Source organism: Pelodiscus sinensis, chromosome 9, assembly GCF_052426305.1.
Source record: "Pelodiscus sinensis isolate ZL-2025 chromosome 9, ASM5242630v1, whole genome shotgun sequence".
Classification (NCBI taxonomy): Eukaryota; Metazoa; Chordata; order Testudines; family Trionychidae; genus Pelodiscus; species Pelodiscus sinensis.
In genome coordinates this window covers 48,111,790-48,688,505 of record NC_143060.1, presented here as the reverse complement: position 1 = coordinate 48,688,505, position 576,716 = coordinate 48,111,790, and the positions used below count along the sequence as shown (strand labels likewise).

At 42.7% G+C, this 576,716-nt stretch overlaps 3 protein-coding genes and 1 long non-coding RNA gene across 8 annotated transcripts in view; 3 read left to right on the top strand and 1 right to left on the bottom strand.

Moving 5' to 3' along the window:
- Window positions 1–14,516: 14,516 nt before the first annotated feature.
- On the top strand, window positions 14,517–186,349 carry CRB1 (crumbs cell polarity complex component 1). Its single transcript, XM_075936696.2, has 12 exons — window positions 14,517–14,785; window positions 77,341–77,922; window positions 93,978–94,173; window positions 98,576–98,715; window positions 102,413–102,595; window positions 127,779–128,732; window positions 134,762–135,312; window positions 135,681–135,846; window positions 137,478–138,384; window positions 141,087–141,215; window positions 145,588–145,714; window positions 185,910–186,349. Exons 1-12 carry the CDS (start codon window positions 14,716–14,718, stop codon window positions 186,123–186,125), a joined length of 4,221 nt encoding a protein of 1,406 aa, XP_075792811.2. The 5' UTR covers window positions 14,517–14,715; the 3' UTR covers window positions 186,126–186,349.
- A 14,673-nt stretch (window positions 186,350–201,022) lies between these two features.
- DENND1B (DENN domain containing 1B) lies at window positions 201,023–466,669 on the bottom strand. 2 transcript variants are annotated; one of them, XM_075936693.2, is made up of 23 exons: window positions 465,826–466,669; window positions 462,420–462,484; window positions 387,685–387,728; window positions 357,984–358,033; window positions 350,666–350,785; window positions 342,238–342,307; window positions 340,811–340,891; window positions 336,708–336,767; window positions 334,885–334,938; window positions 330,326–330,436; window positions 310,204–310,304; window positions 298,018–298,063; window positions 291,342–291,443; window positions 280,346–280,471; window positions 251,823–251,924; window positions 242,376–242,466; window positions 234,462–234,502; window positions 233,502–233,570; window positions 230,635–230,691; window positions 229,696–229,806; window positions 215,058–215,146; window positions 211,332–211,548; window positions 201,023–208,207 (listed from the first exon to the last, which is right to left on the bottom strand). In XM_075936693.2, the coding sequence occupies exons 1-23, from the start codon at window positions 465,840–465,842 to the stop codon at window positions 207,653–207,655; spliced, it is 2,379 nt and encodes a 792-aa protein (XP_075792808.1). In that variant the 5' UTR covers window positions 465,843–466,669; the 3' UTR covers window positions 201,023–207,652. The 2 variants fall into 2 exon arrangements, with proteins under 2 accessions (XP_075792808.1, XP_089636694.1); XM_089780568.1 differs by lacking the exon at window positions 336,708–336,767 and having other exon boundaries at window positions 465,826–466,421.
- A 14,020-nt stretch (window positions 466,670–480,689) lies between these two features.
- Window positions 480,690–486,930, top strand: LOC106732126 (uncharacterized). The gene is made up of 3 exons (XR_003089694.3): window positions 480,690–480,943; window positions 484,690–484,816; window positions 486,130–486,930. It is a non-coding gene; the product is annotated as an uncharacterized LOC106732126 (long non-coding RNA).
- Window positions 486,931–563,024: 76,094 nt separating this feature from the next.
- Window positions 563,025–576,716, top strand: part of LHX9 (LIM homeobox 9) — a 20,265-nt gene continuing 6,573 nt past the window's right edge. Inside the window, exons 1-4 of one of the 4 annotated variants that reach the window (XM_006124650.5) lie at window positions 563,025–563,186; window positions 568,441–568,724; window positions 570,409–570,611; window positions 571,523–571,878. In XM_006124650.5, the coding sequence (XP_006124712.1) occupies window positions 568,551–568,724; window positions 570,409–570,611; window positions 571,523–571,878 (733 nt within the window). In that variant the 5' untranslated portion in view covers window positions 563,025–563,186; window positions 568,441–568,550. Of the gene's footprint in view, window positions 563,187–567,371; window positions 568,725–570,408; window positions 570,612–571,522; window positions 571,879–576,716 lie in introns of those variants that run through there. The other 3 variants (XM_006124652.5, XM_006124648.5, XM_006124655.5) reach the window with 3 other exon arrangements.

Genomic DNA, 576,716 nt, shown 5'->3' with positions numbered 1-576,716 from the left:
GAACTAATTTTGGGGAAACTATACAAATCTTTATTTCTTGATACTGAATGAAGTCTATTTTTGAGTTCCAACCCTTTTTGCAGGGCTTTACTATTACTTTAACTGTAACAGTCTACACAAATACATAATCTTAATCTTACAAGTACTTGTGAGTCTCCTTTTACAGTCTTGTTAAAACTTCTACCCAATTTTTCAAATCCAAACCAATACAAATTCTTATTGGACACTATCTTGGGGATTAGGGCCCATAACATGGCAGAACAGCTTTACAGGATGCTGACCGATCTTCACTAAGGGTACGTCTAAACTACATGCCTCTGTCGGCAGAGGCATGTAGATTTGTTTGTTCAGCAAAGGCAAATGAAGCCGCGATTTAAATGATCGCGGCTTCATTTACATTTACATAGCTGCCGTGCTGAGCCGACAAACAGCTGATCAGCTATTTGTCAGCTTGCGCGCTAGTCTGGACGTTCCCCCTGTCGACATCAAAGCCCTTTGTTGGCAGCCCCGGTAAACCTCATTCCACGAGGAATAACGGGGCTGCCGACAAAGGGCTTTGATGTCGACAGGGGGAATGTCCAGACTAGCGCGCGAGCCGACAAACAGCTGATCAGCTGTTTGTCAGCTCAGCGCGGCAGCCATGTAAATGTAAATGAAGCCGCGATCATTTAAATCGCGGCTTCATTTGCCTTTGCTCATCTGTCTAATCTACATGCCTCTGCCGACAGAGGCATGTAGTCTAGACACAGCCTAAGTGGCGAGCAATACTAACTGGTCAACAGTAAGCTACTGAGAATGACTGAACTGCTAGACCCCGCCCCCAGGTAGTACTCTTTTGAGGCTATGCTGTGACACATTTTGACTGTATTTACATACACAGCCCTGCTCCACAATGTGAGAAAAAAATAGCTCAACTTCTGACATGGCAATGATCCACTGTTTTACAAGTACAATATGTGATACTTTCATTTATAAGAGATAACACATTAATATATATTTTTAAATAGAGAAAATAAATTCACTTTGTCCAATTTGGCGCCCTCAGGCGACCACCTCATTTGCCTACATGGTCAGGCTGGTCCTGTCTGTAGTAGAGGCTGTTGGATGTGCTGCTCCTTGCCATTGTTTAGTGAGTCCATGCTGCATATGTAAAAACTCTTTCAAATACACTTGGAAATTTTGCTTAGATAACAAAAAAAGATCCTTCAAATCTGACAAATTTACTAATTCGCTTCCGAATATAATTATACTCTTCTGTGGCTTTTGATTCAGTGGGTGATTTATCTAGCCCTGAAAAGAAAATATTGGGGGTCTGTTCACAGACCTTTATTATCGTGGTTTAAATAGAACCTTCAACACTGAAATTAAAAGGCACAGAGATAAAAGTAAAATTTGCCATGCATTTAACATTGGAGTATGTTAAAGTTTTGTAAAATATCACTTCTCTCTTTGTCAGACCCTTCTGTACCCTTGACAATCACTGGAAGACTATCAGGACGCACAAAACCTTCATGATTAGACAATTCATTAGCAGGGAGGTACAGAATACTAATCACAAGGTTTTCATCTGCAGTGACAAGGGCTGACCTAGCATTCATCTCTGACAGTGGAATTGCTTCCCTGATTGTATCAACCACACAACAGGCAGTAAAAACATGTTCTTTGTGCAAGCATTCATCAAAGGGAAGGATAAATGAATCACCGCTACTGAGTTCTGTAGCTCTCAAGGGAGTCCTGCAGTACCTTAGTAGAATCAGTTTGTTTTGTCTGTAAAGTGTAAAATATCCAAGGAGTACTTTACATGTGAAAAGAAAAATAGCCTAAACTGTGTCTAAAACTGCAGTGTTCGTAACAGTCTGCTCCTTAACTGGGTTAAATTGACCATGAGCAAATGCTTGGACCAATAATATAAGTACAATATCTGAAATATCTGAGACTGATTCTGAGCCATTGTGTACCACATCCTAGCTCTGAGATCAGAATCTGGTATCTACTAAATTACAGACTGTGTCTAGACTGGCCAGTTTTTCCGGAAAATCAGCTGCTTTTCCAGAAAAACTTGCCAGCTGTCTACACTGACCGCTTGAATTTCCGCAAAAGCACTGACTTCTTACTGTAAGAAATCAGTGCTTTTTGCGGAAATACTATGCTGCTTCCGTTCGGGCAAAAGTCACTTTTGCGCAAAACTTTTGTGCAAAAGGGCCAGTGTAGACAGCCAAGATTTGTTTTGCACAAAAGCACATCTAGATTGGCCACGGATGCTTTTCCGCAAAAAGTGCTTTTGCGGAAAAGCATCTGTGCCAATCTAGACTCTCTTTTCCGAAAATGCTTTTAACGGAAAACTTTTCTGTGAAAAGCATTTCTGGAAAATCATGCCAGTCTAGACGTAGCCCAGTAGTAATTTAGTAATTTCTTTTAAAAATTTCCATAGCTAGTATGCACTGCCTTAAGATGCCTATCCCTTCAAGTGCCAACAATTCAACACTTCATTTTCAGACATGGAAGAAATCTTTCTTTATAGAAAAATAATAGCAAGTTACATATAAATTTGAGAGTACAGGCCTACAATGTTTATAAGGGTGCATCTACACAGCAGGGCTTAACTCAAAATAAGCTACACAAACTGAACTACGTCAATTGCGTAGCTTATTTTGAAATAGCTTATTTCAAAACTGAGAGCACTTATTTCGAAATAGAGTACTCTTTCTCTGATTTCCCTTACTCCTCGTAAAATGAGGATTACAGGAGTTAGAGTAAGAAGTTATCCAGCTTGACAGTATTTAGACATTATTTTGAAATAACCGCCTGCTGTGTGCACATGGGCCAAGTTACTTTGAAATAATATTGCTGTGTAGACATACCCTATATTTACCAGCAATTTAGTATGTCTTCCAAATCTTGTGTATTAAACACTTAGTTAAAAATAATACAATTTCTACTGACATACTAGGATGTAATAGGGTTTATGCTACACATATAATATCATTGGATGAAAAAATATGGACATTGTTGGATATACAGTGCACAGTTATAACACTAACAGACCCCAGTTGTTGGTGGGCACGATCAAACTGAGGATCCCAAAGCTTAGTGCAAGAACCCTATACAACCCTGATTTGAAAATACCTCCAAGAAACTCTGTGGAAGTTCCATAAGACTGTGCGGGATATTATGATGCTGTCTGACCAGATGCCAGCTCATGCTGATGCTCATAGGCTTCCCTGAACACTTTGGTTTGTGCTTTGGTTTGTAAAAGTCTGCTGTGAGGTTGCAATAGACAGTGCAACATAGAGAAGCCACACCATGGAAAACTTTTTAGAAAGTTGAGGAAACCGGTTCCAGGGCTTTCAATCCTGGAGTAATTATTCATTTTATGCAGGTAGCAATGCTGAGGTGCACCTTGAACAGCTAGAAACGTTCTTACACCTCCCAACAGCCTAGCCATAACATGGCAATGTCATCAGTAATGAGGATCACTGCACACTTGCTATTTGTTCTGTTATTTTCCTGAGAGTGTTGAGTTACAGTCCTAGCACACGATGCTCATGGACTGCAGAGTCTCACTGCCCCGCATTTCAAACTACAGGGGCAAGAAGAGCAGTGTGCACCAAAGTACTGATCTGTAACTCCTCTTTATGGACATGGCAGATGCAAATAGAAAGTTTGCTATTTGGCATTCGTGTAATTCTGTTTCAAGAGGAATACTCTGGGAACCTTTGCATTTGTGCCCAGTATGTACATGGGAGAATTGCACAGTGGCGCTTGGATGTATATCACCATTCACACTCTTGTAGTCCAAATTGCAGGGCAGTGTAGATAGAGTCTCAAAGGATGTCTCTCTGACAAGGAAAATTTGCAGCAGCTAGTGCTGGAGAAATTAAGAGACCAATTTGCTGCTATGAACAAAGAAGCAGTGTGGGGAAGGCAGCTGTCTCATCACAATTTAATCTAGAGCACATTTCCCTAGTTTGTTTATAAGAATGTCATGGTGGACTATGTCAAAAGCCTTACTAAACTCAAGATAGATTACAGCTATTGGTTCCCCCATCCACTAGGCCAATAACCTTTCCAAGAAGGAAATTTGTTTGGTTTTACATGGATTCTAGGGTTACTAGATAGCAAGTGTGAAAAATCCAGCACAGGAGTGGGAGGCAATAGGCATCTATATAAGAAAAAGTCCTAACTATTGGGACTATTCATATAAAATCAGGACATCTTGTCACCCAATTTCTTAGTGACAAATCCATACTGGCTGTTCCTTTTTACCCTGTTATTCTCTAGCTGTTTACAGACTGATTGTTTAATAACTTGTTCCAGTATCTTTCCAGATATCAAAAGGCTATAATCCCTCGGATCTTCTTTGGCTCCCTGTCTGAAGGTAGGAACTATGTTTGCTGTCCTCCAGTTCTCTGGGATGTCACCTGTCCTTCATTAGTTCGCAAAGATAATTTGAGATACTGGTTTTGCAGTTGCTTCCTTTAATTCCTCGAGTATCCTAGAATGAATTTCTTCAGGTCCTGATAACTTTGATACAGATAGTTCATCTAAATATTTTTACCTGTTCCTTCTCTATTTTGTCTTTTTCAGCCGTTTCCCCTTGTTGTTAACATTGACTGTGTTGAGCATTTGGTCACCATTAACTTTTTTTTAGTGAGACTGCCATGCACAAGGAGACCCATCTCCTCCTAGTACACCTAAGAACATAAGAACGGCTGTATTGGGTCAGACCAAAGGTCCATCTAGCCCAGTATCCTGTCTGCTGACAGTGGCCAGCGCCAGTTGCCCCAGAGAGAGTGGACCGAAGACAATGATCAAGCGATTTGTCTCCTGCCATCCTTCTCCAGCTCTGACAGAGGCCAGGGACACCATTTCTATCTCCTGGCTAATAGCCTTTTATGGACCTAACCTCCATGAAATTATTTAGCTTCTCTTTAAACTCTGTTATAGTCCTAACCTTCACAGTCTCCTCTGGCAAGGAGTTCCACAGGATGACTACACACTGTGTGAAGAAGAACTTTCTTTTATTAGTTTTAAAGCTGCGACTCATTAACTTCATTTGGTGTCCTTCATTTAGTTCTTCTATTATGGGAACTAATAAATAACTTTTCTTTACTCGCCCTCTCCACACCACTCATGATTTTATATACCTCTATCATATCCTCTTGTCTAAACTGAAAAGTCCCAGTCATTTTAACCTCTCTTCATATGGGACCCATTCCAAACCCCTAATCATTTTAGTTGCCCTTTTCTGAACCCTTTCCAAGGCCAAAATATCTTTTCTGAGGAGAGGAGACCACATCTGTACACAGTATTCAAGATGTGGGCGTACCATAGTTTTATACAGGGGCAGTAAGATATTCTGGGTCTTATTTTCTATCCCTTTCTTAATAATTCCTAGCATCCTATTTGCCTTTTTTGACCGCCGCTGCACACGGGGTGGAAGTTTTCAGAGAACTATTCATGATAACTCCAAGATCCCTTTCCTGATTTGTCATAGCCAAATTAGCCCCCATCATACTGTACGTATAGTTGGGGTTATTTTTCCTGATGTGCATTACTTTACACTTATCTACATTAAATTTCATTTGCCATTTTGTTGTCCAGTCACTCAGTTTGGTGAGATCTTTTTGGAGTCCCTCCCAGTCTGCTTCTGTCTTGACTATACTAAACAGTCTGGTATCATCCGCAAACTTTACCACCTCACTGCTTACCCCTTTCTCCAGATCATTTATGAATATGTTGAACAGGATTGGCCCCAGGACTGACCCTTGGGGGACACCACTAGGTACTCCTCTCCATTCTGAAAATTTATTATTTATTCCTACCCTTTGTTTCCTGTCTTTTAACCAATTCTCAATCCATGAAATGACCTTTCCTCTTATCCCATGGCAATGTAATTTACACAAGAGCCTTTGGTGAGGGACCTTGTCAAAGGTTTTCTGAAAATCTAAGTATACTATATCTACTGGATCCCCCTTGTCTGCATGTTTGTTAACCCCTTCAAAGAACTCTAATAGATTAGTAAGACATGATTTCCCTTTACAGAAACCATGTTGACTTTTTTCCAACAAATTATGTTCTTCTACATGCCTCACAATTTTATTCTTTACTATTGTTTCTACTAATTTGCCCGATACTTAAGTTAGACTTACCGGTCTGTAATTGCCAGGATCGCCTCTAGAGCCCTTTTTAAATATTGGTGTCATGTCCAGTCATTAGGTTCGGAAGCCGATTTAAAGGATAGGTTACAAACCACAGATAATAGTTCAGCAGTTTCCCATTTGAGTTCTTTTAGAACCCTTGGATGAATGCCACCCGGTCCCGGAGTTTTGTTAACATTAAGTTTTTCTATTTGTTTCCAAACCTCCTCTAATGACATTTCAATCCGGGACAGTTCCTCAGATTCATCACCCACAAAGGACGGTGCAGATTTGGGAATCTCCCTAACGTCCTCAGCCGTGAAGACTGAAGCAAAGCAATCATTTAGTTTCTCCGCAATGGCTTTATAGTCCTTGATTGCTACTTTTATATCTCGATCGTCTAGGGGACTCACAGGTTTTTTAGCAGGCTTCCTGCTTCTAATGTACTTAAAAAACATTTTGTTAATTCTTTTTGAGTTTTTGGCCAGCAGTTTCTCAAAATCTTTTTTTGCTTTTCTTATTACATTTTTACACTTGATTTCACAGAGTTTATGTTCTTTTCTATTTATCTCACTAGGATTGGACTTCCACTTATTAAAAGATGCCTTTTTGTCCCTCACTGCTTCTTTTACATGGTGGTTAAGCCACGGTGACTCTTTTTTAGATCTCTTGCTATGTTTTTTAATTTGGGGTATACATTTAAGTTGGGCCTCTATTATGGTGTCTTAAAAAGTTTCCATGCAGCTTGCAGGGATTTGGCTCTAGTCACTGTGCCTTTTAATTTCTGTTTAACTAACCTCCTCATTTTTTTGTAATTCCCCTTTTTTAAATTAAATGCCAGAGTGCTGGACTGCTGAGGTATTCTTCTCACCACAGGAATTTTAAATGTTTTTATATTATGGTCACTATTCCCAAGCGGTCCTGTAATGGTTATCTCCTGGACCTGATCCTGCGCTCCACTCAGGACTAAATCAAGTGGATTTACACCTATTAGAGGTACCAGTAATTTATCTGCTTACTCCAGAAATGCAAGAAGAGGCCTGCCAGCACTCCCACCACTTCTGCATATTGCAAAGGAGGTATGTCAGAGTAGGGTGGGCCTTTTGTCCCACAATCTACCCTCGGCAGTTCAGCAATCTGTAGTTAACCTGACATTTTAGGCTAGCAGTTCAGAAATCCCTCCTTTCTTGGAAAGAATAGCATCTACCTGCAGAAACAGTTCTGAACCCAGAATCTCTCAGAAATATTATTTAATGCACCAGTAGGCTTGGCAGATTTTGCAAAATGACTGCAAATTTTCAAATCTAACCCTTTCACTTCATAGTCCATTGATCAGCTGCAAATTGGCACAGTCATGAAGCTTGTGTTCTGTCCTTTCTACAGGAACAGGGTGTTCTGCTTCACTTCTCAGTGCTGGCTAAAGAAGGAAGAACTCGACACAGAGCAAAATCAAGAGCTCAAGAGAAAAGAAAAATAGTCAGAAATTATTTTAAAACACTACAAAAAACGGTCTCTCAAAAGAAAAACATATTTTTATGAAACAGTATGAAAAATAAAACTTCTTTACAAGATATTTCTGCACAAAATTGTCAAGGTGAAAGTAATGTCAGACTGTTGTTTTATTGACAGCTGTCTTTATTATGTAGAATAGATCACATATGATTGCTCCTGATACTAGGTTCCTGGCTAAAAGTATGAACAGACCATGGACAAATTTGTCACAGAGTCAAATAGCTTTCTGTTGTCTCAGTGGAATACTATTCACTATCCATAGGATTGCCACACCAGCCTTATTGAAGCTGATTTACTTATTCCTATCAGTTACCCAAATAGTGACATCAGTGTGAGATAATTCAGTATCTGAGCTGTTTCCCAAGTATATTGTCCCTGGGGCTGGTGGCCAATGTGATTCTGGTGGGACCCATGGCTCTTTCAGGACTCCATCTACAGGGGCTCAGGCCAAGGTCAGGATTAGAGGGTACCAGAGAACGTAGTCCAAGTTCAGTAGAGAGGGTCAAGGACAGAAGCTCCTGTCCATACCAGTGTCACACTGTAGGGTGAAGTCAGAGAGAAGGTTGATGAGCCATACTTGGTGTGATCCAAGTGAGTCAGTCAAAGTAGCATTAGTGGAACAGAGGTAGAGCAGTTGTCAGGAGCAAAGCAGGTGCAGAAGCAAGTTTATAGTTGGGTCCACTTGCTACAGCAGATCAGGCATCCATCTAAAGTAGCACAGACAGCCTGCATGCATTTTCCTTAGGTCCTAAATAGTGTGGCTTAGCCAATCAGGAAGTGCCATAGGCTGTGACAGTGGTGTGTGAAGCTGTATTCCCCACTTTGTCAAAACTGTTTCATTATTGCCAGGTCTACACCCCCACCCAGAAGCTAGCAGATGTGTGTTTTAGACCTGTAGAGCATCGCAGGTTCTGGCAGATACCATGAATTGAGGTTCCAAGGCGGTGTATATTTCAGTGCCCAAAAATGTAATGACAGTGTCAACACTATTTCCCAAGTTCATGGAAATTTCATCCACACTGGCAGTGGAACTAAATAAAATATCAGTTTACAGCCCTTCTCTGAGTTGGTCACATGTAGTTTAGAGTCAGCTGCCATGATACAGCCCAGCCATCGTTACAAATCCTGCTTGTGTTACTCACATGAGGTTCGGTTCAATTTACCTGATTTATTTTCTTGAGATTTTTTGGAAAACTTTCATGACTAAAGCAAACAGAATTTGACCCATAGTCTTTGCCTTCAGTTACTTAAGTGACAGCACTTAAAGGAGAAAATATTTCCACTAGTTAATCTAACTGAGAGTCTGAACGGCACTGCTCTGGCCAAGTTATTTACCCCCTGGATTGACTTGCACCCTATACAACTCCTTTGATTTCAGTAGGATTATGTGAGATGCAGAAAGAGGTTGCTTATCTCTAATTGGCTCAGTTTACCCATCTGTAAAATGAATATAATAATCATTACTTGCCTCAACCATGTTAAGAGACCAAATTCATTGCTTGGAAAAGAACCTGTTGTGCTTAATAAAAGATGCTAGATTGGTAGTATTACAGAAATTATAATGTATATTTTGTATGGGTTTCAAATATATTTTTACAATCCACCTGTTTTAGATTACCTCTATTTGTTACTCCCGTGAGTAAAGTTTTCCTAAATCTTATTTATTATAGAGGGTCTTCCCTCTATACTCTACCTTTTTTTAAAATTTCTGTTAGCAGTTTGAAGATGTGTGCAGACTGTAAAGTATTTTGTGATGCCTCAACTATGAAAAGCATTATAAAAAGCCAATTAATGCTTTATTATATTATATTTGGGTGACTTGGGATGTCTGTGTCACAGACGAGGAACATCTGTTATTTTTATTACAGAGCTTGCAGTACTGATAGCATTACATTATCTTTTTATTTAAGTTAGCACCCAAATAACTTAATTATTTTGTTTCACTACCTAGACAATTATTTAGCACATTTATCTCTGGAAAGAGAAATAAAGTATTACACTGACTTCCACAACCAAATGAGTCATCTAAAGGCATTGATGCATAGCAAAAGAAAAACATTTATTTCAGAAATTATATTTATGTGGGGTTGAAGCCTGCCCTCTTTACTCAGATAAAGCTTTGATTGGCCCAAATTCTTACCCTTGTTGCTCCATTGGTCTTTATTGCAAGATGCAACCCTGCCAGTGATACAAATGAGACAAACTTTAGCTATCATCTAACAAAGTGTTTCTCAACCTTTTTTTTAATAAAGTACCCCTTAAAAAAAAAGGATAAGTACCCTCAGTACCTAAAGTTTTCAGACACACACTTGTTTTTTCTAACATTGCAACACATTTGTTTAAACAACTTAATTGTAGCCGCACGGGCAATGAAATTTTTCGGTGTAAAAAGTACAAAAAAAATAAAGTGATGTAAAATTTAAAACAAAAATTCAGTTTTCTCCAAATTTCAGTTGTGTTGATGTACCCCTCAGACTTCTCTTGAGTACCCCTAAGGCTACTCATACCACTAGTTGAGAAACACTGATCTAACACAATGCTGTCAATGAGTAGTGCTCAGTGCAGGCAAGGAGTAGCCAAAAGCCCCAAGGAAAGGCAACAAATTACAATGTAAACCAGTGTGTCAGCCTTAGGTGCGCAAATCTTGGGACTGGAGGGAAACAGTACCAGGTTGTGCAGGAGGCCAAATGATGTATTTTCTTTATCTCTGCCACTCAGAAGCATTTGTGGGGAAGCAGCCACCTTAAAAAAAATCAGCTGTTAGCTACTAATTCATGCCAGTTACTAGTTGATTTAATTGCTAATGGGCAGGAGGGACCCATTTTATAAAAAGGCAAATATGTATATCATAGTTAGGCAAATATGTATATCATAGAATCATAGAATACTAGGACTGGAAGGGACCTCGAGAGGTCATCGAGTCCAGTCCCCTGCCCTCATGGCAGGACCAAGTACTGACTAGACCATCCCTGATAGACATTTATCTAACCTACTCTTAAATAAATAAATCTTCTAGTGGTATTTTAAACTAAATGGTAGAGAAATAGAAAATTATCAATTTTAATAGGTATAGTATCACACACCCAAGAAGATATGCTAAATGGTAGAGAGGTAGATGTGGAATAATTAATGTTAAAGGCATTTCGAAGTTGAAAAATTGCACTTTATATCAGAGAGGAAAAAAAAGATTTGGGTACTGAAGTTTGTTGACCAGACTGGGTGAAAAGAAATATTCTAGAAGAAATCACGTTGATTGGTAGAGTCTGAAACACATACTGTATCATAATCCCCTCAAGTGGAGTAATCAGTACTACAAGAGATAGCACTTAGGCGAAAGACAGTAGATTGCAATGTGAAGATATGGGATTCTGTGAGTCAAAAGCAGTGAAAATGGTATAGTGACTGCAAAAACCTCATCAAGGCTAAATTATATATATATATTTGAATTGAACTGATAGGTCAGGTTGTGCAGCATGTAAAATCATATTAATAATGGAATTCCTTCTTGTCTGTCCCTTCAACTTCTTCAGTGACTCAGGAGCATCTTGATCTGGAATTAATTTGGTGAGAAGCACATTTAAAATCCGGGACAGTAATGGTTAGCAAAGAGAAATAAATGTTTTATATAGACCTTTTTAAAATGTGGAGGGGGAATTTCAAGAATGGACAGACAGATGTTGTGCTGAAGAAGAGTGGTCTTTTATGGCTGCCCTGAAGATGATACACATCTTATGAACTAGCATAAGCATTAGGATATGTCCATACACTAGCTTATATTTTGTAATCATGCTCTAGTTGGAAGAGCTTAGAATTGTTTTGATAAATGAGAAAACAGATATTTATAGGCTAGTTGTTTAATCTTAAATAGGTGGCATGTCTTTTTTCCTGTGGATTTATATAGAAGCACAGAGTTTATACAATTTTAGCATGAAAAACGTAAGATATTTAGGTTTTTATTCTCAGTTATAAGAGTCAGTTATTTGAAGGAAGGGTAATGTTGATCTAGATTTAATAGTTATTGTGACTGTTTTGCTGCAGTGTAGAGCTAAGGACTTTTTTCAATATGATGTTTATAGATTTTTTTGAGTCCTTGCCATATAAACAATTCTAACTGTACACATCTGAAAACCACGAAGAACGAAGTTTACTCCACTCTTACAGGGTATGTCTACACAGCAGCGTTATTTCAGAGTAACTGATGTTATTCTGAAATAACATAGTGCGTGTCTACCCTACAAGCCTTTATTTGAAAATAATGTCGAGCTGAAGGACTTACTCTGATCATGGTAACCCACATTTCATGAGGAGTAAGGGAAGTCAATGGAAGAGGGGTCTTCCTTCCTCCTCTTGCTGTGTAGACAGTGCCGAAAGCTGAATTAAGCTACTTTGACTTAAGCTACGCAACTGAAGTAGCTGAAGTTGAGTAGCTTTATTCAACTTTTTAGCTCTGCTGTATAGATATACCCACAGTGAATACATGAAATTCAGGCCAATACTTCCTCCACATAAAAATTTGGGGAGTGTCTGGCTCATCAAAACAAGCATTATATGTGGGATTGTAACCTTAACTATGGAATTGCACCCCTAACCCTAACCCTAACCCTTTTTTTAAGTTTCTAAGTTATATTAATCATTCATCATAACTCTGGCACAAAAATATTGATCAAATTCTTATTTGCAGTGACAACCACACACATATTTTAGGGGATAATGAAAACTGCAATGGGAAAAGTCAAGCTTCCTAATAAAATAAATAATAATTAATAATTTAAACCTAAATTCTGTTAGTTACTCAGCACTGGATGTAATGGCATAATTTAATGTTGCATAAGATATTCCCAAAAGGCAGAACATTGTTTTCGTGTTCAAGTACTTATGCTCATGTATTTCCCAGAATAGTTTTAGAAATAAACTAAATAGCTGCAATGAGACAAAGCAGTGAAGCAAAATAAAAATCAAAGGAAAGATTTAAAGACAGGTAAAGCTGATGGACCATTAACATGCACTTTAACATGGAATTATAGCTGTCTGCAAAATGTTATTATTTCCCACTAGGAATATACTTGGCTATACGGTTTTAATTTGATTATATCTAGATGGAAGAGTCAATCTTGAACCCCATCATAAGCCTGAAGGTCTTCTTCAGAATCAGTTATGGAAATGCCATGCTGGTGGAAAGGCACAGATAAAGTTACAGGCCTGAATAAACTGAGAAGGTAGATTTTCTGATTCAGATAGGCCTGGTCTACACTAACAGGGAAAGTCGACTTAAGGTATGCAACTCCAATGACATTAATTACATAGCCAGAGTCGAAGTATCTTAAATAGCATTTTGGAGCCATCCACACAGCGGGAGGTCAACGGGAGCATGTGCTTCTATTGACTTCCTTTTCTCCTTGTGAGAAGCAGGATTACCTTCACCAAGGTGACACCCGCTCAGTTCAAATTTGTCGCTTTCACTAGATGCGCTAAATCGAACACCGGAAGATCGACTGTGGCAGTGTTGATCTTCTCCATAGTGTAGGAAAGCCCATAGTGAACAAGCAGCAGGGAAGAAAGGGTTGCAGGCCTGTTTAGAAGTGGACTACCTCAAGTCCCATTAAAAGGAGGATCTGGGAAGAGGGATTCTCAAGTGGCAGATGAGCCTGAGGTGAAGAGAAGAAAAAGCCTAGAAAGCTGGGGAAAAGTTTTTTTAAAATTGATTGGTTTCAGCATGTAGACAATATTGATGTTCCAGTCAGTGAACAATGAGGGTATAACTACACAGCAAGACTTCTTACTCTGACTCCTGTAACTCTCATTTCACAGGGAGTAAGGGAAGTTGAAGGAAGAGTGTTCTTTTGACTTCCGGCTGCGTAAACAGCACCAAAAGCCAAATTTTGACTTCAGCGACGTTATTGACGTTGCTGAAGTTGCGTATTTTAATTCAAATTTTGCCCTGCTGTGTAGACATACCCAGAGAGTATTCTACCCACCTTCAATTACTGAGAGCTAACTAACTCCATCAAATTAACGTCCTGGTTCAGCAAAGTACTTAAGAACATGAACAATCCCATCGTTATTCAGCAAAGCATGTAAGCTTCTGCTTAACTTTAAACTTGTAAGTTCCATCGAATTCATACTTAAAGTTAAGCATGTGCTTTAGTGCTTTGCTTAATAAATGTTAAACTTCCTTTGAGTCAAAGGTAAATACCAGGCAAACCCAAATTAATCATCATTTTTTGATGTACTATAACATAGCAACAGTCAAACAGATTTTTAAGTGTACACAAACATTTTTTCCCCACACTTAGGAACATGCATTCTATGCAGTGAGCTTTATCCCAGAGCAAACTTTTATGTCTGAGTTTACAAACGCCCAGAAAACCAGGATTAGTAATGGAAATGATGGCAAATACCCATTCGGAGCTTGGAACTATAAATATGATTTAATGAAGACCACAGCACTTGGACAAAATTGCCTTTTAATGCACCTGCATCGCCATATCTAGTACAGAAAGGATCCTATGAATAACTAATCAAAGATGAAGGGAATAGCTCTGACTTTTGTAACTAAAATGAAATTGCTCCATTGTTCTGATCCATTTTGCAAGGGGGCTTAACAGAATAGGAATGCAAAATGTACTAAGTATTATTATTAGCAACAATTCTTTAATGGGATATAATGAAGCCTTAAATAAGGGATAAAATGTGTTGTTTCTGAAAGTCTGAAAGATGACCCTGGAATTCAGTGTGAAATTTCAGCTAGGCATTTAGTGGTTTGGTTCTATAATAGAAAGTCAGGGGAAAGACTCCATTCCAGCAGCAGAGAAATCTGCACCAGGTTTGAAAAATCACCCAAACATGCTCAACTAAAATCTTAACAAGCACAACTGCCTTTTGAATCAAAGTCTGTAGGTTTGCAATGAACATGCTGATGAAAGTCACAGGCAGAAATGGTATGTAGTGGACTCTCTGCCTTGGCTATCATCCTGGTCATGGAGGTGAAGAGAAAGCAATAAAGATCAGCATCAGCCCCTTCCTAACCAGGCAACTTAGAGGAGGATGTCCTATCAAGATTAACATGGCTCATTCAAGAATTAACTCTCTACTCATCTTCTACCTCAGTTTTTTGCTGCTCATCCATTTAAAAAGTAAGTGCTTCTCTTATCATTTTAACACGTCCCCAGGTTAGGTGGCAAGATAAACACCTCTGGCAGAAAGGAAGAAGCCTCTAAGCTATTGGTTAAAGATGCCAAAATGATTTGGTCCAGGGAGCTCTACGTTTTATAAATTCATAGCACAGATGGCTTTGAGATCTGAGTGTTTACGCTGTCTTACATTAGACGAGAAACAAAGCATTTTCAAAAGTGTTTTGTTTTGAATAAAGTTTTGTACTAGGGAACCAATAAGAAATATTCATTTAAAATACACTTCCATTTTAAACTGTGCACTTTTGCAACCTGACAATAGTCAATGTAAAGCTGAATTTTTAAAATGATGTGTTAATTTGGAGATTTTGCTTTTGTTTCTTAATCCAATATATTACTTTTTATACTGACTACTCATCTAGATTATGTTTTGCTATTGTGTCCATCATGGTACTGCCTAAGCACTACCATACAATCATTTATAAAAAACAACTCCAGGAAAATTGATTAAACAAAGCTGATATGTTTTGGGGTTTAAATGCTTTGATTTTAACCTAGTTGATATTTAGTCTGATCACTTTTTATTAAAGAAATCTTTTAAACAAACTTCCATATAAGCAGAAGTATGCACAATGGATTTCCTTGGTAATGTTGTCAGCTGGGTAGCATTAAATAGAATCCAAGGAGACTAAACGGCCTCAGCTGGTGAAGCTGATGTATGTTTATGAAAGACAGTGGTTATTGAACATGTTTAAAATGAAGACAGCAAGACTGTGCGTGTAAAGAGGCTGTGTGATTGTGACCGAGTCTGAATTGCAATAAGACAAAGCTTTGAGCAGCTGCCATTAAAGAAGATTTGGCATTAGAGTACAGTGTTTTGTAATCTGGGTCACCTTCTGTTGATGCATCAGTCAGATTGGTACTTGTACAATTTACAGCTCAATGTAAATCAGATCCAGAAAAATCAATAGAAATAGTTACATAAACCAACACTGCTTTAAAACAAAAACAAAAACAAATAAGCAAACAAAAAAACTTTAGAGCCAGGACAACTAATGTGAAATATATTATACATTTAAATATAGTTTCTGATTAGTTTTCTGACTGGAAGACGTATTGTGTTAAATAGTCATTGCTTGTACCAATGTTCTTTTCTAAATATCTCAAAACAGGACAATTGTTGGGGGGGGGGGGGACTCTTAAAACTTCTATTTTCAAGATGCAAGTTTTTTTATGGTCACTGTACTATTGCATAAACAAACAGTCTTTAAATCTCTGTAAATATCTCTAGGAGAGAATCCTCTATTGGAGTTAAAGAAATTAAAATGATGTTATTAAAGAAATTTCATATATACACAATGTGGGCAAATTACAGTATAAAAGACCTTCTGTTGAAGGGAAAAACATAGCATGCTTATAAGATATAGGCTATGTCTACATTACAAAGAAAAGTCAAGCTTTTCTGCTTTTCTTTCGAAAGAGGCTTTTCTGAAATTTGTTATGTCTACACAGTGCCAAATTTTGGGAAAAAACCCTCTTTCGACACATCCCTTCTTCCTCGTAAAACGAGGTTTACAGGGAGGGCGAAAGAGCACGTCCACTTTTCTGAATTTTTTTCGGAAAAGTGGACTCATTCTTTGGACGCGGCATAGCATTTCCAGGGCGCAGCCTAAGAATGTTATAGTGAAAGTATCATACACACAGAGATTCACTGATAGCTGTCAAGGCCCTTGAATGTAAGCTATAAGAAGAACCCCAAGGCACTACAGAAGCAACAAAATAAAACAATTTTGCAGGGCTCAGTCCTGGGTTTGGCTAAGCCTGACTTGAGGCAGTGCTGTAGGAGAAGCAGAAGTAGTTGCTTGTTACCTTTAAACTCCCTCCTGCAGTACTGGGGTCCAAATGAGCCCTGCAACAAACTGAAACAGCCTTCTTCCTGTGTCTAGATATGTCTATATGCATGGGGAACTAATAGGCGCTTGCATTATACCACCTGTAGTGACCAAATCCTCAGCTGGCTAAGTCTGGTTTGTGACTGATTTGCTCTGGACAGAAAACTCACACAGAACAACCACAGGACAGACTGGGCCAACATAGATTTTGAAGTACTGCACTTTCTGCAATCTGAACTTTTCAGCCAGTGATACTTTTAGTGTAAATAAAATTGATTACAGTTATTTTCTAAGATAAGTATTAAAGGAGATCATGGCATAGAGGTATGCAGCAGAACTGAGGCGGTATAAAACATATAGTTATAAAAGTTGATTTTTTTTCAAATAATTTGATCTCATTGGACACATCTTTCCCAGAAGGGTTCATCTGTCAACACAGGCACTAGGGCCCAGATCCACAAAGGTACTTAGGTGCCTAAGTCCACTATTATCACTGACACAACTGAGGTGCGAGCACCCTAGCCAAATACATACAGCAGTAAATAAACATTGATAACATTGGAAGCTTTGGTTCTTGTCTTGCTTATACTGAGTCCCCTAGAATACTTGATGTTTTTCTTTCCCTAAAATCGATTACACTTCCTGAGCTGGTGTCAGAAGAGCAGTTCTTCCTACCTTCCGCCAGCAAGAAGCAATGTTCCTCATGGAAGTGGTGAGGTAGTGGTGAGGCAGGAATGCGTCTGAGTAGAAGAGGTGCAAAGCTGCTTGTGAGGACTGTTTAACATGCAGTTTTCTTTAAGGCCGGGTCTACCCTACAGCGGAAGTCGAATTAAGATATGTCACTCCGGCTATGTTAATTATGACGTATATTAAATTGTGTTTCTGTGCCATCCACAGAGTGGAAGGCCGACAGGAGCAAACACTCCTCTCAGATTCCCTTACTCCTCAGAAAAGGAGGAAAACTGGAAACCAACTGGAGCTGCCCTCAGTATTTGATGTATGGGTCTATACTAGACCCACTAAATTGAACACCAGCATTGATCTTCACATAATGATGATGTAGCCTATGTGTGTCAGAGGGACAAAAGATTATCTTTCCCAAATTTCATCTCACATGCATACCAGGGAATGACTGGTCTGGAGTTCCATAATTTGCATTCAGCTGTAAGTGTTCAGATCTGGGGGGGTTGGTGGTACATTGCCTATATACAGTGAGCACAGCAGAAGCATCTAATGCACAGCTCTACAGATTCATTGATGTGGGATATGAAAATTATGTCTAACTGTGGAGTATTTTCTAGACAAGAAACTGTCCTCATGAAATGCCACAAATGGTAGACGCCATTGAGCGCAGTATTTTTAATGTATGTGTGACGGGGTGGGCCCCCCCCATCCCCTGGAAGCGGGCCCACCCCGCACTGACCCGGCAATCGCGTTGTCCCTGGTAGGGAGGGCCGGGTAGCCTAGGACGGTGTGTGGGCCGTGCAGCGCCGCCCTGCACACACCGGCCCGCGCGGAAGCCTGTGTTGCTAGGCAATGCGTCCCGGCGGCCGCAGGCAAGATGGCGGCTGGAAGTGACGAGAGAGGAGGTGGGGGGGCGAGAGGGGGTGACGTCAGATGCCGAGTAGGATGGGGGGGGAGGCATAAAGTTCCGCAGGGGAATAGGAGAAGGGGAGGGGGGAGGGAGCTAGGGAGTTGGGGGAGAGCTTAAGGCAGGTAGGAACAGCAGGGTGGAAGGAGCCCAGGGCAGGGCACGGATGCCGGCGCACCGGCGGTTAAGGGTTTGACCCCTCCGGTGGGACAGGTCAGAGTGACTCTGTCCTTAGGGCCCTGGGCTGGGGTCTGGGAGTGAGGGTGGGCCCAGACCCCCCACCCTGCAAACCCGCAGTACTTTTGGCTGGCAGCAGGGATAGAGCCGGGAGCGCACCTCAGGGGTGCTCGGAGACTAATAAAGGACAAGGGGGACCCGAGGACCCCCACAGTATGTTACAAATAATAATATGCATAAACTTACTAGATCAAATTGATGAAGAGCAGAGGAAAATGCCATCTTTCCTTATTTAAATTCTAAAGGCAGTAGCACATCTGCCATCGTGGGTACTGAACTTAAACTTTTCAAGTGAAACACTGGTCCTACCTACTCTATCACTGTGAAGTTCCCTTTGAATGGAAAGACTCAGGCCAGCACTCTGATTCTTTTCCAACAATTCAATATTTATCTTGTCTGCCACAAGTACGGTAATTTGCACCTCAGATGCAGACACACTACTGTTTGACATGCTGTACAGCAGAATCAATTTTAGCTTTTCGCTTTGGCTATCATTTGCTCATAACTACCATAAAATATATTAACTAAGGGAAAGAGCTGGTGTAGGTAAGAAAAGTTGAGCTCTTCTATTCAGTTGCAACCTTTTGTTTTAGAACTGACCAAGACTAAGTGTCTGTGACTTCTGCATTGAAGAACTGCAGTGATGCACTCGGTGGCTCATTTCAGCAAGGCTCTCTATTCAGGAGTGCATATAAAAGGGGATTAACTTTAGGGAGTGGTTTATGTCAATAGGGTTTAAGGATAGGCCTCACATAAGCACATGGGTAAGTGCTATTCTGAATATGGCAATACTTAAAGTTCTTGCTTAAATGTTTTGCTGGTCGATATGGATATGGTTAAACTGCAATAAAAATTGGAGGCACTGAGTGTCTCAGAGCCCAGAGCCTGAGTCAGTAAACTCAGGATCATGCAACGTGGACTGTGGGGCTCAAAATTTCAGTGTAGACGTTTGGGCTCAGGCTAGAGACTGGGTTGTGAGACACACCCCTTTGCACAGTCTCAGAGCCTGGCTCCTGCCCAAGACCAAGCATCTACATTGCAATATTTAGGTCCACAATCTGAACTCTGTGGGTTTACACTGCAACGCTATTTTGGAATACCGGAGTATCCCGAAATAGCTATTCCACATTCTACACAGCAAACCCGTTATTTTGGGCTCGCTATTCCGATGCCCCAGTAAACCTCATTCTACAAGGAGTAAGGAACATTTTGGAATAGCACTTTATTTCAAAATTTGGCACGGTGTAATGAATAATGAAATAAGCTATTTCAAAATAACATCAAAATAAGATATGCAATTTGCGTAGCTGAAATTGCATATTTTATTTCGAGTTATGGTGTTGTGTAGATGCACCCTGTGAGTCCAAGTCAGCTGACTAGTGCCAGCTGTGGCCAAGCTGTGGGTCCTTTGCTGTAGTGTAGACCTACCGATATCAGGCCACATTTAAAGAACACTCCAAAATAACAAGTGGCATAGAGATGGCTACTTCCTTGTTAGAGGGAATCAGCTGCAGCAAACCTACTGCACTGGTTGCCTATTTGCTTATGGTTCAGCTGATTCAAGATGTCAACTATATTCATAAAGCCCTACATAGTTTAGGCCTGCTGGCTATATGAGAAACCACCTTAGCGTCCAACAGTTGAGGTCATATGACCTCAGGCTAAGAGATGCTACATTTAAACCTCTAGTACTATTAGCAAAGCATTCTCATTGATGCTGGAATATACTTTGTCCACTCACTTGCCTGTGTTCAAGCCTATTATTCTCAAAATCATAGCAAAAAACTCATCTCTTTTCTCAGACATTTGCCACAGGGGGAGTTTAGTTGGAAGAAAAAAATATGAGAGGACTAGGTTCAATGCTCCCGGCACAGCTTCCTATTTCTACACTGGCTTACCCCCAGTGTGAGAGCAGCCTATGGGCTTGTGCCACTGGTATAAAGTTTGCTGTAGTGGCAGGGGGGAGTTGGTGAAGGGGCTGACTATGCCTTCAGAAATGAACCGTCCAGCAGGGGAATTCTCTGTTGGCGAGTTACATTTTTTTAATTCATGATTTGTAATCCAGGCACTTGAGGATCATATTAGTCTAGCAATTCTCTTTCCTTGAAGTATGTGGATCATTTTTATAATGGGATGTAATATTATTGGATTTTTGATGTGAAGATGCAGAATGATGTTGCATCCATTGTCGTGTCTTTGCTCCAAATTTGGTACAAAGCGGGCCAAGTGAGGTGTCTATTGAAAGCTTACTCTTTGCTGATTCTGTTTATACTATTCATATACATATATGATTTTTGTATTTAAAGTTACAAGTAATGACTATACCAGTAATCCAAATATTTGCTTCTGGGAGATCTCAACAGGCTTTGATAAAGGGTGGCTAGTCAAGTGAATCAGAGTACTTGAATGACAATGGACCTTAAAGGGTGCCAATCCACATCTGAGGAATTTTACTGTGAATCTTCAGATCAGCATGCAAACATGGCTGATACAGACTGAGTCATGCATGGACGGATGACTCGCTCATGCGACAAACTCCATGTTGGGAGGTACTTTTGCATAGCAAGAACAATGCAATTCCTTCCACATGAGCCAGGTGATAAAAAGGCCAAAGAGCTGCCTCCGTTTGTCTTCAGTCATCACTTCAGGAGCATCTTTGCTATGTACTGAGCCCAGCAGGACTGATGACCCATCCTAACAAAGGGTGTATTCCAGAGACTTCTAAAACAGCAGATTATTCCATCTCTGCTAGAAGACTGCACCAGGGACTTTGTAATTGGTGTATGTGATTTGTTTCCTTTAACAATTTTAGTCTCAACCTCTTCTTTCTGTCTTTTATAAATAAATCTTTAGATTTTAAAGGGGCTCAGCCTGCTCTGTTGGGTAAGATCTGAGGTATAAATTGACCTGGGAATGTGGGTGGTCCTTTGGGGTCAGGAGAACCTGTTTGGATTTGGTGAGATTGGTTTTCATAACCTCTCATCTGGTTATGACTGTGTACTGACTGTGGTACAGAAGAAGCTTGGGGTATGTCTACACTACAGAGTTTTGTTGTAAAAACGGCCGTTTTTCTGAAAAAGCTTCAATTATATCCACACTGCAATTGTGTCCTTCTGAAAGAAAATCAAAAGAACAGAGGGGTTTTTCCAATGTTGGTAATCCTTATTCTATGAGGAAGAAGACTTTTTCTGAAAGAGCTCTTTCGGAAAAAGGCATGTGTGGATGGGGAAGAAGGAGTTCTTTTTCAAGAAGAAGAAATAGGAAAAAGCACAAGTGCATTGGTGGCCACTCTGTCCATAGTAATCACAGCTTACATGTGAGATAGCGTCTATTCAGTGTGGATGCTCTCTTTCAAAATAAGTTTTTACAGAAGATCTCTTCCGGAAAAGCTTCTTTTGAAAGAAGCCTACAGTCTAGACATAGCTTTGATTGTCTAAGGGGTGTGCTTGTGTGACTTCTTGTAGGCTAGAAATTCTCTTTGTGACTAGTTTGGTGTGCCTTATAATGGAGGATTCCCAATCTGGGGCTGTAAGTAGCCCTGTTTCTCAGATGGTTGCCCTGATTTGACCCTCTCAGTGGTGCCTCCAGAATCAATTATGTCACACAGGGAATATCATTATCTAATTCACAGATTTCTGCAAAGAGATCAGACTACCAAAATAGTTGAAATGATCATTTCCAACAGTGTCTTAACTGTTATAAATATAGAACCAAAACTTGTGAAGGCAACCTACCCTGGAAGGGTAATATTAGCCATTAGACTGTAAAGAGACAGTATGTGGTAGCACACATAAAACTGTCAGTGAAAAACAATCTGATCCAAAAACTGGATCCTGTGAGCACTGAACTCTTGAGAAGCTCATCTAGAGATGTACAGCTCCACTATTCTAGCACGTGCCGAATCAGCACACTGGTCCCAATACCTCCAGGCTTTGGAGAAGTGCAGGCCTCCATTTATAGCTGTGAGAGACTTGTACACACTATGCCAGAACAGCAGTCTAACTGCTTATCAGAATCACAGGACTGAAAGAGATCTCAAGAGGTCATCTAGTCCAGTCACCTTCACTCATGGCAGGACTAAGTATTGTCAGTGTTTTCAACATCAGAAAGGATGCTTCCAGCTGTTGTTCAATATCCCTGGCAATTTCACCCCTGTACTAGCCTGCACTAAGAGTTAAAGTGGCTTCGTGACCTTTCAGCTCAGTTGAAAAAAAATCAGACATATATTAATGCACACTAGTAAAAAATTTTCTACCCCAAATGCACATAAATTAGACTGTCATTTAATCTGGAAGCTCTTTGTAAAATAGCTGAGCTTTATTTGTATCTTCCTTTCCTCCCCTGCAATGTGAGCACTATGTCATTTCCCCTTACAAACAAGGACTTTTCTTTCTTGTAACTATTCCCATTACTCAGTAAACTTCTAATTAATGCCCAATTACTGTAGTCAGAATGAAGCTCTTCTGACAAAGACAGTTGTGGTTTTGCTCATGCTGCTGGTCCCTCATGCATACCAGAATGACATCAAGCAGGTTCCCAGCAATAAAGGGAATCACAGAGTATTGTTAGGATGAATGTTGGATGAGTTCATAACCGATACTGTACTTTATTAGTTCCTCATTAGTTAACTGTGGAATGAGGGCAGCTAGAGATGCATTCAATTATGTCAGTGTGCTAATGTGAATTCTCCTTTCAATACTGATTTCCACAGATCATGTCTACAGATTTCATTGTAAACACACTATTTCTTCCTCTTTCTCATTGTCATCAGCATCTAAAGTAAGCCCAAAGTGAGAGCTTTAGCTTCACTGGTGTCCTTCATAAGCTCCTTTTTTCTTTTATATGCTTCATTGTATCACATACACACGGATAAATTGCCCCTCTGCCTTTGGAAGCAAACTGACTGAAGGCTATAAAGTGACATTGACAGCACCATAAGGGTATGTCTACACTACAAAGTTAATTCGAACTAATGGACGTTAGTTCAAATTAACTTTGATAGGCGCTACACTAGCGCTCCGCTAGTTCAAACTTAATTCGAACTAGCGGAGCGCTTAGTTCGAACTAGGTAAACCTCATTCTACGAGGACTAAGCCTAGTTCGAACTTACTAGTTCGAATTAAGGGGTGTGTAGCCCCTTAATTTGAACTAGTGGGAGGCTAGCCCTCCCCAGCTTTCCCTGGTGGCCACTCTGGCCAACACCAGGGAAACTCGTATGCCCCCCTCCCGGCCCCAGCCCCGTTAAAGGGGCACGGGCTGGCTACGGTGCCCGTGCCAGGTGCAAGCCTGCCAGCACCCAGCCAGCAGACCCTGCACCTGGCACGGCTCGAGCCAGCCACCCGATGCTCCCCAGCCCTCCCCCTCTTCCCGGGACCAGGCTGGCAGCTCCCGGGAGTTGCCCGGGACCGCAAGAGGCGGGCACCCACCTGGTCTAATGTGGACATCGTGGACCTCATCCCCGATCTCCGCACTAGGCACAGGAAAGTGGCCGTCTAAGGCAGGAGAGCTGCCAGCCTGGCCACCCAGGAGCAGGTGTGCATGAAAATCAAGGTGGTCCACTGAGACCCCCGACCCTGAGCTCTGAGCTTACAATGGCCGTACTGGGTCAGACCAAAGGTCGATCTAGCCCAGTAGCCTGTCTGCCGACAGCGGCCAACCCTAGGGACCCTGGAGGGGATGGACCGAAGACAGTGACCAAGCCATTTGTCTCGTGCCATCCCGCTCCAGCCTTCCACAAACTTTGGGCAGGGACACCACTCCTACCCCCTAGCTAATACCACTCCATGGACCCAACCTCCATGAATTGATCTCACTTCTCTTTAAACTCTGTTCTAGTTGTAGCCTTCACAGGTTGACTCTTTGCTTTGTGAAGAACAACTTTCTGTTACTAGTTTGAAGCCTGCTACCCATTCCTTTCCTTTGGTGTCCTCTAGTCCTTCTATTATGGGAACTAATGAAGAACTTTTCTTGATGCACCCTCTCCACCCCACTCATGTGTTTATAGACCTCTATCCTATTCCCCCTCAGTCTCCTCTTTTCTAAACTGAGAAGTCCCAGTCTCTTTAGTCTCTCTTCATATGGGACCTGTTCCAAACCCCTCATCATTGAAGTTGCCCTCTCCTCTCCCACCTCCTTTTCCCAGTCTCCCCGAGTTTTGTTCAATAAAGAGAGATTCTATTTTTGACCACACTTTTTCTTTATTTTGTACATCAGGAAGGGGGGCTAGGTAAGGATAAGTGGAAGGAGGTGAGGGAGGAATGGGGTACGAGCCCCCGATGGGGAGGACTGGGCTGGCTCTGCGGGCTTCTGGGGGTGGAAGCTCTCCTGCAGCCCCTCAATTGACCCCTCTCCCCAGATGGCAGCCTGTGGCAAGTGCAGCCGGTCTGATGGCTGAGTGCTGTGATGTGCCCAGTGTGGGCACTCAGGGCACTCCAAGCCAGGCTTTGCAAGCGGGGCACCCCTGAGAACTGTCTGTCCGGGGTGAGGGTCGGGTCCCTTTAAGCACAGCCTTTGGCTAGCCTGAGGCAGCATCTCCACGCTCTAAGTCCTCCTCTGATGCCCTGCTGGCACTGCTTCCGGCCATCCTTAACCCCGGTTCAGGGTCCACTTAATGTGGACATGCTAGTTCGCATTAGCAAAACGGTAATTTGAACTAGTTTTTTTAGTCTGGATCCGTTAGTTCAAATTAGCTTAGTTCGAATTAACTAATTCAAACTAAGTTAGTTCGAATTAGCGCTGTAGTGTAGACATACCCTAACTCATGCACAAAGGAATCACTTCTGCAAGTTGTGAGTATAGTCTACATTTCTGTGCTGGCAAGAACTGCAACATGGCAAATATAATCTACTTGCACCTTTAACATTATAAAGGGTAGACATTTGATCTTTGCCTTTTCAGTGTGGTATAGGGTCTAATTCTATTTTGACACTGTGAAGCCACGTAGCTCCATTAAGTGACATCACACACAGGCCCATGATGCTGTGTGCCTTGTTTATATGTGGTCCATTTAGCTCAGTAACTAGTGCCAGATGCTCGAGAGGGAATGAACAGAGCAGGACAATCATCCAGTCCAAGCTTCTGGACACCCAGAGCACAGCATTGCATCCCTGACCATCTTGGCTAATAGCTATTGATGAACCATGAACTTATCTAATTCTTTTTAAAACCCAATTCTGTGTTAGGCCTTCACAATATCTCCTGGCATTGAATTCCACAGGTCATATATTATATGACAAAATATGTCCTTACGCTTGTTGAAATCTTCTGACTATTAATTTAATTTTATGATCCCTGTTTTGTGTGTGTGTGTTATGTGAAGGGGTAAATAACACTTCCTTATTCACTTTCTCCATACCACTCATGGTTTTATACACCTCCATCATATACCCCGCCCTCCTATCTTTTCTAAGAGGAACTTTTTTATCTCTTCTCATATGGAATTTATTCTACACCCCCAGTAGTTTTTGCCCTTCTCTGCACCTTTCCCAATTTTGATATGTCCTTTTTTTTAAAGATTGGACAACCAGGACTACACACATTATTCAAGGCATGAGTATACCATAGATCAGAGGTGGGCAATTTTTGATGGGGGGACCATTCCAAGATTTTGGTAAGTGGTCAAGGGCTGTACTTTTCTACAGAGGGCGTGTGGGCCTGGGCCAGAGGTTGGGTGCAGAGGGGAGTTCAGGGTAGAGGACTGGGGTGCAGGAGAGAGTGTGGGGTCTGAGAGGGAATTTGGGTGAAGGAGGGATTGTGATCTGGTGTAGGAACTCAGGGTGCTGGGTCCAGGAGGGGTTATGGGTGCAGGAAAGGATTCTATCCTGGGGGAGGGGAATCGGAGGTCGTGCAAGGTCAAGAGGGAGTTGTGACCTGGGAGGAAGGAGCAGAGAGTTTGGATGGTAACCTGGGGAAAGAGGGGTGGTGACCTGGGACATGAAGTTGTGGGGGAGGAAGGGGCTGGGGTGCCAGAGCAAGCTGTGGCTGGGAGATGCTTACCTAGATGGCTCCTGGCCAGCAACTCTGCAGGACCCTGAGGCAGGCTCTCTGCCTGCCACAGCCCTAGACCACTCAAAATGGCAGGCTCTCCCTGTGTCTCTCTGCTCCAGGCACTGGGGAGAGGGGAGAAGATTTGTGCTCTGCTCCTGCCCCTAGCCTCCCTTTCCCCCCGTGCCTGGAGTGGAGAGGCAGAGGGAGCAGCCAGCCGCTTAAAGTACTATGGAGTTACTCTGAATCTTCTGGCTGCTCTGAGCCGTGAGGGTCCCAGTGGAGCAGCCTGTGGGCCAGATCAGGGGGCCTGTGGGCCACATTGGGCAGCCTGAGGGCCGGTGCCAGTGGCTTGGTTGGCCCTGCCATATATTTATATAGTGACATTATGATATTTGGTGTCTTATGATGGTTCCTTTTCCTAATGCTCCTAAGATTCTGTTAACTATTTGGGCTTCCGCTGGACAGTGATCACATATTTTCAGAGAACTATCCATGATGACCAGATGATCTTTTTCTTGAATAGTGGTAGCTATTTTAGACCTCATTATTTTGTCTGTATAGTTAAGGTTATGTTTTCCAATGAACTACCATTTTGTTGCTCAGACACCCAGTTTTGTGAGATCCCTTTGTAACACTTCATTATCAGCTTTGAACTTCATTATCTTGAGTAGTTTTGAATCTTCTTCAACCTTTGCCACCTCACTGTTTACCCCCTTTTCTAGAACATTTATGATTTTGTTGAACAGCACAAATTCTAGTACCAATCCTTAAAGACCCTGATGTTGACCTATTTTCACAGTGAAAAACTGACCATTTATTTCTACCCTTTGTTGCCTATCTTTTAACCAATTGTATATACATGAAAGGAATTTTCCTCTTATCCCATGACTGTTTACTTTGCTTAAGGGCCTTTGTTATGAGACTGTGTCAAAGGCTTTCTGAAAGCTAACAAGGAAGTAATGCAAAATTCAGGACAATGTAGCACTTTAAAGACTAACAAGATGGTTTATTAGATGATGAGCTTTCATGGGCCAGACCCACTTCCTCAGATCAAATAGTGGAAGAAAATAGTCACAACCATATATACCAAAGGATACAATTAAAAAAGTGAACACATATGAAAAGGACAAATCACATTTCAGAACAGGAAGGGGATGCGGGGGGGGGGGGGGGGAGGAAGGAAGGTAAGTGTCTGTGAATTGATGATATTAGAGGTGGGGAGAGTGGGATGTCTGTGAGCTAATGGTATTAGAGGTGATAATTGGGGAAGCTATCTTGGTAATGGGTAAGATAGTTTGAGTGTTTGTTCATTCCTTCCCGGAGAGTGTCGAATTTTAACATGAATGACAGTTCAGAGGATTCCCTTTCAAGTGCAGATGTAAAAGGTCTTTGTAGCAGAATGCAGGTGGTTAAGTCATTGAGAGAGTGTCCTTTCTGGTTAAAATGGCAAGAAACTGTTTTTTCTTTGTGATCCTGTCTAATATCTGTTTTGTGGGCATTAATCCTTTGGCGAAGTGTCTGAGATGTTTGTCCAATGTACATAGCAGACGGACACTTTCGGCACATGATAGCATAAATTATATTTCTGGATGTGCAGGAATATGTGTTCTTGATCTTATAACTCACTTGGTGAGGTCCAATAATGGTATCAGCAGAATGAATATGTGGACAAAGTTGGGAACAGGGTTTGTTGCAAGGGAAAGTACCGGGGTTGGTATTAGTGTGGTATGTCCTGTGGTGGTTGGTAAGAATCATCTTGAGGTTAGGTGGTTGTCTATAGGAGACTATGGGTCTGTCTCCCAGAGCCTCTTGGAGTATGGTATCCTGTTCCAGTATAGGCTGTAGTTTATTGATAATGTGTTGGACAGGTTTAAGTTGGGGGTTGTAGGTGATGACAAGTGGTGTTCTAATGTTGGTTTTCTTGGGTCTGTCTTGAAGTAGATGGTTTCTAGGTATTCATCTGGCTCTTTCAATTTGCTTTTTTATTTCTCCGGGTGGGTAGTTGAGGTTTATAAATGCTTGGTAGAGATCCTGAAGCTTCTGGTTTCTGTCAGTGGGATTAGAGCAGATACGGTTGTATCGAAGGGCTTGGCTATAGACGATGGATCGTGTGGTGTGTTCTGGATGGGAGCTGGAAGCATGTAGGTAACTGTATGAGTCGGTGGGTTTTCTGTAGAGAGTGGTGTCTAATTTTCCATTGTTGATTTGTACTGTGGTGTCCAGGAAGTGGATCTCTCGTGTAGAATGGTCCAGGCTGAGGTTGATGGTGCGGTGTAGGTTGTTGAAATCTCTGTGGAATATCTCCAGTGTTTCTTGGCCATGCGTCCAGATCATAAAGATGTCATCGATGTAGCGTAAGTAGAGAAGGGGTGAAAGGGGACGGGAGTTGAGGAAACGTTGTTCTAGGTCAGCCATAAAGATGTTAGCATACTGTGGGGCCATGAGTGTACCAATGGCTGTGCCGCTGATCTGGAGGTATAAGTTGTTCTCAAACTGGAAATAATTGTGGGTGAGAACAAACTTATATAGGTCTGCTATCAGGTTGGCAGTGGTGTCCTCTGGGATAGTGTTTCTAATTGCTTGTAATCCGTCTTCATGTGGGATGTTGGTATATAGAGCTTCTACATCCATGGTGGCAAGGATGGTGTTATTGGGGAGGTTATCGATGTTTTGTAGTTTCCTTAGGAAGTCAGTAGTGTCTCGGAGATAGCTGGGGGTGTTGGTTGCGAAGGGTTTGAGAAGAGAGTCTACATAACTGGATAGACCAGTAGTGAGCGTGCCAATACCAGAGACGATGGGACGTCCGGGGTGCCCAGATTTATGGATCTTGGGAAGCAGATAGAACAATCCTGGTTGGGGGTCAGAAGGTGTTTCTGTGTGGATTTGTTCCCGAGTAGCTGTGGGGAGGCTTTTAAGGAGACAGTGTAGGTTTTTTTTGATATTCCAAGGTGGGATCAGAGGGGAGAGGTTTGTAAAATGTGGTATTCGAGAGTTGTCTGGTTGCCTCCTGGTTATAGTTGGCCTTATTCATAATGACCACAGCACCCCTTTTGTCAGCTGGTTTGATTATAATGTCCAGGTCGTTTTTGAGACTCTGGATGGCATGGTGTTCAACGTGGCTAAGATTGTGTGTCGCTTGTTGTCGTTTGCGAATAATGTCAGTCTGTGCGTTGTTGCGGAAGCTTTGTATATAAAAATCCAGATTGTATTTCTGACCGTCAGGGGGAGTCCATATAGAATTATTTTTCCTTTGGTGTTGATAGGGGGGATCTGGTAGGTCAGATTGATGTTCATTGGTGGGTTGGAAATATTCTTGGAGGCGGAGGCGGCGAAAAAAAGCCTCAAGGTCACCACAAAATTGTATCCAGTTTGTGGGGGATGTGGGACAGAAAGAGAGACCCCGGGACAAGACAGACTCTTCTGCTGGATTGAGTTTGTAGCTGGAGAGGTTAACAATATTATCCAGTGGGTTGAGGCAGTTGCTGTTGTAGCCAGTGGTATGGAGCAGGTTAGAAAATTTATTGTCTTTTCTTTGTTGTAGGGAATAGAAGTGTGTATAGTAGATTTCTTGTCTGGTGGAACAAAAGTCTTGCAAGGTGTCAGTCGGTGTGGATGTTTGTCTTGAGATGAGATCATCTAAGTTAGAAATGTCATTCTTGATGGTTTTCTGTTTCTTGTATAAAATACTTATCAGGTGATTTCTTAATTTCTTGGATAGTGTGAGGCAGAGTCTTTCACTGTAGTCAGTGCAGTATGTTGATCTTAATGGATTGTTCACTTTCAGTCCTTTGGGTACGATGTCCATCTTCTTGCACTTGGATAGAAAGATGATGTCTGTCTGTATCTGTGCAAGTTTCTTTGTATGGTTGATGGATTTCCATTCCAAATGGCTAAATGTAGTGCCTTGCATGTAGAATAGTGATAGAAATGTAGCCGTGTTAGTCAGGGGTAGCTGAAGCAAAATGCAGGACAATGTAGCACTTTAAAGACTAACAAGATGGTTTATTAGAATTATAATGGAAGTAATGAACTTTAATCTCTTACCTAGCAGCCTAATTAGGCTTTTTGTCCTTTCCTAAGTCACTGGTACATACATATACAACAACCGCCAGATCCTCTCCACTATTGCTCTTATGTTTGTATAGATGTCTCATACAATTCACTGTGTGGTTCTCCCACTCATCACAAACCCAGCTGTGTATATTTATAATAATCATCCCCCTCATTATTACCTATCTTTTCCTAATAACGGAACATAACGCTTTAAGTTCTAAGAAGAACATGGCCAGATTCCACTTCTTTTCATATCTGCTATTCAATAATCAAGCAACTCAACCAGATTACAACACAGCAATTAAACACTTTATAGCGCAATACAGAGAAAAAAACCATCCTTGCCAAAAGAGGAACTATGGGTACTACATGAGGCTCCAGATATCCCAGTTTGGTTATGCCAAAGTGAAGACACTTGAAATTAATGTACAGGCAGTCTCCGGGTTACGTACAAGATAGGGACTGTAGGTTTGTTCTTAAGTTGAATTTGTATGTAAGTCGGAACTGGCTTCCAGATTCAGCCACTGCTGAAACTGACCAGTGGCTGACTACAGGAAGCCCGAGGCAGAGTTGCTCTGCCTTGGGCTGCCTGGAATCAGCCGCTGATCAGTTTCAACAGCAGCTGAATCTGGACGCCTAGGACAGAGCAGCTGGGGCGCTGCCGGGTAGGTCCCCGCAGGGGCGGCGCTGTGGGGACCAACCGGGCAGCACCCCAGCTGCTCTGCACCAGGTGTCCCCAAGTCAGCTGCTGCTGAAACTGATCAGCGGCTGATTCCAGGAAGCCCAGGGCAGAGCAACTCTGCCTCGGGCTTCCTGTAGTCAGCCACTGATCAGTTTAAGCAGCGGCTGACTTGGGGACACCTGGGGAAGAGAAGCTGGGGTGCTGCCTGGTTGGTCCAGTAGAGCCGAGGAGCGGCACTGCAGGACCAACCCAGCAGCCCTAGCTGCTCTACCCCAGGCGAGAAAAGCCTGGTCTGCTGGGGGGCGCACTATCTGCGCCCCCCAGCAGACCAGGGAAACCCGGACGGCAGGACCGCAGAGATGCACCACGGTCCCACCCGCATCCTCCCCAGCTTTGCTCCGTGTCTCCCTGGTCTGCTGGGGGGTCTCCAGGAAGATGAGGAGCAAAGCCGCGGAGGGGCTCGGGCAGCCGGGCAGCTCAGGCGTGCTTGGGCTGACCCGCTGCCGGCTTCCCCCGAGGCTTTGCAAAGCCTCGGGGGAAGCTGGCAGCGGGGCAGCCCAGGTGCGCCTGGGCTGCCCCACTGCCCGAGCCCCTCCGCGGCTTTGCAAAGCCTCGGGGGAAGCCGGCAATTGGACAGCCGAGGCGCGCCTGGGCTGCCCCGCTGCCCGAGCCCCTACGCGGCTTTGCTCCGCGTCTCCCTGGTCTACAGACCAGGGAGACGCGGAGCAGCTTTTCTCGCCCCGTTCGTAACTGCGGATCCGATATAAGTCAGATCCGCGTAAGTCGGGGATTGCCTGTACACTTAAAAAAATGTAGGTATAAAAGCTTGATGCTGTTTCCATGGAAGTCTATGTCAAAAGTGGCAGCACCAGGCTATGTAAGAGTTGTAATTGTTCTTTCTGACCTCTCAATACTACTTTCTCCACATTCAAAAGTTTCTGAGTGGTAGCCATGAAAAAATTTAAAAAACCCAAAACAAATAGTCCTGCAGTATCTTAGAAACCAACAAAAAATATAGATGGATTTTTTTGTTAGTCTCTAAGGTGCTGCAGGACTATTCATTGTTTTTTAAATGTTTTCTCCATGTATTTGTTGATACACATACATATAAAAATGTGCACATGCATTTGTTTATGTGTGTGTCTGTGTGTGTGTGCAGATGTGTATGCATTTATGAAGCACACAGAAAAATTATTCTAAAAACAAGGAAATGATAAAATTATACCAAAGGGAAAATGCACCTGGGGACTCATCAAGGTAAGAACTTTAAGTGAGAAAATTCATTCTGAAGTTATTACTAATTCAGTCTTAAGACCTTGACAATGAATGTTTAATTTGACATCTGTAGTTAACATTAACCATCTAGAGCTTTAGGACTATCAGTGAGAAAAATATCAACTTCAACGAAGATTGCTACCTTTGCAAAATTTACTTATCAGGTTTTGGGATGTTTTTAAAAAAAGTTTGAGTACTTCTCTCAAGGCTGTTTCTCCACTCTGGCACAATGAATGCAAAAGTGGGGGCCTGCAAAAGCAACCCCAAAACCTTATCTTTCCAGGCTTTGGTATAAAGCTTCCCCCCCAAAATCTTAATAATTTAGATTTTGGGGATAAAAATCCGCTGCCACCATCAAGTGCTTTTGAACCCACGAACGGCTGGACACTTGAATCCAACCCCAGGGCACCCCAAGCTCTTTTCCCCAAAGAGCATGAAAAAGAAAAGAGAAAATACAAATTGCAGTCTGTGGTAGCTGTCCCCTGGTCAAAGGCATGCAGATATCCAAAGACAGATCTTCCAGGACACATAAACGAACCAATACCAGGTTAATAAACAAGAAAGAACTTTTATTACCAAAACAATACTCCCATTGCAAGCATAATTAAGGTGACTGGATGGTAAGAGTCACAAATGAATAAACTCATAGGAGATTCCCATGGGCTCAGGTTTTAGTTACAGAAGGGAGAAAAAAAACCTCGTTTCTAACAGCACAGACATCAGATCCAAATTCCCAAAACAGAAAACAAACAAAATGAATTTATCTAAACTCTGTCATAAAAAGACATTATGTAGTGTCTTTTTCTTGGGGAGAGACATATCTTCTATCTCCCTCAGTATCTAGAGAGCAAAAACTGACCCAGAGACAAAGGAAGGAAAACCCCAAAATTCCTTTGTCTAAGTTTCAAATCCCTATCTGCATTTCTATTGGCTGAGCAGATACCTGGCTAGGTACAGGGACATAGTTAACCCCTTAGTCCCCAAGCTGCTGGCCATGACAACTTCAATACAGGAATATAAATAGTCACAAGCAGAAAGACCTAGGAAAGGAAGAAGATTCAGCAGGAAGATTATTAATCAAGCCTGTAAATTGGTGTTGCCTGTAAATAATGATGTATTACACCAATAAAAAGAAAGAAAAAAAATTTAAATGAAATAATATATTCACAGCTAGCTGCACAGACTGTGCACATCATTTTTGCAGCATTGACATCTTGTATAAGAGTGCAGCTACACAGCAGGGGTTAACTTGAAATAAGCTACGCAAATTGAGCTATGTCAATTGCGTAGCTTATTTCAAAATAGAGAGCGCATACACAGCACTTATTTTGAACTAGAGCACTCTTCCTCCAATTTCCTTTACTCCACGTACAATGAGTGTTACAGGAGTTGGAGTAAGAAGTCCTGCAGCTTGACAGTATTTCAACATTATTTCAAAATAACTGCCTGCTGTGTAGATTCAGACTAAGTTATTTCAAAATAATGTTGCTGTGTAGAGGTAACCTGTAAGAGAAAATGTAGTGAGAGACCAGTAATAGAATTTAAAGAGATCTGAGTACTGGATATGAACTAATATACTGTGGCTACGTCTACATTGGCAAGATTTTGTGCAAATACCCTTTAACGCAAGAGTTTCTGCGTTAGAGTATTTGCGCAAGAGAGTGTCTACATTGGCATGTGCCTTTGTGCAAATGATGTGCTTTTGTACAAGAGCATCCGTACCAGTGTAGACGCTCTCTTGCACAAGAAAGCTCTGATGGCCATTTTAACCATCGGGCTTTCTTGCGCAAGAAATTCATGTTGCCTGTCTACACTGGCCTCTTGCGCAAGAACAGTTGCGCAAGAGGGCTTATTCCTGAGCGGGAGCATCATAGTTCTTGCACAAGAAGCCCTGATTTCACACATTAGAACGTCAGTGTTCTTGTGCAAGAACTCCCCGCCAGTGTAGACAGGCAGCAAGTTTTTGTGCAAAAGCAGCTGCTTTTGCACAAAATCATGCCAATGTAGACACAGCCTGTATATATAGATGGGTAAAAGTGTCAGAAGTGCTTATAGGTCAGATTTCCAAAGTTATTTAAGGCCTGGTCTACATTAGAGTAGAAGGTCGACTTAAGATACACAACTCCAGCTACGCTAATTACATAACTGGAGTCAACGTATTTTAAATTGCCATCCACACCACAGAAGAAAGTAATGAGCCAAATGTGTGGCTTCCTTTACTCCTCGTGAGGAGCAGGCGTACCGGCACTGACAGAGGCACTTCTCAGTTCAAATTAGTGGGTCTTTAGTAGACCCACTAAATCAGACTCTGGTGGATCAATTTTCCCCATAGTGCAGACATGACTTTAGTGCAAAAGATACAGATTGAAATAAGAGTCTAGCTACCACATGCTTGAGCATTTTTGAAAATCCCACTAAGCACCGATATGCATTTTTCAGGTTCCTCAATACCTTTGAAAATCTGGGCCTATATGACTTTTAAAAAGTGAACTAGATACTTAGGAGCCAAATGCTTATTGATTTTTCAATGTGACTTGGCTACAAAGTCACTTTTGAAATTGAAACTTAGGAGTCTAAATTGCACAGGCATTTTGCAAAATGTTACCCATTGTCAGGTGTGTCTTGGAAGTTATTTATCTAGTCTAATGGGTAGTCATGCATGTTAGAACTGGTGATGCTGAAGCTTTATTACGAAGGTATATTTTGTTAATTCCAGGACTTGCTCCCACCTCCTAGTATAGCTTCACGTTACAGAGATTTACCACCAAAATTGCTACATTAAAGACTGATAACATGCATTGCTCACAATCTATGAAATTTGGATTTGTTTGTGATGTTCAGGACTTATATCACTAGTATGTCATCCTATTGTACATTTAGGATGTTAATATTCATTGGCCAATTTTCAACAGTCCCATCCTTTTTACATATGCAAATACTTACCTTCCTTATGCACAATAGATAACTGTGCCCAGTAATAGCATATGCAAGTGAATGCACACTTGCAAATTGATCACTTTTTGAGCTAATTTACTATCTTCAATCTGATGGAATAAACCTCCTATCCGTTGCCTACACAAATTATGCAATTATGGCACTTTATGAGAGCGTGATATTTAACTGTCAGAATCCAAGGGTATCAAATATTACAATCACTTAAATCTGGTCCAGTAAATTTTAAGTACATTAGGGTGAATCAGATTATGGTGAAGCCCAAATAGAAGCTAAGAGGTATAAGAATGGTGATTTTATGTCTGACAGAACTGGGAGCCAGGTGGACTGATGAGCAAGTCACTTCACATTTGTATTATTTAGTTTAACATCTGTATGACTGGAGAAATACTTCTCTAACTCTAAAGCAGAGAAGAGCAGCCTAGGCTTGGGAATAGGCTGCACAAGTGGCCCTCCTTCCTCTCAGTGGGCCCCAAGACAGTCTCCTGGGATAGGGAAGTTTTGCTTAAGGGCACTTGTATACCTAGAATTTGCGGTGCTGTGTTAACTGAACCACAGTGCTCTGACTGAATGCAGAGGGGGCACACGGCTCTCATGTTGTGTGTAGTGAGCATGCACGTGCCTTTGCTTTTAGTGTGGATCACTTTAGCAATACCCCTATGGAAAAAAACGATCTGGAGGTAAACCAATGGAATCTGGCAACCCTGCACGTGGGCAAAGATAAACACAGGCCACAGGCCACACATTGAACCCTGAGGGGGGTCACATGCGGCTCTGAGGCTGACGGTTTCTCACCACTGTTCTAAAATATATTGTGCTGTCCAAACAGTTCAGCCTGTGCTACTCTTTGGATAAAAGGCGGCAAATATATGCAATAATAATAATAATAACAATAATAATAATTATTATTATTCTTCTTTGTTAAACTGTATATGCATCGATCACTGAAACAATTAAGCTGATTTTGTTTAATGCCACATTGACAATTAAATATCTAAGGATTCTATCGCAATGAACTTGCAAATGCTCTCCAACAAAGCATGCAGGTGTGACCTCAGCAGAAATCTGTAGTTAACGAATAGCCATGGGAACTAGGCAAGATTTCTTAAAAGGCTGGTCAAACCTCATCAGCCAAATTAGATTTTTTTTCCCATCAATCTTAAATATTCACTCTTTGGTTCACTATAAGATATCTCCTTAAAAATAAACATTTCAAACATATTTTACCCTTTAAGCAACTTTGCAGTGTTTGAAGAGTCAAGAAAATAATAAAAAATCAAGATTTTGGTTCCTTTGATGCTGACTTTTTTTATCCAAAATCTGGGCTCACAGATAGCTGGCATCATACAGATTGAACTGTGTTTCTCACTTGTTGATTTTAAAGTTTGTTTATCAATCATTCCCTAAATTGAGCTTTTCTCTGTTTCCGTCTAGTTTTTCACATTGGCTTTGTTAATGAAAGGCCTCTTAGATTATATTTAAAATAACCTGGCAAAAAACAGAAACAGATTTTCAAGTTAGAGTCTTACATCCACGTTATATTGGATTAGTTTTTATTCATGTATGTCACTGAAGAGAGGCATCTGCCTTTTGATAGACAGTACAATGGTTTGTCTATTTCTGCAGGAAGACCAAATCCTCTCTCTCATATACAGCCCAAACTCCTGGGATTAGAGGACCCCTTGGGTCTGCAGGAAAATAATCGCCCCCTCGCTCTTCAGGCATTGTCTGAGCCATTCTGCAGCTGTTGCTGCAAGTTCAGGCAGGTATAGCCTCTGTGCAGACTGCAGTGGGGGCAGGAGTCGCAGTGCCTTAGAAGCATGGCCACTAAACCACTGTGTGCATGATCCCTACTTGGGTCCCCCTTTACTTGACAGGTTGCAGAAGTTAGCACAGATAGTGGCACTAGCCTGGAATTGTCTGTGTACTCTGGGGAGAACATGGACTGGCCTCTTCCACACTCATCCTCCCCTTGCTCATCTGCACATGGCCAGGCATGATTGAGTTCTTTTTCTTCATTCTCCCTTGGAATAAGACAAACAATGCATCTTTAGTAGTCAGTGAGTCCCCCCCCCCCCTACGCAGGGCACGTAGCCCTAGATCACATTGACTCAGATCTATGACTTGGACAAACCATATATCTGGCTGGTTCCTACCTAAATAATCACCCCAAACACAATGGCCCCGAGTTTCCATCGTTGCAGTTCTGAAGGAATCTCCTGTATTCTGGAGCTGCTTGGCACCTAGTTCAGATAATAAGCCTCAGGGCGGTACGTGAAGGCTGCCAGTGGAACCCAAGTGGACACAGGCAGCTAAGAATAATGGAAGAGCAGTGTGTGTGTGTGTGTGTGTGTCAGGGCCGGATTAAGACTTTTAGAGGCCCTAAACACTGAAAAGATTGTGGCACCCCCATATGTAATTCAAAATAAAAACAATATTATACCGTAAAATCTCTTCTTTTTTTGGTGCCCCTGCTTTGCTGGTGCCTAAACACGTGCTTAGTCTGCCTATTGGGTAATCCAGCCCTGGTGTGTGTGTGGTGGTGGTGGTGGGGGAGGGGCGGGGGGAGTTTATGGCCCTGGCAACATACCCCCATTTGGAGGATGAGAGTAGGAGACTTTTCACCAGCTCTTTGCCAGTCAAGGAGCCCGTCAGCACTGAGTGTGGTCTGCAGGAGCTGTTTTCACCAGCCCACCATTTGCAAAGGTTATGAAGAAAACTGTACTCAGCAAAAGGGCAGATCCGCTATGTAGACTGTGTCACAGCCATTTGCAATGGGAGTGAAAGGACTTTGATATCAATATATTTTTTGACATGGAGTCAAAGCAAAGCAAACGGGAGCAATATGCTCAGGCAGTCCATATAGGCCAAGGCCTTCTCATCTTCTGATCATCCAGTTCGTAACAGGGCACAGAACTCCCCCAATAATTCCCAGAGGAGATTTTAAGAACATCCAATAAAAAGTCACATGGCTATAAGGATGGGTCATAAGGATTTAAAAGTATTTCAAATCATCTGCATTTATTATGCAATAAGAGCAGGCGCTCCCAAAAGCAAGTGCAGAAATTTAGAACTGACAAGGTAGCCACAAACCTCAGTTGTTCCAAATCTGATGTACCAAGCAGTGATCTGAGCCTGGTGATATTTTGTAGATGGTTAAAAAGACGTTGCAGTACTGGATCGATGATGCATTCATAAATCTGGGGACAGTATAACATCCAGGCTTCTTGCACCTGCAGGAGAAATCCAGGGTATATAATCAAGTAACATTCACTAATCTTTCAAAACAAGTGGTTTGTCTGCATGGTGATACTGTTTTTTTAAATATGGAAAGCTACCCATAACAGCTGGCCAGAGAGTACCATTCAGTAGAAGGCTCAGGCAGGAGAGTATACCCTTTCTCAGCATCATGTGCATGGCTTTGAAATGTTGATTTTGGGCAGATCCTGGGGTGTGGCTAAACTATGCAAAACATAGGTTAGGGTGTATGTATATCGCTGGTTTATATCAGCACCACTCCACTGTGGGGGCTGGTTTCCTTTATGCCAGACTTCACCGCAGTCCAGAACCACAGCTGAAGTCCGGCACTAGGTAAGGAAAAGCCCTGGCCACACTCACTTCCCTCCGGTCATGGCCACTTCCTAGTGCCCATACAGCATGCGGAATTGGCATTTAGGAGGGTGGTGTGTGGATGTATCTAACAGCACTGACTATAGCATTCGTTGGGAGAATTGGGAAGGAGGTCGTCGGAGATGAGATCAAAGCTGGAGTGGAGCTGTGCAGGGCCTTAAATCACTTTTGGGCGTTTTGTCCCAACAGTAAAACAGAAGTTTCACAAAATATTTTCGGAGTATTTCAGAACCTTGAAAAAACTTCCATTTGAATTCCCATCTAAAAATGTCTGAGGGGAGTATATAGAGTAGGAGACTTCTTTAACCCCAAGCCATTTTTTCACTGCCCTTATAGTTCAAAATTTGAAAGGGCACATTACAGTGTGTCCTGTTATAAGATAGCACAAAAACATTGTATCTACCATGTAGTGAAAAGGGCAATCAATGACCAGTTTTTTTGTAGCACCTGTAAAACCAGGCTCAGCTGCTACCCACAGACCCATCTACATCATCGTTGCCTTTTCAGCTGAAGAGATTTTTTTCCAAATGCAACACCACTGACATTTGTAATTCTACATTCACACTTAATGATACTGAACATTTTGCAAGCCTTGTTCTGTGTAAAAACGCCCTCTGCTTGATATAATGAGAACTGTCTGTTCCTTTCGATCTTTAGCATTTCACGTCTAGTTCAATTATGTACAACATGCAGCCAATTTGGGGCTCCTTTGATGGAGCGAGGAAACCAGGTAGCCTAAATCAATTGCTACTTTTGCATTTTTAAAAGGCTTTTGCCAAAGTGCATTCAAATGCACAAAGAACTAGGGGGCATTCCAGTACTTCTAACTGCTTGCGATAGAGAAAAGGACCAAATCTTCTTCCCAGTGTGTAGGCTGCCTAAAGAGACTGGACAGTGGGAAGCTCTGGTGGCGAGAGATGTAATTCTTCCCTCCAGGCTGCAGAGCAAATGTGGAGTTGCTCTGTAGCCACTGCCATAGCCTGAAGAGTACAACAGATCCAGCAGACACTGCATCCCTGGGGAAGCTGTTGGCTGGTGGTTCCATATAGACAGGGATGTACTAGTCCTGCCCCCTTCTCTGAAGAATCATATCTGCTCTAGTGCTCGGTACAGCACTCCCTTCTGGTCTCTATGAGCAAAAGAACAGCAGCAGTTATGCTGCATCTAGGGCTTTCTGTGACTGCATCACAGGACCCAAAAGACTCCAAGATACACCTGCAGCATCAGACACACAGGGCCACTGACGGGGGCAGTTATCCTGGGGCCCAGTGATTTAAAAGGGCCCGGAGCTCCGTGCCACCACATCTCTGCTACCGCGGCCAGAGCCCCAGGCCCCTTTAAATTGCTTGAGAGTCCCATGTGGGGACCAGTTGGGAGAGGTACAGTGCAGCTGAGGTATTGCTGAGGGCTGGCTGCCTCTAGTCCTGCCCCTTCTGACTGAGGCCCCACCCCCTGGCCAGAGCCAAGTCCATCTACACATTTCCCAGGGCCCAGTGAAGTCTGTTGCCAGCCCTGCAAACATGGCAAACAATAGCCCCGATTCCAGCCTTACTTATGGTGGCCTCACACTGATTGAACTCCCTTCCATTCAGTGGAGTTGCTTTTGTTTTATCTCCGGTTAAGCCCATTATGCCCTCTTATGTTTATACACACAATTTGTGTAACAGCTGATGATTAGGAGTGGTTTATTTTCAAATGGACTCAAGCGGTTTGCCGATGAGATGCCATCCCTGCATTAGGAAGCCTCAGAAGCAGGACCAGACTCTTTAATCTTCTGTGAAGACTAACTAAAAGGTGGTAATACTCCTGGCCCATTGAATGTTAGCTTTTATATTAAATCCTGTGGTAGTAGCATCTGTATTTGCATTCTGTTAAATGCAAGTGGGTTGTGGTTATAGTTAACAGAAATTTCTATCTTACAGGCAAGGTGCAATCATTTAGAAATCTATTTTTAATGTTATCTGAATGAAAGTGATGTGTTCTCTGAGCTAACAAAGGAACATGGTGTTCTGAGGAAAATGCACTTAGGGACTTACAAATGATTTAATTATACCTTATACAGATGAGCTGTGTCAAATATTTTGCAAGCAGATAAAGCTTTCACTTATTTTATCAACACACACACATGCACACACACAAATACTGGATGTTCAGACAGCTGGCAGATTGCTTCACCTCTCATCTTTCAGCCTTGGATGGCTTTTGTACTAGGGTTGTGAATCAGCTGGAACTGAAAAATGTTAGCGTGTCTTTGTGGGCGACTGTTCCCTGTCTGCAATCTGCTCAGTGTTTGTATTTTCAGTGATAACTGCAGACAAGTATTATGCACTTACAATAACATTGGCTGCTGGAGAATAAAGCCATACTCAAAGCATGTTAGGAATGGTGAAAAGAATTGACATAAAACTGATAATAAAGAAATGAAATGTTTTCAAGTAGGCTGAGTCAGTTATCCTGGTGCTTGGATAGTCATCTCAGCCAGGCCATCAGAAGAATTGCATTACCAGTTCTGAGAGGTTTGTAGCAATCCAATGAATGACTTAGGGCTTGGACAATGCTAGGGAATGAATGTGAGAAATAAAATTATAGGGCCGAGGACTTCAACTCAGATACCGGTCTGGGAAATAAACTATTTCAAATATCAGTTCCCCTAAAAACATTTAATATTTGGTTCTGAAGCATGTCCTTACAAAATCTCCCCTGCAGGCGCCCAGCATCACAGCCATCTTATTACTTATACCCTTGTAACAGAACTCCTGGGGAGCTGCAGGAATGCTGAGCTTTACTCTCAAGGAGACGCCTGCGCTCAGAAATGTACCATTACACCAAAGCTTAGAACAATGATGGATTGGGGAAGGTACTTGTGTACAAAATAGCCATGCAATGAGGGCTGCTATCTATCAGGAACATCTGCAAAATCAGTCACTTCCTTCTAAAAGAACCCTAACTCACAACTTTGGTGTCATTTTTAGGATTTTGACCTTAATGCCAAGGCCAGCAGTTCAGCATTTCATACTGCAGTCACGCCTCATTCCAGCTATTACATGCCTCATTTCTGTTAATCTTTTCTAATTAGTTCTGCTTCTTAAGTGAAGTCTTGGAAACCAACATTTTTCTGTGCTAACAGTTAGGGCTTTGCTTTCCTGTTAAAAGGTCAAAATCCCACTTCACCTTCTGAAAGACATTTGTCCTCTCAGCATTCATTGGGATATAGTTCTAATTCAGGTTGTGTGGCTAGATTTTCTAGGGGCATTTTACTAAAAATGCTGAATTAAAACAGTGACATCAGCCACAGGAGAGTCCAGCTTATTTGTGCATAAGTGTCCTCCTTGGTTTTTAGTCTGTGGCTGCTGTATTTGCTGCTGCTCTCTTTATACAGGAAGCGACGGAAGGAGGTTATAATGCCACTGTTGGTGGTACAGGGATTTGGAAGATGCTTCCAGAGACATTGTGCCTCAGGCAGGCACAGAGTCTCCAAGTGCCAGGAGAATACAGGACAGAGAGTGACACCTGCTGCCACCCACTGTAAGTGCACAGTGTGTACCCCACAACAGGGGCTCTAGCTCCTCCCATCCCACTCTGGAAAAGCTAGCGCTGACCATGATGCAAGCAACTGTTACGCTCACAAGGCCAAATTCAGAAGAGAGTGCAAGTTGGCTCCCCTACACACAGTTAGACTTCCCTGGACTTGCTCACCCCCACTTGGCAAGTGGGTACAAGTGTCAAGCCATCACCATAAGGTAGCTTAAGCAGATGTAACATCAACATTGTTGAAACCAGAACATTGCATCAGTTTAGCCTCCCTCTAGACTGACTGAATTTTGTACAGAGAGTGCAAGGTTGTAATTGGAGCAAGGCCGAGCACAATACTGCAGGTGTTTGTGTGGGAGGTGGTTTCTTGTACACTCTTCCACTTGTTTTCTCTTCTGCACAGAGCTAGTGACAATCTATCCATCATTTACCTTCAGTAAGAATAATGCCTGTTATATGAAGATCTCAGAGTACTTTATAATCATGAAAGAGTGAATCCTCACACCGCCTCTCGGAAGTGGATATTATTGCCATTTTACAGATGAGAAAACTGAGGGACAGGGAAATTAGTTGCTTAGGGTCACCCAGCAGGTCAGTGCCAGAGCCATGAACAGAATCCATATAACCTGACTAATAGTGCTGTGGTTTTAACTATGATATCTCCCCTTTCATGCTACTAATGCTCATGAGATATTACTGTTTGACTAAAAGAAAGCTAAGACTTGTGAATAGTGGCTTTGATATAAAAGACACAAGATATCACAGAATCATAGAAATATAGGACTGGAAGGGATCTCAATAGGTCATCTAGTCCAATTTCCTGTAATAAGGCAGGGCTAAGTATTAACTTGGCCATCCCTGAAAGGTGTTTCTCCAACCTGTTCTTAAAAACCTCTAGTAACAGAGATTCCACAACCTCTCTAATTTGCTGCAGTGCTTAACTATCCTTAAAGTTAGGAAGCTTTTCTTAATGTCTAATCTAAATGTTCCTTGCTTCAATTTTAAGTCCATAACTGCTTGTCAGTGAGTAAGAAGAACAATTTATCACCCTTCTTTTTATAACAGCATTTTACTTAAACACAATTATGCCCTCTCCTCTCAGTCTGTTCTTTCCTTAGTCAAATCATTTTTTCAACATTTCCTCATTTTCTAGGCCTTCAATAATTTTAGTTGCTCTCTTTTGGACTTTTTCCAATTTGTCCACATCTTTCTTGAAGTGCGGGTCCCAAAACTGGTCAGAGTGCTCCATGTGAGGCCTTATTAAGTGCTAAGTAGAAATAAAGAAGAATGACTTCTTATGTCTTTATAATCAACGCTATTGCTAATAAATCTCAGAATTATGTTCACTTTTTTTGCAATGATATTACTTAGTGGACTCATATTTAGTTTGTGATACACTATAACCCCCAGATCCTTTTCTACAATACTCCTTCCTAGACAGTCCTTTCCAATTGTGTATTTGTGCAACTGACTATTCCTGCCTACGTATAGTAGTTTGCACTTGTCATTATTGCAGCGTACCTCAAACTATGGGTCTCGACTCCCGCGGGGATCGCAAGCAACTGAGAGGGTGATTGCAGTAATGGAGAGGGGGATCACGAGCAACTGAGAGGGGGGTCATGGTATCACAAGTTTGAGAACCCCTGCCTTATTGAATTCCATTCTATTTATTCCAGACCATTTCTCCAGTTTGTCAAGATCATTTTGAATTCTAATCCTATTTTCTAAAGGACCTGAAATCTCTTCCAGCTTGGTATCATTCACAAATGTTTTGTGAGTACTCTCTGTGCCAGGAGTGGGGAACCTTTACTGGGTCAGAGGGCTGCTGACCCACAGAAAAATCAGTCAGGGGCTGCCCACAAGTGAGAAGCAAAACCAACCAACCAAACCAACCCTCATTGACATGGCCCCGACCATGAAGAACAACACTCCACATATTCTCCTCACACACTAGAGCCGGGTATGGGGACAAGCTAGTAGATTTTGCATGCTCCAGCCCCACAGTGGGTGGTGGGGAAAGAGGGGGGGCTAAAGTGCCAGTGGGAGCTCCCTAATGCTCTATGCTATTGACTAGAACTGGATCCAGCATAGAGCTCTATGGGACTTCACTCAATATGCCCTTCAAGCTTGATTGTGAACCATTGAAAACTATTCAACGGGTTTCCAACCAGTTTTGCATGCATGTGATGGGAGGGTCATCTTGGGCATATCACCTTAGTTTGCCTATGAAAAGGTCATTTGAGACTAGGCCCATACACGGTGGGGGGAGGGAGGGGTGCAAAGGCTGCGAATGCACCATCCCATGGTCCCTGATGGGGCCAATTCCAGCTGGGCTGGGGAAGGCTGGGGAAGGCTGGGGCGGCGCTCTACCCAAGCCTCCCTCCCCCATGCTCTGGCTGGCTGGGGGAAAGCTGGGGCTGATTTTCCCTTTCTTCTCCAAGGAGTGAGGCTGGGGCAACGCACTGCTCCTGCCTTCCTCCAGCCAGTCAGAGCATGTGGGGAGGTGGAGGGGCGTTCACACCCTTGCAGTCTACATTTAAGAAAAAAGCCCCCCTCTCTCCCCCACACACATAAATTCCTGTATACAGACCAGGAGACATATATCACATCTCCAGTTTCCCCCGATCCACAAGAATGTTACCCTATCAAAGCAGGATGTTAGGTTGGTTTGATATGACTTGTTCCAGACAAATCCATTTTGATGGTTATTTATCACTATATTATTTTCTAGTGCAGGCAGGGGTGGCAGGTTTGTATAATTTTTGGTGGTGCCCAGAATGGGTCTAGTCCCCCCCCCCATTCCCTGACCACCCTGTAAGCCGATGTATATTTTATTAAATAATGTAAAAGTGAAAAGTCAGAAGCAGCACTCGCCCGCTTCAATATATTATATTGAATATTCAATATATATTGAAATATATATTTCACCCTTTTTTATATTTGCACCCTTTTTTCCTGGGTTATCCACACAAACACCATAGTAGCATAAGCATAGAAAGAACACATTGTGGAGTCCATTGTGCATCAAATATATTATATTATATTTTGTTGTATCTGTTGTGACGAAGTGGGAATGTTCTTAATGTTTTCTCTGATGGACACATAACCAGAAATAAAGTCCCCTCTCTAAGGACTTTTCCCACCATCCTCCTACCAATGGGGATTAGTTTGGCTCCTACTAAACCTCCCTCATGCAACTATCCTGCAATTGCATTAACCCAATGTGTGTGACATTAATTTGGGCGAGGAGAGGCTGGGGGAAGTGTTCCCTCAGAGTTTCCTCCCATGAGCAGAATGAATTTTGTGTTGTGCACCAGTACTGAGTTTATGTGGCTTGTTTGGATGTGCTACTGTGGCACCCAAATTATTAATAAATATCTTATAAACCTCTACCCTTTCCCTCTGCTGCCATGTCTCTTCCCTTTGCTCCATCAGCTCCCCGGTGACTTCTGCCCCCAAATCCCTCACCCTCCTCTGCTGTCCTGACTCAAATTCCTGCCTTTCTCACTGCCCTCAGCCCTCCTGAGACCTGCCCCCTTCCACCAGCCCTTCTCTCCCCGCTGTGCCCACTACTCTAGTAGCCCCACTCTGATCATGTGAGCCATCCCTCCTCATCCCCTTTCCTAAAATCTTCCTCTACACACCTGCCCTGTCTCTGGTGCTGGTCCCTCCTCTGCAGGAGTCTTTCCTTCTGCTTCACCCCCAGAATCCTCTGGCATCTGCACCTTCCCTTACCCCTGCACCCTCCTGGTGCCCCCCTTCCCTCACTGCCCCTGCCCCCTTTGCCCCCTTTTTCCCTGATGCCCACCCCATCACCACCCTCTGTCCCCGTTCCCCTCATGCCCCTGTGCCCTCACACATGCCTTGCTCCATCCCCGCCTTCCTCATGCCCACCCCTTCTTTCAAGCCTTCTCCCAGCACCTCCCCCTCTAGCCCCCAATGCCTTTACCCTCTCCTCTCCCAGCATCACCCTGTCCCACCTCCCACTGACACCTCCCCTCCTGCCCTTTTCCTCAGTCTCCACTTGGCCACCTGGCTAGGGTTGCCAGATGGTTGAAAGAAAAATACCCCCCCCCCCCCCAAAAAAAAACCACAGGGGAAAAATTCTGTTGAAGGAAAAAAAAGGGAGGGGGCAGAGACCAAAGCTGTTGAGAAAAAAAAGAATTAAAATAAAATAAAATAAAACAGGATGTCCCCTTTAAGAGTGAGTGCAGGGATAGGAACAGGGGAGTGATTGAGCACTAAGACACACGGGAAGAATTGCTTCCCCTAGGTCTTTTGGCCGGCAGCCATTTTGTGCCAGCAGCCTTGGGGAACCAGGTAAGCATGGGGGCTGAGGCCGGGGCACTGGGGGTGTTGGGGCTGGAGAGGGGCGGGGAGGAGGCCGGTCACTGAATGTTTGTAGGGTTGCCAGCTGCCTGGCATTTTCGCCTCCTGGCTGGGAAAAAGATCAGAAGATACCGGACATTTCAGGTGTCTGGTATTCTCTGATTTTTTTTACCGGACAGGAAGCAAAAATACCATACTGTCTGGGTGAATACTGGACACCTGGCAACCCTGTACCTGGCATTTGTCTCTCCTGCACCCTGTCCCTTGGTACCTTCTCCTTTCTTCTCCTGACCTGCCCCCTTCACCTCAGCACAAGCCCCTTCCTCTCCCACCCTTTCCCCCTATTTCCTCCCCACCCTACCCTACCTTCTTCCTTCCAGTTTGCAGTGCTGGAGTCTGTGATAGGGCCCCAGATGCTTCTGGGGCTCCAGACCACTTGCCAGGCCCGGAGCTGTGTTGCGTGGTTTTAAAGTCCCCAGCCATGATGTCACACCATGCCCAGGCGTCTCCCCTCTCAGCTGTTGCGTGGCATTTCAGCATGCTGTGCATGCACTCCAGGGCCAGGGGGGAGGATGCGCGTGGGTTTGGGGTACGGAGCCCGCTCCAGGCAAGGGAGAGACCCAGCTCCAAATATTGGTGGAGCAGGGCCCCTGGCTCTGAATATTCCTAGAGCATGGGCTCCACAAGCCCATATAACTCACCGCCTATGAGTGCAGGAGTCTGCAACCTCTGGCTCTATAGCCAAATATGGCTCAGCACGGAACCAAATTCGGCTCTTTTGTCATTCTCAAAATACACACAACTTTGTAAATTAAAATGAAAAATTAATTCAAAAGTTTAAAAACACATAATTGCTCATGCAAAGAGGATTTTTTTTGGTTTATTTCACCTTTAACTGCTCATCTTAGCAACCATCCATCCTCTCCACTCATTGGGGGTCATACATATGTAACCACCACCAGCCAAATTTGAACCTGGGACCTCTTGAGCTGAGTATAGGAGCCTCTACCCTCTGAGCTAAAAGCCAACTGGCTCCTAACTTATGCTGTAGAGGTCTCTTGATCTTAATTGTTGCTATGATCTAGATACTGCTTGCATTGCTCAGTAACCACACAAGGTGGGCCGGTTACACATAACCTCTTTTTATTTGATTGCTGAACAAACCTTTCCATCATCATATGTGATGGTGAACTCTGCAGTCCCCTAACAGTAAACATGGCAAAGAGAAAGGCCGTGTCCAGACTCAGGGGTTTTTTCGGGAAAAGTAGCCTTTTCCCGAAAAAACTTCCCCTGCGTCCAGACTCAAGCCGCGTTCTTTCGAAATTATTTTGAAAGAACACGGCTTTTCTTTCGATGGCGGTAAACCTCAATTTACGAGGAAGAACGCCTTCTTTCGAAAGTTCCTCTTTCGAAAGAAGGCGTTCTTCAATGTAAAGAGGCCGTCTTCGAAAGAGAGCATCCAGACTCGCTGGGTGCTCTCTTTCGAAAAAGCGGATTTCTCTTTCGAAAGATCCGCCTGCAGTCTAGACGTGATCTTTTGAAAGAGGCTCTTTCGAAAGATGCTTTCGAAAGAGCCTCTTTCGAAAGAAGCCTGCAGTCTAGACATAGCCAAAGAGAGATGATGAGTAACAACATTTTCAAAAGGAGTGGAAAGATTCTATGCATTTGTGGAGAGGTCTGGGCCTGTACACTGTCTTATTTGTAGTGAGAGACTGTTCTCAAACAAGCAAACAAAAAAAGCCACAATACCCCAATGGTGATGCACGAAAAAAGCCTGTGAGGAGCTGCAGTGAAAAATGAACATTAGACAAAATGGCCTGCTGGCATGGTCAAAAAAGGGTGAGAGCTTAAACTCTGCAAGTTTTGCGGGCTCATACAGCATTATTCAATGGGTAAACCCTCTCACTGACAGGGATTATGTGAAGAAATGCATGCTAAAAATTGGTCATGAACTATTTAACGAGCTTCACCACAAGGACAAAAATCATACAAAAAGTTCAAGACAAGCCGTTATCGGCAAAAACAGTTCATGACAGAGCTGTGAAAAGGGCCCATCAAATTGACAAGAAACAAATGCAAAATTTGAGTACAGCTACTTATTTTTCATTTGCTTTGGACAAGACAACCTATATATGTGACATTAATCAGTTGTGTATTCTGGGATGATATATTTGTGGAAATGCTGTGGACAAAGAAATGACTGAGATAATACCAATTAAAAATCAAACAAGGGGCAACAACATTCTTAAAACTGTGATGAACTTTGTAAATGAGAAAGAAATACAGTTGGATAATCTTGTATCTGTGTGTGTTTGTATGGTGCACTTAACACGGTCAACAAATACAGGGGATTCTTTACTCTTGGTCAGAACAGCTGAACTGCTCACTTTTGAACTTCTATTGCATTGCGCATCAGAAGGCACTTTGTGCACAATGTGGAATGAAACTCAGAAATGTAAGGGGACTGCTTGTTTGCATTGTCAACTGGATTCTTGCCAGAGACCTTAATCACTGTCAATTTCAGTCCCTGCTTGAGGACGTAAATTCCGAATACCCCAATCTACTAATGCACAGCAGTGTTTGCTGGTTATCTCATGGAAAAGTTTTGTCTCATTTTGCCACCTGCATTAATGTGATTAAGTCATTTTTGAATATGAAAGGTATCAACCACAACGAAAGGTATCAACCACACAGCTTTCAGACTGTGACTGATTGCTTATGTTTTTCTATCTTGTCGACATTACAGCCATTTGAATGAGTTGAACCTTAAGGTACAAGGACAAGGATATAAAGTCCTGACTCTGCAGCAGGCAGTGTTTGGATTTGAGTCAAAAATTGACTGCCTTCATCAAAGATACTGAGATGGGCAAACTGGTACATTTTGAAAGATTACAAATGTTTTATGATTCACGTCAGAGAGAATCCAAATAACAGCCTTGATTTGCAGCAGCTTGCTGGGTTTGTTTCTGAGCTCCCAAGGGCATTCAAGTCAACTTTATGTTGACTTTTGCAAACACAGTTCTCTGTTTATGATTCATCCACAGAACGCATACATTGAAGAACTGGATTTGACAGTCTTTCCAGGCATCTCAGTCAGTGATTTGGACGTGGAAATAGCAGATTTCAAAGAGTTGGAAAAATTCTGGGTGGAAAAATTCATCAAGCTGAATTCTGATTTAGAATGTCTTGGTCAACAAAGTGCAGAATTGGCAAATCTGCACAAATGGGCTAACATGAAGAAATTGGAGCACAATGATAATCTGATTCTGCAAACTTGGAAGGAACTTCCTGTCACATAGAACACCATGCAGAATGTCAGCTTGGCTTTACTTTCAATGTTTGGTTCCACCTATATGTGTGACAAACTTTCTCTCATTTGAACCACATCAAAGGTAATTTCTATTTAAGATTGACAGAAGACAGCCAGAATGCATGCATGAAGCTGAATTTGATCAATTATGATGTAAGCTTTAAATAAATGTGCGAAAAGATGCAGTAGCAGAAGTTCCATTAAATAAAATCTTTGAGTACAATGTTTCACTTATGGTATTGTTAAACATGTCAATTATTAGTAATATCAAGTTATACATTTTCAGTCATGCAAATGGGCATTCTTATACTGGCACTTTGTTGACCACTTGTTCTGAATTTTGATGTAGTTTGGCTCTTTGGTTTAAAAAGGTTGTCAATCCTTGTTCTAGGAGCTTACCAATTCTTTGATTAGTTACTCAGATATTGTTCTGTGTACTTAAGTAAAGCTGACTAGACTTTATTTCCTCAGGCTGCTCTTATTCTCCTTTTTATAGATAGGTACTATATTTGTCCATTTCCATTCCTCTGGGATCTCTCCTGTCCTCCAGAAGTTCTCAGAGATAATTGCTAATAGGTGAGAGATCTTTTCAGCTAATTCCTTAAGTATTCTAGGATGTATTTCATCAGGTTTTGCTGACTTGAAGTTATCTAAATTGTCTATGTAATTGTTAACCTGTTCTAGCCCTATTTTAGCCAGAGATCCAACCCCATTTACACTTAGTTCATGTTAGTTGTCTGATCGCTGCTAATCTTTCTGGTGAAAACTGAAACAAAACAAGGCATTCAACATTTCAGCCATTATTGCATTTTCTTTATTGCCTTTCCTGCTTCATTGAGTAATAGATCTAATCTGTCCTTGATCTTCCTCTTGCTTCTAATAATCTGTAAAAAAAAAAGTTTTACTTTTTATAACCTTAGCTAATTTAATCTCAATTTCTCCCTTCGCCTTTCTAATTTTGTCCCTACATGCTAGCTTTGCTTTATCTTATTCCTTCATATTTTGTACTTCATACTAGTTTCCACTCTTTTGTAGGACTCTTTTGAGTTTCAGATCATTGAAGATCTCCTGACTAAAGCAGGGTGATCTCTGATCCTACTTCCTATATTTCTTGCACATTGGGTCAATTTACTCTTATTCCATTACAGCCGGTCCCCAAGTTACGAACAAGTTACGGACCAAACACTTGGCCGTAACTCAAAATCTTCGTAAGTCAGACCCCATTGAGTTACATTGCAACTGCGCTGTTCATCAGCATGGGTCATGTTCGTAACTCGGGGACCATCTTTTATGACTGCTTAATGGGGAGGTTTGGCCGTAAATGCGAACGGTCGTAAATTGACAGTTTGCAACTTGGGGTTCGCCTGTATTAGTATTTCTTTAAAACATTGCCAGTTCCCATGACCTCTTTCCCCCCTGGCTTGCTTCCTACATGGGTTTTAGCTAGCAATTCTCTGAGTTTCCTAAGGACTGCCCTCTAGAAGGCCATTGAATTTATTCTGTTGTTCTCCCTCTTGCCTTTCCTTAGACTCAAGAACTCTGATTTTGTTAGTGAAATCAATGGGGAATTGAAACAGAAAAATATCCTTCTGGTACAGAGCCTTTATTGGAACATGAGATTTCTTTGGAACACTACACCAAATACAGACTAAAAGCCTTTAGTATCTCCTCAGCCTTAAGGTTCCTAACTGCAGTGCCACCACTACACTAGTTCAATGCTTTTTCTCCCAAGTAATATATCTAAAAGAGCAATGAGTAAAACCTTAGGGCAGACCCTGACCAGCATTGTTCAGATGTACAGGGAAAGGACACAAGGAGATCATCACACTTGTACTTCTGTGCAGAAACCAGCCAAATCTTACTGAGGTGCTCCTGGCTAGATCAACCCCAAAGTGGATAGAGACAGATGGGGCCACAGTGACCCTTCCAAAAGGAGAATACACTGCCACTCCTGTGTGTAATTTCTGGGAGAGCCCAGGAAAACTTGGTCAATGGCCCCAGTGGCAGCACACTGCTGGTAGGCTTGAGGAAGCGTCACAAGGTTTAGCTTTAGATCTTCACATATAGAATGGGAATCGACTGTCTAGGAAGGAGTACGGCAGAAACAGATTTAGGGGTCATAGTGGACCACAAGCTAAATATGAGTCAACAGTGTGATGTTGTTGCAAAAAAAAGCAAACATGATTTTGAGATGCATTAACAGGAGTGTTGTGAGCAAGACTGGAGAAGTTGTTCTTCCGCTCTACTCTGCACTGATTAGGCCTCAACTGGAGTATTGTGTCCAGTTCTGGGCACCACATTTCAAGAAAGATGTGGAGAAGTTGGAGAAGGTCCAGAGGAGAGCAACAAAAATGATTAAAGGTCTAGAAAACATGACCTATGAGGGAAGACTGGAAGAACTGGGCTTGTTTAGTTTAGAAAAGAGAAGAATGAGAGGAGACATGTAGCAGTTTTCAAGTATCTTAAGGGGTGGTGCAAGGAGGAGGGAGAAAATTGTTCTACTTGGCCTTTGAGGATAGGACAAGAAGCAATGGGATTAAATTACAGCAAGGGGGAGGGGTTAGGTTGGACATTAGGAAAAACTTCCAACAGGGTGGTCAAACACTAGAATAAATTGCCTAGGGTGGTTGTGGAATCTCCATCATTGGAGATATTTAAGAGGAGGTTGGACAGACCCCTGTCAGGGTTGATCTAGACTGTGCTTGATCCCGTCATGAAGGCAGGGGACTGGACTCGATGATCTCTTGAGGTCCCTTCCAGTCCTAGTATTCTGTGATTCTTTGTAACCAGTTTGATTCCCCTCTCTACGCACAAAAATCAGTATCCATTTCACTACATAATAAACATAGCCAGTCAGTAGATCTGTGATTTCTACTGCCGATTTGAAAGGATTTCAGTTGCATGGCAATTCTTTTTCTGATTAACACTCCTTGCACTATCTCATTATCACCTCAGACCAGCCACCCACCATCATCCTCAACCTGCCATCCTGTAGGCCTGCTGTCATGCTGATTGGTTAGTTGCAATAATTACTAGAGGCACGTAACTGGTGAGGTGTGAACAGTAATGGCAGGAGGCATCTGAACCTCTAGCAAGAGAAACACTAAGCTACAGCTGATGCCTTAGCCAAATTGCAGAATATTTTCAAATTCATGGAATCTGAGGGAAAAAATAATGTTTTAATGAAACAGAACAGTCTAGGAATTGATCACTTAGAACAGCTTCCTAAGAACAGTGCTGCTGCTGCAGGTTGAGTTTAGTTTCAGATGCTACTTATGTTCAAATTTTTTAAAATGATAGAAAGCATAGGATTAAAGCATTGAATGTCATGCTCTCAGCCATGTCAGAGGAGTGTCTTTGTTATCTAATCCAGAGGGTCCCGATTACAGGACAAGTCCACCTAGGGGTATGGAGGGCCATCAGCTAGGAACACTTAGAAATTTCACCTTTAACTTGTTTGTTCACGGTCGCATGTGACAATCCCACAGCTGTTATGCTTATAAGAAGCACGTGGGATCTTTCTAGGGTAGCATTTCCCAAACTATGGGCTGCAGCCTGGTACCTGGCCACGGGAAAAAAATACCGGGCCTCAGCGTGGCTGCTGGGAGGGAAGCGGGGCGGGGCAGGCTGGGAGGATGTGTGTGTGAAGGGGGGACGACAGGCAACTGGGAAGCAGGGTTGGGGGCAGCAGGGCTGTCCAGCAGAGATCGGGGCAGGTGGGCAGGTGGCGGAAACAGGGGTGGACGGGGGGCGGTGGGGCTGGCTGGGGGAGATTGGGAGGAGGAGGCCTGGAGAACCAGCCTCTGGAAGCAGGTCTGGATGGGGGCAGCAAGCTGGCCAGGGGACAGGGTGAGGTGTGTGTGCTGGACGGGAGAGGTTGTGAGGAAGAGGAAGGGAGAATCAGCCGCCGGAAGCAGGGCTGGATGGGGGCAACGGGGCTGGCCAGGGAAGATCAGGAGGAGAAGCCAGGAGGGAGGGGGAGAGGAGCAAATCGGCTGGTGGGAAGCGGAACTGACCCGAGCACATGCAGACCCGGTTACATGAGTGAGTCCAGCCCCGGGGATTCCATTTTGCACCCCCCCCATACTATTCCTCCAATAGTTGCAAACTGCGTGGCTGGTAGACACACTCATGCAGAATGAGCACATGGACCAGCTAGGCAGTTCGCAGCTACGGACTGATACAAAACTTACGTAATTAGAAAATACCAGACATTTTACATGTCTGGTATTTTCTCAATTTGTTTCCCAGACAAAACCCTCAAATATTGGATTGTCTGGGACAAAACTGGACACCTGGCAACCCTATCCCTCCTTGTACCCTCCCTTCTAGCCAGATGCCCTCCCCCCAATCTGCTCCTGCTCCCGCCTCCTGGAGTGCCCATGAGGCGCCGGGTCCCCCAAGCCCTGGCCCAGGCTGGGTGGAGGATGCAGCCGGGTGAAACACTGAAAATTTATTATTTTTAATTCTTTTTTTATATGCGTTTACATTTTTGGGCTGCAAAAAACAGTACCGAAAAAAACGGGTTCCAACTAAAGTAAAAAGTTTGGGAAACCCTGGTCTATCCAGCTTTCTATCCACCTTACAGTCCATTTATCCAATTCAAATTCTCTTAACTTGCTGGCAAGAATATTGTGGTTGACTGTATCAAAAGCTTTGCTAAAGCTGGCACTGGGGGTTTGGGGAGGACCAGAAACAACTTATTTGAATATTCATAATTGCTTAATGAATATGCAAATATGCAAATGCATGTTACCAGTCCTCCAAAAGCTCATGAATGGATTTACTGGTATCCATGTCAAAAAGTTTGGGAACTCCTGTTCTAGGGGAAAAGGCAATATATGCCACATTTATTGAGAAGGCAAAGAAAACAGCATGTGCATTCACACACACACATACACACACACACACACACACACACACACACACTGTTGATGTTATTGCAATCTAATGGCCAGCTAGGCTGAGTGTGAGGGAGGATCCACATGCTCCATTGGTCTGGACCGATGCTTCACATCTTGGCAGGACGGAACCCAAAGCTTCATGGCAGGACACCCCATCTTGTTTAGAAATCCCTTTGTATGCAAGTCCATGGATCTTGCTGTATCATGCTGTAATCAGTCACTTTGCAACATATGTTTATGTGGAAATTGTTTTCATGGTGGTTTTACATCAGTCTGGTGATGACCTTTCTGGGGATTGCCCTACAATGATTTGTTTGGGATTTGCTAACTTTTCACATTGGGAGTGCTTGTTTCTAACTTCAGGGTCATCAATCTGCTCCTCCTTAGTCATCAAATACAATGGGTACATCTTAGTGTTCCTGAGTCTTCAGCCCCTCCTCTGACCATCTGTATGCTGTGCTGCCTTGAGACTAATCTCTTTTCAAACACTCACTTTCTTCACAGAAATGACATAGTTGCTTCACACAATCAAGAATTACACACTTGCCTTTGTAAAAACAAATCTAGCACAAAATATTTTAAGTTTAAAGTTAACTAAGACTATTATAAATTCTTCCATAATACAAAAAAAAATTTTACACTCTTCAGTTAAAGAAGAAAACATTCCTAATGGTAACAGAGTGACCATAATAAGTCACAAGGATCCTTCAGATCTTTCCTGCTTGGATAACAGTGACAGACAGAAACAGCCTATCTGATGCATGACGACACTTGTCAGAAAGGGTGACTGATAGGCTACACTGAGTCACATTACATTACATAAGACTACATTTTAGCTACATGGTTAATGTCCAAAGATTTTTGAGACATATGTGAGCTTTTAGGCATGTGACGTCCAGTAAAGTTAATAGGAAATATGCAATTAAACTGTACATGCCACTGAAAATGATTTGGGTGTCTATTTTTATTAGGGCTGTGTCCAGACTCCATGCCTCCGTCGACGGAGGCATGTAGATTAGCCAGATCGGAAGAGGGAAATGAAGCCGCGATTAAAATAATCGCGGCTTCATTTAAATTTAAATGGCTGCCCCGATCTGCCGATCAGCTGTTTGTCGGCAGATCGGGAGAGTCTGGACGCGATGCCCCGACAAAGAAGCCTTTCTTCATCGACACAGGTAAGCCTCGTGAAACCAGGTTTACCTGTGTCGATGAAGAAAGGCTTCTTTGTCGGGGCATCGCGTCCAGACTCTCCCGATCTGCCGACAAACAGCTGATCGGCAGATCGGGGCAGCCATTTAAATTTAAATGAAGCCGCGATTATTTTAATCGCGGCTTCATTTCCCTCTTCCGATCTGGCTAATCTACATGCCTCCGTCGACGGAGGCATGGAGTCTGGACACAGCCTTGGTCTCTTTGGCAGGGCCTATCAAGAAAGTTAAGAGTATCCAGTAGTGGTGTGTTCCCAAAACAGCACTGTTTGCCAGAAGCTGGAGATGGGCTATAGGGAATGGATGAGTTGATGATTACCTGTTCTGTTCAGTCCCTCTGGTGCATCTGCACTGGTCACTGTTGGAAGACAGGACACTGGACTAGTGGAACCTTTGTGGGTCTGACCCACAATGGCCATTCTTATGTTCATTAGCTAATGCATGTCTCATTGAGGTCTGAAATCTCAACAGTCTGGTTATTCCTCTAAATCATCGTGGCCTGATGCTGAAGTGGGGCAGAAGAGTCATACCTCTTCCGAGGGACGTCACTTCTGAAGGCACATGAATTTCAGTAGGATTCTGGATGGTCACAGATTTCCACCCCCATAGATTCATATGCAGGATCAAGGCCTTACTTTAGATTCTGACACCCTCAAGGCATGTTGAGGAGGGACTCACTCCAGCAGGAGACGCCATTGCTACGATGTGAGTAAAATACTGCTTGTCATGAGTAAGAGTCTCAGAAACTGGCCATATGTGAGCTGTACATCCACTCCCACTCCTCCTCCTCTCCAGAGGACGTCTCTCTCCAAGGATCTTGCTAGAAGAAGAGTTGACTTGTGGGTACTGTGTTTTGTTTGTGCCCTGATTGTATTTCTTGGGCTCAACCCTTTATCCTCTGTGTATTTTGCTTATTAGAAAAGTATCTGTAGTGTTATCCAAATCTGAGTCTTACATCTCAAATACTGACAGGTCTTAATATATTCCAGATACTGAGTCCTTTCACCACAGATAGATACTTAACATTCATTGTAATCACATGTGTTAAAAATGAACGTTCAGATCACATATTCTTGCCTAAAGATGGGCCATACCAATTGCTCAGTATGCTACTGTCTTTCAGAAATAACGGTAGGATGGTGTTTGTGCAGCATCCAGCACAATGGAGCTCTGGTCCATGATAGGGGCTCCCAAGGGTTACTGCAACACAAATCATCATCATGTCAGGGAGCTATTATATCTGTCTCCCTGATTATTTGCCTCTGGACCAATATCTCAGGTTTTACCAGCTAAACTTAAGATATTAGTGTTCTATCCAGTTTAAAGGGTTTTAAAATATAAAGGGCCAGATCCAATTTACATTAAGCCAACAGTTGTGGAGGTTTGGTTTGGTTTTATTTTCATTGTCTTAATGGGAGCTGGATTTAGTCATAGGACATAAAACATCTTAAAAAGTTAAATGGAGGGTTTTTTTGTTAATTTGTTTTCTGCTTTGTACAGAGCTTAGAGGATTTGATCCAGCCCCCACGGAAGGCAATAGTGAAGTCCCCGTTCAGTGGTGCAAAATCAAGCCAATAAAGCACATTGGGACATACAATGTGAAGGGTAGTATGAGATTGATTACTCAAGCTGCTGAATGCTCTGGCCTACACATGAATATTAATAGAGCCCTGCATGGATACAGAATTGGTATCCACATCAGCATCTGCAAAAATGATCTGCGGATACCCACATCTATGGATATGGTTACCCATGGATATAAAGCAGATATCCACAAATTTGCAGAGTTCTAGATACAAAATCTAGCTGCATCTATATCAGCAAAAATGAGCTGTGGGTTTGCTGGACTCTTAGCATTACTGCTGAAATCAGTGGGATTTGTCACATGCTTAAAGTTAAGCACATGCTTACTTTCTGTGCGGAACTGGAGGCAGATCACTCAGCACTTTTTAGGATCAAGCTGTGCAGGACAGATATATGCTATTTCTAGAAGTATGGCATATTGATGGCAATGTAAGGTACATTGACAACATTTATTTGTCAGGTAAGCAACATCTCTGACCTACAATGGGTCCCAGAATACCCCTGTTTAGAGTTACAAACTTCAGCATTGTGTAGCACGAAGAGCAACCTCGCAGAACAAAAAGAGCCAGGTTACTTGGAATTAATATTATTGAAATATTACATCAGTGACTAGAGACTTTAGTCTTATTTGCGCAATACTAGAATTGGAATATGTGAAAGATGAGAAAAAGAGTAACCAAGGGGCAACAATTTCGAACAGATACCCCTGTCAGCTGGACTTCTCTCTAGCTTTAACACTTGCATTGTTGCCCTGACTGCATCCCAGTGGCTATGTTCTGCTTTTGCATATCTTGGTCTGTCTCTCTCAACTCTCAATGACACTGTTTTATCATTGAAATATTTTCTCTTTCGACCTGTACTGAGTATTTACAGGGTTTTCCTCTTCCTTCCTATCACAATGACATCTGCACAGAACTGCACTGACATTTTCTTTACATTGCCTTGACATGGGTTAGATACAGCTATAAAAACATCATCATTGTCTTAAGCTCCCCAAATGGTGTAGGCAGCATCACCAGGAAATGCAGGAAAACATACAGCCAGTCCCCAAGTTATGAATGAGTTACGGACCAAACACTTGGCCGTAACTTCAAATGTTTGTAAGTTGGACCTCATTGAGTTACATTGCAAATGCGCTGTTCATAAGCGCGGGTCGCGTTCGTAACTTGGGGACCACCTTGTACAACCACTTAATGGGAGGTTTGGTTGTAAATGTGAACGATTGTAAATGGACCGTTCGCAACTTGGGAACAGGCTGTACAGTAACCGCAAAGAATTATGACATTGAAAATAATGCCTGACAAATTCCTAGTAGGTGTTACAAACTGTAATTAAATGACAAACACTTGCCTTATGATTGGCAACAGTGCATCTCAAATAGGAATCTATGTTTTATTAATATTATTACTTTTTAGCTATGGGTCAAGGTGCAATAAAACTGGTGCATGGATGTGTTAATGACACCTCTTTGCACCCTCTGGCACTGTTTGCTCTGCTGACCTCACACAGCAGAACTGCTTCCATTCCTAGCAGGAACTCCTACAGGAGATCAGCATGCTGGAATGTTAGAAAGGGCTGAATCAGTGAACTCCCTCTCCATCAGGCTGCATTCCGTTCCCAGCAGGTTAGTCCATCCTGAATTCCTTTTAGGATCACATCAAATCAGCTGATACTTCATCCTGATATTGCTGGGAGTTATTTCCCAGTTGGTAGTAAAACTGAACTTCATTTTAATGAGAGCAAATGAAAAGGAAGTGACATTGAACTTGAAAGCAGCTGGTAGAACCTTGGCTTAATGCAAGACCTCTGCATTGAATACGTTAGAGCCACAAAAGGCAATGGGCAAAAGCAGAGGTCAGTGTATGCAGGTTATTCAGTAAATGTAAAGTAACATAGCCAGGGAGACAAAAGAAAGCAAATCATACTCTGAATGCAATTTGCTCAAGGAAAAAGAAGGGAAAGGACCTGAAGGAAATAGTAAGTAATAATAATCTGAAAGGAAGAACTCAGTTTTGGTTGGTGGCAGCAGCAGCTCAACATATGCAAATTGTTGCATAGCTCAAGGAATGAAATGGCTAAGATACATTTTGGGTCAGATTGTGTCTTCTCAGAAATTCCTAGCGAAGTCAATCAGAACTGTGTGACTAGAAACTTTTGGAGAGGTACAGGAAACACTGAGTATAGATAAAGACCTCGATATTCTGCAAGGCTACGTCTAGACTGGCATGATTTTCCACAAATGCTTTTAACAGAAAAGTTTTTCCGTTAAAAGCATTTGTGGAAAAGAGTGTCTAGATTGGCATGGACGCTTTTGCGCAAAAGCACTTTTTGCGGAAAAGCGTCCAGGCCAATCTAGACGTGGTTTTGCGCACGAAAGCGTCGATCGCCATTTTCGCCATCGGAGCTTTTTTGTGCAAAACGGTTCTCAGTTGTCTACACTGGCCCTCTTGCGCAAAAGCATTTGTGCAAGAGGACTTTTTCCCGAACGGGAGAATCATTGTATTTGCGGAAGAACCCTGACAACCTTACATTAGCTCGTCAGTGTTCTTGCGCAAATTCAAAGTGGCCAGTGTAGACAGTTGGCAAGTTTTTCCACAAAAGCATTGCTTTTGCGGAAAAGCTTGCCAGTCTAGATGCAGCCCAGGAGTACTGCAGAAAGGAATCTAGGGGTCTCAGTGTGCTAAATATGAGTCAACAGTGTGACACTGTAGCAAAAAAAGCAAACATGATTCTGGGATGCATTAACAAGAGTGTTGTGAGCAAGACAGGAGAAGTCATTCTTTCGTTCTTCTCTGCGCTGATTAGGCCTCAACTGGAGTATTGTGTCCAGTTCTGGGCATCGTATTTCAAGAAACATGTGGAGAAATGAGAGAGAGTCCAGAGAAGAGCAACAAAAATGATTAAAGGTCTAGAAAACATGAGCTATGAGGGAAGACTAAAAGAACTGGGCTTGTTTAGTTTAGAAAAGAGAAGACTGGCAGTGGGGACATTTAGCAGTTTCAAGTATCTTAAGGGGTGGTGCAAGGAGGAGGGAGCAAATTGTTTTACTTGGCCTCTGAGGATAGGACAAGAAACAATGGGCTTAAATTGCAGCAAGGGGTGGGGGGGAAGTTAGGCTGGACATTAGGAAAAGCTTCCTAACCAACAGGGTGGTTAAACACTAGAATAAATTGCCTAGGGAGGTTGTGGAATCTCCATCACTGGAGATATTTAAGAGCAGGTTAGATAGACATCTATCAGGGATGTTCTAGACCAGTGATTCCCAAACTTTTCAGCATCAAACCCCCTTTTTCATTTTTTGAGAAACACCCCCATCCCCCAATAGCAGCAAAACTTGTTGAGCAAAAAAAAAAAAAGGAACTGACGGGGGCCAAAAAACAAAAATAGCGGCACAACTTGGGGGGGAGGGGAATTGATAGGGGGTATAGAAAATTCAGGAAGGTAGAAGGAATCAGTAAGTATCTGAAGATTGGGTAGTTAACATACTTCAGATACTTACTGATTCCCTCTACCTTTCTGAATTTTCTATACCCTCTGCTCTCTGTCTCTCCCCCCTCTTTTTTTCCTCCCTACCCCCTTCTCTCCTATTTATTTTGGGTCTGCACATCCTAAACTCAGAACTCGGGTCATCTGAAGAAGGGGGCTGTGCCCACGGAAGCTCACGATACCATCTACATGTTCTGTTAGTCTATAAAGTGCTACTGGACCATTTGTTGTTTTTTTCTGTACAGACTAACTTGGCTATCCCCTGAAGATTCTTGTTGTAGAAGTTTAAAGCCAGGGTTTGAAATGCCTGAGGGGGGATGTCTCTTTATACATCCTCCAGCTGGCTTGTGGTATATGCTCAGGACAGCTCAGAAGAGAAGGCAGGAGTATGTCTGCTTGGCCTGTCTTCTAGTGAAAATTAGAGTATCCTCAGGGCTGTTGTGTTTTACACCGGCTGCCAATGGCTCCATGGGGCCATTAGCTCAGCCAGGCCCAGTCCTAGGTTCTATTTCTTGGCTAGGTCCCCTAGACCAAAAGCTGGGAGCAAGGGTACTACAGCAGTTCTACGCTACCTGGGAAAATCTCAAGTGGCCATTTTCACATCTTCCTAGAGCAGATCCCCTTTTCTGGTCTGCTTTATTGAGTACATGCTACTGCCAGGGAACCATCCCCCCACAGAAATGCAATGTGGACAAGAACTCTGCCAGTTGCTATACCCTACTAAGCCCTGCACTGATGACTCATAAGCATGTGATGCTGTGTTGGAAATAGGTGCTGGGGTTTACATATCACTATTGCACATAAATTCTACTGCTAATGAGTTATCTCAAGTAGATGACCAGATTAAAGGAAACCTCTAGCAATCTGACACCAATGTAGGCTTTATTAGCCCATTCTCTTCACCTGAAAAAGTTGCAAAGAAACCATGAATTGGAGTTGTGTAGTTCACTACTGTTTTGTGTAGTTTACTTGTATAGGCCTGGTCTACACTAGGACTTTATATTGATTGTAGTTGCACATAGTCGACTTTCTAAGTGATGCGGCCACACTACCAAGCCTATTGCATCTCCCTTAGGTGCTGCTGAAGTCGATGTCTGTACTCCTGATTTTCTCCAGGAGTAATGCTATTCCTGACCTTTCATGGTCAAAGTGATGCTAGTGTAAATGCAGCATTGCCAGAAATTCAACACCATTGGCCTCCATGAAGCCTCCCACAGCTCCCCCCTCTGCCTATTGTTGAACTCCTCCTTGCTGGGGTCCTGGCTGCCCATGTTCGGCTTTGTGAGCGTGGGGTAGGCTGCGTTGCCCAGGATCACAATGGGCATTTCCACCTCTCTGACTCTGATTGTCTGGTCAGGGAAAAACGTGCCAGTGTGCATCTTCCGGAAGAGGGAGGAGTTCCTAAAGATGCGGGCGTCATGCACCTTCCCCAATCATCCCACCCTGATGTCAGTGAAATGGCCTTTGTGATGCACCAGAGCCTGCAGCGCCATGGAGAAGTATCCCTTGCAGCTTATGTACTCTGAGGCACGGTGGTTGGGGACCAAGATGGAGATGTACATTCCGTCTGTGGCCCCACTGCTGTAAGGGAAGCCTATTGCAGCAAAGCCATCCACTATGTTGTCCACATTTTCCAGAGTAGCACAAGGCTATTGATCGCCTTGGCTACTTGTATGAAAACAGTCACCACTATAGATTTCCCCACTGTCTGTTGAGGACAAGCTTCCATAAGGCAATGGCCATGTTCTTCTCCATTGTCACAGCGGGTCTCATGTGGGCACCTGACCACAGGGGAAAGCCATTTGTACTGTTCCAGGAAGGTGGCCTTGCGCACTCGGAAGTTGTGCAGCCACTGCTGATTGTCTCATCCCCGCATCACAATGCGGTGCCACGAGTCTGAGCTTGTCTCACGATGCCAGAACTGGCATTGCACTGTGTCTGGAGGACTGAGTGGTGGCTACACTAGTAAAAGCACCAGGCCTTGCCTGAACGGGCCCTCTGTGCCACGCCAAGCTTCATCCTAATGTTCTTCCTTAAAGAGCACCATGTGTACGCTCTCGAAGTACAGCGCCATGAGGCGCGCCATCACACACATGGGTATGACAATGCTTTTGTGCCAACTGGGCTCCATGCTCGCGGTGCTATGGCATCCATGCAGGCAACCAGGGCACCTATAGGCATGAGCACAGTGTGTCCCTTTTATGTCACATGAGGGGGGAGGGATTGGAGAAGCGCCTTCCGGGACACTGCCAATGTGAGCCCCTCTAACAAACCGCAACAGAGTTTTGGATCCAGAGGGCACCAGAAGCATAGCCCAAACTGCAAAGCTATGCATGGCGCCTTGCTCTTAGACTCAACAGCAGGCTCCCTAATGAGGATGCACTATTTTGGACAATATTTAATTCTTGCCTGCAATGAGGACATGGAACTTTGATGTCTCAAATTCGGGTGTCCAGAAATCGACCATGTTAGATTTGACCTTATCTCGTAGTGTAGATGTGCCCGTAGACATACATGAAACCCCTGTATAAAGTAATCAGGTGATAATGACTATTACAGAGGTTTTATCCTGCATGCTTTGTCTCATCTCCAGGCCCAACTTTAGCCCTGGGTCTATGCCAAGTGAAAGCCAGAGAAGACCCAGATGCACAGTTCCAACAGCAGTAAATCCACCTGTGCTGAAATCTGGCTGCACCATCTCCATTGCTGCACAGAAAGAATGCAGCTAGAAAATGCATTGGTTCAGTACATCCACTGAGCAGGGATGCCCTCCTTCAGGAAAGTTCTGTGGGCAGGCAGAGAGAAAAAATGTTACCTGACCTTCTTTAGAGTTCATCTAGCTTGAGGTATAGACCATACTAGGTTGCATAATTTACTGCTGTTCCAGCTTGGTGAATGTAACGTCTATCAAAAGTTCCTTAGATGTTTTATGGCACTGGGAACAAACTGAAAGGTCTGACCCTTGTATCTGCCCTAAGAGCCTAATTCTGCATTCTAGTGATCCTACAAAACTCTTTAACACACACGCACACACAATTTTATTTTTATATTTAATTGTAGTAGCTTTTTCCCTAGTAAAGATAATGATCCTAATCAGATTGAATTAGATACTGCATTTAGCTATGGCATGTAAGTGCCAGATTTAGTGGCATTTTTTCCCTACCAAATAGTTTATTTTGAAAAATTGATGTGTGTCTTGGGCTTCTAGAGAAACTGGGAGACATCTGAAACTATACAGGATGCAGCCAACATACTTGTCAGGCCCCTGTGCAAGATAGGGGCCCCAGGTCCATGGCCCTGGAAGTGGCGGGGCCTTGAGCAGAAGGGCAGGGTTGGGGTGAGCTTCCTCCAGCCAGCCCTTCAGCACTGCCCAGAGCGCATAACCCAGGGCTCTGGCAGCAATTGAAAGGGTCCAGGCCTCCAGCCACCACTTCAATAAGCAGTGGCTGCATCCAGGAACTCTGGGCCCTTTTAAATCACTGGACCCCAGGGCAGCTGCCCCCTTCCCCCTCCCAGTTGGGCCTGACAGGGCGGGTGAGACTTGAACTTTGACACTGAACAGTGAGAAAAGGAAAATAAACTCGTCAATGTTGCCATTGCAACCCGTTATTTGAAACAGACCTTTGGGATATTTCATGACAAGAGAAGCTGCCTTTTGTGAAGGCATGGCCTTGTTATGACAAGTTAAATGCAGAATTGCATCTGGCCCCACTGGGTCATATGGAGCTTAGAAAAACACAGAACACTTCAAGCATGCTTACACTACCTACTGGAATCCAGGCTTGTGGACTTCGCATTTCCAAGGCCACATTTGAGCAGGGCGCAACATGTGATTTCCACTTGCTGTAGGCAGTGTTATCTGTAAGCGGCATGCTTGTGCATCCGCTCAGGAGGGAATCAGCCGGGTGGCATTTGAATAACCTCATGCCCACAGCTAAGGGTTTTGTTTCTACTTGTGGTGCACATTCACACATGCCTTGGTGCACAGACAAAAATTTATTCCACACCTGGATAGAAACAAAATCTGCACATAGATGGAAAAGATGAGCTGGAACATTGGCTGAAAGCCATCTTTGCAAGGGGTGCAGAGTGTGACCATGATTATAACCCTACCCTCATGCTGCCTGACCACAATGCATTTGATAGTGCTAAATTAGCACAATGCCTGTAGCCTCATTCTGACTGTATGGTGGCACGAGAGACAGGCAGAGGGATAGAATGTGCCTTGTATTCATTTCCCCTTTCCTCTGCTCAATCACGCAGAGCCAGCCAGGGTCAGGCACAATTAACCGAAAACAGGCCTCTCTCAAGCAATTTTTAATCCCAGTTGTTAGTTGGCTAATAAGAGAAAAGTTTCCAAGTAAATTCTAGCAGGACCGCTTAGAAAATCCTGGGAAAGGCCTGTCATGCCAACTTCACGCATACCAGAACAAAACCTGTCTACACGGTTTTTCCACCAAACCACTTGGGGGGGGGGGGGGAGAAATTGCTTAGAAGAGGGGGTTTCAAAAGGTTTTTCTGCATTGTATGTGATCCTTAGCTACATTCAAGCCTCTTTTGTCTGATGCATCTGGCAGCTATATCATAATACACTAAATTTCCAGTAATATAATGCAATTCACCCACAGGGCTGAACATTTTAAAAAGGATGGAAGAGACAGAAGTAGCAGCCTGGCTATGACATGGAGATGTTTGTTTAGAATAAAACTGAAATTGTGTCTGAAAAGGACCCTCCTGCACCTTCATGACTTTAGTATCTGTAGCTGTTCTACAAAATCAGGGCATTAGTAACATAAAGTTGGGCATAATCCTGCCTCCATTTTCCATTCTTAAGTGACTAAAATAATCTTCAGTTCAATACAGTAATCAGCTGTGTCATTCAGAACACACTGGGGGCAATTCTCTCTTACCCTTGCTACCCTGCCAGTTCCCCAACATCTTCCACCTGGCTTGGCACCTAAAAAGTATAAAACAACATTCAAGTATTTTCTTAGAGACTGAGAAGAATGGAGCCCAGAAAGGAGGGAAAATGAGTAAAGCAATGTTTTACCCAAACAGCACAATTAATACCCAAGTACAAGCAGACTTGAGAGGATGCATGTTTAGTTTTCAAAGCAAGCAGAGAGAGACATTTAGATTCAAATCGTATTTTGAATATCACAAAACATTAGAGTTTGGGTCTCTTTCCTTCCTGATGCCTTGAAAAAACAAAATTTTTAGTCAAGTAATCAAAGGCATTCCTTTGTCAGACAAAATTGTTTCATAATATAAACAATATTGATTATCTCAGTGCTTTTCCTCTAATAGGCTATTTTAATGATCAGTCACCTTGAAATTGCCCCTCAGATCCACAACATCATAGATTATAGGTTGGGATCAACTACCTAGTTAACAATAACTCTACTGTGCAAGAATCTCATGCACCCAGTTATCTTGTACTTTAAAAAGAACCTGAATTTTCTTGAATTAAATTAACAAGGTCTTAACTGGAGAACTAGGCTAGAAGGTCTCAGTACAGTCTAGTCCAGTGTTTCTCAATCTTTTTTTTATAAAGTACCCCCTTTAAATATATATATATATATATATGTATATACCCCCAGTACCTACAGTTTTCAGACACACAATTTTTTTCTACCATTGCAACACATTTGTTTAAACAACTTAATCATAGCCGGGCAAGTGATGAAATTTTTGGGTGTAAAAAATACAAAAATAATAAAGCGCTATAACACTTAAAACAAAAATTCAGTTTTCTACAAATTTCAGTTGTGTTGATGCACTCCCCAGACTTCTCTCAAGTACCCCTAAGGCTACTTATACCGCTGGTTGAGAAACTCTGGTCTCCTTGGAAGGAGAGAATGTATATTGTGACTCTATGAATCTCCAGTGCAGCTTCTCTGAAATGCGTCCTTTAAACAAATGTCAGATCCAAACCGCTAGATTTTTGGTTTTGGTTTTAGAAAAAAATAGTTGAGCTGATCTGATGTGAACTCATGAAATGACTTGGTTGGACTCAGTCTCTTAAATGAGCAATTTACTCCAGGCCTACATGGCACTGCTTCTCCCTGCCCAGCAGCCAGCACAGTGGGCAGTGTGTATTGCACCCTGGCAAAGGGTATGTAGCAGCAGCAACACCCCCCTCTGTATTTCTGGACGCCTTGTATGGGTTTGAGGTGCAAAACCCTTGGGAGCTCCCACTTGGATGGTACATCTCTAAGGGTATGTCTACACTACCCCCATTCCACGAGGAGTAATGGTAGTTCGGACTAGGAAGCCTAGTCTGAGCTACCTAGTTCGTGCCGCGTGTAGCCGCGCGGCACAGGGTTCGAACGAGCAGGGATTTAAAAATGGTGGCTCCCAGTTTATGCAAATGAAGCCCGGGAAATTCAAATCCCGGGCTTCATTTGCAAGTACGGTATGCCTACATTACCCTCCTAGTTTGAACTAGGAGGGTAGTGTAGACATACCCTAACAGCCTTCTGCCATGCTTTGAAAATCCCCTCGGTCCCAGAGAAAGTGACTCTCCTCTGAGATAGGCTTAAATCAATGGTGCCACACTGATGTAAAACCAACAGGAGCAAGAGCAAATGGGGCCAGGTACCTCTCAGCAAAGAACAGAAGAGGAAGTGCCAGAAGAAAGCAGTCATGCTTTAGAGAGGGGTGTGTTATTGTGCCCTAGCTGGCAAGATTGTCCATAAGTAGCAGCGAGCAGCACCGTTGCTCTCGTTTGCTCCTTCCATGGGGAGGAGAAACTGCTGAGGTTGTGTGATGCCAAGTTAATGCCTCTGAACAAACATGCCACACTGCGAGTTGATAGGTAATCGTTGTGTGGCTGTTCTGTGGGAGAAGCCGTCATATTGCCGGGGTGTTCAGTACAACCAGCAGCTCCTGCTGTAAGGTGCTCACAGGAGGAGGTAGGCTGGGATTGCATAACAATAACACGGTAGCAAAAGAAAACAATAGAAAACAGTAGCAGCCCTCACTCTCAGGAGCAGCTTTCAGGGCTCACAGAAGCTTCATGAAATGAAGACACTCATTTAATAACCAATTCTGTCATTTGGTTACAGAATCACAAATGTCTTTGATTCTCAAGTGGGTCCTAAATCACATTTTCAAATTAAAATGTTTTTCAGTAGTTGCTGATATGCAAATACGCCTTGCATAGGGCTTCTGCTGCAGTAAATATATTGTTAATTTAGTTTCTCTGTTTCTGTGGGTACAAGTGCATTTGAAAACAAAATTGGCCTTTTCCATGGAAATGGAATGTTTTGAATAACTGACTTTTTTTTGTGGTGATGGTGGTGCTGGTTACTATGGCAATAATCTTGATTCAAGATTTAAAGCTGCAAGTGGTTTCTATAACAACATGATAGGATGCTCTGGAAACCCAACTGAAGTAAACAGATTCAAGAGACACGTAATCTTAACTGTTTTATGACCACATTGTTAGCATTTTCCTAGAGCTCACTGACATGTGCTTGATTGCTTGACAGAAACATGTTTAGACCTTCTAAAGTATCAGTTTATTTTGGAAATAAAATAAGCAGGTATTAATTCTTAATTGTGCACAGGATCTGATCCAAGAAAGTCAGGCCCTCTTATGGGCTATGTCTAGACTGCAGGCTTCTTGTACAAGAAGTTTTTATCGGAAGAGATCTTCCGCAAAAACTTCTTGTGCAAGAGCACATCCATACTGCAAAAGCGCATCGGAAAAATGATGGGCTTTTGTGAAAGAGGGCATCTAGACTGCATGGACACTCTCTCAAAAGTAAGCACTGATTGGTATGGAGAGAATGGCCACCAAGGCATCTGTGCTTTTTCCTTTTTCCTCTTTTTGCGCAAACCCACCCCTTTCTTGTCCACACACGCATTTTTTGCGAAAGAACTCTTTCTCAAAAAGGTTTCTTCCTCGTAGAAAGAGAAATACTAATTGCGTAATTGTTCTTTCGATTCTCTTGTGCAAAAACGCGCTTGAGGTGTGGACGCTCAGTGAGTTTTCTCTGCTACTCTTATCTGCTTGTGAAGCAAACCTGAATGTGAGCCAAAGCCATCTATTTTTGCTAAGTCACCTGACAAACTGAAATGGTGAGAGAGGCCAATGATGTTGTGTTCATCTCAATGCATTATCACCTCTGAAAGCTAATGGGGGTCTCTCCACATGTCAACGTGGTTAGCTCTTCTGCTGCTGATCATTCATGTTAGCACAAAACCCCAACCCATGTTTGCAAAGACTGTGGGCTGAACTTGAGTGGAGCAGCGCCCAGTTTCTGATGTTCCAATATACTCCCTGCTCAGCACCACTTGAACTGAATTGTAAGTCTCATCTATCAACCAGTATGTGTGCTGCAGCAGGTCAAGGAATAGTAGGACATGTGAACAGCTCCATGGTAGGTTTAAGGCTAAGCATTCGGACTAGAAGGGCATGTCTGTGACAATGTGTTAGGCAACACTCGGGGATGGTGACCCTTCAGATGAACAATGCAAAGCTGGATCTGTTCAATATGAAATAAAATGTCAGGGCACAGACAGACTGTCAGTCTGCCCAGCCTATGTTACAGGGCAGTGGTTATTTACAGGTTTGAGAGAGAGTCGCACTAATTTAACCATTGTCATTTGAATGTAGCAGACGAGTGAAGCAGTAGCTATGTATTCAATAAAGGGGAATGTGAAGCCAATTAAGTCCACTGCCAAGCACCATGCGCTTGTCAATGCTGATGACTTTAAAGTGATTCCAGGATCTAGTTGTCTTCTTCCCCTAGGCAATATACCAACAGCTTTAAGACAGTTAGAAAATATCTGTAGATTATGTGAGAGGACCTATAGCAGTTGGGGCTGAAAGCTCCGGGGAAGATCTGGGCCCTTCTCTAGGGAAAAAAAAGCAGACACTCCTGAGGAATGGGTTTGCTAACAACCAGCATCTGTAGGCCATGATGAATTCATTAGCACTGTCCAGGCCTGACTTGAGCTCACCTGAATGTGATTAACTAGGCCTTTAGTCACTGAAACTTACTAAAACCTCTTACCACTAGTTACAGTATTTAGCTACCTTATGGAGAGGTGTCCAGAAAGCACAAGTCTTTGCTGAAGGGTTTATTTAGGATTACGTGTATGTAGCAGAAACAACCCAGCAGAATTCTGCAGGGCAAAGGATATGTTTGCTTCCTCTGACGACTACCTACACGTCTAGGGTTTTGATAAAGAAAACTGTGACCTAATCCTCTTCCCAGTAAGTGATTCTCGTTTATGAAGTGCCCCTCAACAGAAGGTGCTACAGAAGGGCATATTATGAAATGCTGCTGTGGTCTAAGCACAGAGACAAGTCTCCTGACATGGGTCCCAGGCCCATCTCTGCAGCTGCCTCAGCCCATGGCTTTGGCAAGTTCAAAGCAGGCCCCCCAATGGGGGGAGGCGGGCAGAGGGGACAGTTGCCCCAGGGCCCAGCAATTCAAAAGGGCCTGGAGCTCTCAGCCACTGCAGCTGCTACTGCAGCAACGGTGGCGGCCAGAGCCCAGTGTGCCATACTGCACACGCAGGGAAACACTGAGGGCTGGTTGGGGAGGCATGGCACTCTCCAGGCTGTGCTGAGGGGCTGACTAGCCCCAGCCCTTTCTGCTCAGGCACCACCCTTTCCAGGGAGCGTGGAGCAGTCTCCTCTGCCCCCCCCCCCCCGTCACCTTGCCCAGAGGCCCAGCTAGGCTGTCAGCCCAGCCGTGCTGAATGCCAGACACTATAAGTCAAACCAGAGGCAAAACCAGCCAGGGTGATGAGAGAGAGGGATGGAAACAGTGTATGCTCAGAGCTGCCCATTTTGTCCTGGACAGTCTAGGGAATCAGATCCACTCCTATGATTTGCCCAAGCACAACAGTCAAAGGGTCAGGGGAAGCAATTTGGGGCACCAGGTCAGTGCTTCTATATTGAGGTGAGCATTAATTTTTGATGGGGGGCCACTCCAAGAGGGCCGTACTCTTCCATGATATCAGTGGAGGAGATGTAGTGTCTGGGAAGGAGGTTGGGTGCAGGAGGGAGAGTGGGGGCTGGGATGGAGTTTGGGTGAAGGAGGCAGTTGCGACCTAGGGCAGGGGACTGGAGTGCAGGGGTTTGAGATGTGACCTAGGGTAGGAGGGTATTTGTGATCTGGAGCAGGAGATTGGGTTCCAGATCTGGGAGGGGGTATGAGTGTAAGAGGGGGACAGAGGGCTTGGGTATGTTGAGTGGAAGGGAGGGGCAAAGGGCTGGGGTGCCAGAAGCAGGCTGTGGCCAAGAGACTTACCTGCCAGCTGTCAAACTAGCATGCCTGCCTGCAGAGCTTAAAATGTTTCCCTGCCTGCCTGGCCATGTGCTTTATGAATGACTGAGCTGAGGAGAGGGGGCACAGTTCTTCTTTGCTGCCTGTTATTCCAACAAGCAGTTCCCATTGGCTGGTTTCTGGCTAGAAACCAGCCAATGGGATTGTGCTGGGGGCGGGGTGGCTCTTGAGGTGCTCCTGAAACTTCCCCCCTCCCATCCAGTTTAAAAAAAGAAAGAGCCCTGAAGTCGCGTTTCCGCCTGGCGCGCGGGGCTGCGGGGAAAGCAGGGAGTCTGCCTGGAGCTCCCCTCTGTCTCCATGGGTAGATCCAGTGACTTGGTGGGCTGGATTGGGCCCGCAGGCCTTATTTTGCCCAGGCCTGTTCTATATCCTGGTAAGTCTCCACCCACTTGTCATATGGTCACAATGACGAAAGATGATCTTCTTTGCCAGTATATTTAAAAAACTCCCAGGCAAAGCGAGGCTTCAGAACCCTAGCCTGGCAAAGATTCAGAGACTAACTAGAATCAAAGTGAGAGTAGACCATATCCACCTTCTCTACAGGCAAAAATCAGTCCCATCTAACTTACTCATACCAAATAGTAATGGGTAAGGCCACTCTCCAAAGGTGACTCTGTAACAGCTGTGTGTCTACTGCGTGTGCAGGTTGTACTGTGGGACGCACAGCTGGACAAGTGAGTCAGTGCTGGGATTGGAGCCTAGCTGATTAGGGAACAAAGGGGCCTGGGTTCAGATAAGTTCTTACCCATAATCACAGGAGATGCTGGGTGAAGATTAAGGAAGAAATCAGCATGTGTTTTGTGAATAAAGTGGATGAGTAATTCATCTTATTGGGGGGCAGAAATGTTTCCCCTTTGAGCTTGCAGTCATTCATTTTGAGGAGATAAGAATTGTTATTAAGACCTAAATAGAAGCAGAACTGAGGGAATCATTTACCCAATTGTGTCTGTTTATTTTTCACTTTTAAAATATATAACTTATATGCTTAATAATTCCCCAGACCCATGAACCCTTTAACTCTGAATAGGCCAGATGTTAGAAGAAACTGATCCCTACAGCAAAAGTATCAAATGTGGGATTTTCTTGTGCACCTAAGGACCCTAGGAGCACAAATCCTATTGCAGGTCCATGGAATGCCTGACAAGTCACTTCTGAAAATCCCACCCTAGATTCTTCATCTCTTTGGTGTTGTTCCATTGATTTAACCTTGGTCAGATTTGGCTCTCAGATGCACAGGACTATGCATTCATAGTCTGATAAATGACATTGTGTTGCAACATTGCACTGGTGAATACTGGCCACTGTGGCAGAAATCTCTATGAAGAGAACATGGTACGTTTGTCAGTGTTGATGGGTCTTATGCTCTCAGCTACACAAATGCAACCCTGTTAACCTCAATGAGCTTACACTTATACAGGTGAAGATCTGTCCCCTTTATTTCTAAAGTTTCTTAAATATAGCTAGTTTCTTCTAATTGTCTCATTAATATTGCAGATTTTCACAATTTCTGGTAGTATGGGTGATAACCAGTAGGTGGCAAGCTTTGCTGCAAAGAATTTAGTGTAGAAAACCCAGAGTATCCATAAATCCCATCTTTATGAAGTGTACTGCCAAGCTTCTCACTTACATCAAAAGGCCTTTAACCATGGGGTAAAAGGTTTGGCACTAATTTCTCTAGTAATTAGATTAATGTGGTTATGTTTTAAAGAGACTCAGATAATCACTTCATGTGTCAATCAGTCTAGATTTAAAATGATCAGTGCTTTGTTTGAATTTTTCTAATCTTAAACATTAATTTTAAGAATCTCTGTCAGAGCAAGTCACTAATCAAGTGATCTTAATTGGTTGAGAATGCAAAAAGCTCATTCTCTGCAGTGCTTAGTTTGGAACATGTGAAGACTCAGAAGTTCTCTCTTAGATAAGGCTGCCAAAATCTAGCTCCCAAGAATATTAAAAGGTTTCTTCAGTTGCCCTGCTCTCCTTTCCCTCTATGTTCATTGAGGTATTATTCTCCTGATAGTGCCATTTAGCACTCAACCCGAGCATCCAATGCACCCATGTCCCTTTCTCCAGGGCCTGAGATACTCACACCATAGGTCACATCGTGTTCAGGTGGGTGGGGACAGGAGTAAGAAGACCCTTGAACCTATTCTCTCCTGCCCCATATATACTCACCAGCACCCCTGAGCTTGTGTGGGCGGGGAGTAGAGGGGAAGTGATCCACATCAGGAAGAGGACTGTACACAACTTATTTCCCTCGTGGAAGAAGATGGTTATGGCAGGAACCAGGACAAGATTGTAATTCAGAGGGTGGATTTTCAAAAGCACTTCAGGAGCCTTGAGAGTTGTGCTTTCAAAAATCCCATCGTTTGCATCACAGCCTGGTCCCTGCTGTGCTACTGGGGCATCATGGGTACACGGGGCTTCTTATTGAGAGCAAATTGCCAGTCTAGCTTGTAGAGCAGGAACACTGCTGTGTGTCAGATTGAAACGGGAAAGGAAGTAATTATACAATATGGACAATGCACCAGGGGCCAGAGCATGGAATATACTCTGTGTAGAGGCTAGGTATGTAAATGGGTAACTGGTTAACCAGAACCTGGTCTAGCTGAAGCAGCCCCCTACTCGTGGCACGCCAGAGGTGTGGGGCTGCTGCAGGCCTGCCAGGCCCACCATACTGTGCTATGGGCCGCAGGCCAAGAGCTGGCAGCCCTGTGGTTAACTGTGTAACTGATAACATTTTGATTGGTTAAATGGTTAATATTTGTAGACATTTTTTTACATCCCTAGTAAGGACTAGAAGAGGGCCCCTTCAGGTCTGTGCTGCCCCAAGAATCACTACTAGAAGAAGGATGGGGGCAGGGCAGATGAGACTGCTTGGTAAGAATCCATCTGCCTACCTTTTTAACAGGAGAGACTGCCAAGAACGGACCATTGTGTATAGATTCTTCCAGTCTGCTGAAATGCAAATTCTTTATCCTGGTCTGCAAAGCCATCTGAAGGGAATGACTGCATCTCTATCCAGTATTCTGTCTGCTGAAAGTGGCCAGTACTGGATGCCCCAGAGGGAGGGATCACAACAGGTAATCCTCACGTGATCCCTCCCCTGTCACCCACCTCCAGAGAAACAGAGGCTGGGGATACCATTCCTACCCTTCCTGGCTAATAGACATTGATGGAACTAACCTCCATGAATCTATCTAGCTCTTTTTTGAACCCTGTTAAAGTTCTAGTCTTCACCGCATCTTCTGGCAAGGAGTTCCATAGGTTGACTGTGCACTGAGTGAAGAAAAACTTGTGTTTTTTTTAAACCTGCTGTCTATTAATTTCACTTGGTGACCCCTAATTCTTATATTGTGAGAATAAGTAAATCACTTTTCCTTATTCACTTTTTCCACACCAGTCATGATTTTATAGACCTCTATCATATCCCCCCTTTGTCTTGTCTTTTCTAAGCTGAAAAGTCCAAGTCTTTTTAATCTCTCTTCATATGGGACCCATTCCAAACCCCTAATAATTTTTGTTGCCCTTTTCTAAACCTTTTCCAATGCCAATCTAGAGGCGACCACATATTCCTTGGGACTATACAACTAAAACCCAAAGCAAAGCCTGTGGGAGAAATAAAGTGCCCAGTTCTTAGTGAACCCATAGGGCCCTTTATGTTGCTCTGACGTAACCCAGATAGATATGTAGACTGTCATTCCAGGGCCGACAAAGAAATTAGAGAGAGGTGACAGCTGAGCCTGATTCCCTTTAAAGGGTCAGCTCACCCATATACAATGGACAGCATATTATTGCATTCCACCATCCATTATCAAGTAGATACAATACAACAAATATATACCCCAAAAAAGGCTCCTATGATGTATTCAGACCAGGACAGCAACACAGATTAATACAATATGCATTCTCTAGCACATAGGCATCTTTTTTGTCTCTTGATTCATTAGTCTCTTTCTGAAGGGTCCAATCAGCTTTATTTAGTAGCTTCTCAGCCAAGATGTGACAGCATCTTTTTTCTGTTGTATAAACATGGATTTTCCCCTCTGGTGGTATACTTTTTTTTTTTTTTTTTTTTTTAAACACAGCTTTACTAACTCCAGAGTGAGGCACAGTTCCAGGGGAGCTATTTTTGTTCTGTGTCATTCGAACATTGACTAGACATTACAGTATTGTTTCATATCATGGTGGCAATTGGTTGCAAAAAAAGTTGCAGTGGATAAAATTGTAATCATAATATTGCAAGTCAAATGTCTCAGTCTGATCAGTAACAGTTTCAATGCTATACATGTGTTAAGCTTTGAATACCATTCTATATCTATATCTTATAACTCTGTATCTTCAATTTTCTTCCATGTGCTGTGTGTGTCAATATCTAACCACCTCTCTTCACTGTTTCTCCTCATTGGCCATGACTGGCTGTGACCTTTGATCCATTATTGTCTAAAGTCTTTGTTAGGATTGCCAACTGGCATCCTAGTAAAAGGCTATCACAGAATTGCTTCCCCACACTCTGGGTCAGCAGTCCAGCTCTGTTCAACAAAGCACATAGGGGCAGGCTTACGTGCTTTGCTGACTAGTGATGAACGTACACATGCACTTAAATGCTTTGTTGAACTAGGGCCACCTGGGGAACAAACATCCTGCAGCAATAACTCTGCACCTATTGACACCTCTCTAGTGATACCATCACAACTTACAAACTAAGCTGGGTTAGTTGGGTCAAACCTGAGTGAGAGAACTTGGAGGTGCTGCAGAAAGTTGCACTTGAAGGGATTCTTTCCTCTGAAATAACGCCTTGTGATAACAGGCAATGAGCTGCTTCCTTTTGGAAGAGACACAGTCTTCTCAGTCCTAACTATTAAGGAGCAAGAACGTTCCCATGGCACTCAGTAAGAAGAGTGTATTAAGCCAGGTAGTTCAGTTAAATTTCAGTTTACCTAAATTCCTTGCTCTGTTTCAATGGGATAAAGTATTCTTCATTTCTTGACCTGAACTGATGCTCAGTTAAATAGTTGCCATGTCTCCCTTCTCCAGTGGTGAATGAAAGGATCTCTTTGTGTATCAGTTAATTAAAAACAGGTTGGGGTCCTTGAAGATGGTCCACTTGATGGTTGCCTGTTCTGTTCACTTCCTCTGAAGTACCTGGCATTGGCCACTCTCAGAAAAAAGGATACTGAGCTAAAATAGATCTTTGGTTTGACCCAGTATGGCCGTTCTTCCATGTCACTATGCATTCTAAACCACTGGCTGATGGTGCTAATGTTCACTGATGATTGGTCACCATTTTATTATTGGTCCTAGGTGGTAAGTTTTCAAATCCTGCTGTCACTCCCAATCGTCTTTGGAAAACAAGGGTAACAGGAAATTATACTCTGTTCATGATGTGGTTCTGTTGTGTTGTTGTGTTGTTGTTGTTCTGTATTAATTAATTCACAGCCACCTCCTACCCCACTTCAAGCAACCAACTCTATTTTCTTTTCAGTGAGAATTACAAGAGAGGTTGATTTTAAGACAAAATTATACTAAAATCTGTAGCTGTCTCTAATTTCTTTAAGCTGCTCTACAAGTTTCTCAGTTAATGTTTGTGTTTCTTCCTAGAGTCACTTAGCGTACGAAATGATTCCAGGTGCCTGTCAAAGTCTTGCCAAAAGAACTCTACGTGTGATGCTGCAACTAAGGACAATTCCTGCCGTTGTGTGGACACAATTGACATTTTGGAGGAAGACTGCAATAAAACTGACGATCCTTGCTCCTCAAACCCTTGTCTTCAAAATGCTACCTGTTTAAGCACGGCAGGAAACCTCAGCTTTACTTGTGAATGCCCAACTGGGTACAGTGGAACTACCTGTGAATTTCCCATCAGCCTCTGTGACACAAGCCCTTGTAGAAATGGAGGCACTTGTCAGCAGGGTCTGGCTGGCCCGATCTGTGTTTGTAGCACAGGATACACGGGCAATCTGTGTGAGACCTATTTCAATGTGTGCACTTCTAATCCCTGCCATAATGGAGCATTGTGCAGGGAAGGAATTGATGGGTACTCTTGCTACTGTGTCCCCGGTTATCAAGGCAAGCACTGTAACATAGAAGTGAACGAATGTGTTTCAGACCCCTGCTTGAATGGGGCTACCTGCCTGAACCAGATAGGCAAATATGACTGCATCTGCCCTGCTGAGTACACGGGTAAGCACACTTAAAGACATCCTTTGTGTTTTGATACGCAGAGCAACGTCATGTGCAAAGATATCTGTCTCACTGTTTGTTTATTCACATTTCCATAACAAAGTTGGATCAAGTTCCCTACTAGGTGTTGTTGCTTTATGGGTTATCACATCAAGTTTAGCTAGCGGTGCTAGGGATGGAAGGATTCAGGAAATTTCACATTGCACCAAATCTACAGAACATTAGACGAAGATCAACCTACTGCACAGACTTTGAATAAATTTCCTCTTACAGCAACTTTCTTAAACTGGATGTGCTCAGAATGCTGCACTTGTTTTGCTAATCAAATAAAATCACGTGTATTATATCTTCGGGTACCAAATGTTTCAGATCTTCAGAATGAGATTCCCCTGGACTGGGTTGATCTGACAAGCATGCCTGGCAAGGCCCTTTGCCATTTGCATTTACTTTTCAGGATCCCTCTTCTCTGCCTTCACAGTCCCTTCTCTCTCATTTTCTCCTCTTTTTCAGACTTTTTTCAAATACTTGATTCAATCTTTTTTTCCTTTCCCTCTCTCCATACCCTTCCCAGCTGACAGTCATCTTTCTACTTCTCCACTATATTGGACCTTCTTGATTTTGATTGGACCTTGATGTCCACTTGATTTTTCAATCACTCTCTCCCACAGCAGCTTATTTGACTTTGCACTTCTAGTTTCTTTCTGTTGTCCCTACTAGCCCATGCAACATACTAATAGCACATACAGGTGACCCCTGCACTTATGACCTAATAGGTTCCTGAGAACTGTCATAAGTCAAGTCATCATAAGTCGAACCCTTATTTCCCATAGGTGCAATGTTATAAATGGCAGTTCTGTTCCTGGAAATCCATTTCATACCCTAAAAATACCAAAATTAACTACAGAAATGGAGGAAAACTAAACTAAATTGTTCAAATAATGCACAAAAATAACTAAAAAGTGAAGACCTATGCGCAGTTCAAGCAACAGCTGCAGATTGGCGCGTGTGACTGATCTTGTGTGTTTCCTGTTTTGGGATGACACGTGGAGTCTGCATCGTGTGCCACGTAAATATGAGCTGCGGATGTAAATTGGAGGGTTTTAGGAGCTATCTCTCATGAAAAAAATTATCATAAATGTGGGGAGTCATAAGTCAAGGGTCACCTGTACTCTGGCCAGTAGAGTCTCCTACCACACAATTTCCTGCACAACTTCTCAGTCAAGCACCTGTTATGTGGCCGACTCCTCAGACAACCCCCTTCCTTAAACCAATGGGGACAATGGAACTCAAAGCTCAGAAAGTTCCCTCCACTGTGGAAGGGAATGCATTTTACCCTCCTCTCATAAGTAGTCAGGTTATCCCTGTAAGTGTTGCTGATATTTTATATTTGGGGAATTGACTTCAGAAGCATGGACCTTTGTCCAAATGGTAGTTAGCATTACATTCGGACATGCATTCTTCATGTCCAGTTTCTCTTTCTTTAAAATGCTAGTGGTTACGAGTGTTGGAAAGCAGTTTGCTCAGCCTTTGTTGGCCTCTTGCATCTCTGAGTTAGGACTATTAAAAGTGGGACCCCTTGCTCAGATAGGCTATGTCTACACAGCAGCATTATTTTGGAACTAGCCAATTAGCCCGTCATAAGACGGGATTTTCAGGTCTTCTCTCCTGAGCTCTCTCGCTCTGTCTCTCTCTTCCTACTGCCTCCCCCCCTCTCTCAGCTCTCCTCTGCCTCCTGCCTCTCTCTCCCTCTCTTTTTTTCTCTTCTCCTCCTCCTGCCTCTCACTCTCCCTTTCTCTTCTTCTCCTCCTCCTGCCTCTCTCTCCCCGCCCCCTTTTCCTTTCCCCTTCCCCCCCACCGTGGCACTTGGCTGAGTGCTGCCTGCTCTGCCGGGCTGCCATGAGGGAGGGGGGCGGGGCAATGACGTACACAACTGGGGCTGGAGCCAGGGCTGTGTACAACACCACCCTCCCTTCCCCTGCCACCCCGGGGGAGCCCAAACAGCCCCTTGCGCTGCTGGCTCCCCTGGTGGCCCGGCTGAGGGGCGCAGCACTCAGCTGAGTGCCACAGCGGGAGGGGAAGGGGGGCGATGGTGTAAACAGCCCCGCCCCCTGGCTGTGTACAACACCGCCCCGCCCCGCTTCTCCTCCCTCCGTGGCGGCTCAGCTGAGTGTTGCGCGCTTAGCCGAGCCGCCGCAAGGGAGGAGGGGCGGGGCAGTGACGTACACGACCAGGAGGTGGGGCTGTCTACATCACTGTCCCCCCCCCCGCGGTGGCCCAGCTGAGGAGCACACCACTCAGTGCCACGGCAGGAGGAGGAAGAGGGGGGGGTGACGTACACGGCCCTGCCCTCTGGCCGCGTATATCACCGCCCCGCCCCCCTTCCTGTCCCAGCCCATGGCTGTAACCCCCCCTTGCCAGGTTTGCTTCCCGCCCCCCTCCTCCTGTCCAGCCCCACGGCCCCCGATCTCCCCCCAGCTCTGTTTCCCACCCCCTCTTCCTGTTGGCCAGCCCCACGGCCCCCTGGACACCCCCCCACCAGTGCTGCTTCCCTCCCCCCTTCCTCCAGCCCCCCCCCATCCTCCCTTACAGTCCTCGATCCCCCTCTAGCTCTGCTTCCCACCCCCCTTCCGGCCAGCCCTGCCCCCTTCTCCTCCACGCATGGTGCCCCACTCCCCTTCCGCTCCCTCTCAATCCATGGCACACTGCACCGCTCCCACCTGAGAGGCGCTCCCGCCAGGCCCCGGTGGGGGAGCTAGCGGCGGCAAGTGGCCCTTTGGAGTCCGCACTTGCCACAAGTGGGGAGTGCGGACTCCAAAAGGCCGCTTGCCGCTCCGGGCCCAGCTGACCGCTGCTCGCGCCGGACCCCAGTGGGGGAGCAAGCGGCGGCAAGCAGCCCTTTGGCCCAAAGGGCCCCTTGCCGCCGCTTGCTCCCCCGCCAGGGCCCGACGGGAGCGCCACTCAGCTGGGAGCAGTGCAGCATGCCACAGCGCACCAAGCAGGGAGGGAAAGGGGAGGGCTGTCTGGAAGGGGGTGGAAAGCAGAGCTGGGGGGGATTGGGGGCTATGGGGCTGGAGGTGAGAATGGGAGGGGGTGGGAGGAAGGCGGGAGGGAAGCAGCACTGGTGGGGGGGAGGAGTGTCCGGGGGGCCCTGCGGCTGCCATGGAGTGAGAGAAAGGGGGGCAGGGTGCTGACGTACACGGCCAGGGGGCATGGCCGTGTACATCAGTGTTATAGATGCACAGACACTGGGCTACTATATATATGACAACTGACATTATTCCAAAATAACAAAGTCCTTGTCTACACTACAAGCAGCTATTTTGACATAATGTCGAAATAATCTTGAGCTGGAAGACTTCTTACTCTGGCTACTGTAACCATCATTTTATGAGGAGTAAAGGAAGTCAGAGGAAGAGTGCTCTGCCTCAGACTTCCTGCTACGTAGACAGCGCCAAAATCTGAAATAAGCTATTTTGACTTAAGCTACACAATTGACATAGCATAAATTGCACAGCTTATTTCAGCTTTTGCCCTGCTGTAAATGTGCCCATATTGTCGTAGTAGTGTAGCACCTAAGTGGAGGGTAAAATCCTGAAAAAGGTAATAAAGCCGCTCCCCGAGTTATGACCATCTCCACTTATGACCATAAGCACTTACAACCAAAGCGGTCATAAATGCAGATCTGGGTTACGAACGGTGATCCGTGTTTACACACAGCGCGGTGGCCATGTAACTCTATGGGATCTGAGTTATGAACACTTCCAGTTACGGACCGAGTGTTGGTCCGTAACTTGTTTGTAACTCGGAGAGCGGCTGTAGAGGGTTACATCGGTTTAAAAGAAAAAATCACTGTGATTAAGCATCAGGCTAGAGAAAGTTCTTTGTGAAGGACTAAGGGAAAATGTCTTTTACTTTTGAAGAAAAATAGATATTTATAACTAAACTTTCATCTTCTGAATTTGAACTTACAAAACAAAAATGTCCATTCATAATGTCTACAAAACCAACATTCTTTGCGTGTTCAGTGGCTGCATACTCTTTTTGTGTATTTGCCAACTAGCTGCAGTACCTAACAAATGTGGCTTTATTGTTAATGTTTTTGAAAAAATAAATAATTGAACTCATTTATTTGCTAATTGGATTTCATTTGAAATCTTAAAGACTATATAGAGGTAGATAAGAAAGCCACAAGAAAAAAATAAAACACTGTTGGGTTCCAGCACAGCGTTTTGTAGTAATCCCATTATTTACAGCCATGTTTTTCAGGAATGTGTGTCCTTAAATTATCAAGTGATTTTTTTTCTTGCTTATTATGTAATTCACTCTGTGGGGAAGCACTTTCATGGTTCCAGGTCATTGCTTTAGTCAGCATTCTGATTTTGTGTAATAAACAGTCTCCGAATGCAAAGCTTTGTTCTTGGCTGGCATGGGGGAGGGTTAGCACTATCAAGCTTTTAAAAAAAAATAAACCAGAGAGATTTAGTGGCTGATATCTAGTGGGTAAGGTGAAAAAAGGACTAGATAGTATCAAAAATTACAGCAGCTGCTTCAAGCAATTCAAATGAATAAAAAATAAGAGATGTGGTGTAAAACCCTCCCAAAGAGCCCCACAAGGGAGGGGAAGTCAGAAGGTAAAAGCAGATTTTGGTTGCTGACACAGAATTCATTTGGAAGCCAGCCTTCAGTTAATATCCTTCATGTGCACAGGGAATGTTATTTAAGGAAAGCTTGTTGCCTTCCTGCCACCCTGCTGCTACCAGTGGGTGTCTCAGCCCAGGCCAAGTGATGAGAAAACTACAGAACTAGGGGAGAGTCAAAGAGGAGAAAGAAGGAAAAAACCTATTAGCAAGCAGCATGGCTTCTCTGAAATGATCAGATTTGACCCAGACCTCCTGTTGTATCCAGGAAACTATATTTGTTTAACCTGTGCTGTTAGCTCAATCCAGGGCTGGATCTATAGCCAAGGAGACCTGCTTGAAAGGAAAAGGGTAGACTCTTGAGAGACAAAGGAGAAAAACAAAGAAAAAAAGGGAGAGAAGTGAAGAATTGGGGAAACGCAGATTGTTGGAGGAAGGTCATTTTGCTGAAATCCCTCTCCTTTTATCTCAGAACTCTGCTGTTTTCCACACTGAGGGTACGTCTACAATGCATTGCTATTCCCGGATACTGGAAATATCCCAAAATAGCAACGCCACATTCAAGGAATGCACCCGCTATTTAAAAAAAATGAAATAATGGACACACTCTTTCTCCATACCTGTAAACCTCTAAATAGCCTGTAAATACCTGTAAATAGCCTTTTTTGAAATTAAATCGAAAAAAGATACACAATTTGCATAGCACAAATTACATATTTTTTCAGTTTTAGAGTTCAGGCTAGACATAGCCTGAGTCTCTGCTCTCTGCAAAATCAGGGGCTATAATTCTAATGATATGTCTACACCTCAGTTAAAAACCGGTGACTGGCCTGCACCAGCTGGTTCAGGCTCAGGGTGTAGCCAAGTTTTGGGACTCTTTCTCCCCTCACAATCAATGCAATAAAAGGGCTAGGATGTGGAGGAAGAAGGGGAAGCCAAGGAAGGAAAGGAGGCCTCATATACAAAGCAGACAAAGTTCCAATGTTTTGATATACAGCTCAGGCATGGCTTCCAGAAGCAATGAGGCCAATAACAATAATTCTGACTGTTCCTTCAGCAATAAACTACCAGCTTTTAAAGCCTACTTAACCAAATGATTTATCAGGGGCCATTTTTGTTATTTTCTGCACCTTGCTGTGTGTCGTGTTAAATGCACAAGCCAGAAGGATTACTGGATGAAAGCCCTGAAGTGTCTCTATTGGTAATAAAAATCCTCATTTACTCTGTCAGAGGATCTTGCCAACAGTTATTATCCTGGCCTGACACTATGAATCACAGTGGGAAGTCATCCAACCCCATCTCATTTCCCTAGGACGTTAAAGAGGTTATAACTTTTGATACATAGGTGGAGAATGAACAGTAAATCTACAGAAGTAATGTTAACCAAATGTTTGAGTTACTGGCTTCAGTTGCTACCAGTTTCATAGGCTATCACAGCTATATTGTGTGATTGGTATGTTGCATGCAATTCCTAAAATAGCTGAGAAATCTCTCACATAATTCTTACGCAAGTGGAAGAGGTTAAAATGTCTGAAGAATGGAAAATTTAGCATGAAATTTCTATTTTACTATGATAATGCACTGCATGTGTGAAATTATTTACAAGACATGTGTCATGCAGCTGTGAAATAATGAAACTCAATTGGGTTGTCAAAGCCTTGTTAGATATGCTAGCAAAAGGCAATATTTCTCTATTGTACTAATTGTACTTTCATTCCACTTAAGCAAACAGTGCATTGTGTAAGAGCCTGTATTTGCTGATAGCCAGTCATGTTTGTTATCTTACTGGAGCCAGTAGAGACCAAAATCCCATTGCCAGTAGGTGAACATTGAAGTGTAAATGATCAAAGGTATAGGCTGCAGTTCCAAAAATAAATCCTATTCATCAACAGAAAAAAGACATTTTGATTGTATTCAGCAACAGCTAAAATAGCTCTAATAGGCCAAATTTATCCTATGTGCAATTTCTATGCACTATGGTACAAATATAATTGAGATCAATTCAGCGGAATATGAGGATATTATTGCATACTGAAAATGAAGCCCTCACCTCTTCAATCTGCCTTTTTGCACTGGTGCAATATTTTCAGCAGTAGTAGACATGCCAGAAAAGTATTTTGGGTAGCTTTTTAAAACTCTAATCTTCTTACCTGTCATTGTATTAGGGAATTGAAACATGTAATGCAACAGATTATTCACTTATAATGATCTGTTTCTACACACTTGTATTGACACAATGATTACTATACATACACACACATGCAATTAATAATGGCCGACTGCTCTGAAGATACAGGACTCCTCTGAGCTAAGAGTTTTCACTTAATAGTCAATAGTTGCAAAGGCAGGATTTGCTTTTCAAGCCAGTCACTAGAAATTAAGACATTTACACACTGAGATATGCTAGAGGAGGTCTGACATAGTCCATCCAGCATGGGACAGCTATAGTCTACATGTAAGTCAGTTTACAATGTCTGAACATTCTTTCAGCCCTGCTGTACTTGGGCAAAATACAATATAAAGGCCAACGTTTTCAAACATGGGTGCCTATTGCCAGGCAACTGGCTGCATGACTTGACCCATTTCTAGAGGTGCTGAGAACCCAGACAGCTTCCACTGAAATCAGAACTGGAGACAGGAGCACTCAGAACCTCTAAAAACATACGTGCTTAAATAAGGACTTAGGTGTCTAACTCTAACCACCCATCGAAACATTGGCTGTGATACTTTACAAAGCCACACTAAACATGTATCACCTTCTCCTGTAATTCTTCTCTTCTCACTGCTATGTGGGACTCAGGAATATTTGTGCTCATATTTTTAGTTAGCTAAGAACATAATGAATAATGGGCCTGATTCTGCAAAACATTGTGCACATGACTTAAAGAATGTGGGCCATCCCAATGATTTCAAGTCAGACTATTTAAATGCACTGAAGTTAAGCATGGGCTTAAATGTTTTGCCAGATCAAGGGCGAATGCTTTTGCTTTTATGGGTTTCTGTTGGTGCAAGTGTAATTGCATTTTACAATATTTAGGGCAGCATTACAGTTGCACAAAGGTGCACACATTTCTTTCCTTGTACTTCTACCACATCATGCTTCTGGGTGTGAGCTGATTCAGAAGAGGACAGGAAGAAATCCCCCACCATGTATAGCATGTTACCTTGGGTAGGTACATTAAAGTGGGAAAGGAGTTTCCTTCTGAAGCACCTAGTCACTGGAGTTGATGTACCAAAGACATGACCCAATGTAGCAAATTCAATATTCTCTGGTGTGTAATTTTAAATCTGGTTGAAGTGAGACTGTTGCACTAATTTCATTTTTTGACACATGGTTTTCAGTGTTAGGAGTGAGCTGTTAATGAGCTCTGGCAGGGTTAAAGTCACTGGATATAGTTCTGCAAACATGTTTTTTACAATTCTAATTATTCATAGGGCAGCAAGCATGGAGGAGTTGCTTGCTGTATCTGAATGGAAATTATATTGCCACAAAACCATAGGAGGTGATTCCAGTTGTAGGCCCTAATACTATACTCCTCACATAAAACAAAATTCCCTTTAAAATCAATGGCTAATCGAAGCAATGAAGCCTAAGAATATTGCCATTGAAGATATGACCTACCATATTTTTAGAACATATACATCAACAACCTCCAATAATAATCCCAGTTATTTTATGTACCAGTATGTTTGGTAAAACCGTCATATTTGGCATTTGCTAAACTGTATTGAAAGATCCCGTTTTCAAGATTTATTTTTATTTATTGTGATATCTCCAGCTGAAATACAGAATTTTACAAAGGTGCTGCATTTGTTGTTGGCCAAATTAAGTCAGCAGCCAAGTCATGAACAATGTTTAATACTAGATGCCTCAAGGTTTGGGAACATTTTTCTTAAACAAATGTACATATTGCTCACTGTATCATGTGTGCTATCTGTTATATAATTTTAAATTTAAAAAACTGCAAATTATTTATCATGCAATTGAAAACATTTAGTTATATTTAATTCAGTTAAATGAGCACCCATACATACCACTAGTTACTATACAGATATCACAAAACATATATTTTGCATCTATGGGTAAGTAGTATCAACAAACTATTTACAGTTACCCCAGGATAAGCCTGGCTGCATGAGGAGAGATGGACAGCATAATTTGGCCAGATACTTCAGTGTAGGCATTTTAATTTTTAAACAATACAATTTTACTTTCTATAGAAAGTATGTTTCTACTTGCAGAGATAGGCTATATCTAGAATACGTAGAATTTTTGAAAGAGAGAATCCATGGGAATTTGCATATCTTCTTCTGATCTCACTTTCGAAAGAGGATCTTTCAAAAGTGAAAGTAGTCTGGACGCGGGATTTTGGAAAAAAAAAAACTTTTATTGAAAAAAAAACACTCTTCCTTAAAAAAGGAGGTTTACACATTTTTTCTGAAAAAGGGGTTTTTCCCCAAAAAAAGTGTGCAGACTACTTTCACTTTCTAAAGATCCTCTTTTGAAAGTGAGATCCTCTTTTGAAAAAAACCCATAGTTTAGACGTGCCCTAATTGTAAAAACACCAGCTTTCCAGCCCTGTGAATTTTCAGACATAGCTCCTCACTGTATTGAAGAAAAAAATCACTTTATTATTGCTATTAATACTGCATCATCAACATAGCTATAGTCAACCTGGATTCTATTCTAGCCTATGTATCATCAGCACCATCTTTAAATGAGTAAATATGATATCTAGTCATTGATTCAAACAAGGCTCCTCACAAAGCCATTTTTGTAGGGCATCCTTTCAGTTTATAAATACGATTTAAAAATACAGAAATGTATTATGGCCTACTAGCTGGTAAATTTTCATTTAAAAACAAAACAGGGATGTTTTTATTGCAAAAAAACTTCCAATAAATTAAAAACAACTATATATATTTTCTTAAAAGTGTGAAAATATTTTTCTCTGGAACTGAGATCTGATAGACCAATTTTCAGATATGGCCTCTAAAATTATAACTCACAATTTCCAAGTCCAAGGTTTTCATTCTCAAATTGAGTAAATCTCAATAAGCCCTCAATTTGCATCTGCAAATGCAGATGCAAAACTCAGAATTACATGTACAAATTATAAGAACTGTGTGTTTAATTTTAGGGATTCATCAATATTTGCCTATATGGGAAGCCTATTCATTGACTGACTATGAATTAGAAATAGAAATTATATTATAAGAAACATGACCGATTTAACCCAAGGTATGTTATATTGTGTTTGAATGTAACAGTGTGGCATCCACCTCATGTGAGTGCCCCCTTCTGTAGTCTTTAAATAGTCTTGGCCCTGGTATCAAGTTGAACCCCAGGCCATGTCTACACTACAGGGAAGATCGAAGCTGCTGAAGTAAATCTCCCGGGATTCAAATCAATGGGTCTAGTGAAGACACGTTAATTCAAACTGAGGAAGCGATCCCATCAACACCAGTAGTCCTGCTCCTACAAGGAGTTAAGGAAGTCAAAGGGAGATTGTGCTCCCTTCGACTTCCCGTGGTGTGGATGGTGCCAAAATTTGATTGAAGATACTTCAACACAAGTTACTCAATTAATTGGAGTTGGTATCTTAATTCAAACTTATCCCCTACTGTAGACCTAGTCCCAGAGCTTTCTCCTGGAAGGCAATGGTTTGGCCCTTCTGGCCCCAGCTCTCCAGCTGGACCTCTTAACAGTTCAGATCACCTTCTCAGGGTTTAATCGCTGTCTAGTTGTGAGCCACTTCTCCACTGGCTTATGCAGGGGATCCAGGCTTGTTCGTTACTCTGGATGTCAGTCCAAGGATGCTAAGAATATCAGCCACACTCTGCCATGTCTCTTTAATCAAACTGCTTTTAGTTCCCTGGGCCATTTCCCTGCAGCCCCAGCCTTTGCTAATGCTTCACCCTTACCTCAGGACTCTCCTATCCTCAGACCCAGCAGCCAGCCAGGACCTTTTCCTCGCTCACCCAGTCCCTGTCAGCACGGAGCTGTCCATAGTGCTGTAGTTCCCTTTGGCCATTGAGGAGCACCATCTATACTCCTTTGGCTCCAGCAAGGAACTGACTCCAATCTGCACTTCAGCTCTTTTTGTACTAGCTTGCAACCCTGTGATTGTCTAGCCTCTCCTGACTGGCTTCTTATTGTGCAATCTCTCTAGGCATCTTAGAGGACTGAGCTCCTTTGCTTCTTTCCTGGAACAGGTGTGGCAGGATGCTGGGGCTTCCAGCAGTGGGTCTGTGGGCCTAGTCCACCCTGCCACAATGAATAAAACACTTATTAAATGCCAGATGTTGACTATCAATACTGATGGAAGAATAGAACATCATTTACCTATGTATGATAGAAATGCAAGAATGGATACATTGAGATTTAAGGTAGATGTTAAATGGTGCTGATGCCATGTATTTAACTGACATGGACATGAGTCCAGACCAAACTTCCCCAAGGTTTGGGCATGTTCAGATATGGAATTTAGTATGTTCTACAACCTTGTTTTAAATCTGACCACTGATGTAGACTGTAGACACATTATAAAAAGCTTTTTAAAGTTATCTTGGCAAGCAGGGGGCTATGACAAAACAGATGATTTGTGCAAGGACTATTTAGTTTTCCAATCAAATCTTCAAACTGCCCTTAAAATGTCTGAATTACCTCTTTGGAACAAATGTAATGTTCTAAAATGTGTTGTATTACAAACGTTGCCATCTTCAATTGATTTTTTCCCTGCCTCTGGCTGCTCTTGTAACATTTTTGTGTTTTTCAGAATCAGAGCTCCAGCAACAACTGTTTTTCCAATTAGAGCTTCCCATTATATAAGAAACATAAATGAGGGTTAAAGTCATGATATAAGGTGTACTGTTACCAATGGTTGATAATTGCAAGCAGAATACTTGCTGAAACTGATTTGATTCAACATCATTCATATTTATTATAGAATCATAGGGTTGGAAGAGATTTCAAGTCATCAAGTCCAACCGCCCTACTAAAAGCAGGACCAATCCCAATTGTGGAGCTCTCAAATGCCATAGATTTGAATACAACGCTACAGTTATTTTGTCCGTGAACAACTGGTAAGGAGATAAACAGCTGGTGGTCAGAGCACTGCACTGTTCTCACTGCTGCTTCCATCAAGATTAGTGCAGACATCCCCTATCATAGCTAAAATGAAGCACACAGCCCCCCTAGTACTTAAAAAAAAAAAGCCAACAAATGGGTTTGTGGAGGAAAACAGGATTCTATGGGCAGTATTTGTATGGCATTTGCAGAGGCTATACCATGGCCTTGTCATAGCAGCACAAGCCTGGATTCTGTTCTGCGCAGTATCATTAACTTTTGGACCCTGGGTAAACGTAAGTTGTTTGAATGGGTAGGATGCAATCCTGCTCACACTGACTTTAATAGCAGAGGATCAGGCTGAGGCAGCACTTTGAGGTCCTTGAGTAGGGGCTACCAAACCCCAAATCATTAATGCCAGTAGCTATTGAATCAAATGTGATTTTTTAAATGGATCCGAATAAAAGGGATCTATGTATTGTTTGGCAAAACTATTTGTGGTGAAACTTACGTTTAACTGGGCATGGAGGTTAGTCAGATATATAGAGCTCGTGACATTCAGCATGAGTTCAAACTTCAGCAAAAACAAAACTCAAAGGCTGCGTCTAGACTGGCATGATTTTGCGGAAATACTTTTAACGGAAAAGTTTTTCCGTTAAAAGTATTTTTGCAAAAGAGCGTCTAGATTGGCACTGGTGCTTTTGCGCAAAAAGTGCTTTTTGCAAAAGCATCTGTAGCCAGTCTAGACGCGATTTTGTGCAAGAAAGCTCTGGCGGCCATTTTTGCCATTGGGGCTTTCTTACGCAAAAAATTCCTTCCCTGCCTACACTGGCCCTCTTGCGCAAGAACACTTGTGCAAGAGGGCTTTTTCCCGAGCGGGAGCGTCAAAGTATTTGCGCAAGAAGCACTGATTTTGTGCATTACAAAGTCAGTGCTCTTGCGCAAATTCAAGTGGCCAGTGTAGACAGCTGGCAAGTTTTTGCGCAAAAGCGGCCGCTTTTGTGCACAGTCTTGCCAGTCTAGACGCACCCAAAATGCAACAGACTCTAATTCTCAGAAAACAGAATAGTGTGCATGGAAAATCAAAGTCACTCTGGGAGCTCTAGGAAAATCCCCTTCTGTTGCATTAGTCCTTGTCCTGGCCAGAGTGGGAGCACTGAAGTGGAAAGAATGCTGGTGTTATCACTATGGCACCAAACCTTGCCTAGACCTCCTAAATCTCCAGCAATGTCACACCAGTAATTGAGTACAAGCAGGCAATTTCCCTGAAATCCTCGGCAGACAAGGTCAGAGCACCATGCATCAGGGAACAGACCTGAAACAAGGAGGATGAACTCCCCATCAGCTGGTTTATGAGAGTGAACAATAGTCCAAATCCAGATGTCTGCCCCCCGTGTATCTCAACATTGCCAAACCACAGGACTGAAGAGGCAAATGAAAGACAAAAGGAACTCCAGGCACTGATGAGCAAACAAGTGATTAGTTTTACCTTAGACTCTTATTTTAAACTCAAGCTTCGGGAGGGATAGCTCAGTGGTTTGAGCATTAGCCTGCTACCCCCAGGGTTGTGAGTTCAATCCTTGCAGAGGCCATTTGGGGCAAAAATTTGTCAGGGATGGTACTTGGTCCTGCTGTGAAGGCAGGGGACTGGACTCGAGGTCCCTTCCAGCTCTAGGAGATAGGCAATTTAAAGATAGGGAAAAGGGTCAATGCTCCATCTCCTGAAGAGGACAGCCATAGGATGGCTGAAGAACAGATGCCACACTCCATCCTAGTGCCTGTATTGGTATGGGCTGCCTGAGGGTGGGGCAAGTGTGAAAGGAGGTGCATACCACACCCTCTTCAAAGGTGATATAAGTGTCACAGTGATGAATACTGTTGGGGAGTCTCCACAAGGATTCTGACCTACACACGAATTTTATACCTCCCTCCAAAGTGCTCATTCAGGCTTCTGGGTTACAATCTAGCCTTGACTAAAGAAGATGAGGCCAGCAGCTTTAAATCAAGATGTAAGAACATGCGTCCAGGGGTCAGTGAGGAGAGAACATGGTCTACTGGCCATCTTCTGGAGCTGTAATGTGTTCACATGGTCTCTTTGGGTAACACCAAGTACCATGAATCAACAGGAACTCAAGTATCTTCTCGAGTTAGATGACCAACTCCCACTGCAAGTCAAAAGGAGTTGGGCATTTAAGTCTCCTATGGACTCTTTGAGAACCTCAGCCTGAATTCACAAGAGACAAAATCCCCATTGGCTTCAGTTTTCAACAGAAGAGCAGGGTACACTAGCAGCAAGAGAGAACACTTTGGAATTATAGATAGGCATAAAACTCCCAATAACTTTAGTGGTATAGAATCAGGACCTACAGGCCCAATCCTGTTTCTACTGAAGTTAATAGAAGTTTACCCACTGACTTCAGTAATGATGATGACGATGATGATTATGTGTTATGATGGCACCCAGAGGTCTTACTCAGGACCCTACTGTGCTAGTTACTGTGCCCACAATAAATACAAAATGACAATCTCTGCCCTAAAGAGCTCTCAGTCAAAATCATATGACAAGAGAGGTGGATGAAGCAGCCAGGGACAAAAAGAGAATGACAAGGTAACACCAGTGGTGAAAGTAATTTAAAATTTCTTACAGGGACTGTCCTATTGCAACCCGGGTCCCTGCCAGCTCTTTCAACAGCCCCCTGCTGGCTTTTGCCACAGCTCAGCCAGCTCTTGCTGGAGTTGCCCACCAGGGTGCGCCCTCTTACTTTCACCTCTGAGTAACACTGATGTGTTGGGTAGAAGCCTACTGCCTCAGCACCCCAATTATCTAGCCTGGCAAAACTGAGAGCAGGAGCAGACTCCAAGTTTTAAGAGAGGCAACGTTTGTAATTTGAAACTAAGTGGACTGGATCCTTATCTACTATAAATCATCATTGTTCTGATTTATACTAGCTGAATATCTGCTCTAAGGTTATTGGGTTTTTATGTTCTGAAAGAATATGAGGAGCCACCCTAATTTTTATGTGATGATTCTACATTCTGAATTTACAGATCTTAAAAGACTTATCTACACCGTAAGTAAAACCACATTATGTTTAGCGACACCTTGTTCTAATAGTGGTAGAAATGTAGCCGTGTTAGTCTGGTGTAGCTGAAACAAAATACAGGACTATGTAGCACTTTAAAGACTAACAAGAAACCATCTTGTTAGTCTTTAAAGTGCTACATAGTCCTGTATCTTGTTCTAATAGACATTATTTTTTGTGTGGAATGGATACCGTCCCTACATTAGAATTAATAAAATAGGTCTAATACCATAGGACTCAACCGTGAAGGCTGGATTCTGAATGAGACCAAGCAAGACAGAAAATTGGATTTGAACTCTGACCTCTACAAAAACATATGCTTTCTTTGAATTACTGTTAAGAACAAGGAAGCCTTTCATTTTTCTGCAAAGCCAATCAAAGAGATCACTTTTTAGATGTTGCTCCAGGTGCCAGATTTTGTTATTTTTATGCACTTCTAATTTAGGTTTTTTTAGTCATAAATATTATGTTTCCTGATTATTTTAAACTGCCCACTACAAGTAGTCTGCCAGCTACAATATATCCATTGAATAAACGTGAGTTACCAAATTTGGATGATATAATCATAGTTTTCAGTGGAATCTCGTGCTTTCCATTTAGCTAACAGGATAGCAATGGAATTAAAAAGGTATTTTTGGAAAATTTCCTGCTCAAAAGAAAAATATTACTTAGCAAATACTACCAGCATCCCTTGGAATAAATAGAAGGGTCCTTCTTTAAATCTGCAGAATATCCTAAATATGGGTAAATGTACTTGCAAGTTGAGTTGATTTTGCAGAGCACCCCAGAACAGCTGCTAGAATATAGTACTGAAACAGCCAGTCTGTTGTAAACAAGGCATCCTACATGCTAGCATATTTATGAATTGCAGGGGGTAAATGAGATGATCTTCCAATTAATTCAACTGTTAGGCCTACCAATATTGAAAGAATTGCTTTTAGTGACTTATTCCTCACAGATGCTATCGAATACAAATGCAATTGTAACAAGGTGTCAGTAATCTGAAAATTAAAGGATTCAGGTTCCATATGAATATTTAAATAATAAGATGTGATTATAATTATTCCTTGTGAATGGAAGCTGTTCTGTTCTTTTTTGTAAATTCCACCAAATCTGCAAAAATATAATCTTGCAATTCCTGCTGAAAAGTCAAATGATTTTCTAAAAGAGATACTTGTTTGAAGAAAGCTTACATAAAAATGATGTTTAAAGTGTTCTCTGAGAAAACCAGAAGGATTAACACTTTGTTAAAAAATTTTTTTTAAGGTGTAAACTGTGAGCTGGAAATTGACGAGTGTTTGTCACAGCCTTGTCTAAATGGTGCAACCTGCCATGATACTTTGGGTAGCTATTTTTGTTCCTGTGCACTTGGATTCCAAGGGGAGATCTGTGAAATCAACATTGATGAGTGTGCTAGTCATCCATGCCTCAATGGAGGACAGTGTATAGATGATGTCAATAGGTATGTATCTTAGATATAGAGTAACTTATTCACATGACGGTCCAATGCTATTTAACTTGAACATGAATCACTCGATATAAGGGGAACATGGTCAGCTGAGCTGTTAAACTGTTGATTTCATTTACCAAGAGAGCCCAATCCTGTACTGACTTAAATGCAAGTTTGGGTGCACTAAGAAATGCAAGATTGGGCCCAGAGCTGGTAAACTGATGGGAGTCTGCTGGAAAGACTGACTGCAAGGTGGATTCTTCACATTGTACCTTACAAAGCACTGATCAGTCAGCTCGGCACAACTATGATATAAAGGTGACTTCTGCACCATTTGGATAAAACAAATCTTGAAAACCATAGTCATCCACCAAAACTTCAGTTTCTTAATCAAGATGAGGAAGTGTACAAAATACAACATGTTGGCATTGTTCAACTCTTCACTTTGGAAGAATAGAAACATTAAAGAATAGTGAAATATCGGGTAATAGTAGCCGTAGCAAGATACATCATTAGGAAGAAATATCGGTGCAGCTACAAAATGAATGCATCTAAAAAATGGATGTTTTTCCAGAAAAACAATACTTGCGTCCACACTGCCATTGAGTTCTTTTGGCAGAAAGTTGAAAGCATGGAGGGGTTTTTCCAACAGCGGTAAACCTCATGCTATGAGGAAGAAGCCTTTTTCCGAAAAAGCTTTTTTGGAAAAAGGCGTGTGTGGATGCAGAAGAGGGAGCTCTTTCAAAAGAAGAGGCCTCGAGGAAATAACACAGCTGCCCCGGTGGCCACTCCATCCAGACTAATCACAACTGAAATGCGAGATAGCGTCCAATCAATGTGGATACTATCTTTTGAAAAAGCAGATTGCTTTTTCGTTGCGCTTTTGCTGTGTGGACACTCTCTTTCAAAATAAGCTTTTCTGGAAGATCTCTTCTGGAAAAACTTCTTCCAAAAGAAGCTTGCGGTCTAGATGTAGCCCGTGTGAGGCATTTTACAGGCACATAAGACAACATCCCCTGACCCAAATAGCCTACGATCTATATAGACAAAAGACAGGGGAAAAATAAGGGAAAATGACACAGCTTACAAACAAGTTCCTTCTGCTAAAACTAACAAGGAGATCCAAGTGAAAAGTAGACAGGCCAACCCCTCTCTCCAGGTTTCAGCTCTTTGATGATAGCTTTACCTATGGGACATATGATGACAAAAGAGGAGAAATGCAAAAGTAAAATCTGTATTTTAGAAATTAGGATGGAAAATATCAGTTAGTTCATCTAGACAATTCATCGGACAGTGCAGGATTGATCCCTACAATGTGATTTCAGTTCTTAAGGAGCTATTTTAAAGGTACAAGTTAAAAAGAAATCCATCAGATCTATGTCATCAGAAGCCTGGGCTTGATTTCAGTTCACAAAATGAGAAAGATCATGTTCTAGCAATGAACTTTTGCACTATATTATAAAATCACTCTAACCTTGCAGAATTCCCTTTCCGTAGTACTGAATGACTAAGCAATAGAAAGCAATTCTCAATTTTCCAGTGCAGCTGAAAAATAGTGGACTGAGAGAAAGAGGTCATTTTGCATGTGAGCCTCTCGGCAGAGTCATTTAGAAAGTCTGAGACCTTTTGAGGACACTCACATATTGTGAGCAGCAATAACACTCATTCTTGACAGACTAGATCACACTCATTTGCCTACTGGAGACTAAAACTGCGGCACATGTAAGAATAGTTTGAAGTGACTGATTGTACTGCAGTGTATCTGCAGGTCAGTTTGGTAATCATAATAAAAAAGGATCTGCACTAATTACATTAAAAATTACAAAAAAAAGTTGGAGCAGAGCAAATTTGAAATATGAGGATAGTTAGCCAGTCATTTTCTGCTACCCGACCTCATATGAAGATGTTTGAGTTAGAAGAAGGCTTTCATTCTTCTCATCTTAATTCCTCCTTTCTGCCTCATCCTGAAGTGAAATTATAATCCTTTAATGGACAAGCTGCTGCTAGGCGCTTGAGTGTGAAGTCACAGATTTAGCATTATGAGCTATTTATTCAAACACTAGGTCAAATTCTGCCCTCGTATTCAGATTTGAAGTTCTGTTACCTTCAATGAGATTACATGGGTGTAATATAGGGCAGAACTTGACACCCCACGCCCAACTTTCTTCTCAAACCAATTTCACACCCCTCTAACTACACTGATGCCAGAAGAGTGTCTGCTGATTTCTACTGGTACCCACAAAATAGTAGCAAGTGCACACACAAAGTATAGCTCTGTGCCCTCAAAGGACCTGAACCAAAGCCCATTGAAGTCAATGGAAATACTTGCAGTGGGATTTGGGTCAGTCCTAAAACAGGCACTGCTCTGGACAGGTAGCTATTTTGTACATTAGGAGAACCTGAAGCAGAGGGCCACAAGTAAAATTGGTGTGATGAGCTTTCAAGGGAACACGGCAATTTCTCTGAGAGCGTATACCAAGGAAATCTCAGCCCTCAGCACGTATGGATGGGGAATTTTGAGCCTCACTTGGCTTTCTCCCATCCTGCCCTGTGTTGACTGATCATACATACCAAATCCTCTATACAAGTCACCCTTGAGGATCCCCTAGCAAAGCACTGCAATGTGTAACAATTGAGTGTATGTGAAAAATGAGCACACATGCAGATTTGGCAGTTCAAGCAATGCTATTTGAAAATTCACTATGACTTCATTTCCGGGTCAAGGGAGAAGAGAGGATTGCATGGCCAGGGGATAAACTCATTCTCAAAACACAGATATTCACCAAGCAGAAAATGTGTCTAGGAAACACATAGGGAAAACCAACCAAAGAAAAATGTCTTTTCTTTTCTGAGAATATTTTTAAGAGCTTCTCTCAGGCCGAAAATCAATTAATTGATCAGAGGAGTCCTTCTTACCACATTTAATTTCCCAGATTCCAGACACACTGGACTGAGTTAATCTGTGGTCCACTACAGTCCAATGTCCATTGGTCTTTGTGGTGTTACACACAATAAGAATGGATTTGTGAATTTTTTTCTACCATTCAAAGAAATACTGTAGAATGTTCATACTACAGTAGAAATGTTGCATTATGCTCTGATGTTCAACAGCATTTCTTGCTTCTCCAGAATAAGACTTTGGAGTTAAATCCTGACATCACAAAACACGCGTAGTTTTTTATCCCAAGGCAAGAAATGTCATGTTCAATCAGATTCTTCATCCATGAAGAATGGATTTTTTTTCAAAATAAAGGAAATCTAATATAGTAGCTGAATTAATTTATTTTCTGAGACATGCGCAAGTTCCCTGTTCTTACTAGATAAAAAGCTTCAGGGGGTAGCCGAATTAGTCTGTAACAGGAAAAACTTAAAAAACAACAAATAGTCTGGTAGCACTTTCAAGACTAACAAAACATGTAGATGGTATCATGAGCTTTTGGGGGCACAGCCCACGATACCATCTACATGTTTTGTAGTCTTAAAGCTCATGATACCATCTACATGTTTTGTTAGTCTTTAAAGTGCTACCAGACTATTTGTTGTTTTTTAAGTTCTTACTAAATAAAGATGAAATGCAAATCACCCTAACAACCATATTATAACTTAGCCATATTGAAGAGGCCTGTCTTTTTGTAGGACATGTGTTGCATGCTTACTTGGTCTTGGATCATGGCAGGAAGACAGGAGGTATGACATATCATGGTGCAATTACAAGGCACGGTGTGTAATGCAACACAGATGCCATTTCTGAAATCAGCACAACTATCAGTTGCCTGCAGACAGTTCACTGTTGCATATGTTCATATCTCATCTTCATACACAAGGATGGAAGACAGCAGATATATTAGTATTATTTCTCTTTCAATATCACCTAGAGGCCTCACCTCAGTTTAGGGCCTCATTGTGCTAGCCCTCCACATTCTCAGAAGTATCCCTACAACTTACATAAGACATAGGCAGGTATAAGAGAGGAAATATTATTAGTTACATTTTATACAGAGAGAACTGAGGCACCAAAGCTTCTGCAAGGTGGCATAGGAAGTCTGTGGTAAAGCCAGAGACTGAACTCAGATCTCCTGAGTCCCAGTCCTCTTCCTTTCCCCAAAAGACCCAGTGCTTGGGAAACACTGTCCCTTGTTGAAAGTGTTACGAGTGTGTCAGGCTTGCAAGGCATTGTGCTTTTACACAATAAGAAATACTATTCTGATTTATTTTCCATTTTGCCCACAATGTGCTACATGTTGTACAAACACAAAAGGAGGCACAGAGCCTGCCCTTTCACTTTTAAAAAGAGTGTCCTTTTTAAATAGGTTATCTCAGCACAGTATGCTGTAGAACATGTTTTCACTGTAAAAGTACATCAGTCCAAAGATATACTTCTAGTTGGACTCAATGTTGGCCTTTTGTATTGCAGGTACAGCTGCAACTGTACCAGTAGTGGATTTACAGGCCTGCAATGTGAAATCTTAATTCCCTTATGCCAGTCAGAACCATGCCACAATAATGCTACCTGTGTGGACAATGCTGGGAATTATATATGCTCCTGTTGGCCAGGTAAGCTCTGCATTCCCTTACAAGTATTCTCCTTTCCTTTAAAGTAGAGATGTCCTCCCTACTGTGCAGACTGAAGAAGACATGTATCTACCTACATTTTAAAATGCTGTATGTGACCAGCCTTGGAAAGGGTTCCTGGGAGAGAACCTCAGTATAGGTCCATTTGTTTCAATAGGACTCTGACAGTTTACCCCAGCTGAGGATAGACGTGCCCATGTGAGATCAGAATGAAAGGTGTTCTCCAAGGGTATGTCTACACTACAAAGTTAATTCGAACTAACAGATGTTAGTTCGAATTAACTTTGATAGGCGCTACACTAGCGATCCGTTAGTTCGAACTTAATTCGAACTAGCGGAGCGCTTAGTTCGAACTAGATAAACCTCATTCCACGAGGACTAAGCCTAGTTCGAACTAACTAGTTCGAATTAAGGGCTGTGTAGCCGCTTAATTCGAACTAGTGGGAGGCTAGCCCTCTCCAGCTTTCCCTGGTGGCCACTCTGGCCAACAACAGGGAAACTCTACTGCCCCCCTCCCAGCCCCGGAGCCCTTAAAGGGCCACGGGCTGGCTACGGTGCCCATGCCAGGTGCAAGCCTGCCAGCACCCAGCCAGCAGACCCTGCACCTGGCACGGCTCGAGCCAGCCACCCGATGCCCCCCAGCCCTCCGCCTCTTCCCGGGACCAGGCTGGCGGCTCCCGGGAGCCTGCCCGGGACTGCAAGAGGCGGGCGCCCGCCTGGTCCAGTGCAGACATCGTGGACCTCGTCCACGACCTCCACACTAGGCACAGGAAAGTGGCTGTCTAGGGCAGGAGAGCTGCCAGCCTGGCCACCCAGGAGCAGGTTTGCATGAAAATCAAGGTGGTCCACTGAGACCCCCGACCCTGAGCCCTGAGATTAGAATGGCAGTACTGGGTCAGACCAAAGGTCCATCTAGCCCAGTAGCCTGTCTGCCGACAGCGGCCAACACTGGGTACCCTGGAGGGGATGGACCGAAAACAATGACCAAGCCATTTGTCTCGTGCCATCCATCTCCAGCCTTCCACAAACAGAGGCCAGGGACACCATTCCTACCCCCTGGCTAATAGCACTCCATGGACCCAACCTCCATGACTTTATCTCACTTCTCTGTAAACTCTGTTCTAGTTCTAGCCTTCACAGCCTCCTGCAGCAAGGAGTTCCACAGGTTAACTATTTGCTTTGTGAAGAACAACTTTCTGTTACTAGTTTCAAGCCTGCTACCCATTCCTTTCCTTTGGTGTCCTCCAGTCCTTCTATTATAGGAACTAATGAAGAACTTTTCTGTATGCGCCCTCTCCACACCACTCATGCTTTTATAGACCTCTATCATATCCCTCCTCCGTCTCCTCTTTTCTAAGTTGAAAAGTCCTAGTCTTTTTAGCCTCTCTTCATATGGGACCTGTTCCCAACCCCTCATCGTTGTAGTTGCCCTCCCCTCTCCCACTCTATCTCTTCCCCTCTCCCAGCTCCTTTTCCCAGTCTCACCCAGTTTTGTTCAATAAAGAGAGTTTCTATTTTTGACCACACATGTCCTTTATTTTGTACATCAGGAAGGGGGGCTAGGGAGGGGTAAGTGGAAGGAGGTGAGGGAGGAATGGGGTACGAGCCCCCAATGGGGAGGACTGGGGTGGCTCTGCGGGCTCCTCGGGATGGAAACTCTCCTGCAGCCCCCCGATTGACTCCTCTCCCCAGATGGCAGCCTGCGGCAAGTGCAGCCGGGCTGATGTCCGAGTGCTGTGATGTGCCGAGTGTGGGCACTCAGGGCACTCCAAGCCAGGACTGGTTTGCAAGCGGGAAACCCCCTGAGAACTGTCTGTCCAGGGTGGGGGTTGGGACCCTTTAAGCACAGCCCTCGGCTAGCCTGAGACAGCAGCTCCATTCTCTAAGTCCTCATCTGATGCCCTGCTGGCACTGCTTCCGGCCATCCTTTACCCCAGTTCAGGGTCCACTCTGTGTGGACGCTACTTCGAATTAGCAAAACACTAATTCGAACTAGTTTTTAAGTCTAGCTGCGCTAGTTCAAATTAGCGCTGTAGTGTAGACATACCCCAAAAGAGCAAAGCATTACTAAGTCAAGTCATTAGTGCAATTGGCACTATAACCTGGGATTTATTTCCCAGTTTCATGCTTAATTTATCAGTCCATGAGAGGTGGGAACTGTTGCTGCTGTCACCAGCACAAAATCGATTTGATTGAAAAGAAAATGGAGGTTCTCCTGCACCACCTCTTAAATGCACCAACTGGAAATAAATGGAGCTATAAGTGGATTGTGGAAACGAACCTCCTGTGGGTCTCTGAGCACACCCTTACAAGTTAGAACAAGGGTTACTAAACAGGGTGCCATTTCAGAGTTTTGTGCCTCTTCGTGCTGAGGAACCAATTCATTGTCTGTTGTTGGAGAAAATGCTCTTGTATCCCCAGCCAGGTTGGAGACATTATAGTTTTGAGAGAGACTTATTATGGTTAGTCTGCATGCCGATAGATTGGTTTTTTTGCTTACTAAAATGTAGTGGAAGCATAGATAATAAGGTGGTGGTTGCATTGGCAATACATCGATAAAATAGACTCAGAATTATGCAGGAGTCTCAGGAATAACAAGTCTTTGCAATACTATAGTGCCTTCCATTAAAGGAACTAAAATCACTTTATAAATATTAATTTATCTAACTTGCCTACACTCTTATGAAACTTGCAGTCAAGTTAAGAACATGTCTGATGATTCTTAGTCCTTTGCCTGAATCACAGGACCACCATCCTTTTTTATATGCCTCGCCATTTTAGAAATGTGTGTACAATTGAACTGGCATTGAGGGAAAGCTGAGGGTTCTTCCATTTCCCCTTCCTTGAGAGCTTTTCGAATCTGAGGTTTTTTTCCCTTCTAGTCCAGCTACATCTGCTACTTGCTTATTATCAAGGTGTAAATGATGTATTTGGAAAAACTGAACCAATAAAACAGAAAAAAAGCAATGGCTGGAAAAGGCCAGCTGTTTCCAAGTAAGGCTCCTCTTGGGCAAAGAATACTAACTGAACAAACATGCACATAAAAACTAAGAAAAGCTTGGAGCAGTAATGGGCAAAACTTAAAAGTTTGCTTCCATCCCACTAATCACCTTAAAGTATGGATGCTTATCATACACATTTATACTCTTTTGGGTCTGCACAGCTGGGCAAACAATACTATAAGAATTGTCTTTCTCCTTTGTTTGACAAAACTTCTTACTTCTAGTAAGTACCATGAAAATAGACCCTCTTGCTGGGGATTTTTGGAACCATAAAACAGCAGCAGAAAGAAAATGGTTAAAAATGAACACATAAAAATCTTAACAGCTCCTTTTGAACCTCAGAGGACATTCAGATCCAAGGTTCTGGTTTGGCATGTTACAAAGTTTGTATCCAGATTTATCCAGAGTTCATGGTGCTCAATATTTTCAAATCCAGAATCTTGGTTCTGACTACTTGTTGCTCTCCCATACACCATGTATATTGTTTGACAATAACACTCTGAATATTGTTGAGGACTAATATTCTCTTAGGCATTTGTTGAGAAACTACAAGCTTGGAAGCAATCTTTTCCCTGGGAGAACTGAAACTTCACACACATTTTAAGTGGCTTACTTGTCCAGGGAGACTCATAAGTTTTGTAAGACTGAGTTAAACACCTTCTGATTTCTGTTCACAGGCTATGCAGGTTCCCACTGTGAGATTGATGTGAATGAGTGTAACAGTAATCCCTGCTCCTATGAGAGTGAATGTGTGGAGAGGTCCTGGACATCCTGGTATGGACGTATTCCAGAACTGCCAGAAGAGTTCAGCTACCACAGAGCATCAGGTTATGTGTGTAACTGCCGGCCAGGATTCACAGGTAAGCCGGTTGGGAAAAACGGAATATATAACCTCCTGTAGTATCCTGTGGCTCTGATATAAATACATCATTAGAACAGTTACATGGTGAATAGGTGACATAGTGCAAAGGGTCCCCCTGGTGGTCATAGTAAATATGTATTTTTAGCAGAAATAATGAGGGACTATTAATTTATAAAATAAGAAGTTGTAAAGCTAGCAAGTTACCATCAGTTGCTAAACTTTATGTCCAAAGTAATCTCTGAGCAAGGAGACTTTGTGTCCTCTGCATTTTTCTGCGTGTCTCTCTCTTGCTTTTGTTGCATTTATTTGAATTTTATTAAACGTTCCTTTAGGTAGGGACTTTTTTTTCTTATCTATTTAAATATCACAGTGCACACTTTAACAGTCCACAATGGGGAAATGAATAATAACAATGATGCATTTTTGTAAGTAAGCCACCAGCAGCTCCTACCCTGTAGCTTGAGCCCCCCCTTTTCCCACCCTGAGCCTTCCCCGAGCCCTCCCCTCCTGAGCACCCTGCTGCCCCCCAACCTCCTGTCCTCACTCCTGCACCTCCCCCACCCCACAGCCCTGAAGGACCTGAGCAACACTGGGTAAATCTGAAAAATGTACTCGAAATCTGCCTCCACTGCATAGTTTGTCAGAAATGCTGATGCTAGCATCTCAATGAGAAGAGAATGGCAACATTCACTTCCAGTGGTGGCAAATAATTTCTCCATTTAAAGCTAGATACCCAGACTCTCAACTAATAAATCACATTGCTCAGTGGAAATTAAGAAAGACTGGGGCTGATCAAAATCTGAAGCAGTAGCACTGCTCAGTCTGGAGATAAATCCATAATCAAGTTAACACACTGCAACATACTGGCCACCGGTTCCATATAAATGCATATGTAAAACTGCCATCTACAATATGGAATGTCAGACACTGTCGACTGCTTATCTGTTCCACTGACTGGCTAAACTAAAGTGCTTTGGCTGCTAATTAAAAGTCTGTGTTTGTGGAGCTAAAGGATCTTATTTTCTTCTGACCTAAATACCTAAAGATCTGTGTATGTTTAAGTGCACTTTAGTACAGGTAAAAGGGTCTGCTCTAACATGAAGTCAAGGTGAATCTTTCCATTAATTTCAATGGCTTTTGGATCAGACATGGTTTTTGTAAACACTCCAATATCTGCCTTTGGAATATCATAGTTAGATGTGTACGTTTAAAAGTCAGTGCTGTCATTCAGTGAAAACCTGAGAATTGCTCGTTTTTGAAGATATAAAATCCCAGTTTTCTAGCCCAATGGCTCAGAAGATAACGAACTTACTCCAGGATAGAATATTGCCCATCTCAGGACGTTCAAAGGGAAAAATGAAATAAACTGTCTCTGGCAGTATTTGCTTTTTCATGGGGGTTGGGCTAATTCAAAAATTGTGTACAGACACTCCCATCTCAAGAGTTGGAGAAGGGAAAGATCCCCTCCCCCTATATTTCAATGAAATTAAAGGCAATTAAATAGATCTGAATTACACCACAAAGATTTGCTTCTCAGCTCAACAGAAGTCGGGGGAATTTATTCCCAAAGGAGGATTTTTTGAGGGAGTTGCAAGTGATTGAAAATAGAAGCTTAAGTGCCTAGAGAGGAGTGAAGCCCTCAAGATGCCAAGTAGCTTTTAGATGGTGCTGAGAGCATCAGCTCCCTTTTAAGCCAATAGGCACTGAGGATGCTCACATTTCAAGAGGTGCACAGTACTTTATAGGATCAGACTCTTAGAATGGGGCTGCTTTCACTGGCCACGGTGTCAGAGGGTTGGGTTTTCTATTTATTTACTATCTTTGTCCGAAGACAATTATTGTACTACAACTTATTCTTTGTGGCCTTGATCCGGCAGAGGGCTTTAGCACACGCATAACTTTAAGAAAGTGGGTACTCTCATTGGTCTTAAATCAGACATGTACTTAAGTAACTTGCTTGATTTGGTTCTATTTACATATGGGTTGCACGCTGTAACTGCTAATGTGGGGGCTTGGAGCCATGAATGTATGGTATGGCTTAGTACTACACGTGTCTGAAGAAAGCTGTTGGCTGAAAGATTAAACTTTTCACTTCCATGCATGGAGATATTTAATTGAAAGTTTACTGACATTTCAGCAAAACCAGCTTTGTACAGCGGGACATAGGACTTATTCCATTGTATAGTAACACAAATAAAGACCCCCAACCTAATGCCTACATTGGAGACTAGTGCATCACAAACATGACCATTTACATGCCACAGAGCTTGCTAGAGCTATCCAGCCAGACACATTCCAAAACTGAATTGATCCCAATGGAAAGTTAACAAACAAGAGCAGCTACCCCGGAGTCTTACACTGCACAATTGGACTCAATAGGAATTATGATATGAATCTTGATGAGAGTGGGATTGCACTGAAAACCATCAGCAACACCCAGAAGTTTTACATTAATATACCTATGTACGCTTCAGCAAGGATAGTGACGGCAAAATTAAGCATGCTGTTAGAGATCAGCATGCCCAGCGCCTGCTGCCAATTGACTTAACATTCATTATTAAGGACTTTACCATTTATGGTGTTTTCTGCCACCAGCGTTGAGTCCCCCAAAGGATTTTGGCACAGGATTATTTTTTTAAATGTTCCATCTTCCCTTTCCAAATCTCTTTGGCTCTTTTCCCAATGTGTTGGGGCAAGACATGAGACAACAATGTGGCCAGACTGATGACATATGTGCATGCATTGCTTAGCACCAGTTGTTGGATGGGCAGAGGAAAGAGAAGGAGGTGAGGCTGGCTGCAATGTACCACTACCAAGCAGCCTCTCAAGGCAAACCGCTTGTGCAGCCCTGCTCAGACCCAGCCTTAGGTGCGCAATGTACTTGCCTTGGGCCCCATGCCTTCAGGGTCCCGCACTGCCCAGTGCCTGGCCACTTGCTTGCTGTGCTGGCTGGGAGCCTTCTAGTGCCATGGCACAGCCAACCACGGTGCACTGCCTTGAGCCCCACAAACTTCTTGGTTGTGCCTGGCCCTGCGTAGATTTTACAGCTGTTCTCCTCTTGTAAAACCCCTGGCAAAAGGCATCAACAGCCATGCCACTTGCCCTCTTCTGGGAGGAACCTCTCAGTGTCATGCAGCTGATCCTGGAAGCAGGGGCTGCAAATGAAAGTTCCTGCCCCCATGGATGAATTGGGCTCAGACTATTACACAGCTATAAATATTATTTCTGGCATACGGTACCATACACAAGTCGCCAATCCCAAATGCTCAATAATCATGATTCAGAGACCCCAAATCATGAAGCTGAGGGATTGATTGGTTTTTAAATTGGCTCATGATTTTTTTCTCTGTTTGTTTTCTCATTAATTTCCCTGCCAAACTGCAATGGCTACATAACAGTCACTGTGCTGACAACTCTCTTGAATTTACACAGCAAGCCGATTTTGGCTCTTACTGCAATACCTGACTAAGTTCCAATGACAGTGCCACAGCCCATCAAGGAATTACACACTCACCCTTCCACCAGTTCAGTTCTCCTCTTGGAACCCCAAAGCTGTCCCTTGCCCACACCAAACACTTCTGCTCCTTCTGCAGCCCCAGGGGACTTCTCTCGCATCCCTAACCTGGACAGAGGGTATCTCCTGGGCAGGGGCTATTAACTGAAGCTCCCTTTACAGGCTAGTGTTGTGACAATGGAGAGAGAAGATGGGGGAGCAGCAAGAAGCCAAGACATTAAAGAGGGAGTAGAGCCACCTTGAAGTGGGGTATTCTTTCTGCTCCCTCCCCTGCCGTCACCTCTTGTGGAAATGGTATCAAGCTGTTTCCTCTCCCCCTTCTTTACCTAAGATCTCCTCTGGCTTCTGAGGGAGGGGACAACCACTCCGACTGGCTGTTCTTCCTCAGAACATGGGGAAGGTCAACAGTCAGAGAGGGTTCCCCCAAAGGCAGGGCTGAACATCATCTGTGGGCGGCCACTTCTTACTGTCTAGCAGAAACCAAAATCTCATTGGATAAATTTGCAATGTGGACAATGCTGAAGACAGACGGACCAGAGAGATTAGACAGAAAGCTTAGTGGCTGATCATGCCACACTCACTTTGACTTCCTCTCAGGCCAGGAAGAGCCAGAGAAGCTGTAAAGGTGGCAAGAACCTGTCCAAGCTCTTCAGAGGATGTGAGAGAAGTCCTGTGGTCTGCAGCGATCCCACCAAGCCCAGGAATCTGGCAGAGGTCTGAGTTCTAACTGACCATTATTGTGGACCTCTGCATAAGATAACGATGACTTCCAACTAGCTCTTGCCAGAACCTCTTAAAGGTACAGCTCCCCACATAGCAGGGTGAGGTGTGCCTACAGGTTGGAAAAACAACCAACAAGCAATTTTATGATGATAAGGGATGAGGAACATGACAAACAAACAATCTGACATCTTACTCAAGGCTAATTTGTATATTGGGGGTCATAAAAAGAAAAGTGAAATTGTGCATAAATTCATAAGCCTCTGATCCCTCAATGCCAAAATGAAGTCAGGTCTCACTAAACTCTCTTAGGGTATGTCTACACTACCCTCCTAATTCGAACTAGGAGGGTAATGTAGGCATACCGCACTTGCAAATGAAGCCCGGGATTTGAATTTCCCGGAGAAGTACAGCTAGTTCGGATTAGGAAGCCTAATCCGAACTAGCTACTCCGTGCCACGTGTAGCCGCACGGCACGGGGTTCGAACTGCCGGCATTTAAAAATGGCACCGGCCGGCTTCATGCAAATGAAGCCCGGGAAATTCAAATCCCGGGCTTCATTTGCAAGTGCGGTATGCCTACATTACCCTCCTAGTTCGATTAGGAGGGTAGTGTAGACATATCCTTAGGCCTTTCATTTAGGGTCAGACACCACATTGTAGCCAGGACATGCACTGGAATCAAAATTCCTGCCAGCCTTACCAAAATCAGAGTCTGGATCACTGTAGGACCATGTGATTTTTGCTCAGACTAGATGTAATCTTGTATCAATTCAAAGAAAGGGAAGATGGCCATTGTCAGGTATGCACCCTCGCTAGACTTAGGTAGAAAAAAGGAAAAAGTCCAAAAACTAACATGTGCGACCTCTGCCTCTACAAAACAAACCCTATGGTTTACGTGATAGAATGGCTCAGGGGGTATGTCTACACTACCCCGCTAGTTCGAATTAGCAGGGTAATGTAGGCGTACCGCACTTGCAAATGAAGCCCGGGATTTGAATTTCCCGGGCTTCATTTGCATAAGCGGGGAGCCGCCATTTTTAAATCCCTGCTGCTTCGAACCCTGTGCAGCGCGGCTACACGGGGCTCGAACTAGGTAGTTCGGACTAGGATTCCTATTCCAAACTACCGGTACGCCTCGTACCCCGCTTATGCAAATGAAGCCTGGGAAATTCAAATCCCGGGCTTCATTTGCAAGTGCGGTATGCCTATATTACCCTCCTAGTTCGAACTAGGAGGGTAGTGTAGACATACCCAGGTTTATATGCAGTGGGCCTGATTCCTCTCTCACTTATATCAGTGTAAAAATCAGGAGTGACTCCATTGCAGTGTGGAAGAGAAACAATGTAAAGATGAATCATTCAGGTTGGACCTCCCTTTCCCAGCACCCTCAGGATCTCAGTGGTCCCAGACAATGGAGTTTGCCGGATGAGAGGAGATCAAGGCTCCCTACCTGGCTGTCGGCTCTGCTTCCAGGTGGGGCTGTGCTCCTTGTTGCCTGCCGCTGCCTCCAGTCCTGCACTGAGCCCACCCCGGACAGGGGCTGACCCCGCTGTCTCCTGCTCCCAGCGCTGGCCTGGGCTGCATGCCCAGCTGAATCCTGGCCGGTGGCCCCACTACCTGCAGTTCTGGCTGGGGCTGCACACCTTGCCACCAGTCCTAGCCAGGGCATTGTTCTTCATAGTACTGGCCCCGCTGGGGCTGAGCTCCCCACTGCCAGCCCAGCTCGGGCTATGATTTTGAACCTGGCCAACCGGGGCTTCCTGGTCCAACAATATTCATGGTCCTGCCGTACCAGAGCTGTTGCCACACCAGAGAGTCCTGGATTTTAGATGTTTGACCCATAATACACCTAAGATACATTGTGCAGGGTTAGGACTTGAGTCTTATTTACTCTGTGACCCCTTTTACACCACACTGGCAGTGTGAAGGGGCCTTAAAGTGGGGGCAAATGTAATTTTCATCTATTTCATCCTAAGTTTACTAATATCCGTCTCAACACATTAACACCCATCGGACCAACTGAGAGGAGATTCAGTGGTAATTAGGGTCAAGCCCTATCTACATTAGAATGTTTTACCAGCAAAAAAATCCTCCTTTTTTCTGAAGCTGTTTATATACCACGGTCATGTCCATTTCAATTTGATGGGTGAAATAACCAAGTTCCTTCAGTAGCCCCGTTTGTATGTCACATGCATTACTCTTCCCCAAGCCATCTTTGGGCAAAAAGGAAACTGAGTTACAGCAACCAGTCACTCTCTAGCATCAGTCTTCATGACAGGAGTGGTGTATGCACGTACTGTACATCAATATATGAAACCCTCAGGGCCTGGCAGGTGCTCATGGCCTGTAAAATCCCAACACAAAAAAGACAATTAGCACTTTAAAGTACTTTCCCCACTCTCCCGAAGCCTCTGATCTTGAAAGAGCATTTGGACTTGCTTTAAATGTATCTTATAACACTTCTCTCCTCCAGTATTCTTAACCTTTCATCAACCCTTAACATCCTAGTACAGGAGCTGTTCACTCTCTTTGCCTGTGCTCATAGTGAGTTGATTCATCTGAGTCTTCTTCCTTCTCCCCTACTTTTTGCTGTTGATTGTTTTTAACTCCCAAAACCTAACAAAGCGTTCTTGTTGAATTTCATATGTGGTTCCATTAGCCACTTCTGCTGCTAAGCTCCAGAAGGGGCTCTAGAAAGCAATGGGCACGTCTTTGGAAATTCACTGAGGCATCTGTCTTAAATTCCAGTCCCCGCCTTTGTTCAACCCTCTTTCTTCAAAAGACTGCAGAGTCCTGTGGCACACTGAAGACTAACATATTTATTTGGGCATAAGCTTTGCATAAGCAAAACCACTTTGTCAGATGAAAAGTCATGCCCAAAGAAATATGTTAGTCTCCAAAGTGCTACAACGCATCTTGTCGTTTGCTCAGATAGGGTATGTCTACACTACCCTCCTAGTTCGAACTAGGAGGGTAATGTAGGCATACCGCACTTGCAAATGAAGCCTGGGATTTGAATTTCCCGGGCTTCATTTGCATAAGCGGGGAGCCGCCATTTTTAAAACCCCGCTGGTTCGAACCCCGTGCAGCGCGGCTACACGGGGCACGAACTAGGTAGTTCGAACTAGGCTTCCTAGTTCGAACTACCGTTACTCCTCATTTCACGAGGAGTAATGGTAGTTCAAACTAGGAAGCCTAGTTCGAACTACCTAGTTCGTGCCCCGTGTAGCTGCGCTGCACGGGGTTCGAACCAGCGCAGTTTTAAAAATGGCGGCTCCCCGCTTATGCAAATGAAGCCCGGGAAATTCAAATCCCGGGCTTCATTTGCAAGTGCGGTATGCCTACATTACCCCGCTAGTTCGAACTAGTGGGGTAGTGTAGACATACCCATACTGATTAACAGGCCTACTAGTCTGAGACAGGGCTGCAAAACGACTGAATGGTGCTCCTCCTTTCAACTTCTCTAGGCTACTTGGAGGACTCTGCTCAACTGTTCCCTACCTAGGTTAACTCTGGAAAATCCATCAGAGAGGAGGGTTCTGCCACCTCCCGTGTGGCAAGGGGATTCTGCAGCCCCCAGAGTGGATGGCACTTGTAAGGGTATGGATGTCACTGGAAAATGAAAGAAATAAGCATTTCCCTTTGTATGTTTCCACCTGTAGAGTTTGCATGGCACTTCAATGGGAGTTAATTCGGCACCCCTTCATCAGGATACATGCAGTTCTTCAGCTCTGGAAACACCACTTAGAATCATAGAGCTGGAAGAGACCTCAGGAGATCATCAGGTCCAGCCCCCTGCCCAAAGCAGGATCAATCCCAACTAAATCAACCCAGCCAGGGCTTTGTCAAGCCGAGACCTAAAAACCTCTAGGGATGGAGATTTCACCACCTCCCTAGGTAACTCATTCCAGTACTTTACCACCCTCCTAGGGAAATAGTTTTCCCTAATATCCTAATATTTTCCTTGTTCTCCTTTAGGGTGAATATCCAACATGGAGGAGTGTAAGAGTGGGTGCAGGGATTGGGAGGAAGTTGTGACCCAGGGTGGAGGGAGGGAGGTTGCAAAAGGTAGGAGGGGGAGGTGACCTAGGGTAGGGAATTGGAGTGTGGAAGGGGGTGGAGTACCAGGGTGGTGTCAGACCAGAATCTTCTCCTACACTCATGCCCTCTCCGGGATTTTGCACCCCAAACCTCTGCCCCAGCTCACAAGCTACTTCTTCACCCAAACTCCCTCTCAGACCCCATAGCCTCTCATGAACCCCAGTCGCCTATCCCGAGATCCCTGCTATACCCAAACTCTGTCCCAGATAACACACCTCCTCCATAGAATAGTGTGGCTCTTGACTATTTGCAAAAAGCTTGGAGTGCCCCCCTCTCATAAAAAATTACTGCCCAGCTCTGCCCTAGATTCAGTCTTAGAAGCCAGCCAGATGCTCTCTCTTGGCCCCTGGTGGCAGTTGCTCTGTCCAAGGTGCTGCAGTTCTCTCAGCATTGTAGACACAATCCTCACTCCTTGAGCTCCCAGCAGCAACTGACCTTGGCTCTGCCCTGCTGCTCCTCTTATCTGAGCCTGCTGGCACTGGATTGGCTGCTTCTTGTAGCCTCTTTAGGTGACTTGGAAGACTCACCTCAACTGCTCCCTGCTGTGGTTAATCCTTTTTACTCTTGCGTGGGGGAAACACCCTATCACAGAGAGCCTTTTGTTAAACTATGGGCTGAGAAATTACGCTTTACTACTGTCTTGTGGCACTTCTGTGCTTATCTAGCTACTAACTGTAGATTACTCCTATTGCAAATTAATTCAGTCTGCCGATTATATCTTGATTTAGAAGGAATGTTTGTTATAGAAATGCAAATATAAGCAAATGCAGACCCCTTTACAATGAAAATCTGTGCTGCAATCATGGCAGGACTGAACCTTGGTAATTCAGGCATGATCTCTAGATCTTTTCATCATGACACTAAATAAAAAGAAGACTCCAATTCTTGCAACTGTTGTGCAACACTGGAGATAATATTTAGGGCTCTAAGAGTATGTTTATACTGCATTCTTTTTTCAAGAGAGGAATGCAAATGCAGCCAAGAAAAATTGCAAATGAAGTGTCTATTTGAATTTCCTGCACTTCATTTGCATAATGGCATCCGGGCAATTTTTCGAAATACTCTATTTTGAAAGAAAAAAAATGGTCTAGATGGGGTTATTTCAAGAAAAAACCCTTCTTTCAAAATAAACCTTAAACCTCATTTTTTAAGGAGTAAGGGTTATTTGGAAAGAAGGGGTTTTTCTCAAAATAACCCCATATAAACTGCGTTTTTTCTTTTGAAATAGGGTATTTTGAAAAAGTGCCTGGACGCCATTATGCAAATGAAGCATGGGAAATTCAAATCCGCGCTTCATTTGCAATTTTGCCCAGCTGCATTTGCATTCCTCTCTCGAAAGAGGAATGCAGCGTAGACATACTCTAATGTGGGTATGAATGTTTTCCTCATGCATAATATGAATTCAATGAGAGATGTACCATCCTCAAAACCATCTCCCTGGATTTCATCATTCTTGAAAATGCAAACTATTCCTAGTAACAGGCATCTTTGCTACCCTATTTAGCAGAAAAAAACTATATAACTATTCAATTCTGGGTTTTTTCTGAGTTGAAATGCCTAAGAAATTAAAACCCAAGGAGATTTTACCAATACTAGTTTCAAACATCTAAACAGATTTTTGCTTTAGGATTTTGTAGCTGACCCATCATTACGATGATCTTTCTTGTCTGGTTACATTGTTACGCAGTGTTATATAATGCAGCCTGACGTGACTGACAGTGCCTGCAAGCAGTGGATATTTTGAATCTGGCACATCTCTCTGTGTAAAACATTGCTGCGCATAAACACTTTTGAGCATGTAAAACTTGTTCTCTTAAAGGAGAGAGGCTGGAGAAGGAAAGGAAAATGTTTTCTCAGCCATGGGCTCCCATGCTGTAGTACAGCTAGTATACCTACAACTGCAGGAATCCCCATGTCCTGAACTTGGGCTGAGCAAATTCCCATAGGGAGAGTTGCATATGATTGGCAGCGGGAGAGTGTTTCTCAGTTGTCCACGTGTATGAATTTTCCAAGGACATCTTTTCCCTTCTCCCCTTGCAGCCACTCCAGGTGGACTATTCCATTATCAAATGGATACCCTGTTAGAAAATATTCCAAATATCAAGAATTTTTTTCCTTTTGAGGCTTCTAGAGGCCAATACTATTTACCTCGAATCCTCTGACTACCATGAATAATTCTTCCTTCACTTTTTTTCTAGTATGACTGAATAGGGAGTGGTTATCAACTCCCTAATACAGCTGGAGACGGGTAAGATCTCTTACCTAGAACAATGTGGGTGCTGATCTTAGTGCCTCTTGAAAGTCACAGCATTCTATTTCAGGTCTTTGAGTAGAGATCAATTAAGTTGTTTGTGCATGGCAGACTGAAGACAAAGCATCTCTCTCTCGCCCTGCATTATAAGCAGGCAAAACCCCCTATGTAATCAATCAATTATGCCACACATCCTTAATTGACACTAGAAAGTCACTCAGCCTCTGTTACTTTAACACACTTTTTCTCCAGCTCATGGAAAACTTTCATATGTACAGCTGATTCTTTTTAGCATAATGTTGTACAAGGCCCCATTGTACAGGTCAAATTTACCATCAGGTAAATTGATTTGCCATATCAAGATATATGCAACAACCTGCTATGCTTTTGATAATAAAACCTACAATCAGGTAATGCATCTGAGCATTATGTAATCTCGCAGATCCATAGGAAGATCCTGAATAATATGAAATATACAGAGAAGGAAAAAAATGTTGGATGTGCAGGACTCACATATTTCACATCGTCCATGTATTCTAGAATATTACTGAGATATTTAAAATACAACTTTAAGTGGGAAAGAAAATGATCTCTAATGGTTCAGAAATTAATGTAAATGGACAGACTTCACTGAGTATTGTACTGGCTTACCTCAGCATTAAATTTGGCCAAGTGTTAGGTTTTTAACAAAAAATTTCTTAACATACGTATTTTGCTGTTTTGAATTTTGAGAACAGCCCTATAAACTCACCATTAAGATACAGTGCACTGAAAGCCTAGGAAATAAACTTCATTTGGATAAATATTTTTAAGGGCAGAAAGCCTAATTCTGCTTTCCATCCTTAGGAGTGTTAATCAAGCATAGCCTGGCTGAAGTCTGGGTAGGAATCAGACAAGTATATAGTGCTGGGCTATATGTACAAGACAGTTGTTCCTGGATATACTTTATTGATTTCTTTCCACAAAGTCTTTCTTGAATAGCTATGATTGTTAACTAAACTGTGCCAAATGTTCGTCATTATCTGTATTAAATTGCACAGTCTTTCTTGGCTGGATGGATTGTATTTTATGGTAAGAGAAAAAAACATGTCATCATTTCATTTCTCATGATCTACATGAATGTGTGTGTGTGATAGTGTGTCTTCTTTACAAATGAATTAATTTAATACTGTGGTTTCAGATAGCAGTAACCACCTCGTGTGTGTGTGCAATATTAATATATTTCCTATGCCAGTAATGTTGGTCACTATTGAAATGTAAACTTAGTATTACTCTTGACTCTTAACCATGCAAGAGTGAAGTCTAGCCACCATTTTGCTTTCTCAAAAGCATTACACGTTGTAATTCTCTCCATAATTCACTCTGTGGTACTAGGTCCTTTGAGGATCACAGGTTGCATTTTGCTAATATACTTCTTTTACTCTATCATCTGCAGTATTCCATGTAGGCTTGACAAAACTTTATGTTCCATTTGTTTTTCCCAATTACTCTGGCAAATGTTATTTTGGATTTTTCATTGTGAAATTCTTTCTTGAATTATACATGATGATTTATCTTTTGCTGATGAACCAGCATCACTGTATTGATATCCACAGAGCAATAGGAAAACTCCCCATACTCTCTGAATTCTGCTGAGCCAGCAGAGTGAGCATAGTGTTTTATAGATGTGTAAGATGTGTATAGATGTGTAAGCATTTGTAATTGTTTGATTTTAGACTTAGCTTTGGTCCCTTGGGCTACGTCTACACAGCAACATTATTTCAAAATAACTCAGTCCGCGTCTACATAGTAGACAGTTATTTTGAAATAATGTCGAAATACTGTCACGCTAGAGGACTTCTTACTCTGACTCCTGTCATCCTCATTGAATAAGGGAAGCTGGAGGAAGGGTGCTGTATTTCAAAATAAGTGCTGTGTAGACGCTCCCAATTTCAATTTCAAAATAAGCTATGCAATTGACGTAACTCAGTTTGCAAAGCTTATTTCGAGTTAAGCTGTGTAGACGCAGTGTCCTTAAGATCGTATTCAGTCAGTGTCAAAGGACTTTTGTGTGAATTGAGTTTGCAGACTCGGGTCCTTAGTGTCAGCATTTTCTCCAGCTTACATAGTATGAACGCTGGCTCCTGAGAGTTGGAAGATTATGGAAGTTGGGCATTGGTGCCATGCTGATTCACACAAAGCCCTGGAGCTGCTATGAAAACTCATGAGCTGCAGCTTTGTATAGACATAAAGAAGTAACCTGATAGCTGAATCAACACTAACATCCACTGAAAAGTGAAGAGACTGATGTTTTCACACAGGAAAATAGCACTCTATTTCCATTCCCCTGTGCTGTGTCCTGTTGATGGGTCTGGTTGTCTTATCGATGAAATGACTTCATATTTATGATGGACAGTGTAGAAGGAAGTATCAAAGTTCCTGATCCTGAGAACTCAACAAAATAAATATTTTGATTAGGTAATATATATATATACACACAACATGAACAATTTCCTGATTGCTAAGTTAGTAAAGTAGGTTAGAAGCAAGTGTGCAGTCCTGTACATAAGGTCCCCATAATACCAATGACGTCACCTTTTAAGCATAAGGGGCACCTTCATCCAGGCTAAGAAATGTCAGAGGTAATTACAACTTTATTTTCAAATACATTTAATACTTTATGGTGTGAATTGCTTTTTACCTGTTTGAACTTGCAGATGTCTCGACTGAGCAAAATTGTAGGCATTTTCCTTTAAAAAATAATTGTGGGAAATTGTGTGCCAAGCTCCAGCCAGGGAGTAAATACCTTGGGCTGAGCTGGCCCTTGGTCGAATTCAGTACTTCCATAAAAAAGATAGGGAGTCTGAAGATAGGTCTACACTTGCACTTGATTGACAAAACATTTCACAGGTGTTTAAACCCTGCTCCCCAAACAATAAGGTTTTGCCATGGCAAGTGAAAGTGTGAATGCCATTTCTCCCTTGTAGGGGGTGGAAGTGTTTTGTCTGCAAAACTGCTGACAAAGAGCATTCACACACACTGGCTTTTAGCGACAAAGTGGTGTCGATACAGCTGTGTTGTGAGAAGCTGCATAGCGTAGACATACCCTGAGTCCAGGATGTCTTATTTCAGAAGCCAGCACAGGTGGGAAACACTGCAGAGATGCCACAATCAACCTTGGAGGAAGGGAATGTCTTCCATTTATGACCCAAAAACTGTGTACTCAAAGAGATGCAATGTCAGGCTCCACAAGGAATACAACCTAGTCTTTATAGGTCATCCTGGGTTTTCAACCAGTGAGCAATAAAAGCAGGGAAAATCAAGTGGGGAGGAGTGAATAGGGTTGTTAGATACTTTCCCGAGCATGGCGGGGGAAAAAAATTGGTTGAACAACAACAAAAAAAAGTTGCTGCACCTTTAAATTCCTGCGCTCCCTGCTCACCCTGCCAGATGAGGCAAGGAAAAAATGTCCCCACCGGCCCTCCAGGAGAAAAACAGGAAATATTGGACATTTTCTGGGGAGTTTTACCAGATAGGAGCCACAATTACTGGCCTGTCTGAGTGAAAACCGGACACCTGGCAACCCCAGGAGTGAAAATCCTCAAGACCTTCATGCACAGATAATCTCCTAAAACTTCTTGGGCAAAAGCTACCAAGGCAAGAACCTCTAAAATGGCCCAGGTGTAATAGGAACAGCCAAAGATCTTCAACTATAACAGCCTCCAATTTTTCATCTGTAAATGTCAGCTGCTGTGACATTACCCAGAGTACAATCTGGACCATTGGACAACTATCCCCCCCTCCTCAGGTCTCCAATCTAGAGTGACTTTTACACTACTTTGCTGTGAGAGCAACCACTGCTGGTCTGCTTGCATACAGCCTTCAGCATATAAATCACCCTCAGCTACACTGCAAGAGGGCTTCAGCTAGCTGGCCTGCCAATCCTGAATTATACTGCAGCATTTGAAATTGAAAATCACTATGTCAGGCTCCCTGATACTTCAGACCACAGCAGTTGGGCCTCATGCTTCCGTGAGGAAGCTTTAAACTTAGTAGGTGAACATGTTTGTAAGATCAAGGCCTCATTGCTTGGTTTTATTATTTTTTTAGAGAAATTCTGCAATTGAATGCCCTGAAAAGATGGCTTCTTGCCTCAAAAAAATGATCTGTGTTTCAACTTCCCAAATGTTCTGCTTTCTTATAAAATGACATAACCAGATTCCTATTGTCATCCATCCAGGACAAAAAAAAAACAAACACAACCCTGTTCTCCTCTCCTCCCAGAACAAAAACCCTGTGTGAGTTTTCATGCTTCTTGACTGAACCCAGGAGGTTTACATTTTGCTGACAGTTAATTATCACTGATGAGTCCCATGACTAAGGTTTTCTCAAATACATGAAAAGTATGTCACAATACTAAGCAGTACAAATAATCTGGGCGAATGAATTCAAAAAAATATGTATTTTATGTGGTGTGTCACATAAAAGCTCGTTTTACCTAAATTGTTCCCTGTAGCATCTCACTCTTAATTGGTATAGTGTTTACAGGTAGTAAGAACATGAATGATAGTACTTTGCATATTTATATCTGCTCATTTGCACTGCTTGAAGTCAGCGCTGAAGTGATTATAATGAGGTATGACCTGGTTTTATTTAGATACGCTTATAGTGACTCTTTCAGGTGCAAGGAGAAGTTCAAATAAGTTTAATTAACCTTTTACTTTCCTTAAGGATACTGATCATCATATTAATAAGAAAATATTTTAATTACCTGAAAACAGGGGCATTTGTACTTGATTAAGGGAAAATGTATTACAGAAATGGAAAAATGCCACAGTGGTGGCTAATTTGTGCTTATAATCAGTTGCTAGACATAGATTCAGTGGCCCTTCTTCAGATTGATCCCACTCTGGTGTAAATTCTGAGATTTCTAGCTATGTTAACAAGAAAACATTCTTAGTCATAAAGTTCAATAGTATCATATATAATACACTGAAATGTCAGCTCTAATTTTTTTCCTACCAAAGGGATTTATTCTTATTTATTATCAGGTTGTGTGCATAAGAGGGAGAGGGGATGTGTTTGTGGATAAGCCTTAGGGCTTGTCTATGTGAACACTTGGTTCAGTGGCAAGCTAGGCTGTGAATTTACCTCATGCCTGCATGCCATGCACTAAGTGTCCATGCGGATACTGCTGATACACCGTGAAAGCTCCCTAATATGCTTTTGATCCGTTGTATCCAGTCCATAGTAAAGCAAAGTTAAATACAGTGGTGAGGACAAAGGTTATTGAAAGTGTGTTTGGAGGAGTAGGGACTTTAAATTGCAAATTTCATACACACACATACATACATGTAAGAACATCTTTATATGAAGATATATGTAGACACACATTATATCTAGCATAATGTATATATGTATATACTCTATATATGCATACACAGAGATACACATCTATTTGTAGGGCTCTGTTATCCTTTTAGCTGGGTATGTCCTATTAAAACTATCATTTTCTAGCCTACTGGCTTTCTGAATGTGTTGTAATATGGACTGACAACGAGTTTATGCAAAGACAGTCACTTTTATAGACTGTACAGATGCACATGGGTTTTAGCAAAACAAAATTTCTTGCAAATCACTGAAATATTTTTCCAAGCTACTATCTCCCTGGGCAAGAGTTAAGGGCAGGAGCAGTTTCACACTAGACAGCACAATGGCTGTATATGCCTATCTCAATTAGGACAAAGAGGAAATGGCCAACAAGAGACAAGATACAAAATTCCTTTTACAAGAAACTGGGTGCAGCCAAGCCTATCAATAGCTGTACTCATCAAACTGCAAACATTCTTAAAAATCCTTCTGAAGTTTTAGGAGTGAAAATTAATTCGTTGTTAAATTACAGAGCGAGGTTTTCTTTAATCAAATGCTCCAAACAGATTTTAAATCAATGACACGTGACCTTGTATGAACCTATTAAAGAGCTCAAAGGGATTGTTTGTTTTAAGGTCCCTAAGGATACTTGGCAGTTTGAACACATGAAGTATGTGTTGGTACAAGTGTGTAATCTACACAAAATGCAAAACAGATCATTGATGTTTTGAATTTAACAGTCTGGTTAGGGGTACACTGGAAAGTGAAACATGAAAAATGGGGTGAATTGTGTACAAAACACTCTCTGACAGTCTGCCATGGCCCTTGCAATTAAGCATACTGCAAGTATCAATAAAACATTTCCTTGGCTTTCATATGTCTAGTCCACAGCTCCTTCCAATCAATTGTAACACCATCCCCAGTCCTTCTGACGCCCCTGCCCTATTTGTTTCAGTTCTATTTTGGTCCCGTTTTCCACCAGCTTTTGTAAGTTGACAGGCTGCTTCCACTCATTGACTGTCGTTTCTCCTTTACAAAATCCTATTGCATTCTGTTTTTCCTAACTCTTCTCTATTGTCTGCCTTTGACTCTGCTAGCTTGCTCCTCCCTGAATCCACTTTTGATCTGTTTTAAGTTCCTTCTTAAACATCACTTGTTCGTGGCCAGGCCTGCTTAAAATTATTTAGAAATTTAGAAATGTCTGAAAATGAGAAAAATACAATAAAACAAACAAGGCAAAACAAATCCAGACAAACCTCAGAAACAGAATATAAATATTAACCATGTCCTCCAGAAGACATCTTCTTGTCCAATACATACAAACAAGCCAACACGGGTGGATATAGACACCAGGCCCTGTCAATTCTAGCGAAGTAGCCTCATGGGACGATGAAGTGCAAGTACAAATGGGTTGCCATTCAGGGGAGGCATGGCTTTAGTAGCACCATATATCCCCTTTTATTTTTTCAGGCTAGGACCCCAATCCTATAAACAGATTCATATGGGTAGGCCTGGGGGCCCATCCAAGTGAGTTTAGAGTGTTGGTGTAGAGGCAAAGGGCAGCTAGCTATGCCATCCTTTTCTGGTGTGAGAAAGCGTGTGCTAGTCCCAAGCTGTACGTTACTAACCTCTGGCTATGTTCTATGTAGAATGCTAAGCTGTACTGATGCTTAGGAAAGCCACCTCGTGGAAAAAAAAGCCCAGCTGAAACTACTTAGAAGCTGATGCCAGTGATTAAATAGGCTGTTTCCAATATTTGTCAAATAAAATAGACCAGTCCTTACTATACAGTCTCCTACAACATGTATTTTTGTTTTCAAACGAAATCTATTTAAGATGTTGCCAAACTTCTAACATAAATGGAAAAAAATGTCCAAATTGTGTTGCGCTCAGAAAGATCTAATGATGTAAGAGATTAAGAAGGCCTTTTCTTTTTACTGCTTAAAAATAAGCCATGAAGGCTGAAAAGTTCAAACTATTATATGAAGTGTCAGCCCGGTGCAATTTTAAAAATGTTCAGATACAGCATTTTATACCAAACATAACACATTATAATTCCATATCCCTCCACCAGAGTGGTGTATTTAATGAGTAAGCCAAGTCACTCATCTCTGTTTCCATTTTATGTTTTTCCCAAAATCATATTAAGCTGAAATGGACATTTCAACTGGCAAGAGGAAAAATAGCAGAATAATGAATTTGTAGGCAATAAAGCAATAACTAGCATGTTACTATGACTTTGTCTTTTGTAGGATATGACTATTTTCCTGCTAAGAAAACAAAATAAGATTTGCCAGAGCAAATCTGGTTGCTGGTTGGATTAAGACCAGTATCCAGAAGTCAATTTTTTACATTTCAGAAGTAAGAGTAAAAAAGCTTTTAACTCACCTTACCAGCTCTGCAGAGTTTATAGGAGTAAAATTTCCCTGCCGATGCCTGTGGCAACTGATTATTAACCTGAAGCATGGGATTTAATGACATTATTTGAGGATGGTCAATTTCCCTTTCCTTGTACTCACTCATTCACAGAGGTGCATTTCCTCCTTCCAGCAAAAAGTAATTATCTCTTTGCAATTACCAGCACAGATGTGGCAAAATTTGAATGTTCATGATTATTCAATAAGATTTGGAGCACTGAAGAATATATACCCAGTGAGATCATTCAGCTGGCCTCCGGATTAATGAGCCTCTTGAATAGAAGATGCTGCAGAGAGTGAAGGAGCTTTTATAACAATCTGTTTTAATACAACTGTGAAGATGGATGGGGAGAGGATAATTATAGATTCTTCTCTGACTACTTCCTTTCCCCCATACATATTTTTAAAGGACACATTATCATTTAAGTTGCTGCAAGGTTTACTCCTATTTGCATATGAGTTACCTTCATTTACACTTTAGACACTGGGAATTCTTTGTAAGGCTCTGACCCAAACCCATCAGATCTGAGCACCCTTGAACTTGAAGCTTTTACCCTACTCTGAGCCTGCCCAAACTGCAGGGTGCTCAGATTTGGTTCACAATCATGTTAACTTCAATCTGCGGAATCCAGATCTGTGGTTCTCTTTCAGGTCCAGCCATAGGCATGGGAACTAAGGATGCAGGGAGTACTGCACCCCCCAGGCTCCCTGTCACTATCCCATGCACCGGGGGCTCTGCTGCCAGCCCCATGCACTGGGGTCACAGCTAATGGCTTCATCCACTGGGGCTTTGCTCCTGACTTCAGCTAGGCATGGTGTGGACAGTGGTAAGAGGTCTGGATTTCAGCACCCCAACTCTTAAATATGTTTCCATGCCACTGGGTCCATCTCTTGGTAGCAGTGCTGTACTCCCCCATGGTTTAGAAATGTGCAGCTGATAAACATGAATTTTCTGGGGGTGGAGGGCAGAGCTTTCTCCATAGGTGGAGCAAACAGGCCCTGATCTACTCTGATTTTAGTTGACTAGTTGATTTTATTTGACTGCCTTTGCAAGCAGCCAGGGACAGTTACAAATTCTTATGTCTCGGTACCTTTTAGTGGAGAAGTGCACGTTAGTCCTTGTTAAGTACCCAGATGCCGCATCATGAGCACCAGATCAATGCGGATAATAAACATTAGTCATATCTCTTTGCCTGTGTTTCCAAAACCCTGTATAAGGCTTTCTGTGTTATCTTTGGAAGAGTCTGAATTACACTGTTTCAAAGCTATGCATTTATTAGATGCATGATCACACTATGTGTGTACCTTTTTTCAGGCTGAGTTATCCAAACGTCAGGTTGCCAACATCCAGGCCCCCTAGCACTATGGATTCAAATGCTGGCAGGGTTAACTCAGCCCTTCAATTTGTCACGGTAGAGCGACGGAGTTGGGGTTTCCTCGATATGGATGCAGATACCATAAAAACCCAATGCCTGAGACATGAGGCAGACTTTGGTGGGGGGCACTCAGAGTCAGTCTGTATAAGCCATACATATGTATGTCCTGGGCATTCAAGGGATTCTCTGATTTACCATACCAGAGATAGTCTCAACTACCACAGCTCCTGTAGAACGGTGATTGCCTTTTCAAGGTGCCCTCATCCCCAAGAAGAATGGACGGGATGTTGTAAGTTATAGATTGAGAAAGAGTCTAAGTATACATGTCGACTGCGTAAGCACATAATGAGTCTTCCTTAAGCCCTGTTGATCTGGCTTGGGTACAACACACTATCAGGCTATATCAGCGAACACAGCACATATGTGGAACAAGCTAATCCTGGAAAAGCAGCCCTCATTTCTAGAACTGTTTCAAATGTGACAGAAGCTGATTTCATGGACCACATTAATATTATAAAATCCATTTTACTGCGGAAAAAATTGTTTGCAAGTAGGATGCGGGCTTACATGGTTATAATGACAGTATTTACAGGTAATTGTTTTTTGTTGCTAAACTGTCTTGGCTCTAACCTCTTAGTGTTTTTTGGCAGTTAAGACTGTACTGAACTTACAGTTTCTGGCCTGAATACCAACTCGCTATTTGCATAATATTTAGAAAGCATTAAAAATTGAGTTGGGAGGGGATGGTAAACAGATTTCTAAACAAATATGTAAACAAATGTTTAATTCATGGAATAGCTTTATTTTTAATTATTTAATGAGGTGAAAAACTAATGGACAGTTAGCAAAATCAATTTGAATAATTGCTTTTGTCATTCACTTTCAGAAGCAATCATTTGCTATTAATTTCAAAACAAAGAGCTTAATTTAAGATTTTAAGAATTTGGTGAGTAAATACCATTGTATTATCTTAATAGCAAAAGAAATATATTCATTTTTTCAAGAACAAGATCAAATGTACACGTTTCATAAATTTTTTTAAATAAATGCATCATCCCAGATGGGGGAAAATTAACATATTGTATATGATGAGAAACATTTAAAAATATTCCCGATCATAGCATGAAATAATTATGTACAAAAGAAGACTGGCTAATTTTACTTTCAAAAGAATGTATAATGTATTTAGCTGAGCAGAAGCTTATAAGTACTGAAACAATTTAATATCCCTTAATGTTCCTTCTATCCCCCATGCTAATTTTTTGTTTCTCTCTTGGCCTACCAATATGCAAACTATTTTTTACATAATTACAAGTACACCAGACTAAGGCAGGTAAACCACATAGGCAGTTCTATAAATATTGACTAATCCTTTTATCTTGAGTGCTTTTATCTTGAGTGACAGTGGTCTTCCTTGCACAGACAACTGGAAAATAATAAACAATATCAGCCAGTGCTTGTAAGGAGGTTTAATTATTCTTGAGAACTAAACATGAATTTAATCTGTGGGTTTTCAGTGGGACTTGCATATATATTTTCTGCTGATATTAATACAAGCTAGAATATATGTGGTTTGTTACTTTTTTGAAATCTTATTCAATACTGCTTAAACAACAGAGATTCACATTCAGCACTGAAATTCTTATGAAATAATGTTTCCTATAATTGATCCTCACATGCAGACTCTTTACATTCCAGGGTTTATTTTCTGTAGCCAAAGGAACGCTGAAGTGTGGTTTCATTCTCTGTCATATGTCACCGCTATTTAATTTAAAAAGTGAAAATGCACGTGATTTACAAACAAATGTTCTGTCTTCATGGAATTATTTTCATTACTTTATTTTTATACTGATGTGCACTTAAGGTCTGATTCTCTGCTGCTTTGTACTGTCTGTAGTTGTTGATTTCTACACAAACTAAGTGCCAAGTGAGTGTAACTGCTACTATTCTGACTTTATGCCCACTTCCCACAGGTAGGAAGGACTACATTGGATGCAACAAAGTGGAGAATCGTCTCTTTTTTGTGATACATTTATGAATGGCAGGAAGAATAAACTGAGAGGATAGACTCAATGCTACATGTGAAGGGCTCAGATAGGTGCAATGGGGGAAAGGGGTACATACCTAGTGATGTACCTAGACAGACCATGGCTGTGTCTAGACTGGCCAGTTTTTCCAGAAAATCAGCCGCTTTTCCGGAAAAACTTGCCAGCTGTCTACACTGGCTGCTTGAATTTCCGCAAAAGGGCCAGTGTAGACAGCTCGGATTTGTTTTCCGCAAAAAAGCCCCAATCACAAAAATGGCGATCGGGGCTTTTTTGCAGAAAAGCGCGTCTAGATTGGCACGGACGCTTTTCCGCAAAAAGTGCTTTTGCAGAAAAGCGTCCATGCCAATCTAGATTTTCTATTCCGAAAATTCTTTTAACGGAAAACTTTTCCATTAAAAGTGTTTCCGGAAAATCATGCCAGTCTAGACGTAGCCCATATGTTGTGCCACTCACTTTGCCAATGCACTCTATGAAGGGTGTAGTATGAAGTTCTGATCCATTAATTGAATTCTGATGACTCTGAGGATGTACACTCATTGGCATACTTAAGAACCCAGTCAATCCGACTGCTTCAATATTACATACATTTTGAGTCATGACACATAAACCCAGTGACATCCGAAGTGCTTCAGTAGCAATGTAGGATTGAGTTGTATATAAAACTTGAGGACACTTCATTCTCCATGTTAAAGGCAAAAAAGTACCTACATCAGGAAGATGATATACTAAAACATCAGCTAAAGCAGAACAGCTCAGTGGTACTTCACTTTTCATATATTCAAATGACTTCTCACATAGCAAAAAGCAGGACAAGACAACAGTATATAGATTACTGTAAACTGGGTAAGGCAGATAGTGTCCTGGCCCGCAGTCAATGAAGGTTTAGAAAGTGAACTTGACTTTAAGAAAGTCAGTCCCAATTATTCATATTTCTGCCAGGTGTCACTACGCATTAATGTTCAAATAGACATCTCATGATGGAATATATATATATATATATATATATATATATATATATATATATATATATATATATATAACAGAAATACTCCAGCAGTAATAGCCCATTGCCAAAACATAAAAGATAGTATTGGCTACAGCTGATGATCTGGAAACTTCACACCATAATTTGAGAATGACAAATGACAAGGGTCATTGGGGTCATTGTTAAAATAGGGGACTAGTTATGATAATAATTGTGTAAAGTGGACAGATACTGAATTACTGTGGCTGCTATTGGAAACTAATCAAAATTATGTAGCTTGTTTCTATAATTTCCCTTGAAAATGTGTATGTTTTGCTGTAATAGGTCAATCTCTATAGATGTGATAAAAGCAGCGAGGAGTCCTGTGGCATCTTATATACTAACTGGAGTGTTGGAGCATAAGCTTTCGTGGGCAAAGACCCACTTCGTCAGATGCACATCTGACGAAGTGGGTCTTTGCCCACGAAAGCTTATGCTCCAACACTCCAGTTAGTCTATAAGGTGCCACAGAACTCCTCGCAGCTTTTGCAGATTCAGACTAATACGGCTTCCCCTCTGATATAGATGTGATAGTAAGTTATTCTAGATGAAGGGGTTAGTGTCTCTGTTAACTACACTACAGAAAACTTACAGGGTTTATGGAAAGCCAATAGAGAGCCATCTAAACCAATTTAATTTCAGTGGAAGATAAATATGTAAAAAATGATTTTGGTTAATTACTTCCTAATGATCATACTTTATCATTATATTTCAACTAAAGAGGTCAGGACATGTCATTTCCTTCTCTGGGGAGGGAAATGGAATCTCTGTTAGAACTCCGATGAGTTGTCAACAAAAAAACTCACTGGGATCTTCTACAGGCTTCCATGGGTGTATAAATGTATTTCCCCTCACCATTCCATAAGTACTTGTCACTCGTGAATGGTACTGGTGTGTTTCTTGGCTGCTCTGGATGGAAAGGGAAATGAAGCCCTGTTTATTGGGTTTCAGACCTCTGTGAGATTTGTGTTATTAGCATCAGAGTCAATCTGTTGAAAGAAGGGAAAAGTTATTCCCAAAATATGGTGACGTGAGCCCTGACTATCAGGGTTTCAAATATGCAAAAAGCCATCTGTCTGCAAGACTAAAGGGTCACCCTAGGAAAAGCTGAATCTGTAAAAAGAAGAGTGAATGTAAGAATGGCCATACTGGGTCAGACCAAAGATCCATCTAGCCCAGTATCCCGTCTGCTGACAATGGTCAATGCCAGATGCTCCAGAGGGAGGGGACACAACAGATGACTATCACATGATCCCTCTCCTGTCATCATTTTCTAGACAAAGGCTAGGGACACCATTCCTACCCATCCTGGTTAATAGCCATTGATGGACCTAACTTCCATGAATCTATCTAGCTCTTCTTTGAATCACCTTTTTTAAAAATGGAGATATACCTATCTCATAGAGCTGGAAGGGACTTTGAGAGGTCATCAAGTCCAGTCCCCTGCCTTCTTGTCAGGACCAAGTACCATCCCTGACAGATTTGCCCCAGATCCCTAAATGGCCCCCTCGAGGATTGAACTCACAATCCTGGGTTTAGCAAGTCAATGCTCAAACCACTAAAATCCTAGTCTTCACAACATCCTCTGGCAAGGAATTCCACAGGTTGACTCTGGGCACATGATCGTGGAGAAACTTTTTTCTATTTAAGATATTTATATGCCCCCATCACTGTAGTATTTCAGCACTTCACAATCATTAATGCACTTCCCAAAACATCTCTGGGAGTCTGCGATGTGCCAATATTCTTGTGCTACAGATAAGAAACTGAGGCACAGAGAGACTAAGTGGCTTGCAAAGAGTCACATAGGATGTTTGTTCAAAACTGTTTTTAAACCAGGGATCCCACAACCAAGAGGAGAGCTCTAAACATTGGGACTGTACTTCCCCTCAACTTAATTAATGTAAAAGAAAACGAATTCTCTCCAGTCTGTGATCTATGTACTATTTTATTATTTATACAAATTGACCAATAGTTTCTGGCTTTTGCCATGTGATAAAAATGCATTCCCCCCCCCCCAAATGACCATTTTCATACCCATTCTGCTGTGGAAAGCAGTGTGTTTAATCATGTCTTTATCTCAACTCCATTCACTGTCATTTAAGACAAATTTGTAGCTTGCTATTTTCTTATCAATTACTTACCACTAAGGTGCTTGTACAGCACCTAGCACAAGGCCCTGACCCTGACTAACCCCACTAGGCACTACTGCAGTACAAAAACCAGCATCTATTCTCATTGCAATCCATCACTGGGAACCAATCACCCCCTAATAAACAGATTTCCCCCTTTAAATAGAGTTCATTTTATTATATTTCTAAGACAGTTTGAGGAAAAGATGGCCTGTACTTACCCAATCAAATCTGCTTTTTTTTTAAGGTATTCACTGTGAAGAAGACATCAATGAATGTTCCATGAACCCTTGCCAAAACGGTGGGACCTGTGAGAATTTTCATGGCAGTTACACTTGTCATTGCCCATTTGGAGAAAAGGAGGGAACTTCTTATGGTGGCAAGAACTGTTCAGAGGCCCTCATTGGCTGCAATGACCATCCATGCCAAAACAGCGGCTTATGCATCCCTTATTTAAAAAATGGCCACCACGGAGCCAGCTGCATGTGCCCACCTGGCTATACTGGAATACACTGTGAAACAGCCACCACCTTTTCTCTTGCGGGACATGGTTTCCTTTGGGTGAAGAGTGACATGACCCCTTTACAGGGATCTTTCTATACCATAAATCTGAGATTCCAGACTGTGCAACCTACAGCTTTTATATTTCACCGAGGGGAGAAAGATACATTTGTGAAATTGGAGTTACTGAATGGCTACTTACACTTATTCATGCAAGTCAATAACCAGCCACGAGCTCTTTTGCATATTTCACATAATGTCAGTGATGGAGAATGGCATTCCGTGGAGGTAACCTTAGCAAGAGCTGTTACCCTTAATTTGCTTGACAGCTCTTGTGTAGAATCATGTGTCAATAAATCTACTACTGCGATAGATAGTGATCAACTGATGCTTGCATTTCAGAGCACATTTTTGGGTGGTTTACCAGTGGGAAGCATGAGCAGTGACTTCTCACCTAACACCTATAACATGCATTCTGCACCTTCATTTGTAGGCTGTCTTCAGGACATTGCAATAGACTTGAACGTTATTACCCCTGAGAACATATCAAGCGAAACATCTTTACATGTCAAAGCAGGCTGTAAAAAAAAGGACTGGTGTGAAAACCACCCTTGTCAAAACAGGGGACGCTGCATCAACTTGTGGCTGAGTTACCAGTGTGACTGCTACAGGCCCTACACAGGGCCAAACTGTTCAACAGGTAAGGTAAAGCTTTTAGCATTAGCGTATTAAATGCCAGCTCAAAGCACAATCACAAACAGCAAATCTGCTTACGTCAGTGAGGAAACACCATTAACTTTAAGACCTCTAGTGCTTGTTGCCAATTGATGAGAAAACACAAGAGGCTACTAGAAGTGCTTGTTCATTATTTTCTAGTTCTCTCACTAGGAAGCCTAAATTTCAGTCAGACAGAGAAGTCAAGATAAATGAATGGATTACTTATCCAGTTCTTTCATTCTTTTGACATTTAATGTGCCATTAAACTTTGTGAAGCTGGTTTAGCACCCCATGACTTAAGGTACAGCTAGACTGCAGGGTTTTTTTTTTTGAAACATGGTCATTTTTCTGAAAAAAATTCACTTACGTCCACACTGCTATTGCATTCTTTTGAAAGAAAAATAGAAAGAATGCAGTGATTATTCCAACATTGGTAAACCTCATCCTACAATGAAGAATGCCTTTTCCGAAAGAGCTCTTTTGGAAAAAGGCGTGTGTGGATGGGGAAGAGGGAGTTTTTTTAAAAGAAGAGCCTCCAGGAAAAAGCATGGGTGCCCTGGTGGCCACTCCATCCACGATAATCACAGCTTAAATGTTCATTTAGTGTGGACGCTCTTTCAAAAAAGCAGATCACTTTTTTGATGCTCTTTGGCAGTATGGACACTCTCTTTCTGAAGATCTCTTCCAAAAAAGCTTCTTTCAAAAGAAGCCTGCAGTCTAGAAGTACCTTTAGAGGCCATGTCTTCACTACAAATAGGGGTGGTTCCCCTGCTCGTTTAGATATACTTGCACTGGTTCTGATTGAGCTAGACTGAGTATCAATAACAGGATAGCCACGATAGCACTGGTAGCAACAGCAAAGGGACAACTGAGCCATCCTGAGTATGAACCACCCTGAAACTGGGCTAGCTAACTCAATGAGACCTAGTGACATGACGAGGCAGTCATGCCACTAGCTCAAAATACAGAGGTAGCCTTTATGTGCATGCAAAGGTTTGCTCATGCTTTTAAGGGTGAATAAAGCATGAACAGATCACTGAACAGATGAAAAATCTTAGATATTTTTAAAACTTCATATCTGAGCTTTCACAGCAGATTAAGCCTGACAGTCAATAGCATCGTCCAGCCACCCTATGGAGGCTTGAGGGTTGGTGATCAGATCTTTGACAGCTGGATGAAGTGCAGCCCAAGGTGAGAGTTGCCAATTGCTATTGCCACCTGAGAGCTATCTGGTGGTGAGGATAAAATGAGTCCTCTTTCCACTGGCCATGCACCTACATCTCAAAAACCTTACTGGCAGAGTCAGCAGAGAAGCTTGTGATGTGTGTGGTACAGTCTGGTTGGGCAGGTTGGGCAATCACTGGTCGCTATGCTTGGGCTGTGAGTGACCCCTACTGGCCTGGTCTGTAAGCACTGCCAAGCAGGCGGTCACCCTGACAGACCTCATGTCATGTAGACCATGGCCCAACAGGTTCTCATCTGGGCAGGGAAGGGTTTTGAACAAAGAAAGGATGTGGTTTAGAGAAGGGGCAGTCTTGGCTGGAAAAATATGAAGAGAAGAGACTAAGCTGAGTACTGGGAATTCAGGGGCCTATGGACCTCTACCCCAAGGGGTCTGAGGCTGCCAGCCCCCTCACTTGGATGCCCACATGGAATCCAGGTTGTGCTGTACCTCGCAGAAGCAATAAATCCTCTCTACTGGCTGGCGGAGTCTCATCTTGCTGCAGACGGGGTGCAGGGTCGGGGGATACCCAACACGTCATCACAAGGCCAAACCCTGAATGAGCCTGGAAGTTGAATGACTCGTTTCCCACCATGTGTTCCACCCAGTATGAGCTGAGGCAAATGGGAGGGACAGTATGAGGTCCCTGCATTGCTGTCTGCTCTGCTCTACCTGCTATGTGGATAAACAGTGTCATTCTCCAGGTTTGTAGAGAGAGCATCATTCAGGGGCAGTTTGAATTAGCTCCTTCCCCTCCTTTCTCAGCAAAACACCCATTGAGTCCAGACAGGGAGTTGTGCCTGAGGAAGGTGTGCAGGATCCGACCCTCTATTCATACAAAAACATCCCTGGCTCCCTGTTACAAATTACTAACTTTCTACTGATACATTTTGGGGGGATGAAGAAATGACTGTTTATTTTTTAAACCAGGCAGTCTGGAAAAAGGAAAGAGCAGCAGCAGCAGCATAGGCTAGATTCACAGCTGCTGCAAATTGGTTTAGCTGTATTGAAGGCAGTGAAGCTACACCAATTTACACCAGCTGAGGATCTGGCCCCAGGGGACTTATTGGTTGTATTTCTCCAAAAAGCTGTATCTTGAAATCTATTTCAAAATGTGTACATATTATATCATTTCATAGTCTGTATTTAATAGTTATTGATAGCTTATTTCTTTTTTATTGTCAAATGATAATGTTTGAGAGGTAATTCTAACAGATTGCTTTGAACTCCAACTACAGTTTACCCAAAGGTTTGATAAGCAACTTTGGAATATAGGACAACATCTGGTAAATATGTTTGCGTCTTTATATGAAGTGAAATGAAAACCATTCAGGGCCAGGAGAGGCTTAGCCTTGCATTAGAACTGTTGAAAATGATTAAAAAAGCATTTGGTATTTTTTTTCTACTGACTACAATTTTCCTTGCAAATCATACCATCATGCCACTTTGATACATGGATTCTAGATATATGCAAGACTTAAAACACTATAGCAGTGGGGAGGAGGGAACTTGAGCTAGGGATAACATAAGAAATGCTAGTGTCTTTTTGAAGAAAAGTTGCCATCAAGTAGTTAATTGACATGAGGAAATATTTTCACTACATATACAAAATAACAAACAGATGTTGACTTATTTTGATCAGCATCCAGATGTAGGTTAATATTAACCAAGGTGATTCTAACTGTCCCATCAAACCCAATATCAGAGTCCGGATTTTTTTAAAGTAAAGTAATTGGCACTAATTTCAAGTATACTAATACATTTTCCTGATACTCACCCTTGCTTCTAATATTGCAAGACTCCTGTATTCCAACTCCTAAAGCCATTAGAAATGCCCTCTCTTTTTTCCACACAAAAATGCTTAATTCTTAAGGACTGTTTCTAGAGAGGGTGCATACTACAAAGCTCTCATGGCACAAAATACTCATTCCAGCAAAAGGGAAGATTTATTTCTACACGTCATGTTTTTAACAAGGAGATAAAGAAATAAATGTAGATAATCTCATTCATAATATTAAAATATTCCATACATAGGTATGTAAGAAATTGTCTATTAAGGAACAAGTCAGGGATTTAGTCTCCCTACTAAATAATATTGCTGTGGCACATACTAACACCATGGTTGTTAAAGGACTGTTAGAGTTTTCACAATCAATCCCCTATTTTCATTGGTTTTATAACCAAGTCATAAAAAAATAGTGCTGCAGGCAGAAACTTGACATATGAGGTCCCAGACCTCTTTTACTATACAAAAGAGGACTCTGACTTCCAGGAGTGATTTCTTTGTTTAAACCAGGTTGACACTTTTTATGCGTTAGACATACTAAAAAAATAGCTCTTGAATGTGTTTGGGCAGAAAGCTTATTATACAGAGAACAAGATTTCAAAACTTAAAATGTAACTAGAGTTGAAATGCTGTGGTTTAAAAGGCTGATGGACCAAAATAAATAGTTTTCATTACAGTGGTTTGGAAGACATCTTTTCTGTTCTTAATTCAATCCTAGCTTCATTGTGGAAAATAAAGAGAGACAGAATGAGAGGAGTTTTGGTTTAATCAACTGATAAACACAAACAATTTAAAAAGTGTCTTGAATTCTAGTTCATTTGCCTATCCTAGTTGCATAGTAGTGTCAAGTTTTGGTACAGACTTTTTGGTAATACATAGAAATGTTTTGGTAATACATAGAAATTATAGTTTGAGAACTAGATTCACTGACGGATCTTGGCTGATATGGATCAGTATAGGTGTAATCTGCCAAGAGAATAGAGGCCATCACAGCTCCAGGGTGGCGGTAATGTATACACAGCGAATAGAAAATAAAAACATGTGCTAAATCAGCATATACTTTTATGAACGTCTTTGTTTCGAAACCAAGGCTATGTCTACACATGCAAATTTGGGCGATGAAAGTGTTGTTGATAGACAGAAGTCGCCAAAACTGGAAGCTTGTCAAACTAATTTTTCTGGTATCTGCTGTCCACAACTTATGGCCACATCTTCAACTCCCTCGTCAACAGAAAGAGTAAAGCATTATGGGTATGCATCCCATAGTGCCTTAACTCACTAAACCCCGTAGAAAGTGCAACAATGTCCTGTCAACCATCTCTTTTCTTCCCAGATGTCCCTGGGTTTCCAACAAATCCTTCACCAGATCATCACACATCCTTGGCTTTCCCCCCCCTCAGTTGCTGTACTCTGTCTGATGGTGTACAAGATGGCTGGTTCCTCAAGGCCTGCTCATTAACAATACAGTGACTTTACTTTTCACGATAAAGGCTGTTACATTTCACTAGCATGCATGCCCCTGAAAAAAACTTCCCTCTTTCTTGGATTAACCTGGAGACAAGCACAAATCTCTTCAGACACTTTGATCATGGTGAGATTTAAAAAAAGGCAGTTTTTCCTTGACAAAATGTGCCAGTTTAGATAAGGCCCTTGTTCTGATTTAGCGCTTCCACTTTCTGTGATGGGAATGTTTAGGGAGGCGATGTAGGGGAAATATTTCCTTCCCTCCCTGAGGGCGAATCCCTAATGGCGTAATGGGGTCTACTTGGCATGGGAAGGTGTAAGTTACCTTTTCCCATACTAGCAGCAGTTCAGATGGTCTTGGGGTGAAATCCTACCCCCATTAAAGACAACTGCAAAATTTCCATGACCTTCAATGTGGCCAGGAGTGTACTCTTGCTCTTTAGGGGGTGTTATCAGCTAAGAGGGTCTCAAAATATACCTATTTCATGACCAGTAGAGATAACTGTGCTGGAATTTGCCCTGGGAATCCATTTAGACAGAGTCAGGCCAGAGGAGTACAAGAGAATGAGGGAAGGGAGGTATATTAGCTTGAGACTGAGTAACTCTCTGGTCCCAGGATAAACTGGCAGCGGCTAGTCCAGAACCAGCAGGAACTTGCCCGAATCAATCAGGGCAATTAAGCACCTGGAGTTAATTAAGTGGGCTTCCAGTGTCAAGTGAGCCAAGGATAGTTGGAACTCCTGGGGTCAATTAAACAACCAGTTGAGACTGATTAAACAGAGCTTCTCTGCAGTTAGTTAGCGCACAGGGAGCTGGGAATACAGAAGATCTAGGAGGAGCAAGCACAAGTGGGTTCTATGAGAAAAAGCCTGAAGAAGGCAGGTATGGGGAAGTAACCCAGGAGTTTTGTAGCTGTCTCACAGCTGGTGTTGGAAACATTTACAGGCAGCTACTTTTACAGGTCCCTAGTCTGGAACCCAAAGTAGAGGGTGGGCCTGGGTTCCCCCTATCACCCACTTCCCCATTTCCACTCAGGGAAAAGACTAGGAGGGAAGAAGGGGTTTACCCAGCCCTGTATCATATGGGGGGGGGGGTCCACCGAGACTGTGAAGTTTCATTCTGTACCTCATGCTGGCCAGTGATGAGAGTAACTCAACAAACAGCAAGCTGATGCCCTAGGTATGGTGCCTAAATTGAGGGTTGCTGTGAGCCTCTGAGGCAAGCAACCTGCCTGAAAGCAAGTTTGAGTAGAAGTATTGTCACAATCCACGTTTGCACACTGTGTACAGAGGTGCAAAAGGGGAAGAATGTGGTGTAATGTCCTCTAAGCTCCAAAATAATGCCTCACCCTGCTCCCATTGAAACCTGTAATTATTTTGTCATTCAAGCCACTCAGATCAGAGTAAAAACCTTATTTTGTCCTTACACACTAGTGGATGACTCTCTTGACTGGTGATAGATGTTTGATCGTTGTGCTGCCACCATCAGTAAATTATTCTTGAACTATTTTATTTTCTTTCTCTCTTTCCCTCACTTCTAGAGTACCTGCCAGGCCGGTTTGGACATGAGGACTACTCGGGATATGCTGCTTTTTCTGTTGACAGTAGTCAGAAGGAAAACATAACTATATCAATGTTTGTCCGAACACGGAAGTCTTCTGGCTTGTTACTAGCTTTGAGGAACCGTACATCTCTGTATATAAGGATCTGGTTGGAAGATGGGAAACTAATCATGTTAGCCTCCAATGCCACCAAATTATTAGGCACACGGACTGTGAGTGATGGAATTTTTTACTTAATATCATTAAAAATGGAGAAAAATAAAGTTGAATTGTTCCTATCATCTCAACAGCTAGGCTACATTTCTACGCCGATACTAACAGTCCAAAATAGGGATATTATCTATGTTGGAGGACTCCCAGACAAACAAGAAACTGATATAAATGGTGGGTATTTTAAAGGCTGTATCCAAGATGTAAGACTGAATAATCAACATCTGGAATTCTTTCCCATCACAACATCATTGTATTCTGTCATCAATCGAACACTGATCAACGTGACCCAGGGCTGTACTGGTGACAATTTTTGCAAGGTAAGGATCTCATTTCTCAGAGCATGGGTCCATGTTTAGAGCTAGTATTTCTCTTTTGACCCATTAAAATTCCATGCAATATGTAACAGTCATGATGACATCGTAATTAAACATATAAACATGCTGGTAAGAGCAGATATTGCTGAAATTCCTGGGCATCATCAGCAAAATATAAGGGGGTGACGAAAGAGTGAGGTGAAGATAACCATTTACTATACCTGCTATCCATGCATGGAACCCTTAAGACATTACAACTTTCAATCGAAAGTAAACACAATACTATATTCCGCCAAGCAATCCTGCCTTCCCTTGTGTGGGAGGCCTCTACACTTACTAACACTACGATTGTCTCTGTTTTTTCCATTTAGTCCAACCCTTGTCACAATGGTGGCATTTGCTACTCTATCTGGGATGACTTCACTTGCACATGTCCTCCAAACACAGCAGGGAAAGCGTGCGAAGAAGTTAAGTGGTGTGAGCTCAGCCCTTGTCCTCAGGAAGCACAATGCCAGCTGGTACACCAAGGATTTGAATGTAGGTACATTTCTATCATTCCTATCACCTTTGGGGAACTGAAACCACCTCATCTAATGTTGGTTTTCATGAATTTTTCAATTAAATCAAGCATTCCAGCCCTCAGACAACCTTGCTACACTGTGTGTGTTAATGAAATAAAACAAAATAAATAATAAAATCCTGATCACTGCTACTAAAAGTAATATGAATGGACTAATGGGATAGTAAAATTCATATTTCAGCCATCATCTGCACCTGATCACAAATTAAGATCCATTTAATCTTGGGCCTCTTTAAAAAAGTAGAACAGCCTCCCATTTTGAAAGCAATGGAATGAGGATTCAGATGATATTGCCTGCAGGGGCTTTACTCTTCAGTTAATCAATGCATCTACTTGGCATGTTTATAAAATAGCCCACTTTGTTCTGTCAGAGAACCACTGCAGAGAGATAAGAGGATTAATTCTAAGATGTTTTCCCTCCTCTGGAAAGATATGCCGGATGACATACTCCTGCACTCAGCTTTATTCCATTTTCTTAAAGCGAAGCATTTTAAGCATCTAACACCAGCAATGCATTTGAAAGATAATCATTGTCAACTGGCATCTTACTAAAGAGCACAGGAGTTCCAAAAAGGCTGTTTGTTTAAAAATTAATGACCAGTACTTATGATAGGAACACTAATCAGTGTGTAGGATATCGCTCATTTCCCCTCCTGCGAAAGAGAGTGGAATTTAAAAAGCACACTGAGATTTGGTTGCCATGTGCTCCAAAAGGGATCTTTTTTTATCCTTCCAAAATTGTCCCCATGCTACAGTTAAGCAGGATTAATGTATACAAAGTGTAATGGAAGCAGTGAGAATAGCTGACTCCTAGAAACAGAAGAGTTGGTCAGCAAAAGGTTTCTAGAACAGAGGAAATTGAGCAACCTGCAGATAGCTCAATATGATGCAGGTTGTTGTTGAGACAGGAAAAAGTTAGTGAGAGTGAGTGTTAAAATTAGGCATGTAAAATATATACACAAATTTTTACCATGTAACCGATAAAAATTCTAATGGTTACAGGGTAACTAGGCTCAGTTGCCAGCTGTTAGCTCATGGTCCTGCAGGGTGTCTGGCCCACACGGGGTTGCTCAGACCAGGCTGGGTAGGGGCCCACTGCACAGCACTGCAAGCCAGGAGCATTCCAATTTGGCGTCCTCCACCAGAAGCATGGTGCAAAGGGCCCTGTTAGGTTGGAGCAGCCTCCCATGTGTGCTGGGCCGTAGGGTGGGGCTGCTCGGGCCAGGCTGGGTGCCTAGAGTCACTCCCGATTTGCACAGCCATGAAATCAGAATCAGGGTCCCAGTCTCCAAGAACTTGCAGCCTTAGAGACAGTGAGAGTTTAAACATGTAGGCTACCCCTGAGGTTTATAACATTTACAACTATAGCCTCAGCTGACGTACATAAGCGTAGTTATTGGCATCTGTCTCTTAAAAAAAATAAAATAAAAGAGGCCAGGAGGTGTAATACTGACTAGACATTGCAAGTTTCCTGGAAAGAGGTGGAAAGATTTAAATTACAAGAGGCACGGTGAAAGAGGCAATTGTTGACCGCGTATCAGTCGGAAACGGGCCTGCTTTCTCAACGGATATTCTTCTCTTTGCACAGGTATTGCCAATGCAGTATTCAGTGGCAGAAGCAGTGCGATATTTTACAGAACCAATGGGAAGATAAGGAGAGACCTCACCAGTATTGTATTTGGCTTTCGCACTAGGGATGCTGATGTGATACTGCTGTATGCTGAGAAGGAGCCAGAGTTTGTTACCATTAGCATTCAGAACACCAAGCTAGTGTTTCAGTTGCAAAGTGGCAACAGCTTTTATGTGCTGACCTTAGCTAGTTCACAGCCCGTGAATGATGGGAAATGGCACCAAGTGATTCTCTCTATGACAGAACCCTTCTCCCAGTCATCTAGATGGCAAATTGATATAGATGATAAAAAAGACACTGCAACTAGTACAGTTGCCACAGGAAGCCTCAATTTCCTAAGAGAAGAAATAGACATTTATGTGGCCGACAAAGCGTTTGATAATCTGGATGGCCTAAGGGGATGCATGAGCACTATAGAAATCAGCGGCATTTATCTCTCGTACTTTGAAAATTATGATGGCCACGCTAAGAAACCTCAAGAAGAGCAATTCCTCAAAATATCTGCAAATTCTGTTATGACTGGCTGTTTGCAATTGGATGCCTGCAGCTCAGATCCCTGTATGCATGATGGGATATGTGAAGACTTATATAGTTACTATCGTTGTGCATGTCTCAAGGGATGGACTGGCACGCATTGTGAAACCAACATTGATGAATGCTTTTCAAATCCCTGCATTCATGGAAACTGCTCAGACAAAACTGCAGCCTATGAGTGCCTCTGTGACCCTGGATACACTGGGGTAAACTGTGAAGAGAATATAGACAACTGCCGTGGACACCTGTGTGCAAATGGGGCAACTTGTGTAGATGGAGTTAACACTTATTCCTGCCTGTGTGCTGGTAACTTCACAGGGAAATTTTGCAGGTATAAATAAGAAAGCTTCCAAAGATAAAGAAACTCCTGCCATCAGAGCTCACCTCTCAGATGTTTTCCAACTTGCTTGAATGAAATAGAGAAAACATCAACCCCTTCATCAATCCTAGATTAAGACTTAGGTCATTCTCACACAACACGTCCTACAGCTGTAGCTGAGCCACTGTAGCACCATAGTGTAGACACTTCCTACAGCGAAGAAAGGAATTTATCTGTCATTGTATGTATTCCACCTCCCCTAATGGTGTCAGCTCTATCAACAGAAGCATTCTGCTGTTAACCTAACCAAATCTGCACCATGATTATGTAGGCATTGCAATGACACTCAGAGGAGTGTTTATTTTTCACATCTCTGAGCACCATAGTTATGTCAACCTAAATTTAAACATAAACCAGGATTTAGGCTTTCCCTATAGAATTATTATCCCAGTTGGAATGTGCACTTGAATTCTGATGGAACTCCAGTACAATGTGTACATAGAGTTCTATTTGGGTAAATCCAAACAACAAGGACTTTGCAGTTGTCTTTGGGTAAAATTTTCAGAAGCATCCAATTGACTTAGGAACTTAAGTCCCAAAGTCAATGGAACTTAGGCTCCTAATTCACAGACACTCTGAAAAATTTCTTCTTCCTTATTTGTTGAAAAGGCTCTTTTAGTGTCTGTGGAAGCCATTTATGGGGCCAAAATAATAGGAAATCGTTTCCTCCCAGAACTTCCACCACCCTGAATTGAAATGTAATGAGGAGACCAAAGATAAATATATCAGCCCCATACATGGCTCCTTGAGATGACAGAAACTGATTGCAATGGGAATTTTGCCCAAGTAAGGACTTTCAGGATTAGTTCAATAATCTTGAAGACAAAGAAAATACTGGATGCCCGTTTGTTCTTAATTGGTACAGAGACTGGACCATAAGGAATTATAGTCCACTGACTTCAATGGAGTTACATTGATTTACACCGGCTGGGGGATCTGGCCTTCTAATTTCATTTAAAACTCAGACAAATTTGAAAGCAATATATTTTGAGCCATTAGCAAACTTTCATTTCACATTTGATATATTATATGATTTACCTAGATTCTTTCAGATAAATTATCTGCCAAACTATATTGCTATCAAATGGCTACAAGACACTTACCTAAATGAAGGGTTTGGCCCATTTCTTGCCTCATAGCAAATTATTTAATCAGTATTACTGCAGTTTGGGAAAGCAAGTGGAATTCATGTAAAAGTATGTTTTTGAGGTTCATTGCTGCTTGGTATCGCACTTTGCTACGGCTTTCCTTCTTTTGCAGACATCCTAGTTAGTACCCAAATTTCTCTTTGTTCTTCATTTGATTTATTATCCAGACAACAGCAAAGGTAATAAGTATGCCAGAAAGTAATTTCATAGATACATGCAGGTCTAGAGTGTTTCTCCCTGCAAGAAAACTGTGCAGATTTGAGTTTAGAAGATGTCTGTCTATATGCATTGCATCCTTCTGCAGCTTCACAGCTGTATGCTAATTTACAGTCATATGTAGAATCTGGTGTTGGTCATCTTCCTTTCCAAGTGCAAACTAATGGTTCTTATCAGCCTCTTATAACTATTTAATATAGTTATTAATATAACTATTTAGTTACTAATAGTTACTATTTAGTTACTAACAGTTGATATAACTATTTAGTGTTTAAGGTGCTACTAGACTATTAGGTATTTTTTTAAGTTTTTCCTGTTAGGGTGTGTCTAGGCTGCATGGCTCCATTGATGGAGCCATGTAAAGTAGTTTACCAGACATAGTCAATGAAGCGGGGATTTAAATAATTCCCGCTTCATTAAAATAAAAATGGCCGCTGCGCTCTGCCGACAATCAGCTGATCCGGCACAGCGCAGCAGTCTAGACGCAGATAAGTTGACAAGGGAAGCCTTTGTTGACTGCTCCTGTAAACCTTGTTTCACGAGGCATAAGGGAGCGGTCGACAAAGGCTTCCCTTGTTGACCGATCCACGTCTAGACTGCCGCGCTGTGCCAGATCAGCTGACTGTCGGCACAGCACGGTGGCCATTTTTATTTTAATGAAGCGGGAATTATTTAAATCCCCGCTTCATTGTCTATATCCGGTAAACTACTTTACATGGATCTGTTGACGGAGCCAAGTAGTCTAGACATACCCTCACAGACTAACTCAGTTACCCTTCTGAAGCTTATCTACTCACTGTCTCTTTTTCTTCCTCCCCTCCATTTTTTCCCCTTCTCCCCTCCATCCCTTCTTCCCTTATTTATTCTTGGATCTGGACTTCCAACACTCCTGTCATCTGAAGAAGTGGGTTTTGCCCACGAAAGCTCATATTACCATCTACGTGTTTTGTTAGTCTTTAAAGTGCCACTAGACTATTTGTTGTTTTTTCAGTTTTTCTTGTTACAGACTAATGTGGCTACCCCTCTGAAGCTATTGAATAGTACCTTCACCCAGGAGGCAGTAAAGCTGATTGGCACATTTATGGAGGAAAGTTTAGCTTACTGTGAGCCCAATGCGGTTAGAAAATGACCTTTATTAAAACAATTAATCAGTAAAACAGAAATCCTGAAAACATACATCTGAATCAGACTAGCATTTTAAAATGGAGTTAAATGACTGAATGGGGGAAAATTAGATTTTACCTGAAAAAGAGAGATAATAATTGCTGCTGTTGCCTCTTATTTATCTAGGCGCACTAAGCTACCTTTTGCCGTCTGTGGGAATGAGAAGAGAAATCTCACTTGTTACAACTATGGCAACTGTACTGAGCTCAAAGGCGAGTTGAGATGCCTGTGCCTGTCAGGTTTTAGTGGAGAACGGTAAGACTCTTCAGAACTTTCTGTGCACTTTCCCTTGGCAGGTTATTGTGGGAGCACTGCATGAGTTCCAGAATGACCCCTTTATAGACATCCAGAATTAGCTAATGAGACCTGCTGCTGACTTCCTGAAGCAATAACAGAGCCCTGTCTACTCAAAATGAACAATTAAAGCTGGGCAACATTTTTCTGCTTCAAGTTATAGGCAAAAAAAAAAAAAAGCAATTTCTGGTCAACTGAACTTTTTTGTGAATTCAGATCAAATTTGGCAAATAGTTTGGGTGCAGATATTTTTTAAAGACACCTGGAAAAGTCTAAACAGTTTGATATTTTTAAAAAGAATCATCCCCATTTTTCATTTTGAAACATTTCATTGTGAAATTTGCCTAAATTTTATGTTTTACAAAGTATTAAAGAACTCAAAAAAAGGAACAACATGTTTTGGGTTGAACAAAACAGTTTGAACCAAAACAATTTTTTTTCAATTTTTTTGGTTTAGCTAGTGAACCAATAATCAGTTATTTGCCTAACTTCATCCCCTCTTTGAGAAATTTTTAGGGTATAACAGCAAGGCAATTTGACTTCTACAAAAATGAGTATCAATGTGTTAAGTTCATCCATTGTGTAATTCCAATTACAGTAAAACCTGTGTTATCTGGCACGCTTTGGGATTAGGGCATTCCGGTTATCTAAAAATTCCAGTTATCTGAGGGTTCCATCAATGTAGGAAAAAACAATGGACAATAATAGTAAAACCCAAGTTTTTAATATTGGTAGTTTTGTCGTGTGAGACAGTTGGTATCACATTTCTATTTTGAGTTGAAGATGATTAGTACTTCTTAAATAAAAAATTGTTAAGCCAATCATAGTAAACCAAGCCAGGCCTGTATGCCTGAAGATGTGACAGTATTGTGGCTAGGGCTATGTTAGTTAACAAAGATTTCTGGTTAACAGAGTGCCGGATAACAAAGGCTTCACTGTACTTCAGTCAGGGATGAATTTGGCCCAAGATGCTTTTTTCTTAAATAACATTGGACTGGTCACATCTCCCGCTGCATACAAATATTTCTGGTTCCATGCCTGTACAAATATAACAAAATAGAACAAGATAGGGATTTTATCTCTCTAGATATAGCCTTGTAAACACACACAAATGGATACCCTGCCTTCTAATAGACATACACAGACACAAATAGAAATACATAAAACTAGCAGTTAGATGTCATTTAAAATTAAATGGAAATACATGAGATGTACTCTCACAGGGGAAGTGTTATGCACAAACCACCCACTCATATTGTATCTTGCTAATTTAATACCAAATTCTAAAAATGTTATAGAAACAAAATTGGTTAATTTATTTTTATATATATAGGGCAGCTCTTAGTACTAGGACCCATCAAATTAACTCATGACTAACTTTGTATTGTGTGGTGTACACCTCCTCACCCCATACTTACTGCCTCTTACCAATTCTCTATATTTCCTGGACTCTCAGTCAAGAGAGGGGGACCATTGCTCTAGATGCTGTACAAACAGAGAAAGACATGGTCCCAACCCCTATCGGTTATCCCAAGTTTTGTACAGAAGCTTTCAGCTGACAGCAAGCAAAGAAATATGGTACAAAGAAGGTAGGAAATATAAGACAAATGATTCTGCTCTCGCTCAGTGCAAAGAAAATTAAATCAGTGGCATACAGTGTCCAAAAGCCCAACGGGCCCACAATATGTAGCCTTAGCACAGTCCAAAAAAAAAAAAAAAAAAAAAATCCTTTCAAGGAAAGGTTTTTTTCCCCCTCTCATTAACTTTTTAACACCCACTGACTTTGTGGAATCACTGTAGTAAGTCATAAATGATAGATTAAATGAAAAATTCTGGCCCACCCAGTACATAGCACAGTTGGCAATTGCTGCTGAGCTGTAACATTTAAGTCAGGCATCTAGAAGGGCCTCCTGCGAACCCCAGAAGATTTGGTGGGGGGGGGGGGAACTATAGTTTTTTTGGTGTGTATTTTTCTTGGAGAGTCAGGGTAAGAGGAAAGTGCTTTTTTCCTTCTGCCCCCAGGCATCTTGCTAAACAAAGCTTTGAAAATGAGAGTCCTTCCTTAAATCTATACCCACTGCCTGGCAATAACCTCTATTTCATGGTTTCCGAGATCCTACTCCTGAGTGGTGAGCTGGCACTAAGTATGCAGCACAGTAACATATCCCTGCAATGAGACATTCTGTTCTTTATTCTCTTTTTTAAATCCTACATTGCCACAATATTTACTTTTTTTCCCTCCAGGTTCCCAAAACATTGTAACGTAAACTAGCAGTGTCTTTCTCTTGAAAACCTTCAGTAAATTCAATCAGACAGAACTCTCACAAGATTTATTTTACCAGAACAAATTCAAAATATTTCACATAATGGGATAAAACCCACCATGTCCTGATTCATTGGACTGATATTACAGATATTTTCCTTCAAAAGTGTAAGCAATCCCTGAGAAAGGGTTTGATCCACAACCTGTGGAAATCAGTGGGTGCTTTTCCACACAATGCAATAGATTTTGGGTGAGGACTTAAAGAATGATATTGACAGTTGCTGGAGATGGACAAGTTACTCCTCAGTAGAGTTAATTAAACTGTTCTTTGCAAAGAAACTATTCACTAAATTTAGACTGGGATTTTCAGCTCAATGAAAGAACTAATGTTTTCACATACGAATATAAGAACGGCCGTACTGGGTCAGACCAAAGGTCCATCTAGCCCAGTAGCCTGTCTTCCAACAGTGGCCAATGCCAGGTGCCCCAGAGGGAGTGAACAGAACAGGTAATCAACAAGTTATCCCTCTCCTGTCATCCATTTCTAGCCCCTGACAAACAGAGGCTAGGGACACCATTCCTACCCATCCCGGCTAATAAGTATTGATGGACCTAACCTCCATGAATTTATCCAGTTCTTTTTTGAAACTTGTTAAAGTCCTGGTCTTCATAACATCCTCTGGCAAGGAATTCCACAGGTTGACTGTGCTCTGCATGAAGAAAAGCTTTGGTTTGTTTTTAACCTGCTACCTGTTAATTTCATTTGGTGAGCCCTAGTTCTTATGTTATGGGAACTATTAAATAACTTTTCCTTGTTCACTTTCTCCATACCAGTCATGATTCTATAGACCTCTGTCATATCTCCCCTTGGTCTCCTCTTTTCTAAGCTGAAAAGTCCCAGTCTTTTTAATTTCTCTTCATATGACACTCGTTCTAAACTCCTAATCATTCCCAGGGCTTCCAGTTGTCCTGGCACAAACAAACCCTGACCTTGTTTGAAATTAGGAGAAGAGGAAGCTGCATACCAAATTTGTTGTCCCTACCTCTTGCCATTTAGTAGGAGTCTTTGAACAAACAGACTGGCGCAGTCTGCACTCTAAAATATAGATATAGTGCCAGACAGATGCACTCTAAAATATAGATATAGATTTTTAAAACTATTAAAAATACTTAACTAAACCTTTAAAATCGGATACAATGCTACATTTGATATATTATATTTCCTGGTATTATTGGTCTTTAAAAGGCACATGACTGGCCTGGGTCAGCTGACTTGGACAAATAGCGCTCAGGCTGCAGAGTTAAAAATTGCTATGTAGACACAAGCTTGGCTAGAAACCAAATTCTGGGACTCTCCCACCTTCGTAGGGTTTTTCATTCCTGTGTAAACATAGCGTAAGTCACAAATGCCTAACTCACATGTCTGAGGGTATGTCTACACTGCATTCCTCCTTTGAGAGAGGAATGCAAATGCAGCTGAGTGAAATTGCAAATGAAGCGCGGATTTGAATTTCCCATGCTTCATTTGCATAATCGCGTCCGGGCGCTTTTTTGAAATACCCTATTTCGAAAGAAAAAATGCAATCTATATGGGGTTATTTCAAAAAGTCCTCTTCTTTTGAAATAACCCTTAAACATCATTTTTTAAGGAGTAAGGGTTATTTCAAAAGAAGGGTTTTTTAAAAAATAACCCCATCTAGACTGTGTTTTTTCTTTCCAAATAGGGTATTTCGAAAAAAAACATCCGGACATAATTATGCAAATGAAGCATGGGAAATTTAAATCCACGCTTCATTTGCAATTTTGCTCAGCTGCATTTGCATTCCTTTCTCGAAGGAGGAATGCAGTGTAGACATACCCTGAGTGCCAATGTAAGCATCAAAGTTCCCATTTTCGTATCTATAGTAGAAAACAACATTAAAGATTTAAAGATGTAAGCAATAAAGATTTAAGTGTTGTTGCTAAGATCGCTAATTCTGTTATTTCCAGGACAATGACTGACTGGACACCTTGTCTGTTTAAATCTAATTGCCATCACAGCTGCTTAGTGCTTTTGGTCTTTCACTGTAGGTGTGAAATGGACATTGATGAGTGCAACTCTGATCCATGCATGAATGGAGGCCTCTGCCAAAACCTACTTAACAAATACCAGTGCATCTGTGATGTAAACTATGCTGGTGACCGCTGTGAGATAGATGTAAGCGACCTCTCCTTTTTTGTCTCTTTATTATTGTGGCAGAATCTCTTTCAGCTTCTCTCCTATCTTATTCTGCGAATGGATGATGATCCAGCAGTTGAGTGGGGTGAACAGGAAAATTATTAGTAGCTGAACACTGTTAGTTGTTTAAAGCCATTGAAACAAAATGGAAGATGCCTTGACTGAATAGTTTAGGACTCAGAAAAGCAATAAGAACCACATTTTTAAAACCATTTCTAATGTTTTGAACATATTTAAATATTTTATTGTATATAATTAATTCTAAGTGCAGAAGCTAAATTTCTAGGTAGCATCACATTTCATTATATGATTCTGTGTTAAAATGAGAGAGATATAGAACTTTCCATAACAAACATTCAGATCTTGATTCTCACCTAGATATGATTCATTTTCACTCTTTTTTTGTTCATTTGCTTAATTTTGGAACACTTGAGAGTAGATAGTGAATATCAATTTGAAGATACTGCTTTTTTTCCCCATTTCTATTGATGGATTGTAGGGTGCAGGATATCCCAATGTCTTACAGTGTAATGCATAGATGAATCCCTTCGAATGAAATCCACACACCACTGATGTCAATAGCAAAGAACCCATTTACTTCAATAAGTCCCTTAAAATCCAAATATATCACACACCATATTATTCACTGCTGTTAAATTAGTAGTTTGGTTCAGTGTCTGTGAATCAGAGTTGTGATAACAGTGGATAGTGTGACACTATTTTGGATTAGCTACTGGCAATCAATGGCAGAAGTCTTTGACTTCACTGGTAGTAGGATTAGCACTACTATTTGTACTTTCCATTTGAATAAAGTTGACTTGATTGGAAAAATGCAACTATTCTATGAATCCACATGGAATGGTTTTTAAACATTCACTGAAACATGTATGTGTTCATTTTAGCCAAAGGTTCAATGAGGAAATCCTATTTCAAACATTGTTAGTTGCAATATTGCTACCACATAAAGTTGATCTATTTTATCATTGAACTAAGAGTGTCAATACTGTAACACATAATTCCAGAGTAATATGCTTATTTTTCACTTCAGGAATCAATCACCTACGTCACTGGTGGGTTGTGCATTGTTATCTTTGATGAATGAAGACTAAGTCCGTGATATTGCTCCCCATTATAGAGCAGGCCCGACTCAGCAAAGGGCTTAGACATGTACTTGGGTTTGAGCGCAAAGGCAAGTTGAACTCAGTAGGATATAGTCACTTGCTTAAATTTAGTCATCTGCTTAAGTGCCAGGTTGAACCTGGGACAATATGTTGCTACTGAACTTGGTTCTTTCTGGATAGCGTTTCTACAAGACAAGTACACTAATGAACTGTGCAACAGTTTACTGAGGATTATTCTACTCATGTTATATTAACAGTGTCCAGTCCTACAAACACTCCTTTGTGTAGTGCCCTAGAGCTCGCTCTTCACAAGAGTTAATTGGTGTTTCATTATTAATAAGCGATATGCTATGCAGGCAGAGGTATGGAAAAGATCTTCATTAAGTATGCTGAGCAGCCAGTGTTACATCCTGAGGCTCTACACTTAAAAAGACAGCAGCTTGGCTACTGAGCCCCTTGGGGCCGTCTACATAGGGATAAAAGAACCACTGTACTCCTGTGGCTGGCCCAGGTCAGCTCACTGGGGCTCACAGGACTTGGGCCAAAGGGCTAAACATTGCTGCGTAGCTGTTTGGGTTCCGGTTGATGCCTGAGCTTTGGGACCCTCCACACCCACAGGCTCCCACAGCTCATGCTCCAGCCTGCGCTCAAGAGTCTACAAGGACATTCGTCAGTCCCAGAGCCTGAACCTTGGGAGCCCAAGTCTGCTGCCCCAGGCCAACAGTGGGTTTCTATCCCTGTTTAGACATAGCCTACGTGTCACACACATCACATCCCCATCCTGGCACTTGAGTTTCTTTCCCCAGTTCTCTTATTATTGTATGTGTGTGCAAAATGCTGTTATTTGTCTCTGTTACATGTAGCATGTTAATGTTGCAAGGAGCTGCCCTGATTTGAAAATTTAACTGTACTATACTGCAGCATAATAATTGTATTATGCCAACATAATCCCTTTTTCATCTTTCTTTAACTAGAAAAATGCCTGAGGAAATCTTACTGTTGATCTCCTGTAAAAATGTTTTATTCCTCTCTTTTGTTTTATACATAAATCACACTCTGTGAATAGACTATGACAAAATATATTCCACATTGGAGATGAAATTATTGTAGCAATATCAAAAAACATTAACCCTAAGTGTTCTATTGTGTGTACTATTGGATTATTTTAGATCAGAATAGATTTATTTGAATGATATGCCTTTCAGCCAGTTTAGACTATGAAAGCAAGAAAATATTAAAGTAATGGTATTAAACTCATGCAATTTAGGTCCCACCATGGCAAAGTACTTTGGCACATACTTAACTTTCAGCACATGTGAGCTGATTAATGAAAATTGCATGGAAAGCTTTTCCGCTGAAAAAAATCTGGTTTAACTAAAACTAACATTTTTCATAACAAACTGACAAATCTGACCAAAATTTTGATTTGCCTGCAGGAATGATTTTTTTTTTCAATAAACACGTCAATTTAAAATAATGTGTTGGCTTCAAAATGACAAACGTTAACCTAACTAGTTCAATTTGTTTTGACTGAGAATCTTATTTTGTTTTGACATCTTGAAACTAAAAAATGTGTGTGTATATGTGTATACACACACACACACACGTGTGGAAATGTCAATTTAAAATTGAAATTTTCATTTTGTTTGATTTAAAATGTTTTTTTGATTTTATTGAAACCAAACAATGAAAACATTTTTTACATTTCAAGACAAAATGAATACCCTAAAGAGCACATCTACACAGCAGTGTTATTTCAAAATAAAGTGAGCATCTGCATAGCAAGCCCGTTATTTCAAATTATATCAAAATAACAGGCACCTTATTCCATAAACTGTAACCCTCATTTTATGAGGAATAACGCCTATTTCGAAATAACTATTTTGAAATAGGGCGTGCATAGACAGGGCAGCTGGAGTCCTGTCACTGTAAGTGGCCTCCAGAGCTTTGCACAGGTGTCTTGCTGGCCATTCTGTCCACACTCATCGGAGCTCTATAGTTCCCCTTCCCCTGAAAACCTTAAAGCTGCAGCCACAGAGAAAAGGGCTTGTGGCACAGCGCAGGCCCTGCCAGCCCTGTGGCACACTGCAGCAGCCTTCACAGCTTTTGCTGCAACCATGAGCCACCCCCGTGCTCCGTCCGAGCTCTCCACAGCTGCATCGGAGTAGGCAGCCAGCTCCGAGGACCCTGCCTGTGGTTGAGGGAAACATGCGCCTTCTTGGTCTGATGCGGAGATCCTAGACCTCACTGAGGTCTGGGGAAAGGAGGCAAACCTCCAGGATCTCCGTACCAGAAGCAGGAATGCCGACATCTGTGACTGGATGGCTGATAGCAAGGGCCACGTGCGCACCCAGCAGCAGATGCGCATGATGACCAAGGAGCTTAGGCAGGCCTATGTCAAAGGCCAGGGAGAGCAACTTCCACAATGGGGCGGTACTCCACTCCTGCCCTTATTATGATCAGTTCCACTGCATCGGGACGGGGGGTGGGGGGAGTCAGTCCCTTCCTCTCCTCCCTCATTGTGGACTTTGGGTGGGAGACACCAGTCATCGCCCTCCTGGGGGACAGAGCCAGTGCAGAGGAGGCGGAAGAGGAGGAGGAGCCAGAGGAGGCCAGCACCATCTCGATGCCTGCCAGCCAGGAGGTCATGATCACCCTGGAGCCAATACCCACCTCCCAGGATGTCTCCCAGGCTTTGTCCAAAGCCAGGGAAGGCCCATCAGGTGAGCACCATTACTTCCCCTAGACACACACTGGGGAAGGCTCCTCACTCAGCCTTTTTGGCCTGGGGATCGCGCAGCAGCCTGTGCACGTGGGTGCCCGTGGAGCACTAGTCGAGGGCACACGCTCCAGGAGGCTGCAACAGAGGACCCTTGTGCTCTGGCTCACAGGGTATCTGGAGAGCCCTGGGTGGGACACCCTCGGACACCCTCCCACCACAAGCCAACACTAGCAGGAGGCTGGGGACATGGACACACACACACAGCAAGTGCAGCACACGGGCATGCCCACACGCTCGAGGCAGCATCCACTCCCAGGGACAGCACAGCGAGAGAGAGGACCCCGAGCCCCTGCCAGAGGAGCCGGCTGGGAGGGGAAGGAAGTGGAGGGGACCCTGGGAGCACCCTCCCTCGCAAGTGGCACCTGCCACTCACACACACCTCCCCCCAACATTCTGCCCCCCTTTCCCCAGGAGGCAGGAATACAAGGCCTCTGTGTGAGGCATCACCACTGCCAGACCCGGTGTGTGCATGGCACGGAGGGAAGACGAGCTGCCTCGTCACCCCCACCACCCGCCTGCAGGCTTCTGGCCTGGCTGGCACATTCCCATGCATGCTTATCCCTAGTGTGTGGGGGTAGTGAAGCCTGGGACATGTGTGTCCCTGCAGGAAAGGGCCCGCTGTCCAGGCCTCAAGAGTCCTTGCTGGAAGCACATCCCCTTCATCTGACCTGAGACCTTTCGATGTTGGCTCAGAGATGAGGGCTGGGCTCAGGCACAATGTCTCCAGGGATATCTGCCCTTCTTCTTTGTTCTCCACAGCTGGACCAGCTGTGAGTGGGGCATGAGCCACATCTCCCACGCCACCCCCCTGACCCAGCGAAGATGAGCCCAGAAAGACCTGCAGCGGGAACACATCGCCTGCCTGCTTGCCCTGCAGCACTCCCTGGACAGGCAGGACTGCAGACTGGAGGCGGACCTGGAGCTGCACCAAAACACCTGCAGGAACTGCTGCAGCAGGGCCAGATCATGTGTGCGACTTTTACTGCCACTCTCGACCAGCTGGTGGCTACTCCTGCTGCTTCGTCTGCCTTCTCCCTTTGCTCCCCCACAGCCACTGAGGGCCCCACACAAGAGATGGTGGAACCACCTGAGGCAGGCACCAGTCCCAGCCCCAGCCCTGAGCCTCTTCTCTCCCTCCGCCCCCCCCCCCCCCGCCCCTTCTACCTCCTTTCCCTCTCCCAGGTTCTTTCCCCAGTTACATTTACCCAATTAAACAAAACCAGTTCATTCCTTCAAAACAAAAAGTGTGGTTTATTGTCTCTGCAGGGAAGGAGGTGGGGTGAAAGCAAGGGGGGAAGAGAAGGGTGGGGGAGAAAAGGCACACTGCAAAGACCCCTTGTGGGAAGGCCCAAGGGAGAGTGTCTCAGCTGGCCCTGGCTGAAACTCTCCCTCAGGGTCTCCCGGATGCGCACAGCCCTGTGATGGGCCTGCCAGATGGCAACCATGCATGGCTGCTCAAAGACCCTGGTGAGCCCTTTGGCCTCTGCCCCCAACCCTGTCAGGAATGTTTCCCTGTTATGTTAAAAAAGATTGTGGAGGACACAGCACACAGCCATGACTTGGGGTACGTTCCAGTTACGTAGGTCCAGATGGGTGAAGAGATAATGGAACCTCCTTTCAGATGACCAAAAGTGCCCTGCAGGCCCTGCTGAGCCTTCCATTGAAGTATTTCTGGCTTTGATCAAGGTGTCTAGTGGAGGGCTTCATTAGACAGGAAAGCAGAGGGTAGGCCACATCCCCTACAATGCACATCGGCATGTCCATGTCCCCAACCCTGATGGCGCAGTTGGGGAAAAAAGTGCCAGTGTACAGCTTCTGGAACAGCCTAGAGTTTAAGAAGATGCGGACATCATGCGCCTTCCCCGACTAACTGACACTGATGTCCGTGAACTGTCTGCAGTGGCCCATGAGGGCCTGCAGGACCATTGAAAATACTTCTTGAGGTATTTGGATGCCAGGGATCTGGGGTCCATATCATCCAGGTTGATGACCCTCACAGTAGGATGATGTTGATGGCTTGCACCACCTATAGAAGGAGACAAACAGCGAATCACAGGGTTGCTCGAGCCCTCGGGAGGTCCCCAAGACCAACCTCCCCCCCCCCCCTCCTCACACACCAGAAGCAACCCCTACTTACCCCATCCCCTGGCAGGGCTTTGTGAAGATGGGAGTGAAAAACCTCCTGGGAAGGGGGCTTCCACAACCACTACCCTCCCCCCCATCCATAGAGAACTCCATTCCAGCAGTTCACCCACCCCACCCCACCCCCGGGGCAATAGCATGAGAGAGCATGGCCCTGACAGCTGATCTCCCCATGCTGAACTGGTTCCCCACAGAGCGGTGGCTGTCCAGTGTGGCGAGCTTCCAAATAGCTATAGCAACTCACTTCTGGAAGGGGATGGCAGGTTGCACGTGGGTGTCCGGTCACGTGAGGGCAGGGGCAAGCCACTCACACAGGTCCAGGAAGGTGTCCTTCCACATGTGGAAATACTGGAACCAATGCTGGTCGTCCCACTTCTCCATGACTATGCAGTCCCACCATTCGGGACAGGTGTCCAGTCACCAGAAGTGATGGTGCACGGTGCACAGGGAAGGGTGGGTGAGGTTCTGCTTCACGAGCAATGCCTGGAGAGAGGAGAGAAGGTGCCCCACGAGGTGGGGGTCCTGTTCCTGCAGAGCCATGAGGGCAGCCTGACTGCACCAGGAGGTACAGCACGAGATGTAAGAGCCCTCAACATCTGGTCTGGCTCCATGGCTGGAGAGCTGTGGTGTCCACAAGGGCAACCAGAGCACACAGAGAAAAGGCTTTTCTGTCCCTCAAGGTGGTAGACAAAGGAGAGGAGCCTGAGACACGACTTTACGGGGGGGAGGGGTCTCTAAGCATGAGCCTCAGGTAGCCTCAGGCAACAGCTCCAGAAAGAGAGGGCTGTCCTGATGCCCTGCCTGAAGTGCTTCCAGGTGGCCTTAAATGCGACTCAGCATCCAATGAATGTGGACGCTCTATTTTGGAATAGCTCAGCACTATTCTGACGGGCATTTGCTGTGTAGACGCGCTATTTCGAAATAAACTATTTTGAAATATACATTTCAAAATAGCTTATTCCGAAATAAGCATGCTGTGTAGATGCACTCTTACGATATTTCATGGTGATAATCTGAAACAAAAAAATTATTTTGAAACTTCCAGCAGGAAAGCTGAAACTTTTCATAGATGAAAAATGATGCGAAGATATTTTGTTCACAATTTCACACAGGAAAAATGTTGGTTTTCCAACTAGCTCTCACTTAAATCTCTTGGAAATGAATGGGAGTTGAGTGCATGATTAAGTCCTTTACTGCATAACAAAGTCTGCTAAACATCATATAATAAAGCTACCTAGATAATCGACTTCGGTTTGCTGAAATCAAGAAACAAGGAAATCTGGGGAAGGAGATGAATCTTATATCAGTGTTCCTAGTGTTCTGTATTTATAATGCACAAAATGAACAAGAAATGAAAATCAAAACATATTTACATGTATAGCAATTTCAAACACACTATTAATTCAGTTATAGAATCTTGATGTTGAAATGCATAAATATATACAGAATACCATATATATTATGGTACACACACATATATACACACACACACATATATATAATATAATATATGTATTACACTTTACATAAAAAATTACAAATTTCAAATATATAAAATAGCAATGCTACAGTTCAGGCTCTCTCTTTCTGTGTATATATCACTAATGCCACTCTGTCCACTGGGATCATAAATGACTTCTTTCCTTCTCCTAATGCTTTGTCATCATGAAACATTTCCTGACTCAGAAACGCTGCTCTTTCTTCTTTGTACTTTTGTCTTCTCAACTACATTGTGTAAGTGTACATAGCTCTCCCATCTTTATACACAAAATAAACCGGCTCTTTGTCTCTTTATGTCTACTTCTCATTTGTCTGCTGAGGACTGTTTTCATTTGCTTTAAGCATACCATGATTTCTGAATGTTTACACTTCTCTCATGTGTGTCTCACAAACATATAAAATGCAGCTGTCCTTCACTGTAATGATACCCTTTTCTTGTACATGCCATTTAAGCAACTTTTCAGACTGATGCCATTTAGTTAGAGGTGCATTATATATTGCACCCCCAGACAACTGTCCTTTATTTCTTATTCCAGGTTGTACTGGGTGCCTGCTATTTTGATTTCACCAAATATCTTCAGAAGCAGCATTCACTTTGGACTTCATTTAAATCTAAACCCTGACCCTCCCCAAGTTTTTGGTGCTGGAAGTTTGCTGTGGTTTAGTGTAACAGCTGGTTTAGTGTAACAGCTATAAATAAAGTATGCCGTGGGATTTAAAGGAGCAGCACACAATGAGGGAACAACAGCAGACATACCTCATGCTTGATAACACTAACTAGTCCAAATAATTACTAGGATCTTTGCAGCAACATCAAAATGTGTCAATAATTGAATATGTCCAAATTCCTTCCTTACCTTATAGATTTATGTTAACCATTTTAAGGCAGCAGAGAAAAGAGATGAATGTGTATTTGATCCAGACAGCTTAAAGTGACCCTTACAAAGGAATTTTTTAAGAACTGGCCTTATTTTTTACATAATTTTCTTTAAAACTTTTTGAAAAAAGAAAAACAAAAAAAATAGTTTTAGTTTTCTTTTCTTTTTACTTTAGAAATTTGGGTCATCTACTCTGGAAGGGTATGTCTACACTACCCCGCTAGTTCGAACTAGCGGGGTAATGTAGGCATACCGCACTTGCAAATGAAGCCCGGGATTTGAATTTCCCGGGCTTCATTTGCATAAGCGGGGAGCCGCCATTTTTAAATCCCCGCTGCTTCGAACCCCGTGTAGCGCAGCTACACGGGGCTCGAACTAGGTAGTTCGGACTAGGTTCCTATTCCGAACTACCGGTACACTGAGGAATAGGAATCCTAGTCCGAACTACCTAGTTCGAGCCCCGTGTAGCCGTGCTACACGGGGTTCGAAGCAGCGGGGATTTAAAAATGGCGGCTCCCCGCTTATGCAAATGAAGCCCGGGAAATTCAAATCCCGGGCTTCATTTGCAAGTGTGGTATGCCTACGTTACCCTCCTAGTTCGAACTAGGAGGGTAGTGTAGACATACCCTGTGACTATATGGTGACTGGAAAATTACTGATATTATGACTTCCAAGAGAACAAAATCAGAAAGATGGGATTTTAGTTAGACAGTTTTAAAATGGTTTAATTACTTTGTTAACCTCTATTGATCTTCAATCCCCAATAAACTCTTGGGTTAGGATGTCTTTGTTAAAGTGTGAACATGTCATCTCCTACTGTTAAGATAAGAGTTCATCTCTGAGGTTACCCCAAACACAGATTTTCCAGTGAAACCAGGGTAGAGTGGATTTCATAATCTTGACATTTATGGTTTAAAAAGTGGGATTTAAAAAAGTTAATAAATATCAGATAAAATAAGTTTAAGTCTTTAAAAAGAAGGAATCTCCACTACAGGCCACCTGTGAAGGGGAACAGCTACAATGGCAAACAGAAAATATGGTTGCATGAGTCAGGAGTAAAAGCACCACAATGTACTTAATTACACATGATTTCAGAGGCTTTTGGGGGATTTAAGAGGTTTCCCCACTTGTAGAGAAAGACTTATAGATATGTTTAAGACCAGAAGGGACCATCATGATAATCTGGTCTGATCTCCTACACATTATAAGCCACAGAACCTCACCTACCCACTAGGTGCATATCTAGCTGAGTTACTGAAGTCCTTAAATCGTTATTAAAAACTTCAAGTTATAGAGAATCCTCCATTTAATCTAGTTCAAATCAGCAAGTGACCTATGCCCCATGCTGCCGAGGAAGAAGAAAACTTTGCAGGATCTCTACTAATCTGAGCTTAGGGAAAAGTCCTCCACAGATCTCCAGCTATTGCTATTTGATCACAAGTCTCATGATATTTCATGCTTTATTTGTAACCCAGCTCCTGGGCACATTTGCTTATGTGACATTCTCAGGTTTCTTTTTTTTTCTTTTTTTTTTAAAGAGCAAGTTCATATCCTTCATGGTTGCTGGAAAGGGCATGGGAATGTGATCAGAGTACCCCTAAGGCTCAGAGACAAGAAGGGATATAAAATAATTTAAGTTCAAAAGATGATTTAAAATACTCCTCATGACTTTTAAACCAATCACAAAGTTTTTGAGGGGGAGGATAACCATGACCTGACGTGATTTTTTTAATCTTAAAGGTTGGCTCTTTTCTCCACTTTGTGCTCTCAAAGTATAATTCCCCTCAAGGGATACAAATAACTAACTCTCGCAGAAGACAGTGGATAATGGATGCAAATAGGCCCTGGAGTTCAAATGGAAAGAAAGACTTCTGTCAAGTAGGAAGAAGGAATGGTTACTGGTGGTAATGAGGATAGGAAGAGGTCTCTGTATTTATAGCAAAAAAATATTTAAGATTCCTATGTATGGGAAATATTGCAAAATCATCAACATGATGGAATCACTAAAGCCCCAAAGTAGTGCTGGTTGAATTGGCAGCATGGTATTCAATGATATAGGAGCTTAGCTTAACGTGGTGTTTGGCTGGTCATTTTAACGTATATTGAAGTAGAGCCCCAAGGCCCCATTAAGACTGATAGCACACTGTACTATGTGATCACAGAAATGTAGGACCAGAAGAGATCTCAAGAGATCATTTGTTCCAGTCCCTGGCATTCAGGCAGACCAGGTAAACCTAGACCATCCCTGATGGATGTTTATCCAACGTGATCTTAAAAACGTCAGATGACTGGGATTCCACACCTTCTTTTAGAAGACTATTCCAGAGTTTAACTCCCTTGCTGTAGATCAAGCTAATGACTTTCCATCCACCATTTATGTACACCCACAAGAAAATATGGCCCTGCCCTAAGTTTGTTTGTTCTTTGGAAAGTTGTCCTGAACTATAACCTGGCCTGCACCTTTGGCACAGTATTCATGCACCAAAGGTACCCTGATGGCATAGGTACAGTGCAGAAGGGGTGGCTGGATTCATGATACTGAGTAAAAGTTTAGCATTAAAATGTCTAGAGTACCCCTCCTCCCCCAACATCACTGCTACTTTGAAGGCCTCTTCCAGCTGGTACCACCCTTCTGGGAAAATGGACAAGTGACACATGCTGCATGGCTAAACTTCACATTAAATGTTGTTAAAATACACTAATAAGCATATACAATATGTTCATATTGTGTCCAGATTCAATACAAACTCAGTTGGGCTTCCATAGGATGGGAGCTTGGCGTTGTGATTGAATCTGCCCCTCAGTGATTAGTTAACATATTCATTAACTGCAAGTGTTAGTAATATGAATGTATCTAATGATACTTAATTACAATAATTAATGCCTGATGCCTCATGAATAATTTAATTGCCAGCTATTTGCATTTTCATACTTATGCAGTTTTTCCATGAATAATTATCATTTTGACTAAAAAGCATGGCCATCAGGAAAGTAACAACTATATCTTCCTCTCTAGGTTCACTTTGCCTTCTACTCTCCTGTCACCCCTCTCCCCCAGTGCTACTGCGTATAGTATATTATCAGTGCCAACAAAGATAAAATGTATTTTCTTTTTTAAGAGTTGGAACGAAATGTTTTGGTAAATATGAGCTCAGTCAGTCACACACAGTTTCAGACTGAACCAGCGCCAGCCAGTACCTTCTCTGGTGGCCCTAATAAGATTTTGAAGATTTCCAGCTTTCACTGAAAAAGAAAAGTTTCTAACCCTAAGGGTGACAAAGAAAACCTCCCAAATATTAAGAGCTACCATGCTGCCTTTTTGCAGCTCCATAGAGCTCTATAATTCTCTCGGGGAGCATTTGGATATGGCCCTAAAGAGTTTGTTCTTTGGGAGTTTGCTTTGGATCAATGATTTGAACACACAAACCCAAATGAAATAGAATGGGAATGGAAACAGGATCCCTGAATTTTTGTGACTTCTATTCCTGGCTCTTGCACTGACTAAAGCTGTGCACATGCAGAAGTTGCACAACCTAACCTCTCTATCTATTCCTTCTTCTGTAAAAGTGAAGCTGCCACTTGCAACTTAATCTCCAACACTTCAGTGTTTCTAAAGCCCCAGCCTCAATTCAAAAATCTCCACTTTCACAACAGATACCTTTCCAGCCCTCCTGGATACAAAGAAAAGCCTGAAGAATGTGACTCTTAAGGCTGAAAAGCCATAAGGCCAATCAAAAAAGCTTCAAATTCATTACATTTTAAATGTCATGATTTTAAAGCCAATGTCATAATTTTTGAATGTATGGGGATGGCAATACTGGAATAATATTTATCTACCTACTTCAGAGGTCATTATAGATGAATTCATGCTTACTCACAGCACTGAAAATGAAAAGCACCAGGGTCTCGATTTTCTGATGTGTTGAGCAACCATATTTCACTAGAAGTTGACAGGAGCTAGGCCACACTGAAAAGGTGTTCCTATGTGGTTTTGCTTTCAGAAGGTTAGAGGTGAGTCTTCCATTTCTGGACACAAGAAATACAGGTACTGAAGAACCTGCAATTAAAAGTTGGAGCCTGCTTACTGGTACTTTCTTTAGTATTGGCAACAGGTAGATGTAGGCTCACCCCCAACTAAAGGCCCAGACCCCTTAAATTAATAGTGTGAAACAAACTAGCCCAGACTACAGTTGTATACTTGGGACAACAAAAGGAAAAAAAACAACAGGAGCAGGAGTAAGGTCAAAAGTTGAAAAGCAGGGATCCAGGGAGAGACAGCAATCAGAGAATCCCCCAATAGCACCTACAATTCCTCAAAGACATCTAGGGAATCAGAGGACACAGAACATATAAATGTTCATAGGTTTGTCTAGCCGAGTATCCTGCCTTCCAACAGTGGCCAATGGCAGGTGCATTAAAGGGACCAAACAGAACAGGGGAATCATCGGGTGATCCATTCCTGCCATCCCGTCCTAGCATCTAGGAGCCAAATGCATAGGGTTGCATTCCTGACCATCTTGATTGATAGCCATTGATGGACCAATCCTCTCAAACTCGTCTAGTTCTTTTTTAAATTCAGTTTTGGTCTTTACAACATCCCCTGGCAACAACTGCCACAGGTTGACTGTGTTGTGTGATGGAGTACTTCTACTGGTTTCTTTGTTGGTTTGTTCTAAACCTGCTGCCTATTAATTTCATTGGGTGACCCCTGGTTCTTGTGTAATGTGAAGGGGTCAAACCACTTCCTCATTCACATTCTCCATACCACCCTATTATATCCCTCTGCCAAGATGAACCACCTATCTGTTAAATCTCTCCTCATGTAGAAGTTTCACACCTTTAATCATTTGTATTGCCCCTCTCAGAACCTCTTCCATTTCTAATATATCTTTTAAACATGGGTTGACCAGAGTAGTATGCAGTATTCAGGGTAAAGGTGTACTATGGATTTATCTAGTGGCATTATGATAGTTACCGTCTTCTTATCTATCCATTTCCTAATGGCTCCTATCATTTGAATGCCACTGCACATTGAGCAAATGGTTTCAAGAACAGTCCACGACGACCTGTGTCTTGAATAGTAACAGTTAATTTAGATGTCATGTTGTATGTATAGCTGGGATTGTTTTCCAATATGCATTATTTTGCATTTGTCAATATTTAATTTAATCTGTCATATTTTTTGCTGAGTACCTTAGTGTTGTGAGATCCTTTTGTTACTCTTCACAGTCCACTTTGAACTTAACTATCTTGAGTAGCTTTGTATCAGAGAATCTCTGCGAGAAAGCATAACTGGGCCATAAATCCCACAGTGATAGTGCACGCCAGCCAACTTATTCAGGTTCCTCCTCCTGGAGCTATGGATTGGCAAGATGTCGAGCCCCAGGAAGAGGCGGTTTCACAATTTTGAGGCTCTATAGAGGGGATAGGCATAGGTCAGGTTGTGGGGGGAAAAGGGCTGTCAGAATCTCAGTAGAAGTTGGAAGAGAGGCAGCAAGCTGATGTGTGCCAGAGTCTACCTCTCACCAAAAAAAGGGTGTTGGGGGAGTTGTGACCATGACGGGTATATACCTGTGCTCACAGCTCCATGGGAGAGACATCAACTCATTTCCTCTGAACACCATGGAACTAGAGTGGAACACAGGTTTCTCCCCCTCTTTAGGTGGCAGTATGTCCTGCCAGTTAGTGTTAGGACAGAAGGGATGGTCTGAAACATGGGCATGTACAAGATGTTCTGTGGTTCAGAGGCAGAGCAGCTGATAATGTGCAGCTAGTTCAAGTGGTATGTCAGCAGTGGCCAGGGCAGCTGATGGGTAGGAGCTGACAGTGAGCTCGGAAGGGCTAGCTGTGAGGACTAGGTGGGGAGCACCCTGCCGCAGGACTCACTCAAGCAAAATAAGAGAACCAGGAGTTGAGGCTTCTCTCGCATCTGACAGGGGACACACAGGATACCACAGGATCCATCCAGTCCCTCTGATCATAGTCCAGGAGGTCTCTAAATCTGGTGGTCCCAGCCAGGACCATCTGGCATACCAAGGAGGACTCCAACATCTGCACATGGAGATGAGGATTATGCAGTGTAGGTTCTATGAGGAGGTCCTCGCTCTTGGTGTCAGCTATGTATCTGGGCACTGAAACCAGCTTTCAAGTCTTCAGAATGTGCTAGTAAAAGACCAGAAGCCCAGCAAGATCTTGAGGGAGCCCTCTCAGGTGGAGTTGCCAGAAGTATCGGAGTTCTTGGAGGTCATGAAAGAAGGTGTGCACCGGCAGAGTGGCTGATAGATGTCACCAGGCACAGAGCAGAGTGGTGAGGGACCAGCTGCAGGCCTCTGGAAGGAGTGGGATTTTAGGTGGAATGGGTGGGGCTGAGGGCTACCCTCCCCTAGCCAGCTGGGGCACTGGTGGTTGTTTAAAGGGCCCAGGGCTCTGACCATTGCCACTGGAACATCAGCTAGGAGCCCCGGGGCCTTTTAAATCACCAGGGCCCAGCAATTTAAAAGCTGTCTCCTTTTCCTTCCCCTCTGCCCTGAAAAGGTGTCTCTGAGGGTGTGAAGTGGACCTGACTATGTACGCAAACCAGGCCCTGTCTGTTCCCCTGCCAAAGGGAGGCTTAGGATACCCACAGACACTGAGTGCAGCTGAGGCCAGAAATGGTCCAGGAATGTATGGAGCAAACTCAGCACGTTGAATGGTATCTGAGCATATCAGACTGGGCCAACTTGTTGAACATCAGTGCCCTTCCCCAAAGAGAAAGACACCATAGCAGTCCACCTCTGCAATGGGTCAGACACCCTAGTGTCTAGGTCTATCCAACTTTCCAGCAGGGAGAGATCCATAGTAGGAAGGTTTATGTCTCAATAGGATAGTGGACCCAGGCCCCACAAGAAGGCATGGATCATAGGTATGAGCGAGCCCACCTGCCACCTCTCCCTCATCTTCAGGACCAGAGATCTTGACCCTATTGACCCTGGCAGAGGAGGCCACCTAATAGATTGCTTGGCAAGTCTCCACCTGCACCAAATCTCCCAGACCTTGAGCCATGGCCAAAGTTCAGTCGAGCTTGACCAGATACTTGGGCTCCACTTTGGTGGGGTTTGGAGGGCAGAGTCATTCAGCACTCCAACCCCCGCAAAGTGGAGCCCGAAGCTGAATGCTGCAGAGTGCCAATAAGAGGCCCATGATCTACCCTGTCAAATACCTTTTCCTGGTCCAAAGGCAGGAAGCCGTGTGACAAACCATCCCTACAATTTAGATGAAATAAGTTCCAAACCAGATAGAGATTCGTGAAGACAGTCCAGCCCAGTACAACGTCAGCCTGGGCAGGGTAGATCACATCTGTCAGCACAAGCCCCAGCCCCACCCCTAGCCCCAGCAAGATGGCTTTCACTACTACCTTGTAGTTTGTGCTGAGGAGCAAAACTGGAAATGCCAATTCCTGAGTTGCAGAGGTCCCCCTTTTTTGGTAGCAGGCAAGCTCAGCATGTCAGCACAATGGGGGAGCACCACATTCCTCAAGGACTTAGTCCATATTGTAGCAAGGTCTGAGCCAAGTGTGCTGACTGAATACATGGTAGAACTCCATGCTCAGCCTGCTAATGCCTGAAGAATTGTTGGCTGATATCGGATGAAGGGTTTCCAAGAACTAGGCCAGAGCAAGAGATTGCTTTATCTTGTCCTGGGTGCCCACACTGCTGGAAGGGAGTTCATTCCACAGCATCCTGCAGGCGCTGATGCTCATTGGATCTGAGGAGAAGAGGCTGGTGTAAAAGGCCCTGGCCCTTCTCTGCATCCCCATAGATCCATGAGGGGGATGCCATCCTCTGCCATATGCTTTCTGGCTCACCCCTGTTTTCTCCAAGACAGAGAAGCAGAAACAGTCACCCATAACCTTCAGGAACTGGATTTGGGATCAAATGAAGGCACTGTGAGCCCAATGGTCATGGAAGGCCCGGAGCTCATCCCACTTCTTCTCTCTCCACAGAAGCATGGATTCCCAAGATGATAGATTAGGTGCCTCATTAGCTACAAAATCGCCCACTCCAGCTGCTCTATCACCATGCACAGGCATGTACCTCCCTTTCATTTCACTACCTCTGTGCTGAGGAAAAGATCCCCATCTAGAACTCCTGGAAGGACAGCTTAAAGCTCACAACCTCTAACAGGCTGTTAGACATGCCAATAGGTAGGCCCAGCCAGCAGGTAGAAATTTGAGAATGGACTGACCTCATGCTAAATGAGAGGGTCTGCAGGATGCTGATTGGTAAGGAAGGGAGAACAGATTTAACAGCACCATAGGGACATTGGCACCTGTGGCTTTTATTTTCTCTTCTACTATGGCCAGAGGGAGGGAAAGACTAACATTTAAAAGTGAGAGGGGTAGCCAAGTTAGTCTGTAACTGGAAAAACTTAAACAACAAATAGTCTAGCAGCACCTTGAAGACTAACAAAACATGTAGCTGGTATCATGAGCTTTCATGGGAGTGGTTGTGCCCACAAAAGCTCATGATACCATCTACATGTTTTGTTAGTCTTTAAGGTGCTGCTAAGACTATTAGTTGTTTTTTAAGTTTTCCCATTTAAAAGTGAAATCATTTAAAAACAAAACCGTTTTCTTAGAATTCTGTTTCCTGTACTGTGAGGCCTTGTGGGAACAGGATCTCTGATAGACAGAAAATTAAAACAGTGGAATCCAGGATGCTTAAAAATGCTCTCATTTGCATCTCCAAACTGTCATTGCAACCAGTGGCATTTTGGATACGCAAGGAATATTGTACCAGGCCGTGTGTGTTTAAGAAGCGATAATGACTTACATTGTAAAACTGGCATCATCTCTCCATGAGCACGGAAGTCCAGACTGTGATACCTCTTACTCACTCTTTGTAGTTCAGGTTGGACCTCCCGGGTCCAGCACCCTTGGGACCGGAGCAGTCCCACAGGGGAGTTTGCTGGACTGCTCTCCTGAGGCTCCTCTCCTGTTCACTGGTCTGGCCAGTGTGTTGCCACTAGCCTGCCTGCGGGGCTCCGCTGCCCCCGACCTACTGACAGGGCTCCCCTCTGAACTGCTGGCCCCACTATGGCCGGTGGGGCTCCCTGTCCCAGGCCATCAGCCCTACAGGCTGCCAGCTGCCAGACTCGTTTGCCTTCTAGCCACTGAGGCTCTCTGGTCCAGCAACATCCATTTGCATTACTTTTGTTAGCCCTGCAGAGACAATACCAATCTGAGGACAAGGGTAAGAAAAGGAGGTTGTGGATTTTGCACCATCAGCATAAATGTTAACCACATTATAACTGCATATTCTTTAATGTTGGTGATGCAGGAGACTGAAAGAACCTAGCCTGGTTCCTATTCTAGGTGGAGTGTAGAGTCAGAAAAAAAAAATCTCAAGATTTGTAAACTGAATGGCTCTGTGCTGGAAGTCATTGGAAATGTCACAATGCCTTTTTATAGGCACTCTTCAAAGCAGAACACCCCTTTAATGTCCTTTGTTGTTTTTTATTAGTTGCATAGTATTCTCTTGATTTACCCACAGATGTAAAAAGGATATTGCAAGAAACGTAATACTTAATGTGTGCTGTATCTTAATGGGCAAAAGCATTATGCTGTAAAGACAGTAAAGTTAGCTAATGTGTCATAGCAGTAAAAGACAGGAAAGCTCCTCACAAGGGCAGCATGACTGCATGCATCAGTGAGAAGCAGTTGAATATTTAATGTGTATGGTAAATAAGAGCAGAAAAGGGAGTCAAGATGGCATATGATAGTGTAACACTCTAATACAGGAATTAGTTCAAGTACAGCTGTCACAGGCCAGAGTTAGTATTCAGACTAACACATTCTGTCTGTACAACATCCTTTACATTGTAGTAGCATTGTTTTCCCCCTTCCTCGCCTTCTAATGTTTCCCTCAGAGACTCACATTTACATCACATGGGCATTTATTTTAGTCATTTCTCACCCATAACACAGTAATGCAATGCAGCCTTGCATGATTATGTTAAATTTTATATCTTTTTCTCTTATAGTTCATGAGGGTTTAATCTGGTTTTTGCTTTTATTTATTTTTATTACCTTTTGCAGACTGAGCCTCTTTGGTGGGGGGTTGCTTTAGAAAGACAATTAATGTATATATGTAAAGATAATATTATTTTTACAGTGCTCACTCTAATAAATTCCCCATAAAAGCACAAGCATTATTTTGCCTTTTCTTTCATCATACTGTCATGGACTCCAATATAATTTAACAGTCTTTTACAATTTATATTGACTTTCTGAATATGCACTGATATTGTGCTTTCTTACAATTTCCTTAAACTATCACTATCATAAATTTGTATTGCCATTGTTGTTTTTTTAAAATCAGTTCACAGGGATTTGTGTGTGTGTGTGTGTGTGTGTGTATGTGCGCTTCAAATAGCTTCTGACAGTGTTTATGAGGGGTTGTTAAGTTTCAAAAATGTTCATTTTTAGAATTATCAAAGTTAAAAAAAACACATAGTGCTCCCTCCACTGCAGCATGAATCATCAGAATTTTTTACTTTTAAAAATTAAAGTATTTTATTTACTGGCAAGCTTGGCAAAACACTGACCAAGTCCAGACCATAAATCTGTACCAATCCCATAAATCACAAGGGTATTAAAGACTAGAATTTCTAAAACAAACAGCAAAACCCCAACTGCCTCATTGTCAATCTGAAAACTTGTAGTCTAAGTTTTCACCTAAATGTTAATGAAAAGAACAAGGAAATAGGGCATGGGATAAACAGATTGCATTTATAATGGGAAACTTAAGTCACTTGCAATTAGGTCAGGACAGCCACAGTCTCATTGGGTGGGATGTCTATTCATTAATTGAAAACTAAGGATATGATCCTGCAATGAGCTCTGTAGAGGTGAATCCTCAGTGTAGCTAACGGGACTGTCTGTGGCGCAAATGTTTGCTACATAAAAATAAGCTCCTGAAGGGTCCGTGCAGCAAAGTATCATTGGGATTTACAGCAGTTGCTAAAGTGGATCTCACATGTCTGATGTATTTGTTGAGGTCACAAAGGTCAAGAATAGATCACAGGTCTCCTTTGTTGAGGTCACAAAGGTCAAGAATAGATCACAGGAAATACTGGGGTAGAGTCCCTGACCCTGATGCAGCAGTGTCACCTCCTCCCCAGCCCCCAAAATAGGGGAACCTGCTTGAGGAACGGTGTCTAGTGAGAAGTCCCTGGAGGCAGGGGTAGGGGCATGGGGAGGATGGATGGGGAAGAACAGTCTGGCATACTTCAATCTGAGGGAGTGTAGGCCTCTGCTGGCCATGCTTATTGAGTCCCAAACAGCATTAAAAAAAGTCAGCTGGTCCCCAAGCAGGGGAGACAGGGACGGAGAGGTCATCACCAGGTCACTGCTTTTGACACAGAAGTCAAACCAGATGCTTGCCAGATGCCAGGGGAAGGCCGACTGGTTGGCTGAACTTGGAATCAGATGATCTCCACCTCTGGGATCTATGGCCTTTTCTTGGGTAATGCCACTCCCTCACAGGAAAAGAGGACTGCCTCCAAAAGCACTGAGAATGGCATGGCTTTTGCTGCTGACTGCTATAGTGATATCTCTGTATCCAATCTCAAGGAGGCAACAAAGCCAGAGAACTCCAGAGGGCCTTTGCCAGCAAGAAGAGAGACTCATTAATCAGGAAGGCTATTCTCCCTGGAGAATATGGTTGGAGAATCTGTATTTTTGGGCAGAAATGCTGCTTGGATGCCCAAGGTAGCCATTGTATGCCCGAAGAGAACTTGGTATGCCTTAAAGTCCACAGGCATCAAGGGGGAGGAGTAGGCTGGCATGATAGAGCTATGTAGAAAGAATAAGAAGGTGATTTGCAGTGCCAATGATGGATCCCATTCCTGAACTACAGGATCTGATTGGGACAACTCTGCAGGCCCCAGAGGAAAGGGCCTGTGATTGCTGCATAGGCTCAGAAATGGGAGCAGCAAAGGGATCAGTGATCTTGCTCTGGAACAAGTCAAGGAGCAGGACTGTGGGAAGTAAGGAGTATCCCAAGGAGAGGTCAGGCACTGGGGGGCCTGTAAGCACCAAACCAAGAGCCCTTCTCCTAGCTATCAGGCAGGTGGTCATCTCAGTACCCACAGTGATCTAATGGTGGCTTCTAGCACTCATCAAGCAGTGATGAAGAAGACAATGATCTCAACCTGGATCTCAAGGAGTCTCAAATCTCCCCAGTGACAAAGGTGAAGCCAGTTCCGATGGGGCAAGTGGACGGGACTAACCCAACGCCCAGCATGCAGGCAGCATTGGTGCTGAAGAAGAACGGAGAGTTGGCATCAGGGCTACTGGGTGAGACACACTTCCCCCATGACACCAGACACAAAGTCAACACCAAAGCCAATGGTGGTATTGAGCTGAACTATTGTGTCTGCTGCTAAAGCTGTGACGATTCCAAGGGGTACACTGATCTCGAGTAGTCCTTTGGTGCTGGGCCTGGCCTCAGCCTTGACTCCACTGTTCGCAGCCTATGAGATGGTGGCTTTGTTACTGGTGAGCCCAGTGGCACAGGGGAGGATGAAGAGGTAAGGTAGAAGCCATGGCCTGTAGGGCTCCTGCATGAAAGGAGAGTCCATGACCAGAAGGCAAAAAGCAGATCTTATGACACTTGATAGGTGGCTGGCATGGAGATAGGTGATACAGGAATGAATTTGGAATGGGATGTGATGGTACAGGCTCTCAGTGAGCTCGGTGTGGTATTGGGGGAAGAACTAGCCTCCTCCCGCTTGCTGGGATGAGTATGGTGCCAGTCAGCACCACTCTTGAAAGAGGAAGTGGAGTCTGCTTGAGTCTTAGACTTGTGGGAACTCTTCCTCCGTGTCCCAAGGAAGGTGGACGACATCTCCACCTGGGGAACCCAAATGTGGAGGGGCCTCACTGATTGGATCCACTGTCAGCTGCTGACCAGAAGTGGCTCTGGGGGCCAAAGTAGGCCTTCTGGCCTGCCTGCTACAGAAGGTGCTGCTTCAAAAAGTCCTCCTTGTAAGTGCTTTACGGATAGAGCACCTCTCCTGGATGTGTTCCTCCCTGAGGGTCAACAAGTACCTCGTATGGGGAATCACTATTGGGAATAGGCCCCCTATACAATGCTTGAAGCCTGGTGAGGGCATCTCACAGGGCATCCAAGATCTAAATCTACCCCTAAACTGAACCGAAAATGCTCTTACAATTATATACAAGAAAAAAATTCTCCGCTGAGACAAAGTGTGAGGTGACAGAACAGCACTCAGAGGTTTGACTCCAGCCACTCGCAGTGAGAAGGAACTGACAGGTTGGAGTGGCAGATGTGTAAGATGCCCCTATGGGTAATGCTAGACAAAGTTCTCCAGCTCCAGTGCCCTGAGAGCATGTGCACCTGCATGGACTACCTGGCTGCATCTACTTGAAAAACTGGCACATGGCCTAAGGAGAAAGAAATCCTGTCTGAGCTGACCTTGCAGCATTTATACAGCCTATCTCTCCCGTCCTTCTCCTGTCCAGTCACAACCAGCAAAGAGGGCAGTGAAGTCTTTGTAGATGACATAACATTGTATGGTGGCCGTCTCAATGGCTTTGTGACAGGAAGCTTCTTTCTCATTTGAGAGACTGACTAAACTGCATGGCCTGCGGAGAGTACAGCAGACTGACAGCTATGAGCTGGAGCTGTCAGCCATGGAGAGAACGTAGAGCTGAAGATCTCCTTAGCATGGTTGTAAAGCTATGTCATGTCTTTGCTTTCTCCAAGTCTGCATGGCTGCATTTCTAGGGGCATCTGTCATTCCATGAGGTAGGCTGGTTCACCATATTACAGGGGAGATCTCACTGTGCTCTCTTATGGAAACTTTACTTGTTTTATTCTTTCCCTTAATTGAACCTAAAAGTTTGTGTATCAAGTAGCACAAAACACTCCCCACACTGGGAAACTCACATGGATAAATGGGCCCAGTTCACAGCTGTTTACACAGTTGGGAGTTACATATGCTATGTTAGCTTGAGGATTTGGCCTCCTGTGTATGATAGTCCCGGGCAACCTTAGCAACCCCTGAGGAGATATCTGAAGAAGCCAGAGAGGTAATTCCCAGAAGAAATCCTTGAAACAGCCAGAATATCAGAAGACAATGCTTGAAGCTTCCAAGAAGAAAGCATCTGTGGTGATTCTAGCAGGCCCCAGGCGAGATGACAGAAGCAAGGGGAGCACAACGATGCACTCAATAATACTGAGGGGTGCTGGAGCCATAAAAGTGGAAAATCTGAAATATAATGGACTTGTATAAATCAAACCTGACATAACAGTACTGAGCATGTGGAATGTATCAGTAAGGAGGGCCTCATTATCTAGAATGGTTTTAACTTGACTGTGCCACTCGGGAACAATGAGGCCCCTCTGTCATCAAGATAATTTTATATAATTGTAATTGATGGATAATGTTCCTATAAATATACTTCATATTTATCGCAGAGCTTAAATTAATGGATTAAATTCACCATTTGGGAAACATTCTTCCTGAAATGATCCCCCTGCAGTTGGCCTGTTGTTTTATACCGATTTGATAACTCGGTAATTTTAATAAGAACCACTTCAGAGGAGCTCTCAAATACATTTTCATAGGTGAGGGTTCCTCTAGCAAGATTAATCTTCCATTTTGATTCAGTTAGTGCATCACCTGTCCATCTGTGACTGATGTCTATCAATGTAGGTACCTACGTGGCCCCCACAACTGTGGTATCTGAGCACCTTGCAATCATTTTGCGCGTGTATTCACTGTGAGATATGGAAACCATATTATACCATCCTCCACCACAGGCAATGTCAGTGATGGGAAGGGGTCATTTTCAGGAGGGGTTCTGAAGCTCCTGGATTTTTTGAAGAATAAATGTAAAAATCCAGAATAAGACAGTCCCCTTCAAAGCTTCAAGGAGCGAGAACTCACTGTTCCTTTTCTAGAAAAAGCTGAGACTCTGATGCTGAAGAGAGCTCTCAGTCTTCCACTGGGCTAGGGAATGAGGCTGTTGCAGTTTAGGACTGCAAGAGCTGGGACCAGTCATGCACTACACTCCTCTGAAGGAAGAACATTTGCTTTGTTTAATGGAGGAAACTGGTCTCCATGCCACACCCCTGTCTCACCAAGGCCAGTATAACAGAGTGCCAGCTACGTCCATTAGACTGTGCGTCTTCCATTTCTCAAGACTGGAGCCAGTAAGAAGTGAGGCATGGCAGTGGATGAGGCTGGAGCAGAGGTACAATTGGAAAGGGAGGTCCCGAGAGCTGAGCTGGGAGGGTTGGGGAGCAGAGGCCCCAGGCTGCCTGCAGGGTTTTGGCCACTGAGAGTTTCAGGGAATAGACCTCGAAATTCAGGGAGCTCGAGATTATCATACAGAACAAATAGTGTGTGAGGGGGCAACTCTTCCCATCCCCTCACCTCTTATTTAATTGGTGGCCCTCTCCATTAGGAACGGAGGCAGAGAAAGACAAAGCGATTTGCCCAGAGGCGACACAGAGGTGTTTTAACCATGGTATCCCTCACTCATGGAACTGGCTAATAGGGTTATGTTTGAAATAGTTTCCCTTAGCTAGGGATGGGTTTGAACCTAAACCTCACATCCAACTCCCCAAACTTTAGGAAAGTAAACATGTGGATGCAAGCTCTGTGGCTGGAACCTCTGTAATTGGCCTGAACTGGTGCCCTGAAGCCACATGGAGAAGGTTTGGGTCCGAACTTCTTGGCCAAGCCTGCCCACGTTTGCTCCTCATCCAGAACCAATCCTAACAAGGCAACGAGAGGGGTTTTCCCAGTGGCAAAACAGAATTGTTTACACCACTACCCAGACATTATAGAAAGTGCTCAGCTATAAGGTTGTGGCCCTGATTTTTCTGTAGGATGCGCCAGTAAGGAGATGTTCATGGCAGTGACTTTCAGGAGTGGCCATGAAGGAAATCACAGTTCCTCACAAATAAAAACAGAAGTCACACAGCGAGGGAAATAAAGGAAAGTTGACCCTTTGTTTGTTTTACATAGTATTGTGGCAAAAAACAACCAATAATCACCAGCCAATGTTGTTAACACATGAGATTTCAAAGAGTTTTGACTACACTGGAATTTTGAAGCACCTGTATTGTTTTGTTAGAAAGAGCATTTGGGACAAAACACAGTGAAACACTAGTGCTACATTTCTTAAAGGACCCTCATTTTAATGTACGTTACCAAATTGCTTCTAAGTTCTCGGATAATTAATTTTTTATTTAAAGAGTGAGGGTTGCAACTGTGGGAAAGATAAACTGTTTTCATATGTAGCAAAAAGGTGGAATCCCTGCTTTAACTGCAAAACTCAACTCAGTCTTAACTATGGAATCATGACTACAGTATTTCCATAATTACCTGGACCCTTGTATTTCAGGTAGTATATTCAACTATCTTGTTTCAAGTGCAGGCCCAAAGTTGAGAATATGAAAAATCTTGAATAGTCTACCAGCCAAGCAGGAGAACGCCTGTCTCTTAAGGAAAAGATAGGGGCTGAAGAGGTGAAAAGGTGTACTGTTTTAGTTGTACAGTATAAGTAAATCATTGAGTATTTGACAACAGGTGTATTTGGCATTATTCAAACTTAATACAGGTGAATGCTGTTGAACCAAACCTCTTAAATCCAAACCTCCAGTAGCTAGTGCCTGGATCTTATACACTCGTTTCACTGATGCTACATTCAGCTTAATTTCAGCATCTTTTAATCTTATAAGATAATTATTCTCATTAATCACAATAGCTGACTTAATTCCAGTGAATTCTGACTGGAAATGAAATTAACCCACATTTTGATTCTGTAGAGTGTAAATTACAATTAATTTTTTCATGCAGTATTTTCATGCATTATATTCTAATTTTCTGTTTGCATAAAGCATAGATATATGCTTTTATTAAGTTGGGCACCATATATTACATGCAGTTTATTGGCACGTATCACAGTGCATCACTAGCATGCTTAGTCACCTGTCTATGAACCCCTTTGGATGTCACTCAAGGCCATCAGAAAAAACAGTATGTGAAACTTGCATTCAGAGTCTGACGAAATAGTCAGCATGTTTATTTAATTCCACATTCTTCTCAGAGTGCCAGCTGTAGCCATTCTAAGTCTTTTGTTTATTTCTGTACATAGCTAATTCCTTTCCTTAACACAGACGCTCTAAGAGACTTCAGACGGGTCTCGGGTCTACAAGTGAGTGGCACTTGCATTGTTTCTATTGAGAGAAAAATCAAAAGCACACATGCACTCTGACTTAAAAGAAATGGGTCTTCACTAGTTTGGGGGCAATTACACATAAATGATATGGACGGGGGTGGATCGTTTTAATGTTCTGAATATTTTAGCTCCAAACAAGACCCTGAGGGTGCTGTTCAGCACTCTTTACTCAGGCAGTATTCCAACTGGAGTGTTGGGCTGCCTCTCAGGCACAAGGAGAGGAAAGCAAGGACTATGTAAGCTATCCTAAACAGTATTTAAATGAGGAAGAGTGACTGGCTGGTCAACGTTTGTGAGGGAATGACCTAATTGATCCTTGTGTTCAATGAACATTTCATTTTGTTTCATTTCACCTGAGTTAGGACTGCAGGAGCCAGCTGGCCCTCTGAGTAGTGGTCATGTGCTCATAATGCATTAACCCCACAATTCAAACCAAAAAAAAGCTCCGGCTTTTATTTTTTTCCCAAGGAAGGAGCTTCAGAAAATTTCAGATGTCCAGCAGCAACAGCAGTAGAGTTGCAGTATATCCCCTGAGCCCTCAATTCTCTAGGATGCCTTGGCACAGACAAGGAACATACCTGGTGTTCTTTCCACCACACACATATGAGGGTTTGTTCTTCTCAGAATTATTATTTAACATTCATACTGTGATAGCATCTAGGGCACATCCACACAGCAGGGCTAAACTTGAAATAAGCTACGCAAATTGAGCTATGTCAATTGTGTAGCGTATCTTGAAGTAGCTTATTTTGAGTTTTGGTGTGGTCTACACAGCACTTATTTCGAAATAGAGCACTCTTCCTGCGACTTCCCTTACTCCTTGTACAACGAAGGTTACAGGATTCAGAGTAAGAAGTCCTCCAGCTTGGCAGTATTTTGATATTATGATTATGTCTGTGTAAATGTGGACTATGTTATTTCTAAATAACACTAGTTATTTCGAAAATAATGTTGCTGTGTAAACATAGACCTAGAGACCTCAAGCAGTTTGGGCTCCATTCTGCTTACTGTTGTACAAACATATTGGAAAAGACATTTTTTACACAAAAGGACAAGACCTAATAAATGGAAAAGAAAAATTATTCTTCTGATTGTTCTTACACGTTTCACGAGAGAACTGGAATGCTCCTCTTTGCTAGGTAGTGCCATGTGAGGTGATAGACCATGTTTGCTTGGACTTATGAGCTATTTATGAGGGGACAAATACTACACTGCTTTTTTGCAGAGGACATCAGTGATAGGTGAAAGACGGTAGGCAAAATTAACATGTAAAGGCATCTCAGAGTCAGTTCTCATCAGTAGGCAAAGATACCTTTTGATACAACTCAGAACGAAGCTTATTCTGTCTGTCCTGAGGAGCTTCCACTCCAAGTGGCTAAATTCAGAATTGCATTCAAATTTGATACATGTCCACTGAGGGACCAGACCAATTTCTGCTTTTATTTGGAAATAGGCTCTATTACCTAGCAGATTTTTTTCCATATTTAACTACTATGATTTTAAGTAAGTTTCTAAGGACTATAGAAACTCCCAAAGGAAACTTCACTATTTTGCTATTATCTTCCAGTCACCATTAGTAAACTGATATTGTTTGCCTGGTAACATATATTCTAATATTAGTAACAGACGACAACAGCTAACTGCAGGCGACAGTGAGGTAATAGCACCGAACTAAGACGCTGAGGGAGAAGTCTCCAGCATTTCTTGCCACCCTCATGCCATCTACATCACTGTTTACAACATAAACAGTCCCTCGGGCATTCACTTCCATCTCCAAGTGATAGCAAAAAAGCAACATGCCCCCCAGTTTCATCCAACACACACCCAAACACCACGCCCCAACGGAAACATCTGTAATGGTAAGGTAGACTAACATTTGCTATGGGTAGTCTGTGTGATCAGCAGCCATGCCCAGGATTTAATAGAAGGGAACACGTGATCAAAGTTCAGATTGTGTATCAGACACAAAAGCACTGCATGTCAGCAATAAAGAAGTACACCGAAATCCTAACATAGCCATCGTCAAGTCAAGTCTTTGAATCCAGATATGGATGGTTTGTGAAGACTTGAATTCCATCTGATGATAATCAGCATATGGAAGGCCAGGGATACATATTTTATATTGACTTTTATTTATCATTTTTTAATATGCATTTCTTTCCATTTCCTTGAAATGCGTAACTTGCTGCTGTTAGTTCTCCCTCATCTGGGCACTGATTGACTTTCTATTAGAAAACTGCTGACAAGATAAAAATATACACAGACTTGTTAACAAGAGCTATAATTAACTACATCTGGGAAAGTAATGATGGGTATCATGTGGTGAGGCATATAATATGTAGCCAATAAAGGTCTATTTTTTACCATTAATATTTACAGTTGGAAGCATTATATGGCTGCAATCTAAGTGCTGCACCAACAAAAAATAGCTGTTGACTTGATACCTTGTAGGCTGACAGTGTGAAATATTCAAATAGCTCCTTTCTTAATCATCACTTGACAGCATCATGGCAATGCTAGGTAATGCCACATGGCTGTTTTGCAGAAGGTTAACACTAACTGAGGAAAAAAAGGTCTCTGCATATTGTTTTCATGATTACACTTTTGTGATTAACAGATTAGCACTGAGGTGACGTACTGGCCAGTTGTAACACAAAACTTGGAAGCATGACCCTTTGGTTTCCATTTCAGTCTGCCACTGACTAGGGTGACTCTACTTCCCAATGCTGAATCTGGGACACTGGTAAAATTGCTTGTATTCGAGCAAGTTAGCAACCAATCAGAACTAGGCAGTACAAACATTCACATTAACACCAACTTGACTGAGCCTCTGTTAAAGAGAAATGCTGAGTAGTTAGTCTTTTGAAAATTTATCTTATTATCTTTAAGGCTGTAGCGTTTACACAGGGAGGGGTCTCACTCACTCACTCACTCGTTTCTTTCACATAGAAGGGGTGACTGCCCTCCCTGCCAGGATGGGCCCCGGGGACAAACCCCCGCCTCTTCTGGCACGTGATGCTACTTCTTCCCGAGGCAGCATGGGGGGGGGCAGGCAGGGAGACCCTCTCTCCACAGCTACTTCCAGCCCCAGGGGAAGATGGGGAAAGGGTTGACCTGGCCCCTGTTGTTGCAGAGCTCATCACTTCTCCTCCCTCATTTCCCCAGTAGCTAGAAGCAATGTATCCCTACCTACCTGCCCAGCATTGACAGGCAACTGCCAACTCCAGGCTGCTTCTGACCATTGATGTAACCCAGCCATGTCCTGTCCCTGGCTACAGCGTGGACAGGAAGGGGTTAAGCCCTAAGGCTGCATTGTGCACTAGGGCCAGGGAACTTGACTGCCCAGGCATCAGTGACTCTGGCCAGAGTGGTAGCTCAGCGGTGGAGGATGCCCGGGGACAGAGCAGCCCCATGCTCCCTGAGGGCAGGGCCTAGGGTGGGAGGGGTGGGGAGAAGAGGACGCTAATCTCCTGCCCGGGGGGTGTGCTGTGAAAGCTGCAGATTCAGGGCATAAACTGGCTGGAAATTGCTCTGCCCCTTCCCCCACTCCAGAATTTAGCTGCAGGGCGGAGAGGTGGGGAGGCTCCTCCCTGCCAGCATGGTGCTTGGCTTTGGCAAATGCAGGACTCAAGCTTCTCCTGCCCAGCCGTGAGAGAGCCCGTGGATTCTATCCCAGAGAGTGTGGGAAGAAGTAGGCCCATCATTCCATTGTTGTACAGTCCTTTGTTATATTAGGAGGCAGTGAATTCACCTCCCGCATAAACTGTGTTGGGATCATGGGAGAGCCCTCTGGCACCTCAGCATACCGCACTATGAAGAGGAGGACAGTGTAAAGATTCTAACGAGAGGGGGGTGAGGGGAGATACAGAACCACTCCCTGCCCATATCTATCTCTGACCACCAACGGAAGCCTTCCTTGAAGCTAAGTCCAAAACCCTTTTGCTTCCTTTGTGTATCTTTTCATTCTTCTCAGTCCTACATTGATGGGGGGAGAGGGAGTCTCGTTAGAGGTGAGCAAACAGCAAAGATGACAGACACTAGCCAGGGGAAATATTTACACTTCCGTCAAATGGCAGAAGAGAAAATGCTCCTTTGGTCTGAGACTTTCAAAGGTACTTATGAGAGTTAGGTGCCTACCTCACACTGAAATCACAGGAGTTAGGTGCCTTACTTCCTTTGAAAATCCCAATCATAGAGATTATCATGCACATGTGTGAGTAGGTGAACCCTTACACAAGAGATGACAAACACCTCCAGTGCCCCCAGTTTCATTGGAAGCTGAGAATGTCCCATGCTTCTTGACAGATGCTTAACACTTCACGGGACTGAACTCTTACTTTGTGTAAGTTTTATTTGTGCTCCCTGTGATAATATGCATCTATGCTGGCTGCACGTAGAAATTAGTTGCACCAAGGCCATACATTTCCCATAGCATTCTTCTATTTGTATCAACCAATGGCATTTGTCATGCTGGGAAAACTCGCTAGTAATAAACAGTGTGTTTGCACATCCACAACATGCAGGGCCCACAGCATGCCTTGGAATCGAAGTGCTGTCTGAAGGATCTGCATTGGCCAGATCTTTCATTGGAATTGGTCTGAACAAATATTCTTCATTCACAAGGTAAATTACTTCTACAGAGAGACTAGTGGCTAGGGGCCAGATGCTAAAAGATGCCCTCTGTTAAACTTGTGCAATTCCATTAAAGTCAAATGAAATCAGCTGAGGTCACACACAGAGGCTAGAATTTGGCTTTATATGTTGAAAACAGTGGAAGCTGATATGCAGTAGCAAGGCTAAAGCACCAAGTATTGTGGGCCTGGTTCCAATTTCAGCTCAACCAATTTAATGCTGATGTACCCTGCCTTCAATGGAGATGCTTCTGATTTGCACCCGCACAGGGGATCAGAATCAGGCACTGCACTAAATTTAGCTGGGTAGGGGACAGTAGACGATAGTTACTGTTTTAAATAATAATCTTTTGATTGGATGGTTTATCCAGCCTCTTACAAGTTGCTTGTCTTCTGAGGCTTTGATCCTTTGGTGGGATCTGTTCATGTGAATGCTTAACTTTCAGGTGTCAAGCCTTCACATTATAAGATTATTTTCGTACAGATGAGGACAACACCTAACATAATGTAGGTGCTTCCATAAACCAAGTAATAATTATCTGTAATAACCGGAAGCTTTGCCCAAAACTGGAAGGAATGTCAATCCGCAGAGATTGACACATTTACTAAAACACTGTGTCTTATTGCTTGCCCAGTCTGAGATTTAGCAATTTTGAGCCAAATTTGTCCTGAGCCTAATTTCATTTCATTCCGGGGGTTTACATGAAAGGTGCATTTGTCTTCTTGTGTTTTTAAATTGCAGCAGATGGTTAAGCTTTACACCAGAGGCTGTCAGCAGAATTTTAAAAGGCATCTCATAACACCACAGTGAAGCTGTACATTCAATCTGTGCTGCACCAGCAGAATGGTCCTGAAGAGAACTTAAGCACATTTGGAAAATTAGCATTGGCAGTTGTTGCAAAACAGTATCTGTTAGTATGCTAAAAGCCCACTGCTTAATAATGACTTTTCTCCTGGAATAGCCAAGTGAGGCATTCTACTTCACAGAACACACTAAGGGCTTGCCTACCGTACAGGGAGAGGTCAATCTAAGTTACACAGCTTCAGCTTTGTGAATAGCTTCCACATACGTGAATAGTGTAGCTGAAGCCAATGTTCTTAAATCTACTTACAGTGGTGCCTTCATAACCGTGTGTTGACAGAAGAAGCTCTCCCATTGACTCCTCTTGCACTCATTGAGATGGAATACTATGGCAGTGTGGATGCTCTATTGCGCAAGAAAGCTCTGATGGCCATTTTAGCCATAGGGCTTTCTTGCGCAAGAAATTCATGTTGCCTGTCTACACTGCCTTCTTGCACAAGAGGGCTTATTCCTCATGGGGAGAGGAATAACTCTTCCGGAAGAAGCCCTGTTTTCTGACACTAGACTGTAAATTTACTTGCGCAAGAATGCGCGTGCTGTGTAGACACCCGGCAAGTTTTTGCACAAGAACAGCTGTTCTTGCGCAAGAAGCTGCCAGTGTAGACGTAGCCTAAGAGTTTCCTCCCATGTGCAGAATGAATTTTGTGTTGTGCACCAGTACTGAATTCATGTGGCTTGTTTGGATGTGCCACTGTGGCACCCAAGTAATCAATAAATATCTTATAAACCTCTACCTTTCTCCTCTGCTGCCATGTCTCCTCCCCTTACTCCATCAGCTCCCCTGGTGCCTGCTGACCCCCAACACTCACCTTCTTCTGCTGTCCTGACTCCTGCCCTTCTCACTGCCCTCAGCCCTCGTGCAAACTGCCCCCTCCACCAGCCCTTTCCTCCCCCCATGCCCACTTCTCCAGTAGCCCCACTCTGATCATGTGAGCTACCCCTACTCACCCCCTCTCCTAACACTTCCATCTACAAACCTGCCCTGCCTCTCTCCTCTGGTGCTGGTCCCTCCTCTGCAGGTGTCTGCCCTTCTGCTCCACCTCCAGAATCCCCTGGCACCTGCACCTTCCCTTACCCCTGCATCCTACTGGTGCCCCCCTTCCCTCACTGCCCCTGTCCCCTTTGACCTCTTTTTCCCTGATGCCCACCCCATCACCACCCTCTTCCCCCATTTCCCTCATGCCCCTGTGACCTCACATGACTTGCTCCAGCCCCACATTCCTCATGCCCACCCCTTCTTTCAAGCCTTCTCCCAGCACCTCCCCCTCCAGCTTCCAATGCCCTTACCTTCTCCTCTCCCAGCATCACCCTGTTCCCCTCCCACTAACATCTCCCCTCCTGCCCTTTTCCTCATTGTCTGCACTTGGCCTCCTGGCATTGCTCTCTCTCCTCCACCCCGTCCCTTGGTTCCTTCCCCTTTCTTCTCCTGACCTGCCCCCCTCCCCTCAGCACAAGCCCCTTCATCTCCCAACCCTTTCCCTCCCCCACCTTCTGCCTTCCAGTGTGTGGTGCTGGAGTCTGTGATCGGGCCCCAGAAGTCCCCACAGCCCTGGCCCCAGCTGCTTCCAGGGTTCCAGACCATTTGCCAGGCCCAGAGCTGGGTCGCACAATGCAGCTCTAGGCCAAGCAGTTTTAAAGTCCTGGGCTGTGACGTCACTCCACGCCCGGGTGGCTCACCTCTCAGCTGTTGCTCCACGTTTGAGTGCACTCCTTCAACCCCACTGTGCCCCATACATGGCTGGTGCTAGGGAATTTAAAGTGCAGGGCTGAGGTGCCCCGTCACAATCCCCCTCGTCCTCCAGCAACCACTAGCCAGCCCTTCAGCCGGCCTTTCAGAGGATGGCCCACCGGGAAATTCCTGGTATCCCACTGGGCCAGTCTGCCCCTGGTAAAGAACTCTCAGGATTTTATATTAGTTATTTATATTAAAGCTGCCAGTAATGTTTCTGCCTCACTAACCTGCCAGCTTATAGCTGCTCCTATGCAGGTGCTGGAATAAAAGTGGAGCACTCTGTGTGTGTGCTTTCGGAACAGAAGATGCCACTCCTGTTTCATGTTGTATGTCCCTACACAGATGTGTAATCTTTGGCCACGTTACCACCTGCAACAGCAGATGCCATGGTGACAGTACCAGGGTAGCACACGCAGCTCCTTTGTCAGACATTCAAGAGCTACTGTGGCTAAGCCTCCTTGATACTGGGTCTGGACACTCCATGCCTAATTCCCTCATCGCTCTTGTCAGCATAAATCAGGGTTAATTCCCATGAAGCCAATGGAGCCACAGTAATATAAAGCATTATGAGAGTAGATGAGGCTCATAATGCCTCACTGCACATCTTCTCAGGCACTACCCCCAACATGATCCCGCCCCAATACTCCATCGACTCCCAAAGCCAGAATTCAGCCAGACATTTTTCAAATGTTTTCCATTCACGCTGCATTCCCATGGGGCAGCCCTGCTCCCTTCTACAATACTGATGTTCAAAAGGACAACATTCCTTTGCTACAAATTTCCTTCCAAGAGCGAGAAGAGATTAGAAAAGAATACGAGTGTTATGTAGCATTGGCTTTGCAGTTGGGCCTCTTGCTTACCCAGCCGTCTGTCCACACGCTGCACAATGAAAGCTGGGAAATAGAGAGCCCTACCAAAATTATTGGCATGGTATTCTTAGTAGACATTTAAAAGTCAGGGGACTTGATTCTCACCTTTCACCCTAGAGGAGGCTGCATGCCCGAGCTGTCCTGTGGACAATGCATACAACGTAACTAATTATTGATTACTGAGCATGAGGCTTGCTTGTGTGATGAGGGGAACGGAGGCGCTCTTCACCAAGTCAGTGCAAGCCCTTAGGTTTCAACTACTGTTTCCTGCTGCTGTGTGAGCTCCACAGTCTGTTAAGTGCAAACTGCCAGAGAGGGTTTGTGTACATGTTTCCCCACAGCACTTAGCTGCAGTTTAAATGTCTTCCAAGCATGTTAACGGTGGGCCCCCACCTCTATATTTACCTGTGCCCCTGCAGGTGATCATAGCTCTTGTTGGCTGCAGAATCGGTGAGCCGCAGCCAATGAGAGCTGGAGAGGTGCAGGTAAATAGAGCGGTGGAGTCCCACCAGGAATTAACCCTGACTGGCCACCATTTTTGTATTGCCCACCCAATCTAGATTAAACCAGAATTTTTCCTTCATTTTATCATCCTAAAAATCCTCAACAATGGCATCCAGGAAAACAGGAACCCTCTGAGTTAACTGCTCTGATTAGTGCAATTACTCCTTAGATGCAGGAGATCTGGGCTGATTAGACTTCACAGTTCTGTACTTGGAAGCCATTTTAGGGAAGTACTGTTACTATTATTTGTTTGTTTTCCCAGCACTGAATGGAACAGAGATAATTTTGCAAACACAGCATCAGTGTCCTATTTCAGCTACTGTGATATTTACCCAGTCAGGAATCTACTGTAGCAATTCACAAACCAAGTAAAGGATTACCAGTGGAGTCAAGTAAAAGCTTAGGGAGTAATGTAGCATAAACCTCACTGAGTATTTTTTTTGTTTAAGTCCAGTAGCTAACAGAGCAATTTTCATCCAGAATTAATTGAGCAATATTGAACATTACCTTCTTGCTTCAAAGGTATAAAATACCATCTTGCACAAGTTTTTCTTTGACCCCCAAATCAATGAGCTCTGATAAAAGGACTGTTGGTTATTGTTATCGGCAGTTGGCTGAAGTGCAAAATATAGCAACATGTGCAATGAACCAATAACAAAGGTTAGAATTCAGAGGAATCCTAAGGGAATTGGACAGCCAATTCCCACAGAGCATTTAATGGGATAACTCCCTTAGGCCCTTTGGCAAATCTCAGCCAAACTTAGCTTTATTTTTTAAGACTGGGGTAAACATGAAGATAAGGCTGAGACCTCTGGGTGTTGGATATCAAGCTGCTGGATACTTGTAAGCTAATGCCTTGATTCCAAAAGCTGCTCTGTATTGATGGACTGTTGTGTCTGTATGGTGTCCCACAAAGTCACGGGGTTTCATACACATGAAAAGAGAGCAGTGTACAGGATACATGCTTAACAATATGGGCAAAGAATGTACGAAATAACATCACTGATTCAGGCACTATGCTGCACCCACGAGCATGGTGTCTGAGCACTTTTGTGTCATTCCTCTAGCTACAGTAGCCGCCATTAAACAGAAAGCATTTGCCAATAGTTCTTCACATTAGGAAGTGGCAACATCACAGTTCCATGCCTATCAATTGGTCACCATGATAATCTTTACAATATTACCTAACAATGGTCAATTAATATTATGTCTGTGTTCCCTATACAGTTAATTGTTTGCAAACAGCACTGTACCTCCATTAGGAAATAGCAGCAGCAAGTATAAGCAAATATTGAATTTTTGAACGGTGGTCACTGGGTATAACATTCTCTTTTAAGGTACTCCGATATCCAGCTGCCCTGAAGAATAATGAGCAAGTTGTATAATATTCGGACATGTTCGAGATGTTCTGTAGCAATGTGTTTGGGCTGAGACACAGGGAAATATACCACACATCCTTCCTTGCGTCCCAGGATCTTTTTTTCTCTTTATCCTTAGCGCTCCAGGGAAAACTGCTTGTGTTGGATCCCATTACAGTCCTGTGACAAAGCGATTAAACATATTGTATACTGTAAGCAAGTGGCCATGACCTAATCCTCAGATCAAAGATGGAACTCTTAACACAGCAAGCCAAGGGAAGTTGGCATAGTGTAATAGCAAAATGTGATGCTAGATTGAAAAGTGAGGTACTGTTGTGATGATCCATGCAGTATCCCATATATTACTCAGTGCCTCAGTACTGCAGGAATCTCAGAATAGAGGATGAGTTTATACATACCACAGGCCAGATTGTGAACACCTTCTGCTGGTAAGCAGTTACTCACATGAGTAAGCACATTAGAGTCCAAGGAACTAGTTATGTAAGCAACTGCTCACTAATGCAAGTGAGGGATTCACCATCTGGCTCCCTACCAAGAGCAAGGCAAAAGCCAGGGGAAATAACAGGATGAGTTGAGACCAAGGTGTGACTTGAATTCTTAATTTCCTGACTTTATATCCAGCTACTACAATTATTCAAATATGTTTTTATTATGGGTTTGTTAATTGACAATGCTTCCCCTTAAAAGCAAAACAATTATATTCCTAAAGATGCTTCTCAGGGATTCATCTTTCCTGGTTCTCTGGGAAGTTTTTTTCATATTTCCAAGTGTCTTTCATCAATACCAAATATAGAGAGAAGCCAACCCGGATGCCCACAATTGAGATTTCTCATTCTTTTTTAAGACAAGACAATTTGTTTCATGTTTTCAAAATTAAATTAACTGTTCAGCAATCAATTAGCAAAGGAACAGTTGATCCTGATAGGACCAGACTACAGAACCTTCTGGCAACTCTACATCAGTTCATGGCGAGCGCTAATGAGGATACCCGCACTTTGCTATGAGAGTTGACAGATCAAGAGACTAGCCCATGACCCAGAGTTTTTAATAGCTCAGCTGAGCCTCGCCAAGTGCATTGAGGAAGGGTGATTTTTTTCTAATATTGTAAAATCAGCAGTGAATGCTGAACAAAGAAGTAAAGTTGCTCAGTATGTCCCTGTATGATAGAAAATGGCTCTGTAGATCTTATCAAAACTGTAGCCACTTGGCAGATTGGATCAGGTTGAGATGTTTTGACAGGTCTTAGTTCTAGGAACATCTGCAGCTCCACAGGCTTTCTCCAGTGCCGATCACTCTCCAGCTCTCCAGTCAAGAATGCTTCTGAATCAAAGCCAAGAAGCATACGAAGGGGCAAGCTTCTTCTCCATAATAGAAATTCTATAAACCTTTCTATTGCACTAGTTAGAATATCCAGGCACTGACTGGTTATGCAACACGGATAAGAAATCAGTCATAAATTCAGCAGAATGACTCCAATATATTTCTATATTGAACAGTCTAATACAAATGCAGCTTGGATAATTTTGACATTTATTGCTGTGATATTTGTGGTTTCTTTGAATGTATAAATTACCAGACTAATTTTTTCAGTGTGTAAACCTCATCTCCAAAAATATGGGAATGGGATATGAACTTAGAATCAACTGTTGATTCAAGTCTCTTCCTAGGCATGGTTCTGCTAGAGTTTACACTATTGCTGATTGGAAAAACAGTCAGTCAGTTTCACAGATGTTAAGATGAGATGGGACCATTAGATCATGTAGTCAGATTTCTTGTCTACCATGGCCATTACATATAAGCCAGTAACTGCTGTATTGAGCACAATAAATTAGACAGATGGCCCCATTCAAACCCAGTACACAGAATTAACTGTGAGTGCAGGGGGGTATGATAAACTAGTGGCACTACCTTGGATGCAGGAAACAGGGCAATTAACGTAATATACCTGTGCCTCACTTCCCCCGTCTGCAACATGAAGGTGATTCCTCATCGGTCATTGTAAGGATAAAAATCCATTACTGATTGTGAGATTCTCTGGTACTACAGTGATAAGGACCATCCATATAAGTACAGACAGACACAACTGGATCACCAATAGACATAGAAAACAGTGTTTTTAAAATTCCAGCAGAAGACCTTATGAAATGACATTCCAGTATGAGGGTATGTCTACACTTGCTTCCTCTTCCAAGAGAGGAATGCAAATGCTGCTGAGCGAAATTGGAAATGAAGCACAGATTTGAATTTCCTGTGCTTCATTTGCATAATCACAGACCACCGCTATTTCGAAATAACAAACGCTTTGTAGACGTGGTTATTTTGAAAGAAACCCCTTTTTTTCCGATATAACCCTTACTTCTCAAAAAATGAGGTTTACCGGTTATTTCAAAAGATGGGGTTTCTTTCAAAATAACTGCATCTACATAGCGTTTGTTATTTCAAAATAGGGTATTTTGAAATAGCGGCAGTCCGCAATTATGCAAATGAAGCACGGGAAATTCAAATCCACACTTCATTTGCAATTTCACTCAGCTGCATTTGCATTCCTCTCTCGGAAGAGGAAGCAAATGTAGACATACTGTGACAGAATAATATAGTAGACTGACACATTTGGTGCTGCAATATCTCTGGTACTTGGGTACTGTGCAATCTGTCACCTGGAGCAGGTTATTTCTAAATAGGATAATTATTTTAAAATGATAGAAGTCATATTTAATGATCAAGGGCAGAGGAAAGTGTAATCACAGCTGGTTATAAAAGGACAGCCCTTCAGCCAAACTTGCTGTTATTACTGTAGCTGGATTTTTTAAATCCAGAAGTAAAAGTCTGTTTTAATATTTTTCCTGTGGTGCTGTCATTCCATTTGCAGAAGAGTTTGAACAGTGGGATTCAAGATGTGTGTTCTGGGCACTGATAGCAAATTCATGCCCAGCTTAGAATGTCCCTATGCTGAATGCAGTATTAGCCTCAGCAAGACTCTTCCTGCATACTGCATGGGAATGACTATTAAGCAGATCACTCAATGTGGGTAATAGTGCTCTGTAACAAGCTGTATCTAACTCTCTGGGAAATGGGAATTGAGTTCTGACCTGCTGTTTTCTGTTTCTGAACATTTTGGATTTGAAAGTCCTGCCACAAGCACATGTGCATCCACAACCGCCGGATTGTCACTTGTAATACACATCAAAAGATGATGGCAAAATCTGCCTGGAAGACCAATTCCTTGCAGGGTCATTCTGCCCACAGGGACCACTTTTCCATGACACACACATCATTTCAATGGCTTCTATCACTGCAGAAAGACTATTTTAAACAAATGTTTTCATCTGCCAAAAATCCAACCCTAAAAGAGGTTTCTGGCAGGTTTGTTTGCTTGTATATGGTACATGCTGACATTATTACCTTTCTATGACTGTGTAACAACAAGGCAGAAAGGAACACAATCTATACATCCAACTTGCAGTGTATTACTTCCCATAATTCCTTTTCAGGAACACAGGCACATCTCCATAATTAAAAATGCAAGTTCTGTATGTAGTAGCCAATTTGGGAGGCTACTATGAAATATTTTCTGTGAATATTTATTGATTGGACTTTTTCATCAAATGCATTTCAATTATGTTCATGTGTGTCCTGTGTGCGTTCTCAATTTGAAACCTTCCTACACCACCAGATATTGCTCAGGGCCCAAAAAGGGTCTGCCAACCCTGTCTATCATGCTGTTTTCTGGACTAGCTATATTGTTGTGTTTCTAACCACTTTTTTAGGATAGGTCGTTGTCAATAACCTGGAGGATCAGTGAGCTTATATGGCCTAAAATTCCCATCAGCTTAGGTCACAAAGTCAGTGGAAGACCCTAATCTTTCCACTTCCCAAAGATGCAGTTCCCAGGGGAAGATTTCCGTGTTCACCTTATGCAAATATTCCAGGAAACAATTTACTGGTAAGAATGTTCAAAGAAATGGTGTGTTTTACAAAAAGCATTTATGGAAAGTAAAATCTGAAACTGCAAAGCCTGGACACCAGAAACCTAGTTCATTCAGGGAGAGAAACAGAAATGCCATGTGCTGATATATCCAATCAAAATTGTTAACATTTTAAATTTCAAGACTTGGAATGAATAGCTTGTGAACAATTGTGGACAAACTATTGTTAGTAAAAACAATTCAGATAACCATTTATTAATAATAGCTCCATCTGAGAAAAAACACAATCTGTTCATGAATAATTTGTGAGCAGACAGAAAGTTGTCAAATCAACTCGTCACTGCACACAATTCACCCCGCTCTAGTTAGGTGCACAAAAGATAGCATGCTGCAAGATTTACTTTGCATAGGGCCTATAGTACTGAACTTTAGAAGGCCGATCTACTTTTCTACCAGCAAATATGTTCTTTAAAATATTAAATCTCATATTTTAATTAATACTCCAGAATATTTTCCTACCATGGTAGCTCCAGTATATGTGCTTCTGTGTTCTTAACATCAATTATATTGCAATTATTTCAATCCTTCCAGTTGACAGCTGACTTGATCTCGAACATATTCACCGCCATTGGCTCAGTAACGTTGGCCTTGTTATTGATCCTCTTCTTGGCAGTTGTGATTTCCGTCATAGCTGCCAACAAACGAGCGACTCAAGGGACCTACAGCCCCAGCCGGCAGGAGAAAGAGGGATCCCGTGTGGAGATGTGGAACATGGTACAGCCACCACCAATGGAAAGACTGATATAGCAGAAAACACTCTTCTGTGCTACATGCTGGCAAGCATCTGGCGGGAAGGAAATTTGAGTAAATATGATGGAAATGGTTGTTAATTTTGTTTTTGATACCAAGGAGTATGTGATGATTATAGGGGCTGTTGAAAATATTGGACATCTAATTCAAGAACCTTAAGGGTCTTTAGCATTTGAGTGAACTGCTGCCATCTCTCACTGTTTTGGACCAGCCTGTCAAAGGACAATTTTGTTTGCACTGGAATTTTCAGCCTTGGTAATCAACGGTATGTCTTACAGAGTGTAATGGCATCTGGGATACATGTAAGTGCCTGTCTCTCAGATCTAGTTGGAAACACAGTTTCTGTTTTGCTTTGCCTTTGACTGCCTAGTGAGCATTGCTGCATAAGACAACTGAGAGAAATAAAATAAGCCTGTACAATAAATACATCATAATTATATCATAAGAGGTATTAGCATTAGAACTGTGTCTCAGCATATTTACTTTCATTCTTTAATCAGGGATTAAAAGGAAGCTACGGGGAAGCTTTTTAAGAAGCAAAATAAACCTTTGAAAAGTCATTGGCTTGCTTCCCTTCAAGGCACCCATTTCACCTGCTGTTTCACCACCCTCTTCTAATGGCAGTGGCCTTCTGTGACAAACATGTGCGCTGCTCTAAGCATCAGAAACAACACTCCCAAAACGTTGGCTTGACAAAGATATTTAACCAGACCTCTTCAAAGGCATAGACGTGTATTTCTACCCTGAATTCCCCACCACTGTCTTGTTCTTACTACGTTAATGTGCACTACTAACCTCCATGCCCCCCAGGTTATGAATACGCAGCAAGTGCAAAGCAGACAAGCTTACTCAAAAATGTGCTGCCCAAAATTGTTGGACAGTATAAGGAAAGGAGAATGATTGTCTTGAACCTAAAGCACTGGACTAGGAATCACAGAATACTGGGTTCCCACTCTGCAACAGATTTCATATGTGACTGTGAGCAAGTCACTCACCCTTCTGTGCCTCAGTTTCCCTCTCATGGGAGATAATATTTACCTACCTCATTTCCTTAATATACATTACAACTTTTCTTGGAAGAGCCAGAGAAGGTTAAAATATAAGTGATGGAACAAAGGAAAGCTAGAGAAATCTCTTAACAATAAAATAACCAAAAATCCATCCACAATGTTTTATGCTTACAAATTACATATAGGTACAGATTTTATCAACACACATCTCACTAGCTGGTTTGTGCATGTAGTCAGCTAGTCAGATGTGTGTTGATAACCTCTGCACCTATATGTAATTTGTAAGCTGGTTTCCGCATGTAGTCAGGTAGTTGAAGTGCAACTAAGCTTTACGCTCATGAAAGCTGTGCTCATAGAAAAGAGGCAAGGTTACTGAAAAATTTCTCCCCAAATTACTTGTCATGGAGTTCTGAGTATATAGTGTTTTCCATATCCCCTCAATCCTGCTCCAGATTTGGATAAGTAAGTAAGGGAGCATCTACACAACAGGGCTTAACTCGAAATAAGCTACGCAAATTGAGCTTATTTCAAAAATGGGAGCATCTACTCAGCACTTATTTCAAATTAGAGCACCCTTCTGACTTCCCTTATTCCTCGTACAATGAGGGTTACAGGAGTTGGAGTAAGAAGTCCTCTAGCTTGACAGTATTTTGACATTATATCAAAATAACTGCCGGCTATGCGGATGCAGACTAAGTCATTTCGAAATAATGTTGCTGTGTAGACATAGTTTCATAGCTCAAATGAATACACTAGTGTTATAATGGAGATCAGATGATCTACTACTAAGCATACCACTTTTAAAATGGTCAAATCCCAATCCTCCGTGGGCTACTGAGGACCGAATCGTATATTCTATATGGATACGATGAAAGGGAAGGGAGACGAGCTTATGTCCAGCCCTCAAAAACACCAGTGAAACAGGGGAAAAAAACAAACACAGACAAACCAAGACAGAAGCTCCTCTGAGTTACAGCTCCTGCAGCTCCACTGAAGTCAAACTCCTTGAACTAAGTGGAATTGCACAGACCATGAAGCTAGGGTAGAATTTGGTGCCTCATGTATTTTTAATGAGTCAATGTCAGTTAACTTATAAACTTCTCCTGATTTCAATGAACCCAAATGACAGCTACGAACAGAAAGAAAGAAACCAAAATACTAAAGCAGATACAGTAGAGGTTTAGCTGAGCTGTTAGCAGGTTTTGATTTATTATTGCATTCAGATGATTAACACTGAGGCCCTCAGCACTAGCTTACCACTTTAGCTTTGCTTAGCCACTGTAGCTAGGGTTGCCAGATACTTTCACAAAATATCCCGAACATGGTGGGGAAAAAATGGATGGGGGGAGGAAGGGGAACCCAACCCTTGTTGAGCAAAAGAAAAGGTTGCTGTGCCTTTAAATTCCCGTGCTCCCTGCTCCCCTGTCCCCACCAGATGTGGCAGGGGGAAATGTCCGGTATTTTCTGTTTTTTTAACTGAACAGAAGACGCAATTAACCGGACTGTCTGGGCGAAAACCGGACACCTGGCAACCCTAATTATGGCATGAGATTTGTCCTGATGACATAGACCAGGGGTTCCCAAACTTTTTGACACAGGGACCAGTAAATCCATTCACGCGCTTTTGGAGAACCAGTAACATTCATTTGCACATTTTCGTATTCATTAAGCAAATGATGAATATTCAAATGAGTAGTTTCTGGTCCTCCCAAAGCCCCCAGCGCCTGCGTTAGCAAAGCTTGTGATATAGTCACCCACAATATTCTTGCCAGCAAGTTAAGAGAATATGGATTGGATAAATGGACTGTAAGATGGATAGAAAGCTGGCTAGACCACTGTTTCCCAAACTTTTTACTTTAGCTAGAACCTGTTTTTTTTCAGTACTGTTTTTTGCAGCCCAAAAATATAAACACATATAAAAAAAAGAATGAAAAATGAATACATTTTCAGTGTTTCACCCGGCTGCTTCCTCCGCCCAGCCTGGACCAGGGCTTGGGGGACCCGGTGCCACATGGGCACTCCAGGAGACGGGAGCAGAAGCAGGTTTGGGGTAGGGTAGCTGTCTAGGAGGGGTAGGGTTTCCAGGTGTCCGGTTTTGTACCTGACAGTCCGGTATTTGAGGGTTTTGTCCGGGAAACAAATTAGAAAATATCAGACATTTTATATGTCTGGTAAATTCTCAATTAGGTAAGTTTTAGTATAATTAGGTGAATCAGTTGAATCAGTCCTTAGCTGCGAACTGCCTGGCTGGTAGATGTGCTCACGCTGCCTGAGTGTGTCTACCTGCCAGGCAGTTGGCAACTACTCGAGGGAGGGTATGGAGGGGGGGGGGGGGTGGGGAGGGGGCGCAAAATGGAATCCCTAGGCCAGACTCACTCATGTGCCAGGATCCTCATGTGCCCAGGTCAGTCCCGCTCCCCCCCCCCCCTAATCTCCCCAGTCCAGCCCTGCTGCCCCCGTCCAGCCCTACTTTCAGCAGCCGGTTCCCCCTCACCCCCCACCAATCTCCCCCAGTCAGCCCCGCTCCCCCGACGACCCTCCCCTCCCGACCAGCCCCGCTGCCCCCATCCAGCCCTGCTTCCGGCAGCTGGTTCTCCTGATCTCCCCCGGCCAGCCCTGGTTCCATTGCCTGCCCTTCCCAATCTCCGCGGGACAGCCCCACTACCCCCGACCCTGCTTCCGCCACCCGCCCGCCCAGAGCTCCGCGGGAGAGCCCCGCTGCCTCCAACCCTGCTTTCTCCGCCCGCCCGCCAGCCCGCCCAGAGCTCCGCAGGACATCCCTGCTGCCCCCATCTCTGCTTCCGCCAGCCACTCGCCTCCCCCCATCTCTGTGGGACAGCCCTGCTGCCCCCAACTCTGCTTCCCGGTGGCCAGTTTCCCCCCACGCACACCTCCTCCCAGCCTGCCCCGCTCTGCTCCCCTCCTGGCAGCCATGCTGAGGCCTGGTATTTTTTTCCTGAGGCCTGGTACCGGGCCACAGCCCATAATTTGGGAAATGCTGACAGACTAATAAGGAACACGATGAGGTTTGCTATGTAGAGTTATGCAAAATTTTTCAGATGAAACTTGTTTCACCAAAAAAATAAAGACCTGAATCGACCCACACATCCACCAAGCCCCAAACACATTTCCACCCACCATTTTGGCACTGCCACTGCTCTCCCCATATCACTAAAGGAATGAGGAGAGACCCAGCACCTATTAAAGAACACCTACCACTATTCAGTAGTGGAGGATAAGAAGAGATAGTGAGGACTTCATTTACTTGGCACTCTAGGGAGATTTACACTACGCAGCATATAATTATCCCTGCTGGAGTCTGACCAGGACACAACATTTAATAGAGCTCTACACTACTGTAATATGTGCCTTCTGTAGTTTTATAGATGTAAAATTAACTCAGTTCTCTCTCTGTGTTTATGTATGATGTACTATCCATGCTATAAAATTATTTACATGTTATTTTCTATGTGCAGCCTTAAAACACAGAAATGGCAAACAGGGATTGTGGCGAATCATGCACACAAAATGCCCATGTTTTTGTTTTGCTCTGTGGGACTATACAATCAGACATGTTAAAATAAAATTAACCCCAGGCAAGAACAATATTTGCTGCTCAAAAATCAAGAGCTATGCCATTTGGTACCAAGTGATCCATAAACATTTACCATATATGGAACTTATGGGAAAGTGCTTTGTAGCTGGGATCTGAGGTGGTCTGCATCAGTCTCCTGCTGCCTACATGGCTGTGGGTTACGTTCACGCTGACATTGTGTGTGTTAAAGGGAATCTATTTCAGATCAGGTGGTGCCAATCAGCAAAGTTCCACTGGAGTCTCTGAAATTGTGCTGATTTATATCAGTTGAGATGCTAGCTCTCCATTTCCTAATTGACTTGAGCCTTTCCTATGATGTTTGTGACTGTTTCGTAATCCGACCATTACTTACACGAAGTGTGGAATTGGAGAGTAGGTCAAATTCAGACAATTGGGGCCAACTGTTCTTGCCCTGTGTGGGTGCGTAAGGGCAAGAGTTCCCCCACCCGCTTGTGTCCCAGTGGAAGGAATGAGCACACATCACAGCCCTGGGAGACATTCCAGTCAGTCATCAGCTCATTTGAATGCTTGGAAACTGAGCTATGCTTCATCTCTGGGAAGCGCAAGGTGAACTCTTAAAAATGGGTTGCAGTGGCTGTGCTTCCCAGCACACTGTGGGATGGGTCAGAGTTCAGGTAGACCCCAGCCCTGCCTCAGAGCCTTAACTCTGCCCTCTTTGAGTGATACCCCAATCCAGCTGCCAGACAGATGATATGGAGCAATAGGAAAAATTGTGAGACAATGTCTTCATTTAGGAAAACGTGAACACCAGCTGGCAGTGCCTGACCTACCCTCAACCACTGCACCTACTCTCCACAAGCTCCCTAGGGTAGTCCCAAGGACTCCCTCTGGCATAGTCTCTAAACTGCAGGGAATTGTCTTATCTAGTACAAATTCCCACAGCACAAATAGATTACTTTGCTCTTCTATGCACACAACTGACATAACTCAGTGCAGAAATGAGCCCCCTGGGGTGCAGATGCATCTTTCCTTGTATCACAGGGGGAGCGGTGCAGCCTGTTGTGGATCATATCTGTACTAGCCGAGGGTCCTTGGAGTGCCTGTAAACGCGTGAGCGAGTGTAGTTCTGTAGGACAGCGCACCAAGTGATGTGGCACTGTAGTCATTCCTCATGTCTGCTCAGTATCAGGACAGCTCCATGGAGCAGAATTAGGGTTGCAGGGCAGGGCTGTAGTGTACCTTAACTCTGGATTTTCTGGTTTTCGGAGTTTCAGGGACTGACGTGGGACATGAAGCCTCTTGGTGTTTACAGGCAGCACCTGTTTAATGCTAGCTGTCAGGACAAGGTGCAAGCTAATTAAATCACCATATTTTAAAACCCGACTATGCTGTGATATTAGTAACTGAATGCAAAGGGATTCTGGTCTCCTGAAAGTAACACAGATGATGAGGATTCACTGCAGGAGAATGTTAATACATAGAAAACATTGCCGTGCCATACAGTAACACTGTGAAAGGTGAATGATAAGAACATAGAGGAAACATGTTGCCAAGATACCCTGAAAGAGTAATTCTCAAGGATTCTTTTTCCCCTTAATAAAAGATGTATTTTCTTGATTGTTTAGTTTGCCTGAATTATTACAAAAAGCTGTGTCATGTGACATACGTCAACAGACTAATCTGCCATTCCAGGAACTCCACTTTTCCAGCTGTGGAAGGCCAGTCTCAGAAGTAACCTTTAGAGTGGGAAGTCACATTCCTTTAAGGTTTTGCAGAATCCAGTTCTCAAAGCCTCTTAGGATGCAAGACCCATCTGGCCTATTGTCCAATAACTGAGCTAGCATTTATTGTCAGTATCAGGGTGAGAGTGCGTATGCGAATGCAAGACACCAACTTAGTAGGCAGGGTGCCCTCCACGTTAACTATTCATTACTATAACCACCCAGACGCTGGGCACAATTCAAATTACAACTCAGGAAAGATGCAAATACTTTAAGCTTAAGGGGGTGAGTTCAACAAGCACAAGAAATATCTAGCAGAAAACTTCTTTCCTATTCTCTTTCTCCGGCTAGCAAGGCAACTGACAAATTCTTCATTGCATTTTATTAATTGAAGCCGTAAGCTGGGAACCCACTCTTTTTGGGACAAGCATTGCAGCTGCAGAACCCCAGGAATCAACAGATGCTGGCAATATTCCCTTTTTTATTGTATCTGATTGCCTTGCAAGTAACAAAGCCTGATACTTCTGTACATGATTCAAATAAGAGCATCAGATCCTGCAGCCTAAGTCAATAAAGTGAACACTGAGTCGTTGACAACACTAAAAATTTTGCCTATTACAAAATGTCACAGCTGAGTGAATGGAAGGGGTTCTCATGCCCCGATGGAGCATGCATAGCCTTCAACCTACTGGCATGTGTCAAGATGCTGCAAAATGTAACATTTATAAAAGACACATCTGGTGTGCATTTCTTGGGAGCAGAGTGAGGTCTTCTTTCAATTGTGCACATACATTTCAAGTGAAAAATAGGAAATACCCCATGCACCCCAATAAAAGCAAGTTCTAACCTAACCTCCAGCTATGATGCATGCCATGAAGTGCCAACGCCTATTGCACATTAAAAGGCACAGTTTAAATTATGAACCAAGCCAGAGGTGGAAATCCAAAAGACCAGAAGAAGCAGTCTCAGCTCGGTGGTGAGATTGCTATCTTCAGATTCCCTTTAAAAGTTATTTCTGGAATACACAATTATTGGGTTTTTATACGGTTACTAATCCATGCAATTTTGGGTTATATTTCAACCTGGTTTCACAAAAGTTGTTTTTCATTCTTGGTTTTATTAACTTGTAATTTTTCCCTTAACATTATTTGGCCAAGCAATTGCATTTACCAGTAATTCATCCAACATTGTCTAACAACAACAAGATTGACATTTCCAAAACTTTAAGTCATCCTTTTGATCATAACAAACTGTGTAGGCCTTCCTCTGGTGATGTGCTTTTCATGTCTCTGTTCAAAGTGTGACATATTTCTTAGCTCAGAAGTGTAAATGACCTTTCAAATTTCACTTATAGTTTCACCAGAAGTGCAATTTTCATTGTCATTTATTGTAATAAATAGCGATGACAAAAGTGTGTTTCCAATTTAAGCCCACCTAGTTTCACTTTGCACATGTGCCGAATTTTACTTTCTCTGCAGAAATATGAAAACTCTGTCAGTAAAAGAGGTTTTGAAGAAGAAGTGTGAACCTAAAGGACAGAAAATTTGCACTAGTACATCAAGTTGTTTACGTATCAGCACTTTCTAATCCTTTCCTGATGACATTTTCATCTGCACGAATATACATCTACAGCTTGTTTGGCGTGCACATGTAGTTGCAATGTGCAGCTGAAACATTGGCTTTCTGTCCCCTAAAACATTGGTTCAATGTGTGCAGCACATCCATGTATTACTGTGCAGTTACATGCCAATAACTGACTTCATGATCACCGTCAAAGCTCAAATGTGAGCTTATGTGGAACTAAATTAATGGGATTTGTAGGTTCCTGTTTGCCATAATGAATATTAGCGTAAGCAACTGAAAAGTGCTTTGCCTGCAAGCTTCTCCCTGAGGTGCAGAAACACCACCCAAAGCTGCAAGTCTGTGCGCACCCAGCAGTGATGGGCCACCCTTTCTGCTGCCCTGAGCCAAGACTAGAAAGGTTGTGGCATGACACATCCCACCTAAGGGCAGAAAATACAAGATTTTCCTACAAGCTCATTTTAGACTGCCTAAAGTGCTGGTGCCAAATCTAGCAAGACAGACATTCAAGAATCGGACACAACGTCCAAGTGATCAGAGAACTATGGAGTGAAACCAAGTTGAAAACCACAACAGTCAAACAGAATCAAACAAAGTTATGAACGTGTCCCTCCTCCTCTCTCTCAACAACTGGATATTGCCACTCATTTGCTGTGGTCCAATCTGCTCCACAGATTAAAAACGTGCCACTCAGTGTGAACTTGAGAACATTCACAGTAAATTCACAGGGTAATGTTTACCTTTTTACCTGTACTGCCCCCCCCTTGGCACCTCCCAGTTTCTAAGGTTTGTCTATGCTGCACAATAGCTACCCTGCATCTACACAAGCCACCCGTTATTTCAATATATTTTTTTAAATAATGGGCACAGTATTTCACCTAGTAAACCTCATTGCACAAGGGATAAGGGATGGCTCAAAATAGCGTGTTATTTCAAAATCTGGCACTGTGTAGATGTGTAAAATTTCAAAATACGTGATTTCAAAATAGATTTGACAGAAGATTCGCAATTTGCATAGGGCAAATTGTGTATTTTATTTTGAGTTTAAGGTGCTGAGTAGATGCACCCTAAGTAAACTAGTCAAGTGTCCCTGAATATCTTCTAAGCCAATGATTTGCTTGGTTCAAGATACCTGCCTGACCCTCCCATCAGATGACAGAGATGGAATCTACATTAGTCTGTTTAAATTAGAGCTGGGCCTGAGAAGTAAAATTCAGATCTAGCTCCTGATGCAGCTGCTGTGTAGCCCTGACGTAATGAAGCCCAAAGCAGATTTAACCAATCCAGGAAAATGCTACTTTGAGGAAAAACAGTGACTGTTAAAGTTGAGCAAGGAAAATGCATGGTCCTGCTGAAGATGTGCACCTACCATATGGTATTGTACATGCCAATCGATCATGAGCTGTATTATCCTTACATCGTGTGGCTCGGCATGGCTGAGTCAAACTTTCTGACACAGATTGTCATGGAGAGAAGACAAAGAAAAAAACAACAAAAAGCAGTTACACAAACATGGGTCTATTGACATTTAAAACGAGACAATGAGTACAAAAACGATACAAAAATACTTGGCCACCAACCAAAAAGGACCAAAGACAAATCACAAAATAGGCTGCAGCTAATTAGACTGAAATGCCAGCATTGCTCAGTACATCATTCAAAGTATTCACAGTGTCAGAGTGCTGCCCTCACCCCCGATTTGAATATGCCAGAGGGAGAGAGAGCAAAGGATTGACTCAGAGAAGTTAAATACAAATATTTTTAAATGACATTTGAATTTCAATTTTAACATTTTCAGCATCATTAAATAAGCATGTTGCCTAATCTGAGAGAAGACCGAATGTCAGCAGTTTGTATGTATTATTCAGGTGAACATTTAAAATACATAATGCTCCACACTGCTAAACAAGTTGTATTATATTACTAGGCTAGCATCAGGAAACAGAACAGGTTAGTGCTGAATAAAAAAAACTGCTGCTACTACAACGTTGCAAAGATTAGGAAAAGGGAGAGCAGCTGACAAAAGTTAACAGTGACCTCCAGTTCTTGGAAGCCACCTCAAGATACTTTGGGCCTGCCTGAGTCTTAGATGGTGAGCACTCACAATTCTAGGTGAACTAAGCAATAGCACTGAGCACCTGTGATATCAGATCCCAATAGAGAGTCTAAAAATAGATGCCCCAAAAATGAGGCCCCAAAAGTCAGAAGCCATTCTTAAAGGTTTTAGCCTATGTCCTTGAGCTGCCCAGTGCTCATAGCAGCAGAACCCAGCATCCATTTGAGCACTGGGAAGTATGGGAAATAAGCAGGAAGAACTTGAAATGGTAGTAGAAAAAGCCCAACTATGGAATACACGATTAGTATTGGTATAGAAAGCTACAGCTTACTCAGGAAGGATAGGCAGGAGAAAAAGGGAGGAGGTATTGCCTTATATATTATATACTTGAACTGAGGTTGAGATGGACATAGGAGGAGACAGACTTATTGAGAATCTCTGGGTAAGAATAAAAGTGGTAAAAAACAAGGGTAATGTCATGAAAGGGGTTTATTACAGACCACCTAACCAGGAAGAAAAGGTGGGTGAGACTTTTTTTAAACAACTAACAAAATCATCCAAAGCACAGAATTTAGTGGTGATGGGGGGACTTCAACTATTCAGATATCTGCTGAAAACACAAAACTGTTGCAGGGAACAGATAATCCCACAAGTTCTTAGAATACATTGGGAGACTTTTATTTTAGAAGGTGGAGAAAGCTACTAAGGGAGATGCTGTTCTAGAAGCATGAAGAATAACACAAAAACATTTTACAAATATAGTAGAAGCAAGAACAAGGTTACTCAATGAAGAGGGAAAAACAATAAACAGAAAATGTGGAAATGGTGATATTTAACAACTTCTTTGTATCAGTTTTCATAAAAAAGTTGATGGTGATGGGTTGCCTAACACAGAAAATGCCAGTGGAAATGGGGTAGGTTTAGAAGTTAAAAATTACTTAGAGAAATTAGATGTCTATACGTCACCAAGGCCTGATGAAATGCATCTTAAAATATTCAAGGAGCTGAATGAGGAGGTATCTGAGCCATTAGCTATTATCTTTGAAAAACCATGGAAACAGAAGAAACTCCAGAAGACTGGAAAAGGGCAAATATTGTGCCCATCTAGAAAAAGGGAAATAAGGACACCCTAGAAAACTATAGACCAGTCAGCTTAACTTCTGTGCTAGGAAAGACAATCGAGCAAATTATTAAGGAATCCATCTGGAAACATCTGGAAGATAATAAGATGATAGGTAATAGCCTGCATGGAATTGTAAAGAAAAAATCATGTCAAATCACCCTTCTTTGATAGGCTAACAAGCCTTGTGGATAAGGGGGATGTGGTAGAGGCAGTATACCTAGATTTCAATATTTGATACAGTCTTGCATGACCATCTTATCAATAAACTAACTAAATACAACCTAGATGGGGTTACTATAAGGTGGGTACATAACTGGCTGGATAATTGTTCCCAGAGTGTAGTTATCAATGGTTCACATATGATACAATGGTTCACAATGGAAGGACATAACAAGTGGGGTTCTGCAGGGATCAGTTTTGGGACCAATTCTGTTCAATATCTTCATCAATTAGTTAGATAATGGCATAGAGAGTATGCTTATAAAGTTTTGCAGATGATACCAAGCTGAGAGGAGTTGCAAGTGCTTTGGAGGTTAGGGTTAAAATTCAAAATGATCTGGACAAACTGGAGAAACTATGCGAGATACACAGGATGAAGTTTAATAATGACAAATACAAAGTACTCCACTTAGGGAGGAACAATCAGTTTTACACATGCAAAGTAAGTAAATTACTGTCTAGGAAGAAGTATTGCAGAAAGGGATCTAGGGGTCATAGTGGACCACAAGCTAAATATGAGTCAACAGTGTTACACTGTTGAGAAAGAAAAAACAAACATTCTGGGATATATTAGTAGCAGAATTGTTGTGAGCAAGACACAAGAAGTGATTCTTCTGCTCTACTCTGATTAAGCCTCAATTGGAGTATTGTGTCCAGTTCTGGGCACCACATTTCAAGAAAAATGTGGAGAAATTGGAGAAGGTCCAGAAAACAGCAACAAAAATTATTAAAGGTCTAGAAACCATGACCTATGAGGAAAGACTGAACGAACTGGGTTTGTTTAATTTAGAAAAAAGAAGACTGAGAGGGGACATGACAGCAGTTTTCAAGTACCTAAAAAGTTATTACAAGGAAGAGGGAGAACAATTGGGAAAAAATTCCTGTCAGGGTGGCTAAGTACTGAAATAAATTGCCAGAAAGCGCTATAGGACAAGTGCTACCTTTAATTGCATCTTGCATAGTACTGAGTCCAGTAGCATTATTTAACAAATAAGAACTGATGATAAGAGCAGAAAGGCATTTGCAGTGAAGTTTATAGTTTCCTATAATCCTCTTTTTTTTATCATTTATTGAAGAAAATCAATGGTGCAATGCCAATATACATTGGCTGACAATCTGGCCCTTATACTGTAAGAAGAAACTTAAAGGATAGGTTGGCAAGTCAGTCTGTATTTCAAATGTAGTCCCTAAACTTTACTTTTAGCACTAGCTCGTTTATATTTCATGCGCAATTTGTAACAGGATTGGCAACCTTCAGGGCTTTAAGAAAAGCTGCCAGTGTTTTTTCTGACTGATGAAAAACCACAGACTCGCTCCCCTTTACGTTTACTAGAGACCAACAAGCCCACATCATAACTTGAGGCGTTGCTTATGTTTCGGCTGTTGTTAGGACTTGTCACATCAAATAAAAATCTAAATCTCCAAATTTGCTAAAGTTACTTTTTCTTTTGCGATCAAAAGGATTAAGGCATGGGGTATTCTGGAAGGAAAATGAAGTGATTTGCCCATCATTCAAATACGGTCGCAGAAGCAAGAGTCTATTGCAAGGGCAATGTTCACAGCTACTTATGGAGCACACATAATATGGTGGTCACTAGCGAATAGCGAATTCATGACTTCCATATCTAAGCAAGGCCACAAAATGACAGAATTTTGAGATACAAATCTTTTCCTAATAAAGCACAATTCTTAATAATGTACCAACCTGGATATTACCTGGTGTGCCCCATATGACTGCTGATCCAAAGCTCTCTGAATTTTTTTCACAAATGATTGACATATTTTTCTTGACAGGATTAGAGTAGCCCGACAGTATTGCAGCTTTAACATTTTCCATTTTTAAGATCAAAAGATCAGGCAACATTGCTGTCTACTTCCCTGTGTTTACTGTAGGAAATAACTTCAAGATTTGCAGCATTTGAAGGTATTTAACTGCATCTATATGGTAACTGTATTCCTAATTATATAAAGCAAATGGGCAGGCTGAAGCTGAAAGAAAACCAGTGAATCAATTGTTAATTACATTAAGCTGTTTTCATACTTGGATGAGTACTTCGCTCTTGCACTGTATCTAAGAAGCGACTGTCTGCTCATGGTGACAATGTCACTACTATTTTGACAGGAGTAATTCAAGAGCCAAGACGAGTGAGATAATATCAGTCATTGGACCAGTTTCTGTGGTGAGGGAGACAAGTTTTCGAGCTCAGCAGAGCTTCTTCTTCAGGTCTGGGAAAGGTACTCAGAATGTCAGAGCTAGATTGTTTTCATTTTCATTGTTTCTTCTGTGGCATCACAACTTGGACAGGTGACAAAGCTTTTGTTGTTTTAACTGTATCGAGAGGAATAAATGGATGGAACGTCTTAAGAATTGGCACAACAAAAATATCAATATGTATCTGATGGTCTGTATGCTTTGTCTCTATAACACAACAAGTGCTTTTGGCATTCTCTGCCAGTTCAGAAAAAGGAATTATTGTTTACGTCACTGATCAGATTCTGCTGTGTGGCCATTTTGTGTCACACTGTCTGTGTGGATTCTGGCTGTAATTCTACATGAAATGGCTCAGGGAGGTTGGATCTTATAAGAGGCTGAGGCAGCCTCATGTGATGGCATTTGAGGGATTTTCTCTTTGTGCTGTGTCTTGCCATAGAGCGAAAGACTAATGACAGGCGAGAGCTGCCTTCGGGGGCTTTGCACTTTGTATTGGGCAGCGTGCTCCCACTGGACAGGGTGGATTCAGAAGACTTGGGGTACTGGCCTGCCATATGACCTTTGACAGGGAGTTTCACTATATAATATCTCAGTTTCCCCATCTGTAAAATGGAGAAAATTCTTGCTTCCTTTGCAAACTGCTTCTTTTGTAAAGTACCTGGAGATCTACGGATGAAAAAATGCTGTATAAACACTGGATACATTTGACTGGAATTTTCAAAGGGGCCTAAGGGATTTTGGCCCCCACACCATTGGTGTTATATGAGATTTGCAAACCAAGCTGTTTTAGACTCCTTTAAAAAGTCAAATCCCTATTTTTATTGTACATTTTATTCTAAGAAAGACTCCACTGTTGCAATAGGATCCTAATTTCCCAAGAATAATTCTATAAAGAGCTATCACATCTGCATATGTTAGTATCCCAAAAGGGGCAGAACTAAGTTTGTCTAGGTAGTGCTACCATAGAAATGTAGTTCATGGTTTGCTCCAGCTCGTGATTTACTTTTTGTTGCAATATGGATGTTTTCTGGGATGTAAAACAGAAAGATTTCTGGGTTTCCAATATTGGAGGAGGTTATATACTACTGAATTGTAATGCCAGTGTAAGTTTCATCATATCACTTAACATCTCTGAGTCTAGCTTGGGGATAATGTGGATAATGATTGCCTTTCTCCCAGGAGACTGAGAGAATTAATATTTATGTACTTTGAAGATGGATTATAGAAATGCTAATGCTTAATAATAAACACTTGATTAGATTCTCCAAAACAGAGAAGCAGAAATGATCATCCAAAGTCTTGTGAAAAGCTCATAGCAGAACACCATCAAATTGGCCCCATACATATTGCCACATCCTTTTACAGGAAGTATGAGAGTCAGATCACCACCTAAAAAAACTGCACCACCACAATGGCTTTGATTTTGATACATTTTATTTAATAACACAGTGTGGGGCACTTCATGGTAATATGGAGTTCACAAAAAACTTTGCACCAACACTATTACTTGGAAAAATGCCATTAATTTATTGTACATACACAGTGTGCTACTGGTAGTAGTCTAAGGTCTGATTTGTAATTCTGGAGATGACTTCATACTGTAGGCTAAAGTGTACAACAGCACAAAATCCTAAATTCGATGGCAGTTTTAATAAAAGCCAGCAAACAATCTGATTTATAAATGTGTTAGAACACAGTATAAATTTATTTAAATATTTCCGGGTACGTCTAGACTACATGGCTCCGTTGACGAAGCCATGTAAAGTAGTTTATTCGACATAGTCAAAGAAGCAGGGATTTAAATAATCCCCGCTTCATTAAAATAAAAATGGCCGCCATGATGTGCCGACAATCAGCTGATCCGGCAGAGCGGCAGTCTAGACGCAGCGCAGTCGACAAAGGCTTCCCTTGTCAACCGCGCCACATCGAGACTGCTGCGCTGTGCCGGATCAGCTGATTATCGGCACATCATGGCGGCCATTTTTATTTTAATGAAGCGGGGATTATTTAAATCCCCGCTTCTTTGACTATGTCGAATAAACTACTTTACATGGCTCCGCCGACGGAGCCATGTAGTCTAGACATACCCTCTGTGATTAAAGGATCAATAAAAGCATTACATTTCAAAACATCCTGTACTTCATGTCTTTCCTACAGGTAATTATAGATGTCCCTACTGACCCATTACAATGAGATTTATAAAGATTTTTTCCAAAGATGGCTAAAAAGAAAGCTAGGAAAAAGTTTAGGAATAATGTCTGGATAGTTAGTTTCTCTCTGTTCAATCTTGATGGGTTTTCCTTCTCCCTTTCTGGTACAGATTTAAAAACCCCAGTTCCCTGAACAAATGAAACACTTTTATGTATCTTTTCCTGACTGAAATGGCGAATTAACACAATATATGCTTGTTTGTGTGTTGCATCCCAAATAGCTATTTCATAGTGCTTTATAGTCCCATTCAAATAAATTAATTTAAACCAATTATCAAGAGAGGCTTGATGGTTAAAACAAAATGTACATCAATACATAATTTAATTAAATTTACAAAAAATTAAAAAGGTACTGGCAACTACTGATTTAAGCAATGATTAAGTAGGACTGTCACAAACTACATTCTGAATGTATATACAGCCACCGACATAAATTATTGTCTAGCATTGATTGTATTGAGAAGAGATGCTTAACTTGTTTAAAAAAAAAATCAAGTGATAAAATAAGCATCAGACATTCTAAACATATAAATTACTCCCACTCTGTAACATACTGAGAGTAGAATATAGACATTATTTGTATATTAATCATTGCTGAAGCCATGTTTATTATTATAGTACAATAACATGACAAACAATCACTTTCAGTCAATGGAGATGCACATTCGCCTGGTGACAACATACTGTTTATGTTTTTATCATACAAACATTAAAATGCTACATGTAATTTTATACAGTTCCAAAAAGTGTGATCTCAAGGATCTGCTTGAAAAGCAGATGTGCATATTTGCCATAACTAAATTACCTTAGAAATAGAAAAGGAAAAATATTGCACAAAATCCAATAATTTTTTGAAAGTCAATACGTGTCCCTTCACATACAGTTAGCTCTCTTATTTTAACAGAAACATAACCGCATTTTACACAATCAGAATCAAACATCAATGTACTTGAATTCCAATTCATTTGTTCCAGGGCTAATACTGTTACTGGACTCTAAATGTGAATCCTGTCAAAACTGACCTAAGTAATGTACAAACTAGCATCTGTTGAATACATTTTACTATAGGAAAACCTGGAATATACAGTTCATACTTTAAGCTTTTGAGCTGGGCAAAATTTTTCAACCTAAATTTGTTTTGGCGAAAAATGCAGATTCAGTGACATGAAAACATTGAATACATTTGCGTAATTCTACCAAATTGTTTTGGTTGCCACCCCAAAAGAAAACTGAGGGTCCCATGATTAGAGCACTCACCCAAGAGCTGGCCAGATCTCTGTTCAAACCCCTTCTCCTACTTCTCAGGGGAGCACCCTAACCAGTGTGCTACAAATTTCCAGGGAGGTCTTCCTCCTCTGGCTATTTTCGATAAGCTCATCTATGCGAGTCTGGACAGCTTTTGAGGATGCCCAATGGATTGGGCCCCTTAGGCAAGTTCCACAGCCAAAAGCTTGTTTTCTCCTGGTTTGTGAATCATTCTGGGGCTAACACAGGAAACAGTTTTCTGGCTGCCAGCCCTGAGTCAGTGCTGTGTGTGCTCAGAGGTAGAAACTTGAGCTGCTGGAGAATTTTGACTACAAAAACTTAGTTGCCAAGTGAGTGTAGGTGCCTACAGGGTTTCAGGGGGAATATTATACATCACAGTGATCCCAAAACTGGAGCCTTAGGCACCTAATTCCTTTAGGACAATCAGCCCATCATGACCCATATGACAATAATTGTCTGTAAGGAAGCCCATGGAACTGACACTATCATTGTAAATGTATTGTGTTTCAATGGATTAGCAGCTGCACAGGTTCCCTGCTGCTGGATGGGGTGCAAGTGTAAATATTTGTTACACAAACACCCTCAATCTGGAATCTAATTTCCCACCCGCAGTTTTGCTCATGCAATCAATTACACGCACATAAAACAGACATGCATCTACCAATATGATTTAAGGGCTGCACAACTGATTGTAATATAACACAGAACCCACAACTGATTGTGGATGCAAAATTAGAAGCTGTTTAATTGGCTTAAAATTTCTTTGCCAAGAAATATATGATTAATAATAACATGGTTTAGGGAAAGCTCATTCTGCAGCCTGAAAGACATACAAACTCATATTGTGATACCCTAAACAAAATGTAACAATTAGATAGGGTTTTCAAAACTGCTCAGCATTGGTCTAAGTCTGCTTCCGCTGAAGCCAATGTTAAGATGCCCGTTGACTTCTCTGCAAGCTAACGCTGAGAGTTTCTGAAAATCCCACCATAAACCAATCAACAGTACTATCTGAAGTGCTACATGTCTGGGAAAGTTTCCATCAAGACATCAGAGGGGTAGCTGTGTCAGTCTGTAACTGAAAAAACTTAAAAAATAGCAAACAGTCTTGCAGCAACTTAGAGACTAACAAAAAACGTATCATGAGCTTTTTCTTCTGAAGAAGGGGTTGTGCCCAGAAAGCTCATGATACCAGCTACATTTTGTCAGGTGCTGTAAGACTATTAGTTATTTTTAAAGTTTTTCCATCAAGACAGTTATTTCACAGATTCTTGAACTACACTCTTCCTACCAAACAAGGTTATTTTAGCAGTGACACTGCTCCAAAGCATGGCCCCGTGATGGACACATTGTCCTCAATCATCTTCTGGACAGACCTCCCCTTGCATGCGAACAGGGAGGGTAGGGACTGGCTCTGAATGCACGGTTCCGTCCATCCCAGGACATCTGCAAAGCATTTTCTGAGCCATGTGCCGTCCCTGTCTCTTGACACTCCCCTTCCCTCCCCCCGGCAGCCCAAATGCCTGCCAGCTCCTGGCCCTCCCTGACAGCCCAACTGAGGCACATGCCAGCTCCCGGGCCCCCACCCTCTTGCAGTGTGCTGGGACTCTCCGATCCTGGAACATCTGTGGTCATGCTGGACCACGGATGTTGCCGGACCAGGGAATGCTGGATTTTAGAGGTGCATCCTGTATTTCTCTCATGGGGGAAAAATGGGAAGCTCATAAAGATACTGATTTATCTAAAAAAACCAGGTGCTTCTACTGGAGCCTTGAACAGCTGTTGGATTGAACTGAGTTCAACTCTCACCAGTAGATGGGCATTAGTGCTGATGCTTTAGAAAACATTAAGAGAAGTCGCATAAATAAGACTAGAACACATAAAAGTTAAAAACTTGTAAAATCCTTGACTTGGACAATTTTTTCTTACCATTGGCACTATGTAATAAACTACCGTAGATGTGGCTTGCAGAAAGACTGAATAGAAATTTTAAGCCAGTTAAACAGCTTCTAAGTTTGCATCCACAATCAAATGTGGGTTCAGTTCTACAGAACAATCAGTTGTGCAACCCTCAAATCATGTTGGTAGGGACAGGCCTCTAATCTGTTTTATGGGCATGTGTGAGCTGTGTTGGTTGGAAACATCAGAGTTGCTACTCTATCAGATAAATTTGGCTTTGTTAACAGTTTTTTTTGTTAATATAGAAGAGGCTTGGTAATTGTGTATGTTTAAATAAGGCACCAATGTTAGCCTTTTAAAATGATCTTTGACATGAAGCGATAAAGAATCTAAAAATGTACCCAAATTTAAATTAGCCACACATACACAAAGAGGCTCTGCTTTTAAGGTATGTAAGGTTCGAAAAGAAGGAAGACTCAACAGTCAAAATGTTTCAAACATTCTACCAATTGCATCAGCAATACGGGAAGAATTTGACATTACTATGACAACTCTAACATGTTCGTGGCTATTTCGATAAAAAATAAGTTAAAAAGATGAATTTTACCAGCTATCTTTTAACTTTCTACATCTTCCCAATCTGAAATTTTACTTATCAGAGACATGAATATTACTTATAAAACAATAACCCATCATGGCATCAATGTTATACAATTCCCAAATCATTTATGTATTTCAGCCAAAAACATTATATTGTGATTTGCAAGTCCACAGACTGACCTTTTCCCTTGCACATAAAACAGAGCACTTTGGTGAAGGCCCATCCTCAGCAATGGTGTGACTGATTTCTGCCTCCCCCCACTTCTTGTCTCCCATCCAGAGCCCATAGTTTGGAATACAAGACCATTTACAAGGCAAGAAAAGTTGATAGCAAAGTTATTTAAATGACAAAAGAGAGTATTAGACAGTAAATCTCACGGGCAATGCATCAAAAATCCACCTCCACACAACTTCCCCAAAGGGATCAATTCCTCCACCTGACATAACCAAGTGCCTCATGCTCATGGTGATAAAATGGGAAAAGAAAGGCCAAATCACATTAGCCCAGAGAAAACATCTGTTGTAAACCGAAACATGGCAACTGGTGTTCACCTGTGCAGTGATTCACTACAAAAGTACTGTAGCCCAACTTCCCCCAACACCTGACTTCTTCAAATTACTCTCCCTGGTCTGGGCTGAGGATACCACTAAGCCACCCTTGCCACAGAAGACGATTCCTGCTGTTGGTGAGGAAAAACATTCCTTGCAATGACAAATTCTGTCACTCTGCCTTGTGTAACACTTGCCAATAGCCTACATTCAAAATTGCCATTTTTGGCCTACCATGGTTCCCTTTGGAATGTACTCATTCTGAGCCACAGAGGGTAGTGGACAAAGGGGACAGGATGAGGAGACTGAATATATGTGTTCCACTCAGAGAGAAAAATCTAGTTCTTGACATTTAAATACAGACATATCTTCCAGGAATGCTACATGCTTGAAAAGAAATGTTTATGCCTGAATACAGTCAGTACATTCAGCATCCATTTAATTCCCTACCTTGTAATCACAAAAAACACTCTGGTATACATCCATGGCTAACATGAGAGTGGGGTATCTGCATACTTAATTGCAGAACCAATTATTTTTTGTGTCTAGTTTTATAAGTAATCTTCATTCACTGGTCTTTAAAATACTAGACAGCTTCACTAAACTAAACTCCTCAATAGCAAAGCAAATGTTTCTTTTAAAAGTGGCTTGTAAAAATCAAATGTAATGTTCAAGCAATGGCATAAATTTCGGTAAAGAATTATTAAACTGTAGAAATTTAAAAAATAGCAATAAAATCGATCAATTTCACATATACTTTCCATTCCTAGATGAAAACACCTACATCAGGTGCCTGAGATGTAAACAGAAGTTAAGTAACTTCACATTATAATTCAGCACTTCATAAGAGAAAAGCATGCACCACCTTTTTTAAGGTCTGAGAGACATGGCCATAGTTTCTGTTTATATCAAAATTCCCTATTATTCACAAGAGATCCCTTAATTTAGAAAGAGTTCCTTTTCCCCTTTACTCAAGCAGAAAATCATTATTGCTCTTTTGAATGTTTCCAAACTCATCTTCTTAGATATTCAAACCTTTTCCCAGGCGATTAAGGCAATTAACTCATTTCAAACATCAATATTTGTAAGCTTCGGACAAATCTAAACTGTTTTGTTCATTTCATGCTCAACAGGAATAATACAGTACCTTCAATATCTGGATATGTGCAAAGGTGATATGCTTCCTTGCTGCATAAAGGAACACAAGTAAGCACCATGCACCAACTGTATATTCCACATACAAACTAGTACCTGATTTAAGAGTGCATTAGTATATATAGTTCCATCTGGTGATTTAAACACAGCCAACAAATGAACTGAGAAACATATAAGAGCTGTCTAAATGGGGTGGAGGGTAGGAGCAGAAATCCATGTACTAAACAAAACAGATTATTTTAAATGTAAAAGTATTTAAATTATTTTAAATTCCTCTGTGATATTTTTGGTAATCATGTATTATGTGGACTCCTGAGTAGTCTCTCATTCACCTCTCATGGAAGTAGTTTCTCCTCTTAAGGTTCCCTTATGCTTGATTTCCACTGCTACTACTGGAGCAATTATCCTCTGAAATGTTTAAACTGTGGTGGAAAGCTGAGGTCACTTTACATAATGCCACAACTTCATGAAAAAGCCCTTCTTCTTGGCTTTCATTTCCTTCATCTCCTTCTTTTTGCCAAGGAACTAGAATGGATGGATGTTGACAAAGGTTCACTGGGAGCTGATCCTCTGAGGTATTGCTTAGTGTTTCATTTGCTTTTACCTTCCTATAGAAAGAGTCATCTACTTGGGAAAATTCTAGAGGGGCAGCTTGTGCACTTAAGTGTGCTGGAGAAGCTGACGTCAGAAAATCTTGAAGGCAATCCTCATGCTCTGCACTAAGAGCTTTGTCCTTGTTTTCCTCCTCCAGCACAGAGACAGATTCCATATGGTCACTAAAAGCAACTTGCTTCCTTGGCGATGGAGGGAGCTGTTTCCCATGGAGAACACTATCATCCTGACCAAGATTCCACTCCATTTGATCATTAGTGCCACTACAGAGCAGAGCAAGGTTGCTCTCACTAGGTGCACTGGACTTGTTCTGAAACAAAAAAAACCAAGAAAACAAAACCCATGTTTTATTATAGTTTATATCACAAGAAGCACCCATGTACTGGTATCCCTGACAAAAATTCCATGCTCGTGAAAGGACACACTCCTGAATTTCCCTAGATACTATATAACCTTGCAGGAAAACTGCAATGCAAGCTTTTTGTTACTGCTTCACCCTGACATGTAAAGATTGCGTCTAGGAATGGCATAGGTGCTCAGTCTCCATTTCCCAGTCAAGCCTTAACCACACAGCTGTAACAGTCAAAGAAATTATAGCTTGTGCCAACTGCAGTGGGAATTTTGCACTATAATGACATATGAAATTTTGACTCAGACTCATGACCATTGTTCGCAGTGTGGGTCCCATGATAACAGAGAGACAAAGAGGACCAATTTCTGTTGGTGAAAGAGACAAGCTTTTAAGCTACAAAGACTTCTTCTCCAGGTCATGGAAAGGTACGACCAGGGTCACAGCTAAGTGCAAGATGGAATGTAAGCAGTTAAAACACATCATAAGAGACCTTTCAAGGGGAAGTGGTCAGTTAAACTTCTCCAGCCATAGGACTAAAAGGGGAATTAGTGGGATTGTTCTAATAAGCCACAAATCCAGTGTTTATATAAAACCATGCTTTTTAGTGTCTAACATAGTTATGACTTTAGGACCCTGGGCTAAATGGTTGAAAGTGTTGCGCAGATTTCCTTTGAGAAGGAAAACTGATGGGTCATACACAGAGCAATCACGCTGAGAAAAGTGTTTGCCCACAGGCGAAAGGGAGTTTTATCTTTTATCTGTGTTCTGAGAGAGTGCATTTGAAAGCATAGTGACTGTCTAGTTTCACCCTCATATTTGTTTTTGAGGCACTTAGTGCACTGGATGAGATACGCCACATGTTGTGATAGACACATGCAGTACACAGAGTTCTTAAAAGCTATGTTGTGGGGGATATTGACCATTATCTGCAGGTTTTGCACCTGTTGTTCTGGCAGGGTCTCCTGCCACTTTGAGTTGGCATGTTTGGTGTATGAGGAGCTTACTTTTGATGATGATGTGGGGTTTTTTTTGGTGATCTTGGGTGATTGTTTGAAGGCCAGAAGAAGGAGTTTGGTAAAGAGTTAATTCAGGATGTGGTCCCCATTGAGAATGGACTGTAAGTGTTTAATGATATCCCTTGTGGTTTCCAGTATGGAGTGAGAGCTAACAGCTAGAGGTGTGCAGTCACAGGTCGCCCTCCACCAGGGTATATCTACTTCCATTTTGCATTTAGATGTGCCAGTCAGAGTGCTTCTCTCAGATCTGAAGAAGAACTCTGTTTAAGTTCAGAGAATGATGCAATAAAGATCACCACACTCACCTTGTCTCACCCATGATCATTGGGATTTCTGCTCTTCATTACAACAATTAGTTACACACACACATTTATTATTCACTTTTCAGTTCGCAAACAAAACTGACATTTTATTCAGAACATAAAAACGTCCATACTAGGTCAGACCAATGGTCCATCCAGCCCAGTGTCCTGTCTGCTGACAGTGGCCAGAACCAGATGCCCCAGAGGGAGGAAACACAACAGGTAATCCTCACATGATCCCTCCCCTATCACTCATTTCTGGGTGACATTAATGCAACCCTCATGTGGTGCTTAGAACACCAGGGTTGATATGGATTATAAAAGTTAGCAACAGGGTTAACCTTTTGCAGCAAAGGATCTCACGTGGGAGTACTTTTAACAACTGTAAATCTTAAGCATCAAACACAGGAGTTAGAATGTATGGATATAAAGTCTTTTGACAGTGACAACCAACACCAGGGAGCTGATTTGTTGAAGATTTCAAAGATTCAAGCAGCAGCTTTGACCCTGCAAAATAATCTATCTGTGCTCGGGGTCCCATGAGACTGAGAACTGAATTGGAGGGCTTGAGTGGGCACACCCATTTGTAAAATGGGGCTTTAAGCTGCTACAATGAACAAGAAATGGTTTCTAAAGCAATGACTTAATATTAGCAGCCTCTAGAACATATAACTGAGACAAATTCCTGCCTGGGGGACAGCGGGAGCAAACACAAAAAGCCTGTCCTGCAGCAAGGTAGGATTCCTAATAGGGGTGTAAAATCCCATTTAATTAGTTAACTGGTTAAATGTTCAGTTTAACTGGTAAACTGATTAAACAGGGGTGTGGGGCGGCACTACAGCCCAACTGGGCTGGAGTAGCTCTCCTGCACACCATGGTCAGGGTTGCTCCAGTCCAGTTGCCTCTAAGCAGCAGCCCCACATGAAGGACTAGAGAAGCCATCCGCCCACATCAGGCTGCTCCCTGGATACCAATTAACCATTACCATGGTAAGCATCATCCACTAAGAGTGATGCTTACTGGGTAACCAGTTAACTGGTTACTTGTTAACATCCCTAATTCCTAACTAGCCCTAGATATGGTTATTGCTTCTGATAAGCTGGATAAAGGTCATAGGGTATGTCTACACTGCCACCCCAGTTTGAACTAGGGTGGCTAATGTAGGCATTCGAAGTTGCAAATGAAACCCGGGATTTAAATATCCCGGGCTTCATTTGCATCTTGCCGGGCGCGGCCATTTTTAAATCCCTGTTAGTGCGGACTCCGTGCCCGCGGCTACACGTGGCACGGAGTAGGTAGTTCAAATTAGGCTCTCTCGTTCCACGAGGAGTAATGGTAGTTCGAATTAGAGAGCCTAATTTGAACTACCTACTCCGTGCCGCGTGTAGCTGCGGGCACGGAGTCCGCAGTAATGGGGATTTAAAAATGGCAGCAGCCGGAAAGATGCAAATGAAGCCCGGGATATTTAAATCCCGGGTTTCATTTGCAACTTCGAATGCCTACATTAGCCACCCTAGTTCGAACTAGGGTGGCAGTGTAGACATACCCATACATCCTCACATCCTCAGCTAATCAGCATTTCTACTGTGACTACCAGCATGAGTTTGCTAGAAAAACATGCATCTGTTTTTTTTGAGCAGCATCAAGGAATAGTTTGGCCCATATGACGCATTCTTCTGGCTACATACACAGCTTCCACCCATGAATGCAAGTTTCTGTTCTAAATGTAACCAAGTTTTTTTCAATATGAAAAGGAAGACTAACCATAGCCTTGTAATCAATATCATCCATTGATCTAAAGAAATCCAGGCTTTTTGCTCCTGAGAGCTTTCCTTGATCTGAGCTGTGTGTGCTCAGCGAGTCCAAAATCTCTCCTAGCAAGTCCATTTCTCCAGTGTGATAAGACGTTACTCCTGGTTCATCAGAATCATCACTATCATAAATGTAAGCAGAAGCTTCCTCACTGTCTTCAGATGATAACCTAAAAGCAAAATAAACTTTGCATCAGCTAAAAAAATAAAATATTTTATGATGTCAGCATAGCCATTTACGTAAGTAAATAAGTACAGCATGTCCAGAGACCTTGTGAATTAGAAAGTGGACTTATTTTGGCCCTTGCACCCCCAATTTCACCTGGAAATAAGAACGTGCAGACAGATGTAGGTGCACTCAGTGATTTAGGTGTCTACAAGCCCCAGTAACATACAGGAATAAAAGAGGAGGCCAGGTTTTGTAAACTAAGCATTAAGTAGTGATGGATTTCTTTTATGCATAACATTATGAAAATGTTTATAAAGTTCAACCAGCCTTTTAGAATACAGTCTACATATTAACAGTATTTAATGGGAAAATAATAATATGCAAAATTAATAAACTGAAAAATTATACCACTACCAGTAGCCTGCAGATATTTTTTTCTATTAAGCAAAGAGAGATCAGTACTGGCCTTAACACCACGAGGAATTTCTCACTGCTTATTACCATTCTGATTTAAAAGTACAGCATATGCCTTTATGCTTTCTCCTGCAGTGGTCCCAATGCTCTGAAAAAGCTCCTTGCAAACACAGAAATGCAGGGCGGGAATGGACCTTGAAAAGTAATCTGGTCTAGCCTCTTGTCCTAAGGCAGGACCAAATACACCTATATCATTCCTGATAAGTTTTTGACATCTCTTCTTACTGAGTTCTGATCAACTCTCCAAATTTATCTAGGTTCTTTTGAATTCTAATTCTGTCCTCCTAAGTGCTTTCAAACCCTTCCAGTTTGGTGTTACCTGCAAATGTTATAAGCATACTGTCTACTCCATTATCCAGGTCTTATATTAAAACACTGAATTGCACTGGATCCACAACAGACTCCCTGCAAACCCTCACTAATCTATCCTGCCAGTCTCAGAGTGAACCAGTGATAACTATTCTTTGCGTACAGTCTTTCAACCAGTCATGCATTCTCTTTATGGTAATTTCATGAAGAATATATTTCCCTAGTCTGCTTATGAGAATGTCATGTAGGACTTGTATGTAATGTAGTTAAGAAAAGGTGGGTGAGAAACTAACTTCTGTTGGTGAGAGACTCAAGCTTTCTGACTTGTGTCATAAAGTCTATAATTCCCACAGTCCTTTGTTCTCCTTTTTAAAGATGGGGGACATTATGTTTGCCGTACTCCAGTTCTTGGGGACCTCACCCATCTCCATCAATTCTCAATGATAGTCACTAATAATTCTGAGATTAAAGAACCAGCTGAAACAAAGTATGCTAGGATGCCCTTCCACAGGCCCCACCAATCTGAATATATCTAACTTACTCTTCCAGCTGTTCTTTTATTTTTTGGCTTGTGTTCTTTCTCCCTTAATTTTAATATGTTAAATATCTGGTCACAATTTACCTTTTTAGTGAGGATTGACTCAAAATAGATATTATACATCAAGAGTCTTGATGTAATTTCTTCTTCTTCTTCTCCTGCTAAGCAGAAGACCTGCACTTTCCTTCATCTTTTTCTTGTTCATAGGGTATGGCTATATATACCTGGAAATCATCAGTCCAGAGATCAATCTTCTGGGGTTCAACCTAGTAGGTGTAGTAAGGACCAGTGTATTCCCTTTAAGCTGCGTGGCAACACAGCTTCACAGGTGATTCATCAGCCTTGCCCAGTCAGAGGCTCAGAGCTCCATGCATGGAATCAACCACTGAGGGAGCCACTGTCTACTCCAGTGGGTGGGTGGGTCATGAGAGGCAAGGAAAGTCAACAAGAGAGTTTCTCCTGTCTACCTCCTGCAATGGGGATGCTGTGGTGAGTTGAGCTAAAGTACATCAACTGCAGTTACACTGTTCACCTAACTGGAATTGCATTCCTTCATTCAACTTTCTCTCCCAGTGTAGTCCTGCCCTTAGTGTATTTACAGAACACATTCTTGTTGTTGTTTATGTCCATGGTAAGTGTAACTCATTTTGTGTCTTAGCCTTTCTGATTTTGTCCCTATGTGCTTGTGCTATTCTGTTGAAATATCCTTGGCAATTTTCCCATGTTTCTACATTTTGTAAGACATCTTTTGGTTTTTAGGTTGTTAAAAGGGTCCTGATGGAGCCATATTGGCCACTCATTATTTTTCCTATTTTTCCTTCTCACTGAGATAGTTTGCTGTTACATCTTTATTATCATCTCCCTGAGAAACTGCCAACTTTATTGAACATCCTTTTCTCTTAGATTTCAATCCTATGGAACTTGCCTATGAGTTCCCTGAGCTTATTAAATTCTGCTTTTTTTTGAGGTCCACTGTCCTTATCTACTGCTTTTAGTCCATCACTTCAATTTCACTCAAACTGCCTTCAACCTTCAGATTTGCAATCAATTCCTCCTTTAGAATCAAGTTTCAAATGGCTGTACCCCATTACTTTCTTCACATTCTAAAACAATTCCCAATAATTCCAAAACTTTATTGCTGATATTGCTCATTTTGTGTTTTACCATGTTATTTGTCCAAAAAGTATGTGGGTAGTTAATTCTGCCCATTACTACAGCAAAACAAGAAGTTCTGTTATTTGTTTTAAAAATCCCTTATCCACTCCTCCTCCTGATTTGATAATCTATAGTAGACCATTAACCACCACATTGCCCAGTTTTTCCCATATTATCTTCACCCAGAAGTTTTCAGCTGGTTTGCCTATTATGTCTTTCTGTACCCCAGAAAAAGTGTATATATTCTTGATGTTTAATGTCACACTTTCTCCCTTTTTTTTCCTGCCTGTCACTTTCCCAGAAGCTATCCCCTTTGATACCCATATGCAAGTCAGGATATTTATCCTATCAAGTAACTGTTACGCCAGATAAGTCATAATTTAATTTATTGTGTAATACTTCCAGTTTTTCCTGTTTATTTTCCATACACCTTTCATAAATTGCCTATAAAAATATATACACCTATAAATACACAAGCTAACTTGTAATATTACTTCAAATCTTTCCTAAAAGCTCTCCTTTGCTGTGCTGTCTTCAAAAGACTTGACAATAGATAGGTTACTGGTGTGCTAAGATCACTGACTTCCATGCTGACCAAATGCATTATTCCCTTGTACTACCTCATCAGTTGGTTTGAATCAGTGTTGCCATCTTGTATGTAGATATAAGCCCTTTGGGACAGGGAACTATCTTTTTTATTGTGTAAACACCAGGCCCAAAGTGGTCCTACTCCTTGACTAGGGCTCCTTAATGCTATAGTAATGTAAATAATAAATTGATATTTAAATTATAATATTCTGCCCCATTTTTTACTAAAAGTTTTAGTTTCTATATCAGACACTAAAATATTTAACAAATTTGGAGTCAGGAGTCACATTGGAAAAATAGGCACTCTCACGAACCCAGGCAATTAAAAAATCCATTTGTGGGACACACCCACATAGAGAGAGAAAGAGAAAGAGAAAGAGAGAGAATCTCTCTCTCTCTCTCTCTCACTCACACACACACACACACACACACACACACACACTTACTTGCTTCTTCTGTCCATTTCATCATCATCGTCATCATCCAGGACCAAATCATGATTACTGACATTGGAGAGGTGTTGATTGAAACGTGTCTGGAGAGGAAAAAATAACACTGTGAATTTTATTTTCTTGGTTTTTGGATCACTGTTCATTTGGGATTTGCTTGCACCGCTACTCATTTATTTCAATGAGAGAAGCTCTGAATGCTTAGCAGAACTGAACCCTTGTTAGGGAGCAGTATGAAAGGGAGATCCTTTAGGAATTCTAATAGGAAAATCAGAAGAAATCAAAGATCACCAACAGAAGAGCAAATAAATCAATGCACCTTTCTTTATAGCCACTGATAACCTAATAATACACGTAAAGCCTTAACACCACTGAAGATGAAGAAGATGCACTATTTTTTTGCAAGCATCATCAAAAAAAGTAATGTCTTCAGACACGTACTTGTGTGAAATTCTAAAATTTAAGTGGTCCACTGTATATCAGAAATTAAGTGATTTCTGGAATAATGACGCATGAGACTTTTGATACCTTCTTTACCAAGTAGAATGCAGAATTTTGTTGGAGAGTTTTTACTCTACTTGAACAAATGTCTTAACTCCCTTAATAAAAGCTTTGGGACAGAAATTTTAGTGGCTTGTATATCAGAAAGTACAGAAATTGATTATGAAATCTGCATCAAAATTCTATTAATATGTGTTATGCAACATACCTTTAAAACACAACCATTAACATATGCAGAAGAACCACAGAAAAGATCTTCAGATATGAGGAAACCGACCATGACGAAATGTGTGCTATGTCAAAGCAGCTATCTTAGCGAACTTAAAAACAAAACAAAACAAAACAAAACTGCCCACTAACTACTACAGAGATGTGCTACTGACAGAAATCCACACACCATCATGGCAGAAGATTGAGCAAATACCTAAGCTTACACTGAGTCCCCAATGGTGAGAAAATGTGGCCTTAATCTCAAACTGCTTGGAAAAATCCACTAAAAATTTTACTACGCATTTTAGCACAGATGAACATCCCCTCACACTGTTCTGCATAACCTCCAACATAGTCTGTACAATACTACTACTTTTGCATTAGTGTCTCTAGGTATATGCATTATAGATAACCACAAATATGTTTTTCTTCAAGACTGAATGACAAGTAATGTTTTAATGTATATAACTAAATTCTGTAGTACTTTTTCATGGATCTTAGTCCTTTCTGCACTCATATACTACAGAGAAGAAACATATGACCCTTAATGACTTACAGCAAATGCCAGTTGATAAGAACATTTGGCCATACTGGGTCTGACCAATGGATCAGTTAGCTCATTATCCTGTCTCCAAACAGTGGCCAATGCTGGATGCTTCAAAGGGAATGGACAGAACAGGGCACTCTTCAAGAGATCCATCCCATCCTTAGTCCCAGCTTCTGGCAAAAAGAGGCTCACCCAGAGCAAGAGGTTGCATCTTTGCCCATCTCAGCTAACAGCCTTCGAGGGACCTACCACGAATGTCTACCTTGAATGCTCCTTTAGCATCTTGATTATCTAGCAGCCCCACTGATTGTTTAGCTGCATTGGTCCCCATCCTTTTGGGGCTGCTGGGCACTGAGGGGCGGGGTCATGCATGTGCCATGCGGCCTGGGGCGGCGCTGCACATGCGCCGCGCACCTGGGGGCAGCACCGCACATACACTACACACCCGGGGCGGCACCACGCATGCACCGCGCGCCCTGGGCGGGGGTTGCGCATTCGCCTCAAGAATGGCTTGGGCTGGCCCTGGTCACTCGGCGGGCACACATAAATGCCCTGGCGGGCGCCATGGCACCCGCAGGCACCGTGTTAGGGACCACTGGTTTAGCAGGTTTCCTACCTCTGGTGTACTTCAAAAAATTGCTGTTAGTTTTTTGCTAGTTTTTCTAAGTTCTTTTTTGGCCTGCCTAATTATACTTTTACTCTTCATGTGCCAGGATTTATATTCCTTTCTAATTTCCTCAGTAGGATTTGACTTCCAATTTTTGCAGGATGCCTTTTTGTTTGTAGCACCTTTGTTTATTTACCCATAGTAGCATTTTTGGGCCTTACTATTTTTTTTTAATCTGAGAGAATACATTTAATTTGAGGCTCTGTTATGGTGCTCTTTAAAACTTTCTATGCAGCTTGAAGGCATTTCACTCTTGCAACTTCTTGTTGTAATTTCCGTTTAACTAGCTTCCTCATTTTTTTGTCATTCCCTTTCTCAAATTAAATGCTGCAGTAGTGGGCTTCTTTGGTTGGTATTTTCCCTCACCATGGATGTTAAATGTAATTATATTATGGTCACTGGACTGAACAGTTCAACTTCATTCACAATCTGGACCAGGCCCGTGTTCAATTTAGTTCTAAATCAAGAATCGCCTCTACCCTTGTGGGTTCCAGGTCTAGTTGTTCCAAGAAGCATAAATGATGTTGATATTTTATCTCTGCATCCTGTTGTGAGGTGACATGTACTCAATCAATATAGGATAGCCCATTATTACTGGGCTTTCTATTTTTAAAGGAGAAATCAGGAAAATAACTTTTACAACGGAACCAGTATTTGAGCATGGAACAGAATACTGTACAGTCAGTATCTAATGAAACAGTGCACTGCTGACTCATCTACAACTAATGCTAAAGAAACTCTTTTGAAAAATATCCTCCTTATGACTAGCAGCAGTGGCACTCAGCTGTCAACAGAATAAAATCCCATGGGATTACACTGACTGGCTCCTAGAAACAAACATTAAATATAGACTTTTAAACATTAAATATTGTTTCAAAGAGTGAATGTGTCAGATTAAAACACATGTATTTGGGAAACAGGAACTGAATAAAGTGATTAGAACTGGTAAATGTCATAGGACATAGCAGTTACCCGTGCCTGGGTTCCTTTGAGAGGTCTTCTGAAAGTATTTAAAGTTTGCCAATACTCTGCACATTAGTATTAGTGCAGATACCAGCAGCCATAGCATAGTACACAAATCAGAAAATGATGGAACATATGCTAATGAAATAAATAAAAATAGAAGAGACATTTCCTCCTTTCCCCTTGATTTTCACTCTGTGGAGATGGATTTTTGTTGTCAACTGAAATTTTATAGGAAGAAAAAAATGTTTTAATCCAAACGGTGAATGTCAACATAAATAAAATGAGACTTACATAAAACAATTTAAAATGCTGATTAAAAGTCTTAAAGGAAAGAAAAATACTACAGGCACATTTCCATGACTAAACAAGCACCGTCACAATCATTTAAGGCACCATGAAATAGCCACAGAGACAATATGCAACATATGGTTTTGAACAGATTACTTTCCCCTTGGACTTGCAATAGAAATGACTTAGGAAGGAGGAGTATGTCCAGACTGCTTTGCAAAAAAGAAAAAAACCTCTTAATAAAATCCAAAAGGAAAGCCATAAATCTTTTTCAAAGCTCCACTAGATAATGTGACATAGTATGTGCACCTGCAAAAGCTGTCAAAGTCATTTAAGAAAAACTTCCATTACTGATGAACCCTGCTGTTTGCAGTTATTTAAGCTTTTAATTTCTGTCTCCTCTGCATTTTGAAGTGCACACACTTTTTAATGCTATTTCATAAAAAAGGGTCAGACTATTGTTTCCTTCCTGATGAGAGTTCTAATAAACAGACCTCTTAAATTAATTACCAGAATAAAACAATATTGTAACCCTCCTATCTTGGTGCACCAAAACTTTATAAAGACTTAATAAATTCTTGTCATAATTTGCTTTATGAAGTAAGTAACAAACTTCCCACAATTACTAACCTCATATGGCTTCTTCCAGTTGGCACTGTTTATATAATAAATACTTTATTTAAAAATGTATACATACACAGATATATTTCATGCATTTTACATCTTTCTTATCTTACTTATAAGAATAAAGGATAGGTTTTTTTGGAAGATATCCCCACCTCTTCGGGCTTACAAAGATTATTAACGCTATCTTTTCCCTGCCTCTTAGTGAACTATAGAATAAATTCCACAATGAAACACTTTAAGATGCTTAGAAATGATCAGCTGGTAACCTCCATAACCATTTCATTGAACCGCTCATGAAGCTTAACTGTCCTATAGGTAAGCTATGGGGAAGGAGTAACTGAAGCCAGTGTGGGGATGAGATAGAGATCAATTTCCAATCCCCAGCTGGTGCTTGCTGATGACACCATAGCATGTAATTGCAATTCACGCACCCTGGAGCCTCTCTGGAGCATTGCAATTTGTGGGCTAGTGACATATCTGATGCTGTTGCTCCTTCCCTTATAAAGACATGTTTACTTTCACCGTTAATGTGTGCTATTTTAATAAAGTTATGGCTGGGTTAGCCATGATTTTCACAACTCTATATCTTCTGGTCTCTCCAACTAGAAATATGGACAGAACCATCTAAAATGAGGACAGTTACATACGGCAATGGTTTTGCAAACTTGTTATGATGGCCCCAAAATCTCAAAAATAGAGGAGAAATACATAAATACTAAAGGATTTAAAAGTTGGATTGTTACATTTTTGATTGGGCATGAAAGCCAATCTGAGATGTCAGTTTTTTATTTAATACTGCACCTTTCAGGAGTGTAACTTTCAGGTCATGAGACCTTATTGATCAGTACAAACACAGGAAGTTTGATAAGGCTCCTGCCATTGTCCTGACCATGAACAGATAAGCCTTTGATAAATGGCAGCTTATACATAGTTTTACTGACTATTCAATATATCAACTTTTACAGTTTTCAACTGTGAATAAAATAAAATCTGCAAAGTAAAGTTTTCTTCTGGTTTACTGTATGAAAGCTAGTAAGGAAAACACTGTAACTAAAAATTCTCTCTCTTCTTCTCCCATTCTATCCAGCAAAGGGAATTACAGAGGGTATGTCTAGACTGCATCCCTCTGTCAGCAGAGGGATGAAGATTAGGCAGGTCGACATTGCAAATGAGGCAGGGATTTAAATATCCCGTGCGTAATTTGCATAAAAATGGCCACCGTGTTTTGCCAACTCAGCACTTTGTTGGCAAAAAGCAGTAGTCTAGAGGGGGATCTGTCGAGAAAGAAAGCCTTTTTCGACAGAACCCTTATGCCTCTTGCAAGGAGGTTTACAGGATCTGTCAAAAAAGGCTTTCTTTCTCGACAGATCCCCCTCTAGACTGCCGCTTTTTGCCAACAAAGTGCTGAGTCGGCAAAACACGGTGGCCATTTTTATTCAAATTACACACGGGATATTTAAATTTCTGCCTCATCTGCAATGTTGACCTGCTGAATCTGCATCCTTCTGCCATCACAGGGATGCAGTCTAGATATACCCAGACAGAGCAAGAAGACAGGTTAGTCCAGAGTATTATGTATACACTAACCTACTCACTCCTTTCCGGTTAGAGACTTGTAGGCTACAGTAATGGACAATGTGATCACAGGGAAAACACTTTAAGTTACATTCCTCAAGGGCAGACTAGAATGATGAAACAGGGGGAAAAGAAAACTATGACAAATATGATTACAGGTGAGTACATTTTCTCTTGATCAGTGTTCATCTTCACCATTATACCAAGTAACTGCAATTGCAGACAAATGATGTCATAAGTGAGCTCCAGGAGTTATGTTTACTTTACAAATGGGCTCAGCACCTAATAGCTAATACATTTTAGCAGACAAGGACTGATCCAGGAGGAATGGCAGATGCAGCCAAAAGGAAATGAACAAGCAGCCATTTCACAAATTTCAGTATCATGCACTTCTACTCAGAGAGTCTGGAACAGTTCATGCCCCCTCCAAAATGGCATTTGGCTATTTCAGCTATAGATGTTAGCTGTGGATGTAAATTAATAGGATATAGTCTTTAATTTGCAAAACGCTGTAGTTTTGGTACCTTTTGCTGCTTGTTATAACCATAACAAACAGGAAATTTCTAAAACTATGTGTACAAGACAAAAGAAGATTTCAAAGCTGCAGGGAAAGACCCTTTCTATGCTGCAGCAAATACAGATGACATAACTTATGTAAACCAATAGGTTCGTTAACACAAACCTCTGAATTAATCCCCAGAACAAACGCTGTGGGAAAGTCAGTGAACTGTCTGGTTTTGAAAGACCCAAACTACTGAAGGAGAAATAATCAGGGAATTTAATTCCCTCATCTCTGTGGGATATCTTGACAATAACTAAAAAAAGCTACCTTAAGAGAACTTCACTTATAATTTCAGGGATAGGTCTCTCAAAGTTTGAATGTGGTTCTATGAACCATGGGAAATCCAAAAACTACGTGCTGGTGTTTAGGTCTTAGTGAAAGAAGAGAATAAAGAAGATTTGGAACATAATTATGAGAATCTATTTCTCAACTTTTAATGGTACTAGAACTAGTTCGGTATGCTGAAGGATGGACTTCAAGGGAATGAATTTAAGGCAGATATATAGACCTTACTTAACATCAGTCAGAATTAAAACAATTCTTGGCTGGGAGATGCAGTCCAGATACTGACAAATCTCCTGAAAAACATGAGGACAGAGATTCCATTTCTAGGGATCATTGCTGTTATAGCTATTAGTGGCTCATGATAATCCAGTTTTCCTGTGATAATATCCTTCCCTTAAAGGTAAACTACTCACCATGTAAGGCAAGGAATTCAACACAGAAAAGGATGTGTGTGCGCCAGGGAATGTGGGCAACAGGAAAGGGAAACCACATGTGTAGAGAAACATGGGGTGGTGGATGGACTTTGGAGATTCAGAAGTCAGGCTGCTGGGGTACCTGGGATGTAGAATCTATTTTCTACTGCTCTGGTAATGCAAAACAACTGTAAATACAAATTGATTGGAAAAAAATTGCACTGCTGCTGAGTAGGGTGATGCAGCCACACTATACCAGTTAATTTAATTTCAAGTTGATAGAAGTGTCACACAGTAACATTTTCTAGGGTTGTGGTCTGTTAATAGTCCATGTGCAAAATTACTGCTCTGTTAAAAAAAAAGAAAATTCCCAGACACAAAGCGATGTGAAAACAGAGGTAAGGCTAAGGATACATACAAATAATCTGGAGTAAAAGGTATGTCATAATTATTCCCATAAAAGCATGGTACATTCAGAGGGCCATATTGCTGCGAGAAGCTGGGCAACACCCTGATGGTAAGAGGGCACAGATTTCATCTGGTATACATAAGCCCAAGTTGGGAAGCACAGACGCTCGGTAACAGGCTGATAGTTCTGGCACTGACAATGTTGCCAACCCAAAATGTACGAATGTCAAGAGTCTGGGGGACCAATTTTTTGCAACTGACTTAAAAAATCATGAGGTTTTTTTAACCAAAATAATAAATGTTGGGCTCTTTTTATTTCCCTTCTGATTTTGGAAGACTGCAGAGGGCTTCACGTTTTCAAGCTTTTCTACTCAACCAAGAGCACTAGAAACTATTTTTAAAAATGAAAGCTCAGACTTTCACATCAACCACAGGACTCCAGAAGCGGGAGCTTTAAGAACAGAACCAAACAAGACTCACAATAAAACCAGGAGCCTTGGCAACATTGCAATCCACTGCAACTCTGTCATGCAGACCTACAGGTTCTGTTAGAACCTATCCGTGTGAGAAACTCTATGGCTGACTGTGCAGTCCTATGTTGTGGGGCAACGGAGCGATTCCAACATCATCTCAGGTCAGAGTCCATGACAAGAAGATTTAATCATGAGGAAATCTTCCTGCTAATTCCATGTACCAACTCTAAGGTCTCTGCGGGAAAGGATTTTCATTTTGCTCTTCTCTCCTTTTTCCATCAGCCATATTTATTGTCCTGTATCTGAATCACCTATTCCTTCATTGTGTTTTCTCTAATGTAGAGGAGGTTAGAGAATAGACCGTTTGAGAGGTGAAATTGGACATATAAGGCTGCTTTCTCAACCCTTCTAGATCAGGAGGTAAAATTAAGTTGGGAAGGAAGCAGGTGGTTTAGTGCCTTGACTGACAGAACTTTTGACTTCTTCCTTCTGCTAGATGGAGCCATAACACTATCTGTAACTACTGTTCATAGGAAGGATGGGAGAAAAGGGATGTATGACAAATAAAGTAATTTATCAATGTAATTTATCTTGATTAGCAGTCTACCTCTAGTTATTTTCAGTTAATTATCAATATTAAAGTGTTTCTTCTGATTCCCCACAGTATACTCAACACAATAGCATTTCTCTTTTAGACCCTTAAAATCCTTTGTTTGTGTAACACTAGGATTGTTTTTGTGACAGACTCACAGCTGAATTGCCTTTCCATTCATTAGTGCTAGAACTAAAATAGATCACATATGTCAAAAGAATGCATCTGCCAAGCTTTCACTTTCTAGGTTTCTCATTTGGATAAAGCTAGGCAGTATGTGTTGGTGACTTTGGCCTGAAAAGGCCAATACTCATCTAAATGCCACAAAGGCCAGCAAGAGCTTCTGCACTAGCTTCCAGGCCCTCTTTTTATTTAATTTTTTTTTTTGGAAACTTGATGACTGACAGAGATGGCTCTCAAGTATGTTTTAACACTGGGGAGGCAAAACGCCATGAAGAGCAGATGTCTTCTATGGAATAAAATGAAACAGGAAACTAGAAGACAATAATGAGTTTCCTGTAACAGAGAATCTTGCAGCAGTAACACATATAGTACCATAAGAGCTTTTTCTGTTTTGTTAAAACCTTAACAGGAAGAGAGAGAAAAAGAATAGGCTGAGAATAGAAGAGAAACATCAGAGAGGAAAATAAAAATCTTTAAAATATCTACATTGTCTCCTTTTTGTTTTAACTACATTAATTTGCAAAACAAAACACTGAAACAAGTATTCCCCTTCAATATTTTTTCATAATTAATCTCAGGAGAGATGTTTATGCCAGACCTATTGTAAGTAACATAAGGAAATTAGTGGGTTGTTACTGTTCAGAGACTATATCAACAAAAAATGCTATTTTGTTTGAAGAACATGGTTATGACAAACCATTAATAAGTCTGAATACTCTTTTAGATAAGAATTCTATCGAGTTAATTATTACTGTTTTGTTTCTAAAACATCTTTTGATATAAAGAGCAATCATTCACCATATGATATCAGATACATATATGTCTGGATATATGGGAAGATATCAGGACCACCAGAGGGCACTCTCGTAATCTATCATTTGAAATTTTTTATGTCGAGGTTTTTCATTTTTAATTAAAAGAAAGCTGACCATTTTGCAGAATGAAGAGATCTTACTTGACATGTAAAGACAAAAAACTTCCCCCATAAATTAAAAGAAAACTAAAATTATCTGCAATATTTTCAAATTATGCCCTCTTTTGTTCACATAATGTAATTTACTAATTGGTTGAAGTTTATTTCAGAACCAATATTTAATAGGAAAATATCCTTAAAGATGAAGCAAATTATTAAATTACAAATTCAAACTACTAATTGTTACTCTATATGACATCTGTCAATTGTAATATTTTATCTAAATTACTGTAATTATTCAATGAGAATTAAAGCTACCCAAGCTCCATGGAGGATTTTCAGTAGACATGAGGCATATGGATAGAAGCTATTATTCTGTGTTTCCCAAATGTGGTCCCAAATATTTCATTTGAATCCAAATGCAATAAAAAGTATGGACCACACTTTTGTAAACCATGAAGATGTTCAATTCGTGTTTGATAATGGGACTTGTGTCTCCTTATTTTGCAGTATTAATATTCAGCAGCAATATCCCAGTTACAGTCCAATCTCCTCTTTTCCTTTCTATTCCAACAATGAACACCTTTGCCAGGCTGGCGGGGAGGGGGGCGGGGGTGAGGGGAAGGGAAGGGGAAAGGAGGCAGGAAGGGGAAATCAGATACTGGAATCCCTTTGCATCTATCGATTATATCATTTCTTTGTTGCCATTGGGGGTGGCAGGGATGTAGAGGGCATTCAGTATTCTCCAGAAGGTGCTGAATGCTGCCTCTTCTACCCTGAGACTTGCTCCGGCTGTTGAGCAGGACCCTCAACATGCTATCACTTGAATTGTGTGTGCCCTACTTATTATGATATATTATACTGTGTACCTGAAAGTCACATCTAAGTTCTGCTTAAAAAAGAAAATAGTAAAAACACTTTTATTGGTCTATTCACTTATGTTTGGGGAAAGCAAGATAAAAAGTTTAATCACAACTGGTGTTAGTCACACTTGTTACATAAAAAGGTTTCAATTATAAAGTAGATTTTTAAAACACTTTAAAACACTATATTTAAAATATTGCATAGTCATGACAAGTAGTTCACCTGGCTGCTTTGATATGTGTGTAAATAAAGTGGCATGGACACATTGGGATTCCTGGTAAATCCACACTTACAATCCAATGCCCTGTTTTTTATTATGACTACAAGTTACTGCATGCCTGCAAGTCTTACGTCTATTTCCTTAGAGACAAGGGTACATTGGTAACTTATTAATTATAAAATGAGCTCATAGCTGTTACATAATACTCTGCCAATCTGCTAGCATGTTTCAGAAGCCATTGAATACATAAGGACTATTTAAATCCAGCAATGTTACCTTTTAAATATGCTACCAATCAACTGGGATAATGGTTACATACAATAAAACTACCTAGTTCATATTCACAAAAACAAACAGATCTTCCAGGCATTCTGCCTTTTTTTCTTACTGAAACACACACTCTCTCCCTCTCTTATATTTTAAGTGGTGTGGCAGAAACATGGTTGTGTCTGTGTGTTCCAAATCTGCACTATCATCAATGCATGTGAAGAAAAGGAAATAAAATGATTTCTGCAAAACTGAGTCTCAATAATTTTATTTATGTATTATCAAACAGCGTTGGTAGCGAGTTTGCTAATATGTGGCAAAATACCACAAATGCGGGCTGAAACAATCTCACGTTTTGTTTTAGCTTGTCATTCAAAACATTTAACTTGAATTTCTGATACTATCTCATGTACCTTGTCTAGATAGAAAATATCAGAGGAACGTTAATAGCTCAAGACATGAAACAGTTAACAGCAGTGTACATGCCAAGGTTTTAATAAGGCTTAACAATAAAAAGCTTCAATCCTCTGCTTTCACTAGATTTTGTTGTGGTGGTTTTCCCTTGCTTAGGGCAATCCATCTGTTAATGTTGACTTGCAATACAGCTAAGCTCAAAACCATACAAAAAGCCCAGAACAGCTAAGTTAAGCAAGAGTGGTCTCAAACATATATTAAAGAAAGAGAGAGCGAGCGCATGAACAATTCTGCTAACACTATCTTAGACTAAGTTGAATTGTGGCATTTTTTTATTAGCTTTCTTTGGGAAAGATTTTCCAAATGCTAATTAAGGGAAACCTTTGTAATAAAAAATAATATATCAGTAATACAAAAATAGTTTGTGATAATTATTTATCTTCTGCTTAGGCTTTTGCAGCTTTTTACATATTATAACTCATTTTGATTTTTAAAGTCCACTTTTTAAAAATAATCACAAGAGCAAAGATAAAGATTGGTAAATATTCATTGTTAAAAATGGCTTTGCATTGTGACCGGTGCCAGTATTCTCACTGGGCCAAACTGGCCTTGTTTTCAATAAAACCAGAGAAGAATCCTTTCCCTTGAGCCCTGTTAGGCTGAGGCTGCAGTTGGAACTGTCATCTTCACACAAAAGCAAAGGGGTTGGGTTTTACAAACGCAAAGCCTAATTGGAAGATCTTCATGGTTTTACCCTTGACATTTATTTAAGCCTCATCAACAAAACAGGAAATAACCGTACTAATTAGACCAGCATACAAACTACTATTTGTTGGAGTAAAAAGCAGATTCACATTCTATTGTATACAATCTCTTAATAATGAAATAGTCACTAAACTGATCTCTAGAATCAAGATAACTTTGGTGTTATACTCTATTTTAAAAAAGTATTTTTAAATTATCAAAAATAATTTGAATTTACTTGAAATGACTAATTTTACACTTGTGATTTACTGGAAAGCAGCAATGGGGGAACACTCCTATCCAGAGGCCTGACATGAAACAGAAAGTGCAACATTAAATTCTATATGTTGCAGTACTTTAAAACGACTTACTGCGAGATGGCTGATAAAAGAGGGGGGAGACCTCATCATCTTAAGGTAAGAAGACTTCCACTCTGGGATTTTGCAAGGGTTCTGATTGTTGATTTTTCAAATAACCAATCTTTATCCATTATTTAAAATATATATTCAAATGCACAAGCAACTGTTTAACCATTAGCACTATCTTATCTTTCAGCTACTGCACTGAGATGACAGTGATCGGCACCATTTTAGAAACCTGGACAAAATGATTAATCAGCAGGAAGGAAAGCTACAGACAAAACCTGACGATAATGAAGTATAGCAATGAATGCAATTCACTTGCTTTTAATATTAATAAATAATAATACAGTTTACATAGATGAAAGCTTTCAAAGCCAGTAGTTAGCTAACAATGTACACATCCATTGGACTAATGCAAAGAGCCTCCATGTTTAAAAACAGCACCAGTTATAACACACAGGAAAGACTGAGGCTACATACAGATAATGCTGTTTTGGTACCAGAAAGCCCAGTTTCCATTTTTTGGAACTGTACAAGACCAAAACTTCTTGGACAGAGATTAGAGCTTATTGTTTTCCTGCCCACTGGGCACATGTGACATGCAGGGTAGAGGATGGGGTAGAGACATGGGTCATGCTGCTCTTTCAGTTAGGCAAAGATAAGGAGCCATCAGAGACAGAGCTTCTCGCATAAACAAACCCCTGCTTTTTAAAGCCCATTAAGATTTTCCTTATTCTACATAGGACAAAAAATTCGAACAGTTCTGACCTGATACGCTTTTGAAAGAAGCATATGGTGTTTCAAAAACAAGAAGCTGGCAAAAAAGATATACTAAATCTCAGTATTATACAACTGTATAAAAGAAAAATTACGCAAATGTTTAAGTATTCTACAATAACATAGTCCTTCAGAACCCAGTAATACAATTAAACAAAGTAGCACAGCACCTAGAACTGACCATGAAGTAAATTAATAAACTAACAATTTTTGTATATGTACATCATGAAAAAGCATCTGAATGTAAAAACACATATTTTACTAACATTTGTGTTGTATATTGGCATATATTCATAAAAGTTGAAGTGAACATATAAACATATTTGGGTATGTGTTTCTACAGTATACTGAAACATGCAGTGTTATGAGAGACAAATGTGGATGATCAAAAAGTTTCTATATATTAAAATGACAGTTACCAATTAAAAATAAATATGTTAAGTATCAATCTGTGTTATAAATATATTTAGAATTTTTAAAAAGTAACTGAATATCATCTGTCTAAACAATCAAGGAAGGAAATTTAAACTACACAGGTTCTGAAAAGAAAGACAGCACACACATGCAGAGCTGACAGCACACACATGCAGAGCTTAGTATTATGTATATAAAAAGAAATCTGAAAATCCCGTTACAGACGAGAATCTACCTGCATAATTAAAATAGATATGCCTACATTATTTATACCACTGGAACAAGTGGTGTCAGTATTACCATACTTTCTCAGCAGAGTGTTAGAAAATGTAACAAATATAATCTAATTTTATATTAATTTCCACAAACTTTTTTTACTTTATCATTGTTCAGAAACATGAATACAAGTATGTGCTTACAGAATTTAAATTTTACCGTAATATTATATAAAGTAAAATCGTGTTAATAGTCAGATAAATTGTCAATTCAAAGAGGTACTCATTTGACCTACAGAACACACGTCTCATCTAAGGAAGAAATGTTTGTGGTATAAAACATAGGAATATTAAATATATATATTCCTATTAAAAAGAGATTACAAAACCCTCAAACTGTTTATTAGTCTATATAATTCAAATAGAATTTGGGCATTTGGGAATTAGTACTAGGCTAAAACTGAGATATGACACCTGTTACAGAGAACCAGAATCATTATAGTACCGAGAACAGAAAGACAAGACATCTGACACAGTTTTAGCTAGTTGCTTTAATAGTACGTTCACTATATGATAATCAGCTTAAGCAAGATCTAAATTAAAGGCTTGTCATCTCTCAAAATAAACTGGTGTTAGAGAAAGTATTAACACATGCCATTGAATTTTAGTGTTATAAAAATATAGTTTATCAGTGAAAACCAGTTTGGAATAAACCACTTTAATATTAATGTGTTTCATCTGAAATGTGTGTTTTATACCTCTAAAATTATTTATGGGAGTCCATAAACTTGGATACTACTAAGTAAAATTTCAATATATCATACCTTCAATATTCCTAGCAATTTATCAGTTTTGTACTCTTTCTTATCAGAACTTTTAAACAGAATTTATTAAATATATATTTTTAAAATTTAAGACCTATTTCTAAGAATCAATCACAATTTCTTTTCCCGGGGATGGATCTGCCAACCCCATTTCCCTGCTGAATTTCATATTTTTTCCCTCCAGGAGGATGATATATGATGAACCATTCTTTCTTTCAAGACAGTGTATTATTTGGAATACTACTTAACTTCATGTTTCCTGAATATAAATGGGAGTACAGCCCTATTTTAAGAAAGTGATGGCACAGGTTTCAGATGACTTACCTGGGCAAGTCTTCGTTTTTCTGAGTTTCCTCTTTTCTGCCTGTGTAATGTGTACACTGGCACATGCTGTACTGCACTAGAGCTACAAGTTCCATATTCTTCATTACTCTCCTAAATAACAGAATAGATTTTAAATCCCATGTTTATAATTTTTATCTAGATATATTATGTTGTACATACAATACTAAAATCATTCTGTTAATACGGATCATTTATTGCTAAATATCTGTGATATGACCACACCTACTAACAAAAAGAAATACAGCATCGCAAAAAGTAAAGAGTTATCTAAGCATCTTTCACGGTGTGAAGTTTTCAAATGAAGCCTTTAGAATCTGTGTAAAACAATTTAAATCCATTCATGTTTAACTTTATTTTGAGAAAAGTATAAAATAATGTGGCAGTTAGTTCCATCTCCCCACAAGGAAAACCATAACGAAGAAATAAATTCATTGGGAAAACTGGTTTTAAATGCCTAAATCAAGCTTCATTCTGATATTTCTATGTTACTTCTCAAAGTTGAAAGTGTTCTCTATTTTGAAACATTAACATGGTGCTCGGATTTTAAAAATCCAAAACAGACAACTACACCTTCTGAATTACACCGTACTGCAAGACTATCCTGTCTTAAATTCTCAGCTTGAAGCAAAGCCTTCAATTGTAATATCAAAGCAATCAACTTTATGAAAACATACACCCTGTTACCGTATCTTTGAAGATCACTGTTGTTCTATGATAAAATATGCAAACAATAAAGAGATTATTCAGTGGATGCATAGGATGACAGATAGTTGCCAGAGGGCTCGTTATGAAAAATGTATTGTTGAACAAAGGGCTAAGCATATTTCAAAAGTCATTAAAAACACAAATCTCATGTGATTTGTAAAGTTTAAGATTCAAACTGATACAGAGGTAAAAAGTAAAAATTGTATAACATACCTTGTTTTTTAACTTACACCTCACTTCTTTTATTCCCTGCTTTGCATGATTTTTTGCCTAGAAAATTAAAACAAAAGGATTTAACTATTGACACAAGATACATGCTTTGTTCACAGAATATACTTCATAAGGCCTACATAATAAGAAATTATTTTTGTATTTTATGTGATATAATAAATAATAATAATAATAATAATCTGTATCACTAATTTCACGCAACCTGTACCAGTTAGCTATACTATGCAAACAGTGGTCAGTTAAAAAACACTAATTTGCCTATTCATCTATTGCTAAAAATGAACCATCCACTGGTATCTCGTGTCCAGACCTTTATTTGAGATAGTCCTTTAAATTTGAAGTAGTATTTTAATAGCAAGTCATGTTGGAAAACTGTTATAATTTTCAAGCTCACTGCTACAGTGTTCCAGTCTGGTAACTTTCAAGACAACATCAGTCTTAAAAGAAATGAAGTGGTTTTATATGCAGATGGAGAATTTCTCCAGTGTTGCCGAACAGCATATCACTGATAGTTAGGGAGAAATCATGTGCATTAAAATAGGCAGCCAAGTCCCATGACTGTTCATGACGATAATTTGCACAGAAAATGGACCCAAGGGCACCCCTCTGTTTAGAGATGAATTACCATGCTTGATTATAAATAACTGCATTCAAAATTTTCTACAGTTTATATTTGCTAGACAAAATTCTAACCTGATCTTAAGACAAATAGGAAAGTTTTCTTACATGAACCCAGTTAGATTCTAGTTAACTTTTTAGACCCAATCTTCAAAATAGCCTTGAAAATTATGCCTACGTCTTTTATGTTTATGGGCTAGATACGTAAAACTTCAGAATCTACAAATGAAAATCAATGCTGTACACACCTGAATTATTTATTTTGCACTCAAGGAGTTGTAGTTTGTGAGAGAATTATGAGTGTTACACAACTTGGGACCAGGCCTGCCAACAGGGGAGAAGAGGGCAAAGGTGATAATTGCCCTGGGGCCCGGTGATTCAAAAGGGCCCCAGGCAGTGCTGAAGGGCTGGTGGGGAGAGAGCAGTCCAAGCCCTGCACCTTCTGCTCAAAGCCTCCCCACCTTGCAGGAACATGAAGTCAGCCCATCACCTTGTTCAGGGGCCTGGCAATTCTGCTGCCCCCGCTTCTCAGCTTGGGACAATTTTTTGGCTACATTAAGGCATTATTGAAAATTTGACTCTTAAATCATAAGCTCAGTAGCAGCAGGGTGTCATGTAGTAGATTCATTATGTATGAAAAGGGAAAGGGTAGCAGAGGACATATAGGCCTGCTCCTGCACCTTGTTCCATTCCTGAACATGCACAAAGTCCCAGTGAAATTAATGAGGCTTCTTGCACACAAAGAAGTCTGTTGATGCAGAAAAAGTAGGATCATGGATGTAATGGGAAAAATGGGTGGCAGGGAGGAAATCATAAACCTTATCTAAGCTCATGAAAAACAGAGGAAAAGAATAATTTCCCAATAACCTGTTAATGAACCATTTTAAAATTATCAATTAATAATGGATATACAATACCTATAATTTATTTATCTGTTTCTTACCTCATGACTTTTGTGAAAGTTTCAATTGATGTATAATTAAAAATTCTCTTTTACAGTTTTATTTAAAATCGACTAGCATCACACTGCAGCACTGATTTATTCAGAACTACTTACTATGCATCAATTTAAAGAGCCCTTGAAAAGCCAAAAGGATGGCAAAGAAGATTTTTTTCCCCTGTGTGCTTTGAATCCAATCTTAAATACTTATCATTGTGTCATTTCTTATGAGATACCACACTGTTTTTATGCCCTGGATAATATAATGTAACTCACATTGTTTATGACCTAAGCGTGTTTTAAAGATACTTTTAAAAGTAGACTGTTTGTCAAACTGGAGACATAAAATTAGTCAAATAGCACATGGTAAATCTCAGGTTTAAATCTTCACTGAGTAGTCTGCAATGTGGATCCTGCTACCATGCACTAAAAGTTCTCTGGAACACTTTGATGTATTCATTTCAAAATGGGGTAGATAAAAATTTATCAGGTAACTTTTACTATAGCAGGATTCTTGTGAACAGTTAACAAGTGACATGCCAGAGCAGTGCAGATTTACACCCAGCTTTGTGTAGACAAAGTATAAATGAAGGAACAGGAGTGCAAGTCCATAATTTTTTAAATTAGTGTTATTTTATTAATACCAAACAATAAGTTCAAAAGATATTCATGCTCAGGTAACTAAGAGCTTGCTTTTGATGGTAGTTATGGACTGCAATCATTCCCTGCAAAAAATATAAATGCTTGCCAACACCAGCCCACTTTGGACAGGGTGCCACTTAATGCTAAAATGAAGTCCTTAGGGACTTATTGTTATTTTACACAAAGACCACTTCACACCACCTAGAACTGTCAATTACATTTTTAAATGTACAGTTGCAAGAAGTAGTAAAGGGGTTTTCGAGTAAATGAGATTTAGTATTTTCAGAGTCCATATTTTCATATTATTATCACTTAAGTAAAGGCTTTCAGCTATATTTCAAATATGCAATAGGTATTCAATAGGCATCTATTTCATATTTTGAATTAAGCCAAAAATAGCATACCGAACCTTTTAAAACAGTAATATGGAGTGGTGATTGTTTTCTTCAAGCTATCTGTTAGATTCAGAATCAACTCTAAAGTCCTCAGCACTACACAAGAGCAGAAATGAAAGCTGAAAATAATTTCTTGGGCTGTAATGTTTTTCTGTAATATATATTGGAAGGCTATAACTTTCAGTTTTTGAGAAGAACTGGAAATGGTAGGTCATGTCTGTAATTGTTTTATGTACAGATTGAGATAATCTTACAAATTTGTACGCTGTCTTCACAGCAGGGCTGGCTTTGGTCATTGCTGTGTTAATTAGTGCACCTCCTTTCTGAAACATAAAAAAATATATTTTAATAATCCTTATAACACAAATTAAAAGTTAAGACACTAGTAAAAAATATACAACAGTCTGACATATAATGAAATGGGAAAATAATGACCCTCTTTTTAAATTAGGAACAATTTCTACAGCTGCATTCCATCTACAACCTACTGTCTACATCTACACCTACAAAGAGTTAAAGTATGTCACTATCAGGGCTGATGCATATTTATCAATGAATTCTAATATAATGACGTATTCTCATATCTATGCATGCACTGTTACCAATCCTACATGTAATATGAAAGTTTGCTTTGGCTTTTTAATGTATATGTTGTATTATATTTTAAAAGCTATTTCTATCGCATAGAGGTAATCACGTCTAATTTAATCATGAGTTTTTTCTAAAGTGCTTTTACTAAACCTTCATAGTAAAATGTTGTGCAATAAAGGGTCCTTTGTTAGTCAGACTATGTAGAAACATTAATAACCAAATTGCTGTTTACTAGAAGGGATAAAATTCCTATCAAATCCTAGAGAGACACCTAATTCACAGTTATGGAATGTAACACAATACAGCATACTGAAAAATCCTTGGCTAGATGCAGAGGAAAACATTCCATGCTTCTCAAAATTTGGCATTCATTTTGTTCATCAGCCATTTTCTCATTTTTAATCTAATATAAAAATGTTGCCAAGACAAAGACACAAGTTTATGACAAAAACATTTGGTTACAAATATTTTGTTATATCAATACAACAAACAGAACAAAAATTTAAAGAATGGGACTAATTGACCAGATAAAGTCAACTATCCTTTTAACGCATGATGTTCAGTATGCTGACTTTTTCAAAGACAAAGAGATAACTAGACAAATAAAAATAAAATTATTATACCTTTACTGTATGCACCCACTGTTGATAAGATCTTGAATTTCCTGAGAGATGAATGTAAAATAAGATAAAATAAAAATGATCAGAAACACGTTCAACACATTTTGGATGTTCCCACCTTTTTGACCACACATTTTGTATTTAAAAAAACTCTTGGATTGTTAAACATGAATTGGAGTCTTCCAATACTATGAAGAAGGGAACTTCCATGTACATTCATTAAAAATGGGAATGCCCTATTATGAACATCTTGTTTTCTTTCCAATAATGCTTCTTTTTCACTACACCCAATAGTTTTCTCTGAAGAAAACTGCTAATTCTGACTCAAGTATGAAGAGAAATTAAAGCCATAATATTCAGACTCACTAAAACCAAAAGAAAAGCCCATATAAGTCTGAAGGAGGGGTGTGTATATATTGTTCTAATGCCATATTTTGTAATAAATATTGCAATTTCCCCCTTTTCACCCAGAATTGGATTCAGCCCTTTATTCCTTTGGGCAAAAAGAAAAACTCACAGTGAGAAAATGTACTGGACTGCAGACACTACCTTCTTAGTATCAGAAGGAAAAGGACTAGCAACAGGAATAAGGATCTTGGTATCACTTCACATCTTTGATGAAGAAAATCCCACTGTAATTTGTTGTGTAAATTCTATGCTCATTCTTTCACATTTTAGAAAGTAAATGGATCAGTAAAACAACTACTAACATAGGTAAGATCACTGAATGGTATATTATTAAATTTAATACAAAACAATAAATACAAATTTAATAAATTTAATACAAAACAATAGGCTGGTTGAGGTAGAACAAAAACATCAGTTTCAGAAGACGTCTAGTCAACATGCAACCCTGTCTTTCTTATCCTTGACAAATGTTTATTAATCAATTGAATACATTGTTATTGTAAAGTGAAACAACAGTTACCATGAATGAATACCTGCAAGCAAGAAATTGGAGATCACAAAAATCATGTTGTTCAAAGAGAATTTACCATCTTTACAAGGAATAATATCTTTTGACAAAGTATCAGCGTTTAACAGCAGATCTCAAAAGGTTAAGATGAAATAAATTTAGTAATTAGTACCGGGATTGGCTGGTGGAAAGCCAAAACACCAGCAAACCTGACTCTCACAAAATGTGTTTGAGAACTAATTGTAAAAAGTAATCCAGCAATTTCTGGGTGAGTTAAGTGAAGAGATTTAGCTGTTTAGACTTGCAGAAATGCTTTCATTTAAATGTTCCATACCATTGCATTCAATTCCTTGCAAACAATTCTGCAATATCTATGTTCTTGGGAATGGTTCAGTGAGTGAAAGTGACACCAAGTTGGAAAAGAGAGCTTACTAGAGTTGACTGTACACTTATTCCCAACCAAAGTGCCTTGACCAATATGCTACATTCACAAAGACTGACTTGTCCTTTTGAGATTGACTAGACTCACTGGTGTTACTGGAGGACACACAGTACACACACAAAAACTACTTCCTCACCATAAGATAGAATGCAGGCACTAATATAATGAACTTGCTAATGTAACAATGTATTGCTCAGGGACATGGTAAACTTAACCGCAGAATCATTCTGGACCTGATCAAAAACCCACTGTAATAATGGATGACATTCACATTTCTTAAGAAAGAAATTCCTGCACTTGAAGTGTGTATATTAGGGCCTCACTGAATTCCATTTGTTGCCAGAGATTACAGTAGATGAGATTTTGCCATTTAATATGAGGTTTATACCGGAAGGGAGGCTTGCGGATGACAAATCCTTCCAAAGTTGTACCATTTACTAGTCAATCAGTGATGAAAAAGAGATATATACTCAACCAGGAAAAATACAAAGCAAATACCATGTATGCTGAGCCAATATCTGAACTACCTCAAATTTAAATTGGAAAACACTGAATTGTTATTATGTAGCTCAGATTCACAACAGAGGTTCAAAGGTCTCTTGATTTCACTAGTAAGTAGAATCTTTTCCCACTACTAGCTCAAAGGTTGTCAGCAGAAATAAAAAAAAAATTGTACTATGCAAATTGCGTATTGTATTTTGATTATTTTTCAAAATAGCCTATTTCAAAATTTCGAAATAACACATTATTTTGAGACATCCCTTATGCAACGAGGTTTACAAGGATGCCGAAATAACGCATCCGCTATATTTTGCAATAGTAGATGTGTTCAAAAGATGAGGGGTAGCTATTTCGGGATACCGCTGGTATCCCGAAATAGCATTGCAGTGTAGATGTACCCTTAGATACGAATGTTTCCTGATATTTTCTTTTTTAAATTTGCCAATGCATTCTGATCATGGAAAAAAAAACCCTCTCTGGATTACTGACATGTATCTATAAAAATTACTAGCTACTCCCAGTCCAAGAAAAATTAGGTGATAGGCGTACAGGTGCAGATGGTTTGCTGCTCTAGAAGCAGGACAAAATCCCAGTTAAGTTTCTTGCTAATACTTATTTATGTGTGAAAGCAATTTTCTGGGCATTACAAGACTTGTAGTTTGTATTTCTGAGCAGCCAGATGTGACCAGGGGCCAAGAAATATAAATAACGGTGCACAAAGTTTTACCTTAACAGTAGCAATGAAATACAGGTTGACATTGGGTTGTAGCCTATTTTCCAATAAGACCATATTAAAGAAAAATAAAGTTCTATTGATAAAATTAATTTTTGTTAAGTTTTTGGCATAAACATGAGATACTTTTTCCATCAAGGAAATATGTGTTCCCTATTGTGAAAGGGAATGCAGTGAAGCATAGTGTGAATGTGTGAGAGAAAAAAGAAGGAAAACCAGATGGCCCAGTGGGAACATAAAGATGATTAGCAATCCTAATACCCCTGCAATTGGTAGGCTTCTGGGAGATAAGGTGTTGAACACCTGATTCTCGACATTACTCCCAAGGTCTTTGCCTGCACTGGCATAACCTTCCCCATTCCCTGCCTTCACTTCACATTTACCTTATAAAAATGTGATTGAAAACAGTTTTATAATAGGTAGAAAACAAATTGTCTACAAGCTAACAGAATTGTTTTTTCATGTGGCACATCTAGAGGGTATAGAGGAGGACTCAACAACTTAGACTCTCCAGCAAAGCGAATCCAGAGTAGAAGAAAATTGCCAGAGGGTACACCATCAACAACCTGAGCACAAAAACTTAAATTCACACTGATGATTTTTATATTTATACCTCCACAGGAGAATGCATGTGAGGGAAGAGAGAAACTTATGAAGAAGATTTAATGGGAGTGTTGCATGATGTAGAACACCATTTTAATATGATAGACCATTTTTATCATCCAATAGACTGAAGAGTGTACTTTCAAATCCCTATATTTAAAGAAAACTCTAGTTACATATATATTGACAGGCCCAGAGCAGCTGGCTGCCGCACACAGAGGGAAGGAAGACATGCTGGGGCTTGGGTAAACCACTGTCTTTTCCCTGAGTAAAAAAAGCCCAAGTCTAATTGCAGCATAATCAGGCAGGCACATGGGATCAATTAGAGCTTGCTAGAAGCCACAGGCTAATTAGACATCTGCAGTCAATTAAGGCCTGTGGTGCTGCTTTCAAAGGTCTCTCTCCAGGCAAGGAAGGAGAAGGAAAAGAGCAAAGGTCAGGAGGAAGTGAGGTCTGGAAGAGCAGTGTGAGCTCAGGACTGATGAGCAGGTACCAAAGAAAAGTTACGGGGAGGGATCCTTTGGGGAAGTAGCCAAGGGAAAAGCTGCCAGATTGAGAGTGGGAGTAACCCTACCTGTTGCTGCTGCCTTTGGGTTCCTGGGCCGGAATCCTGAGTAGTGAGCAAGCCTGGGTTTCCCCCAAACCACCCCAAAACATCACAAAAATCTGCCCCGAGAAGAGAGACCAGGACCCAGAGGGGAGTTTACGAACTAGTCAGTGGAAAAGATGTAGGCAGTGATTCCTGCTGTTAGTCAAGAGAAAATGGCTGTGTGGAGGGCCACAAAGAGCCTCTGAGGCTAACACTATCTGCCAGTAGCATGAGACCCATGAAGAATGGCTAGAGCTTTTCCACAATATTTACTAGCAGATATAGCCAGTGTTGCTCGGTTCTGCAACTGAAGGATTTTTTTAAATAAATGAAATGTGTCATTTCAATTACTGTATTTTTCGAAAATGAAGGCTGGAGTGAGAGTTTGGGAGTGAGGAGGGGAAGTCAGTAGGTCACTTAGGGCACTCTTGGTGCTGCAGCGGCCCCCAGTGACCACTCTCACCATCACACCCCTTCCCTTTCTGTGCCCCTCCTCTCTCTCTGTCTCCTCCCCTTCCATGTTATGGAAAACAGTCCTGTGTCTAGCACTTCCTGTTTTCCAAGCACAACCAAACCCTGACTCTGGTTTAAGTTAGGGTAAGAGGAAGATGCATACCAAATTTGGTGGCCCTAGCTCTTATGGTTGAGGAGGAGTTCTTAAACAAACGGACAGACAGACACACACACACATAGACACTCTCTCTCTCTCTCTCTCTCTCTCCCCCCCTATATATATATATTAAATGCAAGCACTGCTTCAAATTTGCAATTAAAATTTCTATATAGGTTAGCTATGTTTGTCTTTGTCACAAAATGCAATAAAATATTAATGAAAATGGAGAGGCCAAAAGAATGTCCTTCCTTTTTATTCAACAGCATAATAATCTTATCACTGGTCTTCATGTATTCACTTGTCCCTTCAACAATGCACAGGTTTCTCTGACTTTCAGTGATCTTTCTGAAAGCTGGACTCCACCCAGTTGTGTAGTCTTGAGCCAATGGTAAAGTTGATGGGATTTAACTATGAAAAATACCACAGTTCTACCCCATCAGTGTAACAAAAATGGCACCCTCTTTCATGAGTATAGCCAGATAAGACATAGCCATGTAGAGCCAAGAAACTAACCTTATCAAAGTTCTAATGTTATTTCACCACACCCTTTTGAACTGTTTAGTCGGGTTTTAAGGGTACTACTGTGGTCAATTTCTGGGCACCCAATTTTGTGAAGGTGAAGGGCCACGTCTTCACTACAAATTGAATGTTATCTGAAGTAGCACATCCACATTATGGACCCTGCTGATGACTCAGCGAGCGAGGCATTGTGAGTAGCTTGGCAGTCTGGCTTATGTTTCCAGAGTCTACTGGGTCCAAAAATTGGCAGCGGGTGGTTAGAGGGACTCATGTCGTCTGCATCCTATAAGGCACTCCTCTAGTCCTGCCCCCCTCGCATGAAATAAAGGGGATGTAATGTGCTTGTGCCATTTCATGCCTGGCTGCCCATGCAGATGCTAGAGCACTGTGAACATGGAGCCCAGTGTGCTGGAAAGCATTGTCATGTTCATATCTCTCATGTTGAACCTTGTGATACTGTACTTTGAGAGTGCCCACATGTTGCTCTACCAGGATGAGGAGGACAAACCTCAGCATGGCACGGAGGCACTATTCAGGCAAACCCTGTTGCTCCTGCTAGCACAGCCACCAGTTAATCCCCTGGAGACAGAGCAATGCCAGTTCTGGATTTGGGAGATGAGCCCAGATTGGTGGGACTTCACTGTCAGACAGAGGTGGTATGATCAGCAAGTGGCTGCAGAACTTCTGCATGAGGAAGACGGTGTTCCTGGAGCTCTGTGAATGGCTTGCCCCAGCCCTGAGGCACCACCAGGATTCCCACATGAAATCCACTCTCACTGTAGAGAAGTGCATGGAAATTGACCTCTGGAAGCTCACCATGCCCAATAGCTACTGCTCAGTTGGGAACCAGTTTGGGGTCGGGAAATCTACAGTCAGGGCTGTTGTCATACAAGTAGCCATCACAGCAATCAGGGTGTACAACATTGTCTCGTGCTGGCACATGAGCTGCTCCCAGGTGGACCTCCTCTCCTGCAATTCCATGACCTATTCCTGCCACTCAGCAATCTGGGCCTGCAGCTTTGCTTGGATCTCCTCCACGAAGGTGTGCAGGATGTCCATTTGGTCCCTGAATATCTTCTCCCTCATGCATTTGCTCCTGCAGATCTGAGCCAGGAAGGCAGATGCAGTGGGAAGTGGGGAATGCACCAAACTGGCAGCTGGCCCAGCTGCAAAGAAAAATTACAAGGGCAGACACTACAGGAAATACATTATGGGAAGCCTAACCCTACTCTTTTAGTGTACACCGAAGGTCTCGGTAAAAACAATGGAGAAATGTTCCGTACAAGATCAAATGTTAGCTTTAAAGCAGATACTTTACAGCAGGTGCCCAGACACCCTACACAGCTAGGCGTCCCTGGAACATCCTTTGACCCCAAGGCAGGTAGCAATCCTGCCATAGATCTCGGTATTCCTCTTGCTGGTTCTGAGATAATTCCTGTTGGGCTCATCCACCCACATCTCAATGAGGTTGAGGAACTCCTGCACAGTCCAGGCTGGTATTCTTCTGTGCCCTTTGGAACTGGAGCCCGTGGGAAAAGTAGCACTCACCATCATCACAGTGTGCCCCGGATTGCTGGAGGAACTCATTTTCTCATGTTCCGCAATGTGCTGCTTGCTCGCATGGCTGGTCACATTGGACACATTGGTCCTTCTATGGTTCCCAGGGCTTTTTAAGCTCAGAGAGAGCAGTAGAGGTGGAGGTTCTGGCCAGAGTGGTCATAGTGGACACTTGCGAGAGGCCTCTTATAAGCCAATAGCACTGAATTTCCAGCAGCACTGTGTCTACACTACCGTAATTTCAACCATGCACAGTTGGGAATAGCATTACTCCTGGTGAAAAGAAGGAGTACAGACACGGACTTCTGTGGCTGCTAAGTGCAGTGCAAGTGGCTTGGTAGGGATCTCATAGGAAATTGACCGTGGGTAGCTAAAGTCGACGTAAAGTCCTAGCGTAGTCCAGACGTAAGGCTTTTATGTTGAGAATGCAGAGGACATGGCACAGAATCTGTTATGGTGGCTCTACAGAACAAATACTCCACTGGCCAAAACTGCTACCTTCAGGGTAGCTTTGTAGCAGAAGACAGGCAGAAAGATGCCCTAAGACAGGATTTGGTTCAAGTCACATAATTCACATTTGTACTGAAAACTGAAGCTCTGCTATGAAAAATAATTAAAAATGGCATTGTGGGGCCCCACATTTACTTCATGAAATATAGTTGGTTTATAACTAAAAAGTGTAATTGACTTGCCATGTAACTAGAAATGATTAGACAATCCTGTTGGAAATGCAGAACACAGAATTGATCTACCTAATACTTTCTTAAATGTGCAAGGCTAGCACAAGTAAAAACCTATACAATTTATTTCAGTCACTAAATCAGTGGATAGGACTCAAAAACAATAAATAAAAGATTTGCTTAGGAAGAAGATATATTTCACACTGTTCCTTTTTGGATTTGAACAGCATATTAAAATTATGTATTTAAGCATAGTGCATTTTGCTTGACTCAGTAATTTTTTGTATTTTGGAGAATTTGGCTTTAGTATGTTGCAGAAATACATGAGATACATGAAGGAGTTTTTAAACGAGAAATTAGAAAATAACTAAATTATCCATTTCTAAAAGAAAGAGAACTAAAATCTTGTAATTATTTTTAAAAAATTCTTTAGCCAGTAAATCTCTAATCAGTTACTGAGCAAGCCAATACTCTAAAAAAAAAAAAAATCTAATTAAATCTCACCTTATCTTGATTTTATAAAAACTAGTTTATTAAATTAAGATAATTCCATTTATTTTCATTTAATGTACTGCAAATGTTTGGCTAAATAGCTAGTTCACTATTTTGCTACTGATATATATTGGACCGAAAACCCGCTAAGAATGAATCCAAGGTATTTAATCCAATAAGCAGTATATTAAGCACTTTTTCAGTTTATGTTCATGTTAATATGGTATTTTCCCTCAACAATTCCCATGCACGTTCCTGAAATAATGCTGTACCTCCACAGAAGCCTCCAGAAGTGATCTCTTCTTCAAAAATATCAGAGAACCCTCTTCCTGCATTTAGCTTTGATAGTCGACCATCAATAAACTGGAATATAAAAAGCCTGAGTCAATACTATGCTAACCTTTTCTTAGGTTTCATAACATTAAACTATATATATAAAATATGTAACATTTATGTTAATGAGAATATAACAGGTCACAAGAATGCTGTAATAATTTTGGATAGATATTGGAATACTGGATATAAATACAAGTAATAGAAATGTTATCAGAATTGTATCGTTGCTTTTACTATTCTCTTCTAGTGTTGTTTGTGGTACCTGAGAATATAAAACTTAGAATATTTTAAAATTCCAAAGTTATTCCTAGAATAAAATTTCAAATCTCGTTTCGAAAGTATTTTAAGTTGCACTCTAGCTCAATCGCTTTCACAGCAGATTATGTAAAAGATTAATTTATTTCTTAATAAATGTTTAATTTCAGGTTTAAAATTATAATCACTTATGGACACGGAGATGCTCTTTCATGTAGTGTTTAAAGGATCATGAACTGGTCTGGTTTCAGGTACCTGATGCCTCTCCAGATAAATATCACGGAATCAAAAGAAAAAGCTAGTTGAAAAATAAGGAAGATTTGTAGTTAAAATTTGGATAAATTTTACCATCTTTAGTCCAAAGAAAGTTGAGCTAGGATCTCTGATGCCAGGTGATTGTACACTTGAATATTTTGGATGAGGATTGAAATTCTGCTGGGTGAGGAGTTATGCAAAATAAGAAGAGTTTGGGTCACAATCATTTTGTGTGGATGGAGAGAAATGTGTAGGTTTAGGCATTAAAGAACAGTGGCATCAACAACAAGAAGGTCAGAAGAATATTCAAGTGTATTGAACTCAGTGCATTGAAAAAGAAGAACTGTGTAATAAAGAGCTATATTTTAAGATTGTCCTCTGCCATCTGCACATGACTATGTGCTCATATTGGTCCATACAGTCATACTTTTCAGGTGCATGTTTGAAAATTCTAAGACATGCACATTTGTGCATAGGTGAATGAAATCATGGAAGTGTCAGTGTCAGACTTTTCACTCACAAAACAACTTTCAATTGATGAGATTTGCAGATGTGGTTTCCAACTCTTGTTCATATGCAGGTGCATGCATTTGTGTATGCATATATGTGCATGCAAAGGCTAAAAGGAGGCCCAAATATGTCAGACACAAAGAATGATGAGCATAAAACAAATAATAATCCACTATACCCTCACTGAAGAAATGGCCACATTATTTTAAAGACTCAGTTTGCCATACAGGATTAAGGCTAGAAACACTGGCATTTCTAGAATGCTTTAAATAAGTAATCCATGCATTTTAGTTGGGCTAGCTCAAGTTCAAGCAAAGATAAATTGAGAAAACATTTTACTGATTATTCATGTTCTAGCAGGAGTTACTAGTTATTCACTGTTACTAAAATAGCACATACAGGCTAGCCAAAATTAATTATTTGGCTGAGTGACATACATTATCCAAACAGTACTGTCAGTGACAATCTGATGCTTGTCAATGGATAGACTGATGACATGAAATAAACTCCATTCTTCAAGTACAAAAAAAAATAAAAATAAAAATCCAAGAATCAACAATAATAGAGTACATGCTGTCGAAAATAATCATTCCCTGTTCTTTTTGGTTAAACTCTCTTCTTTCCAAATGGGTTTGGTTCATGGTCAGACCACGAACGGATCACTGGATTATTTCACAGTAAGAAAAAAGAGATAAGAGGAATAACAGCATCTTTAGCTACTGCTATGCAGAAAACAGTCTTTGAACTGCAAGGCATTATCTCTTTGGGGAAAGTTATAAATTCACCTTATGCCATAAACCAACACATGATTTATGGATATGTTAATCACTTGGTAAATATTAACAGAAACTGCAAAGGCTGATTTTTAATTTTCAGAGCAAGATTAGTTTAGTAAAACACTTAAATATAAATACTACCCAATACAATCATTAACAGAAACAATAGAAAGTTATTTAAAATAAGTGATTATATAATTAATAATACCAAGTGTCAGAAATGAAAGTAAAGTAATTTGAGTTTTGTTTTTTGTTTGTTTGTTTTTACAATTATTACATAGCAGAAAGCTTGGGTAATGTTAGTGGAACCCAAGAATATATATACAGCATGGCTCCTGGCATCTGTCCCCTGCTGTAGATCTGGGTCTTTTAGTTCAGGCAACAGACACATATGCTTATAGATCCACAGAACCTATGTGAGATACCCACTACTGACAATCCATGCAGTGGCACCATGTAATTAACAAAGAAGGGAAAATATCTGCAATTTTGCTTCTCTGAAGTCATCATTTTGGTAGGATTCTTACTTTTGGGTCTTAGCTCCTTAATACAGGAACAGTGGAACTCAATATGAGCCAATTCTCATGCAGGTCTTTGTGTGCCACTTTGTGTGCCTTTGTGCTACAGAAGGAATTGGCTGTAATGAACAGGTGATGCCAGCCAATTCGTTTGGTTGTGCAGAAGGCAAAGCTCCAATATAAGTCAATTCAAAATTAGGTAAAGCAATCTAAAAGTATCCCTTAGATGGGAAAAAATTCAGGGACCAGAAAGAATAAACCTTAAAGAAAGTAATTCTTCCCCACCCTCCACATATGATTGAAAATCTTACAATAAATTGTGTCTGTCGGGAAGCAGAATTAAAGGTAAATAATTTCCACTGCTCTGTAGATATAATCTGTGAGTATTCTCATTTTTGAGCAGCAGGAAGCTTGAGGAGTGACTCATTAGAAAAATTAGGCAAGACTGTTACAGCTTCTGCAAAGTCTGGGGAAAACAGCTTCAATTCTCCTTAAGTTGCTGGTTTGGTGCCCCTTCATAGTGGGCATATATCTGAGACCAGAGAATAGCTCTTATCACCCTGAACTTCTGTCTTCTCTGGCTCGAGCAGCTAGAATTATGTATGTGAAGTGGGGACATGGAGCATCAACAACTTCATAAAACATTCACACTGAGTTTAGGGTGGGTATTAGCACAGAGTTCCTGATGCTCACTGGTCTTAGCTGACTCAAGATTTTTCTTTCAAGGATTTATGGTTTGAATGCTGTGGCCTGGTCACTCTTTGCTAGCCTTACAGGTATTTTGCTAGGATATTCAAAAGAGGCTTGATAGGTGTACTCCATGTTTCTTTATTATATAGGGTGGTATTAGAATGCAAATGTAACACTCTCATGCACTGGTGTTCTGCAAAAGAATATGGTTGTCTATAATGAACATAGTTCTGCTTCATGGGTTGGAGCAGGGCCTTTTCCTTCTTTGAAGGCAGGGTACATAAAGAGAAAACAAAAGATTCTGATAACACTAAGAGGTTGTTGATGCAGTGAGAAAGAAAAATGTACACTGGAGCCTTCCCTGCCCCATAAACACTAACATACTAAAAAACTGCATCTGACTGCTCAGGCAAAGGTCTTGCAATTCAGGCAATGCGCCAAACCAGCTGGATGTTTGTAGAAAGACTGAAAATAGATATAAGCAGTTGGAAGAACTGGAGCAATGCAGAATGCAGTGAGCATAAAGTGACCTCAGTGTAAAGCAGAAACAGACCCTTTGCCACTAGATGCAAAATAATTTAGATGCTAATATATGCTAATATATTTCTCCTCACAGGTTAGGAAAAGACTGTTTCCTCATGAAGCCTGAATTTTGAAACTTGAAATTATTTCTGCTTAAATAGCGTACAATATGCTTTATGCCCTTAAAATATGGATTTTTTTTCCCTCTCTCAGCACTGCCACTGCTATATATTTACTTCTCAATATTTTCACAAGCTAAAAATGCCAGTACAATATGTGATATAATTGGAATTTACAGTTAGCAGTGTGTACCTTAAAGAATTTTCATGATGGTTCAGATATTCCCTATGAATGAGTTATTAATTTCACTGGACATCAATCAAAATATTTAAGGTCCAAAATATGTCTACTTACAGCTGATGTAAGCTGGGAACAAGCAGTAGATAAATTCTAGACTTCTAGCATGAGGTTCAACAAGAGTCATATTATGTCATTCTAATTAAAGGACAGCCTTCTTAGGACTTGGGGAAAAAAGCCAGGGTATAGATACCATATTAAGAAGCCAGTACAAAAGGCTGAAGAAAATCAATAATAGCAGAAGGAGTAACAGCCATAAAATCTGATGATTACAAGCTCGTGAGCCTGAAAGAAAACCTCATATATCTGACTTTGTTTAAAATGTGGACCTCTTCTCAGGCACAAAACTTTATCTACTGAAATTAAATCTCCTCTTAGAACTAAAAACTAAAGCTATCTTGGTTTTAAATATGCAAAGCCTTTATGAAGGCTGAGGGAAACTCTAAGAAACTAGTTATCAAATCTCTCTATATTTTAGAGTGCATCTGCCTGAAAGTCCATTTGTCCAAGAACTCCTAAATGGTAAGAGCTAGGGCCACCAAATTTGATATACAGCTTCCTCTGATTCTAACTTAAAGCAAAGTCAGAGTTTGGTTGTGCCAGGACAACCAGAAGCCCTGGGAAAGGGACAGTTTTCCATAACACGCAAAAGGAGAGGGCAGTGTTCAGAGGGACGAGATATTAGAATGGCCACCAAGGGCAGCGAGACTGAAGAGGAGAGCTATCCTGCAGTCGTACCACCAAAAGCAGGCCTGGGCAAAATAGGGCTTACAGGCCAGACCCGGCCTGCCAAGATTTTGATCTGGCCCACGGATGCTGAAGGGAGCCCCAGGCAGGCTCCCTGCTTGCCTCACCCCAACCACATGCTGTTCAGAAAAGCGGCTGCCAGGCCATTTCTCTTTAAAAACTGTAAGCCTGGAGAGGGAGGGGGAAGGCTTCAGGCACTGTCCCCGCCCCCAGAACAATCCCAGAAACACCAATGTGAGCTGCCTGTTTGATTAACAGGCAGCATATGAAGCACCACACTCTCTTCCCCTCTGGTTCACAGTTATTCACACAGGCACATGGCCCTGCAGCCTCTGTGGGGGCAGGGAAGGCTCTCTGCCTGCCTGAGAAACATGCCGGGCTGCTGGTCAGGAGTCACTGAGGTAAGTCTCCTGGCTAGAGCCTGCCTCTGCCACCCCAGCTCTTCCCTTTCCCTTGCCAATCCTCTGCCCCCCCCACTCCTGTCCCCCTACTTTACATACCCTAACCCTCTGCTCCTCTCCTGCATCCATATATGCAAGAATTCTCAATGTCTGAAACCTGCAGCCCTTTATTTGTCCACTCACTCATTTCTCTGAATTAAGTTACTTTAAATCATCTAATGACAGTTGGCCAGTCCAGTGTCCCAGGTCACAACCTCTTCCTTCATTCAAACTCCCTCCCAGACCCCCTCTCATTCCTGCACTCCAATCCATTACCCCAAGCTCCCTTTTGCACCTAACCTCCATGCCAGACCCTGCACTTCTAAAATCTTGGAGTAGCCCCCCATCAAAAATTATTGCCCAACCTTGACCAAGAGAGTGGTCAGCAGGGCTGGAACTCTGCTATCTTGCCTCCCAGCACACTCATAAATAGTCTTCTTGCCTCAAACCCTTTCCCCGCTCCCAGCCATTGGCCTCAATACTGGAAGGGTGGGGGGGAGGGGAAGAACAGGGCCCTGGTGGCTGGGGGGCATCTGAGGAGATGAGAATAGGCCCCAGGTGGGTGGAAGGATAGCCTGAGAGATGGAAAAAACAGGCTCCAGGCAGACTGGGGGGGTGGCCTGAAAGGGAGGAAAGAACAGGTTCCAGGCGGTTGGGGAGGGGGAAGCAGGAGAACAGACCTTGGGCAAGGGTGTGCCGGTGCGGAAAGAACACACCCCTGGACCCCAGCCTCCTGCACACGCACACACACACACAACCCACATCCCCAAGACCTTGCCCTGAAAGACCCTGGCAATGCCAGGTATGTCAGCTAGTGGGTTATAAAAAGGGAACCAAATGAAATGCCCACCCACATTCTATATAATGTGTTTTTAGTTTAAAAAAAACCTGCCTTGTCAAGAGGGAAATATGGCAGGAAAAGGGCCAGATTCTCCACTAGAAAATGGCATAACTAAGATCTCAATGATTTCTGTTATGAAGGCAGTAATTATCTACAGACACCCTGAAAAAATTCCAATGTCTCTATAAAAATAAATTTAATCTGATCTGATCTGAATTTAACCACAAATCCTAATATGCATGAATTATAATTGTATTCTTACTACACAGTGTCACTTCAAGACATAGTTAAAGTGGTGAGATTTCCTTTCAATTTATCCTCAACTCTGAATTTCCAGGATTTACTTATGCTTGGTTTGGAGATAACTAGAAGAACTCTATAATGTGAACCACAAACAAGCTTAATGCATTTTGTCTTGAAAATATGAGTTTTTATGCAATCCAATTTCCAACTATGAAATTTTATCCTGGGATTTAAAGTCTATGTATTCTCTGGCTAATACGTCATCATCAGTAACAAAGAATCTGTCATCAAAGGCTGTCCCTCATTACATCAATGCTACACCATTGACTTGAACTGTGTAGTGCAAATGTGTCTGAAGGCAAAAGTTTGCCCTGCAATTAGAGCGTAGTTAACATTTCTGATGACAAAATAATCCAATAGTTTCGCCCACAAATGCAAGGCCAACAGGATGAAAAAGTAGTAAAAAAATGTTTCCGTCACTAAAGTGAATTGAACTGACTCGGGATAAACACAAGGAACAGATCTGCTGAGTCAGAATGTTAAGTTTGTACAAGGTCACTTCTTAAGAGTCAAAGCAGTCGATACATTAATAATTTAAGAAGCTTTAAGAAAAGAAAAAAGCATCTAAACATAGAATGCTTGCCCTTTTTGCTTTATTTAATTCAAATGGCTTCTTTTTTTACTCACACCTTCTTCCTTTTCTTTTCCACAAAGCAAATATAGGTATGGCTTGAACTAGTTTATAGACTACTATTTAAATGTCAGGATTTGCAATGTTATTCAGTGTGATAACACAGTATTCAAATACACCTTAGATATGAAATAACTGCAGTATCTGAAACACTGGTATGTGCTAAACAAAAGAAAACAAATCAACTAATTACAACAAAAGCTAGCACAGGTATTATGTTCAACATTACTGTTATGCTTCTTATGTGACCATCCTCAGGGATCTTAAAATACCCAAATTCACAACCACTGCTCTCAACAGTGGCCAGGCCATCTTTCACATTAAACTTCTATTACCAAGTTTAATAATTCATATTATCATTCAAATAGCATGTGGAATATAGAATAAGTCTGCTCAAATACAATAAACAATAGACAACGAAGACAGGTGTTTGTCCTGGATAAAGAGGAGCTACAGATGGTTCAGGTATCAGAAGATGAACACTCTTGGGAGCTGGTTCTTGATTCAGCTTTTCCCCAACGGAAAATCACCATCGAATATACTGCAGACACGAAGAAGTGTTACAGATCTTGGTGGTAAAAATTGACTTCAGTTACAAAAGAATAAGAATAAGAACAACAACAACTTCTGAAAGCAGCAGATAAAGCTTATATGCAACACATGCAGCAAAAAAAAATGCCATAAACTTTGCATTAATTCAGGCAATTCCACCTAGATGTGTAGGTTGTTTTCAAGAATTATTTTCTGCTAAAAAGAATGCTTAGTATCAGGACCTCTGAAAACTCATGTTAGCCTTTTAAAACACAAACAACCTTGAAAGCAGCCCAGTTGTCAGTGAGGAATTGCTGGAGATGAAGCAGCTGGGCTGTAGATTAATTTAGAAGTGGGAGGAAAAACAGCAGAACAAAACTAAGGAAAAGGCAATATATTAGCTATTAAAACATTTAAAATATAATAATTTTAATATATTCTCATCTTCATAGGTATGATATTTCCTCAGCATGAACAACTGTCAGAAATATCATAAAATTGTTAAGTGATTTTTAAAATTAAACAAATTACAATTCAAAAGCTAGATGTAATAAAGCTGGTGTAAACTAACATAGTTCTATTAACTTTGGTGGAAATACTCTAATTTACTGCAACTGAGGATCTGCTACAATAACTGAGACTCTTCGGTATGTGCGGTAGCTGTCTATTGACAAATATCCTTGATAGATTTATCTAGCACAGCTACCTCTCTGTGACTATTCAACTTGATAGATTAAGATACTCAGAAATATGTACAATAAAAATAATGTTTTCATGCTGTACTATTCTCTCTGTCACCAATCATTAAAAATGTTTAAAATACTTGTTTTAATACTTCCTATAAGGGTAACCTTTGTCTCTGCACATTTACAATAAACTAAACTAAACTGGATTCCAGGATTACTCCATCCATCTATAATCCCATTATTTTTAAAAGTCTGTATTTATGTTATTTATTTGTACTTATTTCCACAACTTTTATTCCAATTAGAAATGTGCCTACCTATGACTACAACAAACTAACATCCTCATAGTCCATAAAACTCTACCTTAGCCATTAATCTTTGATACAGAAACTTGTCAAATGTTTTCTGAAAATCACACTATCCTACATCCAATGAATTTTCCTTATCTATTATGGTAATATATCTTCAAAGAACTCTAGCAGATTAGTTAAGCATTCACTCCCCTACCTGAATTAATTTAGAATAGTTTCAATCGAGACATGTTTTTTTCTAGAAGTTTTCCCACTTTATCCCATAAGATGTTTTCTCAGATTTGCCCACAAAGATAAACTTACTGGTTTACAAGTTTGTGGTTGGTCTCTTGATCTTGACCCTCTTTCAAACAACTAAATTATATAAGGGAATCAAAGGGAAGACAAAGAGAGAAGCCAGGGCATGAAAACGTGAAAAAAGTGCCTCATGGATCTTGCTAAAGCTATGCTGTGTGAACATACCAGTTAAACGCATTTGGCAGAATTTTCATGAAACTACTAATTTATTTGTTTGGTTGAGATCTTGATTTTGAAAAATTCTATGTATGCATAATTAGTGAATTTTATCAAAGTTTGGATCCAGAACTTATATCCAACACAGTCTCTGATTCACAAAGTGTTATGTGCTTTGTTCCTTTCCCGTTGACCAGTAGAACCTGATTACACAGCAGAAGGTGTGAAGTTCAGTTTAAGCAGGGAGCATCTTTTTTTCCTTTTGAAAAGAGTTCTGAATTGGATCCAGAGCAGACATACCCAGTCCTGTTTGTGTAAAAGTAGGGATTGTGTCTGTGCCTGCATTGACAGACAATGGTATTGGGAAGATTCTTTCCACACTCGCTGGAGTTAAGCATTTGCCATATTCTCCCATTCCCTATATTTCCTCTCAAAATGATCTTCTTAAGAGCTTTCAAAATCTGGCAGGTATGGCTAGAGACACACAGAGGAGAACATATATATCGGATATCTGTTACAAGGAAACTTAGATCAAGAGGTCAATCAGTCTGTCACACCTGTTTAAAAAGTTGAAGATTCACTGCAGTTTCCAGGAACTGTTTGGTAGTACTGGAACGATGCTTCACAAAACTGTCCTCACAGAAAGTGACGGGCTCTCCCTAAATTTAAACAGAGAAAGTTAGAAGGTACTTCTAGCCTCTACATTCTCCTTCCTCAATTCCCCCCCTTAAAAGTTAGCGTGTACAATTACTGCCTCTTAACCCGGTAGGTAGTTACTGAATACAAAATAATAGTAGACTGAGACCATGAAACGAAACCCTTTAAAGGCAAAAATGTTGATTTCTTTAAAGATTTTACCAAAATACATTGTGATGCTGAAAATAATTTGCCTGAGTTATGGACATTTACTGTACAACATTACTCTGAATTAGGTGCACTTTCACCAATGGCAGCAGCAAGCAGAAATTCTGACTGGAGACCAACATGTTATGGCTATCACAAAATTATTTGTGCCTATTTTTTTGTACTAAATATAACAACATAAATGTGCATGCAGGCAATTTAATTGTGCAGGAAATTACTAACATAACAATTTTATTTCAACAATTTTACTGTCAAATTAAAAACTCCTGACATTATAGTGTCATACAAAAGGTTTAAAAGAGGTCAGATAAATTGCTAATGCAGTAAACTGTGTATCTTCCAGAAAGAAAGTAAGAATAATATGAAGAATACTGAGTAGACATGTCAAAAGTATACAGTGAGGAGAAGGTAAGTGTACACAGTATTTACTGAAAGCTAATAGATGTTAGCCAAAGTAACTGGAAACAGTAAATTATGATTCCTGTGTTTTTCCATTAATTGCATAAAAGAGTATTTCTATAGAGTGTCAGCCCTACCTGGTAGTGCTCTATATAGTGATCACCTTAAGTTACAAGAGGAAGACTCCCCCAAATTATATTCTTCTGGTAGCTATTCAATGTTCATAAAGTCCATTGGAACAGAAAAGGTTTTAAATATTTTAATATGTCAATGTATAGTCTGCATATTATTTCCATAATAATGATTCAGAGAGATATACTGCAGGGAGTATTATCATGCAGGCAAAGGACATACCCCTCAAGAACATATGCCTTCTTGGTTAAAAAAAATACACACACCAGGTTGGAGGAGGTTTTCCCAGATTTAGGTAAAACAGACAATTTGAGGTCCTGTATTAAAATACACACCTGACTCAGCAAATAGAGCATTTTACTACCACAGCCTTTTATACATAGTAAAAGTCCAGAAGATGGTAAAAAACAAACAAACTAAAACCCCTCACCACCTCTGGCTTTGGGAAGGAAAATGGATCAAATTCACTGCCTATGCAGATTTTTACAATAAGGAGACGGAGGAGCCTTTCAGACACATATTACAAGCCACTTTGAAGACAAACATTTACACCAGTGATTACTGTTCCTCTTGCTGCTACTCCTATTAATTCTGGCAACTTTAGGTGATGCTTGATAAATTATTCTAAATTCTAATTTATAATGCAGTTCAATGCCTCATGTGAGAGAATGAGTTTCCCTCATGTGATCTGTCAGCATATTATTTCAGCCAAAAGTAACCCTAAATCAGCTTCAAATGATCTTTAAGTTACATTTAGTTGTAAACGGTAATAGTACTATCTAAGGAGATGTTGCATTAAAGCCACTGACATGTCATTTTAAAGCTCTGGTTTGATATTTCCGAGAGCTTCCTTCCTCTTACTTTTCCCTTCCATTGTGATTTTTCGAAGTCAAGATCTGGGATGTCTTAGGCTCCAGTTCAGGGCAAACCTTTAAGTTGTCTTAGCTGCTAGATTGGAGTACTGTATATAGGCCTACTGACCCGGGGTGGGGTGGGTGGGGAACAAAGGAGGCAGTTGCCCCAGGCCCTTTAAATTCCACTGGCGCACTATGTGGCACACTCAGTCTGGCTCTGAAAAGGGGACAGCACCCTCTGGGCAGCATACTCCTGTCTCATCCACCCGAGGCACTGCCCCTTCTGGGAGCACAGAGCCAGCACCCCAACATTCCCCAGGGGCCCAGCAATTCTATCACCAACCCTATATTTCAGCAGTTTGCAAACTTGGGTTCCCAGCTCGTCAGGGAAATCTACTGACATGCTGGGACGTTTGTTAACCTGGAACATCTGCCACTCCCAGTGTCTTGTATTTAGTAATCCTGGCCAACAGGAGCAGTGGTAAGTGGTAGCCAGCACATCCTTCAACCCATGCCACTTCCTGGTGAACCATAGTCTCTGGGGGTACATCTATGCTACCCCGCTAGTTTGAACTAGCGGGGTAATGTAGGCATACCGCACTTGCAAATGAAGCCTGGGATTTGAATTTCCCGGGCTTCATTTGCATAAGCGGGGAGCCGCCATTTTTTAAACCCCGCTGGTTCGAACCCCGTGCAGCGCGGCTACACAGGGCTCGAACTAGGTAGTTCGGACTAGGATTCCTATTCCGAACTACCGGTACACCTCGTTCGAATCCTAGTCCGAACTACCTAGTTCAAGCCCCGTGTAGCCGCGCTGCACGGGGTTCGAACCAGCGGGGTTTTAAAAATGGCGGCTCCCCGCTTATGCAAATGAAGCCCGGGAAATTCAAATCCCGGGCTTCATTTGCAAGTGCGGTATGCCTACATTGCCCTCCTAGTTCGAACTAGCGGGGTAGTGTAGACATACCCTGGGAGCTAAGGGGTTCTGTGCCTGCAGACACGCCAAGTACACAAAATGTCTCCATGCAAGAGCGACTTACCTTGATGCGATGGGAACTGAAGTTTGCCAATCCCCTGAGCTATAATGACAATCCAAACCTGTTGAAAAACCAAACCCCGCTCTTCAATGCTTCACTTTTTACCCCCCAAAACTGGCTTATAAATGAGTATGTATAAATAAAATCACTCTAGTCTGTCCAGCCTGCCAACCAGCTCTTGCTTTTTGAAAGTTTCAATTTCTCTGTCTCAGCAGACTAAAGCCTGGTCTGTCCTGGCAGTTTAGGGTGATTTTCTAAACTATGAATCCACACCACAAAGTCCTTTCCATCAACTTTAAGGGCCACTGAAGTCAATTTGATACTCCTGCTTTTCATGAAGAGTGATGTTAGATTCAACCTTGCGTGATAGGTTTTCCGGTAGTGCAGATGCAGCAGCACTATGAAAGTTTGCATTCTTAGTCTCTGGGAGGTATCTCCTAGTGCCCAATGTGACCGCTCTGGCCAGGATTTTCAACTCTGCTGCTCTCCAGATGCACAGGAAAAGCCCCCAGAAAATATGAATTTCATTTCCTGTGTGGCCAGCATGGCAAGCAGACCTCAGACCAGGCAGCCACCTTAGCAGCACACCTGCCCATGAATACCCAGAGTCGCAGTCAAGCTCCAGCATAGAGTATGCAGGAGATCCTGGACCTTATTGCTGTGCGAGTAGAGGAATCTGTTCTCAAAGAACTGTGAACCAGCCAAAGAAACAAAGATGTCTATGCCAAGATCGCAAAGGGCATGGAGGAGAAAGGATACCCCAGGAATACCCAGCAATGCAATGTGAAAATAAAGGAGCTAAGGCCAAAGCACAGTTTGGATCACTGACACAAACATGCCACATGCGATCCTTGGGGGGACCCAACCAGCTTCCCTATCCAGTCCATTGCTGAAGCTAGGTACAGTAATGGGGTGGGTCACAGTGGCTTAATGGGTATGGCATCAGCCTCTGGACCCTGGGATTTTGGCTTAGAGATCCATCCACGTCTGCCTTCTCCACTCCTGGAGCAGATGGGCAACTTTCTCCAGGGCTAGAGGAGGCATCAGCTAAAGGTAGGTAGCGTAAGGCATGAGCTGAAGGCATTCCTCCCAAGAGAGGCAGCCTCAGGCAGCAGCATGGAGGAAGGCGTGGATAAGGAAGAGGAGGAGGATGACATTGGTCAGCAGGCAAGTGGGGTTACCAATGTCACCGACAGCCAGGACCTTTTTAAAACTTTGGAGACAATCCCTTCCCTCCCGAGATGTCTCACAGCCAGGCCTTAATGTTGGGGAGGGCACTTCTGGTGAGTTCACATTTTTTATCATGCTACAAATGAGTTAAGGCAGTTGGGTGGGACCACTGTCCCTACACAGCGGGGACTCCCTGGAACAGCTTGCTAACGTGTCTGTGGACTAATCAGGAATGCTCCTTTTACAGCTCCATAGAGGAACTCTTTGATTCTTCTCACAAGATTTCGGGGAAGGATACCACGCCAGCAGGATGTGACCTGACATCACTGCAGCACAAAGCATTGCAGCATGAGGCCCAGATTTCTGGCCACTTTCAGTCAGCATCTGCTCCTTATTACTCTGTGTGATTCAGAGAGGAATGATACTGCGCATGGCAACCTGGATGAAGCAGAGGACGCTATTAACTGATGCCTTTGCAGTAAAGCACCATTTGCTCATTCCCAATAAATCATGGCTTGAGCCCCTGCCCTGCAATCACATTCGGACTCCCTCTTCACAGAGGCTTGATCCCTGGCCTGTCCTTACCATGCCTGACACCAAACCAAGTCCATCTACTTTCCTAAGATCTCTGTGGTGTACCTGCTGCATAGTGGGCACTGAAAAGAGTAATTGTGGCCTTGTACATAACACATCCCTTTTGTCTTTAAATCTTTTATGCTAAGGGATTAGGTTTTACAGTCGACAGTGTATCTCCTGTAAAATCTGCCCTTCACTTTTCGTAGGAGCAGGTGCTGCAGCAAGCATGCTGCACACTCTCCTGGCTCTGCCAGCTGTCTGGCTAGCACAAATCCACAAGCAAAAATGTGCTAGGGAAGACATGTTCAAAAAGCAAATGCAATTCACTCATTTGGACATGGAGTAGTTAAATGAGTGGAGGAATATGCTGCTGTAGGAGATGCTAGCAGAGCATGAGGACAGGAGACTGAGCAGCGAACAGGAAGTGAAGAACCATGAGAGAGGCCTCAAAAGTGGCAAGGAGTCCTGTGGCACCTTATAGACTAACCGAAGTGTTGGAGCATAAGCTTTTGTGAGCAAAGACCCACTTCGTCAGATGTATGTAGTGGAAATTTCCAGAGGCAGGTATGAATATTCAGGCCAGAATTAGGCTAGAGATAACAAGGTGAATCCAATCAGGGAGGATGAGGCCCATTTCTAGTAGCTGATCTGGAGGTGTGAATACCAAGAGAGGAGAAGCAGCTTTTGTAGTTAGCGAGCCATTCACAGTCTTTGTTTAATCCTGAGTGGATGGTGTCAAACTTGAAGATGAACTGTAGCTCAGCAGTTTCTCTTTGAAGTCTGGTCTTGAAGTTTTTTTGCTGCAGGATGACTACCTTTAGATCTGCAATTGTGTGTCAAGGAAGATTGAAGTGTTCTCCTACAGGTTTTTGTATATTGCCATTCCTAATATCTGATTTGTGTCCATTTATTCGTTTACGTGGGGACTGTCCTGAGAGAGTCTTGTTAGCTATGGTGAATGCATGGTAGCCATCCAGGACAGCTACATGCACAGGAACCCCTCTCCCCCCCCCCCCCCCACACCAGCCTTTGTGGGCCCACATTCCCTATCATTGAGTTCCACAACCTCCTCTCTCAAGAGCAAAGGGAAGAGGGTGTCAAAGGGCAGCCTCACACTCAACCCCCAAGGATACATCGCAGAGCAGCAGTAGGCTGTCTTTCTTACACCTAAGACTACAAACCGTCAGAAGCTCACACTCTGAACTCCTTTTCTGTCTCTGCTGTGTTTCCTCAATAACAGTGTATATTTTCTGAACAACAGTCTTATTATTCCAAAAGCTTCAGAGGGGCAGCTGAGTTAGTCTGTAACTGGAAAAACTTTTAAAAAAAGACTATTTGTTATGCTATTCATTAACCCTATGCTAGACTATGCATTGTTTTTAAGTTTTTCCCGGTCTTTTTATTGCTTGTGCTTGGAGGAGGGAAGTGGGCAGGAAGATGTTACAGGAAAGCAAACTTAATGCAGGGCCACCTCATTAAGAGCACCATGCATGACTCTCATCTCACTATCTGGCCACTTATAAAACTGTTTTTCAAACCTCTTTGATTTGCAGTGCCCTTCACTGTGCTTTCCTTATTGGCCTAGTGTCTTACTACTCATCATTGCTGGCTAGGTGCTGGGCTCCCCACCCTGCCATATAACTTTTCCCCCTTACTCTCACAAACATTATGGAACACAGAGCAGGCTGCTACAACAATAGGAATGTTGCTTTTGCTGAGGTCTAACAGAGACAGTAGACTGTGAAACCTTCCTTTTAAAAATGCCCCAAAGGACATTCTACCACCATTCTGCACTTGCTCAGCCTGTAGTTGAACTGATCCTGCTGTGGTCCAGAGTACCTGTATATGGCTGCTTCATAACCCATGGGAGCAAGGGATAAGCAGGGTTTCCAAGGATCACTACTGGCAGTTCAACGCCTCTGGTCTGAAAAGAAAGTTCTAGTTTGCAGTTTTCTGGAGAGAGAGGAGTTCCTAAAGATGTGCCTTTCCCAATCATTCTACACTGATGTCAGTGAAACAGCCCTGGCAATCCACCAATACCTGCAGCTAAATGCAGAAGTATCCCTTGTGGTTTACAGACTCTTTGGCAAAGTGGTCAGGTGCCAAGATAGAGATGTGCGTTCCATCTATCTCCCCACCACAGTTAAGGAACCCCATCGCAGCAAAACACTCCATGATGTCCTCCATCTTTCCTAGAGACACTACCCTCTGTAGCAGAAGAGCATTCATTGCCTTGGCTACTTGGATCATAATAGCCTGTACTATTATCATAGTACTACTTGGATCATAATAGCTTGTACTGTAGATTCCCCCATCCCCCAATTGAAGCAAGGCCTAACTGCAAGAATGAAACATGATAAAGAAAACTGCTTATTGGGAGAAAATGATGAGGATATGTCTGAAGAACAATGTGGATCAATTTCTCAATGCATCATTCTTCAAGACTCTCTCTAAGCCTTTTCGTATAAGTGTGATTTAACAAGTCAATTCCCAAGTAATTAGCTATCCTAGATGTTGCTAGAAAAACACATTGAGCTTAAACTAACCCTTATGGCTAGTTTAATTAGTCAAGTAGGGTTAGAATCTATGATCCAGGTAAACCGTACAGAAAGATGCAGTTAAAAAAAATATACGGTTTGTCTACACTACACAGTTATCTCAAGATAATTAGCATTATTTTGAAATAATGTGAGCATCTGCACATTCATTACATTATTTCAAAGTAACGGACAGCTTATTCTGAAATCTGTAAACCTCATTCTATAAGGAATAATGCCTATTCTGAAACAGATATTTCAGAATAAGGCGTGTGTAAACGCTCCATTCCTGCTATTTCAAAATAGCCCCTCACCAGGGTCATTTTAAGTTGTGCCTCCTGGGGCTCTAAATCAAGGTAGCACATCTACATTAGGGAAGCCTGACTTGGACTAATTTTGTGGCTTCCCTGCAGTGTAGATGTGCTATTTTGAAATAAGCTATTAGAATAACTATTCTGCAATAACTTATTTCAAAATAAGTGTGCAGTGTCAATGTACCCCTAGAGTTGCCATTTACCACTGTCATTTTCTTATTTTATATTATACAGCCGCTCCCCGGGTTATGACCACCTCCACTTACGACCATCCGCACTTATGACCAAAGCGATCGTAAATGCTGATGCAAGTTACAAATGGCGATCCGCGCTTACGAACAGCGCGGTCGCCATGTAACTCTATGGGATCCGAGTTACGAACACTTCGAGTTACAGACCAAGGGTTGGTCCGTAACTTGTTCATAACTCAGAGAGCGGCTGTAGAATACATGCCTCTTATTTTGGAACATCATGGTCACTGACTATAATAGTGATACCCTAAGTCTACTCCTTATTTTACTTCAGTATAACTCAGCGTTCCCAAAGGAACCCCATCCTACACTAGTTTTCAATGGGTCTTATTCCAAAGCTAAGTGCACTCTAAGTGCATCACTGTTAGCATTTCTGGTAACTTGGTCATGACAATGAGACTGGGGAACCTAGTTGGAGCAGTTTTAAGGACACTATACATTTAGTGTTCTGAGGACTTGTCTGTTACCTGTTAAAAGCATGTTTGCTGTAAACATTTCACCAATTTAAAAGCTTCTCCTCAGAAGATCAAAAATACAGAGTCAGAATTCCTTCAGAACCCGCAGAACCAATGCAATTTTTTCAGGATACCTCTTGTATTTCTGAAACTCTATCTTGCAATTTAACTCACTCCACAGTTATTCACACCCTTATATTTTAAATATCCTATATTTTATTGGGTAACATATTTTGATGAACATAAAACTTCATAAGGAATAACCCTTACGTACTGTACTGTAAATATAAAGAGTGAAATGTTTTATTACAGAAGTAGAATGACCTACTAAACATGAATAAAAATATTTTTATCAGTTTTCTGATATGAGCTAGACATTTCTAACAAATACTATTGAATAAAATCAGAAACTCTGAGTTTTGGAGGAACGTTTCACTGATTTTTAACTAGCACAAAGTCCGTTAGCTCCTTTAGTATTGATCTACAATGTACTTTCAAGCAAGTTTGATCAAAACCCAGTAGGGACTCTATATTGAAAAGTAGACAGCTAATACTCAGACCAAACAATCTATGCCCATACAAGATATTTCTTTTTACAACAGTTGCTATAGAATTTTTTTTGCCCTTTTATGGGTTGCCGCACACAGCAGGAATCAGTTCCTCTAAGCTGCACTCACATTTTCATTATACTATTTATACAGATTCAGATGGAACACTCAAGTTAAATACAAAACATTAAGCTAAAACTATATGATCATATTAAAATCAAAATCAATCTGGGTTAGCAGAGAGATTGTTGCTTTTCACCTTTAGTAAAATTTAACTACAGCAATAAATACATTTCAATTATTTCCAGTCATAGAACTAGGTCAGAAATTTCTTACTCAGCTTTCTTTTGTGGCCAAAAAGGTGCAATGCTTATATCAGTTGCTCATTATCATTAATATTAAAATTTATTTAACACATGTAATACTGTTTTGGTATACAGTAGTTCTGTGTTGGTTTCATTATGAGAACAAAGGGAATGGTATCTCCAATACCGCACTAACCAAATGCTGAATCTTTAAAAACCATCTCTACTTTTATAAAGCCATTGTGCTTTGTAACAAGAGAGCATGTTATAATACCAGCAGGAAGACACCATGGCTGTGTCTAGACTGGCCGCTTTTCCAGAAAAACTTGCCAGCTGTCTACACTGGCTGCTTGAATTTCCTCAAAAGCACTGACAATCTCATGTAAGATTGTCAGTGCTTTTGCGGAAATACTATGCTGCTCTCGTTCGGGCAAAAGTCTTTTTCCGAAAAACTTTTGCGCAAAAGGGCCAGTGTAGACAGCAGAGATTTGTTTTCCACAAAAAAGCTCCGATCGTGAAAATGGCGATCAGGGCTTTTTTGCGGAAAAGCGCATCTAGATTGGCCACGGATGCTTCTCCGCAAAAAGTGCTTTTGCGGAAAAGCGTCCTGCCAATCTAGACGCGCTTTTCCGAAAATGCTTTTAATGGAAAACTTTTCTGTTAAAACCATTTCCGGAAAATCATGCCAGTGTAGACGTAGCCCATAGTTTTTGACATTCTCATGGCATATTAGTAGCTAAAGATCCAGATAGTAAGTAAGAACAAAACAGGACTTTATTGCCATTTCAACTTGAGATGGCGCCAATAACATTTACCAAAATAGTTTGAATTTAAAGACTTCTCCTCCTGCTGTTATTTACCTATACAAAAATCTAGATTTCTTTTGGAATAAAAAATTAAGCCACAGTGAAGACCCTACAGGCACAAAGTATATTTATCCTTTAAATGCAGCTGTGACTCTCAATACAATCCTCAAGCTAAAAATGTTATAGGTGAGCTAAGATCAAGCATAAAAGTACTGTACCTAATCAAAAGGCCTAGTCTTTAATCAGATTTTTTCCCTACAAAAATATCTTTGCTGCACCCACTGCCAAATCTATACCCTAATTTTGGAAGAAGAGTTAGGACAAATCACATCCCATTGCACTCCTTGACAAATTATCTCAACAGCAATACAGGTTGTACCTTTCTCAACAGGGACTCATTGGTCCAGCAACATCCCTAGTCCAGCAAGGACCACAGATGTTCCTGGACCACAGAGCCCAGGAAGAGGGAGGTCTGGTGGCGGGCAGGAGTGCCATAAAGGGCACCGGCGACTCAGCCAGGGGCCCAAAGAGTGTGTGTGTGGGGGAGGGAGGAAGGGGGAAGGAGGGATGGGCATCATAGGAGGGAGTTCTGGCTCCCTTGGCTGGGGAGCTCTAGCCAGGCCATGGCATGGCCCTTCGGCCCCGGCCAGGGAGCTCTTGGACTGTCCCATCTGAGGAGTTCTAGCAGCTTTCTGGCTCCAGCGGATGGGAAACTCCAGCCCCAGTGGCAGCCAGAGTGCTCTAGCCTGGGTTGCAGAGTTCCGTCCCTGTCCCTCCACCCTGGCTGCTGAGCTCTGGTTCCAGCCATGGAGCCTGGTGGCTGTGCAGCTCTGGCTGTAGAGCTCTGGCCCTGGCAGCAGTGGGGCTGGGGAAAGCCCCAGGGGGCTGAAGCAGCAGAAGGGGCAGGCTGGAGCCTTAGCCCAGTAGCAGCACACCAAGAGGAGAAAGATCTTTTCTGGTCCAGCAAATCCCCTCATTCGGGACCAGTCCGGTCCCGAGGGTGCCAGACAAGTGAGATCCAACCTGTAGTACACCGATATATGTACTCTTCAGAAACTGATATTAGCCTTTCTTTTAATGCACTTTTGCAAATGTCTCAGTCTTGTCATTACTCAAGGTTTGGTTTGGGTCAATTTCCTTAATATTTTAATGTTAGATGGTTTATTATCCCCTTACTTCCTGCACAAAGAGAATATAATTTCAGTATATCTTTCTCTTGAATGGCTTAATCTTTCTGTTGCCTAACTTTCTGAAGGGAAGCCAGAAATTTTTAGGGTAGAAAATAAATCATAGCAGTTGTTTATAGTCATTACTCTTTTTTAATTACATATGTTTTTAAGGAAGATTATTTGTTTCATTATTGTATGTAAAATAGATTCTTTCCTCCTTACTTTACCTTGATTAATTACATTTTTATCATACCAGTGTTTAATCTCTACCTCTCCAATATTTTAACAGTTTTTCTCCTTTGCTTATTTTTGTGATGTTCAATTTAATTCTTAACAAGCATAGACTTTCATTCTCATTCATTACATTTACTCTTCTTGGTCAAAATCAACCTGTTTTCTTCCTCAACTTTTCCTGTTCTGAACAGACTGTCGGTAGGCATATCTAGTTAAGCAAGAAGTTTCTATACCATGAAAAGAGGTATTACTTGACTGTTTTACGGTATATTTCATGCTTGGGATTAGTGACTGCTGTCTTACACCCTGGCCAGACCTTCTTCCAGGGAATTCTATAAGGATCAGTAGGCAGCTGGTCTGCTGATGCCTTCAGCATAGCATATAAATTCTCTTATCTGTGGGGAAATATTTATTCTTCTTTGAGTGATTGGTCATGAGCATTACAAGTGATTCAGGTGATTGGCCATGTGCATTCCAAGTCAGAATTCTCTGGCGGATAGCCTCAGTGGTTTGTTTTGATGCCACGATTGGTCAAAGACTTTATCTAATAAGAATCTCGATTTTGCCAAAATATGCTCCAACAAGAAAGTGTAAAATAAAGTGGAAAGAGTACCAACTTTGCATGCAAATTGAATGACAACATTATTATGTTAATTACATTCCTATAATCTTTGCATCTGATGTGTAATTCAAATCTCTGTTTACATAACTGTATAATAGTCCAAATTTGTAATGTCATGGATTAGTATTTCTAAAGGAATATATCGTAAATGATCAGGAAAAAGGAGAAAACAGTGATAGGGAAAAATTTACAGATGATACAAAATTATTCCAGATAGTTAAGTCCAAAGTGTCTGCCAAGAGTTACAAAGGACCTTGCTAAATTGAGTAAGTGGACAATGGCAGGTATTGGTAAATGAGAAATAATGCACATAGTAAACAATAATCCCAAGTATACATACTAAATGATAGGGATTAAATTAGCTGTTACCACTCGAGAAAAAAGATCTTGGAGTCACTGCAGACAGTTTTCTGAAACTATCCACTCAATGTGAAGCAGCGGTCAAAAAAGCTCACAGAATGTTAGGAACCATAAGAAAAGAGAAAGATAATAAGACAGAAAATATCATAATACCACCATATAAATCCATGTAACACCCACTGAATGCAGCTCTGATTAACCCATCTCAAAAAAGATGTTAGAATTAGAAACGGTACAGAGAAGGACAACAAAAATGATTAGGGGTACAGAACATTCCATATGATGGGAGCTTAAAACGACTGGAATTGTTCATCTTAGAAAAGAGATGACCCAGGGAGAGTATGATAGAAGTTTATTAAATCATGAACCGCACAGAGAAAATGAATAGGAAATCCTTATTAACTGCTTCACATAACCACCAAAAATCGAGGGACACCCAATTAAAATTAATAGGCAGAAGGTTTAAAACAAAAGAAAGTACTTATTTACACAACACACAGTGAATCTGTGAAACCTGTTGAGATGAGAAGTGGTAAAGACCAGTAGATAGCTTGTTTCAGAAAAGAACTACTTAAGTTCATGGAGGATATGTCCATCGGTGGCTATTAGCCAAGATGGTTGGAGATGCAAATCCATGAACCTGGAGGTTCATGTAAACTTTCAAATACCAGAAGCTGGGACTGACAACAGGCAATGTATTACTTGAAATTGCCCTGTACTAGTCATTCCCTCTGAAACGTCTGACATTGGGTACTGTCAGATGACAGGATACTCAGCTAGATAGAGCACTGTTCTTATGATACATGTTTAAATATTATGGAACCTAATCTGAACAGGAAGAATTGAAGACATGTTCTGGGTTGAACTTGTACTGAGCAAAGCACAAGGAACTTAAAGCTCACCTTCACAGTCCCCTAATCCTGGTAATATCTCTGGGCAGGATTGGTCTCCTGCACTCAGTTAAAGTAGGACATGGGTATTTCTCACTTAGAATAGTTGCATCCAGCCCAAAGGCCCAAAAATTCATAGCTGAGCACTGGCATGACATAGAAATATCCCAGCCCTTTTTTCCCTTGTGATGGCTGTTTTCACGGCAGCAAAAGAGGGGAGTGGCCTAATTTCCCGTCATCTCTACACCAATGGAGATTCACCCTTACATTGGGATAATTATTGATGGACCAAGTTAAGTAAGTTTTATGGCCAAATTCCTCTAGCACAGAGAATCTGGTTCAAATTTTGCTTATGCAGGAGTTGTGTGCATTATGATTCACTAAGCTAACTGTGAGGTTTAGTATTTCACGTCTCATTTTTATAATAATTTACTAAATTCTAGTGAAGAAATAAAGAGAAATTAAAAACAGAATCAATTTTTTTCTCATCTGCTACTCCATTGGAAATAATGGAAAGCAAATAAAATGGTAAATATTGGGAAGCAAAACTTTTACGATTGTAGGGTTACAGAGAGAAAGACAGAGTATCCATCTGTCTTTTTATCATTACTGAAATAACTAATGTTTGAAATGGTTGTAAGATCCGAGCAATGGATCTTCTGGAGGGACTTTGGTGCAAAAGGGAGGGGAGGTAGTAAAGGAACTCCCTTCCTGGTTAATTATGGGAGAAAACAAGGGAGGGTTACCTGCACTGTATATGTTATCTGCCAGACATCTAACAATAAAGTTGTCGGCTGATTAAACCCATATTAAATGTCTCCTCTTATTCTTGTCACACAAAGATCCACATTGCCACACAAAGATCCACATCTACTAGATACTGAACTTACATTAACTGATTTCAGTTAGGTGTTCATTCAATCTTTAGACAACAACTTTCAGTCACTACTAACCTGGACCATGTTCAAACTGGTAACTGAGAAAGAAAACTGTAGCAGTATCGTAAGATTCCTGTAAATCAGAAGCCTAAAGAAACAATATCTTTGTACTACATTTTTATTTCATATAGCAAATTAAAAGAGACCAGATTTATCTCCGCGGAAAAGTAGCTTCTGGGCATGGTGGAACACTATATTCATTAAAACAAGATGAACAGCAATTGGCATTGAATATTATCACTTGAAATAATTGTAAGTTTCAGATATACTAGATATTTCTTTTTCTTAAGTTATATTTTTCACTTTTGACCTGTATCTGCCAGTGTAAGACTGGGTGGCAATGGCCAGCAAGCTGAGAAATTCTGAAATGGAACATCCTAATTAGACCATTTCCTATAGTGATTCCACAGAAAAAAACCCCTCATTTAAATAACTATTTAGGTGGGAAAGGCAGGCAAAATGCAAAAGCAAATGATCCTGATAGGAGGAGCTACAGAGGTTACCATTAAAAAATGTCTGCCCACAGATTTTAATAATGTCATGATGTCACCTGAACAGTGGAAAACTTGGGTTTCTCAAATTGGAAAAGGAGCAATTTTTGAAAAATGGTAATGTTTTAATAGTAAAAGAAAAGAAGTTGTTAAAAGGGAAGTTGAGCTGAACAAGGAGACCTCATGAGGCACCTGAAAGACAGTTACAGATGAATACTAGCTGATGTACTCAACCCAAAAAGACCTGTTCCTAGGTAATTTCCAGATCAAACATCAGGTTGCATTGTAAGAAGAGACTGCTCCCCTTCAACAACATTCTCTTGTTCAGATACCTCAGATCTGAATTTTTTTTTTTACCAACAGTAAATTGCAGAGAATCAACACTGAAAATTCCATCACCATTGCCCCAATGTGCAGATGGACAAACCCATTCTGAGACTGTTGCAATTTCTAAAACAATTTAATCTAAAGCTCATTTGGAACAAATGACAGCAATGTATTACGAAGACAGCAAAAATAAATGCAGTTCTTCAGGGGGGAGGCCGGTCAGGATTTACTGCCGAGGTGTCCTCACAGGTCTCTGGCTCCGTGGACAATTATAACCAGAAGGCTGCTTGCGTGTGTGCTCAATGATGTGTGCCATGTTGACTTGTGCACTTAGTCTCCAGAGGAGACCCCAAGAGAGCCCCCAAAGACCACAAACCATATAAGGATCAAAATTGCCAGGCCAGGTTTATTGTAGAGTGAAATACAGTAATAGTTGTCAGTAGACTCTACTGAACCATTACGCATATGTACTTGCCACAATGGAATGACTCAATAAGTAGGAGGTCCCACTGCCCCCTAGATCATTCAAAGGCTGTCCCCATATGACACCACCTAATATACAGGAAAAAAAACAACAAATGGTCTGGTAGCACTTTAAAGACTAACAAAACATGTAGATGGTATCATGAGCGTTCATAGGCACAGCCCACTTCTTCAGATGACAGGAGTTATGAGTCATCTGAAGAAGTGGGCTGTGCCCACGAAAGCTCATGATACCATCTACATGTTTTGTTAGTCTATAAAGTGCTACCAGACCATCTGTTATTTTTTTCTGTAATAGACTAACTTAGCTACCCCCTGAAGCACCTTATATAACAGGTACAACAAGTCACACCTAACTGCTGACGTATCAGGTTTCAAACCCTCTGATGTTGTCAGATCACCACCCTCTGACACTACTTAGATACCACCCATCACCCTACACTTTGTGGTTTGATTAGATCATATCTATCCATCACTCTGTCATTTTAGACCCTTTCTTGAACCCAGGTTGGTATCTGTGAGGAGTGGGTACCAAGGTCTTTTTTAATGAGCTAGTGACATCATGTGCTTTCCACTTATGACCAATACCAATTATTGTTCTGCAGTCAGTACCTAGCACCAATTAGTGTTTTTCACTTTCAGCCCTGTTCGTGCCAAGTTCTGTAAGGTGGGGCCTGCCTCTTGCTCTTAGCTTAGCTCTGCTCTATGTTAGCCATGTTTTGCCCATTGTTAACTAGGCCTCAGGCCTCAAACCAGGCCTGTGCTGCATGTGCTTATGTTTCAGGACCTCATCTTGCTACATGAAGAAGAAAAGAACGATTACTTACCTGTAACTGTTGTTCTTCGAGATGTGTTGCTCATGTCCATTCGAATCAGGTGTGCGCACTGCGTGCACCGCGTCTCCAGAGCGTTTTCCCTAGCGGTACCCGTGCCACAGGCAGGACGCCTCCTGGAGTGGTGCCGCTATGGAGGAGCATAAGTACCCCTGCTGGCGCTCCCCCACCTCAGTTCTTTCTTGCTGGAAGCTCCGACGAAGGGGAGGTAGGGGGGGAAATTGAATGGACATGAGCAACACATCTCAAAGAACAACAGTTACAGGTAAGTAACCGTTCTTTTCTTCTTCGAGTGGTTGCTCACGTCCATTCAAATCAGGTGACTTCCAAGCCAACTCCACTTTACGGAGGAGGGGTCGGAGCACCCAGAAAGAGACGCCCACAAAAGCTGAACAACCCAAACATATTTATTCAAGTAACAGAACACAGAGAACTGTTGAAAAAAAGTGCAATGTGTACAGAGAAAAAACAAACACATTTACAACACAGAGATGAGGACTGCAGAGCCCAACGCTGCATCCTCCCTGGCCTGTTCTGTCAGCACATAGTGTGCCATAAAGGTATGTACTGACGACCACGTGGCCGCCCTGCAGATTTCAGTAATTGGAACCTGTGCCACAAAAGCTACAGAGGACGCCTGCGCCCTGCTGGAATATGCTGTAACCTGGGGCGGGACCTTCCCAGCCAGGATATAACACTCCCTGATACACCTCGCAACCCAATTGGACAACCTCTGGATCAAGGTAGGGAGCCCTTTCATTCTGTCCGCGAAAGGAACAAACAGTTGTGTGGACTTATGAAAGGGTTTCTTTCTATCGACATAGAAGGCTAACGCCCAGCTAGCATCTAGGGAGTGGAGCACTTGCTCCCTAGGAGAGGCATGGGGCTTTGGAAAGAAAACCAGTAGGTAAATTTCTTGGGACAGATGGAACGGTGACACCACCTTGGGGAGAAAAGCCGGGTGAGGATGGAGCCTCACATTATTCTCCAAGAACACTAGGTAGGGCGGGTTTACAGTTAGCGCCCTCAGCTCGGAGACCCTGTGAGCCGACGTAATGGCTACAATTAACATAACCTTCATAGAGAAGGGCTTCAAAGAGCACGTGGCCAGCGGCTCAAAGGGGGGCGACACAAGTGTAGAGAACACGAGGTTAAGGTCCCAAGCAGGGAGAAGGGGTCTAACGGAGGGGTACAACTTATCCAAACCCTTAAGGAACCTTTTGACCACATAGAGAATTGAGAGACTCCTGCCGACTCAACATGGAAGGCGGAGAGTGATGCCACATGGACTTTGACAGAAGAGGTAGAGAGCCCACCGGACCTGAGTTCGAAAACATAGTCCAGAATGGACAGGACAGGTGCACCCCACTTCGCTGCATAGGACCACCTGGTGGATGGCTTCCTGCTACCTAGTAGCACCATCTGCACCTCCTAGGAACATTCCCTTTCTGGTTGCGTCAGCCATGGATAAACCAGGCCATCAGGTGGAGAGAGCTGAGATTTGGGTGAACCATGAGCCCCCCCCGTCCCAAGGCTGGGTGAGGAGATCCCAAACCGACGGGAGCGTTATAGGCTCCTTGCTGAGCATATTCACCAGGATAGGGAACCAGAACTGCCTGGGCCACCGAAGGGCTATCAGGATGACTGTGGACCTGAAAATCTTGACCCTGGTCAGAACCCTGGGAATTAGGGGAAACGGTGGGAATGCATAGAGGATGCCCGCCGGCCACAGCACAGTCATGGCATCTCCCCTGGAGTGGTCCCCCAACCCCAACAGGGAGCAGTAACTCTGGCACTTGGTGTTGTGTGCTGAGGAAAACTGGTCTACTGGGGACAACCCCACCTGTGGAAGACCTGATGAAGGGCCGAATCCTTGAGGGACCACTCATGGGCTCCGAAGGACCTGCTCAGAGCATGGGCCAGCAAATTTTTGCACTACGGCAGGTATTCTGCCTGCAAAAATATATTGTGCGCTACTCACAGCTACCACAGCCACAAAGCCTTGCGACAGAGGAGAGGCAACCGGACTCCCTCCTGCCTGTTGATGTAGAACACAGCCGCTATGTTGTCCAGGTGCACCAGGACGGAGCGGCGTGACAGCTTTGTTAGGAAGGTCTAACAAGCTCTCCTGATTGCCCTGAGCTCCCGGACATTTATATGTAGGGCCCGCTCTGCAGGGGACCACAAGCCCTGGGTCTTGTGATGCCCCAGGTGCGCTCCCCAACCCAGATCCAAAGAGTCTGTAACCAGTGTCACCGAGGGGGGAAGTACGGTAAATGGAACCCCACTGCACACCACAGCATCCTGAGTCCACCGCTGTAAAGAGGCAATTACTGCTGGAGGCACCATAAGTACCATGTCCCAGAGACCCCTGGACTGGTCGAACGTCTTCGCTAACCAGGCCTGCAGTGATCTGAGCCTCATGCGAGCATGGCGTACCACATAAGTGCATGCCGCCATGTGTCTCAGTAGTCTCGAGCAGACTTGGGCAATAGTAATGGGGAACCAGGTTAACTCGGAGACCAGCTCCTCTATGGCCAGAAATCTGTTCCTGGGGAGGAATGCTCTCGCCACCCTGGTGTCCAAGAGAGCCCCCACGAATTCTAGGCTCTGAGAGGGAGTCAGCGATGACTTTTCCTCATTCATCATGAGACCTAGTCTTAAGAAGAGAGTCCTTGTAAGGGAAACATGAGCCATCACTTGTTCATAGGATCGACCACGAATCAGCCAGTCGTCTAGATATGGAAAGACGTGTACCCTCTTTTTGCAGAGGAACGCTGCTATGACCGACATGCATTTTGTGAAGACCCTGGGTGCTGTCAAAAGTCCAAAGGGGAGCACCGTAAACTGGAAGTGACAGCGGGACACTATAAAGCGGAGAAACATCCTGTGGCTGGGTCTTACTGCCACATGGAAATAAGCGTCCTTGAGATCGAGAGTTGCATACCAGTCTCCTAACTGTAATACCGGGATAACAGAGGCCAGGGTTACCATTCTGAATTTGGATTTCACCACCGTCTTGTTGAGGTCCCTGAGGTCTAGAATGGGATGAACCCCGCCCTTGGGTTTTGGGACAATAAAATACTGGGAATAAAACCCCTTGCCCCTTAAGTGTGAAGGGACTCTCTTACCACTCCCTTTTGGATGAGCGCTAACACCTCCTGGCGGAGAATGCCTTCATAAGAGGTGTCCCTGAAAAGGGACGGGGCGGGCAGGTTAGAAGGGGGCGAGCCCAGGAAAGGGATAGTATAGCCATCCCTGACTATTCTCAGAACCCAAGCGTCAGTGGTGATTTCTGCCCAGGCGCAGGCAAAGTGGGATAACCTGGCCTTAAACAGGAAGCCGGGGGGAGAGGGGGAAAACTGGTGTGCAATGCTCTAAAGCAGGGGTCTCCAAACTGCGGGCCGGATGCGGCCCGCGAGGCCCTCTCATCCGGCCCGTGGAGACCTTTTTGTCTACGGAAAAAAAATTACGTGAAGAACAAACTTGTCCGATGATAATTTCAGGTCACTGTTGATGTTAGGGACAACAAATCTAAAGCCAGAAATGTCTGCTATTTTGGCATCCAGGAAACAATTTCACCATTCACACTAATACAGGTGTTCATGTGTAGTGTATCAATGTGTTATTAAATAATAACTGAATAAAATAATATTAAATAAATAATTAAAAACAACATCCATGTTTTGATTGTTTTTTATTTGGACCTCAAGTGTGTAGTCGGCCCCCGAACTGCTGTTTGATAGTTAATGCGGCCCTCGGGCTGAAAAGTTTGGAGACCCCTGCTCTAAAGGACCATCAAAATGGGTGCTTGGACTGTTGAGAGGGGCTCTGACCAACCCCACGGGGGTTGTCCCCTCTTGGGCGGCAACGAAGAGCTCTAGATGAAGAGGGGGCCACAGCCGCCCCCACAACCCCAACTGGGAGCACGAGAACGGCGTCTCCAGTAATCCCCACGGGGGACCTGGGACTGCATTCTCCCCTGTTGTCTGTAGGGAAGCTGACGTTGCTGAGGAGCCGCCGTGTGGATCCCCAAGGACCGGAGAGTGGACATCATGTCCTTGAGCGTATGGAGCCTCAAGTCAGTATGCTCGGAGAACAATGGTTTGCCGTCAAAGGTCAGGTCCCGAATAATAGTCTGGACATCAGGAGTATTCCAGACACCTGCAGCCAGGCACCACGGTGCATAACTACACCTGATGCCATGGTACGGGCTGCAGATTCAACAGCATCCAGGGAAGCCTGAAGAGCCATGCGGGCGACAGTTCTGCCCTCTGTGGTCATAGCCCCAAACTCGACGCGCCTCAGTGGGGAGTTTATCTTTGATCTCATCCATCGCCTGCCATGTGTTATAGGCGTATTGACTCAGCATTGCTTGCTGGTTAGCAATGCGGAGTTGCACCACACCGGTGGCATACATCTTATGCCCCATTAAATCGAGGCGTTTGGGCTCCCTAGCCTTCGGGGACGGCCCCGGCTGCGGAAGCCTCTCCTTCTGGGCCGCGGCTTGGACGAACAAGGACCCCGGGACGGGCTAGGAATATAGGTGCTCGTACCCCAACTGCAGGACATAATAGCACCTCTCGACTCCCTTTAAGGTAGGGGGTTAAGGAAGCCGGGGTCTGCCACAGGATGTTAGTGATCTTAGCCGCAGTTTTGTTGAGTGGCAAAGCCAAATGGCCGGGCGCATCGTCGGACAGGATGTCTATCATCGGAACATGTCCTCTACTACTGGCTCCTCTGGGACACCCAGGTTGGAGGCCAGACGCTGGAGCAAATCCTGATGCAACCGAGCATTCCATGGTCAGCATTGCTGGTGTGGGATCCGCTAAGGCCTCATCAGGAGACGACAACGACTCCTGAATCGGCACCGGATCCAGCGTAGGGCCCAGTTGAGGGGCTGGCTGGACAGGCACTGCTGTGTGCTGAAGTGGCTCTGGCACCAAAGCCTGTGGGTCTCTAGCGGCATCTATGGTAGCAGTCCTCTGGGGCAAGGGAGGGGGTCGTGACAGCGACGCCAATGGGGGCGCTTGGTGCCCGGAGACACTGGACACCGCGGACGGTGGCACAGGCCCTACCAATGATGGTATGCCCACAGCGTCCAAAAAGGCCAATGCGGCTGAGGCGGCCAAGTCTGTTGCATGTGCGAAAGATCACGCTTTTGCTGGGAACGGGATCTATGCTGTGACGAAGCCCTCGAGGACCCCGATCTGAAAGAGCCCACATCCAAATCTGAAGAGTAATCAGACTCAGGACAGGGTGGCGCTGATGATGAGTACCTCATCACCATCAGGGGGGCGAACCTGGCCATTGATTCTAGCTTGCCCACGTGCATGCGGTGAGGTCATACCAGTGCCGGAAAGACAGGCTTCGGATGTGGTGCACATGGACTGCGGTGCCAACTGCGGGAATGGAACTACACAAAAAAATAGTTCCTATTTTTAAGAAAGGGAAAAAAAGCGACCCGGCCTGTAGGCCTGTTAGTTTGACATCTGCGGTATGCAAGATCTTGGAACAAATTTTGAAGGAGAAAGTAGTTAGAGACATTGAGGCTAATGGCAATTGGGACAAATTACAACATGGTTTTACAAAAGGTAGATCGTGTCAAACCAACCTGATCTCCTTTTTTGAGAAAGTAACAGATTTTTTAGATAAAGGAAATGCAGTGGATCTAATCTACCTCGACTTTAGTAAGGCATTTGATACAGTACCACATGGGGAATTATTGGTTAAATTGGAAAAGATGGGGATTAATATGAAAGTTGAGAGGTGGATAAGCAACTGGTTAAAGGGGAGACTACAGCGGGTCATACTGAAAGGTGAACTGTCAGGTTGGAGGAAGGTTACTAGCGGAGTTCCTCAGGGATCAGTTTTGGGGCCAACTTTATTTAATCTTTTTATCGCTGACCTTGGCACCAAAAGTGGAAGTGTCCTGATAAAATTTGCAGACGACACAAAGTTGGGAGGTATTGCCAATTCAGAAAAGGATATCATACAGGAAGATCTGGATGACTTTGTAAATTGGAGTGATAGCAATAGGATGAAATTTAATAGTGAGGTGTGTAAGGTTATGCATTTAGGGATTAATAACAAGAATTTTAGTTATAAGATGGGGACACATCAGTTGGAAGTAACGGAGGAGGAGAAGGACATCGGAGTCCTGGTTGATTATAGGATGACTATGAGCCGCCATTGTGACATGGCCGTGAAAAAGGCTAATACGGTTTTGGGATGTATTAGGCGAGGTATTTCCAGGAGGGATAAGGAGGTGTTAGTGCCATTATACAAGTCATTGGTGAGACCCCATTTGGAGTACTGTGTACAGTTCTGGTCTCCCATGTTTAAGAAGGATGAATTCAAACTGGAACAGGTACAAAGAAGGGCCACTAGGATGATCCGAGGAATGGAAAACCTGTCTTATGAAAGGAGACTCAAGGAGCTTGGCTTGTTTACTTTAACCAAAAGAAGGCTGAGGGGGGACATGATTGCACTCTTTAAATATATTAGGGTATGTCTACACTACCCCGCTAGTTCGAACTAGCGGGGTAATGTAGGCATACTGCAATTGCAAATGAAGCCCGGGATTAGAACTTCCCGGGCTTCATTTGCATAAGCGGGGCGCCGCCATTTTTAAATCCCCGCTTGTTCGAACCCCGTGCCGCGCGGCTACACGCGGCACGAACTAGGTAGTTTGAACTAGGCTTCCTAGTTCGAACTACCGTTACTCCTCATTCCACGAGCGGGGATTTAAAAATGGCGGCGCCCCGCTTATGCAAATGAAGCCCGGGAAATTCAAATCCCGGGCTTCATTTGCAATTGCGGTAGGCCTACATTACCCCGCTAGTTCGAACTAGCGGGGTAGTGTAGACATACCCTTAGAGGGATAAATACCAGGGAGGGAGAGGAATTATTTAAGCTTAATACCAATGTGGACACAAGAACAAATGGATATAAGCTGGCTAGTAGGAAGTTTAGACTTGAGATTAGATGAAGGTTTCTAACCATTAGAGGAGTGAAGTTCTGGAATGGCCTTCCAAGGGAAGCAGTGGGGGCAAAAGATCTATCTGGCTTCAAGATTAAACTAGATGGGTTTATGAAGGGGATGGTTTGATGAGATAACATGATTTTGGTAACTAATTGACCCTTCATTATCAGAGGTAAATAGGACAATGGAGGGATGATAGGAGTTACTATAGAGAACTTTCTGGGTGTCTGGCTGGTGAGTCTTGCCCACATGCTCAAGGTTTAGCTGATCGCCATATTTGGGGTCGGGAAGGAATTTTCCTCCAGGGTAGATTGGCAGAGGCCCTGGAGGTTTTTCGCCTTCCTCTGTAGCATGGGGTACAGATCACAGCTGGAGGATTCTCTGCATCTTGGGGGTCTTCAAAGTATTTGAAGGCTTCAATATCTGAGATATAGGTGAGAGGATTATTCTAGGAGGGGGTGGGTGAGATTCTGTGGCCTGCACTGTGCAGGGGGTCAGACTAGATGATCATAATGGTTCCTTCTGACCTTAAAGTCTATGAGTCTATGAGAATCCAACTGCCCCAGAGGTGGTGCCCCAACATTGCTGCCGTGGGCACCATGGTGGGTAGGACTGAAGGTGCCGGAGCCGTAGTGGCCACCCTTAAAGGGATCGGTGTCACCAGCAATGGTGGTACCAGCATGGCCCATGGGGCCAATGCCGGTACTTGAATCGGTGCCGGAACTTGCAGCGGTGCTGATGATTGTAGCGACACCCTGGGCAAGAGGCCCAGTGCCGGTACTGCTGACGGTGCCGCTGACAGTGCCACAAGGCCTGAGTAGTACGGCACCAGCGCAGCTAAGACCGGTTCTGGGAGACGTCCCAGCACCACGGGAGGTCGAATCCAGTTGAGCGCCGGGTGAGGCCTGGCAGCCTGTGCCGAGACTGGCAACGACGTAGAGGCAAGTGGTACTGGTCCCACAGGGGACGGTCCCACTGCATATGTGACCGATGCTGACTGATCCAACTGGTGCGGAGGAGAAACAGGTGCCAACATGGCTCCCAGCATAGAAGACCTCGACCTCTCCACCTCAACAGACGACGGAGGAGAGGTAGCGAGGCTAATCAAATCCTGCGATGCCTCAAAAGTGTCCGGCGTCAAGGGACGATGCAAGGGTAGCTGACCCAGACTGGATGGTCGGCCTGCTCGCTTCCGCCACACAGCAGCACTTAGAGATGTCTGCACCGGTGACTCGAAGCAGACATCTGCACCAGAGACCTGGACTTCCGGCGAAGTCTTTAGTTTCTTTGGTGCCGGGGAGTGAGAACAGTGCCGAGCCCTCGGTACCGAAGTCCGCGCACGGGATGGGTCGTCACGCGTCGATGCCAGCGTACTGCACACCGTGGAGTGGCCAGTCAGTGCCTGTTGTAGAGCTGCCTCCATGAGGAGAAGCTTCAAACGCGAGTCTCGCTCCCTCTTAGTGCGCGGCTTGAACGACCTGCAGATCTTACAGGCGGCTTCTAAGTGGCCCTCACCCAAACACTTTAAGCAGTTATCGTGAGGGTCTCCCTTAGGCATAAACTTAGCGCATACTGTGCAAGCCTTAAAGCCTTGCGGCTCTGGCATTCCTCACCCCCGAAGGGGGGAAGGAAAACGAAGAACTCGCTAACTATCTAACTAATTAAAACTATTTATAACTATTTACAAACACTACACTAAGAGATACGGGAACCATTAACTATTCTAAGAGAGAGACACGCTCCAACGACCATCACGGGAGCTAAGAAGGAACTGAGGTGGGGGGGGCGCTGGCAGGGGTACTTATGCTCCGCCATAGCAGCACCACTCCAGGGGGCGCCCTGCCGGCGCTACAGGTACCGCTAGGGAAAACGCTCCGGAGACGCAGTGCACGCGGTGCGCACACCTGATTCGAATGGACATAAGCAACCACTGAAAGAAGAATAACTACAAGTCTGCGAAGGAGAGAACTTCCGGGGAAAGGAGATTGGGTGTCTGAAATGCACCCAGAACTCCAAGTTTTTCCCTGGACTCTACAGATACCAAAACTTCGCATAGCTATTTTAGACACTAAGGCAACATGAGCTTTCAGGTTGAAGAGGAATTTTTGGATGTCTTGAATTCTTTAGCTGCCTGTGTGGCTCAAAAGCTTGTCTCTCTCACCAAGAAAATTTGGTCCAATAAATATTACCTTACTTGCCTTGTCTCTGCCAGTCAGAATAATAGTGAAGGGTCAGCACAAAGTCAACAGTAAAAAGAGGAGCCTGTAAAAGAGAGGCTTCGGCAACAAGGTGGTACCAATCACTATTTTCTTATATCTTACATCCAAGAACAAGTGTAATCAGAGACCAAACAACAATTTTACCCATTACTACCGGGAACCACAGCATGCTCACTTGTATCTAGTGAGCATTTGAATCAGAGTTTGACAGACCGAAAAGGACAGATACCTCATGTCTATCATAAAATCATCACCAATTACGTTAATTACAGGATATCAATTACAGGATATCAGAGAGTCGGAATTTAGACAATAGTATCAGAGATATCAGATCATGATCAACTGGAATACCAAATGAACAACATTTCACTATCCCTCTCCAAATTGAGATAAGAGACCACCCAGTACTTTGCAAATAAGTCAGTGTTAAGAGGAAAGTATTTCAAGTAGACACTACTTCTCTGAACATCTACTTGCATCTACTGAAAGTGCAACCTTTAGATAGGCATTTTTCACACCAATAAGCTCAGCTTTACTCCATTAGCATTAAGAAAACAGAAAAGACAAAGATCCATGCTAGCTCCAATCTACGAAGTACCAGTTGACCTTCAGAAACATACATTCTGAAATTCTACTAAGGCAGACTGGGCTTTCATCCCTTCCTGCCTTATTACTGATAGCAGTGTAGGGATAGGACAGGTCCTGAGCATACAGGATTCACCAAACAGCCTGTCAGTGACCAGGTCATGGGATTATACAGTAAAACCTTTGTTATCCGGCACTCTGTTAACCAGAAAACTTTGCTAACCGGCACTGCCCACAGCCACAATACTGTCACATCTTCAGGTGCACTAGCCTGGCTTGGTTTACCATGATTGGCTTAACAATTTGTTATTTAAGAAGTCCTAATCATCTTTAACTCAAAATAGAAATGTGATATCAACTGCCTCACACTACAAACCTACCAATATTAAGAACTTGAGTTTTACTATTATTGTCCATTAGTTTTTCCTAGTTGATGGGACCCTTAGATAACTGGAATTTTTAGATAACTGGAATGCCCTAATCCCCGAGTGGGCCGGTTAACACAGGTTTTACTGTACTGAGTGGTTAGACCAAGATTCAGGCTTAGTGCTTAGAGGAGTTGTTACTGAGGAATTGAAGCCCAGTGTGAGAGATGGAGTCAGAGGCCAGATGACAGTCTAACATCAAGAACTGGAGACAAGATTCAGGAACAGGTTAACCAGAGTGAGGCAAGGCAGGCATAAGGTTGGAGCCATGACTGACAAAGGAGCTAACCTTGCCAATGGCAAATACTTTGAGCAACAGCTGAAGTGCCTCTGCTGCAGGATTTAAGGGGTTTAAGGGCTGGTCTAACCAGACAATGTGGCCAATCAGACAACCTGCTATAGGCCAGCTGTTCTTGTTAGATTGCCCAGAGACGACCTCTGCTGCAGGCCCTGCTTCCTGACACAACTACAGCTAAAAGAGTTCTACAAATGATTCCAAGGCTTTGCTATGAGGTAGTAAAAGATTATTGACTTCCACCACACTGTGCTTTGAGTAGCCTATAAGGCCAACCTGCTTGCTTGTCTATAGATATATCGATTTACTATTTTCTTATGGTTTTGATTATATATTTATTATAATAAGTTACGGTAGGTATATATTGGCAGTTTGGCTGTAACACAAGGAACTTACAGGCTATGTTCTGTATGTTCAGCTAAGGCAAAGTTATCATTTTTGCCTGGAACCTTTCACCCAGACAGTACAGCTAGCCCAAACATGTCTGGGACCCTTCACTCAGATAGCAAAGACTACTTGCATATATTTAGAACCTTTCACCTAGATAAAGCAACCTTCAATGGCATAGGGGCTTCCAAGAATACTCTCAAACTTAACAGATACATTATTACTTAGAAAAAACAAAAATAACTGGTTGAGACTAGACCAAATAACCAGGCAGGACAGAAATAACAAATGTGGTAGACAACTACAAAAGTCCCATGGTAATGAACTGAAGTATTTGATAGTAAGTTGAGATCAATGATATACTGACCTACAGGAAAAAGACACTTCAGTAAGGTGAGGAAATACAAATTAGGAGAAAAGGAAACATCTGCTGAATATGTATCAAACATAACAATATCCGAGAAACATAGAAGTGGTATCCCAGCCTACGGACAGTAGGAAAAGGAGATACAGTCCTTGGATGGTGCCAGAATGATGGCCAATGGTGATGATGGGGAAGGCGAAGCTGTGGAGGAAGATGATGGTTAACATCTCAGGTTGTTCTAGAAGGAACGGTGTAAGTATATGGTATGGAAATACAGATGTATATTCCCTATTTATCTTATGAAACAGAGATGTTTGTGACTGTGCTAAACGTATTAATAAACTTTTTTTTTTTTTACAAGAGTACAATATGTAAGAGTTCCTATAGTGTGAGTGTTGCATCTATGCACATCAGGGTTCCCAACCATAGAATAACTGACAAAAGGTCAGTCAACCCTAAAAGTGGAAACTGAAAATTCATAAGTAATTTTAGATTAGGCAACAGTTGGGGGAGTCTATGTAGAGACAATGACAGACCTCCAAATTAGCCAGCCCTTTCCCTGCCATGCCAGTTCCTACAATTAATCACGAATCCTAAATTAGCCATACACTTATTTTATTAGAGCTTCATTTTAAGTTTCAATGAATGAGACAAACGGGAAAGTAGTCTGCAGGTAGGCAAGTACCTAACATTGCGTCTACACAGCAGGGTTTAACTCGAATTAAGCTACGCAAATTGAGCTACATCAATTGCATAGCTTATTTCAAAATTGGGAGCATCTACACAGCACTTATTTCCAAATAGAGCACTCTTCTTCTGACTTCCCTTACTCATCGTAAAATGAGGGTTCAGGAGTTGGAGTAAGAAGTCCTCCAGCTTGACAGGGTTTCCACATTATTTAGAATTAACTGCCTCCTGTGTAAACATGGACTAAGTTATTTCAAAATAAAACACTGCTGTGTAGATGTATCCTCAGTGAGCTTTAGAAGTAAGTAAAGGTAAATAACACACAAATCATTCAAATGTTCAAAGAAAATCAAAGAAACACGTGGACCTAACTTCCAAATCACTAGCTTATCATCAAGTGTAAGATAACATTTAGGACATTTTGGTTTTTGAAACCCTTAAGTTTGTGATAAGACTTTAGTATTTTTCTTGCAGACAGTAAAATAGTTTCTGGTCTTATAAATAAAGGAAAACAAATTAAAACAATAAAAAGGCTTACAGGTTTGTATCTTAGTGCATCTCTGTAGGATCCAAACAATGCTGCCTGTGCCCTAAGGAAAGCTCTAGCTACTCCATCACCCGTAGCTGTAGACTGTTTCTTCAGTTTATTTTTCAAGGCTGAGACCTGCATGACAGAGAGGAACAGTTAAATTAACACCTCAGAAATTGGTACAGTGAGGTATGAACCTAATCAGCAGGCAAACCACAGTGTCTACAGGTCAGCCAAAAATTCATCCTCCTCCTTGATGGCTTATCTTTTAAACTGCAAAGAGCACCTGCTGGTCTGTTAATTGAAACGAAAGTGGGGGATGATGGTAAAGTGCTAATGTAAATTGGTTTATGCTCTCTTTTTTCCAAGGCCTCTTGACATAAATAAGCTTTAATTATTTTACAGTAAACTGCTTGTGAGTCACTTTTTGCAGATTTTTTGCAATCATAACGTGTCTGCTTGTCTGAGATGAAGCCAGTTGGACATCGTTCATTTATGCTATGAAGGGTTATTTTTAAGGACACTGAAAGCTCACTTGTCACTCAATTTTAGGATTTTTTTCTTTGATAACTTATTAGCATGCATTATTTTTCATGAATCATGGGAGCAGTTGCCACCATTATTTGCTAGTTGGGGAAGGGCTGTGTAAATTCAGTAGTGTGAGGGTCTTTACATTTGTCCTAAGGAATAAAACAAGTGAATAGGGGGAAAGAAGAAGGGAGGGGATAACACCCTTTTATTAGTGATGAGGCACCTGCAGTAAGAAAAAAGCCCATTAATTACATCATCTGATTTCTGAAGGAGCTCTACCCTGTTTTATGGGATAAACGACAAGTTCTGGCTATATAACTCTGGAAAGCATGAGTAATGCTAAATTAAAAGACCATTCTTTTGTTAAAGAAGCTTTGGAGCAAGATCATATGTTTTGTAATTTTTCTGATATTCCAAAATAAAAAAGATCTTGGAAAGCAGATAATAAGAGCACTTTAGCACCCTTATTTTAAGATGTAGTTGGAGAAAAAGATTAATTGCCAATATTACAAAGATGTATTTCCATATTAATTTTTATTGCAAAGTGTCTAGCAAAACAATATGTAAGTTATCAGACACTCCTCAAGTTGGCTATTCTTTAAACAGAACTTTTAGGCTACCCTTTAACAGCACACAGTATCAGGTTTCATTCTTTTATAAATGTATGCAAGAATGAATATCTTTTTGTTTCTTTATGCAAGCAGTCAAGACTGTTCTTGTAGATGATGATTGTAATTGAAGTGTCAACCTAATTAATAACTAAACTTGGAATAATGCTAATGAGAACTGAACATGGCATCAGAGAAAAGACCAGCTCTACAGGTGATAAACCTTCACAGTAGTGACATTTTCCACTGTAAAGTCACAGTTACTGTGATCTGATCAAAGAGAGAGATCCCCATTGGGTCCAATTATAAATATAGTTTTGAAAAAAATTAGTGAGTTATGATGTTCATAATCTATGCAGAAAAGCCTTTACAGTATAGGTCTTCTCCCCATAGCTGTGATCTTTTCAATTTATATCCAAGCTCCATAGATCCAGATAAAAGTTTAGAGTCTGATTTGGTTAGCCCATGGAGAGCACACAGCAATGCTCATTTAACGTTTTTTTTTAAAGTTACACCTCAAAAGAAAAAAAAGAGTACAATCCAAAGTACAAGAAACAGTTACAAAGTTCAAAATTGCAAAAATAAATGCGTCATTTAACATTCTTTGTTCTGTAATTTATGATTATTTTGAAGGTTATTAAAATTGAAGATTATTAAATTCAAGGGAAAAACATTCCTAAGTTCTTTTGCAAGAGAGACGTGCCAGCAATTACAGTTATATTTCACTAACATTTAAATAAGAGAGAAAGGGTCAGCATGAAGGAACCTGGTGTGTCAAAAATGAAAATCGGATTTCCACTTTTTTAAATCAGTACAACAATTCCCAAATGTAAGAGATAGAAATCCCCCCTTCCTCTTTAAAAAAATTTATCTGTATTCATGTAAATTATACATTATAAATGGGTCTGTGAAAAAAATAATGAAAAAATTTTCATATGATTCCAAGACATCTTTGGACAGCAAAATTGTTCATGTTGCAATTAACTTTTTTATAATCTCATGTCTTGTATGTTTTCGTATAAAAACTGATCATCAAATTGAAATTTCACTCTTTAAAACAGAATATTTTGTTTAAAAAAAGTAAACCCATCTTAGTGGTTCATTTTTTGAAAAGCAATAACAAAAAAAACCTATACAAATTTGGCAGGTTTCACAAAATGGAAACAAATTCCAAAATCTCTAACATTTTAAAATGTAAATGAAAATATTTTTCGCCTATTGAACAGTGAATTAGGAGATATTAATTTCCAACACAATTATGCCAACTGAATTTAACAGATTAATCATAAAAAATTTTACTGAGACAGGACCTTTCAAAAGAACGCATACTATTACATACTGATTAGAGACTGTCATTTGCCTTACTATTTGAATCAATACATGGTTTGAAGCTACGCATGTGCTAAAATGATTTACTGGATAAGTGCTAGAATACTAAGCACCTTTCAGAATCAAGTTGCCATACACAAGAATCAGTAGAGTTTACTGCCAGCAGTGCTCTTGACAAACAGAGGAAATAAGACCTCAGACCTACTCCCTATACATCAGTCTGCAAAGAAAGATCAACAAAGGAGGACCTTACACTCCACCCACATAAAATGCAGCTGTCCTTTCTGTCTCTCACTCATTCCTCTTCTCTCCCTGAGGTATTCTGCATGATGAGCCAGAATCCCTTTGTAGTTTCCCACTCTGGCAACTCCTCCCTCATCCCAATGAAGGCTCCAGCTATCCAAACTACAGAACAACCTTTAATGTTGTTCTACTGCAGCTTCTGATGGACTGATACTTATTATCTGTCCACAGTCCTAAAGACATCCTGCGATAAGAAACAAACAACTGAGTCAAAAGGAACAAACAGTACCTCACAAAGGTATCTAATAAAAAAGGGATAAACCACACTCTGCTGATGTATAACCAGCTTCATCACAAAGCTAATCAAATTAACCAAGTAATAAATGTATCTTAAATCTGATTTTATTTTTGCAGCGCCACAGGTGTTCTCTACAGACATTTAAAAATAACAGATCGCTCCCCAGAAGAGCTTATTATCTAAGGCTCCCATCTTGCAAACACAGAGTAATTACTTCCATAAGCACTTGCATGCTCAAGCTCTAAGTTTAAAGATAATTAAATCAAGCAACGAAAGTGTCAGAAGAAGGGAGGGCATAGATTACAAAAAAGATGTTGCTTTGGCATTACATACATATAATGGGTCTATATTTGTTTTCTTTTTGTACTGATAAATGGGAGAACTAGGGATTACCAACATATGTTGATGATTACCCTACCCAACTATCTGGGTAAAGAAGAACACAGCACAGTCAGCAATGACACACTGAAGAGCAGGGGGAGGTACGTTTTCAGTTCAGAGGAGAGAAAATCTTGCAGTAAACATAGGAAAAGGAGTTGGGGGGAGATAAGGCCGCTTGTGGGAGAAGAGGATGTATAAAGGTAGAGTGAGGGAGGAGAGGATGACATAAAGCTTGGTGACAGAGGGACCAGCTTATATATTCAGTCAAGAAGAGAAGTTAAAAACCGGCAATCAATAGGGCCAAAGCATATTGTGTGTGGTAAAGGTAAGCTAGCCAGCTATACATGTGTGAGAACTTCCTCTTGTGCATCCATTTATAAGAGCAGCAGAAAGCAGAGAACCACTACTGCTGCAGTGCTGGATGCCTTCTGACCGTATTAGTTCACTGGCATTGAGAACTTCACATCGAAGTCATCTGAGCAGCAACCACAGGGTGTCAACATGAACGCAAAGGCTCTCCACTGTAAAAAATGGTAAGAATTCTACGCATTCCAAGGGTATGTCTAGACTGTAAGCTTCTTTCAAAAGAAGCTTTATTTGAAAGAGCTCTTTCGAAAAAAGCTTCTTTCGAAAGAGAGCATCCACACCTCAAAACCAGATTGAAAATGCGATTTGCTTTTTCGAAAGAGAGCATCCAGATTGCATAGATGCTCTCTCGCAAGAAAGCCCTGATTGCTATTTACAGAATGGCCACCAGGGCACCTGTGCTTTTTTACAATTGCCTTTTCTTTCGAAGAATGTCCCTGTTCTGGGTCCACACACGTCTTTTTTCGAAAGAGCTCTTTTGAAAAAGGCATTCTTCCTCATAATTTGAGGTTTCCTAATGTCAAAAAAACCCAAGTTCTTTCGATTTAATTTTGAAAGAATATGATTGCAGTGTGGACGCAGGTGAAGTCTTTTAAAAAAAAGGGCAGTTTAAAAAAAAAAGTAATCTAGACATACCCCAAGATACATCGTGCTATAGCAGCAAGAGTAATGTTAACAGCTTTCATAAAGACTGCTAATAATGGCAAATTTATCTTCCAAAAGATTATTTTGTAGTTCAACCTTCCCTAAGAACACTAAGCTACAGGCAAGGGGTAGCTCCACCAGATCACAATGGACTTCTCAATCTTGGCAACCAAGGTTTGACAAGTCAAGATCTCTCTCACAGACCATATGCAGTGACAAGAGCTCCTTTAGCAGTGACCCCACAAGAACTGTGTCACTGGAGTGGCACTGGCACAAGCTTTGCAAAAAAGAACAGAGCTGAGGAAAGTGTTGATAAAAACAAAAGAGAAGTTTGAAAGTAACAGACTGAATTAAAACAAATCAGTACTTGTGCAGTGACTCCTCTTTTAAGAGGAGGGAATAGATGTGAAGTGCTCCTTAATGGATTAATTTCACTTGGCTGTGGGGCTGGATCTTGGAGCATGTTAACAGAGAAAGATGGGAAAAATGATTTGCTAGTGATAGTAAGCGAAGAAGGGGAAATGTGAGTCACCTGGGATGACAGGACAGTGGAAATATTAGTAACACAAATGCATAAACAAAGACTAATAAATTTCAAATATACATTTATACAGTATCAGTAACAAAATCAGGCATGTTGTAAGTTTGTATATTGTTATGTAGCTTGTGTGGTGCCCAAAAAACCCACAAAAGCTAAAACTGGAATCAAGCAATTTACAGGAGGCAAGAGTAACTGTCAAGTTTGTTTTCAGGAGTCACTAGTGATCCATTAGGACGGTCAGAGATGGAATTCTTAAACTGCACTGAAAACAAACTGTTTATCTTTATCTTGCCCTGACCATTCTTGGATCCTCTTGGGAAAGTCACTTCACTGACTGTTGAACACTAGCAAGCAAGGATAAAGCAGAGATGTGGAAAACTTTCAACTAATAGGCTATCCTATTAGTGAGAGGAAGGGTTGGTTCCTTTTATAACATGCTTGGGCATTCTAAAACATTAATAACGTTATGCAGCAAGAGTAATGTTAACAGCTTTCATAAAGACTGCTGACGATGGCAAATTTGTCTCCCAAAAGATTATTTTGTAGTCCTGGTTAACCGATGGGGGCTGTAGTAGCTCCCTGCCCACTGTGGGCAGGTGGCTGCTCAATGCAAATAGGGGTGCTCCAGCCTGTCCAGGATGGGACTGGGCAAGGGGAATGCTCCAGCCCACGGCCGCAGCTCCTCCACCCGCTCTTCAGTCAGATAACTGGTTAAATGGGATTTTACATCCCTAATATCCACTGAATTTCCCTGAAGATTTTAAACTTTCAAAAATGCAACTGAATCATGGTAAACTATAATCGATTTAAACACGTGACTTGTACCTTCATTGCTTGATATAATATACTAATGAAATACTGTAAGGTATCTGAAGATTAAAATTCACCCTTCGTAGAAAAGCTATTTTATGATCAATATAAATATTTCCATATTTAAATTTAATTTTTCCATTAAAGCATTTTGGGAGGATTTTGAATTGAAAACCTTCCCCTGGGGTTCTCGCAACCTACACGCTTTGTGCTATATAATACATGAAGGCAGAAAAAAAGCAAAAGATTACAAGAAACTGACTAGAAATAAAAGTGAAACTGATTAGTTTATTTTTATTGCCCAAGTGGAAAGAAATATAAAATAAACAGTAAAAAAGTAGTAAAAATATGCAAAATAATTCATAAAATTATTTCCATTATCATTTAAATTGTTAACACAGTTAAAAATATTTATTTTGAACCTCACTCCCAGTACTGCTGCCAAATTCAAATATTTAATTTGAACCTCACTCCCAAATTCATGCTCATTTTCACACATTTATTTCAGAGAATTTACAACCAAACTTGAATCCTATCCTACAGCCTCCAAAACTCTAATCCTCAGGCCAAATTAATGCAAGTGGTCTCTCTAAAATCAGAGGACTATTCATCTTGCAAACACTGCTTGATCCTGAAAACACTTCTACATGTACATAGTCCCTATTCATGATAGTTAAGTAATGAAAATGCTCAGATGTTTATAGAATCAAAGTTGGGTGAGTAGTCTGACTGACTGCAGGAGCTACCTGCATGCATTTGGTATGCAATATTAGAACTTTTACAGACTGCAGGACTGGATCCTCTATTCCTTTTAAGTTTGGTTGTAAATTCTCTAAAATAAACTTGTCACAAGCCTCTTGACAGAAATCACATGTGTGTGTGTCTACAAACCAAAGCACATGGTACTCAAATCTCCCAGATAGATATTCAAGATATTATTCTAATATGAGTGGTAGTTGCTTGTGTTTCAACAATCATTCACACTAAATCAGGCCACTGTAAGAATAAGACAAATCACAAGCAGTGAGAAAGAGGAATGGCTAAAAAACGGAAATGGAGGGCAGTTTAAAACAAATTTACTAATCTCAGAATACGTAGATCATTAATATTAAATGAAAAGACTTTCTCTATGCACTGACTTTGGACATACAGGCCCTACAAATGTAAATATCAATTTATTTTTAAACAATGGTGGGCATCTGTTTAATGTAGATATTTCCAAAACAGGGTTCAAATAATTTTAATCTAATATTCTAAGTTTTAAAATTACACCAGTGTTCGATGTGCTGCCAAATGATAGTAAAAATCCCTGCACATAAGCAGCTGGCTCTCCCAATATTGCCTACTTTCCTAGCCACTCTTGATTTCTAACAGATTAGAAAATGTTTTTAGAATACATTTTCCTAATCATACACTTTATAAGTAAAAAAATTAAATATTATGACTAATGAAATCAATTTCACAGTTATGAACTAATCACAATTTATTTTGTAACAGCACTAACTGTTGTACTTTGAGGAATAACTTATTCTCAAAGGAACTACTATTTAAAGCAAATATTGTGTTTTCTGAATAAATTAGAGTGTACTTATCAAATATGTCATGGTTTTAAATAGAAAGCTGAGATACAGTGGATTACTTTGCATTTTTAAAATGTAATTCTTGATGGTGAAAGAACACATTACAGGCACTGTTCTGCATTTTAGTGTCTAATTGAATAAGACTATATCATTTTCAGTTGTTCCATAGGTTTTTAGCTCTTGGCAACATTTTTTAACAAAATGCAAAAAAATATTAAATCATAATTTTCTGCAATCATTTCCATATTTCTCAAAGCACTTACAAACAGCAAGACAAGAAGCGGGCCCAATCATGAGGTCAATGGAACTGTTCATGGCATTAAACAAATGACATCGATCTTGAAAGTCTCTATGAACATACTTAGCTTTAAGTACATAAATAGTCCCACTGAAATAAAGTTAAACATATATTTAAGTCACTGCTAGATTGGACCTAACATTAATAATTTTGAGGTGCTTGTAGTCTCAATCATCACTAAAAACTTTATAATACAAGAACTTACAAGAAAAAATGGCATTCTAAGGTCTATAGTATTAGATAATTAACTCTTACTAAAATCGTTATTTATTCTGTTTGTTTTTTTTTTAAAGAAATGAGGCAACCTCTATAGTGAAACGATGAAATATAAAAACAAGTGTTCCTGTCAGAAGACAGAAAGAAGGCTTCTCGCCCCCATCCCCAACTCCTTTAAGGAAAACAAAGGATTCCTGAAAGTCTTGCATTGATTTATGTTTCCAATTTTAAATACCTTAGGAATAGCGGAACTGCTACTGGCATGGTAGTATTTCTAGCAGTCAATAAATCTAGAATATTATGTGTGAATATTGGAATGAAGCCATTAAGAAGATTACAGCATGCAACGCAGCAGAGGGTCCACATGAAAAAAGGACTGGTAATTCAGGACAACTGTGACCACTGACCTTTGAACAGTCAAGACCACTGGTCAATCTGACAAAATAATAGAGTTCACATGCACAGAAAGTTATCTAGGCTGTAAGTATAATTTAAATGCTTAAGTGAATGATTTAAAAAGGTTATTTAAATCTCAGTTAATTATAATCTATGAGACACAATATCAAATAGGTTTTTTTCAGATTTCATATTATATTTTTAAAGAAATTGATTCACAATAAAAGAAATATCAACATTTTAATAGTTATAGTATTAGACTTTGCTCAACTGTTACATGTCTCACCCCTGAAAACATATTATCTTCAGGCTTATTGATTAAGAAAGCTGTTATCCAATTTCCTTTTAGACACAAGAGGCAGTTTCAGAATATCCTTTGAAAATGTTAAATTTATTATGGTTGTCTGAAACCAGTTTTTGGAGGGGGATGGTAAACTTAAAGCTTCCTTTTTACTTTCAGCAGTTTGTTGTGCTTTAACACTCTTAATTGCTATTCCTGTTTATATATTTTTTTCATTAAAAGGTTTATTACCCTTGTCTATACGTTTGTTGGCTTTATTTATATGTATGCATATGTTTTACATCTGTAAGTATTTTCTGTGATCTTTTCGATTAGATCAATAATTTTGTTCTATATTTCTATAATATACTTCAAATATTTATATCCATATTAGCATTTATAACAGTAATTTCTCTTATGAAGCAAAACCAGTTTGTTCTCCTCTGTCATTTTATAAGCCAAAACTGTATACTGTCTGTACCCTTTGTTTAGGACTTTTCACCCACATTTGTATGTGTTTTTAATTAACAAATTAGTTCCATAAGGTATACTGTTTTACTGCTCAAATCAGAAAGAGATGGGGAGACAAACAAAATATAAAGTAACCCACTAACACTTATTTTGCCCAGAAAAAATATATTCAAATAAAATCTGGCAAGTGAGACATCTATAAAAATAGTTTCCCTGTTTTATTCCATCATGAATATGGAATGTTGCATTTTATAAAAAGTCCATTGTGTAGTCTATGTGTCTGGATAACCCTTATTAACATTAACACACACACGTATTCTAGGACAACGTATCACTAAAACTATGGGAATTTGTGTTCATTAATTTTATTTTAATTCAACCTACTCATCAGAGTATTTTGATAAGCATGTTTAAAAACAGATTTCCTGCTTGTGTGTGCACTGTTTTTTACAATCTGAAATCACTGTCAATTGTAATACTGATATGTAACAGATTATGCTTAATTCTGAATTTCACATCTAACTGTCATGTAGCAGAGAGTGTATACTTTATGGCATACATTCTAACCTCAACACACTAATATTTTTCATTTAATGCAAAATCAGCTGGAATTGCTGCTACAACGATGAATGTATGGTAGTTTTTGATGTAACTTGTTATTCTTATAAAAATACAATACATTAAAAGTGACTGACAAATATACCACAATCACATTATAAAATTCTTTCATTAGAGCTTGGAGATAGCTGCATTTGACACTTTATCTGATCAAATTCTGCCTTCGTTATCACAAAAAAATTAAGAATATAATAATATTAAAATAAACTGGTGCTGAGCATTAATGTAAGCATTGGGATTTTGCTTTCTATCATATATTCAGTGAGACAGATTACCACTGAAATAAAGAAAGGCTTCTCAGTTGCTGTAGTAGTTCCTTAATGTGGTTAAAATACTGGGTTTAAAAGGACTGAAATTTTGGAAACAGGTACTACCTGATTTCACTCCATAAAATACTTTTTGTTGAAATATTTAAAATAGCACACTAGTATTACCTCTTGAATAGCTAAAACTCTAAATACTGTACACACATTGTTATCAAAAGGATACCCTTTGAGCATTATATTAGGAAAAGCAAGGTAAGTGTAATGCATTTTTTGAGAGTATTTAACATGAAATACAGAATAAGTTCCATTATAAGCAGCAGGAGGGGAAAATCTGTGCAAGATCAAAGTCCAGAAAGAACTGGCACTTAATTTATCATCCTTTACAGACAAAAGACAGTTTTCGTCATTTCAAAAGGATCAGATGTCTTTTATGACAAACTGGGTTAGCAGTTTAATTTACAAATAGAATTCTAAGTAAGCAGTCTTTGCTCTGCCAAAGCAAATGACAAACAGTGTAGGTTTTCATTCATGCGCCCCTCAGCAGGATAGAAGAGATTAAAATAAAACTGAAATAATTTAGAGAAAACAAATAAATGTTTCAGAAAGTTGAAGATGATCAAAGCCTGAATTTTCTGACCCCAACTGTACAAGCATTTCTTATTATATTGACCAGTGCCATCAGATCATTAATTAAAAGGAAAAGCGCTGGCAGGTGGCAGGGAAGCAGAAGCCGATAATTGGCCCCCTTCTTCTTTTTGCCTTCAAAAACTCTCTCGTTCTTTTGCAAGACATGCCACTAGGCAGACAGAAATGCCTACTTTGTAATATAATGATTAAGATGAGATGAAGAGACTCTTGCGTTTAAAGCAGCAATGCCTAATGAATGCAGCTAGCTTTATAATTATGATCCTGCTTTTACAATAAGGTATATGATGTTCCATTCAACATCTCCTCAACTGTCCAAAAAAAAAAAAAAAAAAGTAAAAAAATCTTAAATATGGGGTCTACATCTACTACTTTCCACCCTTATTCCTTTTATTTCAGTTAGCAAAAGCAGGCAAAAATCACTATTAGTAATTCAAGCTACTAGAAAAGAAAAGAACAACATGAAATACCCATCAGACTCACCACTTCAGTAGGTAGGTTGTTCAGGTCATTAAATGGGTTTTCTAGAGTATTTGTGTCAACATTTAGCATAACCACATCCTCCAATGATCTATTTTTTACCTTCTGTTAAGAAAAAAAATATGAGTGATTATTAGTATTTTAATACCCTGTCCACCTATATTACACAACTTTCTATGCTTAACTGAGGCTTATAATAAGCTTGCAACAATTTACAAATATATGAAAAGTTAACATTTTCATGTTTTGGGCCAAGGATATCATTATGTCAAGTGTTAAAAAGTACTTTCCTTTTCAGTGAACAGCAAGAGTACAAAAACTGCATATTGTACTTAAATATCATCACTTAGAAATAACTGTGTGGAACCTCAACAGTAAAATACATAATTTTATTCAAATATTTTTGAACAATTTCTGCCCTTGATTACACCCATGTAATCCTGCTGCTGGCAACGTGGATGCACATATATAACTGAATGTGAAATTTGACCCTTCATTTTGAAATTGTTTCGATAACTCTTCATCAGTTCAAAGAGTTTTAATTCATTTATTTTAACCCCTATACTAAAATAATGTGGGATGAAACTAGGAAGTTAGGCATTTAGAGGTCACCAATTAACGATTTGTTGATGATATTCAAGTCTATCATCTATTTTTGTGCCTTTCAAAATCACAAGTGAATTACGCAGTTTTAACAAGTATGAGGATTGTGAAAGTGGCAAAACGGGGTTTCATAAGCAGTGTACAATCACCTTTTAATTTTAGGGAAATTATAAAAGGTAAAATGAATATACTGTAATCTGTGACATACTATGCACCCAATTTACATTTATTTTTAAAGAAAAAAATCAAGCTCATGATAAAGGGGAAAAAATGTTAAGATTTGCCCAATACGCTATCACAGAAGCCTAACAAATGATTCGGATGACCATAATGCTACAGCAGTTTGATGTCTTTTACATCAACATGTCAGAATAGAACTGACTGCCAGCCAGCCAAAGAGCATGATGATTGGTGAGACAGCTGCAGCTACAATTCATTTACTACTGAAACAAAGGAAGGTGCTGAATAGCAGTTGAACTATAGATGGGAAGGGCATCACATAAAAATATAAGTTTAGCGCAAATGATCTCTGAACCTTTACCGTAAAAGCAATAGTCAAATAGCTTCTGCACTAGCGGAACTATCAAATTAAACAGCATTTTAAACTAAAAACCAGAACTGTTGGTATAATCTGAAATCTATACATGACAGTAAGCAGATCAGGTGAATATGTAGCTGTTTCTATCACCAGGAGTGATGGAAAGGAAGTTCAACGAGTCCTAGTGCCAACACAATGGAAATATTGTAGGGACTGATGTATGTTTCTGTTCCTCAAGGTCTTCTCCACCAGAACAGCTCATAGACTCAAGAGCAGAGCCCAGGTATGTTTCTAACCCTTTCCATACAAACAGGTGGTAAGGGGAAAATAAGAGGAAGGGCTGGACTGGCTGCCATGGTGCATGGGATTAGGCCCACAACCTGCTGGGGAGCATGAAGGAACAATTATCCTCTCTCTCTCTTCTTTCATTTGATTAGCTGTAGAGGTTGTGGTCACAAGGTGAGAGTTCTGTGATTTGTTCTTTGGAAGGAAGCTGACTTAATTGTTATCTATGTAGTCCTGGAAATAATATGGCTCAAAGGAATAACTCCGTAGTTTCAGTTGCACAGTAATTTTTTCTCAGATGATTTACTGTCTTAGTCTACACTGCACCATAATTCAAATTCAGATACATAATCTGAGCCACGCAAATTGCGTATCTTATTTCAATGCTATTTTGATATAGCTTATTTCATCATTTGGCTCTGTCTACACAGCCCAAAATTTTGAAATAAAGTGCTATTCTAAAACGTCCCTTACTCCTTGTGGAATGAGGTTTACAGGGACATCGGAATAGCGATCCTGAAACAATGAGATTACTGTGAAGACATGGGATAGCTATTTTGGGAGACTCCGGTATCCCAAAATAGCATTGCAGTGTTGACGTACCCTTAGGATGTGTCTAGACTACAGGGTTTTTTTTTTTTAAAACTGGCCTTTAAAAAAAAAAACCCTTCACCTGCGTCAAGATGGCTGCCGCGTTCTTTTGAAATTAAATAGAAACAATGCGGAAGTTTTTTTCAACCATGGAAATCCTCATTTTACGAGGAATAATGCATTTTTTCAAAAGAGCTCTTTCAAAAAAAGGCGTTAATAAATGCAAACAGTACTTTTTTGAAAGAGAGCATCCAGAGTGCTTGGGTGCTCTCTTTCGAAAAAGCATCACTCTTTTTCGAAAAAAGAGGCTGCTGTCTAGACGCTCTTTTTTGAAAGAGGCTTGTAGTCTAGACATGCCCTTCAAGACGAAGATAAGAGGAATCTAATGTTTCATGTCACTATGTTAACACAAACAGCATGTCTAGACGTAAGATCTTTTCCGAAAGGAGGAGTACAAAAGACCATGCCTGGAATCATCAATGTAGCTGTGAAATGGGTCTTTTCAGGACAGAAAGGTCTCTTGTGCTTGATGGTGGGGATCGAAGGGGGAAAAAAGTCCTATCACAACATAGCAAATGCAAATTTACTCTTGTTTATAAATGACATTATTTATTTCAAGTCTAAACCTAATAGAATCCTTGAATGTAAAGCTGATAAAGTACCTTCTATGAAAGTCAAGAACTTGACCATAAAAGCATATAAACAGGGTCAATGACACCTTCAAACGATTACAAATCAACACAACAGGAGCTGTTGTTTCCAAAGCATTAATGACTGCTCATGGAGAGTGCCTAGAAACTCTCATTCCTTCTTCCAACATTCCAGAAAAGTAACCTTTAGTTTTTGGGCAAAACAAGAACGTTTTTAGTTATGGTTATGCCTGCGTGTGAACATTTGATAGCATGAAATGTTTTTACAGAGAGGGCTTCAGCACAGTAAGAGTTAAAAAATTAAATTTGAAAATCAAATCTAATACTCTTTTAGAATGTCTGACTTTTGACTGGACAGGCCACAGATACTTAGCAGACTGCACAGGAGTCTTATTTACTATTCTCATTATTTTAATTATTAGTTAAAACTTGAGGCCAAAGGATTTAGGCACATTTGCAATGTCCACGGCATTGAAGAACCATTTTCCCAAGTTCTTTAAAGGCTAAGAGACACTGGATGACAACTCTATATACAAAATGAAAAGCAGCAGCTTCTACAAGAAGTCTTTCTCACTCTGTAAAATGGAATATTGTAGCCTAATGGTAAGTCTTCACTGCTACAAAACATTTGTGGCTGGTTCACGTCATCTGACTTGGGCTTGTAGGATTATAAAACTTCAATGTAACATTCACATTTGGGCTGGAGCCCAGATTCTGGGACTCCATCGGGGGAAGGGTCCCAGAGTCCACACTCCAGCTTCAGTCAGCTGACTCTGGCCAGCCATCGGTGTAGATGTAATCAACGTGAATTAGGTTGACTTTCCATTCAAGATTAGTGAAGCAGATGTACTCCATTTTACAGGAGGTCAACTACACCATACATAATACACAAGAAAGCTCATATAAAGATAACTAAGTATAATAAGTAAAAGCACATTCACAAACCTACATCCTAAGCTGGGCTACTGTTTGTTGTGCTGACAGAGAGAGTGATTCCTGATGGCTTGGGGGAGGGAGTATAAAACTGCTGGAAAAGGAGCTAGGGTGGTGGCTGACTAATCACCAATCAATGAGGGGTTTTAAAAGATTAGCTTGTGCCCGAACCCTCCCTTCTGATTCATGGAGTAGGTTTGGCAGAACCTACCGTCCCTCCCCATTTTGAAGGCAAATATAGCAAATTACTGGCTATATCTGATGTAGACGTCACACTAGCTGCCCTGTTGAGGGAGGCCGAGAAGAAATTTTTCCCTTTTCACCATATTGGCCCAGGTGCAGTTGGGTTTTTTTGCTTTCCTCGCAGCAGTTCATTGTTTAAGTGTTCAGTGGATGTTCAGTGGTCGTACTCCATCAAAGAAGGCATACAGTAAAGAATAAATGTCTTGGGGAGATGACTTAAGGGGAAGTGCTCAGAAACTGAGCAAGCTCGGAGTAGTTGGTGACATCTGTGATTGATACGGTCTGGAGCCAACACCCCCCATCCTATCATTATAGTCCACCTTACCCCTTCTACAAGTGGGTTGGTTGATAAGGTCCAGCTGAAGGGATCTGGATGGAAAGAGAGGGAGCTGGGGAATTGTAAGGTCTAGGAAATAGATCTGCTGGAAGGACGTGGCTGGAAAAGGGAGGGGAGTGTAAAGGCACCTCCCTTGGTTAATTATGGGAGAAAACAAGGGAGGGTTACCTGCCCTTTATCTGCTGGGTAGTTCCAGATATCTAACAATAAAGTTGCAGCCTGATTAAACCCATATTAAATGTCTTCTTGCCTTCTTTTGGCACAGTCAGACACGATGGAAGGCTTGAATATCCACATAAGGACATTTCCACTTCCATGGTGCTTTCAGTGTTTCAGGTCAGTCACTTCACTTCTCTGGTAATCATTCTCTAAGCAACATTGTTATAATCTCTCTATATACATTTTAGAGATTTGTGCATCTGACTGTCTGTGTATCTGTCTGTGAGTCCATTTGTTCAAGAACTGAGGGGTTCAGTGTGTGTGAGAGGGCTGCCTGGAAGCGGGCTTGAGGTGTCCGATCTGTGTGGAAGGGAGGGTGCAGGAGAGTTGGTGGGTCTGGCTTCCCAATGCTGGGGAGAGAGCCCCAAGCCTCAGGGGCAGGATCCAGGAGACTCAGGGGCCACATCTGGTCCCTGGGCCATAGGTTCCCCACCATGGTCCTAAATGGTAAGAGCTAAAACCGACAAAGCTGATGTGCAGATTCCTCTTATCCTGACTTAAAGCAAGGCCAGGGTTTGATTGTGCTAGGGAAATGGGTTGTACCTGGAATTGAATTGTTTTCCACAACATGAAAAGAGAGGCAGCCAAGAAGAGGAATGCAATACTCACAGTCACAAACGTGGGGTGAAGTGAGAGCAGGGGACAGCTATCCTCCAAAGCAGTGGTTCCCAACCGCCAGTCTGGTCTGTAAACTGCTGGCTGCCGGAGCTCTGGGGGCTGGGGCATGCTGCCCACCCAGTGTTCCCTCTGAGGAAGAGCCCCAAGGAGCAGCAAGGCAGCTACCACCTGGCACTAGCCCTAGCCTCAGCCCTTCCGCAGGGCAGGAGCTACGCAAGTGGTGGCTGCTCTGGCCATAGCTAGAGCCACGTGGCAGGCAGCTCACAGCTGCTCCAGTGGCCAGGCCCAGAGCTGCATGGCTGGCACTTGGAAGCTGGCACTTGGGGGATCTAAGGGGCGGGGGCCTGGTGGAGCTGAAGCCAACGCAGCGGCTCTGGGGACCGGAACTTCTGGCGGACCGCTAACACTTTATTTCCATATTTGCATTGTCATATAAACTGATACCGGTCCACCAAAAGTTTGTGAATAGGTTTGCTGGTCTGTGGTGTGAAAAAGGTTGGCAGCCACTGCTCCTGAGTGACCACTGGGGGCAGTCTCACGAGCAAGGGAGTGGCCAGCTGTGAATGGGGCTCTCCATCTTGCCTGCCACCAGCCCAGATAAGTGCCCCACTGCCTCAAACTTCTCCTCCCCAGCCCTCAGCCCAACACCAGACTGGAGAGGAGAGGAAGCCTACTGGCTCCATTGCCATGGCCTCCCCCCCCGGAGCACCATTGGGGCTGGGCAGTGCCACGCAGCCCCTCTCCCCCACCAAATACACCAGCAGTCTCTCTTTCCCCCCACCTCCAGGTCAGCCCTGGTAGAACTTGTGGGGCAGGCCTGCACAGCCCCCCTTCCTCTCTGCTGGGTCTGATGTGTGACCCCAACCACCAGCCCTGGGCCAGGCTCCCCCCTCAATCATTGGCCAGCACCTGTGGCTCCAGGCTGGCCTGGAAAGCACCAGCAGACAGCCTGAGCCCCTCAAACCAGCCTCCAGGCCAGACCCATGCTATGCCGAGTAAGTCATGCTCTAGTTATTCTCTATAATATGCTGAAACAAAAAACAGGATTATGTAGCACTTTAAAGACTAACAAGATGGTTTATTAGGTGATGAGCTTTCGTGGTCCAGTTCCATTTCCTCAGATCAAATAGTGGAAGAAAATTGGCACAACTATATATACCAAAGGATACAATAAAAAAATGAACACATATGAAAAGGACAAATCAAATTTCAGAACAGAAGGGGGATGGGAGAGGGGGAGGTAAATGTCTGTGAGCTAATGATATTAGAGGTGATAATTGGAGAAGCTATCTTTGTAACGGATAAGATCGGGGCGGATATAGGGCGGGGTGGATAGCGGGCGGGGCGACCGGGGCGGCTGCCCCGGATCCCGCACTTCAGAAAGCCCCGCGCATGCGCCATGGCAAAGGGGGGGCCCCACGGAATTATGCTGCCTGGGGCCCCACAAAACGGTCATCTGCCCCTGGGTAAGATAATTAATGTCTTTGTTTAGACCAAGGTGTCGAATTTAAGCTACATTGTTATCTCTATAATATGCATGTTCCTGACAGAACAATTGACAAAATGCTCCCCAATCCTTTCCCCACGAGGAAAAAAGATAATGACCCCATATGCTTTCCCCTTCTCGCACATATAGATGGAGTCAGTTTGAAAATTACTCACCTCTAATAAGCTTAAGTGAACTCCAATTAGATATGGCATTGGTGCACTGCAATAAAACATAAACATATTATTTTTCTTCTTGAAATGCAAACAACCAGTATCTTCTTCTTCTTGATGTTATACCCAAAAATAGAAAAGCTTTATACAAAGCAGACACCCCCAAGTAAAGCAGTATCCCGAGTCTAAATGAAGCAAAAGACGTTATTCTGTTTTTAAATCTCCAACAGAAGCAGACTTTGTAAAACTCAATGCAGACTTACGAGAGGTAAAATCAGATGTGTAAGGCTGGCTGAGCAGCTTGGCTGCACACAGTTGAGCCAGCCTGAATAATTTCTTTTCAGCTTGGCCTGAACTTCACTTGAGTACGGCAAGTTCAATTTCAGCAGACATAGCTGATGTGCTGGAGTGCTAACCTGAGGGAGCTCACATGTGTTCTTAGCTGACATATGGGAATGATCACATCACTATATTGCAGGGGTTCTCAAACTTTGTGATACCGCAACCCCCCTCCAAGTTGCTCACGACCCCCCGGGGGGTCGGGACCCACTGTTTGAGAAACGCGGCTATATTGTATCACATATATCAGAAACATAGGATGTAGGGATGTTAGTAGCTAGTCGACTATCTGATAAGCAAATGCTTATTGGATAGTTGAGTAGCGACTCAACTAGTCCTCCTCGCACCTCTATCGGAGATAGACAATAAGAGGGGGGAGCAGAAATCGGTACTGGGGGGTGCCATAGGAAGTGCCACAGGGAGCACAGGGTGAGGGGGACTCAAGCAGATTCAACCAGTCCCCCTCGCCCGATGCTTTCTGTGATGCCCCTCCCCCATGAGAGGCAGCAAGCGCGAGGACATGAACCGATGCTGGGGGGAACCAGCTTAAAAAGCTGTCTCTGGGGTGCCGCCTGGCCTGTCGCCTCAGAGGGGGAGGAGAATAGCGGATGCTGCTGCAAAGCAGCCACTGTCTGCAGGGGTCCCAGTGGGGAGCTGGGCCCCCTGCAGAGAGGGGCTGTTGCCACCAAGCAGCCCCTGTTCGTGGCAGCCAGGGCTGCTCTGTCTGCTATGAAAAGGGGCTACTGGACTCAGAGTGAGCTAGGATCGAGCAGTCCTGGCTAGTGCTGATTGCTGTGCTTCTGAATTTTAAATATAGTGAAAGCCCAGTGGCTCTTACTACCTTTAAAATGCAGAGCCGCAGGGCAGGTGGCTTTGGAGCCAGCACGAGCCAGGACTGCTCATTCCCAGCTGGAGTCAGCTCCTGAAGCTACCCCCATTTTGGCTCTGCCCAGAGGTGCTTATCAACTAATTGTATAATTGATACAAATTGTAGTGACTATACGATTAGCCAGATAATTGCATTTTAACATCCTTAAAGCCAGTTTGGGTTCTCTATGCTTTGTGGCTGCAACCCAAGCCCAGATTCTAGTACCTATCTTTGTTATTTGAAGTTTTAAAGTTTTATAATATTGATACAGTATCTATCCATATTATAAATCTGTCATTTCAATAGTGAACTAGGATAACAAACTATATCCTGGCAAACAACAAAACAAAGTAGAGCACAAAATGATGCATTGCAATTCAGGTGAAGCTACCAGATTTGACCACTGAGTACTGTATGCAGTAATTGTAGTCAGTGGATCTATCACCATTTTTATATCATTCCAATTGTATCTTACTCAGACTCACAAATAAACTGGTTATCAAAAGAGAAAGCTAAACTAATGTTATCATTGGGAATTAAGAGAAAAGAACATCTTTTAAAGAATGCATATGACCTATGGTATTAATTAATATATTTTAATTTAATTTACATTAGACTACAGCCAATGGTTGATATCAGGGGAAAGTATTGACAAAACTAATGCTGTGGAGAAATTAATCTGTTAGCTACGCTGATAATACCCACAACTGTAAGAAAACAGCCATAAATGGTGGAAAAAAGATCCAAAAACGTGCATATAAACACTGAACAGTAAGGTAATTATTAAAGGTGTTCGGCATAAGAGCACATTACCCTAAATATATGAAAAAAAAGTGTCCACAATGGTCAGAGAATATTTGAATAAAATAAGCTAGGGATGTACTTCAATGAACCACATTTTCCATATCAATATATAATAAAGTTTAAGGTTGTGAATTTTTCATATAGCTCATATCCCATCAAATATGCTTCCCCACATTCTTTTGCATTGATACTGTGAGGCAATTAGAAATAGTCTCACCATGGGTAGGCCTAGTCTAGCTAGGGAGTTATCAAAACCCCAGATTACAATGAGGTTCTGATCAATATCTGAATTATTTGATGCAAAATATAAATTCTTCTTAATCACTATTACACAGTTTGGGTCCAGAGCAAATGTTACATAGATCATGTACAAACAAGATGACACGTTTTTAACTTCCAGATATATAAGCACAGAATCACAGAACATTAGAACTAGAATGGATCTCAAGAGGTCATCAAGTTCAGTCCCCTACCCTAACTCCAGGACCAAGCACCATCTAGATGAGGGGTCGACAACATCCGGCACACATGTTGTAAGTGGCATGCAAGATGATTTTCAGTGGCACTTGGGGGCAGTGGAGTGGAGAAAGCCCCAAGCCTCACTGTGCAATCGGGGAAAAAGCCGGAGCCACGAACAGCTCCTCGCATGCGTGCGCACTCCCTTGCCCACTCCCCCAGATGGAGAACAAAGCAGTGCACCGGTACACTGCTTGCAGGCTTTTTGCACTGCTCCATTGGCCAGAATCCAGCCAATGGAGCAGTGGGAAGCCACGCCTGCGACAGGGAGCCTGAGAGCAATACAGGGGGTAAACTCAGACCCAGCTACCATCTCTTCCATGAAGCACCCACTGCTGCCATGGCTGTGTCCCTGCTGCTCCGCTACTGCCTTGTGTCTCTCACGTGCACCATGCACTCGCACCGCTGGAGAACCCTGTGGGGCCGCTGGAGTCCGTTATCCAGGTGCCGGCAGGCTGGATCCTGGCCAGCCTGCCCGGACCTGCCAGTTGGACTCCCTGCACTCCTGGTGAGGCACAGACTCCATTCCACACTTGACCCATGGGCCACTAATTTATTCCACGTGTGGAGCAGTATCTGGCTGCTATGTGGAAGTGACTGTTACAATAAATAAACCCTGTTACAGACACTGGAAAAAAAAGTAAGTGCCACCCAGACCCTGCACCCCTTCCGTGCTGAGACCCTGCATCCCCACCCTACTCCTGCCCCCTCCCACTGGCCAGACGACCAGTCAACCTCATGCTTGAGCCCCCTTCCCTCTGACCAGACACCTACCCGCAGCTCACTTCTGCTCCATCCCCCTGGTCAGACACTCTACTCTCAGCCTGCTACTGTACCCCACCTCCCACCCGGATCCTGCACTCAAGTGTGGAGAAGTGTGCATGTGGTGCTCCTCCCCTCCCCACAGAGCTCAGGGCAGGAGCTCAAGCAGGCACAAGTGGGGCAGCACAGGGCAGGAGGGTTGAATCTTGGCATACCACATTGGAAAGGTAGCTGACCTCTGATCTAGATCATTCCTGATAGTTGTCTAACTGGCTCTTAAATATCTCCAGTGACAGAGATTCCACAACCTCCCTAGGCAATTTATTCCAGTGTTTAACCACCTTGACAGCAAGTTTTTCCTAATGTCCAATCTAAATCTCCTTTCCTGCAATTTAAGCCCCTTGCTTCTTGTCCTATCATCAGAGGCCAAGTAGAACAATTTTTCTCCCTCTTCCTTGTAATACCCTTTTAGGTACTTGAAAACTGCTATCATGTCCCACTGAGTATTCTCTTTTGCAAATGGAACAAACCCCAGTTCTCTCCATTGTCCCTCCTAGGTCATGTTTCTTAGACTTTTAATTATTTTTGTAGCTCTTCTCTGGACCCTCTCCAATTTTTTCACACCTTTCTTGAAACGTGGTGCGCAGGACTGAACACTGGACATTGCAGAGTAGAGCTGAAAAATTACTTCTTGTGTCTTGCTCACAACATTCCTGCTAATGCATCCCCGGATCACGTTTGCTTTCTTTTTCAACGGTGTCACACTGTTGACTTGTGGTCCACTATGACCCCTAGGTCCCTTTCTGCAGTATTCCTTCCTAGATAGTCACTTCCCATTCAGCCAGTGTAAAACTGATTGAAGTAAATAAGCATATAGCATTTTTAAGTTAAACTTTAAGCAATGAGTAAAACAAACCAAATGTGATTGTTGCACATTCCATGACTTTTACATGTGAATGAACATTAAAACCTAGATTTAGCCAATAAAACAAAGGAAGTGTTTGTTGCCCTGCCATGAGCTAGGGGTTGGACTCACTGACTGCTTGTTTTAAAGGGTCAGCATGAACCTAGGCCTGAGCCCTTCTGAACTGTGCATTGCTACCTGCCCTGAGCTAGGGCCTGGGCTTACTGACTGTTTGCCCAGCCTGACCATAGGCCTGAGCCCCTGAACTATTGCTGCAGCTGATTCCCCACGTGTGATTGCTCCAGGTATGTTGTGAGGTGGTGCGGCCTCCCTGAGGCCTGGTGAGTGAAGTCCTGCTCACAAGCGGACTATAATGGGTTACTGATTGTTGTAATAAGTATCAAGCATCTCTGTTGGGTCCATGATTTTTAGAGTATAGCAAAGTTATGACTATGCTGCCAGGCTCATCTTTTGAAAGTGTCGTGCAGGTTTCTTTTAACAATGAAAACTGACAGGTCAGATATAGAGTGACCATATTGTGAACATGCCTGCTTCTCATGCCAATATTAATCAGTCCTGTAAAAAACATTACCTTGCCTCTCTAATATGAGGACTAACACTACAATCACACTGCATACAGGATAAGGGGCAGGCATGATAGCCCAAGTGTGGCCACGGAAATGGCACTGATTCTCTCTAATTCAGAGTGGACTGTGCGATGGATCTGTCCAGGACAGATTACTTGATGGCCAAGCAGCCAGTAACAGATCACAGAAGTGTGACTGCCCAAAGACAGCATGAGGAAGAGCGAGAGAGAACCTATGCTTAGACTAGACTACTAACAAATACATAATTCTCAAAACACATCGACTCCAGCTGTTGCATAAACCACTAAGCAGCTTCTTGAATAACATACGAAGACATTGCTAAAAATGTGCAAAATATCTCTTCCTATTCATCATGTGAATCTATTTCAATATTAGCCGTGAAATGTACTGAAAAGGCTATTAGAAAAAAAAAGTTACCTATATCAAGTACAGGCACTCCCTGAGTTACAAGATGCGACATCTGAACATCAGCACATACAAATAAAAGCTCACCTGCAACAGGAGAGCAGACGAGAGGCACAGGTGATGGTGAGCAAGGAGAAGGTGTGATCGCTCAGCCAGCAGCTGGAGAGAAGCAGCACTTTAAAGAGGAAACTGTCACTTCTCTTGCACCACTCACTGCCTCCTGGTGAGTCATACTGGGTGCAGCCCACGGGGGATGGGGAGAGAGGAGGCAGGGGATAGTGCTGGTCATCAGAGTTGGTGCAGAGTCATAGGGGTTGGGGGGAGGGGCAGGGGAACGTGGATGCCCAGAAGTCCTCTTCAGAATCTTCATCTACCTCCCCATCCTCTTCTAATTAAACCTGCCTTTCCTCAAGCACCAGCATTCAAGGTCAAATAAAACACTATTTCTACTATTTTCATTGCAAATATATAGTATTTCAGCTACTAGTCTTTTGTGGGCTAACCTGGGGATGTAACTACCATTTATAACATCATTTTTATGGGGAAATGTATTCTGAGTTCCAAACAAGTGAGTTACAAATGAACTTTTGTAACTCAACCCATTCATAAGTTGGGGGCTTCAGTTTATGGACATTGATTCTAAACTGGAGTAAACTCTACTTGCTTCAAAAAAACTCCTCTGATTTACCTGATTCATTAACTGTTTTATTTTAAAGAAGTAGAGGATAGCTTAATAGTGTAAACTGACAGTTGTAAAAGTTCATTTAAAGAAATTCACTATGATCAGTTTTAGAAAAGAATGAATTTTACTATTATATTACAAAGCCCTGAAAACCAGAGATTGTAATGGAAACACAAAAATATTTACTATGATACTGGAAGATGCAATATGATTTGTCTTTCACTAACCTTTGATACAATTCAAAGTTTAGGCATATCATTACTGCACCGTTTTATTAATTCAGAGTATCATTTCCTAAAATAATTACTATGTTTTGAAGGACATGTAAGTTAATTGGAAAATAACTGTAATACTTTCATGAAAACAGGCTTGGTTATTTCCTATAAAAGAGAAAAAAATCAAATCTCATAAGAAGATATTTTGCAACTGTTACTGGAATTCTCTAATCATATTTCTGTCTTAATGGAGCTTCAGTAAAAAGGATGCTTTATCTTCCATATACAGAACTGTAATACATTCTTATTCCAGCAACATTATTTTGCCAAAAAGTTATATGGAATATTTAATTATATTGATTTTTATAAAGGAAAAAAGCAATCTTTATTCAAATCAATGTCCAAATTTAATTTTTTTAAAGGAATCTTGAAATCAGGCTACCTACTGGGTTGAATAAAAGAATAGCCTGTTGCCTACTGAAAAGGAGGAAAGAAAACTATTTATTTTAAAAACTTTGGAACTCTTTTTGCATGTTCTTCAATCACATGAACTTTTAAGTTAATAATATATTATTCATTCTTCTTCTAGATCTGAATGAACAAATTACTTTAACTGACTTATGCTTTTACTGTCCTTGATCATAAAATAAAAGTAATTGATTATATTTTCTCTTTAAGTCTTTCCAAATCCCATAGTTATGGGAACTCAATTAAAGCTACACTATATGAGGAAAACTCTTATTTGTGTCAGTGGCTCATCACTACATACAGTGTGTGTATTTACAGGATCTTACAAGTAACCTTAACATCACCTAGGCTGGTAGCATCATATTTCATAGTTATGCGGGAAAACAATGTTTTTGAACTGATTAAAAGGCATGATGTATGTTTTATTATAGATTAAATTATATTATGGAACCTCAAGAGGCTTGTGCTCTAGAAATGGCAATGGAAGAATGTTACTAAAATACTTTTAGACTAAAAAGTATCTATCTCACTACCCAAAAAAATTGAAGTTGAAGATATCAAGTTCTAACCTTCAGAGAACTATTATCTTAGAGAAATGAATCTTTGCAGGTAGGGTCTGATACTGGAAATATTTACATGTGCCAATATTCCAAATTGAAACATGGACAAATCACTAAAGATCAATAGAAAACACAAAAAGCAAATAGAAGAGAGTCTATAAAGCCATTAGGAGCAAGAGAAAAATGAAGGAAAGTGTAGGCCCACTATTTAGTGGGGAAGGAGAGCTTCCCCTAATAACAGATGACATCAAGAAGGCTGACAAGTTTAATGCCTATTTTGTTTCATTCTTCATTAAAAGTGTTAATTGTAACCAGATGCTTAGCACAATTATTAAACAAAAGGAGGAAGGCATAGAAGCCAAAACAAGGAAAAGACAAGTTAAAACTATTAAGTAAGATGTGTTCAAGTTGGCAGAGCCTGATACAACTCACCCTAATGTTCTTAAGGAAACAGCTGTAGCAATCTGGGAACAATTCGTGATTTTCTTTGAGAACTGACAGAAGGTGGATGAAGTCCCAGAGGATTTGAGAAAGGAAAACATATTAACTATCTTTAATACAGATTAAAAGGAGGACCTGGGGATTTACAAACCATTTAGCCTAATTTTGCCACTTGGAAAAATACTGACTAGACTTGGTAAGTGATGTACAATGGGAAGGCTTTGGTTTTGTGGAATGTTGATCCACCCCGTTCTGTGCAGAGTGAGTGCTGTATAGCTTGGATGGCCTTTACCCCAGTAAGTGGATCATATCTTCTTGGTGACATGCTAACTAGACTAGTCAGGAAGGAGTTAAATGAGCAATCAGCACAAAGTGAAGATGTTGAGAACAAAATTACTCAAAGAATCATATGACATGAAGAGAAAAAATTCCATACACCAATACTAGTAGCCTAGATAACAAGCAAGAGGAATTGGAATTTCTCTAGTTTGTATTACTGAAACCTGGTCGGATGATTTACTGAATGGAATGTTAAAAAACATGGCTTTAATCTGGAAGGATCCAGGTTAGGCAAAAAGAGTGAGGGAGTAGCATTCTAAAAAAAAAATGACATTAACTGTTTCTGAGTCACTGATAACTCAGAAGAAAGCATCTTGAATGTTTATGGATAAATATCCTAACAGATAAAAAGCTTCAGAGAGGTAGCTGAGTTAGTCTGTAACAGGAAAAACTTAAAAAACAATGAATAGTCTAGTTGCACCTTTAAGACTAACAAAACATGTAGATGGTATCATGAGCTTTCGTGGGCAAAACCCACTTCTTCTGATGACCAGAGGATAATAAGTCCAGATCCAAGAATAAATAAGGGAAGGAGGTAAGGAGGGGTGAAGAAAAAGGAGAGGGGAGGAAGAAAAAAGAGACAGTGAGTAGATAGTTCAACTAGTTACAAGAGGCTGTTAAGAACCATTAGCACCTCCATTGTTCGGTTAAGTCATTAAAAGGTGGAAGATAATATGCCAGCCACCCCTATGTCAGAATATTTGCATAAGAATTAAGCTTGTGAATGGAGTTAAGTTACAATCCTTCTCTGTGTGTTTGGCTTGTGATAAAGTATAAGATGTAGTATTGGTTGGTGTCTGCTACACCACTGCTAAATCACAAAATGGAACAGGTCTCATACTGTTAGTACTACGGTGATAGAAATGTAGCCGTGTTAGTCTGGTGTAGCTGAAGCAAAATATGGTATATATGGTTGTGACTATTTTCTTCCACTATTTGATCTGAGGAAGTGGGTCTGGCCCACGAAAACTCATCATCTAATAAACCATCTTGTTAGTCTTTAAAGTGCTACATAGTCCTGTATTTTGTTAGTACTACAACATCCTTGGAATTTCTAAGCATTATAGATGATTATGTCCTAACTCAAAAAGTGTTGCAGCCAATACTTTATTAGACCTTGTCTTAACTGATGAAGAGGAACTGATCACAAAACTAAATATTAATGGTAGTTCACGTACAAGTGATCACGACTTGTTCACATTTATAATGTGCTACAAGAAAAAAAGTCCAGACGAGCAATATATACACAAATACACACATATTTGGTACTTTACTTAAAGAACAATTGGACAAAATTAGAACAGTTACAAGTCAAATCAGCTATAAAAGTCAGAAAATTGTGCTTGATAATTGGGAATCAGTTGAGAGAATCTTACTGGATGCCCCAAAAGCCACGATCAGCCACAAACCAGCCATGCTAGTTAAAAAAAACCAACCTGGTTCAGAGAGGAAGTGAAGGGAGATATAAAATATATATTATTTAGAACCTAAGAAAGAAGCAGTTGAGAGTAATGAGTATAAAATAGAAGTTAGTTAGATAAAAGAAGCAAAGGGACACAAGCACAAATCTAGGACTAGAAAGGCAAAGAACAATAAGAAGTTTTTTAAAAAATATATTAGGAACAAAAAGAATTCTAACAATGGCATTGATCCATTGGCTCAATAAAAATGGTAGAATTATCCATAAAAAAGCTAATGATTTGCCCATTTTTTTAAAAAAGGATGACCTGGGAAATTACATCCTTTCAGCCTCTCAATCCCAAACAAGAGATACAGTACTTGATCAATCAATAATTAAAGGAGAGTAATGTAATTAATGGAAATTAAAATGGCTCTCACATGATATTTTGATTAAAGAAACTAGAACATTAACATACCACACTTTAAATGAATTAAAACAGACTAATGTGTGTGTTTCAGAATTTAACTGTAAACAGAGAATCTTCAATAAGCACGTATTTTTTTCCTAGTGGGGGGTCCAGCAGGGATCATTTCTTGATCTAAACTATTTATCGTATTATCAATGACCTGGAAGACAACAACAACATTTTCAGGTGACACCAACGCTGGGTAAAATAATGAACAGAAAATATTTCTGGTTCATAGTGACCTTGATCACTTGGTTAACTGGGCACAAGCAAACAATATGTGTTTTAACCAGCTCAATATAAATGTTTATACATAGGAACAAAGAATGTAGCCCATATTTGGAAAATGTATCTATCCTGGAAAGCAATGACTTCAAAAAATATTTTGGGGTTGTGGTGGACAATCAGCAGAATATGAGTTCCCATGGTCCTGGAATGCATGGTTACACATACACCCTCCCCTTCCCTGCCACACTGCTGCCTCATTATTAGAGGCTGCAGTGCAGGGGATGGGGAGGGAAGTGGGAGTCGGTGCTCATGGGGAGTTGGGTTTTAAGCCAGCTCACGACACAGCCACCTGCCCACAGAGGCAGCAGCAGCAGGGAGGTGCAAGTACTTGCTCTTGTGGAGCTGCTTGCCCTCCTGAGCTGCTGTCTTTGAGAAAGAGGCAACACCATGGGGGAGAGGAAGCAGGCAATAGCCAAGTCCCTCCCCCGCCCTCTGTTGCCTCTGTATCAGAGGCAGCAGCATGGGGTGCAGGGTGGGCAGGATGAAGCCAGTACATGGTAGCCGGTTTAAAAGCTGGTTCCTTGCAAGAACCATCTCTCGCCTCCTCCCCACCACGTGTAAACAGGTAATTACTGAAAAATTTACACAGCTACAAGTTTACACAAATAAACATATTTTAATATCCCTAGTATTCACAGCTTAGCAGAAAGAAATAAAAGTCCTGTGATACAAGATAAATATCCTAGGCTACCAGGTGAAGAAAAGGGTGGATTCAGGTTCAGAAATCTGACTTCTTTCTGAAAAGAGGAGAGATGGATGGTTTTGAAAAATAGTCAGGAGTTCTGATGCTAAGTTCAAGTGACAAAAAAACTAAAGAATCGTTTCCAAGCTATATCGCTGTCTTGATGAATTTTCTCAAAGCCTGGAGGGAAAGCAAACAAGAATGAGTTTCTCCAAAAGAAATGTATCATTTGAAATGAAGGGCTTGAGTATGCTTTGAAAAAAAAAGAGAGAAAAGGTAATTTATAAACAAAGAAAAAAACAACTCACAAAGATCAACCATCTGCTTGAGAAATAACTACCAAGAAGCCTTAAGCAAATATATTTAAAACTTCTCTGGAAATCAAGAAGATATTGATGGACTGAACAAAAATCAATGAAATCAACACCAATACTGTGGGGGATACAGGAAACACACACGTACTGTGGGGGATACAGGAAACACTAACCAAAGACAAGAAAGAAGTCAGATGCTATTAAGGCACTCAGGAGATCTGGGTTCTATTCCTGCCTCTATTACATACTTCCTGTCTAACCTTGGACAAGTTATTCTATATCTCTGGGCTACAGTTTCCTATGACTAAAATAAGTGTAATAATTATTATTTCCCCCATTCTTTTCTGAATTGTCTATTTAAAATAACACACTCCTTTGGGCAGGTACTATTTCTTGCTACATGTGTGTAGAGTGACTATCCTAATGGGGCCTCTGTTTGAGTTGCATAACTATAGATTATGGTAATTCAAATAAATGAATAATAAATCACTGGTATTTCTAGGTCTTAAAGCCCAAGCCATTTTGAACAATAAATTACTTCTGAAAATACCTGACAATCCTAATAATCCTAATAATTCATGGCTTTTCAAAAGCTAATCTCCTTGGGGCAGGATCTAGATAGGATCCTGATGGTGACTAGACTTCAAACAATACTAATGAAATCCAAATATTAAATAATAATATACAATTAAGGACAATTCTATATCCATTAATATTTGCACCCAAACCAAAACCTAACAATCAGGCTTTAGCTTACAATTCCAATATATTTTTAATAAAATAAAATAAATGTAAATAAATGAAAACCATAATATACTTATATTAAAATTATTGCATGCGTTCTCTGCTAGGATAATATAAGCAGCTTTTGGAAACATATTTCCAAAGGTTATAATGATATTACTTAATATTTACAGTTTAAGGTTGCAATATAGAAAAGCACGGAAGTACAAGCTTAAATTAATCTCTGTTCCTGCACAAATGCGGACTTGGGGCATGCATCATTACTAGTAAATTCATTCACACAATTTATTAATGTTTTCATGGTTTATTTAGATGGAAAAAAATCTAGGCATTACTATGACTAAGCATCTCAGAATTCAATATAATATATTAACTATCTTACCAGCAGTAATCCAGCAGGTGTGGAGGAAGCACTGGGATGTATATGTGTTGCCAATACATTGGATATAACAATGCAGCTGACCCATGAACACAAGCTGTTAACTAAAAATAAAAATATATACACAGAATTGACAACAAAAAATTAACACAAAATACAAAATTTAAAACAAAATGTTTATGCCTTTAAAGTCTCAATTACATGAAAAAATGTTTAAATGTAGCATTGTTAACATTATTTTCAAATGTTAAGATGTCTGAGTTCAGGGCCAGAACAGAGAACAAAATCATCTAATTTGACCTCCGAAATATCACAGAACACTAACAGCACCCAGTACCCCCATGCTAAATCTAATAATGATAATTAGACCTAAGTATTATAGACCATCATCACCTTTGTACACTCATAGTATTTAAGGCCAGCCATGATCACCTAGTCTGATCTCCTGCACACATCAGACCACAGACCTTCATCCACCCTCTCCGTAGTAAGCCCTTAACCTCTGGCTGGGCTACTGATATCCACAAATTTTGATTTAAAGACTTTTAGTATACACACATTTACAAAACGAGGAGCTGGCACAATCTGAAAAAGATGCTCCTAATAGTTTTTCCTCCTCAACCACGCTCCCTCCAAAAGGAAAAAGAAAAAAAAGGGGGCCCTGAGCAAACAGCTGTACATGCAGCATGCCTGCTAAGTCAACATACTCAGATATGTCAGTGTAACATCAGAAATGAACCCTACTATTTATTTTTTTCTATTCTTTTAAAATCCCCATTAATAAGACAGTGAAGGTTAGCTATCCAATAGCATACCAAGCCAACTGCATGCCCCAAAACTGAAATAGTTTTCCAGCCAAAAATAAGAGCCAAATACCCTCAAATTCCTGCAAATCAACCCCGGTAATCTTTTAAGACCTAAGCCACAAAAAGGAAGCTCTCTCTGTTTCAGTAACTCAATGTCACATCATGATCAAAGGTATCAAACATTGAAGACACATTGGGTATCATCATCACGAACATTTGACACTCAAGTGAACTTGCACTACATTTCATTCATCAGAAAAGGAGCATAAGTAACTTTCCAACACTATTCCTCAAGGCTCAATTAAATTCTCTTTTGTCTTTCTCTGTCCTATTCTCTAAACACAGCTGGAAAAAAAAGAGTACAGTAAATCAGGATACTCCAGATGATATCAGAGTAGCTTTATCACATAACGCCTCCCAAAAACACATGGTTAGAGACAACACAGAAGTTGATAAAAGATGCTTTGTTGACCAGTAAGTGAACAACCTCTTGTCTGAGACAAGGTAGCCTGTAATGAGATGTTAATCTCCACGCATAGTGGTCCCAACAGCCCAGTTTGGTTTACCGTTCATGACTTATGGGCTGTATGGCATAGATCCTTAACTGGAGAACATGCCTTTACACACAACTGTGAACAATACTATTTGAAACAAGCAATGATTGCTCTGCTTTGCTCTCCCATACATGGCTCTCCTACCATGAAGGCAGATAAAGTGGACTAAATCTGATTGATTTTATTAATAAAAACGGCAGAAAATTGCACAAATAAGAAAATATTACATTTCCAAACAGAGGTAGCCCAGATCCAGCACTTGACATCCCCAAGGTCACAACCCTATCAATATGAAGTTCTCAGATGCCAAAATGGAGTAAAAGAAAGGAAAAAGGGGAGCATTTTTCCTATGCATAGGATTTCACAAATTCAAAATTCATAGTATTCAACATTTTATCTTTCCATTTCTTCTACTGGTACTACAGTGCCCCCTTCCCCCGCACTTGTTTTGTCTCACAATCTTGTAATGCTCTTCTAACAGAATGGGATTTAAGAAGCCACCTTGTTTATGGGAGAAGACAAAAGATGGTTATAAAGTCTTATTAGGTCATCAATAAAGTGACTACCCAATATTGACTTAATTACTACTGGTCTTTATTAAGCATGCACTCTACTGTAGCAAAAGAAAGAGCTAAAAAAGTGAATCCTGCTAGTACAGTGCTGAAATATTATGGATTTTCTCTTCATGGAACAAAGAAGCAATTAAAGCTTTAGCATCTTGGCTATCTTGGACAGTTATACTTGTTTATAAAAATTACAGAACAATTTTGCATATACATTTTTATAATAAAAATGGGAAAAAATGATAAAGATCACCTCAGCAGCAATCACAGACAATTACAATTTGCGCAGCACAGTTTTCTCATCACTCGGATTAATATAATACGATTAAATATGGGAAAAGAGAGGGCCTGAAAGCTCCTGAGGGATATCATTAGGGCAAATTGCCAAAGAATGAAACATGAGCCAGTCAGGAGAGTCTGGAAACTGCAGAAATACCAAGGGACTTGAATGTTCGACAGTTGGAGCTTCAGTAATGTGTGAACTGCAGGTTACGGTATCAAGAGACTCTGTTCACTGACACATAGAATGTCACTATTGACCATCGAACTGCCCAAGCTTGACAGCTGTACTACAGGAAGCCAAGTATATCATAATTCCATATTTAAACTGTTCATTTCAGATTAACATTTTGTTTCTTAGCTTTATGTCAAACTATTACAACTGTACTGTTTTGGGCATTAAAGAAATGTCCCGTTTAATAATTATTGCTTGCTACAAAGAGTTAATTATTTATTTCTCTTTTGGCAAATGAACACCCACCTGGCCTTTCTCTTTTGCTTTCATTATTATCTGTTGGATTTATCTGGGATTGCTTTCATTTACACCTTAAATACTATTCTTGAAGCAGCTACACAATGAATTCAGTACTGTATTTAAGTATTTTATATAAAACAGATGTGTATTCACAAATTACAATATTTATACTGTATTATGTTATATTTTGTACTTCAAGCCAAACTGTCCATATAAAAATTACTGTTGCAGACATTTTAATTACAGACTGTAATAAAGCAAAGCAAAGTGCTAGTTAGAAGATTCCCAAGATTTAGATGAAGGTATTTCCCTGAAGATAAATCTCTCTCTTTATCCTGTTAATGAAGTTGTGTTATTCAGGATTCTAAAATTGTCTATCTTACATTTACATGCACAAAAATGATGCACACAAGTATTTCTATTTAGCAAAAACATGAAAAGTATGTATTATGTTTTGGTCCATGGTCATTACCAAAGCAATCTAGAAAAGAAATAATTACAATGAACAAGGTATTTAAAGTTTTATAACTGGTCTTTACTACTTTGCAATCCACATTTTGGGCTGGCATTCAGAAGATAAAAATGTCAAATTAAAGCAAAATATGGCAACATTACTCTTTTCTAGGAGTGAAAGTGTGAACTTAACTCTCTTATTCAAGAACAAAGCCCATTATATTTCTCCTTATATTTTGTAGTTAAATACACCAAATGTATTGTTTTATATTTCTATCTTAAAAAAGAATAAGTATGTTTATAAAAATATCACTGAGAGGTGTATAAATATTTAGTGACTGTTTTTATTTCTCATGAAATTTGGTGATTTAAGCATATAAGTGAAAAAAATACGCTTCAGCTGAATGACACTGAATTCTGGTTCAATTCTACATTACAACATTTGCAAAGTGATAATTGTGGTCTTTGTATCATGAAAGGATTTTGGTCTTTTATCTTCATATTTTAGTTTGCTTTTGGTTTACCTTGTAATTATATATTTTCTTTAAAAATGCAACCAGAATGTGTTTTCCCAAATGCATTATCCATCAAAATAACTACATCTCAATATTTGTAATATTCCCCCTGCTTGGTATAGCAAAATATAGGTAATTCTGTAGATTCTGGGATAACATTATCTTTAGATTTAAATAACCAGATATTTAAGGAAAAAATGAAAAGTATGTAAGATATATGACTTTGCATATGACTGTACTCATCTATATGACCTCTTATGAGCCAGCAGTTTATAAGTCCACCATTTACGTAGTGGGATAGAAGAGAAATCTCTGGACACCTGACTCTAAGTTCTAGTGGTGCCTGCTAAGAGAGCGAGGAATTAGTTATCCAAGAGTTGCTGCTCACAGGACTGCAAGGAATGGTAATATATGACCACCAGAGTGCAGTATTTAGCATGCTGTGGGCAGAGTGGTAAAGAAGGCATGGGGCAGAAAGTGGAGTCTGATGGTGCAGATGCAAATCAAAGTGGTACATGAAAAATGACTGTGGATGAAAGAAGTAGAGAGCAATGTCGTTTATGAGAGTCCCTGGCAGAATGCTGGCTAGGTTTTGCTGTCAGCATTTAACTGGAAACTGCATCCAGAGTGAATTCCATTTCAACATAAATGAATAAGAATTAAAAAAGAGTATGGTTCAGATATTTTTCAGAGCAAATAGCATCTTGAGTAAATTGCCTTGGAGTTGTCTTCAGGGATGTGTGTGGCTCGTCCTATCCATTCTGTCAGCTGCTACTGGAGATTACATTAACTGCAAAATCTGTCAATTTCTTCAGAATTATATCCATAAATCTGATTTTAAAATGATACATCATACAAAGTCATTTAAGAGCCACCACACTTAAAAGCTTCCCTATTAAACATGTTGGATAGCAGAGAGGATTACCTCGTTTCAGAGTCAGAACTGTCCACAGTGCAAGATATAAAAACTGGTATTCCCTTTCCTGCAAAAACTTTTGGCTTATACCTTGTCCTACTGGAACATCAGAAGTTTTATAGGCACAGAATTAGATGCTTTTCAAGTACATGGAGAAAGTTTGAACTTTGCTAGACTTGACCAGTATTTGATTTTCTAGGCCTTCAAAGATGTGAGAAAACAGCTACAAAAATACCTGGACAAAAATGTTTTTGCAACTGTTGTATAATGACCAGAGGAGGGCAGATATGGTGATCAGAACAGCTCTAACACCATTGGGGCAGCAGAGGGCAGGGTTGGAGAAAAGGACAGCTATTTCTTCTGTATTTGAGTTTGTGTATGTGTGTTTGTCTGTGTCTCCCTGGCCTGTGCCCAGTAGGTGCTTCTCACCTGGCCCAAGCTGTTGCTATGACAGAGGGCTGGGGGTAGTCCTCTCTCCCTGTCCCACTCCAAGGCAATGACTTAAAATGAAGAAAAACAAAAATTATTTCTGTTAAAAACCCAAGCAACACCGGGTAAATTAGCAGTGACTGAATTCCAACAAGATTGAAATTGCACCGAACAAGCTGAGCAAAAAGCATGAAGAGAATCAGAAAGCATTCTTATATCTTCCTCTTTTGGATAAAAAGTCTCGTCAGAAGAAGTCTGATAAAGTTAAAAAACTGAGACACCCTTGAAGAGCAACTGCTGTTTGATGGTGCTGGAACAGATGTGATGAAGGTAGATTTATCCTTTACCTAAGAACATCAAAAGACTATAGCTTTCTTTCTCTCCTATACATGAAGACTTGACAATACTGATATGTGCCTTTGGTACTCCAGTGTTCAACCTTATCAATGAACCTTTACTATGAGCTTTCAAAATGACCGGTCAACTGCCTGGCATTAGAACAGACTGAAGTAAAACAACTGTCTATGGTGTCAATAGAGAGGACTGTACCTACCAACAGGCAATGGTCCCTCCAATCTTTTCCGTCCATGTACGGAATACATTTTTATGTGCACTAAGGCATGTGCAAATGTGCACAGCCAGTAGAAACACACCTGGACATTGTCCTAATCAGCTGAGTGGCATCTGACTCTCTCCTGAGTAGCTGCACAAACCTGCAAATTACAGGGAACAATGCCCACAGTTGTACTCTACACAGGTTGCCTGCTTGGGTACAGATTTTGGACTTAACATTTAAAGCTCATGATGGACCAGTATATTACCAAGGGTCTGCTGTTTTATTTATCTTCTCATCTTCTAAGTTGCTATCATAACTTGGCATGGAACTGAATTTGGAACTTTATTTAAAATCAGCTTAAACAAGTCTCAAACTATTTACTTATATCCTTGGTCAAGCCAGTGAGGAGGGTATTAAATTGTATTAGAATCTTGTTTCTCAATCATATTTATAATTGGCAACCAAATCATGTAAGAATTATGTTTGAAATCAATTTAAACAGGTCCTAAACTAATTTACTAGTCCAAACTCTATATAGGAGACATTGCAATCTAGTGAATAAAGCAGTAGAAAGACTCATGAGATCTGGATTCTAGTTCTGGCACCGGGCAAGTCAGTGCACCTCTGTGCCTCAGTTTCCCCATTTGTAAAATGAGGATAATTATACTTAAATTCTCTGTAAAATATTTTAATACCTAGAGATGAAAAGACTACATAGAAGTTAGATATCATCACTATTATTATTAGGAAGGTGGTTATAGCTGCAAGAGAAATACATAATTTAGAAAATATTTCCATTCCTACTGGTGTGTTACCTTTCTGGAATGATTCAATAAAATAAGCTGGTTTTAAAAAGTCATTTGTCAATTCCATACTGAAATGCCTGAGTTATCATATGGTCATAAAGGAACATATCCTTAAAACAAACCACTAAACAAAACTTGACTACACTTTCAGAAGTTTGTCTGACCTATACACAGTACAGTCAATATTCTATCTGGAATTGTGGGGAAACTGTAACCTAAACATCTGACTTTGCCCAGAGGGAACACATATTTAGTATGTTCTCAGCAGTAGCACATGCTGAAACACAGCAGATTTGTCTCTAAAACACATTAACCAGCCAAGTGCTACCAGTCTGTAAAATATCCTCTTGAAATTTTAATATCTGTACCTGTATTTTGATTTTATGTTATTTTGAATTAGATTCTTACCATAATACCCAGCACCACAGCATCTAAGTGTTAGTTAGCCTATATATGATGCATAACAATGCAAGCTCACATGCTAAACTTTTTGAGAAGCCAGAGGAATTTTCCTTTTGGAAATGCACCCTTCTAGTAAACAAATTCATTTAAAAGTAGCGATAGAGGTTTAAGTTAGTATGGAGTCTTTGTCAACAAGAAAAGCAATATTCTACAACATTTTAAGCTGAATTTTTAAATTTCTGCAGACATATTGAAAACGTTTTGAAACAATGTTATTTTGAGTTGAAAGCTTTCTGTAAACAGATTTCTGCAATATATTTATTTGATAAGCTATTTGCAGATACATCTAATTCAGGTGAATTATATGAAAACAATAACTGTATATTAGACAAACCATTTATTATCTGACAATTAACATTCAAGTAGTACAAAATACTTTGTTCAAAGCACTTTCTGCAACTTCCAGTGAAAACAAAACTGAAAGACAAGATTTACAATCCTGATAATATGAAAAATAGGAATTTATAAAAACTTATTAGCTGCATATTCCCTGCAAGCTAAATACAGTGAGTTTAGTTAGACAACATGCGTAAGTAAAATTAACCTGTGGTGCCTTATATTTTTTTTTTTTGTACAGCCAGTTTCTTTGTGATGCTGATGGGGAGTTGCTATTTCTTCCATGATGCAAGACAGTAAATGATATCACTCTTAGGCTGTATCTAAATTACATCCCTTTTCTCGCAAAAGGGATGTAAATTGGACACTTTGAAACTGCAAATGAAGCCGGGATTTAAATTTCCTGTGCTTCATTTCCATAATGGCGGCCACGGGTTTTTTTTCAAAAAAGGGGCTTTTTGAAAGAAAAACAGATGTTTAGACGGGTATCGTTCAAAAATAAAACCCTTTTTTCAGGAGCACAGGATAGTTCAAAAAAGGGTTTTATTTTCGAATGATCCCTGTCTAAACAGCCATTTTTCTTTCGAAAAGCCCCTTTTTTGAAAAAGCCACCGCCACCATTATGCAAATGAAGCACTGGAAATTTAAATCCCGGCTTCATTTGCAATTTTGAAGTGTCTAATTTACATTCCTTTTTTGAGAAAGGGATGTAGTTTAGACACAGCCTTATATACTACCTTGGAAGGGAGGCGAGCTCACACAAATCTTGCCTTGCCTTCTAGGCCACAGAAAAATAACATCAGCTGAACAGAAAATGAAATTGAAGATGCAGTGGGCAGATGAGTGCCCAGAAAGGAGGAGGTGGAAAGAGGAAATTGAGCTTATTTGCCATAGTTGCCCTGAGGCTTGCAATAAAGAATTTTGTAGGCATAAGGGGAGGCAGAGATAAGTGCTTTGTAAATTTTTTAGAAGGTTTCTCCTCCAAAAAAAGCTAGAACCTATCTTACAAGATGCACTTTAGAAAAAAAGTGTATTGAAACATATCAGTCAAGTTTAACAAGTTCAAATTGAGTGTCTACTTAAGTTTTAGACTAAATCAATTTCGCTCTGGTACTCCTTTGATTTTTACAAAGCTAACTCCACCTATCACTTTTTTCTTCTCACTCTTTTGTCTTTTCTAGCATTCACTTTCGGTCCCCCGTATTCACTTCCCACCTCTATGTGCTCTCCTTCATTCCCCTCTTGCTCACTTATACTCTAATTCAGGGTTTCCCAACCTATGGGTCAGGACCCATATATGGGTCACCATTACATTTCAAAAGGGTCGCCAAGTGTCTCCCCAGATGGCTCTGCTCTCCATTCTCCCCCCATTTTTGAATTGCCTTGGGTCACCAAGTCTTCCTGAACTAGCCAATTAGCCCGTCATAAGACGGGATTTTCAGGTCTCTCCTCCATGTCGGTCTTCTCTCCAGAGCCTCCGGTCTCTCGCTCCGTCTCTCTCTCTCTCCCTCTCTTAGCTCTCTTCTGCCTCCTGCCTCTCTCTCGGTCTCTCTCTTTCTCTTCTCCTCCCTCTCCTGCCTCTCACTTGGGGGACTGCAGAGCCCAAACAGCTGTTTGGGCTCCGCACTCCCTGTGCTGCATGGGTAGCGTGAAGCCCAAACGGTCGCTTGCGCCACTTGCTCCCACATGGCTGTGGCACAGAAGCCAGCTGAGCACCACGGCAGGAGGCGAAGAGGAGTGGGGCGGTGACGTTCATGGCCGGGGGTGGGGCCTGGTGCCGCTATCACGCCACACGTCACCGCCCCACCCCCCTTCGCCTCCCGCCATGGTGCTCAGTTGACTTCTGCGCCACTCAGCCGGGCTGCCGCAGGGGAGCAAACGGCTGGTTGGGCTCCGCTCACCCCATGCAGCACGGGCCGCCCAGAGGGAACAGCCAGCATTTCAGGAAACAGCACAGCGCAGAGGAAACAGCCAGTATTTCAGTGTTACAGACTCTCAGACATTGGGCTACTATATATATGATTGTTAAAATGGGTCCCCACCTGGAAAAGGTTGGGAACTGCTGTTCTACTTGCTAAATTTCTCCCTAATTTTTCCAAGACTCCCCAATCTCTCTCCCACACACAGAATTCCTCACGCATTGCCCCCTTCTCTTACTACTTTCTTTGTCTCCCCACTCACGACCACTTTCCCTCTCTGATGGTAGAGCCCACCTTTTACATAAACAAGAGGGTTTTGCATATGCTTCTCCCCTGTGAAAGGGGAGTGCCTAGGAATCACTTTTCATTCTTCCTCAAAAAATAGAGGAAATCCATGGTATGCTCTCTACTGCCCACTCTTTGTTGACTTATTTACTGCAAGCAAGAATAGACAGCATCATTGCCTATGTTGTAATTCATCTTTTTAACTTGGAATATGGGGAAGACAAGTAAAGGAATGTATGAGGAGCTGTGCTAGGTAGAAAAAAAGCAGATAGCTAAATACTACTGGTATTGATGATCACATCTCCTACTTTTATGCAGCCACTGATCCACTGAGCAACTGTTTCTTGTTTTTCCCCAAAGTTACCTGATTGCTGAGGAGATTCATGATGGAATATTAAGTATTTTCACTTTTATGTGTCTCATTCAAATATGGCCCAGCTACATTGTGACTCAACACGTGAAGAGTTTTTAATGGCCTTCACTTCAGGTCTACAAAAACTTCCATTATCCTTTGGCACTTACTGGCACTCTTGTTTGGCAATCTTTACTGAATTGCCACGAATTACTGGACATGGAAAGTGAACTTGCATGGAAAGTGAACTTATTTATATAAGAAGAGTCCCTGACAGACCTTCCTTTTTGCCTTAGTATTAAACTGCAAATGATGGGTTTTTTAAAATAAATCCACCTTTGAATAAATCCTTTTCCTGAAAAAAATACAAGCTCTTTTTCTGTGGAGCACAATAGTACTATTATTTAAGTTTCTAAACAGGTGGCAGGTAAGGAGAGAAAAATTACAGCATAGTTATGTAACTCTCACCTAGTCAGATAAAACCAGAATTAACAACAGTGTAAAGCCTGATCACAGGTTTCATAGATTCCCCTCCCTCTCCTCCCACTTCATCTTTAGCATCATTCATCGTACTGTTGTATTGAAAAGATGAGAAGGATAATCCAGTGGCCATTACACCATCTTAAAACTAAGGAGACATAGGCTTCGTCTAGACTGCAGCGCTTCTCGAGGATACAAACGCAATGCCATGTCCAAGGAATGCATCCGCTTTCCCGAAAAGAAAATTTCAGAAAAGCAGACGAATTCTTTTGCCATCCCTGTAAATCTCATTTTATGAGGAAGAAAGGATGGCTTGAAAGAGCAGGTTTTCAAAGATTTGGCACTGTGTATATATGCCAAAGTTCAGAAAAGCCTCTTTCGAAAGAAAAGCGGAAAAAGATACACAAATTGTGGTTCACATTTTATGTATCTTTTTCTGACTTTTCTTTGTAGTCTAGACGTAGCCACAGGTTCAATTTTCAGCTCCGCCCTGGTCTTTTGGTGTCATCTTAGGCAAGTCTCTTGGGGCACATCTACACTGCCCATCAGATGGATGGGTAGCAATTCATCAAGCAGAGGGTCAATTTACCAGGTATAAATATAGGTATAGTTTTGGTTCTTTCAGTTTACATGTGAGGAACATTACTACAAACAGCCAACCCAGAACTGAGAAGTATAAAAGTGAATTCTATACATCTTCTCAGTAACTTAGACTGTGTGCTCCACAGAACTGTTCAGCAGTTATAATTTAAACATGACCAAAACTGAATCTGTAGACTTCAAACCAAGGAGCTATTATTAAAGGAATGGCAAAAATAGACAATTAATGGGGAACTTGCTTTGGACTCAGTGGACCACCACGGAGGGACACATAGATTTGGGAACAAACTCATGAATCTCACATTAAGGTCAGCTGAGGAAACATAACAATGATCCACTTAGCATTTAAGGTAGGCACACTTTGTTTTGCCATCCTGGCAGTTGGTCAGATGCATCACATCCTCAAAGGAGTCAACTTCTCTTCTAGTCTCTGGATGATTATAGATACAGTCATTGTCAAGGCAAGGGAGCAGAATAGAATTTAATGGGCAAAATTAATCCATATGGTCTCAATGAGATTCAAAAGACCCCATTCAATCCAACTAACTATATTGTAATCCATGACCTAGTAAGGCTGCTCTCTTTGCATATAAACAAGGAAGAGCGCATAATCAAAATATCTACCCCAAAGAAGTTGGATATATGATGAACATAATGAAAGTACTGCTAGTGCATTCTTTTATATGTGAGCTTCTCCAGCAAGGGCTCACAGACAAGTGAAGTCAAAACTTTAACTACAATACTTACAGACTTATGAGGCTGGTATTACCTAAAACAAATACTGGTCAAAATGGACATAATATTTAGACATCTGCTTTAAAGTGAAGCTTCCTTTCCACCTGCCACTACAGGCCGCAAAAGATACACTCTAGTTAACATATTACTGACAGCATGATGAGCAAGCTCCTGTCAGACGCTGGCCAGACGGGTGTTTGAGACAAAATGCACAGCCCCAGCTGACTAGTTAGAGAAAGTCTGGTGAGGTATAATTATAGAGGCATATGACAAGCCTTCATGCCTGACTGACTTGAGAACCAATGACATGGCTTTAAACAGCAACCCTTCCTACCTCTGGTCACAAAACAGCAATAAGTCAACTGATGCACTGTTGTAAAATCATGATTTATTCCTTTGCTTTGAATACATGAGACTATGGTATGATGTTCTGGTAGACTACCACAGCAGGTTCACTTGGGGCCTAACCATCTAGGGTCTGCCTACAGCATACATAAAATCAATGTTCTAGTTCAGCCTTACTAGAAAGCTTTCCAGTAAGCTAGCTTAATAATTTATGTAGTTTATTTTTTATTCAGTCATTGCATTAAAACTAGTATATTCCCATGTCATTAATAAAACAATTCATACAAATACAGCAATGGAAGCTAAAATACTAATACGTTAAAATATTCAATATTTTAACATGAAGTCTAAGACCAGTCCTCCTTAGTCATAAAAGTGAAACAACAAAAATCACCTCTGTGAATATATACCACACTTTTCAGTCACTCATTCTGAATGTAATTTGCTTTTCTTTTATAGTTTCCAGTTCAAAAACTAAAAATTATAGTTTTAGCTACAAAAACAGATCTTACAGAACCCTTAGGCGAGGCGAATCTAGCCTACTCTAACATTAAGCCCCAAGCAAGCTGCAAGATTGATGACAACTATATTCTTAAAGGGAGTCGGAAAACTGTTAACTAGTGAAGGAGTCAACAGTTAAGTCAAATAATAACCATGAATTGCAACAGAATTGAGTGCAGGGAAATTTCCATCTACACCATTTTGTACTCCCCATGCAGATTTCTATTAAAATTCAAGCAAGGGAGTTTTTTAAAAATTAGGAAACTAATCTTAGCAAATCAATTTACAGAAACATTCAGAAGAGTAAACAGAGTTGCAATCATCAAAAGAGGCATACAAAACAAAAGCCTGCTTTTGTTGGGAATGAAATGCAAGTGACTCACTAAATTAAACCTATTTGAACAAAAAAGGAGTAAAAATGTAAATGGCCCAATTGCCAATTAAAAAGACAAACTAAAAACTTCATGATTTAACCTTCTCTTGTACATCCTCCCCACCTTCAAAGCAAACCATTTTTAAATATAGTATTGTATTTTTCTCCTGCTTTCGTGCTAGGGCCAATCCTTTATCTTGAATACAACTAACACATCAAATTTATAGCAGAGAAGTGCTAGATTTAAAAGAATTTTTCCAGATATATTCCAGAAATTTTGCATCCCCCACAAAAGAAGGGTAAGGAGAGATTGAGAGAATCCTTGAATTATGTCTTTGTTATCAATCCTACTGCCCTGAGATAGTGAACCGAAACAGAGCTGATAACTTGGAAGTGATATCATGACCCAGTCTTCATGAACTGTCATAAAAAGTTGGTATGAAGTTGAAATAAAGGACAACTCCTTTAACAGTAAAATGCATTTGATATCACTATCTCTGAAAGACAAATATGCTTAAGAATCAAACTTTAATTTTAAGAATATCAAAAGGATGCCTTTTCAGTACAGTCAACAAAATGCTATTTTATACATGCAATAGCAAAGAGAACTAAATCTAGCATACATGTCACTCAAATAGGGACTGTTTATGTGCAATGTTTTTATTAAGACACATGCATAATTAAATCTAGCAGGCAATCACTTTAATGAAGAAATGCATTAATCACACCAAAAAGCAAACAATCATTCTGAAATATTGAATACACAGAGACAGACAGAGAGAGACATCACAGTACAGTAATAAGTAATTCTACCACCATTCCTGTTCACTTTGAAAGAAAGATTGTTATGGGAGACTGGGAGGCAATATGTAATGAACTCTTATGTCAGTGACACTAAACTCTATTTCTCTATTTTGTTAGCCCTCACTCGTACAGTGGTTGACCAGTTTACAATCTCTTTTCCCAACATTGTAGTGGCACAAACTGCTCCCTGGTCTGATTTGCTACTTTGCTCTTACTGATCCTGGTTGGGCAATCTGAGCATACATCATTAAAGCCAAGGCCCTGACTCTGCCCTCACTTAGAATTAAAATTGACTCCCTGCTATTAATTGGGGCTACCAGAGTGCAGAGTGTGTAAATTTGAAAGGTGGGATGACTTGAACATATGTCAGGAAGTCAAACTGTACATACACGGAGTCAAAGAGGTGAAAGCAGAGGATGGAGGCAGACAGGCAAAATCAGGATGGGATATGAGTCACGATTAAGAAAGAGGGAGCTGTGCTGCCGGAGAGTGATAGAGAGGAAAATCCCAGGACAGCAAGGGACAGTACTTTTTTTTTTTCTTTTTCCAAAACAGGTACTTCCAATGAGTAATACATGCAGAAATTTGACGTAGGTAGCAGATGGGCTTTTTCCCCCCTTTCTCTTGGCAGTGCAGCACATCTCAACACAGTAAGGATAAGGAATGGGGGACACAGAGGTTCCTAGGATGATGGAATGGCTTCCTCAAGGGGAGATGCACCTGAACATGACATGGATGCTTCTAAAACACCTTGAGTAACCATTACAGAAGCCAATTTTCAAGTAACTAATTAAGTGACCTTTTTTCTTTTTGCATTCTGAATGATTGCATAGACATGGTAAAAATCTGTTTTGTTTGTGAGCACAGTTATCCAGAGTGTATGGTACTTTTAATTTCATCCATTACCTTGAATTTAATTATGTAATTTTAAGAATCCTAAACAAACTTATTGTTAGCAACTTCTCATGATTTAATCATGGGTGTCATCTCTACTAGATGTAGAAGAAGGTCTTAAGCATTCCAACTAAATGTTCAACTACTGGCACACTATCATGCAACAATACATGTCTTTAAAACTCCCTACAGATACATACACAAGACATCCTATTGTAATAAGCATTGTCCGTATTATGCATTTTTAAAGTCCTTAACTACATATTTACATAATCCATACTTTAAGCAGTCCTGGAATACTCATTTATACAACAGAACGTAATCTTTCTAAAAAGCAATTGCAATCCATTTTGGCTGCTCTCATACTGTTCTGTGAGGGATTCTTCTCTGTCTCTCTCTCTTTTTTTTTTTTTTTGTCTTTATTAATTAATGGTAATATTGCACAAGGACAAAAATATAACACTGGAGTTAGCCCACTCAGTACAAAGAAAATGTAGATGGAACACTGTAGGGGTTAATTTCAGAAGAACTTTGTACGTGCAAGTTTAGGGGTGGTGAGGCCTGCATTCTCCCCCCTTTTCTTTTCCTTCCCCCTTTCCCTGCTACTGATGAGCGAGAAGCAAGCCTCTAGGAACATACGCCATTGTAGCAAGAAAGAATTATAGATAAGGGCGGGAACATAACAATCTTGTTTACCTAAATGTACTGATCATGTAAACAAAATCAAAGGACAAGCAGTACAGCTGAGCCACACTGTAATGATCAATGAGTAACCCCCAGAAATTTCCAAACTGCCACAAACAAGGTAGAGACACAGAATCTAACGCTGCACCAGAACACAGCAATTTGGACCACACTGATGGGCTTTGGGTACCGGTGCCTCGGAAGCTGAGACAACCTCCCACTTCGTCCGTAGCTGACTCGGGATCCCCGGCTAGCAGGAAGGGACGTAAGATATGCCGCTTCTTTGTTATGTTGCCCTTCTAGTTAAGGGGTGCAGCTGTTAGCTGTCAGGAAGTAAACTACTTGTGTTTGACAGATACCTGTGTAGCGTCCTTTGTACTTTGAGAACCAAGTGTCGGACCTGAGACTTACTTTTGTCAACAACAAACACTGCCTTTGCCAGTACTGTGCCTTGGAAATGGGCTAGCTGACTAAACCATAATCCAGTTAAGACTCATTGGTTGGGAAAAATAACCCAGAGAAACTGAGGAAGTGATGGTAGCTCCCTTATTCATGGAAATTTGTCTGCAACCTGTAATTTGGATTGAAAACTTGCTGATTTTATTGTATCTTCAACTGTTTTGTGATAGCCATGGTTGCTATCTGGAGAAGACTACCTTTTCAAGAGATTGCAACATGTTATTTCTAGTAAGGATTCCACCACAGAATGTCATTTCATGAGTGGATTATTGCAATGCACTTTTTATGGGGCTACATCTTACAACTAATCATAAACTTCAAATACTTCATTATACAGATGCCTGGCCCTTCCAGGCCCCCATAGGCCTTGTTCCCCCGAATAAGTAGCAACTGGCACACACCAACACTTCCGGCCTCGGAGCATTTTCCTGCATTTTTTACAGCCTCTCATCCACTGGACATTTACAAAATTACCAGGCTTGCAGATCACAAAGGATCACTACACACCAGCTTACAAGATTCAGCTGAGAATCATCACTTTGATTAGTACCACAGAATTTAGATACATTTATAGTAAAAACAAAAATAAATTATCAAAAAACAGAAATACAAATGATAGAAAGTAAGACTGAGAAACAAATGCTTATATATAAAACAAAATCACAACCTATTTTCTAGAGAATAAATTCAAACTAACAGGTTAATCTCCAGTCTAAAAAGTTTATCTCAGCAAAGTTCTCTACAGTAGTGTTTCTGAAAGTGTTCCGTGGAATCACTCCCAGAGACACATTAACTGGTTGCCCCAGTTTGTTTATTTACTAGCGCCGCAGCCACGGAGCCTCACGGTTCCCATTGGCTCTGTTTTGTCCTTTGCCGCCAAAGGGAGCAGCAGGAAGCAGTGTGGGCTGGTCCACCACTTCCCATGGCTCCCCTTGGCTGCAAAGGATGAAACAGAGCCAAAAGGAGCCGCGAGGTTCCGTGGCCGCAGCGCTGGTAAATAAACAAACTGGGGCAGCCAGTTAATGTGTTACTGGAAGTGATTCCATGGAACGCTTTCAGAAACACTGCTCTACAGGGTTTTCAAACCTAGCTGAGACCCCTTTGTCATGAAGCAAACTCACTGCACATTTACTTTCTCAGTTAAGGACGACATGGATGTTTTCCTTGTTCACCAAATATATAGCAAATCTTTGAAGTGCACCTCAAGATAAGATTCTCTCCCCCTCAACTAGTTTCTTTCTGAAATGCTCACAATCCTTCATTTGTACTGAGTTCAGACTGGTGATCAGTGACCAATTGTGAACAAGTCCATGTTTAATTAACATATAAAAAGATAGATGAAAAAAATCTTGTTTGACAGAAAACCAATTTCTCACCTTTGCTGCTGACCAGTTCCTAGATCAGGGGTGGGCAAAAGAGCCTCCATGGGCTGGATTCGGCCCACCAAGAGGTTTGATTTGGCCTGTAGAGGCCCTGTCGCTCCCCCATCCCCAGGCCAAACAGAGCCTAGTGAACAGGGAGCGTGCAGTGCTTAGTCAACCCTGCTGATTTGACTCTACGCCCCGAGGACAGAGAGCAAGAGACTTTGCGCTCCCCTACTCTCAGGCCAATCAGGGTTTGGGGGTGGAGGGGAGCACATGAAGTCTCCTCCCACCCTGATCCTCTCCTGTAGGGCGCGTGTGGTGCTTCTAAGAGCTGTGTGTTCCTTGCAGAAAGGGGGCAGGGTGAGAGGAGACTTTGCACACTTCCCCCTCCCCCAGGTTCTGATTTACCTGGGGATGGGAGAGTATGCAAAGTCTCCTTCCACCCTGCAAGGGTCGCGGTGCTTCTAAGTGCCGCATGCTCCTTGCAGGATGGGGGCAGGACAGGGAGCCTTTGCATGCTCCTCCCAACCTCTGATTGGCTGGGGGTAGAGTGGAGTGTGCCAAGTATCCTCCCACTTTCAGGAGTATGGGCACCTGGACGGAACCGCCAACTGTTCAGAATATCTGGTAGTTCTCTGGAGGGTAGGGTGGGGAGGGGGAGAGAGATGGCAGGGGCAAAGACTTCACACACTCCCCCACTCTCAAACCAATCAGGGTCTGTGGGAGGGGAAGCACAGTTGTGTTAAGGCCCCGGCCCTTCCGGGGTGGCCAGAGTCCACTTCAAAAATTTCTGAAGTGGCCCCCGATCAAAAATTATTGCCCACTCCTGTCCTAGACACAGAAGTTAATAACATATTTTCTGTGCAATTTACACACAATTCCCTGTATAACATGTGGCACTGGATTTTATTTGAGATCTTACATGACATCCTTACATGAACTAGACTATAAATATCAGATTCTGGGGGTTCCTGTAACCCCTATATGCCCCCTCTGTTCCTCTTGCCAGCTGGCACGAAGGCATTCCCACATCACAGGGTCTTGTGAGATCAATAGCCTTGGTCTTAAATGGGAGGGAGCTAGAGTGAAAACAGGTCAGAGTCTACATCTCATTAAGCGTTCCAGTATAAAGTAAACTTAAACTTGGCTTAATTGACTAATATAGGTTTCTTGTGGGGCATATGGAACACCACTGTGACTCCTACACATCTCTTCTCCTATAACAGCACTGGGGCTATTAGGGCTCCTTTATGTCTATTATAGGTCTTAGCAACCAAGCTTGCAGCTGAATTGGTAAATTACAAAGATGTCTTTAATTCTGCCTATTGCCTGACTCCTCTGGACTTCAGAACATAGGTCAGAGTTTGGACAGCTAGAGGGTGAGGATGTTTTCTGAGAAGGAACCACCATTTTAGAATTCTCCTCCCTTAATGATTTGACCAGGTTCAAATTTGTTGTTCACTGTGAGATGCTTACATGTTGTCCTACAGTTTTCCAGGGAGGTGGGATAGGTAAAGTGATGGAAAGATGATTATATGAAATCTTGGTTTGGGTTTGGGAAGGCTAGGAGTAGTTTTGTGTTTGGACATCAGTTCAAACAGTTTACTATTTCTCTTTTATTGAAAAGTTTTGTAAAAACAGCCATTCTCTCAATGGATGCATTTTAGATAAATACAAATAAATATTGGACTGTATGTCTAAAATGGGTGATTCTAGCCTATTATGCATTTAAAGGAAAATATGTAGCTTTTAAAAGTCAAAGGCATTGGGATTTGAACAGAAGAATTTTTTTTATAAGCTTACTATACTTACATTATCAACTGCTTTCTAAAAACTACACATCATTCATTCAATATCAATTTTAATGGGTTATTTAGCTTGGCGCTGCTCCTGCAGCGTGTTGCCTGTAAGCAAACTGCTGTTCTTGCATGAAGACCTACTAAAGTCACATTGGGATTCTATATGGAACAGCAGCCTACACAAGTTGTATATTTGGGAACTTGTGATGTTTTCTTTTTCTTTTTTAATTGTAAGAACTACTCCTACTTACGAGCACCCTTTGGCAACACAACTTTCCCCACCCCACAAAATTTCCTTTTTGGCTCAATGGAATTTAAATTACTCTCTATATACGATATATTTTCTGAGCTCTCAAAAACATTATATAACACAGAAATTTGTTTTTAGAATCAAAATAGTGATGCATTAGCTTTCATCTATAAACCTCCAAAAAGTTGTTCTGAATTGTGTTTATAAAACTGCATCTAAATGTTGCACCTGACCAAAATAACAGTTCACTTACTCTTTTATAAAACTAGTAATGTTGAATTACTACTATGGAAATGTGTCAGACAAAAGGCTTTATTGCAGCACCTCGTAAGTGAAATAAAAGGATTTTCTGCGATTGAATTTTAACAAAAGATTCAAGGTACTAAATAACTAATATACCTATGAAGCAAATTGGTTTGTAAAATGACAGCCACATGCAACCTGAGTTAACCTCTTGAGCATACATCAAACTATAAGAAAATTACAAAGCCTCAACCTTTACTCTGAAGTTTGAAACAAAAGAATATTTAGGTATGTTTTTGTAACCGAACAGATATTCATTCATTTCTCTAGTCTATACTGACAAAGAAAAAGATTTCAGTGTGGGCAGTACCCTAAAACTTGTAATTAAAATACTATTTTGAGTTGCAAATTATTATCAGCTATAAGAGCTGTTGCAAATCAGAGCTATTATAGTATACATCCCAAACCGCTACAGTGCTACAAAGATGAATCTGCCTATTACCAGGTTAGGATAGCAGCTATTATCATGGCTCCTTGATTTCCTTCAAGTAGCTCCAATGGAATAAGCCAGAAGTGAATAATAAAGATCTTATAATAGCCCTTAAGAATGCTTTGTAGGGTAGCAAGCAAAGAAATGAACACTAGAGAGTTAAAGAACTCTCATCTCCTGATAAGAAAAAATAATTAACCTGACAATGTATCTCAGTAGGTCTTATATAAATCAAACTGTTGTACTTCAAGAGCCAGATTAAAACCATATATCAAAAAAGTATGTAGATATTATCTTACAAGTACACATGGAACATATCTAAATCTGCAGAGGTCTGTAGGTCTTTTTATGAAATGCTCAATATATTCTACTTAAAAGGAGACGTGTGAAGTACTTACAGTGCTTAGTTTGCTAGAGGTAATGATGATTCGTCTTTCATGCAACATACTGGCATAAAGTTGCAGCATATTGTTTACATCTACAGCAACAAAATATTCAGTAAGGTTTCTCTGTTTAAATAAATAAAAAAAGAAATGTTAACACAATGGCAATTGAATAGAATATTGTGAACATTATTTATAGAAATTTCTCACAATATAAATGAAAAATCAATCCTGCTAGACACGTGTGCCGTTTTAAACACAAAATAAAATTAACTTTTAAGATTCTCTTTTTATTTTGTGCATTTATTTTTCTTTTTGGGTGTAGGAGAACTCTGTACAAATCTAAAATGGAAACTCTAGAACAAATATCTGCTAGTTCTGTTTCAAACAACTATTCATTTGTATCCTGGGCTGTAGGTGAATATACATTACAATTTTTAAAAGTGCATTGCTTTGTAAAATACATACAAAAGCATTCACAAAGATTGAATACTACCCTAGTGAATTCCTCATTGTATGCCATATTGTTGTAGCCAGGATATTAGACATACAAGGTGGGGAAGAAAATATTTTTTATTGGATCAGCATTTATAAGCATGTCTCTCTCACCAACAAAAGCCGGTCCAGCAAAAGTTATAACCTCACCCAATTTGTCTCACTAGTAAATTCCCCCTCATTTATATACATCCAAGACATTTAATCGGTATAATAAGATTCCAAGTATGTCGCTTGATAAGTCTTTCTGAAGTCTTAAATGTATATTGAATCAGTGTGAAGTGCTGGAAACAGCTACAAGTATTACTGAGGGCACTTCTTGTTCAGGATCTCACTAGGTTGAGTCAGTACTGGGATTCTCAATCTGCTACTTTTGAATTTTTAAGAGCTCAGACATTTTGGCCTCACAAATTAGATCTATGTGGTATCCAGCTACAGTAAGGCAAGAGTCCTAGACCATTACAATTTCAGTAGTAATTCATCCAATCATTAACCTAACTTTATAACTAATATGCATATAACAATATAATTAATTCTATGAAGGAGACTACACAGATGGTGGATTATTTGGCCCACCTACCATTGCTCTGCAGAACCACCCACATAACAACAAAACCAGCACATACGACTACAAATACACATAACCCCTCACCACAGTACACACTTATCTGCCACCGCACACATCTTAAATATCCAGCACATCTCTCCCCGCACATGAAACGCAAATCAACACAACCATACACACCACCACCACCACCTGGGATTTGTAGCCTCTCACTGTCAAATTTCTTAAGTTATCAGTTGTTTTCAGCTTTTATAGGCATGATTTTATCAATTACACCCATGCAGTAGCACGGGCTTTCAGATACAGTTTACACCTGCCAAAACTGGGACTCTGTGGTCCGGCAACCTATGTGGTATGGCAGGACCACAAATGTTCCTGGACCAGAGAGCCCCTTGCTGAAAGCCCAGTGGCAAGAGGGCTGGTGGCAGCCCATCAGATGCTGGGGCCAGGAGAAGAGGGCCAGGGCCAGCGACAGGCAGCCCACCTGGGCAGTGGTAGTGGGGCCAGCACACTGGCCAGGCCTTAGGCAGGATGGCCAGATAAGGCAGAAGTGGAACCTGTGGTGGACAGGGGTGGCAGGTTTGGGGACCTGTGGCAGGGGATCTTCCTTGGTCTGGCACATTCAATCGTTCAGGGCTGGTCATGTCTTGAGGGTGCCAGACCAGAGGGTCAAACCTGCACTAGTATTTTTATTAATGTGAAATGGTAAAATGGATCTGACTAGACAGCCATCTACATTTCAACCTGACAGCTGGGCATTGGTGGTACCTGTACAGGGCAATCATGCACTAAGGACGTTAAAGACTAGTTGACTATCCCATAAGCAAATGCTTATGGGAAAGTCAGTCGACTAGTCAATTCTTCCTCCCCCCACCCTCCCACTTTGCTGCCTCTATCAGATAGAGGCAGAAAAGGGAGGGGGCGGGATAGGGTACTTCAGAGGACAGCACCTCACAACCGCGGAAGCAGCATTTCTGCGGAACCCGGGATCAGCTGTGAAGTCCCCAGCTGACCTCAGGTTCTGCTGAAATGCCGCGTGGAGCCCGGGATCAGCTGGAGAGTCCCCAGCTAACCCTAGGCTCCATGTGGCATTTCAAATTGGTAGCACAACATGGAGCCCGGAGTAAGCGGGGGACTCTGAGTCCTCCGCTGACCCTGGGCTCCATGAGTATGCTTCCACTTTGAAATGCACAAGAGCCCCTGCTGGGGACTCTTGTACATTTCAAAGCTGGCATGCCTGCGTGCAGCCCGGAGTCAGCATGACTTCCCGCTGGCCCCAGGCTGCACACATGTTCCACACTCCTCCTTTAAAATGTACAAGAACCCCAGTGGGAGCTCTTGTACATTTCAGAGGAGGAATACAGAAATGCCTATCAACTGGTCAAGTAGTTGATGGAAATTCCATCAACTATTTGACTAGTAAATTAACCACAATTTAACATCCTTATGCACCCCACAATGGGCTGAGTTCCATAGTTTAGGGTATGCTATGGTTTGTGAAGACAAGGAAATCAACAGAGGCTAACAATGGTCAGTTAGGCTTCTCCAACCTTTAAGGCTAGTGTGGCCCAGGGTCTGTGCCCACAATTCACTAATTACAGGGCAAGGTCTGAGGAATCTTAATTTTGTATGTCCTGAACTGAACAGGAAAGCAGCCATCAGTCCCCAGCCAGGGGATTCAAAGTGCAATGAGAATTTCTTCCTGATATCTATCTCACGTTTCCCAATGGCCACAACTTAAGTGTGATTGCATACACATGCAAATAGATATGCAAATATATGCTTTCACTCTGACAGGCATGAATACAAAGATCAAGCCTTAAGCTGCGGCACCAGACCCAAACGTGGCCAGTGTGAGCCAGTCAGCACCTCTCTGGCTCTGCCCACAGGGCTAATCAGCCAGCACTTCCCACAATGCCTCGGCGCTCCCAGCACCTCCTCCCTGGGGGCTAGAAAAGCCGACACCCTGCCCTCTGTTCCAGCCAGCCTGTCCACTTATGTCTTTACTCACCCCACTTGGGAGACGCCTCGCCATTGTGGAGCATGTTCCCAGTGGAGGCCTTGCTCAAAGGATCCCACCCACGGGCCTCATGTAAACGCAAACTGCACCACAGGCCGCAAACCAATAGGCTGCGGGCCACATGTAGCCCACGAGCGGCATGTTGAGTAGCCCTGCTCTACAGCTTGAGCTAAAAACCAGTTGGGTCTCTGCTAAGGTAGTAGAGGAAATCACAGAAAGAAACTCTCTCTCTGTACATGGTCAAAGTGACACTACATGGGACATAGTCTGTAACCTTAAAAACAATTTTTTAAAGAAGCAGTCCGATGGCACATTAGAGACTAACAAAAATATATGTATAGTATCATAAGCTTTCATGGGCAAAACCCACTTCTTCTGAATAGATGATATTGAGTAGAGAAAAAAAAAGGCGACCCTCAGAATAAGAATAGGACAATATACCACACTTACAAGGTGTGTACTTTACATTTGCCCCATCTGTTTATTTTCCATGTAAAATCACAGCATCTTATTATTTATTCTCAGACTGAAAGGATGGGACACTTACAAATGAAATGAGAAGGAAAGAGCTAGTAGAGAAAGGCATCTCTCATTTCCTTTCCTTTCTATGAACTATTAATCAAATGCATCCCTTGCACAGCCACCACAGCATTTATTCACACTGACACAGATCTGAAAAACTTTAGTGCATCAATATTCTACTATGGGCATCATAATTTCTTCAAGTTACCATGGGGATTTAATTTTCTGGGTGTGTGAAACTGTAGCAAATAGCTGGCTATACCATACATGCCCTTTATCCTACATTTAAATACAAGATTTAAAGAAGGTGGGTTATTTAAATAAACTACACTTTCATTGGTTAACTATTAAACAAGCAGTCAGGTACACACACTTATGGATCACAGACACTACATTTACAGCCTGCTTGCTTAATGTATTTATCTGCTGTCTATCGCATATCTCAATTCTATAGAATTCAAATCTTCTTAGGCAGTTTGATAACGACAGCAATCAGATAAATAAATTGCTTCCATTCTTCTCAATGGGATTTTAATTCTAGCACTTAATTATGCAATGGGTGGGCAGATATTCAAATAAGTTGCAGAGAAGATTTGTATACAGTATTATCCGAAGTGAACAAACAAATTGGGTACCTGAATAATCAAATGATCAAACAACGTACAGAAATAGTGGTAGTCATAAACATATCTTGTATAATTTTTTACCACTCAATATTGCTGATATTCTTTCAATAACTAACGATTTTGTAATTAATCAAAAAACTGTATTCTCCACTCATTCTTTGTAAAATCCTGCTTTTGACACCAGTATGAGATCTCCTGTAGAAAGCAATATATGGACCTAACTTTGTAGTCCCAGACTTGGGTAAAAATTTAATTCAAGCACATCCATTGAACAAGATTAACATCATGACTTAGATTTTTTTTAAAACAATAAAGAAATATATATATTTTTTAAAACAATACTTACACTTTCTGGGATTGTTGGCAATCCAGTTACATCAGGGGTAATGAAGTATGAATGCTGATAAATGGGGAGGGAATAAAATTAATATTTTGTGCAGAAAGGGACCAAGAATATAAATTGTGTGTTTGTGTGCATACATTATAAAATAAATAAGATCAGAACACTACAAAAAATGTTATTAATCAAATCATGCATCATCGTGCCATTATTCAATTGCATTATTGAAATTATGCAAATTTTAAATACTGAGCCAAGATTGAGTATAAGAAACAGCAGATTCAATTTGGGACTTATGATTAAAAGTTTATGGCAAATAATTTCCCACTACAAAATAAAAAAAAAATCCAAATTTAGAGTGAAGAGAAAAATCATTCACCTACAAAAATAAATTAATTGGGAGAGAGAGAACATTGTTGCAGGTACCAGCTCTGCTCTATTTCACAACAATCTATACAAAGAAATATACGTGGCTAAACTACATTAATAAAACTACGTGGCTTTCTACATTAATCTATGACAAATATTAACAATATTATATATATTTTAAGGTTGAGCACCATTCAGGATGTAAATACAGACCAAATTAAACTCAGGAAATATGTAATTCACTAATTTATATTAATCTAGTGCCTTCAAATAATTAGTGAATGAATTTGGTTGAATAAGTTTAACATATCTTTAGTATTCTAGACTAAATCTGCTGAAGAAAATACTTGTTTATCCCATTTTCTTAGTAAGCCTGTACTCTACAATTTAAAATATCTCTGTTCTTATACATGTATTTGAACAGCCAACATAAAAGTAAAATGTACTTCTTTTCAAACTTCCAAAAGATTAACTAGAACCTGATGAATTTTAATATATCTTGTGTTTAATCAGCAAATGTTATTTACTAATGTTATTTACTATATGTACATAGTGAGATCTTATTGCATCAGACTGATGGACTTAAAAGAACATTTTTCCCTTAACAATATTTAGTTTATTTGGTACTAATTAAAAAGTCTAAATGCTAGCTATATAAAAACAAATGTAGATATCAGAGTTATGATGTACTACACCAGAACCTCAGAGTTACAGACACCAGCATTGTGAAATGACCAGTCAACCATACACCTCACTTTGAACCAGAAGTGCACAATTAGAAAACAGGACAATAAAAAAAGCAAATGCTGTACAATACTTCATTAAACAAACTATTTAAAAAACCTGGAAAGTTTAAAAAATATTTGACAGAGTAAGGATACTGTTTCTGTGCTTGTTATGTTTAAATTAAGATACTTAATAGGAGCATAAAAAAGTTCTGACATTCTATTAAGTCATTGTTCAGCTGCAAACTTTTAAAAGAACTATCATGTTTTGTTCAGAGTTATGAACAACTTGCATTCCGGAGGGGTTTGTAACTTAGAGGTTCTACTGTATTTCCAGTGGAAATAATGCAGTTTGGAGTACAGCCACCTATTATGAGATCTCTTAGGAAGACACACAAGATCTTGTAATAGTAATGAAATTAGCAAGTACTGGCCCCTATCACACTTCTTGTGTATTTAAAAAGTGGTAGTGCAAAAAAATGTAGGCTATATAGCCCTCTTCATTTTTAACTTTTTGTTTTGCTTTTGTAGTAGGATTATAATTCACACATACTGCAGTTTTAAAATAAGCATAGTGTAAACAGAAATATGTTAATAAAGATTGACTGTTTAGACTAGAGAGCCGCAGAATAATCATTTTTCAAAAGATCTATATGTAATCAACTGAGAAATCATTTGGCAAGTAATTATTTCTTTCACCAGTAAGATTTAGGTAGCCAGTACTTTTAAACTCACCGATACTAAGTATGGCTGATTTTTCAGAACTTGGCCACTTGCAAAAACCATCTCTTGATTCTTATGCAACATGAGAGAAAAATTGAAAATTTTTTTTTAAACTAAAACATTAAATTTCATTCACAAAGGAACCGAAGCAAAGATTTCATTGTAAATAATTACTTCAGATGAATGAAAATGCTAAATGGGTTAGATAAGTACAATTTTAGGTTCTGATTTTCTAAATAATAATCCAAGCCTTGTTTGTTATATAAAATTAAGTAGAACACCTTAACAGATCAACAGAAAATACATAGTAGCCATGCATAAAATGGCATGGCATAACATGTATTTTTAGTGTGACTGAGCAAAGTTTAAGAGTGGAGGGTTTTTGCATTTTGTTAGCTGATAGAGTAGAAAATCGTATTACACTGTGTGCTATATTTGTATTTACCTCATAGCTAGACTTTACTATTTTATTACTCAACAACATCATCCATATCTTCGTTTCATATATTGAAACAAATTTCCTAGGTTGGACAGCTCTGATTTCACCCCCATAGCAACAAGGCAGTCACCAGGGGACATAAAAGCAGTTTATGTGCAGCTGGAGTGCAGTTGAAGTACAGGTATCAATAAGAGTCCATAACTTTCAACCACCCGCAAAAATGCTCAGTCTAGAGGTGCAGCTTTATTAATGTATGACCCATATATTCAGGGGAATGGGCAGGCCTGAAATATGTAACCGTCAGGATGACTCACTCATCAGATCTGATAAGTTTCTATATTCAGACCACAAATGACTTACATTTCTGATAAAAGTGAACCATTACCACTTTTTATTCCTTATAACGCTACAGTGCCGAATCATGAAAGGGAGTGTCTACAGAGCAACACAGTGTACACTACAGGGCTGTCAACTGCAGAGTTCACCAAAGCATGACACGTTAACTCCCCTGTGTGGATGCTGCTGGCGCAAACTAAAATATGTCTGCTTCACAGTAATGTAGTGCTTTCAAAACAAGATGTTAATGCAAAATAGGTACCTTTTAGTTTGTACCAGTAGCAGTCATGTGGGGCAGTTTGCATGCCACCCTTTGATGCACTCTGCAGGTGATCCCCCAAAAGTCCATGCTGCAGGGCACTGTACACACACAGCTTGAGAATGTGACCTGGATTCCACTCTGGTTCATGTATCTCCAACAGAATGCTTAAATATGGTAAGTTTTATTTGCAGAATACTGTATTTTTTACCAATGTTGATGTGAGACTGAAAGAACACAGCTTAGCTTCCAGATCCCAGGAGAAGACTGCGGTATTTTTTTTCCAATTGTCAACATCCTTTTTACTTCTGCATCAAGAAACTTGATATAGATCCACTCAGGGATAATAAACATAGAATTCCATAGTGCCATTTTTACAGTCACTTTTCCAAATATAACTGAATTTTAAAACTATTAAAATCCACAGTTTAAAACCTTGCCATTTACAATAGGGAAGAAAGGGATATAACATACACAGACATAAAAATTTAAGCCAAGCAGCAAACTAAAACAGTTCTTAGATTCTTACAACAGTTCCTGTTACCAGTGCACATGTATCTAGATCAAATTTAGCAAGGACTTCCCATTCAGTTAGATCAGGGCTGGGCAAGATGCTGTCAGTGGGCCAAATCCAGCCCACCTAGCACTTTGATCTGGCCGGAGACAGTTTCTGGCTCTACCGCTGAAGCGCTGCCTGGGACCCACCAGGGAGGCGTGAGCCCTTTCAACTCCTGCTATGTAAAGGGCTTGCACTTGCTGGGTGGCTGCTACCATGTTGCCTGGCAGCCGCCCTGAAGGTGCAAGCCATTTAAATCACAGGATTTGAAAGGGCTCACGCTTCCCTGGCACCTCTCAGGCAACTTGTTAGTGGTAGGGCCGGAAGCTGTGAGCCTTTTTGATTGGTTCTATTTAAAGGGCCCGTAGCTTCCGGTAGCAGCGGCCCAGATGGTGTGAACCCTTTAAACTGCTACTATTTAAAGGGTTTGCAGCTCCTGACCCCGCCACTAATGTGTTGCCTCGGAGCCACTTGGAGCCGTGAGCCAGGAACCTTTTAAATAGCAGCAATTGAAAGGGCTCCAGGCTCACGGCTGCCAGGCAACGGATTAGCAGCAGGGCCAGGGGCTGCGAGCCCTTTAGTGTGTCTTTAATTCCAAGCCTTCACTGCAGACAACTCTGGGAGGAGGCTAGCCCTCAGCACCGGCCCATCTGTTCCAGCTTCCTCAATTTCCATTGGCTGAAACTTAGGGGCAGGAATCCCAGGCCAAGCACAGCTTGGGATAGGCTAGCTCCCAACCCTGCCCCTTCCGCCCAATGCCCCACCCGTTCCGGGGCAGCCCATTGCCACTTCCAAAATTTCATTGAATCATAGAATAATAGGACTGGAAGGGACCTCAAGAGGTCATCAAGTCCAGCCCCCGCCCTCAAGGCAGGACCAAGCTCCGTCTACACCATCCCTGACAGATGTCTATCTAACCTGTTCTTAAATATCTCCAGAGAGGGAGATTCCACCACCTCCCTTGGCAATTTATTCCAATATTTGACTACCCTGACAGTTAGGAATTTGTCAAGTGGCCTCCCACATCAAAAATTATTGCATACCCCTTCTCTTGTGGCTCTTCTCTAAACCCTCTCCAGTTTATCTACATCTTTTTGCATTGTGGACAACAGAAGTGAACACAGTGCTCCAGCAATGGTTGCACCAGTGCAAATACGGGGGTGAAATAACCTTTCTAGTTATATATGAAATTTCCCTGTTTATGCATTCAAGGACTGCATTAGCCCTTTTGGCCATGCTGAGATCTCATGTTCAGTTGATTATTGACCAAGACCCCCAATCATTTCAGAGTCATTGCTTCCCAGGGTAGAGTCCCTCTATCTTGTAAATGTAGCCTACCTTCTTAATTCCCAGATGTATACTTTTAGCCATATTAAAATGCACACTGTTTGCTTGCACTTAGCTGATCAAGTGATCCAGATTGTGGCCATCCTCCCAGCTTGTCTGGATGAAGGAGAAAGTAGCGTGCTAAACTGATTTTGCTTTGGAATCCATTTTGATGAATACTTATATAAATGCAGAACCAATGCCAAGTGCTGTGTTGCAAATTCAGACAGGAAACGCAGTGGAACTGCTGACAAATAACCAAATGGACTAAACCAATTTAACTCAGGGGTGGATAATAATTTCTGAAGGGGGGCCACTTCGCAAATTTCAGAAGTGGTCACAGGTCATTCCAGAAGGGTCAATGCAGGGATAATTGGTTGAAATTGAATAGCCTGTTATACACAGGTCCAACTGGACGGTCCAGTTCTTAAACTCTATGAATCTAGGAAATTTTAGTTGTTTTGCACTGCTACTTTTGATATTTCATTTAGGAAACACTTATTTGAAAAGCAGAAATAAAACCTTCTGATTTGTAGTCACTTTCTTACATTTGCACCAGCATCACTGATAATGTGAGCTAGAAGATCCGCTACAATTTTAGGACACACTCCCACATCACCTCACATGGCAAAGACAAACTTGTGTGCAAGTGCACTTGTCTGGATCTGCAGAAACCCTTGCACATTTCAGTAAAGCCTCCCCTATCCTTTTCTGCATTCCACCCTGGCATGATCAAGCACAAGGCAGAAAGGTATGGAACTACAGGCAGACAATGGAAAAGCCAAGCTCAGACTGACATGTGTCCAGTCCTATATCCCTCCCTATTCAAGTATTCAGAAGCCATGGAGCAAATCTTGATACACAGCACAAAGTAACTAAAGTCACTCATCTTAGATATATGGCAATAAACAAGATATGGAGAAGCATCATCAGTTGTTATGGTAGCCTGCCTTCAGACCCATGCAGCAAATCTCAATTTCTGCTAGTTTAGGATTGCATTCCATATGTGTACAGATGTATACACACTTTTTATGTAATAAGTGAATACACTATGGCAAGCCATTTAACAATCAGAGGAAATGTATTGAGACATTAATAATTTAACACCCAATATAAGGTTTAATCTGTTTGGGGGTTTTTTTAACCACAAGAAACGGTGTAAATTTTTACAATGAAGAGACATTACACAGGATACCTACCACGCTTAAACTGACAGGAGTATTTGCCTTTGGCACAGGGTGGCTATACAGTGATTTTAACATATCATTCAAGTCATTTTCCTACAGAAAATATTTAAAAAGAATCAATTAGTAATCATATACAAATAATACATACTCCATTTTAATAAATATTTTTTCATTTAATCACTAATAAAAGCATCTCATAGTGCAACTGCTATGAATTAAAGTAGAAGCAAAATCAACTTTTATGACTCCAAGAATGATCATTTCTTGCAAGTTTTGAAGTCACTTTCTTTAACACTAATTTTCCTTCTCTACATTTCCAGATGATCATCTCATCTAAAGAAGCTGGCTGTGCCCACAAAAGCTCATGATACTATGAATATATTCTTGTTAATTTCTAAGTGCTACAGGACTACTCGTTTTTAGAAGTTGTTTTTACTATTTATTTGTTTAGGGCCAACAAGTACTGAGAAAGACCCAAAGGTAAAAACAGTCCTTGCCCTGAATGAGCCTTGTCATTCAAGCATGACCTCAATAAAAAGCCCTGATTATTACAATAAAATAGTAAGAATAAGACAAAACAAAATTTAAAATGATTTAATATGCTAACAATTAGACTTCAGTGATCATAACATTTTGCTTTATTTAAGTTAATGCAGCTGGGCTATTGTATTTTCTTTACATATAAAATGTTATTGTTTTCTTTAGTGTGTTTCTGATTCATATAACTTTTATCTGGTTATTCTTGCAATCTCAGCATCTGCAGCCAACAGCATATGGCTAACCTTTTTCTCTTTCAAAAATTACCATCTAGTTTACCAATATCCTCAAAGCAGAAAAGTATATCTTTAATACTTGTAATACAGACAGGTGGCAGTTTTTTGTTTCCTACATAATCCTGTGAAAACATATAATTGCCATGAATGTGCAAATTAAAATATGATTCTTGACTGAGTGCTGAAAACAGTTTCCCCTTTCTAGTCAAAATGGCAGTATGATGAAGTAGTTAATATGAAGGGTGAAGTAGTACATCAAACCCAATGCAGTTGAGAAAAAGTGTTTGTATCTAATAAACCTGAAATTTCAGGAACTATCCAGTTAATAATCAACATATCATCAAGTTTTACAGTAGCTTGACACTCTGCTCATACTTGGCCCAGGATTTGTTTACAAATAAACTCTAACACTTTGCTGTACTATCTTCTCAGCAGCTTTTTAAAATGAATACATGACATCAACAAAATACTCCAAGCAGCATATCCAGATTTTTTTTTAATTCCACTGTGATAGCCCCATCTATGCATGTGAAGTTTGACCTATGTCAAACTAAAACACACACATTTTTTATTTTGTTACAAATTTTAAATATGTTGTTCAAACATGTATTACACTTAATTTCAAGTAAAATATTTTAGTAGAAGTAAACATATATCTAAAAGTACCTGTTCTTTAGCCAAATAATCTGCCAGTGTATTTAACAATTTGTAGTATACCTCAAACCATGGCAGGTAACTGTAAAAAAGAAATATGTATTATTATATTATCACATACAGTAAGAAAATTATTAAATGTTTACATTTCGGAACCTCAAGAAAAATACAACCGATAAGCCATTTCTGATAAGCCATTTCTGATATATCAAGACATCAAGAATGGTAACATACAAAAACCAGTCAAAGACTATTTTAACCTCCATGGAAACACAGTTACAGACTTGAAAGTTGCCACACACAAACAAAAAAACTTCAAAACTAGGCTGCAACGTGAAACTGCTGGACTAGAATTCATATACAAATTTGACACCATCACAATGGGTCTGAACAGAAATTGGGAATGGCTCACTTCTTACCATAAGTAATTTTCACCTTCAGATATTCTCTTCCTCTTAGGCAAATCCACCCTGACTGAATTAGCTTTGATGTAACATTACCATTATTATATCCCTACTGTCTGTTTCTTTTTCTTTTCCTTCATGCATCTGATGAAGTGAGTTGGAAATCATGAATGCTTCTGCCATAATAAAATTAATAGTCTTTAAGGTGCCACAGGATTCCTTATTATTTTTGCTGAAACAGACTAATATGACTATCTCTGAAACTTATCTATCATTGTCTGATTGGGAACAGCCCATTACTGAAGTTATAGTCTGTGAATCAATTTTACTTTCTAATCTCTTTTCCCTCACCTTATGGAGAATGCTTTATTAAAAATAATAGTAGTAGTGTTCAAAAAGAATGAAATAGCATTTGATTCCACTGCCTTTGCAGCATACTACTAAATGCTGTAAGAGAAAGTCAAGAAAAAGTTTATTAAGTTCTGGAAATAAACAGCATTATTGGGGTATTAGTTATGTGCGTAAAAGTGTTTGAAGCTGCAGAAGACAAATGTAAAACAATCCTTGCCTCATGAAGCTAAAATTTTAGAAGGCTGACAGAGGAGTCGGATACATTGGAAGTCAAAGCTAACTTGCAATGTTTTTCTTTTTCTTCAATACTATTTTACATTCATTTCTTATAGGCAGGATTTAAAAATAATAGGCTTTTGACATGATAAAGGAAAGGATTGTTTGTGAGAATAATTGGAAATAGGAAGTTTATTCCAATTCAAAGAAGTGGTGCACAAAAATGCACCAGGACAGAGGTTCAGGATAAGGAAACAAATTGGTTGCCTGTATCTGCACATCTGCAGAATGATAACTCCATGATCCATGGGTCAGGTGAGACCCAGAAGAAACTGTAAAATGTTCAATTTATCAACCTCAGAACAACTTCACTGATTCTGGCTGACTTTTTAATCCAGGGATTTTACTCCAAGGAGTTTCAGCATTTAAAATCTGATTTTAGCCCACCAGAAATTTCTCCACGGAATAAAAACCCTATCCTCTATTTCCCACGTGTCTAACCAGACACCTCTGTAAGAATAACCTAATGAAGGGTTGTGAGGGGTAGATTGTTAGCACAAGTGGAGATAGAATAACCAAGATCTTACATTTGGCATATAATATCAGTCCCAAATATCTCACCATTATTTGATATTTTTAAATAGCATATATACCATATTTCAAATATAACTATATAGTACACATAAAATATGACATCCATACTATCAGTTTTAAAACTGCCCGGTTTCATAATTCTAACCTTTATTTATGAATGCTATATGCCCAAAAACGATCAATAATAGGCACATTTTCAGAAGCAAGCATGAAAAAGTGGGCTTTTATTTTCAAAATGTTTCTATATAAAGAGATTTTTAAATGTATATGTAAAACATCATCTCTCCTTCTTAGAAATGTTATCATCCTCAGTTACATTTATTTGGAACTGGAAGTATGTAATCAAGCAACAGTAGGGGGGAGGGAGGAGTAAGTACAGTACAATACTGTGTGTTAAACAAACTATTAGAAAGGGAAAACTAAAAAAAGATTTGACAAGGTAAAGAAACTGTTTCTGTGCTTAGTTTATTTAAATTAAAATGGATTAAACCAGAATTTTCTTTGCACAGTAAAGTTTCAAAGCTGTGTGAAGTCAGTGTTCAGTTGTAAACCTTTAAAAGAACAACCATAAAGTTTTGTTCAGAGTTACAAATATTTCAAAGTTATGAACAACCAACATTTCCAAGATGTTCATACCTCTGAGGTTCTTCTGTATCTTTAAAATGGCAATAGTTTAAAACTACTTAGCTATTTTAGCTGTTCACATATCAATATATTCATGAAAACAAGTGGCAGTGTGTCAACATCTCTCATTATTTCATCTGAGGCTAACTAGTTTTGAAAGCTCTGAAGACACTGAATGAAAATATTTTACCCTGAAACAGCTTCTGGGACATATTTGCCTGCACCCTAGCTAATTCACAAGGGTAGATAACCCCAGTTCTCTGCAGTCTAGAGAAAGACTGATCTTCTTTCCACAAGACTTACACATTTGAACTATTTCTTTACAGATGTAGGGTAAAGTTTAAAGTATTGGAAAATCTGATGTGATAAAAAATAAAAATAAAGATTTCAAAAATCTGTCTCTCTGAAGAGACAGACATCTCCCCAAGCTGTGATAACTTCAAATGTTCTGCCCAATATGCGACTGCAGCTCACACTGAAGCAGCTGTCTTTCTGAAAGATGCTAGAGGCTTTAGGCTCCTGCGGGGAAGTCAGCAAGTCAGCAGAGTTTGGGCTGAAGCAGCCAGTTTCCTGAAAGCTGCTGAAGACAGACTCTAGACAGCTAGGCTTCTTTAAATGACTTTCATGCACATTGTGCCATCTGTTAACCACATCTCAGGCAATATCTTAGTGTTTTAACAGACATTTATGCGACCTGGTATTTTTTATGATAGCTAAGGTGTGACTTTATTGCGTAACTTGATTACAGTGTTCACTCTTCAATACACTAGGATATCGTTTCCCCATCACACCTAAGGGCACACAATGCCACGGATGTGAGTGTTGTGTTTTATGGTAAAATACGGATTACAAAATTCCACAAAATGATTGATTCTGGAAGTTTCTTCCTGTTAAATGATCTTTTTTGTTATCTTTTGAAAACATGCTAATAGAAGAGTTTATTGAGTGGCTGAAATGCAATATATGTGTCTAGGAGGAAAAGACTTAACTGCAAAACCCAATGCAAATCAAACATCATTGAGCATATAAAAAGTGACTTTATCAGTCTAATATAGTGATCTACAATTGATGTTTTGTTCTAAGTAATTTATCTACAAAACCATCACACAATTTATAAGTTATAGAGTCATTTCTCATACCGGTCATGTGTGATTAATTTAGACCAGGGATGGGAGACCTAAACCCCGGGGGCTAGCGCACACAAAATTTACTAGCCCATGCCCCTAGGCTCTGGTATGCGAGGGGAATGTGGGGATTGTCTTTCTCCTTCTCAGTCAGGGGCCACATTAGTGAGGATTTTGGGTTCACTTTTTTTTTTTTTTTTTTTTTTTGCTTCTCACCTATATGTGGCCCCCAACTGATTTTTCTGAGGGCTAGCAGCCCCCGACCCAAAAAAGGTTTTCCACTTTGGTTTAGACTCTCCATCAATTTTCCAGTGCTGTGCCGTGTAGCAACATGTCACAGTAATAGTACAGTATCTTTTCCTACATACAGTATTTCTTTTTTCAATAGAAAATAAAAAGCTCTAAAATATATGTCCCTTGACTTCTGAGCCTTCATTTTTAATGATCACAAACAGACTGTAAAAACAAGTTCTCCCATTTTTATCTCACATAATTCTTATATTTATCTCTTGCAGTCTATGAACTTAGCTCCCGCTTACTATAAAAAACAAAAACTGACATTCTACTAAAACAGATGCAGAAAGAAAGGTCCAATTTGCATTCTGAAATTAGTATACTTAGCACACAGCTAAGGGAGCTTTTCCTTCCTTACAAACAGGTATATTTATTGTACTTTTAATGCAGCAAGAATTTCTTCTTCTAAGAAAAAATATACTCATTATATATGCCCACATTCTAGATACTAAAAAAGCTTGAATTAGAAAAAAAATGATTCCTTCATAAACTGAAGGAAAACAGAGTAAAAAATCTGAGTAGTTAAATAAATACAATGTTTTAAATGCTGTACTAGAAAGCCTTTCACTTCACAGTTGGAATACTAACACAATAATTACCTTTAGCTTACAAACTGTTAAAGTCAAAGAAAAATATGTTAAAATAATTTTAAGCATGCCACTTACAGCCAAAAGAGCAAGGGAAGCATATCTTAACTCACACAGGTAAAGAAAAAGAAAAGAACAATATACACACATCATCCTGACAGCACAAAGCTAATAAAAAAATACTCAGAGTGGTAGTCCATCCCTTTTTAAGTACGTCTTTTTTTCCCCCTGAATCCAACAGTGCAAATAAGTGTTTGCAGTATTAGGGCCCTACATTTTTATTCAGCAATATGTAGCTCTGTAATATAATTCATTGTGTTTATGCATCATATCGATAAGAATAAAAGTACTGTGGATGAAAGAAGCTACTCAGTCCTTCTCAAGAAAATAGTTCAAGCAAAGTTCATTACAATTTTGACAGAAAAAAGACCTAAGTGCCTTTATTGAAAGTAAACTGTTAAACTAATTTTAATTTGAGTGCGGGTAAAAAGAAAAGTACTAAGGAAGAAGTTACTCCCCAAGTCTGAACTCATACAAATATATAATATTAATGTCTTACATGATTATTTTACTGCCTTACAATAAGAGCAAAATAATTGAAGCCCTATTGTGGTAGGCACTGTAGAAACACACTGGAAGATAAGGGCTAGGGGTTTTAGATGAGTGACGTAGACTGCTGAATCTCTTCTTCAGAGGAAACTTAGAGATTGACTATATGGTGTGATAATGCATGCTACGGAAGTGTGATTTCTAAAATGTACTTATGTGTTGCATCTTAATCGGTCCACGAAGGCACTGTTGGTGCATGTGTCTATACAGACCAAGTTATATACAACACGTTTGTGCATTTTAGGAATCACATCCCCACAAGGCACGTTTCCCCACTGTGTGGACAAGACCTCAGACTCTTGGGAGACTAAATCTCATTGATTTGCCATGAGCTCTGAGACTCTAAATGTCTAAACTACCTTTGAAAATAGGACTTCAACTCCTAAATCACTTAAGTGCTTTTGAAAACTTTATCTATGGTTTCAGTCCTGAAGACTTTGCTATGTATAAACTTCTGAAAAGCAAATATGGAAAAACTTGGCAATCTCCTTATTCACTGGTGTATAAGATGCTATAATAAATTTTTTTGCAATGAAAAGAATAAATCTTATATTACTTATGCCCTGCAGAACATGGAAATGGAAATTCTATGCTTTTAAAATCAAGGGGATTTTTTCTACAAACGTGCACGTCACTGTCATGAAAAAACACAACCATATAATACCTTATAGTGGTAATTAAAAAAATGTATTTAGCATTTTCTTATAATACAAAAGTAGCAACAAGACAGGCGCTCAGTCTTTTCTTCAAAGTCATGCATCATCTTTGTTGCAGTAAGTAGACTTCCACCTCACTTGTGCTTCAACAATAGCTCTGATAAAACTTATACATTCATAAGTCAAAGGTTAAACAAAGAAAAGGAAATGTTTTCTGTCAAATAGTCAGGTAACCACTAACAGTCTTGAACTATCAGCAGGACTCTAACTTCTAGTAATCAAATAAAACTAAGGAAACCGCCTTTCCGTAGCTAAATGTCTAATGTCTAGGGGCTACTTTTCTGTCTGGAAAATTGACACAAAATGTGTAAAATTGAAACATTCTGCTTCTAAGGGATTTGCCTAAAGGGAGAGAGAAAGCTTCAAGCATGGTCTGAATTGAAGAACTACAAAGTTTTACCATATAAACCTGTCTTCCTTATTAGAGCATTTCGTTTGGAAATGCAGGTGACAATTTTACAGTCATAAAATTTCATTAATCAAATCTAAGGCAGAAAATTTAATGATGCCTTGCACTTCTCAGCGTACATAAGGTCAATGTTACAGGCAGTCAGCAGCTGCAAGATTTTAACAAAATGAATTGTAGCTCTCATAGTGAATCTTTCTATTCAAGCAACATAGACAATATAAAATGAATTTAGTATTGCTCAATATCTGTAGTACATGTTTTTAAATATCAAAATATTTAGTAACAAAATATAAAAGAATCACACTTCATCCCATAATAATAGAAGTACACTTAAAATTTAGAAACATGTTATAAGATACCAATCAAATCTGAATTTGCAGACGTTTGCCAATATTCATATAAAAATTGGGGAAAGACCCAATCTCGCACATAGGCCCAAGATATATTTTAAAAAACTCTGACACTCCCACTCCACATTGTGCTTATGTACTAAAGGAAGTACAGGGCACATTAGCTAAAAAGATTGGAGGGGACCATGCGCACAGCAGGAGTCTAAAATGTGAGCTCCACAAAACAGCTTTAAAAAGTTCTGCAAAGAATCATGCAGAACTACTGGAGGGAAATCCAAGTTAATTTTTTTTCTGGATTCATTATAGATTTTGGTTTCCCGCTTATTTCCGCTCTACTCTACGCCGATTAGGCCTCAATTGGAGTATTGTGTCCAGTTCTGGGCACCAGATGTAGAGAAAGATGTGGAAGGTTATAGAAGAACAAACAAGAATGATTAAAGGTCTAGAGAACATGACCTATGAAAGAAGACTGAAAGAACTGGGCTTGTTTAGTTTGGAAAGGAGAAGACTAAGAAGGGACATGATAGCACTTTTCAGGTATCTAAAATGGTGTCACAAGGAGGAGGGAGTAAAATTGTTCTCCTTGGCCTCTGAGGATAGGGCAAGAAGCAATGGGCTTAAACTGCAGCAAGGAACGTTTAGGTTAGACATTAGGAAAAACTTCCTAACTGTCAGGGTGGTGAAACACTGGAATAAGTTGCCAAGGGAGCTTGTGGAATCTCCATCTCTGGAGATATTTAAGAGCAGGTTAGATAGACATCTATCAGGGATGGTCTAGACGGTGCTTGGTCCTGACGTGAGGGCAGGGGACTGGACTCGATGACCTCTCGAGGTCCCTTCCAGTTCTAGTGTTCTATAATTCTATGATTTGTAATTAGCCTTGATTTTGGTAGCTGGACTCAGTTAAAAATTATAGCTTGCCACTTTTCATTTCATTAGTTATTTCTACCATGTAGCAGACCATCAACCAGAAACTCAGGTGACGTATATCAACGTAGGTTCCACTAACTAACTATTGTAGAGGTATGCCAATTTACACCATCTTATAATCTGGCTCCAATACTTTTTTATTTTAAAGTAGACAGCAACAGTACCACTTAAAATATTTTAACATTAGTACGTGGATCTGTGGAACTGATTAAGCATTTATTACATTAGAGATAAGCCAGACAGAGTTAGGAGAACAAGTAGAAAATGTTATTTCTTAGTCTTACATGAAAAGGACGGTTTGTGGGTGAAGGGAATGAGCAGCCACTTCCAACTTTCCAGTTAAATCTGATTAATCTTTTGTACTCCCAAGTTACTCCTTGCTTACAAACTATTTGCATGCAAAATCAGGCATAAAAAAAAGAATATCTCTAGAATATCACAGAATTAATACAGCTAACAACAATATTGAAAGACTTATAAAACAACAAATAATCTAATAGCACCTTAAAGACTAACAAAACATGTAGATGGTATCATAAGCTTTTGTGGGCACAACACACTTCTTCAGATGACTGGAGTATTAGAAGTCCAGATCCAAGATTTCTAATACTCCAGTCATCTCTAGAAGTGGGTTGCGCCCACGAAAGCTCATGATACCATCTACGTATTTTGTTAGTCTTTAAGGTGCTACTAGACTATTTGTTGTTTTATAAGTTTTTCCGGTTATAGACTAACTCTGCTACCCCTCTGAAGCTTTTGAACAATATTGAACTATATGAAACTTCTGTAACAATTTTGAATTTAAAAATATAAGAACACATGTTAATTTTCACAAGAAACAAAAGTTAAAACATTGAACATATTGTGGATCAAATATTCTGAAAAATTGATTCAGAAATGACAAAAATATTTAATTTCAGAATTTTAAATTACAACTAAACATATTAAATCAGAAAACTTACATAATAGTCTCAAATATCTCTTTAAAGTAGATCTTTCCTATTATTCGTGTAGGAGTATTTAGTTTAATTTTATGAAAATAATTTAACTTATGCCTTTGTCAGAAATAAATTATTAATATAATGTAAAAAAAGAAACACAGTGATAAGTATACATCATTTCGAAGATTTGCATGCTATTAAAATCTCTATGCATTTTAAAGCACAATAAAGCAAATCTAAAAATAACAAGTCCTGGAATTACAAACTCCAATGTTTTTTATACTCACTCACCTTAAAATACAGAGGCAGATTTTGCCTCCTGATGTTAACCGGCAAAATCCAAACTTTTGTTTACTTTCAATGTCTGTAAGCACAAAGGTGAAGTGCTGTCCTACTTGATTTTGTGATACCCTAAAAAAATATAAAACAGATTGTAAAATAGCTAAATCATATATGACAATATACTGAAAAAGAAAAGAACGGTTTTAAAATTATACACATATTTAATTCAATTAGCAGCATACAGAATGCTTTTCTTTTTTTTAGGAAAAAACAGTATTTTCAACTATGAAAAATAAGAACACAGTAATAAGCTTTCACAAATCCTGTATCCGAAACTGTTCAAGATTTGATCCTAATCTTCAATGTGTTCAATGGCTTAGGTCCCAGATACCTAAAGTAGGGATGTAAAATATTGTTCAGAACAATTACATGGTTAAACAACTAAAATTCTATCATTTATCCAGTTAACTGTTGGTGGGCCAGTGCAAGGCAGCCAGGGCAGAAGTCTCACGGGTTTGTGGGCAGGCATGGTGGCTGTGTCATGGCTGAGGCCCCTCCTGCCCTCGCCCAGCGTCACTGCAGCATAGCCAGAGCCAAGATCCCGCATGCCACCTCTTAGGTGCAGGGGGGCCAAGGCCGAGGCTGCTGGCACGGCCAGGGCCTGAGTTGCAGGGACTACCACTGCAGCGTGGCCGGAGCCAAGGTCCCATTTACCCTTGCCCGGCTGCAGCTGCCAGGGCCACCTGGGCTTCCAACGTGGCCAGCAGATGGGGCCACAGGTGCTGCCAGGACCTGAGTCCTGCCTGCCCCCTAGGTACATGGCGGGGATGTGGCCGTGGCTGGCGTGTGGCTGGACTGAAGTCTGACCTGCTTCTGGTGCAGCCAGGGCCAGCACAGCTGTGGGCATAGCAGGAGACAAGGCTATAGGCATGCTTGGGGCTGGCCCAACCCATCCAATTAACTGGTTACTTAGTAATCATTCCAGTAAGCCTAATGCTTACTGGGTAACCGGTTAACCTTTTACATCCCTACTTAAAAGATCACATAATGCTCCAAGGTGAAGTACATGCCACTCCTCAGGCACAAAGGAACATTCTAACACTAGGGAAAAGATTATCTGTGCAGGAGACAGCACTTTCTAATTCATTGCAAACGCACATAGACAAAGTGCCTGAAGAAAAAATTAGTGTGAGAATGTAATTAAAAACAGTGTCATAATGCATATGCATAAGGTGGCCAAATTAAGGCTCCACAGCAGTAACTTTCCCCAAGCTTCTCATCCCTGTGACCTTTAAACTCTTTGCCCAGCCAGTCCCAGTCTCTACTCAAAGTTCCTATTCCTGGCAGCCTCACACCCTGTTCCAATCTACCCCTTTAAGTAACATGAGTTCAATATCTGTTGGTGAGACGCAAGCTTTCGAGCTCACACAAAGCTCTTCTTCAGCTCTGGAAAACTTACATAGGCCTGATCTATACTAGGAGTTTTGGTCGAATTTAGCTGCATTAGGTCATATTTCTAAACAATGAATCTACACCATCAAACTCATTCCACAAACTTAAAGAGCTGGTAAAGTTGATTTCAGCATTTCTGTTTTCCACCAGGAGTAACGGTAAATTCAACCTTGCATGGCCAACTTCAGCGTAGTGCAGACACAATACTGTGAAAGTTTATGTTCTTCACCTCTGGGAGGTGTCCCACAGACCCCCCAATATGATCACTCTGGCTGGGAATTTCCAACTCTGCTGGAAAAAAGGCTGACATTCTCACATCTGTGTGATTGCCAAGCAGGGGGAATATAATACACTGCTTTCCCTTTCTTACCCCATCCATGAAGCTCCCATCCTGAACTTCTTTTCTATTCCTGCTGTATCTTTATTGCTTGTGTTGCATGGGAGCAGAGATGTTACAGGGTTTACAGACAAGCACACTTAATGCAGGGGGCATGTTGTTAAGACCAACATGCGTAATTGTCACATCATAGTCAGGCTATTCACAAAGCTGTCTTTCAAAGCCTCCCTGATTTGCAGTACCCCTTGATATGCTATTTTTATTGCCCTGGTGTCTGTTGGCTCATAATTACTAGCTAGTCACTCTGCTTTGACCCTTCCATCCCACCCTATAACTTTCCCACTTGCTTTCACAGAGATTATGGAGCGCACACAGCAGGCTGCCACAACATCGGGAATGTTGCTTTCACTACGGTCTAACCTAATCAATGAAGTGCGAAACCTTCCCTTTAAACTTCCAAAAGTAGCCATTTTGCACTTGATCAGCCTGTAGTTGAATTGGTCCTTACTGTGGTCCAGGCTGCCTGTGTATGGCTTCATGAGCCATAGGAGCAAGGGATAGGCTGGGTCTCCAAAGGTCACTAATGATATTTCAATGCCTCCAATGGTAATTTTCCAGTCTGGGAAGAATGTTCCATCTTGCAGCTCTCTGAAGAGACCAGACTCTCTAAAGAAGTGTGTATTATGCACACTTCCTGATCACCCCACACTGATGTCAGTCAAACAGCCCTTGTGGTCCACCAGTACCTGAAACACCATTGAAAAGTACTCCTTGCAGTTTATGTACTCTTTGGCAAAGTGGTTGGGTGCCAAGATAGTGATGTGTATTCCATCTATCACCCGAGCGATATGCACGGGGAGCCAGCCTTAAAGACAGTTCCCAACTCTCCCCCCTTGCTACCTCTGATACAGAGGCAGAGGGGAGGGGGGCGTGTAGTTGTTAGGATTAACCAATAAAACCAGGATTATGAGTTAATCATTTATATGATTATATGCTAACATTCCTAGTCTATTCATAGCCTCCTCGCATTCTTCCTTGCTCCAGCTCCTGGATAGATTTTAGACATATCACAGCATAAGGCGAGAGATGTTTGCTATGCTCTCCATAGCACTTTGCTGCTGAACAGCGTCCATGCTTGCCCAGCTATGGAATCTGCATGGATAGCCAGGGAAAAAAGATGCAAAAAGATTGTTAGCTGTTGCTTTAAAGCAGGGGCTGAGGGAGGAAATGAGTGCATTATGGGATGCTGACATTTACCCACAACCACCTGCTAAACTGCTTTTGTCCTATCCAGCATTGGGCGCCTAGCCCAGAATGCAACGAGGTGACAGGAACTGTGGGATAGCTACCCACAGTGCACTGCTGTCAAAGTCAATGGTAGCCACCCTACTGCGGATGCACTACATCAAACTCTTGCACAGCGGGGACATGCAACTTCAACTTTACAAAATCAGGTGCCTCAAGCAATCTTGAGAGCAGTAGTTCTAACTAATTAACACTTCTGAGGAAACTATTTACAAAAAAGATACAGCCTATTCAGCAAGAAAGAAGTTGTCCACAGCACAGCAATTCTGATGCACCGTCACTGACGGCAAGAAGGAACTGGAGGGGGCGGAAAATCACAACGCGCCCCTCATACCATGCCAAAGCGGTGCCACTCTATTGGTGGCTAGGGGTACTCCCCTATTTGTAGTGAGAGAAAAATTTTCAGCACCGGTGCATGTGGTGAGCACACACATCTACTGTGGAATGGACACGAGCAAGCACTCCAAGAAGAACTAGTATAGGGGCACGGAAAATACAGCCTGCAGGATCCAGGCCGTGACTCAGCAGGAGCCTCAGTCAGGCTCCCTGCCTGCCCCAGAATGCTGCAACCCTGGGGAGAGAAGCTTCACACTCTGCCCCTGTCCCCAGCATAATTTTGCAGCTCCCATTGGCCAGTTTCCTGCTTGTTTGCATAATAGGCAGTGAACCAATTACCCCACCTCCTCCAGACTCACAACATTCACAGCTACACATGGCTCTGCCTCTGGAAACCCATCCCTACCCTTCCCCCAGTCTTCTGCCTCCCTCCTGCACCCTTACTCCCTCTCAAGTCCTGCACCCCAGTCCCCTGCACCCACGCCTCAGATCACAACCCCCTCACAAATCCTACATCCCTCCTCCAGGTCATAACCCCTTCCTTCACCACAACCCAGATCCCTTCACCATAATCCTCTACCTCTCCCCATCACAACCCAGATCCCCACACCTCCACCCTGCACTCCTGCTCCAGGTCACAACCCTTTCCTAGACCCCGTACCTTCCTCCTCCAGGTAAGAATCATTTCTTGCACCCAGACCCCCTCTAAGACCCTGCACCCCTTTCTGAACACTAGTCTCCTGCCCCAGGTCACAATCCCCTCCTTCACCCAAATTCTTCCCCAGATCCCACACTCTCTTCGGCACCCCAATCCTTTATCCCAAGCTCCCTTCTGCACCCAACCTCCATCACAGACCCCATACCGCTTCCATTAATATCATGGAAAAGTATGGCCCTTGACCAGTTACCAAATTCTTGGAGTGCCCCCCCATATCAAGAATTACTGCCCACCACTGTACTACTGTCACAGATAAGATTGTACATTGATCTGGGATGAGTCAAACACAGAGATAATGCTGTTTATAGTGGAATCACTTGAACTCTACTTTTCCTTTATTTTTGGTGTTTGCCTTGATTGAAAATGCACTTTCATTACTTATTTCTAAAGTAAAGTTTTCCATAAGGGATAAATTACATAGGACTGCAGATTGACTGCCAGGATTTCAGATCACACGTGTGCTTCTGCATGCACCTAGCAATTCCCCTACTCACATCAACAAAACAGCATCAACAAGGAACAGTAGAGCAAAAGTGACATCATCCCCACCATTGTCACTTGTTGACCTGAGTGGGTCCCTGGGGAACTACTATGCACAGGAACCCAGCTGTGATCCAAAAGCATGATAGGAGTGATCCTCCATTGCTAGATTTCTTCCTTTCCCTCATGTACCAACAGGGGTAGTAGGACTGTGGTACCTAAGGCTTCTCAAGGGACTCTGCAAGGGACAAGCATGAAATTAATGAGGTCCATATCAATGTCACTTTGCTACTCTTTGTGTTACTTCTGGAAATGTGCTACCTGTAAGCGCAGATTTACTGTACCCTCTTCTGGGAGGTGTTCTGCAGAAGGCTCACAAGCTGAAGGGGTTAAAAATAGATTAACAGAAGATAGGAAGAAAGGATGAGAGGGCAGAAACAAATGAAAGGAGAGAAGACTCAAAATGAAAGGAGAGAAGACTCAAAGCAGAAAGAGGACTGAAGTTCTAGGGGTTACATATTGTAATTTGGGACTGAATTTGATCCTTCACACCCTGGGATTCAAATACCAGGAAGGCAGCCCCAGGAGAAATGACACAGCTTGAATGGTACTTTATTAACCCTCTGACCAATTAAAAGGATATTTAGTCATGGATTCTATAGGGAGCCACAGCTGAATTTCCTTGGCTGAAGGAAGGATAACCAAGATGAACAGAGGTTGATGGAGACAGTGGGGAATGTAGAGAAAAAGTAAGAGACAGATAGACCAACTAACAGTTACAGGCAAAAAACATACAAAAGACATGGGGAAGGACGCCCTGGACTGTAGAATCCTGTTGCTCTATATGAAAAGGAGAAGAAAAGGTAACCCCCATTACAAACAAAAGTGAAGTTAGCTACCCATTAATGGCACCAAAGGAGCTATTACAACCTGCGAACTGCTTATTGCCCTCCTCTGCTATGAAGCCTCAGATTCCATTCTACTTTGTTATACATACCAAAAAGCACCCCCAATTGCACTCTGAGAACTTATCTAACCAATGAAAAATTCTACTTGGTTTATATAATTATGCATGTACATTGCCAAAGGAAAGTTTGTGAGTTCCTTAGTTTCATGGTTTAGAATAATCCCGTATAATTGTACAAAATGAAAATTTTAAATTTTATAACTTGGCCAAATTAAACCAATGATCAGCATATCTATGACCTACCTAGAGAATATGTTTCTGCCAAATTTCATATATCTTATATTTGGGCACCAGAGCTATTTAAAAAGAAGTTTACAGCAAAAAATTTTAAGCAAAATTAAATACTTCTTTTCCTCACTCCTGTATGGAGCATATCTACCAAACCTTAGCCCCAAAAGGTAAAATTTTGAGCACACAGTAAACTGAACATGAGCCTTTAAAACAGAAACGCTAGATAATCTAATCTACAGACATTGCTTTGCCTGTTAATATCTATCTAACTTAATCACACAGAGCAATTTGTGAAAATAATTTATTTACTGATGCTAAGTTTTTGCCACTGGATGGCAGCAACTGAACCTCACCTGCTTCTGTCATCATTAAATTTTATTTCCATACCTCATATTCACGAACAACTTGAAATAGATTTTAAGTTGAAGAATGTAAAGGCTTTAATGAAGGAATATAAAACGTTATCAACAGTGTTGGCTGAGCCATAAAACTTGTATAATGAATTATGTTCAAAAGCCAAACAACTGAAATGCAACATCTAAAAGGTGAGATGACCAAGCTTCCTAACAGATAACATGCATTTGCAAGGTTGCCCCAATATTCTCTCTCAAGCACTTCTTCTCTCCCATATACACACTCATATTTCTGTCTTCTCTTTCTTAAATAGTAACACCTTCTCCTCAAATCCTCTCATGCAACTTATGTTCTGAGACCAGTGAGATCTTAAGGCTATCTGGGTGCACATTCATTAGCTCTCCAAGCCACGCTTCCCCAAGTAACACATTAATTGACTCATGGATATACCCACAATGTGAGTTTTCTAAACTACAAATCTACACAATTGGTTAAATTAATGACCATGAAACTCATTATCAAACATTTGGATGAAGTAAAATAAATATTTTGAGCTAATAAAAATACCTTGTATGGATATCTGAAATGCATATAAGGGAAGATTAACTATAATTTACAAACAAAGGTCTTGAACCTACCCTCAGAAAAATCCCTTGCCCATGCAGACACTGGCATGTAACTGAAGTTCTTTCAATTCTTATACATGGTGAAACACAAACCATAGTTATTTTTAAAACTGCACAATGAGTTTTTATATTCTGGTGTATTGCATCATTTCTATAAAGCTGCTGTTGGGAGGAAACTATCTTCTATCCTTATATTACACAGATGGTGTTTACAATTGGGCTGGAGGAAGTTGGGAGCCAGAATGCAGCTCTATATCAAAAGAGAATTCTTACAATCCTAGCAAGAGTGTATTATACTGTGATTTTTTTTTTAAACTCATGCCTAAATACATACTTGGAGAACAAAGGAAAAAATGGCTAGTCTTTATTCTTTTCACCTCCAGGTGCAAGACTAGATGATGCTATGCATTTTATTTTGCTCTTATTTCTTTAAGTCTAGCCTTGCAAAAAATATTTACATTTTCACTAAACAGATAATTTGAGTTAATTATTTTTAAATAAATGACTATTGCACTACAAACCTTTCAATGTCAAAAGGAAAGCAGAACTTCGGCACGCTCTGCAGCACCTCCTGTAAACAGAGATTAAAGAAATGCAGTTAGGCTTTTAAAAGGACTTTTTATTTAAGCATTTTTGCTGTATTGTTTGCTAAAAAAAATTTTTTTTCAAGAAATATTTGGTTGCAAGAAATATAGCACACGTTCCTGGACTGAAATAATTGATTATTAAAAAGGAATTAAGTGTGTGCTTTGGCAGATTGCAAAGACAATGCCATAGACGCCCCAGGAGGGAAAGGCCTGGCCTGAAGGGTATTAACACCCTTCACATCCCCGCTGGGATTCCCTTCAACAAGGCCATATGGATTTTACAAGAAGCACTGCACCATATGGGTAAGCCATGTCTGCTGCTACTTGTACCACAGACTAGCCACAGGGACTTCTGACAGATCCTGGCTCAAAAATACAAACGTTGTTTCAATTAAAATGCAGGCAGAGAAAAGGGAATGAAGTTGGCAGCAGAATAAATTACTCAGAGGTATAACAACTCTATACATGTTTCATAGTCAAATGCTGAAAAAGATGAAAATCTTCTGTTGGTACAAAATAGAAATGTATATGGTTATCCCTTCAGTTGAACAGTAAGGCATTCAGAAGCAAACATTATTAATTAAGAGAGAAAGTAAGACCAGTCCTGCAGCATTCAGACCATCATGTAAATGGATACGGTTTCTTTTCTGCACATTTTTAAGCTGTTTAGTGACAAATAAAATGTGTTAATTAAAATATTAAAATGGACTAATTTGCTTTTTTAAGAAGTACAAAACTTATCTCTAGTAAAATCAGAGTTAACAAAAACCTGTCTCTAGAAAATAAGAAGATAACAGATCTGCTATCAGGAAATCTGAACAAATGTATCCCACCATTCTTACAAGATCCCAAAACCTGTATATATATTCTTGCTTCCATTAAACCAGTTGGGAAAACAAGTCCTGTGTGAAATGTCCCAATGTAGGGGAATGGCAGTTGATGAAATGTAGCTTGGTCAGTGATGTGCAGCACCTGCTTACTTTCCCAAACCAACAAGCCATATTTAAAGGCACCCCTCTAAGAGAGTGTTTGCAGGACTGTGTGTAGATTCCAAACTTCCAGTGCTAAAAGGTGGAGATTTAAGTGCTTAATAGTATGAGATGCTGAGAACCCCCAAGTTTAAAGAATGCTGAACATACTGCAGGATGAGACAGAAACTCCCATATACCAAAAGCCATACAGTTAAATTCCTGTGCACTGCACTGAACCTGTAACTTTCCTTACGCATTTGCATTTTTACAAAGTATAAAACATGCATGGAAAAATATAATATATTCACCAGCAAGGTCAGTATATTTACAGACTCCCTAAACACTGCACGAGTGAAATGTTTACAGCTTTTTTCAAAGATATATTGTGTGTCCTTGTAGACCACTACCATTAGTACATAGGCTAAAAATGAGAAAGTATATTGTCCCTGAGTTCGGGAGCAGCTTTGGGATTCACTCTGTCTCTGTGTGATAACAGAGCTAAAGAATGGGATGAAAGTAATATGCTGTGTTTTGAGGAAGAATGCTAACTCCCTGATCTTGGAAAATCTATTTCTATGTAGTAACACATATAAAATTCTCCAAAGAGATTGCTGTTCAGTCTCAATTTCGGCTGGCAGCGAGGGGCCAATGTAGAAATTGCAGGGAATAAAACATACAGTATACACAAAGCAGAAAACAAGCAATGAAATAAAACCAAAAAACAAACATTACCAAAAAAACAGTCCAAACTCGTAACATACTACATTTTAAATACATCATTCTCTCAGGCTCACAATTTTTTTTTTTCAAAGAAATAATTTTATTTTTAAATTTTGGGTCCTCAGGTAGTAATATGCCACTTTGAGTCAGGTATCATGCCACTGAGTCATTTTCACTTGCAGTATATATCTTAATTTAAAACTTATTTTTGTCTTTATGTCAATAGTATTAATTGCTGCTTGGTATCTGTAGGATTCATTTAAAATAGGTAGGAAATGTATCTTTAATATTCAACTGAGTTTCCCACTGAAGTTTTTCTTAAAAAAATAAATTACTGCACAAAGAAGGAAACAAAAAAAGATTAACCCAATATTTTGACTTAACATAAAAATCAGTACATTTTGCAACATTTTTGAGACTCAAGCAAACTACAGTAGTTTCTCATTGCTCTGCCTCCCACCCTTCCCCCACCATGACCTGCACAAACATACATACACACAACTTCTGCAAAATACAGCCTCAGCTCGCTTCCCAACTGGCAGGAGCATCCCTCAGGGGACAAGTCTTTAAACCTCCGCACTCTTTAAAATTCAACCAGCCAGCAGGTCTATAGACTGGTGTATAAACAGTATAGACAAAAAAATCCTCTCTCAGCTTATGTCAGTGACAAAGCAGCTCAGCAGTTGACTGCTTCTCCCCTGACAGCGTAAGCTGGGTTTACACAGATCAATAGATGGAAGTCCTACCTTCCAGGGCTCAATTTTTCCCTTAATTACAGGTATTCAGATTTTTTTAAATGGAGGAAAATAAGATGCATCTAAAATGCTTTCTAGATGACTTCTAAACACTGTTTGGGGTGTTTTAATTATAAATTATCATGTTACACTTCTTTATATATATTAAGTATTAGTGCATACATAAAATTGACACATTGTACAGTGACCCTTTCCCCTGAATGAAACTTGAAAATTGTTTTCTATTCAATTTTCATTTCCAGGAACATGCACCTAAGACGTACCTGAGTGTTGGCAAAAAGATGTGAAAACAACAGAACAAGAGTACTACACTAATTTCCATTCCATTTTATTATAAAAGTTTAATAAAAAAAAAGTATTCTTCTCTGGTGAAAAGGTTACATGTATCTTCAGACACAAGAAATATCCTTAATTCTACTGGATTATTTTCATCTATGGAACCTGGATGTTAGATTTCATAAGAGTATATACTGTTTAATTTTGGAAATAAAGTTCTTTTGCCATGTATTCCCTATTGATTTTAAAAATAAGAAACTTTATGTATTCGCACAAACAAATTAACTTTGTTGTTAAAACAACAGGCAACTATCTCACTCTTTACATACTGTTCATACAGAAAGTTTTCTAAATTTTAACAAACCATTAGTGCCGTTATGCAAGCTTCAAAAATTCCTTAATTTCGTAAAGGCTAGATTTGTTTTCTGAAATATCACCCTCTATAGGTGAAATTCCAGTCCTCTATGCAAAACCCAAGTAGAAGGGGAATAGAAGCCACTTAATCATTTCAGAGGCACGGCATGACACATCTCAGCACAGTCTATTAATTTATATAATGCTGTAGCAGATACTGCACCTCCCACGGGATTGTAGTCCAGTAGTCCTCAGCAGTTACAATTTCACTGACCATGGCTCTACCTTTCCCACAATCACAGGTTTCTAGGCTTCTAAGGGAAGAACCATTGCTAGCAACTGACATTTAAGAATTATTTTCTTTTCTTGATAAAGTGTATTTCTATCTAGGTTATTATTAAAAGGCATCCATTATTGTGGTATATATGCATCACCCAAAGCAAGTACAGCTGGAGACTATAAGAAGGATGCTTAATGCACTGGTGATGATGACCATTTGTTGTAGGCAAACTTATGGCATTGCCTTTGGAAGATATTACTGGTCTGCTCTTTTGGTTAAAGGACCGGCATCGTATTCATTACTAGCTAGGAAGGACAAGGCTGGAATTTTAAAAATGGTGGTCATTAGCAAAGAAGGTCTTCATTAGCTTACATAGATCAATACTCAGAAATACTCAGTTACATGTCTACCCTAATTACAAGCAGTGGAATAGAAAAGAAAATGTGTCTCTTTAGAAAAAACGGATTAATCCTACACCCCTGTCCACTTCAGAGGCATTTCAGAATTGCCCAGGGGAGGGGGAATTTTTTTTTTAAGTAGCAGCCATGAAAATACCAATTATTAAAATACAGAACTGAGATCATCAGATAGAATGGATGAGTATTGTTAGCGATTTTGTACCATATTCATATAATAGGTGCTCAAAATAACCATCCCCATAAACTTGCAGAGCGATAGGACATCTGTCAGGGAAATATTATCACATATAGGAGCATAAATAAAAATCACTAACTCAGAAGTGACAGGTTTTTTAACATCTTTTCTCCTCACTACCCCCTCACTTATTCTATATCTTCATCTCCTTTTATTTTCTCACCAAGTTATTTTTTTTCCTTTTTTCATTTCTGCCTAAGGCTTTTAAAAAAAATTGAAGTTCATTTTCATGTACCTTTTTCCTCTTCTTTGAAAGGAAGCAACTCCTCTTCTCTCAATCCTTTACCTTTCACACAGCCAATCCCATTTTATTTTGTACTCCTTGCTTTCTCCCACATTCTTGAATAGCACTGCTGCTGCCCTGTTCTTTGTTCTCTCCTGTGTTCCTGTAAATCTCAACTAATTCTCTCTCAACTCTACCTTGTTGTGGTCCCTGTTTCTCTCTTTCTCCACTATAAAATGTCCTCTGTGTGTGTTGCAGTGGTGGTGTTTCCTTTGATCTTCCTGCCTCTACAACCCATGGGCTATGTCTAGACTGCATCCCTCTGTCGGCAGAGGGATGCAGATTAGGCAGGTCAACATTGCAAATGAGGCAGGGATTTAAATATCCTGTGCCTAATTTGCATAAAAAAATGGCCGCCACATTTTGCCAACTCAGCACTTTGTCAGCAAAAAGCGGCAGTCTAGAGGGGGATATGTCTAGAAAGAAAGCCTTTTTTGACAGATCCTGTAAACCTCCTTGCAGGACGTATGAGGAGGGGCGCGGTGTCGACGCGGCCCTCACCGAGGGCCACGCAGGGTCCTCCGCCCGGCCCCTCCGGTTTCCCCCACCCGAGATCTCATCCTCTTTGTGCTCCCCGATCACCCAGGAGCCCTGCCCCAAGTCTGGCAGGGTCGGTCCACGCTCAGTCAACTGTGAGTGGCGTCTGCGTTGGCGCAGGAAGGTAGGGGGGCTCGGGCCTGCCCTCACTCCAAGCCCCGACCCAGGGTCCTAAGGTCTGGGGGGATACGCCGATCCCCTCAGTCCTGGTTGGTGGGGGATGGAACACCCTAAACACACCAACCCCCCAGGTTCTAACAACTTGCCCTGGGTTGCTTCCTACCTCCCTCGCCGGGCCTCTGTGACGACTGGGTCCCGAGGGTCTGCACAGACTGGGTCAAGGTGCCTCTGTCTGGGCATCCTCCTTCCGGCTGCGCGCCTTCCCTCCCCCTGCTCTGGCGGCGGCGCTTCTTTTAAGCGTCCCGCCGCAATGACGTCCGCCGTAGCGGGGCGGGAACGCCCCCTCCACTGGGGAGGGTTGTCCCGCCAGGGCGCCTGCACGGGTCGGCGCCACGGGTCGGGGACAGCGCCCGGTTAGTGCAGGGTGCAGGGGCTGCACCGTCACAAGGCATAAGGGATCAGTCAAAAAAGGCTTTCTTTCTCGACAGATCCCCCTCTAGACTGCCGCTTTTTGCCGACAAAGTGCTGAGTTGGCAAAATGCGGCGGCCATTTTTATGCAAATTAGGCACCAGATATTTAAATCCCTGCCTCATTCGCAATGTCGACCTGCCTAGTCTGCATCCCTCAGGGGGATGCAGTCTAGACATACCCATGGTGTTCAACCAGTTCTAAAGCAGCAACCACTACAATGGCTACTGTTATAGCAAACTAGCCACACTCAACCAACCTGATAGCCTCATGTGGCTAGTGGTTAGCATGTTGGACACCAAGCTCTAAATTCTTTCCCCTCTTGGAATTCCCTCAAGTCTCTTGTCCTCCAACTCCCAATTTTCTCCCTTCTTGAGTTTCACCCAACCTTCCTCTAGCCCTTCCCTTCCCTGCAGGGATTCTTTTCTTTATTGTTCCACTATGTTTTTATTTTAATTTCTCCTTTGTCCACACAAAATGCATAGTGAGGGGTGTTGTGCTGAAGACCTTGCCCTGATCCATTGACAACTGTGAGTTTGTTCAGATGCATGAAGTTAAGCACATGTATTGATAAAGGCCAACTTTTCACATCTGAGACCTTTGCCATTAAACTCTGAGGAAGGTGAGATCCTGATGCTCCCAAGAAGCTGTCCCCGCTCTGCTCTCCCTCTGCTGGCTTCTACTTCTCCCTTTCTGTATGGGAGAAGAGAGAAAGGAACCTAAAAGAGAGAAAGGAACCTAAAAGAAGAAGAGCCAGAGAAGGACTCATAAAAGGATCCTCTAAAAGTGGGAAGATGAAAGAAGAGAGTGAGTTAGCCCACCTTGATAGCTTCTGCAGGCAAGAGAAATAGGAAGACAACAACTTCTAGTAGCACCTAGGGGATGTCACAAAAGAAAGATGTCAGTACAAAGAAGTGGGACTCAGGAGCCAAAAGGCAACCACCATCTGTTACTGAACATACAAACAGAAGCTGCACCACAGCTCAGAAGTAACAGTGTGCCATATTTACAACATATGCCTCATTTTCCTCTAACAGATAGCCCACAAAGCAGCAGTAGACAGGAATCATGTGAGGATTACCTGTTGTGTTCCCTCCCTCTGAGACTATCTCTACACTACAGGCTCCTTGTGCAAGCGCTCTTCCGCAAAAACTTCTTGCGCAGAAGTGCATTGAAAAAGTGACTGCATGGACGTTCTCTTGAAAGGAAACTCTGATTGCTGTTCACAGAATGGCCACTAGGATACCTGTGCTTTTTTTGATTGCCTCTTTTTGGGCAAAAAACCCTTGTTTGCCATCCACACACACCTTTTTGTGCAAGAGCTCTTGCGCAAAAAGGAGTTATTCCTCGTACAAGGAGGAAGACTTACACCAGAAAAGCCCCTCTGTTCTTTCGTTTTACTTGCACAAAAACGTGCTTGAGGTGTAGACGCTCTGCACATTTTTGCTCAAAAACTCTGTCGTGTCGACCTAGTCTAAGGCATCTGGTACTGGCCACTGTCGGCAGACAGGATACTGGGCTAAATGGACCTTTGGTATGATCCAGTATGGCCGTTATGTTCTTATCCTTTAGCATTTACTATTACCTCAAGTGGCTGAGGTCTGCATAGTGGATCTAAAGGATCTCCGCTAATGAACCATGGTTCCACATTTGGAATTTTTTCCCACTTTCTTTTAACAAACCTGGCAAATGTACTATATATTTGAGAGAGTTTGTCTATCTGCCTGTTCAAGTACTCCTCCTAAATAGTAAGATCTAGGATCACAAAATTTTGCATACAGCTTTGTCTTCTCATACCTTGAAGCAAGGTACGAGTCTGGTTGTGCCAGGAATTGGATTGCTTCTCATAAAACCTAAGAGAAAAGAGACAGAATCACCTGGCAGGTGTAAGGGGTTGGGTGGGGGAGTGCACACCTCCCTTCCAGGACCTCCCCAGCCCTGAGCCTCCCACTCCCCAGGTACCCTTTAAAATGGGGGGGGTGCTGAAGCAGTCCTGGAAGGGAGGTGTGCGCACTCCCTCCCAATTCAGATGGGAACATTGCTGGCTGGGTGCGAGGGAAAAGTTGGCTCTATTCCTCACTCTGTCTGGGGAGCGCAGGGGACATACACTCTCCCCTAGCTGTGCCTGCTGGACCTGAAACAGCCATGGAGAGAAGCTTCTCACCTGGACCCAAGCTGCTAAGGCAACCTTCATACTGAACCCCACATCTCCAGCCCCACCCCAGAACAATGACTTAAATGAAGCAGGTACATGTTCATTTTATTTTAACAAAATTAATTGATTTAAGGATTCAAGCAATGTTAGGTAAATCTTCTAGTTACATATAAAACACACAAAAAGAATGCTAAATTTGCAAAGTCAAGCACTCAGTCTTTAGGAAATGCCAGAATTAAGTTTGCTTATGCAATTGTCATCTGATTTTATTAACATTTCATAGGACTTTATTTGTTCAGAGCATGATCATAGAAACTCGCTATTCTTAAACTCTCGAATTCTCATGCAATCAACTGAGACAAGCAGTGGGGCTTTGAAAAAAAAGTTGAAAATACCATGGAACTTGGGATAAAACAAGGAGAATTAGCAACACTGCATTTCACAAAGGATTTCTCCACTAGATAATATTCAGGCAGAGGTAAATAACTGTTATAACTTGTGCTTTTTTTGTGACGGCACTGCCCGGTACTCAGTACCAGCACCTCCAGATGCAGTACCCGCACCTCTAGTCAGAGCTCAACAACTTTTCCCCTGGAGTACAGGCGCCTTTAAAAAAAAAAAAAAAAAAAAGCACTGGTTATAACTATTGTAGAACAAACAATAGCAGAATAAAGACCACTGTGTTACTGCAGGGCTAGCACAGTAAAGTCCGAAGTCTGTGATAGTCTGTCTGTTACATCATACATCTACAAACAACTTCTATTGTTTTTTCCCCTTGATTCATGTTTGTGAAATTCTTATTCCCGGAGCAATATAGGAGATCTGGGAATCAGAGAGAGAAAAAGGGAGTACTCTTTCCATCAAATGCCACTTGTATAGATTATTATGTGGACAATAATTATCTTTTAAGACAGAAAATTTCCAAGTTGCTTGCCGGTGCATACATATTTTAGGCTCTACACTTGCTAAAAGATAATGAACACTCTTCTATTATCATTCAGTAAATGCAAAGGTGTCTCATCACCAGTATACAGCTTCCATGACAGCAACTCTGGCTTTATTCACAAACTGATCTAGAAAGCAGTTTAAACTAACGATAAAAAGGTAATTATCTGCAGAATGTTTCATGAAGTACAACAAAAATCTAACAAACATAATTACAATTCTTTCACCATTTCCACAAGCAGAGAGTGTACTAATGTACATCACACAAGTCTAGCAAAAATGTCCCACTGTTCCTAATACTGATTGAGCTCCTCCTTAGTATAAATAGCAACAAACATTTTAAGCATTTTGACATCTAATCTGTCTTAACGCAGACATAATTCACAGGATCCTGAAAATACTGGCGCAGCCAGTGGCTCATCCATAAGAGGGCCAGTGTCCAGACTACATGGGGTGTGATTTGTAGAGTGAGCTAAAGTGTTGGGCTCTAAGAGTACGTGTACCCTGTGGAGCTATTTTGGGATATCAGAAGTATCCCAAAATAGCTATTCTGCATGTACTGAAGCAGACTTATTTTAAAATAGATTTAGAAATAATGGGCGGCTTATTCTGATATCCTAGTAATCCTCCTTTCACGGGGGTTAAGAGGGATTTTCGAATAGCATGTTATTTTGAAATTTGGCACTGTGGAGACAGTACTAAATTACAAAATAAGCTATTTCAAAATACTTGAAATAAACTACACAATTTGCGTTAAGTGTCCTAAGTAGATCCTATTGAGATAAACTAAGAAAGTAACTAGTTCCTATTATCACACACAACTATACTAATGCAAACTAGGCACCTTTTTGTGACCCCAATGGGATCTACATGAGAAGCTAGAGTAAAACACTTTAGAAAACTTTACAAATCACACTGGACTGCAGTGCCATGCACACAAGCCGCCAAGTTCCCAAAGCTGAGGCCAGTAAAGCTTTATCAGCAATAATAAAACAGAATTTTTTTTGCAAAGCTTTCCTTTGTCTCTTCAGTGGCATATGTATAATGAATACAAATAGAAGAACTCAAAGATCAATTAATTAGTTCCTAGATGAATAGTGAGTTATGTTGGTAATGTTTGTAATTTCAATTATAAAGTTTTCAAGTTAGTGCCTAATAGTAAATATCCATACATTTTACCACCTTCTTTATTCAAAACTCCCCCTGAAATCAGTTGTTTCATTCTGAAAAAAAACTGTAAGAGCATCATCAAGGGATTCCACACTTATGGACCACTATGATTTTCAGACCCAAAGTGCTCAGGTTTACAAAACTTCTTATTCCCTTATCCTGAAATCAGAAATTCAGGCTGGGTTCTTTCAAGGCTCAAATGATGATGATGATGATGATAAAGGATCTTTCTTTCTTAACTATTCTGTTTATGAAGCAAAAACACAGCAGGATCCAGCCAACTCTACCATACCTTCCTTATAAGGTACATTTTTTAAATAAGATCAGACTAACATTTAAAAATACTGCTTTCATCACCTCAAATACTTTCTGTATTTGAAATCTCTCATTTAAATAATCCCAAATATTTGTCTCAAGTTAAATGATAAATTAGTCCTCATTTCACTTGCTATTGAGTGGCAGTGTATAGTCAAAAATGGATCATACTCCCATTATGAAAGGAGAGCAAATGGGACAGGGGGCTCCAGAAAGAGGAGTTTAAGAGGGAGTTTGTCAGAGGGAGGCCTACTACGGTCAGGAAGACCTGCAATACCTGTGCCAGCACTGCTTCTGTCTCCTCCACCTGCACCTGTAGCCAGACAGACTACATGACCATGGATGCCTCTCCCTAGGTCCTGGTGTGGTTTTGCAGGGACTGTGGCTTGCAATTCACACTTACTGAAATCCTGGCTGGGGGGACCATCCAATGTGAAAGGTGCCTGCTGGTGGAATCTCTCAGGAAGCAGATGGGAGAGCTACAAGAGGAGATGGTTAGGCTGAGGAGCATCCGAATCCAGAAGCAATTCCTGGACAGTATTCATGTCGAGACAGCTGAGGCTGAGGAAGCTGACCCACTACACAGGAATGCAGACACAACACTGGTGGAAAAGGAGATGGCTTAGGGGGGACACTGGCAGCTGGTCACTTCTGGCAGCAAGCAGTGCTCCACCCCTGCTACCAAGCCTCCCACCGTGGTACAGGGAAACCAATATGCTCTTCTTGATATAGGAGATTAGGAATCACCTAGAGCTGAGGAGGAGAAGCTTCGTACTCCCTAGAATGGGAGAGCTGCTACCACTACTGCGAGGAAGAAACGTAGGGTAGTGGTAGTCGGAGACTCTCTTCTGAGGGGGAAGGAGGCACCCATCTGTTGCCCTGACATGTAATCTCGGGAGATATGCTGCCTGCCAGGGGCCCGTAGCTGAGATGTTCTGTCTATTACCCCATGCTACTCATCCATGATACTGCAAGGTGTGACACTGAGTGGATCAAGAGTGACTACAGAGCTCTGGGAGTATGAGTGAAGGAGTTTGGAGTGCAGGAGATATTCCCTTCAGTCCTTCCTGTCAAAGGCAGCGGCCCAGGCAGAGACAGATGCATCCTGGAGGTGAATGCTTGGCTGCAAAGATGGTGTCGCCAGGAGAGCTTTGGTTTCTTTGACCACGGGATGTTATTCCAAGGAGGACTGCTAAGCAAAGATGGGGTTCACCTTTCGAGGAAGGGGAAGACCGTATTTGGATGCAGACTGGCTAACCTAATGAGGAGGGCTTTAAACCAGGTTCGATGAGGGCAGGTGACAAAAGCCCACAGGTAAGTGAAGAACATGGAGACTCGTGAGATGCATCAAAAATGGGAGGGAGTGTGGGCTATAATAGCAGAAAGAAAGGAGGGACAAGGCAGAACTGGGAGGCAAGATCAAATCAGTATCTTAGATGCCTATATACAAATGCAAGAAGCATGGGTAATAAGCATGAAGAAGTGGATGTGCTAATAAATAAATATAACTATGACATAGCTGATACCACAGAGATTGGTGGGATAATACACACAATCGAAATATTGGTACAGAAGGGTATACTCAGGAAGGATAGGCGGGGAAAAAAGGGAGGAGGTGTTGCCTTATATATTAAAAATGTACACACTTGGACTGAGGTGGAGATGGACATAGGAAACAGATGTGTTCACAGTTTCTGGGTTACATTAAAAGGGGTAAAAAACAAGAGTGATGTAATGCTAGCAGTCTACTACAGACCACCTACCTAGATAGAAGAGGTGGATGAGGCTTTTTTTAAACAACTAACGAAATCATCCAAAGCGCAGGATTTGGTGGTAATGGGGGACTTCAACTATCCAGATACATGTTGGGAAACTAACATAGCGGGGCACAGACTATCCCATAGGTTCTTCAACTGCACTGGAGACAACTTTTTATTTTGGAAGGTTGAAAAAGCTATGGGGGGAAGCTGTTTTAGATCTGATCTTAAAAATAGGGAGTAACTGGTTGAGAATTTGAAAGTGGAAAGCAGGTAGAGAAAAAGTGATCATGAAATCACAGAAAGTATGATTCTAAGGAATGGTAGAAGGGAGAACAGCAAAACAGAGACAATGAATTTCAGGAAGGAAGATTTTGGTAAGTTCAGAAAGATAGTATGTAAGGTTCCATGGGAAGCAAGAGTAGGGGAAAAACACCTGAAGAGAGTTGGCAGTTTTTCAAAAGGGAGATTATTGAGGGCCCAAAAGCAAGCTATTCGCTGCATAGGAAAGATAGAAAGTATGTCAAAAGACCGCGTTGGCTTAACTAGGAGATCTTGCATGATCTAAAAATAAAAAATGAGTTATATATGTAACCCCCTTTTTCCTCCCCGGGTTACTCGGGAGCAGGTCACACTCACAGGTGTGCCTGGGTGCCTGATGGTTTTAGCATCAAAGGAGATCCTGAGCATCCCAGTGGTGTTGTTGTTTAGTTGGGGAAAACCCTATCCATCCCCTTGCTGCAGTCTCTTGCTCATAAAGAATATACAATGGCGGTGCTTCCACCTGGCTGACCTTGTATACACTTACTGGAGTGCCTTGAGAGCCTCCAGAAATAAACTCATTCCAGCAATAATCTGGATCTAATTCCAGAACAACAACTACAAATCATATACATCTGATGAGTAAAGATTGTTTATTTTAATGTAATCTAACTTAAATAAACAGGGTTTAACAGATTAACAATGAATAACATTAACAAAGTACACAACAATAATTGGAACTTATATATCTAGCATTTGCACTGCCAATATTGATCCCACCCCAGAGTGTGCACACCCCTGGACTCAGAGTCCCAGACTCTTGCTTGCGTGGGCGCGCTTGAAGAACTGCAGCTGTAATGGAGATTCTCTGTAGGCAGTGTGTATGAGGGTCCAAGTTAGGCAGCAGCTCTGTCCCTGGCAGCCCTTTCCCAAAAATGCCCAATTACTTACAGTCTCATGCTGTGCCTATCAGAAGCAGCCTGCTAGATCCCAGTTCCAAAAGCATCTAGTCCCAGTCTGTAGCTGCACTCTAACAGCCCCTGGACTGGATCAAACTCCTGCACAGCAGCCTGGCTCCCCTTCTGTTCCAAAATCCAAGGCAGAGTCCCAGACTGCTAGGCCTCTCTTCTCATGCACATGGAGAGACTCCGATCTCCCACACAAGAATCACCTCATTCCTGTTTTCCCAAGGGCTCATGGGAATTGTAGTCTGAGAGACACCGGGTCTTCCCAGAAAATAAGCGGAGGCACCTTTAGTAAGGGGACTACATATAAAAAAAATGGAAACTAGGAAATATTGCAAAGGATACAGACAATACAGGTATGCAGGGGTAAAATTAGAAATGCAAAGGCACAAAACATAAAAAGCTACAAAAGCTACAGACAAAGTGTAACAAGAAGACTTTCTATAAATATATTAGAAGCAAGAGTAAGACCAAGGACAGGGTAGGCTCATTGCTCAGTGAGGAGGGAGAAACAGTAACCAGAAATTTGGAAAAAGCAGAGGTGCTCAATGACTTCTTCATTTCAGTCTTCACCAAGAAGTTTGATGATGAAGGAATGCCTAATATAGTGAATGCTAGTGGTAATGGGGTAGCTTTACAAGATAAAATTAAAAAAGAACAAGATAAAAATCACTTAGAAAAGTTAGATGTCTGCATGTCACCAGGGCCTGATGAAATGCAACCTAGAATACTTGAGGAGCTGATAGAGGAGGAGCCTTTAGCTATCATCTTTGGAAAATCATGGAAGACAGGAGACAAGTATCAGAGGGGTAGCCGTGTTAGTCTGAATCTGCAAAAGCGACGAGGAGTTTGCCTCCAGTTTCCATCCCGGACACACCACACGATCCATTGTTTACAGCCAAGCACTGAGGTACAACCGCATATGCTCCAACCCCTCAGAGACCTACACCTACAAGACCTTCAACAAGCATTCTGTAAACTGCGATACCCACACGAGGAAGTGAGGAGACAGATTGACAGAGCCAGACGTGTACCCAGAAGCCTCCTGCTACGGGACAAGCCCAAGAAAGAAACCAACAGAACACCACTGGCCATCACCTATAGTCCCCAGCTAAAACCTCTCCAACGCATCATTAGTGATCTTCAGCCCATCCTGGACAATGATCCCTCGCTCTCACAGGCCTTGGGAGGTAGGCCGGTCCTTGCCCACAGACAACCCGCTAACCTGAAGCATATTCTCACCAGCAACTACACACCGCACCATAATAACTCGAACTCAGGAACCAATCCTTGCAACAAACCTCGGTGCCAACTCTGCCCACATATATACACCAGCAACACCATCACAGGACCTAACCAGATCAGCCATACTGTCACTGGTACATTCTCCTGCACATCCACCAACGTAATATATGCCATCATGTGCCAACAATGCCCCACTGCTATATACATCGGCCAAACAGGACAGTCCCTACGTAAAAGAATCAATGGACACAAATCTGATATTAGGAATGGCAACATACAAAAACCTGTAGGGGAACACTTCAATCTTCCTGGACACACAATTGCAGATCTAAAAGTAGCCATCCTGCAGCAAAAAAACTTCAGGACCAGACTTCAAAGAGAAACTGCTGAGCTACAGTTCATCTTTAAGTTTGACACAATCAACTCTGGATTAAACAAAGACTGTGAATGGCTTGCTAACTACAAAAGCAGCTTCTATTCTCTTGGAATTCACACCTCCAGATCAGCTGCTAGAAGTGGGCCTCATCCTCCTTGATTGGATCCACCTGGTCATCTCCAGCCTGATCCTGGCCTGCATATTTATTCCTGCCTCTGGAAATTTCCACTACATGCATCTGACGAAGTGGGTCTTTGCCCACGAAAGCTTATGCTCCTACACTTCAGTTAGTCTATAAGGTGCCACAGGACTCCTCGTCGCTTTTGGAAGACAGGAGAGATTCCAGAAAACTGGAAAAGGGCAAATATAGTGCCCATCTATAAAAAGGGAAATAAGAACAACCCAGGAAACTACAGACCAGTCAGTTTAACTTCTGTGCCAGGAAAGATAATGGAACAAGTAATTAAGGAAATCACCAAACACCTGCAAACACCTGGAAGATAATATGGTGATAGGTAACAGCCAGCATGGATTTGTAAAGCACAGATCATGTCAAACAATCGGACAGCTATCTTTGATAGGATAATGAGTCTTGTGGATAAGGGAGAAGCGGTGGACACAGTATACCTAGACTTTAGTAAGGCATTTGATACAATCTCAAATGATCTTCTTATTAATAAATTAAGCTAATACAACTTAGATGAGGCTACTATAAGGTGGGTGCATAACTGGCTGGATAACCATTCTCAGAGATGCCACAGGACTCCTCGTCGCTTTTGCAGATTCAGACTAACACGGCTACCCCTCTGATACTTGACACCATTCTCAGAGAGTTATTAACAGTTCACAATCCTGCTGGAAGGGCATAACAAGTGGGGTTCCGCAGAGGTCTGTTTTGGGACCGATTCTGTTCAATATCTTCATCAACTATTTAGATATTGGCATAGAGAGTACGCTTATTAAGTTTGCAGATGATACGAAGCTGGAAGGGATTACAACAGCTTTGGAGGATAGGGTCAAAATGATCAGGACATGCTAGAGAAATGCTCTGAGGTAAATAGGATGAAGTTTAATAAAGGCAAATTTAAAGTACTCCCCTTAGGAAGGAACAATCTGTTTCACACATGCAGAATGGGAAGCAACTGTCTAAGAAGGAGTACTGCAGAAAGGGATCTATAGGTCACAGTGAACCACAAGCTAAATATGAGTCAAAAGTGTGACATTGTTGCAAAAAAGCAAATATGATTCTGGGATGCATTAACAGGAGTGTTGTGAGCAAGACACAAGAAGTCATTCTTCCGCTCTGCTCTGCTCTGCGCTGCGCTGATTAGGCCTCAATTGGAGTATTGTGTCCAGTTCTGGGCACCACATTTCAAGAAAAATGTGGAAAAATTGGGGAAGGTCCAGAGAAGAGCAGCAAGAATGATTAAAGGTCTAGAGAACATGACCTATGAAGGAAGATGGAAAGAATTGGGCTTGTTTAGTTTGGAAAGGAGAAGACTGAGAGGGAACATGATAGCAGTTTTCAGGTATCTAAAAGGGTGTCACAAGGAGGAGGGAGAAAAATTGTTCTCCTTGGCCTCTGATGACAGGACAAGAAGCAATGGGCTTAAACTGCAGTAACGGATGTTTAGGCTGGATAGTAGGAAAAACTTCCTAACTGTGAGGGTGGTTAAACACTGGAATAAATTGCCAAGGGAGACTGAGGAATCTCCATCTCTGGAGATATTTAAGAACAGGTTAAATAGACCTCTATCAGGGATGGTCTCGACAGTACTCGGTCCTGCCATGAGGGAAAGGGACCGGACTCGATGACCTCTCGAGGACCCTTCCAGTTCTAGTGTTCTATGATTATGTATGGTTACTGTACCATAAAAGGCCTAACACTAAACACAGCGGAGCACTTCAATTTCCATTGAATGAAAGAACTGAAGGGACGCATCATTATTCAGGGTTTTGCCCAGAATTTAAAAAGTCAAGGAAAAAAATAGAAGGGGGCTCCTTGAGGTAGAAAGTACAGAACTGCTCGATTTATTTTATTTACAAATCAGACACTTCTCTCTCCCCCTCTCCTGCCCCCCATTGTAAATAGTATTTCTCCAATGGAGTGTGTCAAGACCTCTAAAGGTTTTGGCCATGCGACCAATGAAACAACAGATTTTTGACAACCAATACAAGTTGTTTCAAGTTACTGTCAAGCATCACCAGCACAAAGACTGTAGCACTTAACATAACATGAATGTTATTACAGGCTGGTAGGTTAGACAGATCTGGCTGCAATGAAATTATAGTAGTTAGAAAAATAAAGGAGTCTCACTTAAGTTTAAAAGGAAATCAGCTTTTATCTAGGAACATTTCAGAAACAGAACAGGAACAAACAAACAACATTGCTAATGCAACAGTCAAAATTAATAGGAGCTTTGGTCGGGGAATCTGAGACTGCTCCTCTCCATGAACAATAAATAAGGAAAGCTGTTGTCCGAGTAGGGTAGGATTAGTTGCAGTTCCTCTAAATAATACTTTTCTAGAACAGTTTTACTGAAAGCTGCATCTGCACATGTGCCTGTCCTAAAATGTCTAGTACCACTGCACGTGGAGAGACCTCACAGTAGCTTTGCATATCCATTATAGTGAAGTGCTGGCCGTATCAGCCTATAACATGGGTTTGCATCTCATTGCTCTGGACTCTGATGTCTTAAGAACAAGGCTCCCTTAAAGCAGGACTATATGCTTCAGTAATACAAATTATCTCATGATGTGACAGGGCATAGCACCTACGGGCCCCTTATTTTGGATGGGGACGCTGAGCGCTACAATATTACAAATTATAAATCAATATTGACTAAATCAATTAAAATAATAATAGCAATAGTAAACAGCTCTGAAAGGAGAAGAGTGATGTTCTCTCAAGTGGGTGAAAGCTAGAGCAAGGCTACTCAACACACGGCCCATGGGCCCACGGCCCTGAAGGCTGTTTGTTTATGGCCTGTGGTGCGGGTTAGATTTTCACAGGCCTCAATAAGCGGCCCATGGGTGGGAGCAAAAACAAAAAAGAGGTCAATATAATGCTCTTCTGTTGATATGCATTTTATAAATGTCATATGGGTGGAAATCGGGTAAATATTGCATTTTATTAATACCAGCAGAAATGACTTAAATAGGCCCTGTGTGTTGTGTAGTCTTGCCTCAAACTTTGTGTTCATGCCCATCAGTGTGAAAAGCTATTTGCATATATATTTGCATGTATATTCAACCACACCAAGACTGTCTCCCTCAGCATGTGCTGTATCATTGTGGCCCCCGGGGCTTCCAAAGTTGAGTAACCCTGATCTAGAGCAAAGGGTTATGTTTACAAAAGGATACGAAGGAAACAACACAGAAAAAAAATAAGATCTTTCAAAAGGTAATGGCTTGGCTGAGCTCCCCAACCTTGGATAGCTGCATTTCATAATTCTTTCTTGAAGCACACCAGCTTACATGTCAGTGTCAGAGGGCTGTGATGGTAAGAAGAGAGTGTGGCTTTGTGCCACAAGAGGTAGTGAGACAAGCTAGTCGTGTGAACTGTGTTTAATTTGATATAAAAAAGTCTATGGCCAAGAAGAGAAGCAACACGATGAAGGGGAAGGATCACAGCTTACAGGGAACTAGGTATACATACAGTTTCATGATTACAGTTGTTGATTACAATTATAGTTGTCCAAAAAGAAAAAACATCAGCACTCGAAATAAATTATTTCTAATTCCTTTTTACAGAGAATGCAAGTAATGCATAATTTTATTATAACATAGTTTAATGAGAATCATACAACATAATTTGAATCACTGAATGAAACTGTGGTAACTGGAGAGAACCAGTGTTCTTCAGTGAAAAATACTTTGATTATAGCTAAAGTTCAAAAAAGAACAGAGGTTCAATGAATCTGAGAGGACCACTAAGTGGAAATGAGAAACAAGTGACAAAAGACATTTCATGAGCAGAGCCTAAAATGTGTTATACTGTGCCTTGGTGGCACCAGGGGCAGTAAGATGACCTGGCCCTCTCACTCCTCACCACAAAAAAGTAGACCAGTAGGGACATATCCTATATCTCTCTCTATATATAAAATAATCTTCCTGTGGGACAACTGTGATGTCATCACTTCACTCTGCGTCCACAGGAACAAGCCCCACCCACTTCCAGCCTGGATTTTCATAGGGCCCACGTGGAGGGCTGGGGCTGCCTATGGCCAGCCCTCCCCTCCCCTTCCCTTCCTAGCAGCAGGGGGGAAAGAGGAGCCCAACGCGGCTTGGGCCCAGCCCCTCCCAGTGGCCAGGGGAAAGCTGGGACCCAGCCCTTCCCAGTAGCTAGGTGGAAAGCCAGGCCTGACCCCCCACAGAGACTGGGGGAAAAGCCGGGCCCGGCCCCTCCTAGCAGCTGGGGGGAAAGCCAGGCCTGACCCCTCACAGGCACTGGGGGGAAAGCTGGGCCTGGCCACTCCTAGGGCAGGGGGAAAGAGCCGCGGCTGGGGCAGCCTTGGACCCTCCCTGGCAGCAGTACTCCACTTAAGAAGGAAGTACTGCTGAAAGGGATTTAGGAGTCACAGTGGACCACAGGCTAAATATGAGTCAACAGTGTGACGCTGTTGCTAAAAGAGCAAACATGATTCTGGGACGCATGAACAGGAGTGTTGTGAGCAAGACTCGAGAAGTCATTCTTCTGCTCTACTCTACGTTGATTAGGCCTCAATTGGAGTCGTGTGTCCAGTTCTAGGCACCACATTTCAAGAAAGATGTGGAAAAACTGGAGAAGGTCCAGAGAAGAGCAACAAAAATGATTAAAGGTCTAGAGAACATGAGATATGAGGGAAGACTGCAAGAATTGGGCATGTTTAGTTTAGAAAAGAGAAGACAGAGGGAACATGATAGTGCAGGGGCCAACCCATTTAACAAATAGAGCTGAAACACAGGGGAAAAAATGCGAAGAGCCGCAACAGAACTATCATCAGGCTCCCATCAATGGCCGCTATCTTGGGCTCCATTTTTAATCGCCCACTCCGGTGAGCACGGGAAGCCGGAGGGAGCAGGAGTCATTGGGGGGGGGGGGGTGCAGGAGCGACTTCGCAAGCCGCACTTTTGGGGGAGAAGAGCCGCATGTGGCTCGTGAGCTGCGAGTTGGCCACCCCTGTGATAGTGGTTTTCAAGTATCTAAAAGGGTGTTACGAGGAAGAAAGAGAAAAATTCTTCTCCTTGGCCTCTGATGATAGGACAAGAAGCAATGGGCTTAAATTGCCGCAAGGAAGGTTTAGTTTGGACATTAGGAAAAACTTGGTTAAACACTGGAATGAATTGCCTAGGGAGGTTGTGGAATCTCCATCACTGGAGATATTTAAGAGCAGGTTGGATAGACACCTATCGGGGATCATCTAGATGGTGCTTGGTCCTGCTGTAAGGGCAGGGGACTGGACTTGATGATCTCTTGAGGTCCCTTCCAGTTCTAGTATTCTATGATTCTATAAATTGTACTATAATCTCATTTTTATCACAAACACATAAAAGCAATTAAAATGCAAACAACAATCAGCGATGACATTTAGAAACATCCTGAGAAGTGATAGTAAACAAGTGGCATGTGTGCTTAACATAACATGCAGTTACTTAGAATCCTGGACCTTGGGGAAAGGCAGGGGCAGTACCAGGCAAGTGACGCAGATTATGCCATTCAATGTCCAACATCCAGGGAGGCAGAGTTAACTGGAACCACCACCAATGAATGACCTGAAGCTGAGGGAGACAGAACCAATGATGGAAGGACAAAATAGATCAATACAATGAAGGCTAAAATGGACAGAATTAACTGAAAAGGAAGCTGAGAAAGTATAGCGAAGAGCAGAATGAAGAGAAAAGAAAGCAATAAACTGGAATGGAGTGAGAGCAATAGACACCAATTAAGCATGTCACCAGGTAAACTATTTTTGGCATTCTTGCTCAAAATGATGACCCAAAAGGTTCATCATCACTGATCCAATACCTAACCATGGACTACATTTCCCCCCTTTGGTCTGCAAATTACTGACTGCTATAGAGATAGGCCAAACCACTAATTTTTGAAGGTGAAAGACTGAAGAACTGTCAAATATTAAGTTAATACTGTACTTACTTGAACACACATAAAAAAGAACATTTTTACAAAATGTAGTCCCTAATATTACAGCTATATGATAAAAAGTGGCTAACATACGCATACAGTCTATTAAAATGCACATAATTTGACTCAAAATGAAAACATATCTAACAAGTAATTCCATTCATCTGGCCCTTTTTCACCCAGCCTTAAGATATACAAATGCATGTCTTTTCACCAGAAACAGCAGCTGGGAATGAAAAAGAAAGCATTCAAATGATCATTTTCACATCATATTCCATCGCCTTTTCACTAGCTTCTCCTCCGTCTTTCTTTGAGCCCCATTCTATTACAAGAGAGCTGCTTTTTAAATCAATTCATATTTCCATAATCCACACTGCTGTTTTTCCCTCTTCTCCCCAGGGTGGACTAACCCCTACCTCCAGAACTATGGCTTACAACTGTCATTAAGACCTATAACAATAACAAGATAACAAAAGAGCTGGTAGAGATGAGGCTTGTTGGTACCATATGCTGAGCAAGTCCAGCATTTTCAGCTCATGGAAAAGCTTTATAAAACAAAACTATCACAATCTTAACAATAAGTATCCTTGCAGTTGCCACCTGTCCCCAAAAGCGGCAGGAAAGTCCTGATTTTTGAATATCAGTGTTGCATCCCCTTTATAAAAAATGGTACCCTGATAGAAATGATTTACGGAAAAAAAAAAAAGACAGTGCTTAGATTGCAACTTGAAACATTTTAAATCCTGAAGGTCATTGGGGTTTTTAAAACATTTAAACAAGTAACTGTTCTAAAGTAAGTTTTCCAAAACAAACCGGAAACCTACCACTCAGTGTAGCAACTCACATTTATAAAATGGCTAAAAATGATTTATTCCATTAACTGCAATTTGAGCATGAAAGAAAAATAAAGGCATTCCTTACTTACACACAGACTATTTTATTAATTATCTTTTCTGTAGGTCCTTTGGCTTAATAAATATTAGATGCTTTTCAGCCTTAAATGAAGTTAAAGAGTCAGCAATTCAGAAGAAATTATCTATGTTAACCTGAGCAGGGTTTAGCTAGCAGGCAGAAAGCTGCTATTTTCTGAGCTGAACCACCCATTTTCCTAGATGTCACTGAAGGCATTAAATTCCTAAATATTCCTCAACAATGCAATGACAATATCATTTAAATAAAGGAATACTGTCAATATGAAGCAGAGAACCATGTTTGACACACGTAGGATAGGTCTACACAGCCAAGAAAAACTCGCTGCTGACCTGTGCTAGCCAACTCAGGCTCACACAGCCCTTGCTGCAGGACTATTTCATAGCTATTTTGACTTCCAGGCTTGGGTTGGAACCTGAACTTTGTGACCCTCACACACTGATGGGGCCTAGAGCCCACGCTCCCGCCTGAGCCCAGGAGTCTACACAGCAATGAAACAGTCCTGCATACCTCAATAGCCTCAATCTCAAATCCATAAATCCAAAAATTCTCCAGATAATAAAAACACTGTCAAACAACATATGAGCAGCACCAACATCTTAAATTCCCTTTTCAGATTTGTTTACCAAAGTAACAAAACCACAGATTTGTTGCATCCCTGAAGCAAACACCCTTGTATCTCCCATGAGCACATGAAAGGAACATTTAATACCCCAACAGTGCAGAAGAATGAAACTATCAAGAAGGATAGAAGATAGTGAGATGTGTCTCCTGACATAATCTCTGCAGCTTTGACAGAAGTACAAACTGGGTGCTGATAGTCTGGGTTTTTGCTGGTCCACAGATGAGGAACTAGGACTGCAAGACTATTACAGCTGTCTTTTATACATTATTGTTTGCTGTGCTCTTATAGCTGTGCTGGTCGCAGGATATTAGGAAGACAAAGTGGGTGCAGTAAAACCTCTTATCTGATGGTGAAAGAGACACGCTTTCAAGCTTACACAGACCTGAAGAAGAGCTTAGTGTAAGCTCAAAAGCTTGTCTCTTTCACCAACAGAAATTCATACACTAAAGATAATACCTCACCTACCTTGTTTCTCTTTTATACTTCGTTGTATTTCACATGACTCAATGTTCATTGTCTGGAACATAAGTTTGTCTTCTGAAAACCAAATCCAGTTTTGTATAGTGCTCATACTTCTACAGAGCTTGTACTATTATTTAAATTAGAAAGAAAACAATATATTCTCCTTCACACTGATCAAGTCTCAATTACTGTTCACTTCCTGGATGTTTCCACACACTAAGGACTCGATGCCGCAAGATGCTGGCATGACTCAGCAGCACACTTGAGCTTATGCTCAATTTTCAATGCATATGTCATCCTATTAGCCTCAATGGAACTACTCACATGTCCAAAGTTAAACATGAGATGAAGTGCTTTGCTGGATCAGGGCCAAAATGCCAGCCAACTGCAGGATCAAACCACTAGAGCAGACATATGTTATAACACAGAAATCAGATTTTGCTGAAATGGTTCATAACTGGAAAGGATGTTAGGATACCTAAAAAATGGGACAGTCAATAATGCAGACATTATTAGAATATCTTTTTGTAAGCTGGTTGGCTTGAGTCCTGGATCCCTGACCTGTGCTCAGGCCTGTAAATTGATGTCCAACGATTCCCTTTAAACCCCGGACCCTGAGTACGGGTCAGGTAAATAAAGACAAATAAATAGCAGTTCCCCTGTTTATAAGGCCAAGGCTCTGGTTCAGGGCAAGGCAGCAAAACAAACCCAGCCCTCCCAGTAAGTAAGGTTCAGGCCCTGGTTCAGGGTGGGGCAGCAAGACAAATGGAGTCCCACCATTTGAATGGCCCAGTCCCTGGTTCAGGGCAGGGCAGAAAAACAAATGAGTTCCACGGACAAGAGAGGGGAGGGGCAGACTGACACCCAGTTTGTAGGGTGGCGGGGGGGGGGCGCGGGCCCTCCCTACTCCACCGCATCCCAGCCCAGGGCCCTAGCAGTCAGCAGAGATCCAGCCCGAAACACGCTGACACATTCTAAAGTGTTATAACACCAGCCCGACAGTTGTTGCCTCCCCCTGGGCCACTGCCTAACTCCTCCTCCACATCTACCTGGCTCCACACTGGCTGTTGGTTCTTGAGGTCGTCTAAGTCTGAACCCTTGAGCAGGGTAAAGAAGGTCTCTTTGGAGCAGGGGGCCAGTGGTCCAGGCCAGTCCTCAGCCTCTGCAACGTCCTCAGGGTCTTCCTGGCTTGGGAGCTCAGGACAGACATCTGCTTCCTCCAGCGGCTGGGCCCCCCACTGGGCTCCTGGGCTGGGCTTTTATATCACTCGTCTTGCCCCTTGGCTTCCAGGGACTTCAAGGGGCAGGACTGGGCTCGGCCCACCCAGGCTTAGAGGGGGTCAGGGTCAGTGAGCAGCCACCCCTGCTCAGTACACTTTTATACTGATCATTTGTTCAGCCTCATGCAGATGAGTGTGCATATTACTACTCACTCGTATCCAAAAAAAGTTAGAATTAGAGAGTTTTTAGTGAATAGCAACAATGAGCAAGAGCATGGAAAACCTCTGACATGAAGAGACTGAAAAGGTTGGAGTTTTTTTACATTATAAAGGAGATAAATAAAAGAGGACATGATAAAAGTATAATTAACTGTCTAGAGAATGCAGATCAGAAAAGTCTCCCTGTCTTACAAGAAGGGAGCAATAAATTAAATTAAAAGGTGACAAACCAAAGACTGATAAAATGAAATGTGGTTTTTACACAATGCATATGCTTTATTATGGACTGCATTGTCACAGAAAGATGCTAAGGAGATCAGATGTTTATATGAATGCTAAGAATACCTCAGGTTATCATAATTAATTATCATAATTAATAACAACTTTGGAAGGAATATTAAACCATACTCCTCCAGGCTTATACCAACCTCTTATGCAACCACCATTTTAAAAGTATGTACATTAACAGTCTGAAATTTGATTGAAAAATCTATCATCCTTCTTCTATTTGGCTGGCTACTTATCAAATCTATTGTCAGACACATCACAAAACTAATAAAGTCATGCTGCTGTTCTAATAGAGGAAACTGAACTTCAAGTCCCAGAATGACCAGTAGGAAGCTTTATATGTTTGCAGGGGAAATTGTTATTTGATAATGTTGTGAAGGAAGCACTCTCAGTGAGTTTTCGGTATATTATAGGGACAAGTGGACCACCAGAAATAAAGGAGCTTTGAGAAACACTTGCAAATTTAACAAAAAAAAGAGACCATGCAAGATCCTCTACTGGTATAGATCAGTGATTTATATCAGCTGTAGAACTAGCCTTTTGTCTTGCTTCAAAAGAACATAAAAAAATATAATGTCTTGATGTTTTCGAAGTTTTAGAGTATTGCAGCAAGATACAAGAGATATACTTTGAATATTGAAAATTCTACTGAAAGAAATTTGAGGATAACTAAATGACCAAACTTATTAATGGGTGAAGGTTGTAGTATTAAAAAATAATTTGTTTGCAAACATCTTTGTACTTGTGACAATCATAACATCTTTCATCAAACCTCTGACATTAAATATTATAGAAAAAGAGGTATCCGAATATTCTTCCTAAATGAATAAACTTAACCAAAATTTGTTTTTTCATCCCACTACTCATTTGCTATCTACACTTCCCAAAATGTAAAGACAAACTTTTCCTCTTTTGAGACTATCTTACTTCAACTTTAGTCAATAAATTGGTCATGATCAATCTATTTTAACTTCAATGTAATCAATGAACTTCTTAACTGCCATTTCTTTATTGCCCACTAGAGCTTCCAAACATAAGCAAATGTGAATTCTATTGGCCTGCTCTCTTAAACAATTTCATCTTTCTCCGCTGCTATGGAGACTTTTGTCATCTCATTTCAGGGTTCTGAAAGATTCCTTTACTGTGCTTTGTGACCATATATAGATGTTATTACTAGACAAATGTGGTGTAAATGAAGCGTTTATAAAAGGGGTGCACAACTGGTTGAAAAAAACCACACTAAAATAGATATTAGCGGTTCACTATCAACCTGGAAGAACAAGTCAGAGTACAGTGTTATATTTTCATTAATAACTTGGATAATGGGGAAGACTGTATGCCTATAAAATTTACAGATGACATCAAGCTGGAAGGTTGTTGCCAGTACTTTGGAGGACAATATTGGAATTCAAAAAGATCTGTATAAATTGGAGAAATAGTCTGAAATAGACAAGAAGAAAAATCAGTAGAGACAAGTGCAAAAGTATGACACTTAGAAAGAAAAAAATTAAATGCACAATTACAAAATGGGGAATAAACAGTGAGGCTTAGCACTACTAAAAAGGATTTGGGGATTACAATGGATCACAAACTGAGTACGAGCCAACAATGTGATGCAGTTGCTAAAAAGGCTAATATCATTCTTGGGTATATTAACAGGAGAGTTGCATGTAATTGTCCTGCCCTACTGGTAAGTTCTCAACCGGAGTACTATGTCCAGTTTTGGGAACCATACTTCAAGAACAATATGAACAAATTGAAAAGCATCTCATGAAAAGAGATCTTAAGTACTGGAATAGGATTCCAAGGAAATCTTTGAATACCACTCATTGGAGGTTTATAATAGGTAGACAAAAATCTGCTAGGAATGAGGAAGTTATATTTGGTCCTGCCTCTGAGAAGGAGAGTCATATGACCTCTCGAGGTACCTTCCAAGTCTTCATTTCTATGATTCTGTGTTAAGATCCATATTTTCAAAGGATCAGTAAAAGCTCAGGATTGGTAAAGGGTTTTAATGATTTTCTGGGAGAGGAGGAGGTCAATATACTTTCTTGAAGCATTTTTCAAAACTTTGTTTTGGTCTGGTCTGACATATGAATAGATTCGTTCACAGTCACATTGGAAGTCTGTGGCGTAGCAGTCCTGGGCTGTGCTCTAACCACTGGCCCATCCTTCCTCCCACATACACTAGCTAACTATAATTAACTAGTTTACGCTGACTTTTTTTTCAGATCTTGTGCCTATTATTTCCATAGATTTCTAAATATATAGAATGCTTTACAAAATAAATAAGATGACAAGATTCCTGCCTCAAAGAGCTAACATTTTAATCAAGCCAAAACCAAATACAGGCAGTCCCCGGGTTACATGGATCCGACATACATCAGATCCCTACTTACAAACGGGGTAAGGCAACCCCGCACTAGCTGCTTCCCCCCAGCAGAACAGGGAGACACGAAGCTAGTGCCTCCCCCCCCCACCCCCAGCAGACCAGGGAGGCTTTTCTCAGCAGACACCTCAGCTTGAGAATAAAGGACTGAGGGAAGTGAGGTGTGAGAGAATAAAACTGAGCTCTGGAGAAATGTTTGGCTAGAGTTTCCCCTACAATATGTACCAGTTCCGACTTACATACAAATTCAACTTAAGAACAAACCTACAGTCCCTATCTTGTACGTAACCCGGGGACTGCCTGTAGTTCTGGCACTAACAGACCTGAAGAGAACTGTAATGATAGGATCTCTACAGGAAGAATTTGCAAAGGTGGCCAGATATGAAAGACACATTCCTCTAGGGAAACAAGAAATAGGAAGCTATTCATAGAACTAGTAGGAAAGAAATGTTAAGCCAAGAGGCTGAAAAAGACCGAAGGAAGCAGTAAAGAAGAGGATAAGAAAAGGGGAAGGAGGAGAAAGATCAGAACAAGTGAGATGGGCTTTGGAAAGGTTTTGCTGGCCCATGAAAGTGAAGACAAGATAAGGGAATAAGCTCTCAGGGCTCACCACAGGAGGAAAGCAATTTTTTGTTTCTCTCTGTAAATGTAATCAGTTCACTATTAACAGGTGTATATGAGGAGCCTATGGATTTTAGCACACATTATTCCTTAGGTTACATTCAAAATTTAATAATCTCAGTTTACTTTTGCAGTAAAACTGATTGCAATATGGGGGAGAAGAACAGGCACTGATTTTGTTGTGAATTCCCCACCCTCCCCCCGCCTGACATTCATTTTATTTAATTAGAAATGCTCTGAATAGATCTAATTAGAAATTTGCAAGTGGAGGACATTTAGGGTATGTCTACACAGCAAAGTTATTTCAGGATAACCCGCATCTTTTGAACACATCCGCTGTTTTAAAATATAGCCGACACAATCTAATTTGCCATCCCTGTATACCTCATTCTACGAGGAGTAAGGGTTGGCTCAAAATAGCACATTATTTCTAAATTTGGCGGTGTGTACACAGTGCATAGCACAAATGCCATATCTTATTTTGAGTTTCAGGTGTTGTGAAGATGCACCCTTAGATCCTTCATGTCTCCTCTCTCGGGGCTTGATCCAAAGCCTACTGAGGACAATTAAAAGGCTCCTACTAATTGCAGTGTGTTGGTTGGATCAAAACCTTGATGCAGAAGCAAAGCCCAATCGTTTTCAAAACCTACTGATCAATATAGATTTTCAAGAAAAATGAGAGGGAATTTGGAATTTACCTTTTTCCTTGAAATCTAAGATTGTCCTTCACAAACAATTTACCAGAAGTATTTGTTTCCCTAAATTGTGGGATGGGTTTGAATTCAGTTTTTGCAGACCCCAAAGGTAGGTTCCAGATAGATGCCTTTAAAATTATGTTGGCCTTATATGTGTACCTCGAGTCTTCGGTAGATTTAATCTTCTAATCATATTTCAACAAAAAAGTGTTCACTGAATAATCTTCAACCTACTGCTTAAGTTTCAACTTGTCCTCATACTTCTTTTTGAGTGTGTCCTTCCTAAAACTTCGGAATTTAAACCAGAAAAGGGACAGTCATTCTTTCCTAAGGAAGGTACTATCAAAACTTGCCCAATATATGGTTAAAAAGTTATCATGGCGTACTTTGCTCATATTCCATTTATCCCTCACTTATAAGCTCCATATCCTTGACTAGAAAGAACCACCCATCCAGATAATACACAAATATTAAGTGGGTGAATGATTCCTTTAATCATATACCATCTTTCTTCTGTCTTTACAGAATCTCTTGTTACTAATTTCAAACTATTGCTCCAATTTATCAAAATCTACTGTGCAGATATTTCTAATGCATTGTTGAGTCAATGTGGATACCAGAAAGAGAGTAAAGATATTCTCCGTCATCAGAATCACTTCTTCAATAAAATGTGTCTATAGAAGCTCTTTATGTACAAATAAAAATGTTCTCAACAAAACAGAATAATCTAAATCATAATTAAAACCAAAAAAGTTACAAATAAAAATATTTTCTCCGCTTAAGCAGAATACCTAATTAATAAACTTGCTACTAATGCTATCAAGTATGGATATAAGCTTTTAGATAGAGTGGACCTAAGTTTACATTTGAGAATAATTCATAAAACGAAATTAGGGCTTCAGTGTTTGTACACTTAGTAGGTTTACCTCCATTGTCCATTGCTAGCATATGCAAAATAACTGTATTACAAAACAAAATACTTAGTAATTATATAAAGCAATATTAAATGTTGAGCTGTAAACTAGTAGGGCAACATCATTCATTAAAGGTTCCAATATTAAAAGTAGACAAGAAGTTTTTGTTAATTTATATATCTTTTATGAGACCCATTTTGCCTCACTAAGAGGAATTGTAAAGCTTTGTTGAAAAATGTATCTTATTTTCAACCCGAAGTAACAAAACCCACCAACTTAATTTAAAAAATCCCTGTCAAATACACTACAGCTCAAATAATAAAAAAAAATGTGAATCTGCTAAAGGAACTACTATGGGCAAAATGCTTCAAAACTACTATTGCATATTCTTGTCACAAATGCTTTCTAATTACCAATCCATCAGTTGGCAAAGACTTGCTCACTGGTATCATTAGCATCTGCCTTTCTACAGCTGAATAGAAGAGCTTTTTTATTATTATTCTAACATAAAAAAAAAAAGTTCAATCTCATGTTTCCAACCTGGTCTCCAAAGTCCTCCGGGAACTTCCACAGTACCACTGGATCTGTAAATAATTGACAGACAGCATTAATCAGAGGCAAAAGAACAGAGTATTACAGTCAAAGTACATTAATATTAAAGAGAGGGTCAGCATAGCTTCAAGCTCTCCAGCAAGTGCAAAAATGTATCTCAAAACTAAGGAAGATACTGGATTATTAAAAAGATTCTTTTATTTCATATTTATGGATCTACAAGTATATTTTTATGTAACAATAGCAGATTACAATGTACTGAGATATATTCAGATTTAAATATTCTTTTTAGCCTTTGAGTACTTCAACTCATTTTTAAGGAGTCAATTCAATATTCAAAATTATATTTCAGTTATGGCATCAAATGAAAAGAGCCTTTTTCCAGCCTCAGCAGGTAAGATGGCAAGATGACAACTGATTAAATGGGAAAATAACTAAAATATACCTACAAATAACCTATGCGCTATAAACATGCTACATATGAATACAAAAATGGCCATTATTCTTGTTAATCCATTTTACATATTTTTCCCTTCAGCCTCAGATCAATGCTATATAAGCTATGGATTAAAAAACTGATTGTTATGTACTTATGAAGAGCCAAGCATCACAATTTAACTTGAGCAAAAGTCAAAACAGGACAACATACCTGTGGTTTTTCTCAGCTTTTACCCACTTTTAATAACATAATTCTTTAGTCTCTTCTATTCAATGATTCTAAATTGTTTCACAAATATTCAATTAAACCTTAAAATGCCTCTGTGAGGTAGGTCTGACAAGTGTTATCACAAATTTACTGATGGGGAGACTGAGGCACGATCACAGATGGTGGAGTAAATCAATATCAAAACTGTTAAGAATCCAAGTCCCCAAGTCCTATTCCCATGCTTCCCTCTAGGGCTGTAGTTCTCAACTGGTGGTCCATGGACCTATGGAGGTCCATGGTGACTTTTTTGGTGGTCCACAGGAACATTGGAGTTAAATTATTATTTAGTAACCATTCTGAAAGCTAGGAATTATTCAAAAGGCACTATTTGTTAGTATTTATTAGCTGTTACTTTTCCTTAGTCACTAGCATAATGAACCGTACTCCTCTATAAATGATAATATACCAATGGACTTATATGACATCTTGTAACAGTACCCTATATATAGTACAAAATAAACATCACTAATGCAAACGCCTTTTTGTTTCCATACGACCTTAACCAATGTAAATCCTACAACTACAGTTCACTCCTATGCAGGTACTCAATAAAGAATGGCATTAATGACCAGAAAAATGGCTTGGTAAAGAATTTTAAAAGCAGATGTTTGTTCAAGGAGCAGAACCAAGGAAGAAGGGAACTGGATATTGAATGATCATTGAGTAACCACCGACACTGTTTATTTTTATCTTCCGGGTAGTCCCAGACTAGGACTGTTAGCTATCGGCGAATTCAACGGTTGACTGAGCGCATGAATTCTTAGCGGCTAGTTGACTATTCTATAGTGCCTAGTGGTCAGGGCCGGCAGCCATTGCAATCCAGCCCCACTCTTGGGCAGACCCCTGACACCTCATACTGCTGCCTCTCCATCAGAGGCATTAGCGCAGGGATCCAGTCCACAAGTGCAGCCAGTTTAAAAACCAGTTCTACTTCACGTACTGGGTGCCTGCCACCTCACGCTGCTGCCTCCAAGATAGAGACAGCAATGTAGCGTGGCAACAGTTCCTGTCTGCAAGAGGTCCAAGCTCCACACAGACAGAGTCTGCTGGGGGGCAGAGGTCAGGGCATCAGCGTCATCCCCTTCCTCCCCTCATGCTGCTTTCTCTGATAGAGGCAGCAGAGTGTGTGGGGGGGGGGGGGCAGGCAGCACCGTGGAGCCAGTGCTGGAGGGAACCGGCTTTTAAGACAGTTCTCCCAAGCAGCAACCACTGCCTCCCCCCAACTTGCTGCCTCTGATACAGAGGCAGCAGGGGAGGGAATGCGAGTAGTCGACAAGATTAACAAAGAAGGCCAGGCTTATTGGTGAATCGACTAGTTGACTACTCATTCATACCTCTATCCAAGACATGCAATAATAAAGTTGCAACCTGATTAAAACTACAAGTGTCACATCGGCTCTGACTTTGTGGGTGCTCCAGGGCTGGAAGAACCAACAAAAAAAAATTAGTGGATGCTGCGCATCCGCTGGCAGCCAAACTTCACTACTATCTCCCCTCCCCTTTCCACCAGCACCACCCACCCACCAGCAGCCCCACTAATCCTCCTTCCCAGCACCTCCAAACCACCATTAAACAGCCATTTTGTTCCAAGAGTATGGGGGAAAGAGTGGGGATGGTATGTGCTGAGGGTGGGGGTGATAAGAGGCATGGCGGGGATGGGGGGATCGTACACTGCTCCCCACAGCCTGAGCAGAAGTCTGTGCCTATGAAAAGTCTCTTGTCCTTTTTTCAGTTCAGCCAGACAATAAGCTTTATGTCTCTGCCTCATTACATTTTATGCCAGATCTGTCTCACTTTTACCCTGCTTTATCATACTTTCTTTTTCAAGTTCCAACAATTGTAAGTGATCTATAATTATATGCACTGTGGTGTGATTTCTCTCTGGATATTATTTACTTATTTCAAGTTTTAAAAGACAAAATACACACCTATCCTCCAGCTCTGCAGACTCTGACAGTCTAATACATCAATGGCAGGCAATTGGCCAATCCCTCCCATAAACAAAACAGCCCATAAAAAAAATCCCCATCTTAATTCAAACAAAAACCCCAGGCCTCTTAACCTCCTCCAAATGTTCAAAGAGACAGGCTTCACAATAATATAGTTACTAATATTTATGTGGTGGTGTTGATGTTATTAATATTTTATAGATGCAGTAAAGTTATTAAATATCTAAAAGAAAAAAACTCAAATTGGTTATGCCACAGAAAGAAACTTTAGTTTTCTTTCTTTCCGCTGTTTTACTGAAACCAGCTCCTACCACCACCTCTCCCAAAAAGCCCACATTACCCTTCTTTCTTTAGATTTTATTGTCATCATCTCAGTCATTTTTTTTAACAAGTTATGTTTGTTTCTGCTTTGGGAGCTAGACTCAGACTATATCTGACATATTGTTGTGGAAACTTCTCACAAGTGCTGCAAAAGAAGCAAAGGGGAACTGAATTTAAAAAAAAGAGAAAGAGAAAGAGAAAGAATAAACTAATTCTGCAACTTCATGCCCTTTACAAAGCCTGATTTTTTCTTTCCCCAGAGGATTACTTTCCAGATACTCCACCTGATCTGGCAATGTTAGGTCAATTTTATGCTGATTTTATGGGCGAGAGGATGGGAATTGCTAGTAAGGATAGCTGTTGCCATACTTGGCTGATGAGCCATTGAGTTCCTAACCTGTCAGGGCATACACGCCATGCATTAATTCTAAGTAAATGGGCTAGCTGGAAGAAACCCTAATATATAAAACAGAGCTTTTTACTAAGTATACAGAATCTGTGGTACACATTTCTCACAATAGAACATGCTCAACATTGGCCCAAGAATACTTGACAATTAACATCTTAAATATTAAGTATTTGAAAACATACCTCATCTGTAGGAAGTATTATAAAGTGGTCTCCAAGTCTATATTACCTGAACTAATATACTGAAGCCACAAATATGTCTCTATAATAGGGGAGGGCAAGCCAGCCTCTGCGAAGCCGGTGGATCCAGCTTGCAGCTGCCCTGCTGCTTCCCCAACCCCAGGCCAATCAAGTCCTGGAGACAGGGCAGCATGCAAAGTCTCCTCTTCTGCCAGGAATGCGTAGCACCAGAGGGAACTGCTGGCTGTTTTAAAACAGCCGGCTGTTCTCTCTAGCCACTGCACACCCCTGGTAGGGTGGGATAGAGGGGAGGAATTTTGTGCGCTTCCCCCACCCTGAGGCCCTGACTGGCTTGCAGCAAGGGGTGTGTGCACAGAGTTTCTTCCCGCTACGTGGCCTGGAACATCTGGTCATTCGTTCTAGGCACCAGGGAAGGAGGGGAGACTTCATGCGCTTCCCCATTGCCAGGCCAATCAGGGTCTGTGGGTGGGGAAGCACAAGAAGTCTCCTGGCCCCGCGCCTTCTGCCTACGGCCCCACCCTTTTGGGAGCAGCCCTGGACCACTTAAGAAATTTAATGAAGTGGCCTCATTTTTTAAACTATTGCCCACTCCTGCTCTACAGCAATTACTAATTTATTGTTTCTACCTCAGCTGTGAATACCAAAAGCAACCATATTTTATTTAAAAAAAAAACAACAGACATCTTATTTTAAAAAACAAGATAGACCTTTATTACATGGCAGCTCCTACAGTCCTGCCCAGAACAAAGTCTAGGCTACAAAAATGAGTAATAACTGCTTACATTAAATCAAAATACATTTGATGAAAATATTGCTAGAATGTTATTTATTGTGTAACTAGAGTAACATTGTATATCCAGTTTAAAAAATGCTATGCACACTTCTGATTGTCATGATCCAATTTTGACTGGAAAACCTATTTTAAATCTTACTAGACACATTTTATTACTGTAACTGCGTGCACGCTTAATTTGAATATGTAGTTTGAGGGAAACAGTATTTGTTTTGAAAAAGATATTCTAAAGTCATTACAAAACTAGATATAAATTATTACTATAACTATTACTTTCACACTGAAAATACAGTAGTAGCGTATAAGCTGTACTTAAAAATTCTGAAATTCCTTTACCGCTCATATCTAAAAAAGAAACTTCCTCCTAACAAACATATGTTATACAAAAAAATAAATAAATAAAAAAGAGCGAGAGATGGGGAAGAACTGGTTTAAAAAAAAAAAAAAACCAGCCAATCAGATATGGTGTAGCATGTACATTGAGCTTTCTGTGTCCCTTTAGGAACTGATCAAATTTCTGATATTATTTTCAGATGACAGGTGAACAGAGGAGGAGCCAGAAGAAAGAACCCAGCAGCTCATGGCAACTCCTGCCCCATCTGCTCCTCAGGAAAAAAATAGGGCAGCTTTTCCTCCCTTATTTATGCTGGACAGGGGGAGCGGACCCCACTGTAAATGCTTCTCATCTGAGGCACTGGAGAAAAGGAGGAGGTTGTGAAAAGAAGAGACCATGGAGCAGGAGTAGCTGTGATAGTCTGTATCTGTAAAAATAACAAGGAGTCCTGTGGCACCTTCAAGACTAACAAATTTATTTGGGCATAAGCTTTTGTGAGTCAAACTATTTTGTCCATGAATCTGATAACGTGATTTTGACCCACAAAAGCTTATGCCCAAATAAATATGTTAGTCTTTAAGGTGACAGAGGACTCCTCATTGATTTAACTCTCAAAAGGTTTTCCCGTAAACTATACAGCAAACCCTAATAGTGTAGACTCACTTTATATTGCCAAAAAAGGATTTTTTTAACCAGAAAAGAAAAACTAGTTCCTGCAGCAAAATAAGCTACCAGCAAAAGTATTTTTGCCATTAAAATGATAGTGTAGATGCATTTATAACAGGCATAACTTCATTAGCAAAATATCACACCCCTAGCAAAAATATCTATGCTAGCAAACTTTTAAATATAGACTAAGCCTTTAAGTGGTCTAGGCCTTCAGTGATCAGGATAATAAACACCCAGGGATGGCAACAGATTTTGCCGGGACCCGGGCAAGGCTGGGGTGGAAAGAGTGAGATTAGGTGGCTAAGTTTCCCCACCAAGCCTTCAGCGCCACCCAGAGCACACTACCCTGGACTCCAGTAGCCATTTAAAGGGCCTAGGACTCCGGACGCTATTGCTACTTCTGTAGTGGTGGCAGAGACTGAGAGCCCTTGGCTCTTTTAAATCACCAGGCCCCAGGGCACAGCTGCCACTTCCCTACTCACATTGTCAATGGATTTGTGGCAGTGTTATCTTCAAGTCATCATTGTCAAGTCAAAGTCGAGTCTCAAGTCACTACAGTTCAAGTCTCAAGACGAGTCTCAAGTCCCTAAAGTCACTTTCGAGTCAAGTCCCAAGTCTTAATTTTAAAAATGTCAAGTCACTTTTGTACAAGCCATCAATATCGGCATTTTCGGACAATTTTTTCACAAAGTCGATTTAACAAAATTAGCAAATCTCAAGTCAAGTCTCAAGTCACAAACAATGAACCCGAGTCGAGTCTTAAGTTGAGTCACCTAAGCGACTTAAGTCGGACTCAAGTTCAAGTCGTGGGACTCGAATCAATAACTCTGGTCTGTGGATATTTAAAGCCAGCAGGAGGGCATCTTTATCTTTTCTTGCTGACAAAACAATAGGAAACATTCTCCACATTTTCTCCCCCACTGGCCTAATAAATAGGGTTGCCAGGTGTCTGGTATTGGCCCAGATGGTCCGGAATTTGTGGCCTCTGTCTGGTTAAAAAAATAAGCCAGAAAATACCGGACATGTAAAATGTCTGGTATTTTCTGTTTCTCAGATGGAAGGCCACTTGGGATATTCTTCCCCTGCCAAGTTTGGCAAGGACTGTGGGGGTGTGGGAAGCAAGGGGATTTTAAATGCGGTTTTTGTTTTTCCTCAACAGTTTTGGTCCCCCAGTCTTTACTGCTTAACCAGTTTGATCCTTTTTTTTTCTTTTTTTTTTTTTTTTTGGTTGCTTAACCAATTTTTTCCCCATGTTCGGTATTTTTTGTGAAAGTATCTGGCAACCCTACTAATGAAAACATGAGATTCACAATGTCCTCATTCCCCATCTCCAAAAACACTTTTATGTGTCTTCGTATTTTGCATTATTCCCATAGGTTCAAGTCTGGTTGTTTCAGTGGGAGGGGAAGGAAATGCATTCACCTAGAAAATAATTTGGCATTGGTGAATACGTATTTTGAAAGTGGACTGTATCAGTCAGTCCTTCATGGTAAAAGTATGTTTTCCTAATACAGATTATCAAAATCAAAATTATATAGTCCATTAGTCATTCTCTTCAAATATAATGGCTATAAAGCACAATGTCATTGCAATGACATGAGTAGTCTCAATTACCTTCAAAACTGTTTACGTTTTCTTTAACTCAATTCTTTTCAGGTGTCCATAGGAACAATATATTAACTTCCATATGATTATTGAGAGTTAATATAAGCCAAAATTTGGTAGTAATAGCTAGAAGGATAATGTACATTCCTTTTCTTCACTTGTTGGTTTTGCAGTGGATCCTCCAGCTACTGTGATGTACAAGGCTATGATGTGACAAAAAATAGGAAAAGTCACAGCTTGGCCAGGATAAAAAAAAAAGACCATAATTATAATTGTAAGATTTATTTTTAAAAGATCTGTTAATTAATATACAGTGGTTTGTCATGGGAAAATTATGAAAAATAAATGTGTATCCTTTATTTTACCACAACAATAGTTTAAACAATTGAATAATCAATGAAAACCATGAAAGCCTCATACTACTCAACACTACAGGACCTAAAGAGAGAGAGAATTCAATGAGGGAAACACTGAGAATGGATCAGATCAGACCTATGGTCCGCTAGCCTACTTCCACTGGTCCATCTGTTAGAAGAAGGTTTAGGAACCCTGCAGCAAGACGACATGGGATCATTTACCCTTGTATTTAGGTTTCTAAATACTTAATATACAGAGATTGTCTTAAACCCTGCGTCATGGCCCAGAGGTCTTGAACCAATATTTACAGGGTTTCTAGGAGTAGCCATGCTCCAGCCCTCCATCTGTCCACCTGCCAATGCATGCATACATGAAGCCCAGCTCCAGTTTGAGGCTCTACCCCTGCAGTCCTATTGGTGGGGTCCTGGAGCAGCTAGCTAGTCTGGCTGGCCCAATTTAAGTCAGCAGCAGGAATAGGACAAATGGGCTTTCATCCTGTTCTGTACTGCATGCCTTGTGCTTCCTGCTCCTGGGTTTACTTCCAGTTTGTATCCTGCTTCTGACTTGGTAGTATCCTGACTCAACTGATTTCATGTCCTGTGACCATGAACTCTGGCTCTAACTAGTACATCAGGCTGCCTACCAGTCATGACACACTGAAACATATAGTTTAATATCCCTTCTAAAATTGTCATCTTTAATTATGACCATTCTAGAGATTCTTGTTATCCATATAAATGTCCACTCCTTTTTTGGCTCTTGCTAAATTCTGGGCCTCAATAACTCTCTGTGATAATAAATGTCACAGTCTAAGTATACAGTGAATGGGAAAGCATTTCATTTTTATCAGTTTTGAATTTTCCATCTTTTAATCTTATTAAATGTCCCCTTGCTTTTGTAATAGGAGATAAATCGAACAGCACTTCCTCATCTACCCAAGGGAGAGGTGGAGAGAGCAAAGGGCCTTGCCCATATCCCCTCCAGCAGAAGTGAAGCCTCTTTAGTTCATTTTGTTGGTGACTACTGGGGCAAGGAAGCATTTTGTGGATACTTCCACTGGAACTCTCACCACAAAGTTGAGAATGTGGTTGCGAGTGTATTTTGCATGATGCTTGTCCAGGTATCACTCTTTATGTTATCATGGAATTCTGCTTCTCATATTTCTTTCAGCTTTTATGTCTTATGAATTTCAGTGGCTTTTAACTTCCAGATCTGATTCTGCAGTACAAACTCAGAGTTAGAAAAGCCTCGGGAATAGAGGAACAGAATGGATAAAAATTCTTAGAGGATAAGGGTTACATAATTACATGTATGGTTAATAACATTTCTTCATGGTGTACAGTTTTATAGTACTACATATGGTGAAACTTAACTATTTTCTGCTACCTTTTCGGTTTCCAATTTATGCATACAGGATAAATAATATCCAAGTGAAGAGGGCTCATTCAAGACCCTCTGCATAACAGTTACTGTGTCATGTGAGAGGGTAGGAAGGACAAAACAATTCATGGAGATTCCCTTCCAGTCCTAGTATTCTATGATTCTATGTTGGATAACTTAAATTCTGCAGAGCAGTTGTTTTCAAACTGTGTTCCATGCATTCAAATAGTCCAAAGTCTATGTCTTAGACTTCCAAAGGGGTCCATATATCTACTTCAAAAAATTTTAGGGGTCTACAAGTGGAAAATGTTTGGAAACCACTGCTGTAGAAGGTCTTACTACAAGTCTGAAACAGCCTAGCATGGGAAAGGCCTCTTGATGAGAAAGATGATCCACAATTACATGAATATAGTCTTCAAAAATAAGGATACAGAGTGTAAAAGGGATCTAGCCACTAGAGTCTGAGTACACCCTCAGCCTGGAACAAAAGGTGTGCAGCGGTTATTCTATCATGCTGCACCTTACTCACTCATTACAGGGAGACACTGGTATTTGAAACCTTGTGGAAACAAATTGAGTCAACTCTAACCTAAAATAATAGGAAACTTCAATAAAGAAATACAAATCTAAGTCCCAAGTAAGAAACAGTACAACCCCAGAGTTAGAAAAGCCTCGGGAATAGAGGTTGTAGGTAATTCTGAAATGTTCATAGCTCTGAACAAATCACTGGTTGTTCTTTCAAAAGTTTATAATTGTACGTTGACTTAATACAACTTTGAAATTTTACTATGAAGAAAATTTAACACAGTATTATATTGTATTTGTTTCTGCTCCTTTTCACCCTTTTTTTTTTCTTTTTGACTCTGCTGCTGCATGATTATGCACTTCACATTCCAAGTGATATGTGTGGTTGACTGGTCAGTGTGTAACTCTGGTGTTAGTAACTCTGAGATTCCACTATAATGTCATGAGTCACAATGTTGTTGTTCGTCCATCGTATTCGAAGAGGACCTTGACATCTAACAGGTTATGGACTGTTCATGGTGTGTCCGCAAATGGCTGATAAGGCCGATACGGGCACGGAATGTTCTACCACAGGTCGGGCAGACATGTGTGGGCACCACTGTTGCAGCTTTTGCAACTCTGGCTTTACGGAGTGCTCGCTTCTCTTGTGCTATGGTTGTCCTTCTGGCTTCAGATGTTTGACAGCCTTGGTAGATCAGCGTGTGCCATGTTGATCGGTCTTGTGCCAGGGTCTCCCAGCAGGTGGTGTCAATATCCAGGGACTTGAGAGAGGCTTTAAGCGTATCTTTGTATCGCTTCTTTTGTCCCCCGTGCGATCGCTTCCCTTGAAACAGCTCACCATAGAAGAGCTGTTTAGGGATGCGATGATCTGGCATCCTTGCAACATGGCCTGCCCAGCGTGTCTGAGCTTTCATCAGCAGGGTGTAAACTGACGGCAGACCTGCTCTAGAAAGGACTTCTGTGTCTGGCACCTTATCCTGCCACCGGATCCTCAGAAGTCTGCGGAGGCAAATCGTGTGGAAGTGGTTCAGTTGCCTAGCGTGCCTCCTGTATACAGTCCAAGTCTCACTGGCGTACATCAGGGTAGTTAACACTACTGCTCGATAGACTTTAAGCTTTGTAGCAAGACTTATTCCACGGCGGTCCCACACTTTGGTCAATAGTCTGCCGAACGCAGAGCTTGCCTTGGCGACTCTGCAGTTGACCTCGATGTCAATTGTCACTGAGCGGGAGAGGGTGCTGCCAAGATATGTAAATTGGTCCACTGCTTGCAGCTTTTGTCCCTTCACTGTGATGGTGGGCACTTGATGCTGAGCTTTTGGAGCTGGCTGGTGCATCACTTCGGTTTTCTTTGTGTTGATGAGAAGGCCGAAGTTGTCGCATGCTGCTGCAAATTTGTCCATGCTGGCTTGCATTTCCTGCTCTGATCCAGCATTCAGGGCGCAGTCATCAGCAAAAAGGAGATCTCGTAACACAGTCTCTTTTATCTTGGTGACAGCCTGGAGTCTTCGCAGGTTAAACAATTTCCCATCGGTCCTGTATCTCAGTCTGATTCCCAAGGAACACTCTCCCTGAGCATACTATACATTGAACACACATTTCTCAAACTGAGTATTCATGCAACACTTAATGGTTCAAAAGTGTTTTAATTCAATCTCTTTCCCAGAGGTTATGTCTACACTGCACAGTTAATCAGAATAAACTATCCCAGAATAGTTTATTCCAAAATAGCTTATTTCAAAATAGCATATCTATACTGCAGAGAAGACTCAAAATTAGTCCGAGGAAGGCTTCTCTAATGTAGATGTGCTATCTTGATTTAGAGCTCCAGAAGGAATAACTTAGAATGGCCTTGGTGAGGGGCTATTTTGAAGTAGCAGAAGTGGATCATCTACACATGCCTTATTTTGAAATAGCTATTTCGGAATAGGCATTATTCTTCGTAGAACAAGGTTTACAGAAGTCAGAATAAGCCATCTGTTAGTTCGAAATAATTTTGAAATAACGGAATTGCTGGGTAGACGCTCACATAGTTATTTCGGAATAACAGCCATTATTCTGAAATAATTTTGCTGTGTAGACACACCCAAATTGTTCTTAGTTTAGAAAAAAATATAAAGAAGCAGGATACAGATTAAGATAGAATATTCTCAGTGGAAGCTATTCATGTCACAAATCTTTTCTTTACAGTGTTAATGGTACATGTATAACTGCATATTTGGTACAAATATTTTAATCAAGTTAGCTTCTGTAGTGATATTTGTAACCCAGAGAAAAATAAAAATAAAAATTTATCACAACAGTATTTGTTATAAAAATTGTGTTTTCAGACACATAAAAATGGAAAAACTTGAGTACAAAATATCAGGATGTAATTCTTCAGATAGTTCAGCAGGAAATAAATGTTATGCAAAAATCACTGTTTCACTGTCAAACTCACAAATCACTAACACTCCCATAAAAATCCATGTAACCTAATTAACACAAACACTTCATCTGAAATCTGAAGTCCGTAAAAGCTGTAAGTGTGCCTTTACGGACTTGGTTTCAAGCAAACTGTATCTCCTATGGGTAGAGTTCTACATATAGAAAAAGATACATATTGAAAAAAATCCCTAGGTGAGGTGAGGGTAAAAGTTTATTTCAGACAGTTGTGCTTTTAAAAGAATACCATGAATAAATCTAACTTGTCAACCCATTACCTCATGAGAAAATAATAAAGCAGCTTACCTGCTTAAATGTTAAGTATATTTGGTTTTGTTAGCATAAAAATGTATTTCACTACACAAAATATGGTACCTACTTTTTAAAGTACTCCTTAACCGTCAAATAGCATAAGTGTTTTATACTTTTAGCTGCAACAACAGAGATTCTCAGTCTTACCAGAGCTGTCCCTCTAAATATTGTATCTTGCTACTGTTTTACCTGCAGTTATTTTTAAACTAGGGGAAAAGACCAACCATAACATACAATGTATATTCAAAGATTAATTAACTTGGTGATGAGACAGCATTCACATAAAAACAAAAGTTACTGCTAACAAAGATGACTGCTATATATCACAATAAACTATCTTTGTTAACAGTACATGGTATACTTTTGTCAGGAAGATCTGAGTTAGGAGTGGTCTCAGGCTCCTACGTTCAGGAGGATGAAAGTGGAGCATATTCTTGTACTTGGATGGAGAGCAGAGCAGAGTGAGAGAGGAAGGAAATTACAGTATTTTCTAGGCATCAATAATCAAAAGAAAGAACACACACAAAATAGAGAAACTTCAGAAAGAAGGGAAGCTACGTAAAACTTGCTAACTTTTCTGGCACTTAAAATGTCAGATTAAAGACAATATGCAAATGAGTGTGCCACATTAGGAAATACATGAAAGCATCTTTTTATGCAAACCGTGCACTTGATGCATTTTTGCTCAAAGTATATTAAAAAATATACAGAAATGTTGTCTGTTCTCACTGTAGTATTTCATAGAAGAATTACTACAGGAAGCAGACACCCAGGTAAAGAGGTTCCCTTTACATAAAGTGTAAGAAAATATATTTACAAACTTATATCCAATTTCAATAACCTAGGTAAAGGAAAAAGAACAGAGTATTATTGATTCTGAATACTGTATTCTAAACAGTAATAGACTATAAGATTGACATCTAGCAAACCAGGCTTCATTAGAAGTAGTCCCAGAGGAGATGGATTATGCGTATAAAGTGCAAATGAAGGAGGAAAAGGTTCAAGATTAAATGATTTATCACATGATTTTTAAATTACAGTAATTACATGCTACAATTTATATGGACATGTATACAGATTAACTGTATATTTTCAAAAATGCCCAAGACCCATTTAAAAAGTGTGTTAAGCATTAAGAAACAATCTCATTGAAAGGCAATGTGGCATAGGCACCAAAATGCATAAATCACTTTTGAAAATGGATCTTGGGCACTTTTAAAAATTGTATTTGTTCACTCCCTTGTTTCTGTATGAAAAATTCTCACAAACTACAAGTAGACAATGACTGATCATAGAGCCATTGACTATACTAAGTATTGTCAAATAAAAAAGTACAGATAAAATGGAAAAAGAGAAGATAATTTGTTAGTAATCTTTTTCAATTATCATAATCTTTGTAAAAATGGTAGGAACACACGTCAAGAGAGATGTGATTCTAATAGTGATGACTTTCCAATGAACAGGAATGAGAGACTTATCACTGTAAAGGTAGAAATCCCCTTTTCCCCAGTTAAAGAAATTTTTTCTAGACTTAACAGGTCATCAATTAATGAAGCTTAAAATCATGGCATTATGAGTTATAACAAAAACTATGATAGATCATTTTAAGATTTTTCAAAATGTGAAAGTCTTTAATGTATGTGTTCTTATTCCTTCACTAGTAACCTGGATCCAGGGTTCTATGATATAATCAGTTTATCTTTTCAGAGATGTATGATTAAGTTGTACGAAAAAATGGTTTTATGATATCACTGGGCCCGATTCATATTTCAGAAATAGACATTTTTAAGAGACAGAGAAGGAAAGTAACAAATTTTGCCAAATCAAAAATAATTCAGCTGAAAAATGTTTCAAGAACAATAGACCGAGTTAAACTATGGTCTAAGCAGCCCAACTCACGTTTTGAAGTCAATGGACCGAATTCTGCTCTCTACCACACTACTCTAATTCCTTAGTAACTTCAGTGACTCCAGGTGTGTCTCATACTTATACGCGATAAATCGATCGCTGAGAGCTCTCCTGTTAACTCCAATACTCCACCAGGACAAGAAGAGTAGCCAGAGCTGACAGGAGAACAACCCCCACTGACCTTTTATTTTCATTGCTGAAGTTGCATAGGGTAGATCGACCGGGGATCAGGAGAGGGAGAAAGTTACTTTAGACACAGCCTAAGTTATTTACTGTAGGTCGCTGTTTGGCACAGTCTCTACTTAAGTGGATGAATTTGATGTTCATGTACATGATGAAAAAAAGGCACTCAGAGCCAATATTCACAAAATTTACCATTGATTTACTTCAAAATACCTCTGTATTAATTTGTATCTTAGTGGCTCCTTAAAGAACTCAGTAAATCTATGTTGTTCAAAAAAGGTGAAAAAACCTAACCTACTCCTCCAAATACCTTATAGGATTCAACATACTGCATTCTAGATCCCAAGTTTCAGCTGACAGCACTATGAGTATTTGTGATAATTCTGAGAAATGGTTGCCAAGGTTCCAAATGCGTTTGTAACTCTCAGAAAATAGAAAATATGTACCAGCTCTTTCCCTCCATATTATAAGTAGTATAAAAACTTCTAGCCCACAACTTGCCTTTTCTGTTAGATATAGGTCAATCCCTTTACACAAGAATTTGTTACCATTGAAGGACAGAGCAGTAAGTCATTTTCAGCTAACTAGGAACAAAAGGAAAGGTCTTTTTGGTGGCAATACTATTAGCCATGCTTCAGGGAAAAACCTTAATCAGGGTGAAGGTTCACTGAATAGAAAGATCACAGATAAAATAAGTAAGTCCAAACTTAACTTGGTCTTTTTGCAAGATAAGATAGAGTTTCTTATCTTTAGCTACTAACGCTTTAGAGTGAACTTATAAAAAATGACAACAGTTACGTGCCCTTTGACAATTGCAGTATTAGTTACTGCATTTTGTTTTTCTTCTGTGAGTGAATTTAATGAACACAAAAACTAAGCTCTAAAATCAGCAACTGAAGGACAAGCACAGGGCAGGCAGGCACTGGGCAACCTTCTGCAAACATCCATGCTAATGCACATCACTTAATACCTATAATACAAACATTATTCTTGTCCCAAGCCTCTCTTGAGCAAACACTAAGGACATATCTGGACTACTCTTTTTTTTCCTACAGGAGATATGCAAATCTGGCGCTAAAATGGCTTTGGTTGCCTCATCCTGTTCAACCATTGTTCAGTTTATAGAACCATTGTAGAATTTAGCTCATTTTGGGCACATCTAGACTACATTTTTTTCTGAAAGGAGATGTGCAAATTTGGCGCTAATTTGCATATCTTCTTCCAATCGCTTTTTCGAAAGTGGGTTTTTCGAAAGTGAAAGTAGTCTGGATGAGGATTTTTCAGGGGAAAAAACCCTTTTCCAAAAAAAATGCTCTTCCTAAAAAAAGGAGGTTTATGCGGTTTTTCAAAAAAAGGGGGAATTCAAAAAGATTTCAAGATTCATCTGCAGTATTCAAGATTCTTAAAGAAACCGTGTAGAGCTGAGATCAAGCACATATTTTGCTAGATTGTTATTGCAAGATTGATTTTGAGAAAGATCCAAATAATTTCTACCCAGTTACTATTAAACAATATACGCAGAATAAATTAGGAACAAGTATGCCTTCTGTGCATCTGTAATTTCTACCCAGTTACTATTAAACAATATACACAGAATAAATTAGGAACAAGTATGCCTTCTGTGCATCTGTAAATTAACCCTATCTAGCCTGTTGATTAATATGCCCCTTTCCATTTGGTTTCTTGCTGGAAAAAGACATTGAACAAGAAGAATATTACATCAGTAGTGAGAACCTATGTCCAGCGGAGGGCAACCAAAATGATTAGAGGGCTGGAGCATATGACTTATGAGAGGCTGAGGGAGTTGGGTCTGTTTAGTCTGCAGAAGCAAAGAGTGAGGGGGGATTTGATAGCAGCTTTCAACTTCCTGAAGGGAGATTCCAAAGAGGATGGAAAAAGGTTGTTCTCAGTAGTGACAGGTGGCAGAACAAGGAGCAATGGTCTCAAGTTGTGGTGGGAGAGGTCCAGGTTGGATATTAAGAAAAACTATTTCACTAGGAGGGTAGTGAAGCACTGGAATGGGTTACCTAGGGAAGTAGTGGAGTCTCCATCCCTAGAGGTGTTTAAGTCTCAGTTTGACAAAGCCCTGGCCAGGTTGATTTAGTTGGAATTGGTCCTGCCTAGAGCAGGGGGCTGGACTTGGTGACCTTCTGGGGTCTCTTCCACCTCTATGGTTCTATGATTCTACTTTGTGAAAATTATAGACTTCAAATGGAAAAATCTATAAAGCTTTTTTAATCTAATAGACAGTAGATCTCTTATATCTTCTTGGTTATATGTGCCATACTATTTCCTAATTCCCTTTAGCAAATACCAACTTATCTATAGGTTCTAACAAAGTTAGAAAAGGCCAGATCCAGGGACCTACATTGTTCTCTAAAGTAAAATGCCTGGCTTGAAAAAATGCCTGGCACAAAACAGTAGCAGTAAATATTCACCATCTTCTAGCAGACTGCTGTTGGCGAGAGTTCAAAAGCAAAGCTATGCTGCAGTCTAGATCTTTGACATGATAGAAAAAAGTCCAAATACAATACGCAAAAGTAAATCAAAACATTGATGTTTCCGTATAAAATTATAAACGGAGCTAAAAATAGCAAGAAGTCTGAAAGTTCTTTTGTACCTTTTTACGGAAACAAGAAAGGTAATGTAATGCGCACATGGTTGGAGGAGAGAAACATACTGAACAAGGCAGTATTTTAGATATTGAGTGGATAAACCTGACAATTAACATCACCTCATATTGAACCACTGCAATATCTATCCTACCTCTTACATTTTGGGGTATATACGGCTCTGTGATGACTATGCTCTGTTAGATATCTACATATCAGACTTTCCTCTAAATCATGGCACATGGCTAATATTCCTAGAACTGCAAAACAGTGAAAATGTAACTGTTACGGTGGGCAGAGCAACCACTGTGCATATCTCTGATTCATTGATTAAAAGGGTAGATTTATAAGCTCTCTCTCTGTATAACTTTTCTAGAGACTAACACGGATTTATCTGAGGATTTGGTCCCTAGGTTCAATGGCCTTGTAACTAAGCCCTTCCAGAGTTGAGCTAGTTGAGGGTCTATGTTACTTTGCTGGGGGGTGTGACGGCGCGTTGGGGGTTCCCCGTCTCCTGCACCCCGAAATGGCACAAACAGACTGCGCCAGCCAGTGGAATTGAGGGTGGTTTATTGCTCCTCCAGCACAGCGCAGCACAGATGTAATCTGGTTACAGGAACTGGGCTAGGATGCCTCAGGCCCCCTTGAGATGGGGGAGACTGGGCCCCTAAACTCCAGCCCGTTCCCCTAGGCTCTCCTCCATGCCCTCCGACAGCCAGCAACCAACTCCCTTCCAGCCCTGCCCCCCAGCCAGGGCAGCATTCCACCTTCCTTTGTTCCTCTCCATGGGGGGTGTCTGGCCACTGGTTCAACAAGTTTGGCATTACCTCTGCCTAGTGAGGTTTTCCCTGCTGGGTCTTGCTCCAGACAGCAGGGGTCACCACAGCCCAGCAAGTACCCCCACTACGTCACAGTTCTCCCCCCTCCGAGAGCGAACTGAGCAGGGTCACTCCGCTCGTGACCTAGGGAAGTTCGGGTCCTCTGTGTGGGAACCCGCCCTGGGGACATGGGTGCTCCCCTTGACTCGGGCCGGCCGTGGCGAGGACCCACATGAGCTGGCTTCCCTCTGTCCACTCGCCGCCCCACTCCAGGGCGACTGGCACAGGCCTGTCCTCGGGGGTCACTCCCACCCTTCCACTGGCCTTGATCTCTGGCCAGGGTCTCTCGGGCCGGGGCCATGAGCCCAGCGAGTCTTCTCTGGACAGCCAGGGCGGCTTCCATCCCCGATGCTCCATCCAGGGGGGTCTTCCCCTCCCATAACTCTCTCAGCAAGCCCAGAGGGTCCTCTATCTGGGGTCGAGACCCCCAAGCCGCTTTCCTCCTGTCTTGGGCCTTCCCGCCCCTCTGGCAGGAGTCACAGGACCGGCAGTACCGCTGCACGGCTGTAAAGATTCCCGGCCAATAGAAGTGCTGGAGCAGCCTCAGCCGGGTGCTCCGGATCCCCCGGTGGCCCCCAACGGGGACGTCGTGGGCCAAATACAGCAGCTTGAGGCGATACTTTTGGGGGATGACCAGCTGCCGCTGGACCCTCCATGCCCCCACCTTCCTGGTGGGAAGCCATTCACGGAACAGGAGTCCACGCTCCTGCAGGAACCTCTCCTGGCCACCTCTCCCCCGGGGCTGAGCTGCACGGAGGCCAGCCTGATCCCTCAGCCTCTGCAAGGAGGGGTCTGCCTGCACCTCAGCTTGGAATTCAGCTGCTGAGGCAGGGATCGGGACCTGTTCCCCACCTTTGCCTGGGTCCGGAGTCCCAGCCTGGCTGGACCCCGTGTCCACTGGGATGGAACCCTGAGGACGCTGCCAGGAGTCCTTCCCTGGACTCACGTTGTCAGCCCCCCGCTGGCTCTGGCTCCGGGTAGTGACTAGAGCCCGCTGGGATTCATGGGGCCACTCCTCTAGGTCATTCCCCATCAGCACCTCGGTGGGCAAGTGCGGGTGCACCCCCACTTCCTTGAGGCCTTCCTTGGCCCCCCATTTCAGATGCACCCTGGCTACAGGCACCTTAAACGGGGACCCGTCTATGCCCTTCAGGGTCAGCTGCGCGTGGGGTAGTATCCGCTCTGGGGCCACTATGTCGGATCCGGCCAGAGTCACCTCCGCCCCCGTGTCCCAGAAGCCCGTCACCTTCCTACCATCCACCTCCAGGGGTATGAGGCACTCGCTCCGCAGGGGCCGTCCTGCCCCCACCCGGTACACGGAGAAATCCGCCTCCCGAGGGTCAGACCTCCCAGGGGAGGTGCACTGAGCATCCTTCCCCTCTCTCTGAGCTGAGGTTTGCCTGCCAGCCCCTGCCTCTGGGGCAGCCTGCCCTTCCTCCCGCCCCAGCCAGTTAACCCTGGAAAGTCCCCGGTCCTGGGACCTGGTGCACTGAGCCCTCTTGTGGCCTTTTTGCCCACAGCGCTGGCAAGTTAGGCTTTGGGCTGTCCCTGTCCAGGGCCTGGCTGGTTCTCTGGGGTATCGATGACTGGTCCTGGTCCCTGGGGCTCGCCTTGGAGGTGTCTCTCTCCGTTGCTCAGCCAAGATCCGGTCTCTGCGCGGTTCCCTCTCTCTCCGGGACTCCGGTTCACACCCGGACCGGCTCTCCGTGAACTCATCCGCCAGCCTCCCGGCCTCCTGGGGGTTCTCTGGTCTCCGGTCCTTGAGCCACAGCCTCAGTTTGGGTGGGCACGCTTCATAGAACTGCTCCATCATGACCAGCTTGAGCAGCTCCTCTGCGGTCTGGGCTCCGACTCCAGACACCCACTTGCGGCAGTATTGCGCCAGGCGGGAGGCCAGGTCCACATAGGTCTCCCGTGGCCCTTTCTGTACCCCCCGGAACTTCTTCCTGTACATCTCGGGGGTCAGCCCGAATTTGTGCAGCAGGGCCTCCTTGACTCGGTTGTAATCCCCTGGCTGTAGGTCCTCCAACTGACTGAGCACTCCGGCCGCCTCCTGGTTCAGTGCGGGGATGAGCTCCTGCAGCCAGTCAGCTGGGGGAACCCGTTGCAGTCCACAGGCCCTCTCAAAGGAGCTGAGGAACCCGTCTACGTTGCCCATGTCCTTCAATTGGGCCACCACGAGCCTCTCCAAGCATCTGGCAGTCCTGGGACCCTGGGGCCCATCCGCACTTGGCGCAGCCGGTGCCCCGCCGGTTCTCCGTTCTGCCATGCCCAGCTCATGCTGCCGCTGCCTCTCTCGATCTTGGCGATCCCTTTCTCGGTCCTGGCGGTCCCTCTCTCGGTCCTCTACTTCCAATTCCTTGATCCGCAGCTGGATCTCCAGCCGCCGCAGCTCTGCTTGGCTGGCCCCTGCCCTAGATGGGCTGCAGCTTGCAGGCCTCCTGGGGGAAGCTGTCTCATCTCTCCGGTGAGTTCCAGCACTCCTCCCCCTCTCTGAGCCTGACACACTCTCAGGGGGGGTCTGGCTGCTTCCCCTGGGGACAAGATCCTGGCCCTGTGGCTGGTCGTTCTCTTCTAGCTGAGCAATCAGCTGGGCCTTGGTTGCTTTCTGCACAGGCAAGCCCCTCTCTCTGCACAGCCCCACCAGCTCTGCCTTCAAGAGTCGGGCGTAGGCCATCTGCCCACTGGTCCCCTCGGTGCAGACTCACCAGTCTAGTGCTGCAGCGCCCCACGATTCCCAGGAACCGCTTCGCTCTGTCTCCAGCATGCCTGGCTCCAGGGCTCTTGCTTCTACTGTGCCTTGTCGCTCGCCGCTGGAAGCTCCATCCACGGGGTGCAGTGCATCCCACTCCTGACACCAGTGTGACGGCGCGTTGGGGGTTCCCCGTCTCCTGCACCCCGAAATGGCACAAACAGACTGCGCCAGCCAGTGGAATTGAGGGTGGTTTATTGCTCCTCCAGCACAGCGCAGCACAGATGTAATCTGGTTACAGGAACTGGGCTAGGATGCCTCAGGCCCCCTTGAGATGGGGGAGATTGGGCCCCTAAACTCCAGCCCCTTCCCCTAGGCTCTCCTCCATGCCCTCCGACAGCCAGCAACCAACTCCCTTCCAGCCCTGCCCCCCAGCCAGGGCAGCATTCCACCTTCCTTTGTTCCTCTCCATGGGGGGTGTCTGGCCACTGGTTCAACAAGTTTGGCATTACCTCTGCCTAGTGAGGTTTTCCCTGCTGGGTCTTGCTCCAGACAGCAGGGGTCACCACAGCCCAGCAAGTACCCCCACTACGTCACAGGGGGCAGTAACCCCAACACTGTGCCTTAGCAGGGGGAGACCAGAGCTTCTGGCCCAGCAAGACAGGGTGATAGGAAGCCTCAGAGGGCAGGAAGGAGGACATCAGTGGCAAGATCAGCACACTGGGTGACAACCTCAAGGGAACCACTGTGATCCAACCTATCACACTTAAGATCATGCAAAAGCCTCAGGGTGTTCTATTTTCACCATCTAGCACCTCTTCACCATCACAATAAAAGCAGAGGCTAGCATTATCAGTCTTGAAATGGGCTAGCTACAATATTTTGGGGTATCCAACAAGAATATGACTATCATGCACATCTCTTATACTTTGATATAGCACCCTCCCTAGCCCTGAGTACATTGTGAACACAAGACTCAGTGAAACCTTGATGTAGTTACTATCTGTAGGCTGGACCTCCCTGATCGGTCCCAATTGAGAGAATTTGCCAGACCAAGGGATGGACTGCAGATTCTTCTGCAGTCTGCCAACAGGGCTCCTCTGTGCCCCCCACCACTCCACGACTCCCAGCTCCACCACCCCACGGCTACCGGGGACCCGCTGTCACCAGGGCCACCAGGATTCCGCAGCACTGGGCTGCTGTGGGTGCCGATACCCAGGGGCTCCACCACTCCAAGGCCACTGGGGCTGCTAGTCCCCAGGGCCGCCACTGCCCCATGACTCTGCTACTCTGGGGCCACTGGGGCTGCTGCAGCCCCCATGATCACCATAGCACCTGAGGCCACTGTGTCTTCTGAAGCCCCAGGGCCAGCCCAGGCTGCTGGGCTCTAGGGCTCTTTGGTCCAGCAATATTCATGGTCCCGCTGGACCACAGATGTTGCCGGACCATAGAAGTTCAGCCTGTATTAACTTACTACAAATCTCAGAGGCAGATTAATAAAACTAACTCTCCCCAATTCATCAACAAACTGAATGATTCTTAACCAATTCATCTTTCTTCCCCTAAGCAGTTGTGATCTATGGGATCCAAGCTTTCAATCAGCCTTGCCAACTGAGTCCTATTGATTACTGACACTGCAACACAGTTTGTACAGGAGCACTGGTGCGATAAATGGGGTTGCATGATGCATATACCTAGGAAACGTAAGTTTGCAATTGAGGATCCAGTTCTCCATTACTTTACACACTTAAAGAAGCATTCACATTTCAATGTAAGTACAACTGAACAATAATTCACGATAGGGATATTTTAAATTATTACCAGGCTTGTATGTGGAAAAAGTAGGGTGAATAGAACTGTTTTTACCAAAACATTCACTCGGAAATTCTTTCCCCTCCACCTCACCCTCAATTTCCCAATCAAGATATATATTTTGTACTTAAGAAATTTAAATCCTTTGTTGTTCCCCCACCAGTAATGGTAGGGAAGCACTGGGAAAGCTAGTTGACACCAACAACCCAAACATGATCTGATAGGCAAATGTTCACTCTAGGGAGTCTCTAAAATAGCATAATCAGAAACCTCTCTAACTGTGAATGTGCCAACCGTATCAGATTATATTTTTTAGATTCATAATGTGAATACAGTCCACAAGGAATTTAACTTGAGAACACCTTTTTTTTCCTTATTTATACAAAGAGGACTAAATATCATCACAACCACTACTACCAAAGGTTAGCTGTAGCCCACACATATAGCTTACCGAAGTACTTACATAAAGAACATCTTAGAATTCCTAATACGTTTAAAAATATCTTCCCCAGCTACTTTTGATTCAGTATTCATTGTGCTTTCTTGGTACAAAATGTTTCAAGACACTACACAGATGAAGGGTGCTGTACAAATCAATCAGAATAAATCTACTTTTACTTCTACTTTCCATTGCGTACCAGATCTATTTTAATAACATGGGGGGGGAGAGAGATGAACTCATCAGTCACCTGATGGAGTAATTCAAAACTTAACCAAACAGGGCTAATGGGTGAGAATTGAATTGAAAACACCTTGACAAAGAAAGCAATTTCTTTTCTTCGCACTCCTCTAAAGCTGTGGGTGATCACTGTAATCGAACCATCAACAGTTAGGGGCCATCTGTCCCAAGGGCTCTCCATGTGAGCAAAAATCAACAACAACAAAAATTTAAAATGCTGCACCACATACATTCAGCCTTGATTCATCTGTGACAGGCAGCATGCAGCTAAAAATCAATGTTTTGATGTTCTTCACATACCAATCTTTAAAAGTCAACACTTAAAAGTTTTGATAAGAACAAAACAAGAAAGAACAGTTAATAGGTTGTTTATCGAAAGATCAGCATTACTCCAACAACTAATAAACCTTTTAATCAGCTGAGATTCTCACTACATCATGAAGTATTACTTTCTTACTACTCAGCATCTCACACACGTACTCTACATGGGAAAACATTTACATTAGTATCTGTGCTGAACATTGCCACTAGAATAAATAAGAGACTATTTGCCCAGTCTAGCTATTCAGATCATCCACCATTTATAGTATTCTTGAATTGTTCCATCTGTGGATTTAAAAAGACAAAATTACTCACAAAAAAGGATCAAGTCATGCCCTTCATCAGAAAAAAAAATAGGAGGGAACATCTCCACAAAATGTCCCAAGACAGTGACTGCACAGATGTGACACGGTGTTCTAAGGAGAGGAAAATTAGGAACAGCACAGAAAAAGGCATGGACCATAGCCTTCGTATCATATGGACTCCAAGTATTAACATGGAATCAGCACACCCATTCCGTGGATCCCTCAGGATACCTGCACAGGCTGCCTGTTGTTACAGATGATGTCCTGAGCTCTTTATTACCAGTTTGGTGGCTACATGACAGGGACTCACCTGTTTTAGACCACACAATTAATGCTTCCATGGTGGGGAACAACTACATTGTGCAAACTGGTATTGCTTATGTCTGCAGTGTATTCCTACTAGAAAATAGAGAGCAAATTTCTTAGAATAGCCTTACTCTCGCATATCCCCCTTCTAACTGGTATCATGTTCAAATTCCTGTGGAGCCACACAACAAGAGAGAAACCAGGAAGGAATGGCCACAAGTTAGAAGAGAAAAGAAAAAGAAAAAGAAAAAGAACCAAATATTTACTTTTCATTTTTCACATGGTCTGAGGCCATAGCTTGTCCGTAGTCACATGCATTTTCTCCTCTCTGATCTGTTACAGATAGAAACATTGAACACAGTCTGTCCAGGGACAATGGCATGGTTCAGTTCTACCAGTAACCTGCAGGGGAGCCATGGGTAAGACAGTTTATCTATCTGAACCTCAATTTACACAGCTGTAAAATGAGCACAAGATACTTGTGCTTTATAAAGTGCTATGAGAACTACAGATATGGGACAGTTGTTATTTTTAAAATAAGTAGATCCAATGCTAGATGTTATAGACAATTCAATGGACTAATGAAAAAAGCATTTTTATATTTATGAAATAGAATCTTCCTCAGATAGTAGTCCCCCCCCCCAAAAAAAAAGCTCAGACAACTTTGATGTATAATTATGGGAGGGAGAGAGAGAGAGAGAGAGAGAGAGAGAGAGAATGAGACAGAAACTCTGTCTGTTAGTCCATTTGTTCAAGCACTCCTCCTAAAATTTAAGAGCTAGGACCACCAAATTTCGTAGGCAGCTTCCTCTTACCCTAACTTAAACCAAGGTCAGGGTTTGGTTGTGCCTGGAAAATGGGACTGTTTTCCATAACATGGAGAGGGGGCAGAGAGGAGGAATGCAAAAGATATGGGCACAACACTGAGAGTGGTTACTGGGGCAGCTGCAGCACCAACAAAGCAGCCAGCAGGGCTGTGGCTCTGCCATCTTGCCTGTCACCAGACCAGATACGTACCTCCTGTGCAACAAACAGGGAGTCTACCTCCTCATGGAGAGGCTGCAGTCCATGGGGGGAAGGCAATGGAGGAGGGCAGCTGGAGGAGGGGGCTGCCCCCAGAGACTGCCCCTCCACAGACACTCAACAGGCCATGAGGGTGGGGGGACAGGTGGAGAGGGGCAGCCCCCCAGAGCCTGGACCCCCATGATAGTCTGCTGGCTACTGGATGGTAGAGTACTGGAGGGAGGACAGACCCTGGAGCTGGTCCCCCCCCCCCCCCCTCCAAGCAACCTGCAGATGGCCACTGTAGGGGATGGAAACTCCCAGAGCCTGGTGTCCGCCACCCTGACAGCCTGCAGGGAGGCTGACAGAGGCCAGGGACAGCCTCCAGAACCTTGCCCCATCTAGATAACCTGCAGGCCACAGGGGGACGGCTGGAGGAGGTGGTAACCTCCAGTAACTGGCCCCTCCCCGCCCCCAACAGACTGCAAGCTGTGGGGAAGCATCTGGAGGCTGGGGAGAGTGCCTGGAGCCTAGCCTCCTGCCAACAGCCTGCAGGGGGGCAGCCCAGAGCCTGTCCCTTCTTCCCCCCCCCCCCCCCGACAACCTGCAGACCACAGGGGGGAGGAGTGCCACTGGAAGAGAGGTCGTCCCCTCCCAGACAATCTACAGGCTGCAGGGGGGAACCAGGGAAGCCTGCTTACAGGGAAGCACTGCCCCAGCCCCCTCGAAGGAGACACAACCAGAGCAATGTCATCCCTGCCGCTACAGGCAGCCCCAATAAGTGCCCCTCCCACCTCCCAGTCTCGTGTCTTGAGCTCCCTGCCCTGAGTCCTGCACCTCTCACGTGCCTTGACTTGTGCACTCTCTCCCTCTTTCTAGAGCCCTCACCCCCCTTCTCCTGCCCTGAGTCCCTCACCCCCTACCTGAGCCCACCTATACCTCCCAATCCTCTGCTCTAAGCCACCCACTCCCTGCTTCTCCTCACCCTCAAACTCTCACTTCAGCCTTCATTTTCAAAAAATACAATCACTGAAATAAAGCATGTATGTGTTTCATTTATTTTTCAAAAACAAAATTAATTCAATTCAAGACCCGAGCAACGCTGGGTACATCTGCTAGTAAGTTTAAAAAAGAAGTACTTAATGATGCACTATAAAAAGGCAACAAAAATAATCAGTGCTTTTTTGTAAGAAATAAAGGTATTCCAGGCTCAAACTTATTGAGAAGAGAAAAGAGAAAAGGAAAAGGAAAAGGAAAAGGAAAAGGCCCCTTTAAGAGCCAAAATGCCACACTGGGAGCCGGGAAAAAAAGCCTCGTGTCCTGAGGAGGCTTCCGTCAGGAGACGAGCGGCGCCAGGAAAACAGGTGCCACTACGTGCGGGAGAGAGGGGGGGAATGCCATTCATTTACTGTGTGCTGGGAAAATAACAACGGTACACACACAACAAAAACAAATATATTTAACGGTGCTCTTATTTTCATTTAATGTTAAGTCATCAAAATATTTAATTGTACAGGCTGACCCTCTCTAGTCTGGCACCCTCTGAACCTGAGAAGTGCCACCATAGCAGGGCATTTGCCAGGCCATGAGAGTTCACTATTGTCTAGCAACCCTCCCAACATTTCCACAGCTTACTGGGCTCTTAGGAGACATGTGGGGGTAAATTAGTGCTAAATAAAAGCACAGAACACTGGGAACCAGGACTGGTGGCTGTAACCAAACTTTATGGGACCGCAGGAAACTTGGCCAAAGCCATGATAAGTGGATATCTGGTTAACTAAAATCATGCTGGACCACGGATGTTGCCGGACAAAAAAATGCTGGATTAGAGAGGTTCAACAATGTACAAAACTAATGACAGAATACTTGTAAAAGAATATTTTGTCTGCTGTCTCAAAAACACAGCTAAGAAGAATGAGGATTAATCTTCTCAAGGCTTTGAACCTTCACACTGTGTAGCACTGGGGAGTAAGACTTATTTTGTACAGCCCTCCAAACTTAGCCAAATCTTGGTCCCCCAGATCTAGTGTGGAATCAGTGCACAAGAAACTAGTGGGATGTGACATGAAAGCGTGGGGGGAGGGGACAGACGGAGGGGTGGGCCTTAAACAATGAGAACATAGTTGAGTTCCTAAGAGTGGTGAGAGGGAATCAATTGTTATTTCTCTCGGAAGGAGGAGGAAAGCAGGAATGGAACTGTGATATTCTAAGAAATAATTTCTTACTGAAGCTCTTCTTGAGGAAGTACATCTACATGCCACCTCATGCATCTCCAAACTATATATAACAAATAGGAAATGCATCTACAAAAATGCACTGAAAGTATGTATTTACACAAAAGGGTCCTTTTCAGCAATAAAATAAAGTTTATTTTTCTCTCTCAGTAAAAATTAAAATACTGAATTTTCAGAATAGCAAAAAAAGGGCTGGGTGGAAGTATCACTCCAATTTACCTAAATTGGTAGGAAAATTTAATAACTGTGCTGCATCAAAGCTACAAAGTATTCTGTAAAGACTATGCATCTCATATATTGTTATATGTGAGATACATAATTGCATATTGTCATATATTGTTAAAAAAATTCTTTTCTTCGTTTACTACTTTTATAGACAGGATCTGATACAAGGTATTGAGCATCAGTTTGCAGTTGAATATGTAGTATATTCTCAACACCGTTTGAATGGAGAATACAGTTAACCATCATTAAAATGAAGTTTGTGCTAAGCTCAAAATGATACATCTGTCCTCACGTTTCCAATGCTCATGTGAGTTTAGAGATGTACATATCTTTTATGAATTGAGCATTTTCTTAATGCACCATTAGAAGGAGCTTAGTTAACCTCCACATTACCACACTAATGTGCTTGCATTGAAACAGGGAGTCCAAAAACATAAAAGACCTATGTCTCAGGAGAAGCCAATTAAAAGCATGCTACATGATCTCTCTCCACTTAAGGTTTTACTATGGTGATAATCACCATAGTACAATGGTAACTAAACAAAGAAAGATCAATTTCCTAATATTGAATTTTGAAATGACTCCAATGGATAAAATAGAGATCATTAGATCATGAGTAACTGTATGTTCACATTCATGTACCAGATTTCTAAATTCAGAGAATAGTAGGAAAATAATTTTGGAGTAATTATTATTTTCAAGAAATGTTTACTAGCAATGAAATAAGATTTCCGAAAAAATTGTAAAATTGAAGTTTATATCTCATGTAAGAACATTACCTTGCAAATACATCTGCCTTAAAAGTTTCAGACTATATACAATTTTGCATAAGTTACCCCATCAATATATAGAACACAATAGGAACTAACTTTTCCCGTTGTATTACATATAACCATATTGTCTGTATTGTTTTTCAAAACAGAGGTCTTCCTAGACCACTGCCTTTTCCAACCCTGATACCAGAATTTATCTATATTCAATGGCTGCATGTAAAGATTAGACAATATTAAGCAACAGGCCAGCTGTCTTGTTATGGCACTCTCTTTGTATTTACACTGTTGATTTCTTTTCCCTTGACGTTCTTCTTTTACATGTACCTGGACAGCTTGCAGCCCTCACTACTCTAATCTCTTCAAGTCATCCATCCTCCTGTATGTTTGCTACCCCTCCAATTTAATGCTGTCATTAAATAAGATCATTATGACTGAATTTTCCAACAAAGGAAAATTTAAACAGCAGTTCAGGGTACAAAATGGCATATGTACATATGCATTTGTTTATTAATTTTAGCTGGTCACAGCATTGTGATGGCTAAAAGATGACCTGGGCACGTTTACAAATCATTCTTTGAAGACTAGGAAATCTATTTAGACCAGCAATATACCATAGATCACAGTCTGAGAACCACTGTGCTACCAGGTAATGAACAAAGGAAGTAAAATATTCCATTTTGTTATGTATATTTTAAAATTATGTATACAGTGATAATTTTTTATCTGAGCATGTGCTGGTATCTACTAACTCAGTTGATGAATTGCTAATTTCTTTTTCAGTCAAAGGAGCTATAAGCAGAAAATAAGACTTTTGGTGGCTTCTGCTTTACAGTCATGACCATGTGGAACCTAGGGATGTATTATAGCTGGTAATTTTCCACATGGGTGAAAAATCTCCTCTAATTGGAAAAAATACTAAGCATTAACTCTAGATAATACCTCCCAGACTGGTGTATCAAACACAGGGAACAAACATATTTTCAGCAAGAGTTTTAATCTCTGTGTCTTTAGACCAGTTAGCTTTTATTGTTAAGAAATGCAGCCACAGATGTGAATGAAGTACTAGTTATATGAATGAATGATGATGAACTACCATACATTGTCAGATGAAGGAGAATCTGACTTGTTTCAATGCCATGTTGCTTAATTTATTATCCAATACAGAAGAACATTACTACCATACACTAACCACAAAACTTAATTGTAAGTGAACACAATTTTTTTAAAAGGACAAATCATCCAAGGTGTGTCTGATTCACTTTTGCCAAATACAATTCAACTGTTTAACTTCATGATTATTGTATTAGTAAAAGTAATGTAGTACTTTTTTAAAATGTAGTCTGAGTAATCACAGACTTTCCTTCTGTTGGTCTTCTATTAAATCCTCAGCAGTAGTGAAAAAAAATGTATTCTTTTCATTTTAAGGCATGTTTTTCCAAAAATGTCCAGGCTACATACAATATATTTGGAAATGTCCACCTGAAATAATGACCACATAAAGCATTCTTTCATGATCCTCACCAACTTACTTTCTAGAAAATCCCTAGTACAAACATTTCAATGGAAATAAAAATGCAGAAGGCAACAAACATGTCCATCTTTGAACAGCCCTCCATAAAAAAAAATTCATTTTTAGCAGTTTGCTCCAGTTGAAAAGGATTTGGCTAAAGTTACATGTGGTACACGGATTGCAAACAGGAAGAAATGAAATATGTAACTGAAGAACAGACTGTCCGTGCTTGTCGAACCAAGGAATAGATTCCTGAATCTTTCATTTAACAGACTCAGTTGGCAGACTTGTGTTTATGACAAGCTGTTCATAGTGGTACCACATTTTGATACAAGTAATTTTGAAGGGGTTCTTAAAGAACTATGAAACTAAAGATAATAAAGGAACTTCTCCTTCAACTGAGAAAATTTCAGACAACTAAGTTACAAGTAGAGAGAAAGGTACCTCTAACTGTAACTGAAGAGAAGAAATAACCATATCAAATTCAGGGGGGCCAAAAGCATTAAGTTTTGGTAAGAGACATAGGAAGCAGAAATCTGGGATTGTACTGAGCCTGAACATAAACTAAAATAAAGAGTCTACCACTCCTGCACTCATCCACAGCCAAAATAAAAGTATACCAAGGAAAACGAAGGAGGCACGATGATGGCTGAGTGAAGAGGGATGGGACTTACTGACCAATTCTCCTACAGCTGTAATGATGAGACAGCTAATTTATCATGGTCATAAGCAAATAAGTTCTGTTCATTCCGGACACACTTTAAAACATAATGGTGAATAAATGAGCCTTACCTGTGATTCCTTCACTAAAAATGTGAAGGGGGTTGTTACTCAAAGGTCTGCAAGGTTTAGGAGTCATCTATAACTTTCACTGGTACATTAGCAAAGCTTTTATTTATTCTTTTTTCCCCACTTTTCCATGCTAAATAAAAGTGTCATTGTTGTGAATTTACAGTAGCGAAGCATTTAGTATACTAGTGTTCCATGCAGAGACCTCAAAAGGCACCAAAGTATATTAATTACTATCTGCTGAGTGACTGAAGAGGAGGACGGTAATCAATTTGTAAGACTGGTGGATCTGCGAGTATAGAAGGCTCAACTGTTAACTAACAACAACTTACATAATTTCTAATTGGATTATAACTAAATTTCCAGTGCTGATAATGCGAAAGCGAGATCAGAGGGAAAAAAATCTCCATATTACCTATGCACTAAGATTTAGAACAGCTCTCCTCTGGTGTTATACAATAGCAATGACCACCCAAAGACCTATGTCATTAACTTAAGAGACCCATTCTCACTGCCTGCTGAACAAGAGTGAGGAGGTTATAACATACACATGAGATGCATGCTGCTCTATTTCTTTGCCACCCTCTGCACGAGTGAGATTTCCTACAGAAGAACACAATGGAGGAGAGAAAAATAGTTAAGGGAACTGGGAAGAAAGATTGACTGGTTTATCTGAAGTGGGTTTTGCCCATGAAAGGTCATGATACTATATATATATATATTTTTAAAGCGACAAGGAGTCCTGTGGCACCTTATAGACTAACAGATTTATTGAAGCATAAGCTTTCGTGGGCAAAGACCCACTTCGTCAGATGCATGCATGAAAGCTTATGCGCCAATAAATCTGTTAATCTATAAGGTGCCACAGGACTCCTCGTCGCTTTTGCAGATTCAGACTAACAAGGCTACCCCTCTGATATATGTTTTTTGTTAGTCTCTAAGGTGCCACAGGACTACTCGTTTTTAAAGTTACAGACTAACATGGCTACCCTTCTGAGACTGGTTTATCTATAAAAGAAAAGCAAGATCAGAAATGTCAGATCTTAGGAAAAATTTACATGTAAGACTTAAAAATGGAGGCAAAAGATAAGATTTCTATTTTGCCTTGCTGTTTGTTTACCAGTGTCTGAGAAAAGGCATCTATGCAAGTTTCAAATTAAGCACTAATATCCAACAAAGAAAACAAGTCAGGGGATACACATGTTCTATCAGAACCTATGTAACCATTCCTGACAGTCATCTCTTGACCCATTTTTTATAAACAAAGCTTAAGAGTACTTGAAATATTTTCCCCCTTGTTCATCTTATTTTTCACTGGTCTCTTATTTTACGGTCAGAGGTTAAACTGCTGACCTCTCACCTTCTAGGCAAGTTTTCCCCTCTTCTATAAAAGGTTTTTCACAGTGTGCAGCATTTGGATTAGCCCCTCTCCTCTGGAACAAAAGCTGTGTCTTTGTACTGCTGGTTTGAGCATGGAGTCTGTACATCAGAGGAAGCTGCTCCTACTTAACATTCACAATAACTATATTGTGAGGCCCTCACTAAAGCCTAGCCTCTCAATGTCTAGACGTTCACCCAACCAATGAGCAAAGAGAAAATCCTGTCAAGCACTCAACTGAAAATTAACTAAGGTACCCTGTTGTGAACCTGATGAAGATGTTATTTGAACATACGGTAAAACTTTCCATTGTTTAACATAAAGATAAGAGAAAAACTTTTAGAGCCCAAAGCTTTAAACAATCATTGGCACTAATTCAATCATGGGTCAGTAAATTTATTTGCAGGCAGCTACTGCCCTAAAAAAGCCTATAAAACAATACACTATGTCATTATTAAATGACAATCAAACCCCTACTATTTGGAAATGTATTCAGCCTCAATTTTTATATAATCCAAGGGCAGATTAAGGCAAATAACAATGCAAGATAAAAATATGTATTTCTTACTATTTTAATACAAGAACTGCCTCAGTATAAACTTGGCATATGTATGGCAACTGCCATAAATTTACTTTTAACAATTTGCACAGTTTGTACAAAGAGTAGAAATATGGAAGCCAATGTTTTTAAAGTTTTCTTCTATGTACCTCTTGGTCTATACAAGTGACATCTGTTCAACACTAACCAGCATCTAAAGAGATATATGTGCGGGATGACACTTCTAAACCTGAGCTACAAATAAATACTGCATTTTTAAAAAAATACTGTGGTCATTTAATTTGGTTTTATTGAAAACCAGTGTGTTTTCTACAGTATAAATCATGCCCAGAAGACAGAATATTATTTAATTGGATTACTGTTAATACTAATGTAGTCTTCCTTATTGAAATACTTAAAGCAGGCCAGAAAAAACAACATCAGATCCAGAATGCTTTTGAAAGTATGAATAAACTAAAAAAATAAAAAAAAAAGAACACTATTCACATTGCATAAATATTCACATCTATCATAAACAGATTGGCCCAGGGACTTGGGACATTAATAGCTTCCTGGCCTGACAAACAAGGTCTGAGGGATCAGTAACACTTTCCATGTGAACCACCAAAAAACCCCACTATTATTTTTATTTATTGACATAAATTCTGATTCAAAATCCATTTAACACAGTGGGAGTCTGTCGGTTTCAATGGGCTTGAACCCACCTTTTTCATAATAAATGAAAACTCTAAACTGAACAAACTTAATAAATTAAAAATATATTTACTGATTGCCATTCAGCATTATTCTTATTACTACTATTACTATTTAATCAAGCCTATGATGTTCTTAGTACTTTACAAACACGTAAGATGACAGTTCCTTGTCCTGAGGTGATTACGATTTGAGGCCTGGTCTACACTAGGAGATTAGACCGAATTTAGTCACATAAGGTCAATGCACTCATACTACCACGCCCGTTCTGTCGACCTGAATAGCCGCTGAAGTCAATTTCAGGTGTTCCTGCTTTTACGAGGAGTAACGCAATTCCCGACCTTGCCTGGTCAAAGTTATGGTAGGGTAGACGCAACATTGGCAAAAGTTGAGGTGCTTGGCCTCTGGGAGGCATCCCACAAGTGCTCCCCTCTGACCAATCTGGCCAGCACTTGCATCTCTACTGTTCTCCAGGTCAACAGGAAAAGCCTCCGGAAAGTTTGAATTTAATTTCCTGTGTGGCCAGTGTTGAAAGCACAGCTCAGAGCAGGCAGCACATCTGAGCAGTATACATGGCCATGACTTGCATGACTTCAAGTCCCATGAGCTCCGATTCCCAGAGGCACAAATGATCACCAGCATGGAGTGTGCGGGAGAACTTGGACCTCATCAAGTGGGGAGGAGGAATCTACCCTCTGAGCTCCGAACCAGCAAAAGAAACATCAATGTCTATATGAACATTGCAAAGGCAATGGAGGACAAAGGGTACTCGAGGGACGTCCAACAGTGCAGAGTTAAATTAAAGGAGCTGAGGCAGTCCTACCACAAAACAAAGGAGGGACATGGACAGTCTGGTGCATCACTGCAAACATGCCATTTCTATGAGCAGCTACATGCAATCCTGGGGGACAAGGAACACCCAACCAACTTCCCAAGCCAGATAATGGCGTCGAGCCAAGACACTCCTAGCAGCCACGTGGAGGACAGGGTGGTGACAGAGGAGGAGGAGATGGAGGAAAAGGAGAATGGCCAGCCAGGGATCGGCAAGAGCCAGGAATTTTTTATAATGTTGAAGCCAGTATCCTCCTCCCAGGATGTTTCCCAGTCGAGCACTGATCCCTGGGGAGGACACTTCTGGTGAGTACAATGTTTTTCTTACTACAAGCTGGTTAAAGCAATTGGCTGCAATGTGCAATGGGCTCTGTGCCTCACAGCATGGGGGAACCTGCAACAGTTTATTAACATGTCTGGAGATCTCCATGAAGCTGCATACCTCCATGAAGCTCTCCCATAGGAACTTTCTGATCCTTCTCACAAGGTTTTTGAGGAGGACTGCCTTATTCTGTCTTCCATGGTAGGACACCTTTCCCTTCCAAGCCAGCAGTAAGTGGTCTGACATCACTGAACCACAAAGCATTGCAGCATAAGGCCCAAGTTTCTGGCCACATGCAGTCAGCATCCACTCCCTATCACTCTGTGTGGTACGGAGAAGACTGATATCCCACATGGCAAATGGGATGGAGGAGGAGGGGAAGCTATTGGCTGCTGCCTCCTGCCCGCAGGCTACCCCACGAGCATGACCAACTCTGTGGGATGGGACAGTAGCACTCTCCTGGGAAGCTGCATGTGCCAGACATAGAGGGAAGCCACCCTGCCCCACCAGCATGACCAGACCCTGCAGCCCTCCTCCTGTTCGCAGGCTCCTGCAGGAGGGAAAAGTAGCACTCTCCTGGGAATACCTATGTGCCGGACATAGAGGGGAAGCCACTCAGCCCTGCCGGCATGACTAGACTAGGGATATAAGAGAGTAGCCAATTAGTTGAGTCAACTACTCACATTCCCTCCATTGTTGCCTCTATATTGGAGGCAGCAAGGGTGGGAGGGAAAGCAGGAGCTGGTGCTGGGCTTAAAAGCCAGTTCCCCACCCAGCACCATCTCCACTCCCTCCATTGCTGCCTTTATCAGCGGCAGCAGTGGGGGAGAACAGGGAAGGCTTCTCCAGCAGCAGCCCCTGTCCGTGGCAGGTCCCAGCAGAGAGTTGGGCCCCCCGTGGACCAGAGCTGCTGCCAGCTGGGCAGGCAGCCTAGCTCAGTCCTAGCTAGCGCCGGGACCAAACCCCGTTACAGCTCTGCAATTTAAAAGGCAGTAGGAGTTGGGTAGCCCACCCAGCACAAGCAGGGACTGAGCCGGGCTGCCTGTCCACCCAACTCCTACTACATTTAGGCAGCCCGACTCAGTCTGTCGCACTGGGTCAGGGACCAAACTCCGCTGCGACACTGTAATTTAAGACTCAGCAGGAACCAGGAGATAGGCTGCCCAGCTCCTACTGCCTTTTAAATTGCAGAGCCGCAGCAGGGTTTGGTCCCAACATGAGCCAGGACTGAGCCAGGCTTCCTTCCCCTATCGAGTAATCAATAAAAATTCAATTGACTACTCGATTACTAAAATCACCTAATTTTAATATCCTTAGTCCGGAATCTGTCCCCCCACTCCAGTCTGCAGGCTCCTGTGGGATGGGAAAATAGCACTGCCCTGGAAAGCCACGTATGCCAGACACAGATGGAAACCACCCTGCTCTGCCAGCATGGCTGAACCCATTCCCTGAACCTGGTCTCAGAATTGTGCCCTGCCAGGCCCCTTTACCATGCCTGCCTTGTCACAAGTCGAGAGGTTCTCTTGAGAACTCTGTTGTGTACCTAATGTACCATGGCCATTTTAAAGAAGATCTTTGGCGTTGCAGAGAACACATCTCCATATTCTTTACAAAGACTAGAGTTGGGTTTTATCACAATGTATCTCTTGTAACGTGTGCCCTTGTAACTTTTCATTACAATGAGAACGGCAGCCAGCTCCCTGAGTACTCCCCCAGCTCCAGCAGCTGTCTGTCTCACACAGCTCCACAGGTGAAAAAACAGACACGGGAAGATATGTTTAAGGAGCAAATGAAGCGTAGGAATACTCTCCTGGTGGAGAGGGAGTAGAGGGTGGCGAAGAGACAGGAGATGAAAGTATGCAGGGAACTGCAAGTGAGGCAATCAGAAAAAAAAAATCTTTGGCTCCCTGAGGGCAGTGATGGAGTTCTTGGCAGCATACACCGGGAGCATAACACAGAATGCAAAGCAGCACGGGCACTGTGGAATACCTACCCACGATGAATCATTCTCAAAGTTGATGGCAGACTCTTTAAAAGGGGATGTGCTATTTTGAACTACATTGAATTTTTCCTTGCAGTGGGGACATGGACCTTCCACTTTGCAAAACAGGGTGACGATAAATTGACCATAATAGATTTGACCCCATCTCGTAGCGTAGACATGGCCTAAGACCCCAACATTGTAACTGACAGCATAAGGGCAGACTGAGGCACTTGCAGGATCATTAGAAAGTGGACAATAACTAGATGAGAAACAGGAAGAGGAAGTGATGCAAACATTCAAGCCGAGTGTTTAAACTAAAGTTTGGTGTATCAGCTGCGGCCACAATTTTTGTAATGCTAGGTATAATCTTTTTCTAGCTCTGAAGGGTTACAAGATTTCAGACCTTAAACTAATTTTAAGTGTCATTCATTAAATTTTGTGTGGTTTCAGACAGAGCTAGCAATTTTCATTTTGCCTCTACAACACCTCTAACCACGATTTACACTATGTAGTGTCCATTATCTCAAGAAATGTTAAAGTTAAAAATAAGGCTATATACCTTGTACCTTGTAAAATTTTGTGATACCACTGGCTCTTGGACTAGATGAGAATACATGAAATTGAAAATAGGCTGGGGAGTTGAAGTGAGGAAAATAAAACAAAGCAGTATTCAGGATGACCTGATTTTAATGATACGTGTCACACCCAAATCATTGGGTTTGAGTATAAGCAGCTTCTGAGTCAGATCCGGCCCCAGTTTCATGTTCAAGAAATGCTATGAAAACCCAGTGAAGTTAAGTGGATATAATAATGGATATTGATAAAAATTGTTATTATTAGCAAGATTCTTTATCAAACTCTTGTACATCCTCTGAAATTTGGATACTGGAATAGTTTATGAAGTCAGCTATAGCAGTATGGCACAGAGAGCTCCTCAGGCTTTCCAAGGAGAGAGTTTCACAGCTGAAGGTCAAATATTAACTTATCTTTGTAAAAAAAGAGAGAGAGTTGGAAGGACTCAAACGAAAGGACAAAGTTCTACAGCTCAGCACTGATGGGATGTTTTGTTAATGTTGGGGTGAACTGGGAGCCTTTCTTCCCATGACAGGAATAAGTTCAACCCACTCACTAACCCTTAGCCCAGGGATCCCTCATGACAGCAGCATGTGGGAGGTGCCATCGAACAGTCAAGCTACTGAAAAGAGAAACCCTCCAACAGCTAGAGACAGACAGAAAGTGACATTTGTCATTAAACAAAACAGACTTTCCCACAACAGTTAGAAAGGGTGATAATGATGGGAGATCCTTCACCAGTGGAAACAGGAAGACAAATACTACCAAGAGACTCAGCAAAGATGGAGGAGGTACCACACACACGTCATCTCCCTGCTTCATGAAAGATATTTAGGCCCATAAACTACCATAAATTTGAGAGAGTCTGTCCATCCGCCCGTGTGTTTGTTTGTTCTTTCAAGAACTCTTCCTAAATGGTAAGAGCTAGGACCACCAAATTCAGTATATAGCTTCCTCTTATCACAACTTAAAGTAAGGTAAGTGTTTGGTTGTGACAGGAAAATTGGATGTGCCTGGAATGGGGTTGCTTCTCATGAAACCATAAAGAAAAGAAACAGAGTGACCAGGCAAGTGAAAGGGGCTGGCCCAGAGCCTCTCACACCCTTGGGGCCTTTAGTGAGGGTGGGAAGGGCTAAAGTCACCCCCCCCCCCATTCTTTGTCAGGAGTGAGGGGGAAGTATAGTCTGCTGCACTCCTCACTCTGGCTGGGGAGCACAGGGGACAGACTAACCTAAACCTGCCCCAACCGGGGAACATGCATCCCTCTCCTGGCTGTACCCACTGGAGCTGCAGTGGTCATAAAGTGGGGTTTCTCCCATGGCCCTAAGTGGCTGCTGTGAGAGAGGGTCAGAGTAGGCCTCTCTCCTGGAATAGCCTGCATACTGCACCCCGCTTCAGAGCAAGAATTTCAATGAAGCCTGTACATTTTTATTTTAATTTTCCAAAAAAATGAAAATTATTTGGGGTAAGGACCCAAACAATGCCGGGTAAATCTTCAGTAGACTATAAATGATCTTGTCAACATCAGTTTTTTAAAAAGGGAGAGTCACCAAAAAAAAAAAAAAAAAAACCTCAACTTTCATATCTTCTGTAAGTATTAAGTTTTACATACTCAACATCCAATAAAACATTTCTTTACTCACCAGTAGAGAAACATTTTTGTGGATCATGTAGAAATGTTTTCATAACTCACTGGAGAATGTGTGTGTTGCAGTTCTCCATCTATGACCAATCTAAAGAAGGTATGAGTCTGTTTCAGTGTGAACTAGAGTGTCTTCCATCTTCAGCTCATGCTGTAAGTAACTCATGCTTTTCCTCTGGAGGTCACCATTTCAATCTCCAATGTGTCAGACAGGCTGACAGAGGTCACAGTTTCAGGACCAGTGAATTTTCCCAAGCACAGATATAAAACCAATTAGTAGGAAAAAAAAAACCATTCCCCCCTCAGCCCCCATGAGTCTGCTTTCTGCCCAAGCTACCAGTACCTTCAAACTGAAAAAATAGAAAACTGAACTTACCTGCATCATAAAGGTACAACCCCCACCATGCTAGCAGTCACCAACATCCAGGAGTAAGAGTAAAGGTGAAGTGAGGGAGAATAGCATGGGGAAAAAAGGACAATGGTTGTACAAGCTAGCGTGAAACACATACTATCCGTCCTCTCCTTGATGTCCATAGCATCCTGACCTCTTACTCTTTTCCTTGCACCCTGGATTTATATAGAATCTCTGTACAATGCAACAGATTACAATAATTTAGGAATAAACTTCTTAAGAACACTATGTATTAATAAAATGTGTAATTTATTCCAATCCATTCACTCAGTGATGCAACAGAAAAGAATCAAAAGAATCTTTCTACACAGATTGGCCAAGTTGGTAACAAGAAGGTAGAAGTCACAAAACAGAATGCACCGCAGTAAAATCAAACCTACAGCATTATCACATTATCTCAAAACTATCATTATTCTCTCAAAACTAAGTAGTACTGCAGTACAATGTCATACAACTTAATTCCTGGAACAAATGTACCTTAACTCCATATTTAGTCTGTGATCTGACACTTACCCTGATCCTCTCAATGGAATTCAACATAGATTGCTTTCCCCACTCCTCCTCACAAGGCATACTTTGTACAAAATATATTTTAACCATATAAAAGTGGTGAACATGGGGTACAGGATCTCATATGTGATACAGGGAGTCACAATGGTATAATACAGACTTCAGTTATAAGATTTCGACACCATCAGTCGAAAAGTTGAGAGAGGAAAGATGCAGAATAGCAAAGAGATTCTGATATTGGCATAGGAACTGTTTGTGATTGATGTCCTTGGCAGCATTAGATGTAGGAAAAGTTGGGAATTACTTATAACTCTTATTACCATTCTTTCTTTCTCCTGTTTTACCAACCAAATCTCATTGATAGGTAGTGTGGGAGACACAGGCAAAAAGGATAACAATTTCTAACATAGCTAGCATTGAAATACGTATTTTGAAGCATTTTCTTAATGATGTTTTATCAACCTGGTCTAGGAGCAGGTGAAATAAGTGGGAATCATTCTGTCAAAGGCCCTGGATCTGATGGTTTGGAAGTTCCTAGTGCTATTTTTATCCACATTTATTTAGAAGTACCTGTCTTTGGCTCTCCCCACTTAAAAGGCAGAGTTGAGTGTACCTCTTAACAAGTTTTCCAGCTATTTCAGTAAGATTTAAACCAGACTACTCATTTTTGCCAAAGAGAGCCAATGTGATATCTAATCTAATTAATCTTCAGATGGTTTTACAACCCGTTTTAGTAGAGCTGGATATATATGTCCATCAGAGGGAGAAATAACACGTACTTATCTTGGTGATCAAAGAATGCAGATAAAATTACAGTATCAAAAGTAGTAAAATATACTTCAGAAGAAAATCAGATTTTCTTTTCGATTTGACTTCTGCCTCTCACATGCAAAAGTACAATAATGAATTTTCAATCACAAAATTCTACTTTTAGCATACAGATTTCTGTTGTTCCTCAAACAATACAGCATCTCTTTAAGAAAAGGTCTCAGTCACAATTTCCTCCCACATACACCCACACCCAAAGTTTCAACAAACACCAAGACAGCAGAAAATAGAGCTGGTTCAACTACATTACAAAGACATTCCACTGAGGTGCAGAACAAACTTTAAAAAACCCTATTTGTAATATGTTAAACATGTCAGTAAAAAGGTTAGACAATGCACTAGAAAACTATACAGTCAAGAACAATCCTGCAACAGCAAAAGGTAGGTTTGGTTGACCTACTATATCCTTCTTCACTTATCCTTATATCACAACTAGGCCCCAACCAAATTCACAGATGTGAAAAATGTGTCACAGACTATAAAAATCTGGTTTCCCTTGAAATCTACTAGGGAAAGGCAGGATTTGGGGCACCCCAGCCAGAGCCAGGCTCCAGTTGCTATTCCTGGTAGGAATAGAGAGGAATGGGACTTCCCCTGGCTGCAGGAATCACCTTACCCCTGCTTCATTTCCTGCCACCACTGTTCACCAACCACAGGAGAAGGGGTCACTGTATAGTGAGCAACTCCACTCCCAGAGATGGCTCTGATCCAACGCCAAGAGTGGTCCCTGAAGTAGATGCAGGTCCTGTCCCAGCCTGGAGCCCAGAGCAAAGTGCTGGGCCACCACAACCATGGCATGCAGCAGGGTCATACCTCCCATGTTTTAACACAGGTACAGTTTGGGGGGGAAGGTGGCATTGTTGCCTCCCCCTCCTCAAACTGCAAGTCTTGGGTACATATAGAGCGGTGCTTCACTGCAGGGGAGCTGATCATCCTGAAGCAAAAAACAGGACTATGTAGCACTTTAAAAACTAACAAGATGGTTTAATAGGTGATGAGCTTTCGTGGGCCAGACCCACTTCCTCAGATCAAATAGTGGAAGAAAACTGTCACAACCATATATACCAAAGGATACAATTAAAAAAAAATGAACACATATGAAAAGGACAAATCAAATTTCAGAACAGAAGGGAGATGGAGGGGGAAAAAGGGGGGAGGTAAATGTCCTCCTTCTGTTCTGAAATTTGATTTGTCCTTTTCATATGTGTTCATTTTTTTTAAATTGTATCCTTTGGTATATATGGTTGTGACAATTTTCTTCCACTATTTGATCTGGGTCTGGCCCATGAAAGCTCATCACCTATTAAACCACAGTCCTGTTTTTTGTTTCAGCTGCACCAGACTAACACGGCTACATTTCTACCACTATTCTACCTGCCATGAAGCACAGCCCTGTTGGTGTTACTCCATGTCTACCCGAAACTTACAGTTTGGGGGGGGGGGTGCAACCCCACCCCTGGTCTCCCAGACTATACCCATGTTAAGAAGTGTTGGGGAATGGCCTCCAGTCCCCCAGGTTCCAGCACCAGTGCCTGTCCACTCTTCTGCAATGATTCTGGCACCCTTGCCTCAAGCCCTGCCCGTCCCTGACTCCAGGCCAAACACTCAGGGGTTAAAGGGGTCTTCAGCTGGCTCGGTATGGGGAGGTAGACTACAGCATCCCCCTCAGTCTGGGGTCCACACATAAGGTCAGCTCTGTCCCCCAAAAGTGAAGAAATCTACTCAACATTTCCATATAACCTTCATGTCTTCACTGCCAACTGCTCTCCAGCTGCCCAGCTCTGAAGGCAGCACCTCCCACCAGCAGCAGTGCAGAAGAGTAAGGATGGCATTATTGCCACCCCCTCCCCCACAACCTTATTTTGGTAAGGGAGCCCAATGATTGTAACACCATGAAATTTTAGATGTAGAACAGCTGTAGAATAGCTGAAGCCATGAAACTGGCTGTTTTTTAAAAAAACTATGACCGTGAAATTGACCAAAATGGACTGTGGATTTAGTAGGGCCCTAATCATAACCTATTATCATGACCTGTAACATTATTTACATGACCTGTGACGCTATTTGTTTACAAATAGCGTCAGCCTCATTTTTATTTCAATTAACCAACAAAATTCTGTCAACTTAATTTTCTACTACTGACCTACAAGCTAATGGCTTGCTTATAATCTGATGCAAACTATTATAGAACACATATTACTCCTAGAATACCAACTATGCACTCATGTGTTTTTTAAAGTTTTACCATAAATGATTTAGGAGCCCTATCTGTTTAAGAAATTTCTGTATGAAACAATACTCAGTTCCCCACAAAAAATTAATGAAGGGTAAGTGAACAAGTGGTCTAAAATTGCAACAAAAAAACAAAAGAAATTTAGACATTTTAAACAACTTTTATTCTGTTATTGTTTTAGATAAATGTAGAGGTAGCTTTTGACAAGAAAATAAAAACATAAAGGATCACCACTCTTTATAAGTCACTGGATTGCATGTCTATATTAAGTTCTAGGTCCTTGTATTTAACATAAAAACATATACAAGATATTTTTAAATACCAGCAATCATCAAATATTCTATGTAAAGACTTTTGAACCAACACGCAAATGAATCCATTTCAGCATGAATTTATAAGACCACACAGGGAGAAGGAGCTATGCAGCACAGTAATTTAGCATACTCGCTCAGCTTGAAAAAAGAAAGTGTAAAATCCCAGTTTAGGCCACAGATTTCACAATGTCCTTCATTGTGAGTACATCATGAGCAGTCACATAATTTGTCACAATTGGCTGTATCCCTTCTCAAGACACCCAGGTCACAAATGGCACAGGTGTTTCAGGTCAGAACTGAAATACATTAGCAGAGCTGTGAAGGGAAGCTTAAACAATACACTTAGAACATTTATTTTTAAGAACTTCAGTGTTCTCTCTTAAGGTTACCATATGTCCGGTTTTTCCTGGACTTGTCCTCATTTTCAAGGGGTTTTTTAAATGGAAAAAAATGTCCAGGATTTTTTGCCCTGCAAAAGGGACCGGGGAGGAAGTGGTGGCATGTGCCTGTCAAATGAAACATTCAGAGCTGTATACCCAAACCATTCACAGCCACTCTGCACATGCCTGGTGCCCCAGCACCTGGAGGTAAAAGTGTAAAGCTGCAGTGGTGGCTCCAGTGAGACCCAGAGCGTTACTCTCTGCTCTGCTAGATTTAGGTCCCCAGCCCTGGGGGAAGAGAGGGGCATTGGGTTGGAGCGGGAGGGCCGGAGGGTGCCTGGCTCTGGGGGAAGAGTGGATGCACTGGGTTAGAGCAGAAGAGCTGGGGGGTGGCTGGTTCTGGGGGAGGGGAGAGGCACTGGGTTAGAGCAGGGAACTGGGCGTTAGAAATTCTGGCTTCTTTCCTTTCCTGTAGGTGAGCAGTGGGTCTGTTGGTTACATTTGGGGGTTCCAGTCTCAGCTCTGTGAAGACTATGGGTGCTGGTGCTTGGTGGGGCGGGCAGCGGAACGCAGGATTCCTGGGTTCCTTTTCTAGCCATGTCACTTCTCCCCTTGGTTCCTTTAACTTCATGCCCCAGTATGGGCCCCAGCCAGCAGCCTCCCTGGCCCCTTACTCTCCCCTCCTGGTCCCGCAGCAGCCCAGGCTGCCAGCTGGTTGGCAGCGCCACTGGAGCCTGCACTGCTGCACGTCTCAGGGCGGGGAAGTAGGAGCCCGGCATGTGGTGTCTCCTTGCATCATGAGAACCAATGGAGGCAGCAGCAACACTGGCAGCAACAAGGCAGTGGCCAGAGCCCCGTGCTTGGCATGCACAGGGATGAGTTTGTCAGCTCCTGAGCCCGGCCTCCTGTGTGAGTGGAGCAGCCGCTGCCGCAGCGGCACCTATGGGCACCAGGTGTCCTCTTTTCTGAAAATTCAAATACGGTAACCCTTTCTCTAAAAACAGATATTTAGTAATTATTCTGATGAACTCCTAGAGCAGTGGTTACAGAACAAACTGCAATGGATTCCTCAAATATAATAATAAATCATTCAGTCCACCCCTTCAGAACGCTGAAAATTTATAAAGTAACTTATTTCCTGTACATACGCACCAAACTCAGATCATTGGCAGGGAAGCACTCTCTTTCTCTTAGCTTTACACCTACCCACACTAATTCCTTCCTGAAAGGGAGTTTTCACAAAGCTGCTTAACTACATATAAGCACTGTCATGCAAATTAATGTTTCATTAGGACATAAGTGAAAATTTTATGAATGGGATATTTCCTTTGAAGGTAAGGGAAGTTTGGTCGCTGTGTTAACAGTGAAAATAAATTAACAATAAAGAAAGGAATTAGAGTCTGATTCTACTCCTAATGATCTCAGTTGCAAAAGTCCCATTCACTTCAGAGGTGCAGGATTAAATCCTTAATGAAAGGCAAAATAAGTGATAACTTATTCTAGTGAGGTAGGAAAAAATGTATTTGTTACAGGTGAAACAATTAATAAATCCTAGCTATGGAAAATACAGACTATCTTTCAGTGCATGTGTTAATTCAGATTTCTGGTAAGGGAACATGAATGCACACTCCAGGTACTCAGTGTGCCTGAGGTGAAAGAAAGCTTCAGAGGGGTAGCTGAGTTAGTCTGTAGCAGGAAAAACTTAAAAAACAACAAATAGTCTAACTATTAAAGACTAACAAAACATGCAGATGGTATCATGAGCTTTCATGGGCACATGGGTTTTGGGTTGTTGTGGTGGGAGGATTTAATCCACTCTTCTTGATGCTGGTTTGAATAATAGGATCCAGGTGAAGCTCTTTTTTTCAAGTCCAACAAATAGTTCATAAACACTAGTGTATATCTTCTTGTTTGTCAATTGCTTATCAATATGAAACTACAATTATAGGAAATGAGGTAAAAAAAGAGGAATTCTCACTAGTGTTATACAAAGATCAACAGCTTTTCTATCCCTTTTTGAGACAGATTGGGGCTATGGTGTAAAAGGATTGAAAAACTGGTGAGACTCTTAACATGCTCTATGTAAAATGCTTTGTTTTTCATTGTTTAACTTAGTTTTTATTATGTGCATTACTGTAATACTCAGGAGCCTTACCATACTTGATAGTATTGTGATTAATTATTATGAGTATACTTATTCTAAGATCTTACCTAGGATAGTTAGGGTTGATTCTACATTTTGGGAGGAGAGTGGAAGAAAGGTGGAAAATGGCAAACGAGCTTGTTAATTTAAAAATAAGTTAATGGAAAACTGGCACACACATTTCACTTCTAGTTGCACGCTGCTAATGAGCAACAAAATGGTTAATTTATTCTTCCTCCCTCCCCCCCACCATACTGAAACCGCCTAGTCCGACAGGGCATAATGATGCCATTTCTCTTCAAGAAAAAAAAATTTAAAAGACAGAAAAACAGGACAGTCATACAACGTATTACTATCATTTTATACCTGAAACCAAGAAAGCTAACTGACCTAATCTTTGAAACAGTATATCAAAGTAGGCATCAGGATTTCCTGATTCCCAGTCCAATATCAATTCAAAATACAGCAATGCCCATTAGACAAATCATTTAATCCCCTGGTACAAACAAAACTGGTGAGAGGGTAAGAAAAGGTGAAAAGAGAAGGACAGCATTCATCATTCCCTTATCCGCCAAGTGGCTTTTCACTACCTTTTTTTCTTCTGCCTGCTGGTCAGTTTAAAAATAACATCCTTGGGGGGTCCAAACAGACAGTAATCAACATTAATATATATGCCAGATGTAGGACTGTAGGGGAACCTGGACTACCTTGCCTTGACAATAAACGGTGATGTCTATCTTGTCCAAAGTGCGGATCTCTAAAAAGCAAACCCAGGCCTGTCTCAAGCCTGATGCACATAACCACGCACACAAGGCTGAGAGAGAAACTGTGGGAGGAAGAAATGTTTTGAATAACAATGCAGATGAAGCATGGTACATGAGACCATGTCAAGAACGTACAACAAGCAACCTTGTACTGGTACTTCTGTTTCTGATAAGCAAAAATTACAGATGCATTCGTAAAACTGTCAACTACACATATAGTTTAGACCAGTGTTTCAAAACCAGTGGTACGAGTACCCTTAGGGGTACTCAAGAGTAGTCTGGGGGGGGTACATCAACACAATTGAAATTTGGAGAAAACTGAATTTTTGTTGTAAGTTTTACAGTGCTTTATTATTTTTGTATGTTTTATACCCAAAAATTTCATCGCCTGCTTGGCTACGATTAAGTTGTTTAAACAAATGTGTTGCAATGGTAAAAAAAAATTGTGTGTGTCAGAAAACTGTAGGTACTAGGGGTACTTCTAATTTTTTTTTTAAAGGGAGTATTTTTTTTTTTTTTTAAAAAAAGGAGTACTTTATTAAAAAAAAGGTTGAGAAACACTGGTTTAGGCAACACCCCTAAACTAGGGGGATTAGGCATTTTACGTATCCTATGCAATTGGTAAATATTATTAGAACGACCAAGTCTCACTTTGCTATAAAATGGGCTTAGCAAGAACAATCAATGGGAGGGAATGGGCAGGATTGACCCACAGGTCCTGCTTGATGTAACTAGAAGTAAATAGTCCCTTCACACTGGTGACCCAGTGCATGGCGTTCCATTGCTTGGGAAGAAAAGGAACCACAACCTCCTGCCAGGTAGCATGCGGGTGAAGTGTAAATGAATTAGGCTTTATTATTGTATTATAGTAGATCTTATATTAATCGTTTTTGCGTTGCTTTGCGGTGTATTAATTGCTTTAGAATTTATAGTATTTAAGATTTAAATTGTATAGTAATTGCTTTCAAGGCATGTAAAAGTTAAACAACTGTATTAACTGCTTAAATCTTGCAATAAATAAGAAAGAGGTTAAGTATCCCTGGAGTGTCCTGGTTTCCCTTGGATCTAAAATAAATTGAACCACATGACAACACTCAATGAATCTCCAAGTAATTCACTAGAAATTTAATTCTCACACACATTGTGCTCCAAACCATGTTTACTAAGTACGCATTACAAATACATGTTAGCATTGGAGGATGCCCCACATTTCTAACTCGCTTCTACAAATGTTAATTATTGGACAGATTCATAAGTGCCTTTGAAAGAATGTAAGAATTAATAGAGCAGATTCACAAAATGGATAACCCTTGCAACAATAAATATCCCAATTTAACTACAATCATTGAATTCCCTGACCATAAATGATTTTGAATGATTTTCCCTGTTTTGATTTGAGTAAAACTTAACAGTTCTTATAGGCCTATAAATATCCCTAGTTAATCTGATTTTTAATAAACCCTACAAGTGTTCTTCTGACATCTAATACATGCCACAGTTTCTCATTTGTCATTTTGAGATTAATTTCACCATGAAGTAGCAGTTTATGAACTGCGTATGTACTGGAATAAAATAAAAGAAGTGTGAAAACAAATTCAAGTAAAATAGCAGTCGAAATGGAGAACATTCATTTGCAGACATCCCATTTTATTAAATTTAAACAAAAGTTAAAGTGTAAAATACCTTAATATTCTTGCACTGCTTCCAGTGAGATGACTATGAAAATAGATAATGAGTAATGACAGAAAAGACACAGGACAGTTTAACGTTAGCTCCAAGTAACTACATTCAGTACTGGGAAACTGCTTATAAAAATGTACTGTACGCAGGTGTTATTCATGCATTTCCAGCTTAATCATCCATTGCCAGTAAAGTGTTATTCAACTTGCAAAAAAAAAAAAAAAAAAAAAATCGCACACAAAAAACCATTTTGTAACCATTGCCTATTAATAGTAAAGTTGTGAATCTGAACTATAACTTACTACACAGTACTATTGATAGCACAGGGAAGTAATGCTCAGGAATTCAACCCAGCTGAGTGCGTGCAATATTATTGATGCCTCCCTTCATCAGCATTTCAGGGGAACCCTCACCATACTCTGCCCAGCGTCAACCCCATTTTGAGTTTTTCTGGCCTCTGCTATCTCCCCTAGCCTGGCAAAAGTGAGGTTATGCTCACTTTGTGCAACCATACCTTTCCTCCCTTCTTGCCCTTTTGTCTGGTTCGACATCACTAAAAGTCAGCACAGATCCAGGAGAGACTCTGGCCTTCAGTTTGCCCTCCCACATCATGCAAAAAGCTAGCATGGCTGAGACAAAATGAAAATACATAGGAAGAGAAGAGTCTGGGACAGAGCAGAACAATCTAAGGATAATAATCAAGGCTAGATTTGAAAACACGACCTTGGGCTGAAAGTTTTTGTATCCTATCTCTAATTACTGAGTCATCCAGTCTCCTAAATTAAGAGGATATTTGCATTTATTTTTAAAACTGTTTCCCTTGTTGACTTCTTGTGAACCAAAACTTACTTCCAAACTTCCTGTTGGTATTATATTGCCAACTAAATATAAACACTTTATATTACAATGTTTCTACTATCTGTGATGGATTCCCTGAGTATCAGAATTACCCTTTCTTTCCTGTGGATGTGGATTACTATTTGCTATAATTAAACTCCATTTTATCCATTTTATCTTCAATAACTTTTTTCCATTTCCTAATTTGTTTAAGGGCATTATTTATAATTTTGGTGTCTGTTATAACTTAATTTTACCAAACATCTTTTCTGATTTCATTTTCAAATCTCAATGTACATATTTTACCAGGTGTTTTATAAATTCCCATGCTTCAAAGCTTTGCATTTGCGCTACCAAGTATGGTCCTTGGACAACTCAAAATCAGTTTAAGAACTTGAAATACATCTATTTCAAATACGTCTGATATTTCTTAAGTGTCCCACATTCTACATGTAGACAAGTTATAACTTATAACTTTAGGTCTACTGATTTATATTCCAACTGTGGTTTCTAAGTGATGTTATTTATTGCAACACCCAACAACTGATTGGTTTTCTTCCATCATAGTGTCTGAGCTTAATTTAGCATATCCTTTGTAGAGCTTCAGAGTTAAACACATTTGTTTCTGTTTTTTCTCCATGTGATATAACTTCTTTTCTATTCACATGAAATAGATTTTGGAGTGTTCATTGCTAAGACTTCAATTAATAATACTGGAGTGAATACAAATCAGCAGTAAGGTACTTCCTTGCTTCCCATACTCCAATGAGTTATAAATACTCCCTTGTTTAACCTCAAATTAAGTTGTTAATCCAAATCATGGAATTGACTTTTACAGTACTTTACAAGTACAAATGCAGCATGTTAATAGTACTTAGCATTTATAGTATATGGTAGGGATATAAAAATGGTTAAAAAATATCAACGATATAACTGATTACATTTCAGTCGATTACATTGTTAAACGTTCCTGCCCCGCAGGCTCCCACTCCCACGGGAGTTTAACTGTTAACTGGAACCTATAAGCCTCAGCTTATCAGTTAACAGGTTAAACTCTTACTTCTATAGTATATAGTTCTCTACATATTCAAATGCTGACCAATTATTAACTAAATGAAAGCAATGCATTATATATAGACTAACAAGTGTTCATTTGTCACTGGGCCCTGGGTCTGACCATAAATTGCAACTGGAAGCCCTGGTGGCAATGTGGAGGGGCTATTTGTGACAGGTTAGCTCTTATAAAATACCTCAATGTTGTAAGCTTCAGAATAAGGAAAATAGATGGTGCCTCAAAAACCTAGCCCTCCCTCCCTTATGGGTATTCCTTTGGAGTAAGGCTAACAGACATCACCCTGACAGAAATGTACTTTCATTGAGGTGCTAGCATGGCATCAGCAGGTCTAATCTGTTGTTCTCAGAAGCTACAACTTTTGATATGCATAGGGTATATCTACACTACCGCATTATTTGAAATAGCTTATTTCGAAATAACACGTATACACACAAAATGCATTTCGAAATAGCTTTTTGCTATTCCGAAATAGCGCGTCCACACTGAGCTGAATCACATTTAAGGACGGCTGGAACCAGGTCGGGCAGGGCATCAGGTCAGGAGTTACTTTGTGTGGCTACTGCCTAAGGCTATCTGAGGCCTGTGCTTAAAGGGACCCCTCCCCGGACAGCCAGTTCTCAGGTTTCCCTGTTTGCTTGCATATCTCAATGAGGGACAGCAAAGCATTTTGTTTCTGCGTGCTCTGGTTGCCCTCACTCGGGACACCACAGGACTCTGCAACATGGAGCCAGAGCTGCCCCTGGGCTCTCTGGTGCTTCTCGTGGACGTGTTGCTGCAAGCCTGGCTGCACTTTCTGCAGGCTGCCATCCGAGAGGTCCATCAGGGGGCTGTCAGTATCCAGGAGGCCCTATGGGAGAGCTTCTACCCTGAGGATCACTAAGAGCCTCCCTGGTCTGCCCCACTGGGGGCTTGTGCCTCATTCCTCCCACTTACCGCTGCTTAACTCCCCTTCCTGAAGTAAAATAAAATACATGTACATTAACAAACTCTCTTTATTTAACAAAACTGAGGGGGGGATGAAACTCTGGTAAGAATGGGGAAAGGAGGCGGGAGACAGGAGAAGGAGGATGGGAGAGGAGAAGGGGAAAGGGGAAAGTAAGGGGAAAAGAGGAAGGGGAAGCTCAGGGTCTCGCCGGACCAACTTGATTTTCATGCAAACCTGCTCCTGGGTTCACATGTGGCCTTTGGTGGCCAGGCTGGCAGCTATCCTGCCATAGACGGACACGTTCCTCCGTCTAGTGCAGAGATCATGGACAGTGGGTGTATCCCCCCCAAACCTGAATAAGGTCCATGATCTCCACCATGGACCAGGAAGGTGCCTGCCTTCTCCAGGCCTTGGCAGGCCCCTGGGAGCTGGCAGACTGCTCCTGGGGAGCAGTGGAGGGCTGGCTGCCAGTGGCTTGCTGGCTCATGTTTTGGGGCCACTGGTTAGGGGCAATGACTGCTGACTCTAGGCTGGCAGGCTTGGAGCTGGCACAGGCACTGTGGCCAGAGTCAACCCCTTTAAGGGCTCTGGGGAGGGAGGAGGGAGAGGAGTGTTCTTGGTTGAGGCCGGAGTGGCCACCAGGGCACCCTGGGAAGGCTGGAGGCCCCCTATTTCAATATAAGTGTCTACACAGCACTTATTTCAAAAAGCTATTTCGAATTTGGTGTTATTCCTCATGGAATGAGGTTTACCAAATTTGAAATAAGTGCTCTGCTATTTCAAATTAATTTCAAAATAGCGGTTTGGCTGTGTAGATGCTAGTAAAGTTATTTTGAAATAATGGTTATTTCAAAATAACTTTGCTGTGTAGACATACCCTTACTGTCTGGGCTCAGTCTGGCCTCTGGGCACTATTTCAATGGTATAAAGGAAGGGGGGAGGTCTGAGAGATTTAGGGCATTTTCCACTCCTCCACACTCTTGCCTAGGCCTACGCATCAAAGGTCTTAAACTCACGGAGCTGCAAAATTTGTATAAAGCTGTGTCACTGTTGAACTGGGCTTCTCGGCCATACATGGATTAATCAGGCAGTGTATTAAATCTTTTAAGCATATACCATGACCCATTTTGTATCAGCCATTACCAAGCAATCATTTGTCAAAGAATTTTTAATTGGTTTAGGTTTCCCATATAGTAACAGTTCTACAGCAGTAGATGCACCATCCTTTTATAAATGTATAGCCACCATCCTTTTATAAATGGGATATAAAGTAAACAATAAAGCACCTTCATAGTTTATGCATTCACCATATGTGTTTAAAGTAGGGTCTGAGGTTCTAGAGGCGGGCTAGATTACTACCTCACTATAAACGGGGAACAACCATACCTATTAACACAACATTTCACCTTACAACAGGCTCTAACTCTAGACTGACATTCAATCCTAAAACAAATCATGACTCACCTAGCAGGTCATATGCATTTAGGCTTTAACTTTACAGAAGTTACTAATGATGAAGTTACTATTTACATATACTAATAATTTTAAAATGCCTCATGTCCTGGGAGAAGGGGAAAGCTCACTGTATATATAGGATAATTTTAAGCCTGGATACAGCTTTCTCCTTCTGCTATAATTTAAACTGGCCTACCAAGCATGTGAAAAATAGGAAGGTACGCACCAGTTACAGTGCTTGATCTGGCCAACCATAAAATCAAAATTCCTATTGCATATTCTATCTGAAGACAAGTGTCTGGTAAAAAAAATCTCATTTATTTGCAGAAGTTTTCTCACTCTGACTAAGTAACTGCACAAGAAAACTCACACAGATGCTTCAGACATTAATATTCATATAATTAACTTTTAGCTTGTTCGCCTCAGCACTGAATGCTTTTCTTTTTCCCCTCGTCTGGCTCCTGCAGGAATTGCACAGCCATAGCATGCACACACTCCACCAAAAAGAAAAGTGCAGTAGATGCCACAGAAAGGGACTTTATAAAAGTGTTAATGCTGCAATCTACAGATTCACACTCAGAAATCCACAGAGAGCAACTGCTCCAAAGTGCAACTACTTCTCTGTTTTCCATCCCAATTCAGAATATCTATCAATCCTGGAAAGCACAGAAGAAATTCAATGTTTCAAGGAAGTAAGATGGAGGCTTTGACATCCTTCCTCACAGCATTCCCAGTTGTTTGCTCTTAGCCTGCAGAATAGACCATAGAACAAGAAAGCAAAGGGAACTCTCATTCTCCAGTCACATACTTGCAGTGTATGTTGATTTTCTGTGGGTGGACAATAGAGAGGATTGGAAGATGAAATCTACTAGATCCAATCCAGAGTATGGAACTGCAGTAAGAGCCCATGCCCAGAAGCTGAATGAGATGCTGTAACTATTGGCCCTTTCCAGCTTTCCATGTTGATCTGAGACCATTTTCGTGCAGATGAGATATGCAAATGCAACCCTCTTAGACCTTTTCTTCCAAGACTCCCCTTGCACAACTCTGATACAGGGTTTAAGTGGCATAGATGGCAAAAAAACACCACGGCAGGTAAATTCACCGTGAATACAGAATGAAATGTTTGCTTTGTAAGAGAAGCAAGGATTTGGACAATAGGAGAAAAAGAAGCAGAGTTAAAAGCAATCTAAATGCTTCTAAAGAGCATTTGTTGTTTACAGCCACAGAACTGATTTTAAAGCAAATAAACTTTAAGGTCCATTCAACTACTTTAGGATATAAATATCAGCATTATAAGATTGTATGATTCACATCAGAATGAATCTATTGATCCAGATTTATTTTTGATGAGTATGTGAAGATGATGTAGCAGCAGTAACAAGGAACGGAGAAGAGGAAGTAAAATCTATTTTGAAGCACTTGGAAGAAAGGAAAGTGGTCAGGAATAATTAACTTGGATTCACCAAGACAGATCATACTTGACCAACCTAACTGTTTTCTATGATGAGGTAACTGGCTCTGGGGATACGGGGAAGGCAGTGGACATGACATACCTTGACTTTAGCAAAGCTTTTGATATCGTCTCCCACTGTATTATAGTCAATAAATTAAAGGGATTGGATAAATGGACTGGAAAATGGATAGAAAGCTGGCTAGATTATTGGGCTCAATGGGTATTAATGAACAGCTCGATGTCTGGCTGGTTGTTGGTATCAAGCAGAGTGATCCAAGGGTCAGTTCTGGGGCCAGTTTTGGTCAATATCTTTATTAATGACCTAGATGAAGGGATGGATTGCACCCTCAGCAAGTTCCCAGTAAGATAGGGAAGAGGTAGATACGTTGGAGGATAGGGATAGGGTACAGAATGACCTACACAAACTGGATGATTGGGCCAAAAAAAATCTGAGACGGTTCAACAAGGACAAGTACAGAGTCCTGCACTTGGGACAGAAGAATCCCAAGCATTGTTACAGGCTGGGGACCAAATGGGTAAGCAGAGGTTCTGCAGAAAATAACCTGGGGATTATAGTGGATGAGAAGTTGAATATGAGGCAGCAGTGTGCTGTGATAGCCAAGAAGGCTAATGGCATATTAGAGTGCATTAGGAAGAGCACTGCCAGCAGATCTAGGGAAGTGATTATTCCCCTTTATTTGGCACCGGTGAGGCCAAATATGGAGTACTGTTTCTAATTTTGCCATGTCCCCCATTATAGAAAGGATGTGGACACACTGCAGAAAGTCCAGCAGAGGACAACAAAAGCAATTAGAAGGCTGGAGCACATGACCTGAGGAGAGGCTGAGGGATTTGGGCTTATTCAGTCTACAGAAAAGAAGAGTGAGGGAGGATTTGATAGCAGCCTTCAACTATCTCAAGGAGGGGTTCCAGAGAGGGAAGGCTGTTCTCAGTGATTACAGATGACAAAATCAGGAACAATAGACTCAAGTTACAGTATGGGAGCTCAAGGATGGATATTAGAAAAAACTATTTTACTAGGAGGGTGGTGAAGCACTGGAATGGGTCCCTAGAAGTTTTTAAGTCCCATCTTGACAAAGCCCTGGCTGGGATGATTTCGTTGGGATTGGTGCTGCTTTTAGCAAGGGATTGGACTTGATGACCTCCTAGAGTCTCTTCCTATGATTCTATGATTCTATGAAACCAAGATGATCAAATCTGTCTTACCAATGTTTAGCAATAGCCATGATGATTCAACAAGGGTAGGAAATTAATTAAGAAAAATTAATATCACTCAGTAACACTAACCCTTCAGTTTTTTCCTTTACTGTTCTCCAACATTCTATCTGTATCAAGATAATTATTCAGAATATAATTTATTATCAAGTATCAGTATCAAGACCAAGATCATTATTCAGAGTATAATTTATTCAACAAATAAATGCCCTTATGTTTCACATAGCACAGTACTGTAGTTTATAAAAAAGAACTAATCACTTCATCCATTGAAGCGAGGCTTTTCCGCGTCTTCATTCATGCTTTGAATCTCACTAGCATATTGACATTGCAAACCTTCATACTGATCCTGTGTATAGAATAACAAGACTGTAATTGATATTATTTCTACTTCAGTCAACTACTCTTTCCTTTTAATCCAAAAAACTGTTTTGGTCTGCATGATGATATGAAACTTGTGCATCTTGACATTGCAAAGTAACTATGGCTACTCAAATATCAAGAGCAGTTTATTTTCATACAAAATAATATGCATAACCTATATTGTTAAATATGTTCTCATGAATCTAGGTTTATGATCTCTGAAGACCTATATAAATGTAAATATATTCAGCTTCCACTTCACCCATCCAAATGGCACAAAGTGGAATGTCACCTATTGAGTTAAATTCTGTCACAGATCTGTGTAACTCCAGTTAGCTGGAATCACTCCAATTTTCCATTGATATAGCTGAAATTAGAAGCTGCTCAACAGACTACAAGCCTCAGCAGAGTTTCTTGTTTTTATGATACTGAAAGGCTAATCTGCAAAAGCAAAGCCCTACTAAAAATTGACTAGTTACTTGTCATCGGACTAAATACAGTAAATCACTAGGTATTAAGATTTTTTCCATAAAGATGACAGTACATCAGTAACAGTGAAAAAGTTAAATTACTAGAAAGCCTTTTTTTATACAAAGCTGCCTTTATACAATTTTCTCGATAATCATTCGTTAGAGTATTATACAGTATTTTAAAACAGAGGGAACAGCTAAAAAGGGAAGTGTTTGTAAGATAATTTTTGCCACCTGAATTTGGAAAGATCCGTTCATGGATGCATGAACATCTAAGGCTTTCAGGAGGCACGGATTCTCCTCTCACTTAAACTGGTTTGAAAGTAGTTTATCTCCAGTAATTTCAAGAGAATTACTCTCCATTTGAGTTTCTGGATCAAACCTTTAGTCTTGTATTTTTGTGAACAAATTTTGGGTGCTCACTTTGGTAAAGTCTGTACTTCCGTCATTACAACTGGAAGCTTTACTTCTGTTTTTTCATTGTTAAAATACAAAATTTAACAGTGAGTTTCCTATGAGGATTGTTAAGGCAGCAGCAATTATCCTACAAGATGAAAGAGTGTGCTAGCTTTTATACAGGAGTTTCCTTATTTCCTTGCTGCCTCTGTATCAACTTGGGCTTCCTTATTTTCTTGCTGCCCTATCTTTCTTTGCTACCTTTGCATCAGCCTGGGCCTGTTGCAAACAGAGGCTGCTTCATGGCAGCAGCCCCTGCCCGTAGGGGGTCAAAGCCGTCCGTGGACAGAGCATGTCACTATCACATAACACAATATTTTACACTGTTCAATTCTTCATGCTATAAAAAAAATGAGAAAAACAATGCAAAGACAACCAACCATAGGAAGCAAAGGAAAGAGGACAAAGATGACAATATGTCAGACCCAGTAAACAGCAATGGCCAGAGCCAAATTAGGTCATAGGCACTATAGGCTCACGCTATGGATCCAGATCTAGAGGCAAATGTGATCAGAATTGCAGTATTAATTTTAAAAACTTTTTAAAACGTCACATTTCCAGCTCTCATGGATGCAAAAACAACTTTGCAAACATGAAAATATGAAACGAGTATAACTGATCCCTGTCAGAGTCTGCTCATAACCTGAAAAAAAATATCTATATGAGGTGGGAACTGCCCCATTCATCTTGACTCTAAAGCTTATGTCACCACACAGAAGGGCATGCCCATTGCATAAGGATGGAGGCCCTGGGCACACAGCCTGAAGTTCACCAAGAGCCCCCTCAATTGCCTTAGGTTGGCCCTGGCACTGACACCTATCTATACTTATCTCCAGCAGCACACCCAACTATCAGCAAGTAGTGGACAGGGAACCCCACTGTGTAATTTGTCTATTAGTAGGGACCTAACAAAAAAATATAGCCTGCAGGCCGTGAAGCGGTTCTAGTGTGAAGAATGACAGCCACAGAAAACCAAATATATACATCAACATTCTTTAGTGTTTGATCATTTCGCCTTTGGAAGTAGAGCAGTGAAAGAGGTACTTAAAATGTTGCCGTTTCCTTTCCTCCTTTTGGTGGAATATGTTCCTGTGCTTTATAATAGATTTAAACTCAATTTCCTCATTCCAGTTTTAATTCTCTTTTTTATATGACACCAAAGTAATTTTGGTATTCAAGTGAATCACACAAAGTAGGCCTATAACACTAACATGTACATTTTAGGGATGTTAAAAAGTGGGGGGAGGAGGTAACGTGTAAATGCTGAAATTTTGCAAAATATGGGTTAGTTTAAAAGACATTCAAACAACAGAAGAGAGTTAACAAAAGTTCTTGGCGTGGGGTCAGATGCAAAACAAATTTCAAAATCTGAGTTTATAAGAATGAAAGCAGGATCAAAAAAGTATCATTTATGTTTAGTACCAGTCATCCAGGAACTGCACAAAAAAAACCTAACGAAGATAGTAAACGTTAACTATGTTACAACAGTTTTTTCCAATATTCAAAATAGAAGGTATCTTATCTTACCACATAGTAGTAGTTGACTCAGCACAAGGTGACAGGCAGTCAGTCCAAGATAGCAGCTGGTTTTTAAAACTGGCTCCCATTGTGGACTGGCTCCTGCCTGACACCCTACACTACTGCCTGATACAGGGGCTCCCTAGGAGTGGGGCGGGATTGCACTGCCAGCCAGCACTGCCCCGGGGACTACAGAATAGATGACTAACCGCTAAGAATTCATGCGGTTAGTCGACTATTCTATTACCCTCTATCTAACATACTCAAGTCAGTGGCAGAGACAGGATTAAAATCCACACTTCCTGACTCCAAATACAGGATGGACCTCTCTCATCCAGCACCCTCAGGATCTGACCAGTTCTGAATGAGGGGATTTGCTGGACCAGGGGAAGTCCCTCCCAACACTGCCTGTGCTGTTCTCCTGCCTCCAGCTAGGGCTCCAGCCTACCCCCCACCACTGCTGCCTGCCCAGCCATGCCTGCCGCTGGAGTCAGAGCTCCATAGCCAGGCTGCCACTGAGGCCAGAGCTCCGCAGCCGGGGATAGAGCTCCGCAGCCAGCCCAGAGTTCCACGACTGCTGCTGCCAGGCCCCCACTACCGCCTACCCTTAGGGGCCAGAACTCCCAGCTGAGCCGCCTGCCCCTCCACGCCCTGAATCCTGGCTGAGTCTCCGCGCTCCCTCTGCCTCTCTGCCCCCGGGGCCTAACCTCCCTATACCTAGGTCTGCTGTCCAGGAAGACCTGGTTAAGGAAGGTACAACCTTTACATGAATATGTTACCACCCTAAGAACACCCATCCCTTCAAGCTTAATGAAACTCACCTGAAGCTTCCATGGGTGTAATACACAGGATATACATACTAACACTTTTTCAAAGTTATTTTTATTTATAGCATCTGGGAGGCCTCAGCTGATACCAAAGTCACACTGAGCGAGGCAGTACACTAACTCTTTGTAAAAAAGAGTCCCAGTGAAAGAGCTTACTAAATTCATAATGCAGAGTTCTTTGCCCTTTCATTACAATTCCAAAATTCTCTATTTCAAATGTCAGTGCAAAGGGGCAAAAATTTATAGTCAATCATTTTGTGTGAAAGCAGTTGTTTACTTAGAGTGGGCAGATCTAAGCTTCTGTCAGCCAACATTATTTACATCAGTGAATCCTGACTCTTTGTGTCAAGGAATTATTACAAAACCAGGTCTCTTATTCAGAAAAGAAACTACTTTATACATTGATCTCCAAGTGGAAGTATGCACAAGTTACTCTTAATATACAAAAGTTCCTTAAGCAGTAACAGCTAGGGATGTGAAAGGTTAACCAGTAATGCTTACCAGTTCCAGTAAATGGGGGGAGGGTGCTGGAGCAGCTCTCTGCTTGCCATGGGTAGGGGCTGCTCCTGCTGCAGAAAGAGGCTGCTCTCATCTGGAGCAGCCCTTATCCAGCAACCAGTGTTTACGGGGAGGAGGGGAGGAGGGGGGGTAGTGCCCAGGCACTAATTTGCTTTGGGAAAAAATAGTTATTTAAAAATAAACATCTTCCAGTACTTCGCACTGGCAAAATAGCTTGTATAGCTGTCTTTGTGTATTTTAGAATGCAAAAGCACAATTATTTATGTATTAGATTTATAGTAGAACTATGACTAAATCTATGATACGCCCACATCTTGAATACTGTATGCAGCTGTGGTTGCCCTATGTCAAAAAAAATATATTTGAATTGGAAAAAGTTCAGAAATGGACAAAAAAGTGATCAGGAGTTTGGAACCGCTTCAGTATGAGGAGAGATTAATAAGATTGGAAAAGAGATGACTAAGCGGGGATATGATTGAGATCTATAAAACCATTACTGGTTTATAGAGAAAGTAGACAAGACAGTGCTACTTACTCCTCATAACACAAGAATTAGGGTGTGATGGAAGTCACCCCTTCCCCCATGCTTTATGAAATGGACGTATGGACACAAATATGCATAACTCAAAGATGCTTGGGAAAAATTGCCTCATGTAACCTACCATTCTTCATGTCATAATCCACTGGGTCTGTATATCTCATTTTGGTGTATGTATTATTCTTGTGTGTAAAATTAGACATAGGGAGTATGGAATGCTTTATGATTTTAAATGTGCAAGGGAAAGCCATCCAGGGTGTTTGCAATGCTGGGATGCCTCAATGTCTGGACAATCACATGTAAAACAGCCTTTTGTCCTTTAAGTCTTAGCAGTAGTTGGTCCTAAGAAGTCATGGGACCTCCCTAATTGGTAGGGGCTGGCCAGGTAATTTCCCATGTAAAGGTGAAATGAAGAAAGAGAATTCCCTCCCAAAGTAGGAATTAATAAAACAATAGGGAGCTAGGAATTTCTTTGTCTTTTGGCTGGCCTGGCACACCCAAGAAAGTGAACCGGAGACCCCAGAGAAAAGGAGTCTTCTCTGGTTTAGAGACTTAGCTGGAATGAGCACAATTTTTTGCTCAGCCTACTCTCACTTATAACCACTTAAATCCTACTGTTTGTACTTAATAAAATCACTTTTATTTACTATCAAGCCCAGTGTTAATAATTGGGGGAGCAATCGGTGTGTACACCCTCCTTTCATTATTAAAGGGGGGCTTATCTAAATAATTCATCTGGGGTTCTGATCCCATTTAGGGAGTGGTATTCCAGGATACACAAAAACAGCATATGCTGACTCAGGAAGAGGACTCCAATGGTCTCAAACTAAGCAATTTGAAGATCTAGAGTTTTCAGACAACTTAGCCCAGCTTGCAGACAAATTAGAGCATATGCGAGAGAAGACTCCCTGTAGGAAACAGCTGAGCGAGTGGGCCTCAAGATTAGTCAAAAGAAGACCAAGTTGATGCGCATTAACAACAGACAGCAAGGTGAAACTATAATTGAAGGAAAAGCAGTGCAAGAGGAAGATCAGTTTGTATACTTGGGGAGTGTTATCAGCAAGAATGGGGGAAATGAAGAGGACATCAGTGCAAGAATATGAAAGGCGCAACAAGCCTTTGCCATACTGTGACCAGTCTGGGGTACAAGAGCCATTTCAACAAGAACCAAACTACGTATTTTCACTTCCAATGTGAAATCAGTGCTGCTGTATGGCCGGGACGTGTGGCACGTTGTCAATAAATGCCTCAGACACATTCTCCAGCTTAAGTGGTACAATAAAATGCCAAACGAAACCTTGTGGACCAAAACAAATCAGAAACCAATGGAGGTCCAGATTAAGAAGAGAAAATGGTGATGGGCAGGCCACATCCTGTGTAAGGACTGTGAGGAATATATCACGAGACAATCGTTAGAATGGAATCCAAAAGGAAAGAGGAAAAGGGGATGTCCCAAACAAACATGGCAACAAAGCTGCCTGGATGAAGTAAAAGCAGCTGGCTTAACGTGAAATCAAATCAAGACTATCGCTAAGGATCACAAGAGACAGAATGACTATGGAGGCCCTATGTTCCATTAGGAGCCAAAGAATTAATAGAATAGAATCCCAGGATGCTAGGCCCAAACCTGCATTTTCTTTGGACCTGAAGAGTTTCAGTGTCTGGACTGCTTCTCAGAGGGGCAGTGACCACCGCTCTGTGCCTTGGCTGGAGGAGACCAGGGATCTGGCCCAGCAGGACAGGGTAGCAAGAAGCCCCAGAGAGCAGGAAGGTGAGTGGCAGTGCTCTTGTCGGCATCTCAGGAAGCACGCCCAAGGGGTATTCTGTGACCTCACCCCATTAGATAGGGGTCACCAAATTAAATTAATATGCAACAGGTTTAAAACAAATAAAAGGAAGTATTTCAACATGCAGCCAACCTGTGAAAATCATTGCCAGAGGATGCTGTGAAAGCCAAAACTTTAAGGGTAGGTCTACACAGCTGCATTATTTCAGAATAACTAATGTCATTCCGAAACAACAAAGAGCACATCAACACAGCAAGCCATTATTTCGAAATAATGCTGAGCTGGAGGACTTCTTACTCTGATTCCTGTAACTCTCATTTTATAAGTAGTAAGTGAAGTCAATGGAAGAGTTTTCTTCCTTCGACTTCCTGCTGTGTAGACAGCACCAAAAGGCTGAATTAAGCTATTTCTACTTAAGCTACTCAATTGACGTAGCTCAAGTTGCGTAGCTTAATTCAACTTTAGCCCTGCTGTGTAGATGTACCCTAACAGGGTTAAAAAAGAACTAGATAAATTCATAGAGGATAGATCCATCAATGATAGAGGATAGATCCATCTGTTTGCCAGAAACTGGGAATGGGTGACAAGAAGTGGATCACTTGATGATTACCGTTTTATTCACTCTGTGGGGCGCATGGCCTTGGCCACTGTCAGAAGACAGCATACTAGGCTAGACAGAATTTTGGTCCGACACCAATATGACCACTCTTAAGTCCTATCCCAACAAAATTCTATGATGGGCACACCTAGGGCATCACCAGATGATATTGCAGTTGGAAAAGAAACAAATCAAAATAACACTACTCTGAATCAGAGAAGAAATACTGAATTCCACTTTTTTCAAGGGGCGGAGAAACAGAGAGAGATGGCTTGACGACAGATAGGATTCATGAAAACTTAAAATTATCACGAATTGTTACAGTACATTTTAAGTTCATACCAAAAGTAAAAGAGAGGCCTTTAAATTACATTTGGACTACAGATGTACTGTACTATCATCTCTCTTCTAAGAACTTAGAGCAAACATTCTTTTTAAGATAGACTGTGCAGTATGTGAGAGGACAAAAGTATGCTGACATTAGCTGAGAAAAATATGTTGTCAAACTCTTCAATGCTTCTGAAAAGTCAGCAAATGAACAGAGCCATCGCAAATATCCGAGTACTAAAACTGAGACAACTTCCACTTTGGGGGAAAAAAACAAAAATTGCCATGTTTTACACATGTTGATGCAACTTCAAGTTAACTATCTTGAAGTCATATTTATATATTAATATACTTAAATGTGTATTGGAAATACTATTAAAACTACGAAATAGTTCTTTTCATGGCAAATTAATATTTATGCTTCCTTACCCATCAGATTTTTTTCTTATATTCCACATTCTACAAATTGGTCACGTATCTATGCAGAAACCAACAGAGCCAGGCAGTAGCAAATGTCTTCAAAGTAATAATTCATCTCCATCAACATCATGTCAGATAACCTGCTCCCACCATTTGCTATGAGGTCCAGCTGGACCTCCCACCCCAGCCTCTCTCACACAACTGCTAAGATGGAGAGTCAGTCCTCTCCCAAGACCTCTTCTCCAAAGTGGAAAATGAGGAGTGGGTATAATCAATAACTTCATTGGACTATGTCTCCTCCCAGCTCCCCCACTCCTAACATGACACTCGTGACCAAGAATCATCTTAGCTGTGGGGAAAACACTGTAGAAAATAAGAAAACACAATAGCAGTTTTCCATCCCCTAGTTTACCTTGATGAAGAAAAGAGGGTGGGCCCTACAGACCTCCACCCTTCTCCAAACTTCTGCCAAAGGGAAAGGAAAAGGTGAAAGGGGCCAAGCCATAAATCTATGTCCAAAGAGTTAAATTGAAAAAAATCACTTATTATTCATACTCTCATAGCACCCATGATGTGCTAAGTGTTGTCCAAATATGTTGAAAGACTTAGTTCCTGCCCTACAAAATTTTCAGACTAAATACATGAAAATTGAGTAAAATAAACATTAACTCATTTATATGTCACTGGAGCTTAAAAAAATACTCATGCGATCATTCTGATTTGTAAGTGCTAAGAGTGTTCTTGGTGGTATCCATGATATACGTATTAAGACAACCTTTGGCCTGTATTCTTGAGGTTGTGCAATATTTTCTACAAGCAAAGAATGATGTCCATATTGAACAATCTCAGACAAAATTCATCAGCTTTTGCCCTCAAAATGTTTGTATAATACTTCATTAAGCAAAGCATTCCAAACAGTTAAGAACAACTGTAAAGGACCTGGGTTAGATGTAGATACTTGTTTTTTAAATGACATTATGTTTGTAAAATTCAATAATGGAAATTAAAAGAAACCCTTAAAAGTAGTGGAACTAGTGTTAGGTTGACTTTAATTACATGATAAAATACAGTTTAAGATACCATCACTTTAAACTACAGAAGCTAATCATTCATGAATATCTCCCAAAATATTAAGCACGGATATAAATATTGCTAATAACAGAGCTACAATTAAATACCCATTTTTATTGTAACTGAAGTAAATTTTCAAAGTGCACTTACAGTACAATAACACTGCAGCAAATACTGCATATTTTCCTAAACATTTTTTTATGAATAATCACATTCAGTTTATGGCTTCTTCTGTAATAAGTCCAAACATGCACAACTAAACTCCATTTGCAAATGCTTTATTGCCATTCTCCACACAGAGTGTCTCCGCTATAAGTCGCCCCAGTATACATCCATTCTGCACTAAAGTCATTGACGTTTGTAGGAACTGATGTGTTATAAGTCACACACATACACATACACACACACACACACACACACACACACACACAAACACAAAACACCACCCGATGTGCACAAATCGAAGTCAGCCACAGTGAAAAAGTTGCCCGCTTTAAGTTGTTTCACTTTAAGCCCAAGTTTTTTGGAACGTATCTTGGACTGATAGCAAGGACGGCCTGTAGCATTCTGCCACGACAAGGAGCATCAGAGTATTGTATTCACAATACCACAAACATCACCACACACTTTAATTATGAACTACTAAAAATCTCAATTCTTGTATATTACTAAAAATTAAAGAAACTATTAAAACTTGTAAAAGGGATTCAAGTTTTAAAAAACAAACTTGCCATACACCTAAATGCTGGCACCCAATTACAGTACTTAAAGCTATAACTATAAAAATGACACAAGTTTAGAGGAGGGATGTACCACATAATGAAATTATGTAACAGAACATTTTCTCCAACATCATATTGGGGCAAACTAAACCCTAATTTTTATAAAAATATATATTTAATCTTTATTTGAAGGAACTACTGTGTTTATATTAATAGCTATCTAGTTAAGTCTTACAATAATCTATAAGTTCAAGTAATCATACACTAAGATGTTCAAATACATTTTTCAAAACTAAACTTATTTTCAACTAATAGCAGTAGACAAGCGTATGGCTACTTTTTATTAACCTTTCTGTTACAGACTATTTTAAATGCTATAGAGATCAGTACTTTTGTAGAAAAGTGTTTCTTTAGTAGCCTGACACTTGAAAACCAGCAGTTAAAATTATCTTCAATGAAGAATAACTAGGTATTCCATTCAATGTTTCAAGTATTCTGAAAAAACAAAATTACTACAGATTGTTTAGTGAATTATATTGCTATAACTAGCTTTTTGTCAGACTTCAGTGATACTCTGAAAAGCAACTGACAGAGGAAAACAGTTATCTGATCAGTACAAGTTACACCCACAGAGTGTTTGTGGTTAATGAAGAGCTCTGTGCAGTGGGAGGGAGGAAGACAACATACCAATAAACAAAGAGCACACAGACCCCAATCCTGTAAACAGCTCCATAAACACAGACTCTTGTGCAGAGCCTCACTGAAATCAATGGGGATTTCCACCTTCATTTAACTTCTTGCAGGACTGGGATCTCAGGCTATGTGTACTATTTAAAAAAAAAATACAGCAGCACAGCCAAAGTGTTCAGTGTAGCCACTCACTGCAGCAGGAGTGGGCAAACTGTAGCCCTAAGGGCCACATCAGAGTTTAGAAATTGTATGGAGGGCCATGAAAGCTCACAACATTGGGGTTGGAGTGTGGGAGGGTGAGAGAGCTGTGGCTGGAGGTGCAAGTTCTGGGGTGGGACCAAAAATGAAGAGTTCACATGTGTAGTAGGGGAGGCTGAGTGAGAGCTCTGGTTGGGGGTCCAGACTCTAGGATGGGACAGGGGATGAGGGATATGGGGTGCAAGAGGAGGCTCTGGGCTGGGACTATGAGATTCAGAGGATGGGAGGGAGATCAGGGCTTGAGCAAGAGATTAGTATATGGGGATGCAGGCTTCGAGCTGCACTTAACTTCTCTAACTCCTCAAGTGGTTCCCAGAAGCAGCAGCATGTCGTCCTCTGGACCAGCTCGTATAGAGTCGTAGTCAGGCTCTGCCCTTGCAGCTCCCACTGGTTGAAGTTATCAGCCAATGGGAGCTGTGGGGGCTGTGCTTGGGAAGGAGTAGCTCAGAGGGCCCTCTGGCTGCCCCTACACATAGGAGCATGCCAGAAGCAGGACATACCACTGCTTCCAGAAGCTTCACAGAGCAGAACAAGCCCCAGAACTAGCAGGCACTCAAGAGCCAGATTAAAATGGCTGATGTGCTGTGTCCCTTTGCACTACAGCAATGTAGTTAACCAAGCTCCCTGAGAGATGAAAGCTAGATCAACAACATAGGAAGTAGGGATGTAAATGGTTAACAGGTAAGCATCTAACTTACCAGCGTGCTTATGCAGTAACTGGTTAACTACCTGCCCTGCCCAGCTGGAACAACTCCCTCCCCACACTCCACCCCATGTCCCGCGACATAGTGCGGCAGCCGAGCCCACCGTGCAATGGGGCAGCTGTTCCAAGGTTAAACAGATAAAAAGTTAATGGGTTAAACACTATGTTTAACAGGGAATGTAAATCCCTAACAGGAAGTATTCTTCTGTCACCTTAGAGGTGTCTCCACCAGGGGCTAGGTCAGCCTAGCTACAGCTCTGAGCCACAAAGCTGAATTGACTTAAGTTTTTAGTGTAGACCTGACCCGAATGGAACTAGCCATTTCATTTAGTATTAAAATTCATTATAATTCGTGATTTTCACAGTTTCAATACTTGTTTTAAACTTGTCTGTTCCAAGCGAACATCACTTGAAATAAAGAACACAAAAGTCTTCCAGCTTATGAAAATGATTTTCGTGTATTATTTGTATTATCATAGTGCCTAAATAAACCCTAAATCAGGGTTCCAATGTGCTAAGTGCTGTACAAACAATGAACAGAAAGAAAGTCAGCATTTAACACTGTTCAGTGAATCCCAACTTTTTCTTATGATAGAAAAAGAAACATTTAAGGATATCCTTTGAGGGTAACATCTTTAGACATACTTCCCCACTAAAAGAGGTAACGTTACTGGATTAGTTATGTTAAAGTTAGTGGAACAAAACAATCTTAATTACAGAATAAATTTCTTTTAAAGCCACATACTCACAGACTTATTTAAGTTTATAGAATATTTTTGCATACTAAAAGAACTCTGGGTCCTCTTTACCCTTTCAAACATGGCACACTGGGTCAGAGAACTAGGGTGGAAATTGGTTTATTGTCACTACTGCAGAAAATATTCAACTTGAAACACAATCTTCTCTAGTGATAGAAATGTAGCCATGTTAGTCTGGGGTAGCTGAAGCAAAATGCAGGACAATGTAGCACTTTAAAGACTAATAAGATGGTTTATTAGATGATGAGCTTTCGTGGGCCAGACCCACTTCCTCAGATCAAATAGTGGAAGAAAGTAGTCACAACCATATATACCAAAGGATACAATTTAAAAAAAATGAACACATATGAAAAGGACAAATCACATTTCAGAACAGGAGGGGGATGCGGGGAGGGGGGAGGAAGGAAGGTAAGTGTCTGTGATTTGATGATATTAGAGGTGGGGAGAGCGGGATGTTTGTGAGTTAATGGTATTAGAGGTGATAATTGGGGAAGCTATCTTGGTAATGGGTAAGATAGTTTGAGTGTTTGTTCATTCCTTTTTGGAGAGTGTCAAATTTTAACATGAATGACAGTTCAGAGGATTCCCTTTCAAGTGCAGATGTAAAAGGTCTTTGTAGCAGAATGCAGGTGGTTAAGTCATTGAGAGAGTGTCTTTTCTGGTTAAAATGGCAAGAAACTGTTTTTTCTTTGTGATCTTGTCTGATATCTGTTTTGTGGGCATTAATCCTTTGGCGAAGTGTCTGAGATGTTTGTACAATGTACATAGCAGACGGACACTTTCGGCACGATAGCATAGATTATATTTCTGGATGCGCAGGAATATGTGTTCTTGATCTTATAACTCACTTGGTTAGGTCCAATAATGGTATCAGCAGAATGAATATGTGGACAAAGCTGGCAACGGGGTTTGTTGCAAGGGAAGGTACCAGGGTTGGTATTAGTGTGGTATGCCTATACTGGAACAGGATACCATACTCCAAGAGGCTCTGGGAGACAGACCCATAGTCTCCTATAGACAACCACCTAACCTCAAGATGATTCTTACCAACAACCACAGGACATACCACACTAATACCAACCCTGGTACCTTCCCTTGCAACAAACCCCGTTGCCAGCTTCCTTCCTCCCCTACCCCTCCCCCCTCCCCCCTGCATCTCCCTCCTGTTCTGAAATGTGATTTGTCCTTTTCATATGTGTTCATTTTTTTTAATTGTATCCTTTGGTATATATAGTTGTGACTATTTTCTTCCATTATTTGATCTGAGGAAGTGGGTCTGGCCCACGAAAGCTCATCATCTAATAAACCATCTTGTTAGTCTTTAAAGTGCTGCATTGTCCTGCATTTTGCTTCAATCTTCTCTAGGAATGAGAGAAGAATGATTTGGTGATCATATATAATGGATAACTAGAGATATACATGCTGGAAGTGATGTTCAAGGAATTCATTTGCTATGCAAAAATTCAAAGATTATCAGGTTCACAGAAGTTGTGGTCTGCTGACTTTCTATTTCAAAATAACGTATTTCCTTGCCTGTGGTGCTACATTTCAGTAAAAACAATATAGTGAATTGTGTTTGTCTTTCATACAGAAATGATGTGGACAAACAGACAGCTAAAATTAAGCTGTGGCAAACCTCTTTACTAAGGTCTGACACTGAAAGGTGCTTCTGCAGTATTTAACCTTTAAATAAAGTAATGTCTCCAGACAGTGAGAGTAAGCTTGTTTCAATGTAGCAGCACACCTAAAACAAAATAATAGGCATGTGTAAGTTATCACTGTGAAGAAGTTTGCAGTGGGACACTGCATGCCACTTCTACCAAGTAGAAGATCAAAAAACACTGGAATATATATTTAAAAAATAGAAGTATTAAGACTTTACATCATTATTTTAGAATAATATAATCAGCATAGCAGACTCTACAATATTAATGACAGGCTTCAAACTGCAACCTGTGATAACTGAATGTAGAATGCCAGCTAAAAAATGTTTCTTCTACTGCTATAGAATTTTTTTTAAATGACTCATCTGATGAAGTGGGTTACACCCACGAAAGTTCATACTACAGTAAAACTCTGATGGTCTGGCATCTGATGGTCCGGCACCATCAGTAACCCAGAAGTGCTCCGGGCAGCTGGACCATTGGAGCTGCTCTGCCCCCAGCTCCCCCGATTCAGCCGCTGCTAAAACTGACCAGCGGCTAATTGGGCAGAGCAGCTGGAGTGCTGCCAGGTTGGTCTCGTAGCGCTGCCCCTCGGGGCTGCGGGACCAACCGGGCAGCACCCCAGCTGCCCCCGATACAGTATCAGCAGCGGCTGACTTGGGGACACTTGGGGCAGAGCAGCTCGGGTGCTGCCAGGTTGGCCCCGTAGCGCCAAGGAGCGGCGCTGCAGGACCAACCCAGCAGCACCCCAGCTGCTCTGCCCCAGGCATCCCCAAGAGCAGCTGGGGTGCTGCCGGGTTGGCGCTACCGGACCAACCCGGCAGCACTCCAGCTGCTCTGCTGCAGGCGTCCCCGATTCAGCCACTGCTGGTCAGTTTCAGCAGTGGCTGAATCAGGGACGCCTGGGGCAGAGCCGGACTATTGGAAGGGGGGGGCTAGGAGGGATCTGGGGTGGCATCCCTCCCACCCCACATAGCCCCCCCTTCCTATAGTCCGGCAAATCTGATAATCCAGCACCCCCTGGGTCCTAAAGGTGCCAGATTATCAGAAGTTTACTGTATAATGTCTTTATTAGTCTCCCCAGGACTGCTCATTTCTCTCTGAGAAACAATTTAAGGTATGACATGTCTATTCTCTATTTACTGCACAACTGTGTCATACTGCATTTCTAGTAAGCAACAACCCCATTGCTGTTAAAGTGTGCTAAAGTTTCTCCCGCCCTTTGCAAAAAATCATACTGTACATACTGTACATAAGCCAGTCTAATTTTTATGAACTGTAGTTTAACATGTACCTGGAAGGGGCATGCCAATCCACAGTCATCAGTCAACACATGCTAATTGATCTTCCCCAGTCAATGTTAATTGTTAACACAGTTTTGATGACATTATGAGGGCATCAAACTTTTCCCATTGACTAGGCACACCTAGATTTAACAGAGCTTTTACATGTGGATGATCTATTAGAACAGTGGTCACCAACCAGTAGATCAGGATCTACTGGTAGATCTTGGAGCCTCTGACAGGTGATCTTGACTAGTTTGGCCAAGAAGCTATCAAGTGCGGGCACCTCAGCTGCCCTTCACCGCACAGCTGCGCACCTCCTGCCCTTTGCCATGGAATGACCCCTCTCTGGGATCGTCCTGCTTGCGGTACAGAGCAGGGAAGGGAGAAGAGGGGTGCTTATGTCAGGGTGCCCCCCCTCCTCCTGTATTCTATCTCCACAGAGCAGAGAGGGGGCACAACAGGGCTTGGGATGGAGGGAGTTTGCTGGGTGCTTCTGAGTGTGGTGCAGGGCTAGGACAGGGGTAAGCCTGTGTTAGCCTCACTGCATCACCACCCAGGAGCCACCTAAGGTAAGCAGTGTCCAGCTGGAGCCAGCGCCAATTATGAACCACCTCCTGTGCCTCAAATCCCTGCCCCAGGCTCAGTTCAGAGCCCCTCATACTCCAAATCACTTAGCCCAAGGCCAGAGCCTGTGACCCAAACCTCTGCCCCTGCCTGATGAAAGGGAGGGAAAATAGGGGTGGAAGGGAGGGAGGGAGGATGGAGTGAGCAGGGGGTAGGGCCTCGGAGAAGGGACACGAAGGAGGCGTGGCAAGGGTATCTGGGTGTGAGGTAGATCTTGGATTGCACTTAAATTCAAAAAGTGATCTTGTGCCGAAAAAAGGTTGGAAACCCCTGTATTAGAATGTCTCTCACTCTGATAAATGTAACATTTAGTTTCAGGTTCGAATTATATTCTGTAAAGTCCTTTATCAGTTTTCTTAATTACTGCACAAAAGCAAAGGTGGTAGCCCTTCAGAAAGTGTAATATTCAACACACACCAACTTAGCTACAGCCTTTTTCTATGTCTGCAGTCTTACAAAATTAGTAAATACATTGTCCCCTTAATAAAAAACAAGACACTAGACGTATTTTTTGCCAGTGAAATAATGAAGGTAGAAACAAAGGTTCATAATAAATCAAATACAGTTATTTTAAAATGCTGAACTGCCAAAACTCATCTTTTGAACGTGTTAATTTTAAGTACAAATTGCTGTGTCACATCATAAACAAACTGGTGCAGGTATGCTGCATCCTATTTAAAAATACTAGTTCATTTATAATTGGACACAGTAGGGCTGTCTTAGTTTTTACTTGTTTGTTTGACCTGTAGCACAACTAACAAAGGGGTCATTAAACAAAATACAGAAAAGCCTAAACACTAGGGAAAAACTTGAAATGAAAACGTTGAAGATCTATGGGCCACATTAAGGTCTTTCTCCCTCCTAACTCAACTTCTCCTGCTGCTCACTCATGCAGGGAGATCATAATTCTGTGCTTGCGATATTTCCACGGCAACACTAATGACAATGATGTCACAGACTCAACCCTGACTTCACTGCAGGATCAAGTACGTGAAGCAGATGGAATGCGAGAGAGAAAGCCCCTATTTAAACATAATTCTCTTTTATGGGAAAGAAAAGGGCATTAGCAAAGAAACAGGTGACTGGACCTTGTTTTGATGTAGGATATATTCAAAACATTATCATAGCATGAAAATCTATTTAAAGGCAAGACTTACAATACAGTGTAACTGTCAAGTTAGTTAGCCTTATAATAAACAGAACGGAAAAGTTCCCTGTTTAGTAAAACAAATCTGTGCTCAGTTTTTAAAGTGGCGTTAGAGAAAATTACACATTCATCTCTTGTTACATTTACAATATTCCCTTAAATAAATTCAGACATATTTATTTGACATATTACTATTGTACTCATAATGCCACAGGCAAACACAATGACAGGTCTCTGCTCTGAGGCATTTGTGATTTAAATTAGACTTAATACAAGAGGCAATCTAACATGATATCCAGAGTGTAGAAAGATGATAATTACAACATACAAATGGCACCCAAAGAGTGGAGATGGGAACTGCACCTCACCCACTAGACCTTTCAGGAGTTTCAAAAGGCCTCAATTCTCTCTCCAATCCTATTTAGAATCACTATTCAGCCACTACATAAACTGGTAAGAAAAAAGAGACTTATGTACCAACAATACATAGATGACACAGCTCTACCTATATGACAACCACACCATGCAACATAAAACATCTCATCTAGGCACTGAACTAAGCTCATGGATTAAAAACAGCTAACTGAAATTCAACATATGCAAGACAGAGGTGGGCAAAGGAAAGCACTCTGACGAGACTGCATGCATGGTGCACTCTCTTCTAGTGGAAGGCACACATCTCACAATTCATAAGTTCAGCCAGGAGTTTTGGGGGTGTTCCTTGATTGCTCACTGATGCACTCACACAGCAGCATCCACAAGTAATACTTTCCAACATCTCTAGCTGTCTAGAAGTCTCCAAAGACAGCAAAGAGGATGGGGACCTGACCTAATATTTATTCCTATCTTTGTCATATCATATCTCCCATCCAGACTACTGCAGTGCAGTATAGCTGGGCATGAAGCCTTCAGCACACAGGAAATTCCAGCTTGTACAGAACACCGTCGTATATCACCTCATCACAGGGGCTGCTATGAGCACAACAAATCTGTCTTCTGCTCTCTGCAGAAGTTTCCCTATAAAACAGTAAGTCAAATTCAAAGTTCCTGTCTTTTGCTTCCAGGCATCAAAAGACTAAAAGTCTAAAAGACTACCAAAGCAGGTACAAAAAAAAACTATGGACCATAAGGATAAAGTTCAGTGGACTGAGCTTTTCTTAGGGGCAGCTCTGAAACTGTGAAATGAATTCCTTCAAAAACTATGGACCATCACACCTACCAAACACTACCAAAAGGCCTCTGCTACACTAGACACACAGTTCTCCCCCTGAGGAGAGGATAAGAGAGAGAATTAACCACACAGATGTTAGCCATGTTGATTAACCCACCACTGACAAATGCCCAGATTCTATGGTGACAAGGGAGATATACAAATGTATAAGGAATAGAAATGTGTGTGTGTGTGTGTGTGTGTGTATTATATATATACATACACACACACACACACACACTTGATAAGTACCCAACCTATTGCTTCCTTTTAAAAAATACATATTAATGTGTAAAGATTTGGGAGTGAGGACAGGAATGGAAGAATAATCAAAAGATAATACTTTCTGAGGAGAGCTTTGAGAATATGAGAAGAGCAAAACAACCTGGCACCCAGTGCCAGGAGCATACTCAGTGCATAAGGGGCTCTTGCAGAAGACAACCAAAGGGATATTAAGATGACCTGAAATAGCACACACATTAGAGCTGGAGAAGTGTCAATAAACTCATGTCAGGTACAAGCAAAAGCCAAACCTTGCACTCCTTAAAGTGAGTACAGTGAGTTTGAATATGATGCAGAAGGGGAAAGAAAGCCGGTGGAGGATTTGACCAGGTGAATAACATGTATCTGGCAACAGCACGCTGGATAAACAGGATAGACACACTGGATAGACTTGAAAGATAAATGAAAATCGTGATCAGAAATGAAGATGCTGTAGTAGTCAAAGCAAGAGATGACAAGTGCATGGCTCAAGGTTCTGGCAGTTGGAAGAGAGAAGGGGCAAAATTTCAAGATATCAGAGAGAAAGCACCAGAGAGATTAATTGGCAGACTATATCTAGGGAAGAAAGAAACCAAATGTGACATGGAAGTTGCAAGCCTGGGTGAAGAGGAAGCTGAGCTGAAATGTGACTGGACATCCAAAAAGAGATGTCAGATAGCCAGTCGCAAAATAAAGACAGGACATGGGAGAGCGATCAGGCATGGAGAGCTTTATCAGGGTCTCGTTATCCCATAAGATGAGAATGGACAGAGAGTTACCAAAGAAGAGAGTACAGAGAATGGGAGATGACCATGTAGTTGCCTCTACTGGAATTGTGAAGAGGAGCAATTAAGAGATGAAGCAAAACCAAACCCGTGGAGAACCATAAAAGCACAAAGAGGGAGACAAGCAGACAATTGTATGAAGGAAGCTAACTGGTCAAGGAATATAAAGATACAGAAGTCACCCAAGGACTTGACCAGCAACAGAATATAACATACTGCCTCTATGAAGGCAACTGCGTAAGGGTGAAATGGGTGGAAACTACCATGCAGAGAGGATTCATAGAAAGTCAAAGTAGCTGAGGCTTTGGCAACAGACAATTAATTCAAAAAGCCTGAGTATTAATGAGAGAAAGAGTATACACTGACAGTTGGAAAGGCTGTAAGAGTTAAGGAAAATGACTAAGAGTGGAAAAACAGCACTGTGCTTAGAAGCAGAGGAAGTGGTGGACAGTAAGTGAACAAGGAAAAATAGGGGAACCAAGAAAAACCAGTGGAGATGAAGTCAAGGCAGCATGTGGATGTCCCAGAACATGTAAAACTAGTCAGATGCAATGATTCCTGTTATCCCTCATTAGAAAATTTAGACAATTCTAGTCAGTACTTTTAACTTCAACATGAGAAATCGTGTATTTTCCTACACAGAAGTAGTAACAAAAAGACTTGTTCAGATAACTATGACTATAATCTTGTTAGAACTCGTGTAGCTCCCTCCCTCTCACCAGAGTGCTTGCAGAAGTGTGAAACTCATTGACAATATCAATTCGAGTCAGTTCACAATGCCATTTGCATCATTTCAAAATTGTGTCAGTAAAAGTTATTTTCTGCTACTTGGATATTTTCTTTCTTCCTTCAACATTGATTGTTAAAAGAAAAGCTCCAAAGGGAGAGAAGGAGAACTCAAAGAACTGAAGTCCCAGTTCTGAGACATACCTCTAAAAGGAAATAACTTATTGACTCTACATGTTATGGACCAAAGATTATAGGAATCAAAATGGTATGTTATGGACCAAAGATTATAGGAATCAAAATGGTATGTCTATGTAACACAAACTACTATATCAATAATAAACTGTTCTAAATGCTTGCCATTCTAGCAAAAGAATATTAACTGAAAAAAGATATAAGAATAATAGCAACAAGCATTAACAAAATTCTAAGCTATCAATACTTCAAAGCATGAGGTGACAAAATAGAGAGTACATGAGAACTAAATAACTGAATAGGGTCTTTTCCATCCCTTGTTTCTATAAATGTATGACAACAGTTGGAGTACATTACCTTCATTTTCAGAAGCCTGGCATTTTACCTTGAGTACCAAATCAAATGTACTTTCTGGATTTTGCCTGGAAATAAAAAAACAAGTCAATTGATTAGTCATATAAAAATCACAAACAAAACACAAACAGACTGATCTAGATTATCAAATCTTTTCTACAGTGTCAATAGTGTTATATCCTTTGCTCTCTATGGCTACGTCTACACTGGCCCCTTTTCCGGAAGGGGCATGTAAATTTCACCAGTAGTCTTAGGGAAATCCGCGGGGGATTTAAATATCCCCCGCGGCATTTAAATAAAAATGTCCGCCGCTTTTTTCCGGCTTTTAAAAAAGCCGGAAAAGAGCGTCTACACTGGCCCCGATCCTCCGGAAAAAGTGCCCTTTTCCGGAGGGTCTTATTCCTACTTTGAAGGAGGAATAAGACCCTCCGGAAAAGGGCACTTTTTCCGGAGGATCGGGGCCAGTGTAGATGCTCTTTTCCGGCTTTTTTAAAAGCCGGAAAAAAGCGGCGGACATTTTTATTTAAATGCCACGGGGGATATTTAAATCCCCCACGGATTTCCCTACGACGACTGGTGAAATTTACATGCCCCTTCCGGAAAAGGGGCCAGTGTAGACGTAGCCTATTTGACTGAAGCTTGACAGTCACCATACCAATCATTTAAAAGTCACTGCCAATGGCATTTTAAAGGACTAACTCTTGTAAACAACAATTCAACCAGTGAGAAAAATTACTCTAATAATTATAATTACATTTGCTGGTTGATAGCTCTTTGCCCAGCCCTAGCCTCAGTTTAAATAATTATTTGAACAGAACAGTCACAAATGAGTGCCATTATTAGCATTCTCTGTCCGTGAATAAACTTATGCATTTCAGTAATTTCTTGATTATGTTAACAGTTGCATCTGAACCTAATTTATTTTCATTCTTCTGAATTATTTACATCATTATTTTAATGAGCAATCTACTACAGGTTGAACTTCTCTAGTCCAGCACCCTCAGGACCTGACCAGTGCTGAACCAGAGAATTTGCCAAACCATGGGAGGTCAATATTGTCTAGTAGCATTACCAACACTTCTGCTGCTTACTGGGCTCTTAGAAGACATTTGGAGGTAAATTAGCACTAAATAACAGCACAGAACAAGAGCCAAGACTGAGAGCCAAGCCTGTTGGGACCACCAAAAACATGATCCCAGCCATGAAAAGTGGACATTCCGCTAACTAAAATCATGCCAGACCATGTTGCCAGACCAGAGTGCCAGACTAGAGAGTTTCAACTTGTACTTATATTAAATGCAAGAATTATAACCTCAACCATATCAATTAGTTATCTAAGAAACCACATGAAGGGCCCAGGTTTGAACTCTTTTCTTGAGTAACTTTCCTACTGAAGTCAGCAATTCTCCACAAATAAGGAATTCAAGACTGGGCTCCAGGTTTCTAAAATGATGCATATAAAGCATATCACAGATTGATAGTACAATACATGTTTTTAAAAAGTTTTAGGGGGATTTTGGACTGGAGGGAAACTTTCTAACTCATCGGTTACTTAATATATTTTCTATCATTTATTTTTTCATCAACCATTTATGATATACATTTTTATTAAAACTGAAATACTAAATTTCTGAGCATCAATCATATATCTTACCACATCATGTTACTTCCGCACCTCACTTTTTAAATTATTCAGTTGGAAAAGAGGATCTTAAATGAGCTGGTTCTGCAGATATGGGGCTAAGCTTTGCTCTCAGTAATACCAATGTAAAGTCATATTACTGGAGACTTACAAGAGTGTAACAGAAAATATGATTGTTTCTCCTCTCAACTAGCAAAATCAAAATTAGTCTAATTAGAGTTGCACTCATTTAAATGAGAACGAAACTGGTAAGAAAGTGAAAACAGTGGAATTCCTGTACCATGAAAGGGTTCGATTAAATTTAATCCAAGGTGTGTGTTTACTCTTGTCTCTCATTTTTTGTCCCTTCCTTAAAGGAGTGGAAAGTAAGAATGCTGGATTTAATTCATCCATTTCTATCAAAACTGTGTCTCAAATACAGGATTAGGACTTCAGAGTTCAAGTTAATTGAATTTACAGTCAATGACACAGCATGTGAAAATGTGTTTGCTCCCTTCAGTACACAATCACAAAGTCTGTTTCCTCAGAAAAGTTCTAGGTTTATTCTTCACCTCCCACATACAAGGTGTTGCTTAGACTTAGACGTGTGAAGAAATATGTCAAACTAGTCTGATGTATGTCAGACTGATTCTCATTTCTATAAAGCTACTCAACAGCAGCACACTTACTCATCATAGATCACTATACATTTACAAAATACAGATTTAATGTCTCATCAGTTACCAAATTAAGGAAGTCAATGGGACTACTCACAATAGGCAAAAAAAATTAACTTCACCAAAGTTACTATCAACCCAGCTAGGTTACATTAACATTCTCCCAAGACAGAATTATTCTGTTAATGTTTTGAAAAATATAGTCATTTTCTTAAATAATTAAAGAGAAAGATGTTAGATTCCATAGAAGAATATTTATCAACATCCACTGTTTTAATGTTATTAGTTTTAAGCACTATTTTTGTGGCTGTTACTCAAAAACAGGACTCATTCACCTGTAATTTTCACACATATGGCAGGCATATTTTTTAAATCCCTATTTATTGTCAATAGATACAAAGAGACAATCAACACAGAAGCATAAATATAAAAGTTTGTTGGGTATTGGTTTTTTGCAATCCACCTGATAACAAATCACCATGGACAGTTTTCTGAGAAGTCTAATAGATACCAAGCACTGGGCTGATACTGACTTCCCTGAAGTTTAAAGCCATAGGCTCTCAGAGGCAGAAACAATGGTCCATTCAGTCCTCCCACTTTTAGGGCAGACTCCCTCAGTGGGATGGAGATTATTATAAGGCTCCATCTATCTTTATCTTCTCCTCTGGGGGATAAAGGGTTTCCCAAGCGGGGCTCACTGGAAGGTGCATGTCTCCGAGACTGAAGTTGGGGGGGGGGGTCATTTTGACAGTGAGTGTTTTACAGCCTCTCCCCGGGGGTGACAAGGCCGGGAGAGATTTCTTCGGGGCAGGGAGTTGACAAGCTCTCCTGGTGGGGAGGGCTGCGGCATTCACGGCCTCTCCACTGAGGGCCGGTGACTGGGATGGGGGGCCGGAGGGAGGAGCCCACCAGCTGCCCACGGGGAGGCAGCCAGGGTGCCACCTGCGGGGGAAGCGGGCTTGCGGTGCGGACTCCCGTGACAGCCCCGCTCCTGGCCGTCATGCCCCGGGGGTCTGGCCGCCGGCGAGCCAGGCTGGGGGAGGCTCTGCGGCCTAGTCCCTCCTGCCCTCTCCCTCCCGCGCAGCCCCGGAGCCGCCCCGCCCGCACTCACTTGATCCTGCTGTCCATGGTCACATCTCGGGCCGCGGCGGCCGGTGCGCGCCCCCCGGGAAACGCCTCGCCCGGCGGGGCAGGGAGGGGGCGCCGGCCCCGGCGGGGGGGTGCGGAGGCTACAGCGGCTGCTGGCGACGAACCATGGTGGCTCCGCTCCCCCGGCTCGGGCCGTGAGCGCGGCGGGGAGCGGCGGCACCGCCTCCTCCCGGCCTCAGTTCCTGTTGCCGCCGCGCCGGCACCTTCTGGGAAGCAGGAAGCTCGGCGGTGGCCGGAGCAGCCGCCAGTGGCGGTGTCACCTGCGCCGGCCGCTCCCGGGGTGGCCCTGCCTAGCGCCCCCGGGTGGGTGTGGCGCGGGGGCTGAACTGCTGCGGGGTAAGGGCTGCCCGGCCCCAGGGCCTGCTCCGTCCCTGTCCTAGGGCCCGGCCCCGGCTCCACTGCCGGACCCCTGCCTAGTGGCGTCCCCCCATTGGGGCCGTGCGCTTCCAAACACAAGCGCCCTGCCCGGCCCTCCGCCTCTCTTCCAAGCACCCCCGGGGCTGCCTGAACTTCTCCTTTCGATAGTAGGAACGCTTCCTTCTCCTGGGGCGAAGAACGAGGAAACAAAACCCCACCACTGGGTCCGGTTCCTCCCTCCGGTTTTTAGAAAGAGACAGCTACGCTTCTGCTCGTGGCACATCGCCTCCCAGCACCTTCTGCCCTGGGTTCTCTCAGGTTGTTCATAGTCTTACATAGCATTTATGCTCACACATCAACAAAACGGGGAAAGGGAAATAAAATGGTGAGTCAAATATTTAAAATCTCCCCTCACTAAAGCACATTGCAAAACCCTCCATCCCCACAGAAAGGACTTCAGAAGTGCTTCATTAATCAGTGACTGCTCTGCTCTCTCCCCTCCAGAAAGCTGGCTCTCTAAGCCAAGGCCTCATCCTGCGGACTCCAGTCATGCAAAGAGATAAATATATGCTGACCTTTATTCACTATAAATATAGTCCCATATTGGCTTTGATAAGAGTCAGATGTCAATGCAACTTTTACAGTGCACAATGTTAAACATGACTTGCACTATTTGGTCTTTATAGTGTAGAAAGGCCGTTATCCTGACCCATGAGTCCATTCATATGGGCCAGCTTGCAGCATACAGGAAAAGGGCAATAGAAGAGACATACTCTACAACCTAATAGTGTAAACAATTATATATGCCAGTAGTCCCACTGAACTCAATGCAGCTCTTCACAAACAAAGTTACTCTGTGTATTTTCAAAATTAGGGCCTATTTCTTTCTAAGGGACAATTCCTTTAACTTCAGATGGAGTAGCAAGCATGTACTTGAAAGAAAAATTTGAAAAATACTCCTGAGAGTATTTTTGTTGGTCAATATAATATATAGCCCTTCCATAAACCAGTGTGACTTGTACTTGCTTCTAGGGGAGATCTTATGCCAGAGATTAATTTGGTCCATTCAGTTTGCAAATAGTGCAGTTATTCTGGCAATCACATTATCTCTTCTAGAACATATTGCATAGCTCTGTTGAGTATATTTAGACTCCTTAAGCTGAACTATATGAATGGACTCATGGATCAGGATCAAGGCCATTCTATGCTATAAACTAATAATTTTATTACCATGGTGTGTCTGGTACTTCTACAGGAGGGAGGGGACTATAATGGTTTTAAGATAATTTTAAAATTAATTATTTGATTTTAGCCCATAATGCTGTTAGTTCAGCTTTGTATTACATTTTAAACAAACTGTACCCCCAAATTCTTAACCAGTAATCCCAGAGAAGAAATTATAAGAGTAAATTGCCAATCCTGCAAACCCTTATACACAAATATCTTTATGGATGGTAGCAATCCCATGGAGTTTGGAATGTGATAAAAACAAAGCTGGCCCTATGAAGGCCCCAAGTCCCATTCATCTTATGTGGTCTGTGTAGCCAAATTCCCAACTACAGGCAGTCCCCGGGTTACGTACAAGATAGGGACTGTAGGTTTGTTCTTAAGTTGAATCTGTATGTAAGTCGGAACTGGCGTACAGATTCAGCCGCTGCTGAAACTGACCGCCAGTTCTGACTTACATACAGAATCAACTTAAGAACCCCAAGCGTCCCCAAGTCAGCTGCTGCTGAAACTGATCAGCAGCTGATTCCAGGAAGCCTGGGGCAGAGCAACTCTGCCTCAGGCTTCCTGTAGTCAGCGCTGGTCAGTTTCAGCAGAAGCTGACTTGGGGACGCCTGGGGCAGAGCAGCTGGGGTGCTGCTGGGTTGCTCCAGTAGCGCCACAACCCAGCAGCACCCCATCTGCTCTGCCCCAGGTGTCCTGATTCAGCCACTGCTGAAACTGACCAGCAGCGGCTGAATCAGGACCAGAACAGCTGGGGTGCTGCTGGGTTGCACCAGTAGCGCCCAGAGCGGCGCTGCGGGACCAACCGGCAGCACCCCAGCTGTTCTGCCACAGGCGTCCGGAGAAAAGCCTAGTCTGCTGGGGGAGGGGGGCGTACTAGCTGCGCCCCCCCCCCCACCCCAGCAGACCAGGAAGACTCAGGCGGCGGACCGAGATGCTTCGCGGTCCCGCCGCCTGGGTCCTCCGGCTTTGCTCCCCGTCTCCCTGGTCTGCTGGAGACCAGCAGACCAGGGAGACGGGGAGCGCCTCTGAGGACGCCGGCAGCGGAGCAGCCCAGGTGCGCCTGGGGTGCCCCGCTGCCCGAGCCCCCCCGCGGCTTTGCAAAGCGCGGGGAAGCCGGCGGTGGGGCAGTCCAGGCGCGCCTGGGGTGCCTCGCTGCCCGAGCCCTGCCCCGCGGCTTTGCAAAGCGCGGAAGCCGGCGGCGGGGCAGTCCAGGCGCGCCTGGGGTGCCTCGCTGCCCGAGCCCCCCCCCCCCCCCGCGGCTTTGCAAAGCGCGGGGAAGCCAGCAGTGGGGCAGTCCAGGCGCGCCTGGGGTGCCTCGCTGCCCGAGCCCCCCCCACCCCCCCCGCGGCTTTGCAAAGCACGGGGAAGCCGGCGGCGGGGCAGTCCAGGCGCGCCTGGGGTGCCTCGCTGCCCGAGCCCCTCCGCGGCTTTGCTCTGCGTCTTCCTGGTCTGCGAGGTCCCGCAGTCCGTGTACTCTGGGGCAGCCCCGTTCGTAACTGCGGATCCGACATAAGTCGGATCCGCGTAAGTCGGGGACTGCCTGTATACTAAATACATAAAACAGCATTACAGGCAGTCCCCAGGTTACGTACAAGATAGGGACTGTAGGTTTGTTCTTAAGTTGAATCTGTATGTAAGTCGGAACTGGCGTCAGCCGCTGCTGAAACATCAGTTTCAACTGCGGCTGAATCTGGATGCCAGTTCTGACTTACATACAGATTCGACTTAAGAAACGCAGGCGTCCCCAAGTCAGCTGCTGCTGAAACTGATCAGCGGCTGATTCCAGGAAGACTGGGGCAGAGCAACTCTGCCTCGGGCTTCCTGTAGTCAGCCGCTGACTGAACCTGAGAAATGGCTGTCCAGGGGGTCCCTTTAAGCTCACATCTCAGATAGCTTCAGGCAGCAGCTCCAGGAAATAACTGCTGACCTGGTGCCCTGCCTTAAGTGGTTCCGGGTGGCCTTAAATGTCAGTCAGTGTCCAATCAGTGTGGATGCTCTATTTTGAAATAGCTAAGTGCTATTTTAATGCGTCTTTTGTGTATAGACGTGCTTTTTCAAAATAAGCTATTTCGGAAAATCAATTCCAAAATAGCTTATTTCAAAATAAGTGTGCAGTGTAGATATACCCTAAGGTGTCACAAGACTTATCTTTGTTTTTAAAGTTACAGACTAGCAGGGCTGCCCCTTCTAGATTCATCTGGAAGATGTGCACAACATTAGTCGCTTAATCTAAAACAATATGAGACTGTGAGGGTTTCGGGGTGCGATCACCCCCTCCCGGTCCGAGAGGGGGGGTCTGCGGACCCCTTTTGGTCCTCCTTTTGTCCTGTGTTGTCCCTGGGCCGCCGATGTGGAGTCCAGGCCCCTGGGGGTGCGATCACCCCCTCCCAGCCAGAAGGGGGGGGTCAGCAAACCCCGGGCCGTGAGTACCCGCCGAGCGGGATGGGGCCGGAGCCCCTAGCCTTAGGTCCTCCTCCCCCAGTCCGGGGTTCTAGTTTGGTCCCTGTCGGTTAGTGTGGCTGTCGGGTGCTGGACGCTCCCCGTGTGGAGGGAGGGGGACCCGGTCCCGCCCTCTCTCCGGGTCCCAGCCCGGGGCCCTGAGCGCCGGAGCCGCTAGCGCCCCGGCACGGTGGACGAGGGGGGTGAGGATTCTCCCCCCTGTGGCCCGTCCACCCACGGCCGCCAGAAACGCCCTGCCCCGGGCTCCTTCCTCCCTCCCGTTGGGTCCGCCTGCCGATCCCCGTCGCCCTGGCGCCTACCTCGACTCCGCGGTCTGTGGCGTCTCACGTTCCGGTGGAGTCTCGGGGGTGAGCTCTCCGGCCCTGGCGCGCTCCTGGCCGTCCCGGTCCCTCCTGACTCGGCGTGGTGGGGTCCTTCTGCCGTCTGGCGAGGGGCTGAGTGCTCGCCAGGGGCAGTGGCTGTCCCGGAGGCCCCGGGACCAGCGCCGGGCCGGTAGCCGGGCTGTGTGGCGCTCACGCTCCGTCCTGTGGTGGGGGCTGCTCCTCCGCCGCCGCGAGGAGCCTGCGCCCCGCTTCTCCGGCGGCGGGCACTTTTAAACTGGCCCGCCGCGCCGGCCGCCGCCCGGGGCCCCGCCCCTTCCGGGCACATCCCCGCTGGCGGCCCTCGCCAGTGGCCGTGAGCCCCGGCCCCGCCTTCCCTGTGTGGGCCGGCGGGGGGGAGCCGTCCGTCAGCTGCCGGCGCAAGCGCGGGGGAAGCGCCCCCGCCTGCCACCCCCGGCGGCTGGAGTTGCGGGGTTGCTGGGGGGTCTGGGGCCGGCCGGCAGAACCCTGCCGGTGGGGACTCCGCTCGCCCCGCCCCCGGGAGAGTGACGGCCGGCGGGGGCTCCGCTCCCCTCGCCCCTGGTCAGGGGCCGGCCCGTCACAGAGACATTACAGACTTTGAGTCATCTCTTAGGGCTAAATACTTGTTTTATTGGCAGTTTTGCTCTTGATTTCAGTGAGATAGAGAAATTGAAACACAGGCTAGTCTGTCACTATTCCAAACTGTAAATGCTGAACAATTACAATATGACAATTTCTATTCAAAATTCTCCAAAAGGAGAACACAAGCATGAATATCCCAATTAGGTGCCCAGCCTATGATATTTGCCTCAAGAAAATATTAAAAAATAGATCCTTAACAGTCCATCCCAGAAACCAATCTCAGCCCTTAAAAGATGTGGCCTTTTCATAAAAGAGTTAAAGGCTCAATTACTGATTCAATATAGATAAATTTCTAGAATGCTATGAAGATCACTAGTCTAAAGTATTTCAAATTATTCCATTCCCCATCAGCTAGCCCCGGAGTGTGCTAGGACAACTAAGATTGGGTAACCTTCATCTTTACAATATCTCTGCGCATGCTCTGACCCCCTTTCCATCTCACTTTTTCATATTATGTATCCAAATTAGGTGATTATTTCATTTAATGGTAAAAAATAAACTTTTGTTTTAGGAACAAATGTGAGTACCAAGGCCATCTTGTGAAGGTATGTGTTGGGCTCAATAGACACCTTACCAGCAAGTTGTACTGTGCCAGCATTAATGCTCATGAATGCAACAAATTGGTAACTGTCACTACTCATTTGATAATTCTGTGTTTCAACACCAAGCGTATTCTGAACAAACATGTCCACACCTCTGTAAATTAGCAGGTAGACATCCATATTAATGAGTGAACTCCTAGGGAGAGGTCAGTACTAAGACAGGAATGAAGATTTTCAGGCTTTTGAATCCCTGTGCCCTACCAACTAGGCTAAAAAAACAGCTTCACTTAAGCAGGCCAGCTGATATAGTCACCTACAGTTCATTACTTTGGTGAGTGCCAAGTATTTAAATGTATCATTTAAATGGACATTTTTATCGTTATTTAGATGTGTAGTGTGTATGGGTAAATGTTTGACCTCATTAGAATACATGTCCCAATTTACCTATGATAGTGCATGCCAGAGTGAGCACCATAGTGCCACATCTGCATGTCTACATATGTGTCAATTAAAAAGTAACATATTATCTATATTAATTCATTGTTTTGATTTTGAGACTCAAATTTAAGCAGTCTAGTAAATCCTGTTTGTTCTTATCTTAAAATTGTAAAATTAATAGGGGAAATCAGAACGTATATTAACGCCATACTCAGATTGCATAGTTTTAAAAACATGAAATTGAAATGTTAACATTTTTACAGCAATATTAACTTGGAACATAGTATTTCCTACAGAGTATTTTTCAAGCCTTATTTTTTCCCTAAATGGGTAATTTATGGCCCCATTGTGAAATTTGCTGTGAGTTACCAATGAAAGCAATAGGTTAACAATCTGGCCCATAAAGTATTTGTTAGATGTGCACCATAGGTTTCAGAAGATGTTTGACGCAGCCAGATAAATATATGGTGTAAGCCTCCAGGGAGCATATCCTACCTTCTTTTTAAACTGTGTAGTCTTAACATTACAATAGCATTTTGCAGTTAATTTCATTTTTGAATGAAAGAGAAAAATGCATTCCCTATGCTTTCCATTTCCTATATTCGATTGTACTGTCACATACAAACTAAGTTGAGAATAGTACAAAAGCATGATGAAGAATTTCTGCTGTCCACAAACCTGGATGCTAAAGGACCTGATAGTGGCATAAAGAACCTTGTACCTTATGGGCTTTGAATCCAGCCCAGGTCAGTAGCAACCAGTAAGTCTTACTAGCTGTTGATTATTCAATGGAGTATTTGAAATGGATTGACGATTATAGTCCAATTCCTATATTACAAATGTCTATATCACAACTGCCAGCCTTGTTAGAATTCACACACACACAAGAAAAATGAGCAGAGAAACTCCACCTGTTCACTCCCCACCGATAGTCTCTCCATGCAAAGACAGAAATACTGATAGCAATAGTGTAAAAGCATGCACTGCTTCAGCCCAAATGCAGTGATTATTAAGAAAAACTTTTCAGTCCACCAGACATTTTTCACAAATACTGATTTCCTTTTAAACATAGGGTCTGGCTTATGAAACCCTTTTTATTGATGTAGTAATTTTCTGTGTGCATAGTCTGAATGGAGGATAGGCATTCATCCAAGTCATTTTTAAATAAAAGATTCTTGACAGGTTGAATGCAGTGATGTTGAATGAACTCAGTTTTTCTGTTTAGATCGAGGAATCGTGTTTCTAAATTATAAGAAAGACCAGAAGTGTATTCTGCATTTTAAGTGTATCTGGCTCATCTGGTTGTCAGCAAAACTGTGCTGGAGCAAAGATTTCTTTGCCAGTTGGTCAGCAAGAGAAAAGCTTCTTTCAATCGGCAAGAGAACATTTTTTTCTAACAGAACTGTGAAATTCTTGAGGCTATTCACTAAAAGCGTACCTGCTGTGGTGAAGCTGAAAGCTCATAAAATTAGGAAGTGATCTGTATAAAATAAGGATGTGCTTAAGGCTTGCAAATCATTTTGGAAATTGTCTTGCTATGTCTAACCAAAAACACCACTAGTTGTGTGACTACGGTGTTTAAGGGACGGTTCAGAATGAATTATAGTCTTTCACAAAGGTGTCAGTACATAAAGAAACTGTTTACTGATGAAAGATATATATGTAAATTAGCTTCACAACACAAGCCTGCTTCTCAGCTCCACAAATATAGTGGGATTTGCCATTGCCATTACCTGTATTTGCATACCAAAGGCTTACAAGCATCTCACGGGTCTAGCTTTTATCTGAGCATCCTGATGCTTACAGTACTTCCTGTCCACAGCTCTAATTGACACATAACTGAGTGGAGTCGAGCACTTTGACCTTGTCCACTAACTAACAAGGATCTTAGGCCAATAACTGCTCCATTTGGCTTCTTGATAGTATCACCAGTACTTCTATCACATTGCACTGATAATAAACCTCAACATGTCTCCCTTTCTACAGAAAGCTGCCTTTTTATCAGCCAGAAATCTATTAACCAATGTTTTTTCCACGACTTAAAAAGATTTACCATTACCCATTTGTCTTAACCCTTAATGCAAATAAGAAGTATAGTAAGTGTCTCTCCTGTTTCTGTAATAACAGTCAACTTAAGATCTCAAGATGTTCCTAAAACAAAATGCAGGGTTTTGCACTCCTCTTTATTCCAAGGTACTAGAGCAAACTACTCAGTTATGTTTGGGTGTCCCCGGGTTACGTCAATCCGACTTAAGTTGGACCCCTAGTTATGAACGGGGGAGGGGCGCAGCTAGTGCGGGGTGCCTCCCCCACTGTCGCCACCTCCGGCGGCACGGGGGCGGGGGGGGCGCTTCCCCCCAGCAGACCAGGGAGACGCGGAGCGGCTTTTCTCACCGCGGAGGACGTGGGCGGCGGGACTGCGGCGCGTCTCGGCGGTCCCGACGCCCGCGTCCTCCGCGGCGAGAAAAGCCGCTCCACGTCTCCCTGGTCTGCTGGGGGTGGAGGGCGCAGCTAGTGCACACACCTCCCCATCAGACCAAGCTTTTCTCGCTGACACCTGGGGTAGAGCAGCTGGAGGGCTGCCGGGTTGGTCCCACAGCGCCAAGGTGCGGCGCTACTGGACTAACCCAGCAGCACCCCACCTGCTCTGCCCCAGGCGTCCCCAAGTCAGCCGCTGCTGAAACTGACCAGCGGCTGACTACAGGAAGCCCAAGGCAGAGCTGCTCTGCCCCGGGCTTCCTGGAATCAGCCGCTGATCAGTTTCAGCAGCGGCTGACTTGGAGACACCTGGGGTAGAGCAGGTGGGGTGCTGCCGGGTTGGTCCCCGCAGCGCCGAGGTGCGGCGCTGCAGGGACCTACCCGGCAGTGTCCCAGCTGCTCTGACCCAGGTGTCCAGATTCAGCCGCTGTTGAAACTGATCAGTGGCTGATTCCAGGAAGCCCGGGGCAGAGCAGCTCTGCCTCGGGCTTCCTGTAGTCAGCCGCTGGTCAGTTTCAGCAGCGGCTGACTTGGGGACACCTGGGGCAGAGCAGCTGGGGTGCTGCCGGGTTGGTCCTGCCGCGCCAAGGGTCGGCGCTACCAGACCAATCCAGCAGCAATCCAGCTGCTCTGCCCCAGGCATGTCCGATTCAGCTGCTGCTGGTCAGTTTCAACAAAAGCTGAATCTGGACGCCTGGGACAGAGCAGCTGGGGCTCTGGAACAGAGCAGGCGGGGACCAACCTGGCAACACCCCAGCTGCTCTACCCCAGGTGACCCCAAGTCAGCCGCTGCTGAAACTGATCAGCGGCTGATTCCAGGAAGCCCGGTGCAAAGCAGCTGTGCCTCGGGCTTCCTGTAGTCAGCCGCTGGTCAGTTTCAGCAGCAGCTGAATCAGGGACACCTGGGGTACCCAACTTACGTACAAATTCAACTTAAGAACAAACCTACAGTCCCTATCTTGTATGTAACCCGGGGACTGCCTGTACCTGAAAACTGCTATCATGTCCCTTGTCAATCTTCTCTTTTCCAAGCTAAACAAGCCAATTCTTTCAGTCTTCTTTCATAGGTCATGTTGTCTAGACCTTTAATCATTCTTGTTGCTCTTCTCTGGACCTTCTCCAATTTCTCCTCCTCTTTTTTTAAATGTGGTGCCCAGAATTGGATACAATACTCCAACTGAGGCCTAATCAGCGCAGAGTAGAGAAGAAGAATGACTTCTCGTGTCTTGCTCACAACATACCTGTTAATGCATCCTAGAATCAAGTTTGCTTTTTTTGCAACAGCGTCACACTGTTGACTCATATTTAGCTTGTGGTCCACTATAACCCCTACATTCCTTTCTGCCGTGATCCTTCCTAAACAGTCACTTCCCATTCTGTATGTGTGAAACTGATTGTTCCTTCCTAAGTGTAGCACTCTGCATTTGTCCTTATTAAACTTCATCCTGTTTACCTCAGACCATTTCTCCAATTTGTCTATATCATTTTGAATTATGACCCTGTCCTCCAAAGCAGTTGCAACCCCTCCCGGGTTGGTATCATCTGTAACTTAATAAGCGTACTCTCTATGCTGATACCTAAATTGTTGATGAAGATATTGAACTGAACTGGACCCAAAACAGACCTCTGCAGAACCCCACTTGTTATACCTTTTCAGCAGGATTGTGAACCGTTAATAACTATTGTAAATTAGCATCTGTAACCTGTGCTCGTGTATTACCCGCACCCGTACGTAACCTGCGGTTTTTCCTGATTGTGTAAAAAAAGTCTTAGATAACCTGTGCACATGTATAGCCCACGGGAGATGAACCGTGTGTACTGTTAATGAACAGCACCTGTAATGAAGTGTTAATGAACTGCAGCTGATGACACAGAGCAGTAAGTATGCTACAACCCTTATTGCTGGTATATAACCCCTTTAAACCACACTGTTTTACCATTTATTTATTCCTTTAGTAGTTTTAACTTGTAATGAATTTTTTTAAAGTATTTAAAACATCTTAAAACTTTTTAAACATGCCTAAGTGAAAATCCTACACAGCCGATTTTAAATTGTGTCTTGTGATATATGCAAAGGACAATGGAAACAGAGCAGCAAGGAGAAAATATTCTGTCAACGAAGTCTGTTCGGGAGTGGAGAAAGGAAGAAGCAGAGATTGAGAAATTACACCCTAGGAAAAGAACGCACCGTGGAAAGAAAACCAAGTGGCCGAAACTAGGAGAAAACCTGTTGAAGTGGGTTTGTGCACAGAGAGAGAACAAAAGGGCAGTGTCGATGGTAGCCATACAGCTCAAGGCTCGACTTATGGCTATGGAACAGAAAATCTATTATTTTAATGGGGACTCAGGAAATTGGGTGTACAAATTTATGCAGAGAAACAATCTGTCAGTTCGCACATGGACATTGGTTGGCCAACGGCTTCCCAATGAATGGGAGAAGAAAATGGATGATTTTAAAACTTTTGTACATAAAGAAATTAACCAACCGGGCTTGAAACCAAACAACGTTATTAACATGGATGAGGTGCCCGTGTCATTTGATATACCCGCTACTTGGTCTGTTGTGGAAACTGGATTGAAAACAGTCAGTGTAGCAACCGCCGGTCATGAACGCCCGTGTTTTACTGTAGTGTTGGCATGCATGGCAAATGGTGATGAATTAAAACCAATAGTGATTTTTAAGAGGGTAATAATGCCTAGAGAAAAACTGCCGGCTGGCTTTTGTGTGATTTGTAACAAAAAGGGCTGGATGAACACAGATATTATGAAGACATGGACAGATAGCTACTTTTGTGCACGAAAATGTGGTTTTTTAAATCCTAAATCTCTGCTGCTTTTAGATTCCTTGGCTGCCCATAAAGAAACTTCAGTTCAGAAACCTATCAACACTGTTGGTGCACATATCGCCGTAATTCCAGGTGAACTGATCTACAAGTTGCAACCACTTGATGCAACCACCCGTTCAAGTGCTTCGTCCGAGAGGAATAGGACAATTGGATGACAAATGGGGAACACACATTCACTCCGGCAGGTCGGCAGCACCATGCAACTTACGGTGGAAGTTTGCAAATGGGTTTTTGCTGCTTGGAACAGAATAAAACAGGTTACTATTTGGAATGGGTTTCATAAATGTCAAATTCTTCCTGACATTGACTCATCTAGCTCCGAATCTAACTATGACAGTGATTCTAATTTGGCACCACAGACCGCAACCGTCACCGAAGCTCACCTAGCCTTGGTTATGGATTTTATGGATATTTTTCAAGACAGTGACAATGACAAAAATTTTGACGGTTTTGAAAACTCAGACACTGAGGAGAATGTTGCTACCACTGATTCTAGTAATGCAGAATGAATGAGCTTATGTATTTTATGACAAACTGTTTTACCATATATTTATTCTTTTATTATTAGTTTCACATTAAAGTTTTAACTTTTAATGTATTTTAACATCACTGCCACTATTATTAAATTAAAATATGCTGCTTTTATCAAGTAAAGCAGTCTTGTCTTCCTGTAATCTCAGTAAAAAAAAACTTGTATAACACACGGACGAGTATAGCCTGTGGAGGAGGGATTGTAAAACCTTGCATAACCTGTGGGTTATATATGCTAAAACACGGTACTTTCTGAGAATGGTTATCCAGCCAGTTATGCACCCACCTTATAGTAGCCCCATCTAAGTTCTATTTGCCTAGTTTATTGATAAGAATGCAAGACCATATCAAATGCCTTACTAAAGTCTAGGTATACCACATCCACCGCCTCTCCCCTATCCACAAGACTTGTTATCCTATCAAAGAAAGCTATCACATTGGTTTGACATGATTTGTTCTTTACAAATCCATGCTGGTTGTTTCCTATCACTTTATTATCTTCCAAGTGTTTGCACATGATTTCCTTAATTACTTGTTCCATTATCTTTCCTGGCACAGAAGTTAAACTGACTGGTCTGTAGTTTCCTGGGTTGTTCTTATTTCCCTTTTTATAGATGGGCACTATATTTGCCCTTTTCCAGTCTTCTGGAATCTCTCCTGTCTTCCATGATTTTCCAAAGATGATAGCTAAAGGCTCAGATACCTCCTCTATCTGCTCCTTGAGTATTCTAGGATGCATTTCATCAGGCCCTGGTGACTTGCAGACATCTAACTTTTCTAAGTGATTTTTAACTTGTTCTTTTTTTTATTTTATCTTCTCAATCTACCCCCTTCCCACTAGCATTCGCTATGTTAAGCATTCCTTCATCAGACTTCTCGGTGATGACCGAAACAAAGAAGTCATTACGCATCTCTGCCATTTCCAAGTTTCCTGTGACTGTTTCTCCCTCCTCACTGAGCAATGGGCTTACCCTGTCCTTGGTCTTCCTCTTGCTTCTAATATATTTATAGAATGTCTTCTTGTTTCCCTTTATGCCTGTAGCTAGTTTGAACTCATTTTGTGCCTTTGCCTTTCTAATCTTGCCCCTGCATTCCTGTATTGTTTGCCTATATTCATCCTTTGTAATTTGTCCTAGTTTCCATTTTTTATATGACTCCTTTTTTATTTTTAGATCATGCAAGATCTTCTGGTTAAGCCAAGATGATCTTTCACCATATTTTCTATGCCATATTCCTACGCAGCGGAATAGCTTGCTTTTGGGCCCTTAATAATGTCCCTTTGAAAAACTGCCAACTCTCTTCAGTTGTTTTTCCCCTCAGTTTTGCCTCCCATGAGACCTTACCTACCAGCTCTCTGAGCTTACCAAAATCTGCCTTCCTGAAATCCATTGTCTCTAATTTTCTGTTCTCCCATTTACTATACCTTAGAATCAGGAACTCTATGATTTCATGATTACTTTCATCCAAGCTGCCTTGCACTTTCAAATTCTCAACCAGTTACTATTTGTTAAAATCAAATCTAGAATAGCTTTCCCCCAGTAACTTTTTGAACCTTCTGAAATAAAAAGTTGTCTTCAATACAGTCCAAGAACTTTTAAGATAGTCTGTGCCCCGCTGTGTTAGTTTCACAACATATATCTGGATAGTTGAAGTCCCCCATCACCACCAAATCCTGTGTTTTGGATGATTTTGTTAATTGTTTAAAAAAAGCTTCATCCACCTGGGTAGGTGGCCTGTAGTAAACCTCTAGCATGACATCACCCTTGGTTTTTACCCCTTTTAGCTTAACGCAGAGACTCTCTACACATCCGTCTCCTATGACCATCTCTACCTCAGTCCGTGTGTGTACATTTTTAATAGATAAGGCAACACCTCCTCCCTTTTTTCCCCACCTGTCCTTCCTAAGCTGTACCCTTCCATACCAATATTCCAATCATGTGTATTTTCCCACCAAGTCTCTGTGATGCCAATGATGTCATAATTGTATTTATTTATTAGCACTTCCAGTTCTTCCTGCTTATTACCCATAATTCTTGCATTTGTATATAGACATCTAAGATACTGATTTGATCTTGCCTCCCAGTTGTGCCTTGTTCCTCCTTTCTCTCTGCTATTATAGCCCACACTCCTTCCCATTTCCGACCCATCTCCCAAGTCTCCATGTTCTTCATTTACCCATGAGCTTTGGTCACCTGTCCCCATTGAACCCCATTTAAAGCCCTCCTCATTAGGCTAGCCAGTCTGTATCCAAATATGGTCTTCCCCTTCCTCAAAAGATGAACGCCACCCCTGCTTAACAGTCCTTCCTGGAATAGCATCCCACGGTCAAGGAAGCCAACTCCCTGTAGCATTTGATCAATTGTTTTTGGCTCAATGCACATGTTTGCCATCATTTAACTCTTGATAGGGTCCAACCCAGCAAGAGGCTGAGCAGCTTTTTTTGAAGTTTGGCAAGGTTCCCCTTTTTCCCTGGCCAGCATTGGGGCTGGCAACCTTTCTTCTTTGCCAGGGGTTGGGTCTTGCAGCTGTTTCCTGGGATAGGGAGCCTACCACTTATTCTGGGATTCCTCACCTGCTATTTCTAGTACTATAATTGCTATAGCTTTTTCTCAAACTCTTACTCTCTGTCTCTCCTTACATCCTCTCACTCTCTCCCCAATCTCCTTACTGGGGAAGCTTTTAAAGGTCTCCAGCAGGCCTGAAGTAAAATCAGCTGGCTCTAATCTGCCTGGGCCAGCTCCCTGCAGCTGCTCCTAATTGCCCTGCAGTCCTCTGCCCCTAATTAGCAGGCCATTTACCATCCCATGATTTCAAATAGGCCCACTCTGTTGTAGCTCTTTGGTCCGATCTTGTTGCCGGAGTTGCTCTGTAATACTTTGAATACTGTATTTTGACCCAGTTATTGGAATGTTTACTATATGAGTAGATTGGTTTGGTTTAGTTTAACAACTGGTTGTAAGGAAACAAGCAGGAAGGAAACAATAGGTTAAGTTAAGTAACTCCTCAGTAAACACTTCAGGGTTGTTAAGAAACACTGCCCAAACAATTGTGTGTTAAGATTTTTCCTTCCAGCTCTAGGCATCTTATGGAATTGATTTTAACAAGCAGGGAAAAACCCAGGGGCTGTTCTGAACAAAGGAGCCCTGGCTGAACTGAAGAGGAATCTCTCTCGAGGGAAGGCTGTTATTGGGAGTGTTGGGTAAAATGGAAAGGTTTGTGCACTGTTTGTGGGTTTAAAATTATTCCTATTCTTTCTTCTTCTCTCTTCCTACTGTAAAAATAAATGATACTTTGGTTTTAAGAAGGCTGTCAGGTTAGCCAGAATTGTAACAGGCTCCTGGAAGAGAAGAACCCAGCTGAACCCACTGGAGCCCAGGCTCAGGTAAGAGGGAGTGAATCACAGGATGCCACTGTGAGAGAAATAAAGACACACAGTCTGACACCTGGGTCTATGCTCAGAGAGGGAGTGGAATTGCACCTGAATTTGCCCCCATGGCATGGGATACCCTCCACGCCTATTGAAATCAGTGGAAACTGATGGTGCTTAGAGTGGTTTAATTTAACACATTGCAGCAGAATCATGTCCCTTCTGTCTTTAGTGACTCAGACAGAAAGTTGAAGAAAGTCACCATTCCTGTGTAGTTTGTTTTGCTCAGGACTCTCATCCTCTTTGTGCTCTAAAGTAGCAAATGGTCAGGAAGTTGTTTCTTCCAGCAACACAGTGCCCTCTAGCATTATACTTGTTCAGTGCTGAATCTGAGGACATAGTGTTACCAACAAACTCTCTATCTAACACAACTTCTTACAACAACTAGTAGATTATTGGATGTCTCCTATCCAAATACTGGCATTAGCAAAGGTAAGAGTTCTGAGGGGATATGTTAAAATTTAATAATGCGGCTTTACTCCATCTCTGAGGACCAGTGTTTTATTTTTCTTGCTATCCTCTGAGGAAAAAAATAGAGAATTTCTGGTCACTGAGTGTGTTAACATGTAATTACAGTGTTTTGGTTTTTGTGGGATTTTTTTTTCTTTAACAGTCCTCCAAGGACATGTTCTTTCTCCTTTAACATCTCTTAAGTCTATTTTATGTCAACCATTAAAAATGATGCCTTGTTCCCACCACTTTTGTTACCCTTTAACAAGTGCCAGTAACACCAATTTCAAAAGCTCTGTGAAAAGTGTACTACCATTCAGCTCTTCATGGCCTGTTCTTGTCTTAGCTGGCACTGGTTACTAGCATTGTGTTCTTACACATTAATCAGCATGGGACCTGTTCCACTGGATACAAACTATTTAGCCATGAGTTTTTGCCATGGCAAAATGTTTTCTTTGTATTGATAGTTGTTGCTGGCACCAATATTTAAATGTATCTGCTACTGAAACATAATATCTTGATTCATTTTAGTAATTTGTTCCACTTCTAAAGGTACAAAGTGTTTTGCATGTCATTCCCTATCCCCACTCCTCCCTCCATAGTGCATAGTAAGCTTGGCAACTGGAGAAGTCAAGCAAATAGTTTTACAAAACAAAATATTTTTACTTTTCCACAGAACATATGTTTACCATTATCCTTCTGACAAGATAACCTATATGAAATTATTTAAATATATATTTTTTAAAACAATCAAACTCTTCCCTTCCCAGGACACTTCTTTCAATACGTACATTTGGGTCAGAAAGGGGCCTATTCTATAATCCAATGTAGATAGTAAAAATATGTTTAGAATAAACAGTTACTTTATCTCCTTCTGTTACCAAAACAAATGGACATTGCAAGGTACTTGGTGTGGGAATAAAGCATATTTTGATTGATATCCCAGTTTAGTCTTCAGAGGAGTAGCCGAGTTAGTCTGTAACTGGAAAACTTAAACAACTTAAAGACTAACAAAACATGTAGATGGTAGCTTTTGTGAGTACAACCCACTTCTTCAGATGATTGGAGTATTGAAAGTCCAGATCCAAGAATAAATAAAGGATGGGAGGAGGAGGAGAAAAAAAGAGAAAAAGTAGTGAATTAGATCAGTGTTTCTCAACCAGTGGTACGAGTACCCTTAGGGGTACTCTAGAGAAGTCTGGGAAGTACATCAACACAACTGAAATTTGGAGAAGACTGAATTTTTGTTTTAAGTTTTACAGCACTTTATTATTTTCGTACTTTTTACACCTAAAAATTTCAGCACCGTCCGGCTATGATTAAGTTGTTTGAGCAAATGTGTTGCAATGGTAGAAAAAAATTGTGTGTGAAAACTGGGGGTACTTACAATTTTTTAAAGGGGTACTTTATAAAAAAAAGGTTGAGGAACACTGAATTAGATTGTTCAAGTTAAAAGATGCTCATCAGAACAATTTTCACCTCTATATCTTGTTGGTTGGTTAAGTCATTAGGAGGTGGAAGGTAGTGTGGGAGCCAGCCAATATCTTTATTCATTCCTCTCTGACAGGTATCAAACTTGTAAACATAGGCGTGTGCAGCACATTTCATTAGGGTGTGCACCCAAATAATGTTTTCAAAATGTACTCTTTGACCCCCGTTAGCCACGCCTCTGGGGGTAATACTTTTGGGGCAATATGGACACATGACCAGAAATAAAAGATGTTATATGACCCCCCCCCCAGGACTTTTCCCACCATCCTCTTACCAATAAGGATTAGTTTGGCCCTCACCAAACCCCCGCCCCCATTCAACTATCCTGCAATTCCTTTAACCCAATGTGTGTGACGTTAACTTGGAGGGTGGAGAAGCTGGGGGAAGTGTCCCCTCTAAGAGTTTCCTCCCATGAGCACAATAAATTTTGTGTTATGCACCAGTACTGAGTTTATGGCTTGTTTGGATGTGCCACTGTGCACCCAAGTTATTAATAAGTATCTTATAAACCTCTACCCTTTCCCTCTGCTGCCATATCTCCTCCCTTTGCTCCCTCAGCTCCCCTGGTGCCTGCTGCCCTCCCCCCCAACACCTCACCCACCTCTACTGTCCTGACTCCTGCCCTTTTCAGCATTCCTGAGACCCGCCCCCTCCCGGCCCTGTGCCCACTCCTCCAGTAGCCTCACTCTGATCATGTGAACTACCCCTCCTCAACCCCTCTCCTAACACCTCCCTCTACACACCTGCCCTGCCTCTCTCCACTGGTGCTGGTCCCTCCCCTGCAAGTGTCTGCCCTTCTGCTTCACCCGCAGAATCCCCTGACACCTGCACCTTCCTTTACCCCTGCACCCTACTGGTGCCTCCCCTTCCCTCACTGCCCCTGCCCCCTTTTTCCCTGTTCTCCTCATTCCTCTGTTCCCCCACACATGCCTTGCTCCATCCCTGCCTTCCTCATGCCCACCCCTTCTTTCAAGCCTTCTCCCAGCACCTCCCTTTCTCCCCTCTAGCCCCACAAAGGCCTTCCCCTCTCCTCTCCTAGCATCATCCTGTCCCCCCTCTCACTGACACTTCCCTTCCTGCCCTTTTCCTCATTGTCTCCACTTGGCCCCCTGGCATTTGTCTCTCTCCTGCACTCTGTCCCTTGGTGCCTTCCCCTTTCTTCTCCTGACCTGCCCCCCTCCCCTCAGCACAAGCCCCCTCCTCTCCGACCCTTTCCTCCTATTTTTCCCTCCTCCTCCAGCAGCCGTCAGCTGGTCTGTAACAGAGTTCTAGGGTCACCCTGACTGTCACCCTTCTAGTGCTCCTCCTACTCTGTCTCTTAGTTTTCTCAGCCCCCTTTTGGGCCACAAACCCCCACCCCACAGTCTCTGGTTCCCAAAGTTCCGGCAGTCCCCATCACTTGGTGCCTGCACCGGGTCCGACTTACAGGGTTGCCAGGTGTCCGGTTTTCTACCGGACAGTCCAGTTTTGGGGCCTTTTGTCTGGTAAAAAAAATCCAGAAAATACCAGACACATGAAATGTGTCATTTGTTCACCTTATTTGTTTCCATTTATTAATTCCTATTCTTCTTCCTTTCAAAAACAACCTAGGAAATTAAAGGTCAAATGATTGACATATATCAGCATCACTCAGCTAAACCCAGAAGAATTCTACCATTAGTTTACAGCAGCTGAAGATCTTGCACTAAATTCCAAAAGTTATATGAAGATCATACAGGTAAAAGGAAACAACCCACAGCCACATCAATTCAATCTCCTTTCATTATGCAATATTACTCCTCTTGCTCTCCTTCTGTGGTGCTTTTCCTAACATGTAGTTATATTTATACTTCAGTTCATGTCATTACACATTTAGGCTACGTCTAGACTGGCATGATTTTCCAGAAATACTTTTAACGGAAAAGTTTTTCCGTTAAAAGTATTTCCGCAAAAGCGCATCTAGATTGGTCCCGGAGTTATCGTTATAACAATGCGCTTTTGTGCAAAAGCGCGTCTACATTGGCGGGACGCTTTTGTGCAAAAGCAGAAGCCTGGAACCATTTTTCAGAGGGCAAAAGGGCACCAGCCCTTTCCGGGGGTAGGGGCTGGAGCTTCTTTGAGACACGTGCTTAAAAGGATCTCCCTGGACAGCCGCTTCTCTCCTGCTGTGTACTATAGGACCTCTTGCAGGGACTGTCAGCCGTATCAGTTTTAGTGGTTGCCCTCTCCCTTTTTGGTCACCACTGTTTTTTGTCACTTAGTGCCTTTGCTTGGTTTTTTTTTTTTTTTTTCATCTCCCATATTTTTTCTGCCATGGAGCCAGGGGTGGTCATGTACCTGCTCTGGCCCCTGCTGGCCATTTTGGAGTGCCTGCAGCTGGTGCTCCAGGCTGCTGCCCTCCTGTTCCAGGACCTGGAGGTGCAGATCGCTTTGGACTCCCTCACCAGGGAGGCCATGGTGTCCCTGTGGCATCCCCACCCCAGGGTGGAGAGGTCACTGTGTAACTGGACACCAGTACAGACTGGTGGGACCGGCTGGTCCTGGGGCAATGGGACGACCAGCAATGGCTCCAGAACTTTCGCATGCGAAAGCGGATGTTCCTGGAGCTGTGTGCCTGGCTCGCTCATGCGCTCCAGAGAGCCACCACTCGGCTGCGGGCACCCATCCCCGTCGACAAGAGGGTCACCATCGCACTATGGAAGCTGGCCACCCTGGACAGCTACTGATCGGTGGCACACCAGTTCGGGGTGGGCAGATGCACTTTCGGTGTCATCATGATGGAGGTAAGTCCCAGGGGAAGTGGGGAGGGGCAGCCAGGACTCCAGGCTGGGTCACCCAGGGGTTTGGGCCGTCCCTCCCTTGCACAGGCCTGCTGATAGGGGGCAGAGGGCCGTGGGGCGAGGGGACCCTGCTCTGTGTGTGTGTGTGTGTGTGTGTGTGTGTGTGTATGTGCGAGCACAGAGGGCATCACAGGGTGGGGGGCCAAGGGAGCACACACTCACCCTGCCTTATGTGATGTGTTCCCCTGTGTTTCTCTTTACCCTTCTGCAGGTCGTCCACACCATCAACGAAGTCCTGCTCCCAAGAGTCATCCGCCTGCACGACGTGGACACTACAGTGGCCGGCTTCGCTGCCCTTGGGTTCCCCAACTGTGGGGAGCCCTGGATGCAACTCTCATCCCTGTCCGAGTCCCGGAGCATTGAGTGGCCCATTTTATGAACAGGAAAGGGTACTGCTCGATCGTATTCCAGGCCCTCGTGGACCACCATGGCCGCTTCTTAGACATTTATGTGGGCTGGTCCGGCAGGGCACACCACTCCTGCATCCTCCGGAACTCCGGTCTGTTTCGCAGGCTGGAGGCGGGCACCTACTTCCCCCGGTGGGAGTTGACTGTCGGGGATGTGCTTATGCCCATATGTGTCATCGGGGACGCGGCCTACCCCCTGCTGCCCTGGCTAATGAGGCCCTACATGGGGCGGCCAGCCCAGAACCGGGCCTGGTTCAATGACCACCTCAAGCAGGCCCGCAATCACGTGGAGTGCGCCTTCGGCCACTTGAAAGCCCGCTTCCGGTGTTTGCTCACCCGTCTCGAGATGGGTGAGCGGAACGCCACGGAGGTAGTGGCTGCGTGCTCCACAGTCTTGTGGAGCGGAGTGGGGAGGCTTCCTCCCCACATGGATGACAGCCAAGGGCCAGGCCTATGAACAGCCCCACACAGCTGCCATCCGCCAGGCGCACCAGGATGGGGTGCGCATCCGGGAGGCCTTGACGGACATGTTCGCCCAGGACCCATAGTAGAGTTGCCTCGGTCTCCCTTTACAACTCCCTCCCATCCCAGTCCCTCCCCTCCCAATAAACACCAAACACAAGTTTTGTTTTGAACAGAAAAAACTTGTATTTTTTTATTTACAAGGGGGAGAGGCAGAGGAGATCTTGAACTGGGAGGTGAAGTAGATCTTGAACTGGGAGGGGCAGGAGCTACTCCTGGGAGGGGTGGCCCCTGCGAGAGCTCCTGCGGGGGCGGACCTGCACATGGGGGGCAGGCCGCATCGGGGCAGGCTGCACGGGAAGGTGGGCAGGAGGGGCAGGAACAGGAGGGGCTATTGCAGGAGCAGGAGGGGCCATTGCAGGAGGGGGCAGGGGCAGTGCTAGGGAAGGGATGGCAGGGGCGTGGCGCAAGGCCATGTCATAATGGATGGCATGGGCAGTGAGGGTAGCGATCGAATCCGCCATGCGGATGCACTGAGCCTGGAAGGTGCCCCAGGCCTCCTGGCGCTACTGTAGGTCTGCCTCCACATGCCGAGTGATGGCTGCCTCGACGCACTCGAAGGCCTGCACATGGTCCTGGTGGCGGAGCCGCTGCCTCAGTGGTTGGGAGGCTTGGGGTGCTACTGCTGCCGTTGCTGCTTCAGGACTAGAGGGTCCCTGGCTTGTGCTTGGTCCCACTGCAGGGAACAGAAGAAAGGATGGGTCAGTCAGGCAGCCCGGCCACTGTCCCCACACCTCATGCCCTCCACCCCTGAGCCCAGGTGACACCACAGTAGTGTAGCTTGGGCCCACTCAGTTCCCTCTCTGCCCCCGTGTTGCATGTTTGCAAGGAGGACCGCCCCTGAAGTAGGGTCTTCCTCTATGTATTGTAACCACTGGTCTGTGTCCTGGCCCCATGGAGGGCGGGAGGGCGCTTGTGTTGTGTTCACTCCCTGCCGCTGGAGGATGTCAGGCTTTGGGCTAATCAATGGTGTTTGACAGGGAGCTAGATGAATTCCCACACAGTGCCTGGGAGCACATCTGGCAGACGTGGTCTGGGCTCTCAGATCCCCATCGTGTGGGATGTCTCCTGGACGGAACCGGGGTGACGGGGGAGTGTACCATCCTTGCAGCAAAACTCAGGCAGCCCTAGGGCCGGCCCGAGCACTTCCCGCCCTCCCCTTCCCGCTAGCCCTCACACACGTAGCCCAGGAACATGTGTGGTCACAGTGGGGACTTCCCTCAGGGAGCCAGCCAAGGCACCGGGAGCAGGCGAAGGGCACAGTGGGAGCCATGCTCACAGGGCTGTGACACTGCAGTTTTCCCAGGAGCAGCTGGCTGTGCCTCACAGCCAGGCATGGGACAGTGTGCCGTTCTGTGTGCTGCACCCTTGCAGAGGTGCAGGCTCTGGCCTGAGTCCCTGGGACCCTGGCTGGTTCCAGCCGGCATCCACCCTTCCCCCCTGGTCCTTTTGGATGTGTGTGAGCAGCACGGTCCCAGGTGTGTCCTGCAGCTGCCTGCCATGGCCACATCCCGCTCGGTCACCAGGCTGCACGTGATTGCACGTGCTGCTTCCTGCCTAATGCTACACAGCGTGCAGCTCACGCGGCCTGAGTGACATGCTGTCCCCCCCCCCCCCGCCGCCCTTGTGAGTGCAAAGTGCAACACTCACCGGTGGATCCTTCCCCGGCCGCCGAGGATGCACGGGAGACATCGGGGCTGCTGGAGGGGGCCTGCAGGGTGGCAGTGCTGGCCTCATCCTCCAACGCACTGCTGATGTCTCTTTCCCCCACCTCGATGGTCCTGGTGATGGGGGAGGGGCTCATGCTACTGTCCACGGGGATGTCCGGTGCCTCTGGTGCTGGCTGGCCCAGGATGGTGTGGAGCCGTTGGTAATGGGGGCAGGTGTGTTGGCTCCTGGCCCTCGCTGGCCCAGACGTAGCCCAGGCGCAGCTCCTTTACTTTAGCCCGGACTTACTCCAGGGTCCGGGCTGGATAGCCCTGCTGGGCGAGCGCCTGGGCCATGCGGGAAAAAATGTCCGCATTCCGGCGCTGGGAGTGGGTCTCATGCAGGGCCTCCTCCTCCTGCCAGAGGTCCAGGAGGGCTTCCAGCTCCCGGGGGACCAGGATGGGGCCCTTCTTTTTCTGGCCCTGGGGGCCTCCTGTGCTGGGGGGTGTGGGTGGCTGATCCTCACCTGGAGCTGCCATCGTGCTTGGGGGGGTGTCTGCTGGATGGCAGGGGCCATGTGGCAGAGCTGTGGCCAGAGGTCGGAGAAGGGCTCCTGTCTTGTGTCCTCAGCAGCCTGCGTCTGCGTTAAGGGGGCTCGGGTTACCAGGAAGTCCGAGAGCTGATTGCCTACGGAGCCTCCGAGCATCCACTAGGGCTTTTTTCCGTTTAGCCTGCTTTTACGCAAAACATCTTCGCTGCCTGTCTACACTGGCCCTTTTGCGCAAAAACATTTCTGTAAGAGGGCTTTTTCCTGAATGGGAACATCAAAGCATTTGCGCAAGCAGCACTGATTTCGGACAGTAGTACGTCAGTGCTTTTGCGCAAAAGCAAGCGGCCAGTGTTGCCAGTCTAGATGCAGCCTTACTGTAAAACATATGGAATGTACAGTGGATAAGATAGAAGTGTTATGGGAGCTTTATTTTATCTTTACTGAAACTGGTAATAGAAGGCATTTGCAGTCAGGTGCCACATCTGCTATTTACCTTTTGCTCCCTCTTACATTCTGTCCTGATGTGTTAATATGCATTTAATTAACATTAACATTCAGATGACTTCATTTTACTACACAGCTCTGTAATTTAATGGGCAATGGTCTCATCGGCACACTAGACTCAACAATGCAAATGAAACCAAAATAAATGAGATCTCCAGAAGACTAGCCTAGACTACTATGGACCACTGGCCATGAGTTGGAAGGACTAGGGCCCCTGGGAATGGCAAGGAAATGATGGAATGAGAAGTACCACCAGGATCCTGGCAAGTGACTCACACCCACATGCTGAAGAGGACGGTGAAAAAACAGCAATTTGATGTGGGGTAAAATTCCTTCTTGGCCCCACACATGGGGATTGGTTAGACCTTCAGCAAATGAAGAGGAACCAGCCAGCCAAACACCTGAGAGAAACAACTTTTAGTGCCATTTTAGAGCCTCTGCCCACCTCTCCTACAGACCTCTCTCCAGCTGGGACCATCCAGGATGCTACAGAAAAAGGAGATAAAACCTCAGAGAATACATGGGCAGGGGGAGAGAATGTCCCTTCCTGAGCAACTGATCACTGGCAGGAAAGACTAAAGCACGAACCAGTGGCCCATAGTTAGAGCTCAGCATGAATATAGAATTTGTATCCTCATCCTCATTTTATCTGCAAAAAGTCAGCTGCAGGTATCCTCACTGACATCTGTGGATGTGGATACCCACAGATATAAATTAGATATTCACAAATTCGCAGTGCTCTTGATACGAAACTTGTATCTGCATCTATAGCTGCAAAAATAAGTTGTGGTTATCCACATCCACAGATACAGGTATCTGTGGATTTGCAGGGCTCTACCCATAGTGGTATAGTCTTCTGGGGTGTCTCATCTACACTATTATAAAAGTCACACCATCTGTCACAGAGAACATTTGAGAAGACGTGAGAAGTTTCTAGAGCAGTGTTTCCCAATTGGTGCTCTGCCGAACCCCAGTGTTAGGAGAAGTGAAAGTAAGGGTTCCACGAGAACTCAGCACTCCCCCATCCCTTCTTAAAGAGACAGAGCCTTTTTGTGGCAGGACTTGACGGGTCTTTTTATTTCCTCGACAAATTACGTGGCGGGTCTTTTTTTTTTTTTTATGCTTGACAAATTTTACCCTGGCAACCCTAGGGGTTCCTTGAAATTCTTTCAAGTTTAAAAGGGTTCCGTGGCCAAATAAAATTGGGAAACACTGTTCTAGATGGAGGCAGTCCCCACAGCCCCTTCTACAGCCTCCCCCCCCCCCACTGAGGTCCCACTCCCACCACAGGGAGGGGAAGGGAAGAGCACATGCATGCACACCCCAGCATCCCGAGGGAGGGAAGAGGACGCATGGCCCCAAGCTCCCACCCGCACCCCTGAGAGTAGCGGGGAGGGAGGAGGCCACATGTATGTCTATCGTCACAACAGGACAGGTAATGCTAGTAAGATATAAACCGGAGCAAGTCCCGTCGCCATTAGCCTTGATGCACTGGCAAAATTCCAATATGGATAATTTTATAAGACTGTAAGAACATAAGAACGGCCGTACTGGGTAAGACCAAGGGTCCATCTAGCCCAGTATCCTGTCTGCTGACTGTGGCCAATACCAGGTGCCCCAGAGGGAGGGATCATAACAGGTAATCCTCACATCTTCCTCTGTCACCTACCTCCAGAGAAACAGAGGCTAAGGACACCATTCTTACCCATCCTGGCTAATAGCTATTGATGGACCTAACCTCTATGAATCTATCTAGCTCTTTTTTGAACCCTGTTAAAGGTTCACTGCATCCTCCAGCAACCCTATCTGCCCCCTTTGCTCTCCTGCAATATTAACTCATTTCAACATTTCTCTTGTCTTCCTGTCCTCAGTTGTTTTGTAGCATTGTTATGTGCTGGGGGAAAATTATTAAAACCACATGTTGCCTTATTTGCTCCAAAGAAGGGTATCCACTTTGCTACTGTTTGAAATCCACATTGAAGTACAATGTCACTGGTATTGGCTGGTGATTTAGTTCTGAAGTCTTTGAATACATTCCAGTTTTAATTACTATGCCATTTTGCTTACCTCAAATTCTCCTTGCAGTAGTTGAATGGGATATTGTTCACTTCTCTTCCAGAACTCTTGTGTAATAGTGTGTGAGGTTACATGGTATCCAAATATCATCTTCAAAACGGCTGCAGAAACAGTGCAGTAGAATGGGAAATTGTGGCTATGGCGTTTGATACGGCCTTCAAAACAGAAGGTGTTATATAAATTATGATTTTTCTTGCTGTAATGCAATGCCTTTTCTGCAGGATTCCTTTATTCCTGCTACAAATTTTTCTAATTGGCTGGGGGTGGGGGGACTTACTGATGATTGATTAGCTAAAGATAATAGAATGAAATATACTACTTTAAGGTCCTTATTCTACAGACATTTACTCCCAGGATTTCTGATGGTAGTAACATTAAACACCTGCATAAATCTATTCAGTAAAAGGTCTTTAGATTAACTCTAGGAGTCAGGGACTGTCTCTATCATATGTTTTTTCAGTACCTAGAACAATAGGATCAGAGCATATAGACACTATTGAAGTAATAGCGTTAACTCAGCCAATGCCTGTGTGTATTTAAAAAAGGGCAAAATATCTCCTAAGACCCCCTTCAAGAGTCTCTTTATTCCCCAGTTCTGTGCAAACTTCTCTTTAAGAGTTGTTTTTGATTCAGATAATTGCCTGAGAGTTTGCATGTTCCTCAAAAGACTTTTCTGCCTCTCAAACCCTCTTGAGTCTGAAAGATTGAGAAGAAATCTCAGCAGAAATGATGTCCAGTTGGGATTGTTCATGAAACACTTTTCTTGAAGAATGTTGCACTTCCCTGTATTTTCCATGCGGACTCTCATGCTAAGCAAAAAAACGCACAAACGTAAAATAACTTTATGAACCTTTGAATAGAATGAAGTTGCATTCTGAGCAAAGGCTCTGTGCAATTTTTAGCTTACTCACACAAACCTATTCATCTCCAAACACCTCTGATGAAGTTGGATACTGAGCGCTCACTACATTTTGGCTGCTCCAGGATGGCTGTGCTGGAGGGGAGAGATCAGGAGGCAGCTCAAAAAGCCTTTCTACTCTAGTGCATCTTAGTAGGGTAGACATATTTTAGCTGCAGGTATTTGGAAGCACAAGGAGAAGCAACCATTATTATCTTCCATGGCAATTACATTAGGACAATGCAACAATTGACCCACACAGGAAGTGTGGAAACTTGCAGAAGAGCTGAGTCATGTCTATGGAACTCACTCCCACATGAGTTAAAGATCAGGATGTTCACTGTTTTCCAAACTACCTGAAGAACTCATGAACTCAACTTAGCTCACCCTCCCTAAGTACTTTGTATACTCACATACCACACTTGCTCACACATTATGTTTTAAACAATATTACACAACCTTATCAGCTAATTAGCTTCTTGGTAAGTTATTTCAGTCATTAATTTCTCTCTCTGTTGAAAATGTGCACCTCATTTCCAGTTTCAAGTTCCAGGCATTGCGTCATGTATCTTTCTCTGTTACACTGAAAAACCTATTATTAAATACTATAGCTGTTCCCCATGTGGGTACTTATAGTCTTTTTGTTAGGTTCAAGAAGCTCTATCTATTTAGTTTATCCCTATAAGGCAGGGGTCGACAACCTGTGGTTCACTAGGGAGCCAGCTATAGCTCTTTTGAAGCTGGAGTTCAGCCTCTCCTTGCTCTTTCTGCAGCAGGGAGCCAGCGCTAGAGCTACAGCAGACCTGGGCAAAACAATCCTGCCTGTGGACACAGCAGAGAGCCCCCTGGCAGACTCCCCTGCTTGCCCCACTCCTACACACCACTCTGGCTATGTCTAGACTGCAGACTTCTTTCAGAAGAAGCTTTTCCGGAAAAGATCTTCCAAAAAAACTTCTTCCAAAAGAGAGCATCCAAACAGCAAAAGCGCATTGAAAAAGCAATCTGATTGGACACTATCTCACCTTTAAGTTGCGCTTACTATGGACGGAGTGGCCACCAAGCACCTGTGCTTTTTCCTAGAGGCCTCTTCTTTCGGAAAAAAAAACCCTCTTCCCCACCCACACATGCCTACTTCTGAAAGAGCACTTTTGAAAAAAGGCTTCTTCCTCATAGAAAAAGGTTTACCAATATCAGAAAAACCCCTCTGTTCTTTTGACTTTCTGTCAAAAGAATGCAATTGCAGTGTGGATGTAAGTGAAGTTTTTTTTTAGAAAAACAGCCATTTTTCTGTAAAAACTCTGCAGTGTAGACATAGCCTCAGAAAAACAGCTGCTGGGCTGTTTGTGTTCCACACACTGTGAGCCTGTGGGGAGGGGGGAGTGGTGTTTTATAGCTGCTGCCACCCCCAGCACAATCCCATTGGCCAGTTTCTGGCCAATGGAAGCTGCCTGTTTCAAGAACAGGCAGCATGCAAAGCACCAATCCCCCCTTCCCTCAGGCTCTTATTCACAGAGCGCATGGTCCTGTAGCAGGACCGGCTCCTGAGAAACATGCTGGCCTGGAGTTGCACTGATAAGTCTCCCTGTCAGAGCCTGCTTCTGGCACCCCAGCCTCTCCCTCCCCCTGCCCTTTAGCCCCACCTCACATAACCCAAACCCTCTGGCCCTTTCCTGAGCCCATACCCCCTCCCAGACCCTGCACCCCAATCCCGTGCCCCAGATCACAATCCTCTCCTGCCCTAAATCACAATCCAAGCCCCTGCACTATAATCTCCTGTACTAAGACACAATTCCCTCCTGCCCTATATCACAATCCAAACCCCTGCACCTCCTCCTATGCCCCAATCCCCTGCCCCAGATCACCATCCAAATTCCTGCACCCCAATCCCATGCCTCAGGTCACAACTGCCTCCTTCACCCCAACTCAGTGGCCCGAACCAAAAAAAGATTCCCCACTCCTGCCATAAATAAAGACAATGTTGAAACCTTTTGTATTGGACGCAGTATTTTACTTTATTTCAAAATGAAGCCTGGCCAGCAAGCCCCCCAATTGGAGCCCATCCCTCTTCTGGCTCCAGCATCATAACACTCCTGCACCCTCCTCCCCACACACCAGCCGGGAGCCTATCATACACCTGGATCCCCTACCCTGAGCCCCTCATACTCACACATCCCCCAGACTCCTGCACCCCCATATTTCCAGTCCCCTGCCATAACACTCCTGCACCCCCACATACCCCCGCCTTGTGCCCTGAGCCCATCATACACCTGAACCCCCTGCCCTGAGCCCCTCATACACCTCAATCCAGATGCCTGCACCCCCACACCCCAACCTTGTGCCTGAGCCCATCATACACCCCAACCCAGTCTACTGAACTCCTACATTGCCAGCATATCACTCCTGCACACCAACATACCCCAACCTTGTGCCCTGAGCCAATCATGCACCCAAACCCCCTACCCTGAGCCCCTCATACACCCCAACCCGGATTCCTACACTTCCACATCCTTGACCCTCGCCATAAAATGGGCAGAAGACAGCCTGAATGCGTGCATGAAGCTGGATTTGACCAATTGTGATGTAAACTTCAAAGAAATGTGCAAAAAGATGCAGCAGCAGAAGTTCCATTAAATACAGTCTGTGAGTTGAATGTTTAATTTATGTTATTATTAATCATTATGTCAATTATCAATAATATTAAGTTGTATATTTTCTTTCATGCAAATGGGCATTCTTATGTGGCTCTTTGTTGACCACTTGTTCTGAATTTTGATGTAGTTTGGCTCTTTGGTTTGAAAAGGTTGCCTGCCCCTGCTATAAGGCATGTTTTCTAATCATTCCCATCTGAACCTTCTCCAATTTATAAAAATCCTTCTTGAGTTGTGGACACCAGAACTGGACACAAAATTCCACTAGTGGTCACATCAGTGCCAATTACAGATATAAAATAACTTCCTTACTCCTACAGAAGGTTCCCCTGTTTGTGCATTCATGGATTGCATCAGCTCTTTTGTCCTCAGTATTGAACTGGGAACACATATTCACCTGATTATCTGCATGACCCCCACATTTTTTGAGTTATTGCTTCCCAGTGTGGAATCCCCATAACATGAGTAGTCCCTGCACCACTCTTCCTAAATATGTCGTTACATTTAGCCGTATTAAAACACAAGTTTTATTTACAAGTAGTTTACCACACAATTCAGATTCACTTTATCTCAGTGACCTGTCCTCTTCTTTTCTTACTATTTCCTCCAAATTTTATATCATCTGCAAGCTTTCTCAGTGATGTTTTTATGTTTTCTTGCAGGTAACTAATAAAAATATTAAATAGCGTATGTCAAGAGCTAATCTGTGTGGGACATCACTGGATAAATGGATGATTCCCCATTTACAACAACAGTTTGAGATCTATTGGTTAGCCAGTTTTTGATCCATTTAGTGTGTTAGCCATTTCACTGTATAAACTGCTGTCCCCTTGTTATTTCTCCTACACTGTATTTTAGCCACAGTGCTATTAGTGCCTGATCCTGCAAAGTCTGACACACATGTGACTTTACTTATTAGATGACTTCTGTTGCAACAGAAGGGTCTTGTCCTATCGGTATAATTAGTTGTGTGCTTAAATATTTATAGAACTGGGGCTTTAGACTGTCAGAGTTAGAGTTAGCCTATGGAAATCCTTGTGGGTGCAGCCATCACTGCACACACTATCAGTGGCAGGATTGAAGGCCTAAGCTTTTGTTTTAGGAGTTTTACTAGTTTGTGTTCCTATTATCAATACAGTGAAAAACCTAACAGCCAAACTGCTCTGCTTGCTTTCTTGTTTATAGGTATCATATCCGAACTATACATATTCCTCTGTTTTCTGTACAGTGCATCTTTAAACATAAAGTAATCCTCCTCACTGCTTCAACAGGAAACTCAATTTGTTTAAATTCAGATGCAGAACACTGTAGGATAATTTTTTGTGTGTTCTTGCTTCAATATGTTCCTCCTTGGTTTTCATTAGTCTGAAATAAAGAAACATTTATGGATATAAGAAAATAATTTCTTACATCCATTTGCAAAGTGCAGGGTCATGTTCACACCGTGTTTCTATTTTTCAGAACAATCACTTCAGTGCCACATCTTTTTAAACCCAGTGGAGTAGTGCAGCACCCTGTTCAAATCTCCACATTAAAAACAATGGCCCCTGCTTTAAAGAGAGGGAAGAAACATGTTGGGAAGAAAAACTGATTTTGGCTCAGAGCTGCAGCTGATGTAAATCAGCATAGCCCCATGAAAGTTACTTGATTTCCACCAGCTGAGGTGCTGGTCCTTCATTTTTAAACTTCCAATAATAAACTGTAAAATTACATTGTCTTAATCCTTAAGATTAATGAAAAATGCACTTAGAGAATTTTTGTAATATTTCATGACTAGACACAAAAGACTAAAATCTTTACTAATAAGGCTGGGGGATGTATCTATGCAGAAACTATTGTTGAAGGATTTGGCAAAAACAGTGCTGCCATCCAGGGTCAGAGTCTGAGCTCTATACTAATTTCTGGCAGTTACCGCCAGAATGCTCAGTCATTTTCCAAGAAATCTATATTTCTTGGATGCATTATCCCAGCTGGCCTATTGATTTCATGGTTCTCTGTTCCAAATTACAGTTCCAGCTCATTGATGATTCTATCTAGCACTAGTTACACAAGATGGTGTTGAAAGCCATCTTTCCTTTGAAGAAGCATGTGTTTCCATGACAGATGCACTGAGCCAATCTGATAGTCTCCAAACTTCCTACTTCTGGGTTTTTCCTGCAGGAGGAGGCAAGCTGTTTTCTGCAATAAACTTTTCTCCTTCAGCCCACACTGATGGCCACAAGCCATGTTCTAAATCACTGCCTTCATGAGCTTTAAGCAAATCCTCCTTCAAATTCCCTTCTAATTCAATGGTAAGTTGTAAATCAAATAATGAGAATTATAGCTGTCTTGAGACTATACTGAGCTCTTCAAAGATATTCTTAGAAAGCATAGTGCTTATGGGAAGCTTTGGGTACATTGTCAGATTGATATAAAAGAATTTAGTCATGGGACAGACAGCGTAGAAGCTTGAGAGCTTGGGCTTTGCAAACACTCAGATGCTTTTAACTTTACAAGCCTCAGATGGGTAGCCATGTTAGTCTGTAACTTTAAAAACAAGAGCAGCTCTGTAGCACCTTGGAGACTAACAAATATATCATGAGCTTTCGTGGGTAAAATGAAGAGGGTTTTACTCATGAAAGCCCATGATCTAATATATTTGTTAGTCTCTAAGGTGCCACAGGATTGCTCATTTTTAATTTTACAAGCATACAAGTTGTCCCATTAAAGTCAATGAGACTCTGTGCATGCTTAAAGTAATCATACATATCTACTATATATTTGAGAGGGTCTGTCTGTCCATCCGTCTATTTATTCAAGAACTCTTCTTAAATGGTAAGATCAAGGACCACCAAATTTAGTATGCAGCTTCTTCTTATCATAACTTAAAGCAAGGTCAGGGTTTGGTTGTGCAGGGGAAGGGAGGGGTGAAGCTCCCCCTCACCGTGCATACAGGGAGGCAGGAGCGTACTGGCAATCAAAATAGGCCCGGGAAATGGGTTGAGAACGACCCTCCCCATGATGTCACCCCTGCGTGCGCCTCAAGCCCCGCCCCCTGCATCACGTCTAACGGCGGGTCAGGCTCTGCGTGCTTCATACAGTGCGGACGTGGAGCTGCTTCGAGTGAGGGGCAACAGTGTGCGGACACGACGGCCCACCGGATGATGGCCCACCAGGAAATTCCTGGTATCCCACCGGGCCAGTCTGCCCCTGCAGGGAGGAATAAAACCATACAGAAAAGAGAATAACTAGGTAGATGAAAGGGGCTGGCTGGGAGCATGTCCCCCCCACCTAGGACTACCCCAGCCCTGAGGCTTCCACCCCCAGGTGCCCTTTAGGGAAGGCACAGAGAGACTACATCCTACCCCTATTCATATGGGAACATTGCGGGCTGTTCCCCTTCATCAGGAAGCGAGGGGAAAGTGCAGTGTTTGCTCCATTCCTCAGTCTGGCTGTGAAATGCAGGGGGCAGATGAACATGGACCTGCCCCAGCCTGGGGACATGTACCCCTCCCCCGGCTGGGCCTGCTGGAGCTGCAGCAGCCATGGAGAGGCACTTCTCACCTGGCCCCAAGATGCTGTGGTGAGAGAGGGCCAGGATTGTCCTCTCTCCCCAGAGCAGCCTCCATACTGAACCTCTCATCTTCAGCCCCACCTCAGAGCAATTATTTAAATGAAGAAAAAAATAATTGAATTAAGGACCTGAGTTACACTAGGTAAATCTTCTAGTGTACAAATATTTGCAGATTTGGTGCAGGATCTCCATTCATCTAAATAAATAAACACATAATGGACAATGTTACCTGCAGTAATTGGTGTGTATTTGCCTCTTTCACACAGTACTTTGCAGGTGGCTGGCAGGCTTTTATGGCCAACAAAATACAAAATGTTCTAAAAGAGCCCACCCTCCCAGTTCACCAAGAGACCGGAGCCAAGCAGGAACAGTTATGAAATGTTTGTCTAACAAATAAAGCACGGGCAGTGAAGCTAGACACAAATAATGTACAAGAACAAAAGTGTAGACCCATCTAGACGTGTCTACACTATTCACAAGATGACATACCTACAGAATTACATTCAGAGACAGGCTAAGCAAATTAGCACACAGGCTATGATACAGCATTTGGAGGGGGTGGGGAGAGGAATCCATCTTTTCTTTTTCAAGCCATTGATAGAATTGAAAAGCCTATTTTGCTAGTCAGCCTTGGAGTGTTTTTTCCACTTTCCTTCTACCTATGCTTTAGGCAGTAAATGCTGCACAGCTACCCAGTGAAACTAGAAAGGATATGGAGATGACAGTTGCAACACAATCGGAACAGCATGTATCATTGTTCTGGTGGTTTGATATAAACCACCAGTTTTATAAGATGTTTTCTGGGAGACATGTGCCAGTAAACAGTGACTTAAAGTTTAAATCTTAATACAATCTCTAAATATATGGCTGCCTGATTTTACTTCTATGTAATGCTGCTGTCAGTTCCCATTTAGAACCCTAACTTTCTGATTGTTTTGGTTTTAATTATTAATCTTTATAAAGCACTTTGCATATTCAGAGTCCTACCCAAATCATAACTCAATCACTGGTTTTCAGCCCTTATCCATACCATAGCACACTTTAGTACAGGAAAATGTTTTAGGGCTCTAATCAGAAAGAAAGGGAAAGTGGTTGGCTTGCTCCTAGATCGGTTTGCAACCTTCTTTCAGGGGTTGCAGCTCTTGTGTTTAAAACCCCAGAACTAATTAATCCTCTCAGATGCTGAGTTTTCTCAGCTGTGGAGACTAATCCCCGTTGGCTACCCTTGCGAGGTAGAAACTATTAATCCCCATTTTCTGGATAGGGATGTAGAGGCAGAGAGGTGAAATATTTTGCCCAAGGCTACCTAGGGTGACTGTGGCAGGGATGTGATTAGAACACAGGAGCATCAAACACCATTCCCATTCAATATTACAGCCCATTGTCTCCTGATAAATCCAAACCAATGCACATCAGCTTATTTTATTGACACATCCTTTGCTTTGCCTGCTTCAATGGAAAAACAAATAGCCAAGCACCCTTCTTCCGTCATTGTCTGCCCTGATGAATCTATCCATAAAGTCATATCTGTTGCCTGGACATAATACAAAATGGAGTCTGAGGGGTTCTCTTTCCCTCAGAGCAACTTTCCCGCCAAAAGAAGGTAGAGGAAAGTTGTGCACTCAGCGCTATATCTGTGCACTCAGCACCAAAGGCTGTACACACCGCCCCATTTGCCTGCGTGCGCATCCATCCTTTGGACATGGCACTCAATTTCTTATGCACCCGGCTCTAGTTCTCTGCACCCCTCTCCCTTCAGGGTTTTCCTGCCTTGAAGAGTTTATAAGCCCTGGTCAAGGAGCATTCGTGTTCTTTGGCTCCCCTCATGTCCTGTGCGTGCGTCTCTGATTCATCGTTCCCCTGCGTCATCGCCTACCCTGAGGAGGCCAAGGTTCCAGCCTGCACTCTGACAAGACTACCCATTGCTAGTGACTCTATTGGGAATAAGGGAAGCCTTTTCCGCTCCCTCTAAGACTTTGGGACTTGTAACACTGTCTCACTTATGGGATACTCAGACAGGATCCGGTGCCCCACCAAGCATCAACTTGTAGGAGACGAGAAACATCCATCGAGGGATTGCTCCGTTTGTCCTCCCTTAAGGCTTCCCATTAGCCGCAAGGTTGTAGGTCACGGACATCTAGCATCAATCGCCGCTTTGAATGTAATGTATTCCCTTATGTGTGTGGACTATTCTATCTTCTTTTCTAGGGTTAGGGTGGGACTGTTGCTAAGTTGTATGTTGTTTGCTGATGTTTGATCTTTACCTTTTAAAATACATGGTTTGGCCCTAAATACTTGTTGGATTAGTGATGTCTAAGTTGTTTCCCTGGTGATTAGATATAGGATACCAGGCTGAATCTGGCTTCTGTGGGAGGGCGCCTTAGGCTTTAATTAAATTGCATAGCCCACAGCACAGCAATTGTTTACCTCAGCTCTCCGGGTAACATACCTATTCAATGCTGCACTATATGGCCTCAGATGCATTTTGTGGATGGCTTCCCAATGGAGAGACAGCAAATTTAGGCCAGTGCATATTCCTTATTCTAAATACCCTAATGAATAAATGTGTTCCCTATGCATTACCAGACAGTGTATTCTTCAGAGAAAATAATAATCAGACTCTTCTTTGGGTCTCTTTCAGAGCCCAGGACTGCAGCCATGCCATTTGGATTAAAAGGTCTTTATTCTTGCCCAGTTTTCTAGTGCGCAACTACAGTGACTGACTTTGTTGGCATCTAGTCTGTTCTCTAGATCCAGCAGGCCTTGTAGTTCTGGACCATGATCTTTAATAAAACAGTATTTACATCTGGGGAGCATGCTCTCTTTTCTGGCAAGTTCTGAATTATTTTTCCCCACCACAAACTAATGGGCTGACCTTTTTAGATTCAGCTTTCTCAATGTCCTATGAATTTACTAATCCTTTTTATTTCTATATTTGCTGAACTGGCTTTTAAATTCTTTCCCCCTTCTATTTCTTTCCTTCTCTGACTTGAATAAATTGGCCTACAGAATCACTTCATCTGTTTCAGTTGCCTCTGCTTTTGGCAAGAAATGTTCCAATCTCCATTTCTTAATCATATTTCTAAACAACTATAACTACAAAAAGGTGGCTATAAATATGCCAGTTAGCCAGCTATACTGAATGATGTCAGTATTGTCAGTATTTTGTCTAATTCACAAAGATTTAGCATAGTCAATTTGGGCTCAATAGGGTGGCTAGGGGTTCTGTATTGAGCCAACCTGTCCAGCAGAGAGATAGGTCTCTGGCAATGAAAAATAAGGAGTGACTGCTATGTAGCACCAGGGTGCAATGCTGACAAGGAGGTACCCCAAAACTTCTAAATGTTTTTCTTCTTCTTTCCACCTCCACAGGCATGCAAAGAACTTTAAAGCCAGAAGTAAATCTTCTATGAATCTTTAAAAAGGATTTAGGCTTACTTGTTCTAAATCCCCCCCTTCCCTTGATACAATAAAACGATGTGAGGAGGTTTCTGCACCATTTTTAGAGCGTCATGTTCACAGTGTGTTAACAAAAATCTTTGGACCGCTTCTCTTTCAGTGTTTCCTTGGCTGATGGACCATTTGTTCTTAACATCAGCCAGGGAAAAATATATTTTTGCATCTGCTTCCTCATTGATAGTAGGGGAAAACGTGCAGCTGGTATATGTAACACTCCCTGGAGGAAAAGTTTATCACTGAGGACACCAACTACCAGGAACATTTCAAATTTGACTTAACAAATTGGAATTAATCTCCTCAGGCACCAGCACTCAACCACTCCAAGGTTAAATATGGTTGGACACAGTGCTTACTGTTAGTTATAATCAGTGGGGGGGGTTTTTTTTGCTCAACAATTTTGCCCTAGTACTGGCACTTTTTTTTTTTCTTTTTAAACAAAAAAAGCACTGGTTAACCATTTAGTGTGAGATCCTGGCCTCACTGAAGTCTTGCCATTGTCTTCAATCAAGGCAGGATTTCACCCTGAGTATTCTCAAAGACCCTTCCCATATACATACTCAACATCGTATCCATAAATCACTGGCCCTTATGAGAAGAAAACCCAAGTTGCACCTTGTGGGAATAGTCCTAGCTTGTCTTGGAAATAGGAAAGTTTTGCTAACTACTGCAGAATATTTTCTAATAACCTTGCCATTTAGGACACAGTGAGACCTGAACTTCAGGTCATATATTCAAAAGCCTGCACATACATCTTTTTGGCTGGGCAGTCAGGGAATAGGTATGTGCAGGACTACAGAATCTTCAAAGTGGGGTGTCTGGGCTTTTGGAGAATCTCTGCTTCCCAAAAGGTAAGTATGCACCAATGGGTGCAGCCACAGAGACTGGCGTATGCTATCCTTTCTTAGAATTATGCAGGGCCACATTAGGCACATACAATGTATTTATGGCTTTGATAGATATAAAATATCCAGTTTGGGGAAAGGTCATCTCCATGCATTACATTGGTTGTAATTCTCAAATTCTAAAAAAGAACCAGTATCTGGAGCAGGGAACAAAATGATGCATTTGACTTTGAAAGAGCAATAAGATAACTCAACAGAGTAAATTCTCTCCTTAGCAGAAATCATGAGGCTTTCCCTTTGTGGTGATGATTAATCAGACTCAAAGAACTGGAAGGAACCTTGAGAGGTAAACTAGCCTGAACTCCCCTGAACTCATGGCAGGACCAAGCACCAACTGAACCAACCCAAAGAGGTGTTTGTTTAACCTGTTCTTAAAAATCTCCAGTGATGGAGATTCCACAATCTCCCCAGGCAATTTATTCCGGTGTTTAACCACCCTGACAATTAGGAAGCTTTTCCTAATGTCCAACCTCAACCTCCCTTGCTGCAATTTAAGCCCTTTGCTTCTTGTCCTATCCTCAAAGGTAAAAGAAAATATTTTTTCTTCCTCCTCCTTGTAACAGCCATGTCCCTTCTCAGTCTTTTTTCCCCCAGACTAAACAAATCCAGTTCTTTCAACCTTTCCTCATAGGTTATTTTTTCTAAACCTTTAATAATTTTTATTGCTCTTTTCTGGACCCTCTCCAATTTGTCCACATCTTTCCTGAAATGTGGCACCCAGAAATGGATACAGGACTTCAGTTGAGGCCTAATCAGTTCAGAGTAGAGCAGAAGAATGTCTTCTGTTGTCTTGCTTACAACACTCCTATCAATGCATCCCAGAATGATGTCTGCTTTTTTGAAACAGTGTCACACTGTTCACTCGTTTTTAGCTTGTGCTCCACTATAACTTCTAAATCCTTTTCCATAGTACTCCTGCCTATGTCATCATTTTCCATGCTGTAATGGCTTTCCCATCTCCAGTCCCTTGAGAGGGAAGTTACAACATGGATGTAAGGGCCACCAGATCTCTCAAGAGAAAGCCTTTGTCTCACTTTTCTCAGGCTGATCCCCCCCTCCCCCTACTGGGCAAGACCATCCTTTCAACAAGCTGAATGACTCTAGCTTATTGTTATACTTAGTATCATTTTGCATGTATTAATGCAACAGGTTGGTCATGGCTTCGGAGTCCTGCACATCTGGGACCATCACTAAGAACATAAGAATGGCCGTACTGGGTCAGACCAAAGGTCCATCTAGCCCAGTATCCTGTCTGCCGACAGTGGCCAGCACCAGGTGCCCCAGAGAGGGTGGACCGAAGACAATGATCAAGCGATTTGTCTCCTGCCATCCCTCTCCAGCCTCTGACAAACAGAGGCCAAGGACACCATTTTATCCCCTGGCTAATAGCCTTTTATGGACCTAACCTCCATGAATTTATCCAGCTTCTCTTTAAACTCTATTATAGTCCTAGTCTTCACAGCCTCCTCTGGCAAGGAGTTCCACAGGTTGACTACATGCTGTGTGAAGAAGAACTTTCTTTTATTAGTTTTAAACCTGCTACCCATTAATTTCATTTGGTGTCCTCTAGTTCTTCTATTATGGGAACTAATAAATAACTTTTCTTTATCAGCCCTCTCCACACCACTCATGATTTTATAGACCTCTATCATATCCCCCCGCTAGAGTAAGTTTTTAAAGTTAGCCTATTGAGTGGCCACACACAAGAGTTTGCAGAGCAGTGTAAGCAAGCAGTGTTCTGTGCAATTTTAACTGGTGGGAGTGGCAAGCTATACATTTGATGCTAAAGGTCCCAGGTTCAATCCCCATTGACAACTCAGGGTGGTGGGTCATTACCAGATAGTGGCCACTTTAGGGATGTGAGTTCCTGTGGAGCATCAGAAGCTGGAGGTACCATGATTTTCAAATGAAAGACAACAAAGCTAGAGTAGACATGATAACGAGGGATACGAGGGGTACTGCAGCATCTCCTGGTTTCCAGTCCCATGGCCATGGACCCAGCTGCCACCCTGCACTCTGGGGACTCTTCTGCTGACTCTACATCCAAGATCCTGTCCCCTGTCCCATGTGCTTGGAGCTCTGCTGTCAGCCCTGCATACCGAGCAGGCTCTGCTTTGGCCTCACGCCCTGAGGGCTCAGCTCCTAGCTCCGTGCCGTGGGTCCTGGCTGCTGGGCCCACATGCCAGGGCTTTGCTCCTGGCCTCAGCTGAAGGGAGGAGGGAAAGGACAGGGATATGGGGGTGTCAGTGGCCCCACTTTTAAAAATGTTCCCGCACCACTGAAGAATAGTAAAGAAATACATTTTATTTTTAAACTTTCAAGAAAGAGTTACAAACAAAAAGTACCTTAGAACAAACAGACATCCACTTGAGCAGGGGCGTTATGGGTTAAGGGCAGCTGTCCACCTCAACTTGGTTTGCCCCTCCCAACTTTTCATCCATCAATGCTCTTCATCATATTTCACACTTTGTGCCTCCCATACTGACAAGTTTCAGGGATATTATATAATGAAACATAGTCTCATATATATTTTAGAACATGTCAGTCTGCAAGTCCATTTGTTCAAGAACTCCTCCTAAACGGCAAGAGCAAGGGCCACCCTATTTGGTAGGCAGCTTCCTCATCTCCTAACTTAAAGCAAGGTCAGGGTTTGGTTGTGCCAGGACAACTGGAAGCCCTGGGAAAAGGACTGATTTCCATAACTTGCAAAGGGCAGGGGTGTTGTTCAGAAGGATGAGCTATGAGAGTGGCCACTGGGGACAGTGAGCCTGCAGGAGAGTGCTGTATTGCAAGTGCCCACTAGGGGCAGCCAAACCACCAAGGGAAGTGGCCAGCAGGGCAAATGTGGACTGTGTACCTCTGTAGTATAATGATGAGACAAAAGTGTATTTTCCTTGTATGCCATTCTATCTATGCCCCTTGTATTGAACTTTCTGTGGCCTTATATCGATATATATTGATTCATCACCCCTAGAGCCCCACCTCAGGATTACTATCTGCAATGTTTAGATGTGCTAAATTATCAGTACTTTAAAGTCCTTATTACAAACTCTTTATAATAAAACTTTCTCTAAGATCTTTTCCAAGAGGGTGACACAAAGTATTTTTTCTTGAAGCTTTTTGTCTTCTTTGATTTTAATATTATGTTGCGTCAAAAGAATAAAACCAAAAATGTACATGAGTCAGGAACATGAACATGAAATTTTTGTAGTTAACCACTCCACACAAAAACACACTACAGTGAACCCTCGTTTATCGCGGTAGATAGGTTCCAAACCTGACCGCGATAGTTGAAAATCCGCGAAGTAGGGACATGTATATTTAACATGTATACAGCGAGCCCTCGCTACTTCGCGGTTCGACCATCGCGGATTCACGTATATACATAATGTAATGAAAAAGTCCGCGAAGTCGTGAATCCGCGATGGTCGAACCGCGAAGTAGCGAGGGCTCACTGTAATACAAAGTGAGTTAGCTGGACAAAGAATTGTAAAAGGGCCTGCTGACTCACGGGTTACAAGTTTTCAATTACAGGAGAAGTTCATATTTCAAAATATAAAATATTGGTACAACTGAATACTCTGATAGAAAACCAAGCTGAAATCAAAATACTGGACTCCTGTATCACCAAGCAGAGAGAGATGGGTGCTTGTATTTCATTTATCTAGTACAAATCTCAACTTGCGATTTGGTCATAGGCTAAGGGCCAGATCCTACAAATACTTTAGCAGGTGCAAAACTGTACTCACTGAGTAAAGTAAGTTACACGTGTGTTCGTAGGACTGGAGCTTAGGTGGGACTGGTCAGCACGTGGCTAGAAAGCCTAAAATCATAGCAAAAGAAAGAAACCTGAAGTGCTTCAGAAAGCAAATCCCAGTCTTCCCAGAGTTTGTCATAGAACTAATGCCTCCAGTGTGCTGGTGGGAAAAGAACAGCTTTTTATCATCTAGGCTCTGAGGCATTTCCAGTCATAGTGGTACTTACAAGATTATGACTTTTATCTTGGGCACCTTCACCACACTCCAGTTTGGGTAATTGTGTCTTGTTTCTCAACAGTTCCACTGCCAGTTGCAATAAGGAGAGGACAAATTCTCTCCTGATAGAAGTGCACTGAAGTCAGTGCGTTACACCAACAGAGACTCTGGCCCAATAACCTTCTTGTCATAAACTACTATTTCACTTCAGAAGTGGCTGAAATGATTATGTAAGGAATTAAAAAAGAGGAGTGGGCAAAATCTGGTCAGAATGTCATTAGGATAATTCAGAGAAAGGTTTACTTTCAAATGCAATTATTTCCAAATATGAATGAACTCTCTTTTAGATTTTTTTGGTAAATATATAGCTTTAGAACATAACTGGGACATAAGATTATTTATTGATTGAGTTTCTATCCTCATATATTTTAATGTTTGATGTTCTGATCTTTACAATTTATTTTTAATTTAGCCTCTAAAAACAGCTCTATATATTTTAATGTTTCTTATGCTAAGAATGATAATTTAGTTTATGTGTTTACTGACAATATGTATAATTCATGTTTCTTGATCCAAAGTGTTTTTCTCCTTTGACAACAGCTTTGCATTGACAGTAGTATTTCTCCATGTCCCTTCCCCCCAGTTTTATCATATTATCAGCATCATTATTTCTAAAGCAAATAATAAAACTCTCAAAACTTCAGATAGAGCGTACTCAAGATTTTAATTCTAACAGGGAGTCTTACTTGAAGACTTAAATCCATATCTTTTATCCATACATTTTCTAACACATGAAAATCTCCCCTATGAGTATCTCACTCCCCTCCCCTCCCCCCAATATGTGTGTTCTGTGGTCAGGTAAATTAAATTGGTGGTTGGTTCTGCTAAAAATCCTTCCAATAACCTTTGTTACCAGAGTATCTAGCTATAAAACCAGTTTTAGCTCCCATAATTGCAGTAGGCTCACAGATATTAAGTTTGAAGTATTTGAAGATTCCCTGCAATTATCAGCCTCTTTTTAATCGTGCAATATATAATGGAAATGCTCGTGAATGAGTGTCACGCTGGTGTATTCAGCTTACCTGCAGCTACAGGAATGAGTGCCTTCAAGTGTATAATGAATGCTGAGGCTGTGCTTAGTTTTGCCCAAGGCTTATTTTCCCTTAAAATTCTGGGTTTTTTGGGGGGTGGGGAGGGTTGTTTGTTTCAGGGAAAACTGCTATTGTACCTCTAAAGGGTTTAGCAATAGTCCCTGGAGAATTTTGGAGTTAGAGTTCCACATTTCTATATTTTCAATACTGATTGGTGAAAGTAAGCACTATATTTGTTTGTGTAGCTGATCTTTTACATGCTTGTTGAAAGATTGTCCTTGGAGGAAAACCTCTACTGCTACAGCAGTATAGCCAAGACTATAAGGCTATGTCTACACTACAGAATTTTTGCGGAAAAACAGATGTTTTTCTGCAAAAACTTATGCAGCGTCCACACCTGAAGCGCATGTTTGCACAAAAAAATAAAAAGAAGAGAGCGGTTTTTGCACGATAGTTACTCCTCTTTCTACAAGGAATAACTCCTTTTTGCACAAGAGCTCTTGCACAAAAAGGTATATGTGGACAGGGAACTGCCTCTTTTTGTGCAAAAAACCCCCATCGAAAAAAGCACAGGTGCCCTGGTGGCCATTCTGGGGATAGCTATCAGCGCTTTCGAGAGAGCGTCCATACAGTCTGGGCGCTCTCTTGCTCAAAAGCACATCGCTATTCTGATGCGCTTTTGCAGTGTGGATGCTCTCTTGTGCAAGAAGCTTTTGCAGAAGATCTCTTCCGCAAAAAGCTTCTTGTGCAAGAAGCCTGCAATCTAGATGTAGCCTTACTGTGCAGAGAGGCAGTCTACTCTGTGTTCTACCAGGACATTCAAAAGGAGGAGCTGGGAAGTCCACAGCCTACCGCTAATAGAAATGAGACTATTAAAGGGGCCACAGGAAACCAATGAATATTTGGTAAACAAGAACAGTTTACCTGTAGGAGAGTGACTATGTCTGAACAAGTAAATACCTATTTCTGTTTTAATGGTCCAGTCCTGAGATAAGAACCATGCACAGAAAGGGTCTGAAGAGGGCCAGGAGTCACTATGTAGATCCAAGATCTCCACATTCACGACCCTGTCCTCCAGTGGTTCCCCTGAGACACACCGGTTCTGCCAGCCAGCCCCTCTATTATTTCTGCAGGGAAGCAGAGAACAATTCCTAATTCAAACCCAAGAAAAGATTCCGGTAATAGCGAAGTATGAACTCACAGCACTTCCTCTACCAGACTTAGCACTAAATGAGCTTGGTCAGATTTAAGTTGTGTCCATAGTCCTCCTGTTACAACATAGGTTTTGTAAGTTTCAGAGGGGAAGTCGAGTTAGTCTGTAACAGGAAAACTTAAAAAACAACAAATAGTCTGGTAGCACTTTAAAGACTAACAAAACATGTAGATGGTAGTTTGTTGTCTGTTATAGCACTAAGCACCCTTTCAGCATCTTTTATCCAAAAATCTGAAAGCGGTTTACCAGTATTAGTTCACCCTCCCAAAACTCCTATTTCTTTCATGTATTATTTAACAGAGGGACAAACTGAGACAAAGAGAACTGACAATATTGGTCACACACAGGAGCTTTTGGAGTAACCAGGAATGGTATCTAGGAATCTTGGCTCACAGTTTCATGCTCAAACCGCTAAACCACACTGCTATCGTAATTAATGAGCTAAGCAGAGGACTGAACTTTTCACAGTGCCTTGCATGCATTCCCTTCTCTCCTTGTGACAATTTTATGTTGAAGTAAAATGACTGGATCTAAACAGTATTTTTTCTTCTTTTTTTATTTCTATGGTACAAAATCCACTTATAGACCTATTTTTCTTGCGTTGGCAATATAACCTGGTAAAAATATTTTCTACATTTATGTCAAAATCTTAGACAAATTATTCCATTATAAAGTGAAAAATATATATTTTCTGACATGCCTTTTGGCCATTTAAAATGTTCCTATTCTTATGGGATTCAACAACTGTCCCTTAAAGCATGCCAGGGGCGTGCGGATGATAATGCAGTCCTAAGCCACAGTCTGAAAAGACCCACATACAAATATTTTCTTGGATTTCCAGCAACTTTAAAAAACAAGATTTGGCAACTGCAAGCAAAACTCTTGTAGCCTTGTGCTGTTAACCCATTTGACATGAACAGCCAAGCCCTGTAACAGATCTGCCTTTATGATTGCTCTTGCAACTTTGGGCCATCAGAATTACCTGCAGTTTAAGTATCACTCATAAATTGTATAATGACATTTTCATCTCAGTTATTTTTTAAAATGGCTCATTCGTATATGCATCCTGGTCCGTGGAGAACGTGGCAAGTTCAGCACATGCAAAGCCAAATCCTACATACTTGGGAGTGAATACTAGGGTTTTTTTGCAGGACTGAGTCCAGACTGTCCTTCCAGATTCAGGAGGTAAAATGGATTACTGATGGTCCCAGTCAGCTCACTTATTTTGCTGGGTCTGCCACCGGCAGCAGTACTGTCACCCAAGAATGACTGAAACATCAAAATGCCTAAAGAGGGAGAAAACATCCTAGCTTGCCAAGAACCATCTTAAATATAAGAAAGCAGCAGCAAGAGATAAGGCATGGGAATAGGTAAAAGGGTTAGGGGACAAGGTGAATATGACCCAACATTTTTGAAAGATTTCAATATATGAAAGAATTTACCAATTGCTCCCTTCTCAGCAGCCCCTACTGTACTCAGCCAGTTAACTAACTTCATGTGTATTCTACACGAGGAGGGTATGTTTTCTGTTCCACTGTAGTGCCTGGTTCACATATAGGATAAATCCTACTCCTATTATGAGCCAGTAGAGTTACTACTTCAGCTCAAGTGTCCTAGGTGCACACCTCAGTGATGGCCCAAGTGTAGGTATCCCTCCCTACCTCCTTCTCTCCTTATATGTGTATATTGTAATAGGCTTTTCCTCTTGCAGGTGTGCGTGCTTTGAGGGAGGGACTCAGATGGCTGGAAGGGGAGTAAGGTGCTGGTGAGGACTTTGGTAACATTTTAATTTTGTTGGATGATTTTAGACAATTTGATCTTGCCTCGTTCTTCTGGACAACCCTAATGCTACAATATCCATTGTACTCGAATATCGTCACCTGTCTGTGGGTGGTGGCTACCACTGGGCCATTTGCTTGCAGCCAAGCCATGCCAAGGGCCACATGTCTGTTGTCATGTTAATGGGAGAAGCTTTGTTGAAGTGAATGACATGCCACCAATTTACATGAAGGGTGAAATTTTCACAGTGTTCACAGAGCTGGGACTTCATGGTCTCCTGGAAATGGATCCCATGAGGGATGGCAACGACTATTAGTCATACTTCTTCCAGAGCAGGCAGAATGATGACAGGGACACACAGCTCACCGAGGTAGGTCCTGACGAGTAGCAAAATTCCCGGTTGAGGAAATCATATGACCAAAACACAGATCCCAAATTCATTCAGCCCTTGCATCAGCCTCTCTTTGAAGTAACTGTGAATGGCAACTGTCGTTAAACCTCTCAAAGCCCTTGCAGGGGTCTTGTGAGAGGATCACATTTGCAGCAAGACAAACAAGCTGCCAAACTAGTTCCCTTCGAGCAGCTTAACACTGCTTTTGGAGTGTTCTCTGTGGCTGAAGACAGATCTCTCCATAGATCCAGAGTCTGACTTCTGCACAAAAGCCACCAAGCAGTTGCTGCTGTTCTAATTTCACATGAATGAATGAAGAACCAAATGGACTAACAGAGTCAGGGGGGATTTGTAAGTGGAACACATATTTACCAGAATCACAGAAAGAGCTGATCATGTCCTGTATTTCTTAAGAATGGCCGTACTGGGTCAGACCAAAGGTCCATCCAGCCCAGTACCCTGTCTCCCAACAGTGGCCAATGCCAGGTGCCCCAGAAGGAGTGAACAGAACAGAGAATCTTCACGTGATCCCTCTCCTGTCATCCATTTCCAGCACCTGACAGAGGTGAGGGACACCATTCTACCCATTCTGGCTAATAAGTATTGATGGGCCTAACCTCCATGAATTTATCTAGTTCTTTTTTGAACCCTGTTAAACTCCTGGTCTTCATTTCTTTGTTACCCTAGTTTTCCGACTCCCCTCTGGACCTCAGTAGCTGCAGACATGCATTTGCTCACCAAATGCAATGGGACAGATTTACATTTTGGCAAAAACTTGAAGGCAGTTGAATTTTCACCTTCATCTGCTGTGACTACAAAAAAAAATAATTGCACATATAATTTGCATATGCAAATTATCGCCTGGATTTCGTTAATCTGTTACTGAAAATGCTGCCAAGGAGGTTGGAGGTCTGTCAAAGGAAAGATACTAAAGGATAAATTAATAATACAATTTTTCTACTTATTAAAATAAAGAGTATGAAGCCAAAGCAACCACTATGCACCATTACCAGATGAAATACAGTCTAATCACATTAGCAGATTATACTATATTTTCATATGAATCAACAAATGTTTAATGGGTTTTATTTCTCTGAGGCAGAAAGAATCATATTACAAGGGATTAAAACTATGTACAAATATCTAGATTAAAATCACATCACTTAGGAATAAAGAACATGATGGGTTATGGGTAGATGACCCAGTTATAAAAATGTGGTGATTTAAATACAAAAATTCAACATGATGTGTTTTTAAATCTCACATCATTTAAAAGGCTTTGACTATACTTCAACAAAGGAGCCCTCTGTTATGCAAAGAAGTTGTACATCTTGGCACAGAAAGAAACATGGATTTGATTTTAATTGAAAGAAACCTTGACATCATCTCACCTAAGAAGAGGGTTTATTTTTATTTCACAATGAAGCTATCATTCAATGTTCCCTCCTAGCTATATGGGTTTATAATCCAGGAGTGAGCAAAGATGCTCTGGGCATGATCAAGAAAGTAAATTGCATTAACACATCTTAGCCAAAGTCCCCTGATCTTTGTCCCACACAGATGAACAACCGGTGCAGTCACTAGCAGGAATAGTTTTGGGAAAGTAAAAGATGGGCCACTGAAAGAGAAAGAGTGTGTAGCAGCCACTCCATATTTAAGATGGAAACTGGCTTCCCATTATAAGCCTGCCAACCTAACTTCCGTCCCACAAACACACAAGAAAACAATCCCCATCACTGAAATTTTTCATGCCGTTTCTCACTCCACAGTAGGAGTTTTGGAAAGTTGGAACAAGCCAGCCAAAGAATTTTAAAATTATATTGTCTGAATATTTTTTTCTTCTGAAGTTTCAAAAAGTATCTTGATTTTCTGGCTCATCCTCTCTCCAAAATGGCTCAAACTTATTGGAAGGAATATTCTACCTCTTCATTGCTCCTGTTTAGTCATCACTTACAAGCTTTCCTTAAATGTATAAGCCATCACTTTATTAAAAGACATGGAGAACCAGATCTTACTTTTTATGTTGGGATTCTGCAGTAATTTATTAACCGCTTTGAAATACACTATCTTGAGCTTCATCAGAAGAAGTTGGTTGTGCCCACGAAAGCTCATGATACCTTCTACATGTTTTGTTAGTCTTTAAGGTGCTACTAGGCTATTTGTTGTTTTTTACTATCTTGAGGCTTTATCCTGCCTTTTGAACCTGATTACTCTACAGTCCTTTGTTCATTAAGGAATACATATGATCTATATATATTAAATAATGAAACAACCCATATCTGAATCATGTATTTGTGACACAAACTGAGGAAGTCTGGAAGTTCAGATTTCCACCATGTAATTTTTTACTAACAATATCAGGCAAATAGGTGCTCAAGGCTGTTTCTCCCATAAATGCTCCCACTTCCATGTGTGGAAATCTATCTCTGCACTACCCGTTAGACCACTACCCTTCTCAAGATCCACTTCCACTATGACACCAACGGAAATCAGCCAGCTGGTGTAACTAGCCTACCTCATCCCAAAGGAATCTTCTTTGCAGAAAATTAGATTCCTTAAAATCTGAATTGTTAGCTTTATCCAAGAGAAAGAAAAGTGCTTTCCTGGAAATACAATTTTGTGTTTTCATCCCCTGGCCCACTTCCTGGTTGTCTCTCGGCAGGAGAACATTGCTCCAATGACAACGTGGGAGGGGTCAGAAAACACAGCCCCTCACTTTCCTTTTGGCCTTGTTCGTACTAGGAAATGGTATCATGTTGCTTCAAAACATGTTCCCTAACATTTTAAACTAACAAGATTTAAAACAGGGCTTGTATACAAATAAATAATTATCATGTAGACCAGTAGGACACATTTAGAAAAAGGAGGGCTGACCATGTTCAGCCAGCATGTTTTTAGCAAAACATGTCCTGTCCTGTTAGCCGTCACATTTTAAAACACCACCTATATTTCAACCTAGACATGACTGTACAAGAATGAGAAAGCCACAGCCATTATTCATTTCTATAGAGACATCACTCTGAGAGCACTCACTGCACTTGACTATAAAAATAGCTCCGTGTTAGGGGCCCAATCATGGTCCCACTGACGTCAATAGAAGGTTTACCATGAATTCTGATGAATCCAAAACTGGGCCCTAATTTTGTAGTTACCTCATCAGGGGATAGAAATAAAACTTTCTCTCTTAGGCAGTACATTGTGGGCGCTCCCCATGTGCAGTTCTACAGAGAGCATTTTACAGCCCAAGTCTGATCTCATCCTTCAGAGACCAAAGGGAGGGCCATCTCTTTTCCCAAGCTCCTGATGCTCAGAGTTGAGTGAGAGCTATACATGCCGTTCATGGGGCAAGTCAAGGAAGTTTTTACCAAAACCTTTCACAGGGAGAAAAATTGGTCTCTTTCCTTTTCCCCTCGATTATTTTTTTAAAGCTCATTTTAACTTGTTAAGTTTTAATAATCTAAAGGAAAAAATAAATTGGTTATATTTAAGGTGTGGGGGTTGTTGCATTATGCACTTGCTTAGTTCAAAGTCAGTCATTGGCTGCCGCTAAGCTCTTTGGTCTGAGAGACTCTGTCCCCTGGACAGTTCCTTCCCTGAATATGGATTTTCACAACAAAATGTTTTTGCTAACAACATGATTCCATTCAAATCGCAGAATCAACTGTTAATAATGTAAGCAGGGGCTGAACTGCTGCTTGCTGTCAGCCAGCTAAAAGGAGGGGTGGGTGTGCCCACTACAGTTGTTTAGCTCTGCAAGGTAATTAACTGTTAACTATTGACATATAAATACTGCTCAGAAGAGAATCCGAGGTGTGGCTATGTAAAAATCCCATTCAGCCAGGGCTGATGAAAGGTCAGTGTTGGAATGGAATGTGGCGAATTGTATATAATTTGAGACTGTTGTGGGGTAACTAATCATGCTACCCCTAAATGTGGGAACTGTAAAACATGCCACCAGTGCTTGCAGGAGAGACACCACCATCATGGTAAGAGGTCTTGGAAGAACAAGCCTCCCTCCTTCCAGAGTTGAGTGAACAGAGTGGGGGGGGGGGGGGAAGGGTTTAAGGATTTGAGTCAGCCTGCTTCACACCTGCCAGGTGTGAGCTATAAGACTGGCCCAGCCTGCACCTTTCCCCCTTTGTTTTAAGGACAGACCTAAAGCAGACTCCCTAAGGAGTCTTTTCTTTTGCTAGTCCAGTGAAAGCTGGATTCATTTGGCATTCCAGCTGGTGGCTAAAGCATTGAAATCACTGGATTGGCTGAGAGCCAGACCTATTGCAGCCAGTGAAGTGGCGGTGACCAGCGGCGTGGCGTGAAGTGGCATCAGGCAAGGAGTGGCCACCAGTGGCGTGGTGTGGAGCGGCGGCAGGTGAGGGGCAGCCACCAGTGGCGTGGCGTGGAGCGGTGGCAGGCGAGGAGCGGTGACCAGCGGCATGGTGTGGAATGGTGGCTGGTGAGAAGCGGTGACCAGTGGCGGCAGCAGACGAGGAACGGCGGCAGGTGCCCAGCAGAGCGTCCAGAGGCGTGGGACAAGACAGCTGGTGGAGCATGGTGGAGTTTCGTATAAGGTGCCCCCTATATATCCCCCCACCCCCATTTCTACCCAGGTTGGGAGGTGAAACCCTGCGGGTGAACTTTGGGACTCTGGGTGGCATGGACCAGGGACAGAGACTTTTGGGGTGTTGGACTCTTTGGACTTCAGGCAATTCTTGGCTGGAGTGGGGGCTTGGCTCATGTTTGGGTTATGAACTCTGTGTTTTCCCCAAGTTAATGCCGTATGAATTCTCTCTCTGTTTCATTAAATGTTTCTTTCCTACACTCAGACTCAGTGCTTGTGAGTGGGGAAGCATTGCCTCTCAGAGGTGCCCAAGGGTGCGTGAATGTCCCAGATTACTGGGTGGGGGCTCGAGCCAGTTCTTTGTGAGATTGACCCCAAGATATTGAACCCAGCCCTGGTTACTGCCAGGCCTACCCGGCAGAAGGGTTACAATAAAATCAAGAGTAATTGTTCTTTTCTGTTCCCATCCCTATCTCACCAGAAAAACAAAATTTTAGACATTACATATTAACTTGTGTCCACAAATTATAAGATAATTAGCCTTTAACTGCTTAATTAACTCCCTCTGCAAAGCACATATCTAATGCCATTTTTTTTTATAACAAAGTGATGTCCTGGTCAAATTTCATCTAAAATATTATTAATTACAATTTTTCTACTTTCATCTCCTTGTGAACTATAACTTGTATAAGGTAGGATTCCTATTCTGCTCTGAACTATTTTTTGTACCGTTTGTCAAAATAATTGTTGCTTCTCTCCAAAGACAGCTGTGATTCAAGGATGGGTGGAATGGTGCCTACATAAAGAGCATTTTAATTTGTCATGTTTTAAGTGTTTTGAAACTCAAGGTACTTTACTAACATAAGAATATTAGGAGGGAACGTCTAAACTCTGTCCAAAGTTGGGTATGAGTCAATCCCTTGTGTAGCGGAGTTACCATGGTAGTTTCTGATGCAGAATTTCTTGTGCCAAAAAATTGGTGTTTAAATCTGGAGGGAAACTTTTGCTCATTGCACGGGGGAAAACATTGTGCTGATGACTTAGGCCATATCTATGCTACAGACTGTACAGCAGCACAGCTATGCTGCTGCAGCTGCACTACTGTAAGGTTTTCTGTCTAGCTACTCTGTCGGTGGGAGAGAATTCTTCCACCAGTATAATTTATCCACCCCTAATGAGTAGCGGTAGCTACGCTGATGAGAAGAGAATCTCCTGCTACATAGCACTGTCCATGTTGGTGCTTTTGGCAGTGAAACTTACATCACTCAGGGAAAATGAAGGAATAGCCAGGACCTGGAGATGTCATCTAGTCCAGTTGCCTGCACAGAGACAGGAATAAATAGTATTTAGATCATTTCTGATAGGTGTTTGTCAAACCAGTTCTTAAAAACCTCCAAAAATAGGAACTTCACAATCTCCCTTAGTAATTTTTACAGTGTTTAATTACACTGACAGGAAGTTTTTCCTAATGTCTAACCTAAATCTCTTGTCCTGCAATTTAAGCCCATTGTTTCTACTCCTGTCCTCAGTGGATAAAGCAAACCATTTATCACCTCCTCTTTGTAACAACCTTTCATGTACTTGAAGACTGTTATGTCAGTCTTGTCTTCAATCTTCTCTTTGCCTAATTAAACAAACTTTTTTCAATCTTCCCTCCTTGGTCATGTTCTCCACACCAGTATTTCCCAATTTTATTTGGCCATGGAACCTTTTTAAACTTGAAAGAATTTTGCAGAACCCCTAATAACAGTCTTTGGCTATGTCTAGACTACATGGCTCCTTTGACGGAGCCATGTAAAATAGCTTATTTGGTATAGCCAAAGAAGTGGGGATTTAAATAATCCCCGCTTCAGTAAAATAAAAATGGCCGCGTGCTGTGCTGACGATCAGCTGATCCAGCACAGCGTGGCAGTCTAGACACAGTGCGGTCGACACGGGAAGCCTTTGTCGACCGCTCTGGTACGAGGCATACCGGAGTGGTCGACAAAGGCTTCCCTTGTCGACCGCACCATATCTAGACTGCCGCGCTGTGCCGGATCAGCTGATCTTCAGCACAGCACAGCGGCCATTTTTATTTTATTGAAGCGGGGTTTATTTAAATCCCCACTTCTTTGACTATACCAATAAGCTATTTTACATGGTTCCGTTGACGGAGCCATGTAGTCTAGACATAGCCTTATATATGGAGCTCAAAAAGTAGACCACAAAGAAGTCAAAATAATAATAAACAAATGCTAAACAAGGTCATAAGATCAACACAAATTAAAATTGTTTTCAATAAAATTTATAAATGCTTAAATATTATTATTTTTAAAATCATAAAATGTTATTGCAATGGAATTTTCTTGTGGAACCCTTATTTTCACTTCACAGAACCCCGGGGAACCCATTTGGGAAACACTGTTCTACACTATTAATCATTTTTGTTACTCTCCTCTGGATTTTCTCCAATTTGTCCACATCTTTCCTGAAGTATGGTTCCCAGAACTAGACACAGTACTCCTGCTGAGCCTTAGCAGTGCTGAGTTCAGTCGAAGAATTATTTCTCATGTCTTGGTTACACAATCCTACTAATACATCCTGGAAAAATGATGTTCACTTTATTTGCACCTGTGTTACAGTGTTGCCTCATATTTAGGTTGTGGTTACCTAAAACCTCCAGATCCTTTTCTGCAGTGCTCTTTCCTACGTAGCCATTTTCATTTTGTATTTTTTTCAATTTATTATTACCTCTAATTTATGTAGAAATGAGGTAGTTAATTAAAAACCCTGTTTCTCCCAGAACGGTCGCACATTTAAGGACCTTGGAGAATTGGTTATTGAAATGATCAGCCAACTCCCTGCACCAACCTCAGCACATCTGAATTGCCAGAAAAACCCCACCCCCTCTCACATTTCCTGCCATACTTCACTGTGGGAATGCTAGAAATCTCACATGAAAACTTGTTCAATGGGACTGAGTCCAACTTTAAGATGCAAAAGGCTTGGATAGCTGGAATATACATCAGAAGAACATCTAAATTCTTAAGATTCTCCCATGCCTGGTCTCATATTCTCTTGACCGTGGAAAAGTCATGTTCACACAAGAAATGTTTCACTGGACAGTATTCTACCCTGGTGGTGTGTCACCAAAGAATAGCAAGAGAGAGAAAGGCAACGGGGAGCAGAAGTGAAGCCAATTAAAAGTTTAAGTATGTAGCAAACATTTCAGTGGGTGTGTGGGCAGCTAACTAAATTCCATCAATTGTCATCTTCTAAGCAGGAAACATTCATGATGGCAAAGAAGACAGTGAGGGTGTTCACAGACTGATCATTTATCTATGATTTTAACAGCTTCTGGAGTGCAGCTCAAACAGACCGTGGGTGTGAAAGCACTGCACTAACACACACATGAGAGAGCGCGAGCGGTTCTCTTCCAGAGAGACAGTTTATAAAGCAGACTTACTATGCATTGTGTGGGTCCTTCAAGGCAAGGGACTAGCAGCTGGGGGGTGTGACAGGATTCATGACAGGGCCATGAGGATGGGGGAGGGAGTGCAGGAGGCTGAGGACTAGGGATACCAACATGCAGATGACTACACGATTAACTGATAAGTCTGTATCAGAGGCAGCTGGGAGGGGAGAGGGCAGGAACTGGTGCTTGTGGGGAGCCAGAGGCAGCAGCATGGAAGGGGCAGGGGAGGCTGCTACAAAGCAGCCTCTGTCTGCAGTAGCTGCCCCTGTCCATAGGGGGTCTGAGCTCCCCCCTGCAGATGGGGGCTGCTGCTGTGGAGCAAACTCTGTCCGCAGGGAGCTTGGACCCTTCATGGACAGGCGCTGCTGCTGTTGCCTTTGATACAGAGGCAGCAGCAGCATGGGACAGCAAGCAGGAGCTGGTCTGCATGGAGACCAGCTCTCCTTGCAGTCTGGTTCCTGCCTGCCGACCCCACCTCCAGGGACTATCAAATAGTCATTGATGCAGTTACATGACTATTCAATTACATGCTATCTAACATCCCTACTAGGGATAGGGTGGTCCAAGTGTGAGGGTTGGGGGGGTGAGGGGCTTAGGGTGGGAGGGACTTTTCTCTCCCCTCCAAACCCCTCCCTGGTCACCAGGGGCCTATTTCTCTCCTCACAACTCCCCCAGCTGCGAGGGGCCCTGTTCTCTCTAGGGATGTCTGAGTGTAAACAACCAACCATTTAGCTGATAAGCAGATTCTTATGGGTTAATGGTGTCAGTTGAACACAGCGAAGCTACCTTCCCAGGAACTGGGTTGTCAGGGACTGGGGAGCCCTGCTCCCGGGGGGCTTCACTGCAGGCTCTTTAGTATAAAGCTTTATACTGCAGAGCCCACATGTGTGACCAAGTAATCGCTGAGATTTTCAACAGTTCCTTATTAAACTGAGTTTAAACTAGTTAAACTAGTTCTCTCTTCCTCCAGGCCCACAGCCCATCTGGTACCAGCCCCCAGCCCTGCTGGCTACTCCCTTGATGTCCCCAGTGGCCAATCTGTCATATAGTTTTCCCCTGTGGGCTTACTACCCGCAGTGGCCACTCTTATATTTTGTCCCTCTAAACAGCAGCCCCTCCCATTGCACATTATGGAAAACAGCCTTTTTCTGGGGCTTCCAGTTCTCCTGGCACCACCAAACCCCAACCTTGCTTTAAGTTAGGAGAAGAGGAAGCTGCCTACGAAATTTGGTGGCCCTATCTCCTACCATTTAGGAGGAGTTCTTGAACAAACAGACTGGCAGACTGACACGCTCTAATATATAGCTGCACATTCACATCAGCCAACAGCTTTATGGGTACAAGCACCACAATGGGTTCCCAACAACTAGCGGGCTAGACTCAAGATTATTCCAACCCAATTATGGTGTATTTTCCCTCTTGTATTTCTTTGCAAATATGTGGTAATTTGTTGTCTTTAAAAGCTCAATTCTTCTTCATGAATATTCTATATACACAAAAATAGCCCAGGAACAATTCTGTAATATCAACGGAGTGAACATATCTAACAAGACTTAACAACAAAGACGCAAACTCCATCAATAGATCTGAACAACTTTAACATATTTTCCCTACGTATCCATGAGGTTGATACAGTAGCACTATTCCTATCATGCAGATAAGGAAGCTGAGTCAAGAACTAAAAACGTGACTCACTCAAAGCCAGAAAAGGCTTCACACAGCACATAGTCAACCTGTAGAACTCTTTGCCAGAGGATGTTGTGGAAGCCAGGACTTTAATAGGGTTCAAAAAAGAACTAGATACATTCATGGAGATGGAGTCCATCAATGGCTATTACCCGAATGGGCAGGAATGGTGTCCCTTGCCTCTGTTTGTCAAGAAGCTTGGAATGGGTGACAGGGTATGGATTAGTTGGCGATTACCTGTTCTGTTCACTCCCTCTGGAGCACCTGGAATTGGCCACTGTCAGAAGACAGGATAGTAGGTTAGATTAACCTTTGGGCCATTCTTATGACTGTGCCCAAGCTGCCCCACTCAGTTGTGGCTACATCGCATCTGTAGCTGTAGCTACAACACAAAAGTCTTCAGCAGAATAGGGACTAGAACCCAGGTGTCCTGACTCAGTTGTGGGTCTTAACTATCAGGCTTTCTTCCTCACAAAATAACTGATCCAAAGTCCACCAAAGTCAATGGGAATCTTGCAACTGACTTTAATGGACTCTAGGTTAGGTTTAATAATGGGAAATTAACAAAATGTATGTAAGGGATGTGACGGCGCGTTGGGGGTTCCCCGTCTCCTGCACCCCGAAATGGCACAAACAGACTGCACCAGCCAGTGGAATTGAGGGTGGTTTATTGCTCCTCCAGCACAGCGCAGCACAGATGTAATCTGGTCACAGGAACTGGGCTAGGATGCCTCAGGCCCCCTTGAGATGGGGGAGACTGGGCCCCTAAACTCCAGCCCCTTCCCCTAGGCTCTCCTCCATGCCCTCCGACAGCCAGCAACCAACTCCCTCACTTCCAGCCCTGCCCCCCAGCCCAGGCAGCATTCCACCTTCCTTTGTTCCTCTCCATGGGGGGTGTCTGGCCACTGGTTTGCATAGTGACTCATCCTGTTTTGCTGGGTCGTGGTACCCACGGCAGCCAGTGGGGGTTCCCCCAGAGCCAGCAGCATAGAAACCAGCCAGGTACCCCCACTACGTCACAGTTCTCCCCCCTCCGAGAGCGAACTGAGCAGGGTCACTCCGCTCGTGACCTAGGGAAGTTCGGGTCCTCTGCGTGGGAACCCGCCCTGGGGACATGGGTGCTCCCCTTGACTCGGACCGGCCGTGGCGAGGCCCCACATGAATTGGCTTCCCTCTGTCCACTCGCCGCCCCGCTCCAGGGTGACTGGCCCAGGCCTGTCCTCGGGGGTCACACCCACCCTTCCGCTGGCCTTGATCTCTGGCCGGGGTCTCTCGGGCCGGGGCCATGAGCCCAGCGAGCCTTCTCTGGACAGCCAGGGCGGCTTCCACCCCCGATGCTCCATCCAGGGAGGACTTCCCCTCCCATAACTCTCTCAGCAAGCCCAGAGGGTCTATCTGGGGTAGAGACCCCCAAGCCGCTTTCCTCCTGTCTTGGGCCTTCCCGCCCCTCTGGCAGGAGTCACAGGACCGGCAGTACCGCTGCACGGCTGTAAAGATTCCCGGCCAATAGAAGTGCTGGAGCAGCTTCAGCCGGGTGCTCCGGATCGCCCGGTGGCCCCCAACGGGGGAATCGTGGGCCAAATACAGCAGCTTGAGGCGATACTTTCGGGGGACGACCAGCTGCCGCTCTGCCCTCCATGCCCTCGCCTTCCTGGGGGGGAGCCACTCACGGAACAGGAGCCCACGCTCCCGCAGGAATCTCTCCTGGCCACCTCTCCCCCGGGGCTGAGCTGCATGGAGGCCAGCCTGGTCCCTCAGCCTCTGCAAGGAGGGGTCTGCCTGCACCTCAGCCTGGAATTCAGCTGCTGAGGCAGGGATCGGGACCTGTCCCCCACCTCTGCCTAGGTCCGGAGTCCCAGCCTGGCTGGACCCCGTGTCCACTGGGATGGGACCCTGAGGACGCTGCCAGGAGTCCTTCCCTGGACCCACGTTGTCAGCCCCCCGCTGGCTCTGGCTCCGGGTAGTGACTAGAGCCCGCTGGGATTCATGGGGCCACTCCTCTAGGTCATTCCCCATCAGCACCTCGGTGGGCAAGTGCGGGTGCACCCCCACTTCCTTGAGGCCTTCCTTGGCCCCCCATTTCAGATGCACCCTGGCTACAGGCACCTTAAACGGGGACCCGTCTATGCCCTTCAGGGTCAGCTGCGCGTGGGGTAGTATCCGCTCCGGGGCCACTATGTCGGATCGGGCCAGAGTCACCTCCGCCCCCGTGTCCCAGAAGCCCGTCACCTTCCTACCATCCACCTCCAGGGGTATGAGGCACTCGCTCCGCAGGGGCCGTCCTGCCCCCACCCGGTACACGGAGAAATCCGCCTCCTGAGAATCAGACCTCCCAGGGGAGGTGCACTGAGCATCCTTCCCCTCTCTCTGAGCTGAGGTTTGCCTGCCAGCCCCTGCCTCTGGGCCAGCCTGCCCTTCCTCCCGCCCCAGCCAGTTAACCCTGGAAAGTCCCCGGTCCTGGGACCTGGTGCACTGAGCCCTCTTGTGGCCTTTTTGCCCACAGCGATGGCAAGTTAGGCTTTGGGCTGTCTCTGTCCAGGCCCTGGCTGGTTCTCTGGGGCGCAGACGACCTGTTCCTTGGTCTCGCCCCGTAGTTGACTCCCTCCGTCGCTCAGCCGAGATCCGGTCTCTGCGCGGTTCCCTTTCTCTCCGGGACTCCCGTTCACACCCGGACCGGCTCTCCGTGAACTCGTCCGCCAGTCTCCCGGCCTCCTGGGGGTTCTCTGGTCTCCGGTCCTTGAGCCACAGCCTCAGTTTGGGTGGGCACGCTTCATAGAACTGCTCCATCATGACCAGCTTGAGCAGCTCCTCTGCGGTCTGGGCTCCGACTCCAGACACCCACTTGCGGCAGTATTGCGCCAGGCGGGAGGCCAGGTCCACATAGGTCTCCCGTGGCCCTTTCTGTACCCCCCGGAACTTCTTCCTGTACATCTCGGGGGTCAGCCCGAACTTGTGCAGCAGGGCCTCCTTGACGCGGTTGTAATCCCCTGGCTGTAGGTCCTCCAGCTGACTGAGCACTCCGGCCGCCTCCTGGCTCAGTGCGGGGATGAGCTCCTGCAGCCAGTCAGCTGGGGGAACCCGTTGCAGTCCACAGGCCCTCTCAAAGGAGCTGAGGAACCCGTCTATGTCGCCCACGTCCTTCAATTGGGCCACCGTGAGCCTCTCCACGCGCCTGGCAGTCCTGGGACCCTGGGGCCCATCCGCACTTGGCGCAGCCGGTGCCCCGCCGGTTCTCCGCTCTGCCATGGCCAGCTCATGCTGCCGCTGCCTCTCTCGGTCCTGGCGCTCCTTCTCTCGGTCCTCTACTTCCAATTCCCTGATCCACAGCTGGATCTCCAGCCGCCGCAGCTCCGCTGGGCTGGCCCCTGCCCTAGATGGGCTACGGCTTGCAGGCCTCCCGGGAGACGCTGTCTCATCTCTCCGGTGGGTTCCAGCGCTCCTCTCCCTCTCTGAGCCTGACACACTCTCAGGGGGGGTCTGGCTGCTTCCCCTGGGGACAAGATCCTGGCCCTGTGGCTGGTCATTCTCTTCCAGCTGGGTAATCAGCTGGGCCTTGGTTGCTTTCCGCACAGGCAAGCCCCTCTCTCCGCACAGCCCCACCAGCTCTGCCTTCAAGAGTCGGGCATAGGCCATCTGCCCGCTGGGCCCCTCGGTGCAGACTCACCAGTCTAGTGCTGCAGCGCCCCACGATTCCCAGGAACCGCTTCGCTCTGTCTCCAGCACGCCTGGCTCCAGGGCTCTTGCTTCTACTGCGCCTTGTCGCTTGCCGCTGGAAGCTCCATCCACGGGGTGCAGTGCATCCCACTTCTGACACCAGTGTGACGGCGCGTTGGGGGTTCCCCGTCTCCTGCACCCCGAAATGGCACAAACAGACTGCACCAGCCAGTGGAATTGAGGGTGGTTTATTGCTCCTCCAGCACAGCGCAGCACAGATGTAATCTGGTCACAGGAACTGGGCTAGGATGCCTCAGGCCCCCTTGAGATGGGGGAGACTGGGCCCCTAAACTCCAGCCCCTTCCCCTAGGCTCTCCTCCATGCCCTCCGACAGCCAGCAACCAACTCCCTCACTTCCAGCCCTGCCCCCCAGCCCAGGCAGCATTCCACCTTCCTTTGTTCCTCTCCATGGGGGGTGTCTGGCCACTGGTTTGCATAGTGACTCATCCTGTTTTGCTGGGTCGTGGTACCCACGGCAGCCAGTGGGGGTTCCCCCAGAGCCAGCAGCATAGAAACCAGCCAGGTACCCCCACTACGTCACAAGGGAACAAATGTGAGCATTATACTTCTGACCCAACAGGGGAAAAGACAAGCACACAATAAGTGACAATTAAAAAACTCCTTGGTAGCATATTTTTATGGCTACAGAATTACAAATGTGAATAATAATTCCAACTAAGTAGTATCTTTTTCTCTAAGTTATGAATGAAGGCAGCACAAAAATCCCAAATTTGTGCCTAGTTATCAAACCCTAAATGAAACACTGTTCCTTGTTCACTATGGCTACGTCTACACTGGCCCCTTTTCCGGAAGGGGCATGTAAATTTCACCAGTCGTCGTAGGGAAATCCGCGGGGGATTTAAATATTCCCCGCGGCATTTAAATAAAAATGTCCGCTGCTTTTTTCCGGCTTTTAAAAAAGCCGGAAAAGAGCGTCTACACTGGCCCCGATCCTCCGGAAAAAGTGCCCTTTTCCGGAGGGTCTTATTCCTACTTCAAGTACTTCAAGTAGGAATAAGACCCTCCGGAAAAGGGCACTTTTTCCGGAGGATCGGGGCCAGTGTAGACGCTCTTTTCCGGCTTTTTTAAAAGCCGGAAAAAAAGCGACGGACATTTTTATTTAAATGCCGCGGGGGATATTTAAATCCCCCGCGGATTTCCCTACGACGACTGGTGAAATTTACATGCCCCTTCCGGAAAAGGGGCCAGTGTAGACGTAGCCTATCTGATCCGTACAATGGAATTTAAATGGTTACCTCATTTTAAAGGGCTTTGTCTAATAGGTACAAAGATGGATCTAACAATGGGAATAAAGAGAAGAGGAGGGGACAAAAAGAAGACATTAAATCTTTTGTGCTTCTTGGGAAAACAGGACATGGATTTTGTATTAAACACAGGCTATTTTCTTCTTAAGCTCTGTGACAAACATTCTGGGCTGCTCTTTATCAGACACAGTTAGGGATCTGATGCTGTGCAGGGATTTAGTCAGGAAAATCCATTACAATTAATTGGAGATGTGTGACTAAATCCCTGTGCACTACACCAAACTAATCCTCCCAGGAACAAGCAGGAAAAAGATCCTGTATCAGGTGGGCAGTGTTCACTTGAAACGCCTCACGCTACTAGCAAGTGTTGGTCTACTGAGAAAGAGTTAAGTGAATTCCACTGATTGGCTAAAGCAGGTAACTTGTTATCCCACTTGGATATGGAGGAGGTGGGAGTGACTCTCTGAAGACAGAGGATCTAGAATATGAGCTGAGCAATTTAGAAGGATTGTGGAAGCATCCAAGCCAGGAGAAGAATGCTGAGATTGAAACTTGTTATCTTAATTTTAATTTTGAATTAATAAAGCCAAGCCCCAGAAAAGGGGTGAGTTTTTAATTCTACCATCTACTAAATGTGCACAAGAACAGGCTGGAAAAGGCAACCAGCAGCACTACTAAAGAAGCAGGAAGGAGGAATCGAACCAGCATGCTTCTGACTGAGGCTAAGCTACCCTTCACTCTAACACGACTTCAAGGAAAGGCCCAAACAAACCTTCAGTATTCTCTTTTCAGTCTGAGGTGCTTAAGAGCATATTTGAATCAAACACAACTCTTCCCTTCTTCAGCTTCACCCAGTAACCCTCAGTGCAGGCAATTGGACACTTAATTAGTCAATTTGTCCAATTTGTTGGCATTTTCCATCCTAATAAATCAATTATTTCAGCTCCCATGGATGAGTAATTGTTTACAATACAGTATCACAGACATTGCAAACTAATACAAGAAGGGAACTGTGCACCCCCAATGTGCAATATATACAGGAGCATTTGATTGTCCTCTGATGTGGGTAGAATACCAAAAAAAGCTATGATAGAAATGCTGTCCTTACCTGAGTAACCCAGGGAGCAAAGAGGGGTTTACACCTGCATTTCTAAAACTTTGACGGTAATGTTCTCCTTGACCATTATGTGAATGGATTAGATCACGACACCAAGCCTTCAAACTGGGGCAGGTTGTGCTATATTAGCAACCCAGCACTTTTCTTTAGGATGCCATCCTGTTCTCCGGGAGCTAATTTCCTTTTTAAAAAAGTCTCTAGCCCTTACCTGATGGTGGGAAACTCAGATGTCCAATGGTGATTTAAATGTTAACATTTTAAATTCTCTTCTCGCCATCAAAGCTTGGAATTAAAGAGCAGAAGGACTGCAGGTACGCACAAGGCACAGGCATTGCGGGCAGGGTATTTGTTAGGCCTTCAGATCGATAGTCTTGCCCCACAGCGGCAGAAGGATTAAAGGGGTTTTGGGGAGAGTGCTTATGGAAGTGCTTGGAAGACAGCTTATGGAGACAGCCATTAGGAAAAAGAACAGCCAATGTTTATTACAACAGACAATGAGGGCCAGGGTGGCCCATATCAGGATGACTGAGCTGAGCAGAGCAGAGGCAGTCTCTCACTGAAGATCAAGGGAAGAGAACTGGCTATCCTGTAGAGACAGTGCCATGGACAGAGCAGTGCTAAGCAGAGTCAGGGGGGCTGCAGGCTGATGGCTGCCCGACTGAGGCCCTTATACAATGGCTGAGGAGGTACTTGGGCTCTGGGGAAATGTACCCCTTGCGGTTGATATACTGGGAGGCCTGGTGTTCCGGGGCACGGATGGGGATGTGCGTCCTGTCGATGGCCCCCCGGCAGTTGGGGAAGCCGAGGGCGCTGAACCCCCGGATGACCGTGTCCGGGTCGGCAAGGTAGACCACCCTGCGGAGCAGCACCCGGTTGATGGCCTTGACCACCTGCAGAGAGACACAGCAAATTGTGAATCACTGGGGCGCGCGGGTGGCTGGGAGTGTTCGTTCCCTGGCACTGCCCCGCGCCCCACTCCCAGAAGCAACCCCCACGGGCGGCATGTAGTACAGCTGCAACAGACTGAACCCTCCGGTGTGGGGCACTTTCACCTCCTCCTCCCCCCCCTTTTTCCCTGGGATGGCCCATCCTCTCCTTGCAGCTCTCCTCCTCCCTGGCCCAGTGGCCGGTGGGTACCGTACCTGCATGAGCACTGCTCCAACGGTGGACCTCCCCATGCCAAACTGGTTTCCGATGGATCGGTATCTGTGCGACGTGGAGAGCTTCAACAGGGCGATGGCCACACGCTTCTGGAGGGGGATGGCGGGCCTCATGCGAGTGTCCCGTTGCCGCAGAGCAAGAGCGAGCCACTTGCAGAGCTCCAGGAAGGTGTCAGGGATGGTGTAGACAGAGCTTGATCCTGCCTTGAGGGCGGGGGGCTGGACTCGATGACCTCTCGAGGTCCCTTCCAGTCCTATGATTCTATGATTCATCCTGAAGTTCTGGGTCCACTGTTGGTCTCCCCAGTACTCCAGGATGATGCGGTCCCACCAGTCTCTGCTGGTGTCCAGACGCCAGATGAGGCAGGGCACACTGGCGTCCGGGCACTGCTGCCGCTCCTCCATGACCCCCAGGGAGGCCAGGGGGAGACGCAGAGGGCTGATGGTGCAAGGCAGCCTTCACCCATTGCTGGCAAGCGCGGGAAAGCGATGTGCAGATTTGGGATAAATACCCATGGCACAGTTTGCTCTAGGAGGTCTTCGCAACACACGTACCACCGTGCGTGTGCCTTCTCGTATACTTCAAAGCGCTGCCGGCCTGATCAACTGACCAGACACCTCCCCCGACTCTCAGGTGTAACCAAGGCCTTTGCAACCGAACCGATAGCTGTGAAATGTTCCGTGTGCTGTGTAAGTTGGTATGTATGATTTGATTTTTTCTTGTTGTATAAGCTTAGTGTTGTAGTTGTTTGTGGGTAGTACATAAGAGTTTGTAGTTATCACTGTTATTTTATTACTGTAGCTGGATATTTTAAGATTAGAGACTATTCCCCTTGCCATTCCCATCCCTATATCTATGACACGTTTTACTAGAAACCATAGAATAAATATAATAAATACTGTAAATTCATTATTAACACGGTCTATTAAAATCTTAGAATAAATACTATAAATTCACCACTGTCATAAATAAATATTTTTTATTTGATAAAACTGTCCACCTGGTTCTGTCCTTCCCCCCTTAGGTATTCATTATCGGACCTGTGATTCTCGCGACAAGTCCAAAAACTAGATCAGCATGCCCAGGGTGATCTCTGGCTCCATGGTGCCAACTGCAGCGGCATCCCCAATGGGAAGCACCGACACAGACAGGCGGAGAGAAAAACGCTTTGCTGTCCCTCAGTGTGGTAGGCAAGCATGTGGAAAAGCTGAGAACCAGCTGTCCAGGTGGGTCCCTTTAAGCACGAGCCTCAGATAGCCTCAGACAGCAGCCACACAAAGCAACTACTGACCTGATGCCCTGCTAGAACCGGTTTCAGCTGTCCTTAAATGCAACCCAGCGTCCAATCAGTGTGGATGCGCTAGTTCAAATTAGCAAAATGCTAATTCGAATTAGTTTTTAAGTCTAGATGCACTCATTCGAATTAGCTTAGTTCGAATTAAGTTAGTTCGAATTAGTGCTGTAGTGTAAACATACCCTTATTTCGAAATAACGCGTCTACACACAAAATGCATTTCAAAATACCATTTTGTTATTTCAAAATAGCGCGTCCACACTGAGTGGACTCTGCATCACATTTAAGGCTGGCCAGAACCAGTTCCAGCTGGGCACCAGATCAGGACTTACTGTGTGGGGCTGCTGCCTGAGGCTATCTGAGGTCTGTACATAAAGGGACCCCCCCTGGACATCCAGTTCTCAGGTTTCCCTGCTTGCTTATCTACCTTGATGAGGGACAGCAAAGCATTTTGTCTCTGTATGCTCTGGTTGCCCTCACTCGGGATACCACAGCACTCTGCAACATGGAGCCAGAGCTGCTCCTGGGCACTCTGGTGCTTCTCTTGGACACGTTGCTGTGAGCCTGGCTGCACTTTCTGCAGGCTGCCATCCAGGAGGTCCATCAGGGGGCTGTCAGTATCTAGGAGGCCCTATGGGAGAGCTTCTACCCTGAGGATCACTAAGAGCCTCCCTGGTCTGCCCCACTGGGGGCTTGTGCCTCATTCCTCCCTCACGTCCTTCCACTTACCCTTCCCTAGCCCTCCTTCTTGATGTCAAATAAAATACACGTATTTTCAAAAATATAAACTCTGTTTATTTAACAAAACTGGAGGGGTATGAAACTCTGGGGAGATGGGGGAAAGGAGGCAGGAGAGGGGAGGAGAGAAGAGGGGAGAGCGGAGGGGGAAAACTGGGAAGAGGGAGCTAAAAGGGGGAAGCAAGGGAAAGGGAGAGGGGAAGCTCAGGACTCAGGGTCTCGCCGGGGCAACTGTCTCCCAGCACGGTGTGTGCAGGAGCCTTGGCATCCCCGGGGGGATGGAGAGGAAGGTGTGGAAGTTGAGGAGGGAGAGGTGGGCGGGAGGAGGAGTGGGAGCTGGGGAGGCAGCAGGTGCTAGAACAGCATGAGGCAGCACGCTCTGCACCAAGGTCTGCAGATGGGCACAGATGGCATGACTCTCGGCAAGCAGCTCCCACTGGAACTCCCGTTCATCTTGTACCCACTGCTCCATGGTGCGGTGCAGGGCTCGCAGGGCCCCCATGTGCTGGTCTCAGTACCCCTGCAGCATCGCGGTAGACCTGCTTGGGTGCAGGAGGATGTCTCAGGCGGGGTGGTGCACCCTGCACACGCAGCTGGTGCAGCTGTGGAGAAAGAAGAGAAGTGTTCAGTTCTCTGCGAGGTGAAGATGACCATGCCCTGCACCGTCAGAGCTGCTGTGCTTGCACAGAGGCCATGGTCGGAATGTCCAGCTATCCCCGGGAGTGGGAGCTGTCCCGAAACTGCACCCATGCTCCTCTGCTGTATATAGTGCGGCCGAGGTGGGGGGGAGATGTCCCCTGCCTCTGTGTAGAGGGGGCTTGTGAAGGGAGGGTGTCCTGCTGTGTCCTGCCCCGGGGTCAGGAGCATGTCAGGTCTCTTCACAAAGGCGTATGGCTATAAGGCCACGGCCCCTGTGTGTCACGCAGCTGGAGCCACCTGCCCAGGAGTGGCATGGCACGTGCTTGCACATGCACAGGTTGCTGCGTGATCCATGGTAAGCAAGGCCCACGCACGCGGTCCCTGGTCTCCCTCCCCATCATCCCCCCGGGATGGCACTTACACAGTGTGGCCTCCCTGGACAATCCTGGTGACTCTGCTGTTAGGACAGCTCGGGGGTCCGGCCCTCCGTAGCGGCTCCTCCTCTGAGCCCTGTTCAGGGCCCTCTGGTCCCAGATCACTGCCCCCTGGGATGGCATGAACCGTCCCACCCCCCATGATGCGGTCCAGGGTGTCGAAATAGGGGCAGGTGTCTGCCCCTCCTGAGGAGCTGCCCTGAGTGGCCCTGGCGTACGCCTGCTGCAGCTCCTTGGAATTCATGTGCACCTGTTCTTGTGTGTGCATGTGGCCTTTGGTGGCCATGGTGCCAGCTATGCATCCGTAGATGGTGGCGTTCCTCCATCTAGTGCGGAGATCATGGACATTGGAGGCCTCCTCCCAAACCTCAGTGAGGTCCATGATCTCTGCACTAGTCCAGGAGGGCGCCTGCCGTCTCCGGCACCTGGCTGGCTCCTGGGAGCTTGGGGACCGGGCAGGGGACAGCTGGCTGGCACTGGCTGCCCGGCTCATTCAGGTGTTTAAGTCTTGGCTTGACAAAGCCCTCGCCAGGTTGATTTAGTTGGGATGAGTCCTGCCTAGAGCAGGGGGCTGGACTTGATGACCATCTGAGGTCTCGTCGAGCTCTATGGTTCTATGATTCTCTGGCCACTGGGTGAGGAGCAGCGACTGCTGGCAGGCCTGGCTCAGGCATACTGTGTGGCCAGAGTCTACCCCTTTAAGGGCTCTGGGCCTGGGGGAGAGGAGAAGAGTTTTCTTGGTTTGGCCCAGAGTGGCCACCAGGGGAAACAGGGAAGGGCAGGAGGCTCCCTATTTTGGAATAAGCGTCTACACAGTGCTTATTTCGAATTAGCTATTTCAAATTTAGCGTTATTCCTCGTAGAATGAGGTTTACCAAATTTGAAATAAGTGCCCCGCTATTTCGATTTTATTTTGAAATAGCGGTTTGCCTGTGTAGGAAAGTTAATTTGAAATAATGGCTGTTATTTCAAATTAACTTTGATGCGTAGACATACCCTATGACTCTTCCACTTTTGTATTAACATTGCTGCACTGGACCATGTTACCATATTAGCAGAGGGCCTGTGTTCTAAAACAATCAATCATTCTCTTCTGGGGATAGAGAAACCAGTCCTTGTATGTAAATATTTGGAACACGGCACAAAGCTACCCACATTTGTCTGCATCTGTCATGGCTCCTTCCCCACTCTGGCATGATAAATGCAGAAGTGGGGACCAGCAAGTGTACCCCAAAGCCTTATCTACCAGGCTTTGGCATAAAACTTCCCCCCAAGATCTTAAAACCCTAGATCTTGGGAATAAAACTTCCGCTGCCACCACCCAAATGTTGCTAAAGAAACCAGGGGAAAGATCATTTGGGAAATCTCACCCCTAAAATAAAAATCAGGACACACTATTAACCACTGCCAGGTTAATAAAAGAAAAGAAAGAACTTTTTATTATTACAACAATATTCCTGTTGCAACATAATGACTAGATAGGGAGGTAACAAAATATACTCATGGAGAAACTCCATGGGCCTAGAACTTAGTTGCAAAGAAAAGCCAAAACATCTTGTAAGCAGTGCCAGATCTCAGATCCCATACCCAATCCCTAAAACAATAAAACCTAACGAGACTACCTAAACTTTACCCTACTTACAGAAAATGAAGAATGGTGTCTTGGAGAGAGAGAGACATGCTTGTCCCTCTCTGTAGCTGCAGAGAGCTCTCTCAGAGAGACAAAAGGGAGAAAAGAGAGAAACCCAAATTCCTTTGTCCCAGTTTGAAAAATCCCACCTACATTCCTATTGGTCACTCCACCTGGCTAGGTATAGTTAACCCCTTAATCCCCAGGCTGCTGGCTAACCCTCATAATCATGACAGCATCATTTAGACTTCTAGGCTGTGTCTACATTGGCATCCCTTTCCGGAAAAGGGATGCTAATGAGACACATCGCAATTGCAAATCTGTGGGAGATTTACATATCCCCCGCAGCATTTGCATTTACATGGCTGCCGCTTTTTTCCGGCTTGCAGATAAGCCAGAGAAAAGCACCAGACTAGACATGATTCTCCGGAAAATAAACCCTTTTCCGGAGGATCTCTTATTCCTACTTGAAAGTAGGAATAAGAGATCCTCCGGAAAAGGGTTTATTTTCCGGAGAATCACATCTAGACTGGCGCTTTTCTCCGGCTTATCCCCAAGCCGGAAAAAAGCAGCAGCCATGTAAATGCAAATGCCGCGGGGGATATGTAAATCTCCCGCAGATTTGCAATTGCGATGTGTCTCATTAGCATCCCTTTTCCGGAAAGGGATGCCAATGTAGACACAGCCCTAATGTATTTGATGTTGCTTTATATGTTCTCAAGTGATAAAAAATAGTTTAGATTTCATTGCCATGCACTAGTGTTTTACTTTACTATCCCTGATGTGACTAATCTCTGTCTATTCCTTAGAGATATGTATTTTAACTGTATATTTGGCTAATAAAATATTTTTAAACTTCTCACAGAAAAGGAAAGATTGCTGTTTCACCTGGGCTGCTCTCTTTCATCTTCTCTGCACTACAGAATTGCACCTTTGCAACTTGCATTTCAAACAAACCCATTTCAAACCCATTACATTTTAAACAATTCTGGTGCATTATAAGTACCTATCTCACAGTTTTCAACTCAAGTTCTTGAAGGCATATTTGTAGAAATGGCAATTCACAGTTGAGAGATGCTGAACCTACATTTCTTTTAAATATGAACTCAATAAATTAAGACCAGGAAACCTAGAATTCCAAAAATAATTATACAAAATGATTCTTTGAGGGACACGATAGCAAAGATCTTTGCTCTGAGAAAATGTAGTTGCATTATGGGCTAGGAGTCTAAAGCCACAGCCCAAGGCCCCTCTGTGTTAAGTGTTGTTCAGGCAGAACAAACAATTTGCAGTTCAGGAGAAGAGAAAAGAGAGGACTACAGCCACTCTCCGAGTTACGAACAAGTTACGGACCAACACTTGGTCCGTAACTAGGACCCCATTGAGTTACACGCAACCGTGCTGTTCGTAAGCACGGGTCGCGTTCGTAACTCGGGGACCACTTTTACGACTGCTCCATGGGAGCTTTGGTCGTAAGTGCGAATGGTCGTAGCTCAACCGTTCGCAACTCGGGGAGCGGCTGTACTTGCCATCTGGTATACAGGAATCTTCTTATTCTGACCACTCTTTCATGTCACAGATTAGAGCTACATCTACACTGCAGAGTTTTTGCGCAAAAACTCGCAGAGCATCCACACGAAAAGCGCGTTTTTGTGCAAGAAAAAATACAGTAGATCGTCAGAAGACAGGGCTTTTTGTGCAAGAATTATTCATCTTTCTATGAGGAATAAGCTTATTTGCGCAACAGCTATTGTGCAAAAAGGTGTGTGTGGACAGAAAACAGGGGTTTCTTGCACAAGAAACCCATATCAGAAAAAGCAGAGGTGCTCTGATGGCCATTCTGTGAATGACCATCAGAGCTTTCTTGCGCAAGAGTGTCCATGGCAGTGTGAATACACTCTTGCACAAGCACTTTTTGCGGAAGATCTGCAATATAGATGTAGCCTAGGAAATTACTCATAGTTCATTTAGAGACTGGGCAGTATTTTTGTAACAATGTAAAGGGAAAAAAACTTCCAAGACCATAGTCAGACTCCAATTTGAAGCAAACAGAACAATTATGCAAGCGATCTCTGCTCATCTTAACTCTTAGCAAACATTACTAAATGCATGTAATAATGCTTTTATTTCCCTTATTGAAAATGAAGCATCATGATAACTCTACTAAGTTTACAAATGTTTGCATGCATTGCAGTTAACTTGTAAAGCTCTCCTTACTTTCTGTTTTCTCTCATTGTAATTCTTAAATACTTTTAATATCTTATAACCTGACTTGAATTCAACTGTTCTACCTGGGACACACAATTCATGGTGCTACCCTGCAAAAGGAAGATAATGCATGCCTTTCCATGAAGAAGTTTTCCTAAAGAGCACAAGCAAAAGAAGGCAGAGCACAGGACCAAGCGGAAACAGCTAGGTTTGTATATGCTAGAGATGGAATAATGGATCAGAAAACCAGCCCCATAAAAATGGTCCAGGTATCGGGCGAGAGGGAGCTGAAACAATTTGTAAAGTGCAGGTGCGGAGAGTCATTGAACCAAACTGCACAAACTGCAAACCCTGTATATGATGGAACCCACTTCAAGACTGGGGGGGCAGGAGCACATCCAACATCCCTACTTCCACACCTACATCCACATACAGCCTTGGCAAATGCTGGGCACTCACGGCTACACTGCCATTTTTGTGTGGAAGAGGATATGCAAATCGCGCTCGTATTTGCATATCTTCTTCTGATTCTTTTTGTGGAAAAGATTTTGCCAATAAAAAGTCCCGTGTAGATAGGGCCATTTGTTGGGAAAAAAAACCCTCTTTTGCAAGCTCTCCTATAAAACTCAATTTTTGAGGAATAAGGGATCTAGTAAAAAGAATCAGAAGACGATATGCAAATGAAAGCACAATTTGTATATTATCATCTGGAAAAAAATGGCAGTGTAGCAGTAGGGGATGGGGCACTAGCAGGCTACTCCTCCCACACCAAGTACTTACTATAGCACTGCAGTTAGTCCATGTCACTAACTTGACAACAGAATAATACCACAGGTGATCTCACCTGCAGTAACAGCAATCACCACCTATCAAATCGGTGTTCCCTGCTCATTAGTTACCCTCTAATCATAATGGGACCTTTCCTATTAACAGGACACGGGCACAAAATTTCATATTAGCGTAAAGCGCAGAGCAGAGGAGCTTACATAAAATTGCAAGGGAAGGGAAGGGAAAAGGGATAACAGTAAGGAATAACATATTTAGTATTTGTCTCCCTATTCTGCTCATGCCTTCTCCTTGATCTACCTCTGTAACAAGCACACTGGATCGCATCCCTAATGAGATTCTGAGCATTACAGCAATTCTTAGGATCTCCCCAGAGACCATCCTGACTCTGATCAGTTCCTCAAAGAGCCTCCATTTCCTAATCTACTTTAAAAAAAATCCAGTAGATGAAAACATTTCCAGGCTCTCCCCCTGCTTTTTTTAGACACTAGATGTCCCATCTGTTACTTAAAAGAAAGATGTTTAACTCTCTACACTGTTCTCTGGAAGAATGCCAGATACGACATTCAAGGTCTGATTCTCCTGTACACTCAAGGTGTGGCTATGCTGCGAATTGGACAGCATATGTGAGTGTACCCAAGCCAGCACAGTTGGTTAGAAATTGCAGTGTCCCCACAGCAATGGACAGGTGGTGCAATGGACATGGGGCCCAAATATGTACCGTGGCTGGACTGTACTTGGCCCACTAGCCTAGGAGGTGGGCAGGGTAGAAATTTCCTTTGCACGCACAAGCGCACAGCTTAGAGAGAACTATGGCGCCTGGCACATGGCCCCACAGTGTCACTTTCTAGCCTGGGTGCCGGATGTTCCGAGCCCCACTGGAAGGGGAAGCACAAGAGCAGCTTGTTGTTGCGGCTGCCCAAGCTCACCAGGATGGCTGACGGGGCTGGTGCTCTCACCCATCCTCCACTCTTCACCTGTAGGCACCACCCCTTCCCTTTGCCTCACAGCTCCTCGCACAAGCTGCAGGTGCGGGCCATAGAGACACCTCAGCATAGGTGCCTAGAAGGGACCCTAAGAAGCAAAGACTGGCAGACTTCCTGTTCCACACGTGCTCTATGACTGAATAGGGCTGCTGCTCCAGATCTCCTGGAGCCGCCTGTGCTGTGGTTGGGTGGCGCCTTCCCCAGGGCTGCAAGGCATGAGATACGCACCCCACCCCAGCAATTCCCTTTGCCCCATGTTTTTCGCACCTGCATGGGGCCAAGACTGTGGGGCGTGGCCTGGCCTGACAGCGTGCTGCGGCCTGGCAAGCAGTAGTTCGCGGCCCACTGACAGTCCATGGACCAGCAATTGAGAACCGCTGCACTAGTCCATGCCTCAGCAGCTACCCATCTCTTTGTTGGCAAGCTAGCCTAATCAAAACTAGCATGGATATGGCTTAAACATGCTGCAGTCGTGTCCCCCAAGTGTAGCGCAGACATATGCTAAAGTCTGCTTTGCATTCCTCCACCAGAGTGGAATAAAGCAACCATAGTATAAATGAGAATCAGGCACCTGTATTCTGCAAAGTACCTGAATTTCACTTTGGAAATCATAGAATCATAGAACACTAGAACTGGAAGGGACCTCGAGAGGTCATCAAGTCCAGTCTCCTGCCCTCACAGCAGGACCCAGAACTGTCTAGACCATCCCTGATAGATGTCTATCCAACCTGCTCTTAAATATCTCCAGAGATGGTGATTCCACAACCTCCCTAGGCAACTTATTCCAGTGTTTAACCACCCTGACAGTTAGGAAGTTTTTCCTAATGTCCAACCTAAATCTCCCTTGCTGCAGTTAAAGCCCATTGCTTCTTGTCCTATCATCAGAGGCCAAGGAAAACAATATTTTCTCTCCTCCTTGTAAAACCCTTTTAGACACTTGAAAACCACTATCACGTTCTCTCAATCTTTTCCTTTCTAAACTAAACAAGCCCAATTCTTTCAGTCTTCCCTCATAACTCTCTAGACCCTTTAATCATTCTTGTTGTTCTTCTCTGGACCTTTTCCAATTTCTCCACATCTTTCTTGAAATGTGGTGCCCAGAACTGGACACAATACTCCAACTGAGACCTAATCAGCGCAGAGTAGAGCAGAAGAATGACTTCTCGTGACTTGCTCACAACACTCCTGTTAATGCGTCCCAGGATCATGTGTCACACTGTTGACTCACATTTAGCTTGTGGTCCACTATGATCCCTACATCCTTTTTCTACAGTACTCCTTCCTAGACAGTCACTTCCCATTCTGTATATGTGAATCAAATTGTTCCCTCCTAAGTAGAGCACTTTGCATTTGTCTTTACTAAACATCATCTTATTTACCTCATTTCTCCAGTTTGTCCAGATCATTTTGAATTATGATCCTATCCTGCAAAGCACTTGCAACCCCTCCCAAATTGGTATCATCTGCAAACTTAATAAGCGTACTTTCTATGCCAATATCTAAATAGTTGATGAAGATATTGAACAGGATCGGTCCCAAAACAGACCCCTGTGGAATCCCACTTGTTATGCCCTTCCAGCAGGATTGTGAACTATTGATAACTACTCTCTGAGAATGGATATACAGCCAGTTATGCACCCACCTTATAGTAGCCCCATCTAAGTTGTATTTGCCTAGTTTATTGATAAGAAGATCATGCAAGACCATATCAAATGCCTTACTAAAGTCTAGGTATACTACGTCCACTGCTTCTCCCTTATCCACAAGACTTATTATACTATCAAAGAAAGCTATCAGATTGGTTTGACATCATGCACAGAGAACTGAAGTTCAAATTATAATAAGGCTTCAGAGTAAAGACGTAAAAACAGTTTGGAGCTTAAGTAATGTAGTAAAGTAAAGTAAAATTGCATAGCTTATTTCAAGTCAATTTCGAAATAGCTTATTTCAAAATTTGCTGCTGTCTACACAGCACTTATTTTGAAATAAACCGCTATTCCAAAACTTCCCCTACTCCTCGTGGAATGAAGTTTACAGGGATGTTGGAATAGCGAGCCCATTATATTTCAAAATAACAGGCATGCTCAAAAGACGTGGAACATTCAGTATCCCAAAATAGCACTTCAGTGTAGACGTAGCCCCCATGTTTTATTACACTTAGACCTCATTACTCCAGGTGTCCCTACTCTAGGAACATCCATAGTGTGGAGGAAGAAATGGCTCAGTGCACTGCCACTCCCCTTCTTTGCCAGCTGGGAGAACGGCAACATGCAGAGCTGCTTTACGGTGGTGGGGCGGTGCCTGGGAGCAGCGGGGAGCATGGAGCCATGTGTGCCCCCGGGAGCAGAGTGGCAGGAAACTGCCCTATTCCCAATCCCTCATGCCAAGAGCCTGCAGTGCCCTCCCTGGCACAGAAAAATCTTTAATCCAGCATACTCTGTTTCCCAGAATTGTTGGATTAAAGAGGTTCAAGTGTACTATTAAGAGTAATGCATTTATTTGGGAGCAGTGCTCAATAGTGTTAATCTGCCCATTGTACTACGCAAATGCATCGATACAATAACTAAATCCAAAAAGCTTAAAGTGGGATGAACTGCTGGCAGTAAAATAAATCAATGAAAAGGATCCATGAGTAGAGCACAATTGCAGTTGTTGCAGCAGAACTTGACGTTTAACTAACAGAATCATTAGAGACGGTGGGGGGAGAGGAAATCATTTGCTGAAGCCAGGAGTATATACAAAAACACTAGAACTAGATATAATCCATTTAGCATCCTTACATGACCTGGCTCTATACCAACCAACAGCAACTGAAAAGCTGTCTTCATTTCTGGATTCACAAATGTGTGGTATTTCTACACTCCCATTTGATTGGGCTATGAAGCTTAGAGAGCTGAAAATATAAAAGAGCTCATTGAACAGCAATTTAGATTTTTCATCTTCTTGCTCACAGAAAGGTTCGCTTGTACCAAAACAGGAGAGTCTGCAAAAAGACACACTCACTAGGATACACAGTTTCATTTCCAAATGTCCCACACAGATGGCTCTCTGTCTGGAAGTGTGATTTTGAGGATATTGTTCACTATTCCTCAGAACACTGGAAGAAATACCAAGTAAAATTAGTGCCACCCATTTAAAGAGAACAATCTACTTCTCTGCTAGATGTGTAGTAAATCCACAAGAAGAGCTTCTGTTACTCATAGCTAAAATGCTCAAACAACCTGGGGAGGAGAGAGCTGATCTGTGTGAAACATGTACACATATATGAACCGCTGTGCTGGTAAGAGATCCTGAACAAAGAACAAGCAATTGTGCCAGCAGTTCTACAAGAAAGTAGAACTTTGTACCACCTATTACAGCTTACAAGTTTCAAGCAAGGCAATGCTATAAACAGTGTGAAATACTTAGTAAAACTACCAAGTTCGGTGACTGTATATGTACTCAGTACCCTACACAATTACAGCAGATCTACAAGTTCAGCAAAGTACTGCTGATTTGCCAGACTGCTTCTGCCTTTTGTTCATGTGCAGAGACATCACTTCACAAATCGGAGAGGTGAGTGTCCCTTTTCTTACAACACTGGAAAGTGCATACCTAAGACACTGCGTCCAGCCTGGGTACCTACATTGAAACAGTCCTATGGCATCAGTGACCTCTTCAGTGTCACTGAGCCCTGGTCTACACTAAGGAGTTATTTTGAAATAACCCCCCTTATTTGGAAATAATAAGCGGAGCATCCACACTGGGGCTGGCTATTTCAAAATTTATACTCCTGCTTTCCTTGGGGAATAAGCTTATTTCAAAAGTTATTTTGGGAGTTATTATTTCAAATGTAGTTATTTTGAAATAATTTCCTAGTGTAGGCATGCCCTAAGAGCCCACACATTTGAATCAACCAAAACTTAACCACATGTGTCCAAAGACTCCAGAGATCTCTTCCTCCCTCCTCCCCCTCACCCCCAACATACACCTCAGGGATTTCCACAGACTGCAATTTAAAGAAGTCTGTGGCTCAGGTGACCTGCTTCTGGGCATAAAAATGATCAATAGGAGTTCTGTATGTGAGCTGAGGGGCCTGGTTCTCATTGCCCTGAGCCACATGGAGTCATTTACACAGTACGAAGCCAAGTGCAAAACGCTATCCCAAATCAGAACAGTAGCATTTCATATTCACTTTACATTGGCACGGGTTGCACCGCTATAAACCAGAACTTTCTGGTCTCGTGTCTGGAAGGACCAACAATGCTTCAGGACCAGAGAGAGTCAGTGCACCTTCCCACAACTGTTTGTGACTGGACTGTAGGTGTTGTGATGCTCCCCTGGCATGTCTGTGCTCCTGCTGGAAAGTGCCCACTGCCTAGGCAACAGATGGCCTTGCTTTAAGCATATCATCATCATCTGAACTGAGACCTTCAACGTCAGCTCAGTGATTAGAGCTAGGCTTCATACACAGTGTCTCCTGGGATGACTGCCCTTGTCACTTGTCCTCACAGCTGAGCCAGCTACGAGCTTGGTGTGTCCGCCACCTCCCACGCCTTCCACCTGACTCCAAGAGATCTGCAGGTAGAAGAGAACCACCTCATGCATGAGCAGACAGCCTGCCTACAGTCCCTTGTCTGGGAGCTCAAGGAGGAGCACCAGGAGCAGGTTGCTGATCGGGAACAGGCAAAGGCCGCCTGGGACCAGCTGGCATGCCAGCACAAAGCCATGTGCTCCTCCCTCACCTTGGTAATGGAGCACACGGCTTCATGCATGGAGTGGGCCACCAACAAACTCCTCACCACCACCCATGGCTTCCCCTCCTAGCTCCCCAAGGGCTACTGGAGTCCCAGAACACATGGCAGTGGGACCTTGAGGGCAGCTGAAGCCTCCCAACCAACCAGAGGCAGGCACCACTCCCAGCCCTATCCCTGAGCCCCTTTCCCTTCTCCCCCCCCCCCATTTCAGGTTCTTTCCCCAGTCCCTCCCTTGTTGTAGATCCCCCAATAAACAGTCCTGTTATTTCAAAAAAGAAGGCTTTATTATTTGCTTTGCAGTGGAGGGGGAGGGGGGGAGAGAGGGCAGGGGAAGGGAGAGGTGTGGGAGGAAAGGCGCACAGAGGGAATGCAGAGGCCCCTTGTGGAGAGGCACAGTCTCACAGCTGACCGTGGATGAGCACAGCCCCTTGATGTGCTCTCCATATGGTACTTGTGTCCAGCTGCTCATATGCCCTGGCCAGCCATTCAGTCTCTGAAAAGTCTCCCCCTTGCTTTCACACAGCAGGCTGCCACCACAAAGGGGATGTTGTGCTTGCTGAGGTACAGATGGGTGGGGAGACTCCTGAACCTCCCCTTTAAACAGCAAACACACACTCCACCACCATGCGGCACCTGCTCAGCCTGGCATTGAAGTGCTCCTTGCTGGGGTCCAGGCTGCCCGTGTAAGGCTTCATGAGCCAGGGGAGCAAGAGGTAGCTGTGTCGCCCAGGATCAGTATAGGCATGACCACCTAACTGACTGTGATGATACAGTCAGGGGAAAAAAGTGCTGATGTGCATCTTTTGGAACAGGCAGGAGTTCCGGAAGAGGCGGGTGTCATGCACCTTCCCTGACCATCCCACACTGATGTCGTTGAAGCATCCCTTGTGATTCACAAGGGCCTGCAGTGCCATGGAGAAGTACCTCTTCCTGTTGATGTAGTCCAAGGCACAGTGGTCAGGATCCAGGATGGGTGTGTGTGTGCCATTTATGGCTCCTCGCATTGGGGAAGCCCATGGCAGCAAAGCCACTGATGATGGTGTCCACGTTGCCCAGAGTGACGACCCTCCGTAGCAGCATGTGGTTGGTTGGCTACCTGCATGAGCATGGCCCCGACTGTGGGTTTCCCCACACCAAACTGGTTCCCAATGGAGCGGTAGCTGTCCGGCATGGCAAGCTTCCACAGGGCAATGGCCACATGCTTCTGCATGGGGATGGTGGGTCTGAGTCAGGTGTCCTGTCGCCTGAGGGCAGAGGCAAGACACTTGCAGAGATCGAGGAAGGCAGCCTTACACATACAGAAGTTCTGCAGCTGCTGCTGGTCATCCCATAGCTGCAGGACGGTATGATCCCACCAGCCTGAACTGGTCTCCCACCGCTAGAAGCGGCATTCCACTGGGCCCAGGGGATTGAGGGGCATATGCAGCAGCAGGAGCCCTGGGTGATCAGGACCTGTAGATCGGGCTGGCCCTCATCTGGATGAGCAGCACGTGGGCAGTTTGGAAGTACTGTGCCATGGAGCACAGCATGAGGCCCGTGACCCTGGCACTGCTCCAGCTCTATGCTGTGAGTTCTGTGGCATCTGCAAGGGCAACCAGAGCACACTTTGTCCATTTGGTGTCCCGTGAGGGGGAGAAGCAGTGGAGGAGTGGTGTGTGAGATGCAGCCATAGAGAGGAGCCCCTGAAAGCATCGCAGCTTTCCCGACCAAGCAGCCACAGGAAGTGTCCGCTCTCCTGGCGCCCTCCCCAGAGTACTTCTGGGGGCTCTAAGTTCAAGGCAGGCTCCAATCAGGGTGGATGTGCTATTTTGAAATAATTCTGACAATTTTGATGCTTCCCCGTAATGGGGACACGCTATTTCAATTTTGTTAACTCGGGAGTTACTATTTTGAATTTTACTAATTTTAATTGTACATTACAGTACAATTGCATGATGGACACATTTCCACCACGTTATACCGGAAATCTACCGACCATTACACTTATCTTCATGCCTCTAGCTTCCATCCAAGACACATTTCTCAATCTATTGCTTACAGCCAAGCCCTAAAATACAACCAGATTTGCTCCAATCCCACAGACAGGGACAAACACCTACAGAATCTATATAAAGCATTCTAAAATCTGAAACACTCACCCGGAGAAGTGCAAAAAGAGATTGACAGTGCAAGAAGAGTACCCAGACATCAGCTACTTCAAGACAGGCCCCCCCAAAAAACAACAGGACACCACTTGTCATCACCTACAGCCCCCAACTTAAACCCCTCCAATGTATTGTCAACAATCTACAACCTATCCTGGAAAATGACCCCTCACTTTCACAGGCCTTGGAGGACAAGCTAATGCTTGCTACAGATAACCCCTAACCTCAAACAAATTCTTTCCACTAACCACGCAGCACACCTCCATCATAATGATACAGGAACCCACCTCTCCAATCAGCCCCGGTGCCAACTCTGTCCACATATCTACACAAGCAATATCATCACAGGATCTAACTACATAAACCACCACATCAGAGACTCATATAACTGCACATCCACTAATGTGGTGCAGATATGCCATCAAGTGCCAGCAATGCCTCGCTGCCATGTATATTGGCCAAACTGGACAGTCTCTACGACAAAGAATTAATGGACACAAATCATATATCCAAAAAGGCAACACACAGACCAGTTGGGGAACATTTTAACTTGCCCAGACACTCATTAATGGATCTCACAGTCACCATATTGTTTCAGGCCAATTCCACAAGCCAACTCCACAGGGAAGCCTTAGAACTTAATGTAATTTACAAATTTGATTCCTATAACAGCGGTATGAATAAGCACATTGGCTGGATAGCCCAGTACATTCCACATCCTAATAACATAAAAAACTAAATGATGGGTACTTAAGAACAATTAGTACCTTCTCTGTCAGTTTCATGTAGCATGGACACTAATTGACTATTTCTTTCCCCTTTTTGCTTTTTTTCCTTCTTTTTCCTTCCCTCCCCCCTCCCTATTTATTTAGAAACTGAATTTTAAAAACTCCATTCATCTGTAGAAGTGGGTTGAGCCCACGAAAGCTCATGATACCATCTACATGTTTTGTTAGGCTTTAAGATGCCGCAAGACTATTTGTTGTTTTTTAAGTTTTTCCAGTTACAGACTAACTCAGCTACCCCCTGAATATTTTGAAATTTAGTTATTTTGAAATAATTTCCTAGTGTAGACGTGTCCTATGAGAAAAGGAAAACCCAAGAATATCCTATGGGAAGCGGCAGAACCCCCATTGCTTGAGTAATTTAAAACTGAAAGGAAGGTTGAATATACTAGCTGGGACAACACTCTTGGCAGATGATAGCCTAGATGTCAGAACTGGTTGCTCTATAGGGCCAAATAACAGGCACAGCTATTATTGTATCAGTCAGAACAGATCAGCAACACATATTTTAGGCTTTAACATGCTTGCATTGACTTCAGTGAGGTCTTGCAGGACCGTATGCTTCTAATATATCTTGACCTTTAATCAACAAAATTCACTCTGGTGTGAAATCACTGAAACCAGCAGTTAGATGGTTATGCTTATATTCCACAACATGTGCCTGTGACTGGGTTTCTCACTGCACAAACAGGATTTTCAGGAGATAAACTGGAAGGTGTTACACCAAATGATCTTCAAAATCCTCACTAAAAAGGCTAAAGATACACGTGTTGGCTGATTCTGGCTGTTCCCAGGATTTCATACCAGAAGTTCATAAGGAATTTATTCTGTCAAAATTTCAAAGAGAAATGTCCAAACTCCCACTGATATTACATCTAAAGAGAAATGCAGGAGAGGGCCCAACATCTGCAAAAATTAACATACTTGACTGCATTAAATTTACTCATATTTACAAGAAATGAACTTTTTAAATAGAATATTCAGCTAAGGCCTTAATTTTGGGAAGCTGTAGAATATTTAAGGTGACCAGACTTCCAATTTTTAAGGGGACAGTCCTGTATTTAAGCCCTCCTGAAGGTGTCCTCATTTTTTCTTATAGACAGGCATATTGTCCTATATTTTGGGTCTCCCACCATCAGTACTGCTGAGTCCTGTTGTTGGCTGGATTCCTGCTTGCTGGCCACCTGCCCACCAACAATGAGGAGCAGATGCAGGGGCAAATGATGGGGGTAGCTGTGCAAGGCTGGCGAGGCAAAGCTACAATGTGCAAGATCCACTGTTCCCCCTGCTGGTTGGTTGGTATATGCCCCCCCTGCAGAGGCTAGCTCCCTGATCACAGTTCCAGCTGTCACTGGCTGCCTGCTGCACTGGCTAAGGAATGCAGGCAGGTGCCAGCTGGTTGCAGGTCACCTCTGCTGCTCATCCACCAACCTTTACTGTGCTCCCTCTCTCACTGTCTGTTCCCTGCTTTGCCCCTTCACCCAACCCACCCCAAGCCCTGTTGAACCTACATATCTCCCCACCCCCTAAGAAGGCACATCCTGCTCCTGGCACTGTGCAGAGAACCAGCCCCTGGTTGGAGCGCTCAGCTCACCAACAGCCTGGGAGGCAGGTCCCTTCCGTCCCCCTCTGCCTCTGGCTGGGCTGGCACTTTGGGAAAGCTCAAGATACCCCAGCACTGGAGCCCTGCATATGCCAAAGCCAGTTACAGCGCTGGCAGGGGAAGACTCTCTGCCCCGCAGCTAAACTCTGGAGTGGTGGGGGGTGGGAAAGCGATTTCCAGCCTGTCATGCCCTGACCCTGCAGACTTCATAGCAGACCCACAGCTTAGCACCTTCTTCCCTCCACCCCTCTGGGCCTGCCCTCAGGGAGAACAGGGCTGCTCTGTCCCCGGGCATCCTCCACCGCTGAGCCACCACTCTAGCCAGAGTCACTGATGCCTGGGTAGTCAAATTCCCTGGCCCTAGTGCACAATGCAGCCTTAGGGCTTAACCCCTTCCTGTCCACGCTGTAGCCAGGGACAGGACATGGCTGGGTTACGTCAGTGGCCAGCAGCAGCCTGGAATGGGCAGTTGCCTGTCAATGCTGGGCAGGCAGGCAGGGATACGTTGCTTCTAGCTACTGGGGAAATGAGGGAGGAGACGTGATGAGCTCTGCAACAAGGAGCCAGGTCAACCCTTTCCGCACCGTTCCCTGGGACTGGAAGCAGCTGGGGAGAGAGGCCTGTGACCCTGCCTTTCCCCCCCCCCCCCCATGCTGTCTCAGAAAGACATGGCACCAGGTACAGAAGGGGGGGCGGGGTCAGTCCCAGGGAACCATCATGACATGGAGGGCAGAGAGCACTGGGCAGGGAAGGGAGGGTCAGTCAGTCACCCCTTCTATGTGAAAGAGACATAGGGGAGAGAGAGAGAGAGAGAGAGAGGGAGCGCGTGCAACTCCTCCGTGTAAATGCTAAAGCCTTAAAGATAAGAAGATAAATTTTCAAAAGACTCCAACTACGCGGCATTTTTCTTTAATGGGGCTCAGTCAAGTTGGTGTTAATTTGAATGTTTGTACTGCATAGTGTCGATTGATCGCTAACCTGCTTGAATACAAGCAATTTTGGTAGTCCCCCATATTCAGCATTGGGAGATAGGATCACCCTAAGAATATGATTGTATATGCATTGTGGTGGCACGTCGGGGTCCACCCCATCCTGCAGCCCCACAGCAGCAAGAACAGACTCCGCCAACAAGTAGAATAGAGAGGGTTTATTGCTTCTCCAGGATACAGCACAGCACAGACATGATGTGGCTACAGGAGTCAAGGCCAGGATGCCTCAGTCCCCTGAGGTTAAGAGGTCCATCGCACCCCCCCCCCCCCTTAGACATTCAGTCCTCCGGTTAGGTTGTTCCGTTCATGTTTTCATCTGCCCCTTCCCCTGAACACTCACTTCCTTAGTCCCCTCACTGCCCTCAACCGGTCTGACCAATTGGGTCTTAGTCTACGTGATTTAGGCAGCCCACCTGCTGGGCAGTGCTCACAGCAGAGGCCAGTAGGGGTCATCCACAGCCCAAGTACAGCAACCAGCAAGGTAGTGACACTACATCACAACGTATGGATGAGTCAGTGGGACTCACACATCACAGCGCAGGGGGGCATCGGGTTACAGAGCAGACAGCACCCCCACTACGTCACATCTCACATCCCTCCTCCCCGAGAGCGAACTGAGGAAGTTCAGGCCCCCTGCCTGGCAAAGCTGCAGCGGTGCCATTGGCGCTCCCCTTGGCTTGGACCAGCCATGGCGCTGCCCTGCAGAAGCCGGCTCCCCCCGTCTGGTTGTTGCACAGCTTTGAGGGGGCTGGCACAGGCCAATTCTTTGTGGCCATACCAGCCCTTCCACTGCCCTTGCGCTCTGGCCAGGGTCTCTCTGGCTGGGCCCATGAGCTCAGCGAGCTTTTCCCAGAAAGCCAGGACATCCTCCACCCGACGCTCCATCCAGGGAGGTCTCCCCCTCCCATAACTCTCTCAGCAAGCCCAAGAGGTCCTCCCCACTTCTGCACCCTGGCTCTGTTGGGGAGAACCTGGCACACCCCCTGGGTGTCTCCCCAAGTGCAAACACCAGGTGGGGCAGGTACTTGTCCCAGTCCTGCAGATGCCGGTGCATGAAGGCTTCCAGCATCTGCTTTAGGGTCCCCTGGAACCTCCTTATCAGCCCGCTGGACCGGGAGCCATACACTGGGGCCAAGGTGAGCCTGGCCTCATGCTTCTCCCACAAGCACCAGAGTGGAGCCAATATGAAGTTGGATCCCTGGTCCATGAGGAACTCCTGGGGGAACCGCACCCTTCTGAAAAGGGCCAGCAGTGCATCTGCCACCATGTCTGCCTCGATAGAGGGCATAACCATAGCCTCGGGGCAATGGGTAACCAAATCCACTGCTACCAGGATGTATTTGTTCCCCATCCAGGTCACCTGGCCGATAGGCCCACTATCTCTATTGGTGCCTTCCGGAATCATTCCTCTGTACAGGGTAGGGGCCTCTAAGCAGCTTTCCTCCCATCTTGGGCCTTCCCCAGTCTTTGGCAGGAGTTGCAGGATCAGCGATACTGCTGCATGGCCACAAATATCCCCGGGCAGTAGAAGTTTTGGAGCAGCCTCAGCCGGGTGAGCAGGATACCCCAGTGTCCCGCAAATGGGACGTCATGGGCCAGATACAACAGCCTGCAGCGATACTTTTGGGGCACTACCAGCTGCCGCTGGACCCTCCATACCCCCATCTTCCCTGGGGGAAGCCATTGCCGGTACAGGAATCCCCGCTCCCACAGGAATCTCTCCTGGCCGCCTCTCCTCAGGGGCTGAGCTGTGGTGAGGTCAGTCCAGTCCCTCAGCATCTGTAAGGAAGGATCTGCCTGCACCTCAGCCTGGAATTCCACAGCTGGGGTAGGGATCGGGACCTGTTCCCCCACCTTCCCTGGGTCTGGAGCTCTAGCCCTGCTGGGCCCCATGTCTGCTGCGATGGGGCCCTGAGTGCCCTGCAGGGAGTCCTTCCCTGGGTCCGGGTTACCAGCCCCTCGCTGGCTCTGGCTGCAGGTGATGACCAGGGCCCTGTGGGGTCCGTCTGGCCACTCCTCTAGGTCATTCCCCATAGCACCTCGTGGGCAAGTGCTGGTGCACCCCCACTTCCTTGGGGCCCTCCTTGGCCCCCCATTTCAGATGTACCCGGGCTACGGGCACCTTAAACAGGGTCCCATCTATGCCCCTCAGGGTCAGGTACCATGTGGTCTGGGCTACTACCTCGGGTCGGGCCAGCATCACCTCTGCACTCGTGTCCCAGTAGCCCGTCACCTCCCTGCCATCCAGTTTCAGGGGCACGAGGCACTTGCTCCATGGGAGTTGCCCTGCCCCCACCCGGTACACTGAGAAATCTGCCTCCACAGGGTCAGATCTCCCCAGGGAGGTGCACTGAGCGTCCTTTCCCCCCCTCTGAGCTGAGGTTGGTCTGCTGGCCCCTGCCTCTGGGCCGGCCTGCCCTTCCCCCAGCTCCAGCCAGTTCTCCCTGGAAAGTCTCAGGTTGTGGGACCTGTCCTGGTGCATGGTGCACTGAGCCCTCTTGTGGCTGCTTTGCCTACAGTGATGGCAAGAGAAGACCTGCAAGCCTTTTTGGGCTGGCTCCGCCCGGGCCCTGACTGGTTCTCCGGGGCGCAGATGGATGGTCCTTGTCTCGTGGGCTCTCCTCGTAGGTGACTCTCTCCGTTGTTCCACCAAGAACCGGTCTCTGCATGATTCCCTTTCTCTCCGGAACTCCTGTTCACACCCGGACCGGCTCTCTGTGAAGTCATCCGCCAGCTTCCTGGCCTTCGGGGGGTCCTCTGGCCTCTAGGCTTGAGCCAGAGCCTCAGGCTGGGCAGGCACGCTTCATAAAACTGTTTCAGAATCATCAGCTTAAGCAGGTCCTCTGCGATCTGGGCTCCAACCCCAAACACCCACTTGTAGCTGTACTGCGCCAGGTGGGAAGCCATATCTACACAGGTCTCTCTTGGCTCCTTCTGTATGCCCCGGAATTTCTTCCTGTACAGTTCCGGGGTTAGCCCAAATTTGTGCAGCAGGGCCTTTTTGACCCGTTCGTAGTCACCCGGCTGCAAATTCTCCAGCTGGTTGAGCACCCCTGTGGCCTCCTTATCCAGCAAGGGGGTGAGCTGTTGCAGCCAATCTGCTGGGGTGATCTGGTGCAGTTCACAGGCTGGCTCAAGGAGCTAAGGAACCCGTCCATGTCCCCCATGTTTTTACATTCGGCCAACATGAGCTTCTCCAAGCGTTTGGCTGTCCGGGCTTCCTGGGGTCCACCCCACTCATCGCAGCCAGGGCCTCTCGGTTTCTCTGCTCCACCATGGCCAGCTCATGCTGCCACTGCCTCTCTCGATCCTGGCATTCCTTCTCTCAGTCCTGTACTTCCAATTCCTTCATCCACAGCTTGATCTCCAGCCGCCGCAGCTCTGCCAGGATGGACCTCGCACTGGATGAACTGTTGCCAGTATAGCGTGGCCTGCTGGGCACCACATCTCTCTGGTGGGCTCGAGCCCTCCGTCCAGTCTGAGAGCCTGAGACGCTCCCAGGGGTGTCTGGCTGCTCCCTGCTGCGACAGGATCCAGGCCCCTGGACAGTTCACTCTCTTCCAACCAGGCTATCAACTGGGCCTTTGTTGCTACCCCATGGTCAGGCCTCTCTCTCTGCACAGCCCCACAAGATCTGCCTTCAGGAGTCAGGTGTAGGTCATCTCCCCGCCAATCCCCAGGGTATAGACTCACCGACCGAGTGCTGCCACACTCACGACTCCCAGGAATCGCTTCGCTCTGTCTCCAGCACATCTGGCTCTTGCAAGCCCCTTCCTTCTACTGTTCCTTGTCACTCGCTGCTGGAAGTTCCATCCATGGGGTGCAGTGCATCCCACTTCTGACACCACTGTGGTGGCACATCAGGGTCCCCCTGATCCTGCAGCCCCATAGCAGCAAGAACAGACTCCGCCAGCCAGTAGAGAGGCTTTATTGCTTCTCCAGGATACAGCACAATATAGACATGATGTGGTTACAGGAGTCAAGGCCAGGATGCCTCCGACCCCTGAGGTTAGGGGGTCCATCATCCCCCCTCCTTAGACCTTCAGTCCTCCAGTTAGATTGTTCCGTTCATGTTTTCCAGCCAGTAATAGCCCCTTCCCCTGAACACTCACTTCCTTAGTTCCCTCGCTACCCTCAACCAGTCTGACAGATTGGGTCTTAGTCTACGTGATTTAGGCAGCCCACCTGCTGGGCAGTGCTCCCAGGCAAAGGCCAGTAGGGGTCATCCACAGCCCAAGTACAGCAACCAGCAAGGTAGTGACACTACATCACAACGTATGGATGAGTCAGTGGGAATCACACATCACAGCACAGGGGGGCATCGGGTTACAGAGCAGACAGCACCCCCACTACGTCACATGTATAAACCATGAATCCAAACTGTAACAAGCAAATAAGTAGTTATGTCACTAAATGCTCCTCTTACCAGTTCCCTATCTCAACCACCACTACTTCCTTCCACCATCCACTCTAATCTTAACTCCAGTGTCACACTTTGTCACATACAAATAACATGCTATAGATTTCACCAGGATACATAGGGAATATATCTTAATATAGCTAAAAGGTCAGAGATCAAGCCGTATGTGTGTGTTACAGATTGAGAGGGATCCCTTACTCCCTTTGGGGCTGTATGCCGCAATTGAAAAGGACTTTGTTATGGAATTGTATCTGTAGGGCTGAATCCCCTCTCACTTGTACTGGCATAAATCAGGAGCATATTACTGGAGCCAATGAAGTTACTCATGTGCAAAACTGGTGTTAGTGAGAAGAAATCAAGTCCAGTGGGGTGAATATCATGGGGTGTGCACAGTAAAGCCTATGAATTGAGCTTGTTTATTCTCTAACTGGTGATTTCCTTGATTTTATTGATCACCTTAATAGGAAATGAACTCAACTAGTTATAAGTTAGTTACAGGGTTATTTATGTGAGCTACGACTATTATATAATCAATAAAGGCTGCTGTATTCATTTAATTAAAGAATGCTATAGGAAAAAAACAAACTAAATTTTTCAGAGTACAGTAGAGTCCGGATTATCGGACCTTCGCTAATCCAACATTCTGCTTTATCCGACATAGCCGGTTCCTGAAAGCAAAACTAAAACCCCGCACTGATGCCTGCCATGTGACCTGGCCCGTTTCTCCTTCCCCAGCTGCTGACGTCCCTGCTGCTGCTCCTGCCGGCGCTGCTCAGTCCCCATTCCTGCCTGGCCCCTTCCCTCCCTGCAGCCCCCAGGCGTGGGCAGGGAGAATGGCCCAGCTTGCTGCCCCGTCGCTCCGGGCACTGCTGCTGCTGCTCCTGCCAGCGCCTCTTGGTCCCCATTCCTGCCTGGCCCCTTCCCTCCCTGCAGCGCCCAGAGCGACAGGGCAGCGAGTGGGGCCATTTTCCAGGCAGGAATGGGGACCAAACTCACATAAATAACCCTGTAACTAACTTGTAGCTAGTTGAGTTCATTTCCTATTAAGGTGATCAATAAAACCAAGGAAATCACCAGTTAGATAATAAACAAGCTCAATTCACAAGCTTTACTGTGCACGCCCCATGATATTCAAACGCACTGGACTGGATTTCTTTTCACTAACACCAGTTTTGCACATGAGTAACTTCATTGGCTCCAGTAGCATGCTCCTGATTTATGCCAGTACAAGTGAGAGGGGATTCAGCCCTACAGATACAGCTCCATAACGAAGTCCTCTTCAATTGCAGCACACAACCCTAAACAGAGTACCGGATTGAACAAAGTTGTGACCATTTGAAAGTAGTTCATCCTGAACAGAGAACAATGTTATGTTACTTTTCACTGAAGAATCTCAGGCAGCAAGGTACTTTGTCTGCCTACTTACCGAGTCCTGATGGGGATATTCACTTCCTTGCCCAGACAAGAAATCCAGGTATTAAAAAGTGAGAAAATAGAGAATAAAAACAGACATATTTAGCGTTCTCCTTTTAAAGCCCTTATTCTGCAAACACATATACACTTCAGCAAGATCTGGCTGGGATCTACCGAAAACTACTTTGCAGAAATATGCAGTAATTAAATATTTTCTGTACACTCCCTTGTCTATGTAGAATGGGTGGGTCACTTCTAATACAATTGCAGTGGCCAGGACATTATCATCTCGCACTAATTCCAAAGGCTTTCCTCGGAGGGGGGCTTGGTTGGGCTAGGGGCTGTCCGCCCAAGAGAAAAGGGTCAAGGCCTGATCCGAAGCTCTGGGGAGTTCTGCCGTTGCCTTCGGTGGTCTTTGAAGCAAAGGCAGGCGTGTGACAAGCAGGTGGGAAGCGGAGCTGGGAGACAGGTGACAGCACAAGGAGCAAACCTCTGCTCTTTTGTGTTCGTCCCCCAGCCGGGCGAACGCCGCCCAGCAGCGAACCCCCGGGAGACCAGCCTGGGGCTGTTCAGGGCTTGTGGCCCAGGGAAGTGCCAGCAACTGGGCCCCGCGGCAGGCTGGGGCTCTCTGGCGGCTGCAGAGCCGCGACTCCGGGCCGTAGCCCAGGGCAGAGGCGGCGCTGGGCTTGGCCCTGCGCGGGGTGCTTCACGGCGCGGAGAAGCAGGTCCTGGCGCCGTACCTGGAGGCCTGCGCGGTGAGTCCTCCTGGCTCCCGGCTCGGGCCCGCGGTTCGCCGCCGGCGTGTGCAGCGCTCCCGCCTCAGGCAAGCGGCTGCTGCAGCCGGCGGTCCCTGCGGCTACGGGGCAGCAGGGCAGCCCGGGGTGCTCCCTGGCGCGCTCCCGCCGGCCGGCCCCGTGCAGGTGCAGCGAGAGGCCGGCAACAGGTTGGCTTCTTGCTCCCGGGCAGGCTGAGCGGCTCGGCCCCGCAGCGCCTGCCGAGCAGGGCGGGGGCGGGGCAGGCGGAGGAGCGCGGGAAGCAGCCCCCACCCCCCGGGGAGGCGAGTGCCCAGCTCAGACGGGGGTCCCGGCGGTCCCCTCGCCACGTGAGCCTTAGTGCCTGGCCTGCCCTTCGGCGGCCCCGGGGCCTGGCCTGCGGGCTTCCCAGCCGAGCTGCGCGGCACAGGGGCTTGGACGTGCCGGTGCGAACGCGGGACTAAGCGCTGGCTGCTCCAGCGGGCGCGGCAGGGAACCGCGTCCCGGAGCCAGAGCAGCCTCCCGCGCGCCAGTCCGGAGCTGGGGCCAGCCACAGAAGGCCTGGGACACAGAACAAGCCAGACACCCGGGCGGCAGGGGCTCGGTGCCGAGCCAGGAAGGTCGCCCCGCGCCGTTCCCGGACACTGGGGAGGCACCGTCAGTGACCCGCGCACAGGAGCGGAGCCACTGGCTCTGTGGGGCTCTCTAACCACCTGGGAATACCGTGCCACTCCGGCGCGCCGCCTACATTGCTGCGAGGTCCGCCTGCACCAGCTCGCCTGTATTGCACGCCCTGCACGAGCGTGTTGCACGAAGGGAACCATACCCCGATAGCCGCCTGCGGGCAGATAGGGGCCGACTCCCCTTCCAGCTCCAGCCACTGCACTGACAGGAGTAATATCCCTTGGGCGCGCGGAGAGGGGCCGAGCTGCTGCCTCCGCTCCCACGCCGGTGGGCGGAGGAGAGCGGGATAGAGCAGCAGGCGGTAGCCAGCAGCCCCGGCCCGAGCACAGCAGCAAACACTGTATTAGTACGTGGCGCCTCCTCTCCCCCTGCGCCACACAACGCCCCCCGCTTGCACCGCCAGGAGCGACGGACCCTGGCCCCTCCTCCCGCGGATGTGCAGCTCCGAGCACGTGGGGCTGGGTTATTCAGAGCCCCTCTTCCACCGCCCGGCGAGCCATTGGGCCGATTCTGTGCCGGGGGCGGAGTTCTGCCATTGGCTCCCGCGAGATGGGTCCCACCAGCCCTGGAAGCGGAGAAACCCCCCCCCCGTGCATGGCTGCAGGAAATGACTTCCACGGGGGCCCCTAGATCTCCACCTGCCTTCTCTCCCGCTGCAGGCTCGCCGCCTCTGGCCTTAGTGTGGGCTCGGTGTAGCTTAGCAGGTTTTCTGGAACAATTTTAAAATCGCCTTTGGACGCCTTGGTCATAGTCCGCCCGCGGAGTCAGGGGGCGCAGCCGGCAAACGCCAGGGAACCTGTGGCCGAGCGGATGCACGTGCTGAGCAGCACAGGGAAGCGAAGGAGCTGGGTCTCTTTGAAACGTGTAGCTCCGGCTTCGCTCGCGACGCGTCCCCTTTGCTCTCCGAAGCGTAGGAGTGACACGTGGAACCCTTTCAAGCTCTGTCCAGAGCGGCCTAGCTAAGAGCCGCACCTCGGGCCCCCTATCACTTCCACGGGCCCTGGCACTCTTACAAAGCCACAATCCAAAAGTAACCTGCATATTACAAAGCTCTGCTTTGCTACCACACCGCCTTGTCCGGCACCAGAGTCGGATGCCAGCCATGTGTTTACCTTCCCTCTTATATAAAACACTTCAACAGTTGCGCCATGTTTGCAAATTGCAGTGATACTTTTTAGCGTCAAAGCTGGCGTGATGAACGTTGCTTTTGATCGAGCAGCACTTGAAAGCAGCAGAAGGCGTCAATATTTTATAAGCATTTTAAAAAGAATTTACAATATTATAAAAAGCTCGAGAATATTTGGAAAGGGAATAGATGGTGTTGTAAAAAAGTCCAAAAGTGTAAAATGTCCAAAGTGAACAGGAAGAGTGTGAATGTCACAGTCTCTCTCCACGAGCAGCTGCTTCTTTGAATAGACCCTTTCCTGAAAGCATCAGTTCAGCATTATATATTTACATTATATATTTAAATTTAGACGTTCTTATAACTCGAAGTGCAACCTGGGAATGCAAGTCCACTTTCTTCTAGAAAGCTTTAAATAGTTTTGATACTACAAGATATATCTAAGGGACAAATGGCGAAGGCTGTATCTATGACTAAATATGCATTGTAGCTGTTCTGTTATTTCCCCTGATCTCCTTATTTGTTAATTCATACAGTATGAAGGTCCGATTATAATAGTGGTATGAATGCATTTAATCATGAATCACCAGCTGATCCGGTTTCAGTTAAGCAGCAGGATTTTAAGAAGATAATGTCAACGAGCTTCCCGTTTGAAATCACCAAGAGATGAAGAATATATGACATTGAAACTGACTCCGGGTACTTGTTTGTGTGTTAGTTTTTCAGGCCAGCCTTAAAAAACAAAAAAATGTGGATCCAGCTACTGGCTTTTTAGTGTTCACCAAAGTTGCTCGCTTGCAGAGAGGTAAATGCTGTGGTCTTACATGCAAACACGTGAGTATGAAATCCTTGCTTTGCAGCATTAAATTAAGTTTGACAATAATTTAAATGCTGATATTAAGAAAAGCTAGCAAGCTATCTGGCATGTTCACCGTGAAATTTAGACTAACCAAGGACAATAAGTCGAGGAAAGGTCACCGAGGGATTTTCTTAACGTGAAACTAGAACGTTGCAACATTTCAGGTTAACATTATCTCTTTGAGCTGCTAGGAGAAATTCACAGGAGTTTATAGTCTGTTGTTTTATATAAGTTATGTTCCCGTTGACATGAGCAAACTAAACTGCCTATCAAAAGAACCAACATGTCAGAAAGTCTATTTCGAGTAAACCACCTCCTTTTAAAGAAATGAACTAACATAAGCAAGACATTTTGAAACGTAATTTAGTTTTCTAGAATGATGTTTAAGGATGTAGTCTGACTGAGAAGTATCGAATGTTGTCGGATATAGTGGAATATTGTGTGATTAAAAAAAATGATAGGAAAATACCAACACTAAGTCCTAATACAATTTAGAAATCGAAGGTATGCAGTGAGAGGCGGAATTTTACATTTTGCACACAGAGCACAATCCCGTTTCCATTGAAGCAAATAGCAAAAGTCCCCTAGCTCTCAATGACTGATAAGATCAGGCCCATCTGTTGATCAAATTCACCTTACTTGGGCGAGTAGTGCTTTACGCCTTAAAGGGACAACATATATTTTCCTTAGTAAATGTAATTGGTAGAACATGCTTTAAGGAACATCTCAGGAAAAGGGAGGAAAAGAGAAAACAACCAGGTAATTTCAGTTCACTTGTAGTTCCCCTTTAACTTTTTAGTTGTTTTAGTTAGAAAAGTTTTCTTATACCACTGTTGCTTTGTGAAATTCGTGCCACAGAGTCACTGTTTGCTAAAAACTCATTGAGTACTTTTATAAAGAGATAGGCACTTGAAAAGACATTTGAAAACAAGTATAAAATTATCAGGAAATGTTTACACTGACTTTTTTAAACAGAGAACATTGAAAGGCTAGAATATTATTATACTGTCTGCTCCCTTTTCATTGCTAGAAGCTCTGTTATGCACCAAATTTTGTAATGATGCACTAAATAAAAGAAGTTTAAGAGGAGGGAAAGATTGCTTTGCTCACTCAAATTCTTCGAGTTGGAAGGACATATTTAGGAAGTGGTTCTTGGGCACTAATTAGGACCATTTGCTTCGGGTTGCCATTTTTTTCCTGTTAGTCTGGAGGACACAATAATCAAATGATTTATATAATATCATTAACAATTCTTCTTTAACCATAGAAGGGTTGAGCTTTTTCTTACTGATTGCTAAGTAGTGCAATAATGACTGTTTTATTTCTTCTGCAGTGTCCGTATGATCAAACAAATGTAAAAGACACGTCCAAAAAGAAACACTTCAATTTATTTTTATATTTAACGATCAGTGCATATTTGCCATCTACGATGGAGACTACAGAAACCTAAGTCGGGCTTGGACTGCAAAAATGTTGGTATTCCTTTTGCTGATGCTGGGTTATTTGAATACCTTTCAATTGTAATAAAAACCAAGCTAAACCGCGTGTGCCTGAGTGTTTCAGATGCCATAACATTAGTGATGTTCCTTCTCTTAGTTATAAATCACACGTTACAAACTGAGACCAGGATTAATTTCGCTGTAAAATCAAGAATAGGGGTGCGGGTAGTACTCAGATTACCTTCGCTTTACTTAACACTGCTACTGCATACACCATAAATCACTTCAAGGGATGTTGTTGATGTTGGTTGTTAATCGGGGACTTCCAATGATTTTTGTATTTACATCAGTGGATGCAATGTGTAACCTACAAGAATGCCCAAGGAGTGTACTCCATTGCAATAGGGCAGGGCTGGGGAGCCTCAGGCCCGGGGGCCGGATGCGGCCCCTAGCTTGCCAGGATCCGGCCCCGAGGCTCAGACTCTTCCCCTCCAGCATCCGGTAGCCCGCGCTGGCGCTCCAGCCCCCTGCTGCCCCAGCACAAGGCTGGAGCATACAGACTCTACTGGGATGAGCCCCCATAGGCTTTGGTGTGCGAGCGGAATGTGGGGAGTGTCTTTCTCCTCGGTAAGGGGCCACCGTCAGGGAGGGGGTTTGGTTGTTTTTTTGTTTGTTTTCTTCTTACGTGTGTGCGACCAGCGACTGATTTTTCTGTGGGCCAGTGGCCCGCGACACAAAAAAGGTTCCCTGCCCGTGCAATGGGGCTTTATTCTAGCAGTAAGAAATTAAAAGACCATATATTTGTATTGTGTGACTCATAGCCTTCTTTGGAACATGGCCCGTACTGGTTTATCGCATCGTGCTGATGTGCGGATAAGCCCTTAAGAAAAATGGCTCTGAACTGAAGAATCACTGATACCCAGAGTTCCATAAAATCTAAATCAAGCCGCAACATCAAGCTTTCACCTCCGCCACGCTGGTCCAAGGAGAAGGAAGGAGACCAGTGTCCATCTGCCGTTCCCTGCAGCATCGCAGTGTCTGGGGAGGCAAGGCACACACAGAACCAACCACCGATCTTTCCAGCCCTATGGAAAGGGGTAGTTGTTGCCATCACCTTGAGGTAAAAATCAAAGTTGGTTTGCTGACTCGCTCATTACTAGGTAAAGTCTGTGAAACTGAAAGGAGGGGCAGTGGGAGTCCCACAGATCCGTCTGAGTTGCTGAATAATTTAACTTTTGTGTATGGGGTTGTACATCGATCTGTTTGGTATCCAGATTAGCAAGTGCTTTTGAAAAAGACGAGATAACTATGTTTGCAAACATATAATGCAATGTAAAATAGCCTGGAAATATTCATGAGCACCCAGGAGTTACTTAACTGTTGTGTGATAGAAGACCCCTTACTAAGACGTGCTGCATCTCAGCTTTATTTTTTATTTTTTTTCAAGTCTTGTTCTGTTTTCTGTGAACATTGTTAGTGTTTCGACTATTATATTTTTGTCTCTTTTTTTCATTAAGAATAAATAGCCCCCAAATATGGCTGTTTCGGGTTTTCATTGATCACTGTGTTTCCAACAAACAACTCCCCATCAAGCACCTGACAAGTATGTTTAGGATCGAGATGGCCACCCCCTCCCTCCCTCGCGATGTGCGAGCCGTGTTATTTGCAGGAAGTGATTGGACAAGATGTTACCCGGGAATTCCAGGCTGGACTTTCCATCCTAGGAAAAGGACAGGAGGGGTAGGAGCCTTTCGCTGTTGTAAGAAACAAAAAGATTCTCTCCTGCGCCGCCCCCATTTGTGGATTGTGCAGCCCCCGCCTCTTCCTAACTGGGAACTATTGTCAGTTGCTTTATGTCCCCACTTTGCTCTACTTTCAGCTTTGGTTGACCGAAATGGCTTGAAACCTCTTCCAGAAAGCTGCCTGTGCAGCCTCTTGTGGTGCTACGATCTAGATCGTTTGAACGTCAGCGCTGCCTTCTGGTAACGTTACACATCCAACCGAATTTCGTTTGTGCACTAATGTCACTCCTTATGCATTCGGATGGGCGAGCGCTGGTTCGAAGCTACATTCTCCTTGCCTCATTTTAGTAATTGGATCGAAATGAACATTCACATCTGGCAAGTAAATAGACTGTAGCCATATTAAGCAGAACGTGCACAAACCTCTGAAACTCCTTGGGGTCGCCTTACTAGCGAATAGTGAATGAACGTTTATGGGGTAGTGCGGTGTTTAGATAGCCCTATGTATGCATGCAAATGCATAGAGGGGGATTTTTATTGCAGGGAAACGTCAAAACCCTAAATGAACCGATCTGCTGCAATTAGAAGTATCCAAAGGTGGAATCTCATCGGGTTTGTGGCTCGGGGAATCAAATACCTTTTAATTTAAACACCCACAAGCAACCGGTCCCCCTTGTTGTCAAAATAGGGGTATCCATCGCTCTTGGTTATCTTAACAGCAGGGGAATTTCCAATGGAAGGTCTAGTTATGTCATCTCCACTACAATAACAACAGTGAAATAAAGCATGACATTCTTAAGGCATGACGCAGCAGGTATCTTGTTAGAAGTCTTACATAGTCTCTGCCTCTCGCTCCCATTAGGGCGTTAGTAATGGGAAGAAGATATTTTATATATAATATGTTTTCTATAGGAAATCATTAGATTAGGAGAAATGCGTCGAAGGATCATTTCGATGCGTTTTGCAAATACAATCCGTCCATAAAAATGCTGGCGCTGATGCTAGCATGGAATCGCTCTCTGCCCCTTTCTGTTTTGTGAGAGGAACAATGCTTCTGCCGAAGTAGCTAATGCAGAAATAGCCTGGCATTGACATGGTCATGGAGCAAGAAAAAGGCTCCTCCCCAGTAAACAGAAAAGACACGGAAAGTGCTGGCGTCCCAAGCAGATTCAAAATAAAGCAAGCCACTAAGTCTATTGATCTGTCCGTGCACAGGTCAATTGCAAGGCAGATGCAGATGCTGCGATTAAAGCTCTCCAGTCTCAAGGACTGTTCTTGCCATTGACAGGGCTGGCTTTAAACTCCCGGGTTGTAAGTGGATTCGATGACAAACTTTTAAAAAGTCTCACCTCTGAGCATATTATGGAAATAAAATGGACCTCGTGTCATTAACGAAACGTTGTGTAATTATTTTTATCACCCACCCTCAAACACCTATCCTGCAAAAAGACGGTAATGCTTTCAGTATCATAACCCTTTAATTACTTTCCCTCCTTGACACCTGCTTCATCAGTCACTACAGATGAGTTGTTGTAACATGAGACCGCGGTACAGACTGCAGATCCAAGTTAAAATACGGTGGGAACTGCAAGTTAACAAGCCTCCCCGAATGCAGCCTCGGAAACCATAATTTCAGGCGTTTCCCGCATTACGGTGCAAGCCATCGAGCTGTTTTAAGGACCGGGGAGAGATCTATAGCCAATACAACACGAGCCGAGCCTTCGCCAGCCATGATATGACTGACGAGATTCCCATTTGAAAGAACCCGACGGGCACCGTGGCGCGGGGAGGGACACGTCAGACACACCATACTCCTGTTTTGTCTGCAGCGTGAACTCCGTTCGCCCCGGCAGCTGTTTGTTGACAACTACCACAACTGCGCGAGTCTGGGCAAAGTAGGGAGCGCGCGGAACTTGCCAACGCGCGCGTCAGACGCCCGAGCCTGTGCCAGGCGCGACACCTTCCCGCACGAGGGCTGGAGCGATTGCTCTTCGCCCCGGGGAGATGCTGAGACCCCCGCACCCCAAAGGCGCTCTCGGGCTTTGGGACTCATTGGCGTTCTCTGCTGCGCCGAGCTGGCTCCAGGCACTGAACGGCCACGTTGCTTAGGAGAGAAGAGCTGATTGTTACATGAGGGGGCGGGGGGAGTCATCTAGTATTCCCGGTCCAGCACCCACTGTCCCCACCGCTGGGATTCTCACAGGAGCCCCAGCCCCCTGGAAACGCACTCTATGAATAACTGGTGAGAAAGAAGCGAGCTCTGCCCTCCCCTACGCGCGTGCTGGGAAACCCGCGGCTCCTGGCGCGTGCTAGGTGTTGGCCTGCCCCCGTAAGAGAGGGGCTCTCCCTATTGTTCGCCACGGTTCCGAGCCCGTGAAGCAGTTGTCAGCCGTGCCCTCACCTAAGAACCGATCATCCCAATTCTTCTTGGCATCTGCTTTTATTCTAATGGGTTAAATTGGCTTCGGTTTCACAATTACCCGAGGTTTGGCTGCGCTGTAGTGTGTGACAACTCCCAGTTTCATCGGGTTTGGCAACGCGAGGTTATTCCGCACATCCGTACATCAGCTCCCATCAGATCAGGCTGCAGTTTGCTGGTTAGGCGCTGCATCTGAGAGGGGTTCTTTGTATCGGAGAGGGCAGGGCCAGGGCAGTGCGATTTTCAGAAAAAAAGTGCAGCCATGGCCGCAGCTGAGTGAAGTTGCTGCTCTGTTAGTGGATCGGCGCAAACCGAAATGCTGACGCGATGGGAGAATTATGCTCCGTGCCGTATTTCCACAGCCCTCCCGTCCCCGCTGCTGTTTTAAAAAACCCTAATATGTTATTTGCTTTACTAGTTTTCTTTACAACCAGCTCCCCATTAGCATCTCAGCTGATTAGAAAGGAGGCAGAGCTGAATCAGGAGAGATTACTGAGTTATAGCAGGAAAATCCAGCTAACCGGCTACCTTTGGGAGGTGCGTTTTCTTTTCTGTGCTTTTGGTGTTTATTTGTTTAGAAAAAACATTTTGAAGCGCAAACCCAAAAGTAACGGGCAGGTATAAGTGTCTGTGGCAAGAGGTCAGAGGTTAGAAATTCACGTCAATTCTGTGGTAGAGGCTGTGGCGTGGGACACGGAGAGGAAAAATATCTTTCCAGCAAGCAGCTTGTTGATTTTAATTAACACAGGGATTCTCGGCTAGGAACAAGGAACAACTCTCCATCTACTGGCTAGATGATTACGTCTCGTCTCCTTCCAAAACCCAATCCTCACTTAAGAAGGGCAGAGTTTTGAGGGAAGCTGCTAAGGTCTTAAGGTAAGAACCTGCCGGCGTGTTTGCTAAGAATACAGCTATTTAGACCTCACGAGTGTCATTCGCTTGTTTTTTTTTGTAGCAGCACAGAATGGCGTTTCCCCAGGTGTATTCGCAGGCGACATTTGGTACATGTGAGTGTGTTTTAATCTGGAAATAGCAGCCTTCGAAGATTGAGCCATTCTTCTAAATAAAAGAGGCGGCGGGGGAGGGAAGATTATTCTGGGGATTTTTTTGAAGCTTCTTTATCAGATACACCAAAATATGACCAATTCCCCGGGAAGCGTCGGGACCTTGTTCTGATTACAACCAGCATGCAAATACAACTGGGTTCACAGAAAACCATTAACAAGCTAACCATGCTGAGCCTCTCCAGTCTGAACACCACAGTTCGGTGCTAGGTTATCATCTTGCTCTGCCTCTTTCTTTCGGACGTGTGATTATGAGTGTAGTGGTTACTCCCCGTTTGGCTCTGTGTTTAGCATTATTGTGCCGCATTACTTGTAATTAAAATAACCTCTCCTCCAGCCAATGGATTCGTACACATTTCCAGGTTACCGGGAGATACAGTCGCTTTGCTCTGCCAGGGCTTCCCCCCTCTAATTGTTCTATAAAGATACTCGGTGTTGCTCAAAGACCGAGAGCCGGGGGGAGAGGGGCTGGTTTTGTGACTCTCCGAGGTAGCAGGGCACCAGCTTTCTCCGGGTCTGTCCGTTCGGGAATTGCCCGCAGAACACCGATGGGAATTCTTAGCAGACCGCAGCCGCTGGCAAAATGCGGGTACTAGCAGAGGTGATTTCGGACATCGAAGCGGCTCGGTCCCCAGCAATTGCGCGTTCTTAGAGCGCAGTTCATTTACAGCCCGCAAATAGCTATGTCCGAGCCCACTGCGGAAGGGCTGGGGGTGGAGAGACATTCAGATCCCCCCTGTGTGCCTCAGGTGCCTGCATTAGCCGCGGATTTTGTGGGAGGATTAGACTGATCGGTAAACGCCTTTCTCCCATCACTGCCTTCTAGAGCAGAAAACATTCAGGGTTGCAAATGTCACTGGAGCCGCCGCACTCCAAGGCCCGGCTATCAAAGGTGCTGCTGGTTGGGGGTGGGGAGCTGTTTGCTTATTTAATTACCCGGAATCGATTACATGGGAGATCGCTGGAAAAGGGCGGTCAGGTGAAAGAGGCGGTGTGCAGATTTGTCCTGTCTGTGGTCAGGTGGCCACCCCTCGATCCGGCTCGCCAAAGGAACACTAACACCCCCGCTAGCATCGCCATGGTGCGGTTTTCCCAAAATCAGCAAACGCCTGATTTCAGGCAGACTAAGGCAAAACGGCCTCTGCTTACAGCCCTCCTGCTGGAATGCCCCCCCCCCCACCCTTCTGATTAGCATTTGTTAGTTAAGAATGTCTAGGTAGAGCTTGTCCTAAATCCTCAGCACTCTGCACCAGATCCGCTCACGCCGTAAGATGCTGTAAGATGCTGTAGCCAGTAGCCAGTGGCAAGAAGAACACGGTCTCGATTACAAGACGGACACAAACGATCGCACGCCTGAAACCTGGTCGGGGCGCATGCTAATTACAAAGCTGAGAATGGCTTCTCCACTCGGAGGAGCAATTCAATGGGAGCGCCGAAGCGGAGGCACTGGCTGGGTTTTGTGATCGCTGCGACGCGTTCAGTGTCGCGACAGAGACAGGGCGACGTTTGGATGGTCTCGGAAACAATAGACTCCGTCTTCCCACTTTGGTCGGAGAGTCCCAGCCACGCCCTGCCTCTGTTTTTGTCACGACACATCGGAAATAGCACGGCACGCTGCGAAAATAGCCCCAGTGTTACCCCGCAATGTTGGACCCTTCCTAAAATGCCTCTGCGAGGGACAAGAGCGCGGGGGGGAGGGGAGGAGGGAGCCCTGTTAAATGAGAAACCAAATTTAGACTCAATTCGGCGCTCGTATGAATCGATTCCCAGGGGATAATCGTTCCATTGGATGTGAAAGGTCCTGCCGGCTGGGTTTAAATGATGAATTCTCTCTCCCACCCACCCAACCGAACCCAGCCAGCAACCCTCCCCCCAGCCTCCTGCTATGATAGCTGTCTGCAGCCCACCAGCCTGCCCGAGAGCAGCAGCGCTTCAAGCTACAAAGAGACACGAAATCTTAAGAAGCCTGAAGCCGATTTACCTTGGTCTTCTACGGGCCTTTTGGGAATGGAGAAGTCACGTTTGATGCTACCCACAAACTTTTCGTGTCGCTCGAGGTCAGGAGCGGTGCCCACGTGAGGGTGTTAAGCAGAAGGCAGCTTTCAGACCCTCCTGGCCTGCTTTGCTGGAGCAGCAGCAGCCAGCGTCTCCTTAACCGTAGCTGATGGAGCAGAAAGGAAGGACTCTAATTAATTAAGTGGGCCCATTTGTAAGGGGGTTAGTCACTTCAGAGTTCGGTTATGGGATCGGCCCAATTACTCTCAAGAGCGCAGTTGAGCCAAGCTCGTGATAGAAATGTATCAACCGGGGCGGGGGAGGGGGACGGGGTGTTGGTCTCTCTCAAACGCCCTGCCAGCTCGGAAGCGTCCCCTGGCCTGCACCTGCGGGCTGTTCACTGGGGCCGTTAGCAGACAGAGCGGGGAGGAAAGGGGAGTGCTCCAACTGTCCAAGAGCACTTCGCCTGGGCGCGCCCGGGGGCTGGTGCGGAAAACCCGCGGCCGGCGGGACGGGCAGGCCAGGAGAGGACAGAGGTCAAGAAGGGGCCCGGTGCCGGGCTCGGCGACCTGCCTTTATTTCCAGTCCGGTTCCAGGGGCGGGTTCACACTAGCCCACTCCTCCCGAAGCGCTGAGCTGCCTCGGGCTCAGCCTCCGGCAGCGCACAGCAGCGCGTATGCCCGGGCTGGAGGGACCCCGGCTGGGTTCTGGAGGAGAGAAAAAGCTCCCCCGCTAGCTGCCCACAGGAATATTTGGGAGGAGATCAAGAAAATGCTCAGGCCAGGCCACACTCGTTAGACGCGCAGCGGTAGCGGGGATGTTTATACACTCGCTCTGTTTGGAGTAATACTTCCCAGAAACACTGTAGGAGCTACACGCCCCCCAGCGCACACACGCTTGGAGGGGTGTTTCCGGCCACACAGTCTTTCTGCAAACGGCTGGACTCCCCTCCGGCGGAGCGCGCCCTCCTCCCCTAAGCCCTTTGCCCTCTCATTGCAGTCTTCGGGAGGCAGCGAAGTCTTGGCTTTCGAGGCCTTTTGCTGAAGCTTCACCTTGGCACACTTGCTGGCAGTCCCGGCGAGTGTGTTTCCCCTCCGCGCCGTGTCTTCCTTGGTGGGAGGGGGGCAAGGGATCGCAGAGGCAACTTTTCCACCTCCTGACCTGGTCTGGGCATCCCGGCGATCAATAGGTTGAACATTTCGAAATTCCTCCGCAAACCGCGCCCGCGGCCCCGGGCTCCTTCCCCTAGTTTACCCTGTTCGTGTGGCTTGCGGGGCTAATTGACTTGTTTCCCCCAAGGAGAACCTGCTCCTGCGAACACCCCCCTCAGACAACGACTGCTTTTCAGGAGACTGTGGGGTGTGTGGAAGGGACAGTCCCTCACCCCTTTGTGTCTGGCGTATCGTTTTACAGCGATTACTCTCCCATTAGAACAACAACCAGAAAACCTACCACAAAACCAAAAAGTTGATTTCCATCCAAAAGGGCTAATTACATTACTTACAGTAAATAGCAGCCCTGCTGTCCAGGGTCTAGCGTGCCAACCGAGACAAAAATCCCGGCTTATTTCACTTGATTGGCTTCATCTTTGTGTGAAATTGTAGCTTAGGAGCCGCGTTCTGGCCCGGGGAGGAGCGCAGCCGCACAGTCGGCAAGTGCCCTCCATCTCCACCGCGGAGGGGGGAAGAAGGGAGGCTGTGCGGCTGCCTGGGCGGAGGGGACTCCGGGGGCTCCCCCTAGGAGGAGTGCGGAAGGAGAGGCGGGCTGGGGGGTGTTGTCACGAGCCAGGCTGAGGAAGGCCCCCAAGGGAGGCCGGGGAGCAGAGCTGCCGCCAGGAAGATCCTGCGGCAGGGATTGAGGTGTCAGGAAACAGCCTGCAGCTGTTGCGGAGAAGGGTGTGAAAAGTCCGCGGGGAGAGGAGATCGCAGGCCCCGCACCGGCTGCCCGGCCAAAGCCCCTGCAGGCGGCCCGCCGACAGGTCCCAGGGCGCCCTCCTTGCCCTGCCACTGCCCCGCCAGCTTAAGCGTCCAGCCCGCGTAGCGCCCAGGCCGGGGGCTGCGCCCGGCAGGACCGAACACGCTGGGGAGTTTCAAGCCGCCCTGAGAGGGGCCAGGGCTGCTCAGGGTGACGGATCCCAGGGGCCGGGCCGGGGCAAGGGGAGCGGAGCCAGCCCGCGCTTGCTGATCTCTGCCCGCAGCCTCCCTCCGCCCGAAGCCAGGGGCCGTTTCGTCTTTCCCGGGCCACTGTAACTGCTGGGGCGCTATCTGAGCGCCTCGCGCTGAATAGCACTGCTGGCAGGTTCCAGCCGCTCCCCGCAATAGCAACTTCCCCCGCGCCCCCGGAGGGTCTCCTCATAGCCCTGCCGCCCCCAAGTGCCCGCGTGGGGGGAGCCTGAGATCTGCAAGCCGGCCGGCCCCACCAGCGGAGGCATAAACACTGCACGATCCTGCACTGCTGGGGGCAAAGGTTGCAGGGCCAAGGGGAGAGAGACACCAAAACAGCCCAGTCGCGCCGCCCGGCTCCCCAGCCCCGCACAGGATGCTCTGAGTTTCCTTGGTCTCTGTAACACCCTTTCCCGGGCAACTCCTGGGAGAGAGAAGGGGGGAGGGCGAGAGTTTGGGCTGGGATGGAGGGTGTAGACCCCCCCAATCGGCATGTTTGTCACTGCTTGCCCATCTCTAGGGGGCTGAGAGGAGTATGACAGGTCTTTGTTGTCTGAATAAAAATCAGTGGCAGCTCTAGGGAGAGAACTCCTCCTACTAAATTATCAAAAATGGGCTGGCTTTAGTCTCTTAACAAATTGGACAGAGCTCCGGAAAGCAGCAGTCCCAAATCCAACCTACAGGCACTGGGAACTTTAAAGCAACCAGGGACTGCTGAAAATAGCACTTTTTTTTGCTTTCTTTGTGTTCAAAACTAGTTCCTTTCCCGACCGGGTTGGCTGTCCCTCGTTCCAAGTCTCCAGGCAGGAGCCCCGCTCTCCAGCGCAGTCACAGAGTCTCCTGCTTGCGTTCGTTACTCTGATTCTATTTTTTTCATCTCCCCCTTGTTTGTTTTCTGCACATCTTCAGGAAGCCTTCGGTGCTCGTGAGAAGAGAAGCCACTATTGCAAACTCCCTCTGCCGTGCCGGGAGCCTTGGCGTGGACATTTTGGATGCCCTAAAAACTCTGGGGTCTGTATATGGAAATAGTGGGGTGCAGAGCAGAAGAAAATACTTGTCCTTTCCGTCCCCCAGCCATGCTTTTCCACGGGATCTCCGGAGGCCACATCCAAGGAATCATGGAGGAGATGGAGAGGAGATCCAAAACCGAGTCCCGCCTGGCCAAAGGCGGGCAGATGAACGGCCGGGAAACGGTAAGAAAGCAGCTAAGGTAGCCCTTTAAAGGGCACAAATGCAAGGCACTAACCTGCACCCTGATAGACTATCTGGGAGAAGAGAGAGACTCTGCTCCCTCCCTCCTCCAGTCCCTCGCGGCGCTTCGGTTCAGAAACATTTCGGCAGCTCCCATTTAAACTCCGGCCGCTCTCTAATGGAGGCTGTTTTGCTGAGAGGCTGAGCCGTGCCTCTGCCTAACATTTGTGTGTGTGTGTGTGTGTGTGCGCGCGCGCTCAGCTGACTCATAAGAGGGAAAATATTTTAAGTTTCATAAGAGGGACACGTTATAACTCATTAAAGCGGAGCAGACTTCTGGCTCCTGGGAGCTTCGCTTTTTCGTTGACCCAGGGGTTTGGGCCGGGTTTGGGAAATGTGCCTTTCTCCCTTTGCAGCCCTGGCACTAAACTGGGATGCAGAAAATATTGGCAGCAAATTGGTTTGTTTTCTTCGAGGCAAGGGGCGGCGTGGACAGGGAGCAGCATCGCTGAACGTTGTTTCCTACGATAAATTGTCTGGAAACAATCTCTCTTTTCTTAGCAATGATAATCGGGAGAAACGGTCGCCCGGCTTCATGCAGTATCTTCTGCAAAGAGACTGGATTCCGCCTTACTCCTACTTCCAGGGCTTCCGTTGAGCACTGGGGACACAAAGTAACCGCTTGGGAAACGGCTCTACCGTTTTGGGCTGTGCTGGGATCCCCCTTTCCCCGATTAAATAAACTCCCGAGGATTTGGCAATGTTAATTCAATTCTAACCTCCCCTGTTGCAAAAAGAAAAAAAACCCCATCCAACTGCGTTTGTATTTTCAGCTAAAAATAATTCGGTGATAAGAACAGATGGATTTTTTTAAAATAAAAACAAAACAAAAAGCGCCCAACAAACCCAAACGTGTTAAGTTTGTTTGGAGGTTTGTTTGTTATTTACAATACCCCGTCCACCTCCGTTTCTTATTACTGGGATTTCTTGTGGAAAACAGGCCAACGGAAACTTGACCAAGTTCATTAACGAAAAGAAAAGGCAATAATGTTCAGGAAGAAAATCCTCCCTGGGCACCTTCTTTTCATGGGGATCCTGCTTTAACATTTCGATCGTTCTCGGGGACTTCTTCATAGACTCTTTTCCCATCATTTCTGCTTCATGTGGCCTATTTGCATTTAGAAGTGGGGTTTAAAATAATTTAAGCGGTGTTGAAATTTAACAGGAATTGTAATTGGGAATCGCTCCACGGTTGCACATTTCCAGTGCAGCAAGGGGATCTTTTCCTACTGGTAGCCTGGACTTCCTAGCACCAAAAGGTGCCATTTTAAAGCTAACGGGGAAACTACAGACAACTCTATATTTTCTCCAGTCAGGACTAGAAAGTAATCCGTTTCCGTTTCCTAGTGAGGCCTAATCACCGGGCTACAGGTACTGACGTGAAGTTGCATCGTCAGATAAGGTTTAATGGGCTAACACCCATTAAATCCTTCCCCAGGGGAGATGGTCTGTTCCCCTCAAAAGCCAGCGCAAATGCAGCCAGTTCGGTTTCCTTTCCAGCAGCTGGGAGGTCTGGTCCGCCTGTGAGCTCAGCCTACAGTTCCTGCGGATCCCAGATTCCAGCCTCCCCGCCCCCCGCTTGTCTGGATGTCCTCTCTCACCCACTTTTGTGCGGTTGTTTTGCAGAACATGCCCCCCATGAGTCCCGAGAAGCCTGCTCTGTGTGCTGGTTGTGGAGGGAAGATCTCAGACAGATATTACCTGCTGGCTGTTGACAAACAATGGCACCTCAGGTGTCTTAAATGCTGTGAATGTAAACTGGCCTTGGAGTCAGAACTCACCTGCTTTGCCAAGGACGGCAGTATTTACTGCAAGGAGGATTACTACAGGTACAGATTCAGGCCTTACCCGTGCAAATGCGCATCTTTGCTCAGAACAGCAGGGGCCGAGCCGCTCCTCTCTGGCGAGGTACAAATAGGCAGAGACGCGTCATTTATAGACCTGTGGCTTTAGGGCCACTGCATCTCACGTGCCCCCCTCTGGAAACGTCGCCCGTGGAACTTATTGACGGGGGATGCCGAGAGAGCCGAAGTGAAAGCACGTTACGGTGTAAACATCCCCGGGGGGCACAGGCGGTTCCCACTGGCGTAAGCGCTGGGAAGTCACTGCCCAAGTGCCACACAAAAGTGTCGCTTGTGTTTCTTTCCCGTTCCCGCAGAGCCGGGGAGGGGTTGGGCCAGGTCTCCCAGCTAACGGGGAACAGCTATTGTCAGATTTGGAGAATGCAGCGGAGAATAGCGGGGGCAGCTGTTAGCGGGGTAACACACCGAGCCCGTCCCTGGCAACTCAGGCCTGGGTTTGAATTCTCATCGGGCAGTGTCTCTGCGCGGGTGGAATTCCCAGCAGAGTGCAGCTTGGGGTGTTTTTGCTTTTCTGCCCCTCCCCCCCATCCCGTGCCCAGTTCCCTCTGCCCCTCACTAGGGCTTAGCGTGGGAGGAGCGCAAGGGGAGTGAGAACAAGCCGGGAGGGGGTATATAAAGATCACTGTCCCGAGGAAATCGAAAGTGGGCGATTTCTGGTCCAGGCTCGTTTTCTCACTCGCAAAATTTCTACCGAGCCCAACGCGTTTGCATTAGCCGGAGAGCCTACGGGGAAGGCTGGGCTCCGGGGGGACCAGTTGCAAGACTTGGCGGGCAAATATTATTAGGCTCAGTTAGGAAGAGAAGGAGGCGTGAGCTAGGCAGTACCTGGCGCTTGCCCTGGCCTTTCTGGTTGATACCCACTTTTCTCTTTTCCTCAGAAGGTTCTCCGTGCAGAGATGTGCCCGCTGCCACCTTGGGATCTCAGCCTCCGAAATGGTCATGAGAGCCAGGGAGTCGGTTTATCACTTGAGCTGCTTCACCTGCACCACCTGCAACAAGACTCTGACCACGGGCGATCACTTTGGCATGAAGGACAACCTGGTTTACTGCAGGGCCCATTTCGAGACCCTTTTGCAAGGCGAATACCCCCCGCAGCTGAGCTACACCGAGCTGGCTGCCAAGAGCGGAGGGCTGGCGCTGCCTTACTTCAATGGCACCGGCACAGTCCAGAAAGGGAGGCCCAGGAAGAGAAAAAGCCCAGCTTTGGGAGTGGACATCGTCAGTTACAACTCAGGTGGGAACGGTGCCCTGAACCTTTTACTCACAGACAGGGGCCTTCTCAGACGTGCCCCGTCCATCCCCAGCCAGGCAGCGCGACTGTAACTCAGCCAGGCCAAATCTTGCTTAGCCATTGGAAAATCAAACAAACCGTCCTCTGAGGGCCGGAGCCCTCGCGGGAAACCGAACAGCAGCCCTTCTAAAAGGGCTGTCCGCCTCTATTAATGTCACTTCCCAGGGCAAACACAGCGCCCCGCGCCCAGCCCTAAGTCTCGGGCGATGCGGTTGTTTTGCCCGTTTGAAGTGAAAATCAAACCCTTAGCCACTCGGACCCCGATTCAGGGTCACCCACACTGAGCCACATACAAGAAACCCGGAGGGAGTAAGTCTGGTGTCCGCAGGCCTACACACAGGCCTTCATGTGACTCCGCAGCTGCTCAGCAGCGGTAACCCCCATGCCTGGGCCCAGTTTTGCTGGCACATTTCCCCCCAGCAGTTCTCTACAGCGGGACGGTCCCCACGAGATTCACAAGGAGCGAGGAAAGGGGGGGAGGGGGCAGCACGGCTGTTTGAAAGGCTTCTCGCGCCAGGCGCTTTGCCATCAAGTGTCAGGGGCCCGAATGGAGCCGTCCCGACCAGTCCCCCGACAGGCGGGGCAGGGTTAGCCGCAGGCCCCAGTTTAGAACTGAGCGCTCCCCGGCGAGTCTCGCGTGGCCCTGCCACTCGGCCGGCGCGGGGGTTGTGCAGCGAGCTGCTTGGCGCGCCCTCGGGTAGGCAGGCAGGCTTGGACCCCGGTGCGCGGGATGCGGAGTGGTGACCCGCAGCCTGACCGGGAAAGGCTCCTGGCGGCGTGTCCCTCGCCACTTGGCACCGCGCTGCGCTGGCCCCGCGGAGGGCACCCAGACAAGGGGACTGCTGAGCTCTGTGAAGCCGCCCCCGGCCGGCCTGGAGCCTGCTCGCAAGTCCAGCCTGTTGCCGCCGAAACAGAGCGCTCCCTCCCGCTCCCCGCCGCAGGCAGGCGCGCCTTTGGGGCTGAGTGAAGAGGGCCTGGCTGCGGAGCTGCTTAGCCGAGCGAGGCTATTTCAGCTCCTCTGATGCGTGGGCAGCGGAGCCAGGGCCAGCAGCGCATTCATTGTTCTGGTTAATTGGAGATGACATTGGAATCCCTGGCTGCTGAGCGGCCCCTCATCAGGTCCCGAAGCTGGCCCCGGCAGTCCGGGCTCTAGCTGCCAGGGGCGGACTGCGGGCCAGGAGCGCAGCTCGGGCTCCCCTCCTCGCCCGCCCGCTCCCGGGACACCCCTCGTTTGTAGAGACAACTGGCTGCTGGCGTTGGGGCCGGGCGCTCGGGGAAAGGCGCGAACAGCGGCCACAGCGAACAGCTCTTGGGGCACGAAGCGGGGCGCGATGAGACGCGTTGGTGAAGGCAGCTGTGGGGCCTCCGCTGGGCTCCAGTCTGCTCGCTCTTTCGCCGCCTCCTCCCCACGAAGGGAGTCGAGGTGAGCGGGGCAGCTCCCTGCCAAGGGGAACGCGCCCCCCTCTCCCCGGAACGCAGAGTTTACCCCGGGCAAAGTGCGAAGTAAACGGCGCCGCTCCTCACCGGTTCTTTGAACTCGGTCAAGATGCGCCAACTTGTTACTGGGCGCAGGCAAATAGGGTTTGGTTCGGCGGCAGCGGCCCGGGGAGACGTGGAAAGGCCGGCGCGGGCACATGGCCTGGAGAAAGTACATTTTACAGCCAAACGAAAGACGAGTTAGTGGTGATAATTCCAACCCCGTGACCGATTTCCCTTTCGCATGCAGGCAAGCAACAGACGCCGGTGGGTCTAGGATGCCATGAACTAGACAGCATCGCCCCGTACCAGAAAAGAAAAGACACGTGCATTATGCAGCCACTTAAAATACATTTGCCCTCGTCTGCCTTTGGATTCAGGATGGAGAACGATTCTTTTCTGTAACTGTCTCCAAAGGGTAACGAATCTAACTAGAAGTAAATGTACAGGGCTAAAAACATGAACTTAAAGCAACTGGAGAATTGGGACACGTACACGGGTCGGGGTTTAAAGATACATCCTTTCCCAGCGCGGAGGAGAGTCGAAAAGGCAGGATGCTAGGGTAACTTTCTTTCAGATATTAGCCAAAACACGTGCTGGCTTTATCTGGAATCCTGAATAGTGATTCTCTAGTGCAACACAACAGGATAGAAAGGACGAGCTGAAAGTCTTGTCAGGCGCGGTGCATTTGATTTTAAAAGGCCTCACTAAATAACCTCAGTCGGTAGCAAGGCAGCAAAAAGGCTTTTCCTCGTGGTGGTATTTCATTAAATTCTTCGAAAGAAAACCAGTAAGTTTTCCCACCTCTAAAATATTCTAATTCCAACAAGTCTATCCTTACTTTTCAAACTCCAACATGTTCGAAGTGCTAGATGAATGTGGCAGTGACCCCTAGTGGCATTTGAAGGCAGAACTCGTTAAAGAACTGCCTTGATCAGATCAATACTAAAACCGAACATCTATTAGTCTTTAGATGTTTAACTGCAATCTGATACCATGGTGATTTCCTGAACATGGCCACTAGTGCTCAGTGATTGTTTTGTCGCTTAGCTCTAATTCACTGTGAAAAAATCTCTAAATTTAAGAAGTGAACCCTAGAACATAACTCAAACATTTCCATAATGCATTTGGGCTAAAATCTCAAGTCTTGAAGGCTGAACTGGACAGCTAGACAGAAGCGGATACTTGCATTAAAAGTTAGATTGTAACTGAGGATGTAACAGAATCTGAAGAGGGGCCAAAAACTAATCTTTCCAATAAATCAAGAAGCCTTCTGAATCAAAACACATCTTTCATCCTTTTCATATTTCATATTCCATAGGTCATTATGGAAGCAACCCCAGTTTTAAAAATAGAATGAAATGTATTGCTAGCCCTGATTCAGCAAACATACAATGGAGAAAAAAAGATTCTCAAACAAGATTGTGTTAGGTTATGTGTGTACTGTTTATGGATGTGTGTGTGATTATATTTTATACATACACCCACACAAAAAGGAAGGAAAGTGTTGTGGCTAGAGACACTGGAGTAGAGATCTAGCAGAACTGGGTTTTGTTCTTGGTTCTGACACAATCTTCTTTTGTGATTTTGGTTGAATCATTTAATCTCTTTGTTTTTCTGTTCCTCAACTTTAAACTGGAGACATAACAATGCTTCAGAGAGTTCTGAAGCTAATTTCATTAATATTTGTGAGGGGCTCAGTTATTACAGCAATAAGTGTCCTACAAATTCATTTATTTGATCCATATTAGCTGCTATATGTGAGAAATAATTTCTATTTTGAGAATAACCGCATTAAACAATTGTCCCAGGGATAGAAAGATAATCAAAACCAAAAAGCATAAATTATCTAAAAATGAAGGCCATTTTTCTTTCACTATGGCAATGTTTTGCAGAGCTATTGCTCAAGGATTCACACTTTTATGGAGTGTAAATGTAATAGCTATGCAAAGTGTATTTGGTGAGCTCTTGGCAGTGGGAAAAGTATTGTACTGTCCATTTTAAAAAAAGATGGTGCAAAGATGCATGTAGTAATGTATTGTGTGAGTGTTAGCTAAAACTTAGGTTTTCAGGCAATGAGTGCTGTTTCAGCCATGTAGAAAATAGACAGGTGTAATTATTATATAAATTGGGATTTTCAAAGGTAGATATGAGCCTGTCTCCCATTGACTTAGGGATCTTTGAAAAGCCAAGCCATAATAAATAAATAACTGCTCAGAAACCATGGTGATGAATATCCTATAACAGTGTAGACAGATAGATAGAGAAATTGGCATTGTTGCTGCATAACTTGATTGCTTTAGTGAAAAATGGCCTGCAACTGGCTAAAATAACTTCTTGGAGAGCCAGATTCTGATACGCTGGTTCACCCTGAATATGATTTTACTATTCAGTCTCGCTGAAGGCAGTAGCACTGTATGTGGAATAAAGTATTACTGAGAAAGATAAAAAATATTGGAAACCTGGTCCTAACTTACTTCCAAGGTAATTTCTACTTCAAGATGGTTTCAGAGCTGTCACTTTATTTTCTTTGAAAGTACAGATATGACTTTAATTGCAGCTAGAATCTCTTCCATCCTGGGTGAGCTTTCACCTGAACCTTTGTTCATGTGTTTTCCAGCTAGCATATGTAACTGTTGATTTGTCTCTTAATTCAATAGGGAGCAAAGCTCTGAAAAGGCTTGTGTTTTTTATTTTTGGGGGAGTTGAAAGTTGTTTTTAGCACTGCAAGCCTCAGAGGCTCTATTGACTGATGCAATGCAAAGCATTAACTATGGGCTTTTCATATTTTGGGGGGGTGGGTGTGTAGGAGTTGGCTGTCTGGTCAATAAATCCAGCAGTAGGGAAGTAGACCAAAAAAATTCAAATTTATTAATGAAAACAGGGATAATTTACATGATACATTTGTAACTATTTTTATTATTTTTTTAATCCCTATTATTTTTACGTGACAATCAGGCTTGTCCCCTGTGAGATTGAGGTGGTTTTGTACGATATGAGCCTGACATTTATCAGATTGTTTTTCAGGCCAAACAGTAAAACATGGATGATTTTGTTATTTTCCTTGGCATCTGTGTCATTTCTGTCCCAAGAATAGGCAGTGACCCAGCACTATCCCTGGCTCGGTGTGCAACTCAGTAATCTGTAATTTATTTCTCAATCAAAGTCACAGTAGCAACCTTACATATCATTAAATCAAGGCAGAGCTTTAGCTTTGTTAGCTGGTGGTTGGTCATTCTGCAAAATGCTCTCTCTGAATGCATTTATTTTGAGTTTTATCAATTAACAGTTCAGTATTTATATTT

Excerpts from the sequence above, each read along its gene's own strand:
- CRB1 (XM_075936696.2), top strand. The coding sequence starts at position 14,716 with ATGGCTCATTCAAGAATTAACTCTCTACTCATCTTCTACCTCAGTTTT. Across the intron at positions 128,733-134,761 it reads AGGGCCAAACTGTTCAACAG|AGTACCTGCCAGGCCGGTTT; the intron begins GTAAGGTAAAGC and ends CCTCACTTCTAG. Across the intron at positions 135,847-137,477 it reads GGTACACCAAGGATTTGAAT|GTATTGCCAATGCAGTATTC; the intron begins GTAGGTACATTT and ends CTCTTTGCACAG.
- DENND1B (XM_075936693.2), bottom strand. Across the intron at positions 230,692-233,501 it reads TGAAGACAGCGTACAAATTT|GCAAAAAATCATGCAAAGCA; the intron begins GTAAGATTATCT and ends TTAATTTTCTAG. Across the intron at positions 229,807-230,634 it reads GGTGTAAGTTAAAAAACAAG|GAGAGTAATGAAGAATATGG; the intron begins GTATGTTATACA and ends TCTGTTATTTAG.